The sequence below is a fragment of the Vipera berus genome (genome assembly GCF_964194415.1).
Source record: "Vipera berus genome assembly, chromosome: 3".
NCBI lineage: Eukaryota > Metazoa > Chordata > Lepidosauria > Squamata > Viperidae > Vipera > Vipera berus.
This window is the reverse complement of record NC_138204.1, coordinates 69798263-70374978: the sequence shown is the minus strand read 5'-3', so window position 1 is coordinate 70374978 and position 576716 is coordinate 69798263. Positions and strand designations below refer to the sequence as shown.

Below are 576716 nucleotides of genomic sequence, written 5' to 3'. Positions count from 1 at the left end.
TACTTAACCTTGGTTTATATTCATTGTCAACTTTAGATTACAGGTTCCTTGAGTTAGTGGCATTATTTTCATGCTGATACCAAATGGGTCACATACATTATGCCTGTATAAAAATAATGCATATATTAGAATCTAGAATTCTTAAAATCAACAACATCAATAAGCATTTTCTGAAACCTCAAATAATGCATTTGCTGATAATTCAGTTTTCAGGAAGCTATTATTTTCCCTTAGTCTTTCAGCCAAACTTCTGTCGTGTTAGGGACAAATATAGGAATTATGTCAACACACTGTTGCTGGTGTTTCCACAGATTCTGAGAAAGTGATTGTTAAAAAACTACATGTGCTAAAGAATATAACCTTAATTAAATCACTGATTAAATTGGAATTCTTAATCTCCTAATGATAAGAATATCAAGACAATACAAAAGAGAAATCTCCACCGAAAACTTTCAATTTGCAAGTGAAATAAAAATACCTGTCCATTATGGTCATAAGTCACAATAGTTGTAAAGCAGATCATCAAATGGAGTCCCTGTGGATTTTACTCCACTAGTCGTTGCTGACTCTAGGGGGCAGTGCTCATCTCCATTTCAATGCCAGCACTGTCCGAAGGTATTTCTATGGTCATGTAGCCAGTACATCGTGGAGCACTGTTACTTTCTAATCAAAGTGGTACCTATTTATCTACTCAGATTTGCATGCTTTCAAACTGCTAGGTTGGCAGGAGCTGAGATGAGGATGGGAGCTCACCCTGTTGCATAAAACTCAGATCTCAAAGCTGGGCTGTTGGCTTTCCAGCTGACAAGCCCAGGGTCTAATTGCTGAACCACTGCGCTGCCCTGGTCATTACATGATTAATCCAATTTTACGAGCTTTTTTGTGGTTAGTCATTAAGCAAATCACTATGGTCATTATATGAATCCGTGGTAGTTAAGCAAACCCATTCTTCACTATGGAGTGTTTTTGCCAAAAACTGGAAGTAAATGCAAATTATGAGCCGTGGTGGCGCAGTGGTTAGAATACAGTATTGCAAGCTAATTCTGTGCACAGCCAGGAGTTCAATCTTGACCAGCTTAAGGTTGGCTCAACCTTCCATTTCGAGGTCATTAAAATGAGACCCAGATTGTTGGGGGCAGTATGTAAATAATGCTAACATTGTAAACTGCTCAGACAGTATTGTAAAGCACTATGGAGCAGTTGTATATAAGTTTAAGTGCTATTGTTAAAAACATCATAAATTTTGCCCACGATCGCAGGATGCTCCAAATGGCCACAAATCAGCACCACTTGCCATATGCCCCAAATGCAATCATGTGGCTGCTACAGGCCCCTAGCTATCAGAACTTTGGAGCTGTATCCTATCTTTTGGGAGGGTCCATATATCTAGAATTGTCTGTCTGTCTGTCTCTCTCTCTCTCTCTCTCTCTCTCTCTGTCTATATATGTAAGTTTTTATAAAGAATTCTCTCTCTCTCTCTCTCTCTGTCTATATATGTAAGTTTTTATAATGAAAGTAACTTTTTCTCTCTTCAGAGAAATCTGATCTTATGGAAGATATTTTATTTGTTTTCCCCAACAGAGCCATAAAGGTTTTTAATTTACAATTCAGTTATTGAGGCTTGAACAGAACCAAAAGGATGTCAACATTTTAAACCTTTAAAAAATTAAATTCAGAACAAACTATCAAATGTCAGCAAATAAATATTAGAAAAGGAAAAAAGACTTTGATGATTTGAATGAATTTTTAACAGGTTGCAGTGATTTAATGTGTCATGCATTATCATTGCCTTGAATCCCCAAGATAATATTTTAGAAAAGCTAAAATAAAATTAACTTCAAATTAATTCGCATTTTAATTTGCAAAAATGAAAATGAAAATAAATAATCTACTAATGCCTAGATGTTATTTCATGTTACAAACAGCTCAGAGGATGGGGGTGAGTGGCACAGTATTGTACCTGATCATGGTGAAGTGAGCCTGGAGGCTGTGAGGTTCTGGATGGGAAACAGCAGGCTTCAGCTGAACCATGGCAAGACTGAGTGGCTTTGAGTTTTGGAATCTACTTGTTCTAGGAATATCTTTGGTGCTGGATAGAGTGGTACTGCCTTAGACAGACCCGTTGAGTCTGTCTGAACTCACAATTCGTTCCCTAGAAGCAGGTGGCAGTCATGGCTTGGAGGGCCTTGCAACTTCATCTTATGTGCTAGTTGCACCTGTTTCTACATGGGGAGGCTTTAGTTATGGTCACTCATGTACTAGTTCCCTCCAGATTTGAATATTGTAATAGGGTTGTTCTTGAAGAGTATCCAGAAGCTTTAACAGGTATGAAATGCAGTAGTGTGGGCACTCTAAAGTGGCATGTGTTGCACTTCTGCTGTGTGAATCGTGTTGGCTGCCAACTTGCTTCCAGGTGCAATTCAAGGTGCTGGTTTTGATCTTTAAAGCCCTTCATGGCCTGAGTTCATGCTATCTAAGCAGCTATCCCAGTAGATCTGGCAGGGTGAACATGCCACAAGTACCATCTGCAAGACACCTATATTTGATGAGTCCCAGCAGGAATACCTACTCTACTGTAGCACTTGCCTTATAGAACATTCCCCGCCTCCCAAAGTCAGATTAGTTCCATTTCTATTGATCTTTCCCTCAAGACCTAGTTATGACATCAAGATTTGGGATCCCAGGGAACTAATGACATTTTAAGGTGGCTGCCCTATTTTGAATGATGTGGTTGATATACTTACTCTCTCCGTTTATCACTTTTATACTTTTCAATAATATTTTAATTTGTAATAATGAGTGTTTGTATTTTATGATGAATGTTTTTATAATGATTATTTTGTTGTTATTGTTTTATTTGGTTGTTGGACACTACCCAGAGTCACTTCTGGTGAGATGGGCAGCTATATAAATTTGATAAATTAATTAAAAGCTATATACCTTTGTATTCAGTGAAAGAATATAAATACTTTCATACAATTGTGCTAACCAATTATTTCTGCTAAGTTTGAATAAAATAATTGTATTTATTTATTTATTTATTTATTTATTTATTTATTTATTTATTTATTTATTTATTTATTTATTTATAATGAGACTTATATGCCGCCCTATCTCCCGAAGAACTCAGGGCGGCTAACAACAATAAAATACAATAAATACAAATATGAAAGAAGAATTAAATTTAAAATTATTTTTGCAGGATCCAGTCTGGGTCGGCCACTGGGATCAGAGGTTTTGTCTTCTGAGCTTTCAGACCCCTGCTGGAGCCCCTCTCCAGGACAGACAGGGAGGAAGATAACCACCAGATTGCAAGAACACAAGTCAGGGGTCAGATGAGAGACCTGAACTCATTGGTAGCCTCACACTGCAATGAACAAGGACACACAATCAATTTTGAAACTACTAAGATTGTTGGATGAGCAGGCACAAAAACAGGCAGGGAAGTGATGGAAGCCTGGGAAACAGGCCCCTTGTCAATTATCAGGAGTGCTGATTTACCACCCGCCTATTGAGTACTTAGAAGGCGAAGGCTGGGCAAAACAAGTAAATGACAGCTAATGACTTAAAAGCCAGCCATCAACACACCCCAATCAACATCTAAAAAACCATACACAACAGGCAATATAAATACCCCACACAGAACAGCGCACACTCTGCTAGAGAGAAGTTCCCTGAAAATGAGCTCCAGCACAAGAGGTCCGAAAGCTCAGAAGACAAAACCTCTGGTCCCGGTGACCGACCCAGATTGGATCCTGTGACATTATCCTGTGACATGTCTATTCGCCTTCATTCGTGAAAACTATTTTTTTTAAAAGCACAAAAACCAGAGCAGCACTTTCTCAAAGGACACTACCCACAATCAAATGCAAACTTTACAGGGGCAGGAATATGTTTAGCAATCGATTTCCAGCAAAACTATAGTATTATGTTTTCATTTACCTACAGCTTATGAAATAAATATATTAACAGCTGTTAGCTAATATGGATTAGCAACATGCTAATGTGAGTATCTAAGCTATCATGAAAAACAAATTGTATGTCACAGCTGTTTTTCAATATTAAATAGATAATTCTGAAACATAAAATCCTATTCCTAATACACGTGGGAGTGTGTTGTTTTATTTCTTTGGAAACTGGGAGTCACTTCAGACTTCCAAGAATTAGACTGTTCCATATTATTAGCTTTCCCTCTCTTTCTGGCAAAACATAACAAAAAGTATTCAGAATGAGTGAAAAGACCTTTGAAACTTTTAAAACAAAAATAATAAAAGCAAACCTATCATAATAGTTAGAAAGCTTGATTCTATTTTACTATATCTGACGCGTCTTGCCAATAAATAGTTTAATCTTTGTCTTATTCGGTCTTGAGAACCTGAAAAAATGTCAGCTTCCAGAGAGGGGCAAAGGAAATAACAAAACAAGTGTCACAACATCACAATGCAAATTCTGCACCTTACATATTTGACCCCAACCTATATAAAAAGGCAGTGATCTCATCATGCTATCACAATGCACGTTTCATCATTTTAGTGCCATTATGGCTAGCTGCAGACATTTATAAACCAGAGTAAACATAAACACTAAAAGCAAATTCACAACATGATCAAAATGCATCATTCAGGCTGAATAGCTTCTATTTATTATATTTAGAAGACCATTCAATTCCGTAAATATTTTGCATGGCATGCAACTTTAATAATTGTAAACTTGCTACTTAGTACATAATTATAGTCTTTATTAATTATATAATATAATAACATAAAACCCCATTCAAACTAATAGAAAGAATTCTATAAGGCCTTATTGCCACTCTAGCCCAAGCGCCTGGAGAAATGGCCAGATTTTTAAGCGCTAAGGTTGCTGGGTGGGAGCCATTGGAGTCTTTTGTGGAGGGGAAGGGTCCAGAAGAGTTGTAGCTCTCAGTTCTAGCAGACAACATTGTTTAATCTAGGAGAACCCAAACACACCCATTTTGCTTGATTATAGGTCAGGCAGAAATTATTGGACATAAAACGTCTGTGATTTAAAATGTCATGTATCAGACTGGATTACTTCTGAAAAAAAACCTAGTCCTTAATTCTTGATGATTCTGGAGATTTGGATCTGCAAGGAAAGGTCAAAAAAGTCAATATGGCAGGTGTACAATCCCCATTGTATGCAACATCAATACGAGCATAAACAGGGTGGGAATTTAACTGCCTTGAAAGGACCATCATCTTGACTTTTCAATCTCCCACAATGATGCCGCTAATCACTTGTTTCTTAAGAAACAATTGAGCCAGGTTTTCTTTATGCCAAATTACAGCATAAATTCAAACTCAACATTCATCCATTTCATGTAGTATTTGTGGAATTGCAGTGCTAAATATGAAATATTATACAATATTCCATAATAGTATGAAATATTGTTAAAATCAGCTGTATCCAATGATGCTTTAATACTCTTAGTTAATCAGTCAAAGGCTAGAATCCAAAGTCTATTTTAGGTCTAGGAGCTTAGGCTTGTTCATTTGATTTTATTAATAACACTTGTGTTTCAACAACAGATCTTCATGCCAAATGGAAAACAGCTTTATAATTCTCTTTGCTTCAAAAATGGTTTGCTATACAGTACATTCTGTTTGAGAAATATATAATCCATTTCTCACTGGGTATGCAAAATTCTACCATTAGAGTTGGGTGGTTAATACATTTGAAAAATAAATAAACAATCAAACAAATATAGTGATTTAAGATTTAAATTTAAGACTTAAATTTAAGGTTTAATTCAATTCTTTTTCTTCTCTGTGAAATTGCTTTCTAGTAATCATTAATTGCTGCATTTCCATTTTCTCTTAGTGTCTGGAACCTGTCACCTTGATTCATTAAGCCATAATTATCTCTTGGTTTAATTTGTTTTTATAAACATCATAAAGAGTTAATACAAGAAAACTTTAGATTTTTTTTCTCTATAATTTTATCATTAGGCTTGGGAAGCCATTTCTGAAATTAAGAAAACTTTTAAAAAGTGGCACAGTAAAATGCAGAGTAATATACTATATACAACAATAATCAGTTAATCAAAGAAAATGGAAATGCACTGATTTACTTGCAAATCTGTTTCTTTGCATTAAGAAGTTGTTCAGATCCATGTTAGCCATGATAGCAAATTATGTTATAGAATGTATTTATTAAAAATTTATTTCATGTGATTTATATGCTCTCCCAGGTGTAGTTGTTGGCTTTGTTGTTTTTGTGCCTTCAAAGTCAGTGTTGACTCATGGCTGCTGCCTGGAATAGTCCCTGAGGTTTTCCTGGCAAGATTTCAGAAGTGATTTACCATTGCCTGTTTCCTAGGGCTGAGAGAGATTGAATGGCCCAAAATCACCCACCTGGCTTCATACCAAAGGAGGTATTAGAACTCACAGCTCCCAAGTTTTTTTTTTTAGGCTGAGCTTAACCACTGCACCAAAATGGCTCCCAGATGTAGACTCATCAATACAAACATAACATCAACTAACCCTAAATTTAACCCTAATCATCCAACAAGCTCCTTATGTCCAAAGGAAAAGAATAATCTTCACCTAATGGATAGCAAGAAAGAAGCTATTCTAATTTCAAGGCAGAGAGTTTAAAAGAACACGAACCATAAAGTTGCTTATCAGTGCTTTTATTTTTATCCAGAAATTTATTGATGACCAATGCAGCTCTCACAATATCAATGTTATTTGACTAAAATTATTACAGCCAATCGGCAAGGGGATAGTTGGATCAATTTTAATTTTCAGTTAAACTTAAAAACAATCATCTAGAACATACTTCAGTAATTCATCCATAAGGATGAAGACAACACAGACAACTACCGGTATTTATTCAATGAAGAATCTACTAATTCTCAAACTTTATCATAAGGAGCTTGTTGTCTCAGGCAGTTCAAACCAGTCAGAAATCTAGGGATCCAGCTTATAAGTGGCTGGGCTTTTATGCCTGTGATCATGGACCTGTTTCATTTCTTTAGAAAATGTATTCATCATTTTATAGCTAACATCTCTTAATGTGCTATACAATAAAGTATCATGAAATCCAAAATCCATATACCGGTAAATCTGGACAAAAGAAGCATAATAAAGCAGCACACAAGAAAGCAGAAATCAATTACAACTAAAATGGGAATCACAAGAATATCTAAAACTGTCATAGGTACAACATTATTTTACACAATAGCAATAAATAAATAAATAAATACCTCTGGGAAAGAGGAGAGGGGATTTTAATATACTTGATGATAGTATCCACAGTGCTTTAGCATGGAAGAACATCAATGCAAGACCTCTAGTGATAATCTCAGGGCATGGATAGGAATATACAAGAAGGCATTCCTTCAAATACTCTGTCTCCAAGCAATTAAGAAATTTATTAATACCAATAACTTAAATTAATCTTTAAATTATAAAGGATGGGAGCAAATGAAGATCATATATCAGTAGTACAATATGATCCTGATACCCAAATTCACTCCATTATTCAGTTGCCATATTTTGTTCTAACTGAAGTGCCCAAACCATGTACTATGTGGCAAAAGATACCTATTAAGTCGGTGAAAAGCATTCCAGTCCAAATACTATTCTTGTGCTTTAGATAACAGAAATGGATCCATGTGCACACCAAAAAAGATTCTAACTTTTGAACATCATTCACCCAGATACACAAACCCCATACAAGCTGTGCCTCTACTGCCTATATTTTCCTGTGTGATTCTTTAATGTATTGGACATTGTCAAGATCATTTCCACAAACAGCATTTTCACTGCCTTACCTGGGTGATTAAAAACAAAGCTGGATTTGTTTATCAGCATACTGATGGCACTGCAATGTAATTCTTCAAAAGACAATCTAAGCTTTTTATGTATATTTTATGTCGCATAAAGGGTGAGTGAAATAATGAAGGCTCACGGTATTTTAAAAAACATAGGGAGGGAGCTTAGATGCTGTTCTACAAATATGCAAATTGTTAAACAGAATAGAGAAGATGAAATCTTAAAGTTCTGAAAAGCCTACCGGGAATTCTCCAGTATCACCTTCTGGAAGCAGTCATCTAAGGTTAAAGAGAACAACTATACAGATGCACTGCCAAAACCTAACTCTGGCAAGCCCTTCAGAAAAAATTGATAGATGATGGCATCAAAAGCCACTAGCAGGCCCAGAAGTCCAGTTGAACCAGGATCAGCCACCACCCACTTAAGCACTTCATCTACTGGTCTATACTGTAATTACTCAATTTATTTTGGGTCAGAAACGGAGGGAAAAGGTTGTTTTTCTCTTTCCTCACTGTATCCCTTGAATTTTATCCAATAGTTTCTTTTACTGAGTCATTGGAACTTGTTATGTTCTAATAGTCAACATCATACTGTGATATGACTGCAAGAGTTCTGAAAGCAAATCATTCATATGTTCCATGTTTCACAATGTCTACATAAAATTACCCTACTTTGTTTTCTTGATTACATAAGAAGCATGTGCTTTCCCCAACAACATCCCAGAAGTGAAGTATCACTCCTTTGGAACCCATTTTATTTGGCAGCAGACTGAAGTGGTGATTGCTCAAAAGAGCAAGCATAAAAGCAATCAGGAAACCTACCCTTATTTTCTGAGGTAAAATAATGTGAGGAAGAATGAGTTGGAGCATGCATTAATTGCTCTAAAAAGATGCACATAAGGCACAAATAGGTTGTAACATCTCAGATCTTTTCTTCCATAATTAAGGCATAAATAGGTGGAATATTTAAATTAACCAACAAGGAATTTGGTAGCAGCACTATCACACAAAGATGCAGGCAACTAAGATTATTAAAATTTTTCTAATGAAGAAGAATGTTCCTTTCATCACATAAACATAAGGCATACACAAACCATGGTACAATGTTAATTTATTGTTTGAAAATTATTTTAGAAGTTATGATATACAAGAATAATTTAAAACGTTATTGACTAATTATATAAACTTCTAACATTTTTCAAAACAAATTAAAAGTGGCTGCTCATTCCAAAATGTCACTTAGATCTTGACTGAGGCAAAGCAAATCTCATTTTAAACCAGCATTATATCTGGCTCAGGTTACAAATTACAAACTTTGAAGGACATTACACTGTTGTGGTTTAATAGCAGTAGGGGGGGCACCTTAAAATACCCTCTACTGAAAGGCTTTATCCCTGCAAAGATGGGAGCACTGGATCATGCGATCATATCTCCCATACTAATTTTTACCGAGACACTCCCAATGGGTTACTTGCACATTTTCCAAATTCATTTCCACATTAGAGAAAAGAATTCTCTATGTGACTTCTTTTGTCAGATAAACATTTCAAAGTAACAAAACAATCCTCAGCTGTTGCAAGGTTTATATTTGTAGCCTGTAGAATTCTTTGCTGTTCTTGACAGCAAAATAGACTTTTTTAAGCCTTTCCTGTGCTACATTTTAATTTTTTTAATGAAGTCTGGATCAGTGACCTGTAACAAAGTTTGACTGGACTTAACATGACTTACTTATCCATGATCCATGAGATTTAAAGATGAAAATTGTTATAAAGAGATATGCAAGAAAACACTCAAATCCAAAGTCTTGTTACGTAGTCTACTTAATCAAGCTATTCTGATTTTTTTAAAAGAATACTTGCAGAATCTTTATAAAACTATCTACACAGTGATATCTAAAACACAATAGTTATTGCTGTGTATATATAACACAACTGGCCAACTCATCCTATTACACCCATGAGCTGGTGACATGCAATCATGGATCACTCAGTCAATTAGGATATGGCATTTTATGAATCCTCCCAATTGTGGCAAAATAGACTGTGAGGCTGTACCTGACATATTTTCCTTTACTCTGATATAAGAAATAGGAACTGGGAATAGAGTGCATAGATAAGCCCCATTTTCATGGGTCTTTTCTTTGTCTGAGGAGTAGGGATAATTTGCCGGTAATCATTTTACCCAATGCCATTGACCAGAGGAAGACAGTTTTGTCCTAAACCAAATTAGTTATCACAGTTAATTAACTAGGTCAGAACGTTTGTATGATTTATGATAACTCCTGACTTGTTCAAGAATATTCTGCAAATAGGGCCAATTAAATTCAGACAAGAGGGTAGTAAGTAGTAATAGTCTTCCAATCAATGACATTGTACTCATCTTCATATTTTTCATTTTATAAATCTCTCCATGTTTCTGAAGTTTCATCTGACAAAGTACCTAATGTAATTGCTAGATTTATGCCATAAATCATTGACGTGAGTCACAGATTTGTGCATGGCTCATTAGAAGGAGGCATGTGTAAAACAGAGATCCATAAACAGATACAATGGTCAGCCCTTTCAATTCCTTGGTTACCTTTCTAATTCAGTTTCAGTTCAGCATTGAAGATGAATGAGGTAATTGCACCAAAAATTATTACTAAAGGCTACCGGAAAGAGGCAAACTTAGAACACAAACTTACATAGAAACATCCCAAGCAACCTCAAAATGAGTAGCACTCATAAGGACCTTTCACTATTCAATCTATTTTTTTCATCCAACACTAAGATACCGGTAAGTGTTCCCAAGGTGGCATGTAAGGCATCCATAAGTTGTGGATACCATACCCATTAGCTTTTTATGCTAAGATTTTTTTTTACTAAAGTTGCAAAGCAAAATGCCAGCCTTCAGCATCATCCTCATTTCCAAGAATGCCTATGGGCCTCAAATGAAGCCCATAACTTTAATGGGTGGGTACTATGCAGTAAATATGCCCACCTGGCTGGAAAAGGTAAAGAGTGACAATAGGGTGATGAATGGCATTCTTGTAATTAGCAACATGTTATTTTTAAAAATCACATTTATGTGTCCATAAGTACCCCAAATTTGGGGAGCCATGCACTGGCAATTTGGCACAATGCAATTGTCACTCAGACAAAGGGCAAAAGGGCCATTTTAGGTGTGTGTGTGTGTGTGTGTGTGCCAACTTATTCTCTGAAAACCATTGAACTATGAACATTTGCCAGAATCAACACAGGCTTGCTTCACCTCTGATTGACAACACAGTGAATGATCCACAAAACTTTTGAGCTCAAATATTCAGTCATTGCACTGAAGTAATTCAAAAGTACCATCATACTTAATATTTAAGCCTCCTTAAGTATTACATTTGCATTACATGTCTTTATGTGGAAAAGAGGAGTTTGCAACAAGAAGACAAAGACCCTCAATGTAAAATCAACAGTGCATCCTAATCAAGAACAATCTAGTTTTTTAAAAAAATGTGGATCAAAAACACCCTTTTCAGTCTCCAGTTGAGCGTAAGTCAGATATAGATCTACGTTTACTCTCAAAGGCTAAAATATTCAAGTGTGATGATTTTTAAAGCATTGAGTTTACCACGTCACACATTCAACTCTTCATCCTTCTTACATATGCACACATGCACAAACAAATCCTCCGCACAGACACTATGAAAAGTTTCTTGGAGAAAGCACAGGATGTAACCCAAATCAGCAAATTAAACAGCAACCTAGCCATCAGCTTTAACAGCCCTACTCAGATTTCCAAACCTCTGTCTGCTGCCTGTCTTCCCTTGTCTTTATTTCGCAGGCATTTGTTTGTTTTGCCTTTTTTCATCCAAGTTTAAAACTTTTTTTTCCCCAGCAAGTCAAGTGCTTATTTAAGAGGAACAAGCTATGACAGAGCAGAAAGCATCCCCTCCACTCCCTCCTTTTCCAAAATAACAGAAAGAGCTGCCCTACTGAAGAAAATTAAAGGACAATGCCGAGAGGCGACAGTGGCAAATGTCAAGTTAGAGCAAATTTCTCTGGGAGGAGGGTCTCTCAAAGCCCGCCATGCACATCTCATTTGATTGATGAGGGCAGGTTGGTGAGAATATTCCCTTTCAAGGGAAAGGGAGGCATTAGTTTAGTTGTATTCCGCACCAACACCCACAAAGAAACCCATGCCCCCACAGCTACACCTCCACCCCACGATTTCTAGCCTAGGAAGGTTTATCATATTATAATCAATTAATTAGTCTTTTCTTTAAAGGTACCCAAAGTTCACTCCAAAGTAGTCCGAAAGCTACCTGAACTGTTCCGAGGAAGAGATGCTGTTGTACCGACGCTCATCAATACACACACACACACACACACACACACACACACACACACCCCTCTTAATGTCTTTCTCCCAAGCGCAGCCCCTGCCAAAACGCGGGACCTTCTGCAGTTGGAAGAAACGAAGCAGGAAAAACAACGCGTACCTTTCGCCGCGACGGTCAGTTAATTTCCCCACCGCTCCTCCACGGGAGGGGGGGGGCTTCCTGAAAAAGGGAGGGAAGGCTGAGAAAACTAAGCCCTCCTCCTTCTCCTCGCTTTCTAGTGTTTTTCCTGTCAATGGCCACGGTCGCTGGATTCCACCCGCCCTCTCCCCCCCCCCTCACCCAGGCTCCCCTTTGCCCAAGCCCCCGCCGGCCTTTATCCTAGCCAGTCAGCTTAGCGACGGCGCCGTCTGCCGAGACAGCCTTGTGGCCGGAGGGCGCGCGACTCTTGGGCTGATGAGCGGCGGGCGGGAAAAGCGGCGGCGGCGGCGGCGGCTCGCGCTACCTGAGCAGCTCCCTTGCTCGCTCCTGAGGGCAGGGAGAACGCCGGGGAGCTTCAGGATCGAACGATTTGCGCTTTCGTGCCCTTGCGCGGCACCAAAACGGGGAAACCCCCCCCCCCCGCCTCGGGTCTGACCTGCACCTGCTGCTAACATGTGCGCCAAGGTGTGCAAGTTTCTCCTGTGGGAAATGAAAGACTCGGACCATTCCCGCCTCGTCGGAGTCTTATGCTCAGCTCAGCTTATGTAATGAAAGAAAACGCCGTTCTTCCCTCATAAGGTCAGGTAATAGTCTTCAAATACGATATACAAAGGAAGTATACATATCCCTCAAAGTGAAAAGTTTATTAGGAGGGGGAACTGTCCGCACATTTATACATATACATCTCTCTCCCTCTTCTCTCTCTCTCTCCTCTCTTTCTCTCCCTCTCTCCCTCTCCTCTCTCTCTCTCTTCTCTCTCCCTCCTCCCTCCTCTCTCTCTGTCCTCTCTTTCTCTCCCTCTCTCCCTCTCCTCTCTCTCTCTCTTCTCTCTCCCTGCTCCCTCCTCTCTCTCTGTCCTCTCTTTCTCTCCCTCTCTCTCTCTCTTTATGATTTTTACAAATAACTCAAGGCAGTGAACATATTCATCATATTCACCCTCCTCCTATTTTCCCCACCACAACAACCCTTTGAGGTGGGTTGGGCTGAGGGAAAGAGAGTGCACAACTGGCCCAATGTTACCCAGCTGACTTTCAAATACAAAAAAAAATATTTAAGTATCACTGTAGTATCCGATATCATCAGATTCAATGATAACTGCACACTACCAAGCCTCTTGCTTGCGGAATGTATGGCTTTGATTTTAGAAGTTCCCTCTCACCCTGAGCCTCTTGCATCAAGTCCTTCTCCCTGTATCGAGTAGCTCCTGATCCTTTGAGGCTGACCAGTAGTACTAGGTGAGCAAGTCAATTTCTATGTTCCACAAAGGCTGGTCAATTTCTATGACCAGCCTTTGTTGGACATAATCCTGTAGAAGCAATATTGAAAGATAGCCTTGCAACAGCTCCGAAGAAACTAATCCAAATTATGTAGTTCTTCTCAAGATATCTACATACTGTACCTTGGACACAACCAGGGCTTTTTTTCTCATAGAACGCTCAGAACGGAGTTCCGGCACCTTTTTTGTATGGAACCTTGTAGGGTAGGCAAGGTGGGTTGTATAACATGTGTGAGTTCCGGCACCTTTCTCTTTTACAAAAAAAGCACTGGACACAACTACTCATGGTCTTAAACCAGGGGTCTTCAAACTTGGCCCTTTTATGACTTCTGGACTTCAACTCCCAGAATTCCTCAGCCAGGCACGCTGGCTGAGGAATTCTGGGAGTTGAAGTCCAGAAGTCATAAAAGTTTGAAGACCCCTGTCTTAAACACTGTAATTTAGTCATTTTTGAAAGAAAGGATATACAAATATTATGCTATATTTAGTCTTTAGCAAAAAAAATTGGCTTATCAATTACCACAGTTTCATCAAATATAACTGGTTTAACAATTGTACTAACCTGAGAACTTGTAGCCAGATTTTAGCATAAAGAGATGGATAAAGAAGCAAATTTTGAATTATGCTTCCATGTGGAACAAAATTACAAACTGAACATTGAAGACTGTATCCTCAAGTCAGATATGTAGATACCAATCTTCACTATCTCCTTTCCTCCTGGTCCTCTGCCCTTCTCCCTTTATCCTAAAAATAACACATAAGATAGACCACGCTCCACTAAACAATTTTAAATGTGAATTATTTTAAACATGTTCTCATTTCAGCCCACAATAGATGTAGCTTAACATTGTTTCTTGATCAAATCATCCTTCCAAACTCAATCAACAGTTTGGCTCCAATATTTTAAAATATATTTAATGTTTCTGAAGGATATTATATATATGCAGAAAATGTTTTCCAAATTTATCTGAAATGTTGAATCAGATCAAAGTGACATCCAAAATGAAATGACAATTTTTCACAGTTTATTTATGCATCCTTAATTCTAACGAAGAAAATGAAAAATAGAAGACAACTATATGAGACCTCTCCTCAAGAAGCCTGCCTTGGACCCAGCTGTATTAAACAACTTTCGTCCAGTCTCCAACCTTCGCTTCCTTGTGAAGGTTGTTGAGAGCATGGTGGCGCATCAGCTCCCTTTGGTCCTGGATGAAGCTGATTATCTAGACCCGTACCAATCGGGTTTCAGGCCCGGGTACAGCATGGAGACAGCATTGGTCGCTCTGGTGAATGATCTCTGGAGGGCTCGGGACAGGGGATGTTCCTCTGTCCTAGTCCTATTAGACCTCTCAGCGGCTTTTGATACCATCGACCATGGTATCTTGCTGCGGCGTCTCAGGGGATTGGGAGTGGGAGGCACGGTTCTTCAGTTGTTCTCCTCCTACCTCCTGGGACGTTCGCAGTCAGTGTTGGCAGGGGGACAGAGGTCGACCTCGAGGCCTCTCGTTTGCGGAGTACCTCAGGGGTCGGTCCTCTCGCCTCTCCTGTTCAACATCTACATGAAGCCTCTGGGAGAGATCATTCGTGGTTTTGGAGTTGGGTATCATCAGTATGCTGATGATACCCAGCTTTTTATTTCGACCCCAAACCACCCCAGTGATGCCCTCGACATGATGTCCCATTGCCTGGAGGTGGTTCGGGTCTGGATGGGGAGGAACAGGCTTCGGCTCAACCCTGACAAGACTGACTGGCTGTATGTGCCGGCATCTCGGGAAATTCAGATTATCCCATCTCTTACTATGGGGGGTGAGTTATTACCCCCCGTAGATAGGGCCCGCAACTTGGGAGTCCTCCTAGATTCACAGCTTTCTTTAGAAGATCATATAGTAACTGTGACTAGGGGGGCCTTCGCCCAGGTTCACCTGATGCGCCAGTTGCGGCCCTATCTAGACCGGGATGCCTTGCGTACAGTCACTCATGCGCTCGTGACCTCTCGGTTAGACTACTGCAATGCTCTCTACATGGGGCTGCCCTTGAGGACCACTCGGAGGCTCCAACTGGTACAGAATGCAGCCGCGAGAGTCGTGTTGGGGGTCTCCCGATACTCCCATGTTACACCTCTGCTCCGCGAGCTGCATTGGCTTCCAGTTGTCTTCCAGGTGAGATTCAAGGTGCTGGTAATGACCTTTAAAGCCCTACATGGCATGGGTCCGGAGTACCTTAGGGAGCATCTGCTGCTGGCATCAACTTCCCTCCGCCCAGTGCGCTCCCACAGAGAGGGCCTCCTCAGGGTGCCACCGGTCAGAGAGTGCCGACTGATGGCCCCCAGGGGGAGGGCGTTCTCTGTGGGTGCGCCGGATCTGTGGAACCGTCTACCGGTTGAGCTCCGGATGGCCCCCGACCTTTGCTCCTTCCGACGTGATCTAAAGACCTATTTGTTTGAACAAGCCGGCCTGGTCTGATGGGTTTTGGGATTTTATCATGTTTTTATGTAATTTATCTGTTTTATTGGGCATTATGGTTTAATCTCTTCTTAATTTTTGTATTTTTGTATTTTAGTATTTATTGCCCTGTTCACTGCCCTGAGTCCTTCGGGAGAAGGGCGGTATACAAATTAAATTAAATAAATAAAATTAAATAAATAAGAAAAATAGTGAAAATCAAAATCAAAAAAGAGGGACAAGTGAACAAAAAAGAATGTGAATAGGTGGCTAACCTTTGTAAAGATGTTATCAGGAAGGCTGACAGTCGTAATGAACTGAGATTAGTAAAGGATGCTAAGAACTGCAAAATATTGATTCAGGAAAGTTTGAATAAAATAGTATATATTATTTTACTTTATTTAATTTTAGTAACTGGATTCCTTAAATCAGTGTCAGCTTTTTTTTTGGCTCTCTTGGGTCTTGAAAAAGGCTGAGCTACTGTAAGCGTAAATAGCACAGAGGTGCTGCATTTGTGGAAGGTCATAGTCACTTCAACAAACACAAGAAAGTCATATACTGCACAAAGTAAGGAGTTGTATTCCAAAATGATTGAGGATGGGATTGTGCCTCTGAATCACATTTTTTTTAACTTCTGGCGACTCCCTGGACTAGCCCCTGAAGTTTTCTCTGACAAGGTTTTTCAGGAGTGGTTTGCCATTGCTTTTTTCCTAGGGCTGAGAGAAAGTGAATGGCCCAATGTTGCCCAGCAGGTTTCATACCTAAGGTGGGACTGGAAACCTAAGCCGAATTCACAGATTGCTAATTAATAATTCAATTATAGAGTCAACTAGCCTGATGCCTTAGCCCAGAGGTAGGCAACCTTGGCTCTTTTATGACTCGTGGACTTCAACTCCCAGAATTCCTGAGCCAGCCAGTTGAAGTCCACGAGTCATAAAAGAGCCAAGGTTGCCTACCCCTGCCTTAGCCACTAGATGTTGTATTTCTTGTGAATGCATGCATGCTGTTTTGTTCTCTACTCCCAGAAGTTCTCATTCTCCAAAAAAATAGACTGATTTAAATCCATAGCAACATTTGTTGAGAATTACAATGGTACTTTATTCAAGTATTTTTGTTTATAGCTTTATAATGTGCAATATACAAAGATACTATAGCCTAATGGAAAAGGTTAAAATATTGCTTCTCCCAAATCATATGTAACTGTGGGATGATTTAATATTTTCCCTGCATTATTCAGAGAATGCCTAATTTTTGTAATATAAGTGACATAAATATAAATTATGCAGTATTTATATAAAATTGTAAAATGTCTTGTAGCATCACACTAGTTAAACAATTTGATCTATTTACCCTGCTGTTTGACTGTAAATTCAATTAATACATAACCCATTTATTTAAAAAGAGTACTTTGTAATTTTATACAAGGTAATTTGAACAATTTACCACTTTACTTAGCAGTGAATTGTAGTAGTACATTATTCTTATCATTAGTCTGATACTCTATGAGCCTAGTGAAGATACTAACCAGCTTTCTCCTTCCCGACATCCACCAAATATACTGAAAGTACAACTCTCAAAATTTCTAGGTAACTTGACCACAGTTGGGATGATTGGGCAGTGAGCCTCTGAGCATTTATTAAAGCAGATCATACTACCAATATCAAACACTCTATTACACCACTTTAACACAGCTGACATGTCATTAAAATGTAATGGAATGTTCAATAAATGATAAGTGAGCTAACTAATCAACTTAGTTATCAAATCAAAATATGTCAACTCTAGCATATTTATCTGGAAGCCATTGTCCTTGCCTCTAATTCTAAATATATTCAACTATGGAAACCTAAGCCCAATTCATAGATTGATAATTAATAATTCAATTATTTATTTATTTATTTATTTATTTATTTATTTATTTATTTATTTTTCTATACCGCCCTATTCCCGAAGGACTCAGGGCGGTTTACAGGGCAATATTTAAAAGACAATATAAATTAAGATAAAATAGAATTAAAAAGAATTAAATGAATAATAGCCCAACAATAAAACAATGTTAAAATTTTAAACTAAAACCCCCCTCAGTCCAGGCCGGATAGATCGAAAAGCCAGGTTTTCAGGTCCCGGCGAAACGAGCGCAGGTCGGGGGCAGTCCGGAGTTCCACAGGTAAATCATTCCAAAGGGCAGGCGCGCTCACAGAGAATGCCCTCCCTCTGGGGATCACCCACCGGCATTCCCTGACTGGTGGCACCCTAAGGAGGCCCACCCTATGGGAGCGCACAGGACGATGGGAAGTTGATGCCGGCAGCAGGTGTTCCCTTAGATAATCTGAACCCAAGCCATTTAGGGCTTTATAGGTCATCATCAGCACCTTGAATCTCATCTGGAGGGCAACTGGAAGCCAATGCAGCTCGCGGAGAAGAGGTGTTACACGGGAGTATCGGGAGACTCCCATCACAACTCGCGCAGCCGCATTCTGCACCAGCTGAAGCCTCCGAGTGGTCCTCAAGGGCAGCCCCATGTAGAGAGCGTTGCAGTAGTCTAACCGGGAGGTCACGAGCACATGAGTGACTGTGCGTAGGGCATCTCGGTCCAAATAGGGGCACAACTGGTGCACCAGGCGAACCTGGGCAAAAGCCCCCCTGGTCACGGCTCCTATATGATCTTCCAAACTGAGCCATGAATCCAGGAGAACGCCCAAGTTGCGAGCCCTGTCAACGGGGGGTAACACCTCACCCCCCATAGTTAACGATGGACAAAACTGGTTCTCCCGAGATGCCGGTATGCACAGCCACTCAGTGTTGGAGGGATTGAGTCGAAGCCTGTTTCTCCCCATCCATAGAATATAGAGTCAACTCCATAGAGTCAACTCCATTTCTCTTCTTGGAACAGGTAATGAATGAGTTGAATTCAAAGCAGAATTCCATTCAGAATATTCTTACAACTTGAGAATTGAGACAGAATTTTAACTGATTTTGATTTCTCCACATGTGTCTCATTGTAGCAAAGAATTCTTAACTGATCACAATAGATTTTAAGATGTATCTCCCAGATCAGAAAAAGTTAAACTGATAGGGAGTAATAGCAGGGTTATTTACCCATCTGCACATACAATTTAGATATGCAGATATTACTAGAGTAATATGAGAAAGGAAGTGCTTCTTATGACACTGTGCTCCATGGAGATGAAAGAGATGGACTAAAATGAAACTGATGACATTATTACCAAGTTTAATAATAAGAATATGCTGATTTGATAAATTTATGGTTAAATGCTGGATTATTTGAGAATCAAATTCAGCATATATATATATATATATATATATATATATATATATATATATATATATATATATATATATATATATATATATATATATATATATATATATATATATATATATATATATATATATATATATATATATATATATATATATATATATATATATATATATATATATATATATATATATATATATATGCATATATATATATATGCATATATATATATATATATGCATATATATATATATATATGCATATATATATATATATATGCATATATATATATATATGCATATATATATATATATATATATATATATATATATATATATATATATATATATATATATATATATATATATATATATATATATATATACATTATTTTTTAGTAAAATTATTAAACTTTCTCTTCTCTTGTTCATTTATTCTCTTCCACAATGAATGTCTATATCTCTGTCTAGAGTTCCACATTTGTGCCTAGAAACTCATGTAATTTTAGGGGAAAAAACAATTCTTGGATACTGCTGTAGCCAGGAACAGAACACGTGCAATACAAATATCTATTAATGTATTTATAACATACAGAGAATTTCCTGGAAAACAAGGCAATGCAGAATAATTTATAGCATAATTTATATGCACATGATAGTGTTCATTTGCATATATAAGTAAGAAGTTAAATGCATACTGCTTTCTTTTCAAACTGGCAATAGTGATTGTGAATTGAAGATGTTCTTATAGGTCCATAATTACTTAGATCCATTCATATCACAACTTTGATTGATTGGTTATATGCCTTCAAGTCAGTGTCAAAATTAATGGCCCCATATGGAGACCTACTCCTGGACAATCTGTCCCCAACTTGGCTTCTCAGGTCTTTCAGCAGTGCACCCATTCCTGCTGTAATCACATCTGTCCACCTTGCTGTTTTAAGAATTACGAGCTTCTCAAAGGAGCTGAGTCTTCACATAATGTGTCCAAAATATGATAGTTTGAGCCTGGCCATTTGTGCTTCAAGCCTCAAATTGACCTCTTCTGTTATTAATTTGTTGGTTATCTTAATTATCTTTGAAATCTTCTCCAATACCAAAATTTAAAAGCATCAATACTATTTCCATACTTCTTAAAAGTCCATCTTTCACTTTGTTAGAGCGTTACAGGGTAAACCTGATCTTTTGTAGAGAAATGCAGAAACAACCTTGTTTTAGGTATGCAGGAACACTTAAGTCAGAAAGTAAAAAAAAATGAAAAACTTATTCAAATTAACCCTCCTTTGAATCTATTTGGTATAAAAGGAGATGGATGAAGTGCGCTTCTTTTATTATACACAACAAGAATATTGTAGCATTCCTGTAATCCTAGCACAAGTTAAAGGACTACTGTAGTGTCTTTGTCGATGTAGACACAGCACTGAATAGCTTTTCCAAGGTCTTCTTTGCTATCAAATCATAGTCTGAGACTTATTTCTTCAATGCTGGTTGATAATCAAACCTAAACGTCAGAGGTTATCCAACACTTCAATATCTTCATTATTAGTTTGCAGACTAGTTGCTGTACCTGTTGTCATTGCCTTGGTCTTCTTTATTTTAATCTTAATCCCATGTTTTCACTGTGCTCCTTGAGTCATTACCAGTTTCCAGATCATCTGCATTTTCAGCAATTAGTGTCATCATATAGCACAGGTTGGGATGCGGTGGCTCAGTGGGTTAGGACACTGAGCTTGTCGATCAGAAGATCGGCAGTTTGGCGGGTCGAATCCCGAGTGCCGCGTAGCAGAGTGAGCGCCTGTTACTCGTCCCAGCTTCTGCCAACCTAGCAGTTCGAAAGCATATAAAAATGCAAGTGGAAAAATAGAGACCACTATGGTGGGAAGGTAACAGCGTTCCGTGCGCCTTTGGCATCTAGTCATGCCGGCCACATGACCACGGAGACGTCCTCGGACAAGCGCTGGCTCTTCGGCTTTGAAACGGAGATGAGCACCGGCCCCTAGAGTCGGAAACGACTAGCACTCATGTGCGGGGGAACTCCAGGTTTAAAACTACATTCATATTCCTCCAACAGAGCTTTTCTCCCTATATAGAGCAAATAAGTAAGGAAAGGATGTAGAGAATTGTTTCATTTGATCAATCAATGATTCAGTTAAGTAACTATATAGTATGAATCACTAATAATATCTATTGTGTCTTTTCCTTTTCAAAAATCAGCTTGGATTTATACCAGTTCTCTTTCCTTATGAGACTGTATACTCTGTAAGTCTCCCTTTTAGACCTCTTCCATTTTTTTGGCTACTATGTCATTCTCCAAGTTCATTAATATAGTTAGTTAGAAACTTTTAATTTTTATTATTTATTAAATTCTTTATGACCACCCACTCTAAAAGACTATTGGCCTTGCAATATCAAGAAAATAATAAGATAAAATAAAATAATAAAAAACAGTTAAAAGCACATAAAACATGATAAGGCAGCCTGAACAAAAACAAACATACTACTAAAAGCAAGAACAATGAAAACGTAATAGGGCTTCTCAGTAAACTACCCCAAGGATTGGGAGCTGAGCTAGGTCTTAGGGGCCTTCTGGAACCCTGGGAGAGTGGGTGCCATTTATTTCCATGGTTGATTGCGGTTCCAGAGCTTATGGGTAATAACAAAGAAGGCATGCTTCCTGAGTCTTACAGGATAACAACATTTAATTGAGGGGCCCTGGACTATATGTACTCTTCCCAAACATAACAGTCAAGAAGAAATTACTGGAGAGAGGTGGTCCTTCAAATAGCTTGTCACATCTTTATTTTCTTCCACCTCCTTGAACCAATGATATAGCCAACTTGATGGTGTTAAACTCCAATTGGTGATGTTTTTATATATAGTCCCCTTCATGGATTACTGCCCTGTTGTGGCGAAGGGGCTTGCGTAATTCAATGAAGCTATGAGCTATGGCTTGCAGGGCCACCCAAGACGGACAGGTCATAGCAGATAGTTCTGACAAAACGTGATCCACTGGAGAAGGAAATGGCAACCCACTCCAGTATCTTTGCCATGAAAACCCTATGGACAGTACCAAAAGGCAAAATGATATGACGCTGGAAGATGAGCCCCTCAAGTCGGAAGGCGTCCAATATGCTACTGGGGAAGAGCAGGGGGCTAGTACTAGTAGCGCCAGAAAAAATGAAGCAACTGGGCCAAAACCGAAAGGACGCTCAGCTGTGGATGTGTCTGGTGGTGAAAGGAAAGTCCAATGCTGTAAAGATTTTTTTTTTCCATAGGAACCTGGAATGTAAGATCCATGAATCAAGGCAAGCTGGACGTGGTCAAACAGGAAATAACAAGACTGAACACTGACATCTTAGGAATCAGCGAACTAAAATGGACAGGAATGGGTGAATTTAATTCAGATGACCATCAGATATACTACTGCGGGCAAGAATCCCTCAGAAGAAATGGAGTAGCCTTCATAGTCAATAAAAGAGTAGGAAAAGCCATACTGGGATACAATCCCCAAAATGACAGAATGATCTCAGTTCAAATCCAAGGCAAACCATTCAATAGTCCAAGTCTATGCCCCAACCACCGGTGCTGAAGAGGATGAAATTGACCAGTTCTATGAAGCCCTACAGCACCTTATACAAGGGACGCGGTGGCTCAGTGGGTTAGGACGCTGAACTTGTCGATCGGAAGGTCGGCAGTTTGGCGGGTCGAATCCCGAGTGCCGCGTAGCAGAGTGAGCGCCTGTTACTCGTCCCAGCTTCTACCAACCTAGCAGTTCGAAAGCACGTAAAAATGCAAGTAGAAAAATAGGGACCACTACGGTGGGAAGGTAACAGCGTTCCGTGTGCCTTTGGCATCTAGTCATGCCGGCCACATGACCACGGAGACGTCCTCGGACAAGCGCTGGCTCTTCGGCTTTGAAACGGAGATGAGCACCGCCCCCTAGAGTCAGAAACGACTAGCACGCATGTGCGGGGGAACCTTTACCTTTACCTTACAGCACCTTATAGAATTAACACCAAAAAATGATGTCCTTATTGTCATGGGAGATTGGAATGCTAAAGTAGGAAGCCAAAAGATAACCGGAATAACAGGCAAGTTTTGGCCTTGGAGTACAAAATGAAGCAGGGCACAGGCTGATAGAATTTTGTCAAGAGAATACGATGGTCATAGCAAACACTCTTTTCCAACAACCCAAGAGACGGCTCTACACATGGACATCACCAGACGGTCAACACAGAAATCAGATTGACTATATGCTCTGCAGCCAAAGATGGAGAAGCTCTATACAGTCAGTAAAAACAAGACCAGGAGCTGACTGTGGCTCAGACCATGAGCTTCTTGTTGCAAAGTTTAGGCTTAAACTGAAGAAAGTAGGGAAAAGCGCTAGGCCAATCAGGTATGAATTAAATCATATCCCTGTTGAATATACACTAGAGGTAACAAATAGATTTAAGGAATTAGATCTGATAGACAGGGTGCCTGAAGAACTATGGACAGAGGTTCGCAACATTGTACAACAGGTAGCAACCAAAACCATCCCAAAGAAAAAGAAATGCAAGAAAGCAAAATGGCTGTCTGAGGAAGCTTTGCAAATAGCTGAGGAAAGGAGGGAAGCAAAGAGCAAGGGAGAAAAAGAAAGATACGCCCAATTGAATGCAGAATTCCAGAGAATAGCTAGAAGAGATAAAAATGTCTTCTTAAATGAACAGTGCAAAGAAATAGAAGAAAACAATAGAATAGGGAGGACCAGAGATCTCTCCAGGAAAATTGGAGAGATGAAGGGAACGTTTCATGCAAAAATGGGCATGATAAAGGACCAAAATGGCAGGGACCTAACAGAGGCAGAAGAGATTAAGAAGAGGTGGCAAAATTACACAGAAGAACTATACAAGAACGAGCTTAACGTCCCTGATAACCACGATGAGGTCATCACTGATCTCGAGCCAGACATCCTAGAATGTGAAGTGAAGTGGGCCTTAGAAAAATTGAGCAACAACAAAGCTAGTGGAGATGACAGTATTCCAGCTGAGCTATTCAAAATCTTAAAAGACGATGCAGTAAAAGCGCTACACTCAATTTGCCAGCAAATTTGGAAAACTCAACAGTGGCCACAGGATTGGAAAAAATCAGTTTACATTCCAATTCCAAAGAAACGCAGTGCCAAAAAATGTTCAAACTATCGCACCATTGCACTAATTTCACATGCTAGTAAAGTTATACTTAAAATCCTACAAGCTAGACTCCAGCAGTATGTGGATTGAGAACTACCAGAAGTACAGGCAGGATTTCGAAGAGGAAGAGGAACTAGAGATCAAATTGCCAACATACGTTGGATCATGGAGAAAGCTAGGGAGTTCCAGAAATACATCTACTTCTGCTTCATTGACTATGCTAAAGCCTTTGATTGTGTGGATCAGAACAAACTGTGGCAAGTTCTTAAAGAGATGGGAGTACCACACCATCTTATTTGCCTATTTAAATTATATGCAGAGCACATCATGAGAAAGGCAGGGCTAGATGAATCAAAAATTGGAATTAAGATTGCCGGGAGAAATATTAACAACCTAAGATATGCAGATGATACCACTCTAATGGCAGAAAGTGAAGAAGAACTAAAGAGCCTCTTGTTGCGGATGAAGAAGGAGAGTGCAAAAGTTGGGTTGAAACTTAACATTAAGAAAATGAAGATCATGGCATCCAGCCCTCTCAATTCCTGGCAAATAGATGGGGAAGAAATGGAGGTAGTGACAGATTTTATTTTCCTGGGCTCCAAGATCACTGCAGATGGGGACTGTAGCCAAGAAATTAAAAGACGCTTGCTCCTCGGGAGGAAAGCAATGGCAAATCTAGACAGCACACTAAAAAGCAGAGACATCACCCTGTCAACAAAAGTGCGTATAGTCAAGGCTATGGTCTTCCCAGTTGCAATGTATGGCAGTGAAAGTTGGACCATAAGAAAGGCTGAGCACCAAAGAATTGAGGCCTTTGAACTATGGTGCTGGAGAAGACTCCTGCGAGTCCCTTGGACTGCAAGGCGGTCAAACCGGTCAGTCCTAGAGGAGATCAACCCTGACTGCTTTTTAGAAGGCCAGATCCTGAAGCTAAAACTCAAATACTTTGGCCACCTAATGAGAAGGAAGGACTCACTGGAGAAGAGTCTAATGCTGGGAAAGATTGAGGGCAATAGAAGAAGGGGACGACAGAGAATGAGGTGGCTGGATGGAGTCACTGAAGCAGTAGGCGTGAGCTTAAATGGACTCCAGAAGATGGTAGAGGACAGGAATGCCTGGACGAACATTGTCCATGGGGTCGCGATGGGTCGGACACGATTTCGCAGCTAACAACAACAAATATGTATAGTATCATTTTGGTTGTTTGAAGAATAGGCAAACAAAAAAGAAATCACTGGATTTTTGAATTACTGCTAAGTAATACCCTTGCTTCATTTCTGTTTCCTAGGCTATACACACTATGTTCATCTCCATACTATTTCCATCTTTGGCATGTATTTTCCAACTACATCTTGCTTGCATGTTCTATCAGTTGCAGACTGGATTTAGCTATAAAATTCATCAACTCCTCTTTTCTGCATCAGTGATTAAGTGATTGAATATAAACTTGGATAATTATATTAAACAGTGGCCCTTGAAGTCTAATTGATATTATTTTATCATTGATTTTATTGTACCCAGGCAGCCGCTCTCTTTCCTAAGAAAGCAAAGCTGTTCCTTCTTTGTTTTTTATGGCCTTAAAGGTAAAGGTAAAGGTTCCCCCGCACATGTGTGCTAGTCGTTTCCGACTCTAGGGGCCGGTGCTCATCTCCGTTTCATAGCCGAAGAGCCAGCGCTTGTCCGAGGACATCTCCGTGGTCATGTGGCCGGCATGACTAGACGCCAAAGGCGCACGGAACGCTGTTACCTTCCCACCGTAGTGGTCCCTATTTTTCTACTTGCATTTTTACGTGCTTTCGAACTGCTAGGTGGGCAGAAGCTGGGACGAGTAACAGGCGCTCACTCTGCTACGCGGCACTCGGGATTCGACCCGCCAAACTGCCGACCTTCCGATCGACAAGCTCAGCGTCCTAACCCACTGAGCCACCGCGTCCCTTAAGTTTTATGGCCTTAGTAAACAATATTATCTTCTGGCTGAAAATATCCAGTTCCTCTCCCTTTCAATTTGCTGATGCCTCAGATGTCAATCTGTAGTCAATTCATAACATCTTTCACTCTGTTCAGTTTCCCCATGTTCATACTTATGTTTCATATCCCCACTGTAATTCTGTCACTAAAGAGATCATCTGCTCCATCATCCTATATCACTACTGCCTAATATTCAAGGTTCTGGTAATGGTCTTTAAGTCCCTACATGGCATGGGTCCGGAATACCTCAGGGACCACCTGCTGCCGGCGTCAACTTCCCTCCGCCCTGTGCGTTCCCACAGAGAGGGCCTCCTCAGGGTGCCTCCAGTCAGAGAATGTCGGCTGGTGGCCCCAGGGGGAGGGCCTTCTCTGTGGGCGCTCCGGCTTTATGGAACCAGCTGCCGGTCGAGCTCCGGATGGCACCGGACCTTCGCTCCTTCCGACGCGGCCTGAAGACCCATTTATTTGAACAAGCTGGCCTGGCCTGATGGGGGATGTTAGGTTTTTTAATGGGGTTTTTTACATTGTTATTGTCTTTATCTGGGCTATTATTTAATCCTTTTTAATTTTTGTATTCTCTATTTATATGTGCCCTGTTCACCGCCCTGAGTCCTTCGGGAGAAGGGCGGTATATAAATATAAATAAATAAATAAATAAATAAATAAATAAATAAATAAATAAATAAATAAATAAATAAATAAATAAATAAATAAAGATGCCTGCTTGGTTTTAGCTGGACAGCTAGGATTACCATCATATTGGAATTATATAATACTGGAATAACATGGCATATATACATTGGCATCCTGGCATCTTTACTCCTCACTCCTCACCTTGAAGCAGCCCCTATCACAACTATGATGAGGAAGCATATCAGGACTTCTGGCAATAGAATTTATAATAAGAAAGGGTAACCTTAATTTCTGAATTATGTTTATTTTAATAGATGCTAGATTGTGTCTTAAAATGGACAAATGATCTTTAAAATAAATGTACCAGATGCATTCAAGGACTTACATAAACTCAGAAAAAAATACTGAATAATTTTCTGTTACTTTTTCCTACCCTTACCAAGACTTCAAAGCAGGCATTGGTTTTTGTTAGATGCTCTCCTGATTATAGGTGCAATGCTCTGAGTAGGTTTAAATTAAGTCACACACCAAGTTAATTAAGGAGTGTACTCTTAATTTCCTTTTGTAGTAATATATTCATGGAAAGTTTCCATGCTACACTTGGAAGGAGCTTTAATATGTTTGGCAAAAAAATGGAGATGAAAAATGTTATCAATAAATTGAACTCTAATTTTCATTAATAAATTTCTAAATCTATCAATTTTGATCTTTCCAGCTCAGCAACTATGAACTGCATCAAAACCCATTGCACTGTCATAGTAGAAGATATGGCAGTAAAATATAAATATTGGTTGTCTCAAGTTCTGCTTCCTTGCCCTATAGAATCATTTTTAAAAATAGAACATACTGTATGATAGAATTTGTTCTACATTGAGAATAATTTGGTTATAAATTTGACTGATTTACAGTAAATAGCGGTGAACGTATTGAATTGCAAGGCAATTCAAAAATTAATAAAATAATATTACGAAGAAGGGTATACAACCCACATGAAAATGGAGCAGTGGTTCAATCATGCAGTTTTGGCCACCATCTTGACTTTATTTTTATTGCAATGAACACCGATGATGGCAAAACTCTCTCATTCTCCTGCATTTGAAGGTGACCAAGTTATAACTTTGGGAGGAATAGAAAAACAATTTTATTACAGTAGTCCTCATTTAACAACCATTCATGGTTACGATAATGATGAAAAAATAACTTTACAACCAAACCTCACAGTTATAACTTTTGCAGGTTTGTAAAGCAAAAGACAGTTAAAGTAAGATCACAAGCACAATTGGGATTTAAATTAGTGACTGCTTCACTTAACAAGTGAGTTGCCAACCCTAATTGTTGTTGCTAAATGAAGATTACCTCTACAGTTGAATATGAATTATGTTAGGAACTGAAAAACGACAATTCTTTGCTTTGTGTGGAGAAATGATGCAGTCCAGAAGATATTAGATCCAAGTTGTTTCAGAGGTGTTTCGTGCCTGATGTTAAACTGCATTTGCTTTTCATCTCCGCTTTTATATCAATAAATAAAGGGATACACATACAGCAATTTAAATCTTTAATATGTTTTAGTCCTTATGCAACTTCTTCAATTACTGAAATCTCTCAGTGGGTTACAATGAAAAATAAAAGTAGTGTTTTGTATCCCTCAGGAGAAGGAAATTATTACTATAACACAAAACTTCTTGCCATCTAGAGGAAGTGAGAATGGACAAACATTATTTTGATAGTTTTTTGGTATATTCAGTTTTAAATCACTAAAACAGTACTTATTAACATTTTAATTTTATACATTATTTAAACAAGTATTGTATTACGGGTTAAGCCTATTCATAGTTGTATATGAACAATCAACAAAATTTTATTTTCTGAATATTCAAGACTAATAAATGCAAAAGTACAATATGATGATTTTTAAAAATAACTTTAAGAGTTGAAGCTTCTTCAATTTAGCATTGGCTCAAAGGAATCACAAAACACAGGACTGCATGATACCAATATCAAGTTATGAAGACTTCAACAAACAATGTATGTTTTAACAGCCTGAAAACAAACATGTTTGTTATCAAAATAAAGTCCTACAATACTTTCTATGTCTCAGTCCTCAAAATATAGAAGAAACATAAAAGACCTCTGCTTTGCTTGAGATCTATTAAAATGAATTATGAGGAACAAATTAGGATAATTCCTGGGAAGAAAAGCATCTTCTGATAATTTTAGAATTTTGTTAAAGCCAAGGGACTAATAAGAATTATGAAAAATTATATATTATACATTATCAACATTATAGCAGGAAACAGGAATCATTCACAACAAATTGCAATGCTTATTAGCATTCAAGTAATGCGTTGTTTATTTATTAAATTTGTATGTCACCCATCTAACTATCCAAAGTGACTCTGGGCATATATCAGCTTGAAATGGTTTAAAAGAGCCACTACAAATATCATGTTTGGGATTCTACTAGTTATATTTTAATGCATTGAAATATTCACAGAATACTCTGTGTCAGGACCCACCCCAAACCACCTCTTAGGAAGACAAAACTCTTGGAGTCAAATCTAGTCCAAAAAGAATCTTTACTATGACATGCTTGGTTGTAGGAATACAAGACAGGACTTAATATTGTCCCGTGAATTAAACCCTTATAAAGAGTTCCCAGTTTAACCCCCCTTAACCCCATTTGGTCAGTCCCCCATCATTTACCTCGTATCATCTCTCTCGTGGGAAAAAGGAACTTAGGACCTTTTATGTTTATTGCTCTCTTCCCTGACACAAGCCAGATGCTAGCCCCCCCTTTTGTTTCCCCAGTTCAAAAGGCTTCTCTTTTCCTTTGAAATGCCTAATACCGGTTCAATACACATCCATTCTCTCCTCTTCGGGAGATGGCAGGATCCATGGAATAATGTTTGAAACATACATTTATGAATATGATATAAATGGATCCTGACACTCTGTTAAGATGAGGCAATAAATTTATTTTGTGAAGAGATTCTTTGGCCAGAAAAAGTTCTGTGAACCCTCAATAAAACCAAAATATGACCAGATTGTCTAAGCAAGTATAGTTTTTCCCACACTTTATAAACCAATTGCTTTTTCCTTTTGTTAGTTGTTTCTCTGTTCGTATATAGCAGGGGTGTCAAACTCAATTTCATTGAGGGCTGCATCAGCATTGCGGTTGCCCTCAGGGGGCCGGGTGGGTATGGCCAGGGTGGGTGTGGCCTACTGGGTGGGCGTGGCTAGAGTGCATATGGCCTACTGGGTGGGCGTGGCCAGCTCTATATGGTTTGCATCAAGGGTGCCTATGGGGTCCTGGGCAGGAGTGGGACAGATCTGAGGGTCTCTGGCAGAAGGAGTGTCTCTGGGCCAGGGCCAAGGCAGTGGGGGCCGTTCCCTCACTGTTTCCAGGATGGCTTCGCGGGCCACATGAAACCATTTCACGGGCCGGATCTGGCCCCCGGGCCTTGTGTTTGACATGTCTGGTATATAGTATATAGTATGTATAAACATGTATTATACTTTATCCTTGTTTAAAATTGTTTAAAGTAAGGTAACATTATTCACCTAGAAAAATATATAAGGGATTGTACTTTCATTTCATGAAGTGATATAATTTTTTAAAGTTTAATTTTTTAAAATGCTACAAACGTTTTAAAAATAAATAAATTAATAAGTACTGTTTTATTGATTTAAAACTGAATATACCAAAAAAACTATCAAAATAACATTTGTCCATTCTTTCATTTATATTTTTAGCAGTCCCATACTCAAGCTGCTCAACATGTTACCGTTTTAGCTAATAGGTTCCTAGAGTATTTGGCTTCTTGTGAAAATTGGGATTCTTTAATGAGAGCACTTTAAATTATATAATTAGCAGGCAACAGCAGCTTTTTCTAATAAGGTGCACTCCAGATGTGGACATCATTCTAGGAATTGCAGTCCGAACACATCCAATGGTTTTCACATTTGGGGGAAGGCTGCTTTAGACAGCAAAAGTATGGTAACTAAAAATTTAAATATTTGTTTGTTACAGGGTAGGACATTTACCAACCCAAAAAGAACAGAGCACTGGCTGGCAGGCTAGTAACCTTGCTTTGCCAGTTTATCGCCATCCCTTTTTAATCTTGAAGGCATTCAAGGCATTCACATTCTGCTGTTATTCAGGGCAGAACTAGAAAAACAAACATTCCCTTAAGTAGGCTGCATAGTCAAACTCAAAACAATCTTAAATTTGTCTAGTGAAGAGATCAGTGAAAGTTGACTTTACCAAACAAAAAAAGAGTTTTGAAAGAGTTTGGCAAGGGATTGACTATGTTTGAATTAAAAATAACCATTTCATAGTATAGTGGATTTTTGACCACACATTCACTATTCTCTGAAAGCTATTTTTTTAAAAAAAGCTGCCATCCACTGCCAATCACCAATTTTCTCTCTTTCTTTTAATCCACATCCTATAATTGGTTTAACCGATGGAAATGATTTCTGGTCTAGCAAAACTGAAATTTTCCCATAGAAAATTGATTGGCATCTGGCAAGAGAAGGGAATAAGTCTATGGGTTTCATATATGATTGGGATCCATCTTTATGTCCCAATATAGTTGCTAGGCAATTTGCTGTTGTTCTCCTTTTAATATAGAAGAACTGCAGATGGAAACTGGCATTCAGAAGGGATCCTATGAGGAAAAGAAGTGTTTATATCAACCCCCTGTCACATGCACTCTGCTTGTGACCCATGAGAATGACAGTTGATCAATAGTCCACAGACAGAGAGAGTTGATGGAAAACCCTAAGTAGAACAACTTATGACCTATTGTCTCCTGCATACCCATAAACTTATGTTTGGTGTACTGCAGTATCTGACATGAATCATGACAAATCAGAAAGGCTTTTCATATTTAATCATGTCAAGGCTAATCTGGATGCAATACTAAAAAAATACACTTAGGAAGACTGACAATTGCTGAAATTTCTGCAAACAGGGAGGGGAAGTTTTAACACTTGGCAAAATTACATTTGTATAAGCTACTGTTTGTTTCAATAGGAAAGGACATATTAGTTCAAACATGGGATTTCTTCTGGATGCAAATAGCAGTTTTAGATGAGAAGGTGGCCTCAGAAGGTGGCCTCATTCTGGCAGTCTAAAGTTTCATCTGGACACAAAGGAAGAAGACCAGAATCATAAGAAGAATTAAGTTCTGTTATTTTCCTCCCAATGCAATCGCTACTGTTAATGCAAGGGCTGCTGTATTCATTGCTAACATTACACTTTATACATTTAATTATACATTAAATATTAATTATTTGCATTATACATTAAATGCAAGAATATATTAAAATAACCTGTCATCTGTCCAGGGCTAAAAGAAAGTGACTAGCCCAAAATCACCCAACTGATTTTCAGTCCTAAGACTGGAAACTAAAACTAAAACTGGGGTAACCTTGCTCCTAAAGCTGAAGTAATTACTTGTTTTACAATATGTACATTCAGACAATAACGTTGTCTGAAACAAGAGTATATTCAATCACACCTTTCCAATTGAGAGGAAATATCTAATTATCTTCCATTTTATTGCAATGTAATACGAATATGTAATATGTAAAGTGAATATGTAATATGACAAAGACTTTATAAAATTGTTAAAAGTATGAAAGAGTTTAGAATTTGCATTGACTAAGTACTTACTAGGCTTTTCTGCAATCTGAATTTCCATTCTATTGTTTTATTACTTTATACCGGCTAACCATCTATGGCTAATTGGAGATCTAGCTCTCTCTTTATTCCTGTGTGTATGCATGAGTTTCAGATACCAAGGCTGAAGTGTTCAAATCCCATTCCCTCATTTATTTTAATTTTCAGATAAGTTGCATTCATATGAATATATAAGCTAAGTCTTGTGCATTATCAGATTACTTTTAGACAGACTAGATCTGCAAACCAATGCTTTTAACATTTGAAAAATCATACGTGATCATAAATAATTTTAATGTAATATAACTGATTATGCAAAATACGTAAAAATCTATACCAATCATGTGTTTAAAAGCTTTATCTCAAACATAAGGTGTCCAAAAAGAATGTTACATTTATATCTTTAAATCTCTTCACTCTCTTTCAACTTTAAATCTTCAACTAGCACTTTTATTTCTCAGTCATATTTTTATAGTTTTAGTGTTACCAGCGAGGACCAAGCCTGATTTGTTCTGCTTTAGATATGACCATTATTACAGAGCCAGGAGCACAATCGCAATAGCTATATCTACTGATGTGTTAATAAAGGTTGGATGGAAAAGCAACAAGGAAAGTATAATCTGGCTGAGTAGATCAAAAATATCCACAGGACACAGTTTTGAAATACAGAGACTCCAATAGTTTAATGTTTATTGAGCTTGGCTGTGGAACAAAGTTTGTTAGTTTATAAAAATGACCAAAACCAAGCCAGAATATTCGACATGCACAAATTTAGAATTCAGTACAAGCTCCAGCTGCTGAATAATCTGAACATTCTGCTCTCCCAAAATATTTGCACCAGGGAATAATGAGTTCTAGTCCTGATTTGGGCACAAAGCCAACTGGCTGATCTTGGGTCAGTCATTTTCTTTAAATCCTAGGAAGGAGACAATGGCAAATCACTTTTCAAAAACTTTATCAAGAAAACTGCAGGGACTTGGACACATTTGAAGGTAGGGGCTTTACAAAATTTAGATAATTGTATACTAAATAATAAACAGCTGTACTATTCCAAGTAATAGGTACAATCAGTTTTGGTCTAGTGAACAATTCCTCCAAATTATATTTCACTTTAGCAAATACTTTTCTTAGTAATTCTGTACACAGAGTGGATGGAAGAAGTGCCACAAATATCCCACTGAGGGCACATCAAGATGTACAGCAAGGTGAAATATTGGGAAAACTGTTTTTGCTTCCAGAACAAGTGGGCGATAAATCAGTTTGAGTAATTCTAACACATCTGACTTAGCAAACCCAGAGAGGTGTATTATAGTTATTATTCCTGCTGTTTTAAGTACTATTACTATATGACCTTGACTATTCTCCCCAAAAGATAAGCAGGAGACCTAGTCAAGTTTATGAGTGAGCATTTACCAAGAGATCCTGGGGCTATATGTTAGATTGGGAAGGAAGGAAGGAAGGAAGGAAGGAAGGAAGGAAGGAAGGAAGGAAGGAAGGATTCTAGAAGAAAGCAATAGCAAATCTCTTCTGTATTACTATCAATGAAACATCATAAAATTGTGCAACACAACCCTTCCCCAGTACAGGAATTCCATTATCTCAATATCCCAAAATGCTGGCCCTTTGATCTCTTTTTAATACTTCCAGCATAGCCCCTCCCAAGCAATCTTTTCCATTGTTGAACAGTTCTTACTCTTAGGAAATTCTTCTGATGTCAAATCAAAATCTAGATGATAGGCATAGGCTAAGCACATTCAGTCCATCCAGTCAGTCCTGATATGTATTTTCTTCCAGTCTCCTTGGTGTTTTTTTTAATTGTTCTTCTCTGGACATGCTATAGGATATCAGCACCTAAAGTGTGATCCTCAGAACTGAATGCATCATTCCAAGTGCTATCTTAAGAATACAGAATGGATTATAGTACATGGTTGGCTCATGTTCAGCTTGTAATCCACCAAAATACCTAAGTCATTTTCACTTGAACCTATGCTCTTTCCTATTCTACATTCATGCCTTTGTTCTATTCAATTAAAGTCTTTGCATTTCTGCTGGTTGAAATTTACCTTGCTGGATTTTAACCATTATTACATCTTGTGAAGGTCTTTCTGAATTCTAATACTGACTTTAAGATATTTGTTATCCCCCTAAAATTTGAGTCATTCACAAATGGGATTATTATATTTTCTAACTCCCCATTGATACAAACTCATTGGTAACAAATCTTCAACCAGTTCCATAACAATTTTATAGTAGCATTGTCTAGCCCTCATTTTGCATTTTCTCTGTTAGGATTTCACTGTTGAGACCATATCAAATATTTTTCTGAAGTAAAGATATCGTATATGTACCACATTCCCTAAACTAAACTAAACTTGTTACTGTATCAAAAAGATGCATCAAGTTGGTGTAATGCGACTTGTTCATGACCTTAATCCTGCCTTTAATCTATGCAAAGCAATACTAACAATTAAATACTGGCAAATTATTGCTTAATATTCTGTTTCAGAATTTTGCCTGAAGTCAACTGGTATAAAGTGAAAAAACCCCAACTAAATTAATCCATGTCTAATGCAGGATGTGAACAGGAAAAATAATATCAGAAATTCAGAACAGAGGCATAAGGTATTGCTCTGGAGTCCTTATCATTAACTGCAGTAAAAGTTATTTCTTGTATCCAGTGTTGCCTTCTGCCTCAGGCATTTATGTTGAGGCTACAGAGAACTGATACTGCATAATTTTGACTTTTGGTTAGTTTACGTCTTCATATTATATTAGCAAAATTTAGTTTGTTAATTTAAGTTTAATCAAAAAAAGGGTGAAAAACTTTTTAAAAAACACGTCTGGAATTTTTAAGTAATTTAATCTTTTACTCCATCATTCTGTGATGATGCTGTTTTTGCAGCTTTGGAAGTGATGAGGTGTCTATCATGTCAAATACCTAAGTTGCAAATTCCAGAAAAGCAGAGATACCTGACTCCAACCTTGACCCCATACTCAGCTATAATCATTCAGCTCAAAGAGCCCAGTTATTATCCTCAAAGGAGTAATTGCTAAGCACATTGATTTGTGCTTTAGATTGTAAGCCGCCCTGAGTCTTCAGAGAAGGGCGGGATATAAATGGGATTTTAAAAAAAATATTACTGCTTTTATGCAGAAAGGACAATGATTACCAGGAAGATACAACAGCTTGTAGTAGCTCTAGCAACAAAACTCAACTGTGCTGCTGGTGGGAAAAATCCTACTCTTAGATTTTAGGTCTCCATAAATTCCAAAAGCAAAATAGACATTGCCACTAGATTTGTAGTGCACTATCTTAACCATGCCCATAGTTATCCATTTTTGATATCCATTTGGCTGTACGAATTCATGGAGACCTAACCCTAACCCTAACCCTAAGTGCCTTTTCCCACCAAGGGGATTGTCCCATGTATTTTACCAGAAAACATAGATAAGGTAGGGTTAAGAAAAATGCACTCTCCTATACATTACCATTGGTTCCACATCCATTGGTAGTATTTATTTCGCTCTACAAATTTCATGGTGAAATAGATGGGAAAATCCCATTGGTGGGGAAACCCACTTAGGGTTAGGGTTAAGTGCCTGTGAATTCGTAGAGCAAAATGGCCCTCTACAACCAATTCAGAGTGCAACAAAGTTAGGAGGGCACACATTTTCTGAGCCTGCCTTATCTCCGTTATCTTCTGAAATACATGGGAAAATCCCATTGGTGGGAAAACCCACTTAGGGTTAAGGATAGGTCCCTGTGAATTCATAGAGTGAAATTGACATCACCAATGGATTCGAAGTGCACTGGTATGGTTAGGAGGGCACACTTTTTCCGAGCCTGCCTTATCTGCATTTCATGGTGAAATAGATGGGAAAATCCCATTGGTGGGAAAACCCACTTAGGGTTAGGTGACTGTGAATTTGTAGATCATAATGGACACCACCAATGAATTCAGAGCGCAATGGTATGGTTAGGAGGGTGCAAATTTTCCGAACTTGTTTTCAATGCGTTTCATGGTGAAATGCATTGGAAAATCCGATTGGCGGGAAAACCCACTTAGGGTTAGGGTTATGACACCGTGAATTCTTAGAGCAAAATGGACACCAGCAACAGATTCAGAGTGCAACGGTATGGTTAGGAGGGCGCAAAGCTTCCAAGCCTGCCTTATCTGCAGTTCCTGGTGAAATACAGTATGTGGGAAAATCCCATTGGCGGGAAAACCACTTAGGGTTAGGGTTAGGTGCCTGTGAATTCATAGAGCAAAATGGACACCACCAATGAATTCGGAGCGCAATGGTATGGTTAGGAGGGTGCAAATTTTCCGAGCCTGCCTTATCTGCGTTTCCTGGTGAAATACATGGGAAAATCCGATTGGCGGGAAAACCCACTTAGGGTTAGGGTTATGACTCCATGAATTCTTAGAGTGAAATGGACATCAGCAACATATTCAGAATGAACTGGTATGGTTAGGAGGGCGCACATTTTCCGAGCCTGCCTTATCTGCGGTTCCTGGTGAAATATGTGGGAAAATCCCATTGGTGGGAAAAACCACTTAGGGGTAGGGTTAGGTCCCTGTGAATTCATAGAGCAAAATGGACACCACCAATGGATTCACAGCACATTGGTATGGCTAGGAGGGCACACTTTTTCTGAGCCTGCCTTATCTGCGTTTCATGGTGAAACACAAGGAAAAATCCAATTAGTGAGAAAATCCACTTAGGGTTAGGGATAAGTCCCTGTGAATTTGTAGAGCAAAATTGACATCACCTATTTATTCGACGCACATTGGTATGGTTAGGAGGGCACACTTTTTCCTAGCCTGCCTTATCTGCGTTTCATGGTGAAATAGATGGGAAAATCCCATTGGTGGGAAAACCCACTTAGGGTTAGGGTTAGGTCCCTGTGAATTCATAGAGTGAAATGGACACTAGCAATGGATTCAGAGTGCACTGGTATGGTTAGGAGGGCGCACATTTTCTGAGCCTGCTTTATCTAGATTTCCTGGTGAAATACATAGGAAAATCCCATTGGCGGGAAAGCCCACTTAGGGTTAGGGTTAGGTGCCTGAGAATTCATAGAGGGAAATGGATGCCACCAATGGATTCAAAGTGGACTGGTTTGGTTAGGAGGGTGCAGATTATCCGAGCCTGCCTTATCTGCATTTCATGGTGAAATACATGGGAAAATCCCACTGGTGGAAAAACCTACTTAGGGTTAGGGCCCTGTGAATTCAAAGAGCGAAATGGACACACCAACTGATTCAGAGGGTACTAATATGGTTAGGAGGCCGCAAATTTTCCGAGCCTGCCTTGTCTGCATTTCCTGCTGAAATACTGTACATGGGAAAATCCCGTTGGTGGGAAAAGCCTCTTAAAGTTATGGTTATGACTTCGTGATTTCTTCGAGCGAAATGGACACCACCAATGTATTCGGAGCACACTAGTGTGGTTAGGAGGTGGTATTATTATTATTATTACTATTACTATTATTATTATTATTATTATTATTATTATTATTATTATTATTATATTATATTATTATATTATATTATATTATATTATATTATATTATATTATATTATATTATATTATATTATATTATATTATATTATATTATATTATTATATTATATTATATTATATTATATTATATTATATTATATTATATTATATTATATTATATTATATTATATTATATATATTATTATATTATATTCTAACTGTCAGGAAGTTTCTCCTTAGTTCTAGGTTGCTTCTCTCCTTGATTAGTTTCCATCCATTTTTCTTGTCCTGCCTTTGGGCGCTTTGGAGAATAGCTTGACTCCCTCTTCTTTGTGGCAGTCCCTGAGATATTGGAACACTGCTATCATGTCCCCCCTCGTCCTTCTTTTCATTAAACTACACATACCCAATTCCAGCAGCCGTTCCTTATATGTTTTAGTCTCCAGTCCCCTAATCATCTTTGTTGCTGTTCTCTGTACTCTTTCTAGAGTCTCAACAACCTTTTTACACTGTGGTGACCAAAACTGGATGCAGTATTCCAGGTGTGGCCTTACCAAGGCATTGTAAAGTGGTATTAGTACTTCACGTGATCTTGATTCTATTTCTCTGTTAATGCAGCCTAGCACTGTGTTGGCTTTTTTGGCAACTGCAGCACACTGCTGGCTCATATTTAAGTGATTGTCCACTAGGACTCTGAGATCCCTCTCACAGTTACTACTATTGAGCAAGGTACCCCCTATACTATACCTGTACATTTGGTTTTTCTTGCCTAAATGTAGAGCCTTGCTTTTTTCACCACTGAATTTCATTTTGTTAGATAGTACCCAGCGTTCAAGTCTGTCCAGATCCTCCTGTATCTTAAGCCTGTCTTCTGGAGTGTTGGCTATTCCTGCCAGCTTGGTGTTGTCTGCAAATTTGATGAGTTCATTTATCCCTTCGTCCAAATCATTGATGAAGATGTTGAAGAGCACTGGGCCCAGAACAGAGCCCTGGGGCACCCCACTACATACACTACATGTAGATGTGGTTCCATTGAGGACCACATGCTGAGTACGGCCGGTCAGCCAGCTACGAATCCATCTGGTGGTGATTCTGTCTAACCCACATTTTTCTATCTTATCAAGTAGAAGGTTGTGATCTACTTTATCAAATGCCTTACTGAAGTCCAAGTAAATTATATCCACAGCATTCCTCTGATCCACTAATTTTGTCACTTGGTCAGAGAATGCAATAAGATTTGTCTGGCATGATCTGTTTTTGACAAACCCATGTTGGCTTTTAGTAATGACTTTGTTTGCCTCTAGGTGCTCGCTGATTCGTTGTTTGATTATCTTTTCCAGAATCTTCCCAGGTATTGAGGTCAGGCTGATAGGTCTGTAATTTCCTGGATCCATTTTTTTCCCTTTTTTGAAGCTGGGAACTACATCAGCTCTTTTCCAGTCCTCTGGTAGTTCCCCAGTGCTCCAGGATCTTTGAAAAATATATCTGCATTTCATGGTGAAATACATGGGAAAATCCCATTGGCGGGAAAACCCACTTAGGGTTGGTGTTAGTTCCCTGTGAATTCATAGAGTGAAATGGACACCAGCAACAGATTCAGAGGGCACTAGTTTGATTAGCAGAGCGCACATTTTCTGAGCCTGCCTTATCTGCGTTTTATGGTGAAATACATGGGAAAATCCCATTTGCGGGAAAACCCACTTCAAGTTAGGGTTAGGTCCCTGTGAATTCACAGAGTGAAATGGGCACCACCAACTCATTCGGAGGGTACTAATATGGTTCGGAGGGCACAAAGTTTCCAAGCCTGCTTTATCTGTGTTTCCTGGTGCAATACATGGGAAAATCCCACTGGTGAGAAAACCCATTTAGGTTTATGGTTAGGTACCCCTGAACTCGGAGAGCAAAATGGACACCATGAATAGATTGGGAGCAAACTAGTTTGGTTAGGAGGGCGCAATGTTTCCGAGCCTACCTTATCTGCATTTCCTGGTGAAATACAGGAACCGGGAGATACTTTAGTCATTCTCATAATACACCTGCAGTCCCTTACATCAGAAGTAGGAAAAATGGTTGCTCAGCCAAATGGCTACCCTACTTCTGTTCTAAAAGAAATCTGTACGTTTCTCACCCTTCAATTTTCATCTCAGAAAGGCTGGCTCCCTTACCACATATACTCTTATGCCCATCCCATAATTATAAATTGGAACAGGTGAATACACTGTACACTGAGAGCTTCTGCACCAGAGACAAATTCCTTGTATCTCTCCTCTCCTCTCCTCTCCTCTCCTCTCCTCTCCTCTCCTCTCCTCTCCTCTCGTCTCCTCTCCTCTCCTCTCCTCTCCTCTCCTCTCCTCTCCTCTTCTTTTCTCCATCCCATCCCACTCCACTCTATTCTATTCTGGAAAAATAGTGTAAATTTAATGTTATGGGGGTGGGGTGACAGAGCTCATTGCCCTTCTCAGAAGACCTTCATCTGAGGAAAAAGAACAAAAACCAGATTAGGTAATTTTAGCAGGACAGACCTTCACATCAGAATCATAGCAGAACAAAGCATCATATTCCTGATTCTTCACCTATAAATCCAATCTGGTATATATTTTGACCACCAAAACAAGCCAGTGTTGCCGCTACTTCACAGAAGCTCAAAGATCAGGAAGGCGCAGAAACGATAGCATAAGCGTCCAAGCATTCAATTTTTGATCATTTGACTTTGGGGAATGCTATAAAGATCATAAGCATGAAAAACAGTTATAAGTCTTTTTTTTTAAATGCTGTTGTAACTTGAACAGTCATAAACAAATGGTTGTAAGTCGAGCTCCACCTGTAATTATGATTAGCACTAGCCGGGTGGGGTACCCGTTCTCAGCATTTAAAATTCTGCTTATGACTGCTAGAAATGCTGGAGACATTCTGTGAAACCGTTTTGGTAGTTTTCCTCCAAGCTTGCGTGGCTATTTTTTCCTGGACTCTTTCCAGTTCTACCCTTTTAATTTGACCTCTTATTAGAACGTGATTATGCCTTTCTTAATTATTCTCCCATGAGTGCTTCCTGACATATTGTCCTTTGGCTATTTGACTGCTCTCTGAATCTGCACTTTCCCATCTATATATTTCTGTGCTCAGCTAAAAATATTGATCATAACTACTTTATCATCCCTGTTCAAAATCCAGCATTCTAGTCCCAGTTGAGTTTTGTTATGGTTTTATGTTCTTTTTACTTTTGATTGGGTGCTGCCCAGATATGGTTATAAGACGGGCAGCTATATAAATGAGATAAACAATGTCCCTGTTGTTTTATATAGGTAGTCACAGGTTCATGAAAGTGGAGCAAGTGATGAAACATGTATTAAAATATTGCAATGAAAACAATTCTTATGTGCATGTGACATCATGACACAAATATGAAACCACAGACCTTGCTTTGTGATGTCACAATCATGTTTTGTCATTACTGTAACATACACACATGTGTTAGTGTGTGTCTCATTTCACGGAAATCATATATGATAATGTTCTTTACTATGGTGCTTTTGGCTTTTATGAGTTTTTCTAAGGATTGGATTAATTCATGAAGCAGAATGTTGTCAAAGAATAGATAAAATCAGAGGACATTTTTGATTTTCAAAATTAGTGTACTTCTATGGCAACTACTGGAAGCCAAACAGTCTAGGTAGAAAGTTACTTTCATCTGCTCTTTGTCTACTTTCTGACAGCATTTGTTGAAATATTTATTTAATTCCATTTATATCCCGCCCTTCTCCGAAGACTCAGGGCTGCTTACAAGCAACATTAAATATATTATAGCAGCTTCTCATGCATTTTCAAGTAACTTCTATTATCATCTCTGCTTTTCCACACTTTCCTTATCCTTCCTTCCTTCCTTCCTTTTCCCTTTTAGGAAATTTGCAAAAGTCATACACTTTTAATAGTCGTGAAATTTAAATAGTTATGGAATTTTGAAAAATGCAATTTTAAAAAAAAATGTGTCTCTCTGACGCAAAGTATCTGAAGCAATTTCCTATTATGAGCAACCATTTAAATGGAGGTGTTTATTTTATTGCATAGAAAAGACAGTCAATTACCAGAAGGAAAATATACATTTATTTTTCTTGATTTCTGACTCTTTCTGATGGCATCTTTTTCTTTTCTTCCTGATGGCACCCTATTCTTATGTCTGAATGCTGTGTCTATTTTGCCAAAAATGCCACACACACAGTTAGAGGTTTCCTTAAGTAGAAAATTTTCAGTTTTAGTTGAAGGAAAAAGAAAACTGTCAATATGACGGACTACTTTCCTAACTATTCAGTGAGGGAGAATCCTACAAAGGGAATAATTTCTTACAACTACATTTTTCAGCACATTTCTGCTACTGCAGTCTGCCCCATACAAGAAGAAACCACAGCTTCAAGTCACAAAAGATGGCGACAAAGTTTCTAACCTGGAATGTTAATGGATTAAATTCACCACAAAAGAGAAAGAAAGTATTTCAGTATTTGAAACAATTTAAAAATGATGTTATATGCTTGCAAGAAACGCATATTCGCGCATCTGATCAAAAATATTTGATAAATTCTAGACTGGGTATACAATTTATTGCATCTGCTCCAGAGAAGAAAAATGGAGTACGTAGTTATTTATGTAAAGAAAGACTTAACAGCTAATTTAATTGAAGCAGATAAACAAGGAAGATATATTATAATTGAACTATTAATAGAAGGGAAGAAAACACTTTTAATTGGAGTATATGCACCTAATCAACAGCAAGGAGAATTTTATAAATTGTTACATAACAAAATAATTCAATGGGATTATAAATCATGTATTTTAATGGGAGATTGGAATGGAGTGTTGGATACTCAGAAAGATAAAAAAGGATCATTTAAAAATACTCCAAGCCACGCTAGATTGCCAAAATCTTTTTTTGATTTGAAAGGTGACTTGGAATTGAGAGATGTCTGGAGAGAACGAAATTTGGAAGAAAAGGATTTTACTTTTTTTCTGATAGACACCAATCTTTTTCTAGGATTGATTTTGTATTAACTACTAATGATTTCTTTTCTAGGATTAAGAAGATTAAGATATGCCCAAGAACTCTATCAGATCATAGTCCAGTTTGGATGGAATTGGACAAGGGCAAGGGGGATAGAAGATCATGGAGGTTAAATGAAAATTTGTTTAGATATGAAGAAAATGTGGTAGAATGTAAAAAGCATATGCGAGAATTTTTTATTATGAATATGCATAAGGGTACTCCCATTGAAATGGCCTGGGATGCAAGTAAAGCTTATATGAGAGGGAGTGTTAATATATTTGAATAATAAACATAGATATAGATTGGAATAAAAGCGTAAAGAAATAGAGGAGGAAATAAAGTTGAAAGAGAAAGCTCGTATCTTGAGCCCATCTGATAAGAGGTTGAAAGAAGTAATTAATTTGCTAAGAGGACAGTTTGATATGTTAATGGCAGATCAAGTAGCAACTAATTTACGATATGCCAAACATAATACTTTTAATAATGCTAATAAGCCAGGTAGGTGGTTAGCTTATTTATTAAGGAAAAAACAAAGATCACGTAATATTGATAAGATAGAATATAAGGGTAAAGAGGTGTTTCAGCAAAATCTTATTAAAAAAGCTTTTGTTGAATTTTATTCTAAATTATATGCTAGGGATATAAAGCAAGGTTTAGGGAGGAGGGGGAGGGCATTCTCAGTGGGTGCGCCAGCCCTCTGGAACTGCTTGCCAACCGAAATCCGGACGGCCCCCGACCTCCACACCTTCCGGCGCGACTTAAAAACTTACCTGTTCCAGCAGTCCGGCCTGGCCTGATAGCTCTAATTGGGGTCCCAGTTTGTTTTTACTATTGTTTTTCACTATTGTTCAATCTGTATACCTACCTTACTCTGTACACCGCCCCGAGTCCCTCGGGAGAAGGGCGGTTTATAAAAACAAACAAATAAATAAATAAATAAATAAATAAATAAATAAATATGGATAGTTATTTACAAGATGTGAATATCCCAATACTTACACAAGAGCAACGGGAAGGGATGAATCAATTGATAACTGCTGAAAAAATTATTTTAGCAATTAAACAATTAAAAGTGGGTAAGGCACCTGGTACAGATGGTTTAACAGCTATTTATTATAAAAATTTACAATCAGAAATGGTGGAGCCTTTTAAAGAATTATTTAGAACAATTCAATCTGGAGGAGAAGTGCCTCCATCGTGGAAAACAGCATTTATAACTTTGATCCCGAGGGAAGATCAAGATCTTGCTCAACTTAAAAATTATAGGCCTATATTGCTTTTAAATAATGATTATAAAATATTTGCAAAGATTTTAGCAAATAGATTAATGGGGGTTATGCAGCAAATGATTTATTCTGATCAAACAGGATTTATAAGTGGTAGGCAAATGAAAAATAATGTGAGACATATTGTAAATTTATTAGAATATTTGGAAAGAAATAATCAAGTCCCTGCAGCGCTGATTTTTTGGGATGCTGAAAAAGCATTTGATCAATTGGTGGAGCCTTGGTGGAGCAGTGGGCTAATGCCTCCTTAAGTAACACCAGCTGCCTGCAATTAGTGCAGGTTCGCATCCCACCAGGCTCAAGGTTGACTCAGCCTTCCATCCTTCCGAGGTAGGTAAAATGAGGACCCAGATTGTTGGGGGCAATTAAGCTGACTTTGTAATAATGCCGCTTGGGGTTTGTGTGAAAGCCCTAATAAGCAGGCATATACATAGAATGAAGGCTACTGCTAAGCTTGTAAGCCGCCCTGAGTCTTCGGAGAAGGGCGGGATATAAATGGAATTAAAATAAAAAAAAATGAATTGGCAATTTTTATTTAAAGTTTTGGAGAAGATGGAGTTTGGTTATAAGTTTTTACAACCTATTTGGGCAATATATCAAAAACAAACAGCTCAAATAATAATCAATGGTAGTTTAACAGAAGCTTGTAAAATTGAAAAGGGTACAAGACAGGGTTGTCCGCTGTCGCCATTATTGTTTGTTTTAACATTGGAAATATTGTTGATCAAGATACGTGATTCAAAGAAAATAAAGGGAATTAAAATTAAAGATCAAGATTATAGATTGAAAGCGTTTGCGGATGACTTGGTTATTACATTAGGTCAACCAACTCAATCGATTATAGATTTAATGGAAATAATTTTACAATATGGACAAGTTTCTGGATTTAAGGTAAATAGGCAAAAAACTAAAATATTGTCTAAAAATATGACTAAAGAACAAAAGGAAGTTTTAGGAAAACTAACGGGATTTGAAATAGTTAAGAAGATTAAATACTTGGGGGTATATCTTTCAGCTTCAAATGCAAAATTATATAAAAATAATTATGAATTGTTATGGTTAAAAATACAAAAAGAATTAAGATAGTTGAAAAAATTACAACTGTCCTTATTGGGAAGAATTGCAGCTGTGAAAATGAATGTTTTACCTAAATTCTTATTCTTGTTTCAAATGATACATATACTTAAAAAAGACTCAAATTTGGAGGAATGGCAGAGAGGTATTAATAAATTTATTTGGGCAGGGAAGAGACCGAGAGTTAAACTTAAGATAATGCAAGATGTACGTGAAAGAGGTGGTCTTAAAATGCCCAATTTTAAATTATATTACGAGGCTGCGGCATTATCATCAATTAGTAATTGGTTTAACCTAACACAAGGGAGATTATTGAATATTGAAGGATATGATTTGTTATATGGTTGGCATGCTTATTTATTGTGTGACAAAAAAGTGAATAATGTTTTTAAGACACATATATTAAGATATGCCCTGTTGCGAGTTTGGAAAAAATATTGTTATAAGTTGAATTTTAAAATTCCAATTTGGGCAATACCTAAACATGCGATAGAAAATATAAATGTGGGATTTAAGCATGATGTAATTACATATAAAGAAATTCTTAGATTGGAAAGAAACATATGGCAATTAAAGCCATTTAATATTTTAAAAGAAGAAAAGATAGTACAAACTTGGTTTCAGTATGGGCAGTTACAAGCTAGATGGAAACAGGATCAGAAAATTGGTATTTCCACAGTAGATGAAAATTTGGTTAAACAAATTAGAGATCAAAGTCCTGCAAATATAAGAAGGATATATAATGCATTGATAGAAATAGACTCAGAAACGGAACTTGTTAAAGATTGTATGATAAAATGGGCCCAGAATATTCAAGAATCAATAACGATGGATACTTGGGAAATAATCTGGGTCAGAAATGTAAAATTTACACAGGCACAAAATTTAAGAGAGAATTTTTATAAGATGTTTTATAGATAGCATTTAGATCCTAAGAAATTGGCATGTATGTATCCAAATTATCAGCCTAAATGCTGGAGGTGTGGTTGTGATGATGCAACGTATTATCATATATGGTGGACTTGTAAAAAAGTTAAAGCTTTTTGGATTAAAATTTGGTGGAATATGCAGAAGATATTTAAGAAAAAGATAAAGTTTTCTCCACAATTATTTTTGCTGGGTATTACTATAGACTGTACTGCTATAGAAACTAAATTGATGTTGAATTTAATAACGGCAGCAAGACTTTTGGTAGTACAATACTGGAAGAAGGAGGCTTTGCCTACTATAGAAGAATGGACTTTAAAAGTTTTGAACCCGGCAGAAATGGCAAAAATTTCAGCATATTTGAAAGACCACTCGCAACAAAGATATATCTTGGAATGGAGAAGATGGATTGATTATATTCAGAATAAATATGGGACTAAAAAGTTTCATTTAGCATTTGAATAAGTATTAGATTTATAAGACTTATTATTATTTACTTATTTTTAAGGAGAGTTAAAGTGCGATAGGATTTAAAGTGTTATTATAGTTAGATAGCATATTATAGTTTAAGATTGTTAGGGTCAATACCCTGTATATGCTCTGGGAAGTTGGGGGAGGGGAGGGAGGGGAAATTGGGTGGGGGTGGGGAAGGGATGGGTTTTATGTTTAAACAAAGAAGCCTGCCTTGGACCCGGCTGTGCTAAATAACTTTCGTCCGGTCTCCAACCTTCGCTTCCTTGTGAAGGTTGTTGAGAGTGTGGTGGCGCATCAGCTCCCTCTGGTCCTGGATGAAGCAGATTATCTAGACCCGTACCAATCGGGCTTCAGGCCCGGGTACAGCACGGAGACGGCATTGGTCGCGCTGGTGAATGATCTCTGGAGGGCTCGGGACAGGGGATATTCCTCTGTCCTAGTCCTATTAGACCTCTCAGCGGCTTTCGATACCATCGACCATGGTATCTTGCTGCGGCGTCTCAGGGGATTGGGAGTGGGAGGCACGGTTCTTCAGTGGTTCTCCTCCTACCTCCTGGGACGTTCACAGTCGGTGTTGGCAGGGGGGCAGAGGTTGACCGCGAGGCCTCTCGTTTGTGGAGTTCCTCAGGGGTCGGTCCTCTTGCCTCTCCTGTTCAACATCTACATGAAACCGCTGGGTGAGATCATTCGTGGTTTTGGAGTTGGGTATCATCAGTATGCTGATGATACCCAGCTTTTTATTTTGACCCCAAACCACCCCAGTGATGCCCTTGATGTGATGTCCCGATGCCTGGAGGCGGTCCGGGTCTGGATGGGGAGGAACAGGCTTCGACTCAACCCTGACAAGACTGAGTGGCTGTGCGTACCGGCATCTCGGGATATTCAGGATATCCCACCCCTCACTATGGGGGGTGAGTTATTACCCCCTGTAGATAGGGCTCGCAACTTGGGAGTCCTCCTAGATTCACAGCTTTCCCTAGAAGACCATATAGTAGCTGTGACTAGGGGGGCCTTCGCCCAGGTTCGCCTGGTGCGCCAGTTGCGGCCCTATTTAGACCGGGATGCCTTACGTACGGTCACTCATGCGCTCGTGACCTCTCATCTTGACTACTGCAACGCTCTCTATATGGGGCTACCCTTGAACACCACTCGGAGGCTCCAACTGGTACAGAATGCAGCCGCGAGAGTTGTGTTGGGAGTTTCCCGACACTCCCATGTCACACCTTTACTCCGCGAGCTGCATTGGCTTCCAGTTGTCTTCCGGGTGAGGTTCAAGGTGTTAGTAATGACCTACAAAGCCCTACATGGCATGGGTCCGGAATACCTTGGGGAGCACCTGCGGCCGGCGTCAACTTCCCTCCGCCCAGTACGCTCCCACAGAGAGGGCCTCCTCAGGGTGCCACCGGTCAAAGAATGCCGACTGGTGGCCCCCAGGGGGAGGGCGTTCTCTGTGGGTGCACCGGATCTTTGGAACCATCTTCCAGTCGAGCTCCGGATGGCGCCCGATCTCCGCTCCTTCCGGCGCGATCTTAAAACCCATCTCTTTGAACAAGCTGGCCTGGCCTGATGGGACGGGGTTGGATTTTATAAATGGATTTTAACTTTTAATCTGTATTTATTACGGGCACTGTTTAATTACTTTTTAATAATTTTTAATTTTTGTATCTTGTTTTTATGTATTGCCCTGTTCACCGGCCTGAGTCCTTCGGGAGAAGGGCGGTATACAAATTAAATTAATAAATAATAAATAATAAATAAATAAATAAATAAATAAATAGATAAATAGATAAATAAATAAAATGTATTTGTAAAACTCTTTAATAAAAAAAAGAAGAAGAAACCACAGCTTTAATGGTAAATTTGCAGTAATGCTAATGCTAAAGAGAAAATCACTTTCTTTCTACTTTACTTGTGAAGAGCCCTGCCTAATTAAGGGTAATATAACACCAATGGAAAAATAAATACCTAGTTGTATAATACAAAGAAGATGGCCATGTCATTTAGGAAAATGCAAGAAAAATGCAAAACCTGCCAGGGTCATCTTACAACTCTTCGTGTGCATGTGTTTAGCAGGCTTGTTTACAGTGCTTTAAATGAAATCAGTTTCTATAGTAACATTTGCATCACAGGTTGAAATTATGCTGGTGGCCAAATATATAGAAAGAGAATCCTAGCTTGTGAATTTTTATATTTTCTCAAAACAAATCCATTTTTCAATAAATAAATAAATCGACTGAAAGTTTACAACCTTCACTGGTGAAGGTGTATTTTGAAACCAATCACAGAGAGAAGAAGGGAAAGATATTTGAAGAAAGAAAGAATAGTAATATAGCAGCACCACCAAGAAAACATTCAAAATCCTGGTGTATTGTGCACTTTCTTTCCTTAAAATTGCTTTAATTTTTCATGACATGAACTGATGAACTCATTTAAAAAGAGCTAAAACCAGAGATGTAAAGTAGGGCATGAACTTTTTCTAAGTAGCCTTTTCATTTCAACGGTGATGAAGTATTCCCTATATATTTGGGAACTGGAAGATCTTCCTGGCACCGATACCTGTTTTCTCTATCCTTCCTAAAGACCAATTTACCATTTTTGATTAGGCATACCTGGTTTAAATTTCATCGTCCAAAAAAGGCAAGATATGAGAGATGATTGGTTGGTCAAGAATGACTTTAAAACCTTAAATGGTTTTAAATATTGGTATTATGCTGCCAGCCGGTTAGCATGGCTAACCAAGGAAAACCATGGATGGCATCTGACAGCAATTGGAGTAATACTTGTGGACTGGAAAGGTGATGAGACCCCTTTCTTGATCACCCCCAGAGGCTGAAATCTGAAGAAATAGCACTTACTCCAGATATCAGCCAAAGGAAAAGCTGTTTTGGGGAGGGGATAGGATTTTGCTGGGCAAAGTTGAAACTGACTGGGGGGGGTGGGGGAGAGGTGTTAGTAGCTTTTGTTTTATATATATTTTTATATTGTTTGTGTGGCCTTAAGCTGTAGGGTTTTACTCCCTCTTTATGCTCATTCCTTTATTGAGCATGGATGTAGTAGAAATGATTACTATCTGATGTAAATGTAATGTATGTCAAGAGTGTATTTTTGGATCAATGATATGTGTTTACTGTCTGCCTATGAACTATCCATTTAATGGAAATATTGATCAATTTGATTTTGTGTATTAAGGTCTAATTATGAGATGTAAAATTGGGCCAAATGACTTTCTCTATATGTAATATAATTAGTTTGTTGTTGTTGTTCTGGGATTTGTTTGTTTTCATTTCATACACAGGTCCCAACATAGAGAAGTGGTAATTTCTGTGACCAGTTATACCTGCAAGAAGTGTAGAACAGAATGATTCTGCTCACTTTGTTGAATAAAGATGGTAATGTGGTATATTAGGAGAGATATAAAAATAAACCGAAGGCAATGGGCTCAAAGGGTTCAAGAATGAATATCAATTAAATGCAAAAGTGAGAAACCATTATTGAGTGGTTTAGTCATGTAGACACAATGATTAATTGGCAATATAAATATATGGGATTATGGGTCAAGAAGAAGAAACTGAGAAAGTTGTGATTGGATCAAACTGATGCACTCTTCAAAATAGACTGTTTACGATGCTGATTATTAGATGTGATATTGTAAGCCGTGGAAGGCAACCTGTTATCTGCTGGTCCTTCTAGCACCACAAGATAGGGCTGTGAAAATTCAATGGCCAAATACTGAATTTCAGCAAGGCGAAGTCTATCTGTTTTAGGAATTTGCATAATTTGAAACATTTGTCTCATACTTCCATTCCAGTCTCTGCCCCTTCCCCCAAAGCCAAATAATAATAATAACCCCGTCTCTTCTGGTGTTGCTGCTAGAAGCTTTCCTGTGACCCTCCAACAGGAAAAGAGGTTGTATTACAGTCCCTAGCCTTTTATACATTGCCCAGCCTTCCTGCAAAACCTCATTTCCTGAAAGAATCAAATCATCTGACTTATTTGCTGGACATCCATTTCATGGTACAACAGTCTTTATTTCCAATTATTCATTTCATATGACTGTAGAATTCTTAAGTAGTTTGACTGTAAAATGTTATGGGGTCGTTCTTCTCTCCAAAGATGTAATTCTGACTAAACCAAAACCAAACTGGGAACATTTTGTGGGAAATTGTTCCAAAAAATGGGTTAAAATCTTTGTTTAGGGAACATTCAGATTTCAACACCCACAATTGCCTGGAGAGTATGACCATTGCTTGGAATTTTTGGAGTGAAAGTGCATCTATCAGGAAGGATCCAAAGTTTGGGAAGATTAGATTAAGAAATTCCCACAAGAATGAAATAAAAACAGAAAAGAGAGATGAATAAGAGAAGCTGCCTTCTACAGACCCCCTAGCTACTCCTTAGCAACTACTCCATGGAATCAAATGACAGACTAAGGCCCAGCACTTTTTCCTCACTTGTGATTAGAATAGTAGTTATTGGGCTTATTCCCCCTTTTTTGTTAAGAATACGTTTAATGTTTATCCATCACAATTTTCCTATTGCTTGTTCTGTCATTTTTCACTCTTTGTTATAAAAATAGTGGTTTGTATTTATGTAACTCAGACATGTCAAACACAAGGCCCGGGGGCCGGATCCGGCCCGCGAAGTGGTTTCATGTGGCCCGCGAAGCCATCCTGGAAACAGTGAGGGAACGGCCCCCACTGCCTTGGCCCAGAGACCCTCCTTCTGTCAGAGACCCTCAGATCTGTCCCACTCCTGCCCAGGCCCCCATAGGCACCCTTGATGCGAACGATGTAGAGCTGGCCACACCCACCCAGTAGGCCATACGGACCTTAACCACGCCCACCCAATAGGCCACGCCCACCCAGGCCACACCCACCTGGCCCCCTGAGAGCAACCGCAATGCTGATGCGGCCCTCAATGAAATTGAGTTTGACACCCCTGTAACTGAATGAATTGTCCACTGTTATTTTTCCTGTCCCATTTCAGAAAATGGAACTTGTGGTATCACCTGATGTTTGAGGCCTAGCATTTTCCCCTCTCATCCATTCCACAATTATATAAAACTAATATTACTCTGAGACTCTTCACATGCTGGTAAACTACATTTCTCAGAAATCTGATTCAGGAGTTAAATATAATGCAGCAAAATCTAAAATTCCATAATTTTACCAACCTTATGTGAAACAGGGTTCCTTTGCTCCTTTCGTACATAGAATGGCTTTTAGGGAAAAGGAATTATGGAGAGAGATATTTTTAGAGTATTTTTCCTATATTTACTGGTGTAGTATGTTATATATATTTGGATCCTTTGGTTGGCTCATTTTATCTATCTTTTTGGTAATGTTTAACTACCCCCCCCCCACTTCTGAAGTCCAATATATATGGGAGAGCTAATTATCTGTATCTCTTTCACTGTTCACCACCATATAATTAGCTTTTCTCATATGTAGCTAGATCTTTAATTTTTAGCTCGGTAGTGTACAGCTTCTGCAGTCCTGTAATACCATGCAAAGAAATCATTGTTCATTCTTAATTTGAAACCATTCTTAATTAACATTTATTCTTAATAGTCTTTTGCATTATTGTTATGGAGAAGTTATTCTTTAATTATTGGGCATATCTCAACCAGCATGGTACCTCATATACATTTTCACGCCATGCAGTAAAAAAAAGCAGACTCTGTGTATCCATACTGTACACAGTTTGTGGCTTAATAAGATGTACGTGCTGGACAGAAAGTTGTTTGAGCAGAAAAACATGGAAAGAACTGTGGAACAAATAAGCATGTAATTTATATATAACATGAAAAAAAATATTCGTTTTTTAAGTTTTGCCAATAGAAAAACATCTCCAGGAGCTGACATGAATTAGTTACTGGGCAATTTAACAAGTTCAGAACATATCTCAATTAATGAGAATAAATGGCAATAAAATTCCAGACAAATATAAGTACTATAATGGGCTAATTTGCGTTTTCTTATTATTTTCCTGTAAATACGGGTGGGCAAAAGTGGAGGGTATACATAGAACCTAATCTAGTTCTCTTTCTTCTCTATTCTTGTACCTAAATTTTCACTCCAAGACCTCTTTCTTCCATTTTTGTTACCAAATTATCTTGCCTCATTTGCTTGGAGAAATCTATTTGCCTTGCATCTATAGTTGTGTCTCTTGAAAAATCATCAATTGTGGTGCCCTTATTATTAACATCCCTCAGTCTATTATTCTCTTTTCCTGTTAACTCTGCTTTTATAATTTCTAATTATTTCAATAATTATTGTATAATTGTTTAATTAATTGTTGTATGCTGACTAGAGTCACTTTCCATGACATGGGCAGCCTCCTATGCTAAGGCTGGTCTACCTGAATGCCAGGTCCGTAGCTAACAAGGCACACCTTGTTCGTGACCTAGTGGAGAGCGAGCACGCGGACCTGGCTTGCATCACGGAAACCTGGCTGGGCCCAGAGGGTGGTGTCCCTCTGGTTGACCTCTGCCCGCCAGGTTTCCAGGTGCTGCACCAGCCTCGGACCCATGGGAGGGGCGGGGGAGTGGCAGTTATCATCAGGCAATCCCTTAGCCCGCGAGAGACCACCGTCCCTCAGATGGTCGGGTGTGAGTCTCTCCTACTGAGATACGGCCCGGGGGCGCAGTTGGGCCTGCTGCTGGCATACCTACCACCTAATCGTGCTGCGGCAGCCCTGCCCGAGCTACTCGATGTCCTCTCAGGGTTGGTGGTTGAATTCCCAAAACTCATGGTCTTGGGCGACTTTAACCTACCGTCCCTGGGAGGATCGTCCGATCTGGCTCGGGAGTTCATGGCTTCCATGGCGGCCATGGACCTGTCGCAAATAATTTCTGGACCGACTCATGAGAGAGGCCACACCCCAGACTTGGTGTTCTTGTCTGGACGGTGGCGCGATGATATCGGTGGGGGTGCCACGACTGTTACGCCCCTGTCATGGACCGATCATCACCTCCTGCGGCTAGACTTCCCCTTTGCCACCCCCCGCCGTGGGTGCACGGTGCCAACCAGATGGTACCGCCCTAGGCGCCTAATGGACCCTGATAGGTTCCAGGCAGCGCTTGGGGACGCACATGCACTCCCTGCTCACAGCTCGGCGGATGCCTTAGTGGAAGCCTGCGAAAAGGCAGCCACGGAGGCTCTGGACCGAGTTGTACCCTTGCGGCCTCTGACCCGGCGCAGATCCCAGCGAGCCCCATGGTTCACCGCGGAGCTCCGGGAGTTGAAGCGTCGGAGACGGGGCCTAGAGAGCCGTTGGAGATCCAGTCGATCCGAATCCGACCGATTGCGATTAAGAATCCTCACCAGGTCTTATCTCGCTGCGATAAGGGTGGCAAAATCCAACTACTTTTCCACCCTCATCGCGTCCGCAGATAATCGCCCGGCTGCCTTGTTCAGGGTGACTCGCTCCCTACTGAACCAAGAGGTGAGGGAGGAACCCTTGCAGGGTCGAGCCGAGGAATTCGGTCAATATCTGCTGGATAAAATTGCTCGGATTCGAACCGGCCTGGACTCCAACTGGGCTGAGCTGGAAGAACAAGGCATGGACAGTCTTGTCGACGTCATCTGGGAGGAATTTGATCCTGTGACTCCTAAGGAAGTGGACAGGATTATGAGGAGGTTGAGCTCCTCCACATGCTTACTGGACCCGTGCCCTTCCTGGCTGGCATATGCAGCTCGAGAGGGGACACGAGGCTGGTTCCTGGCGGTCATCTCCGCTTCTCTGAGTGAAGGTCACTTCCCCACCGCCTTGAAGGAGGCGGTGGTGAGACCTCTCCTCAAGAAGCCCACCTTGGACCCATCCTCATTGAATAACTTTCGTCCAGTCTCCAATGTTCGCTTCCTTGCGAAGGTTGTGGAGAGCGTGGTGGCGCACCAACTCCCTCAGATCCTGGATGAAGCGGTTTATCTAGACCCGTACCAATCGGGCTTCAGGCCGGGCTACAGCACGGAGACGGCATTGGTCGCTCTGATAAATGATCTCTGGAGAGCCCGGGACAGGGGCCATTCCTCTGTCCTAGTCTTATTAGACCTCTCGGCGGCTTTCGATACCATCGACCATGGTATCTTGCTGCGACGCCTCAGGGGACTGGGAGTGGGAGGCACGGTTCTGCGTTGGTTCTCCTCCTTTCTCCAGGGTCGCTCGCAGTCGGTGCTGGCAGGGGGACAGAGGTCGACCCCGAGGCCTCTCGCTTGCGGAGTCCCTCAGGGGTCGGTCCTCTCGCCTCTCCTGTTCAACATCTACATGAAACCGCTGGGCGAGATCATTCGCAGCTTTGGAGTAGGGTACCATCAGTATGCTGATGACACCCAGCTTTTCATCTCAACTCCAAACAACATCAGTGATGCCCTCGACGTGATGTCCCGCTGCCTGAAAGCGGTCCGGGAATGGATGGGGAGGAACAGGCTCCAACTCAACCCGGACAAGACTGAATGGCTGTACGTACCGGCAAGCCAGGATACTCAGAACATCCCATCCCTTAACATCGGGGACAAGTTACTACCCCCTGTTGATAGGGCCCGCAACCTGGGTGTCCTCCTAGACTCGCAGCTCTCCCTGGAAGATCACATAGGAGCTGTGACCAAGGGGGCCTTCTCCCGGGTTCGACTAGTTCGCCAATTACGGCCTTATCTGGACCTGGATGCCTTACGTACAGTCACCCATGCTCTTGTGACCTCTCGCCTAGACTACTGTAACGCTCTCTACATGGGGCTGCCCTTGAGATCCACTCGGACGCTTCAACTGGTGCAAAGTGCAGCGGCACGGACACTCTTGGGAGCCTCCCGATACTCCCATATCACACCTCTCCTCCGTGCGCTGCACTGGCTTCCAGTTGCCTTCCGTGTGAAGTTCAAGGTGCTAACAATGACATACAAAGCCCTACATGGCATGGGTCCGGACTACCTACGGGAGCACCTTCTGCCAATGTCAGCACCCCACCGTCCTGTGCGCTCCCACAGAGAGGGCCTCCTCAGGGTGCCACCGCTCAAGGAATGTCGGCTGGTGGCCCCCAGGGGGAGGGCATTCTCAGTGGGTGCGCCAGCCCTCTGGAACAGCTTACCAACCGAAATCCGGATGGCCCCCGACCTCCGCACCTTCCGGCGCGACTTAAAAACTTACCTGTTCCAGCAGTCCGGCCTGGCCTGATAGCTCTAATTGGGGTCCCAGTTTGTTTTTTACTATTGTTTTATTTTCACTATTGTTCATTCTGTATACCTACCTTATTCTGTACACCGCCCCGAGTCCCTCGGGAGAAGGGCGGTTTATAAAAACAAATAAATAAATAAATAAATATAAATTTGATTAATAAATAAATATAAGTAAATTCCAATGCTTGTCTCCATTTGTGCTATGTAACCTTTTTTCAAACTTTTGGTCCTGAGAAAAAGGATACAATATTTTTTTTTCTGAAAAAGCAAAGAATTTCAAACATTTAAGAATCTGACATCTTGGATCCCACAATGAAATAATACACTTTTAAAAATGTTTTTATATTTTTAGTAGTATTATCCTCATAACATGTATTTGGGTATATGTCAAGTAAAATATTTTGTGTTGTCCTTATTTTAGAATAGTATTTCTCCAGCTTGGCAACTTTAAGATGTGTGGATTGGGAAATTCTAAGAATCAAAGTCCACGCTTGTTAAAATTGTAAAAATTGAGAATCACTGCTTTAGAACATATCCCATTTAATTATGTCTGTTCCACTTATTTTCTTCTCTAAGCCTATATAATATTTTCCTCTGGACAGTTTTTCCTGATTGGCAAACAAAACACACAACCTGCCGTTTCCATAGTTCTTTTCATTCCATATTTAACAGACAATAACTTCTCCAATTTCTGGTGCATTCGACTATTAAAAATAGTATATTAGATCATGGGTTTGCTGTTATTGCACCATTCAAATTGCTCTTCTCTTCTGGAACTGAATCCTCTCTTGTATGTTATGTCCAAGATAAATCTAAAGATATTTTACTTGATTTTTTTAGATTATTATTCGGCATTGGAAATTGATATAATAATTCCCCATTTAACTGAAGCACAGCATAGAAAGTCTGCACTATGTCACCTCACATGTCTGCTTATGGTACATGATTCTAGCAATTGTCTGTTAATATGGATATTCATGTCAGTCCATAAATAGAGGACATATCTGTGTATGCTGGGCTTGCTTTATGGACTGTCTTCTGGCTGAGACCAGGTCTAAGCACATCTGCCTCTCATCTCTGTAAAACCCAAGTTATAAGATTGTTTCTCTATTGGTTCTTATTACTCCTCAATCCTCTTGAACTCATTCTTTCTTTCACTTACAAAGTACTTATGATTCTTTTTTACTGATGTCAAAGCAGGAAAAAATAATCTAGTTTCACATAGTTCAATGGGACATGATACTGATACTTCCCAACTGATATACATTAGTACATTAGTACATATCTGGTTGAAGGTAAACCATAAGTCAGTATATATCAATCTAGACTGTCTTATAAGTAACAGCCATATTACAAGCTAAGCTTGTAAGCCGCCCTGAGTCTTCGGAGAAGGGCGGGATATAAATGTAATAAAAATAAATAAAAATAAAAATAAAAAATAAATATATTTGGAGAGAGAGAGAGAGAGCTGCTTGGGAAAAATAGGTATTTAGATTTTAACTTCCCCCTTCTCTGTACTACAACAGATTTGCAGTGTTTAAACCTCATTAATAACTATCTTTTTTGGCCCTCTCAATTCCTGGTAAATAGATGGGGAAGAAATGGAGGTAATGACAGATTTTATTTTCCTGGGCTCCAAGGGCTCCAAGATCACTGCAGATGGGGACTGTAGCCAAGAAATTAAAAGACGCTTGCTCCTCGGGAGGAAAGCCATGGCAAATCTAGACAGCACGCTAAAAAGCAGAGACATCACCCTGCCAACAAAAGTGCGTATAGTCAAGGCTATGGTCTTCCCAGTTGCAATGTATGGTAGTGAAAGTTGGACCATAAAAAAGGCTGAGCGCCAAAGAATTGAGGCCTTTGAACTATGGTGCTGGAGAAGACTCCTGCGAGTCCCTTGGACTGCAAGGCAGTCAAACCGGTCAGTCCTAGAGGAGATCAACCCTGACTGCTCTTTAGAAAGCTTATAAACTTATATACCGTATATACTTGAGTATAAGCCGAATTTTTCAGCCCACTTTTTGGGCTGAAAAAATCCACTTCGGCTTATACTCCAGTCAACAAAAAAAAAAAAGAACTTACCGAGGACTTGCGCGCGGCCGAGCTACTTTGCCTGACGCTGCTGGGGTCGCCCGGGCGCCTCTGCTCGCCCTCAGCAGCACCTGGCCCGGAATCACATGCGAAACAAGCCCGGCAGAGGAGCCGGAGCGGCGAGCAGAGGCGCCCGGCCCAGATCCTGCAAGGCCCGGCCGAGACACGCCCCCAGCAGCGGAGCTGCTCCGGCTCCTCTGCCGGGCTTGTTTTGCATGTGAGCTACTTTGCCTGACGCTGCTGGGGTCGCGTCTCGGCCGGGGCCTTGCAGGATCTGGCCCGGGCGCCTCTGCTCGCCCTCAGCAGCACCTGGCCCGGAATCACATGCGAAACAAGCCCGGCAGAGGAGCCGGAGCGGCGAGCAGAGGCGCCCGGCCCAGATCCTGCAAGGCCCGGCCGAGACACGCCCCCAGCAGCGGAGCTGCTCCGGCTCCTCTGCCGGGCTTGTTTTGCATGTGAGCTACTTTGCCTGACGCTGCTGGGGTCGCGTCTCGGCCGGGGCCTTGCAGGATCCGGCCCGGGCGCCTCTGCTCGCCCTCAGCAGCACCTGGCCCGGAATCACATGCGAAACAAGCCCGGCAGAGGAGCCGGAGCGGCGAGCAGAGGCGCCCGGCCCAGATCCTGCAAGGCCCGGCCGAGACACGCCCCCAGCAGCGGAGCTGCTCCGGCTCCTCTGCCGAGCTTGTTTTGCATGTGAGCTACTTTGCCTGACGCTGAGAAGACCCGCTTGGGCACTCGGGTTGGTGTCAGTCTCCGCAGGCCCTTCTCGTTTCCAGGAACGTCAAGCGCGCTTGGCTCCCCACCCCCACGGCAGGGCAGGGCAGGGCAGAGACTTGCTCGCCCTTCTGACGGCCCTGAAGAGAAACGAAGGGCTTGCAAACTCCCCGCGAGAAGCTGGGCGAAGCGCGTGGCTGGGCGAGTGTGTGCCTGCGCGCGTATTTACGAAAGAAACGCTCCGAGAGTTCTTTCTCCGCCCCCTTGGGGGGAACTCTAGCGACTGCTGTAGCCGCGCTTCTCTTCTCGGCTCCGAAAATAGGGATTTCTACTCTCTCTCTCTCTCTCTCTCTCTCCCCTCCCCACCCCGCATTCTCCTGCCTCTTCGATTGCGACAATAAAAGGGCGAAGGGTGCGCTGGTTTCTTCCTCCTTCCTCCCCCCCTCCCCTCCCCTCCCCGATTGTCAGGTGAGGCAGCTGGAGGTCTGGCCGGGAGATTGTAGCCGTTTTGAAACGCCGCGTCTTGAAACGCCCGATCAGCTGATTTTCGGGTGGAAGAGCCGCGGCTTGAATCTGTTTGCATCTGCCTGAATTAGACCGAAACGGCCTGAATTTGACCAGAGTTGCTTTGTAATGGCTGGAGGAACTGCAGAGGAGGTCTTGCCGGGAGATTGTGGCCGTTTTGAAACGCCGCGGCTTGAAACGCCCGATCAGCTGATTTTCGGGGCGGAAAGAGCCACGGCTTGAATCTGCTTGTATTTGTTTGAACTTAACCAGAAACGGCTCGTAATGGCTGGAGGAACTGCGGAGGGAGTGAATGCTCCAGCCTGGAATATTTGGAAAGGCTGGGGGAACCGGATGAACTGCAGCTTAAGCGACTGTTGCCGGAGGAGCCATGGCTTGAAACGCCCCAGTTTTGGGGCAGCGTTTGCTTGTTCCGGGTAGAAAAAACGCTGTCGACCCCGGCATCTTTTGCGGGGATTTCCCATTTCCCGTTGCGAAACCAGCCGAGCCCAAGTCCACCCTTTCTTTTTTTTCCACGGCACGGCCTTTCCCACGATCGTGTCTCCTTCAGATCTTACGCAAGCTTCCTCGATTTCCTGGTGTGTGTGTGTGTGTGTGTTTCTTTCTTATTCCTCCCTTCTCTGGTGGTTGGAAAGGCGTGTGACGCGCTTCAACAACAACTCTGTTGGCTCTCTCGGTGGGAACCTCCCATCCTCTATATACCCCCATTTCGGCTGCTTCGCAAACTGCTTCCTCCACCCCACCCCACCCCACCTCACCCCTCCCCGCAAAAGATGCCGGGGTCGACAGCGTTTTTTCTACCCGGAACAAGCAAACACGCAGGCAACCCTGCACTATTCAGCTCAGTGAAGTCACGCTTGGTTAAAAAACAGATTTAATAATAATAATAAGAAGAAGAAGAAGTTGGGCTGATCAAATGTTTCAATAATGACTGAAGGAGAGCTGCTTGTACCTTGGTCTTTGTGCTGGTGTCTTGACATGCCAGTGTTTTTATTTATTCCATTTATTCCATTTGATCAGCCCAAAGTACAAAAAAAACCCCCCAAAAACAAGGTCTAGTTTCACGGCGATGAGCGACCGGAGTGCCAATCAATTAGTTAACAGACTTCATCAGTTCCAAAATCAAGATCACACCGGCAAGCTTTGTCAGTTGTCACTCGCGGCAGTACAAATACACTAGTACGGAAAGCTGCCGTTCACTTTCGGGGGGAGGAAAAAAAAACACAACAACACCGCATGCTTTCCGCCCCGAAAATCAGCTGATCGGGCATTTCAAGCCGTTTCAAGCGTGACTTCACTGAGCTGAATAGTGCAGGGTTGCCTGCGTGTTTGCTTGTTCCGGGTAGAAAAAACGCTGTCGACCCCGGCATCTTTTGCGGGGAGGGGTGAGGTGGGGTGGGGTGGGGTGGAGAAAGCAGTTTGCGAAGCAGCCGAAATGGGGGTGTCAAGCCCTACGGGGACCAGGGGAGCACTTCCAACAATGCCCGCGCAGCACCGAAGGCCCATTGGCACCCGCACCCCCCAACTGTTCGGCGGGCGAACGCCAGACCCGCTGCCGCACTTACAGCTGATCGGCGGCCGGAGGAGATTGTGGACAGGCGCAGAGGGTCCGCGTCAGCACAGACAGCTGATCGGCGGCTGAAGGAGACTGCGAGCGGCTGCGGAGGTTCCGCGCCGGCACAAACAGCTAAGGGGCAGCCGGGGACGTCTACCAGTGGTCACGCAGCGCGATCAACTGAGCGGCAGCTAGAAACAGCCGCCGACGGTCGCACGGGCCTCACGGGACTTTTCGGGTCCGATGGCGGCTTGGAGAGTGTGGGTGGCTGCTTCGCAGACCTTGCATGCCGCTACAACCGCCAGTGCGGCAGCGGGTCTGGCGTTCGCCCGCCGAACAGTTGGGGGGTGCGGGCGCCAATGGGCCTTCGGTGCTGCGCGGGCATTGTTGGAAGTGCTCCCCTGGTCCCCGTAGGGCTTGACACCCCCATTTCGGCTGCTTCGCAAACTGCTTCCTCCACCCCACCCCACCCCACCTCACCCCTCCCCGCAAAAGATGCCGGGGTCGACAGCGTTTTTTCTACCCGGAACAAGCAAACGCTGCCCCAAAACGGGCGTTTCAAGCCATGGCTCCTCCGGCAACAGTCGCTTAAGCTGCAGTTCATCCGGTTCCCCCAGCCTTTCCAAATATTCCAGGCTGGAGCATTCACTCCCTCCGCAGTTCCTCCAGCCATTACGAGCCGTTTCTGGTTAAGTTCAAACAAATACAAGCAGATTCAAGCCGTGGCTCTTTCCGCCCCGAAAATCAGCTGATCGGGCGTTTCAAGCCGCGGCGTTTCAAAACGGCCACAATCTCCCGGCAAGACCTCCTCTGCAGTTCCTCCAGCCATTACAAAGCAACTCTGGTCAAATTCAGGCCGTTTCGGTCTAATTCAGGCAGATGCAAACAGATTCAAGCCGCGGCTCTTCCACCCGAAAATCAGCTGATCGGGCGTTTCAAGACGCGGCGTTTCAAAACGGCTACAATCTCCCGGCCAGACCTCCAGCTGCCTCACCTGACAATCGGGGAGGGGAGGGGAGGGGGGGAGGAAGGAGGAAGAAACCAGCGCACCCTTCGCCCTTTTATTGTCGCAATCGAAGAGGCAGGAGAATGCGGGGTGGGGAGGGGAGAGAGAGAGAGAGAGAGAGAGAGTAGAAATCCCTATTTTCGGAGCCGAGAAGAGAAGCGCGGCTACAGCAGTCGCTAGAGTTCCCCCCAAGGGGGCGGAGAAAGAACTCTCGGAGCGTTTCTTTCGTAAATACGCGCGCAGGCACACACTCGCCCAGCCACGCGCTTCGCCCAGCTTCTCGCGGGGAGTTTGCAAGCCCTTCGTTTCTCTTCAGGGCCGTCAGAAGGGCGAGCAAGTCTCTGCCCTGCCCTGCCCTGCCGTGGGGGTGGGGAGCCAAGCGCGCTTGACGTTCCTGGAAACGAGAAGGGCCTGCGGAGACTGACACCAACCCGAGTGCCCAAGCGGGTCTTTTCAGCGTCAGGCAAAGTAGCTCACATGCAAAACAAGCTCGGCAGAGGAGCCGGAGCAGCTCCGCTGCTGGGGGCGTGTCTCGGCCGGGCCTTGCAGGATCTGGGCCGGGCGCCTCTGCTCGCCGCTCCGGCTCCTCTGCCAGGCTTGTTTCGCGTGCGAGCTACTTTGCCGGCCGCTGCTGAGGGAAGATCTCTGGAGAGGAGCATAAGGTGAGCTGCTGCATTTCCCAGCCTCGGCTTATACTCGAGTCACCAACTTTTCCCACTTTTGGGGGGTAAAATTAGGGGTCTCGGCTTATATTCGAGTCGGCTTATACTCAAGTATATACGGTACTTTGGCCACCTAATGAGAAGGAAGGACTCACTGGAGAAGAGCCTAATGCTGGGAAAGATTGAGGGCAATAGAAGAAGGGGACAACAGAGAACAAGGTGGCTGGATGGAGTCACTGAAGCAGTAGGCGTGAGCTTAAATGGACTCCAGAAGATAGTAGAGGACAGGAAGGCCTGGAGGAACGTTGTCCATCGGGTCGCGATGGGTCGGACACGACTTTGCAGCTAACAACAACAACAACAATAACCATCTTTTAAGTGTTTGTACTTACCTTTATAGTTACAAGTCTTTCATATGTCTCCTCTCCTGGAAATTATCCCACTCAAATAGGGTTACCAAATGAAGAAGGCTTATCTTCATATTTTTCATCAAATACCCGGCTTGGTTTTGTTTTGCTTTTTAAATTTTGGATTGTTGTCACAATAATAGTTATGCAAAATGTTGTGTGTTGTGATCTTGTAAATTGTCTGCTTTCCCCCCCACACACACACACTTGTCTGTCCAGAGACTCCACAGCCTAGATTTATGTTGTTTATTTTCTGATTAGAGCAATCAGCTTCAGTCCACCTCTTCAAATCAAGATATGAGTCTGTAAATCACATGAAGTAAAGGATGGAAACTTATCAAGGAGACGTCCAACCTAGAATAAAGGAGAAATTTTCTGTCAGTAGAAAGTTGCTTGCCTCCAGAAGTTGTGGATGCTCCATTACTGAGGTTTTTAAGAAGAGATTGAGCAGCCATTTGTCCAAAATGATACAGGGTCCTCTAAAGGGTTGGACTAGAAGACCTCCAAGCTCCCTTCCAACTTTGTTATTCTCTATTCTGTATTCTGACTTGTCATACGTTTCTAGGATAGATTTGAAAAGCATGCTGTCAATTCTATATTATTCCTAGCATATATTCTTGAAAATAATAATAATAATAATAATAATAATAATAATAATAATAATAATAATAATAATAATAATAATAATAATAATAATAATAAGAAGAAGAAGAAGAAGAAGAAGAAGAAGAAGAAGAAGAAGAAGAAGAAGAAGAAGTAGTTGGAAGGGACCTTGGAGGTCATCTAGTCCAACCCCCTGCTCAGGCAGGAAACCCTATACCATTTCAGACAAGTGGCTGTCCAGTCTCTTCTTAAAAACTTCCAGTGTTGGAGCATTCACCACTTCTGGAGGCAGGTTGTTCCACTGGTTAGTTGTTCTAACTGTCAGGAAGTTTCTCCTTAGTTCTAGGTTGCTTCTCTCCTTGACTAGTTTCCATCCATTTTTCTTGTCCTGCTTTCAGGTGCTTTGGAGAATAGCTTGACTCCCTCTTCTTTGTGGCAGCCCCTGAGATATTGGAACACTGCTATCATGTCACCCCTCACCCTTCTCTTCATTAAACTACACATACCCAATTCCAGCAACCATTCCCTATATGTTTTAGCCTCCAGTCCCCCAATCATCTTTGTTGCTCTTCTCTGTACTCTTTCTAGAGTCTCAACATCTTTTTTACATCGTGGTGACCAAAACTGGATGCAGTATTCCAGGTGTGGCCTTACCAAGGCATTGTAAAGTGGTATTAGTACTTCACGTGATCTTCATTCTATCCCTCTGTTAATGCAGCCTAGCACTGTGTTGGCTTTTTTGGCAGCTGCAGCACAATGCTGGCTCATATTTAAGTGATTGTCCACTAGGACTCTGAGACCCCTCTCACAGTTACTACTATTGAGCAAGGTACCACCTATACTACACCTGTGCATTTGATTTTTCCTGCCTAAATGTAGAACCTTACTTTTTTCACAATTGAATTTCTTTTTGTTAGATAGTGCCCAGTGTTTGAGTCTGTCCAGATCCTCCTGTATCTTAATGATTTCTTGGAAAAATATTGTGATTGAAAAGCCAGTCTTTCTGACGCTGGAAAGGGACATTTCATATACATAATTTTTGTTATAATTTTCATTGTGGATACTAAGAAATTTAATGTGTTGTCCTTTTTAAAATGGTGATCAAAACAACCAAAGCCGTAAATCTGGAAAGGGCCTTCAGTCACATAATCTTGCCTTTTTATTTCTCAATTCAGTGCCCCCAATTGCAGTGATTAAAGTAGCTGAGATTCAAATATTGTTTCAGAAATTGGGTTTATTTCCTTCCAATAAGCCATTTCCTTTCAAAATGCAAAGCTATTTTCTTATAAACTGAACATTTTGTAAGGGCAATAAAAATCAAGGGCAAAGTCTTAAAAATATACAGTGACAACACATGGACATACACACGTGCATGCACGCACACACACACACACACACACGGGATTTGATCATTTAAAAACTAAAAGTACAAAATTCAATCATGGAAAGGAACATTTACTTCAATCGTAGTCTTCAAAACAGAATTAACTATGTGAAACCGTCACATGAAACGTTAAGGAATGGTGGAGTGGAGAAGACAGCAATGAAACCTTGAGATATCAATTTTCTATTTAAAACAGCACATTCATAAATAAAATATCCTGAAATGTTCTGGGGAAAAATGTGATTCTTTTTTAAAATTATGCTGCATTGTAATTAGCCTACATAAACACTTATTTTTTGCTCAGAAAATCTTATATACACATTCTCTCCTTGCTAAATTCTTAAAAGTTCACAAAATTGCTTTCCCTAGATTGACAGTAGTGACTTTTCCCAACACTCAGAAAAAATATTATTTTCTACTTCCTTATGATACCACTAGTCACCTTACTCACTCTTGCCTCCTACTCTTTTTTTCCCCACCCTTTCTTCAGTGATCATGAACCCAAGCAGGCTACTCTCCACTAGGGAAATGAGCTAAAAACCCATGAGATCCATTGGCATTCAAAGGTGCTGATTACCATCCTTTATCTGTTACATAGAGAAATATGTTTAAAGTTCATCAGTATAACAGGATCAAGTTCCTCCTATTTGGTTCCTAGACAATATCATCCATTAAAAGAATTATCTGGCTTGTAACTACGCCTAAATCCAAAGTTAAATGGATTTAAATAAACCACTTTTTCCATATATCTTGGAGCTGAGCCATTAGAACACACTTTAGCGTTTTGCAGAAGGACAGAAAATTATATACTGTGGTGGGTTTGGTGGATAATTATTCCTAATGGAAACGAAACATTTGCAGCCAAATCACCAAGCTCAGTTGATCAAACCAACAGCCCAACTACCAACCCAAGCTACTAATATTCAAACACATCTCATAATTATTCCTTGCTGTAAAGTGATTTCCACTATTGTCATCCTCTCAACTCATTCCTGACCCACATCTTGGCATATTTGTAAACTATGATACACAAGGATTCAGCACACATGTGATAATTTTAATACTTGAGCTTTGCAGATTGAAAAATAATTCACCGTATCTCACCTACAAAACAATCCCTAGTTTATGAATTCTTCATGCACATTCATTTCAAATAAGGAGTAGAGGTAGTCCTCAACTTACAACCAGAATCAAACCCAAAATGTCCACAGCTAAGCAAGACAGCTGTTATGTGAGCATTGGCCCATTTTGCAATCTTTCTTGCCACAGTTAAGTGAATGACTGCAGTTAAATTAGAAATGTAGTTCCCATTTCACTTTGCTTGTCAGAAGGCCATAAAAGATAATCACATGACGCAAGGACACTGCAACCGTCATAAATAATGCCAGTTGCCAAGTGTCAGAATTTCAAGCATGAGAATGTGGCAATAGTTTTAAGGATGAAAAATGGTCATATGTTACTTTTTTCAGTATAACCTTGAACAGTCACTAAACAAATGGTTGTAAGTCGAGGGCTATCTGCACTATTCCTTCTTTAATTCCTAATAACTTTTTCCCTGTCCCTCCCCTCATTATAAATTAAACCATTTGCAACCACAGAGTGTCTAATACCATGAGCTACCTGTTGCCTTCATGTTATTTATATAGGTCATACTTGACGGTATTTTTCCAAACCTAAGTGTAAATGTGGACAGAAGGGCAATTAGATCAGTGCATTATTAGATCACTCTTTTGCTTCCACTACTGACATTTTAGAATATAAAATATGGAAAAGTTAACCTAATATATGCAGTATAATACATGTATTTACACATTCAATTCTGAAGAAGGAATATTTGAAACTGAGCATCTGCAGAGTTCAAGTTTGTCAGAATAGAAGGATTGTGTATTTTATCAGATAAGGACATAACTGCTACTGTGAAGGGAATAGGTTTCTGTTACTGGAAATTTTACAACACTATCATGTCTGCTCTTCTGAGAAAAATGTATAGTATAATACTAGATGTGTTAAAAGTTTTTTTAAAGGACTAGTTTAAATTTACAGTGTGTAAAAAGCTGATGTAAATACCACAGAGTTAATGAAATTACAAAAAGTGCTACAGGGAAACACATATTAGACTTCCTAATAATGAGTTTAACTAGAAGACTTCCTCATTATCTACACATTACAAAAGAGATTTAGCGTAAGCAATAACATTCATTTTGGCAAGTTATAATATCTTACTTTACCTCTCCAAAGAAACATCTATTTCTCTGTCAAAAAAAACAAAACAGCAAGATCATTGAGGTTTGCCATTTGATTTGTGTGAACGGTTTGATGTACTGGTGTTTTGCTCTTCTCTATTGAGTAAATTGTTCTTGCCATTAAAGAAAACCAATAGAATTTATCTGTATTGCCCAGAAACAGGAATATTTATGTCATATAGCAAACAAGTTTTATAAGACATATTTAAAATATGAATTGTAACCACAACATCAACAGATCTCATGCAAATATTGAGAAGATGAAGAAAAACCCCAAATATTTGGTAATTGGTTATTTAACATATCTGATACCATGTATGAAACATTGTATCTATAGAATTATGAAAGATAGAAGAAGGAAAATATTATTTAAATTGCTTTACAGTCACAATTATATGTTCTAAAAACTGTTCCAATTAGAATTGCCTTTTGCAATTGACTGATGGTGATTTTGTCAATGCCAATGGTATTCAAGTGGTTCTCCAGTTTTGGGATTGGAAGCAAAGTACCTGTTACTATTAGTAGTATCTTTGCTTTCTTTTGTCAGAGTGGTTCACATTCTATCTGCAAATCTTTATATTTTGCGATTTTTCTCCAGTTCTTTCTCTTCTGTTCTGCTGTCTTCAGTTACTGCCACATCCATTATTCAGATTTTCTTATCTTTCCTATCAACACTTGTTAAGTCTCTAGGGTAATTGTGTACTAAATGCTTGTCTGTTTGAATTCTAAAGTCCCAGAGCACTTTAGCTTCTTCATTTTCTTTTTTTACAAGTTTTATTGATTTTTTAATATTTACATATACATGTATTTGTGAAGCAATATGGTGGTTGGGTAATCAAAATAACAAATAACAAGTTGTAAATAGTTCAGGTTACATCAACAGGGATGCCCTCTCTGATTCCTTAGTTATCACGTAGTCAAAATAATCAAGTTAATACAGTTCTAGTCAATTAACAAAATTTTCAATATATTTTCACTAATACATATCAATATCCTGTTTTTAAATTTTATCTAATTGCAATAAAATATTCTAGAATAGCCTATAGTATACAAAAGAAAGCTTAATTTTTGGGTAACCCACAATTCCCTATTTCAATAAAGAATAATTCTCTTGTCTACAAAACTTACATTGTTCATTACAAAACATTCTTATGTTTTACCATTAAAGTCTAGTTTTCATCTTAACAAATCACCAATTATTAGAAGTATATTTTTATCTTAACCATTCAACAATTATTAAAATACTATCTTTTATATATAAAATTCTAGATTCTGTAATATAGTTCAAAAGTAACAACTAATATCTTCTATAAGTCATCTTAACCGTACATCAATTGTTAAAATACTATCTTTTGATATATCATTCCAATTTCTATAATATAGAAATTTTCCCTTACAGATCAAAAGCTAAATATAGAATCAGTTATATTTTTTAGAGATTCCCCTTAATCCATTGAAAGGTATTTTTATACTCTATCTTTAGGAACCCCAAAAAAGAAACAAGTTCAGTTTTTTAAATCTAACTCTTGCCTTCCTTTTGTGCCAACCAGGCTTCCCACTTGGCATCTTTAAATTCTCAAATGTATCTTCCTTTCTTCCTATAGCCCTTATTTGAATCCAGGGAACATATCCAAATGTCAATTTTGCAAGGAAAATGTCCCATTTGTAGCCATTGTAGTTTTGCTTTGATAGTTCACTTTTTGATGATTGATGTAATATAGTTGTCACTAGATCAGTCAAGTCTTTTTGTTCTTCCAATTCTATCTGGGTTAGGAAGAAAGTAGTAGCTGGTATTATGATTGTCATTTGATTAGTTGAATTCTCAATGTAGTGTATTTGAAGGCCTTTAGTGTCTTCACTCTTAGTATTGCTTTCTTCAGGTGCTGTTGTTTTTTGAGTTGTAAGTTTTGTAGTTGCCATTAAAGTTTGGACTTTAAGGTTTTCTATAGGTTGCTCTTGTTGTTCTTTGAAATCTCCTATTTTAGTGTTAGTTTCCACTTCTTCTATTTGGTTTTGGGTTATCTTTTCCTCATTTAAAGTCAGAATTTGATTTGGTGGCTTTGAGTTGTCAGATTTTTCTTGCAGTTTGGCTTTAATTTGCTCTGTCATTGCCAAAATCGTCTCCAGTATCAATTTATAGTCAAGTAGTGGGATATATTCATCCATTTTGTTATTGTTTGCAGCTGTCTTCCATGGAGGCTATTTTAATAAGAATCAAGGATTATCCACCTCCAAGAGTTGTTTTCAGTGCCAGGTGTTCCCACAATTATCTTTAAGAATAATGTCAAGTACAGCTGTGTTATTCAGACAGCTCTCACAACAGAAAAAAGAAATTTACTTGCTGTACCAAGTTTCGCCACAAGATGTCATCAATAACATATAAAACTTTCTTTTCTTTGTTTTTTTTCCAAATTAATATAGAACTTTTGTAACATTAGTCCAATTTTTTTCCTTAATTCACAGCTTAGAGAGAAGATAGGATAGTGGATCCCCAGCAAAAAATAGGAGCCTTTTAGTAAATACAGATGAAATTGCTTAATTTCTTTGCTGAATTAATTAAATTTCTTTTAAAGCTTTAAGGCTTTAAGATTTGTTTCCAGAGTAGAAATTTGCCGTTTTCTCAAAAAATGGGGAAGGAGATTTTCAGGAAAGTCCCACAGGAAGATGGTTAAGGGAATAGGAAAGATAAAGGCTCACCCAGGTTCTTTAGATTGCTTCTTAGTGCTGGATAGTGCTTTTGGCTTTCAGCAGGGAGCGGCTTAGTGATCAGCCATCTTTATGGCCAGTCTCTTCTTCTTCAGGCCAAAGGAGATTGTCCAGGATTCAAGCGGAGGGCTGCCGCCCTTCCATGATTGCAGGGAAGTCCTCCTCTCGGTAATCGCCCCTCCAGGGCGGTTTTTGACCCTTTTCAGGGTCCTCCAAAAAAGAAAGAAACGGACGGCAGGAAGCGGACTGTTCCTGCGTGTCCAGAAGCGCCGCGCTCACGAACCGGAAGCCAGCTTCTTCATTTTCTGTTGCTTTGTTTATTTTGTGGACCTATCAGTTTTAACTTGCAGGCAAATAGTATTTCTTCAGATATTCCAATGCCCCATTGTTTTCATGCAATTGTAGTCCATCTGTCTTTGTTATGGAAGGCATGAGTGACCTTGAGGAAAGATGAGGAGAGATGGAATAATCAAATAAGAGGGGCAAGATCCACAGTCGCTTAATGGTCACAGAAAGGACCCACTCTAATGGATCAATGAGTTATAAGTGGTGGGCAGGAAGCTTCTATCTTCAGATTTGCAAGATTCTATTGGTGTACGTCACAGGTCGGCAACCTGCGGCTCCAGAGCCGCATGCGGCTCTTTGAGCCGTCCCATGCAGCTCCTAGGCCTCCTCCCTCTGCCATGTTTATTTTTGGAAAAAAAAGTGGCACTAAAAACATTTAATCAATTTAAACTTCTCACAAAAAAACTTGAAAAGTTTAAATTAATTGGTTGGTTTGTGGGACCGCCCACAAACCGTTTGTGGGACTACCCACAAACCTCTTTGTTTTTTTAACTGCACTTGGCAGAGTGGAGAAGAGACAGGAGAACTAAAAAGGTGAGTAGGATGGGGTGGCGGAGGCTTGCAGATCTGCTGCCTTCGCCACCTCTTCATTTGCGGTGGGGGGGTAGGGTTAGGGTTGCCTCCCCTTCTCCTCGCCGAGGCTAGCAGCCCCAGCGGGGAGAAGGCACGTTTCCCCCCCTTCCTTCTCCTCGCCGAGGCTAGCAGCTCCGACAGGGAGAAGGCGCATTTTCCCCCCCTTTCTTCTCCTTGCCGAGGCTAGCAGCTCCGACGGGGAGAAGGCGCGTTTCCCCCCCTTCCTTCTCCTCGCCGAGGCTAGCAGCTCCAACGGGGAGAAGGCGTGTTTTCCCCCCCTTCCTTCTCCTCGCCGTGGCTAGCAGCCCCGGCAGGGAGAAGGAAGGGGCATTCTCCCCCCTTCTCCTTGCTGTGGCTAGCAGCCCCGGCAGGGAGAAGGAAGGGGCGTTCTTCTCCCCCCCCTCTCCTTGCCATGGCTAGCAGCCCCGGTGAGGAGAAGGAAGGGGGGGAAACGCACCTTCTACCCGTCGGAGCTGCTAGCCTCAGCGAGGAGAAGGAAGGGGGGGAAACGCAGCCCCAGTTTTCCCCCCCTTCTCTCTGCGAGGCTTGAAACAGTTCCTCCATAAACATGTAACCGAATCATTACTTGACTCTTTCACAAAAACTAATACATTAATCTCTAGTTTGCACATTAGTTTCTAGCTTCATAAAAAAGTTCTGCACTTGGTTTTCCACTAAGGAAGCAAAAAAGACATATCCAAATTTTAAGGGTTTTATTTAAACTTCATTTGTGAAGCATGTAACTTTAACCTTGATAATCATAAGCAGCTAACATTGCTTTTTCATTTTGTGCAATTACTGTATTAAATTTGTATGTATATTTGGAGCCGATCTTGAGCTGACTTTACTACTTTTAATTCCTCCCTTCTGTTTATTGTTATATTTAGTTGCATAGCTAAAGCACATTTATTCTTAAAAGCTTTTCCATTGGTATTTTGGGTCACTGGACCTACTTCTTAACATCTTAAATCCAAATGTTATGTGATTGATATTTTTATTAGGTCCAGTTTTCAAGTGTTTCCATAGCTATAAAATTCCTATCTTGTGAAACTTCTAGAGCAGACCTTACAAGCAAGTTACCACTATTATTGCAGAGAACTTATCCTTGTTTGGGATTGTGGTCTGAGTTGGTAAAGGGATTTCTAGAGAGCTGCAAACCGAGTATTTTATAAGGGACTTTATATTTCACACAGATTGTGCAACCCTCTAATAAATGTTTCAGACTCTGCAGGGGGAGCTCCTCCTCTCCCCCCCCAAGAGATGGAATTGCAGCTTCTCTTGCTTGGTGGGCTTCGGGAGGGGGGCAGGAAGACCCTTGGCTCCTTCCCTCCCTCTTTCTCTCTCTTTCTCCTCCTCCTTCTCACCCTCTGCTCTTGGATCAGGCTGCGAGGCTCGGCTGGATGGCTTTGGGTGGTCCTGGCAGATGACACGGGATTTCTGTGTGTGCGTGTGTGTGCGCGCGCACGTACGTTGTACATAGATCGGAGAGGCGCACAGGCCGGTGTGTGGGTGGGAGGCCCGCGTGTATATTTCTTCCCCTTTTTCCCAGCCCCCCTGCCCCCTCCTCGATCTGTAAAGAGGTTCCGTAACCCCCGTGGGGATATTTGGGTGTTTTCCCCCCTTCCCCCCCCTCTCTCTCTCTCTCTCTCTCTCTCTCTCTCTCTCTCTCTCTCCCTCATCTCCCCTTCTTGGTGTCTTCCCGTTCTTCTCCGTCTGTGGATGGACAGACAAGAGGACGATGGGCAGATGGACTGGCAGACAGGCAGATGGGCGGGTGGGCAGATGGGCGGACGGACAGAATGACAAGCGGACAGCATTTTGGGTTTGCTGCATGGGGAAAAGTTAAGTTTGTCTTTTTATTTAATAAATATAAGGAGGACTCAAATGGACATTGAGTATTTTATTTGAAAGTAAACCTTCAACCCAGCGACTTTTTTTGGAAGTTCAAAATGTTTTTGATGTATACAGAAATAAAAAAATTTCTTTGTAGAAGTTCATTGATTTCATAAATTTTGCAGCTCCCATTGTTTTGTTTTTGGTGAGAAACGGGGACGCCAAGGTGTTCAAATCTGGGTGGGCTCCCAGCAAACACGCACCAAAGAAGTGATGGGAAGAGGGGGGGAGCGCCCCGTTTCTTCTTCAGGCAAAAACTCTGTGCTGAAGCCAGATTGGGTAGGGGGATGAGGAGGAGGAAGAGCTGTGATTGACAAACTGCCAGCCAAACTCTTTGGGAGTGCAGGATGGAGAGGAGGGCAGCTTGCCTTGGAGAAGGAGGGGGGAGCCAATTTTAAAGGTTGTCCAGCTAAAAGGGAGCAAAGAATCTGGGCTGGAGTGCCTTGGAAAGGCGAGCAGGCAGCGCATCTGCACGGGCTGGTTGGGCTTTCTGCAGGTTTTGTCTGCAATTAAGGCAGGGTGAGTTTTTTGGCTCAGGGGAAGCTGGGGGGAATGGGAGCTGCTTGTGGGGGGACATGCCTGCTCACATAAGTGCAAATGTGTTTCTTCTGCATGGAAGCTGCTTTGCTGAAGGTTATATCTTCTTTCTTTCCTTCCGTTTCTTCCACGTTCTTCGCCTCTCTGCTTTGTTCCGCCTGTGGGGATGGAGGGGGAAATTTGCTCTGCACCTTTTCCTCGTGTTTGTGTGTGTGTGTGTGTGTGTGTGTGTTTGAAGCCTCTGTTTGCCTGCCTGGCAAGGCGGGGGAAATTTGCTCAGCCTCCTCTCCGGTGTATGTCTCGCTTAGGTAAGCTCCACTTTAATCAAATCCTGTTCTGCGCATGTGCGCGCACGTGCACGTGCGCACGCGTATTTTGCGGCTCCCAGGGTTTTTTTTTAGTGAGAGAACCGGTTCCAAGTGGCTCTTTCACCGATTCAGGTTGCCTACCCCTGGTGTAGGTTTACAATAAAGTAGAATTAGTTCCTCTAATCCACAGGTGTCAAACTCATGACGTCACATGACGTGTCACAATGCAGCGGGACTTTTTTCCCATTGCCGGCAATGGGGTTGGCGTGGTTTTGACATGACGCATCCGGCCTGCGGGCTGGCAGTTTGATACCCCTGTTCTAGTACTAAGGAGGGAATCAATTACTATCTGTCCATTAGCATCCTTTTGACATATCAATTGGAAGTTGGAAGTTCCTTTTGAGTTCAGAGAACTTTTAGATCATTCTTCTTCTTCTATGTCTCTTTCCATCTTCAATATCTTAAAAGATTTTGTTGAATACTGCTTCTTGTCCCTTTTGAAGCCTCTGTAGGTTGATACTCTGTTCAGTTTCTTTCTGAGATTTTTTTGTCTTTGGCTTTTATTCTCTATTTTATGCCAGGGAACAGATATGCAAAGCACAGTTTGCTGTTCAACAGGTAAACGAGGAATGAACGTTTCAGAAAGTAAATTTATTGTATGTGTTGTTTCAGATAAAAGTATATTGTAAAATGCATAAGGAGTGGATTAAGGCACCAGGAGACTGTGAGTTTTAGTTCTGCCTTAGGCATAAACCTAGCCAGGTGACCTTGAGCCGGTGACAAATCTTACCAGGAAAACTGCAGGAACTTGTCAAGTCACCGAGAGTCAAGATTGATATGAAAGTACATGCACAAATGCATGCGCGCGGACACACACACACACACACAGAGGACTGAATAATAGAATACTTTGCATGAATATAGAGTTGAAAGTTAATTCTGAATTTGACAAGAGTGTGGTAAATTATTAAAGTAATGAATGCATGGGAATGGAAAATTTTGCAAACAGTTCAACAGTTAGGGATTGAAAATGTGATATCCCCTTTGTTATTTAATGTCTTTATGGATGGAAGTATAGAAATGCTTGCAGTCACTTTATTTATTTATTTATTTATTTATTTATTTATTTATTTATTTATTTATTTATTATTGAATTTCTATACCGCCCTTCTCCTGAAGGACTCAGGGCGGTGTACAGGGCAGTGAAAGCTTTACATACAAAAGTTAAAATGAAATTAAATTAATTAAGCCCTAACAATAAATAATTAAAAATACCCCAAACCCTTAAACCAGGCCGGCCTGTTCAAATAAATAGGTTTTCAGATCACGGCGGAAAGAGCGAAGGTCGGGAGCCATCCGGAGGTCGACCGGTAATTGATTCCAAAGGGCTGGCACGCCCACAGAGAATGCTCTCCCCCTGGGGGCCGCAAGCCGACACTCTCTGGCCAACGGCACCCTGAGCAGGCCCTCTCTGTGGGAGCGCACAGGACGAAGGGAAGATGACGCCGACTGTTCTGAACCAGCCCTCTTCTCGCAACCCCTATTCAAAAAGAAGAGACTGGAAAGCGTCCAAGGCTAAAAGGCTTCTGCCAAGATTTAATTACGCAGTTAACAAAAACACTAGAGCTTGTCTTCTCAAGCGGAAAAGTTGCTTTCAGCAACCAGCCCCTCCCCAAACACTCCTTTTATAGAGAGCTCAGGGCGTGGTCTCCCTGTGCCTCCTCCCGAGGAGTCCTGCAGCCTTTCTTTGTTTGTTCCTGCTTGACTGCCTCCTGCGTCGGGCGTCCTTGAACAGGGCCAGCTGTGGGTCATCTTCCTCCGCACTCTCGGACTCACGCAGCTGAGAAGAGGTCCCCGGCTGAGGACTCTGCAAAGCCTCCAAACCATCATCAGCCGGTTCGTTTCCCTCCTCCAAACCATCATCAGCCGGTTCGTTTCCCTCCTCCCCCTCAGAGTCATCCGATACATCAGAGCCGGCTGTCGGACCCACAGGCTGGCCCTGAGTCACAACACCGGCAGCAGGTGATCCCGTAGGTAGTCCGGACCCATGCCATTTAGGGCTTTATAGGTAATCACCAGTACCTTGAATCTCACCCGGAGGGCAACTGGAAGCCAATGCAGCTCGCGGAGAAGAGGTGTTACATGGGAGTACCGGGAGACCCCCATCACAACTCGCGCGGCCGCATTCTGCACCAGCTGAAGCCTCCGAGTGGTCCTCAAGGGCAGCCCCATGTACAGAGCATTGCAGTAGTCTATACGAGAGGTCACGAGTGCATGAGTGACTGTACGCAAGGCATATAAATATTATATGTTGGAATCACGATTTTATGTGAACTTTTGTACACAGATTGTGCTGTGCTGTTAATGAAGATTCCAAATTATTTGCAGCAAATGTTACATTGGATTAGTTGGTGAAAACCATGGCTCTGGGAAAAAAATGTATCAAAGACTAAGTTAGTTATGTTTGACAGGCAACATAGAGCAAATCATTGTAAAACATAAATGGTGAAATACTAAACAGGTAGATGATTTGAATACCTTAGCAGAATATTTATAGGAAAATAAATGGAGAAATTTTAAGATCTGCAAATAATGGTAGAACAGGTGAGCTGTTGCAAGGAATGTCTGAACAAAGGAAACTTGATTGTTTATAATAATGTGGTATCAAAGTGAGATTTGGGTATGGCAGGAGAAACCTAAAATTGAATGCTGTGGGAATAATATAGTTCAGAAATATGTTTGGTAAGCAAGAGAAAACTGGGTCAACAATAAATTGATGCATAAATCAAATTACCATTGTGGAAGAAGTATTTTGAATGTGGTTTTGGCACACAGAAAAAAATAATCAAATTGCAAAATAAATATATGAAGAAAGACCAAATTGGTTGAGAGAAAAGGCCAAAAAAATCCCATTTGGATAATGTTAATAGAATCCTCAAAAAAGAAATACAATATCTGGGGTTTAAAGAACAAAAGGTAATATATGAAGCAGTGTAACATTGTGATGAGCATAAGGATGAATTGGAAAAATAACAGTGTATGCAGATGTATACTATCTAATGTTGTTGGTGTAAATGAGTTTTAGCTACATTTCTTTCTGTTATTTATATTTGTAAGAAAGTCATAAATGATTAAATATTGGAGCAAGTATTTGCATTCAATTTATCTTACTATTTTTATTACTTTTCTGCACTGGGTGTAATGTTACTTACCCTGAAATCGATTAGATAATGAATATGTGTATAGGCAGATAAAAGAGGAAAGGGCACAACATTTACATGCTTAAAACAAATATATCTTTGGAAAAATGATTGAGGTGTACTTGAGTAACTACAATTGGATGAGTGCATTTATTCTGGTAAACATGTTGAAAGATATAATGGACCCTTTAAAATGTATGGTTCAAACCAAAGAACTATATTTGGAATTTCAGTAAATGAATTGTCTGGAAACATAAATTGTCATTTGACTTCCTTTTCAAACGTTTCAAAGGATTTTCTTTCCTATAATAGGGAAAAATTGCTACAGAAGGTTTTATTGTTGGCATATAATGCCTTAGGTAAGATCAATGTAATCTTTAACTAATTTCCATTTCTAATCAGACACAAGGTAACACAAGATAATTCAGGATATTTGACAGAAATATTAACATCTTATTTTATTAAAGATCAAAAATATGTGTTTCAGGTCACAAACATATTGCACAATTTCAGCATTTCACATGATACAGATTATAAAATGATTACAAAGTTTTTATATGAACCTATTCTGAAAATGCAAAAGTTTTTTTCAAAATCAAACCCCAAAATGAAGCAGTTTTCATACATATGTATAAAGGGTTTCATCTTCCTTTCATTAAATTGGATGTAGTGGCTGTGTAGAAAGGCATCTGATGGCAGGAAAATTGTGGGGAGGGAAACCAAGGCAGCAAAATAATATAAGAGAGAGTTTTTTATTTTTTGACTTTTTATAGGAGAACAAGATAAAATGAGTAAGGAGGAAAGCTCTTTTCTGGGATGGTTAAAATGTGAGAACTTAAACTATGTAAATTTCTTTATGTTCAATGTTTCCCAAAAGGAAAAAGACTACTCCAAATTGCATTGGTTATTGCAGATAAAAAAATTCCCTTCTCAACATAGATTCCTATGTTATTTAAACATTCTCTCCCTAGACCCCAGTAATCTTGGCCATCTTTGAAATTTGCTTTTTTATCCACTAATGAAAACTACTACAGTAAATATTTGCTCACCATTAGTTGTAGGATAACTAAGTTGGAAATTGTTACTTAAAGCTATTGTGAATCTTTATGAACCTAACAAATTAGTTTCAATTTACGCACAAGAACATAGGAGTTATTTAAGTATATACCAGAAACAAACAAAACAAATTTCCATCATCTTCAAAAGAACATATTTCTATTTTAAAGAAAAAACCCAATAGTCTAATACCTCCTGAAAAGTAATATGATTTATGAACATCATTATTAAACTAATATACCATTTTACTACACAAATTGTAAATTTATTTGTGGATGGAAAAGAGGAAGATACACTGTAGTTTTTTACAGTGCAACAGAGACCAAAGTGTTTAATTATAAGGCACATCTTTACTCAGAAATATTACATTAAATGAAACCTACTATCGGATAAGCATCCATGGTTTTGCAACTTCATTCTTATAAAAACTAGATTTTTATGAATGCATGAATTCTCAAACAGTAATATTGTTTACAACAAGAAGTTGGGGACACGTTTTCCGACCCTGGGAGGTTTTCTTTCCCAATGTTCTGAAAGCCTCTTCAGTCTTCTAGATCAGGGATCCCCAACCCCCGGTTCATGGACTGGTACTGGGCCATAGCATGCCAGCAACCAGTCCGCACAAACAAGCAAAGCCCCATCCATGGGATGCAGGCAACACACAAAATCATGCTCTCCAATCTGTGGAAAAACTTTTCTCCACAGAACCGGTCCCTGTCCAAAAGGTTGGGAACATCTGTTCTAGAACATATTTGCGAGAAGCAGGATTAGAGTTTGCAGGAGAAATAAACCAAGATTGCTACATCTTTTTATATTGCAACAGTGAATTCCTCTGCTGGATCAGAAACTTCTAGTGAATGAAAGGATTTTTTCTGTTCACTGGATCCAATCCAGGCATTGTGTCCCATTTTCTTAATCATGCAGAAGATAAAGAATATCTAGATGGCTTTTTGCCCTAAATTCAGCTAATCTGGCAATTGTTTCTTAAAACTGTATGAAACCAGAGTGATTTTATATGCTGATTCTTTGAACATGAAACATATATTGAAGAATTATGATGCGTTTACCTTGAAGGTGAATTAATATCTTTTGTTATCTTGCTTTAAAGCCAAACAGCAAATGTGATTCCTAATTCAAAAGCTCAGAAGAAAGCCCCCATTATTACAAAATAATCCCTACTTGCATATTTTTTCTTGCATTCCGAAATCATCACCTACAATACTGTGGAAATTTACTTGCATCTCATGAAATAAAGGTACTGGTACATTTCCTTTATGTTAAGCTAATATTGATCAAAATATTTATACACTAAATACATTGACATGTAAACATGTATACATAATATATCCATATACACATTAAAATAATAAGTCAATGAACAAAGATCAAGGAAGGCCTGTGTAACATAGGTACTGTAGATTAATATCTCAGTAAATTCTACCACTGTTCCCAGGCAAAATCATCTCCTCTGCCAAACAGAACAAAAAATCCTAAAACTGTAAGAAAAATTACTGCATTTCCAGCCAGCACAAGGCCACAGGCTCCCCACTTGATCTGAAATAGAAAATAAAATTAAATTAACCTTTCATTCATTGATACAAAATATATGCTATTTTGAGCATTAGAGATGTCCAAAGAAATACAACATCATGATGGTAAAAGCACTTAAGATAAAACACCAAATTTTAAGAACCAAGAGAACTACTAATTACGTAATTAGTAGTCGTTGTAGAACTCATCATCTAATTTGCTAAAACAAACTGACATAAAAACAATTACAAGTCCTCGAATGGCTCAAGAGAGCAATTAATGAAAATTTACAAGAAAGCTCATCCACCAAAACATAAAACCTTATTGTGAAAAATTATGTGTAAGCAATCAGCCACAACGTAAAACACAAGCTTCCTGATATCAGTACAAATCTGTAAGGCTGTATATCCCCTATTACAAGAAGTTCTGAAATTTGAGAGATGGAACAGAAACAAGATTTTTTTTAACGAGGGATGAAATGCTCATTTAAATATATTATATTTAAATTATTATATCAGAATATTATATAAGGTCCATACTGCTATACATCTCTTTAAGCCGTACTTCCTAAAATTGTTAATTCTAGAAGTCGTTCATGACTTGAATATTTTTCATTTATCAACTACTGCTTTCTAACCTTGTGTGCCATCCTATCAGTGACTATAATTAATAAAAATAAAATCTTTATTATGGCCTTTAAGCCAGAGAATGCAATAAAACTACACAACCTATAATTAATAAAATTTAAAAAGTAGACATAAAGTACACTAAAATCACCTACAAATTAATAAAGTACCAATAATACAGATAATAGTGGCAGTCACCAGAATTTGTACTACTTTTCAATCAAGGGGAGGACTGATATAGCCCACATCTTTTCCATGATTCTAACCTTCATCTGCTATGGCAGTGGTCCCCAACTTTTATGGCTTGGCGGCTCAGGGGAGGGAGAGGGGAACTGGCCCACGCAAGTAGTGGGCCGGGGGTGCACGTGGGCGCCAGAACACTGTTCATGCAAATCAGGCTGTGTGCATGCGTGCTGGCCTGTCATTCATGTGGCCTGGTTCTGAACATGCCATGTCCCAGTAGTGGGTCGCCTGGGGATTGGGGACCCCTGTGCTATGGGAAAGTATCATCAAGTTGGCATGTTATAAATTATTAGGTGGAAAAGCTGCCATTGTTATATATGAACAGGTACTACTTGACTATTACTCACTTAGTGACCAAAGTTACTGCAGCACTGAAAAAAGTGATTTATGACCATTTTTCATATGTACAACTGTTGCAGCATCCTCCAAGGTCACGTGATCAAAATTTGGATGCTTGGCAACTGGTTCATATTTATGAAGATTGCAGTGTCCTGGGGTTATGTGATGAACTTTTGCAACCTTCTGACAAGCAAAGTCAATGGGGAAGCCAGATTCATTTAAGAACTGTGTCACTAACTTAAGAGCTACAGCAATTCATTTAGCAACTGTGGCAGGAAAGGTAGTAAAATGAGACAAAATTAACAAATGTCTCACTTAGCAACATAATTTTTGGGTTCAATTGCAGTTGTAAATCGGGCACTACCTAAATGTCAAAGAAAAGAAATACAATAACCATGAGTGGTAGTTTAAAGGCCATTAGAGGACCAGTGGACACCAGTAAAGCACTGGAAGATCGTAACTAAAGTTAACAACTGGCTAGAAATTTTGGGCAAATTATTAAAAAGTCACCCAGAAGTCAATTAGTTTTTTGTTAAAATATGCCCCCAAAGCAAAGAATTTCAGCCTACTCTTAAAGCATAGCATTTATCATTTTAGAATGACTTGACATTGTTTATCTTTCTTCATCTTATAATTTTTTTTTCTCTATTGGTGGCCTGGCATAGTTTCTGCAAAGAGAATGTATATTTGTGCCAGAGTTAAAGGTTTTGTAACTAATGCCACAATCCCTATGAGGACTGAGAATTCTTATTAAATATTGTGCAAGAATGTTAATATGCCAAGCCTCAAATTGTTAAAAAGGGAAGTTAAGAGGTCAGCCACATTGTTTCACCACATTATGTTTTGTATCTAGTGATAATAGTGTTTTATAAGACATATTCAGTTATAGGAAAAACACAGTGTTTGGAAACATGTTTCAGATCCTAACAGTTCTCCATTGCTTGAAGGAGAATTTCAGAAATAGAAGCCTTAAATCTTTCAGCCAGTAATTACAGCAGAAGAAAGTAGTCTGAGCTAGCATGGTCAAAGATAGATTAATTCAGACATAATTATCCTGCTAGTCCAGGTGCAGTTTGTTTGATCAGGAAGAAGCTGTGTGTGTTTGATCCTTCATCTCTGTTTTTCATACTTCAGTACTTCCAAATTTTGTTAAAACTATAATTTCCCAATTCAGAAGTCACGGAAAATTGCAATTTAACAAACCAGTGATGTAAAAGGCAGGAGAAAATAGGAGAAGGAAGCATGCACATCATGTTCTGTTTTCACCTCAAACAAGTAAATGGAGAGGTGCTTGAACAAGATACTACGTGGCATAATGGATTTGAGATACCATAATTAGAAAGTGCACCAAAAGCACTTTTAAAAATGACTTCTCACTTAGGTTCAAATCATTAATGCTTTGACAAAATACTATGAAGAGTATCATGGAGTTGTAAAGCAAGCACACTACAAGGCATGAATCAACTCCTTTCCTGAGAGCAGGTTTTTCTTTACAGATATACATTTACTTTCCTATGAAAAACCAAAATAAAAGATTATTTTAGAAGATGCTATAAAGTTGTTAAAGAAAGAAGCATTTTAGATTCCAGGGATGATGGACAACCCTTCCCCGCCAAAAAAAATTATTAAATTTGGCAAGTCTGATAAGAGAAGAGAAAGAAATGGGGAGGCAGACAGTGGATAAAGTGGATGAATGACATCAAAGCAATGCCTCTATCTATCTATGTATCTATCATCTGTCTGTCTGTCTATCTATCTATCTATCTATCTATCTATCTATCTATCATCTATCTAATTTAGAATCCACCCATCTCCAGTATTTGTCTATAAAGCTGAGTCCAATGCAGTGGTATTTTATTAACTAGACCAGGGGTCTTCAAACTTGGCCAATTTTATGACTTGTGGACTTCAACTCCCAGAATTCCTCAGCCAGGCACGCTGGTTGAGGAATTCTGGAAGTCCACAAGTCATAAAAGGGCCAAGTTTGAAGACCCCTGAACTAGACATCTCAGAAACAACTTTGAACAAGGGTGCTGTGGGGCAGATCAAAAATGATTAAATAGTGGACAGGACCAGGTAATCAAAATCCTGCCCCTTTTTAGCTGCATGAAATGCATGCAATACACATTAAAGGGGAGGGGCTTCAACCCTTTTTATATTGCTAATCCCCCTAGGAAGTCTCTGCTTCTGTGATTAGTCTCCCAAGTATTGCCTATCAGACAATCTATTTCAACCCACCAATATATTTCAATATTAAAATGTCAATGGTCCCCATTTTGATTTTAACTAATATTTTTTTATCAAAAACTAAAATAGATTTAAATACTTTGTGCTACAGTACCCAGATCTCCACCTCTAGGTACTGTCATAATTACTTTTCATAATACAGCTAAGGGGCTGCGTATCTATGAGAATAAAATAACCAAAGACATGCTTATCTCATTTAGTAGTGGCATTTGTAGTCCAAAATAAATAAGCTTTTTAGATTGTCCTTTGCATGTCATTGATACCAATCTGATAAAGTAAATATGCTTTATCATCTTTATCAAAGATGATTAGGGGATTGAAGGTTAAAAGATATGAAGAACAGTTACAGGAATTGGGTATGTCTAGTTTAATGAAAAGAAGGACGTGATAGTGGTGTTCCGATATTTAAGGGGCTGCCACAAAGGTCAGCCCTATTCTCCAAAGCACCTGAGGGCAGGACAAGAAACAATGGATGGAAACTAATTAAGGAGAGAACCAACCTAGAATTAAGAAGAAATTTCCTGACAGTTAGAACAATTACTGTAATCACTGGAACAACTTGCCTGCAGAAGTTGTGGGTGCTCCAGTACTGGAGGTTTTTAAGAAGAGATTGGACAACCATTTGTCTGAAATGGTATAGGTCTCCTGCTTCAGCAGGAGGCTGGAATAGAAGACCTCCAAGGTCCCTTCCAATTTTGTTGTACTGTATTCTATTCGGCTTGTAAAATATAAAAGCTACATGATGTATGCTTTTAAGATTCAGAAATGCACTAATGAATCAACACTATATCAAGTTGCATTTTATTAATTTATTTTCTTAGGACTTTGGATGAATCATAAGATCTATGGATGTGACAGAGCTTACATTTCCTCTCCAAAGCAAATTGTAAGGAAATGTTTTTCTCCATTTTATATTTTTAACCAGGAGCTAAATTTATTTTAGTAAGAATAAGAAAGAATTAGAGCTCTCTCTAGTGGTACGACTGTGGTATCGTTTTTTTCTTGTATCTTTCATAAGAGAAAAATACACTTAGCCAAAAGTATAACAGAAAATATTAGGTGTTATTGCTAATATTCTCAGATATTGGCAGAGATAATTTTATAACTTCAACAAGTCAAAGAATTAACACAAAAAATTGGAATCAAGTAATTGAGAAAGAACCCTATAACTTAAGATGAGAATTATAGGTACATTTACACAGTTACGTTTTGATAAGAACACCCATTATTTAATCATCAAGAGAAGCTCAAAAACCCTGAAGAAATCTATTGGGTTGTTTTACTGGGTATCCTCTTGCTTAACTGATCTTACTGGGCACTCAGTAAATTACAATAAACATATTCAGTAGAAATATAAAAACATCTCTCTCTCAGCCCAACTCACCTCACAGGGTTGTTATTGTGGGGAAAATAGGAGGGAGGGAGGGGTATGTTTTTTGCTTTGCGTTATTGATAAAAACAATAAAGGCAGGATTCTAAAAATTTATAATAACAAATAAACAAATGTACACAGAATTAAAGCTGAGAACAATGTGAATGGGCTGGAAGGAGACTCATCACTGAATGTAGCAACCAAGAGTAATAGGATATGTAAAATTAATGGAATGCAACAATGCTAAATATATTTTTTACTTCTGCTGCATTTTCCATTCATTCCAAATGTAACCAAAACTTTTCAGGGCTATGGTTGTGTATTGAAACAGCACACATTGTATACATACAGTGATGGGATTCAGCCAGTTCGCACCAGTTCGGCAGAACTGGTAGCTAAATTTTGTTGAGTTCAGAGAAGCAGCTGAATGCACCCCCGGAGGCCTCCCAGGCCTAGAACAGCCCACCGGAGGTGCGGGGATGCCATTTCTGGAAGTCCGTTCTAGGCCTCAGAGGCCTACAGGATGCCTCCCAGGACTAGAACGGCCCACCGGAAGTGCAGGGATGCCACTTCTGTAAGTCCGTTCTAGGCCTCGGACGCTAAGGCCTGCATCCACGCAGAGAACCAATTGTTCAGGGATTTGAATCCCACCACTGCATACATGCATGCATGCATACATACACAAAAGATAAATGTTTGCCCTGTCCAGGCTCATCTGACTTTAAGAGATGGTGCTCATCTACATTTCTTGGCCGAGGGAGCCAGCTTTGTCCGAAGACATTTCCATGGTCATGTGGCCAGCATGACTATATGCCAAGGCACATGGAACACTGTTACTTTCCCACAGAAGTGGTATCTATTTATCTACTTGCATCTGCATGCTTTTGAACTACTAGATGGGCAGGAGCTAGGCCAAGGATGGGAGCTCATCCAATCATGTGGCACTTGGATCTCAAATGCGGGCTGTCAGCTTTCCAGCTGACAAGCTCGGCATTTTTAACCACTGAGCCCCTGTATACATACATATATACTGTATACATATAAATATACATACACACAAATACATATACATATACATACATACATACATACATATATATATATACACACACACACACACACACACACACACACAGATGATATATATACGTGCACTGATGATGTTACCTAGCTTGGGTAATGAAACATTTGCAAGAAAATTACAAAGCACAGAGACTCCAAGGACCTTTCATACAGTACACTTATTCCCACTGGTGAAAAAAGAGAGATAGCACATATCAAAATCAGGTTTTGCAACTTCCAATATACCGTAAATTATGAAAAAACGACTCAAAGTCCAAAATTAAAGAAAATAAATAACACCTCCTCTTTACAAAATATACACTGTATCGTCTAAACATATGGATACCTTTTCTACTCTTCTTCCTGTAGTAGTATGCTAGATTATAATTTAGCACAATGTAGAAGTCGGCCATCATAGTCAATAAGCCATGGTATATGTTTTAGCAAGTTTTCAATTTCAGTAAACTACAGGTGAGGCCTGCATGAGTTCAACTGCTGAAAAACAGGTTTATTCACATATCACACTAAGCCAAATATATTTTGGCTTAGTTTTGGCTCAAGATAGAATCTCTGCAAATATAGTAACTAGGATCTGGTTATTTAATGCGTAGCCAGAAAACATCTCAAACAGCTTACCCTTCCAAAGTATCAGAGAATTTTTATTCTTCCGCTTTTTAATATCATCCCTTCAGCGATTCTTCCCAATTCCCAGCAAATATTCATGGGAGAGAATTGAAATAGTAACCCATTTTTCTGTACTGCATACTGTATAGTGATTATCTACGGCACCTTACCTTAATACAAAAAGCTGGACAACTTTTATCTGACCTTTTGCTTGCAGATGATGTTTCAAAGTAACAAATAACACAATTCTGTTTGGCAGTTTGCCAGACATGACAATGTTACAAGAAGCAATGTTAAAGTCACCTTTTTTCCTGTTAATACTGTATGTTATTTTCTTTCTTATTGCCTGAGGCAATGTCATAAATTTTCCCTATTGTTCTATGACCTCAGTAATATGTATTGGTTGTCTGATTGCAAACTCAGCCATGATCACTTCCAAACCATGATTTACAACTTGTGGTTTGTGATTTAAGTTGTGATTTGTTAAACCATAATTTAGAATAATATATGAATTCAGCAATATGATATAGACTAGACTAGACTAGACTAGTGCTGGAAGGGACCTTGGAGGTTTTCTAGTCCAGCCCCCTGCTCAAGCAGGAGAACCTATACCATCTCAGACAGGTGATTATCTAGTTTCTTCTTTAAAATCTCCATTACTGGAGCGCCCACGATTTCTGGAGGCAATGAGGTTGATTGTCCTCATTGTCACATATTTAAAATATGAAGTCCTTATTATTTGTGTATTGTCTCCTGGTACTCATGGAGGGAGTGCCTGAAAGATCTTGTCCTATTGCAGGGGTCTTCAAACTTGGCCCTTTTATGACTTGTGGACTTCAACTCCCAGAATTCCTCAGCCAGGCACGCTAGCTGAGGAAATCTGGGAGTTGAAGTCCACAAGTCATAAAAGGGCCAAGTTTGAAGACCTCTGTCCTATTGTATCATCAAAAATCTGGTATACAATGTTTTTCAATGAGAATGTTATAAATGTGCTAATTAGTAGAAATCATTTGTTAAGAATCCTTCCACAGAGCAAGAATTCGGCAGGCAGGCATATTAACTTTTATTGGGTTGCTACAGCACTTACCACTTCAACACGTGCAAGAATGATAGGAAGTCCAAAAGCAGAGACGACGATCCCAGTTGTGAAAAAATACGACAGTTCCTTGCAAGTACTGCTTGCTGCATCTGTATCATCACTTACTCTTGTTGCAATAAAGTGAGGAATAGGGCATATGGCATAAAATATCAAGACAAATAATGGCCAGTAGGTACTGCAGAACAGTAAAGAACAGGAGGTTAAAGAAATTTAAAATAAATGCTTACGCCATATCAACTTCTTTGGTCATATACAAAAATGTAGCTGTATACATTCACATATCTATCTTATCACATGCGATTAAATACAGGTAGACCTCCCATTGCTAAACAAGACAGTTTGCCCCTTTTTATGATTTTTCTTTCCACAGTTGTTAAGTGAATCACTGCAATTGATCAGCTAGTATCATGGTTGTTAAGTGAATCTGGCTTCCCCTTTGACTTTGCTTGTCAGAAGGTCACAAAAGGTGATCCCCATGTCCCTGGGACACTGCAACCGTCATAAACACATGCCAGTTGCAAATATCCAAATTTTGATTGCGTGACCATGGGGATGCTGCAACAGTCGTAAATGATCTTAAGCCACTTTTTTCAGGTCCGTTGTAATGTTGGTCACTAAATGAATTGTTGTAAGTCGAGCACTATTTGTATACAAGTCACTTTCTATTGCTTCCCCCATACCCACTTTTTTGATCCACATACATAATGCATTTTATTCATTCCACTGATTTTTGGTACTTTTTTGCCAGACTAGTTCAGTTTTGCTCTCTTTTCATATCATTTCCAAGTATCAATCCCACTATTACTACTCAAATTGTATTCCTCTGCTATATTTACGGGCTTTTATGCCAAGTAAAAATGTGTTCAGAATTTACATGCTTGATCACAAAGAACTGATATTGTCTCACTCAAAGTAATATGCTCTTACCCATAAGTTTCTAAGGCACATCCCAACATAAGAAACGTCAAACCAATGACTCCAGTGAATGATAAACCAACCAAGGCTGCAAAAGTGGAAGTAAAAAGAATGTCACTCAGTTTAATTTTAATAAAGCAACTATCATGAATATAACTATAAAATCACTGGCTGCTGACATTCTTTAAAAATAATGTTAGCAGACATCACGGAAGCTCTAAGCAGGCAGTTGAATGATGTAGTTAACTTGACCATATAAAGTGATTTCACATGTCCCTCAAAAACTCTGCGGCCATACCTACTAAACTTTATCAAAGGAGCAAACTGATGCTGCTTGCAAAAAATTATCCTTCCCAATCAGGAGCTTCTGTTCTTAGATTTTGGGTTGAATTTTTAATGACACCGCGAATCAGAAACAGTTCAACAAAGTGGAACAGAAATAGGACACACTGGCCTTAGTGGTTTCAAGAAACTCATGCGCCAAAATCTGCTGAAAGGAGGCAAAGGAGCAGTCAGGGAGTATTTCTACAGGGAGGAAGGATCGGCAAGGAAGAACTTTGCCTGGCACCCGAGAGGTCCAGATTGTAACATGACAGTGATCCAGCTGAATAAGAACGACCGAGGGAGGGAGAATCTCTCTTTCCTTTGACCTGTTTCCCGCGGGACTGAAATGTCCTTCGGGAACCCCCAGGCAGAATGCAGGAGAAAGCGACACCATTAGCAACAGCAGAATGGAAAAGTTCTTTACGAACTAAAAAGTTCTTTACGAAGAGAGCCTGAACAGCCGGCGAGAAGATGGGGGGCGGGGAATTAACAGATGGGATCTTGAGTCTCTCGGGGAAGGGATGCGGTTGCCACAGCGATGGTCGCTCCGAGGAGAAGGTTGAAACGTACGACTTCCTCAAGATAATCCCTCACAGAGAAGTAGGGGAAACGGGTCATACCTTTGATCCCCGCCATGCCTCCTTCCTTGAAGGGGCGATTCTCACGATCGCTTTCCGGACTTCGAGGCAGAGGAGGCGGAGTGTGAGGAAGCTTCTTCCGCCTTCTCTTCACGTGGTCCTCTGCTAACGCCTGCCCCTTCCCACCAGGGGGAAAACAAAAGAGGGAGAAACGGGAAGAAGTTGCTTCACAGAAACGAAAATACCCAACTACCCATCACGGCGCGCCAACCGCTTCGGGGATCTGGCGGGATCGAGCGAGATCTTGCGCGAAAGGCATACCGACCGGCTGCTTCGTGTTCGAACTGCACCAGCTTGCAAGTAAATCTCACAGTGCGTTTTCTCCTCCTCCTCCTTCCTCCACCCAGCTAAAATGAACTAGTTTTGCTTTACTGTCGTCTCAGAGCTTCCGCGGAAAACAAATCCACGCCCGCTTTTAATTTTACTTTTAAGAAGTATTTGTTTTGGGGATAATTTGCGGAGTAGTGTTGTCATGGATTTATTAACATAGAACAGAATGCTTTTATTCCTATTCCTATTTGCGCGTTATACCTGCGCAAAAATCTGCAAGGGCACAGCAAATGAAGTTTGAGAACTTCTACTCCAGTCCAGTTTTTAACCCTTTTGATTTCTCAAAAGCAGTTTGATCCATGGTCAAAATATATAGAAAGGCATGAGGGCGTTTCTTCTTTCCCAGGTGAATAGGATGATAGGACACGGAAAGAAAAACATTAAAATGATTACTTCTCGAGCAGCGTGAAGGCTTCCATGTGGAAGTGCCATGATGATGGGTGTTCTCAGTAAACAGACTCATAGAGTTGGAAGACACCCTGGAGGTCTTCTAGTCCAACCCCCTACCCAGTTTGGGACAAATAGTTGTTCAGTCATCTCTTTAAACTGTCCACTAATGGCCCTGTACTTCAAAGAGACAGATTATTCAATTAATTAATGGCTCTTGAGAGTCAGGAAATTCCTTCTAATTTCAAGTTTAGATCTGTCCCTATAACGCTTCCACTGGTTGGTTCTGCCTTAGAAAATAAATCTCTGAATTATAAATGCCTGTTTTATGCTTTTTAGTCTACTTCTCAGTACCATCCATACATAGTATGGCTATTTCACCCTGGGATTTTTTTAGTAGCTCAGTGGGTTAGGATGCTGAGCTTGTCGATCAGAAGGTCGGCAGTTTGGCGGGTCGAATCCCGAGTGCCGCATAACAGAGTGAGCACCTGTTACTCGTCCCAGTTTCTGCCAACCTAGCAGTTCGAAAGCACGTAAAAATAGGGATCACTACGGTGGGAAGGTAACAGCGTTCCGTGCGCCTTTGGCGGCTAGTCATGCCGGCCACATGACCACGGAGACGTCCTCAGACAAGCGCTGGCTCTTCGGCTTTGAAATGGAGATGAGCACCGGCCCCTAGAGTTGGAAACAACTAGCACGCATGTGCTGGGGAACCTTTACCTTTACCTTTAATATGAATATTGCATACATTTATGAATGTTTCCCTGCCTTAAATGTCCACAGCTACATAAGAAAAGCACTTCATCAGCACAATTTGTCTCCTAACTAAGTAAAGTGACTTCAACTAAATTTTCAACAAACAAGTCCATTCACCTCCCCCTTTTTTTGCATACAGCATAATATTCAAGAGTTAGACTGCTGTGAAGAATAATTGATTTTATTTATATCGATTTAGTCTATTGCTTCTCTGAGGATATTGGTAGAATTGCAAGCAATCCAAGGCAATGGCAGATATTCTTTCATAAGGAAAAGGTTTAAAAAAACAGTGTAGAAGCATAGGAAAGCTACAAATAGAAAACAGCATCATTTTGATATATTTTAAAATTCCAAGGAAGAATAATTGAACAAGGAACTGCCATCTGGAGGTTTCCCAGAATATAAATTCAGAAAATTGTAGAGAGGGATCACCACAGATTTTTATGGGCTTATTTTAAAAGAAAATAGATTCCAGTGTACCATTTCCATGTCATCATACTTTGTGTACCTGCACATCTTGTGATCCTTCTACATCTTCAAACTTTTATTCCGCAAAGAATAAATACAAATCAAATGGACTGAGTTCTTTGAATTTTTTTTAATATATACAGATCTTTTAGACTATTCACAGTTCAATGGGCTTACTGCAGATTTACAAAAAAGAAAAAAGAACTCTTGATACACCTGGATAAAAGTGTTATTTCCTGATAGCATCAAAAAGAAAGGAGAGGAAACCTTATCTGGTTTTGATCGCATAGCAGGTCTCATTTTCATGTGTAAAACACAGCAGTTAGAGGAGGTGTTTAAGCTGGATAATTTTCCATGATGCTGAACTAGGATGAGGCTTAAGGATTGCTTTGTGTCTCACACAAACTTGTAAAAATAATAAATTTGATACACTAAGCTAATCATTGGCATAATTTCCAAAATGTTTGCTATATTAAATCTATTTATATACAGCATCATAAGCATCTACAGGTCGAAATAAAGGAGTAAAACCATTCACAGGAACATAATTCACATTCCAAAATGTTTTTTTTAATAGACAAGCACATACTTGATCAAAACATTTCATAATATGTTAATAAATAACATCCAGTTTGTTATATATTTTTTCCAAACGTCTTAAATGTCTTGTATATATAAAAAAGGAGAACTTGGTGTTTTTGATTCACATTGGCAGTAAATGGCAATAAATAATGGATCGATACAACAAAAAGATGGCATGTAATATAAAAATAAATGTAGGCTGGTTGACATGCTGTTTCTGCAGAAAAGGGTTTCTCACTAGAAAATCAGAACAAAAAAAACAGATTGTCTTAAAAACACTAAATAGACAAAAGATTTTCACATTACCTTGACATTCCTCCCTTTAAGAAAGAGTGAAAACTTCTGCCCATCCACTAGCCTCCTAGTGAAAAACACAGACAATTTTCCTCCACCCAGTGTTTTTTAGACCTATCTCTGAACAGCTTTATAGGAGATAGGCAGTATAATAGATTCTAGTGTGTGACAGAACTGTTGTGCTACCATACATTCAATAAATGAGAAATACAATTTGCAAATGTCACTTCAGGATCAATAATACTCAGTCCAGGTCTACATAGTTGTTCCTGCAAGCTGACATAATGACAGCTGTTGAGGAGGAAACAATAATGCATAATTGCCTGTGACTGGATTTCATTCAGGAACTACCACTAAATAAAATTGCCATTATGTGTTTCTCTGCAGAAAAAGTACTATGTAAAATTAGTTTTGTAAGAAGGTGAAAAAAACACTTTTATCTTCATAGATACCATACAGATGTTTGTATTTTATTGCTTTTTGAGCCAATATATCTGCTGTAGGTAAAATGCCATCATTTGAATAAGGTACAAAATAAATTATTTCCAGAGGCTTAGAAGGTGAGTATGTTGCAATCAGGTTGTATTAAAAATGATCTGGGAAGCGTATGTTTGACTGAACTCGATTAAAATTTTGGAAGAACATAACTAACGGAAAAGTCAAGGATTCACCTGTACGTAAGAAGATAATATATCTCAATGGGAAATTTTAAAAGCTTGCAATATAACCACACCCACAGTTTCTATTAGTGCGGAACAATTACATTGTGCTACTGATTTTGATATCATCTCCAAGAGGTTTCTGATTTAATATAATAATTTAAAGATGCAACTCCAAATTTAATTATTGTGTAGAATGTCTGCTTAAATCTGAAACTTGAAATACAATACAATGTGTAAGGCTGCAATAAGTTACCAGCGACATAATCCAGTTATTCAAAATATAATAAACAAGTTAAGGGCCAATTGGGATAAGAAAGAGTGTATTTTAAATAACTGCATATGAATGGGGATGTAGTTTGAGTTAGTTCTGGATACAAACTTCAAAATCAAGCCACACCCAAAGTGGTACAAAGTCCCTTTTGCTAAAGGCAAAGAGACAATTTCATCTCACTTGTTCCAAGGTAAACAATCCTAGTTTACTACTAGAAAGCCTGTTTCAATCTGAAAGAACATTATAGATCAGTCCCAAGAACTCCTTTCTTTTTGCATCTGTAATTCATAAGGATCAGCCTTTTCTTTTGTTCCTCTCCATGAAGAATTTTTTTTTTAACTGGGCTAGTATTAATACTTTTACATCTCCAGCCAGACTTCAGCTCAGCTGTGAAAATCATGTGGCAAGGAACGATACAAGCACTAGTACAGATCTACAGCAACGTCTGGAGGAGGGATGCTAATACAAAGGCTTCTGACCCTGGTTGTCAAATTCTGACCAGGCGTCATTGAGCTCCATAAAAATCATCTTTGCATATTGTTCATATGGCTGTCCGGTGGCCTGGAAGAAAAGCAAAACAACAAGCCTCGTAAGTACAAAAATCTATTTGGAAAGTACGTACACACAAACACACACAAAAAAATCCAACAAAAATTTGGGTTTGCTTAGGCAAATCCATTTTTCTCCATGGTTTCTTAATTTTATTTTATTTTTTATTTTTAAAAAAGACTAAGTCTAGGGCAGGGGTAGGCAACCTCGGCTCTTTTATGACTCATGGACTTCAACTGCCAGAATTCCTGAGCCAGCCATGCTGACTCAGGAATTCTGGCAGTTGAAGTCCATGAGTCATAAAAGAGCCGAGGTTGCCTACCCCTGCGTCTAGGGCTTCGTTTTGTACTAGTCACCTCAGGTGAAAGGGTTTTTAGGTGATGGGGGAAACTGTGAAATGGTGGAACTTCACTTTATAAAAAAATACAATAAAACCAAAGGAGAACTAGAAACCTCGCAAGAGAAATGTGCGTGTGAGAGAGAAAGAGTGAGTGAGTGTGTGAGTGTGTGTGTGAGAGAGTTTTTTTAAAACAAATAGAGGGTGGGTTAAGTCTTGTTTTTGAAACATAGCACAAAGCTGCATTATTCATTTGTGGAACACTGCACATTTTATCAAGTTTGATTATCTCAGAAAAGTCTTACTTATCAAAGCAACAAAGAAAGGACAATAAAATTAATGTTGCACACTTTCGATTATAGTGGGATTGATATAGGTTGTACATGTTCATTTATGCTAAAGAAATACTTGTGCTAAAGACTCTCTCATTAGCTAGCTAACAATTGCCAATCAATGTAGCCTTAATAGCAACAAAAAAATGTTGCTTATCACAAAATCAAACCTGGAGTCCTTTGTGTATTTATTCCTAAACTGGGGCTATTAGGTTTTCAGATCACACTTTTTTAAAAATTAAAAAAGTCATTGTGAGGATTAAAACGCAAGAAATATTTTTTTTCTCCTCCCCCCCCACTTTAAATGAAACCTATTGGAACTTTCTAGACTTTTTTAATATTGAAAAGAGAAATATTGCAAGTTATCCTGAAATTTCACACCTAAACTATCTCTCCCCTTCCCCTCCTGATAGGACAATCAATTTCAAGTCTTCTCCCTGGGTTATGTAGATCTAGTATGAATGAAAGATTATCAAGATGCATTGTATATAGCCAACAAACCATCTCATGTACATCAGGGGTTCCCAAACCCTGGTCCGTGGACCAGTACCGGACCACGGTGTTGTGATTCAGGGTCAGCCTGTGGGTTCGGCATTTGGGTCGGATGATTCAGAGGAGGAGGAGGGGGGTGTTGGAGAGGTTGCTGAGGGGGTTGGAGAGCTTGCTGATGAGAGCCCTCAGCCAGGCCCCTCCCACCTGGTCACGACGCAGACCCAGCTGTGTGAGCCTGACAGCGTGGATGAAGATGACCCACAGCTGGCCCTGTTCAAGGACACCCGATGCAGGAGGCAGTCAATCAGGAGTAAACAGAGGAAGGCAATGGGGCACCTCGGAAGGAGGCAGAGAGAAGCCACGCCCTGAACTGTATAAAAGGGGAATGCGTGGGAGGGCTGGTTTGCTGAAGGCAACCGTTTGAATAGTTCCTGTTTCATGGTTCATGTTTGCTCTCTTTGCTCTCTTTGCTCTGTTTATGTTTTTATGTTAATAAATTTGGCAGGCTTAGTTCCAGCCTCTTGCCTTCTTGTAAAAGGGGTTGTCCCTGCCTTATCTGCAGGGCCGGTAGCAGGCTGGTACAGAACAGACGGCATGCCAGCAACTGGTCCGCACAAACAAACAAAGCCCCAACCGTGTGGTGCAGGCAGCACACAAACCCACCCACTCTCCAGTCCGCCTAAAAACTTTTCTCCACGGAACCGGTCCCTGGTGCCCAAAAGGTTGGAGACCTCTGATGTAGATGGTTTTAATATTTTAAAGTAATAATGGTAACAGCAATGCACAGTTGTTTGTGTATCTGAAGTTGCCTGCAGCAATACACAGAACTAGAACATTAGTTTTGTAAAACATGAATCCCAAGACATGGTTTCTTACTTTATCAGGATGAACAACAAGTACTGCTCTCCGATAAACCTTTTTCACTTGTTCTGGAGTTACAAGATCAGCCATGCTCACAGGTTTCCATTTCGTTTCTCCTTCCCATAGCACTGTATGCATGGTAGATAACAATGCTCTTATATTTCTCTCTTTCCCTTCAATCCATTCGAGGATCTATGCAGAGAGATAGCAAACAGCTAAAGAGGTGGATGTAAATTATTCCTATTACACTAAATGTGCTTAAGACTGTTTCAAAATTCCAGGGGGGAAAAAGATTATTTCATTATATAGAAATCTCAAACTACTCTCCTGAAGCAGGAATAAATATATAAATTTGAATTTTAAAATGGAGTTTCAGCTCTCTATCCCCTCCTTTCTACCATCACTATCACTATGTGGATGATAACATTTTGAACTTATAAAGAAAAGAAACAACCAATGCAAAACATCCTGAGAAGCTGCTATAGCATATTGACATTATTTATGTATGGCATACATAATTAATACTGCATCCTAAGACACCTTTGAAACTTTAATTTAAAAATTTCTAAACTACCCCAATGCTTACTTTTAATTTTTCAGGATCCATTTCTTTGGCCATTTCTTCTTTTCGCATCTCTGCTATTGTTCTGGGACTCTTTTTGTCTCTATGAGCATTAAAACCTTGACCAGACAAGAGATCCTCAAAATCAGCAGACAGTTTGGGCTTAGAATCTGAATAATAAAATAAAAATAAGTATTATTATTCCTGATTTGAGAGACTGGAATATTTCTCTGAGACGATCAAATTACTGCACCACAGAACTTAAGCCAAACAAGGTAATATGTGGGCCTCTAGAACACAGAAAAACATACTTTCTCCTTCATTGCTAATGTTGTAAGCAGAGCTTTCCCCAACAGCATCTCAGTGGAGATTCAACTACCGATCTTTTATGGAAATGTATATAGGTAGTCCTTGACTTACAGCCATTCGTTTAGTGACCATTCAAAGTTACAACAGCACTGAAAAAAGTGACTTATGACTGTTTTTCACACGTATGATTGTTATAGGATCCCCATGGTCACATGATCAAAATTTGAATGTTTGGCAACTGGCATGTATTTATGACGGTTGCAGTGTCCCGGGGTCATGTGATCACTTTTTGCGACCTTCTGACAAGCAAAATCAATGGGGAAGCCAGATTGACTTAACAACTGTGGCAAGAAAGGTCATAAAATGGGGCAAAACTCTCTTAATAACTCACTTAGCAATGGAAATTTTGGGCTCAATTTTGGCTGTAAGTTGAGGACTACCTGACGTTTATGCCTTTTCTAGCCTATTCATCTGAATAAGATTCCTCTTCTTTGATTTACCAGATATGCCCATTTTGGGCTTAAACTCGCTCAGCAGTTCAAATAATATGAATCTAATTTTCATTTGCATCTGAGAAGTTCAGCTCTTTTAAACTGGTGAACGTGAGGTAATTAATTTTTTTAATTATAAGTACGATGCTGTAAAATGGTATAGCTGGGTTTTGTTATTCTCTTTCCACATCTAATGAAATTTATTGTAGAATATAATACTATAAAGTCTAGTTTAATTTCAGACATGTCACTTATATCATAGTTAACTGAGACTTGCCATGAAAATACCACACTTCGTAGCCTACCAAGCAACATATTTGTATTAAAATATAGTTCAAAAAAGTAAAAGTTCAGTTACCAGAACTGCCCGATCCTTTTCCACGGTCATTTTGACCACCAGGCGTTGCAGAAAAAGTCACATTATAATTCGGCCTATTTTGCGGAGAAGAATGAGGCATACTTTGTTGAGGTTTAGACTGGGTTTGAGGCCTAGGGAATCCAGAGGCCTGTGGCCAGCTGCCACCTCCCATTGGTTGGGGAGATGGTTTCTGTGGTGATCCCATAGGAGGAAAAACCCCTCCCATTCCTGTAGGTGTATTGGGTTTGCTGGCAAAGGAAGGACAACCTGGAACGTGAATTAAAGCAATTTATTAATGCTATGTTTGGCTTAGTAAGCAACCAGAATGAGAATTGCTACACCTATAACCAAGTATCAAGTCTTGGGAACTGTAAATAAAATACATTTCCAAGATTATAAATGCTAAAAAGTATTGTACCCTGCAATAGTATATAGGCACACAGATCTTATAAGACAGGGGTCCCCAACCTGTGGGCCACAGTACACTGCCAGGCCGTGGCCTGCTGGCCACTGGGCTGCAGGACAGGCGGCCAGTGCACACACATGTGCTTGCACACACCCTCACTTGTGCTAGTGCCATGCCATGCCATGGGGTGCAAAAATAGGATGCCGCGCTGCGGGGCACGAAAACAGGTCAACGACGCCCAACGGGGAGCAAAAATGGAGCGCTGTGTAAGAACAGGGCAAGGCTAGCGAGTATCACATGGGCACCAGTACCACCCCATTTGCATCGTGCACATGCTCGCAGCCCTGTTCGCATAAAATGTTGCCCCCTCCCTCTCCCTCCGGTCTGCCAACTGAGAAAGGTTGGTGACCTCCGTTATAAGACATATTTCCTAATAGATTTGGGAATAAGAGTGGAGAATGACTGTACCCTTCAACTTCTCCAGAACAAATAAATTTATATGTCCCATTACTTTCAACTGCAGGAAGAAGTTGTGGTTGACCAACTGCTTGGGGTGCGGGTGGGGATCAAAACAAAAAGTCATCCAATCAACTCAAATACATAATCAAGAGACTTGTTCATCATATTCAAGGCATCATTCTATTCATTAAGAATATATTTTAAGACATCATCAACTGTAATCCTAATGCTACACTTTTTGCTTGCATCTTTGTATCATTTCCCTATTGCTGACTTGTGGCATACGCCCTGGCATAGCTGCTGGTGTGAGCCAACAAATGGAGTGAGGGGAAAAGGAGGAACAGCTCAGTCCTGGGCTTGAAGGCTATCTATGTTGTCGCTACTACTCCTGCTAGGCAGGCTGATATGAGGAGGTGTAGAGGCAGCAGGCCCATTGGTCCAGTCTGATATATGGATGTTGGGGGAACTACAGCCCTGGGGGAGAGAGATAGCACCCACCTCCAAGTTTCTGAGGGACATGCTGCTGGTCAGATTGCAAATGAGAGGGAGGGAGAGAGAGAGAAGAAGAAGAAGGAAACAGGAAAAAATGCTGTGTAAAATAGGGTAGTTGGAGACAGAAGCTGGACAGTGAAGTCTTGTGGACGTGCAGAGCAGTCACCAGTTGGGGAGAGAAAAGAAAGGTCCCTGGAAGAAGGGAAGTGAAGGCACAGAGAGAGGACATCTTCCCCAAGCCTCAAGGCAGGAAGGAAGGAGGTACATGGGTTATGGGCAAAGCCCTCTGAGGAAAGGACTAGTCCAGGGGTAGGCAACCTTGGCTCTTTTATGACTCGTGGACTTCAACTCCCAGAATTCCTGAGTCAGCATGGCTGGCTCAGGAATTCTGGGAGTTGAAGTCCACGAGTCATGAAAGAGCCAAGGTTGCCTACCCCTGGACTAGGCAGAGGATTCCTGAGAAAGGTTCTTTGACCAATGGAGAAGCAGTACTGTAGATGAATAGATACAGAGGAAAGTCAAGCCATGCTGAGCATCTTACAATAAATCAAAATAAATTCCTTTCTTTTCATTCTCTCTTTCATAATCCCAGAAAAGGGAGAGGACGCAGGGAGCTAGAGCTTAAAAAGGGAAGGAAGAGGGAGGGACGCTTAGGAGGAAACCTGACATTGAGTGAGCACTGAAATTGTGTGTATATATTTGATGTAAATAACTGCTGCAAATGGCTTCCCTGTAAATAGTGAAAAGAAGCAGAAAGCTTCCACTAATGCGTGTGCGTGCACGTGTGATTTCCACCTCCAGTTCTAAAAGATCCCCATGACACTGTGAGATCAATAAAAAAAGATAATAACTACTGTACAAACAGCCATGCCACAGCACATCAATTATCTATTTGGCCTTGATTTGGCCTGATAAACCAACAGAAAACCAATCCAGGAAAGAGGGACCTTATTTCAACATCAGTGGGAAATTTAAACAAACGAGGCAGCAAACAGGAGAGAAAAGTATAAGTGTAGTTGGTACTATCCTAGTAAGCTTTAAAGGTTAATGAAAAAAATGGGGGAAAGCTTTTTATAAAAGGCGTTGGAAAGATCTTGGAAAAAATGGACAATTCCATACATTTTATGATCAGTTAATTGGGTTGCAGTTCATGTGCTTACTTATTTCCTTAATTGGGTTGGTTAAGATGGGCAATTCTTCTCATACAAAACCAAAGCTGCGATGGTAGATGGAATGAGATATGTAACTTCTAATTGCTCAACTTTTAGATAATGTACTGTTGAAGATCATCAATTAAACTATTCATATGATATAATCTATTAGCATTAGAAGAGCCCCCAATAACTTAACATTTGTCTAGGGCTCCGTATTAGACACTTGAGAGCTGGGAAAGTGGCAGCATTTTGTTATCTGCCATTCATGGGCTGACTATGGTTATTCATTCTGGAGACGCAAGCAACAGACATTAATAAGAGCATGCTGTTATATGAACATGTACTTCTGAATACACATGTCTTTTGGCGTGCAATCATTAGTCAACCTGCTAGATTTGCACCAAGAGTTCCCAAGTCAGCAAAAGGATCCAGAGTTTGTGGTTTAGCTTGATGTGTAGGGGTGTTGTGCACTGATCCTGTAGGGCTGGAAGCAGTTGATTTGCTCACCATACCTAGATGACGTAAGAAGAGGAAAAAGCAAGTTTATTAAATCTAATTGAATGATATCAGAGCTAAAAGTAGCACAACCCAACTGCATAAACTAGTTGGTTAGCTCAATATAAGCAAAGCATATCATTAATATAATTGGGAATATGTCTTTCTACAAGGTCTGTGTTGAAGATATATTCAAACAACAACGTTGAACAAGTCTCAACAAAGCACCAAATAACCTTTGACAAACTAGAGTAGAAAAAATAATATCTAGATTACTTTTTCATTAAATTATGCTATTAAGTAAACAGGGAATAAAGAAGTTAACTTGGCTCATGTAGTATAAAAAAGGCTTTTGACAACTAGATAAATATAAATAAAAGCATGTATAACTTACAGTACACATGCTTTTGTAAAATCTCTGTAATACATCAATACTTTTCTGGATGTAATATTTTTATATTTCATTAGGACTTCTGCAACACCTTTGGGCAGTTCTTGTTCAACATTTAAAGTTAAATGTGTTGTGTCCATTGAACAAGCATATTTCCAAACCTTAAGTAACAATTGACAGAGGTGGATCCCCTCTTACATTCCTGATAGGAATCAAACTGCCACTTCATTTAGACAGAGTCAGTTTGGTGTAGGCGGTGAAGGCACCAGGCTAAGAAGTAGGAGACAATACGTTCTAATCCTGCCTTTGGCATGAAAACAGTTGTGTGATCTTAGGCCAGTCTTTCTCTCTCTAGGATGAAAGCAATGGCAAAATACTTCCAAAAGTCTTGCTAAGCAAAATACAATGACTGGTCCTGGCAATCACCAGGAATCAATACAAATTTGAAGGCACCCTCCACCCCAAATAGTGCTATGTACTATGTCATCTTGAGCTTTTGAAGGGAAGGTGAAATATACATCTTACAAACAAATAACTACAGTACTTAGAAACTGATGATGAATGTCACAGTGAACACCTTTCACATAAATCATCTTAAATATGTTAATTATTAGTCTAACTGGCTCAAGGTGGACTCAGCCTTCCATCCTTCCTTTGGTTAAATAAGGACCCAGATTGTTGGAGGCAATATGCTGGCTCTGTAAACCACTTAAAGAGGGCTGCAAAGCACTAAGTGCTATTGCTATACATCATCTTAAACATATTATATATTAGTTTCAGACAAACCTGATTTACTAGGCCATTCCCAGTCTCCTGAAATATCTGGCTGAATGGAAACAGTGGGTGTACTGGAAGAACCTTAAAAGATAAATATTGCCATTTAGCAATATTTTTAAAATAGTGGTATAAAAAGTTCTCCGTCCATTTGTATATATATATATATATATATATATATATATATATATATATATATATATATATATATATATATATATATATATATATATATATATATATATATATATATATATATATATATATATATATATATATAAGCAATTTTCTCAAAATAAATAGCTTGTGAGTACTAATTTCAGCAGAACTTAATACCTAAAATGTTCTACATTCATTTTCAGAAAATCAACATACATGCTTTTTGTCACCTAGAAAATCCAGGTTCATGAACTTTACATAGGAGGAAGTTGTCATGCAACCCCTAAAGACTGTCATGCAACAATGCCTATTAAAAATGCTTAAACCACATGTAGCTAATGGATATCAGTGCACTAGTATGTTCCCAATTCCATATCACTTATTTAAAAAGAAAATACAAATTTCAGTGCTGCAAAGCAAAGTGTTAGCCTCTAGCAACTTATTTATTTATTAGAATGCATGAAGGCTAAAATTCTACTTATTTACTCAGAAGAAAGCATTGCCTCCTTCAACCATTTTTGCATCTTCCCAATTGTATAAAGTAGGAGGATGGACAAAATTGTTCTGCAATAACATTTGAGGGAACACAATTCCCAAAATATTAGCTGTGTTGACTATTGTGTCCAGGTATTTTTGGACCTTAGACATTTTAGATTTTTATTTTTTTTAATCCTTTCCTTGTCCTTAATGGTGGATGCCCTTGCTATGATAGTCTAGAGTCGCAGGGGTAGGCAGCCTTGGCTCTTTTATGACTCATGGACTTCAACTCCCAGAATTCCTGAGCCAGCATGTCTGGCTCAAGAATTCTGGGAGTTCAACTCCATGAGTCATAAAAAAGCCAAGGTTGCCTACCACTGGTCTAGACTCTAGGACTGTGGTGGCGAACCTATGGCACGGGTGCCACAGGTGGCACGCAGAACCCTCTCTGTGGGCACGTGCGCCATCGCCCCAGTCCTAGAACTTCAGCTGGGTTTTATAAACTTTTTCGCTTTAGGCCTTCGATGCCGTGTGCAAAAAAAAAGGTTCAATCAATCAATTTCAACTTCTTGCAGGAAAAAAAAAGATCTCACAAAGTTGGAATTGATTGATTGAACTTTTTAGTCCCACCCAGTCTGCTGTTACCACCGCAGCCACGCCCATCCAATGGGCCACACCCACCCAATGGGCCATGCCCACCCAGCACCCGAGGATACATAAGTGGGTTTTGGGTTGCAGTTTGGGCACTCGGTCTCTAAAAGGTTTGCCATTGCTGCTCTAGTACAAACCCTGGAGGGGATCAGGTGTGCATAACCTCATTCTGAAATATTGGCAGGGTCAATTATCAAAGAGGCCTTGTGTTTGAACTGGAGTTCTCAATATAGAAATATCAGTTGTGCCAATGACCAGCTAATAATGCCAATGGATTATTAGACACCAGATAAGATTTTTTTCCATAACATTGGGTGAAAAGCAGAAGGCAGCCATGGAAAGATTGGAAAATAAACACTTGATACTGTGTGTATGAAACAGGTTTCTACTTCATGTTAACAGAAGACGCCAATGACTTAAATGTAAGCAATAATTTCCTCATGCAGCCATGCCACTTCGAGTGTCTGGGAAGTGTCTGCCATGGTTGAGCTGGATCACTGACGATGAACAGATTCCACATTTTTTACAAATAAAATTACAGTCTTATTCACATTTTTTAAAAAAAATATGAGTTCCCCCCAAAATGCTTACTAATAACCACCCAATGTTCTGCTGCTTGACTTGCCAACAATTTGAACTCTATGGTTTGTTATTCTTAATGAAATGAACGTGGATATTTTACTGCTGAACAGATACAGAAGGATCCAATCTGGGTCAGTCACCAGAGAGAAAAGTTCCTTCAGGATGGGCTCCAGCATGCATCCAAAAGCTTGGAAAACTAAACTTCTGGTCCCGATCACCAACCCAGATTGGATCCTGCAATATTATCCTGGGACACATATATTTGCCTTCATTCGTGAACAGATACTGTTCACAGCACCTTTGCAAATAGCCCACATTTCAAGAGGGAAAAGGTTGGTACCATTCATCACTTTTTCTCCTAATTCAAAAATAAAAGAAGACATCGTACCCATGCTAAAAGGATCCCCTTGCATTGTAGGTGAAGGACTCCTTGTCGCTTGAAGAAAAGGATCACTTTTGGCATTTGATGAAAGGAAAGAGCCTAAAAGATCTGGGACAGGTTGCTTAGGACTACCCCCAAATGGGTCAAAGGCGGTTGCTGGAAAAAAAATAGTTGTAAGAACATGCTTCTCCTTCTATTCCAATAGTGGGAATATACTTACATTTTAAAGAAATATTGTAATATTCTTAACTTTACATAAACTGTGTCATTAAGGTGAACCATTGCCAAAGCAAGTGTCACAATTCTTTTAATCCAATGTAAAAATGGAGAGGGAGATCACAGTAGCCATTAGGTTGCGAAAAATAACAGTGGACCCATGCTGTGGTGATGATAGATGACACACAACTTTCAGCAAATACTTATCAAGAATGCCTGTTGCCACATTATAAATAGGCAATTCAGATTGCATAGGTAAACAATTATATGTGCAAGGGCACAGGATGTGCCAGTAGGTGTCATAACATATCCTGCTCCATTGGCATATAGTATACAATCAGGCTAGAGAAAGAAACCAGGTAAATAATAGCTGGCTAGCATTACGTCTAGTTAATAGAATTCACAATTCTTTTCAAAAACTAAGTGACCAGAGTAGCAATAGATGAAATCAACGAGAGCCTAATAAAGCATTCCTTGTTAAAGATGGATTTTTTTTTCATCTTGTAATCCTGATTCTCTCCTAGCCATCCTCCTACTAGTGAGCACAGCACAAGACATTGTGGGCTGTCCCCTGACACCACTGGATGACATCGCCAGGGCTCGTTGCCTTGGAAGAGTGAGAAAGATTCTCAGGGATGACTTACACCCTGGACGGTATCTCTTTACTCTCCTACCATCCGGTAGGAGATATAGGAGTATAGCCAGCCGTACCAACAGGCTGAAAAATAGCTTTTATCCGTGGGCTGTTAGGCTTTTAAATGGGATATAATCTCTGTGAACTTATGCAGAATTGACTTGGGAGGCCGGTGTGCGATGTAGTTGGTTCACATGGTGTGGTAGGATGGAGGGTTTGTTGTCACTGTGTGTTGGGGGGAAAGAGCACGGGGGGGAGGCTCAGCTAATCTCAATGTACACATGTTGTACTTTGACAATAAAGGTTTTTTTATTTATTAAAGGATTACTTCTTGGGATCAAAACAAGAAAATGTATGGTTCTGAACTGGATCTTATATTGCACATATTCACAGTCTCTGTCTTAAAATATACAACTGGGCTAGAAAGGATTGAAAATTCACACAAGGAAACTCTCCCATTCTCTTATCTCCCAATGCAATACTATGCCTATCCTTCAAAAAAAAAATCCAGATTTTCCTAAGTAGCATAAAATAGAGGGAGTGAAGAAACTGCTGGCAAATAGGGAAAATTGTCCAGCACTAAATGGAGGGCATTTACATCTGAGTTCTGAGGGGAGATTAAAAAGAAAAAATCTTCTATGCAGATGTCTTAAAATCTAGCAGTTAGTAGCTGTATGAACGAATAATCACGAAGAGTAATTTTATGAATCCAAAGGAAGAAAGACACAACTCTTTTTCATGAGGAATCTTGTTTAGCATCAATTGCTTAAAGCGAATTTCTTTGTAAAACAAGGTTATGGTTAAGATTTTTTTTTTACCTTCTCCTATTCTTGGGGACAACGATGGGGATGCTGATGTTGCAGGCCGCCGTGGAGTTGACTGTGCCGAGCCAGCTCCGCCCATCTGGAAGACATCTTCAACAGCTCCCTGACCACCTTGGTTTAATCCTCCGGAATTTCCAACCCCGAAAAGGTCACTCAGCAAGTCTGAGTTAGATGGTAGTGCAGTGGAGGCTGCTGGATAGTTCATCGGAGTACCGTCCAAACCTAGAAGATCTACGTCCTCTGGCGGAGGAGGGCCTGGCTGCTCTTGCTGCTTTTTGCTGGGCTTTGAAGTGCCATGGATTTTGTCAGTGCTGGTGCCGCTGTGCTGACTGGAGAGGGATAACAGTTCCTCGTCGGATTGCTCGCTTTCTTCATGGACCAGTGCTGCCCTGTCCTCAGAGCCGGGATGAGAACTGGTTCTTTCTGCCTTTTGATCTAAGTAGTAAAAACAGCGTGTTAGCTGGCAGCTTTGTGGTTCTTCTATGGCAGGAAAAAAAATAAATCCCCGGGGGTAAAACAGCCACACGTGAAAGCAGACGATACCAACCATAATAATTAATTAAGTTATTCTTAATCCAAGTAATAGTGTTTCATTCTCGACGCGCGAAGAATATCCAAAATATAAATGAATGTATGGGGTTTGCATTCCAGTGTTGTTGTTTTTCCAGCCATACATTGCTGTGTGCAAATAGCAAGAATAAATCTGGCTGTGTCTTAGAAATTTCAGCTGAATTCCTTGCACATGCAGGTATTTTGTATAAATTAAAGAATGGCTGTGGATGACGGCGTAATATGTGTGAGGTCCCTGAAAAGAGGCAGCAAGATGAAGGAGGGAAGGAAACTAATAACTTAACGGCGAGTCCTGAAATACAGATGACTTGAGGAGAAATCATATCTACCTTGCCAGCTGAGAGATGACAAGAATGCACCCTGGCCAACATTCTTTAGGTTATCTGGTGCTGCATCTACAGAACTTCTACCTATAATGTAAAAGGAGTCCAGGTAAATCAAAGATGAGTGAATTTAAAATAGCCAAGCTTGATATTTTCATGAAAGCTGAAATCTCCAGTCTTTGGCCATGCTGACTGGGGATTTTATGAAGTGGAACTCGTCATCTATGTGGGCACCAGGTTGGGGATTAATCCCCCTTACCTGCCAGAGCAAGGGTGTCTTGATGTTCCTGAGGCGATGAGAAAAGAATGCTTGGGTTGATGTCTTTTGTGGTGAAATTCTCCCACGGAGGAGTTAAGTCAGTTTGCCTATCAGTGGAGTCTACTTCTATCTCCACAATGACGTGGAAGAGTTGGGGGTATTTTTCTGGTGAGTCACAGGCATCCAGCTCAGGCCTAAAGATTCAAATGAAATCAAAGAAAGGGTTTGGAAGATCGCCTGTTAAATCATATTTTGAGCCTGAATGTAGCAATGACAATTACTAATGCCATAGGATTAATTCTTTTTAAACGAACTGCTAATGGTACGTGGTAGGAAGAAGTCCAATCGAACTTCCTAATAAAATTTTTAGTTAAGATGTAAGTATCTGGACGTTGGAGTACATTTTGCATTAGAAACAAAGAAGGGTATTTTGGACTTAAATGTATTCCCAGACTCCAAATGAATAAATACAGAAAATATGTCATAGATACCTGAAGGAAAAGACACACAGGTGGTCCTCCACTTACGACAGTTCAGTTAGTGACCATTCAGTTACAATGGCACTGAAAAATGTGACATATGACTGTTTTTCACCCTCATGACTGTTGCGATAGCCCCGCAGTCATGTGATCAAAATTCAGAAGCTTGTCAACTGAGTCATATTTATGATGTTGCAGTGGTTGGGGGGGTGTCACGTGATCACCTTTTATGACTTTCTTACAAGCAAAGTCAATGGGGAAGCCAGAATCGCTTAACAACCATGTCACTAACTTAATAACTGCAGTGATTCACTTCAGAACCGTGGTACAAAAGGTCATAAAATGGGGTAAAATTCACTTAACAAACGTGTCACTTAACTACAAAAATTTGGGGCTCAATTGTGGTCGTAAGTCAAGGACTACCTGTACATAGTTCCTTTTAGAGGAGATAAAAAGGTGCATTCACATTTAATGTTTTCTTGGGTGAAAACCTACTTCCCGCATGAGATAGTTTTACAGAAATCTATGACCCAACCTAAGCATTCACAGAAGAAGTTATGATCCTTGTAAGCCTTCTCAACACCTCTGCTACTACAACTTAATTACTACTTCCTGAGCATTGACTGACTTCTTCAGCTAACAGAAAAGAGAAATAGTTATTAGTGCAGCTGAAAGGACTTAAGTAGAATTCTCTGGCCAAGTTAGCACTGTTGGCTTCTCTAATTACCTAAATTCATCTCTATATAGTGGCTGGTTTGCAGGCTTCTGAGCAATGAGCATTGATTAGCCTTGCTCACAGCTCACATATTACATGAATAGGATGCCCAAGCCTGATGCAGAAGAATAAGTTGAAATTAATTTTAAATTCCCATGTGGTCTAAACTTTGCAATAATTATACTGTGAGTTTATTAGAATCGGCCTGTGCTTAATTTGATTTATTAAAAATTAGATTTGATACGTTGAAATATTTTACTCACTTCGCAGCTGAATTTACTTCGCTAAAGCATTGGAATTGTTCTTGTGGAATTATATTCTACAACCTAATTTGAAATATTCCTGTTTTGGAGGTGAATTAATATTTCTTGAACAAATCAAATCTACAGTTTCCACTTGTTAGCTTTTTGAGATGCTTATTACAAGAAGACCTCATAATATCCTCCTATATCAGGGGTAGGCAACCTTGGCTCTTTTATGACTCATGGACTTCAAGTCCCAGAATTCCTGAGCCAGCATAGCTATGTTGGCTCAGGAATTCTGGGACTTGAAGTCCATGAGTCATAAAAGAGCCAAGGTTGCCTACCCCTGTCCTATATGCAGTTCAGTGTTCTAATGATACTTACTTAGTAAATTTTAATGTTGTTGATCCCAGAGGTACGAATCCAGTGTGAAACTGAATCTGGAACATTTGTGTGTTTGTCATCTGTAAGAAATGTTAAACACACGTAATTTTAAAATTAAAGAAAACAATAGCAAATTTCAGGTGTGTATTATGGAAGGATTCAATTTTATTACTGTATAAATAAATAAACAAATATAAAAAATATTGAAGCAATGAAAAAAATGAAAATTTGGTCTAGAGAAGAGTTCCCCAAACTTTCCAGCTTTGCAGACCAGACAGGAGGGGGAGAGGGGATGGTTCCGCGCAAGCACAAATGGCGCATGCACACACATGATCACCCGCTGCTTGTGCAAGTGGGGATGCGTGCATGTGCACTTGCCTGCTGCTTGTACAAGTGGAGATGCCCGGTTCCAAAGAGCTCACAGCCTAGTAGTGGGCCATGGCCCAGGGGTTTGGGACCCTTGGTCTAGGGCAGGGGTAGGCAACCATGCTGGCTCAGGAATTCTGGGAGTTGAAGTCCACGAGTCATAAAAGAGCCAAGGTTGCCTACCCCTGGTCTAGGGAGCCAATTTCCTCTAGTGATTAAGGCACCTGGCTAGGAACTAATATTGCCTTAGGCATGAAAGTTGACCAAGTGACTAGTCACTCTCCTCAAACATAGGATCAAAGCACCTCACTAACTCTTTTCTAAGAACAGTCCAATTAACTAGGGCAGGAATCACTGGATTTTTCTGACTGCTTCAGGGCTGGATTAAGACCATTTGATGCACTAAACACAGCCCCACAACAGGGTCCCTTGGCTTTCCATTGCTTGACTGACGGCTGACCCAATAAGAAATAAAAACTAAAGTTGAGTTTGGCAGTGAAAGTGTTAAGGGCATGATAGCTAGAGAGAAATACCCTGGAGTGCCACAAGCACATTCTTGTTTTGCTTAATTGGTTGATCCAGGGCTGGACTGGTTGTGGAAGCAGTATTTTTCATATTATCCTTTGACCCAATGCTTGTTATATGCAGGATGTGTGTTGCTTCTGTAGCAACCATGGTAATGAATGAATCTGCTCCTTTTCTATTTGCTGACATCAAGTACTGGTGTGAACATAATATTTCAGCAACATTATCAGAGCAAATTTTTTTCCTTCAGGTACCAAAGAGTTTTCAGTAAGAAACATGATAACTTTTCTAAATTTGCTTTTCCATATCCTTACATTTTACTCATTACTCTAACAAACTGTCCTTCTGAGTGATATGCTTAAATCCAATTTTTATAGCATAATATTAAAATATTTTGGATCAGCTAATATTCCTTAACGTTTAACCTTGCATTTAAAAGATACATCAAGTCATACTTTAGCTTGAAGCCGTCCCCCAATGGTTGATCGCATATGGTAGACAGAAACAACTACATCACCATGGACAGTGACTCCTAGTGGAATAACAACTTTTCCTTCTTGAACACGGAATTCCCTAAGGGAAAAAAGCAAGCAGAACATTCTGTCTAAAGTGGTATTCATGAGGAATCAAAACACAGAATTCACAGTGAATAAAGAATTATAACCCGGAAGGTGAACGCTGCAGTTCACTGTAGTTGAGTTGGGTGGAGTCAAAAAGCTCAATGCGGGGATTAAAATAAACATATTATTTATTTTTATTCTGACTTCTGAGTGTAATGATCTGGCTATTCTCAAAAACTGCTCAGTTCATAGATTATACAGACAACAGCTCATATAGTAAATTCTGTGCAACTCATAAAATTTTCACTGCATCTACATGTAAGCTGTTTATGGTCAAACGTTACTGTATACTGAAATACTATTAGCAGGGGATGTGTGACATTCAAGCTGCTCAGAAGCAAAAGCAAAACTTCAGAGGAAGACAAAATATCATCAAATATATGGAATCCAGAGGGACGTGGTGGCTCAGCGGGTTAGGAGACTGAGCTTGTCGATCAGATGGTCGGTCGAATCCCGAGTGCTGCGTAACAGAGTGAGCGCCTGTTACTCGTCCCAGCTTCTGCCAACCTAGCAGTTCGAAAGCACGTAAAAATGCAAGTAGAAAAATAGGGACCACTACAGTGGGAAGGTAACAGCGTTCCGTGTGCCTTTGGCGTCTAGTCATGCCAGCCACATGACCACGTAGACGTCCTCGGACAAGCGCTGGCTCTTCGGCTTTGAAACGGAGATGAGCACCGGCCCCTAGAGTCGGAAACGACTAACACGCATGTGCGGGGAAACCTTTACCTTTACCTTATATGGAATCCATGTCTAATAAATGCACAAAAGGGTTGGCTGATTTATGTCAGTCTGAAGGAAGGTGCATATGGATGGATGAACGTAGGAGATCCGTCAAAGGTATGAGAACTTCAATTGAGATTTCTATCTCCCTGAAGGAGGCAAGTAGCTGCTAAGATCCAATCAACATCAGTCATAATTGATGGAAAGCCAGGGTGCCTAGATCTTGAATTAGCTCACCTGTGCTACCATAAAAGGTAAAGTTAAAGGTTCCCCGCACATGCGTGCTAGTCGTTTCCAACTCTAGCGGCCGGTGGTCATCTCTGTTTCAAAGCCGAAGAGCCAGCGCTTGTCTGAGGACGTCTCTGTGGTCATGTGGCCGGCATAACTAGACGCCAAAGGCACACGGAATGCTGTTACCTTCCCACCATAGTGGTCCCTATTTTTCTACTTGCATTTTTACGTGCTTTTGAACTGCTAGGTTGGCAGAAGCTGGAAAGAGGAGTAACAGGCACTCACTCTGCTACACGGCACTCGGGATTCGACCCGCCAAACTGCCAATCTTCTGATCGACAAGCTCAGCATCCTAACCCACTGAGCCACTGCGTCCCTATGTGCTACCATAGGTAAATATATATTAAACAACCAAAGTGGGATTTTATCTGCCCGGTCAACAGAAAGGAACTTACTTCATTCTTTCATACTCCTGTGATGTTGTAAATATTCTAGTTTCTCCAATAAGGATGTCACAGAAAGGCCGGCAGCCATTTCTTTGCTTGTTGAAACAGGGCACTGGGCTGAGAAGGACTGATTTGATGGTTAAAGGCTTGCAGTGAGGCTGGACAGGCTTGTCTGCTATTAGATCACAAACGTATCCTAAATACCTGCAGTGAAAAAGGGAATTCAGAAAAATCTACATGTATTACTGCTTGTGTTCTTTGGCTCCACAGGGAACTTGGCTCATTATCATAGTGAAGATTTTCAACAGCATATCCAACTGACAAGAAAACCTAATTTTCAATAGATGCTTGCCAAAATGAAGTAACGTCAAGGGAGCAAATTCAATGAAAAATCCCCAGCTAATGAAGGAAGAAAACAAATAATATAGATTTGATACATTTGCCTAGAAAACTACAGAAACAAGCTTGCCCCACCTTTAAGATAAGAGAATGAGTACTTAATATAGAAAAGGAGCAAAAATTTGCTGCTTAGTCTCCACTTTTCTGCTGCTTTTCTGGAAACCATGAGGCTTCTCCTCTAACCATTTGTGTGGCCAGCTGCCAATCAACCAGCTGGTAGCAGGTTGCCCAGAAGAGCACAGGTCCCAAAATAAGTTGCATGTGGCCCATAATCAGCTTTGCTATAGAATTTAACCAATTTTCCCAACGCTTCTGTCCCCATCCCACCCCATGTGTGTTGTAGTATAATTTCCTACTTGGGAAGATAGGACCAGGCCGAGGAAGTCTGATATAGAGGTTTCTGTCTGAATACACATTTTTCTACTTTTGAAAAGGTGATGGCTTCCTGTCTAAACCCATCTATTTATATTCTTTGGGAATAACTGAAGATTCTGGTGCCCGCTTTAACAGGACTCTCTCGATATATGTGAGAATGCAGCTGTAGACAACGAGAAGTGTGAAACCTTCAATAACATTGAGTGCTTGACACTATCATTGAAAATCTTTTTAAAACACTTGCCGAGCTTCAGCTGCCCAGCCAAATTGGATAATCCTATTCCCATTGATTTGAGTGCAGTTAGGAAAGCTGTTAGAGAGCCAGTTTGGTATAGGAGTGAAGGCACCAAGCTAGAAACCAGGAGACCATGAGTTCTAGTCTTGCATTAGGCACAAAGCCAAGTGGATGGCCTGGCACTAGTCACTCTCTATCTCAGCCCTGGGAAAAGGCGGTGACAAAAAATCTTGCCATAAAAACTGCAGGGACTTGTCCAGGTAGTCACTAGGAGTCAACATTGTCTCGAACAAAAATAAGGGTAGCTGTTGATGTTAAAGAGGGATGAGATTAACTAAAATCTGGATCCAGGAACCAAGAGTGGCACAGTGGTCAGAATGCAGCAACACAGGCTAATCCTGCCAACTGCCAGCAGTTCTATTTTCACCAGCTCAAGGTTGACTCAGCCTTCCATCCTTCCGAGGTGGCTAAAATGAGGACCTAGATTTTGGGGGGAAATATGCTAACTGTAAGCTGCTTAGAGAGGGCTGTAAAGCACTGTGAAGCGGTATATAAGTCTAAGTGCTATTGCTATTGCTAAGTGAATTAGTATCACCTGATATCATTTACATTTGACATGATTTAAAACACATTTACTATACCTTCTGTGGGATGGCCAGAGTACTACTCCAGGTCTCTTGGAATTTAGTAATTGAACCGCAGAAGCTGGATTAGAGAAGAGATGACAGAAACAGAACATTGCACTGACCAAGACTGCTGATGTCACACGACCATCCTGCCAGACAAAATGCAAGGCCCTCCATCAGGAAAATTTCACCTTTCAAATGAGCCACGTTTGTGTTTTTTTTTTTGTTAAAACAAAATGTGTTGAATTTGGTTAAAACATTTTTTTTATAAACAAGATCTGCTCAATGCTGCTTTGAGGCTAAAAACAGAAGCTCCACAGAAACTCTTGAGATGCTTCCCTCTGAAAAAAAATGTTCACAGGATTACACTGATGAAACAGAAGCAAACATTTGACTTCGGATGTTTTTTTTTAAAAAAAGTGCAAAAAGAAGAAAACTACACAAGTGCTTCCTATGCAAAAGAAAGACCATTGGACAATGACAGTGAAAATTCCTTCTAGTGTAATGTGATGGAAACATCCAACAATGGGTTAAAAACTAGATAGGGATTGTGTGAGATACAGTTATTTTCAGGGCTTTTTTTTTCTCATAGAACGCTCAGAACGGAGTTCCGGCACCTTTTTTGGATGGAACCTTGTAGGGTAGGCAAGGCAGGTTGTATGACATGTGTGAGTTCCGGCACCTTTTTCTTTTACAAAAAAAGCACTGGTTATTTTTATACTTGGCACTGTGGCTCAGCGGAGACAGACTACACCAAAGCAAGGCCATCAAACAGAAGATGAAGAACAAACAGGGTAGAATTCTTCTCCGATTTGTTCTATGGTAATCCAGAGTGCAGAGGAAGAAAACAGCATCCTACCTATGGTTCCCAGCTGGGCCGGAAGTGAGTTATCATTGATTCAAGTGTACTTAGAGTGTGTCCGTCACAACAAACCAGAACCATTCAAATTACAGACAGTAAGTGTCCAGTACTCAGATAATCAGTTTGCCAGAGAAAAAGCTTCCAGCTGTGGTATGTGATAAGGAAATTGTTGTGCAGAGATCTCCTTGTGCTACCAAAGAGTTGCACAGACAAGGAAGGGTACTGAGAGCAGCAAGAGTCACACAGTAAACACTGAGTTGTAAAAGCAAAAAGTAGTTTACTTTAAGGTGGTGTAAAAACAAAAATGCACAGTCAAAAATAAACAGTCCAAGTAGCAATCCAAAATACAAAGTTTTCTTACCGGTCCAGAGGTCAATACACAGTTCAGGTAACAGAGCAAAAACAGTAACAGTAGAGCACAGTGAATTCAGAGAGAGAGAGAGAAGCTACCTTACTAGCTCCCTCTTATGGCCATGAAAACACTTACACACCCATTGGCCAATTAACAGTTAGAAGGTTCTCTTAAAGACATAACATCATGGTTAATATATTTTCAACCCAACATTGTAGGCTAACACCATATGCCTAACATTCTCCCCAGTCAGAGTAATCCAATATCGCTATTAAGAAGATAATTCTGTAACATTCCTTTCCAAAAATCTTTGATCTTCAGAGAAGTCTGATAAATAGACAACTTTGTGGCCTTCAAATGTTAAAGTTTACAACATGATTGATTTCCATGCTTCATGGTCAGTTGTGAGAGATGATAATGTTGGTAATTAAAAACATTTGGAGGGCACCCGAGTTTCATAAGTATATAATTTACATGGAAATCATATGCAGAAAAGGCTGGATATGCGGCTTCTCCCCAGTAAAGCAAGCAGCAACTCGACAAGATTTTAAAGAGTTGTTCCTTACATACTGTGGCAATGCATGTCTTCAGCTGCATTGCTGATATAGAGTTAGGATAGAAGGATAAAATAAAACAACCAAAGTGACAGTGTGAAGACGTGAAGAATCTTATAAGATAAATAAAGATCTTGAGTGTTCTGTCTTCATCCAATCTATTGGCCAACACTGTTGGCTTCCTGGACGGATGTAAAGATCTGGTTCTTCCAGCTGGCACTGGGCTCAGAAAGTTGTCGGCATTGGAATTCTGTTGTTTACATGGTATGTTTGATGAGTTGACAATATAATTTTTAGGAGTCTCGACCCATTTTATTTTTAGTGGATCTGTACAGCTGGTTATTTTATTTCTGTTTACCTCCTAGACGAGTTTCTTAGATGGATGGGTGGTTATATAAATTTGCTAAACAAACAGAGCTTTTTAGGGACTTGTGAGAGTTCCAAGCAAAATAAAGATAAAACAAGTTCCATAGACCCGTGAAAGACGATGGCTTGATTTGCACATTAAACCACAAACCACTCTTTATGAGCCATGATAAAGATAGCATTATGGTTTAGTAGGATATATGCAGTTTGCCCTTGTTTACCTTTGTTACGGAAAGATAAATATGGAGGGTTGTGCCTGTCTTATAGAATACACAAATGTGAAATAGACAACAGTTTGAGTGCAATTTTTTGAATGGTGGGATAAAATATTTAAATAAATAAATATGGAACATGATAGACATATGCTCACTAATCTGATTAGAACTTTTATGCATGAGAGTTTACCTTGAGGGAGTAAACGTTTAGTAAGACGTTCTTTAGTGCTTAAATATAAGTTTTGTCATCATTTCAAGAATTACAGTACTGTGTGGTCCATGGTGCTCTCTGAGCTGGTTATTTTCTGCAAGACCAAGGATCCCACAGTTCCACCCTAAGCTACAAATATCCTCTTCCATCAATTACAGTTGATGAAAGTTTCTACAGGCAATACTGAGGTGAGGAATCAAACCTGCCTGCCTATATCCCATCTCTATACAAATTTTCTAGTATCTTATTATTAATGAATTTGCTTGCACCTTCTGATTTATAGCTACTTTACTATAAAATCTGTAAAATAGTTTTCTAAAAGACAATGCGGTAGGATTGCCTGTTCTTCATATTATAATTTCAAAACTGTCCAACTAGCCAAGATTTGAGTGACAAAAAGCTGAAGTTTACTGAAGGGAAATAATGATTAATTTGTAGCTCTTACATGGATCTCTCTGAATCATGGTTCTGCTGCAGTATTGTGCCTTTGAAGAAATGGAAGAAAATGCCTTACTTCATTCTCTGTGATTTTAGGACACCAATAACTTATGAATCACTTAACAGAAGGCGGAAGAAAGGGGTATTTTGGGAAAACTGCTGATTACTAGAAATCTAATAAATGGCAGTGTTATGAATTAAATTACAAAGGTAAGGACTTTTACTCCAGATTAACCACCTGGAATTCCACTGATACTACAGCTGATCTGTAGACTAGTGTTCCTATACCACTTGGCAATGAACAGGTGTCTCCAGATAGATTTATTTATCTGGCTAATAGTGTCCTAGGGACAGGACATCTTCATATGGGTTACCAAAAGTCATCAACAATTGGAACAACAGCCTTACCTCTGGTGGCAAGTGACATCTTTGAAGTTGCTTGGGGGGAAATCAGGAGAATCCATTAAAAGAGGCAACAATGCCAATGTGAGGGTGATCTCCAGACAAAAATACTTCAACTCTAGGATATGTCAGGTGTATCATCTCTGCAACTTGGTGGACTCTGATGGCCAGCTGTCAAAATTCTGTTGGTGGAGAAGGGGATTAACTTGCTTGATGTGTCTATCATGGCTCCCAAATGAACCATTTGCTAAGGACATCATCAGCTTTGATAAACTCTAGAAGTAGATGCCATACTGATAAGACGGGATGGTGCTAAGAAGCAAATATTAAAAATTGGGGATCTGCAAGTAGGAATCACAGGAATATGACAGAGGAAGAGGTATGTATTGTTCTGATTATTTTAATGACCTGTATGCAAAAATGTGGATTATCAGATACTTCTTTGATGTGCTAACAATCAAGATTGGCTCCCATATTATTCCTCTCTTTTGGACCCACGGAGAAAACTGAATAAAGCATATGGGATCTTAGAGGAGGCATTATTGTTCTACATTTACTATATTTACATCGCTTAGGGGTACAGAGGTTGAAGACAACTGAAATGTATTCTTGGTCTTGGCTGGCTCACTAAAAATAACTTCCTATATTCATTGTTATTGGTGAACAAAGGCCATCCAGGTATAAAAGAATAGAAAAAGTCTTGTTCATGGATGAGCAGGGTCTGACAGGCTAAGTGAAGAACTAAGTGGTGTACAATTTTATGAAGTCTGTATTCGAAAATCCAAATCCCATGAAAATTACTTTACTGTATTTTAGGGAAGCAAACTATTGTTACCCGATTTGCTTCCCCAGAGTTTAAATTATACCCATAATTTCCTTAATGTTTGGGTAGTCTCAATATTCTGGTAAGCCATAAAGCCAAAAACAAAAAACCCCAAACAAACCCCTGTGCTCTACAAGGAAGCTGGAAGGGAAGTTTGGTTGGCTTGCAAAATCATCTTAGTTTGGCAGACAAATGGGTTGCCGTCATTCTGACACCCTTTGCTCAGAAAATTCTGGTATCATTAAGAGTAACCCAAGGCAAGCAGATGTGACTTCTAAAACTGTGCCCTCAATCTTCAACCTTCCAATTTGCATTATTGATTGCTAGGAAATTTGGAAAATAATGACAGAGTTAGAAGAAAAGCATTGGTGTATCTGGACATTTTTACTGATAGTATAGGACAGGGGTAGGCAACCTCGGCTCTTTTATGACTCATGGACTTCAAATCCCAGAATTCCTGAGCCAGCCAAGCTGGCTCAGGAATTCTGGGAGTTGAAGTCCATGAGTCATAAAAGAGCCGAGGTTGCCTACCCCTGGTATAGGAGAACAGCAAATGTCTCTCTCTTTTGAAATTTTGTTCAGGAAAGACATTAATAATCAAGCCAAGGGATTGTGTAGGGGTGCTGCCATCTAACTAATGCTTTCCTTCATTAATCTTTTTTTACCATTTTAGCTTTCATGTTCAGATGTGGTATATCGCATTATTTTAAACAGCCATCCACCAGCACAATCCTTGGCACTGCCTTCCATGCTTTCAGTATGTTCTCTCTGCCTTAAAAATCTTCTTTCTCATCCTCATTACAGCAGAAGCTATTTAAATTAGAAAAATCAAGAACTGGCACAATGCCAAAATGATTGTGCTGCTCAAGTCACTAATTTGTCCTGTTTTACCTGAATTGGAACTGCTGCTGATCCTTTTTTAAGAGGACACTTTTTACCTGGAGTTTAAAAGCCTGACTTTCTCTATTACGCCTAGTTGTGTGAAAGTGCTATATTCTCTATTACACTGAGTTACTCTATATTGCCTGACAAGTGTGTTCATTTTCTCTGCATTTGCTAAAATCCTTAGGAAAGGGATAAAGTGTTTCTTAATACTATGCTATTACACTATCTCTTGTCTTCTTTACTACGGCAAGAAGCTTTGCAGTGGACTTAGTCTTTATTTTGATTTTTTTCCTGCTTTTCAGACTCCAAGCAGAGTTTTGTGTAGGTCCCATTAAACCACTTCTCCAAATAGCCCACTTCCCCTGTCTTACTGAAATGAATGCATTAAATGTGTTGAATTCTCTACAGGCTGCTTAATATCTCTACCTTAGCAATGAGCTAACTGTTAATTGTAACTATTGAACATTTCAGCGGTGCTCTGACTGCTTTCTACGCAACCATTAAGTAATAAACTGAATTAATAAATTTTACCATTTGTATTTTAATGATTATTTTTTTGCTTCCTAAAAACATAAGCCTGTTTAATAACTTAAACAGTCACACTAGAATTAACAATGTGGGTGACTCAAGACTGTTATAGAATTGCTAGACGTCTCCTGACACTAAATGTTTCTGTAAGACATAAAAGGAACAACAATGCTGTTGTACATACATGCCTTCTTCTAATATAGTAGCACTCCACATGGACCATGACATTTTTGACTCAATGTAAATGCCAGACCAATTTTTGAAAGAACTTCTATAATAGCACTGAATTTCCCGAGGAACTAAAAGGTTCAGTATAAATACTCTCCATGCTACTGAGTAGGTGGTAAATACTTTCAGCCTTTGCTTTAGTCTTGATGTGTTAAGAAATATAACAAGCATTAAATTACTGGCAGGCTGCTTTTTGTCTGTATATATAAATAAAATGACAACTTCAGAAATCCAGTCCTAACATTCTCAGATAAGAGTCAAAAGAGGGATTAGGATGGACAACAATCATTCCTCCAATAATATCTGTAAAGTTTTCAGAAACAGCCGCATAAGGCTCTCCAAAGATAAATTTCCCATCAGTAACAGACTCCAAAATGAATCATTTTAGGAACATTGGTTTGGAGTGGTGCTTTTGATACAATGCATTCAAGATGTCTCTGTTCCTCTGCAACTTTTGTGATAAGATCCATTACCGATGCTGACATAGCACTTTAATCTCTTCTGAAATTAATAAGGAACATTCCAGAAGAAAGCAGTGAGGAAAAACCAATATCACAAGTTTCGTGAGGTGAATTGGCAAGACTTTGGAAATGATACCAAGTTTATCAATTACCATCCTGCAAGAACACAACCTTATACACTAAGCAGCCAATTTTTTTAAAAAAATATTATTTATATAGTTACAAAAATCAGATGCTACAAACATCATTACAGGGACTACATCTCCTCTTTTTCTTAAAAAAAAGTTTTCTTCCAAATATCTTGTTTTATTTATTGCATATGAAAATTTATGAATTTTTATTACAGACAAATTTGGATCAAATACAAAAAAACTGCAGGAATAAAACTACAAGAACAAGATATTCCATGTCTCTCACTTTTTCATCGTTAAAGCTATAAATATCGAGCTAAGAGAAACCCAAAAGCATGATAGGCTCCTATTGAATTGGACAAAGAACTATCCCAGAATATTCCAGTGTCTGTCAAGTTTAGCATTGCTGTCCGCATATAGATTGCCACAAGTCAATTTTCAGTTTTTTTGAGTTCTTTTTTGTATTGTTTGTAGTCTACATCGGTTGTTTTTCAACAACCAGCAATCCTTACTCATTAAAAGGACATTAATTTATGTCAAGCTTCATATTTCAAATATCTTCTGTGTATAGATCTACATACAAATGGCTACTTACTGCTTGACTTACCATACAGTGAATGACGCAAACATTTTTGGGGTTCTGCTGCAACCAGTTATGCATATTCTTACAAACAGCATAGAGATTGTGGAGACTTGGTGCTTGTCTAATTGGCCAACTACATTCAGATACCTAAAGAAGCACAAAATGAAAACAGGTCAGAGCAATAGTCACAATCAGCTGGATTTGCGCAGCATAAAAGAAAACTAGACAGAGGTCAGGTAGTTTTCAGTTTAGCATATTTTAAAACCCAAGTATGTTCTATAAACCAACTCATCACATAATGTGATGTGTTTAGGCATGATCCGGCTCATCTGCAGTGATGATTAAACTCCTGACCTTCAAAAGGCAGGAGATAAAAGGCCTACAGTGTGGCTTTACATACATGTAAAACGGAATAAGGCGTTGGCTATAACAGTTTCACCCACTATTTTGAAATGCATGATTGGCCCTACTGTTACCCCTAAGATGCAGAAATTTCAGCTCAGGTTTAGCAAGCTGTGAAAAGACCCTGGTGCTGGGAAAGATAGAAGGCAAAAGGATAAGGAGATGGCAGAGGATGAGATGGTTAGATAGGGTCAGCGATGCAGTGAACATGAACATTGACATGGCACCAGATACATCATTATTTTAATATCACAGCTTTACCATGACCCACATCCCTGCCTCAGCAAAACTTACCCTATTATGAAACCGTGTAGTACGATAAGACTTTGGTGACAAATTGAAAACTGTGTAATGATCAGGATGCCTTGAATCAAGAAATGTCCGCACATCATCAATATGATTCCTAAATCCCAGTTCGACTCCTTCACCCGGAAATGACATCACTGTCAAGAAATTGGGGGCGGGGGGGAGAGAACAAACATATATTCTGAAGTGAAACCCAAACAAAATGGGCAATGAGAAGTTGGAGGTTGCTGCATTGCTCTATTACTCAAGTAACTGATCACTTACCAATAATTCTTGAGGTAATATAAGAAATATCTAGTTCTCCCTTGGCATAGCTATAAAAGGAAAAAGAAGATAACAACAAAATAGATTCTGGTTAATGCATACGTACACAACTGTCTGATAAAAATATCAAGAATGCACTTGTATTATTACCTTTCTTTACATTCATATTTTAGGGGCCACACTTATTACAAACATGAAGACTAAACACTGTTGTTCTGTACCAGCCTGCTACCGGCCCTGCAGAAAAGGCAGGGACAACCCCTTTACAAACGGCAAGAGGCTGGAATAAAGCCTGCCAAATTTATTAACATAAATCAGACACCAACCATGAAACAGGAGCTATGAAACAGGAACTATTCAAGCGGTTGCCTTCAGCAAACCAGCCCTCCCACGCATTCTCCCTTAAATACAGTTCAGGGCGTGGCTTCTCTCTGCCTCCTTCCGAGGAGCCCCATTGCCTTCCTCTGTTTACTCCTGATTGACTGCCTCCTGCATCGGGCGTCCTTGAACAGAGCCAGCTGTGGGTCATCTTCATCCACGCTGTCAGGCTCACACAGCTGGGTCTGCGTCGTGACCAGATGAGAGGGGCCTGGCTGGGGGCTCTCATCAAGCTCTTCAACACCCCCCTCCTCCTCCTCCTCTGAGTCGTCCGACCCAACTGCCGAACCCACAGGCTGACCCTGAATCACAACTGTAATATTTACCTGACAAATATTATTATTTATTTACCTAATAAAAAAATTCCAATTATAAGGACAAACAACGAAAAACTAAATAAACTAGAATCCTATATTCATTACGGTGTTCAGCAGCCTATTCCATTCCACTCCACTCCATTTGCTTCACATTGAAAATCTATGGTAGAGGAACTCATTGTTTCTGTTAAATTCCACACTTTTCCAGTCAGGTTTCAAGCCAGTTTTTAGTAGAGCAGCATTGGTCATGCTTGTTGATGACCTATGGCAGGGGTAGGCAACCTCGGCTCTTTTATGACTCATGGACTTCAACTCCCAGAATTCCTGAGTCAGCTGACTCAGGAATTCTGGGAGTTGAAGTCCATGAGTCATAAAAGAGCCGAGGTTGCCTACCCCTGATATGGCATCCCTCCTTGTGTTCCTTGATCTTTCAAGGGTTTTTGATACAATCTCCAATGGTATTTTTGTGTAACAGAAGTTGGGAATGGGTGTGTGTGGGGGGTCACTTCGTTGCAATGGTTCACATCCTTTCTTAGTGGTTTGTTCAGGTAAATATTAGAAGAGAAACAAGGGATCATATTTCTTCATTTGTGGGGTGTCTCAGAGTCCGTAGCTCCTATTTAAGACTGATATGAAACAGCTAGGTAAGGTCACTCATCAGTTCACAGTTCAGCATAAAACAGTATGAGAATGCTCTCAAATGTACGTCTGAATGCCACATTGTGCAGGTGATGCAGTCAATGTTCTGGCCCATTGTCTAGAAGCTGTCTGCATAGGAAAGGGGAGGAAAAGACTTTGGCTCAATCCTAACAAGACTGTGTTGAAGACTTTTAATCTTGGATGAAGTTGCACTTTCCCATTCAAGACTGGTATGTAAGTTGCAGGTCCTCCCAGACCGTCAGCTACTGCTCAAAGAGTAGATGGCAGCTATGGCCAGGAGGGTCTTTGCACAGGTTTATCTTGAGCACCAGTTGTGCCCTTTCCTCACCTGTTGGATTATTGCAATGCACTCTAATGAGGCTGCCCTTTTCAAGATGCCCTCCGAAGGGTGCAGCTGGTTCAAAATGCAGCAGCCAAGCAATAATGGGCACTTATTATGTTCTAGGGCTTCCAGGACAATTTGACTTGTTGGTCATAACCAATTCATACCACAATGCCCAGTCATTTGAGACATCACCTGTCTCCAGTTGTTTCTGCCTATCTGTGGCGTTCAGGCAGAGCAGGTACATTTTAGGTCACCTCAATTAAAAGCTGTCATCCTGTGGACCAAGAAAGCATGCCTTCTCTATCACTGCCTCTATCTTAGAGAACAGCATCCCCCCACAGAGACAGAAAGCTCTTCTTCTCTATGACTTTCAGAAGTACCTTAAGACCTGGATCTGTTCCCAGCCATTGGCCTGAGAGTGCCTGTGGAGCCCCTGTTGAGTCTTTTTTTTAAAAAAAAAAAAGTTGAGGTATGCTTCTTTTAGTTTGGGAAATTCTGTGACTTTAGATGTGTTCTTTAACTTAATGTATTTTGTTGTTGTTAGTTGTTAAGTCGTGTCCGACCCATCGCGACCCCATGGACAACGTTCCTCCAGGACTTCCTGTCCTCTACCATCTTCTGGAGTCCTGGTTCCGGGAACGAGGGTGAGCAGCCACCTGAGCTTAGGCTTGTGTATTTTAACGCCAGGTCCGTAGTTAATAAGGCTCCTCTCATCCGAGATTTGGTTGAGGAGGAGCGTGCAGACCTGGCTTGCATTACGGAGACCTGGTTGGGCCCAGAGGGTGGTGTCCCTCTGACTGAACTCTGCCCTCCAGGTTTCCGGGTGCTCCACCGGCCTCGGGCTCAGGGTAGGGGCGGGGGTGTGGCGGTGGTTGTGAGGGAGACCTTATGTCCATGGGAGGCCACCGTTGTCCAGATATCCGGGTGTGAGTCACTCCTCCTGAGATGTGGCCCTAGGGCTCAGTTGGGCTTGCTGCTGGTGTACCTTTCGCCCAGTCGTGTAGTAGCAGCCCTGCCTGAACTTCTTGATATCCTCTCGGGTTTGGTGATTGAGTTCCCCAAACTTATGATTTGGGGGGACTTTAATCTGCCATCCCTGGGGGGATCATCAGAGTTGGCTTGGGAGTTCATGGCTTCCATGATGGCCATGGACTTGATGCAAGTAATTCAGGGCCCGACTCATGGGTTGGTGTCACACGCTCGATCTTGTTTTTCTATCTGCACGGTGGTTAGATGATCTGGGTGGGGGTTCTCCAATTATTATACCCCTGTCATGGACCGATCATCATCTCCTGCGGCTGGCCTTCTGTTTCGCCACCCCCCGTCGCTGGGCCATGGAACCGACAAGATGGTTCCGCCCCAGGTGCCTAATGGACCCTGAGCGGTTTCAGGTGGTGCTTTCACAGCCTGGCCGATGCCTTTCTGGAAGCCTGGGAAAGGGCAGCCACAGAGGCACTCGACCGCGTTGTACCCATGCAGCCAATGACCCGGTGCAGATCCCAGTGGGCTCCATGGTTTTCCGTTGAGCTCCGGGAGATGAAGCGTCGGAGATGGGGCCTAGAGAGCTGTTGGAGATCCAGCCGGTCTGAATCCGACCGATTGCGACTAAGGTCCTCTACGAGGTCTTATCTCACGGCGATGAGGGTGGTAAAGTCTAATTACTTTGCTGCCCTCATCGCGTCCGCAGATAATCGCCCGGCCGCCCTGTTCAGGGTGACCCGCTCCCTCCTTAATCAGAAGGTGAGGGAGGAGCCCTTGCAGGGTCATGGCAAGGAGTTCAGTAAACATCTGGCGGACAAAAGCGCTCAGATTCGGGCCAGTTTGGACTCCGACTGGTCAGAGTCTGACGGAGGTGACACGAGCGGTCTTGGTGATGTTATCTGGGAAGAGTTCAACCCTGTGACTCCGGAAGATGTGGACAGGATCATGGGGAAGCTGAGCTCCACCACGTGTTTATTGGACCCGTGCCCCTCCTGGCTGGTCTATGCAGCTTAGGAGGGGACACGAGGCTGGCTCCAGGCAGTGATAACTGCTTCTTTGAGTGAAGGTAGCTTTCCTGCCACCTTGAAGGAGGAGGTGGTGAGGCCCCTCCTCAAGAAGCCTGCCCTGGACCCGGCTATTTTGAATAACTATTGTCTGGTCTCCAACCTTCACTTTCTTGCGAAGGTTGTTGAGAGCATGGTAGTGCATCAGCTCCCTCTGTTCCTGGAGGAAGCTGATTATCTGGACCCATACCAATCGGGCTTCAGGCCCAGGTACAGCATGGAGACGGCATTGGTCACGCTGGTGAATGATCTCTGGCGGGCTCAGGACAGGGGTTGTTCCTCTGTCCTAGTCTTATTAGACCTCTCAGTGGCTTTCGATACCATCGACCATGGTATCTTACTGCGGCATCTCAGGGGGTTGGGAGTGGGGGGCACTGTTCTTCAGTGGTTCTCCTACCTCCTGGGACGTTCGCAGTCGGTGCTGATGGGAGGGCAGAGGTCGGCCTCGAGGCCTCTCGTTTGTGGAGTTACTCAGGGGTCGGTCCTCTTGCCTCTCCTGTTCAACATCTATATGAAGCGGCTGGGTGAGATCATTTGTGGTTTTGGAGTGGGGTATCATCAGTATGCCAATGATACCCAGCTTTTCATCTCTACCCCAAACCACCCCAGTGATGCCCTCGACGTGATGTCCCATTGCCTAGAGGCGGTTCGGGTCTGGATGGGGAGGAACAGGCTTCAGCTCAATCCCGACAAGACTGAGTGGTTGTACGTTCCGGCATCTTGGACTCTTCAGTCCATTCCATCTTTAACCATGGGGGGTGAGGTGTTATCCCCCGTAGATAGGGCTCGCAACTTGGGTGTCCTCCTGGACTCACAGCTCAGTTTGGAAGACCATGTAGGAGCTGTGACCAGGGGAGCTTTTGCCCAGGTTCGCCTGGTATGCCAGTTGCGACCCTATCTGGACCGGGATGCCCTGCGTACAGTCACTCATGTGCTCATGACCTCCCATATAGACTACTGCAATGCTCTGTACATGGGGCTGCCCTTGAGGACCACTCAGAGGCTTCAGCTGGTGCAGAATGCGGCCGTGCGAGTTGTGATGGGGGTCTCCCGATACTCCCATGTAACACCTCTTCTCCGCGAGCTGCATTGGCTTCCAGTTGCCCTCTGGGTGAGATTCAAGGTGCTGGTGATTACCTATAAAGCCCTAAATGGCATGGGTCCGGACTATCTAAGGGAACACCTGCTGCCGGCATCATCTTCCCATCGTCCTGAAGGGAGGGCCTTCTCAGGGTACTGCTGGTTAATGAATGCCGGCGGGTTATTTCCAGGGGAAGGGCGTTCTGTGTGGGTGCGCCTGCCCTATGGAACCAATTACCTATAAAGCCCTAAATGGCATGGGTCCAGATTACTTACAGGAGCACCTGCTGCCGGCGTCATCTTCCCTTCGTCCTGTGCGCTCCCATAGAGAGGGCCTCCTCTGGGTGCCATCGGTCAGACAGTGTTGGCTTGCGGCCCCCAGGGGGAGAGCATTCTCTGTGGGCGCACCAGCCCTTTGGAATCAATTACCAGTTGAGCTCCGGATGGCTCCCGACCTTGGCTCTTTCCGCCGTGATCTGAAAACCTATTTATTTGAACAGGCCAGCCTGGTTTAAGGGTTTGGGGTATTTTTAATTATTTATTATAAGGGCTTAATTAATTTAATCTACTTTTAACTTTGGTATGTAATGCTTTTATTGCCCTGTACACCGCCCTGAGTCCTTCGGGAGAAGGGCGGTATAGAAATTCAAATAAATAAATAAATAAATAAATAAATAAATAAATAAATAAATAAATAAATAAATAAATAAATAAATAAATTAATTAATTTAAGCTGATGCCTACTGCTTCAGTGACTCCATCCAGCCACCTCATTCTCTGTCGTCCCTTTCTTCTCTTGCCCTCAATCTTTCCCAGCATTAGGCTCTTGTCCAATGAGTAACTTAATGTATTAGATATGTTATAAGCCACCCGAAATCTTTTTTGGAATAGGGTGGCCTTAACAAATCCAATCCAATCAATGAATAAATAAAGAGAGGGAGAAATTATTCTCCAATCTAGTGATCAACAGAAATGTTGGGGGCCACTGCATTCTCAGTGTCATGGATATGCAATGGAGAAAATCTATGCACGTAGTTGCTAAGAATCATTACCGAATTGATTGCACATAATCAATCAATCAATGAAGGTAGCAGGCGGCTGTGAGCAGGGAAGAGTTTGTATGATCCCAGTCTCCCACTAGAAACAGTGATAGTTGAGAATGGCAATATGGTTCATAGTGCAGCAACAGTGATATTGTCATCCATGACTGTAGGAGTCTTTTATGTCCTGACCCAGCATAAAAAGTAAAGGTAAAGGTTCCCCCGCACATGCGTGCTAGTCGTTTCCAACTCTAGGGTCCGGTGCTCATCTCTGTTTCAAAGCCGAAGAGCCAGTGTTTTGTCTGAGGACATCTCCGTGGTCATGTGGCCAGCATGACTAGACGCCAAAGGCGCACGGAATGCTGTTATCTTCCCACCGTAGTGGTCCCTATTTTTCTACTTGCATTTTTACGTGCTTTCGAACTGCTAGGTTAGCAGAAGCTGGGACGAGTAACAGGTGCTCACTCTGCTACGTGGCACTCGGGATTTGACCTGCCAAACTGCCAATTTGATGAAATCTCATCCGTCATCCTCAGGCTGGTGGCTTCAGCTTCGTTCTTCTGGGAAGAAGAACGAAGCTGAAGCCACCAGCCTGAGGATGACGGATGAGATTTCGTCGAAACGCTGCCCTGATACCTCCAATTCTACGTGGGGAAAAACCCGAATGACCAAAGATCTCCTTGGTTTCACAGGGAGGGGGAGGAAACCAATCACCAATAACTCACACTTAGAGCTGTCAGTTCTTGTTCAAGAACCTAATTGCATGGGTCTAACATTCCTGAATTAATTGTGCCATGTATTTCAGTGGATTTAGAACAGGGGTGTCAAACACAATTTCATTGAGGGCCGCATCAGCATTGCGGTTGCCCTCAAGGGGCCGGGTGGGTGTGGCCTGGGTGGGTGTGGTTAGAGTGCGTATGGCCTACTGGGTGGGCGTGGCCAGCTCTACATTGTTCGCATCGAGGGTGCCTATGGGGGCCTGGGCAGGAGTGGGACAGATCTGAGGGTCTCTGGCAGAAGGAGGGTCTCTGGGCCAGGGCCAAGGCAGTGGGGGCCATTCCCTCACTGTTTCCAGGATGGCTTTGCGGGCCACATGAAACCACTTCGCGGGCCGGATCTGGCCCCCGGGCCTTGTGTTTGACATGTCTGATTTAGAACATGACAACTTAATTGCGAAGGAGTGCAGAGATGGCCTTGACAAAGGCATGCAAGCGCCACTGGGACCTGATGAGAAAATAAATGAAAACTCAGTCCTGGGAAAGGAGAGAACTCAAGAAACAGAGGGACACCCCCATGGCCTTAAGTTCGAAGACCAGTCATAAATCTACATCTTCAGTGCTTTCATAAGTTCAAACAGTCACTGAACAAGGCAATCAGCTTAGCAAGAACTGTCTGCAATCATGTTACCTAAATTTCAGATTCTGTGTTTCACTTTAGCGAACTGAGTTTAATTATTAAAATGCTTTTCATTTCACTACTCTGTTGCTTGGTAATCAAATTTCCCATCCCGCAAGCCTATCAACACCAAATCATTTCTATAAGGCATCTTAACAGTGACTGTGTTGCTTGCTGAACACTTCGGAAAGGTGTATTTCACAGTACCTTGCAACAGATTGTATCACTTTAGTAGAAGTATCTTTTAGAGTGTCTTTCAAGTTATCCTTTAAGTTGCTGAAGAGTCTCCCTGCACCACCTTTCATCATGTCCAATAGTCCTCCCCCATAGGTAGACTCCATGTCAGGAGATGAGGCACCTTGAAAGAAGGAAAAGGAGACTCAATAAACCAAGGACACTGCAAGGAACCAAGAAATTTAACCACTGCAGCAGATTTTAAATCAGTTACAATAATGTATTTATTAGAAAGAGATGGGAAAACAGAGGCATTAGGAGACACCAAGGTAACCCCCTATTATGGTAAAACAAAACACAATATTATTGTCCTGTTAAAATGAGGTGCATTCACATTGACTATTTCTTGCTTTTCTTTTCCAGTTAGAGCTGGAAAAGATGAAACTGTTCCAACACAGAATAAGCAACAACAGGAAACAGGCACAGCAGGAATAGGTTTAGATAAGAAAATCTGTCAACAGATTGCATGAGTTTTACAGGACCTGAGAAAGTTCCCAGATAAATGGATAAATCTGAATCGTAACATCTCAAATGTAGAGATTTCTGTCCACAGAACCACGTGTCTCAAGTTAAGTTGAATTCTCTTACTTTTTTTTTTTGAAACTCTGATATTTCACAGTGGCTTTGAATCACAAGCAAATAACTTTGCAAATTGTTCCTACAATAAAAAAGCAAAAAGTCACATGGAGTGATCAGGAACTGGGGGAGCTTTTGCAATCCCCTTTGTCATGGTCAGATCAAGCCCTGATTACCATGGATACTACTCTGCCATCCACTGATGGAAAGCCAGGCCCATTAGACTGATCCAATCAGTGGATCCTCTACTATGTGGGGTGCCAGAGGAGTTGGTGCTCTCTGTGCTCCTATTCAACAATTACATGAGGACACTGGGTGAAGTCATTCATTGCCGTGGAATGAGGTATCATATGGTGATACTCAGTTATAGATTCTGTCCCTGGCAAACTAAACAATACTGTTGATGTCCTACCCTGGTACCTGGAGTCTGTAGGATCCTGAATAGAAAACAAGAGGCTTCAACAAGATTGAGTGGCCTTGGGGCCCAACGGTTCTGGAACTACACCCTTTTTGCTCTGGATGGGGTTGCACTGTCCCAACCAGACCCTGTGTGCAGTCTGGCATTTCTGGATGTACAATTCCTGTTCAAGGAGCAGATGATAGCAGTGGCTAGAAGGGCCGTTGTACAATTTTGCAATGTGCAACAGGTGTGCCCATTCCTAGATCAACCATATATATATACTGTATGGTTTTTAGCTTTGTTGTTCCCCACCACTTGCCTGTGAAATGGCGGCCATATGAATATGATGAAATAAATAAATACTAAATAATTATCAGTCTGCAAAATTAAACAGCTGAAAATAACTCTGTCTCTCAGGCCATAGACATATACCACATCTGTGGCATCACACATTTCAGGAAATGAAATCACTATGTTTTTCAGGACATTAAGAAATACCGTCCAATTGAATTAAGTTAAGAAATGCTGTTCTGAGATATATTTAGACCCCCTTTTTACCTCTATAAATCAAGGATAGCTTACTATTTGCCCAAATTTGACTGGATGAATGTGAAAACTGAACCACCACTCTAAGGCAATAGCTTCATTGATGAGAATAATAACATTTCATCTCTTGTAGTCAATTTTTGTTGGAGGGAGATTTCTTTCTAGGACATGGCTTTGAAATGATTTGTATGAAGGAGGATTTTTTTGTTGTTGTTCTCAAAAGACAAGTAGAAAAGGAGATGAAATCCTCCAAAAACCTCAGAATGAAAGCCTTTATGATAATTTTCTTGGCAGGACAAATTTTTCCCCCACTGCTCTACACTACAAATGAACAGGAATATGACTTCATTGAACTGCGTGAGGAAAAGTTGCTTGCTGCATGCCTCAGTATATCATATTTTAAACACATTATGCAAAGACGTAGCTCTCTAGAGAGGTTTATAATGTTGGAAAAGATGAAAGAAGGGTGGGGGGATGATCACCACCAACAAGGTGGATAGATTTGATTACAGCAATGAAGAATATGCCAATTAAAGACCTAAAGGACCAACTTGTGTCAGGCTATCCTAAGAAAATCTATGCAGTTGACACCAAATTGATGGGACATAATTATCAATCACTCATGGATTTATACAATATGGAGTTGCAGCTGCTAACTCCAATCCTTAAAACGCATCCCTAATATTCATTTTGTTGTTTTTCTGTACAAGAGTCTGCCACTCATTCTGGTGGAACTATAATGTGGAGACTTGCTGCAGCTTTATCCTCATCCCATCTAAAGGAGAAAGAAATATCCAAATATCCAACTGAGGATGCATCTTTGAATTTGGGCATTCATTACAAAAGAGAGCAAAGCTGAAGCTCCCACAGCTTTTTCATGAAGAATTTCTTCCAGAGAATTATAATAACTGCAATGGCAAATTACCATCTAACTTATTTATTCATTTATTGTATATAATTCCTATGCTGCTCCTATTATAAAACTGTCCATGGCCCACAAAGATAAAAGTGAAGCAGAAAAAAAACATAGGAGTAAAAACTATAACATTATAATAAACAATGTAAATTATATTCTTTGTGATGAATATTTAAGAAGTTTAGAAACAGAAACATTTTATTGTTTCACCTTACTGGAAAGATTATTCAGAGCGGGGGAAAATAAGATTAGTGATCGTGCTGAATATTTTAATTCTGCATTTCACTAACCTTTCACTCTTTTCCCTAAAATGTTGCTCTTGTTTGACTCTTCTTTATGCTTTCTCAAAATGGACTATTGCATTTTCCTTAATCACATTTTCAAAGGAGCAACTCTGAGAAAAATCTAACATGCTCTGTGCTTAAAAGTGCTCTGTAAATTGCTATAATGGAAAACACAGACAAGGGTGATATGAACCTAAATGAGAATGCTGCTATGATCAAAACTATTTGGATGAGCTGATGTTGTTATTCAGCTCCAGAAACAAAGAGGCTTCAGAAATGGACTTTTCAAATTGTCCAAGAGAACAGACAGAAAAGATAGTGTCTAAGAGATTGCCTTTTGTGTTCACAGATATGGAGATATCTCTTGGTTTCTTCATAAACAATCACCATGACAGAAGAGATTTTAACTTCTAGAAATGGTCTTTTAAGAAAAGTAAATGCACCTTAATACACCGAAAACTATTTCGGTTAGTCGACATTACTGTAGTTCTTCTAATGCTAAATGTACCAACATCTGATAATATACCAACATCTGATAATTTTCCTGATCTTAAGCTATTTTGAGTAACCTTAATATTTCTGGGAAATATTTAAAATGTAAGCAATGCTGAAATTCCACCTGTTTGGTTTAATATGATGAGTTGTTCATAATTCAGAGACTGGGGGGTTTGTTTCATAAAAGGAGCCAAGCAGAGCTTGCTCCTGTGAGAATTTGCTTGGACATTAAAAGCAGCTACTTCTTCCATGCTTTCTATGTTCACTTTCAATGATAAGAGTGTTTGGACAACACTCTTCTTCTCAGTAGCAATGGCAATATATATCATTTTACCGACCTCGGAAGGATGGAAGCCTGAGTCAACCTTGAGCCACTGAGAATCGAACTGCTGGCAGCTGGCAAAATTTGTTGTGACTCAGGGCCAGCCTGTGGGTCCGACAGCCGGCTCCGATGTATCGGATGACTCAGATGTGGGGGAGGAGGGAAACGAACCGGCTGATGATGATTTGGAGGCTTTGCAGAGTCCTCAGCCGGGGACCTCTTCTCAGCTGCGTGAGCCCGAGAGTGCGGAGGAAGATGACCCACAGCTGGCCCTGTTCAAGGACGCCCGACGCAGGAGGCAGTCGAGCAGGAACAAACAAAGAAAGGCTGTGAGACTCCTCGGGAGGAGGCACAGGGAGACCACGCCCTGAGCTCTCTATAAAAGGAGTGTTTGGGGAGGGGCTGGTTGCTGAAAGCAACTTTTCCGCTTGAGAAGACAAGCTCTTGTGTTTTTGTTAACTGCGTAATTAAATCTTGGCAGATGCCTTTTAGCCTTGGAAGCTCTCCAGTCTCTTCTTCTTAAATAGGGGTTTGCCTTTACAAGGCCAGAAGAGGGCTGGTTCAGAACAAAATTAGCCTGTAATACTGCATTCTCTCAATACTAGCTCTTTCCAATTACATGCTTCAAACTAAGACTTTTTCCAGGGCCATTACTTTAAAAAAAATCCTAGATCACTTCAAAGTATTTAAGCTCACTAAATCCTTACAATGAACAGGTTGTCTTCATAATTTCAAGAATAACAAGGAATGTAAAATCCTCCGTCTAGATCAGTCATGTCAAACACAAGGCCCAGGGGCCGGATGTGGCCCACAAAGTGGTTTCATGTGGCCCGCGAAGCTATCCTGGAAACAGTGAGGGAATGGCCCCCACTGCCTTGGCCCTGGCCCAGAGACCATCCTTCTGCCAGAGACCCTCAGATCTGTCCCACTCCTGCCCAGGCCCCCATAGGCACCCTTGATGCGAACGATGTAGAGCTGGCCACGCCCACCCAGTAGGCCACACCCACCCTGGCCATACCCACCCAGCCCACTGAGGGCAACCGCAATGCTGATGCGGCCCTCAATGAAATTGAGTTTGACAAATCCTGGTCTAGATTTTAAAATGTAATTCACAGCAGAGTTCAGAAAACTGGGTGCAAACTGAGAAAGTTGTAAGAACTGAGTTTAGAAGCAGCTTACTTTAGGGGAATCAAGGTTTTGGATTTATGATTTAGATGAAATGCAGTTTAGTAGCAGAACTCCTTGTTCTGAAAAATCCTGATACAGTGATCAAACTCAGCTTATCCCAACCTGGTATCCTTCAACTATATTGGATTATAAGTCACCTATTGATGAGCTGTTAGCTGAGAATTGCTACCATATATCTTATACCTGAAAATAAAGCAATTATTATGAAGACACCATACAGTGTGTCTTCCTGCCCCATAAAAAGGACAATCTCAAGATAGTAAATATGCAGTGGATCTTATATGCTAGAAAATACATTTTGGAATGTAATTCCTCTAATTCCCAAATCTATTTTCCATATTTGAAGGGAAAGGTAGAAGAACAGAGAAGAAGACAATGACTAGTTGCAAGATGGATGGACTCAATTACAGTGGCAATGGGTGCATCATGGGAAATCCTAAAAAGTTGGGGAAAAATCATCATGGTGGCGTGCAAAAGTGTGCTCTATGATACTAAGAGATGACATCAGTTTCATGGCACACAGTCAATTAATGAAATCCAACATTCTTGAAGGGTACAAATCAGAATAGGTTCATTTAATCCAGTGAATTAGGATCTCATCTAATCAGTATACTGAATTGATTTTTCTGAGGAACAATTCTATAAAGCATTTTGTCAATATGCATTAGAACTGCATCACTGATATCAGTGGAAATATTCAGTTTTCATACTAAAATGAAATAAGCACTTCAGTACGTAAGAGGATACCTTGCTTATACAACTTCATTATTTCTCCTATGTTGCCTTCAGTTTTCAGAAAACGTATTATTAGATATAATAAAAGAGTGATTGGGAATGTGTGGCTTCCTCATAAAATGGAAGATTAATAGCATATATATTGGGTACTAGTGCTGGAATTGCAGTGCTATAAACTCTATAGAAAAGCTCAGAACAGACATCTCTAAAATGAGAATGGAGCTAAATAAATGGAAATAATTTTAAAAAGTGAAAGCATTCTCATCTGACTTTTCAAGTGATAAATCTTATACTGTAATAACAAATACTTGAATGAGGAACAATTTACAAATCTTAGAAATGATTCTTAGTCATCATATTTATTAAGTGTGAATGTTACTGGAATCTATAATAGCTTTTACATAAGTCTTGAGAACTGGAAAAGGGTTTTGCTGTTGTTGTTATCATGGACATTAATTTTGGAAACATGGGGATTGAATTCATGCATAATGAATGCAGGAATACCCAAGTGACACAAGCTACCTCTGAAAAACTCCAGCAATTTGAGCTGTAGAATGCTTACTACATGCTGTACTAGGCTACTATTTTTAAATAAAAAATGCTAATTTTCATACCGTTAACATCTTTTTAGTATTCTGCATATTCACTATGACTACTTTTGAATTCTACCAACAGTAGAATTCCCATAGAAAACGTTCATGAAGGTAAATACAAAGGCAAACCTTCATTCCCTTGGCATTCCTACACATTGAACAGCTAGAGTAAGCAAGTCTGGGCAACTCATGCCTTGAGGCTTACGTGCAGCCCTTGGAAGTGCCCCTACCCATGATTGTTAAAATAGCATATTCTTAATAGTCTGACATTATGAACAGTTTGATACTTTGGTATACAGGTAATCCTCAACTTACAACCACTTGTTTAGTGACCGTTTGAAGTTACAAAGGCCCTGGGGAAAAAAACTATGATGTTTTTTTCAACCTTACAACCATGGTCACACGATCAAAACCCAGTGTGTATTTATGACAGTTACACTGTCCCAGGGTCATGTGATCGCCATTTGTAACCTTCCCAGCTGGCTTCCAGCAAGCAAACTCAACGGGGGAAGCCAGATTCATTGAATGACTCACTTAACAACTGCAGTGGTACACTTAACAACTGTGGCAAGAAAGGTCATAAAATGGGATGCAACTCACTTAACAACTTCTCAGCAACAGAAATTTTGGGCTCAGTTGTCACTTTAAGTCGAAGACTACCTGTAATGAAAAATAAAAAATCTCCAATTCTCCCTCAAAACCATCTCACCAATACATGTGAGGTTGTCCCACCCAATCTGCAACCCTTGCCTCTTCCTAAAATGTCATCCTTAGCCACAAAAGATTGGCCACCCTTACAGAGGAATCTTCTTTATCATTATACAGATGGCCAGAGAGCCTGCTTGGCGTAGTGGTTAAAGGAACTAGGCTAGAAACAGGGAGACGTGAGGTTTACTCTTGCCTCTTAGCCCTAGGAAGCCGTCAATGGCAAATCACTTCCAAAAACTTGTAAAGGAAACTTCACAGTCTTGTCCAGGCAGTCACTAGGAGTCAACACTGACTCAAAGGCTTGCACACAGACACACCCCCACACACATAATTATGTAATGATGAGGATGTGAAAGCTAACATCCAATGGATATCCTTATTCCTGAAGTTCCAGGGAAGAAAATGGACAAAATAATGTCTTCCAATATTGCCCAAATGACTAAAATTAGAAATCCACACAGAAGTGTAAGCTTCTGGGAACACCTCCCCTTGGTAGTTATAAGAGGGGGAAAAACACTCAAAATTACACACGGTTGCAGGTTTTTTAAATTTATAAAATATTTGCAAATGAAGCTGTTTAACTTTTATAAATAAAAAAATGGATCAATATTTGAGGACAGTTTGCAGAAAATAATTATCACAGTCCTTTGGTAATCATCTTCTATATCCTTAGGAACCTGTCACCCACCAGATGTTGTGAAACAAAAATTCTCCTGGATATATTGTTAACTCTGATAAGAGTTGAAGTCAGCAACTCTGGATTTCCAAAAAAAAAATCAAGATAACAAGATCCAGTAAGAATATTAAAACCCATTAGGTAATTTTTATCCTTTTCATGGAAAGCTTTAACAAGAAGAATCATAACAACAGACTCATACATATGAAAATAAACACAGATATATCACTGTCCACGTCCATAGAAGCATTTAGTATATTAATTGCAAAACAGCATTTTGCGATTCAAAATTTCAATCAATATTTTCAATTTGATCTACAAAAATAAGCAAAAATCTATACATTTCAAAGTAAAATTTTGATTTTTTTAAAAATTATCTTAATCTTCTTCCTTCTTGAAAGTAGCAGATCAATCCAAGATCTGTATTTAGTGGAGTCTGCATAATTTCTGAATTTACAAAGTCTAGTTTGTCATTATTTTTTTAAATCAAACAAAGAGGAAGGAAATAAAGAGAAGGTAATGCTTAACTGTTAGCAAGCAGAGACACATTTAAATCATCATTAAAAGCTGACAGAATACCCTTTTCCTTTACAATAGTAAACTAAAAGTAACTATTGTATATCACACATTTATTTCAATATAGATAATGTCAAATCTTTTAAAATGCTATATGTGCAACATGAGATTTGGCTTTCCTTGCAACATTTTAGCATTTTCTCAGTTCATTGTGAAATAACCTTATATTTGTTGCCAAAATGTTGAAAAGCAGTACTATTTCTTTCTCACTCAGTTTGAAGCTAATCCAAGAGAAATATGGTTTTATGAAGCAATTCATTCAACTGTAGAGTATTAAAGATTGCACATCCTACAGTTTGAGAATTTGGAAAAAGCCCATGTCTTCCTCTCTCTCTCACATACACACACACTCACACACACTCCTAACTACTCAACAAGATTGGGCACTATGTCAGAATAACTGAATACTATAAAATTCTCAATATAACCAGGATAACTTTCCGGTTCAACTCTCCAAGAAGTTTTTTTTTCCCCTTTAATGTAGCAGCAGCATATCATTTGATGGAAAATGCTTATACATCAAAAAATGTTCTCTAGTCAGGAAAAAGGAAGACTTCATCAGAAATGAAACAGAACTATGAATATATTTCTATAGTGCTAGCTTTGGTGGCATTGAAGAAATCATGTCATTTAAGAAAATGTGCCCATCAACCAATATGAGAACATAGCAGATAATTCATCAATAACTACCAGGTTATTGATAAAATCGATCAGCAATCGAGGTTGATCAGAGGTTAGACATCACAGTGAATAGCTTATTACTAGTTCTATAAACCGTCCAACTGTCTACTTAGGAGATTTTACAATAGATAAAATATATGGCTATACAGCATCTTTTTATAGGTCTAACTATCACCATTTTCCATACCCATAAAGACAGATACGCCTTTTCGTTTTTGCAGTGAGGAAAAAAAAGGTGTGTCACTTGGATTTTTTTTAAGTAACATGCTGCTTGGGTTTTAAGCTTCACCAAGTCTACATTCAAATTAAAAACTGGGGCTGCCAGTTAGCTTTTACAGATAACAAAATAAAATAAAATATAACTTGCTTTATATTAGTGCTGAGCCCAACAGTTAAATAAATGACCCTCTTTTTCAAGATAGTATAAGCGGCATCGGCTTTATACATAGATATGTAGTTTCCCAGTGCAGACATTCACTTTCTTTCTTTCTTTCTTTCTTTCTTTCAATAAATATCAATCACACAAAACCCCTTTTAAGCAGAGGATTTCTTGCCAAATACCAAGTACTTTTGAAAATATACCTTTGCTCCTTTCCCAGGGTTTCCCTGAGGAGGTCATTACTAAGAGTTTGGTCTCACACCAAGGCACACTTAGCAAAATAGCCCGAAGCAGTCTTCTCTGCCTCTCCTTCCCTCTCTCCCACCCACTTATTCACAAGCACACCCGCAGCAGCCCCGAGAACAATACGCTGGTCTGCGCGGGTTCCTTTGCGCCCCGCCCGTCCTTTTTCCCTCCGCACTTCACGGAACAGCGTGACAGAAAGGAGAGGCTTCCTTATTAACTGCTCTTAAAAGCTCTGTAAATTTGTAGTAGCAGGCCCTCGCCTTAAGAGAGGGCAGGCAGGCTGGCCTGGCCAGGTCCGCTCCAACCCCGCCACCCCTCCACCCACACAGCCCTCGCCCGGAAGGTTGGGCCCTAAGTACATCTCCACACACATACACAACACACACAACACACACAGACAGACTCTCTCTCTCTCTCTCTTCCCCGCGCAGAGGCAGTCAACCTGCTACCTGAGCTGTCCATGGTGCTGCAGTCGAGCGGCTGATGCTGATGCTGTCGCGCCGGGCTCCTGGCTGCTGCTACCACCGCCGGGATCACCCCTTGCTTGCCGAGGTTGCCGCCGCCGCCGGTTCGCTCCCGGCCGCTGCAGAAGTCACCGTTGCTGTCCACCAGCTGCAAAGATTCATAGCCATCATTGTTGGTCTTTTTCCGGTAGCTCCCGAGGAGACTCATGGGCGAGTCAGACAGAGAGAGTCGCCACGGACATAAAGGCGGGAGACTCGCAAAGAAGCTCACCTTCCCCTAGAGGCGGAAGCAGCCACACACCCAGAGCGGGGCTGTGCAGCCCCAGCAGGGCCCTTACTTGCTGGCTGACTGGGTGTGAGCGCAGGCGGTGGAGGCAGCGACCTCCCCGCCTCTTGCCTCCCGTCCCCGCCTCTTGCCTGGCAGCTATTGGAGCAGCCTTGGGAGGCACACCTTGCCTGCTGCTACAGACGCTAGTCCGACCCTTTTAGTCTCAGAGCCTACAGCTTTCAGGAAGCGATGCCCGGAAGCAATGTTAGAAGACCTCCAGCGTGCCTGCGCACGCTCTCTACAACAATTCGGCTTCCACACCATCCCGCTCCTTCTAATCTAGAGACCTGGAAGGAGCAAGATCAAGCGGCATGCAAAGCGGCACCCCTTGCAGATCATCTTCATCCCAATTGAAGGCATTCAAGTGTTTACACTTTTGAATGTTGGTGTTGAAGAAGAATCTTAAAAATAAAACTGGTAGCCAAGAAGACAAACAAAAGAATTACTGAACAAATCAACCCAGAGTTTTCACTTGAAGTACACATGACCAGGCTCAAATTATTATACTTTGGACAAATTATTCAGTGGCTTTCAGTGGCTTTCTGAAATCTATAATAATGGTGAAAGGATAGGGAAGATGAGCCAAACTGGTTGAATTCAATTATAGCAACAATGAGTGCACTACTAGAAGTCCTGTGGACCAAGCTGGAGACAGATCCACCTGAAGAAAATTTCTCTCTGTGGTCACTAAGAATCAACACTAATTTGATAGGACATAACCAATTCTCAAAACCTCACTTGGTGCCCTGTTCTTTCTTTTAGTCCAACTTCCCCTATCCTTGTATCCTACAAAAAGTGGGAAGTTGACCAACTTTCTGCCATCTAGATGGTAATCTTTCCTCACCACTATCATCAGAGCCAGAAACATAGAAGATACAGTGAATACATGCAATAAAGGTGTCAAACTCGCCGCATCACTTGGCACAGCACGACGTATTGCAACTTTTTTTTGCATTGCTGGAGCTAGGGTGGGCGCAGCCTCCGTATGATGCAACCGGCCCGTGGGCCGACAGTTTGACACCCCTGCAATAAGGTATCTAATGAAGCCTTATTTACAAGCCACCTGCATTAGTTATACTGATTTCATTCAAAATGCCACAACATTTTCATCCACACAATAAATGCTAGAGGTCTATGCAAGAGACAGCTACCTGGAATGCAGGTCCAAACTTTAACTAACATAGGATACCTTGGGCAACTACAGCAACTATAAGTGAAACTCATTGCAATAAAGTTTGTATATGCTGTCTTTTTATACTAATAATCAGTACATCTTCCAAGGATGGCTTCTGTCTCACTAATTGTAATTGGATTTCTTTAAATTATATCCCTAGGATTTGTACAGAATTATATATCTTATAACTGGTCAGAGTTATTTCAAACTGCAAGACGGGCAGCAAATAAATTTGATAATAATAGTTCTAATTCATCTCTAATCCACTTCCAATCCTGCCCATTCATGCAGTTAGAAATTCTAGGAGTGCGTTTAATTAAAATTGGTTTTGTTTAAGAAACCTTCAGAGGTGCTTTGTTTTGTTTTTATTGGAATTTACAAATGTAGAAGTCAAGCAAACTGCAGGCACAATTTAAATACCCATAATAAAAATTCACTGTTTCTGCATCAGATCGTAAGAGAGAGAGAAAAGATGTCCCAAAATATTATTGACTGGTATTTTGGACTGGGACATTCTAGACTAGTATGTATTTCCTATCCTTGCTTGATCTAACCCTCCTCAGGTTAACATTTTTAAATAAGGGATGACAATGCACAACAACCAGATTTCAGTATTCAAAGGATATGCCTGCAGCTTATGTTCTCATAAACATGTATAAAATCTTGTATAAAATCCTATTCTGACATATTTCTATAGTATAGACTTCCAATTGGAGATGTTATGGCAGATCTGTCATCCTGGAGGACAGTCAAAGTAGGACTAGTAGACTAGACTAGATCCCTTAGTGATGTTACTGAAAGAATAGAATAGAATAGAATAGAATAGAATAGAATAGAATAGAATAGAATAGAATAGAATAGAATAGAATAGAATAGAATAGAATAGAATAGAATAGAATAGAATAGAATAGAATAGAATAGGACCTTGGAGGTCTTCTAGTCCAGCCCCCTGCTCAAGCAGAAGAACCTGTACCAGACAGGTGACTGTCCAGTCTCTTCTTGAAAATTTCCAGTGATGGAGCACCCATGATTTCTGGGGGCAAGCTGTTCCACTGGTTGATTGTCCTCACTATCAGGAAGTTTCTCTTTAATTCCAGGTTGCTTCTCTCTCTAATCAGTTTCCAACCATTGTTTCTTGTCCTTCCCTCTGGTGCTTTGGTGAACAACCTGACCCCCTCTGCCTTGTGGCAGCCCCTCAGATACTGAAATACTGCTATCATGTCTCCCCTATTTCTTCTTTTCTTTAGACTAGCCAAACCCAAGTTCTGCAGCCGTTCTTCAGATTGTACTATGAGATGTACAGTCTGAATTGAGATCCCTGAAAATTACAGTCCTCAAATCTTCTATTTTAGAATTGTTTATATCACATTATTAACAATTGCAGACAAGACTTACTTCTGCCTCTCAGTTGTTAACATAATTATCCAAGATACAGCTTAACAAAATATAACCTGGTAGTTTTGTTTCCAACTTTTAAAAGACTCTCCAGTTGAGCTTCCAGCTGTTAACACTATCAAATCCAATCCCTTTCCATGTTTCTATCAATATTGTTAGCAACAGAAACAAGTAAAAATTATTTAAAAGGGCATACAATCTTCAAAGTTCAGTTGTTTAAAATGCAGATGGCAGATCCAAACAGAAAAAAATAATCTAAGCCTGGCCTTGGTCTCCCTATAATCAACTCTTATACAGGATCTGATATTTTATATGTGCTCAGAAGCCTCTTTGTATTGTATGATTTTCATACCAACAAAAACATGGTCTTTTAACACACATCTAGAAATAGGTTCTCAGGACATGGTTCACTATAACTAAACATTTGATTCTATCTGTTCAGCGGTAATTAATGTAGATCCTAGAATTAGTCAGGGTTTGTTTTAATTGTTTTGAATATCTTGGGCAAGGATTAATATTACTGGCTAACAGTGGGATGGGCAACTATGGCCCCTTTACAACCTGTGGACTTCAACTCCAGAATTCCTGAGCCAGCATGACTGGCTCAAGAATTCTGGGAGTTGAAGTCCACAGGTCATAAAGGGTCCAAAGTTACCAACCCCTGGGTTAACATCTATCCCAGTGACACAGAGTGGTGCAGAGCTAATTAGAGGTCCAAAAAGCTGACTATTTTAGTTATTATAACATGAGGCAATTTTGAAATTGTTCAATGGTTGGTGCCTTATCCTTGTAGAAGAATGGGTCTTTCATACATATTCTTTTAATCTTACCAAAACTTTCCAAATAGTAACCCACATGTGGACTGCACCAATGTGGAAGAGGCTACTTTCCTATCATGTGAGAGCTACTACAATTGATAGCATCTGGTGTGTATTCCTGAACTATTTTTTTAAAAAAAACAATTCATATTTCAGGCATCCTATGATGAATAGACCCATGAAAATCGGATGGGAGAGAAGCCCACATTTTGGCTATCTAGCAGACTTTCCCCTCATTCGAACAGCTATAATCTTCTAAAATTCTTTTCTAATATTATTAATATCCCTTCCAGTTTTAGTGTGTCTTCATTGTTTTGCCAAACCAATATTTTTCTTCTTTTTTTATCAATGTGGCAAAGTTTAAATAAAAAAGAGTAGGATTCCAGAGGCCCTTTAGAGTTCTGAGAGAGAAAGAGAGAGGCAGAGCATGATACCCACCAAGTGTAGCTTGTCATGAAACTACACTATCTGCAGGTCCCTTTTTCTTAACTATTAAAGGAACAGAAGCCCTTTACATCTGACCGTTCTATTGTTTAAAATTTGTCAAAGCTACAGTGCAATTTCATTTTTGTCTATCACACAGCTGGTTCTCCTCTTCATTCACAAGAACGTAATTTGGTAAAGAATACACCAAGGAAGGCAAGTTGAAAGGGGTGGGGGGGGGGAAATCAATGAATTCTTAAAGAATTGTTAAATGGAACCGTTTTGTTCTACTATTGAATTTTATAGCTCTTTATAAGGATGCACTAGCAGCTTAGTTTCATTTTTTAAATTATAGATAAAAATTAATTTTGTTCAAAAATTTGTCACGAAGCAGCAACTAACAAAAGATTTTGGTGCCAAATTATTTTATCCTTTAAAGATTGCTATATTGGCATAATGTGCAGTATCCCAAAATCCAAGCTAACTAAATTTGGAAAAGGAACTATTTGTCATTATCAAATAAGCAAGAGCAATATGGGCAAAATATGCAGGGGAGGAGGACAACTTATGTCTGACCTTATGGTGCTTCATCCAATGTATTATGGTATAACTGTGTCTAACAAGAAAATACAAGATAAGCCACAAGACAGACTGAGAGCTGCATAATTTAGGTAAACATTATCGAAAGGTTTTTCACATTTCATCCACCCGTTAGCAAATTATTATTCTTCACATATTCTGGGAATGTGTAATTTATGGATACACTGAGGAAAACCTCTTCAAATGTTCTGTTTTCTTATGGTTAGAGACATTTTCCCTGTCCTTGGTTTTCTTATAACTTTCTTATAAGCCTATTGGAACCTCCTCTGCATAATAATAATAATAATAATAATAATAATAATAATAATAATAAGAAGAAGAAGAAGAAGAAGAAGAAGAAGAAGAAGAAGAAGAAGAAGAAGAAGAAGAAGAAGAAGAAGAAGAAGAAGTTGGAAGGGATCTTGGAGGTCATCTAGTTCAACCCCCTGCTCAGGCAGGAAACCCTATACCATTTCAGGCAAATGGCTGTCCAGTCTATTCTTAAAAACCTCCAGTGTTGGAGTATTCACCACCTCTGGAGGCAGGTTGTTCCACTGGTTAATTGTTCTAACTGTCAGGAGGTTTCTCCTTAGTTCTAGGTTGCTTCTCTCCTTGACTAGTTTCCATCCATTGCTTCTTGTCCTGCTTTCAGGTCCTTTGGAGAATAGCTTGACTCCCTCTTCTTTGTGGCAGCCCCTGAGATATTGGAACACTGCTATCATGACACCCCTCACTCTTCTCTTCGTTAAACTATTCTTCAGCAACGCAGGGCTTCCAGATGTGATAAATTATTATTCCATTATCTCCAATCAGTTTGGGGAAAGGCTGGTCCATATGTTTACTTGGAGGAAATTGCATTGTGGGATTTTACTTAGGAACATGCCTTTGTAAGATTGAAAACTATTGTGGTTTTGGGTGGAATACTGATTCCTCTGCAGTAATTCCTACTGATTTTTTGTTAAAGTGATGGCTGGGTTTTAGTGCCTCTAAATGAGTTTGTAAATAGATACAGCATCCCACATAACTGCCTCTCCAAGTATAGCACTACGGCTAAGTTACTTTCCAAGAACATGAATGCATGGCAGAAATGGAATCTAATAAAGGAGAATATTTGTAGGCAGAGGTTTGTCCTCCGAGCTTGTTGCTTGGCTCCTAGATGTTTCATCACCGAAGTACGTAATATCTTCAGCAGGGTTTTGGGTGAAGCATCTGGTTCATTTATATACGTCCTGGGTGGTCGGGTGGTCTTGTGACTGGTTGAATCCCAAGACCAATTGAATCACATGACTGGCGAGAATATTTGGAGGGTTGAAATGAGGGGTCCTTGGTGGTCTCTGAGCTTGGTTGTGACTAGCACTGATGATGTTAACTAGTGTGGGTAATGAAACCTCTGCAAGAAAACAACCAAGCTCGGACATCAACAAGGATTTCCTTTCTCTCAGCCCAATCCAGCTCACAGGGTTGTTCTTCTGGGGAAAATAGGAGGAGGAAGGAGTATTAGGTATGTTCATTGCTTGAGTTATTTATAAAAATAATAAGGGTGAAATTGTAATTTCTTTAACAAAAAGAAAGGAGAAAGAGTACACATAACACTTTATGAACTTTATACTGAAGCCTGATTTCTACTATATATACTTACACATGTACATACTTCTAGATTCCTCACAAGAACGTGCCGTAAAATGGATTGTCTGTGGCCTAGTCTTATAACGCTGCTGCATTTGCTCACGTTTGTCAGACACGCTTAACCAAGGAATTTAAATCAAGCCTTACACCACCAACTCAATGAAGTGTGAAAAACAGATCAGCAGAGTTATATTTTTTTATTTTTTATTTTATTTTAATCGCATTTATATCCCGCCCTTCTCCGAAGACTCAGGGCGGCTTACAACCTTAGCAGTAGCCTTCATTCTATGTATATGCCTGCTTATTAGGGTTTTCGCCCCCCCAAGCGGCATTATTACAAAGTCAGCTTATTGCCCCCAACAATCTGGGTCCTCATTTTACCTACCTCGGAAGGATGGAAGGCTGAGTCAACCTTGAGCCTGGTGGGATGCGAACCTGCACTAATTGCAGGCAGCTGGTGTTACTTAAGGAGGCATTAGCCCACTGCGCCACCAAGGCTCCTCTATTTGTACCCAAGACATATTTGTTACAAGACAGATCCAGAAAGCAAAAGAACGGGACTATTACTTTGGTTCTTGCTGAAACCTCACTCATATATCATCAAAGATCTCCTGTCCAACCTACATGTGATGCAGTTTTCAGCCCAAGCAGAAACCACAAGAGTGTCCACTGCAAGTTGTAAGAACAACAGAGACATTCTGGCAGAAGAGCTAGGGAAAATATGTCAGCCAAGTGATTATACTATAGACTTTATTGATTGATCTGATTTTTTTTATTCCACGTTTATTACCTTTATAAGTAATTCAAGGTGGCAAACATGCATAATACCCTTTCCTTCTTCTATTTTCCTCACAGTGACCCTGTGAAATGGATTGGGTTGAGAGTGAGTGAGTGGAAGGCAGGAAGGACTAAAATTCATGGTTTCTAGGCCAGTACCTTAACCACTACATCAAACTGTCTCTCATTGTGTTCCGTTATTACACCAAGTGGATAAAAAAGAAGGCTCCTGCTAACAAGATAAGACTATTGTTTTTAAACATCATGATAGATGGGGAAAATAACAAAAATTTGCTGGGTTGACCCACATGATCAGAATATAACCCTGGAAGGTTACACAATTCATACAACAGGAACAATTCAGGAGAAAGGGATGTTAAAAAAGCATGACTCAAAGAACAACCCTATTGAACGTGTTTGGGTGAAAGAAAAGAGAAACAAAAATGATTGCATCTTGAGAGCTTATTATTGATCGCAAGATCAACAGAAAGTATAGGTAAGGCTTTTTTCTGCATCAGATCATATGCGTTAAAAGGGGCATGTGAATAGATGATTCAATGGCTCTGGACATAGACTGGAAATCAAACAACAAAGAGACCCAACAAATTCCTGTCTACTTTTGCTAACAATTTCATTTGGCAGAAAATGGAATAACCAAAGAAAGTAATCTGCTATCTGACCTAATTTTTAACAACAAGGAGGAATTGGTTGAAGAAGTGAAAGTGATTGGAATCTTGAGGAAGCATGAGCATGTTATCTTCGAATCAAGAGAAGAATCAAACTTGTACATTAGAATTTAAAAAATAGATCTTAGTGAACTCCAGCAGAAGATAGGTCAACTAGAAATCCTGAAGGAGAGACATGTCTAGAAAGGATGGGAAATCTTGTGAAGTACCGAAGATGTAGCTTTCTAAAAGGCTGCAAAGAAAGAGAGACTTTTTTTAAAAAATCCCATTTATATCCCACCCTTCTCCGAAGACTCAGGGCGGCTTACAGTTTAAGCACAAACCAATGTGCTTAGCAATAGACTTGTAAAGTGATACGCAATAAAAAATGATATAAGGCAATTATCAAAAACTGTACAGACTAGTACATCAAAAGGAAGTGAAAGAACCAGCAAAGGGAATCACAGAATTTTTAACAGCAGTATTTGAGAACTTAGTACTTACTTACTTATTTATTTGTATCCTATCTATTATTTTTACAAACAACTCAAGGCAGCCAACATATCCAATGCAAAGCAAGGTTTCAGAAAAGCAGAGGGAAGCCAATGTTGTCCCTATTCTTAAAAAAATGGGGAACAGCCTGAAAAGTTACAGTCCTGACGTTCAGGCAAGGCAAGGTCTCCAACATACTTGTGAATGCTTGGTGATGAATCTTTCAGAGTGAGGTGAGTGACATAAATTTAATAAATACATAAATAAGAACAAATAACAAAGAGTTAGCACAGATTTGTCCCAAACAAACAAGCCTGTGTCTCCAAATATTTGGTAATTTTATCTTTAATAGCAATTTCCACTATCTTCCCTGGAAGAGAAGTTAAGCTGACAAAGTTATAACTTCCTGGATTTCTCAGAGAGCCCTTCTTAAAAATTGAAGTTATGTTAGTCACCTTCCAGTCTTCAACTACTGGAGCCAAGTGTAGAGACAGGTTATATATTTTAGTTTAGAAGTCCACAATCTCAGGTTTAAGCTCCTTAATATTATATTGAATAACCAATTAAAAGAACCTTTTCTTTTTTGACTCCCTCCCTATTGAACATCATCCTTGTAGAGATAGGATTGGCCCCCAATTTGACACTTTTTTGCAAGGTGCTGAAGATACGGTTCTGCTCAGAATAATAGGAAGCCCATCAAGTGGCCAGTCTAATTGTTGTTGCTGATCTGCTATTGGTTTTTATACTGGGGTTTTATCTCTTGTACTTGGAGTCACTGAGAATGAGTTGAGTAGCTATATTAATTAATTAATTAACTAACTAGCTAACTAACTGTGCATTCCCCAGGACCTGATGCCATCATGGCTTGAGGAATCCCATGGATATAATGTACTTTGAACTAAGCAAAACAATATAGTAGAATATAAGTTTAGATTGTTGATAAAACTATTATATGGATGTGATTGTAAACTATTAGAAAGAATGGAGAAAACTAATCATATAACATTAGAAAGCAATCTTATAATTTCTGAGAGGCAGGTGCAGCTAAACAGATAGAGAGAGAGAGATATTAAGTGCAATGCCCAGTGCTATTTGTCATTTTTATTAACAGAATAGGAAGGGACTTTGGAGGTCTTCTAGTCTAACCCCCTGCACAGGCAGGAAACCCTATACCAAACATGTCAAACACAAGGCCCGGGGCCCGGATTCGGCCCGCAAAGTGGTTTCATGTGGCCTGTGAAGCCATCCTGGAAACAGTGAGGGAACGGCCCCGCTGCCTTGGCCCCGGCTGGCCAGGAGCTAATGTACAGTTTCGCGGTGGTCATCTATGCTGAAATACATTCAGTCTTAGCTCCATAAGGCCGTCTGGAAATAGCGAGGGACCGGCCCGTGCCGCGTCGGAACTGCCCCCTGGGCGCACGCTGGGGAGGTATCACCCTTTGTGAGGAATGAAGAAATGCACCATCACCTGGAAGTGGCCAGCACATGGCCCTGCCTACTTTGGGCAGGCTAGGGGCTGGGCAACGTTGCGCTTCTCTTCAGATTCGTGCCACCCGGCTCAGCCTCTCATTACAGTGAGGACAGCACCCCGCTGCCTGCCAAAACCGGGCAGGCTGGGGGCTGGGCAGCATTGCACAGGTAATATTGACTCTCACACTGCTCGTGGCATCCCCTCCCCCAGAGCACACCGTCGGATATGTGAAGTAGGCGAGGGCTATGTGCTGGCCACTTCCAGGCGATGGTGCATTTCTTCATTCCTCACAAAGGATGACACTTCCCCAGCTGTTTCTTGCCTTGGCATTTGCCCCGGTCCCATCTCCTTCTGCCAGAGACCCTCAGATCTGTCCCACTCCTGCCCAGGCCCCCATAGGCACCCTTGATACGAATGATGTAGAGTTGGCCATGCCCACCCAGTAGGCCATACGCACTCCAGCCATGCCCATCCAGTAGGCCGCGCCCACCCTGGCCACGCCCCCCCATCCTCCCCAGGGCAATCTCAATGCTGATGCGGCCCTCAATGAAATTGAGTTTGACACCCCTGCCCTATACCATTTCAGACAAATTAATGACCTGAATGAAGTGATTAAGGAGATGATTATCGAATCTGCAGATGATTCAAACGTAGGAGGAGTGGCTAGCACTTCAGAAGAGAAAGACAAGATTTAGAAAGATCTAGACAGGCTTGAACAATGGGCTGAAAAGGAAATGTTATTTATCAGGGAGATGTATGAAACTTTGCATCTGGGGAGAAAAACGTGAAGGAAACAAATATTAAATGGGGGAGACCTGGCTTTGCAGAGGTACAGGTGAAAAAGATTTGAGTGTTCTAATAAATCACAAGTTGAACATAAGACAGTGGTGTGATGCAGCTGCGAAAAGGCAGATGCTATTTTGGGGATCTATTAACTGTATTAACAGGAACATAGAATCCAGATCACAGGAAGTAGACTTGACACAGTACGCTGATCACATATTATTATTCTGCCTTGGCCAAGTCCCACTTGGAATATTGCAACTTAAAAAGCACACTGACAAACTGGAATAAGAGAGCCAGTTTGGTCTAGTGCAGCGGCTCCCAACCTTTTCTATACCCCGTACCCCTAGAACGCTTCTGATATATTCTCGCACCCCTTACAAAAGTTCAAAATAACGGGAACGAATTATGCATATACACTATCATTTTGAAAACCCAAGTTTTTCGCACCCCCTGGAATATCATCTCGCACCCCCAGGGGGTGTGAGCACCCCCGGTTGGGAACCCCTGATCTAGTGGTTACGATGCTGGCCTAGGAACCGGGAGACTATGAGTTCCAGTCCTGCCTTGGGATGAAAGCAGGCTGGGTGACTTTGGGCAAGTCACTCTCGCTCAACCCAACCCACCTCATCTACAATAGTTTGTTGTAGGGAAAATAGAAGGAGGAAGTATTCTGTACATTTGCTGCCATGAGTTATTTATAAACAATAATAAAGGCAGGATAAAAATCAAATAATTGTCAAATCCAGACTCTTCAACCGACCACCATAATAAGTTCAGAGGAAAGACTATCAATGTTTTGAAAGGTTGGAAACAAAGTTCTATCAAGAATGATTTTAAAAACTGTATATATATTTAGCCTGCAGAAGGGTAAACTGAGAGACAATATAATGCATAATTATCTAAAAGACTTAGAGGAGTAAAAGGAAGGAGTAAAATGTATCTGCCATTTGCTACTATAAGTTATTAATAGCATCTGTTAGTGGTTTCCCTAAAGAATTATGGGGCTAAATGCAACTTGAAGTTCAGATAATCCAGCATCATATACCAATCATGCAATCCTAGGTGCGTTTACTCCATATGTCAACTTTCTTCATGCGTATTCTTCATTAATTAATTAATTGTGCAACACAAGTCTTACAACCGTATTGTAGCTTCTGACCCTAACAAAAGGCAGGGAAAAAATTATCTTGTCAAAGGCATCCATAAAAAGGAATAGGTTTATGTAATGTAGCCAGATGGCTTAAGCAAATGACTCACCTCCCAGATTCCTAGGAAAGTTTCTGTTAAACCAGCCATGAGTCATATGCCATGCTAGGGAGAGAATGACCCCCCCCCACACACACACACAAATACTATTTTACCTTTCCAGAAAGGAAGATTCCCTGGAGATCCCGAAAAAGAGCTAGGTTGGTTACCACAATCAATAGCCAGGTAGAAAAGTAGTACCTGGTTGACTTTGAAATGATCAGGAAAAGCTAAGCAAGCATTGTCCTACTTGGTTAACTTGAAGGAGTGACAAAGATGGAATCCCAAGGCTATAAACTGAAGAAACATCCAAGGTTGATAAACTGAGGAAAGATCCTTGTTAATCTTCTGTATTTTTGCCAGGAAAACTACAGGGAGAAGTTCAGCATTTACCTTTATGTATACCATCGAGTTAGTTATACCACTACAGGTGGGAGGGTGAGTATGCTGCATCAGAATCCTTGTCGAAAAATCACAAGAGAAAATGAGCCTTATAAATGAAAATATACCAGCAGAGCAAAGGGAGATGAGGTCACCACCATTAGGTTTTCTCTGAATACGCCATGGTTTTGTACAGGCAGAAAGGATTCAGAATTTGGGAAGGAATCTTCAAATACGGCACCCCTGGCAACTAAAATGGTACAGCTCCAGAAAAACACTGCCATTTGATTTGGCTGCCAGTACTAACTCTTTAAGCAGCCCTCTCCACTGGCCTGGTTACTGTGATTATTATGCCAGGTAGAGAGACTATTACCCTGAGAGAGAGAAAGGTGGAATTGTGGTGCAATTCTGCTCAAATGGGCAGCCAAGCTATCCTGCAATATCTGTCACAGCCCCCTCTAGCCCGGCGCGCTCCTGAGGAGATGCAGTCCCGATACGTTTGAGGGCACAACATTGGATAGCTCTCTGACAGAAAAATCATTTGCCCTCCTTCCCTTACCTATATTCAGATCATCACCAAAGATATTTCCTTCAACTCACACTTTCAAATTTATTTTTTCCATCCCAAGCCAAGAATCATTTTGGAGATTATTTAACCGTGACAAATGACTGAAGATATCTCCTTTAAAAAAAGAGGGAGGGAGGGGGAAATTGCTGGTAGATTCTCACAGCAGATGATATATAGGCCTTCTTGTTATTCTGAGGATTAATTTTCAGCTGGCTAAAAGCTCTGCACAGAAAGGATCAGCAATTTGCTTGCATATCCATTGGCATGCAGGAAAACAAACAAGCATCAAGGGCAAAATGCTAGAGTTCCTCATTAAAGAGATTTATAAATACGGGCTGTCTCAGCTGTGTGGCACATCTTGCCACCTCTGCACACACACACACACACACACACACACACACACACACCCAAAAAAAGAAACACAGTTGGCTAAATATAGCATATCTCTGATTGTCTTCAAGCTGCTATTGGCAGCCTTTAAATTAGCAGAATGACAGAGCTTTTATCAGGAAAATGAAGCTGGGATTGAGATTCACAGCCCTTTTCCCCTTTAAGGAACATGAGAAGATGGAGGCCTTGACTATCTCGATTGATATGATTCATTTCTTTGCTTGCTAGAGGAATATTTAAATTTTGTAAATAGGAAGCCTTGCAGCAAAGGCCCAGCTCTTCCTAACCAAATCTGGGAACAGCCATCTAGCCCTTAGAACTGTTGTTTCACACCACTGCATACATTCTGCTAAGCAGCCTTCCTTCACTTTTTTTGAGCAGCTGTGAATTTCAGAGCTGGATTAATGTAGGTTGCATTCTGCAATTATCTATGATTTGGAATTAAGGATATACTTTGTAAAGAGATGCTTGATCTCAGAAAATATCTCACTGATTCAATTATAAAAAATGATTCGGACATAATGTATTTAAAAAAAACCTTGGCATTTTATCATTTGTGTTTTCTTTTAAAGGGAAGAGAAGTATCTCCTGCAGATCAGATGCTGCTGTTACTATTTAAACTTCAAGCCATCCAATTATTCTTGGCTGGTAGTAATAAGATAGCATTAAAGTACAAACAAACAGATCGAAGACAGCTTCAGTAACATATTTTTTCCATAGTTATGTAAAAATAGATAATAAATGGTATTAATCTGTCTATCAAAATAGAAAATACGAAGATTTGGGGTAAGATACCATGCACAGCCTATTCTCTGCTATATATTATATAACTGCATTTATTTCTAAACAAGGCTTGTTTTGCTTTCAAGATGTAGAATTCTAAAATGCCATTTTAAAAAAGGTTACTCAGCAGAACGAACAGCAAACACTCTAATCCAATACATATATTCAGGCATTTATTTGTAACATCAGATATGTTCCCAGTTCTAGCTTTTCCTTACCTTTATTTTCTGACTTTTTCATGCTCCCTTTCCTCTCCTTGCTGCAGTTCAGTTGGGGGGAAAAACAAAAACCCAGCTGATTTCTAAAATGCTGACTTTTGATTTGTCATTCACAGCCAGTCATAGGTCACAAAGGCTGCATTTCTCCGTCCAGGGTAGTGATGTGATGCTAATTCATAGGGAAGGATGCACAGTCCTGGGTTATACTTTGTATTATAGAGAATCAGACGAAGAATGGGATGCAAGAAGACATAACATATTTAATAAAATCTGGCATGGAACAGGATCTGGAGTCAAAGATTTTCTCAGTTCATTTCAGTAGATGCTATTTCGCTTGTTCATTTAAGAAGAAAATGATAATTGGCTTATTTAATTAATCTCAACAAGAACGTCAGATGAAGGAAAAGGAGTCCTAAGGCTTTGCTGTGTCAAGTTTGATCAAATTTTCATTTATGCTGAGTTGTGATTTAGAAATCATGATGCTATTTTCAGTCATTTTCTCCTAAAACTATTCCAATATACCGTATATTAAAATTTACTTGAGTCTAAAAAATAACTAGCATATTTAGCAACAATATGAAAGTATAGCCTAGCAGAGAAAAAGAGTTAGGTTTTCTATGCATCTTCCAAATCAGTAAAAAAATTAAAGTATTTGTAGCATTGAAGCGTTACGTTATTCTTGCTTATGGCAGGAAAAGCATACAATTATTTATACTGAAAATTCTCTCTTCTCTTATTACATGTGGGTACCCTCAATAAAGCATTGATAGTCTGATAAATACTACAAAATGAAAGGTTTTTTTACATGGTGAAGAAATAAAAAAAAATTCAGCTCCATTTTTTTTAAAAAAATTGCAGATACATAGTGTTCTGTGAAGTACTACAGACAGAGGTGAAGTCAATTCTGTTTGATTATAGAAAGTTTCTAAGGTTAATTTGAGATCTTTTCAGCTTTTGAAAAGACCACATCGTTGATTATATGGATATTTCCTGGTCATTCACGTACTTTCACATCCTTGTCATTCATGGTTAGTCCTCAACTTACAACTACAATTGAGCCCAAAATTTATGTTGCTAAATGAGATATTTGTTAAGAGAGTTTTGCCCCGTTTTATGATCTTTCTTGTTGTTGTTAAGTGAATCACTGCAGTTAAGTTAGTAATGCAGTTAATTGTAATCCGGCTTCTCCATTGACTTTGCTTGCCAGAAGGTCACAAAAAGGTGATCACATGATCTTGAGACACAGCAACGATCATAAACATGAGCCAAGTTGCCAAGCATCTGAATTTTTATCACTTGACCATGAGGATGCTGCAATGGCCATAAGTGTAAAGAACAGTCATAAATGAATTTTTTCAGTGCTGTTGTAATTTCAAATGGGTCACCAAACGAACTGTTTTAAGTCGAGGACCACTTGAATTGGGAGATCTGTCTATTATAGCAGGGCTTTTCAACCTTTTCACCCATTGTACCACTTTTAGGATAAGGCAATATCCGAGTACCACCAGTCACCCAGCAAGGTGTCAAAAACTTGACCAAAAAAGGGGGAAAAATGATAAAGTACAAGTAGTCCTCGACTTACAACAATTCGCTTAGTGACTGCTTGAAGTTACAATGGCACTGAAAAGTGAATTATGACCATTTTTCACACTTATGACTGTTGCAGCATCCCCAGGGTCATGTGATTTACATTCAGATGCTTGGCAACTTATTCATACTTATAACATTCAGTGTCCCAGGGTCATGTGATCAATGGCCAGGTCACCACTCAGATTGTGGGGTGCCTGTGGGGGGGGAATCCGTGGGTCTCTGGTGGAGGGGAGTGGGACTGGGATGGGTGCCTTCCCTCTCTCCCATTGTCCCTTCCTTCCTTCTTTCTTTTCTTTCCTTCTCTCCCTCTTTGTCCCTTCCTTCCTTCCTTCTCTCCCTCCCTCCCATTGTCCTGTGCTATGCCGCCCAGATCTCAGCCTGGTTTTGGCAGTTAGCGGCGCATTCTCATCCACACAGAGCGGCCGGGCAAAGTAAAACCACTGACATCATGGCCCTGCCTGTGCAAGCACAAAGGCAGAGGAGAGCGCGTGCACCTCAGCCTCTGCGCACGCACACAGGCAGTGGGGGATGTCACTGGTTCACCTCCTGTTTTCAGGCACGTACATTACGAACCGGCTACTTTTCCCAGTCATTTTTCCCCTACCGGAGACCAGCGTTTGAGCCAGGTTCCCCAATCCTCTATGTGTACATCATTCTTCCCATAGCTCTCCCCAGCACTGTCAAGAGATACCCATTTCTGGCCGCATTGCTACCGTTCTTAAGTTACGTTTGCACCCGCTTGAAGGAAGAGAGCGATGCTTTTCTCCCTCCTCCAAAGGAAACAAACCCGCATTGCCACCAAGTCGCACTACCTTCGGGCCAAGCAATCTCTGGGCCCAACTTTGAGACTGTTTTAGCCTGAAGCAGAGAGTCGGAGAGCTGCGTCACTCTCACCATTTGGATTCTACTTTTACGCCCCGGGAGCAGCTTGCCTTTCAAACGTCCAATATATAACAAAAGGGGAAACCCACTGCAAAGGCGTGTCACGCAGTGTCTTTCCCAAGCGACGCCTGCACTCCTCCACTGCAGAAAAAGAAGTGCCGCATTTCCCACCAGTGCAGGCAGCCCTTGTCCTGTGAGAGGCCGAGTGGGAATGAAGCAGCCCTCGGGTCTGCGCTGCAGAAAAGCCACAAGCGCTGGTGTCGCTTGGGCTCCTGTCCAGCTCACTTGTTGCGGAAAAGAGGCTGCTTGCTAAATGAGCTGGGCAGCAGCCCGGGATCAGTGTTTCTGAGCGCGATTTCTGAGCATGACTCAGCTGATCCCAGGCTCCTGCCCGGCTCACTTGCTTGCAGAAAAGAGGCTGCTTGCTAAGTGAGGATCAGCTGAGTTGCGCTCAGAAGTCACGCTCAGAAACGCTGATCCCGGGCTCCTGCCCAGCTCACTTAGCAAGCAGGGTGTATTATATGTAAATAAGTTATTACTACTGTTAACCGTGTTAATGTTATGAGGTAAAGCCGTCTGACAGAAGAACACGCGGGAATTTTGACAGCTGTCAAAATTCCCCGGCAGAGCGCAAGCGCAACCCAGTTGACAGCTCGCGGCTGTCAAAACAACACGGAACCGCCCAGCCACGAGGAGAGAGCTGTCAGAAGCAGCCAAGACAATTGGAGAAGAGAACCACGGCGCGAAAAGACTGATCCCTGATTGGACCGGCCGGCCGGCTGCCGGCTATAAAAGCCGAGTCCGTCTGTACCTTCTTGCCTTGTTCTGAATAAACCTTGTTAATGAGCAGCTGTCACTGAGTGGTCATTCAGCCACTTCACTGGCGACGAGGGTGGGATCCGCTCCACCGAGCTGAAGTCACGGCCAGGGAAGAGAGTTCCCGGCCGACAGAGCAAGTCACTGGAAGTTGTAACTTCCCCAACGGAGCGGACCACCGGACCCTGACAGCATGGCAAATTTCGGATGCATCAGGGAGTTCGACACCTGCCATCCAGAGCGATGGGAGTCGCATCTGGGGCAGGTCGAGGGCTTCCTCTTAGTCAGTAAAATCACTGACGATAGAGCAAAGGCCGCCGCGCTCCTCTACATAAGTGGTCCCCCAGTCTACGATGCCGCCGTGGGGCTGTTCAGCCCCGTGCCGATCGCCAAGGTTCCATACGCTGAGCTCATCGACCGGCTCAACAAGCACTACATGCCGGCCCGTTCCGAACTTTACTGGCGGGTACAATTCGCCCAGCGGAAACAGCAGCCGGACGAAGCTGCGAACGACTTCATCCTGGACTTGGAAGACCGAATCCGGGACCAAGTGGTCATAGGGCTGAGAGACGAACGTCTCCAAAAAAGCCAGATATGAGTCTAGCCGAGGTCTCCAGAGAGATCATGGCTTACGAGGACAACCACCGGAAAAAATCAGCCCAGGCTACGCCAGAAAACCACGGAACCGTGTACCATGAGGAGACCCTCAGCGACGACAATGAATCCGTAGACCTAACAGACAGAGACGCACTACAACGCCGGATGGAGAGGCGGCAAACCCGAAGGAACGACACCACCGACCGACAAAAACCAAGAAGCCTCCTGCCACCACGAAGAGACCAACGCGCCAACTGTGCCAGCTGCGGGGGCAACCATGCCCGGGCCAGCTGCCGATTCCGCAATGCGAAGTGTCACAATTGTGGAAAGACCAGCCACATCAAGCCCGTTTGCCGAAGCTGCCCCCACGACAACTTGCATGAAGTGGAGGCCAACCCCCCAGGTACGAGCACCCTCCGAGCCAATAGGGAAAAGATTCCGGGTAGTTTAGTGGAGGCGGTGGATGGGGTGCATTGCCTAAGCCCAAAAGTAAAAATTAAGACTAAGATTCAGGGAGTCGCCTGCGACATGGAGGTCGACTCCGGGTTGGCAGTATCCTTAATTTCCTTAAAAACATACGAGGAAATCTGCCGGCGCTGCAAAAGGACAATTCCCTTAGAAAACCCCCACATTCAGTTAGCGGACTATCAAAAAAAAACCATACAGCTTAAGGGAAAAGCCCAAGTTTGGGTCGAGTACAAAAAATTTAAGGGGCCCCTAGAAGTCCTAATAACCCAAGGAGACCACACCAATTTAATAGGGCTGAACTGGTTCAGCCCTTTGGGCATCGCCATCACCGGTGTAAATTCTGTATAGGCCGCAAGCCTCGAAGCCGTCTGCAACAAATATGCAGACGTCTTCGACGGCTCGCTGGGAAAATATACAGGCCCACCCATCTCCTTAAACCTTAACCCGACCGTCCAACCTGTCAGGATTAGGGCCAGGAGGGTTCCATTCGCCCTCAAGAAGAAAATTGAGGATGAGCTGGAACGCCTCGTGAAGCTGGGGGTGTTAGAACCTACAGAAGGGGGAAGCTGGGAAACCCCTATTGTAACCCCCGTTAAACCTAACGGGGAAATAAGACTATGTGCTGACTATAAGGCCACCCTAAACCTAGCGCTAAGTCCCCACACTTACCCTGTTCCAGCGGTGAGAGACGTCCTCGCCTCCATCCGCTCCGGCGCCATCTTCGCGAAACTGGATCTCACGCAGGCGTACTTGCAATTGCCTGTAACCAATGAAACCGCGGACGCGCAGACGATCATCACGCACTGCGGGGCTTTCAAAGTAAAAAGATTACAGTTTGGCATTTCGGCAGCCCCGGGAATATTCCAAAGCATAATGGAGAAAACCTTAAAGGGAATTCCCGGGGTCTGCCCCTATTTTGACGATGTACTCATTGCCGGAGAAACAGAAGCCAATCTAGCTGACAGGTTGTCAGCTGTTCTGGACCGGCTCAGAACAGCCGGTATTAAGCTAAAAAAGGAGAAGTGCTCCATAGGAGTCACATCTACGGAATTTTTGGGGTACAGGATAGACGCCCAGGGTATCCATCCTACCAACGAAAAACTAAAAGCCATCCAAACAGCCCCCAGCCCCAAGAACAAACAAGAACTCCAGGCGTTCTTGGGGCTATTAAACTTTTATCACGCCTTCCTACCCCACAAGGCTACAATTGCGGAGCCTCTCCACAGATTGTTAGATAAGGGCACACCGTGGTCCTGGACTAGGACACACGAGAGCAGCTTCCAATCGCTCAAAAACATTATTTGCAACAGCTCGACAGTCACCCTATTTAAAGAGGAAGTTCCCGTATGCATCGCTTGCGATGCTTCTCCTTACGGAATAGGAGCTGTCTTAAGCCACCTGGACAAGGACGGCACACAAAGACCAATCGCTTTTTATTCCCGTACCCTAACTAAAGCTGAAAGAAACTATGCACAGATTGACAGGGAGGCTCTAGCTATCGTCGCAGGTGTGAAAAAGTTTCACGACTACTTATATGGAAGACCCTTCACCATCTTCACCGATCATAGACCCCTCTTGGGCATATTTACATGGAACAAGGCGACCCCCCAAATATTATCCCCTAGAATCCTGCGCTGGTCAACCTTTCTATCAGCATACTCTTACAAGCTGATACACAAACCGGGTAAAGACACGCTGATTGCCTCAGCAGGCTTCCCATACAAACAGAGGACTCAGACCCAGCCCCCGCAGGGAACATACTGGCAATTTCAGAGCTACCTGAGTGTCCACTCTCAGCAAAGATCATAGCTGTCAACACCGCTAAGGACAAAATCCTGAGCAGAGTCCTGCGCTGGGTTACTGCGGGATGGCCAGCTAAATGCCCGGAACCCAATTTCCGCCCCTTCTTTACCAAACAACTAGAATTAACATCCCATTTAGGATGCCTCCTATGGGGAAACAGGGTGGTAATACCCAACAAGAACATACATCAAACACTCGAAACGCTACACGAAGGACACCCCGGGGTGGTAAAAATGAAGTCCCTAGCCAGAAGCTATGTATGGTGGCCAGGCATTGATAAGGACATAGAAAACCACGTAGGGGGGTGCTACCCTTGCCAATCAACAAGAGGTGAGCCTCCCCACGCTCCAGTCCATAAATGGGAAACCACAAGAAACCCATGGTCCCGCATCCATTTAGATTTTGCAGGACCAATTCGGGGACAGAGTTTCTTAGTAATCGTAGACAGCTACTCAAAATGGCTCGAAGTAATCCCCCTCAAGAAAACGACAACAAACTCCACCATACAAGCACTTAGATGGGTTTTCGCAACACACGGCCTCCCAGACGTCATAGTTTCTGATAACGGACCACAATTCACTTCTCGTGAATTTCAGATGTTCGCTATGAGGAACTCTATTAGACTGGTCACATCAGCGCCATTCCACCCATCGACGAACGGAATGGCAGAGATTATGGTACGTTCCACCAAGGAAGCATTAAAAAAGTTTATAAAAGGGGACTGGCACCGACGACTCAGCCAATTCCTCATGGCCCAACATACCACACCATGCACCACCACCGGCAAATCACCAGCAGAACTCAGGTGGGGCAGGAGGCTAATAACAAGATTGGACAGGCTGCACCCCGACAGAGCCGCCACTGACCCAGAACTACCCCCCCACCGCGAACCTTCACACCAGGTCAAACCGTCTGGGCCAGGAGCTATTCCAGCAGCCACAAATGGGTCCAAGGGGTCATAATACACCAAACCGGACCCATCTCATACCTAGTAGACACCACCTCCGAAGGACACCTACGTCGACACGTCGACCAACTCCGCCCCAGAAAACCAGAAAATACACCCCCGCCACCACACCAACATACCCACCCCACAACTCCACCCTACGATATCGTAATACCTACACTACCGCAGGAGGAAAGGGAGCCGGAAAACGGAACACCCCCACGATGCTCCAACCGCACCAGAAAAGCACCTACCTACCTCCAGGACTACAAATAGGCAGGCAGCAACAACCAACAACCGGGGGGTGGAGGCAATCCAGGGTAAGGGTAAGGGGTGTATTATATGTAAATAAGTTATTACTACTGTTAACCGTGTTAATGTTATGAGGTAAAGCCGTCTGACAGAAGAACACGCGGGAATTTTGACAGCTGTCAAAATTCCCCGGCAGAGCGCAAGCGCAACCCAGTTGACAGCTCACGGCTGTCAAAACAACGCGGAACCGCCCAGCCACGAGGAGAGAGCTGTCAGAAGCAGCCAAGACGATTGGAGAAGAGAACCGCGGCACGAAAAGACTGATCCCTGATTGGACCGGCCGGCCGGCTGCCAGCTATAAAAGCCGGGTCCGTCTATACCTTCTTGCCTTGTTCTGAATAAACCTTGTTAATGAGCCAGCTGTCACTGAGTGGTCATTCAGCCACTTCACAGCTTATTTTCCGCAAGCGAGCTGGGCAGGAGCCTGGAATCAGCATTTCTGAGCACAACTTCTGAGCGCGACTCAGCTGATCTCGGGCTTCTGCCTGGCTCACTTGCGGAAAAGAGGCTGCTTGCTAAATGAGCCAGGCAGGAGCCCAGAATCAGCTGAGCTGCACTCAGAAGTCGCGCTCAGAAACGCTGATCCCAGGCTCCTGCCTGGCTGAGACTCCGGATTTGAGCCGCCGACCAGAGAACACCGCTGATCAGCTGGGAGGCTGAGACTCCGGATCCGATGCCACTGGCCAGCTGGAAGTCCCAGCGGGCGGCCCCGATGCCACTGAACAGCCGGGAGTGTCGGCAACCTTCTCTCGTGACCACCAGTCAGCTCAGAGCGTCGGTGCTTTTGAGCAGGAGTGGCTGTCAAACCCTGGGCTCCCAGCTGTCAGCCCCAGGAGAAGGTTGCCGACACTCCCGGCTGTGCAGCGGTGTCGGGGCCACCCACTGGGACTTCCAGCTGGCCTGCGGCATTGGATACGAAGTCCCAGCCTCCCAGCTGATCATCGGAACAACGAGCGGTTGCTGCATGGATCCCCACCCTTGGTTGATTGTCAAGCCCGGTGCTTGACAGCCGCTCCTGCTCAAAAGGCAGGGTTCAGCGGTCGGCAAGGCGCTTGCGCGGGGCTCTCTCGGGGCTGGCAGGCGATGGGGGAGGAGCAGGCCAATCGCCTTACAGGTACCTGGGACTCCGATGTGCCTTCCTGGCCATGTGTGCCCCGAAGAAGCGCCGATCAGAAGTCAATCCGGTTGCTGCACAACAAGTCCCTGGGGAGGGCGGGGCCTCACTCTGCACCTGCGTGCACCTTCTGTAGGGTTCTTGCAGGCCGCTGTCAAGCAACATGCTTTCCGGCAGCAAGTGAGCTGGGAAGAAGCGGAGTGGGGGGGAGGAGGAGGTAGATGGGAAGCGGGGGGGAGGAAGGCGACGCCGCGTACCACCAGCCAGGTGCTTGCGTACCACTACTGGTACGCGTACCACCAGTTGAAAGCCCTGTATTATAGTTTTAAAGTTGTTCTAGTAATGAAGCTGGTATTAAGTGCTGGCTTGTTTCTGTGACAAGAAAGCCAGGATTAACATAATTTCCAAAATTAAAAACCATCTCTTTCTTTCTATTTTATTCTAGAGAGAAATGGTGATATTCACTATTCCTCAGACTTTCGGACAGTAATGTAAAGGTAAGGAAAGCCTCCTGCAGGAGACAGCATTTAGCAAATGTGATGCCATGAAACATCTCTTGGCAGATGGTCACAAATGTTATTTCGGCTGTAATTCTCCCAGCTAGATTATTTATGCTTTTTTCTGCCTTTACCCTCCTTGACTTTTGACTTTTTCGTTGTGTCATGCACATTTTTATAATTCCGAGGCCTCTCAGTGTGAGGACATCCAAAATTCAGTGCTTCATGAAGACATCTAAAATTTATTATGTTAAAATGATTCTTTTTTTCTTTTTTTTAATATATATTCAATTTTATTTTCCCATTTCTTCCACAAACAAGTCTACAAATATATCGCCATACATAAATACATACACGTAAGTTTGGGTGCTGCTCGTCCATTTCCCCTTTCACTGTGTTCACCCTCCTTCTCTTTCTTCCCTCTTCTCTACTTTCTTTCTCCCTTTCTCCTTTCTTTCCTACTTTCCTCTTCTTCCTCTCCTCCTCTTTCCCTTACCACTCCCCTCCCGTTTCTCCCCACTTCTCCTCCTCTTTCCCTCCAACCTTCCTACTTCCCTCCCCCTCCTCTACTCTCTTCCCTCTCTCCTCTCCTTTCTTCCCTCCCATTCCTCTTCCGATACAATTCAGGGGTGATGTCCGAGCAGCTCCTCTCCTTGGATTTTCAAAGTTTATATTAGGTATGATAATATCCTTATCTCCTCATTTTTCTTCCATCTAAATTAGTGTTAGCTATCTTTTAAGCATACCGTATTCTTTTTCACCCACTCATAAAAATTTTCCCCAAATTTCATAATACTCTGACTCTGTCTTATCTTTAATTATCATTGTTAATCTATTCATTTCCGCACATTCCATTATTTTCCCGATCACCTCTTCTTCTGGAGGAGCTTTCAGTGCCTTCCAGTTTTGTGCAAACACAATCCTAGCTGCAGTGGTTATATGAATAATCAAATATGTGTTCTCTTTGCTATATTTCTCTGCTAAAATACCCAACAGGAATATTTCTGGTCTTAATTCTATATGTTGTTGTAGCATCTTTTCTATCCATGATTTGATTATGTTCCAATAGGTTTTAGCTTCTGCACACGTCCACCACATATGATAGAAAGAGCCTGGTATTTGATGGCATTTCCAACATTTCATGGATCTGTCCTTAAACATTTTAGCTAGTTTTTCTGGAGACATATGCCATCTGTAGAACATCTTGTACATATTTTCTTTATACGCTGTCGCCATTGTCAGTTTATAGTTTCTTTCCCACAATTGCTGCCATCTATCTAATTCAATCGTATATCCAAAATTTCTTGACCATTTTATCATTCACTCCTTAACTTGCTCCTCCTCTAATTCCCTATATAAGTAGCTATACATTTTTTAAATTCATTTTTCTTCAGTTCCCGTAAGCATTTCATCTAACTCTGTTCTCCCCAAATTAAAACCATCTATTTTAGCATCTTTTTCATATCTAGATTGTATTTGTGTTCTTATGTACCAATCCATCTTTATTCCTTGTTCCTCTAATTGTTGTTTGGTTTTCAGCTTCCCCGTATCTGTTAGTAGGTCTTTATATCTTATAATGTTTCCCATGTTAAACATATTGGGGTGTATTAACACTTCCATCATTGAGAGCCAATCTGGAATCCTCAAGTAATGCTTCCTCTTTATTTTCTCCCAAACCATCAATAAAGAATTCCTGATATGATGTCTCTGGAAATAGCTGTGTATTCTGTTTTTCCCATACCATATGAACGCATGCCATCCCAACTGTAAATCATGTCCCTCTAAAGTCAATAATCTAGTACTCCTCAGTAAAATCCATTCTCTCATCCATGACATTGCTGCAGCCTGGTAATATACCGGTAATTGCCAATTAGGTAAGCTAAACCCACCTCTGAGTCTTGCATCCTGTAACATTTTTAAATTAATCCTTGCCTTTTTCCCCTGCCATATATTTCAAAATTATTTTATTTAGCCCCTCAAAATATTTCTTTTCCAATCTTACTGGTATTGTTGAAAACAAAAACAACAATCGTGGTAATATATTCATTTTGATTATTGCAATCCTGCCCATTAATGATACTTGTACCTTTTTCCATTTATCCAAATCTACTTCGATTTGTCTTTTCAATTTGTAATAGTTATCTTCTTTAATTGTTGTACATCTTGTTGTCAGGTGAATCCCCAGATATTTTACCTTCTTTACTATCTGTATCTCTAACTTTCCCATCAATTCTTTTTTTTGTTTTTCAGTAATATTTTTCACTAACATTTTTGTTTTATCTTTATTAATCTTCAAACCTGCTACCTCCCCATATTTTTCTATTTGTTCTATTAATACATGTCCTGTCTCTAGTGGCTCATCCAAGATAAATACTAAATCATCTGCGAAAGCTTGTAGCTTATATTCTTCTCTCTTAACTTCATACCTTTTATATCCTTATTCTGTCTTATAGTTCTATTTAGTATCTCTAGTGTCAATACAAACAATAATGGGGATAAAGGGCATCCCTGCCTTGTTCCCTTCATAATGTTAATCTTTTCAGTCATATCTCCATTAATCTTTAATTTGGTTATTTGCTTATTGTAAATTGCTTTAATTACATTTATAAATTTTTCCCCAAAATCCATAATCTGTAGTTGTCTTATCATGAATTGCCAATTCACATTGTCGAATGCTTTCTACGCATCCAAAAACATCAATGCCATGTGTTTCATAATATTCTAATGTGTTTAATATAATTCGCATATTGTCTCTGTCTTTTGGGCAGGAACCCATTTTGATCCATATGTATAAATTCGTTTAGGAACTTTTTAAGCCTTTCGGCCATGATTGATGCAAATATTTTATAGTCCACATTCAGCAAGGAAATCGGTCTATAGTTCTATATTTTCTATATTTCCGTTTCTTCCTTTGGCATCAGGGTAATAAGTGCTTCCAACCACTAATTTCCGGAAAAATTACACAGAACTATACAAGAACGAGCTTAATGTAGCTGATCACCACAATGAGGTGGTCACTGACCTCGAGCCAGATATCCTAGAATGTGAAGTGAAGTGGGCCTTAGAAAAACTGAGCAACAACAAAGCTAGTGGAGATGACAGTATTCCAGCTGAGCTATTCAAAATCTTAAAAAGACGATGCAGTAAAAGTGCTACACTCAATTTGCCAGCAAATTTGGAAAACTCAACAGTGGCCACAGGATTGGAAAAGATCAGTTTACATTTCAATTCCAAAGAAAGGCAGTGCCAAAGAATGTTCAAACTATCGCACCATTGCACTCATTTCACATGCTAGCAAAGTTATGCTTAAAATCCTACAAGCTAGACTCCAGCAGTATGTGGATCGAGAACTACCAGAAGTACAGGCAGGATTTCGAAGAGGCAGAGGAACTAGAGATCAAATTGCCAAGATACGCGGGATCATGGAGAAAGCTAGGGAGTTCCAGAAAAACATCTACTTCTGCTTCATTGACTATGCTAAAGCCTTTGATTGTGTGGATCACAACAAACTGTGGCAAGTTCTTAAAGAGATGGGAGTACCAGACCATCTTATTTGTCTCTTGAGAAACCTATATGCGGGTCAAGAAGCAACAGTGAGAACTGGACACGGAACCACTGATTGGTTCAAAATTGGGAAAGGAGTCCGGCAAGGCTGTATACTGTCGCCCTGCCTATTTAACTTATATGCAGACCACATCATGAGAAAGGCAGGGCTAGATGAATCAAAAGTTGGAATTAAGATTGCTGGGAGAAATATTAACAACCTAAGATATGCAGATGATACCACTCTAATGGCAGAAAGTGAAGAAGAACTAAAGAGCCTCTTGTTGCGGGTGAAGAAGGAGAGTGCAAAAGTTGGTTTGAAACTTAACATTAACAAAACAAAGATCATGGCATCCAGCCCTCTCAATTCTTGGCAAATAGATGGGGAGGAAATGGAGGTAGTGACAGATTTTATTTTCCTGGGCTCCAAGATCACTGTAGATGGGGACTGTAGCCAAGAAATTAAAAGACGCTTGCTCCTCGGGAGGAAAGCCATGGCAAATCTAGACAGCACACTAAAAAGCAGAGACATCACCCTGTCAACAAAAGTGCGTATAGTCAAGGCTATGGTCTTCCCAGTTGCAATGTATGGCAGTGAAAGTTGGACCATAAAAAAGGCTGAGCGCCAAAGAACTGAGGCCTTTGAACTATGGTGCTGGAGAAGACTCCTGCGAGTCCCTTGGACTGCAAGGTGTTCAAACCGGTCAGTCCTAGAGATCAACTCTGACTGCTCTTTAGAAGGCCAGATCCTGAAGTTGAAAATTAAATATTTTGGCCACCTAATGAGAAGGAAGGACTCACTGGAGAAGAGCCTAATGCTGGGAAAGACTGAGGGCAATAGAAGAAAGGGACAACAGAAAATGAGGTGGCTGGATGGAGTCACTGATGCAGTAGGCGTGAGCTTAAATGGACTCCAGAAGATGGTAGAGGACAGGAAGGCCTGGAGGAACATTGTCCATGGGGTTGCGATGGGTCAGACACGACTTCACAGCTAACAGCAACAACAATTTAAACTCAATATTGTCAAGTACAGATTTAACCCAACTTTTCAACTATAGTATATTGATTTCTTTTTCATCCTTTTTCTGTATTTGTGCATTGAGATACATGTAAGTCTAACCGGAGAATGTGTCATTCAGAGTACCATTCTCAACTGGTTTTGATTTCAGATGTTTGTAATGGTTCTGAGTTCTTTCATATTTAATTTCCCCTGTGCAATCGTGTAAACCTTTAACTGAAAAATCTATTTTCCTCTTTTAGTATGTACATAGTATACTAATAATTCAATTATCCACTGCTATTTTAAACCACTAGTGGATCCATATTGGCTTATGTACAAGTGTAATTAAGTGTAACTATCAGAAAAGTGAACTAAAGCATTCCAGCATAGGTCCAGTTCTGAATTTGACCAACCATTGTCTACCATGATTTTTCATTGTTCATCTTTGTATACATCCAAAGGAACAAAATGTTTATAACTGATGTATCTTTTTTGGCCACTTCTCCAGTACATTGGAATGGACCAAGTGACACAGGAAAATGTTGTTTACTGTAGTCATTTGTTCTTCCTTAGATGATTGGCTGACATAATGTAAGAACGGTGAGTATTTGTGTGAATGTCAAGTAGTGTTGACATTCTGGCAACTGCCTGGACAAGAACCTGCAGTTTTCTTGGCAATATTTTGGAAGGGGTTTGCCATCGTTTGCTTCTTAGGGTTGAAAAAGGATGGCTGGCCCCAAACCATCTTATTGGCTGTATCTCTAAGGCAAGGCTAGAACTCACAATCTCCTGCTTTCTGGACGGGTGCCTTTACCCACTATACCAACTAATACCATGCAATATATGACCTTTATTGTTTATTGCAAGGGAAAGCAGGATGAATTATGTAAGGGTGCAGTCTTTAACAACAGTACATTCTAGACTCAGCCTAATCTTCTATTATAACAAATATTTTGAAAACCAGACCTGCTTTTCATTATTTAGCCAGGAACAAGCAACTATTTTGTGGTATAGCAGTCCACACATGTGGAGTTGGAAAGCATGCCATTCATGTTCTGATAAAATGGCTGACATGGTGGAGGACACAGGAACAAAACACATTGATCAGATGAAAATAACAAGCTCGTTTCCTGCCATCTCTCCAAGGAATCTGAAAATCTTTATTTCTCCAGATTACTTTTGTATTTTTTTTTAGGGCCAAAAGTTACACTTCTGGAGACCAGGTATTGGTTAATAGTTTCCCATCGTTCTTGTTTTCTAGGAATAGCCAGGAGGTTAACCTAATGGCAAGAGGCATTCTTATAAACAAACAGTTTTTGAGGTGAAGCACACCAAGTTTCCATTTATTTTTTAGTTAGAAGAACTGAATCAAAATTGAAACTTAAGTCAGGGACAGAACTGGCCAATTGTCAAATAAAGGTCTGCAGGTATAATCTATGCATACAGGAATCACATTGCCTGTTTTTATTACATTCATCTATCCGAATAATAGGAGTGTGGTAGCCTAGCGGTTAAGACACTGGGATTATCAACTGGAAGGTTGGCAGTTCCACACCCAAATATTGCCTGATGGGGTGAGCTCCCATTCCTGCCCCAGCTCCTGCCAACCTAGCAGCTTGAAAGCATGCAAATGCAAGTAAATAGGTACCACTTAAAATGGGAAAGTAACAGCATTCCGTGGGCCTTGGCATATAGTCACGCCGGCCACATGACCACAGAAGCATCTTTGGACAAAGCTGGCTCCCTTAGGTAGAAAAAAGAAATGAGCACTGCCCCTTAGAGTCGGACACAACAAGATAGGTGAAACCTTTAACTTATTTACACAATACACACTTCTCACAGCATGGACTAAATTAAAGATAATTTATTAACATACAACAAATGCTAATACAGCGACTATATGGAATATTTGCAGGGAGGGGAGAGAAGTCTATGAAATGCAGAACTAAACTGCATCTCCCATGATGTTATTCTAGACAAAAACTGATTGCAACACTTTGTCTAACCAAAGAACACCTAAGTTCCAATATAATATCATCATACAGTCATCATATAACAATTGCTGAGTTTAGAATACATATCTGATTCACAGTAAGGTGCTGACATTGTGAGGTGAAAATGATGGTAAATTACAGAAGATAATAATTTTGGGGAAAAGGTATCAGAAGAAGACAGTAGCATCTGAATATTCCATATATGGAATGAATGTGTACAATTCACAGCACCAACTAGGTATTTTAATCTTGTAACATACTTTGATGCATTTAATTCCATACACTTGCAGAAGATTCATAGAGCAATATAATGTGTTCACAGATTACCCCTTTGCCATAAATACGAATTTTGGAGTGGATTCATTCCTATAACTTTTACAAGTCAACATTCTAAAACTTATAAACTACAGTCAAAAGAGTGCTTTCATTCTCCTCCAATGTTGAAGTGTAAATGTTCTCCTTCAGGGGAAATCAATAGTGGATGACTTGATGGAATATCCATGTACTTTGCTTGGAATATAGATGGTTACTATTGCTATCTTGCAGCAGGCTTTTCCAACTTCGCAAACTAACCTACAGCCATATCATGATGATCTCCTGTCCAATCATTAAACAGGTCAGACTCTAGTTAGCTTTTCAAGATTAACAAAGGTCAGTTATATGCTGTCACAACATCCAGTGATATATGTACTGGACTCCCCTATTTCATTCTTCCAAATGAAATTTATTTTATCATTTTCCAAGTCTCTTTGGAAGATTTTTCTTCAAGCTAATACAATATACAGAATGGCAATGGATGGAAATATAGAATTGGTTCAAATTAATAGTCGACATAAGATCAGAACTGTGTCCACCCTTTCTTCAGAAAATCACAAATCACTGTGGTGTTATCTGCTATTTTCACTATGTGCTTGGAGCACAGAAAAATGTGCATAACCAGCCCTACATTTAAGGTCCCTGTTTATAATAGACTGATACTAATTAGACAACAAGCAGAAAGAAGTTTGTGGCAGAGTAGAAAGCTAGACCAAATGCTTGCTTGGGGCTAAGATATTCACCCATTGTGACTTAGAGTTGGTGATATTTAAACCAGGCCTTTATATCGTGATTTAGTGCAACGTATAAACCCATCACAGAAACCAACAAAGAGAGTTGTCTCCAGAAACTGTCACTGAAGTCTACACTCTGGAAACTAGAGAGGATTTTATCATTTATCCCTTGGCTACACTAGACATTGAGCAGGAGTAGTTTAGGAGGAAATGAACTTTCCTTCTACAGTTAAAAGCTTATTATTTTACTGATTTGTTTTCTATAGCTGCCCATCTCAACAAGTGATTCTGGGTGATGTGCATCATAATGTACATAAAAATAATGAATAGCCAATGCTTTGTTATCTTCAAAAGAGTTAATGTATACATATTTAACAGGGTTTACTTTTCCTTTCACAGGGACGCGGTGGCTCAGTGGGTTAGGACGCTGAGCTTGTCGATCGGAAGGTCGGCAGTTTGGCGGGTCGAATCCCGAGTGCCGCGTAGCAGAGTGAGCGCCTGTTACTCGTCCCAGCTTCTGCCAACCTAGCAGTTCGAAAGCACGTAAAAATGCAAGTAGAAAAATAGGGACCACTACGGTGGGAAGGTAACAGCGTTCCGTGCGCCTTTGGTGTCTAGTCATGCCGGCCACATGACCACGGAGATGTCCTTGGACAAGCGCTGGCTCTTCGGCTTTGAAACGGAGATGAGCACCGGCCCCTAGAGTCGGAAACGACTAGCACGCATGTGCGGGGGAAACTTTACCTTTACCTTTACTTTTCCTTTTAAATATGCTGCTTACGTTGAAGTTTCTAAACTTTATAAAACTGCAAAAGGGGCGATGCTTTGAATTCCACTTATTGATGGCATCACAGAAATAACTCCCTGAAGTACCAACAGTGAGAGTTAAATGGGATTTAGTGGAAATGTTTCAAGGTCTTTTAAAAGAATGCCAAAATACCTTTGAAAAGCTATATTTCCAAATATATACTGTGATGAGTAATTTGTTTCTTTAAGTTCTAAAACCAGTCATGCTAAAATCCAGTTGATGGGTTGCACCTACATATATGTAATCTTCAATTAATGAATTATCAAAGACATTGAAGCACTGCGAACAACTAATTTGTATACTAGTAACATATGTAACTAGTAAATAGACTGCAATATATTTTTCATTACGAAGTAAAAACCTTGGACTGGTTTCCATAATAACATGACAACAACCATTGCTTCATATAAATGCTTATACATAATTTCAAAAATGAGAGTAAATGGCAATGCAGCATAGACTAAAAAAGCAATGATTTTAAAGGTTCAAGGTATTAAAATAGGTAAAAATTCAACAGTATGCTTGAGAGTTAAATGGCAGTAATAAATGAAAGTATGGTTGCTGCAGTGATATGTTGAAGTAGCTATCAGCCAAAAGTAAGACTTTGCTTTTGAAGTAGATCATATTACAAGTTTGACATATACATGACTCTTATGGACTTCAAGCTTCGTGATTTAAATGTTTGAGAATACTCTACTGTGATGCAATGGCTCTTAATGTTTTGGCTTCTACTTCAACTGCTCTATGAAAACAACCAATGCGACAGTGAATAACTAACTTGTATTTGCATACTCACACATAAGTAATTGTAGAGTACTTCTTTAAATCAAAATTAACAAGTAATAAAATAGTGTATTTGTAACAATATCTGTGTGCAAATTTTAAAAAGGCAAGTGGACAATACCATGCATAACAATTTATGACAGGGGTGTCAAACTGCCGGCCCGTAGGCCAGATGCGTCATGGTGAAACTGCACCCACCCCATTACCGGCAATGGAAAAAAAGTCACAATACGTCACAACACATCACATGACGTTGCAAGTTTGACACCCCTGATTTATGAGATCCACAGAACTCAAGAAAACCTGATCCTGGGCAAGTATGGACATAGGACATACTTCCTCTTAATGCTTTGTGTAAAAATAAATTTCTTACAAAAATGAAAACCAATTTCCTTCTATTGTCTTATATAATACAGTATAGTAATGTATGTTCTTTAAAATGAGTGGTATATCATTACTAGTCCAACATAAAGATCTTCATAGGAAAGGCTACCAGATCTAGGCTCAAAAATCTGCACTACTTCTAGAAGGCAGCTAGGAGTTGTAATTTTTCTTCATCCGCTGTTATCTAGTGATCATGTAATTATTGCAACTAAGCTCTAGTAGGCCTATTAGATGGATGCTACACTGACATAGATGGAACAAGTTTCCCAATCATGGAAGACTTGTAAGTGTACTTAAAAATATGCTTATATAATTCAGTTCAGATCAAAAATGAACTGTGTAGTAGCATAACTTCCTGCATAAAACTTATGCAGGAAGGTTAAATAACTATACAAACTTCTTGATTCTTTAATAATAGTTAACAGTTTGAAATGTACTATAGTAACACTAGGACTTTGCCAATCAATTTTGAAAATATTAATTGCAATTGCCATTTCCCCCCAACTATCAGCTAATGTATAATGTGTGTTTGTAGCATTGCAGAAAAAATGACATTAAGCTCCAACTCTAATTAGAGAAATTAGGACTTTTGTTCTACTTTGTTATATGTGGAAGTTAATTCTATCCTGTCAAAAAGCATAATTTTGATATCAAAAGCATCAAGAGAAAATAATTCCATAAAAAGTTAATTCATTTAAATGGATTTCCACCTCACCTCCTCCCTTTTCTACTGTATAAAATAAGGCAACTTGCGATAATTTAGCAAAGTTATGCTGTTTTTACATATCCTATAGACCTTTTTAGGACAACTCTCCCGAGGACTTAGCATGGGCCAACAAGGACCATTAGCACCATCTATCAAAAAACAATGTTGAATCCCCACAAAATCTGTAGAGATTCCTACAGCAGAGCCTCAGGTTTTTTTATATTCATTGCAGAGTAGAAATTGATCCCTTGAGAAAAGGTAATTTTAAGCAAACATACCAAAAGTTAAATATATCTATTCAGCCGTTTATTTAAAATCAGCTGACAGGAATATGTTCAATACTCACATTAACTGCACCATTCACAGCATATAAACTCAAGAACAGCATTGTAAAAGCAGAGTGAATATTAAGGAATAGGTTCCTCTGTTTTTATTTATCCAAAGCTTTCTCTTACCTGCAGCCTCAGTCAGATACTGAAGAAACATTTAGTAAGGAAAAGAGGAGGATGCTGGAAATATAGGCAATAAAATCAGAAGTCTTCCTTCTTGTTATTAAATCTTCATACTCTTGATACACATTTTTTGCACGTGACCAAGCTTTAAGAGTTACCTGGAAAATTCTAAAATGCAGACATACAACTGCAAATATATATTTTGCCACGTCTACAGCAATGGATCTTTGCTACTTATTACATCAACAACAGACTGAGTCTGACTTATGTTTGCCCACATAATCATTTGCCTGGTTGGTGGCTAATTGGGACTTTTAGTGACTGGTTGTATTATATTATAAAATCAATGTTTTAAAACTATTAACCATGTAGTGCAACTGTTCTTAGAATCAGAACAGGCCTGCTCTTCAACAAAGAAAGGCCTAAAGCCACTCAAATTTAAAATTTATTTTACAGCAGCATTTTATAACAGATATTTATCTAAGGTTGTCTTCTTAGCAAACCAAGAGATTGAATTCACCTTGATTCTTCTCAGTGTTTTAAGTACTCAAAACATACTTTATTTGACCTGCATAATGCATGTATTTTCCACAGTGCTTACCGCACTGAAGATACACCTAGAATAGTGTTTCCATTTAAATGGAGTGTTAGATTAAGGATCCATGAAAATGCACACTAAGTACAAAGATCTAAAAGTAGCTGGAGAGACTGAACAATGGATTCTACAGAGCTGTTCAGGGGTAACTGTCTCTGCATATCAATTACAATTATTTGAAGTCCATGCACAAATATTTATATGGCAAGAAGTAGAATTCCATACAGAGTAATCATTGAAAGATGGAGTTCCACAATTATTCTCCAGTAGAATCAGAGAGAACAGCTACTCTTTAAAAAAAGAGTAGAGCACAGATACAGCACATCATAAACAAGACCAAAATCGACAACATAAAATTGTTATTCCCATTTTACAGATGCTTAGTTAGCTTCTTCTGCTTGGATTGGAGGAATCTTGTTAGACACCAAAGTATAAACATAAGGCCAGATTTTGTTGGTCTCTGTCCCAGAGAATGAGTGAAGAATCCCTCTGTTTCTGAAATAGAGATTAGATATTTTGTGAGCAAATGAATAGTTCTAAGGAAACCAGTATTGCAGGTTCTATTGTGTTCTTTAGTAAAAGCCAAAAGGATTAGGTAACAATATAAAACAGGGCTGTCTGTTTTATATTTGTCAGTGTGGTGATAATTACTTTACTGATAAGTGATTTTACTTATGACTTTAGGCAACTTGTTCTGAATTCCAGGAATTATAGATATGAACAGAATGCCAATAAAAAGGCATATTAAAAGGGTATTTACAGTATTTACAGTGATGGAAAAAATTATTTGATCCCCTGCTGATTTTGTACGTTTACCCGCTGACAAAGAAATGATCAGTCTATAATTTTAATGGTAGCTTTAACAATGAGAAACAGAATTAACAAAAAAATAATAATCCAGAAAAATGCATTTCAAAAAAGTTATAAATCTCAGCAGGAGAACAAATATTTTTCCCCTCACTGTAATAACGAAGCCTGCTCTGGACCCGGCTATTTTGAATAACTATCGTCCGGTCTCCAACCTTCACTTTTTAGCGAAGGTTGTTGAGAGCGTGGTGGCATATCAGCTTTGTTCCTGGAGGAAACTGATTATCTAGACCTGTATCAATCGGGCTTCAGGCCCGGGTACAGCACAGAGACGGCATTGGTCGTGCTGGTGAATGATCTCTGGCGGGCTCGGGACAGCGGATGTTCCTCTGTCCTAGTCTTGTTAGATCTCTCAGCAGCTTTTGATACCATCGACCATGGTATCCTACTGCGGCGTCTCAGGGAGTTGGGAGTGGGAGGCACCGTTTTACGGTGGTTCTCTTCCTACCTCCTGGGCCGCTCGCAGTCGGTGTTGACGGGAGGGCAGAGATCCGCCCCGAGGCCTCTTGTTTGTGGAGTCCCTCAGGGGTCGGTTCTCTCTCCCCTCTTGTTCAACATCTATATGAAGCCGCTGGGTGAGCTCATTCGTGGTTTCGGGCTTTTTCTTTCCACCCCGAACCAACCCAGTGATGCCCTCGACATGATGTCCCATTGCCTGGAGGCGGTCCGGGTTTGGATGGGGAGAAACAGGCTTCAACTCAATCCTGCCAAGACTGAGTGGCTGTGCATACTGGCATCTCAGGAGAACCAGTTTTGTCCATCGTTAACTATGGGGGGTGAGGTGTTACCCCCCGTTGATAGGGCTTGCAACTTGGGTGTTCTCCTGGATTCACGGCTCAGTTTGGAAGATCATATAGGAGCCGTGACCAGGGGAGCTTTTATATTTATATATTTATATTTATTAAATTTTTATACCACCCTTCTCCTGAAGGACTCAGGGCAGTGTACAGGGCAATAAATATTAAAATACGAAATACAAAAGTTAAAAACATTAAATAATTATGCCCGATATAATACATTAGTTAAAATCCATGTTAAAACCCCAAACCCCAAACCCATCAGACCAGGCCGGCTTGTTCAAATAAATAAGTTTTTAGATCACGTCGGAAGGAGCGAAGGTCAGGGGCCATCCGGAGCTCAACCGGTAAGCGGTTCCACAGGTCTGGCGCGCCCACAGAGAATGCCCTCCCCCTGGGGGCCACCAGTCGACATTCTCTGACCGGTGGCACCCTGAGGAGGCCCTCTCTGTGGGAGCGCACTGGACGGAGGGAGGTTGACGCTGGCAGCAGGTGTTGCCGTAGGTAATCCGGACCCATGCCCAGGTTCGCCTGGTGCGCCAGTTGCGGCCCTATCTGGACCAAGATGCCCTAGGCACAGTCACTCATGTGCTCGTGACCTCCCGGTTAGACTACTGCAATGCTCTCTACATGGGGCTGCCCTTGAGGACCACTCGGAGGCTTCAGCTGGTGCAGAATGCAGCCGTGCGAGTTGTGATGGGAGTCTCCCGATACTCCCGTGTAACACCTCTTCTCTGCGAGCTGCATTGGCTTCCAGTTGCCCTCCGGGTGAGATTCAAGGTGCTGGTGATGACCTATAAAGCCCTAAATGGCATGGGCCTGGTTTATCTTAGGGAGCACCTGCTGCCAGCATCAACTTCCCATCGTCCTGTGCGCTCCCATAGGGAGGGTCTCCTTAGGGTGCCACCGGTCAGGGAATGCCGGCGGGTGATCCCCAGAGGGAGGGCATTCTCTGTGGGCACGCCTGCCCTTTGCAATGGTTTACCTGTGGAACTCCGGACTGCCCCTGACCTGTGCTCGTTTCGCCGGGACCTGAAAACCTGGCTTTTCGATCTATCTGGCCTGGACTGAGGGGGTTTTTAGTTTCACGTTTTTAACATTGTTTTATTGTTGGGCTATTAATTAATTTATTTCTTTTTAATTCTATTTTTTATCTTAATTTTATATTGTCTTTTAAATATTGCCCTGTAAACCGCCCTGAGTCCTTCAGGAATAGGGCGGTATAGAAAACTAATTAAATAAATAAATAACAAAAAACAATTAAAAATAGCTAACCAAATGTAAAATCACTACTCGCTAAAATCTGCAAGTAAAACTGCATTTACAGTATATTGTATTGTAACCTCACAGTTGAATGTAAAATCAGGTAATACATGGAAAGGAATGGCACCAAGAACTATGGTCCAGTGGTTAGAATGCAGTATATTGCAGGCTAACTCACTGCTCACTGCAGGAGTTTGATCCTGACTGGCTCAAGGTTAACTCAGCCTTCTATCCTTCCAATGTTGATAAAAAGAGGACCCAGGTTATTGGGGGCACTATGTTGATTATGTAAACTGCTTAGATAGTAAAGCAATATGAAGTGGCATATAATCTAAGTGCTATTGCTAATATCACTAAGAGACTAAAGAATTAAAAATAACCAATAAAAATATACGAGTATAAACTTTGTCAGTCTGTGCTTTAGTTGCATGTTATGTCTGAATTCCCTACTTGAATTCCTTATAGATGATGATGTTGAAGAAGATCCAAGCACCTTGAGGTGCAGAAATATTAATATATTAAACAAAACTGCAAAGAATTAGAATGCATCAATTTGTGAAGAACTCCAAATAAAGTCTGACAACTGTTGCAAAGAAAGTGATACTGTCCCCCAGGAAAGATGTCTGTGCACTAGTTTCTTATTATTTACTAATTTATTGGTTCTATTATATTGGTCAACTCTGTTTTGCAATTAGTTTCGTTTCAGTAGAGTCAAGTTCTGAAAATATGATTTTATTATCCAAGTTTAGCTTAGTGTTTAAAATATGAATAGTAATGATTTGAATAAATTCATAATTTTTTTTATATTGGACAAGTAGACATATCTCAAACCCTTATTTTTTTGTTTCTATCTTTTTTGTTAGTTTTGCTTGGATTTTTTCTTTTATGAAACATGGCATTTTGAACTTTACATATAAGTTTGTGTTATAAATTTAAATATTTTTTACAAAACAAAAAAATAGGTAATAAAAAAGATACTACACACTAAACTGTTAATTCATGTTTCCTTCATCTTCTCACTTAACTTGATCATTATAAAAAAAAATCTTGCACTATTTACACCATTTTAAAGCAGCAATACCTATATGGTAGGATTTGAGAATAGATACCTAGGATCAATCTCAATCTATCAGGAAGAGGACCGCGAAACACATAAATTTTTATTCAACTTCCTTGAAAATGTGGTAATACACATTACATTCTAAAAAGGGGGCATTGGACCATTAAATCCAGAATCTAAAAACTGCATTAATTTAATCTTTTATTCAAACAGTTCAATTAGCACAAGACCGCATTGTAGAATCAATTGAAATATACTTGAATGATCAACTGCTAATTCTCATTTCAGTTGTATTAATTATGTAAGCCTTTTAGCAACTGTTGAATACAAACTGTGTGTAATCATGATTAAGCCATTAACTGTATTCCCAGAGGTCTTCTAGGTTGTGAACGAGATAACGTGTTTGTAACTGAACTACGAAAATAAAGGACCTTTCGAATGAGATACTTCAGTGTGAAACTATTTTCCATCTGGACATATATTTACATGTCAATTGATGTAGAATAACAGAAGGAAGGGAAAATATTATTCAGTAAAGTTTGTGTTATCCAAAACTATTTGTACTGTATCCCATGACTTTCATCTAGTTTTAAACATAAAAAATAATTTGTATATTGCAATACAAAGTATTTCTTAAAACCTATCTAGGTTGCCATATTTTGCAATTAATGCAGATACTAATAAACCATACCAACTACTGCTTTCATATATATATATATATATGGATCTTTGGTCATTCGGGTTTTTCCCCACGTAGAATTGAAGGTGTAAAAGCAACGTTTCGACGGAATCCCATCCGTCATCCTCAGGCTGGTGGCTTCAGCTTCCTTCTTCTGGGAGAAGCAGTAAAGTTTATATAATTTGAAGTATGTCCACAGCAGAGAGAAGCATAGAGAATATTCTTAAGTGAGAAATCATTTCTTTATATATCTTTTTTCCTTTTTCTTCTTTAATTGGCGATGTTACTATTATTTATTTTTCTAACAAAAACAATTCTCTCTGAACTTTTAATTTTACTTTTATGTGTTTCTTAACTTATATTAGTTTTTTATTTCTGTATCTTTAAATTTTAATAAAATATTATTTAAAAAATAAAAATCTATTGACACACTCCATGCCTTTTCTTGTATTATTTTAAAAATTGTTTGTATGTTGTTTGGATTCCAACTCACTTGTACAATTCCATTACAGGCTTTGCAGCATCTTTGTATTTTCTTAGTCTAGCAGCAACAGCTTCAGGTTTATCATCTTCTCGTTGGATTAATGGTTCACCAGTAATGTCATCAATACCCTGTTTAAAATATGTGAATTACACTGTGTGAATTACACTGTGTGGGAAACTGTAAGTTTTAAATGCCTGTCAGTTCTATCTCTTGCCCAATGACTAGTCTTTCCATTGCCAAACAGTCTTGTTACATCTTAAGAGTTTGCTCCCATTGGTCCTTACCTCTTGAGAGGGGAAAAAAAAGACACACTTCCTAATTTACACCATTCATTAGGCTTCAATAAGATTAATAGCTCATCTCCCCAAATATGAAGGTCACAATTCCCTATATTTCTGACTGAAATTTTACCCTTTTTCTGCACTTGAGTCTATGGGGATGACATGTATAGAGATATTCTTGAATGTAAGTTTTGGAATCTCTTTTTAACTCTACCCAGTGCGAGCTGTTTAGGAGATATATACAGATATACAAACCCCTTCCAATGATTGGAATTAATATTTAGCTGACTGGTGTGATTTGGGTAAAGACAGTCCTGCAGCAGCCTGCTGAAATCAACAGAGTAGTCACATAAGGCAGTCTTTAGAAGCTAGGCATCCGAGCTAGGCACAGATAAATTCTGTTAAGCCATCAGCAGGCTGTGGCAGTCAGTACTCCCCCTAGACTGCTGCTGAAGTCTGAAGTCTCTTTCCCATCACTAGGATGATCTGTGTCTCTTGTGATCTAAGGGCCTTTGATCAAAGGCTGTTTGTCTGTTTAACAGAAATCAGCAGCATACTGCCAGATAATCATTAAGTAGCACAGATTGTCCTTGCTTAACTCACTGGCAACTCCATCACTAAATAACATGGGTTACATGAGACATCAGTGATCATTAAACAAATCATCCATGGACATTAAGACATCATGTGACCACAACTTGTGATTTTATAGTATTGCTGGCTAGTCCATTAAGGCTACTTATCAGTAGCCAGATATGAAGCATAAAAATGGAAACCATGTGAATGTAGGATGCTGCGACAATGCGTACTGGTTGATAAGCGCCCAAATCATGGTCATGTGAGGGATGCTATGATGGTCATAGGTGTGTGGGCCTGTCATAAAATTATTTTTAAGTACCTTGCTAACTTCAAATGGTTGCTAAACAAAACAGTCATTAAATAAAGGACTACCTGTATTTCAAAATCATTTCTAGAGAGAGCTGGACATTCAGCTGGCCCTACTTTATTCCCCCTGCCCTGCCTCCCTCCCCCAGTTGAGATTCCCACTGTTTTTGTTCCTCTTTCATTTATGTAATCTAACTATGTAAACCTGTCAGTGTAACCCTGTCTAGAAAATACAAGGCAAAGGATACTGAATTATCTGAATGCCTACCCCTTCCTCTTATCAAGTCATAGTTCATTATCTTACATGGATTTGAGGTGGATTGAATTCCATATTATATACTCTGCCACTTGCTGGGTGAATCCAACGAGCACTAAGTCGGTCTTTAAGAGTCTCAAATGGGATATTCAAACTTATCACTAGATCCAGTTCACATATCCTGTCAAGTGCTTCAGCTTGACCCAATGTCCTTGGAAAACCTATATGAAAAAGTGAATTAGAAATAATAAATTGCAGAATGAGCTCAGAATGTTAACAAAAAACCCAATATTTTTTAGCCTTAATATAGTACAGGTACTCCTCGAGTTACAAATGTACTGAAGGAACACGATTCACTCCCAGTTTTCACCACGCATTCGCAAATTTAAAATGTGGGGGAATGTGCAGTTTGTTACGTGAACATGAGGTATCTTAGGGTGAGGAAGGACGGAGGTGGGGGGCGCGAGTGATGGAACAGGCCATCTGCTTCAGAATACCCAAGCCCTCACTGAGATATCTCATGCTCCCTCCCCTGGGGTCCCCACAATTGCTCCCCTGCCCATCCTGCCATGCTGACTCACCTTGTAAAGATCTGTTTCTTCTCCAGCCTGTTTCTTTCTCTGCTCCTGGCAAGAGCAGAGGGAGGCCTCCAAGGCCCAGAATGGACCTCCAGAAGCACATGGCTGCTGCCCATGGCCTCCATTCTGGGCCTCCTCTGAAGGCATGCAAAAGCCTCCCCCAGCCTCTGTTCTGGGCCTCGGAGGCCTATAGGAAGCCTCCGAGGCCCAGAACGGACCTCTGGAGTTCCACGGAAGCACCCCCCTACCTCCTTTCTGGGCAGCAGCAGCACAGAAAAGCCTTCCATTCCCAGATTGGGCCTCTGGAGGCACGTGGAAGCTTCCCCCAGCTTTGGTTCTGTTCTCTGTTGCAAAGAACAGAGGCTTAAAGTACTGTGAGGTCATGCAAGATCTCCTGCAACTGATCTCACATGATCTTTCATTACTTTAGGCCTCCATTCTTTGCAAACCCACCAAAGGCCTGGAGCAGCCAAGAAAGCAAAGGATCTCGATCTTTGCAAGGCGAGTATCCAAGGCCTAGTGCCTAGGGGGACCAATGGCAGGTGGAGAGAGGGAATAGCCAGGGTGAATGTTGCAGTGCCACTGTGGTCATTTGTAAGGGTGAACGAGTGTCGTGGTGCAGCAACATTTGTAATTTCGGGACTTTTTCATAAACACAAGAGGGCGCTTATAACATAATTTCAAACGTGCGCTTAGGAAACACTCGTAACTCAGGGATAACCTGTAATTCCTGTTATTTATTACATTTATTACCATGTATTTATTAGCATGTATTTACAATGCTTACATATCACACACAAGGCTGCTCTAAAATGGCCACAGCATGAATGCACCCAATAAAACCTAAATAAAGCATATAAAGTAACAATTTAAAATGTAGCCAATAAGCACTGAGGCAAAAAGAGAAGTTTGGAGACTGGAAGAATAGTTATCGGGAATCTAGATCAAGAGATAGCTTTAGCCTGCTTTAGGGGAGGCTCCTTTAAGGAAGTAAAAAGATACCAGTATTAACAATCTCATGGATTCAAGTGATCACTTCTCCATCCATTTTTTGGCAGCAGCCAGGATGAGTAAAATCCAAACTGCATGTGGAAGAGAACCCATTCTACTTCTTCAAAGTTCACAAGGCAGAAAAATTCCCACATAATATGACAAAATGGTGATCTAACATCTATGAAAGAATCTGCCTATGAGTAATCAGAAGTTCAATGAATCTGAGCAATTCTGACTGCGTGTGCTTTACAAATTTATCAGTGGCCAAGCAGTTAACTATTTACAATGACACCTCCCTAAAAATAGACAGTAGCATTAGGCTCTTTATTCTTCAGAAAAAGGCAAAAGTAACTTATGGTTTGCATTCAATCAAGCAAATGTGTGGCATAAATTCAAAGGTTATAATCTTATACTGGCTTATATTTTAAGTTGAATTTAGTGACATCTTTGAGTTCTAGAACATTCAAATATTTTAGAGGATGCTTTGCCTTTTCCTATCTGTGTAAAATGGTCCCTTTTGTCTACATATGCATAAAGGAGACAACTATTGAAAGAACCAAGATGGCAAGGAAATATGAAACAAAATAAACATGTTTTCCTTTTTCTCTTATAAATACACACAGCTTTCTTTTACCACCAGCACATTTGACTCATTTATGCCTTTTTCTGAAAACAGTGTGAATTACTACATAGGGAAATCATGTATTAATCTAAGTCATTCATAAGAGAACAACACCTTCTTTCACAAAAATGTTGCAAGCCATGTACATCAATTCCCAGGACCTCAAGCCTACACTGGTTTCATTATATAGCAAGAGGGCAACATGGGAACATTTCCCATCAGCTACAGTATTTCACTGACGATAGTGTGTTTCAAGTCAACTGTTGTTTTTAATGTTTTATTTCAACCTGTTTAAGATTTATAATTTTCATTTGACTTTATATGTTGTTTTAACTTATGACTGGGAGCTACTCAAGAGTTGGGCTGGAAAATGGGTGGCTATATGAATGCTTTAAATAAAATAAGTAAGTGCCCCAGTTCTGTATTCTAATTTTAAAAAGGGGGGAAAGGTAACTATTAATTAACCATAAGCATGCACAAAGCATATTCAGGCTCAGAGCTATAAACCACTTTGATAGAAGCATCATTTCATCAACTGATATCAGTTTGAAACTGAGTTGGATTCTCCCCATTTTCCATTAATTATCCTGGGCTTCACATGGCCATTTCTACTGTCTTTCACAGACAGGGAAAAAATCACCTACCTCCCCAAAGCCACGACCTGAAGCCCATTATTACCCATGGCTTAGTTAAAGAGTGCACAGATTTCTTTAACAGTACCAGACAGCCTCTGATTAATATTTTTAAGTGATATGAGGGCTTGCAGTTTAAGAATGAATTAGCATCACATCAGCTCATTTGTCTGAATTGAAAGAGAATTTGGTTCACATGCCTGCAAAGCTTTTTTTTCTACATGACAAGCGGCTCTTACGCCCATTGTCTAAATATATGTGGAAGGAATCTTCCCACTAAGACACCAGGAGCTCTCAGTTTTAATTGGTTTAGGTAGCCTGAGACAGCAACTTAACACTTTTTTATTTAAGGTTGCTTCTATTCTATACATGGGCCAATACTACTCTTGAAAAATAAATTTATTCCATTTTTTAAAGAACTCTTTTTTTAAAATAAAGACAGAATCAGGATTCTGCAGTCCAGTTTGTCTAATTTCCCTACAGTAATTTGTTGAAGCTTCAAATTATCTATAGTCAAATAAAGCTGTGTTGTTTTTTTTTAAAAAAGAAAATGGGTGAGGTTTCTCCTTTTAAAATTCAAGATTCAAATCAGCCAAAGTGAGCTATCACTAATAATGTTGATAGCATAAAATGATATCATTATAAGCAATGTATCTTGGCTCTGTTCCCTCCTCCTACCTACCAGTTGCTACTTGTCACGCTCTAGGAACACATGAAGGGCGCACTGTTTCATGTTACAGAAGGCAGATCAAGGAATCTGACAGCTTACGGTAGTCACATTCCCAAGCATTGGGGATAAACAAGATATTGATATACCACTTCTAGGTGGAAGAGAAGACAGCTAACATATTTTTGTGGTTAAGATCCAGAACAGTGGTTTTCAAAATGTGGGCTGGGGACACTTGGGGGGGTCCCTGAGACTCTTTTAGAGAGTCAACAAAATCAAATATTTAAAAATTTCTCAATTTTAATTTATAATAGAGTAAAAATCAAGAGATACAGCCCACATAAACCAAAGCACTTTGGAGTCCTCAATCATCATCCACAACTAGGTCTCAAGATCATAATGTTTGATCTTGGGTTCTAGTCGGAGAACCACTGGTTTAGAAGTAGGGAATCTACCTTCAGGATTGGAAACTCACTGGGTAAATTTGGGCTAGGCACTTTCTTTGAATCTATCTCATTAAGGGTCACTGTAATAGAGAAAAATACACTCCCTTAAGCTCCTAAAAGACACATCTAACTGAATTAATTTAAAAGAAGAAGAAGCCAAAGGGTTGTGTTTTGCAACCACAATTACAACTTCCATTTTGGGGGAAGATGTTGGAGAAGACTGGAGGTGACAACTGCAAATGACCTTTGAAGGAGATGATTACTTAGTCTCTTCAGTTCAGGTCAGACCCAAGCATGGGACAGAACCATACCTCAAAATTCCAAATGAAAGCTTCCTATCCAATATATTCTATCAGAGAGGACATGCTGATGGTCCCCAACTAACAGAACTTTCAGAGAAGGCCCTAATGGAAACAAGCATTTTTGGAGAAGGGGGGGTTGATATGGAATAGCTTATCCAAAGAGGCACAATTGGTGCATTCTCTGGTGTTTAGACACACCTGATAAAAAAAAAAGAATGTTGTTATAACACCTGTCCTAAAAACAGAGAAGAGCTTGATATCTTTTGGTTATGATTGTATTGCACTATTCTCTTTTTGCTCTATTATTTTACACAGCATTGTAAAATGCCTCTTAAAAGTCAATTTGACTGAGGCAAAATAGAAGTATATGACAGTATATTCAAAACAGAATTTATAAGTATATAATTATCTACGGCAATAGATGAATAAATATTTGTCAAAAGTCAAACTAAGAATCTTCAGTTCCTAGATGCTCTCAGTATGTTTTTATTTGTCTATTTTATTACCAGCTACTAAAAATATTGCTTCAGTCTAATTCTGGTACAACGTAGTATCAGCTATTGGCACCGCATGATAGAGTATATATTTAAGTAAAATGTCTAAGGATTTGTTGCAGAAAAAAGGATTTCTGGTGTTTTAACCTTAAAAATAAAAATAATCACTTACCATCCAGTAACCAAGGCTGAGTTTGCATTTTCTCCAGTTCTGTCATCATTACGCGTGTAATTACATGATCTGGTACCAAAAGACCTTTCTCAAGGTGCTGCTTTGCCACTATACCGATATCTGTTTGTGGGTGGAAAAAAGCCTGTGAGCATTTAACCAAGGTATTTCTAAGGCTTCTTATGCATTTAAATGGGTTTTTCTCTCTCTGTCTCTTTCTTCTGCTATAATACCAGTGCAGTCAAAGAACAGCTTGTTCAGAAATGAGAAATAAATTACCTAAATGTGAAAGATTATGCAATTACTTCTGAACAATCGCCCCTTCCTTTCCTCTACAAACTTGATGCCACAGATTAGGTATTTAGATAAACTGAGCATTGGCATTAATAATCAATACACTAATTGCTTCTCTAATTTTCATTACCAAAATTCCAGCTCCCAATAGTAGCTGCCAATAAATGAGTAGCATGGACTTTTACTTAATTATTTTAGGGTTAGGGTCCATAGTGGAAGGTCTCCCCTTTGTGAAATGAGGATTCTGGAAAAACAGAAATCTTTTTTATATAGTAATTTTATTAAGAATTATAATTACAACACTAATAACTCATATGAAGTTTTTAAAAAAACTAAAGGAAATGGTAAATAGAGCAGAAAAGGAAAAAGAGAAAGAGGAAAGAAGAAAAAAATAAAAACAATAAAGAAAAATAACATATATAAAAAAGTGATTTCCCATTTTCATCTTCTTCACAAGTATAAACAATTTTAGTAACTTATCACCTTCTCTTAAAATGCAACAAATGATCTATTCTTCCCATAAACCATCTCTTATCTATTTAAAAAATATCTGTAAAATCTCCCTCATTTCAGACCTGATGTCAGCAAAGCAATCCAGCAAGGGTCACCAGAGATAATATGCTTATTTGGTCTTAATCAAATAAACCAACTTTATATTCCCTCTTTTTCCTAATAATCTTGATTTTTACTTCCTTCAAATAATGTTGATTTCTTTTCATTTTTTTTGTCCCTTCCTACAAAATTCTTCAAAGCTTCAACAAATCTCTTTTGTAAATCCAATACAGGAAAATTATCCAGGTCACTCTCTTTGTTGTTTCTATATTCTTTTTAATTAACTAAGAATTAATTAAATTTAAGACATCAGCCAATTTATTTTGTATGTCATTCTTGCAGTCATTTTTAAATCCATTTTCAATGCAGTCTCAATCTTGTCAAATAGAACTTGTTCCCCTTTGATAACATCTTTTAGACACAATCTAGCTACAGAGTCAGGCACTATTAAAATTAACTTCTGGGACCAGTCTTCAAAGATATTCAATATGTCCAATGTTAGAATATTTTGCTTCATTTTATAATTATGTCATGTTTGAGTGTTTTTCTCCTTTTAATTGTAATCTTTTTAGTTTCCTCTATCATCCGATTTTTAAAATCTTTTTTTTAAAATCAAAATAAAAGCATTTTCCTACAGAAAAGATTTTTATAATTAATTCCGAAATCTTATTTCTGGACCCTTAGTGCATTTTTAACTTTCTAAAAAAAAAGTTTTAATCACTATTTAGCTGTTTATTCAAAAACAAATTAAGTTCTTAAACTTGAAATTAAAATTACTTTCAGCAAGGACAGAAGAAAAATTCACCCAGTTGATCCAAAGATTCCTAATAGCTGAAAAGCAATTAACAGTTTGTGAAAGTGATTAGCTAAAGTGATTATTGTGAAATATGTGAACTTAGTGCCCATTCAAAGGCACCAAATCTTGCCCAACTATTTCAATATCATCCCCTGTTCTTCAGCTATCAGAACAGAGAGTCCTGGGATAAACTGAATATACATGTACAGCAGAGATTCTACTGTGCAGGTATTCCTTGACTTGCAATCATTCATTTAGCTACTCTTTGAAATTACAACGGCACTGAAAAAAAGTGACTCAAACTGGGACTCACACTTACACTTATTGCAGCAGCAGCACGATCATATGATCAAAATTCGGGTTCTTGGCAACCAGCATGTATTTATGACGGTTGCAGCATTCATTTCATTCATTTCATTTATTGGATTTCTATACCGCCCTTCTCCCTAGGGACTCAGGGCGGTTCACAGGGCATATATAAATAACTGTACAAAAATTAAAAAAGAATTAAACCATGCCCAATTAAAATACAGCAATAGTAAAAAATAAAACCAATTAAAAACCCATATTCCCCTTCAGGCCAGACCAGCTAACTCAAACAAGTGGGTCTTCAACCCGCGACGGAAGGATCGGAGGTCCGATGCCATCCGGAGCTCAACCGGCAGTTGGTTCCATAGTGCCGGGGCACCCACAGAGAAGGCCCTCCCCCTGGGGGCCACCAGTCGACATTCCCTGACCGGAGGCACCCTGAGGAGGCCCTCTCTGTGGGCACGCACAGGGCGGAGGGGAGTTGACGCCGGCAGCAGGTGGTCCTCGAGGTATCCCGGTATCCCAGAGTCCTATGTTTGCCATTTGCAACATTCAGAGCTAGCTTTTGACAAGCAAAGTCAGGGGATGTCAGATTCGTTTAACAACCGCATGAGTTACTTAACAACTGCAGTGATTTGCTTTAAAATGCTGGCAAAAAAAGGATGTGAAACTGGGTGCGATTCATTTAACAACCGCCTTGCTTAGCAACAGAAACTCTGGTCCCGATTGTGCTCATAGATCACCTTTACAGGCTTTTATCCATTTTGAAACTCTTGTTGAACATTTTGCAGAAAGGAAGCCTTGGAGTCCACAAAGGATTCCATCTGCAGTAGGGAGAGAGATAAATTGATATATGTGCCAAAGATTTGAAATGTATTTTATATTGTTTATCAGCTATTTCTTCTTTAAAATGCAAATGCTACATTACTTGCATCATATTGGAACTACATGGTGGTTCCTGGAACTGTAGATTTTATGGGGTTTTTTGCCCATTTAATATTAATATTTCAAAAGGGCCAATATTATCAGAAAATAAATGCATCATTTCTTGTAGCAGTTTGGACAATCAAATCTTCCAAAACAGACAGCTGTAACCTTGAGAAACTAGAGTAATTAAATATATTCTTATTTTACTGTAAATCTGGGTTCCACATAATATCTAAAATCCTCAAATAAAGTAACCCTTACCCTAAAACAGCATTCATATTAGTCATGGATTGGATTATTTATTTACAGTATATACTGACAGTCTGATTCTGGGTGGCACGCAATCAGACAATTAAAATAGAATAATACATTACAGAACCAAACATTGGGGGGGGAAACATCCCACTCAGGATCCACCAGTTTTCAAGTTACACGTTACAAATTATACATATAAGCTTTGAATAGAAAATTATTAAATTATACATCCAGAATGTTTTATAAAGTCCTTTCCTGCTCATAGACAACCTATGAGCAAGAAACTCACATAATTCTTTTTACATGTTAATTTGATAGGGTAAAAATCCTTTGATGAAAGGGAAACTTTTAGGACAACATTTTATCTCCTACCTTTTTTAGCATGTAGGCAAGAAAAATGAATCACTGAGTGTATTCTCAGCTAAGCTTTGATTTCCGAGAAAAGATTTAATATGCTTTCCAGCAATAATAATATACAAGTGGATAAACATAATATTTATTGATCACATGTATATCATCACCCATCTTACAAAAAGCAACTCCGGTCAGTATAATCTGCAGGAAATACATTTTGCAAGGAGAACTGTTGGTTTATTGCCAACAGCTGTTTCAAGTAACTTATGGACATCAATAGATGCACAGCATCACACACACACACAAAGGAAAACAGATTTTTTAATTGGAAAAAAAAGATACCGAAACACAATCCAATCAGGAGATTGTAGAACAGATTGTAATGTATTGGTGTCAAATGTACAAATTTTCAATTTAGAAAATTAAGAGAGAATAAGTGTGACCAGGCAATTTTACTTGGAGAAGACAGAATATAGATAAACGTAACGGATATACAGGTAGTCATCAACTTATGACTGCAATTGGGACCAGATTTCTAGTCATAAATAGTTATGGTCATAATTTGAGGGACCCAATGACCAGATTGTGTGGTGGTCATTAAGCAAATGTCATGGTCATAAGTGTGAACCCATTCTTCTGAAGGAGTTTTTTCCCCAGAAACTGACAAAAAACATCACAAATCATGGTCATGTAACATACAAGGATGTCACCTCCAACCATAAAAGTGAACCAGTTGCCATGCTCCTGAAACCATGAAGGCACATTTTATGATGGCCAGAAGTACTTTACCGGCTGTAAAGCACTAGTTCCAGGACCACTGTAATTTTGAACAATTGTTAAGTGGGTCATAAGTTGAGGACTATATCTGTATTGGTTTATTAAAAAATATTGAAAAATACCTTGTTTATGGAAGCAAGAGCCCAATTTGCTATTAGAAAAGCTAAGGACCTCTATGAAGACTCAACAGAAAATATTATTTCCAAATTCCAAAAAAGGGAAAGAAAGATGAAAGCCTCAACAATAAGGCACTCAAATGATTGCAGACTTTCAGTGTAAAGCATGAAAAGAGAAAGCTATATGACTGAAGGATAGCAACAAACAAAACAGTAATACAAAAATGAAAATGAGAATGCATCCATAACAGAATGTGACATGTATTAATGCTAATGGGTGTGTCAGAACATCTGATCAATCCTCTGAGAGACCTTTGTAATGAACAAGGACCTCCTGTAAGACCTCAGTTTGGAGAAAGTGGTTCAGATGAGTGAAGGATATCAGTGTGTGTGTGTGTGTGTGTGTGTGTGTGTGTGTGTGTGTGTGTGTAAATAATAAAATGTAATATAATGGATCTGAGGGGGACAAAGCACATGAATCAAAACTGGAGGATGAAATTCTTACAATCTGAGATAAGAAAGTAGTGGCAATTTGTTGGCTGAAAGATTCAGAAGAGAGCTCATTAGTAAAGTAAAATGGAAAGTGAAAAATCTGGGTTAATATTAAATAGGGAGATGACAAAGATTTGTCAACTAGAAAGCTTAATGAATTCACAGTTAATGATGAAGAAAAGAATGTGGGAGATGGTTTTGTTCCTGTGAGGTCAAGAAAAGACACAGATGGACAGGGGGCTAGAGATTAACTCTATAGAGGAAGGAAATGAAACTTGGACAAAGTCCCTAAGGACAGGATTATTTCTGACACCAGGGAGCAGAATATAGTTTCTGGTCATTAAATACTCTGTGAAAGAAACAATTACATGTTCACTTCAAAACTCTCCTTTATGAGTAGTTCTATTTATTCCTCTTTTAGCTCCTTAATTCTTTGGGAAAACAATTATTCTAGTTTTCCATTATAGGCCCCCTGTTAAAAACTGGCTCCTTCTTACTGAAATAAAGGGAACTTGAGACTGCTCCAGAGACCCTGGCTGTGGCCTGTTTTTAAAGTTTAACCAGCATGCTTAACTTGTAGCCTTTAAGCGTGGTTGAGATTTTGTTTTCAATACACAAATACACACAATTAGGTTTCAGTTCAACACTCCTGGTGTTAAATAGCGGGTTCTTTGGCGCAGGAATGAAGACGTGTAACTGAGTACAGGGTAACTCATAGTTTATTTCTTGCAGAAACCGTACTGGGGAAATGGCTTCAACTAGCCACAATATATAGTCTAGCCCCTAGGTGGCAGCCAATAGGTTTGAATCAACAATTGCCGCCTGGAGATAGCCAATTGCAGCACAGGAGACTTGTAGTCTGGGTTGCTGGAGAGCCGTTAGCTGCTCCAGCAACCCTCGTGGTATTCCTCAAGAGCCCAGTACATAACACCTGGATTCATTTTTAACATCAGACATCCAATCTCTGCCACGAATCCCACTCTTCCCAGTTACAACTGGTTGAGTAACTGCAGCTTAAACCTGGCAGGGATAGCCTAGCTTGGTTAACAGAGCCAATCGAACTTCCTATGGGATTTCTAAGATGTACCATACATGGAGCTACTTTTGGAAAAGAATTCGAACCTTCAACTCATACAAAAAGGGAGCGGCCAGAGCTGCAACTGTAAATGAAGCTGATCGGTTCACCTCTCTTTTTTGTTTTAGAAGCCTGAAAAGGTTGTCTATGGTTTTTAATTCAATCCTTCCTTTCAAATCCCTAAATGGCTTGAGGCCTAGGTAAATCTCAAGGCCACTTAGTCCTATGCAAAACTGCCTATGTTTTAAAAAGATTCGAGTTATGGTTTTTTCCAAAAGCCCCTTGCTCAAAAGCTGAGGTGTATTAAATCTATGAAGGCTTTTAGACTCTTAAATTCTAGTAGATACACACACACACACTCACACTTCCCTTGCAATTTTCATGGAGAAGGTGCCTTAACGTATTTATCTATCTGTGCATTTAATTATTAGCTTAGTTTTATTTATACAGTTTATAAGCCACCTAACTTCTAATACCTCTGGGCAGCTTACAATTAGAACAGAATAAAATATTACAAAATACAAAAGAAGAAATCATGAACATTCCCCAAATCAACATATTAAACGAAACCTATCTAACAGGAATTGCTCTTCATTCTGACCCAGAGCTTCTGATCCTTCTACATCTTCAATGACTGTTTTGTGGCTGCATTCTCATTTATTATAAAAATTATTGTTCTGAATGGCTCAGAAATCCATTTTAGTTACTATTTGAACAATAAAGAGTAACCCCAAAATTTAAGACTAATACAATGATTAGATTCTTGTATTAATCACTAGTTTGGTTAAACACAGCTTGCTTTGGTTTACCTAACATGCTGACTCAACACAGCATAGTAAGCCAAGCAAGCCACATTATAACCTACCATGTTGTGTGAACCACACTAAAAGTGAGATGTCTGTTGGCTGCATATTGGTAAGTCTTGTAGGATGGTTCCCTTTAAAAAAGAAGTCACTTGAGAACACAAGACAAAGTCCTTTGAAAGCAGTAACCACAACAATCAAGCGAAGAAAAACCACAAATCATTAATGTTAATAACAATCAAAAGGCAGAAGCCAAAAAAACCCAACCTATTTTTGTTATTTGGAATACTTATTTTAATACTTGTTGGATATATGCAGGGGAAAGAAATTAGGGAAAAAAGCAAGAATCCTATCAATAAGCTTTAAAAAGATCAGTTCAGATCACTCTAAATTACAATGTTTATATGGAAAATGATATATCAGGAAAACTGGTAGCCAAGTGAATAGCAGAATAGCAGAAGGGTTAGTCATAGATTAAATAAATAGGAGTGTCATTAAAATCAGGCCAAGCGTGAGTGTGTGCATATTTTATCACTGAAGAACTATAAAGATTTTTTAAAAAAAAAAAATCCACATATCTGCACACATGACATTAGCCTGTTTCTTACAGCAATTCATGCCCTTATTTGTAATCTTCCTACAAAGCTTGATTCAGATCACTAGAAATAGTAAGCAAAATAGTTATGCAACAAATGACTGCAAATGGCCTATAATAACACTTGGTACATGCAGATTTTTTCACAACAATATATGTTGCAAGCTTGTTTTAAAATAGCATATGCATATGTTTGTATACTGTATATACCTACAGACTTAAGTCTGGGAAATAGCTATGATCTGCTCACTGAGATCAAGTATTGCTTCCTTATTAAAATACATCACTGTAATTATTTTTGATCTTTTATTACAAAGACCTTCAGAGTTTATATACACATTTGATTATTCACTTCAAAGCACTCAGTCATCACCTATTAGATTATAATATCAGTCCTGCTTCTATAGGAAATAAACTTTACATACATCTTGAAGACTTGGATAAAAGCAACTTTGTGGTTGGAATAAGACAGGGCTCTTCAAACTTGGCCCTTTTATGACTTGTGAACTTCAACTCCCAGAATTCCTCAGCTAGGCATGCTGGCTGAAAAATTCTGGGAGCTGAAGTCCACAAGTCATAAAAGGGCCAAGTTTGAAGACCCCTGGAATAAGATCTCACCATGTTCATCTCACTCTTAAGACTGGTGGGAGAAGTGAAGTAATTTGGTTAAGCATGGCTGGGGTTTATTTTCAATGCACATTTCTTAAATATGCTTGATGACTTTACAAAAGCAGAATACACAAAACATAAATATATTTCGTCCATTTTTTTAAAATTTAATTTAGCTTATCTCATTGAGCAATTAAAAAATAGGGATAGATGTAATAAATTTGAAAACAGCCTGATACTGTAGAATGGAATCAATGAATAAGTAAACCAATGTGTAGGATCAAAATGAAGAAAAGGGCTAAAATTATGTCAGAAAGTAGTTTGCTGGGGGTAAATAACAGAGGTATGCACAAAATGGAAAAATGTGTCTTGGTTCCCAGTTTGAAACAAAACACTGAATTCCAATTGATTTGGAATTTGATTGATTTGAGAAATAAGAAAATGGCAAGGGGTGGTGAGACCCATCATTCTATATTTTTCTATTAGTCTAAAAATGTATGCATCAAAATAAAAAACAAGACAACAAATTGTGATCAGGACTTCAGGCACAGATGCAGGCAGGAGACAGTTTCCAACAGTAGGCCCCGCAGCAAAAGGACCACCGCAGGACTGAGTTTGGTTGTCAGTCCTGAAGATAGGGTCAACCTATTCTCCAATGCACCTGAGGGCAGGACAAGAAGTAATGACTGGAAACTTATCAAGGAAAGATCCAATCTAAACCTAAGGAGAAATTTCCTGCCAGTGGGAACAATTAGTCACCTTGCTTCCAGAAACTGCTCTATTGCTGGAGGTTTTTAAGAAAAGATTGGACAGCCCTTTGTCTGGAATAGTATAAGTTCTCTTGCTTGAGCAGGAGGTTGGACTCAACGATCTCCAAGGTCCCTTCCAACTCTGTAATTCTGTATTCTGTAACCTCTTTCTCTGTGGCTTATTCTCCAGATCTTCTCCAATGGCAGTTACTACAAAATGAATCACAATAGCTCAGGTGCTCCTTAAATGCCTGTTGCTTCACTGTAAAATTTTACCCAAATAACCCACCAGTCAGTCTAAGCCAGGGCTCTTCAAATTTGGCCCTTTTATGACTTGTGGACTTCAACTCCCAGAATTCTTCAGCCAGCATGCCTAGCTTAGGAATTCTGGGAGTTGAAGTGCACAAGTCATAAAAGGGCCAAGTTTGAAGACCCTGGTCCAAGCAAACACAACAAGCATGTGAACAATCCCTCCTGTGTACTGATTAGCCCAGAGAGAAAAAGCCCAAAGTCCATTACTCAATAAGAAGAGGCAAGGCAACTTCCAACCACAGCAGCTAAAACAGGATATTCAGAACACTTCTATCCAGAACAGCCAGGTTTCAAACTTACATCCATTTTTTTTTAAATTCCATTTATATCCCGCCCTTCTCCGAAGACTCAGGGCGGCTTACAAGCTTAGCAGTAGCCTTCATTCTATGTATATGCCTGCTTATTAGGGCTTTCACACACACCCCAAGCGACATTATTACAAAGTCAGCTTAATTGCCCCCAACAATCTGGGTCCTCATTTTACCTACCTCGGAAGGATGGAAGGCTGAGTCAACCTTGAGCCTGGTGGGATGCGAACCTGCACTAATTGCAGGCAGCTGGTGTTACTTAAGGAGGCATTAGCCCACTGCTCCACCAAGGCTCTTTTCAGATTGGGATTGGAACACAGCATATATGTCTCAGCCTGGTCATGGACGAACTAAAAGTAGCTGTTCTGTTCATTCAAGAGTTTGTGCATAAAATTTTCATAGTTCCTGTGGGTCTAAGAAAGCAGGCATTCAAAAGTGGTAGCAATTGCATATTTCACTCTAGCGAATGGTAATAATGAAAGAAGAAATTATAAATTCTTTTTAAAAAAAACATTTTGTACAAATGTGATCAAGGAAAAAAAGCTACGTCAAGTGATATAAATGGATTGATGGGAGCAAACTAGGTGAATACAAAGCAGCAATCAGGTCATTTGTAGGTCCAAGAATAAATCAAAACGACTGACGAGTATCTGCTTGGAAACAGTTCTGTTTGTCTAATGTATGGTTGAAATAGAAGTCTATTTCATGCATAGCCATGGCAAAGGAATTAACGTTAATCTAAAAACACGCTTGATTTTATTCTTTACAGTAAAAGACTGAAGGGCTTAGTGAAGAATTCAAGGGCCAAGGAAGGCTTCTTGGCTTGAGTCAGACTATCAAAAGCAAAATTGGAGGAAAACAAACAAGAAAAAGGGGAAGAAGTGAAAGAAATGCGACTGAAAGTAAAATGACTACAAGAAAATAAAAGTATGAGTCCTTAATGAAAAAAGTATTAAGGGTAGATTAACACACACACATGCATCCAACAAACTGATTAGGTACTTCATATATATAAAAAAGGAATATGTAAGCTGTATGGAAGAGAATAAAAAGAAGGATGATACAGACTGTCACAGGTCTATGCAGAGCAGTTTTTCTCAACCTCTGGGGAATTCTGGGAGTTGAAGTCCACCCATCTTAAAGTCACCGTGATTGGACTGCTTTACATACATCTATGGCACGGGCGTCAAACTCGCCGCGTCATGTGACGTGTCGGGAGCTATCGTGTCTTTTTTCACATTGTCAGAGCTGGCGTGGGCACGGCCTCCACATGAGGCAACTGGGCCAAGGGCCGGCAGTTTAACTACCCTGATCTATGGCATATGAATAAAAATGCACAGGGGAAAAATAGTGAACTTAGTAGATTTACTTAATTTCCTTTTTTGCTATTTATCCTGTTTTTTAATTTCTTTTTCTGACTTTTTCTGTGCTTTGCATTAAAACTGCTTGCCCAAGAGGTAATAATATGGCAGGTTCGTATATGGAGTATATAAGAATGTACAAAGTACACAATAACAACTATGTCTTTCCTATGATGAGTAAAACAGCATTTCAGACAACTACTATTTTAGAATAAAGTTAAAAACATTGTAGCAATCCTAGTTTTTTGCCTTAAATATAAAATAAAGTTTTCTTTCCATTGTGACCTAGTCCAAAAACTTCAAGGTAAAACATTTTGTTTTCCTTGGGGGGAAAAACAAAAGCAAGCTACTGATTTAACAAGCTTGTACATGAATAAGCATATATGGACATCTGCTATAGTTAATTTAACACCAGCCAAAGTAAATAATGCACTAAGAATGTTATAGCTCAACTATCAAAACCAGCCAATCATACCAGAAATCACAACAAAGTTTCTTGATGATGTTTTCCAGTAATGTGCTGGTGGTGCTAAAAGAAAATATTTTATAATTGTAATTTTAGATCTTACAACTTCAAATTTGTTTCCTAACCGTAACTAGATGAGAATTTAAACACATAAACATACATACAAGTTGAAGACTGAAACTACCTTTTTTTTAAATTACGGTCACAGACCAGCAAAGTAATTACCATCAGTCACCTCCTCTACATAGATGGCATCAAGCAGTATGTTAAAAGTGAACGAGACATTGACTCGCTGATCCACTGACATAGATCAACAGTGAGAACATTGGGATTTCATTTGGTCTACAGCAGGGGTAGGCAACCTCGGCTCTTTTATGACTCATGGACTTCAACTCCCAGAATTCCTGAGTCAGCTATGCTGACTCAGGAATTCTGGGAGTTAAAGTCCATGAGTCATAAAAGAGCCGAGGTTGCTTACCCCTGGTCTAGAGAATATGGTCAGATGATAGTAAAGAGAGGGAAGGTAATTAAGACTATTGGGTGGAACTACCAGCGGGCCTTGTAGCAGACATACAGACTAGCTACAATTACCTTGGTATCCCACTGTCAGTTGGGAACCCTAATGAAGAGGGAAGGAAGATAGCAACATCAAAGAACCACCAAAGGTTAAAACAAGTCCTGAAGAGCCAGCTCAATGGAAAGAACAAGATCTATGCTATCAATATACTGGTATAGTGAACTGTCCAAAGGAGGACATGGAAGCTACCAATATGAAGACCCAGGAAATCTTCATAATGCATGGATGTTTCCATCCCAAGTTCAATAACCAGAGACTGTACACCAGCCAGAACAAAGGTAGGTGGGTTCTGGTGAGTATCAAAGCCACCATCCTGGATGAAACCTAGGGCATCAAGGACTACATCAGCCAGATGGAACCCAAAGATGAGCTACTGAGAATGCCTGAGATGGAAGAAAAAGTGGAAGGAAGATTAAGCAGAGGAAGTGCCATAACAAGATAAAATCCTGGATGGGACGTACCATCAACAGATAGCTGAGGTGACAGACACTGGGAAATCCTACCAGTGGCTGAAAAGGGCTGGACTAAAAAACAGCGTTGAGGCATTGATCAGGCACTGAGTAAAAGAATAGGCACTAAACATCAAATCCATAGATGCAGGAGTCTACCAGAGTAGATAGGACCCAAGGTTCAGACAGTCCAATGCACAGTGGCAGGGTGTAAGGTGCAGGCAGGAATAGCATACACTGAATGGCTCAACCCAAGAACCTAACACTACTGTATATACAGGAACAACATGAGCCGTGATGGCGCAGTGGTTAGAATGCAGTATTGCAAGCTACTACTGCTGACTACCAGCAGTTCAGCAGTTTGAGTCTCACCGGCTCAGCCTTCCATCCATCCAAGGTCAGTAAAATGAGGACCCAGGTTGTTGGGGGCAATATGGTGACTCTGTAAATGGCTTAGAGAGGGCTATACACAACCGTCCCAAGGCCAGATAGAAGATTTTACAAAGGGTCATGAAAAATAATGGCTAAGATCCTGTGGGACTTCGAGATCAAGATACAGGTAGATGCTGGCCAGTCAACCAGATATTGTGGTAGTAGAGAAGAACCAGAAGACAACAGTGGTGATAGTTGTAGTGGTGCTAAGTATCAGCAACACAAAATACAAAACACCATATTTAAGTAGTAGTTCATTTAAAAAAACAGCCATATTTATCTCTTGTAGCAAAAGCAGTACATTTATTCTAGCATCAACTTTTGTGTATCATAGCTCACTGCCTCGCTGTACAGACTATATAATCTTAAGAGTATAGATACACATAGCCATTGCAGAAAAAAAGGAAAGGAGGGGAATGAAAATGGAGAAACGAGAGACAGAATTATGTATAGAAGGAGTTCACTAATTGAGCAGTAGCTCAAATTGATTTAAGCAGTCTTCCAAGTTTGCAAATACCTGGCTAATAAATTACACTGATGCTGAGATATATTCCATTTTAATTTATTATTGTTTATAGGGAGAGTCTTTAGTACAGAGATTTACAATGCATGTATGTCCATGTGCATGTACAAGAAATCAAGATTGAGCTTGGAATTATTATAAAAGAGCAAATGTCACTGCAATCAAAAGATAAAAGTCAAATCATTTGCACGCACAAAGAGAGAGAGAGAAAAGAGATTTCTATCTTTTAGTTATAGTGACATTTCCTCTTTCACAATAATTTGTATATACCAAGAGAGAAAGAGACAGAGAGAAATCTACACAAATTTGGTTTGAGCATAGAGATATAATAAATCAAACAGCAGATGCTATTCAGCCTCAACATTTGGCTCTTTGGAAAAGGTCAAATAGTAATGATATTAAAACTTTGTGTGTTTTTATATACAGCATATCAAATGAAATGAATTCTGAATTTATTACCTCTCACTTCTATCATTCAAGGCCAACAACGTTCAACACCAGAATATCGGTGTATGAAAAATTATTTAAAGTTTAAAAATGAATAAATCTCTTCCCAAGATACCTCACTGGTGGAAGAAATTTCAAGGAGAATCAAGTTACAACAACAGCCCTATCTGTCAAAATAAGAAATGGGAAAGAATTATGACTACAGAGGATGGTATTAAAAGAACTACTAAAAGACTATGCTTTGTTTAACCAGAAAAAAACCCTCAATATATGGCATAACTTCTTGGTGCTCTGATGTCAACATTATATTTATTTCCTGTCCCAGGTTTACAAGAATTCCAGCATGTAGAAATACTTTTTTTCTGTTCCAGAAAGGATGGTTGACAAAGGAGGCTTCTATAAGTTGGGTCCATGACGTGATCTGAATAGTTCTTCTGGCTTTTATTGTGTGAATTCGACCATTAAGATTTGTAAACTCACAGTTGTAAGCTTAGTGCAAAACCGGCCAATTGTGGGGTTTTTTCCATTTTCAAGCAGGTCACAAGTTGACCATGCACAATAAGAATCTCTTCAACTGTTCCTGATCATCCAAGTTTTCTGGATCGCACAATGCTTTTATCTGACATTTCCAAAATATCTTATTGTACTAGGAAGGCTACATAAGCTTCTGATAGGATTCAGAAGTCCTTCAGAACTCACAGGAACAAGCCTCTCTCTACTATTTATTAATTAAAGCAGCCTGCTCACACAAACCTTTTTAAAAAGACACCACTGTTTTGAGAAGTTGACACATCAAAGTTAATAGGACTCTTAAAGCAGCTTATTTTTTTCCAGTTCCTTGAGAAACCCTTTTTTGGGGAAAGCGGGGCTACTTTAATTAGGAAAGTCCAAAACACTTCTCCCAGTCCTAGCTAGTACTTGTCTTTCAGAGGAAACAATGAATTAAATTCACTTCCTCGTGCAATTAGCAAAGAAAATCAGTGTAACACTGAAACAGATACAGTATCCATGTACAGAAAAAAGATAACTTACAGAACTCTGAGAGAAAAACAGGCAGCTTGCTGTAGTGATTAAAGACACTGGCTAGGGACTGATACATCATGAATCTGAGTCCTGCCTTAGGCACAAAGCCAGCAGGGGGATTCGGGGCCAGTCACTTTCTCCCAGCTCTAAGAAAAAGGCAATAGCAAACCTCTTCTGAAAAACCTTGCCAAGAAAACTGCACGGACTTGTCTGTGTAGTTGCCAGAGTTATTCAAAAGCACCAAAAATAAAATAAAAAGATTTTGTTTTTGTTAGCAAGTTTATTGAACAATAATAATAATAATGTATTTTTATTACTAAATGCCAATCTGGATACTTTATTTTATCCCTGCTTAGTCTTACTTAAAGCAGCTGGACATTCCAAGGTCAGCAAGACATGTGTTTTTTTTATTCCAGCTTACTTCAAAACAGCTGGCACTGTTCCTAATTAAACACAATCACTACCATCCTGTCTCAGCCGGCTGGCTATTCTAGATTGGATAACTAACCAATAAAGATTTAGTTAAGAAAATGGTAGTAGCAGCTGACCATACAACTGCTCGCTTAGCCACCATTCAGACAAAATGACCACCCATAAAGCTACTCCCCGCTCCAGTTTCAAAGTTCAATGTTACCCCCCTGCAATCACATGACTGCATTTTGAACGCTTGGCAACTGGCCCACATTTACAGTGCCGCATGGTCACATGACCATAATTTTCAAAGATTTTGCCAGAAACTGGCATTTATTTCCCATTTCCAGCCCAGGGTGAACAACCGAACTTCACTTAATTGCCACAGGACGACTATTTGTAGTCAAATGCATTATCCCGATCCTCAAAACGTATATTTCAATAAATTCATAGAAAGTATAAATAAGATATTATGGCATGAGAAACTAGGTTGAAAAGTTACTCAGGGGCAGCCCTGTAAAATAACACCAGGGAGTTCCTTAAAAAGAATGGATATATAACTCAATCATATCCTTTCTGCAGGAGATGTGATTCAAGGACTTATGATGCAACAATCTGACCTGCAACTCTAGCAAGATTTAGAAACATATCAAAGTGCTATGTATTAGAAGTTAGTGGATCTTTCTAGCACTTTAGAATAAATCCATATCTTCTCTGCATTAAGAGACAGAGAGATCTTGAATGCTACCAAGTCTGAAAGCTAATTTGCTGAATTAGTGGCAGCAAAAAGTAACAGCAGTACATATGATCTTGTTTTCAAAATCTAAATGCAAGATATATGACAGTAATAGAGATAGATCTTCATAGGTATAAATTCATACTTCAGGAACCATACACCCTTCTAGTTATCGCAATGGTTGACAATTACATTTTTCCAAGTACTGTCTTCACTCTACTTTTAGCATAATATTGCCTAATCAAATGGGAACCACTAATGCTCATTTGTACATTCAATAACATGAACAAATAAAATTGATGGTAATTTCAGGAGACAAGAATATTGCACTCTATAGACAGTCAAAATGACAGCAGTTGCAAGCCTAACAAAGGTTTGGGTGCAAAGCACAATTTTAGAAATATACAACACCATCACTGTATATAATTCTAGATAATACCATAGCTTTCCAAAAGGAGAAAAAGAGTCAAAATAGCTTCTTACAAACTAAATTAAATCTGGTTGCCCAAGCTGCAAATCAAGGGTTGCATGAAGTCCTAAGGCAGTTCTAAAATGCACAGTCATAATTATTTGTAACACAAGGAAAGGAAAATGATTCATTGCACAGAGACTAATCATGTTAACTATATTAAATCAATTTGTTTCTAATTTAATCCAATGCAGTGTTCCCCCTGTCCACCTACTTTCTGGAACACAACTTCTAACATGAAATGCAAAAGCCAAGTAAGACTCCAGATTCCAAAGAACTCTTTAACCATGTATTTGCAATAAGCACCTATATTTTGTTGTATGGGCTAATGTTACAGTGTTACATAAATCCAAATTAATTTCAAAGAAGAGCACAAACAAATCTGACAACTTTGACAGCCTGAATTATAAAATCCTGCTTCAACTTCACTTTACTTTACAGACCTGCAAAGATTATAAATAGAAAGACTGGTCATAAAAGTTACTTTTATATCAACAGTTGTTAAATGAGACCATGGCGAGACAAAAACTACCTGTAGTTCTAACACAGACATGTCAAACACAAGGCCCAGGGGCCAGATCCAGCCCGCTAAGTGGTTTCATGCGGCCCACGAAGCCATCCTGGAAACAGTGAGGGAATGGCCCCCACTGCCTTGGCCCTGGCCCAGAGACCCTCCTTCTGCCAGAGACCCTCAGATCTATCCCACTCCTGCCCAGGCCCCCATAGGCACCCTTGACGCGAACGATGTAGAGCTGGCCATGCCCACCCAGTAGGCCATACGCACTCTAGCCACGCCCACCCAGTAGGCCACGCCCACCCGGCCCCTTGAGGGCAACAGCAATGCTGATGCGGCCCTCAATGAAATTGAGTTTGACACCCCTGTTCTAACACATAGTTATTAGAAATACTAAATGCCCGATGCTAAATTAAGTGAAGTAACTACTGGATTACTTGGATTATTTCTTCCATATTTCTAAATTACTTTCAGAAATATGCATATAGAACTATTTTCAAAAAAATGTTCATGTAGTTAGAGCACAATCTTACGTGTGTGTGCGTGTGTGTGTGTGTGTGCGTTTGTAGTACTGTACTAAGCCCCATTAAGTTCAGTGGAGCTCACTTTCAGAAAAATGGGTGAAGGATTGTAGCTACGGTAATTCTAAAAGTCCAATAACTTAAGCTTTCTGGAGATATTTAAAAAGTCATTTAAAAGAGTGAAACCAGTCGAGTGTACACATTGTGTTAGCATATTACTATGTGCATGAATCAATGCTTCTGTATGAACTATGGAATATATAACACACAATACAACTGATTCTACTCTGCTGTAATGCAGGCGCTTCGGGTCAAAGCATTTAAAAATGGACATTCAAGAGTTATTCCATTCCCCTTTGCAAGTCCTCAGAGTACCATTTTTATCTTTATATCGTGCCCGACTAGTATATTTGTCAGAGTCCTAATTTGCCAAGACTCAAAAGCACAGACTGCAAACGGCAGGCTCGAAACTCTCCAAAACAACCAATCCCCTCCCCACCTCCAAAAAAATAACATGCCAATCCGTTTACCCCTTCCAAGTGCTACAAGTCTCACGTGCACTTTTTCAGAAGTCAATGCAGATTCCATCTACGTAGCGCTGGGTCTGATCTGCCCGAGATTATTCCCCCGTGTGCCTGCATGCAAGGAGGCACGTACTGGACTACAAAAAGCCGAGGAGGCCCGTCCTCTCCCATCCACTTACTTACCACTGTTCGCCCCGATGTTCTCCCGCAAAAACTGCCCACTGGAAAGATGCTTGAGACCAAAGCTCTTGGCGATCCTCTCGCACACGGTCCCTTTGCCGGATCCCGGGGGACCCAAGACAACGGCTCGCAGAAGCTTGGAAGCCATTGCAATCTACCTAGGAAAAAAAAGAGTCAAGAGTCAAGCGCCCAGGATGCCGATTCAAAACCTGCCAAAGGAAAATGGAACCCCGCACCCGTGCCGACGGCGAGAAGAGCAGGGATTTCTCCCCCCACCCCCACCCCCCCCCAAAAAAAATCAGTTTCCCTAACTTCCCCTTATTCCAAGCCAGAGACCCGTGAAACCACCTGCAGGTCTTCCAAGTCACTGGAAGTCTGGCATAGAAGAAACCGGGAGCCGAGCCAGCGGCGAGTTGTTAGTGAGAACATTATTTCGAGGGCGTTGATGAAGCTACATTTTCTAACTCGACACCCCACACCTCCCTGTCACCCCTGGACACCGAAGCGGAATGCCTGCCAGTCAACGGGAGCGCGGAAGGCTGGATGGTTGTTTGTCACTTCCTGACCCTTTTCCCCAGCTCAGCAAGACGCGCGCCTGGGAAAGGGGGAAGAACGATGTAAAAAAAAAATGTTGCAAAGTTTGGAAAGAAAGGACGCCGGGCACTTTCTCTGGAGTTGCACGTGAGCAAGTTTTCCGGGGGGGAAAAAAACAAAAACACACGCCTCTTAACGATCGGACTGGGTTGCCTGGAAGACGCGTGAAAACTTCCTTCGGGCTAAAGAAAACGCTCAAGTTACAAGGAGCGGGGCTCTTGAAGTACCTCCGAACCCAGATGATCTGATTGACGGCTCCCGTGCAAACTTTGAATTACCGGATTGCCATCTCGTTTGCTCAGATCAGCCCTCCGCCAATGCATGCACACGCCCTGACTGAAAGAGAGCTCTTCTGTTAAGCAGGCGAAACAAGCCAACTCACCCCTTCTCTGAGCAACAGAAAGCAAACGCACAGATCCTAAGAAGGGGTGCGGGGTGGGGGGGGGGGAATAAGTCCGCAAAATGGCGTTTTTTAAAAAATAGTCGACAGATTGTTTCACATATTCGCAATCTTCGTTCGGTCAAAGCGAAAAGCAACGCTTCCCAGTTCCGCCTGCGCCTTTAAGAGAAGTGAGAGAAAGAGAAAGAGTCTCCGCAGACACAAACTGTTCCCAATTACTCTGCCCAATTGCACGCAGCAGCAACAGACGCTTCAGTATATCATAAGGAGGGAGGAAATCCCACCAGTTGGAGTCAACAGCAAAGCGAACTCCGCCCCTCCTTGAAGCAAGGGGTCTTGGGTTTTGTAGTCCTGAACGGCACTGTGTCGGGCGGTTTTCAACAATCCTTGCAACTTAGTTCGACTACCAGTTCCAGAAGCCTACAATCTGAATAGCGATCCACCCTTTTCCATCCACCTTGCCGTAGGACTGGATGGAGAGAGAGGCTGGAATGTAGGTGTTAGTTGGGCCATGCGGGGAGGGGGTGTGTGTGTGCGGTGTAGGATAGGTGTTGCTGTTTTATAACGTTGCAAATGTTGGAGGAGATGCGTATGTGGAAAAGGGAGGGGATTAGCCAGACGGAATTGAATCGGTCCTGAGCCTCGTATATATATATTTTTTTTTAAAAAAGCATTTTTTTAAAAAAAGAAACCTTAACCCTGAAATGTTCTTCTTCAAATAACTATTTTTTTCCTTCGTCGTTTCTTTTTCTTTTTTTTTTTTTTTTGTAAAGTCTCTGAAATACATTACTGGCAAGGAAATCTAAAGAAGTGGTGTTTAATGAGAATGAATGGGGAGTCCAGGATGATTGGTGGAAGCATGTTTCTTTAGATGCATGTTTAAACCTGTTTGTTTTTCTTTTCTAATGAGGTGATTTCCAAAGTTTGCAAAAGTACAAAAAATATAGGTGCTTGCTAGGGAATGTGAAGAAACTTTTAACTGCCAAGCTCCACCTTTGTCTCTGAAAATACAGTTAAGATTGATTGTTTTATCCCACCTTTATTATTTTATAAGTATCTCAAGGCAGCAAGCATACATACCTTTTCATCCCATTTTTCTCACAGTAACAACCCCAACTGGCCCAAAGTCATCTACCTTAGAGGTCCCCAAGAGGGCACCAGGGACTGGTTCCGTGGAGAAAGGTTCCCCCCCCCAGACCAGAGGGGGCGTGGTTTTGTGTGCTGCCTGCATCCCATGGATGGGGCTTTGCTTGTTTGTGCGGCCCTGTACTGGTCCACAGACCAGGGGTTGCAGACCCCCGATCTACCTGACTTTCATGCCTAAAATGGATCTAGAACTCAGTCTCCTGGGTTCTAGACCAGCACCTTAACCACCACACCAATAGTATCTAAACTGGCTCTACGATGTAAGAACAGATAAATTATTCTGTTGTAATAATTTCTGTACATTAAAATTAGATATATATTTTTTACAAATGTTAGACTCTACCTGGGGTCCTAGGGACTCGGGTTTCTTGTTTCTGCAACTTTTACAAAAATACTATTTCTCCATTTAGTATTCTCAACTTTTTTTGGACACATCGTGTGAAACTCTAGCTCTTTTGAAAAATCTATAATGCAGAGAAAATTGGAAGAGAAGTGAATGGCCAGCAGCAAGGTGGATAGTCTCAATTACAGCAGAAATGGGTGTGCTGTTGGAAGATCTGAAGGACCAATTGAGGACAGATCTTCTTGGAGAATATCTATGAGGTTTTCAGGAGGCAACATGGTACGTAATCAATTCACAAGTTTAGGAACTTCTTCCTGCTTTCCAAGGACATGCCCAGATTCTATTTCAACCCCTTGTTCAGACTTTACAATTATTGGTAAATAAGTTGGTAGTGTCTATCAATCTATCAATGGTGTCTGCTATAAATAAAGTTTCATTGCAAATTTATTAGATCCATGCCTTCATTTGGTGATTAACTGGTGCCTGGCTGAGGAATTCTGGGAGTTGAAGTCCACAAGTCATAAAAGGGCCAGGTTTGAAGACCCCTGGACTAGATCTACCACTATGCCCGAGGAAATTATTTATCAGAGCAAAAGGACCTAAAAGAAACTAGTAGTGGCTTATTTGGTTTTTAAAAAGCCTATAGTTTAACTTCCCACACTTTATTTTCTTTACCTGCTCTTTGTAAAGATGTACACTGAAAGAAGAAGGAAAAAGATGCAATTATAAGAGTGAATCCCTTTTGTTGAGCTCATTGTCTTATCTCCATGTTCATCCATTCAGAAGCTGAAGGAGAAAGGTAACTTCAAATTCATACTCAGAGGTCACAGTAATCTCTAAGTTAGGTTAGTTGCTCAATTATTAACTTTGGATACTCCTGAATTTATGATGAAGTTCTTATGTGCTGAGTCTTTTATATCTGTAGTGACTAAACAGACCTAATATATTAAATGAAGAGAAAAAAGTTTAAGATGCTTATCCTTGAAAACAACCATCTAAAATAAGACTTCATGTTCAGTCTTGGAGAACTATCGGTCACGTAAAAAATGTAAGATTTATTCTATTTTTTTAATTACTCTGAAGAAAGCAAAGCATACATTTTTGTTATACAGGTAGTCCTTGACCTATGACCACAATTGAGCCCAACATTTGTTGTTAAGTGAGATATTTATTGAGTTTTGCCCCACTTTACAACCTTTCTTACCACAGTTATTAAGTGAATCATTGCCATTATTAAGTTAATAAGCTTCAGTTCTTCTCTTTTTAATCCCTTTATTATTTTTATAAATAACTCAAGGAGGCAAACATACATAGTACTCCTTTCTCCTCCTGTTTTCCCCACAACAACCCTCAATGTGAACTGAGTTGGAGAGAGGGAGAGACAGACAGACAGACAGACAGACAGACAGGCCTAAAGTCACCCAGCCAGCTTTCATGCCTAAGGGCAAGACTTGCAGTCTCCTGGCCAGCACCTTAAGCACGAAACCAAACTGGCTCTCTCATTCCAAAAATCATAGTCACACTTCATTTCTAGTCTGGTGATATAACCACTAGAGACCAAAGTGGCTCTTTACAGTTCTTACTGTTAATGTTTTCCTGTTACAGTTCTTACTGGAAAGGTAGCACTTACAAGAGTTTATTGTTTTATGAACTTCTGTCATAAATTGATTCTAGATAAACATCTGGCAAGCTGACAAATGTCCAGGAGGTTGCTGTCTAAATTTCCATTCATAAAATAAAAGAGTGGCTCAAAGCCAAGCAGGGCAGTCCCATGTATGTTTGTTCCAATCAGAACAGTGCTGCTCAAGCAGGAAATCCTATAGCATGTCAGACAAAAGAGCCTTGGTGGAGCAGTGGGCTAATGCCTCCTTAAGTAACACCAGCTGCCTGCAATTAGTGCAGGTTCGCATCCCACCAGGCTCAAGGTTGACTCAGCCTTCCATCCTTCCGAGGTAGGTAAAATAAGGACCCAGACTGTTGGGGGCAATTAAGCTGACTTTGTAATTATGCCGCTTGGGGGGGGGGAAAGCCCTAATAAGCAGGCATATATATAGAATGAAGGCTATTGCTAAGCACATTGGTTTGTGCTTAAAATTGTAAGCCGACCTGAGTCTTCAGAGAAGGGCGGGATATAAATGGGATTTAAAAAAATGGCAGTCCAATCTCCTTTTAAAACTGTCTACTGATAGTGCACCCATAGCTTCTGAAGTTCCCACATAATTTCCACTCATTAATTCTTAACTCTCAGGAAATTCCTTCTAAGTTTTTGGTTGGATGTCTCTTTGGTAAGTTTCCATTCATTACTTCTGATCTTTTACATTCCATAGTCTTCAGTGAGGTTTTTTTTCAGATTTCTTAGATTTACAGTATATCTGTTATAGTATTTTTGTACTTTTACAACATGCTAATAGCAATTAATAACCATCAATCACTCTGCTGTAACATAAAGTAGATTACTAAAAGGAGTGATAAATTCCTAATTACATATAAAACATTAGTATGGTGCTGATGGCAAGTGGGATAAGAAGCTAATGACCACCTAACTTAAATAATAAAAAATACACCTATTATTGAATTTGCCACAAAGTATTCTAAGAGTTGGTTCAAATCAACAACCGTATGTGTGTCCCAAGAATATTTGCTCACAGCTTTGTAACTCTTGCTTTCTCAGGTTCAGCTACTATTCATTGATAAATGGCAGCAATTCAGGGACAATTCAATTTCAGGTGCTAGAAGCCAGATCAAATTGCAAGGAATTCAACAGGATTAAATTTTTCAAAATGCATAGCATTATTGACATTTTTTACCTTTTATTGCCTGGAAAAATGATTAATGCCTAAGTATGCTTCTTGGCTTTTCAGCTGGTATGATGATTCCTCTGGACACTTCCCCAGATACTTCTCCAGATGTCAACTCGGAGAAGGGTGAACCAGTTCCAGGCATGTTGGTCAATGGTTCTGAGCAGCCAACTGAGAGGACAGCCCTGGGGCTTCAGGTGGGGAAAGCATGCAACTGCAGCCAGTCAGTGATGAAGAAGAGAAACTGCCTTCTGCACCTAATCCAAGAACATGTAGGGTAGAGAAAAGGCAGGAGCAGAGGTCAACCAGATTACTCATGAGGAGAAAGCCTCACCCTCCTTGATGGGCTGCACCAGAAGTTGGCTATTTAGCACAGCAGACAGATGGAAGCGATGCTGGAAACAATGTGTTTTCTTGCTTCATGTTCTTGCCTTGAACTTCAGATTGTATCTCTTCAGCTGTTGCCTTTGCTTGCCTTTGTCTTGGGAACTTGCTTTGGCCTAATGCTCTGGACTTTCCTTTGCCTCAAGGATTGGCTTCATTTGAGTATTCTGTGGAACTCATTGGGGTTGAGCCGGTGCCAGCACAGGGAATTGCTGGGGAAAACCCATTCAGGCTCAGAAGCCTTAATAAAGATTCCTTACATTGTGTGTGTGTGTGAGAGAGACAGAGACAGAGACAGACAGACAGACATGGCTGCCATCCCTGAAAATTTCCTCTCTTCCCTAGTTTTATCTTACAACTTTTTGAATTATTTAAGGACTTTTTCATGCATCTTAAAAGCAACCTAAAGATAAGGCAAGTAGATTGGTTAATAGGAATTAAAGAGGGACTTGGGCAACCATATAGGTTAGGGGTCTTCAAACTTGGCCCTTTTATGACTTGTGGACTTCAACTCCCAGAATTCCTCAGCCAAGCATGCTGGCTGAGGAATTCTGGGAGTTGAAGTCCACAAGTCATAAAAGGACCAAGTTTGAAGACCCCTGATATAGCTTTTCTTAAATAGGTATAGGAGGGGGAGTGTTATATGATCTGAAAAAAAATGAAACAAAAGATATTGATAATCAAAAAACAATTGTTTTTTTCTTCCTATATTTTGATATGTATATTTAATACACTTCCGTATTTCTGATAAAACAAACCCTATTTCCTAAAGCTGTTATTCAGCTTTTTAAAATACATGCTGCATTCATAAGTAATATTTTTTTAAAAAAAATAGTTTAACACCAGAGACCTAATGTTGAAACACTGCCTATATCTGAGCTGGGTATATAACAAAAAAAATACTGGGATTATCTGGTGTTATAGCATCATAAATGTGCGTAGTATTTGCCAACCACACCAGAATATGTGTTTTTGCACCGAGAAGCCTACAGTTGAATTATGGAGACTCCGAAGAAGAAACGTCACTGAGCATATCGGAATGAATTCTTCATGCTTATGAAAGTTTTTCACAGGTTAAACAGGTGCCGCGCTGACAAATGTGGCTCTGGGAGCTTTAGCATGTGATTTTGTGTGAACGAACCACTCGTGAAGAGCTTTCGATCTTCTGCCCTGTTGCTATGCTTTTGCAGTAGCAACCATTCACTCTTCGGAGTACCCCATTGATAAACGCAGTATCTAGAGGCAAACCGGTTCAATATCCCCAAGGTGTTAAAATACCATTTTCACTCTCAGGGTCTGCAATTCAGGAAAAACTCTCTCTCTCTCTCTTTTTTTTTTAATATCACTCCCTTCGTGAGATTCTACTCCCAACGCCGATTTTCCAGCCGAACAGCGAGTCGCCTCTTTCAATCGTCCGAATCCACTGCAAGTTGCAGAACTCGCAACTCGGTTCGGAATGGGAAAACAAACAAAAAAACAAAACACGTCGGATCAGGTAGAAGCCGTTCTGCTTCGGGGCCGTCAGAAACTGTCAGCATCCAAGACGACCACCGAGGCAGACGGCGACTCTCCAGCGTCACCTGAAAGTGCTCCGCTTGGTAAAAAGAAAGCGAGACTAAAAAAAAACAACAACGCGCCGCCCGCCTTGCCCACAAGTTACTTCGCTCGCCTCCGCTTTCCTTCTTTTCCATTTCATTCCCCCTCCCCTCCCCACACAGACACACACACACACAAACACACATAGAGTCACGGAACCCGGAAGTTTGTGTGTGAGCGCGTCTCTTTCTGCGTGGTGGTTGGTGTTTCGTTTTTCTTTCTTTTTTTTTTTATTTTCTATCACATGGCAGTGTGCGAGAGATACAATAAAAACAGAAAAATGGCGACAGTCACGTTGTGGCGACTCTCTCTGCTGCGTCATTAGATAATCTTCGCGCAAAGAAAGCTAAGAACAAAGACCCAGAGAGCGAGGGGGCAACCGGCGCGTCTGGAAAGGTGGGTGGGCGAGAGGCAGCGACTTGCCAGAGCGCGGGGAGCCGACGGGCGCCCGGGGCGGACGGAGGGAGGGAGGGAGGGAGGGAAAAAGAGGACTTAGGGAAGGGAGTGAGCCAGCGCGTTTATTGCAGGGCACCGGGGTTGGCATCCCAACTTCCCCCCCCCATCTGCCCGCTCGCAGTTCGGCTTTCACAGAGCCTCGGGAAAAGTCCTGCGAGAGGTTGGTGGGTTTGGACGCGAGGGGCAAAGCTTTTCATCGCCCCACGGAGGAGGAGGAGGAGGGGCGGCGGCGCCAGGCTCTGGGGCGAGGTGCCGATGCTTGTCCTCCTTTTTTTCCCCCCTCCTCTTTTAACAAACGCGGCCGCACAGCTGGGCGAGCGGGGTGTTTGGCCAGCTGAGCGTTTTGCCCGCCTTTTCCCTCCCCCCCTCACAGCTGAGGATCCTGCGCTCTAACTATTAGGCGTCCCGACCGCCAGCGCGCTTTGGCCAGAGGCGCGAGTGTTCGCGGTTTTTTGTTTTTTGTTTTTTTTGGTTTTGTTTTGTTTTGGGGGGGTTTTTTGCCCTTCTTGGGCGGGCGAAGGGGATTAAAAGACGGGCGAGGCTCGGGCCCGGGGACTTGGTGGGAGCCGTCCCATCCCTAGCCCGACCTAATTTCTTCCTTCGGACGGAGGCAGATTCGCTCGGCGGCGCTTGACGGCGGCTGGAGGCAGCCGCGAGGAAAGGCGGTGCGGGGAAAGGACGGCAGCCACTCCGGCGGTGTGTGTGTGTGTGTGTGTGTGTGTTAGTGTGTGTGTAGCTCTTAAAATGTGGCGCACTATTATTTTCCTTAAGACTCCTGGCCCGGTTCCTTTCCAGTCAAGTGATTGTAAATATAGCCTGGATGTTGTTGACATGAACCGTCCAGGGGGAGGAGCGCAGAGAGGAGGATGAGGAAGGCGGAGGAGGCTCCCAGGCTGGCAGGGGTGAGTTTTATCCCAAAAATAAGGAGGAGCTATCAGCCAAACTGGGGCCGGAGGCTCGGACGAGCGGTTTGGTATTTGGCGCTGGAGGCGAGCGCCTCCCCGCCGAGGCTGCTGCCGCCGCCGCTTTGCTGGCCTTCCACGCCTGCTGTGGTCGAACTGCCTTAGCAGGCGAGTCGGTTGCTCTCGACGTGCTGGCTGTCCTCCGGAACGATCTCGACCCGACCTCTTTTTCTTTTCTCGAAGCCCGATCCTTTCGGTTTTGAGCTGCTAAGGTGGAATGGCTTAGCCGGGTTCCCACCAATAAAGCAGCTGCACCTGGTTGTTCTCTGGTGTTATTCAAGCCTTTTTCCTCACTTGGAGCTTTCCGGATTTGTGGACCCGCAGATCCCCCAGATTCCCAGCCAAGAAGACACGATCATCATCATCATCATCATCATCTTGCTGCTTCGTCCTTTTCCCAATTGCAGAGACGGTCCTGCCCTCCTAGCTGCCATGCCTGTCTTTTTCATAATGGTGGTGGGAAGAGCTCTCTGCCTCCAACATTGCCCCCTTGCTTGGCATTTGCATCTGCCAAATACAGAGCAAAATTGTGCCCTGCTTGTGCATCCTTGCTTCTTGAAGGGATCTTAACAAGCCAGGCTTAATAGAACTTTAGAATGCTGCCTCTGCCAAAAGTCATTTATCCGCACAACTCCTGAATGTATAAGAGGACTCTGGATATTAAAGAAAGCCGATGTCACCCGTACGAGTTACTTCACCATTCTTGGCATTTTCGTTCTGCCCAACCCAATGAAATATTGGGAGGAAAGTATGTAAATAAACTTTTCCAGACTTTCTGTCCAACCATCTGTCTGTCCATCAGCAGAAACTTTCCAAAAGCAGAATGGATGGGACCAAAATGGGTGAAGGTGGAAAAAAAGCTGGCAAAGTAAGGCTGAGTTTGAGAATGACCAAACGTGTTTGGAGTCTGCGGAAGAAAAAATTTTTCCCAATGTATTCTTTTGGGAAAAGGCATGAATTTAGACTTTTGCTGGTTGCTCCATCTTAAGATTCCTTTCCTGCCTCCTTCCTGGTCACATGACCCAGAGTGAATGATCTGGGCTTGGAAAGAATTCCAGAAGTCATGTTCTACATGTGTTCCCTATCTTGTTATTCTTTCCAATCCAGCAAAATCCAGGAAAGAGATTACGTAAAGAGAGTTGGGACTTTGTTTATCAACAGGATTACTCTTGGAAAACAAAACTGGACCAATCTGCTGGCAGGAAATTTCGATAGAAGAACTGTGAGTTTGAATAGGGGCTGGATCTGGCCAGGAACTGCAAATCCCCAATGTATCCCAGTGGGAGAAGTAGTTGGATAGTGGCTCAGAATGCTTGTCAGCTACTCATTTTAAGCCCACTTCCTTCCCTGAGTGTAGTTGTAACTTAGGGCCTTGGAAAGAATTCCAGAAGCCCTGCTTTTCATGTTTCCCATATATTTTGTCTTTGAAATACATTTTTAACCATTGGCTTATCCTAGCTACCTAGTGAACACTTGACTGTATCATTATGTCTCAGTATCTTTTATTCTTCTTCTGTATCACACTTTCACCACAATTGAGATGAAGTGCTAACCACCCATTCTGGAATCTGCAAAGAGCTATATACAGTAAGCATGATAAGTACTAGCCCCATACAAATTTCTAGCCTCTATTGCCTCTGATTAAAATCACTGCCAACCACCTAACTTCCTGTAAGGAACTAGGGCTAGGCAAATGTTACATACCTTGAGACTGTCCTGACTGATGTTAGAATGAGTGGCAATATACTACTTAATCCCCTGTACGGCTAATTTGCCTTACTCCTAGGCAGGAACAAAGTAAAAGCAATATAACAAAGATACAGCAATGCAAAGTGACTTTTTTCACTTACTGGCCATGTTTGGTTAAGTATAAGCAGAGAAAGGACATAAAGTCTTGACATGTTACAGAAGAAAAAGACCTGATAGGCTGACTGATCCTAGATATATTTACTCAGATTTCAATACAATAAGAGACATAGGTTTGTGTTTACAGGCTTAACCCTAAACTTGTTTCATCTGCCACATCCTTGTAGTATCTTTCCACCTTCCACTGATTAGCTATCACTAGTTCCCACAAGGGAGTTTGGTTTGTAAGGCATGAGCTGCTGCACCTTTCCTTCCAGAAATTAACAACTCTATCTAAACAAGTCTTAATATCCTTTGTCGTTCTGATATTAAAACTAATGGATGTAAGTAGTCCCCAGAAATATTAATTCAAAAATCCAGTTGTCATTTCCATTTTCTCTTACTGTTTTTCTGTTACAATTTATACTTCTGTGATTGACAGTTTGTATCTCACTATCTTATGCAAATCATCTGTGTTATCTCCTCTGGTTACATTTTGCTTTATAACATGGGATTTTTAAAATAAATCTAGCAAAGTGAAGGATCATCCAGGGCCTCCTTTGTTCATATCTTGAAGAAGAATGGCTGCAATGCTGGGATTGTTAGATCCAATTTTTTGCTTCACAATGATGGAATGGGTTATATTTTAACAAAATATAGGAGTGTTTGTTCTCTCTGGCCAGTAAGTAACAAAAGTCCAGGTCTATGACCTTGATTCCTTTATTGCAGCATTTGTGGTTTTGAGGAAACTTGTCTGTAAATACAGAGAAGCTCTAAATGTATTGGTGGATAGAATTTGACTTCTCTATATTTATTAGCCTTAATTTCCCTTTCTCTCTGTTACCCCCTATAGGCAATGAAGAAGTGAAGCAGCATAAGATAACTTACACCTTTTTCTGTGGAATGCAGCCCTTAATGTTGCCAGCCTCAAATCTGTAAGTAATTCTCTGTGGACTGGTCGATTTGGGCTATGAGACTTCAATGGGAAAGAAAATACTAGGATTGAATGTCAACTGTGACTGACAGAAATAAGGTGCTTGCCAGATGAATGTGTTGAATTATATATTTGTTCGGTGGTCTTGATAAGAGAAGTATCATTTGGGGTGGATGGTACTTCTCCTGTCTCACCAGATTTATCAATGTGTCTTATGTTTTGCTCTTTATCTGCAAACAGTAGTATTTTTAATTCTGCAGTATAATTATATGCTTGACCTAAAGTACTTCTAAGTAAACATGTTAGGTTTAGCTTGTACAGTGTGGATCTTGAATGATTAAGATGTAATCCCCAGATTGGTTACAGCACTTTTTATCTCCAGCAACTATTCCTGGAAAGAGAGAGGGGGAAATCAGATATGGGGAAAGAGACCAAACAAAAGACAACTAAGTAAAAATATAGTACATTAAAAGTAACATGTCATTATTAGAGCCAGTTTGGTGGTTTGGTGGTTAACGCACAAAGCTAGAAAGTGAGAGATTGTGAGTTTAACTCTCACCTTAGCCATAAAATAAAAGCCAGTTGGTTGACTTCTAGTCCTGCCTTAGCCATGAAATCCAGCTGGGTGACCTTGAGCCAGTCTCTCTCTCTCTCAGCCCAATCTACCGCACAGGGTTGTTGTGAGAAAATAGGAGAAGGAACATGTTCTAGATATGTTCACCAGCTTGAGTTATTTGTAAAAATAATAAAGGTAGGATATAAATAATGAAAATTAAAAAAAATTAAAATGTAAATTAAAGAAGTCTTAATTACCGACTGGCATTTTAAGACAGAATTTTTCCAAAACTTAAACTGGCCAAAAGGTTTTAAAAAATTTTTAAGAAAGAAAATATATAGGAGAGATCTAGCTAATTTAAGTTTATAGAAAAATACATTGGCTTTCATTATACTTACTTAATACCTGTTCTTAAAACAATAATGTTGCTCTGAGTACATCTGTATTTTTCACTCCTAATTAATTTATCAGCTTCAGATCTATAGATTTTCTTTTTTCATAGCATCTTTCAGCCCTTAATAGTATTACATACAATAGGGATAGATGGTTAAATTTGCTTTCAGGCCTTAAGAGTATTACATACAATAGGGATAGATGGTTAAATTGGGAACACCTTCTGCTCAAACTTTCCTGAAACGAGTTCCCAGTGGATAATGTTTCATATTTTGGTCATGGTTAGAGGTAATTGTTACTAATCTCTCTCTAATGCATTTCTGTCAATTTAAAAGTAGTTAAGTATAAAGACTGAAAAACCTCATGCTGCTATGCAGAAGGAATGACCTGTACACCTGTGGAAATTGAAAAGAAAGATAAATTATGCATTTAAAGGCAGAGATGGAATATCTTTTCAATTGTAGTTTTGATAACTTGCAGCAGTATGGGAACATACTATAGAATTTTAGCAGTGAGGCAGGACAAAGAGTTTAGGCAAAACATATGTAGTAAGGTTTTCACCAAACTTTTTTTAAAAAAATACTTCCAAATATAACAAATTAAATTGTTTGGGGATAAAAAGCCCACCTTCAGGGCATTTTAACAACAGATGTTATGGTTACTTTTTAATCTCTTATAATCATTGTAGCAACCATATCAGTGAACGCTAATCAAATATTTGAAGGACTTAGATTTGTCTTTGGCACATGCCTCCACATTTGCATATTTAACAGTCTATCATAATATCACCCTTTGGGTGGATAGCTAGCTAGCAAAAATGTAGCTAGCAAAGATGGGAGGAAAATTCTAGAAACTGAAGTCGTAAAGCTGCCAGGATTGAGAAACTTTTCTCTATAGAGGAATGTGTTGTTTATAACTTGAGAAGGAGGAGGAATTTTAGCCTCCCTTAAACTGTTTTCCTGAGGTTAAGTGCCAGACATAACTACCTTATACGTCGTCGTTGAGTCAGTCTTGACTTCTAAGTCCCTGGGTGCCTTTGGACTAGCTCAGTTTAAACTTTTATGTGGTAACATGGGGATAAGAAGCACAGTGTATGCACCCGTAAGTTTCTGAATGGAAAGCTGAGTATAAACTCATAAATAAAAGTAGATATAAGGCACCCCAGGCCATTGTGACTGGGAACTCTGGCAATTGGTTTCCTAAAACAACTAAGAGGTTACTATGTTGAGAATGCCAGCACTGAACCATGATTTAATGTTATATGAATTAGCTCCCCAGCCCTTCACCGTGACTAAATTGAAGACATCACCCCAGTTTTCAATTATATTTTTAACCAGAAAAAAATTAATGTTACCTCCACACCATAAATAAACTATGTATATTAATGTTTGGACTTAAAATGCAAAATAAAACTTTCATTTTCTATGCAGCCATGTCAACATGTTCAAATCTGAGTGTTAATGTTGATCCATAATGTCTCAGCATATTATTAGAATAATAATATTATTAAGGCTAAGGAATAGAAAGGAATGAAGCAAGCTTCTTTACACCAAATATATTACTAGTCTAATTATTCTAATATTGTGTCTTCTGAATAGAATTTTTCAGGAGTCTCCCCCAGTACTATCTAAAGATCCACCAACTGGATATGGAATCTAATACATATAAAGAAGTAGGTTACAATGATGTGTTTCATTGTAGAGCAAAAATTTGCATCCAGTCCAAATGCTACAGTCTATTTTAAACTTTGGAATGCTATTTCTGAGCAGAGGACAACCATAACCTCATCTTGTTATAATTATTTCCCTAACATGTCAGCATCGTCTGAAGAATTCAGAATTTATATGCACATTTGTTTTCACAAATATTAGCCTATTAGGTTTAGGGAATTAAATTTGTCCTTGAAATTCGAGCAAGCTGCTTTTTTATGAAGTCCATGTACAGTTTTGATTCTGCCCCCTTATGAGTTGCAGTTCATATTGTCCAGATGGTTTTGTACAGGTGTCCTTTTTTGGGAAAAATAATGAAATGGGTATCAACACTTTCCTCTCGACTCTAAAAGGCATTGATTAAGAAAGTTCTAAATAAATTTTATGTATAGTTTAATACTTAGTTACTAAATAATTGACTCGATATGTGATATATTTAGATGTTCTAGAGCAATTAAGGATGCTACATTTTCAGGTTTTTTTCTATTTACATTTTTTTTCTTGTATTAATTTGTTTGAAATGTATATATTACTGTTTTTTAATTTGTTTCAGTAAAATTATAATTAAATTATAATTTAGTTTGTTCCTGTAAAACTATAATTAAAACTTAGGGGGGGAAATAAGCTTCAAGGTTGTTTTTTCTTGCAGTTCAGTAGTTCAAATCCAGAATACGAAGCTTTAGAAGTATTTATTTACTGCAGCCTGTACTAAAAGAAAGTAGAGGAAGGAATAATGAAATTAGTTGCATATCTCAATTAATGAATTTGATATGTGAAAGAGTATGCTACAGATTCCTGACAAACCTAGCAGACAACTTTGTCATCCAAAAAGTAGAGAAGGGAACTAGGGGATTAGCCATTTTGGATCTAATTCTCACTAACGGAGATGAAATGATAGAAGGTGTTGAAGCCACAGGAACCTTGGGAGGAAGTGATCATGCAATATTGGAATTCAACATTCTGGAAGCACAATTAATAGAATACAGTCAAACTAGAGTCTTGGACTTTAAGAGAGGTAATTTCAATACACTTAGAGCTTGGGAAGGATTCCATGGATGAAAATCCTCAAGGGGAAAACAACTCAAGAAGCTTGGGAAATTTTGAAAAGTGAGATAATAAAAGCCCAAACTAGCACAATACCAACAAAGAGGAAAAAATAACAGCTCTCAAAAGAAACCAGCATGGCTGCATAAAGAACTCTCTGATAAACTGAAAGATAAAAAGGACAAGTATAGAAAGTGGAAAGAGGGGCACATAACTAAGTCAGAATATCAGCAAATAGCCAGAGCCTGCAAAGACAAAGTGAGGAAAGCTAAGGCTCAAAATGAACTAAGGCTTGCAACCAAAGTCAAAAATAACAAAAAAAACTTCTTTCAACATGTAAAACACAAATGTAAAGGAAATTATTGGTCCATTAGTGGGTGAAAGTGGCAAGAAGGTGACAAGCAACAAGGAGAAAGCAGAACTATTTAACTCATTTTTTGCATCTGTCTTTACACAAAGGGAAAAAACAGACCAACCTATCAAAAATAGTGCCATAAAAAAAAGAATAGAAACACAAGTTAAGATAGGCAAGAAAATGGTAAGTGAGCACCTGTCCAGCCTAGATGAGTTCAGATCACCAGGACCAGATGGATTACACCCCAAGGTTCTCAAGGAACTGGCAGACGTGATCTCAGAACCACTGAACTATATCTTTCAAAAATCCTGGAGAACTGGGGAACTACCAGAGGACTGGAAAAGAGCTGGTGTAGTTCCCTTCTTCAAAAAAGGAAAAAAATGGATCCAGGAAATTACAGACCTATCAGCCTGACCTCAATACCTGGGAAGATTCTAGAAACAGAATCAGTGAGCACCTAGAGGCAAACAAAATCATTACTAAAAGCCAACATGGGCTTGTCAAAAACAGATCATGCCAGACAATTGCATTCTTTGACCAAGTGACAAAATTAGTGGATCAGAGGAATGCTGTGGATATAATTTACTTGGACTACAGTTTAGTTTAGTTTAGTTTATTAATATTTCTATACCGCCCTTCTCCCGAAGGACTCAGGGCGGTGAACAGGGCAAGAATAAAATGCAAAGTTACAAATATTAAAAGAAGATTAAATAGTTGCCCATTAAAAAACAATTAATACAATACATTTATAAAAACCCCAAAAATACAGCAATAAAAACCCCACCAATCCCCCATCAGGCCAGGCCGGCTTGTTCGAATAAAAATGTTTTTAGAGTAAGGCATTTTATAAACTAGATCACAAACTACATCTTCATCAACGATTTGGATGAGAGGATAGATGGGGAACTCATCAAATTTGCAGATGACACCAAGCTGGCAGGAACAGCCAACACTCCAGAAGACAGGCTTAAGATTCAGGAGGATCTGGACAGACTTGAACAATGGGCGCTATCTAACAAAATGAAATTCAGTGGTGAAAAAAGAAAGGTTCTACATTTAGGCAAGAGAAACCAAATGTACAGGTGTAGTATAGGGGGTACCTTGCTCAATAGTAGTAACTGTGGGAGGGATCTCAGAGTCCTAGTGGACAATTTCTTAAATATGAGCCAGCAGTGTGCTGCAGCTGCCAAAAAAGCCAACACAGTGCTAGGCTGCATTAACAGAGGGATGGAATCAAGATCACGTGAAGTATTAATACAAGGCCACACTTGGAATACTGCATCCAGTTTTGGTCACCACAATGTAAAAAAGATGTTGAGACTCTGGAAAGAGTACAGAGAAGAGCAACAAAGATGATTAGAGGTCTGGAGGCTAAAACATATAAGGAATGGCTACTGGAATTGGGTATGTTTAGTTTAATGAAGAGAAGGGCGAGGGGTGACATGATAGCAGTGATCCAATATCTCAGGGGCTGCCACAAAGAAGAGGGAGTCAAGCTATTCTCCAAAGCACCTGAAAGCAGGACAAGAAGCAATGGATGGAAACTAATCAAGGAGAGAAGCAACCTAGAACTAAGGAGAAACTTCCTGACAGAACAATTAACCAGTGGAACAACCTGCCTCCAGAAGCTGTGAATGCTCCAACACTGGAAGTTTTTAAGGAGAGACTGGACAGCCATTTGTCTGAAATGCTATAGGGTTTCCTGCCTGAGCAGGGGGTTGGACTAAATGACCTCCAAGTTCCCTTCCAACTTTACTATTATGATTATGATTATAATAGCATGTGATAGCATTTAGCTAACCTTGGCTGATCTCCCCAAACCTAAGCAATATTGGACTTATCTAGTAGTTGGATAAGAACTTTGTAGTAAATCTCACAACTATACGCTGCACTGAAAAATTAGCTTGGGAAACAAAAGCAATGGCAAATCTTGTCTTTATTTTTGTCAATAAAATTGCATGAATGTATGCTTGTAGAGTTAAGCCAGAATTTTTAAACTTAGTTTGTTGACTAAATTATAATGATCTGGTGTTCATAGGATGCTGAAACATAATTAATGGTTTAATATGTCACCATAAGCCAAAAACAAACAAACCACAGACGTTTTAACACATCATATGAATTTAGTCTATGAGATCTTTTGAAGTGTTTACTGCTTTTTAAAATAAGAGTTTGCTTCATTTGTCTTTTGCTACAGGTTTCAAGTAAGAATGCTACGTCTTTCTCAATGCATTTTCCAGCTTTTCCATTTCTTGGCAGAAAAATAGGTCTGGACATTTAAAAATATAAGAAGGTGAGTGAAGACCATAGCAAGCATAAGATGGTGAATTATTTGTAGAAGATATTAACTTCTGTTGGCCTACTTATTTTCTAATCTAGACAGGGAATATTGTGCATTTTCTGCATTTATGCTAGTACACTAGAGTCTTTCTGTATCTTATAACTCATGAATACCTGGGGAAAGTTAGGAATTAAGTAATTAAGGTGTTACACTAAAGCTGAGGAGATCCAGGTCCAGTCCACCTTCAATAGTGCAAATTCACTAGCTGACTTTGGGGCAGTTACTTTCTTTTAGCACAACTTTTTCACAAATTACCACAAGAATAAAATGAAGATTTCCACATAAGGCACCTTGAATTTCTGGAGAAAATATGGGATATAGCTTTAACAAATACAAATATAAATCAAATTAATACTTGCTAGTCTCCAAGCTCATGTATTATATCTTTAGTTGATGCAGGAGAATGAATGGCAGGAGTCTTAGTGACAAATAAATTGACTATCTTGGCATTGGTTTGCAAAATACAGGACACCTTTTTAAAATGACAAAATAACATGATGTAGAGCAGAGGTCCCCAAACTTTTGGGCATCAGGGACCTGTTCAGTGGAAAGAGGTTTTTCCATGGACCGGAGGGTGCATGGTTTTGTGTACTGCCTGCATCTCATGGATGGGGCTTTGCTTGTGCGTACCGGTTGCTGACCTGCCACAGTCCAGGGGATTGGGGACCCCTGATGTAGAGCATCAAAATAAATAAATAAATAAATGAGTCGTTGGTAGAGAAAATAGTTAGGGACATAATAGTTTAATGTGATTTTTTTGAGTTGGATGAGCTGTATCAATGTTGTTCAATCACCATCAAGTTTAAGTTGTTTTGATTTCAACTCTCGGATTTCCCCAGCCAGCATGCATGTTGCCAAGGGAATTCTGGGAGGTGAAGTTCACACGTCTTAAAGTTGTTGAACTTCATAAACACTGGGTTATGTGATAGAAAAATCTATCGCCCAAATATGAACAATTGAAGATGGGGTAAATAATTGTTATAGTCCAGGGCTAACAGATTACAGTAAGTCACCGGTCTCCTGGGAATATCAGATGACCAAACGTGCGCAGGACTTATCTAGTATATTAGTCAAAGACTATTCAAGTAAGCATATACACTAGCAGAAGATCTCAAATCCTGAAAGAATTGCTTTACAACTGATAAGGAACCAAGATAACCACAAAGGAAGAGATGTGGTATCCTTCATGGTGTGAAATCATTACAGAAACATTCTGTTATGTACTGGTCTTGTGGTGATACACCATGTGCGTTGCTGGAGCAGCTAACGGCTCTCCAGTAACCCAGACTAGCTGTCTCCTGTCCTGCAATTGGTTAGCCCCAGGCGGCAAGAGTGGGTTTAAACCTATTGGCTGCCGCCTAGGGGCTAGACTATATATTGTGGCTGGTTGCAGCCAAGTTCAGTACAGTTCTAGCAAGAATAAAGTATGTGTTATCCTGTACTCAGCCTCGTGTCTTCCTTCCTGCACCAAAGAGCCCACTACTTAACACATTCCTAGAAAGGAAAGATAGTAGCTTGAATATATATGTTGAGCCAAGTTATTCTAACAATAACAGAAGGACCAAGAAGGCCTGATAGCATCTGTCCTCCAGTCCTTTCAATGTGTGAACTGTTATGAATTAATCATTATCAGTTAATCAATTAGTTTATTAGAACTGTAAGACATGCTATAATAAAATATCTAATAGCACTGTTATATACTATACATGTAAAAAGAAAACAACAAATATAAGAGTTAGAGTCTAGAATATAATAAGATATAAAACAGAATAAAAATAGCATAAGTTGCAAACTTAAGTAAATTGTACAGATGGTAGCACAAAACATTGGAGGCTATTTTTTTAGTCTGGATCTGAAATATGTAACAGAATATGTAAGTAGAAATCACATTCCCTATCCAGAAATTTCTTCAAGATCAAATGAATGAAGGTCTTTCTGCAGTCCTTTTTACTGGAAGTAGCATAGTAGCATAGTATTTCTGTTGAGTAGCATAGAGTTTCTACTGAGCCCTCACCACATGGACATAACCAAAGATACAATATTGCTGAGGGCAGTGCATCTAGTCTGGCTAAAGTGAAGTAAAGCCTTACAAAATTTCAAAATCATAATGATAAATAGGCTGGAGCAAACCCTTTTGGAAGAATATGAAAAATATTGGGGGGGGGGGTACCTTGCTTAAATTTGTTTGGAGATTATACTCCAATTTGTTGTTTGAGGTCAATTCTAAAGATAAAGGTTTCCCCTGTCTATTCATATCCATATGTAGGGGATGGTGCTCATCTCTATTTCTTAAGCAAGGGAGCTAGTGGTGTCCAAAGACATTTCTATGGTCATGTGGTCAGGACTATACACCAAGGTGCACAGAACATTGTTACCGTCCCACCAAAGTGGTACCTATTTATCTGCTCGCATTTCCATGTTTTCACGCTGCTAGAGGGGCAGGAGCTGGGGCAAGTAATAGGAGCTCAGCCCGTCACAGAGCACTGGGGTTTCAAAATCACTTTCCAGGTGACAACCTCAGAGTCTTTAAACTGCTCAGCCATCTTGCCCCCTAGGGTCAATTCTATCATTATCAAAACCTAACGGCACAAACTTTCCATGGAAAAATAAATGAATTTTATTTAGGGTTTTTTTAAAGCCACAATGATTTAAAATGATCTTATGTAGTAATGGGGCCAAACCTATAGGGTACAGAGTTAACTTTAGCCAAAAAGTAACAAGACAAAGCCATGCTCTAGTGTCTATTGTCTCTACACATAAAGTGGCATTTTGAAATACTTTTTGGAAGCATTAGTATCTCTTGAATAAACTTGTTTTGAGCGGCATCCAGAATGTTAAATTTTGCAAGACCACATTTGGAAGCTATCAAGAAGCTGAGGGACTATCTTAGCCTGGAAACCTTGCAAGCTGAAGGGATACGATGAACTCGTTTTCAGTGGTAAATTTTATAGAGATACGCTGTGCGATACTTGACAAATTAAAAAAAAGAGCATTCCAAGACAGAGACGATTTATATAGGTACACACCTGTTCAATTTGAATTATTTGCCATTTGTGAATTTTATTACGTCTGGCAAACACAAAAACATTGGTTTTCTAATAGTTTCCGGGTCGAATGCCGAGTGCCGCGTAGCAGAGTGAGCGCCTGTTACTTGTCCCAGCTTCTGCCAACCTAGCAGTTCGAAAGCACGTAAAAATGCAAGTAGAAAAATAGGGACCACTACGGTGGGAAGGTAACAGCGCTCCGTGCGCCTTTGGCGTCTAGTCATGCCGGCCACATGACCACGGAGACGTCCTCAGACAAGCGCTGGCTCTTCAGCTTTGAAACGGAGATGAGCACCGGCCCCTAGAGTCGGAAACGACTAGCACGCATGTGCGGGGGAACCTTTACCTTTACCTTTTAACTTTGGTTCTGTACAGAATAAAGCTAGTGCCCCAAGAGCTTTTCTCATCCCCATCAGTAAAGTAAATGTAATAACTACATTATTGGCATACAGTAGGAATTAATTTAGCTGGAATCAATCATCTAAAATAGGTAGATGAGGGGCTAAAGCGCTTGGATCATTGAATTTAAATATAGATTAAAATCTAGTGGAGCTAAATGTCCCCAGAGAGTACATCTAAATGTCAGGGAGATTTTTGACTAAAATGACTGAATAAGTAGAAGCAGTCTTTTATCAACAATAGACAGACTGTTGCCTCAGACTGTCCCATGGTCTCCTAAAAGTGCTTTTTCCAAAAGGCAACTGGACTTCTTGGAGTTTTTTTCCCTTCGAAAATGTTTCTCTTCTCATCCAAGAAGCTTCTTCAGTTCAGTTTTTCAGTGAACTGAAGAAGCTCTTAGATCAGGCATGTCAAACTGCCGGCCCACGGGCTGGATGTGTGACACTGAAATCGCACCCACCCCATTCACGGCAATGGGGAAAAAGTCCTGATATGTCGCGCGACGTCGCGTGACATCGCAAGTTTGACATGGCTGACTTAGATGAACAGCGAAACATTTTTAAAGAAAAGAAAACAAGAAAATCCAGTTGCCTTTTGAAAAAAAGTATCTTTGGGACAACCATGATAATGCTCATAGATATGGTCCCATAGGACCCTCTCTCATTTCTGGGGGCATGCTGTAAATGTCCCATGCTGTGTAAACATATAGTTTTGAATGGTCACTGAATGAATGGTTGTTAAGCAAGAACAACTTGTAGTTAAATTCTGCCAGGTGCTAATTAATCAGTTTCAGTGGGTTGTCTTTTGTCTTAACTTTTTTTTAAAAGCGTTTTGCATTTTTCAGATATGTTTTCATCTCATTAGTGCCCTCTTGTGGTTTTCTAAAAAATGTTTCTTTTCAGGTGTGGATCACATGACATCTTTCAGTCAGAACAGGAGAGGAGAGGTAAGTTTCTTCCACTTCTGTTCCCTGGACTTTGTCCAAAAAGTCCAATCCTAACGTAACATAAAAGTCCAGTTGTAGCATAAACAAAAATTATTTTGGCCACAAAAATTATTAAGTTTATAGCAGATAATTAGGAATACCTTATGGATAATAAGGTGGCTCAGTGGGTTAGGATGCTGAGCTTGTCGATCAGAAGGTCGGCAGTTTGGCAGGTTGAATCCCGAGTGCCGCGTAACAGAGTGAGCGCCTGTTACTCGTCCCAGCTTCTGCCAACCTAGCAGTTCGAAAGCACGTAAAAAATGCAAGTAGAAAAATAGGGACCACTACGGTGGGAAGGTAACAGCGTTCCGTGCGCCTTTGGCGTCTAGTCATGCCGGCCACATGACCACGGAGACGTCTTCGGACAAGCGCTGGCTCTTCGGCTTTGAAACGGAGATGAGCACCGGCCCCTAGAGTTGGAAACGACTAGCACGCATGTGCGGGGGAACCTTTACCTTTACCTATGGATAATAAAAGCAGGTGAATGCAGTCTTTTGCTGTGTGGAACTGCACTTAAAAACATTAAGATACAAAAAGGACCCCAATAGAGTGCATACTAATATAAGTAAGTGGGCTGTGTCAGGTGTAGGGGAAACATTTGTCAGATGAAGTGTCTTTTTTTTCCAACTAAGAACGTGTTTTAGCTTTTGGTGGGCTTCTGAACTAAAAATTATAGGAGCCACAAGTTTAGCACTAAACTGTATTTTTATTTGTAGTGTGCCTCGGGGATTTCTTTTATGGGAAACCCTATATACCTGTTTTGTAAACACAGGTCTGGCTTAGACAAACAGCAGAGTAGTTAGTGCATCCTTAAGTGGCATTAATTTCAGCAAAGTTGTGAACAAAATATCTAGGACCCATGTTGTCGATATGTGTTGCAGCAAAACCTAAGCTCCTCTGGCATTTTCATTTTCTCTCATCGGAAATCCACGTTGGTAGCACTAATCTGGATGGTTCAGTTGCCATTTCATCAATAAACACACTAACAGTATTTCATTTAATAATTTTCAAGTTATCTAATGCTTAATTAACTAGAGAACCTTAAGCACTCTGAACAAATGGATATACTATTCAGGCGAGGCTTCTGCTTATATGTACTTAATTATATGCACATCAGGTATGTCTGAGACAAGCAAGATAAAGCTTTCAGGAACTTTGGAGTTCATTGTGGTCTCCTTTTTTTGAACCCACAGCTGTGTATCAACTGATGGAACTTGCAACTTGGGGTTATCTGATGGTTCTACATGAAGTCAGTTATTCCAAGGAGAGGCAATGATTGACAGGCTGCCCTGGCTCAGTTATCACTGTGCTGATGCTGTCTATACTAAAGGTACAGTACTGTGATAACTGAAGGATGGTAGCCATCTTAGCTTCAGAGGAATTCAGCATGTGATTTATAAAGCTTGTGATACTTTACAGATGAAAATTAAAGAGAACACATCTGGATGCTGGAGAAGCACATTTACAGTTTTATGGCTAACCATTTTGTTTCTTAATTTCAATTTCAACTTTATTGTCACGTGTGTACAATGAGATCAGCTGAGCCTCCCTTCGTGCACCCACCACCACCACAACAACAACTCACAGTGACAACAAACCCACCATCTTGTTACACCATGTAAACTTATTGCACAATGCTCCGGCCCCACAAGTCTGTCATACATTCAGGATTCTGACAGCCCATGGATAGAAACTGTTCTTCAGCCAGCTTTATCTTGGTGCAGCTGGCTATGCTTCTATATCTCCTACCCGATGGTAGGAGAGTGAAGAAGCGCTGACCAGGTTGTGAGTCGTCCCTGAGGATTTTCCTCACTCTTCTAAGGCAGTGGCCCCTAGCAATGTCATCTAGTGGTATCAGGGGACAGCCCACGATGTTTTTTGCTGTGCTCACCCACCCTCTGTAGTAACTTCCTATCCACGACTGTCAAGCCAGCATACCACACCACAATACAGTGTGAGAGGACGCTTTCTATAGTAGACCAGTAAAAGAAGGTCATCAGACATTCATCATTACCATAATAATTGAAAAGGGAAGGTTTAAGGTGCACTTTGCTTTATTATATTTGGAGGATTCCGCTAAAAGTTATAATGTGTGCTGTCACTGTTAATGTTGATAAACTGAATCAGTCACCCCAAAGAATGAGGGTCTCTCTTTGCTGTAGTCAAAATAAACTCTAAAAGGGGTCCTTAACAGTTCTAAAGAACCCCATTTTTAGGCACCCGAGCCTTTCAAAGTTAAGGGGCTGAAATGTTCAGTTCCTTTTTAAAAAAATGATTTGGGATTGCATAAAGTCAGTGAGGAAAATGCCTTCTAGATCCTCATTCTAACCCGCTCTTCTTACATATTTTAAATGTAATCTTTTAACATATATGCATCTTTTTCTAAAACAGTTATGAAATGAAACAAAGCAGTGTGCTTCCTGCAGATATTTCCTAGGTTTGGTACAAATTTAATCCTGACTCCAATTATGGATGGTTTATAGTATATTCTCCGCCAAAGATATCTGGAGCTACAATTGGCAACGTGAATTGTACTTAGGAGGACTATTTTAGGTTAGGCTTGGTACCAAATCTGAAACCATTTCTGAATTAATAACTAGCCCCAGATCCTAAATTAAGCATGAATCGGTTTATCTTAACCACCGTTAAGACTCTTTAAATCTAGAGAGAATGTACCAAAAGGGCAACAAGAAAAATCCAACATGTACAGTGGGGCAAAAAAGTATTTAGTCAGCCACCAATTGTGCAAGTTCTCCCACTTAAAAAGATGAGAGAGGCCTGTAATTTTCATCATAGGTATACCTCAACTATGAGAGACAAAATGGGGGAAAAGAATCCAGGAAATCACATTGTAGGATTTCTAACAAATTTATTTGCAAATTATGGTGGAAAATAAATATTTGGTCAATAACAAAAGTTCATCTCAATACTTTGTTATATACCCTTTGTTGGCAATGACAGAGGTCAAACGTTTTCTGTAAGTCTTCACAAGGTTTTCACACACTGTTGCTGGTATTTTGGCCCATTCCTCCATGCAGATCTCCTCTAGAGCAGTGATGTTTTGGGGCTGTCGCTGGGCAACATGGACTTTCAACTCCCTCCAAATGTTTTCTATGGGGTTGAGATCTGGAGACTGACTAGGCCACTCCAGGACCTTGAAATGCTTCTTACGAAGCCACTCCTTTATTGCCCGGGCGGTGTGTTTGGGATCATTGTCATGCTGAAAGACCCAGCCACGTTTCATCTTCAATGCCCTTGCTGATGGAAGGAGGTTTTCACTCAAAATCTCACGTTACATGGCCCCATTCATTATTTCCTTTACACGGATCAGTCGTCCTGGTCCCTTTGCAGAAAAACAGTCCCAAAGCATGATGTTTCCACCCCCATGCTTCACATTAGGTATGGTGTTCTTTGGATGCAACTCAGCATTCTTTCTCCTCCAAACATGACGAGTTGAGTTTTTACCAAAAAGTTCTACTTTGGTTTCATCTGACCATATAACATTCTCCCAATCCTGTTCTGGATCATCCAAATGCTCTCTAGCAAACTTCAGATGGGCCCGTACATGTACTGGCTTAAGCAGGGGGACACATCTGGCCAGTGGCGTAGCGTGGGTTGTCAGCACCCGGGGCAATTTGCGCCCCCTAACCCGGTGACGTCATGGCACTGCCGAAAAGACGCACCCCGCAGCGGCGTAGACTTTCCAAGAAGAGTCGCGCGCATGTGGGATGCTTCCGGGTCCCTCTCGAGGGCGGCTGGGCGGGGCTCCGACCTGCAAGAGCTGCTGCATTCAAGCTCGCACGTGAGCCCCGCTAAATAAAGCCACGCATGCGCACGAAGCTAGGCCAGCCGGCCGGCAGGTCCATCTTCGCTCGGCCAAGCCTGCCGGGGCGCCTGCGGGGCGCTTGCGGTTGGCCTGAGCCTGGGCGGAGAGTTGGGCGCTTCTATTTATTTTATTCAGTTTATGTGGCCGCCCATCTCACCTGCCGGACTCGTTTCGCTTTGCAAGAAAGAGCAGCTCGAGAGCGGAGCCAAGCCGACTCTGTGCAGCCCTTGGGGCTCCCTGAGCAGCTCAGTGCGAGCGTGCCCCCCCAGATGTTGCGCCCGGTGCGGCCGGCCCCCCCTGCACCCCCCACGCTACGCCACTGCATCTGGCACTGCAGGATTTGAGTCCCTGGCGGCATAGTGTGTTACTGATGGTAGCCTTTGTTACTTTGGTCCCAGCTCTCTGCAGGTCATTCAACCCCGTGTAGTTCTGGGATTTTTGCTCACCCTTCTTGTGATCATTTTGACCCCACGGGGTGAGATCTTGCGTGGAGCCCCAGAACGAGGGAGATTATCAGTGGTCTTGTATGTCTTCCATTTTCTAATAATTGCTCCCACAGTTGATTTCTTCACACCAAGCTGCTTGCCTATTGCAAATTCAGTCTTCCCAGCATGATGCAGGTCTACAATTTTGTTTCTGGTGTCCCTCGACAGCTCTTTGATCTTGGCCATAGTGGAGTTTGGAGTGTGACTGAGGTTGTGGACTGGTGTCTTTTATACTGATAACAAGTTCAACCAGGTGCCATTCATACAGGTAATGAGTGGAGGACAGAGGAGCCTCTTAACGAAGAAGTTACAGGTCTGTGAGAGCCAGAAATCTTGCTTGTTTGTAGGTGACCAAATACTTATTTTACCGAGGAATGTACGAATTAATTCATTAGAAATCCTACAATGTGATTTCCTGGATTCTTTCCCCCCATTTTGTCTCTCATAGTTGAGGTATACCTATGATGAAAATTACAGGCCTCTCTCATCTTTTTAAGTGGGAGAACTTGCACAATTGGTGGCTGACTAAATACTTTTTTGCCCCACTGTATTTATCCTGCCTGCTAGAGCGCCCTTTTGAGTATTTCAGAAGAAACATGAAAAGAGAAGGCACTTTTTGATCAGATTCCCTGTTTAGGACTTTTTTTTGGGGGGGGGGGTTGGGGAGTCCAAAACTTATCAAGTTCCTATATATGAACTTTCTAAAATAAGTCATGTTGATAGAAGTCCAGAAAAACTTTTTTTTGGCCATCCAAACCTGCAGTGTTCAAAACAGACCACAAGAGGGGGTTAGAGCATTTGTGTATTACAGTTTGACAAATTTACATTTCCTGGGAAGAATCTGAAGAATGCTTGGTCGTTTCAGAGGGGCCACCAGCACATTCCAGGCACAAATGAAAATTCAAAACAGACATAACATTTTTGTTTAATTTATCATTTTATAAAGGGGTATAAACATTAAAAGAAATGCTTTGTGGAGCTTAAAAGGCATTCTTGAAGTTCAGCTTTAAAAAAAAGGGGTGGCAAGATGCATGCTGAAAATTATAGGTGCATTATTCATAATTTGCGGGGTACAAGAATTCCAAACAGAAACTGGGAAGAAGAAAAAAAATGAAGACAGGGTGACTTTGACTACCTGACCTCAAGGATGCTTGTGCGCTCTGGCCAAAACACTGCTGTAACCCATTACCGGCACCAGCACCAATTTCAGAAGGAGCGCTGTTTCATTATTTAGTTTTCTACCTACCTGCATGTATTGTTATTCATTCTATATATAGTTAGTCTATTAACTAAAGGCAGTGAATTTGGTCAGTTGCTTTGATGAAACTAAATGCAATCTACGCAGACAGCATTGCCATAAACCACTAAGCTAGCATTCCAATTGAAAGAAGGCACACAAATGTTTTCCTGCTAAGATGTGGACAAGGGGATACTTTATAAATTGTTGTATAACGTTCTACATCTACATCGAATGGATTGATGTACTTGAGTTTTCCCAGGTCTTTGTTTTTGGCAAAGACTGGAGAAACATTTACCTATCTCTTGTCCTACAACACCTCTTTCAAACCTTTGCTATAGGGGTGTGTATGTGTGTCCGTATTTTTATTTTTTTCTATAAACTAACTTCTCTGGAATTTTTACAGCCCTGGGATTACTCAGTGTAAAGTAACAATTCACTTTTTTTTAAAAAAAAAGTAAACCAAAATTCAGAACTAGTTTTTCATGTCTGTGTTTATGACTGACTTAGTCAAATGATTTTTATAAACAGAGTTTCTATTTTGCAATTAAAAGAAAATAAATACAAGTTATTCCAAAAGGCAATCCAGCTAGTATTTGTGCTGAAAAGTGTTGATCTTTCTTGGAGTACGCAGTAAACAAATACAATAAATTAAAATATTAGCTTTGCAACACCTTAAACGAATGACTTCTTTATCACAGAAGCTTTTTGAGACTCAAAGCATTTATTGGGGAAATTGCCAATTCCAAAAATCCAGTATGATGGAACTTTTTAGATAATGCCATGACGGTTTCATTAGTAAGCTCATTAAGTATGGATTGGATGGCAGGAGAGGTAAGTGGATTATAACTGGCAGAAAAATAATAGAGTGCTCACATTAGTGCCCTAGGGATCACCCTTGGGCAATTTTTATTTATTTCTTTATTAAATTTATGTCCAAATTCTTGGAGAAGTGGGAACATGTTAGCAAAATAGAAACATAAAAGTAATGTGTGCTAATGGGGCAACCTCAGTTCTCAGTATGTTTATCAAAATTGCTACCTGATGCATTCTCTCTTTCCTAAGACAATAACTTCCTTGAGGATAGTGGCAGTGGGTATGTGGGAAAGCAAACTTGAGGTTTGCTAATTACGAATATTTGTGCTTACTTCATCTGTTACCCATGCACATGCACAATTATTATTTATCCTTCTTTCCTGAAAAGTATAACTATGAGTGCATCCTTTTGTCTGTTATTTTCTGGAGGGAATTCTTCCAGTGTGTACTGACTAATTACTACAGCGAGCCTTGATTATTGATATCTGGGCCTTGCATCAGGCAATTCTGAGCAACTATCCAATTCTTCAATATTTTAATAACACGAATGGGAAGATGTTTAGCTAATTTGTAGATAACACAAAACTGGGTTTAATAGCTAATACTTTGGAAGACAGAAGTAGCAGAACGAAATTTAACAAATGCAAAGTTGCATGGCTTGTCATTAGTACTTCTGTCAAAAAAAATAGTACTGACTACATGTTGGCAAGTGGAATTTTAGGCTATTTCAACCTAAGTACTTGTTCTGGATAAGTGGAAATTTCACTTTATTGTACATGACTTTAGTCCAGGGGTGTCAAACTTGCAACGTCACATGACGTGTCACGACGTATTGAGACTTTTTTCCATTGCCGGCAATGGGGTGGGCGTAGTTTCACTATGATGCATCCGGCCCACGGGCTGGCAGTTTGACACCCCTGTTCTAGTCAGACTCTACCTTAATTATCATATCCAGCATTACACTTTAATAAAATTCAGACAAATGAAAACATATACAGAGAGGAACAGCAGCTACGAGGCTACTAAAAGATCAGCCATTAAGACAGCCTACTGCTAAGCTTGTAAGCCGCCCTGAGTCTTCGGAGAAGGGCGGGATATAAATGAAATTAAAATAAAAAATAAAATAAAATAAAAGACCGTTTAGCCCTGGCCAAAAAAGATTGCCGTCATTCCTTTACAATTTTCAGTTTCTATAAGATTCTCTCCTTTCAGTTCTGTGGGTCCTTTCAACTGAAGACAAAACCCAGTTTCAAATTCTAAAGTGCTTCTCTCCCCGTTTTTATATAAATAATAATAAAAACGAAAACACGAAGAATTTACTACGTCTTGTGCAACTTTACTGAGACACCACTGCCTCGTGTTTCCTTTTTGCAATGAAGCACTTCCTTCCTGCCTCGCTTCCTTTAATACAAATAACATGATAAGAGTAAATTTGTTTCCATACTAAATTAAAACTAGTATCATGAAATCTCCCCCCCCCTTTTTTTTTTTTGCTAGAAAAACACCGTGCCTCAGAGTTGAAAACAGCTGGAATCCTTTTCCTTTATAGTTGCTTATAAGCCTACGGCGAAAACATTTTAAAACTATAAGCCGTGAAAATATGATTATCGCTACTGGAAGCCAGAAATGGACAGTGCTAAGCTACAAAAAGGCTAATAAACTAAATATGAATCCTGATGAAATGGAGGAGCTGTAGGTTAGTGGCTTTCAGGGACTAGAGAAGCAGCCTGTTTAGCAACAGAAATACTCCTCTGAGGGGCATGGGGAAAGCGAAACTGTCATCATATGTTGAAGTGATTTGAGTGGTGAAATGTGGTGACGCCAGCTATGACTTACTCTTAGTAGCTTTGATAAACCATGCCTCAATAATCTCACAACTCTGTTATTCCAAAGCATTCTGCATGTATATCCATAGCTTGAGTGCAGAATGCCTGAAGTACAGGTAGCCCTTGCCTTATGACGGCAATTGAGCCCAAGATTTCTTTTTCCTAAGTGAGACAGTTGTTATGCGAATTTTCCCCCATTTTGCAACCTTTCTTGCCACAGTTGTTAAGTGAATCGCTGCACTTGTGAAATTAGTAACACTGTGGTTAAATGAATCTGGCTTCCCCTTTAACTATGTTTGTCAGAAGGTCACAAAAGGTGGTCACATGACCCTGGGGCACTGTGACTGTAACAAAAGTGAGTCAGTTGCCAAGGGTCTGAATTTTGATCACATGAACATGGGGATGCTGTAATAGTTTTAAGTATGGAAAATAAGTCATAAGTCATTTTTAAGTGCTGTTGTAACTTTGAATGGTCACTGTTGTAAATTGAGGACTACCTGTATGAAAATAGGATTACCCAAGGCTGGATTAAGGCCAACTGATGCCCTAAACACAGGGTACTCCTAAGCCCTGGTCATTGCTTAGCTGACTAGACATTAAGTCTCAATAAAAAACTAAGGTTGAGTTACTACTGGTAGTAAAAAAATTAAGGAAGGATCACTATGGGGAAAACACACTGGTTCCTCACTCCCATGGTGTCCCAAAGACATTTTTAATTTGTTTAATTGTTAATCCAGAACTGGAATTATTTAGCACTATTTCTAAAAGCACAGAATGGCTACTGGTTCAACTCAGCTGTTCATTTTAGTATATATTCTGTAGACTAGGTTCATATATTTAAATGCATACTTGCCAGGGTAAGTCAAACTCTGCTTTAAAGTTAGCTTGGCTGTGGCCTTTGTAATATGACTCTAAAGACATAGAGACTGGTGAATCATTAATGAAACTCCTGCTGTATATATAATTAGTTCTGACTCCTTTTTCCAGTTTTCAATGCCACATGAAAATGCATTTATTTGCATTTAATGCCACCTGAAGATACTTTTATTCAGCTTTTGGCTAAATCCATGCTATTCTGCTTTTTATGTTTTGAATGCCTTGTAGGCGTTCTACAAGGGCCGTGTACCAGTACCGGGCCGCGGCATGCCAGCAACTGGTCTGTACAAACGAGCAAAGCACCATCCATGGGATGCAGGCAGCACACAAAACCACACCCTCTCCAGTCCGCCTCTCCATGGAACTGGTCCCTGGTGCGCAAAAGGTTGGGGACCTCTGGTATTATGGATTAGAAAGGGCCTTAGAAAGCATTTGGAAAATTGTCTGTGACTTCCATATGCATGGAAAACATCTGCAATGTTAATATATTGCATAAATATTTTTTCCAGGTTGAACCCTCTGAGTGATCACAGAAAATATTTGCTTATTTTTCCCATTTGTTACTTCATGCCTTTAAAGAATAAAAGGTAAAGGTTCCCCCGCACATGCGTGCTAGTCGTTTCCGACTCTAGCGGCCGGTGCTCATCTCTGTTTCAAAGCCGAAGAGCCAGCGCTTGTCCGAGGATGTCTCCATGGTCATGTGGCCAGCATGACTAGACGCCAAAGGCGCACGGAACGCTGTTACCTTCCCACCGTAGTGGTCCCTATTTTTCTACTTGCATTTTTACGTGCTTTCGAACTGCTAGGTTGGCAGAAGCTGGGACAAGTAACAGGCGCTCACTCTGTTACGTGGCACTCAGGATTCGACCCGCCAAACTGCCGACCATCTGATCGACAAGCTCAGCGTCCTAACCCACTGAGCCACCGCGTCCCTTCCCTTTAAAGAATACATATATACATATTATGCTATATAAGAGTGGTGGCGAACCTATGGCACACGTGCCAGAGGCAGCACTCAGAACCCTCTCTGTGAGCACGTGCACCATTGGCCCAGCCCAGCCCCGCCTCAGCCCACAGCCCCCTCCTCACCAACAGCCCCCTGGAGGAGAGTCTGCACGGAGCAGCACAGCCAAGGACTTTACAGCCGGGCAGATTTTAACAAGACTCTTCCCTCGTGCCCTGTCATGTGCAGATGATGCTGCGGGGTGTGGACGGAGGATGTGGCCACCATTGTGCTGCTGGGCCACCTGGGTGATCTGCTGCAGTGGGCCGTGGAGGTGGTGGGTGGCTCTGTGGGCAGGTGGGGATGGGTGGGGATGGGGGCAGTTTTTGGGCACCTGATCTCTAAAAGATTCGCCGTCACTGCTATATAAAATTCCAAAAAGAAGCATAAAATTTCAAACCAACAAAACTGAAATTGGGATGCAACCAAAAACAGAAGAAGTAAACATAGCTCAGTGTGGTTTTCTTTTTCCCCTTCTGTTCATTCGTGTCAGATTCTCAGAGACTGCCCGGACAAATCCTTACAATTTTCTTGGCAAGGTTTTTCAGAAGTGGTTGCCATTGCCTCTTTCCTAGGCCTGAGAGAAATGACCAGCCCAAGATCATCCAGCTGGCTTTGTGCCTAATCTGGGGCTAGAATTCACAGTCTCCTGGATTCTAGCCCAATACTTTAACCATTATAACAAACTGGGTCTTGTAAATGTAGCCTACACCAAATTTATTCACTATGCACCTTTGTAGTTTTTGATCCTACTTATCATAAATATACAAAAATAAGTAAAAAGCACATATCACAGAAATAAAGTGCATTTATTTCTGTGATACGTGAATAAATAATATTACATATTTTCTTCTATTTACTGCAATCTGATAATTTTTGTTTGGCCAGTCACTTCTATGTCTCTTCATCTGGGCTTAATCTGCAAACCATTTTGTTGATAACCATGCTATTTTATTTTTTTATTTATTTTGCAGCTCAACTGAAAAATACAGGAGCAGATAAATCTTCTTGTGTTGGAGAGAGAGAGACTAGAAATCGAGATCTGATTATCCCACTGGATTTTTTTTAAGTCAATATTTTTTATCTTCTTAGAAGGAATGTATGGAGGGAAGAAAGAATGGCTTTGAGGGATAGAAGGAAAAACAACTACCATGGCCAGATAAAAGTGGACTGATTATGTGGCAGAAATGTAACCTGAGTAAACATCTTAGACAAGACTATCTGTGGTTCTCATGAAGATTAAGTATGGGTGGTGGGGGAGACACAATTCAATCAGCAAGACTTTGTTCCTATAGGTTTACCATGAAAGCAGTCAACCTATATGACATTGGATTCCTAGTCTGGTCTAGAAAAAAGGCAAAAAGAGACATTTCTGAAGGAGATCCTAGTTACTATGTGCTATGTATTATATTCAGATTGCATCCCTGTGCTCATAATCTCTTTTCATTAAGACATATTATAATGAAAGAGCCTGCCAGTTATAGTGCCTCTTACTTCAAGCACATCTAGATGGGGGAAGTAAAACTTGCTGAGTTTTAATTGTTTTTCCCCCAGGGGGGTCATTTTCCTTATTGGCTACTTTTAACTGAGTCTGTATGTATGAGGGATATGTTAAATAATTCAAAATGGACAGAGGAAATAGAGTGACATAAACATTTACACAACAGCCAGTTCCATTTAGATTTCATTTAAGCACAAAAAGTCAGTGTCCACCACAGACTGCATTTTACATTTCATAGGTTTCTCTTTTTTCACTTTTTGAAATAATTTTATTAAAAGTTTTTAAAAGGAAGATTAAAAAGAAATAGAAACTAAAGTAAAGTAAAGAAAAAAGAGAAAGCTAAGGTTAAAAAAAGGAAAATTGAAAAAGAAAGAGATACAAAGTGGCTTCCAATCTTCCTTACAGCAGTAAGAAATGCAATTACAATTATAAATTTATATCTTTTTCTAAAGTTACAACATATCTGTCTTCTTTCTATAATCTATCCTATCTAGTCATCAAAACCATAAATTGTAACTTCGTTTTTTTTTCCATTTTCTGCAAGGTCATTAAGGGATTTCCAGTCAGCAATATTTACTTAGATATTTACTTTTCTCTAGTCAAAGAAGTCAATTTGGCAAAATCAATGAATTTCATTATGTTTACTAACCATTCCTCCATTGCTGGTATTGTCAAGTCTTTTCATCTTTCTACATAGCAATAATCTCACTGCAGTTATCACATGCTAAAACAAAATTCCATGACTTTCCCCCACCATCACCGCCACCACCGTTTTGCCCATCAGTCCTAAAAGAAAAGGCTCTGGTCTCAAGTATATCTGTATGCTGCTACAATTCTCATGTTTGTCTGTTTGTAACCTTCAATTGGGTGAAACAATGGCAACAGTTTTTGAACCAAGCTACTTCCAATGGGCTAACTTACAGAATACATACAAAATCTGGGATCCAATACTCCTGTGGGATTGAAATTTGGTAAAATTATGGCTGCTTTAGCTCTGGCTGGCTGCTGCACCACTGCAGTCATATGGTTGTCATTTCCAACACTCCCTGACAGCTTCCTCCAAGTCAATGAGGAAGCTAGCTGGAAATCTAAACTTGATCGTGATCATCAACGTTGCCTGCCAGCTTCTCACAAGCAAAGTCTTTGGGGAAGCAAGCAAGAAATTGCAAGTATAAGGAGAGCTGGCAGGTAATGGCTGCTGCAGATGGGGGAGGGGAGCAGGAGTACATGACATCAGGTCTGGTGAGGGTCAGGGAGGGTATGAGGAGGTGCCTGAGAGGTTCAATGGGGGGTGGGGTCAGGGAGGTTGCAGGACAGTGCAGTTCAGATTGTACTGTCTGAACAGTGAGTGTGAGGGTGTAGGCTCGGGGAAGGTTACAGCATGAGCTGGGGAGGTGTGTCTGTAGGTGTTTCAAGGGTCTGGGAGGGTGCAAATTGGCCAATGCAATGCAAGCACAGAGGGAATGGGTGAGGATGCATGGCTTACAGAGATTTACACAAGCAACTTCTTTGCTGGATTTTCCATTGAGTTTCTCTCTCTCTGCAAGCTCCCCACAAGCAAAGTCAATGGGAAAGCCATCAGGAAGTCAGAGGTTGCTTCTGTCTCCGCTGCTTTTTTGCCCACTCCTGATCTTTTAGTTGATCTGATTAGATGACTAATGTCTCTGAAATGGTGACATAAATGAAACAATGATCCAATGGGTCAAAGGTTATCTAATTAATCTGTAAGAATCTCTGACCACTGTATCTATTTGAATCTAAAAATTTGCTAGATTTTTTTTATATGTCCATCCCATTTTCTAGCTTTTTTATATATCCATCCAAGCATAATGTCCCTTCTTGTAGTTCACATTTCTAACATGAACTTGAAGCGCCTTTATACATTCTAGAAAATTTATCTGGTGACATAGAACAATGATATATCGTTTTATAAAACTTCTCTTTAAAGTTATGACATAATGTAAATTTCAGTCCTTTTAACCACATATTTTTCCATTGAACCATCTGAATGTTATAACCAAAATTTTAGTCCACTTTGTCATAGTTTCACTTGTTTTTCTCTTTCAACTTTTATTAAAAGTTTATACATTTTAGCAATTACATGTCCATCATTTGTACATAATTCTACTGCAAACTTTGACTTTGTTCAGAACCACATACTATTTTGTCTACTTTAAATCTTTCTAATAATTGTGAATAAGAAAGCCATTGGCACTATGTCCCTCTGCCAGTTCTTCTCTTGATTTTATTTTATATTTATTATTTTATATTCCCCTCAAGAAAATTCTAGTATTTATGATGATAATATCTTTGTGTTTGCCTATTAATTCTCCTCTACAAAATGCTTCTTGTACTGAGAGCTACAAAAGTGTTTTTGTGTATAACCTGGATTTATATCTATTCCATATTCTCAATATGCTATAACATAATTATTTTTAAAACCCATATTAACCTTGACTTTCTCATACCGCAAATATCCATGCCACACAAATGTTTGTTTATGTACTTCTGGCTGTAAAAGCCTTCTGTTTCTCAGCACCACCCACTCTTTCATCCAAACCAAATAGCAAGCTGCAAAATACAATTTCAAATCAGGTAAATCTAATCCTCCTTTTTCATTTGCACCCTGTAACAAATTATATTTAACTGACTTTTTTCTCCTGCCACACAAATTTGGATATATTCTTTTGCCACTGTTTAAATAGTGCATCAGTTGCTAAAAGAAGATATTGTTTGTTACAAATGCATCATTCATTTTTATCACAGAAATTCTTCCCAACAATTGTAGTTTTTCCCATCTTACCCTATCTTTTAAAAATTTCATTCCATATCTTAACATAGTTAATTTGAAGTGACATATAGTTCATATTTGTCATAGTCAGGGCTTTTTTTCTCATAGAACGCTCAGAACGGAGTTCCGGCACCTTTTTTGGATGGATCCTTGTAGGGTAGGCAAGGTGGGTTGTATGACATGTGTGAGTTCCGGCACCTTTTTCTTTTACAAAAAAAGCACTGGTCATAGTGATATCCAGATATTTTACTTTCATTTCAGTCTTAAATTCAGTTTCAATTTACCAATTCCGTTTGTTCTTCTGTTTTCACTTTTCTGTTTGTCAATCTTAAAACCTGCTCTTACACATTATTCTGAGGAATTAGAAGCAGTTTTGAGTGACCAACTGAATGGCACAGGAAGTGCTTTTTCACTGTTATAGGAAATGGTTTTCACAACCGCAAAACTGCATTGCTGAATAGAAACGGTTCAAACCATTTCAACTTAATCTGAAAAATTCTTCCTTGGAATTTGCCTCAGTTTTTGATATTTTTTCACTAAAGTTCTCAGAATTCTGTCTGCCCTCGCATTTGCTGTTATTTGAATCAAACATGATGGAAAACTTCATCATATATGCAATCTTCTCTTCATTTTCAATAAATGTCAGGTGAAATAATCTATTTAAACAGTAAGCTAAATGACTATGTCAATAAATAATTATCAGAAGCACTCTCTCTGTACAGCATTAAAGCCTGTCACCTTTACATTAACAACAGATGTTAGATTATTATGTTTTACATTAGTCAAACGTACCCAATAACAAGTTTAAGTAACTACTGTTAGTTTTTTTTTCTTAAGTTACTAAATAATTATCAAGCCATTTCAGTGGCTAAGAACTTTGTAGATAAAACTTAGCTGCAAAACATTGTTGATAAATGCTAAGGCGGATATGCTGGACCTTTAAATTTTCATGCAAAATGGCTGCCTGAGTAATTGCTCATTCAGCAAATGACTTTTGGGGAAATAAACAAATCACAATATAATTGTTTTGTAGAAAGCCACTTCCTTAGATGCTACTTTGGGCAAGAAATTCTCTTGCTTCCTTCTGTCCTTGTTTCTGAACAGGTGAGCAAATTTTCAGACATAATTCTGGGACTCATCAGCATTCTTGCAAATCAAGATGGTGGTGGTAGAGTAATTTTATAAGTAAAGATCAGGTAAACTAAGAAACCTGAACAAAGCAGTTGTCCGTGGGAATGCAGCACTCACAGGCATCACATAGAGTCATATACTCACTCCCTTAAATATTTCTGTAAAGTTTAAACAATTGAACAAGACAATAAAGACAAAAGCAAAAACTTGTGGCAACGTGTCCCAAAGGTGTTTTTCAAAAGGTAACTGGACTTTCTTGGGTTTTTCTTGAAGACATTTCACTTCTTATCTAAGAAGCTTCTTCAGTTCTGACTGAATGGTGGTGTAATGACCCAGGGCACAACACAGAGGCAATGCAGTCAGCTGGCAATTCAAACTGCCCTTTAATTGCTCCAAATTTTCCCCAAATGCTCCCATGTTTCTGGCAAGCTTCCAAACAAAGGAAGACACACACACCTTCAGCCACCTCTGGCTGCAAGTAGTTTCACATACAGTCTGATTAGAAGATGAATTTACTCAAGGCCATGGAGATAACAAGGAATGACACATACATCATAAACCTAACAAGTCTGTGTGAATACAAGCTTGCCTGAGCAGTTTCAGAAGAGAAGCCAAAATACAGTCCAAGGTCTTTGAACATCCAAGCAATGTTGTCAGTCAGTCCAATGGTCAGAGTTTTCGGGTTTCCAAGCAGAAGTCACAGAACAAGAGATCAGCAACAACACACAAAACTCCAAGGAATCAACGTTTGTTCCCGACAAATGCCTCTCCCCACAGCATCTCCTTAAGTCTCAGTCTCCAGGTGTGCCTTGTGGAGAGGGGCAGGCCACTCTCCTCCCGAGTAGTTGAGCCTGCCTTCGTTGTTCCCTCCTTCTCTCCACTCTCCGTGCTCTAGGATCAGGAGTGGGTGGCCCTTGCTCATCGCCTAAGCTCTGTCTCTCCTGTTCATCCTATCCCAATCCTGAAAGGCCCTGTCCTGCCTCAGCCTGCTCTTCCCCACATTCCTCTGAAGCCACAGACACCTCTCCCTCAACCTCCCTAGGGTCCTGTTCCAGCTCATTTTCCTCCGCAGATTCAGGCTCCAACAGAGGCATGACAGGTGGAGAATGGAAGGATTTATATTCCTTGGTTGTTAGCATTCTCTCTGAGAATCACTGAGGCCAATAGGAGGTTTATCCATGCCTTCAGGGTCACCTGAATAATGCAAATGGGTTCTTCTTGGAACTGCTGAAAATTGCAACACAGTCCTTTCAGCAGTTCCAAGAAAGATCCGCACCCTTTTGAAAAAGCACCTTTGAGACAACCAGGATCTGGATGACTGAGAATCTCCATGGACATTGTGGCATTGTAAATGCTAGGCACATAAATTGTACAGAATGATTGTTTAATATTTCTAGTCAGAAAACTCCAGAGTAGAAAGGCTAAAAAAATTCACCTGAGAGATTAAATACCATATGTTGTTAATATGTTATTAATATCAAGTGAGTTTTACTAGCTGAAGTTCTTTTCCTCCAGAGAATAGGAATATGTCTTAGTATTCAACTGAATTATTTGGTAGCCATCATCTCTGCAGGAGCTATTAATCATCTGCAGTGGCTACCTCTCATCTGATTTCCCAGTTTTGGGTTTCCTCAGGCTAATTTCCCAGTTTCAGGCTTCTACAGGAGATATAAATTAGGTTCATGTTGCATTAAGCCATAATGTGGTTTGTTCTGATTTGGCTTTATGCCTTAAATGACTTCTTAGATTTATTTGCTTAATTATTTATTAGCCTACCTTTATTACTTTGTAAGTAACTCAAGGTAGCGAACATATATGCAACTGTTTTGTCCTCCTATTTTCCCCACAACAATCCTGTGAGGTGAGTTGGGCTGAGAGAGTGACTGGCCCGAAGTCACCCAGCCAGCTGTCATGCCTTAAGCAGGACTAGAACTCACAGGCTGCTGATTTCTAGGCCAGCTCCTTAACCACTACACCAAACTGGCTCCCACACTCAGATTCTGACCCCTTCAACAAATGAGGGCAAGTCACTGTCCTCTGAGCAGCAGGCAATGAATATAGAACTGACTTGTCACTCTTTAGAGGAAGTCATGGCCATTCTTATCTGGGTCTGCTCTGAAAACCTACTTGATCACCTCAGATACTTCCATGGTGGCTTATGAACAAAATAAACTTTAAAACCAGATACTTTCTACATCTCTTTTTCTATGTTCAAGTAATTACACTTTTCAAAAAAAAAATGGAAATAAATCCTTGTGCCTTGAGGGAGGGGGTGGTTTAATTGATCTTCAGATTGAACAAACTACTTCAATGCCATATACAGTAACTGAAGCAGGGAGAGGACATGCATCATCCTTAGAGGCTTACAAATTACAAGCAACTTCCATTTCCTCAGAACAGAGCTGCTGTGTTCATAGTTCTTTTAAAAGCTTCATGTTCCTCAAGGAATAGAGGACTATAAGCATGTTCTTACCAGAAAGTACATTTTCTGTAAAATGATGTATATTGCAAGTTGATGTATTTCCTTGCTGTATTCCAGTAATAACTGCATTGCTTGTGTGTGGGAAAGAACGTTTTCTGCAGAGAAATTACCTCTTCATCCAGTTAACTTATGTATAAGAAATGATCTGACGCTCCTGCTGTGCTTACTGAGCCATTAAATTGTTTTTCCCTGCCCAGCCCCATTTTTATAAGACAAAGATTCAAGACGGATATGACTTTCTGAAGATCCCCCTGCTTAGTAAAATGAACTTAATGGATTACTAATTCTAGTGAACATTTAACAACAATGCAGAACACCAAAATAATGCATGAATTATTTACCAAAGTGGAGGAAAACTGATCTTCATCACGGAACAGCATTGTGAATAGGAAACAAGTAACAGCATCATTGATAAGAGGGAAAGATTATTTCAACCAGCAACTGTCTCTTGCAATGTTCTTATCAGAAGGGGATTGCATTACATAGGTCATCCCAGAAAATGTCTATCATTGTAATGGACATACAGTTGTGAAGAGATACTTGGTGCTCTGCTCACAGAAATAGAAAAACATTAAAGTACCTTCACATCACAGAGAAATCCAAATTATGAAAGTTTGCACTGTGTTCCATGTTCTAGGTGAACTGCTGCGTACCTGGGCAAACCTAGAAATTATGTTGATTGGCTAGAGATAATGTTGGTATGCCCATTTTTTTCTTAACATGTTCACTGAAGTTGTAATTTCTTAGAGTTGGGATTAGTAAGACAATTCTTAATTTTCCTACTCAGCTCCATAGGAGATAGAGAACTAAATTCAAATTACAATCAGACTTGGCCCATATTGCAGGGCCAGGTTTGAAAGTGCTTTCTATCTTAAACGATAACAGACTAAAAGAGCTTAGAGAATATTAAGTCTCCTTCTAATTGAGCATGAGTCCTAATGTCTTTATGGACACATTCAGATGGTTACATCCAGGGCTTTTTTTGTCATAGAACGCTCAGAATGGAGTTCCGGCACCTTTTTTGGATGGAACCTTGTAGGCTAGGCAAGGCAGGTTGTATGACATGTGTGAGTTCCGGCACCTTTTTCTTTTACAAAAAAAGCACTGGTTACATCCAGATGGAAATTGCCTGTCTTTCCCTACCCCTCTTTGGTCATTTACGTCTTAGTGTATTCTATTGCATTTCCCCTTCTAGAACGAAGTAGGTCCAACCATATTTAGCTTTTTGAGATTAATCAATGTTGATTAAGTCTTGTCACCACTGAGATACAGATTATCTATTGTTTCATATTTTCAGGTAGCTAATGTTTCTAATTTTACTTACATTACAATGGTCCTCATATAGCAATTAATTAATCCATTATTAAGAAGGAAAATGTGGAAAGGTTTTATTTAACAATTCCAATAAACTATAGACCTACAAAATAAAAGTTCAGTACTCCTCACAGACATGAGTGTCTTAAGTATTTTTCAATTCTTATACTGTGATTTGAATGAGACATAAAAAGACAATCTTAGGAACTCTACTGTGGAAAACTCTATGGATGGTGATACTCTGAAAATTATAGAATGTTAAGTTTGTTTTGTTGGAATTGTCCTACTCTTTCCATCCTCGTGTTTTTTTCTTCTAGCATTTTTTCTGCAAGTGCAGGGCCCACTTTTATTCATATCAGCCAATATTAATTCATTGGTTGTGACAGGAATTGACTGACCAGCTTGTCACCTGAGCCTGTTGTCATGGGCTGAGAGAGAGTGATTGGCCCAAAGTCACCAGCTGACTTTCATTCCCAAGGTGGAACTAAAACTCACTGTCTCCTGGTTTCTAACTTGACGCCTTAACCACTAGACCAGGGGTAGGCAACCTCAGCTCTTTTATGACTCATGGACTTCAACTCCCAGAATTCCTGAGTCAGAAGAGCCAAGGTTGCCTACCCCTGCACTAGACCAAGCTGGCTTTCCTTTCTTTTCTCATATTTATTTGTTAATCCTTGGCTATAGCTTCAGGGCATGTGACACAACAATAATCAAGTGGTCCATGAAGATTGCAATATCTGGCACACATGCTGCTTCAATTTTATATTAAAAAAGGTAGGGTAGAAATGAAATAAAAACCAAATATAAATTTGCAAATTGAAGATGTAAAATATTAATCACAAAGCGGCGTGACTCTAGATATTCATTCATTCCAAATTCAGTTCCATCCAGTTCAATGGAGATTATTGGTAATTCTGCATTGTCTTGATGCAGGGCTCTATCCCAATGTTAATCAACAGATTTATAAATGATCTATCAGAGAGAAAGATGCCTATCAAATTTGCTGATGACACCATGCTAGAGAGATTGGCTAGCAAGTCTCACAAAGAAAAGGGGGCCAACCTTTTTCCCAAAGCACCAGAAGGCAAAACAAGAAACAAGTATGGAAACTACCCAAGGAGAGAAGCAACCTAGAATTAAGGAGAAATTTCCTGACAGTGAGAACAATCAACCAATGGGACAGCTTGCCTTCAGAACTTGTGGGTGCTCTTTTAAGAAGAAACTGGACAGCCATTTGTCTGAAATGGTATAGGGTCTCCTGCTTGAGCAGGGGGTTGGACTAGAAGACCTCCAAGGTCCCTTCCAACTCTGTTTTATGTTCTAACAGTTCGAAGAACAAAAAGACAATTCAAACTGATCCTTACAAACTTGAGCATTGATGTTTAACTATGATATGCGTACAGTCTAGGTTCTAAATGGTAACATCAAATGTACAGGTTGAGAACTAGAGATTCCTGGCTTGTCAACAATGCAGTACTGTACTAGAAGAATTAGCTAGCCATGAACATGCAGTATTATGTAGCAACTAAAAAAGTTAATGAGATCTTGGCTGCATTACTCATCAATATCATAATAGGTGATCCTTCTATCTGTACTGATTAAATTTCTTACTCTGTTGATTAAAACATACATGGAAAAACTGAATTTGGTTCAGCTACAGTAGTGACAAGGATGCTACCGTAGAAACCATAAGGCACAACTAGAGAAATTTACTTGCAAAACAGAAGCCTAATGAGATACATAGTATATAAAGCTCTGGTGCACAAAAGGAGTGGACTTGCTCTTATTAAAACTGAGGACAGGATAAAAGCAGTAAAGGTAAAGGTAAAGGTTCCCCCGCACATGTGTGCTAGTCGTTTCCGACTCTAGGGGCCGGTGCTCATCTCCGTTTCATAGCCGAAGAGCCAGCGCTTGTCCGAGGACATCTCCGTGGTCATGTGGCCGGCATGACTAGACGCCAAAGGCGCACGGAACGCTGTTACCTTCCCACCGTAGTGGTCCCTATTTTTCTACTTGCATTTTTACGTGCTTTCGAACTGCTAGGTGGGCAGAAGCTGGGACGAGTAACAGGCGCTCACTCTGCTACGCGGCACTCGGGATTCGACCCGCCAAACTGCCGACCTTCCGATCGACAAGCTCAGCGTCCTAACCCACTGAGCCGTAAGGAGCTTCATTTTGAATATTGGGAGGAATTTCCTGATGCTATTAAATAGTGGAAAGGTCTGTGCAGAACAATGGTAAACTTCTGTTTTTGGAAATTGTTCAACTTGGTCTGAATGTAGCAAAGATAAGTTTAGTAAACTTTTGCAGCCACTGGACAGTTAGACTAGGTCAGGGGTAGGCAACTTGGCTCTTTTATGACTCATGGACTTCAACTCCCAGCATTCCTATGCTGGCTCAGGAATTCTGGGAGTTGAAGTCCATGAGTCATAAAAGAGGCAAGGTTGCCTACCCCTGACCTAGGTCACTTTGAGGTCTCTTCCCAACTCACACTTTCTCCGATTCAGTATGTATATAATTGGCCATAACTTGTGATCATAAAGAGGGGGGAGGAGAATAAGAAGCCCGCTTTATAAACAATCCATTAAAGATTTTTCTAAGGAGAAATACAGTATAATCTCCTTTATCTAAATCATCACCAGCTACCCTGCCCAGTCCCACTTGTTCAATATTTATTAATTTTAAAACATGTTTTCCAATCATTTTTTTTATTTTTTCCCCAACTTTTATTACACTCTTCCTTTTGATTTCCACTGAAGGATGACTAACAGGGATTCTCGTTCGTTCGTACAGCCGAAGTTTTCTTCTACATCATTATTCCTATAACTTTTGTCTTCCTGGAAGAGCCGTGAGTAATTTTCCTCTTCCGCTCCCTCCTCCCCCCCCCCCAGACGACTGCAGGGTTAGATCTTGGCGAAAGTTATCGATCCCGGATTGATCGCCTCTCTGCTTGAAACCCGGCAAAAAAAAAATCGCAGAGCGAGAATGTCATTGGTATGCATGAAACTTGATCTGCTCATCTCAAAACCAAATCGATATCTGATGGGAATTCCAGGATATCACATTTGAACCCAGCCAAAAGGATCCTACTTTCGGTAAAACCCCTTTCCTACTTAGCAGATACTCCCGCCCACTTTCCATTTTCTGGCAGTGACGCATCTGTGCACGACACACTGGGTGCTGTAAGACTCCACCCTTCTCCTGCAGACTGGGGTAGCTCCTGGGTCCTAGCGCGTGCCCTGTTTCGTTCCAACAGCAGTTTGTGAAGATGAAGGCTGCGGCAAAGCAATAAACAGCTAGCAGGAAGCAAATGTTAGGATTTTTAAAAAAATACGTGTATCTCCCACGATTTTTATAGGGGGGGGGCGGGCTGCCTAAAGGCACAATCCCTTTGCAAATCACATCCAATATGCAAAAAATCACTAGCAAACCATTGCCATCATAGTTCAAACTATTTTGGGTGCTGCTCTGGGATTAAAAAGTGGAACCAGAATCAGGACATAGTTTTGCATTTTGTGTGGAAACCCACGAAGTTATTATCAAAGACAGACCATATTTGTCTGCAACGCTATGTAGTATGAGTATTTCTTACTATTTACAGATTTTATTTTTGGTGCTGCTATGGTGGGTATAGATCCTCATGGTTTCCTGTAAATTGGCTCTGAAATCACATTGAAAACTTAGATCACGTATGCTTGCACAACGCAATTAAAATCATTATTAGGAAAAAAAATAACACCCTCTAAAATTGACCCATGGCTTAAATCCTCATGATTTTGCATGATAGCCACCTGCTATTATTGTCAAAACACAAAACATATTTAGCAGCACACAGAATGAACAATTACAATTACAGTACGTTTTCCAGATATGTAGGACAAGTACCAGAATTGCTAGACAGAATTGCCATATAATTCAGAAAACTTCAAGTGTAGAGCAGATTGCTATCAATCTAGAGTAGACTTTTGAAGCCTAAAAACAAGCAATAACAGATGGCTTATTTCTGAATCCAATATTCTGAAAATAAAAAAATTAAATGTAATAAGGAGAAATGTGGGCTGTTACATTTTAATAAAGGTTAGGAATGGGTACAAAGAAGAACAGTGGGGATGATCAGATGATTGGGAACAAATTTCTGAAAAGGTGTCACAAATTATCTGTGTAACTCTCTTTACTTGGGGCTGCCTTTGAAGACGTCTGTAAAACTGCAGATAACACGAACAAGATTTTGCATTGGGTGCCACTGTTTAAAGTCTGATGATTGATCCCTGGAGAGTTGCACAATTGTCTCCTTTGAACTGAATCTGCCTGCCCTATGATTTAATCAAGATAAGTTTCTTAAGAAGAAAGAGGGGAATAGACCTTTTAAATGGCTATCTCTGTCCTGAATTTCAGATTATATTCATGATGGACGTCTTGAGAAAAACTATCCAAAATGAATTGGGCTTAATGAGAAAATGAATGAGAAGGTTTTCCATAAAATAAAAGAGTTTACATGGAATATTAATATATGTACATCATACAAACCATTTTTTCTGCTCTTCTATTGTTTTTAAAACAAAATTATTTACATGGTTAAACAAATTTTAATAAAAGGAGCACTTTCACTGTAATTGATAATTACAGAGGAATTGTATGTCCATATTACATTCATTCTTCCCATTTTAACAGGTTGGTGTATGTTTTTTTTTAAATCTGTTTTGTATATATGTGTGGTACACTGGCAATTTCTTGGAGTTTACCTAAGGCTAATCCTTTGTCACTTTTCAGAACATCTAGTAGACTGCTGCTGCTCCTGACAACCATTATCTAAGTCCTCTGAAAATTTGAAAGGGCTATATTGAATTATAAGTATGCTTTAAGCCATAAATGCTTATTTGCTGTGTTGAGTCACTTTGTATGCTTTAGGTTGGGTAGGACAGAAATCACCTCCAGAATTAGGCTAAGCGAAATGCAGGAAGTTGGAAGAACAGAAATGGCAGCTATTGTGTAGTGAGTTCTTGGCCGCATGGTTGGACGACAGACAAAGGATTCAGCATGGCAGCACTTTATTGGTAGCAGTATCGAACAGGAACAAAGGGGTTACCTGTACCCCCTTATATACTTGGCCAGGTGCACTGACAGCCAATCGCTTATTTAGGTTTTCCCGTGGAGCGCAACCAGCCAATCCAGATACGGTACAGCGCCACCTGATGGTCACACTGAGCTGCTGCTATATTTTATTATCCTCATACATAACAGCAGCTCCTAGCTATACCTCACCTGCTGACTCCAGTAAATTATCCTCTATCTTAGAAGTCATAGCAGATATAATTGTTCTCATTGTTGAAATAAGATTCAATCATCATTCCTGAGGAATGGGGAGGGGGTGCCATTAGCAAATCTATTTCAGCAGCAGGTGAGCTGATACCTACAACTGTATAGAGTGGCCCATGCACAGTCCTCCAGATACTGGCCCCCAAGCCCCATAATCCTGATGGTTGCCATCAATATATATATTGTATTCTTTATAGATATATAAAGAACACAGTGGCCTGGACACCAACAAAGCTGACACCAGTCAGAGCATAGAACAATTCAAAGAGCATAGAACAATTCAAAGAAGATCGGAAGATGTGGAGAGACCTGGTCCATAGAATCACCAAGAGTTGACTGAATGGATAACATCATATTCTCTCTCTCTCTCTCTCTCTCTCTCTCTCTCTCTCTCTCTCTCTCTCTCTCTCTCTCTCTCTCTCTCTCTGTGTGTGTGTGTGTGTGTGTTGACAAAATAGCAGTCTTCCAATATCTAAGGGGGTGCCTGAAAGAAGAGGGAGTCAACCTATTCTCCAAAGCACCCAAGGACATCAATGGATGGAAATTAATGGACAGCTCCAACCTAGAATTAAGAAGAAATTTCCTGACAGTGAGAACAATTAGTCAATGGAATGGCTTGCCTTCAGAAGTTGTGAGTGGTCCATCATTACAGGTTTTTAAGGCGAGATTGCAGTGCCATTTGTCTGAAATGGTATAAGATCTCCTGCTTAAGCAGTGGATTGGGCTAGAAGATCCCCGAAGTCTATTCTATTCTATTCTATTCTATTCTATTCTATTCTATTCTATTCTATTCTATTCTATTCTATTCTATTCTATTCTTTATAGGATTAGAATTCATGGTCTCCCTGTTTCTAGCCCGATGACTTAACCACTAAATCAAACTGATTCTTAAGAGAGCTTGTTTGTATATGTTATGTTTATTTATATTTACTGTGTTAAAAATTAAATTTATTTATTTAAAAGGTTTGTATGGCTGCCCACGTTAAACACAGCTCTGGGCAGCTTACAAAATTGATGCATTAGCTGCTGCTACTGCTTTTTACAATGTTTGATGGGATTTTAATATTGAATTATTTTTCAACATCGGCTAGCAAATAATTTTGATTTCAAGGACTCCTGAGAGGGTCTTGGGGACTTCCAGGCATACACTTTTAAGAAACACTTTCTTGGTTTATGTAATCCCACAGGTCTATTCATTGCAAGATGCTGCCTAGTGCTTCTGCCATCCAGAACAGAATAAGTCACCAGGCTAGAAATCAGGAGCCTAAGTTCTAGCTCCCCCCTCCCCTCTTAGGCATGAAAGCCACCTGGCTGACTTTGGGCCAGTCCCTTTTTCTCAGCCTCCGGATTGAGCCAATGACAACCACATCTGAAAATCTTGCCAAGAAAAGTGCAATGATTTATCTAAGCATTTTGCATTCATCAACACTGACTCAGAAGGCACATACTGAAAAAAAGGGTACGTAACAATGAGCTTGGTGCAGTGATTAAGGCAGGGGTCTTCAAACTTGGCCCTTTTATGACTTGTGGACTTCAACTCCTAAGCTGGCTGAGGAATTCTGGGAGTTGAAGTCCACAAGTCATAAAAGGGCCAAGTTTGAAGACCCCTGGATTAAGGCATCAGGCTAGAAAACCAGGAGATCACGAGTTCTAGTTCCCCCTTAGGTATGACAGTCGAGTGACCACGTCGCAATTCTTCCTTATATTTTTAATGCGCTACTGCCTGCCTGGTGATGCGGTAAAAGAAAGCGGCTGACGTCGGGTCAATCACCTACGGTTGAAATCTTGGAACAGAGACATATCCGTTTAAGAAATAGGATATCCCCGGGTTAAAAAAACAAAACAAAAAAAAAAAAAAAGACCAGCTTCGCTTCGCGGTCTTCAGTGCGCCTGCTCTGGGCAATCCCCAGCGCATGCGCAGAGTAACGAGAGCGGTGGCGTTTTCGTCGGGACCGAAGAACGCTGGCGCTCGGCGACTCAGTCGGCATCTAGCGGGGGCGTCGTCGTCGTCTCGTCGTCGTCGATTTCGGATGTAACGCGGTCCGGGGCTGCGACAACGATTGGAAATCCCCACCGTCTCTCCGCCATCAAGGCGGGAGGGCATGCCGGGCAGGGAGTGAGTGCGGGCTGGGTGGCCCGCACCCCGTTTGCGTCTGGGAGACGTCCGAAGTGGTGAGTGCGCGGGGGCGGAGGGGAAAGCGGGGGCTTTGCCCGGGGTTCAGCTGGTGGCCCCAAAAGGGGCGGACGGGGGAGCCCGGGAAAGAAGACGGGCAGCGAGGAGGGCAGCCCCAGCTTCTCTCCCTCCCTCCGGAGCAAAAGCTGGAGCTGCCTCCTCGCGTCCCCCGAGGGCAGGAGCCAGGCTAATCAGACCCTTCCCCTTCCCCTGCGCGGCGCGGGCAGTTCGCCTGCCTGCTACCAGCCCTCCCTTCCGCGCTCCGTTTTGCTTCCCCACCATCTCCTCCCGCGGGAGGGCAGGGCCCTTCTCAGAAGGCGGTAGCTTGACCCGGGATAGGAAGAGCCAGGTGATTGGAGGAGTCCTCGGGGCTGGGGATGTTGGTGAGATAAGTTGGGAGCGAAAGGAAAGGAGGAGGAGGAGGAGAAAAAGGGAAGCGAACCCGCTTCCTTCCCTTTTACACGTAAGTTCTCGTGCTGTGGCTGTAAACAGCCCCTCCGGTTGGGTATGGCAGACATCCTGTTTATAAAAAGTTGTCCCTTCAGACGGCTTCTTCTTCTTCTTCTTCTTCTTCTTCTTCTTCTTCTTCTTCTTCTTCTTCTTCTTCTTCTTCTTCTTCTTCTTCTTCTTCTTCTTCTTCTTCTTCTTCTTCTTCTTCTTCTTCTTCTTCTTCTTCTTCTTCTTCTTCTTCTTCTTCTTCTTCTTCTTCTTCTTCTTCTTCTTCTTCTTCTTCTTCTTCTTCTTCTTCTTCTTCTTCTTCTTCTTCTTCTTCTTCTTCTTCTTCTTCTTCTTCTTCTTCTTCTTCTTCTTCTTCTTCTTCTTCTTCTTCTTCTTCTTCTTCTTCTTCTTCTTCTTCTTCTTCTTCTTCCCCTCGTCCGCTTCAGTTTCTTCAAGTCTTCTTGGACTTTGCTCAAAGAGAGGATCGGATCGGGTTCCTTCCCCCCCCCCACTTCTTCCTATGGTGTCCTATTCCTGTTCGGTGGCCACGACAATGTTGATAAAAAGGCAAGAAGGGTGGGTGGTCTTCGCTAACTTGACGGCATGGTGGATTTAGGAAAAATCTATTTAGCTTTTGCAGCCACTTTCCCTCGGGTTGATGTTTTTGTGGGGTTTTGTTTCCTGAAGATTGGTTGGCTTTGTGTTCTCAGAAGTCAGCCATATTTAGGTTGCTGTAGGTAGGAATTAAGGGGAGTAATTAGTAGCAAATGTGGTGCAGGTAGTCCTCACAGTTGAGCCCCAAATTTCTGTTGCTAATTGAAACATTTGAGTTTTCTCCCATTTTTCCACCTTTCTTGACAGAGTTGTTAGGTGACTCACTGCAGTTGTTAAATTAGTAATACGGTTGTTAAGTGAATCTGGCTTCCCCATTGACTTTGCTTGTCAGAAGGTCATAAAAGATGATCACATGACCCCGAGACATTGCAAGTGTCATAAATATGAGCCAGTTGTCAAGCGTCTGAATTTTGATCATATGACCATGGGGATGCTGCAATGGTCATAAGTGTGAAAAACGGTCATAAGCCACTTTCCCCAGTGCTGTTGTAACTTGGAAGGGTCACTAAATGAACTGTTGTAAGTCGAAGACTACCTGTAAATCGAATGCTCCTGCCTTTTGGAGGAGCATCCCTCCCTCCGTGATCAATTAACTTACCTGCCTTTAAAGATCTGTGGATTTTTTTCACCCAAGTATTGAGTGTGAGAGTAAAAGACTTGCTGGATGAGTTGGGTTTTTTAGTTCTTTTTTTTTCCTTCTAGCATTTGTGTGTTTATGTTGTCTTGAATTGCGGTTTTTATACTTTGTTTTATTATGTGATATTGATTTGTACTTTTATTTATGATGTATACTTTTGAATTATGTGCAAAGTAGGCTTAATATTGTTTTAAATCCCACTAGGCAATTCCTTGCATATAGTGGGAGTAAGGAAAGATATGTCAGTCCAAAACAAATAAGGAAGATAATGAGGAAAGGAACCAATGCCTTCTCAGCCTTGCAGAATAGGAATTTTGTCATGGGGAAAAAAAGGCTCCATAGTAACGTAGCCAAAAAAATAAAAGGCACCATTTGTCTTATGTAGAAAATGATGCACAAATGGTACATTCAATTCCAGGATGTCTTTTCCAATTTGTAAAACTTGGCTTGGAGGAAAGAGATTGTTCGTCCTGTTATTGATTAAAAATCAGAGATGGGCAAGTGAAAAAAACGCATGTGACCCAAATGCCGACTATATATGTACTTATATGTAAGGCCATGATGCAAATAAAAAGTATGGGGTTTGTGTTGTGACATTACACATTTCATCATGTTGGGGTTTGTCATGGCTATCTGCAAGTGCTGATGTTAAAATTAGAAAATATTAAAATAGTATTGCTAACTGGTAGAAAATGGCAGAATTGAGTAACTATTAGTTCTTTCCCATCTCTTTAAATTTTTCCAGTATAAAGTATTAGGAAATTATATTATTGAATATAGAAATCAGGAACTTTTCTGTAGGCCTCTATTAAAAATAAAGTTTAGACTTTATTTCTATACAACTGTCGAACTGCTGGCCCATGGGCCGGATGCGTCACGCCGAAATTGCGCCCACCCCATTGGCAGCAATGGGAAGAAAGTCCCAATACATTGCGCGACGTCACATGACGTCGCAAGTTTGACATGCCTGCTATACAAGATCCCTTGAAATATGTGGGGCTTCTTTTGCATTTTTACTTTGTGCTTTCCTTCAACTCAGTATTGATTCTTGGTGACTGCCAGGACAAGTCCCTGCAGTTTCCTTGGCAAGATTTTCGGAAGTGTTTTGCCATTGCTTAGGGCTGAGCAAGAGTGACTAGCCGAAGCTGGCTTTGCCTAAAATGGGGCTAGAACCACGGTCTCCTGGTTTCTAGCTTGATTCTTTAACCACTACACCAAATGTACTTATGATTGACCATAAAATGCTATTTTGCTGTGACTAGAAGTATAACCCACATCCTGCGTGCTTCCTGTCTATTCAAGTATATATGTATAATTTATATCCTTATGAAGAATGGCTGAATATCACTGTGTGAACTTACAGCTGCCTTTCTGTGAAAAATAGATGTTTCTTCTTTCTAAGGGACAATGTAGGAAAACAGACTTCAAGCTGAAGCCATTTAAATGTTATTGTAAAACAGAAGACTTGCTGTGCTTTTGTTGAACCTTGAATTAGGCTACAGTATATGGTTTAGTTTATGGGCTTCAGTGGAAAGGCTTTATGTAAACCTTTAAGATAATGAGATCATTTTTGAAGGGTTCATAATAACCTATGTTGATGAATAACAGTGTTACTATAACAGGTTTCCATGTAAAAGGACTGTTCAGTCCTTTTTTGTAAGTTTGAGTATCCCAATTTATGTCATATGCTAATATTGCAAATGAAGGCAAATATATGTGACCCAGGATAATGTTGCAGGATCCAAGAGTCGGTCACCAGGACTAGAGGCTTATTCTTCCAAGCTTTCGGACTTATGCTGCAGCACATCCTCAGGAACTTTTCACATTCAGGAGAGAGAGAAGTTTCCCGAGGGTGGGCTCCAGCACATATCCCAAAGTATGGAAGAATAATCCTCTGGTCCCAGTGATTGGATTGGATCCTGCAATATGCTAATATTGATTAATATATTCTAACAATTATACTGCTTTGCCATCCATAGGACACTAAAATATAACATTCTTATGTATGTCATTTGGGGTCTGAAATATTTGTAGCAAGTTTGGGTAATGTCTGCAAGAAAATAACCAAGCTCAGAGAGCACCAAAGACTCCTTGTTGTAGCAATGAAGCAGGAAAAACAAGACAATATCTATGAAATATATCAGACTTGTTATGCACAACGTAGTGTTTTAGCTGAAATGGTATTTTCTGTATTAGAGAATATTCAGAAAAGGCAGGCACAGCCACACGCCCTCTATGGATTAATGATTCACCTGTGGAGATGGTGGGCAGCATCAAATTTCTGGGCATGCAGCTAACGAATAGGCTGGCTTGGTCGCTCAACAGCGAGGCATTGGTGAAGCGGGCACAGCAGCGCCTGCACTTTCTGCATTGCATGAGAAAAGTATATCTTCCTTCCCCTGTCCTTACCACTTTCCAGAGGGAAGATCCAGAGCATCCTGTCATATTGCATTACCGTCTGATTTGGAAGCATCACTGCTTCAGACAGGAAGGCGGTGCAGTGAGTGGCGAGGATGGCAGAAAGGTTTATTGGCAGTTCACTCCCTTCTCTCCAGGACATAGCATATAAGTGTTGCTTGAGCAAGGTCCACAGGATTGTCTGGTACACTGCACATCTTCTTCACAACCTGTTTTCTTATTACCTTCTGGGAGGAGGCTTTGTGGTATCCAAAGCAGAACATCCAGATTCAGTCACAGTTTTGTTCCATACAGTATTAACCTTGTGAACTGTCAAGCTGCTTCTTTCCGCTATGTTTTCAAGATGGACAGTGATATAATATTTATACGCTAAGGGTGTAGGTATATACATATGTTGTATATAGCATATTTATGTGTGTGTTACATATGTATACACTTTTGAGAGCAGGAAACACAATTTCATTTTTAAAGTGTTCCCACAGTAAAAAATGACGACAAAGGTTATCTGTCTGTCTGTCTATCGAATGAAAAATTTAAACAGTTAATATGTTTTTAAGAGGTTAATTTACAAGCAAGAAGGATATGGGCAGTTTTATAAACAAGACTGATAATTTAGAAAAACTGATTAAATTTCTAATGTGATGGAAGCCTAAAAAAAGGGACTGATAAAAAAAAGACATCATAGATGTGAGTAGAAACACAAAAATAACTAAATAACAGATTAGGCGATGCCGTTGAAGTACTGTCCCCGTGCATGGAGGTTGTAGGGTTTTAGATGGCTTCAACTGAACCCCTGGCAAGACAGAGTGATGCTATTTTGGAGGGGGCGCATCTGGTTCTTTTTACCATATTTGGTACTGGATCAGTAGCACTGCCCCAGACAGACTTGGTGCGCAATCTGGGAGTCCTTTTAGACTCGGGACTTCTGCTGGAGGAGCAGTCCTAGCTAGGAAACTGCACAGTTTCCTGTTATGTGCAAGAACGTACCCCTTCCTGGATAGTGAGATTCTACTTTCAGGCATTTATGCCCAGTTATTCTCCACAATGGACTACTGCAGTGTGCTGTACATGGGGCATCCCTTGAAAAGCATCTGAGGGGAATGGGCTGTTAAGTATGAAACATAAATAAATCTGGAAGCTTCAGCTGGTGTGAAATGTGACTCTGCAGAGAGTTATGTATGGCCCTAGAAAAATACATATTACAGCTCTACTCTTGAGTGCTGCATCAGTTGCCAATTTAGTTCTGGGTAAAATCCAAAGTGCTGTTTTTGATCTTTAAAGGCCTTTCTGGCGTGGGACCCAGTTACTTTGAGATAAAATATGAACCTTTGGGCAACAGACCTAAATTGTGGCCCAAAGAAGTTCAAGAATGAGTGAGTTGCGTTTGATTATTTTTAGCTGCAGTTGCAATTCTTGTGCTTGGATCTGTATTGCTATGTGGGTGGGGAATATGGGACAGCAGGAGGCCAGATTTTGAAACAAGTTGGAGAGGAATAGGGAGGCAGATTACTTTCCAATAACTTAGTCTTATAACTGAGGGGCATAAAATAGATACAGAATAATGCCTGGAAACCTCAAGCTGATAGTGAGAAGCGGTATCTGCATTCCTAGAACAGTGCATGCTATATCTCTGCCTCACAAGCTGCATTGATTGCCAGTTTATTCCCACATCCAGTTCAAGGTGTTGGTTTTAACCTTTAAAGTCCTTCATGGCATGGACTGAGGGATCACCTCTCCCTGATTACATTAGCATAGCATCCCCAACCTGGCCGGGCTACAGGCTCCTGGCCAGTGGGCCACGGAAATGGATTGCTGGTGCGCGCTCGCATGGGCATGCATTTCCCCCCACTTGCGCTAGCACCTGCGGCCCCATTCGCAAATGTATGCAGGCGCAAACGCAGACACTAGCGTGGGGCAGGTGTCCACGGCTATTTGCAAAGGCACAAACAGGCCGAGCCCGGGTGGGTTGCGTGACCTGTTTGCGTATGCGTGAACAGGGCCGCTAGCTGCCACAGGGGTTACATGGCCGTTCGTGCATGCGCACAGCACCAGCACATCCCCCATGCATGAACGGCTAGTGCTGCAGCAGTGTTTGTGGCCCCGTGCGTGCACGTGCACACGCTCACCAATTTTGAAACTGCTCTCCTCCCCTCCGGTCCGCGAGCCCCAAAAGGTTGGAGACCTCTGCATTAGCATATCACATGAGATCTGCCAGAGACGGCATGCTACGAGAATCATCAGCTAGGCGCCTACATTTGGTAGGTTCTAGGACAGAGGTCTTCAAACTCGGCCCTTTTATGACTCATGGACTTCAACTCCCAGAATTTCTCAGCCAGGCATGCTGGCTGAGGAATTCTGGGAGTTGAAGTCCATGAGTCATAAAAGGGCCGAGTTTGAAGATCCCTGTTCTAGGAGATGCGTATTCTCTACCTTGGTGCTTGCCTTATGGAACATTCTTTCTCCAACACTAGCTTGGCTCCATCTCTTGACATTCTGGAAATTCCTCAAGACCTGTTTATCTTATCAGATCTGCAACTCTGAAGACATGCCTTGATGGCTTCATTACTGAGGTAGCTATTTTTATTCTTTCTCTGCCTAAGGTTTTTATATTATTTTTTATAATTTTTTAATGTGAATTTTATATTTTTTTACATTTGTTGTTTAATTTGCCCAGAGTAGCTATTTGTGAAAGGGTGAATATACAAATTTGGCATGCTCCGAGAATCATCAGCTAGGCGCCTACATTTGGTAGGTTCTAGGACAGAGGTCTTCAAACTCGGCCCTTTTATGACTCATGGACTTCAACTCCCAGAATTTCTCAGCCAGGCATGCTGGCTGAGGAATTCTGGGAGTTGAAGTCCATGAGTCATAAAAGGGCCGAGTTTGAAGATCCCTGTTCTAGGAGATGCGTATTCTCTACCTTGGTGCTTGCCTTATGGAACATTCTTCCTCCAACACTAGCTTGGCTCCATCTCTTGACATTCTGGAAATTCCTCAAGACCTGTTTATCTTATCAGATCTGCAACTCTGAAGACATGCCTTGATGGCTTCATTACTGAGGTAGCTATTTTTATTCTTTCTCTGCCTAAGGTTTTTATATTATTTTTTATAATTTTTTAATGTGAATTTTATATTTTTTTACATTTGTTGTTTAATTTGCCCAGAGTAGCTATTTGTGAAAGGGTGAATATACAAATTTGGTTAATAAACAAAAAAAAAATCATTTCTGTGAGAACTAGATAGTCTGCATTTTACTGAAATTATCAATGAATTTGGATGCTCTTAACTATTTTATCCTTATCCTCTGGGTTTCTCACAAAGTTGGTTGAAGGCATCATTTTGTAAGGGTTCTAAATTTTGCTAACGGTCAAGTGTCTTGTAGTAACTCTTATCTTGAGTTTGGAGTAAAGGTCTTCAGACATCTGACTTGAGCCTTTTAATACCACCTTGAAACTGCCGGGAAATGCTATGCAGAATTCTGCAGTACATTACTACTAGTGATGACATATTTTTTTTCCAATGCCTGCTTTTAAAGCTGTCTGCAGGAAACGTAATTAATTTTAGCTACCTGTAATTAATTGAGAATTAGTCCAGACAAAGTAGAAATACGTTCAAATAGTCCTGGGTGGCTCGCAAGCAGGCTGGTTGGGTAAACAATTCCTACAGCAAAGGCGTGAGTACGGTTGGGCTGGGTGGGTTGCTGCCAACTGCAGGAAGGCATGCACATGGATGCCATGGTACAATTGCACCAAGTGCGTGTGCGGGTAGCTGCTGCCTACACGGGTGTCTGATGTAGCATGAGTGCAAGTGGATGGATGCTGCAGAGTGCAAGTGGGAGGGTGCTGCTGTTGCACACAAGATTCCTGGAATCATCTTCTCTGTAGCCAGACTCTTTGGGAGAAGCAGTGGCAGGAGCAGCCTATAACTTTCCCAATTGGTTTCCCCATTGATTTTTCTTGTGGGAAGCCGGCAGGCAAAGTTGCAAATGGTGATCATGTGATTGTGGGATGCGGGCTGGTTCCCCAGCACCTGGATCATGATCACGAGGATGTTGGGATGAAGACCAGTTGTAAGCACCATTCGCTTAGCCCAGTGTAACTTCAAACGGTTGTTGAGGACTACTGTACGCCATTGATCCAAATCTTATTTTGATTGAATTTTTCTTATAAGAGCTAAAATTGCCTATCGTTATCTGATCATCCTCTTTTGTGAGGCTCAACAGTGCCTCCCTCAGACATCTGGTAAGGTGATCCCCATCCTAATAAAACTGAATAAGTGGAAATTAATTGCTTCCAAAAAGTGCCTTTCTCATGTAATCCCCATTTGTCCACTGATATAACCATATGTGCACACATCTGTACTTTTATCTTAATGCCAAGGTTAGCATAAAGTTTAGCCACTGGATAATACAAGTTTGTTCTCTAGAACTAAGACCTTAGGGATGGAGCCTTTTTTTTTCATTTGGCAAAGCAACAGTCTTTCCAAACAGTCTGGCTTTTTTAGTTATCCCCTGATTTTTATAAAAAGGATTATGTTCAAAATGAAGAAAAAATAACAATAACAGCCCAGAAGCCTCAGCTAATCTCTCTCCAACTATTGTTATCTGTAGTAAACTTTGAGCATGTGCTGAAACAGAGAATAGCTCTGCTCTATCTTTTGCATGAGAATTTTTCAAACATTTGATGCCCATTACTATATATCTCTCTAGTCATCTCCAGACAACTAATTATTCTTCAGCTTTCCTAAGTATTCTAGACTCCATTAGCAGTGGGCTAATACCTCCTAAAGTAATACCAGCTGCCTGCAATTAGTGCAGGTTCGAGTCCCACCAGGCTCAAGGTTGACTCAGCCTTCCATCCTTTCCAGGTAGGTAAAATGAGGACCCAGATTGTTGGGGGCAATTAAGCTGATTTTGTAATTATGCCGCTTGGGGAGGGCGAAAGCCCTAATTAGCAGGCATATACATAGAATGAAGGCTACTGCTAAGCACATTGGTTTGTGCTTAAATTGTAAGCCGCCCTGAGTCTTCGGAGAAGGGCGGGATATAAATGGGATTAAGATTAAGATTAAGATTAAGATTAATATACTTCTATAAGTCATTGGCTTTCTTAAAATGGGTACTCAGATCTGGCATTCCTAATGTAGAATAAACAATAATTTCATAGTCTCAGTATTTAGCTAATCTTGGTTAATTGTGTCTCCTAATCGCATGGGGGAAAAACTGTGAATTCAAGGTTTGATTAAAATGGAAAATTGAAAAAAAAACAATTCTAATATTATGCCAAGAAAATTTCATAGATATATCCATGGAAGTCACCAGAAGGTAAGAACTGTAATTATTAAGAAAGGCAAGTAAAGAAACAGGCATGAGTTAGTTATTGTAAGGTAGAATAACAGAATCTTAAAATCCTGTCCGAGTTTGTCTCCGTCCCACCTTATACCAAATAAATTTAAAATGGGGTTATTTTAAGTTTCTAATGCCTTCTCCCCCTTCATGGATTACTGCCTTGTCGTGGCGAAGGGGCTTGCGTAATTCAGTGAAGCTATGAGCTATGCCATGGAGGGCCACCCAAGACAGACAGGTCATAGCAGAGAGTTCTGACAAAATGTGATCCACTGGAGAAGGAAATGGCAACCCACTCCAGTATCTTTGCCATGAAAACCCTATGGACAGTACCAAAAGGCAAAACGATATGATGTTGGAAGATGAGCCCTTCAGGTCAGAAGGCATCCAATATGCTACTGGGGAAGAGCAGAGGGCTAGTACTAGTAGCACCAGAAAGAATGAAGCGACTGGGCCAAAGCCGAAAGGATGCTCAGCTGTGGATGTATCTGGTGGTGAAAGGAAAGTCTGATGCTGTAAAGATTTTTTCTCCATAGGAACCTGGAATGTAAGACCCATGAATCAAGGCAAGCTAGATGTGGTCAGGCAAGAGATGACAAGACTGAACATTGACATCTTAGGAATCAGCGAACCAAAATGGACAGGAATGGGTGAATTTAATTCAGATGACCATCAGGTATACTACTGCGGGCAAGAATCCCTCAGAAGAAATGGAGTAGCCTTCATAGTCAATAAAAGAGTAGGAAAAGCAATACTGGGATACAATCCCCAAAATGACAGAATGATCTCAGTTCGAATCCAAGGCAAACCATTTAATATCACAGTAGTCCAAGTCTATGCCCCAACTACCGGTGCTGAAGAGGATGAAATTGACCAGTTCTATGAAGCCCTACAGCACCTTATAGAACTAACACCAAAAATGATGTCCTTATCATCATGGGGGATTGGAATGCTAAAGTAGGAAGCCAAAAGATAACCGGAATAACACGCAAGTTTGGCCTTGGAGTACAAAATGAAGTAGGGCACAGGCTGATAGAATTTTGTCAAGAGAATACGATGGTCATAGCAAACACTCTTTTCCAACAACCCAAGAGATGGCTCTACACATGGACATCACCAGACGGTCAACACAGAAATCAGATTGACTATGTGCTTTGCAGCCAAAGATGGAGAAGCTCTATACAGTCAGTAAAAACAAGACCAGGAGCTGACTGTGGCTCAGACCTTGAGCTTCTCATTGCAAAATTTAGGCTTAAACTGAAGAAAGTAGGGAAAAGTACTAGGCCACCCAGGAATGAATTAAATCATATCCCTGTTGAATATAAAGTAGAGGTGACAAATAGATTTAAGGAATTAGATCTGATAGACAGAGTGCCTGAAGAACTATGGACAGAGGTTCACAACATTGTACAACAGGTAGCAACTAAAAGCATCCCAAAGAAAAAGAAATGCAAGAAAGCAAAATGGCTGTCTGAGGAAGCTTTGCAAATAGCTGAGGAAAGGAGGGAAGCAAAAGGCAAGGGAGAAAAAGAAAGATACGCCCAATTGAATGCAGAATTCCAGAGAATAGCTAGAAGAGATAAGAATGCCTTCTTAAATGAACAGTGTAAAGAAATAGAAGAAAACAATAGAATAGGGAGGACCAGAGATCTATCCAAGAAAATTGGAGAGATGAAGGGAACGTTTCATGCAAAAATGGGCATGATAAAGGACCAAAATGGCAGGGACCTAACAAAGGCAGAAGAGATTAAGAAGAGGTGACAAAATTATACAGAAGAACTATACAAGAACGAGCTTAACATCCCTGATAACCACGATGAGGTGGTCACTGACCTTAAGCCAGACATCCTAGAATGTAAAGTGAAGTGGGCCTTAGAAAAGCTGAGCAACAACAAAGCTAGTGGAGGTGACAGTATTCCAGCTGAGCTATTCAAAATCTTAAAAGACGATGCAGTAAAAGTGCTACACTCAATTTGCCAGCAAATTTGGAAAACTCAACAGTGGCCACAGGATTGGAAAAGATCAGTTTACATTCCAATGCCAAAGAAAGGCAGTGCCAAAGAATGTTCAAACTATCGCACCATTGCACTCATTTCTCATGCTAGTAAAGTCATGCTTAAAATCCTACAAGCTAGACTCCAGCAGTATGTGGATCGAGAACTACCAGAAGTACAGGTAGGATTTCGAAGAGGCAGAGGAACTAGAGATCAAATTGCCAAGATACGCTGGATCATGGAGAAAGCTGAGTTCCAGAAAAACATCTACTTCTGCTTCATTGACTATGCTAAAGCCTTTGATTGTGTGGATCACAACAAACTGTGGCAAGTTCTTAAAGAGGTGGGAGTACCAGAACATCTTATTTGTCTCTTGAGAAACCTATATGTGGGCCTAGAAGCAACAGTGAGAACTGGACACGGAACCACTGATTGGTTCAAAATTGGGAAAGGAGTCCAGCAAGACTGTATGCTGTCGCCCTGCCTATTTAACTTATATGCAGACCACATCATGCGAAAGGCAGGGCTAGATGAATCAAAAGTTGGAATTAAGATTGCTAGGAGAAATATCAACAACCTAAGATATGCAGATGATACCACTCTAATTGCAGAAAAAAGTTGGCTTGAAACTTAAGATTAAGAAAACCAAGATCATGGCATCCAGCCCTCTCAATTCCTGGCAAAAAGATGGGGAAGAAATTGAGGTAGTGACAGATTTTATTTTCCTGGGCTCCAAGATCACTGCAGATGGGGACTGTAGTCAAGATAATATAATATATAATATAATAATATAATATAATATAATATAATATAATATAATATAATATAATATAATATAATATAATATAATATAATATAATATAATATAATATAATATAATATAATATAATATAATAATATAATATAATATAATATAATATAATATAATATAATATAATATAATATAATATAATATAATATAATAATGTTGGAAGGGACCTTGGAGGTCATCTAGTCCAACCCCCTGCTCAGGCAGGAAACCCTATACCATTTCAGGCAGATGGCTGTCCAGTCTCTTCTTAAAAGCCTCCAGTGTTGGAGCATTCACCACCTCTGGAGGCAGGTTGTTCCACTGGTTAATTGTTCTAACTGTCAGGAAGTTTCTCCTTAGTTCTAGGTTGCTTCTCTCCTTGACTAGTTTCCATCCGTTGCTTCTTGTCCTGCTTTCAGGTCCTTTGGAGAATAGCTTGACTCCCTCTTCTTTGTGGTAGCCCCTGATGCTTGCTCCTTGGGAAGAAAGCCATGGCAAATCTAGACAGCACACTAAAAAGCAGAGACATCACCCTGTCAACAAAAGTGCGTATAGTCAAGGCTATGGTCTTCCCAGTTGCAATGTATGACAGTGAAAGTTGGACCATAAGAAAGGCTGAGCGCCAAAGAATTGAGGCCTTTGAACTATGGTGCTGGAGAAGACTCCTGCGAGTCCCTTGGACTGCAAGGCAATCAAACCGGTCAGTCCTAGAGGAGTTCAACCCTGACTGCTCTTTAGAAGGCCAGATCCTGAAGCTGAAACTCAAATACTTTGGCCACTTAATGAGAAGGAAGGACTCACTGGAGAAGAGCCTAATGCTGGGAAAGGTTGAGGGCAAGAGAAGAAGGGGACGACAGAGAATGAGGTGGCTGGATGGAGTCACTGAAGCAGTAGGCGTAAGCCTAGGTGGACTCCAGAAGATGGTAGAGGACAGGAAGGCCTGGAGGAACATTGTCCATGGGGTCGCGATGGGTCGGACACGACTTCGCAGCTAACAACAACAACAACAATGCCTTCTCATGTTTTTTGAAGGACTGTGTAATCTTTTCTGAAAGTCATCAATATTTTGCTCTTTCTTTCTCATTCTTCAAGTGAGGTTGATAGCACTTTCCTTCACAACACCTAATTTTATTTCATATTTCTATGACCAACTCTGTTTATGTTAATAAAGCCAGAACTGTTTTAAATGTTGGGCTATGTGAGATGGAGTTCCTATTCAAGTTTCTTTAATTATAGACATTCCATGGATGGATTTAAATTTAGTTACTCTCTCAGCTGAACCTATTTTGTTCTTGTGAAGATAAAATGTAGATAGATATCTCTAGGCTAATCATGTTTAGCTGTTGGAGAGAAGGACTGTAATTGTGTTTTATGATGGTTTTGCTGAAAATAAGCACTTCTGGATTTTGGAGAAACTGTGCCCATACAGATTATTGGTTTGCTTAACACCTGTGGTGTTTGTTTAATGTCTGTGGTGTTTCCTCAATGACCACACCCAAAATGGTTGTAAAATCGAGTCAGATTTATTGAAATATTTCCAGCAATTTTTCTCCAGTGCATAATTTGGAGGTCCTCTCGGACTTGCATCTCCTGCTTGAGCAAGTGGCAATTGTGGCCAGGAAGGCCTTTGCCGTGTTGTGTACCAACTATGCCCTTGCTGGACTAACAGTTTCCCACGCCCTGGGTCACCTCCCAGGTTTAACTATTGTAGTGCACTGTACATGGGACTGCTCTTGAAGAGTATCTGGAAGTTTCAGTTGGTACAAAATGCAGTGGCTTGCAAAAGTTCTGCTTTTATAAATCTTTATAAAGTTTATAAATTATATAAATCTACAAGCTACAAGAAAATTTGGCTTTCTGGTGTTACTTTTATCGTATTAGTCTTACTCTTAGAGCAAAATCAGTGTAATGTTGCATTGGTGGAAGCTGTTGATATTTTTAACTCGGTTATAAAAGAAGAGCCTCAAATTGCTAGAGCAGACATGTCAAACACAAGGCCTGGGGGCCGGATCCGGCCCGTGAAGTGGTTTCATGTGGCCCGCAAAGCCATCCTGGAAACAGTGAGGGAACGGCCCCCACTGCCTTGGCCCTGGCCCAGAGACCCTCCTTCTGCCAGAGACCCTCAGATCTGTCCCACTTCTGCCCAGGCCCCCATAGGCACCCTTGATGCGAACGATGTAGAGCTGGCCACGCCCACCCAGTAGGCCATATGCACTCTAGCCACGCCCACCCAGTAGGCCATGCCCACCCTGGCCATGCCCACCTGGCCCCCTGAGGGCAACCGCAATGCTGATGCGGCCCTCAATGAAATTGAGTTTGACACCCCTGTGCTAGAGTTTCAGCCGAATTGCTATGCTTATTCCCCACTCCCCTCCCACTGCAGCCTAGAAGACTAAAAATAGCGCTCAGAATTCTCTTTCAAAGATTTTTGTGTAGGCTGACCAGTCTTTTAAGTTTGTATCCTGAGGTCTGTCATAACTGAAACAGGAAGAGTGTTAATATGATGCTACTTCAGGGCTGCAGAATAAATCTCTTCGTTTGCTAAAAGAATATCACGGACAATAACTGTAGGGCAAATTTCATAATGTGCGGATGTTAATTAAGTAACAAGATTTATTCCTCAAATAAAGTAACTATTCTGGGACAAGACCGATATGCATATTTTACCACCTTCCCCCAAAATTACAAACTGCATATGATTTGTACCTCAGGGGCCTTCCTCCAAAAAAGATAACAGGTGAGATTTACTCATATAGCCTTGACAGTCAATTATACTGATGCAATTAGTGATGTAATTGCATCAGTAATATTGCAGTTATTTAAAAAAACCTCTACGATGGAAACCAATTAAACGAAGGGCAGATAATTGTTTTTTGTTTAAATGTGCACGTCGGCACACCGATGCATACATACTGTGGCCATAGTATTTACTGTGTACAATTCTAATCACTTTAGCTCAGAAATGATATTGTAAACGGTCATAAGTGGAGAAAAGTGATCAGGAGGGCTAAAAAAACCCCCAATAACATACTTTATTAAAAGGTTTTTTGAAATTTTTGGCTTTAGGCAATCTTAAACGGTCTCAAATGTAATTGATTTTTAACACATTACCATTTTTAATGCATAAGGTATTTAATCCCTCTCATATGTAACCTGCATCTGCTTAAGCAATTGTTTTTCCCCTCCCTTAACCCTGCCTCATTCCAGTTTAAATCTTACATCAGTTTAATGATCCTGTAGATCTGATGACATGACCTGCAACCCTAAAATTAAAGTAAAATTAAAAATTGCTCCCTTACCTTTTCATAATATTATTGGCTGCTGTTCATAGCCACGTAAAGGATATGCTTCCAGGTTATAAAAGGAACGTTTTCTTGCTCAAATTATAACACACCTTGGCATATTGTTCCCCTGTGTGAACAGGAAATAGGTAATCAGTTTCAAATGAATTTCAGGGAGGTGACAAATTAGGAGTTTAGATTCAGACATAATTGGATAGTCAACTTCCTCATTAATATCCAGACTATTATTCTTTGGCATGTTGATTAGAGATCAGATGCACCCACTTAAAATCAGAATTACCATCAACTTTTATTTATTATTACATTGAAATAATAATGTAATAATTTTTGTTATATCCAAGGTGCACTGAAGGAAATATATTTGCAACAATTTTTTTTTAAAAAAAATGAATTACACAGTCTGGGCTCAAGGTCAAAGTTCTGCTTCAACGTGGTTTGCAGCAATTAATACGCTATGGATAAGAAGTACATGAAAATGAGATTAAAATTATTTCAAATCTCCAAAAAAAAGAAAAGGATTAGAATTTAAATATAGAAGACAGCGATCAGTTTAACAATTCTAGCACAAAGAGAGGAGTGGTGAGTCATATTTGGCTACTTGGGGTTCAAAGATAACTTTATTTACAAATGATCTTGCTTGTAGAGAAATAGTGTATATAGCAGATATATCTAGTTTCTCTGTCCAGTATCAGAAATTAAATTGTCTTGCTTCCTCTTACTTTTATAGTGGTAGGAGAAAGAAAGCTTGTCATGTTTTTTAGTTGTTCATCTGTAATGCAGGATTACGGTATTTCCCTGCTGTCATACTTGGTTATTATTAAGCACAAATTAATTCTGCAGATAGTCATTGACCTACAACCAGTTGCTTAGTGATCACTCAAAGTTACAATGGATTCATACACTTATGACTCAGATTTGAAGTTCCAGCAACCACTCCCCAGTGCAGTCATGTGTGCATTTTGGGGACTTGGCAACTGGCCTAGTTTGCAATGACTGTTTGCAGTGTCCCATGGGTAGGTGATCACGATTGATAATATTTTTGCTGGAAACTGGTGTTTACGTCTGATTTCCAACACAATAGCAAACAATGCCTTTGCTTAATAATTGTGGAGTTTGCTTAAGAACTGCTGCAAAAAGGTCATAAAATTGGGCACGGTCACATGATGAGCAGTTTAATAACCATCATGACTTACAATTGAAATTGCAGGCTCAATTACAGTTGTAAAGGAAGAGCTAGCTGCCTGTAGTCACAAAGTTCTTCTCATGTCAGTCTATGATTGATTTCAGTACAGTATCTTGGCACAAAATATCGGCAAGTTTGCTTTCTCAAGTAAGGATTTGTTTATCTCTGGTAACTATGGTAAAATACTGTGTTCATAGCAGTGATAGGCCAAACTAAAGTCTCAAAATGCAAAACAGCTTTAATAGAGTTGATCAGTATCCAATAAAAGTTTTGTTATATCCATTTTGAAATACTGTATATAAGAATGAAGGACAATCCCAAGTTGAGCTCAACTCCTAGTTGTGTGGTAGCGAACCTATGGCACGCATGCCACAGGTGGCACGCAGAGCCCTCTCTGTGGGCACCATTGCCCCAGTCCTAGTCCTTCAGCTAGGTTTTATAAAACCTTTTCACTTTAGGCCTCCACTGCCATGTGCAAAAAAAAAAAGGTTCAATCAATCAATTTCAACTTCTTGCGGGGGGAAAAAAAAAAGATCTCGCAAAGTTGGAATTGATTGATTGAACATTTTAGTTCCACCCAGTCTGCTGTTACCACTGCAGCCATGCCCACCCAATGGCTATGCCCACCCAATTGGCCACACCCACCCAATGGCCACGTCCATCCGGCACCCAATGATACATAAGTGGGTTTTGGGTTGAAGTTTGGGCACTTGGTTTCTAAAAGGTTTGCCATCACTGTCCTAGTTACTGTATTATTCAGTTTACTTGGAAGTCTTATAGAAGTTTGATTGCTGCAGCATTGTTCACTCTTTAGCCTACAACTTTAGAAGTCCAGGTTGTTCCACATTGAGTACTCATCAGGAATTACCTTTTTAGCTTCAGAGAACAATCAGTGTCAGCTAAGTGATGTCATCTGCTGAGCTTTGAGAGTAAATACTGGTCATTATAAATATTTTGCTTTCATCATTAGGAACGTGAAAATATAAAGAGGAAAAGATACTGAACTGTAAAACTGAAATTTGTGACTTACTGTGCTGGTAAATAAATGGCCAATTAAATTATCTGAGGAAGGTATCTCAAAGGTAGGTTAAGTCAATTGTAAATTTGTACATGAGATGAGTATTGGAGATATGAAATTGATTTGACTTTGGGGATTCAATGAAATTGAAAATCACTATACCTTCTCTTTCATAATGTGTTGCCTATAACTGGCTTAATATTATTTTGAAACAATTATTTATGAGACGATCAGTGTAAGGTAACTTCTATATTATGAAATGAGCTTGTAATAATATTAAAAGAATATACTTTCTCATATATCAAAAATATTCGGAAGCGTTCAGATCTACGTATGCACAACTGTATTATGCTTTCTTGAGCAATGAAATCATATAAGATGCATATAAATTTTAAGAGAACAATGCTCTGCTGCTTTATAAACTAACTGCTGCTTTTTTATATACCATGACATATGGGTGATTTTCAAACTAAACTCAAGTATACTTTTTGGTGGATAAAGACAGTTTCACAGATCTTTCTAGTTTAGTCTAGGCCTGGGAAACAAGAGTTATGAGAAAGAGTGCAGTCTTCTGGTCTGGCTCTATTAAGCCGGTAATTTCCCACTCCATTTTCCTATTAAATAAATGTCAAGTGGTTTTTCAGGTTAGAGCTGTGGATACATTTTTGTTTCTATATTACATTCTTTCCCAGGAGTGTTTGTCCTTAACTTTCCCAGTTCAAATAACATTTTAATGCTATTGTAGTACAAATGTTACTACCATTCTCATATGCAAGGTTGATACAACATTCTGAAGTAACTATCATGGAATCAGCTTGGGGGTTGTTTTTATGGACAGAAAACTGTCAACTTCCAGTTTCATGTTTTCCAGAAAGATTAAGGTTACTTTTCTTATTTGCTCCTGAATTTTCTAGTTTTGATAGTTAAAATAGGGTGTTTTTTTTTAAAAAAAATAGTCTTTTCATTAGAATTAACTAAGTGGTATGGCATTAATTACATAATTTGAGATTGCATAATATGAAATTACATAATGTTAGAAGAATGTTGTTTTTTGTGGGCATTGCTATTCAGTTCTGACGCAATTACATGTTAAGACTGCTGTTTGCAGACTATGATAATAAATAACCATAATCTGGGTATTGATTACTAATTTAAGTTTAGAGGAAGGGAGGAATTGCTATCATAACATGTAAAATACAGATAGTAGAATTTGGGGCTTTAAAAAAAAAAGAAATAAACATCCAAAAAAACAGTGTCAGGTTTCATCCTTTTTTGTCACCCTCCTGCACTTCCCTAAATCTTTTCTTGAGAATCCTCCGGTTCTGAAAAATACCTCAGAAATAAACATTCTTGGAAAGAGAGAGATTGAACATTGCTAACTGACTGTACATAACCTAATTGTTACAAGTTTTTTCTCTCTAAGGAGTTTATCTTAACAATTGTGAACTAATAAATCTATAAAACTTTCAGTGTTCCAAGTTCCATTTTTAGCAGGCCTTTAAAAGTTCATTGATCTTATTATTCATCCTGAGTTTAACGGATTGGGTTTTATATTCTGCTTTTTATATTTTGTAGGGTTATTTTGGAGGCTATGTAAGAAAAGATTTTGCTATTGATTTAAACTCTTTTAATTGCTGAGTGTGTGAGAAAAAAAAGTGTATAGATCAGGGGTGTCCAATCTTGGCACGTTTAAGTCTTACGGACTTCAACTGCTAGAATTCCCTAGGCCAGGGGTAGGCAACCTCAGCTCTTTTAAGACTCATGGACTTCAACTCCCAGAATTCCTGAGCCAGCTGGCTCAGGAATTCTGGGAGTTGAAGTCCATGAGTCATAAAAGAGCCGAGGTTGCCTACCCCTGCCCTAGGCAGCCTCTTATTACTCTTTTCTGACACCATCTTTGCCCCTATCATTGCCACGATTGTATTAATTACAGCATAGCCAACTAACTTGCCCTTTGGGAGTGCTTGAATTTAAGCACAGTAAACCCAGCCATCAATGAGGCTACTAAGAGGTGAGCATGTATTGAAAGAAACTGCTGATTCTCCCAGAAAATACCTATTTGTCCTACATAGTGTGTTTTTCTAAAAGGCCAAACGAAGAACATTTATTATTATTATTTTTACCAAGATACATAAAAAAGAGGGAGGGAAATCCCACAAAGGTAGAAAAAAAACCTATCACAAATATATTGCATTATAGTTTTAAATAATATGCAAAACATATTCCCGTGTTCTTTGTCACGTACAGTTGGTTATCTTACTTCCTCCCTCTGCTGGTGATACCAAAGGCTTAGGCAGAACTCTAAATATATCTATGAAGGTGATGAATTGTGCAGGTTTTTGATTTTCCTCTCTAGTCTCTGAGTAATAGATGGGATTTCCAAGAAGCTGGGGCTTTGTAGAAAGATTCTAGGTTTCTTTGCTCCAGAACTATGTTATTTCTATCCAGGAATTGTGCTGTTCCTAATTTCTGTTTGCTATATTAGGTTTCATGTTCCCATCTCTCTGAATAAATGATAAAACTAAATGTTTAATATCAACCTTCATGCATATCTCAGGTGATCCTTGAAGGTGCAATATTTTCTTTAAAATTTTCTTGAGATCTGTAGTGGTTTGAATTCTTTTAATCTGTAATATTTGAGGGAGCAAATTATGCATTTGTAGCAGACTAGTGCCATGCTGTGATCTGTCTGGAGTGGTGGTTCTTCTTTAGGATTTTTTTTTAATAAGTTGTCGAAAGCAGGAGGTGGAAGCAGGGCATTAACATTCAGAAAGCTTCTGGGAAAGAAAGCTTGGTACCTTCACGCTTCCACCATGCAGAGCATTCTGCTTAATTTTTAAACGCATTAACATTTGGATATATGAGTTAATATTGATATGGGTAGTTCTCAGCTTATGACCATAATGGAGCCTGCCAATTATGATCACAAGGGGTAGCAATCATTAAGATCATCTTGTTTGACCAACACCCCCACCCCACCCCTACTCCCAAATCCTGCTCACCCTGATGTGGTCGTTAAATTTTTATCTATATTTAGATACATTCCTTATTAAAATGCTGCTAAAAAGCAACAATTTCCAAAAATGATTTTTGCAATTCCTGGAAAGAAGGCCTAGTTTCTGCTGTGAAATATTGTAGAATGACATATTGTGATGGACCTATGCTTCATGGGTAGTAATCATGAGGAAGTATAAGTCTGTAACCTGTTGTCCATTTTACCTTGTGACATTGCCTGTCTCCTTGGTTTCCAGATGGCTTAGGATCAACAAAAACAAGATGTAAATGGATGGACATCAGGAAAATCTGATGTAAACTCTTTTAATTAGGACCCTTTCTGCATTTAGAGGAGACTCCAGTGTCCCAAAGTCAAGCCAGTAAGTATTGCTTAAATTATAATTTATCATAACCTTCTTCAGCAGATATATAACTATATATTATTGAACACAATTTCTGACTTTTAATATTTTGTGATTGAATGTCCTTTTCTTTGTCTAAACCTGACAATCTTATCTTGGCAGTAGATGTTCTGAAACACTCATTAGGTAGAGAAATGAGAGGGAAAATATGGAATTGCGAAATTCTGAAATGTAATAGATCTTTTAAAGTTATCTTGTCCATCTTTATATGAATGAATTATTAGAGAATGCTTAAGCACCCATTTTCGCTGCAACACAGATGTACTTCACTTACATTAAGCCATGATTTATTTAATCAGAGTTTGTTGTACAAGCCTCACTTAGTAAGGTTCACCCATGCTGTGAAGACATAATTATATATATTTTAATGGCTATGTATATACAATATGCTAAGTAAAACCTAAAATATATGACACCAGGTTCTTGTTTTTAACTTTCAGCTTACACAGTCTTGAGATTTCTCCATTTTATATGAACCTACTAGCAGCTGAAAGATGTTTTAGTACTTTGTTTTGTTAATATTGACTTTGAAATGGACTTCAACTTTTCCAAGATATTCAGTCAAAAGATCACTCTCTAGTCCTACAGTTTCTGTAGTTCATTATTTTGTGAATTGATTCTATTTTTCCTTTGTTTTTAATCAGATTGTCTGATATTTTGAAAACACACACATTTTCTTGCTGGGAAGTCACAAATCCATATAAATGCAGGTATGTTCTTTTCCCTAAAAATTACTGCTGAAGCAGTTCTTTGGTAATTAATACAAGAAGGGTAAAACTGTATCTTTGTATTTGACTATTGTTGTATTATTATTTTGCTCTTATCTGTATAGGAACGTATCCTTTTATAAACTGTCTGTGTACCATATTATAAAGCATCTACATAGATGGTTTGGCAAGTGGCAATCAGAATTGGGGTGTGGAACAGCAAAAACAGAAGAGAACCTGCTACTATACCTTTTTTTTAATCAAGATAACAAAATAGATGTTTATCTCTTCAACAGAATCCTTATACTAGTCATAGATCGTAAAACACAAATGTAGCCTTCAGTTTTCTGCCAGTGTCCATGTTCTTGAATTGCTCATAGAATTTCCCCTCTCTAGTTTTGGAAAGCAGTGTTACTTTGCAGAGAGATGAATAATACACACAGATAGAAGACTACGCTCTATATCCTAAACAGATCCAGTTGACATAATTTTGTTGTAAAATAAGGATAAGAATTAATTTTACTCTTACTTTATTGCCTTCTGTATTTTTTCCCCTTTTATTCTTGAATTTATGTCATAATCCATAATCCTTTAAGATGCCTCAAGAAGTATAATATTGTTAATTAATGGAAGGTATTTGATAAGTTTCTCTACTTTGTTGTGATACTTTTCCTTTTCACGTACTTAGTATATGTATGTAAAAGAAGACTGCAAAGCGATGGCTTTCTGTGCAAAAATGAGAAGTTCAAAGAAAAACGAAGTCAACGCAGAGCTTCAGGAGCAAATGCTGGAAATATTGTTCTACTTACAAGACAAGCCTTCCCTTCGTTACACAAGTGGCAAGTACACAGCAGAAGAACTTTGCATTGAAGCGGCACAAAAATGCTGTGAGTTTCAGCAGTATCTTTTCTTATTATTTAGCTTGTTTAAAACAAACGAATGATTTTTAGACTGGTGAATTTAAAGGGAGCTAGAGAAATTCCTGAATAAAAGCCTCGGTGACTTCTAATTGTTCAAGCTGTTCATCATTGTCACGTTGTACTATACATTTGCATCAGATTGCGTTGAAAAGCTAAAATTAGAATGCAGACAGTCCTTGATTTACAGCCACACTGGGGACTGCAAGTTCCATCACTAAGTGATATGGTTGTTAAATAAGTCCCGCCTGATTTTATGATCTTTTTTGCTATGGTCATTAAGTGAATCACCACAGTTGCCAAGTGAATCACCCGGTTGTTAAATGAGTCCAGCTTCCATTGTCTGCTGATTGGAAGCTATCTGGGTTTTACAACCATTGTAAATACAGGTGGGTTACTGAGCATCGGAATTTTGATCACTTGGCTGCAGGGAGGCTGCGGCGTTGCAAATGTGCTCTTCCAGTGCTCTCCTAACTTTGAACAGTTGCTAAACAAATGGTTGTAAGTTGAGGACCACCTCTAACATATATTAAAATAGCCCTTAAACATTAAATTACCCCTAGTATCAGAACAGGGACGCGGTGGCTCAGTGGGTTAGGACGCTGAGCTTGTCGATCAGAAGGTCGGCAGTTTGGCGGGTCGAATCCCGAGTACCGCGTAACAGAGTGAGCGTCTGTTACTTGTCCCAGCTTCTGCCAACCTAGCAGTTCGAAAGCACATAAAAATGCAAGTAGAAAAATAGGGACCACTACGGTGGGAAGGTAACAGCGTTCCATGCGCCTTTGACGTCTAGTCATGCCGGCCACATGACCATGGAGACGTCCTCGGACAAGCGCTGGCTCTTCGGCTTTGAAACGGAGATGAGCACCGGCCCCTAGAGTTGGAAACCACTAACATGCATGTGCGGGGGAACCTTTACCTTTACCTAGTATCAGAACCTAACCTTGACTGATCTAAATAATACATATTTTACAAATCCAAAAACAAAAAGCCTAAGCAGGGCCAGATTAGTAGTTGAATGAAATACTGCCATGAAGTTGGACAGCTAGATGAAGTCAACAGAACATCATGGAAGAAAATAATAGCAAACCATTCCCATGATGTTGCTGAGAAAACTACAAGGATATGCCCATGAAGTCATCAAGACTTAAACTTGATTTGAGGATTTTTGTCAAAAGCCGGATCCCTCTGAATATGCTTAATTAGTAAAGGAGAGAGCATGGGCACTGCTAATGACTATATGCCCTGTGAATTTTGCTACTAACAGGAACCATGTTGCTTTTGTTTCTGGCTCAGTTGGTCACCCTGTGGACTTAAATCTTTGCCATAGTTGGCTCCAATTGAGGGTGTCCAGATAGTGCTTTTCACACAAGCCTCTCATGGAGTGTTGTGTATGTAGAATTGTGAGGAAATCTTTGAAAAAGTGCCCAAAAGCACACTCCTTGCCTGGCCGGTCAGCTCCTCTTGCTTGGTTCTTGCACCCGACCAACTCCGATTCCACACTTTGTCCCATAGGCATGCAAATGAAGCAAACACTCCCCCCCCCCGGGAGAATGGAAGCTTCCGGAGGCTATGATCTCTTTTGCAGAGAATGGGTGTTGAACCCGCATGATATTACGGCACCTGGGAGCTTCCACTGTCGGTGCGAAAAGCATTTCCAAGCCAACTCTTCTCTCTCCCAAAACGGAAAGAAACTGTGGCAGAGAGGAGACAGATCTTTGCAAGCCGAGTCTGGCACGGCAGCATGGGAGGGAGAAGCAGTTGTGGGGAATGGGAGGGGGGAATAGCGTGAATGTTGCAGAGCCTCTGCAGTCATTCATAAGGGCGAACAACAGCCATGGTGCTGCAATGTTCGTAATTTTGGGACTTGCTCGTAAACACTAGGGGGCGCTTATCATGTAACTTCAAACGAGCGCCAACACTCATAACTCGGGGATTACCTGTACTTTCTTCCTGCTATTAGCTACTCTGTTTTAATATTTCATATGCCTCTTTGGACTAGATATTCTTGTAGATACATATCTTTTCCTTACTTACTTTAATCACAGTTTCAATTAATGAGTTTATCACTGCTTTTCTGTGAGCCATATCAACTAATGTGGTCCCATCTCTCAAGTAGATTCTCCTATTTGCATATTGTTTGTAGATAGAAAATCACTTGGATGGACCTCAAGAATTCATATATTTATTTGAGTAAACTTTTATTATAAACTGCAATGAACATTTCAAAACCCTATAGATTCTTGGTAATTGAGTTTAAGTTATTTAAAAACTTAAAAGTATGGTGGAGTCATGTGGCCGTGAAAAATCACATCTTTTTATATCTTATAGTTTGCAGTCTGACTGTTTTTCACTGCAAATTATACATTAGTTTTCCAGTTTTTAAAAGTGATTTAAGTCAGTCTTAGATGCAATAAATTGTGAATACATTTTGGTTAATTTGAAGAAGGATTTTATATATATATTTAAATAATGAGACTTGTATGCTGCCCTATCTCCCAAAGGACTCAGGGCGGCTAACAACAATAAAATACAAATAAATACAAATATTAAAAAAGAATTAAATTGTGTCAAAGTCCCACTAAAACCAATAAAAACATTTAAAATCATAATTAAAAACCCCGTTATCATCAGTCCAGGTCAGCCTGTTGGAAAAGATATGTCTTAAGGTCACGGCGAAAGGACCGAAGGCCATCCGGAGCTCCCGGGGGAGTTGATTCCACCAAGCAGGTGCCCCAACAGAAAAGGCCCTCCCCCTGGGGGTCGCCAGCCGACATTGTCTGGCCGACGGCACCCTGAGGAGGCCCTCTCCGTGTGAGCGCACAGGGCGATGGGAAAACGTTCCTGGCAGCAGACGGTCCTGCAAATATCCCGGGCCTAAGCCATGTAGGGCTTTATAGGTAAAAACCAGCACCTTGAATCTCACCCGGAGGGCAACCGGTAGCCAATGCAGCTCACGCAGGAGGGGTGTAATATGGGAGTATCAGGATGCTCCCATCACAACCCGCGCAGCCGCATTCTGCACCAGCTGAAGCCTCCGGGTGGTCTTCAAGGGCAGCCCCATGTAGACAGCATTGCAGTAATCTACCTGGGAGGCGACAAGCGCATGAGTGACCGTATGTAAAGCATCTCGGTCCAGATAGGGTCGCAACTGGCGCACCAGGCGAACCTGTGCAAATGCCCCCCTGGCCACGACTCCAACATGATCTTCTAAACTGAGTCGTGCATCCAGGAGGACGCCTAAGTTGCGCGCCCTATCAACAGGAGGCAACACCTCTCCCCCCATAACCAAAGATGGAAGATCTTGGACTACACGAGATGCCGATATGTAAAGCCACTCAGTCTCAATTTGTCCTTAGAACAAAAGATCATCAGGTGTTCCAACAAATGAAAGATCCATCAACCTTACTATTTCTCTCTCTCTCTGTTTGATCCAGAGGAGAAATGGTGGAAAAATGCCCAGAACCTGCTGTGAATCTTGCTTTAGGAATGTGTGGAATGGAATTAGTCCTTAGCTTCTCAATATTAGTTTTTCCAAATTTGTTTGTGTATGTATGTGTACTGTGGATTGTTGCCAAACTGAAGTACTGACTGTAAATCACATGCAAAAGGTGTTGTGATGCTTTTTTTTTGCAAATGTGCATTTATTGAAGCAGAAGTGCAATAATTAATGGGGGGGGGGAAATAAATATCTTTTAAGATCTCATTGCCTCAGCCAAAATGTTTAGAGTTATTATATTCAGGGTACTTTTTCCTCTTATCTATTTTCCCCCCCAGTAATGCATTATAGCCATTGAAGGGAGGGATTATTTTTTTATGTCACAAGCTCCTCCTTTCCTTCTTTCCTTTCCTTTCCTTTCCTTTCCTTTCCTTTCCTTTCCTTTCCTTTCCTTTCCTTTCCTTTCCTTTCCTTTCCTTTCCTTTCCTTTCCTTTCCTTTCCTTTCCTTTCCTTTCCTTTCCTTTCCTTTCCTTTCCTTTCCTTTCCTTCCCTTCCCTTCCCTTCCTTTCCCTTCCCTTCCCTTCCTTTCCCTTCCCTTCCCTTCCCTTCCCTTCCCACTATATATAGGCTGATGGGCTTATTTTCATTTCTGTTCCTTTCTGTTTCCTGTGCAAATTGCCTCTATCTTCCTCCAGTTCCTTCTAACCTTATACCAAAGTCTTCAGTTAGTTAACCCTTTACTTGCTGTAGTAGGCACAAGCAAATAGGCCACCATTTCATCGTATACAAACTTATACAAGAAAGACAGATAAAACTGTGATTCTGCTTTATGATCTAATTGAATAAAGGCAAACAATAACAGGAGTAATCTTTATTGAACATTTTTATATTAAAAAGTAGCTACTGTACAACTGAAAGCACAAAATAATTTTTAACAGTGAAGAATATAATTTTATATTTTATTGTTTTCTTCCCCCCCCCTTTATTTATATCTTTTACCAGCTATTTCTCCTCTGTGTCACAATTTGTTTGCCCTCTTTGATGAAAGTAGAAAGATCTGGTATGCACCAAATCACGTCTTCTGTGTTGATGACAAAACTTCACTCCGGGTTTACTATCGCATGAGGTAACTATGGTAGTCTCTGATACATTCGGTGCAGTAGTATCTCTGTGGCCTGCTTCAGGATGAGGCATTTAATTTCTTTGCTTTTAAGATACTTCCAGCCTTCATTCACATTGTTTCCAAGAAACCACAGCTAAAAAAACATTTCATATTAGAGCAGTTTTGAAACATTGCAGTTTTGCTCTTCATGACACAGATTAGGGAAAACCAAGTCTAAATTGAATGAACCCCTAGTTATTTCTACCGTCCCGTCCCATCCAGCCAGAGGGGCATGCTCCAGGTAAGGAGTACTTGGCTGTTGGGGCCCAGGAGGAAAGCCTTTTCTGGTATGGCACCTGTCCTCGTAAATATAATTCCTCCAGAATTAGATGGCCATGTCCTTGTTGGCCTTCCATAGACGTGGCTCTGTCCTCATGTTTGGGGTATCAGGTATGCGACAGACTCTGTTTCTTGGTTGTGTTTAATGCTTTTACAGGGTTTTTTTTCTGGCTGCTATGGTTTTTATGTTTGCTGTGTGTTTTTTATCATTTTTAATATTAACTGCTGAGAGACATGTCTTTGTGATGGGCAGCCATATAAATCTACTAAATAAATATGTATAAATAAAATCAGTTAACTTCATCTAATACAGAAACAATTGCTAAGCATATGGCTGATTTTATAATTACTATGTAGGAGAATATGAAGGGGATTTTTGGAATATTAAGGTCGCTTGAAACATCTTTGAATACTTAATGGATGTTTGGCGGGATGTAGGCGAAGGTATGTTGATTCACAGGTAGTCTCCAGATTAGAGGTTTGAGCTTGCATAAAGTAGCATAAAAGAGAGTGTTGCAAGTGAGAACAAAGTATGATGTATTTAGGAAGAAAAAGATATTGACAAAGAATATAAGAGCAAGGAACAGCAAAGATTAAATAAGTTAAGGAAAGCATAAGGGCTTTAGCGCCTTTACATCGTTTCTTTCTGGCATTCTGTTGGGTTGTAAAGAATAAAAGAGAAAAAATTCAGAGCACGTTTGATGGGAAGTGGGTGAAGAGGGTTAAACCAGGAGCCCTCTGGTAGAGTAAATGGAATTTAAAATGGAAGCAATTAAATGGCTCAAATTAAACTGAATTCAAGAAAAGCTGGAAAAATTATTTCACAAATTGTATGGACTGACACTTGTACAGTATTTTGAAATAAACACTGTCATTTATAATAAATTACAAGAAGAAGAAAAGGACAAAAACGAAATAATAAGTGGTTTGAGAATATTGAAAACCGGTAAGTCGATCAGTACAGATGGAGCAGCTGAAGAGAGAAGTGAGAAAGGTATAGAACAAAAGGCAATGTAAGAAGTAGTATATAGACATGAGAGAAGAGGGCTTTTAAGAATAGAAAGATATGGAGAAATATAGGGAATGGTGTTGGTATATACACTGATTTTTATTTCTTTTCTCCTAACCTTATTTTCTTTGTTTTAATATTTCTTACTCCATTCCTTTGTTCTGCATAATGTTGTTTATCCCAAAAGTAAATAATATGATTTATTTACTATGCATGTGTGCGCATTCATACCTCTCTCATTATGCTGCAGTTGCTCTGTTTAACTCCATGCAGAAAGAACCACATTTATTTAAATTAGCATTTATTATTTTGTTAATAACATTTTATTGCATTTGTGTAAATATTGTTCCAGTAAAAGGTATGAGGAGTTCTTGAAAAATTTGTACTTAATATTCTGAGCCAATCTCAGATATGCTGTACTGGCTATTAAATAAACTGTCCTTGGAAAAAATAATAATAATAATAATAATAAGCAATTTGAGTTTCAATAAATATCTACAGCAAGTGAACCATATAACGATTGGATCAATCAGTCATTTGGACTCTAATAAATATTCAGGCAAGCATAGATTTATGAAAGGAAAAGGTAAATGTATTTAAGCCTTTAAACCCATTTTAGAATCCTGTTGAGATTTTATTATAATATACTTTAGGGATCTGCTCATAAAGTTCCCCAAATACATTATTTATAAAAACATTTGGGCAACTGAGATCCCACAGATCAGGCTGGAAGATTAACTGAAGGATACCTTGTCAGTGTTTTCAACTTGATTCAATATCAAGTTATGCCCACTGACAAGTAATACATGGTCTAGACCAGACATGTCAAACACAAGGCCCGCGGGCCACAAACGGCCCGCCACATGATTGAATCCGGCCCGCACAACTCTCCCAGAAATTACAAAGGTCCGGCCCCCACCACCTTGGCGCCGGACCAGCTGAGCACTTGCTCAGTAGGAGGCAAGTGCACATGGGCTGGTGGAACCCAGCACCATTTGCATCTCATTAGTCTCCTGCGGCTCCAAAAAAAAGTGGAGGAGGAGGAGGTAGGAGGTAAGAGGGAGTGAGGTGGGACGCGGGGGGGGGGAGGATGAGCAACACCCAGCCGGTGAGGGGGAGAGATGCCCAGGCAGGAAGGCAGACTTGAGGTAGCCGGAGAAAGAGCCACAGATGGCTCCTCTGCCGGGCTTCTTTCGCACATGGGCTCCTTTGCCGGGCGCTGCTGAGAGTGAGCAGAGGCGCCCGACCCGGATCCTGCAAGGCCCGGCTGAGATGCGCCCCCAGCAGCGGAGCCGCTCCGGTTTCTCTGCCGGGCTTCTTTCACATACGGGCTCCTCTGCCGGGCTTGTTTTGCGTGCAAGCTACTTTGCCGGGTGCTGCTGAGGGCGAGCAGAGGCGCCTGGCCCGGATCCTGCAAGGCCCGGCCGAAACGCGCCCCCAGCAGCACCAAGCAAAGTAGCTCGCACGAGAAACAAGCCCAGCAGAGGAGCCCATGTGTGAAAGAAGCCTGGCAGAGGAGCCGGAGCGGCTACGCTGCTGGGGGCGCGTCTCGGCCGGGGCCTTGCAGGATCCGGGCCGGGTGCCTCTGCTCGCCCTCAGCAGCGCCTGGCAAAGTAGCTCGCACGCGAAAGAAGCCCGGCAGAGGAGCTGGAGTGGCTCCGCTGCTGGGGGCGCGTCTCGGCCGGGGCCTTCCAGGATCCGAGCCGGGCGCCTCTGCTCGCCACTCCGGCTCCTCTGCCGGGCTTGTTTCGCATGCGAGCTACTTTGCCGGGGGCTGCTGAGGGTGAACAGAGGCGCTCGGCCCGGATGCTGCAAGGCCCAGCCGAAACGCGCCCCCAGCAGCACCAAGCAAAGTAGCTTGCACGCAAAACAAGCCCGGCAGAGGAGCCCGTGTGTGAAAGAAGCCCGGCAGAGGAGCCGGAGCAGCGAACAGAGGCGCCCGGCCCGGATCCTGCAAGGCCCGGCCGAGACGCGCCCCCAGCAGCGGAGCTGCTCCGGCTCCTCTGCCTGGCTTGTTTCGCGTGTGAGCTACTTTGCTGGGCACTGCTGAGGGCGAGCAGAGGCGCCCGGCCCGGATCCTGGAAGGCCCCGGCCAAGACGCGCCCCCAGCAGCGTCAGGCAAAGTAGCTCGCACACAAAACAGGCCCGGCAGAGGAGCCTGTGCATGAAAGAAGCCCAGCAGAGGAGCTGGAGCGGCTCCGCTGCTGGGGGCGCATCTCGGCCAGGCCTTGCAGGATCCAGGCCGGGCGCCTCTGCTTGCCGTTCCGGCTCCTCTGCCGGGCTTCTTTCACGTGCGAGCTACTTTGCCGGCCGCTGCTGAGGGCGAGCAGAGGCACCCGGCCCGGATCCTGCAAGGCCCCGGCCGAGACGCGCCCCCAGCAGCGTAGCCGCTCCGGCTCCTCTGCCAGGCTTCTTTCGCGTGCGAGCTACTTTGCCAGGCATTTCGAGTAAGCTGTGCTGAGTGAGCAGCATTGAGCTGGCCACGCCCACTTGGTCACGCCCACCCGGCCCCCTGAGGGCAACCATAACGCTGATGTGGCCCTCAGTGAAATTGAGTTTGACACCCCTGGTCTAGACATTTGAAAACAATAGTCCAATAGAATTTCTTTCTCCAGCAGTACATCACCGTTGAAATCCTAATTTTTCAATACCTGGAAAGAAGTCTGATAAGAAATGGTGTTTGAGTACAGTCCAAACAAAATTTTAAAACTTTCAAATCCCATTGAGCTTGAAAGACTAACTATGTGCTCAACGTGGTATGTTTTTGAATGGCACCAAAATGGCTGTGTGCGATAGGTTATATTTGGCCACTATATTGCACTTACTGCCAAATTAATCCTTGTGTGTCTTTTACTCTGATCAGGACTATCTCAGAGAAGCACTTGCTGGGAAGGACATATATCAAATGGGAAATCCTGTATTAGTAAAGCTGTGAGTCTCACTTTGTTAACTAGACAAGAATGCTCTGGTTGTGAGGCTTGAAAGGACCCTGTAAGGCAGGGGTGTCAAACTCAGTTTCATTGAGGGCCACATCAGCATTGCAGTTGCCCTCAGGGGGCCGGGTGGGTATGGCCAGGGTAGGCGTGGCCTACTGGGTGGGTGTGGCTAGAGTGCATATGGCCTACTGGGTGGGCGTGGCCAGCTCTACATCGTTCACATCAAGGGTGCCTATGGGGGCCTGGGCAGGAGTGGGACAGATCTGAGGGTCTCTGGGCCAGGGCCAAGGCAGTGGGGTCCGTTCCCTCACTGTTTCCAGGATGGCTTCGCGGGCTGCATGAAACCACTTCGCGGGCCAGATCTGGCCCCCGGGCCTTGTGTTTGACAAGTCTGCTGTAAGGGCTAGTTGTTCTTGGGCTTGCTATTCTTAGTGGATATGACTGGGTAGCCTTCAAAAAAATGATCACTAAATTATGTATTTAAAAAATGGTTGGAATTTCTGATTTTTCTGTTATCTAGTTATGTAAAATCCCTGTATGCATATTGTACCTAAGAATTTAATTTAAATCTTTATAATTATTTGCTCAAGGTTTTACTTTACTAATTGGCATGGAACAAATGAAAATGAGCCATCTGTCTGGAGGCATTCTCCAAAGAAAAAGAATTCTTATGAAAAGAGAACAGTACAAGAAGGAACACCTCTCCTTGATGCAGATTCATTAGAATATCTCTTTGCTCAGGCAAGTACTTTATATAAGAATTCTGCCTCATGTTATGTACAGTATTATAGTAGAAGTTACATTTCATTATCTTTAGGAAGTACTGTTATTTCTGAGATGGAATATGGATGATGATTTTTTTTAAAAAAATATATGTATAAACTCTAACTAAAGATCAATATTTATAAAGGAAATACATTGTGACTGCTGCCCCAAATGTTCGTCAGTTTTGTTTTTGTATTGCCTAGTTAGTAGAACTATGAGTGCATATATTTACAGAATGCTGGTCCCTAATAAGATTAAAAACAGAACATGCATTGTGTGGAAAACTCTCTTGAATAATACTTCTTCACTGAGATATTATTCTGTGGCATGTATATGACTTCACTGTCTCAGTTTATGTTATATGTTTGTAGGAGGAAGAAGCAATATTCTTCTGCCGTCTAAAATGTTGATTGACTTTTATATGGAAGGCTTTGTTTCTCCAATCTAGGGTCAAACTGACTTGGTAAAAGGTCTTGCACCACTTCGGGAAACTAAGAATGATCAAGAATCACATGAAATTGAAAATGAATGTTTGGGTATGGCTGTACTTGCAATATCCCACTATGCAATTAAAAAAAACCTGAGGTTACCAGAACTTCCCCGAGATATCAGGTGAGATTGAATTATTTGTAGGTTGTATTTCTTCTGACTGGTTGGGAAACGGGGTAAACTGGAAAGACTGATTCCACATTTCTAATGCACAAATGATCTTGTTTATGGAAAAAAATGTGTAGGATAAAACAGAGACACTTGACTCTGATTTCCTTGTACACAGAAAAATTGTGTCATGGCTTCTAGGATTGCTCAAGGTAGCGGCTCCTCTAACTATGTCAGTCCCATTCCTGTCCTTTGGAGATGTATAAACTGTGACTGAAAAACAAATGTCCAGTTCTTAGTATTTGCAGGTGGTCCCTTGACTTGCAACCACAATTGGGACCAGAATCTTGGTTGTTGAAAGAACTATTTCTTAGGTGACAACCTAACAAACAGGCTTCCCTTTCCTTCTGCAAAGCCCTCATGTTGTGAAGCAGGAAAGGTGTGCATGTGACTTGGGGAATGAGGCTTTTGAAGCAACACAAAAATAGGATTCCTGTTGTTCTCCAAACTGCATGTCACAAGTCACATACACAGCTGGAGAAAACTAGAAGATTTCCAAAGGGATGCTGGCTTCCTTGCAGAAGGAAAGGAAGGGAATGCCCATTTGAAGAGGGAAAAGGAGGTCAAGGTCAGCTGGGTGGCAGGAGCAATTGGGGCTTATGTTTGAAGTTACAATCTGACCAGGTAAGAAAGGGAAAGTTGAAGGGCAGTAGGGCTTTCCTGAAGGCCTCTGCCAGCAAAATGAAAGCCAGGACATGACACGTGCGTCATCCCAGAGCTCTGTTCTTGACTGGCGAAATAGAGGCCGAAGGCAATGCATGCGAGCAGCCGCAGAAGAAGTGGGTCAGTGGTGGCCATGCGGGCTCCTTCAGGATGGGGCTGTTGGTTCTGCCGCTGCAAGGTCACAGTGGGAAAAACATCCCCCCAAAATAAGACCTAATGCCTCTTTTGGAGGCAAAAACAATATAAGACCACGTCTTATTTTCAGGGAAACACAGTAGATGACTTACATATTATCCATGAATATACCACAGTCTATGTTTTCAAGTATGTTTTTGATTTTCATGTGCTTTTCTCTCTCTCTGTGTGTGTATATTTAAATGAAATATAAGGTAAGGTAAAGGTAAAGGTTCCCCCGCACGTGTGTGCTAATCATTTCCAACTCTAGGGGCCGGTGCTCATCTCCGTTTCAAAGCCGAAGAGCCAGCGCTTGTCCAAGGACGTCTCCGTGGTCAGGTGGCCGGCATGACTAGACGCCAAAGGCGCACGGAACGCTGTTACCTTCCCACCGTAGTGGTCCCTATTTTTCTACTTGCATTTTTACGTGCTTTCGAACTGCTAGGTTGGCAGAAGCTGGGACAAGTAACAGGCGCTCTCTCTGTTACACGGCACTCGGGATTCAACCCGCCAAACTGCCGACCTTCTGATCGACAAGCTCAGCGTCCTAACCTACTGAGCCACCGTGTCCCTTCAAAATCAAATATACCCTCTTGTAATTTATAACAGGCTATTAAAAATAAATGTGTATGTTTTTGTGTCCTATCTCATTTCAGCTATAAGCGGTATATTCCAGAAACACTGAATAAGAAAATTAGGCAAAGGAACATCTTAACGAGAATACGAATTAATAATGTTTTCAAGGACTTTCTCAAGGAATTTAACAACAAGACAATTTCTGACAGCAGTGTTTCTCCACATGACCTGAAGGTGAAATACTTAGCAACAATGGAGACATTGACAAAGAATTATGGAGCTGAAACATTTGAGACATCCTCACTGTTAATTTCATCAGAAAATGAGAACTTTAACTTGGTTGCTTTTGAAAAAATAATTCCATATTATGAAGTCATGGTAACAGGCAATCTTGGAATCCAGTGGCGACGTAAACCACTTGTGAGTATCACAAGTCCTTTGTTTACTAACAGGGTTAGCTAGAGTCATTTGAATAGAATAGTGTTTGGGTTTTATAAAAAAAAACATGGTGAGAATATGAAAATTGAGGAACTCTCAGACCTGTAGGTAGATTGGGCAATGTAAAAACAAACATCCTGAAAAAAGCAACAAGAAATTAGTTTCATATTGTTGCCAAAACACTACATGGGCACATCCATGAAGTCAGCAGGAGTCAAAGCTAGAAGTTTCAACATGGGTGATGCTACTTAATCTGGTTCTTTCAAATTCAACAGAAACTATGTTGAGAGCAGGAATATAGCTACCGTATTTTTCGGACCATAAGACGCACCGGACCATAAGACGCACCCAGTTTTTAGAACAGGAAAACAAGAAAAAAAATTCTTTCTCCTTCTCTCTCTCTCCCTCTCTCTTTCTCTCCCTCCCTCTCCCATTTTCCCTTCCTTCCTTCCTTCCTTCCTTCCTTCCTTCCTTCCTTCCTTCCCTCCCTCTTTGTCCTTCCCTCTCTGCATCATCACGGAGGCGGCCCTGCAGCCTGGCTTTCTCTTGCAGAAAGCAAGCTGAAACGGAGTGAGGGAGATTGCCAGAAATGCGAATCGGCCGATCTCGCGCTCTTGCAAACTCCCTCGCTTGGTTTCAGCTTCCTTTGCTACAAGAGAAAGCAAGCTGAAACGGAGTGAGGGAGATTGCCAGAAATGCGAATCGGCCGATCTCGCGCTCCTGCAAACTCCTTCGCTCGGTTTCAGCTTCCCTTGCTACAAGAGAAAGCAAGCTGAAACGAGGCAGATTGCAGCAGCGCGAGATCAGCCGATTCGCATTCCTGGCAATCTCGTCACTCCGTTTCAGCCTGCTTTCTCTTGTAGCAAGGGAAACTGAAACCGAGCGAGGGAGAGTGCAGGAGCGTGAGATCGGCGTTTCTCAGCACGTGCCGATTCGTGCTCCACTTGCAGAGGTTGGGGCTGGCCATACGGATCACCTTCGGACCATAAGACGCACCCTCGTTTTCCCCCCCACTTTTGGGGAAAAAAGTGCGTCTTATGGTCCGAAAAATACGGTAACTACACAAAGGGAAGAGATGCTTCTGGCTGAAAATGCTATGTAAATATTGCTGAATTAAGGGGAATAAAAGAAAGAGCAGGGATGAGAAGCTGTAGTTTAGGGAGCACATCTGGCATCTTTGAAATGTGGTGTGGTTCCTGAAGCTGCCTGACCTTTAGTGGTGAACTGATTGGGAATTATACCTGGTTATTGAACAAAAGAATAAGATTAGAAGCAGGAAGTGACAGATAAATTATTCAGTATAGGTGAATTATATATTATTTAGTAATGTATTTTGTTTGCAATATCAAAGTTTTAAAAAAGACTGTGCAAAGTTATAAAGATATAAAATAGAAAAAAAGACTTGTTGGCATTGTGTGTGTGGGGGGGAAGGGTTGGGTGTATGTGAACCAATGTGTTTCAGTGGATAAAGTATTGGATTCAAACATGAGAGTGACATGTTCTAGTTCCCTTTCATTCACAAAATCTCATTGGGTGTCTTTGAGACAGCCATTATCTAACCCACTTTACAGGAAAGTTGTTATAGTAGAGAAAAATGGGAGAAGGAAACTATATGCTGCCTTGAGCTCCTGAAGGAAAGGCAGGAGATAAATCTAACAAATATATACCGTGTTTCCCTGAAAATAAGACCTGGAATCCATAGCTCAGTTCTCGGCTACATAGGTCTTCCGGAAAGGCCTCTGACTGCAAAATGCAGGCCGGAGCTCCATTCTCAGTTGCAGAATGAAGCTGCTCCTTCAGCTGCAGAAGAAGTGGGCCGAGGTGAGGCAAGTGTTGATCCATGGGAGGTGTGGCTGCAATGATAAGCTCCACCCCCACCCCCCTGCCCTAGCTTGATTTTTAGGTGTTGTGCCTCACCCCAAAACTAGGACTTATTTTGGGGGTAGGGCTTTTGGGGAAACACGGGGTACATGCATTAATTGGAAACACATCTACAAGAATATATACAGGATCTGAGGAATAAAAGTATTTTATCCATCCCTATTCAATTTGTCAGTCCAAAATCACATTTGTATAGCTAAGGGTATAATTTGAGGAAAATATTGTCCATATGATTTATAAAAGATGATATAGCTTTATCTTTATTGAAGGATTATTTTTCATAATGCTTTGTGTCAGTTAGATATTACCAATATAATGAAAGGTGCGTTTTAGTTTTCCAGTGTTTTACAATTACGGTACAATAACGAATCTAACAACTACTACAAATAACTGTATCCAAGGTTTTTAATATATAACTTCTGCCTGTTTATGTATGTGTATATGAGAGAGAGAGATTGTGAGAGAAATTGGAAAAGATATTGGACATGAGATGAATCAAATTATTCAGTGTGCGTGATGTTATTCATCAGCCTACACAGAATGAAAAAGAAAAACCAAAAATGAAGAAAAAAAAATCTGAAAAAGCTGAAAAAAATGAAGAAAAAAACAAAAGGGAGGAATGGAACAGTTTTTCTTACTTTCCTGAAATAACTCATCTTGTGATCAAAGAATCTAACGTCTGCATCTATAAACAAGACAACAAGAGGATGGTAAGGGTCTGATAAAGTCACTTATATGCTATCAGAATTAATGATGCCCCAAAGTAGCATCCCTTTGATTTTGTAGCCTCAATCACTAACACAGTAATCTACTGTTCATATACTGTATGTTGAAAGACGAGATGACCTCTTTTTGTATATCAGTATTTTGCTTGTTTATATATGTGAACTAAACTTGTTGTTATAACTTTTATAATAAAAAGGTTGACTAGGGTTCATTGGTGCTGAAGTTTCCCTAGCACCTAAAGTGGTACTTGCAGCAAAAACTGGGTGGAGTAAATGGAATTTCTTATGAGATTTCATTGTACTTTATGGGTCTCATGAGATTCTGTAATGGAATGTTGGATGACTTTGGGGAATGAGGGGAAAAGATGCTGCCTAGGGAATGATCAAGAGAGGCAGGAGGCCCCAGTGGATCAGCGGCCAGAGAAAGAAACCTAGGAAAGACCTAATGGATTAAGTAGTCAAAAGTGGCCATTGGAAGTTTATTAATATATTTATATCAAGAGAAGACAAATATACTTAGAAACAGATAAAGTTTAGAAGAGAGGGCACACCCATCATCCCAGCACAATATAGAAAGAGGTCATTCCTGTTTTCTTGCTTATATTATTTTTTTCCAAGTTTTTAGAAGTTAAAAGATGTACATTTTGGTGAACTGAAGTCATATCCCTGTCCTTAGAGCAGTGTTTCTCAACCTTATTAACAAGATAAGTGGACTTCAACTTCCAGGATTCCCCAACATAATGGGGAGTCATCTTAAAGTTCCTTAAGTTGAGAAACACTGTTTTAGAGTATCTCATTGTCAACCATGGTATTGATTTAACTGCCATTCTGGTTAATTTGTGGATTGTGCCTTCCTCCTTGTTTCAGCAGCCCAATATTTTTGACCGTCCCTGTAGATGGAGTTGTAATAGTTGATTGTTGTGTCTTATCTGAAGTGGAATAACTCTTAAGACATTTTTTTTAACTCTAGGAACTTAAACTGTCTTCATGTGAAGAAGCTTTGTCGTTTTCTGCTTTGGTGGATGGATACTTCAGGTTGACTGCGGATGCCCACCATTTTCTTTGCACAGATATTGCACCACCTCTGATAGAACATAATGTTAAAAATGGCTGCCATGGCCCAATTTGGTTAGTTAATAAACAATATAGTAATCTTATATACCAACCTTATATTCGTTCCTTTTACTTTCAACAACTCTTAACTTTATTCTCTTCAAATAAGGCCCTCGAACTTGATTTCTTTTCATTCTTTCTTTATCCCTTCTCACAAAATTCTTCACAGCATTAACAAGTCTCTCTTGTATGTACGTTATAGAAAGTTATCCTGCTCATTCTTTTGGCTTGTTATTTGTATAATCCTTTTAATTACTAAAATATCAATGATTTTTGTCCAGTATAGCATCATTTTCTATATCATTCCTGTTGCATATCATTTTTAAATCCACTTTCAAATCGGTCTCACTCATGTCTGGTGAAACATGCTTGTTTTCCATAATATTTTCTAAACACAATTTATCTATAGAGCCAGATACTGTTAAAATATTTTGCTCCATTCTGTATTAGTCAAATTTAACGATTTTCCCCCTTTAATTGTAATCTTTAGTTCCTCTTCATTCTCTCTAGTGTCCAGCCTTAAAGATCTTATCCTATCATGTTTTTTTTAAAGAGAATTGATAACAAAAGCATTTTTCACCAGAAGGATTCTAAATTAATCCCAAAATCTTAATTCATATTCATATGGATCCTTAGTCCATTTGCAACTTTCCAAAATTAAATTTTAATAGTCCTTGTATTGTTTATTCAAAAATATTAAGTCCTTAAACTTGTATTTAAAACCTGTTTTGCTAAAGATTGAAAGAAACTCACCTGATGCTGTTGAACCTGTTGATCCAAAGGTTCCTAATAGCTAAAAAGCAGTTGTCGAGCAATTTCCAAAAGTGATTAGAAAATGAAGCATGTGATTGCAATTCAAGCAATGATGGTTAATTCCCAACTCCCAGAGCTGGAGACCACTATCTTGCAATCTCCCTGTGAGGAGCAACTGTCTGAAACACTTTTGGGTGGTCTCAAGTCTCTTCCTTGTCTGGGGAGGAATTACAAAGAGCTCCTCTGCATTTTGGCTATTCATTCTACCATGGTCAGTTTGCCATTTCTCCACCACCCCCCCCATGTCTGTTCTCAATACTATAAAGCAGAAACAGGTATTATGGGGTTCTTTTAGTATGCAAAATGCATTCAACCAGAAACTAAGAGGCACTGATTGTTTTTTTTTCCTGAAACGGCTATCTCCCTTCAAAAACTGATTTTGAAACTTTTTTTTGTAAACAGTCATTATAGTTTGTAAAACACTTGCTCAAAAAAAAATTCATTGTTTCATTATTTTCATTTTAGCATCCCTCTTTTGAGCCTCTCAACTTCTGGGTTCATGAAAACTGAAAACTACTCTGTGGTCATTTGGCTAGGAAAAGCCATTTTATAACTTGTAACAAACTCTCGACATTTCAAATATCTTAGGTCTCCCGCCATTATATTTCTAACAACAAAGAACAGTTTAAAGATTTTGTTATTTTTTATTATTATTATTAAATGTATTTGTTGCCCATCTCACTATGAAATGACTCCAGGTGGCTTACAGCATAAAAAACATTAAAATCATGAACTGAATATTCCTAACCCAATAAAATGACCATGCCATCAAGGTAAATCATGGTCATAGGATGGGGAAGGGGGGAGCTGAATGCATAGGGAGGTGGAGATTAGCTCTTAAATTAATCCACCACCTCCAGTGTGATGCTGTACCATCTGGCAGAAGCAGAGAAATATGGGCATGGTTTCAAGGGAATGGTCAATTGTCCACATTTACTAAGCTTTAATCATTTTTCTCAAACATCTTTCAGCACAGAATATGCTATTAATAAGCTGAAACAGGAAGGCAATGAAGAAGGGACATATGTATTGAGATGGAGCTGTACAGACTTCAACAACATTCTTTTAACTGTGATATGTACAGAATATTCACAGGTATGATGGAGGTCCAGTAATTTTCTCTTTAAATACCTTTGACCTAGCCCAGGGGTAGGCAACCTTGGCTCTTTTATGACTCGTGGACTTCAACTTCCAGAATTCCTGAGCCAGCTTGGCTGGCTGAGGAATTCTGGGAGTTGAAGTCCACGAGTCATAAAAGAGCCAAGGTTGCCTACCCCTAACCTACCCAATATGACTTTTGCAGAATTGGCTTGAGAGGCGATAGTCTTGCCGTGAATGATTCAAACAATGAGTGTGAAATTTCTTTCTTACCAAACATGGAATAACTGAGCTTCCTGTAAGTTTCTATGGTAGTAACTGGCAAATTTAAGCAGATTTTAAGCTCTGCTACTTATTTTTCCATTAGGGTATAAATATTGGCAGGGATTGCCAATCCTAGTCTTATTATGGATTTAATTTGTTGTTACTGGAGTGAAAGCATATATTGTTAATATATTAATTGGAGGTTTGGTAACTATTTGACTAAAACTGAGTGGGTTGCAATAAAACACTTTTAGAAAAAAAAGTGATATATAATAAATTTTTTAAAAATGCAGAATAAAAACACCACACACACTATATGATTTCAAGATCTGAGTCAGTACATAAAGGATAAATAATCTAGTTGCTTAAGTCATTTAAGTCTTTCTTTAAAAGTCAAAACCAGCGTGTTGAATTGGTCTAGAAATGGACTAGCAACCAATGTTCATAGCAAAGAACTGGTATAATATGCTCTGTTTTGAACCAGCTGAAGCTTCCACTAATGAATCATAAATTCCCTGACATCCATAGTAATCTGGAATCTTAATTTATGATTTATATTAAAATTATTGATGGGCTTTGTATTTGATTATAGAAAACACATTTACCGGTATGTAATTACCTGAATCCAAAGGGCAAATTGTGACTTGAGGCAAGCATTCTCATAATATCTGTTGGGAACACATTAACTATGTCTGTCTAGCTGCCTTAGCACATTTTTTAAAAAAATTTCATCAAGGTTTCCAGTACGGTCAGTATGATTTCACCAGATGGTACTGCAAATACTTGCGGGATCAGTCTCGAGTGGGATTTTATTTCATTCGCTACATTCTCTTCAGACATGAACATAAATCTACATTTTACCTAAATTCACTTAGTGATTTCTTTTATTTTTATTTTTCGTCATTCTCCAAAGCAATCAACGAATCTTCCAAAACAGTATAAGAACTTCCAGATAGAAATGAAGAAGGATGGGTGTCTCCTCCATGGATCTGATAATTTCTTTCCATCACTTAAAGAGTTGATGGACCATTTAAAAGGGCAGATACTAAGAACAGATGAGATAGTCTTCACTCTCAAGAGATGCGTTCAGCCAAAACCAAGAGGTAGAGTTTTTATGTATTCATATTAACATTTTTTCCACCAAAATATATTGTTTCATTTGGATCCTGGTTTTTTTGCAAATATATACATATTATGAATAATACATGCCTTTGTATTCTTAGAATGAGATTATTTAATCCCAAGCAAATCAGTCCCTTTTAAAGTAATTGAGGTTTGTTCAGAGCTAAAGGTCAGGATTGGATGCTAAGAATTTGCTAAATATAGAAAAGAGGGATTACATGTTATAAATACCGTATATACTTGAGTATAAGCCGAATTTTTCAGCCCACTTTTTGGGCTGAAAAATTCCACTTCGGCTTATACTCCAGTCAACAAAAAAACTTACCGAGGACTTGTGCGCGGCCGAGGCTTTGGTGCTTCCGGGATCGCCCGCACCTCTCCCAAGCCACCGCCGTCCGAGACCTGCCGAAGTTTGGGGAGGTTTGGGGAGGTGCGCGCGCACCTCCCCAAACTCCGCGCCTTGCCTGCCTGCTTCTTTCCGCAGCGGAAAGAAGCAGGCAGGCAGGGCGCGGAGGAACGGAGACTTGCCGACGTTTGGGGAGGTTTGGGCGCCTCCCCAAACCTCGGCAGGTCTCCGTTCCTCCGCGCAGACCTGCCGACGTTTGGGGAGGTTTGGGCGCCTCCCCAAACCTCGGCAGGTCTCCGTTCCTCCTGCCGACCTTTGGGGAGGTTTGGGCGCCTCCCCAAACCTCCCCAAACCTCGGCAGGTCTCCGTTCCTCCTGCCGACCTTTGGGGAGGTTTGGGCGCCTCCCCAAACGTCCCCAAACCTCGGCAGGTCTCCGTTCCTGTTTGGGGAGGTTTGGGCGCCTCCCCAAACCTCCCCAAACCTCGGCAGGTCTCCGTTCCTCCGCGCAGACCTGCCGACCTTTGGGGAGGTTTGGGCGCCTCCCCAAACGTCCCCAAACCTCGGCAGGTCTCCGTTCCTGTTTGGGGAGGTTTGGGCGCCTCCCCAAACCTCCCCAAACCTCGGCAGGTCTCCGTTCCTCCGCGCAGACCTGCCGACGTTTGGGGAGGTTTGGGCGCCTCCCCAAACCTCCCCAAACCTCGGCAGGTCTCCGTTCTTCCTGCCGACCTTTGGGGAGGTTTGGGCGCCTCCCCAAACCTCCCCAAACCTCGGCAGGTCTCCGTTCCTCCGCGCAGACCTGCCGACCTTTGGGGAGGTTTGGGCGCCTCCCCAAACGTCCCCAAACCTCGGCAGGTCTCCGTTCCTGTTTGGGGAGGTTTGGGCGCCTCCCCAAACCTCCCCAAACCTCGGCAGGTCTCCGTTCCTCCGCGCAGACCTGCCGACCTTTGGGGAGGTTTGGGCGCCTCCCCAAACGTCCCCAAACCTCGGCAGGTCTCCGTTCCTCCGCGCAGACCTGCCGACCTTTGGGGAGGTTTGGGCGCCTCCCCAAACGTCCCCAAACCTCGGCAGGTCTCCGTTCCTGTTTGGGGAGGTTTGGGCGCCTCCCCAAACCTCCCCAAACCTCGGCAGGTCTCCGTTCCTCCGCGCAGACCTGCCGACCTTTGGGGAGGTTTGGGCGCCTCCCCAAACGTCCCCAAACCTCGGCAGGTCTCCGTTCCTGTTTGGGGAGGTTTGGGCGCCTCCCCAAACCTCCCCAAACCTCGGCAGGTCTCCGTTCCTCCGCGCAGACCTGCCGACCTTTGGGGAGGTTTGGGCGCCTCCCCAAACGTCCCCAAACCTCGGCAGGTCTCCGTTCCTGTTTGGGGAGGTTTGGGCGCCTCCCCAAACCTCCCCAAACCTCGGCAGGTCTCCGTTCCTCCGCGCAGACCTGCCGACCTTTGGGGAGGTTTGGGCGCCTCCCCAAACGTCCCCAAACCTCGGCAGGTCTCCGTTCCTCCGCGCAGACCTGCCGACCTTTGGGGAGGTTTGGGCGCCTCCCCAAACGTCCCCAAACCTCGGCAGGTCTCCGTTCCTGTTTGGGGAGGTTTGGGCGCCTCCCCAAACCTCCCCAAACCTCGGCAGGTCTTCGTTCCTCCGCGCAGACCTGCCGACCTTTGGGGAGGTTTGGGCGCCTCCCCAAACCTCCCCAAACCTCGGCAGGTCTCCGTTCCTGTTTGGGGAGGTTTGGGCGCCTCCCCAAACCTCCCCAAACCTCGGCAGGTCTCCGTTCCTCCGCGCAGACCTGCCGACCTTTGGGGAGGTTTGGGCGCCTCCCCAAACCTCCCCAAACCTCGGCAGGTCTCCGTTCTTCCTGCCGACCTTTGGGGAGGTTTGGGCGCCTCCCCAAACCTCCCCAAACGTCGGCAGGTCTGCGCGGAGGAACGGAGACCTGCCGAGGTTTGGGGAGGTTTGGGGAGGCGCCCAAACCTCCCCAAAGGTCGGCAGGTCTGCGCGGAGGAACGGAGACCTGCCGAGGTTTGGGGAGGCGCCCAAACCTCCCCAAAGGTCGGCAGGAGGAACGGAGACCTGCCGAGGTTTGGGGAGGTTTGGGGAGGCGCCCAAACCTCCCCAAAGGTCGGCAGGAGGAACGGAGACCTGCCAAGGTTTGGGGACGTTTGGGGAGGCGCCCAAACCTCCCCAAAGGTCGGCAGGTCTGCGCGGAGGAACGGAGACCTGCCGAGGTTTGGGGAGGTTTGGGGAGGCGCCCAAACCTCCCCAAACAGGAACGGAGACCTGCCGAGGTTTGGGGACGTTTGGGGAGGCGCCCAAACCTCCCCAAAGGTCGGCAGGTCTGCGCGGAGGAACGGAGACCTGCCGAGGTTTGGGGAGGTTTGGGGAGGCGCCCAAACCTCCCCAAAGGTCGGCAGGTCTGCGCGGAGGAACGGAGACCTGCCGAGGTTTGGGGAGGTTTGGGGAGGCGCCCAAACCTCCCCAAACAGGAACGGAGACCTGCCGAGGTTTGGGGACGTTTGGGGAGGCGCCCAAACCTCCCCAAAGGTCGGCAGGTCTGCGCGGAGGAACGGAGACCTGCCGAGGTTTGGGGAGGTTTGGGGAGGCGCCCAAACCTCCCCAAACAGGAACGGAGACCTGCCGAGGTTTGGGGACGTTTGGGGAGGCGCCCAAACCTCCCCAAAGGTCGGCAGGTCTGCGCGGAGGAACGGAGACCTGCCGAGGTTTGGGGAGGTTTGGGGAGGCGCCCAAACCTCCCCAAACAGGAACGGAGACCTGCCGAGGTTTGGGGACGTTTGGGGAGGCGCCCAAACCTCCCCAAAGGTCGGCAGGTCTGCGCGGAGGAACGGAGACCTGCCGAGGTTTGGGGAGGTTTGGGGAGGCGCCCAAACCTCCCCAAACAGGAACGGAGACCTGCCGAGGTTTGGGGACGTTTGGGGAGGCGCCCAAACCTCCCCAAAGGTCGGCAGGTCTGCGCGGAGGAACGGAGACCTGCCGAGGTTTGGGGAGGTTTGGGGAGGCGCCCAAACCTCCCCAAACAGGAACGGAGACCTGCCGAGGTTTGGGGAGGTTTGGGGAGGCGCCCAAACCTCCCCAAAGGTCGGCAGGTCTGCGCGGAGGAACGGAGACCTGCCGAGGTTTGGGGAGGTTTGGGGAGGCGCCCAAACCTCCCCAAACAGGAACGGAGACCTGCCGAGGTTTGGGGACGTTTGGGGAGGCGCCCAAACCTCCCCAAAGGTCGGCAGGTCTGCGCGGAGGAACGGAGACCTGCCGAGGTTTGGGGAGGTTTGGGGAGGCGCCCAAACCTCCCCAAACAGGAACGGAGACCTGCCGAGGTTTGGGGAGGTTTGGGGAGGCGCCCAAACCTCCCCAAAGGTCGGCAGGAGGAACGGAGACCTGCCGACGAGCCTTGGCCACACAGGGTATTCCTGTGTATTCAGGCTTGCAAAATGGCGGATCGAGCCTCTGCTGGCGGCAGAGGCTTGCAGAACGGCGGATCGGCTTATACTCGAGTCAATAACTTTTTCCAGTTTTTGGGGGTGAAATTGGGGGTCTCGGCTTATACTCGAGTCGGCTTATACTCAAGTATATACGGTATGTAATCATCCTGTCGGTGAGATGTGTGGCATAAAAATTAAACAAATAAATGTTTGTCTTACAGGTAGAGCTAATAATCCCAAAAGGTGCAGCAGTTGCCTAAACTCCCATGCCTTAATATTAATCAGCATGTTAATCTGATATTGACAGGATAATGATTACAGTACAGTTCAGATCCTGCTAGACATCACAAATTGTAGGAGATATTCTTAGGAGAGATACAATAGTTCAGCCAAACATATTTTACATGGTATTGTTTAGACTAGAGGAGGATGGATTATACATCCAGCAATACAATAAAGGCTTATTTGAGTGCAGTTGAAGGAAGTGAATCTTTTGTATGAGATATTTCAGTAAAAACCAACTATTCTATGGTAGAAGTATTCTGGTTAGCAACTGTAAATTTAAATTAATGTAGATTTGTTGTGAACATTTCATTTATTGCATTAATCCAGTAGCTGCCTGGAGATATGAAGTTGCGCTGATGACAGTGACTTATACCAAACTATTCAGTAAAATTTGTAAATGGAAGTTGATTTTCATAATAAAAATCAAATTCAGCATCTGCCCTCTGTGGAATAGATTTCATCCTAAGATATATTGGTATTTCTTTACTTGGAAAATATCCAGTTCTGGCAAACATTTGAAGGATTATTAATCATTATTAAGGATTATTTTGTCCTGCATTCTTGCAATAAATCTGGATGGCAATCTGTTTCAAATATATTTGAGAGGTTTTCTTTTCTTTCTAGAAATTTCCAATTTGCTAGTAGCTACAAAGAAGTCCCAAGAGTGGCAGCCAGTTTATCCTTTAGGTCAACTGAGTTTTCATCGAATACTTAAAGAAGAAATAAAGCAAGTAAGTGATTATGAAATCTTTTAAAATTTTATAAATGCATTCTCTCATTAAACCTTGCAGGGATGTCTAAGAAAATCTAGCAAAACTCATTGCATAATCTATTTACTCATACTAACTAATTATGAAGGTTTGGGCGATTGTGCTTCTTCGTGTTTTTTAAGTGATAGGAGTATTCCTTAAACTCTTGCAAGTTATTTTATGCACAGATTATTTTTTCTGGTCTGTTTTGAAACCATTTGGAAAGAATTACTTGAAGTAGGGAATGATATGTAGCAAAACAAAAAGAAAAATACTGCATTCACATCAAAATGTACACAGATAGCCCTCGACTTATGACCACAATTGAGCCTCTAATTTTTCTTGCTAAGCAACACATTATTAGTTTATGAACTTTCCTGCCATAGTTGTTAAGTGAATCACTGCAGTAGTTTAGTAACATGGTTAAGTGTAACCAGTTTTTCCATTGACTTTGCTTATCAAAAAATTGCAAAATGTGAAAATTGTTGACTAGGCCCAGAATGGACATCCAGAAGCAGCATCCACCCAGAGAACTGGTTATTCACATATTTGAATCCCACCACTGCTTTGGATGGTCACAAAATGGATGCTTGTAAGCCGAGTACTATCTGTATGAGACTCACGTTCTCGCTAAATACAGACTCATTGGAATGATCTGGAGATACGTTAAAACCATAGTTTAATGTTATGTAAGATCAGGCCTCTCTTCCCAATTGTTGTGATTCAGGGTCAGGCTGTGGGTTCGGCAGTTGGGTCGGACGACTCAGAGGAGGAGGGGGGTGTTGAAGACCTTGCTGAGGGGGTTGAAGATCTTGCTGATGAGAGCCCTCAGCCAGGCCCCTCCCACTTGGTCACCACGGAGACCCAGCTGTGTGAGCCTGACAGCGTGGATGAAGATGACCCACAGCTGGCCCTGTTCAAGGACGCCCGACGCAGGAGGCAGTCAATTAGGAGTAAACAGAGGAAGGCCATGGGGCTTCTCGGAAGGAGGCAGAGAGAAGCCACGCCCTGAACTCTATATAAGGGGAATGTGTGGGGAGGGCTGGTTTGCTGAAGGCAACCGCTTGGATAGTTTGTGTTTCTTAAAGCTCCTGTTTCTTGGTTCGTGTCTTGTTTGTTTTTGTAGCTATAAATTTGGCAGGCGTAATTCCAGCCTCTTGCCGTTTGTAAAGGGGTTGTCCCTGCCTTTTCTGCAGGGCCGGTAGCAGGCTGGTACAGAACACCAATCTCCTTTTCTAGCATTATCAGGAGGAAGAGTTTGTAGCTTTCAGTTTCTGTTTTTTTAATTAACTGTTTTTTTCTTGGTAATGCCAATCTGTCATTGTCTTTTTCGGCTTGTTCATGCTTCAGAAATTTCCCATAACGATTAGCATAAATATTTTTTTTTGACCAAAGTAATTGGCAACAACAACAACAACAAAAAAAACCAGACAATAACTATTAGTTTTAAATTCCCATAAATATAATGTGGTAGCTGTTCATTAAATATAGCGTCTAATTTTATCTGGCAGAGTCAGTTCAATGAAAACTTAATGCCATCTGACCGTTTCTAACATTCTGCTTACCAAAGAGTACTGTACATTTACTTCCTCTTAAAATGAAAAGTGCAAAACAAGTTTATTTATTTCCCCCCTGCCTCCTTGCAAGACTAGCACTCACATGTGTACATTCCTTCAAATAACCTTTCCCCCACACACACACACACACATACACAAACACACTAAACATGCATGATTTGATAAGTTTGCGATTTGTGGGCTTACTTTGTATTTTAGGGTGAACATCTTGGCAGAGGAACAAGAACACAGATTTACTCTGGGATTCTGAGCTATAAGGATGATGAAAGTTACCAGGGGGAAACACAGATGAAAGTTCTGCTGAAAGTCTTGGATCCAAGCCACAGAGACATTTCACTGGTAGGTATCTCTAAGGTTACTGTGTAACAATCTGATATTGCTGATGGCTCTCTTACCGTTAATGCTGGGGTTGAAGCAAAAAGCTATTAATATAAATGGAAAACAGTTTCGGGCATTTTGTCCTTGACAGTGTGTAACCATATATTCTTATATTGAGTTGCACAGCTAGAAGAAAAGGTGACTCAGAAGTCCGGGGGTGGTGGCGTCAGACATGGAACATCTGTTGGTGTGGCTTTTTTGTGGGATTGCACAGCTATCCATAATTTGTGAGAATGTTTCAGTGCTTCTGAAGATACATCAGTCTAGAACAAAATGCTCCTCTTCCACTAGAAGCATTTCTGCTTAGGAATCCCACACCTTAGTATTACAGATGGGGCTTTCTCCTCTTATAAAAGTTAAGTTACAAGTCTTCCCAAATCGTTAGTAGGGGTTAATAAAGGTATTGGGGAGATGATAAAGCTTTTGGACCATTCTTTCAATTTTGTTGATGTCACCCCTGGAATGTGTGTGTTTTAACAGGCGTTTTTTGAGACGGCCAGTATGATGAGACAAATATCCCATAAGCACATTGTCCTGCTTCATGGAGTTTGTGTACGTGATGTGGAAAGTAAGTAAATACAACTTTTCAAACAGAAACAATCTTATTTAGGTATATGGAGTAGTGATAGCTTATGATTGCAAGAGGTCCTCTATTTAATGTCACCCCTTCCCAATGATTAGTTCTAGCAGCAGTTTGTTTTATCTGGAAACCACTGGAGTTTGTGGAGGGACGCAAGTGTCCAAAGGACACAGGTGGTATTGGAATCCCCCACTTAGCCTTGGGATCAAGTCAGCCTATTGGCAACAACCCTACATCTGCCTTGAAATTTCACACACTATGTATCCATCTTTCCCAAATATTTAAATAGAAAAATGTTTATGTACTGAGTCGTATATTTTAGAATGAAATTTTCCTGAGGGTTCACTTTCATGTGATCTCTCTTCCTAACCAAAATGCACTGAAGACTGAATAACACGAACTGTATTTTTATCTATTTTTAATCCAATCTTATTTATTTTTTTTATCGTGGCTGTAGACATTATGGTGGAAGAATTAGTTGAGTTTGGGCCTCTGGATCTTTTTATGCACCGTAGGAGTGATGTTCTTACAACACCTTGGAAATTCAAAGTAGCAAAACAGTTGGCAAGTGCCTTGAGCTACCTGGTAAGTCCTAGGTATCATCTGCCAATAGCTATTCTGACTCCTGGTTTTGTATCACATGTTACCTATTTACAGCTGCTAAGCAAGCCTGTTACAGGTTTTAACAACTTACATTTAATATGTCATGAAATAGTAAATTGTGTGTTTATGATCTTTGCTGTAATTTGGTTTAAATTATTGTGATCTTGGCCAAATTCCTTCAGCTCTGTAACTAAATTATCTGCATTGTCTAATGTAGATATGAGGATTCAGTCAAATTTTGCCTGGGTTCCCCCCCCCAGATTTTTAAACATTCTGTCCCCCTTTTTTTCTTGTTCTTGCCCTGCAATATTTAACCAACAGTCTAGGTTCGCTGAGCAGGCTCAGTTTTTGTCTAGATATGTCAAGATGAATTTTTTAATACATCTGCAAATGTTGGAGACATGGAGGAATTTTGGCTGCAGAAGGAATGACTCTTGATATGCTTGAGTTCACAAATGGGATATAAATCTTTGATATCTTTTGCCACCACCACCCTTTTTTTTTTTTGCATTCATGATGCAGTATGCAGTGTTGTGCCATGTTGAAAAAGAAATGGTTTGCAGGGATCCTAAAATAATTATGAAAGTTGTGAGAAAGATAGCTTTGTATATCTTTTGCCTAGAGACTTGAACATTGAAATCATCCGGAATGGAAAGAAGAAAATAGGGAACATTCCTTCTTTGAATTTTGATTAGATAACTTCTCTTAGGATCCAAGCCATTGTGTTTTGTGAACTTGTTTCTTTAAGCACCTTTTTATGCTGTCTGACAGTATTTAACAAATGGTTGAAATACTGATTAAACTCTCTGAAATGCAGGAGGACAAAAACTTAGTACATGGAAATGTGTGCACAAAAAATATACTGTTAGCAAGAGAAGGGATCGGAAATGAATATGGACCTTTCATAAAGCTAAGTGACCCAGGAATTCCAGTTACAGTGCTGTCTAGACAAGGTAAAACTACTTGTACATACTGGCATACTAAAGAAAAATACCCTCTAATTTTATTGAAATACCAACACTTCATTTCCTCTACATGTCAGTGCTAACTGGTTCAGCATTTACCTTAACTAACTTTATTATTCCTCACTGATACTAGTTGAATCACATTCCACCGGGTTGCGGGGGGGGGGGGAGGAAGTGGACAGAATTTTCTAGCAACCTGCTCTAAATTGGCAAGACAATCTCTCTGGAATTCAGTGAACTTTTCCTAGAGTGTAATAGATTTTACAACTATGCATTACAGTAGTGTTGGTATCTGACAGTAGCAAGAGGAAGAGAAGTCTCATGGCCGTTTTAGATATTTATGCAGTAATGGTAAGATGAGGCTAGTGTGGATTTCTCTGTAATGTAGGCACTGGAGAAGCACATGTTCTGTTGTTTCTGTATACCCAGAGTCATAGGGTTTTGTCCCTTCCTATATCAGCCTTCAAGGACAGCTGAAGGGAAAGCATGGCATCATGCCTGAGTAAGGATATTTCAAGTTTAGTTAAGCATGCCATATGGGGGGCAGAGTACCACTACAAAACAATTCATTCCAAAATTTCTCTCGCTCTTTCCTTTAAGAATGTGTGGAACGCATTCCTTGGCTGGCTCCAGAATGTGTGGAAGATTCCAAAAATTTAAATGTAGCAGCAGATAAATGGAGTTTTGGGACCACTTTATGGGAAATTTGCTACAATGGAGAAGTACCACTTAAAGACAAAACCTTAGCAGAGGTGAGGTTCTGGGAAAGTCAAGCAGGCATTCTTTTCTTGGTGACTCGTTACCAAAGTAAGAAACTCTTTTCTTGTTTATCTTCAGTGTGTGGAAAGGCCTTTTAGTTCTCCCACAGAAAATTGGCAGGACAGGCAGAATTCAGTCAACTTTTCCTAGAGTGTAATAGATTTTAGAATGTCACAGGTTTAGTTAATACATCCAATATCTGTGTCATTAATAGCATTCACTAACATGAAAAAAAACAAGTATTCACTGGCAACTTTAGAAGGGAACTTTACTCAATCATTTGTGGGTAATCTGAATTACAAGAGCCTTGGTGGAGCAGTGGGCTAATGCCTCCTTAAGTAACACCAGCTGCCTGCAATTAGTGCAGGTTCGCATCCCACCAGGCTCAAGGTTGACTCAGCCTTCCATCCTTCCAAGGTAGGTAAAATGAGGAACCAGGTTGTTGGGGGCAATAAGCTGACTTTGTAATAATGCCGCTTGCCCCCCCCCCGAAAGCCCTAATAAGCAGGCATATACAAAGAATGAAGGCTATTGCTAAGCACATTGGTTTGTGCTTAAAATTGTAAGCCGCCCTGAGTCTTCAGAGAAGGGCGGGATATAAATGGGATTAAAAAAAATTACAATGGAGGTTTGAAAAATTTTCAGTTCTGCGATAGGAGTTAAGCTTCAGAAAACATTACTTGTAGATATACCTTTTGTGGAATGTTTATTGAGAGGTTTATTGCCTAGTTCTATGAATAATGCCATTCCTTTCATTTCATGTTGCAGAAGGAGAGATTTTATGAAGGTCATTTCACACTTCCAGCCCCATCCTGCAAGGAGCTAGCTGACCTGATGAAGCAGTGCATGGACTATGACCCCAGTCAGAGGCCATTCTTTAGAGCAATTATGCGGGATATCAATACGCTAGAACAGCAAAGTAAGGACTTAATGATTGGCAAATAATACCTGCTGAGCTTAATAGTATTCTGTAACAATGCTAAATGTGCAAATGTCATCTTAGAATTCAAAGAAACAGATCTTTATTTTAGAGTTAATAGAGCCAGAGAAAGTACTACAGGTCAGCAAGTATAATAGTCCCATATATTAAGGGTTAGTAATATCATGACTTGGATTTTATTTCTCATGGAGTAAAATCCTACATTTTTAACCTTCTGGAAGCAACTTGCAGAAATAAAAAATAAGCACATTCAATATTCTTTGCCTGAATCCCCTTTATTGTATCTTTTGCCAGTGCTTGAAACATTGAAATGTATCTAGTACAATTACACTTAATGGCTCTTATCTGTTAATTTGTTGCAATTCTGCTGACTTGCTGCAACAAATTGGACTGTTAGTTCTGGAAAAAGAACACAAAAATTTAACCTGCCAGGAGCTGGTGGCTTCTGATCACTAGCCCATTACTTCTAGTTTTCCTTTGCCACTTGAAGCTGCCTGCCTTTGTTCTGATAGCAATTTTCCATCACATGAGAGAAAATGGCAGCTGTGGTTGGCTGGGAGTGTCAAGAGGAGACAGTAAAATAAATGTGGTACATGTGTACAGCCAGCAGCATATGGTAAGGATATCTAATACCTGTAATCTGAAATCTGAATAATTATTTATGTAGACACATTTCTGTCTTGTGTCAGATCCTGATATTGTCTCAGAGAAGAAGCCTAATGCAGAGATTGATCCTACAATATTTGAAAAGCGTTTCTTGAAGCGGATCCGTGATTTAGGCGAGGTATTATTATGTTACACTATTGATTATTAAAGCTAATAGAATGAGAGCAGTAATATGAAAGAGCAAGGGTATTTTCTTCCTTTGAGCTTGTAACAGGTCTTTGAAAAAATGTAGCTGCATTTTTCTTTTACTATGATTAGTATAGTATGCCTTAGTGTGCTCCAACTACTTTCAAAAAGTCTAATAGAATCAATCTTGTTGGGAAATATCTTGTCTACATCTTTATGAGTGGGCCAGGTATGGAGTGCTGCCTATGACAAATGTGATTATAAATAATATAGATAGTTCTTGTGAGAGCAAAGAAGAATATTATTAGAGAAGGATGTGGAGGCTCAAAACTCTCCGAATGTTTTACCATCTCTTATTGGTAAGTAAGGAAATGGTTATATCGCACAGCAGTTTTGTAACAATAAACCATGGTATGAAATGTCCAGGAGGGTTTATTAGATGGGAAAAAACGGAAAGGATTGGGCAGGTTCTGACATCCACATGGATTAAAAGTATAGGGTAATTTTTACATGACTGTTTTAAATAACAAAGGCTACTTATGGAGTATTGTTACAATAACCTGTAATTATCTTAATCAGAAGGGCGTAAAATATATTCTAAATCAATATTTTCTGTTTTGAAACCAGGGCCACTTTGGCAAAGTTGAACTCTGCAGGTATGACCCTGAAGGTGATAATACAGGAGAACAAGTAGCTGTAAAGTCACTGAAACCCGATTGTGGCGGGAATCATATTGCTGATCTTAAGAAGGAAATCGAAATTCTAAGGAACCTTTATCATGAAAACATTGTGAAATACAAAGGAATCTGCACCGAAGATGGTAATGTCTGGAAATTATTTATTTGCTGCTTCTTTTTTAAAAAATGTTTCTTTTCCAAATTAGAGGACGACCTAACTGCCGAACTCTTCATCTCAAGCAGTGGCTCAGTTAAAATAAATTATTTCCAATATGTGGTACCTGCATTATTATAAAACTCATATTCTGTTAAATTATGAGAATCTCCATGATTTTTATTAAATCTGTAACTTAAGCTGCCACTGTGATTATAAACCATATACCAATACCAACCTTCCTTTATGTCCAGAACTGTTTTAGCAGTGCTCAGAAATACTAATTGTACTTTGTAAAAGTTATGTACTAAATTATTCCGGAAATTATTAACAAATGCTTGTTGATTCTGGGCTTCTTCCTGAATTTCACAGAAAAATAAGTTACATTGCCCAACCCATCCGTAATATGTAGAATAGAGCTTCATGGCTGAAAACATACAATAAGTATGCAATATTTGATTCAAGACTTATTTGTCATATATTTGTCATATATGTCATCCTCCCTTCAGTTGTGTAAAATAACTATCGGAAAAAGTGATAAACAGGCAAGATTTTTCTTCTTTCTAGTGAATGTGTTAAACATTCTTTTAGCTGTAATCCTAATAGATACTCCTGTCCTATTTTAATCATTACCTTGTATATCACCTTGAGTTGCTTTGACAACTGAAGTATCTAATACAGGTAGTTCTTGAGTTACAATAATAAATGGAGCCTGCCCGTTGCAGTCATAAGTTGTAACTGTCGTAAAATGGGTCAGTCATGTGACCCTGATTTTACTATGCTTTTTGTGGTGAACATATGTTTAAATGCAAAGTTCGATGTGGTGCGGTTTTGTCAAAAACAGAAGTGCTAGTTTTCAGCAAAACCATCGTAAAATGTGGCCACATGACTGCAGGATGTCACAAACCCTTGTAAATGTGATCATGTTGCCAAGTGCAGAAGGGTAGTCATGTGACCCTGGAAAGGTGGGCGGGGGAACAGTTGGAATTTAGGATCCTGGTCGTAAGTCCCTTTTTTCAGGTAGGTTTTAACTTCAAACAGTTGCTTAGCGACCAGTCATAAATCAAGGACCACCTGTAGATTAAGTGACAGAACAGCAGGAAGAACATTTTAAATAGGCAGTAGTATTAATTCCTACACTTGGTTGAAATAATGTGTGTTTGTGTGTTTTAAATACAAGGTGGTAATGGAATTAAGCTTATTATGGAATTTCTTCCTTCTGGGAGCCTGAAGGACTATCTCCCTCGAAACAAAAGTAAAATCTTCCTGAAACAACAACTGAAATATGCTGTACAAATCTGCAAGGTAGGTATTTAATAGCAGACATTAAGACATTTTATTTTCAATTAGCCTACTCAGTAGGTGTTTGAAATAATTAGTCATAAATAATGCTTTAGTTTCTCCTAGAAAGTTTATTTATTACAGGGGTGTCAAACTCAATTTCATTGAGGGCCGCATCAGCATTGCAGTTGCCCTCAGGGGACCAGGTGGGTGTGGCCAGGGTGGGTGTGACCTACTGGGTGGGCGTGGCTAGAGTGTGTATGGCCTACTGGGTGGGCATGGCCAGCTCTACATCGTTCACATCAAGGGTGCCTATGGGGGCCTGGGCAGGAGTGGGACAGATCTGAGGGTCTCTGGCAGAAGGAGATGGGACCGGGGCAAGTGCCAAGGCAGTGGGGGCCGTTCCCTCACTGTTTCCAGGATGGCTTTGCGGGCCACATGAAACCACTTTGCGGGCCGGATCCGGGCCTTGTGTTTGACATGTCTGATTTATTACATTTCCTCTTTTAGAGTAAGCCCCCATGAGGCTATTTACACTATAATCTTTTTAAAAATAAGATAAAGAACCATGAAGACAGTACTATGTTAAACCATATATGGAGGCAGCATTAAGATTAATAAAAGGTTGGGTTAAAGGAAAACCAGGGACTGTCAAAAGCCCACAAGAGTAGGAAGTTGCAAAGTTATAGAGAAAAATATGTCACTTGGGGGTGGGGCTATCACAGAAAAGTGTTTACTTCTCATACGTCCCAAGATAACTATTAGTGATAGACTAAGTACAGAATACTGATTTTGTGATCTGGACCTTTACTTTTTCCTCTGCTCCTGGTTTTTCATTGCATGTTACTTTTATTATACAAAATGCATGAACTTTCTTTTATGGAGAAACTTGGCATTCTGTGATGGGGGAGGAGCTTCATGTTATCCATTTTTGCGTTAAAAGAACATTTACATATGCAGCGAGGCTCTCTTTAGTCCATATACTTTTCACTTCTGTAAAACACTTGATTCTTTGAACAGTTCCACTTAATGAAACAAAGGAATTTGGCATAACCCTTTGAAGAAAACTCTTTAAAGAAAATGTTCTAAGTCAGTGGTTTTCAGCCTGTGGTCTGCTCACTCCTGGTGGGCTGTGATGTTGCCACAGGGGGTCCGCAAAAGTTTGAAGAAATGTTATGATTTAAATCTTGAGTTAAGTCTTGGAGATCTGTGGCCACAAAAGGTATGTAAAGGGGTCCGCGGTGAAGAAAAGTTTGAGTCACTGTTTTAAGTGGTTGGCCAGAAGAAAATAAAATTGACTTCAAATGTTTGTTTTTTCATTCAGGGAATGGATTATCTTGGATCTCGACAGTATGTTCATCGAGACTTAGCAGCAAGAAACGTTCTAGTTGAAAATGAGCAGAGAGTAAAGATTGGGGACTTTGGATTGACTAAAACCATTGAAACCGATAAGGAATATTACAAAGTAAATGATGATCGAGACAGCCCTGTGTTCTGGTAAGAGATGGAACCTAAGCAATTATTTTTCCTTCAATAAAGCAATTGGCCAAAGTGAGTGAACCTCTTCTGTGTCACTGTGGACCATTCTGTTGTATAATCCTGTGGTTCCTGGCGCAGTGATACCTTCGTGCTATTTTGTAATTAGTCATTGGAAAGTTCCTGAGAATGGAGTAGAGCAGGGGTCCTCAACCCTTGGGCCTTGGCCACTGGGAACCAAACTGCGCAATCTGCATTAGTACAAGTGGTGTGCATATGCACAAAACCATCCCCCCACACACACACCTGCTGCTGCCAGTTCGCAGAGCCAGAAAGGTTGAGAACTGCTGGAGTAGAGTAAGCAGGGAAAGTATCCCCCCTTATAACTGGAAGACATGCTTGGTTAAAATCACTTGAATTAATTATATGGGTTGGGCCTAAAATGAGAGCATTGTATCATCTACTACAGTCTCAAAATTACTGTTAAACGAACACAAGTACAAATAAAGGTATAGTATTTGCTTCCATTAATGTTTAGATGGAGGCAAGCATCTGGGCCCTCCCAAATGCTTTGGGCTACACAACCAACTTTGAAAGTGATCATTGTGCCAGAGCTGTTGGGAGAGCATCAAACTGCCCACCTACTTTAGCCTCAACATAGGAATTGTTTACAGAAACTGGTGAATTTGGCCTTATTCTCATCTCCTAAAAACATTTTTTTTTCTTTTCTGTTGTAACAGTTGCTTATTGTCAGTAACTTATTGCTTATATTTCGATTTGTTTCCTTTTTGTTTTCTCTTCAACTGCTGCTTAACACTTGTGTTTGTCCTTCAACCCTTTGTTCTAGGATTAAGTTAACAATGCACGTTGTGACGACTTTATCTCTACAGCCCAGAAATCAAACATTTCCCATTATTAATTGGGTAAATGTCGGGCAACAATGTTAAATTAAACCAGTGAAATAATAATAACTAATCAATCTCCTACATTTGCAGGTATGCTCCTGAATGCCTATTACAGAGCAAATTCTATATTGCTTCAGATGTCTGGTCCTTTGGAGTGACCCTGTATGAACTTTTAACTTACTGTGATTCTGAGTGTAGTCCAATGGCAGTAAGTAACATTGAAAGAATTTTTTTTTCCTAGTGTAATGCTCAATATCCCACCGGGGATTCTTGCTTGCAAGTACCGTATTTTCCGGCGTATAAGATGACCCCCTACTTTTAAGAAGTTTTTCAAGGTTTTTTGTCTTATACGCCGGAAAATACTTACATGCCCTGCCCTCCCTGTCCGTCGCAGAGGAGGCGAAGGCCCGACTGGCCCCGCCGGCCCTCCCGCTGCTCCCGCGCTTCTGCCGGCCCCTGAGGTGCGTTTCCCGGGCGGCAGGCAGCACTGGAGGGCAGCCGCCACCCCGCCACGGCCGGCGCCCCTCCTGCTTCCCCCCCCAGGCCTTGAACTTCTCCCATTCGGCGCAGGGCGGGGCAGCTCCACCCGCAGCCTCTTTTTCATGTGCCGCTTCCCTCTCACCGTCGGCCGAGGCGCGCTCGGCCCGGGCTCCCAGTCCCTCTTCCCGGCCGGCTTCCCGCCCTGCCCCTCATGGAGCTGGACTGGGCGTGCAGCCTCTCGGTGTGGCTGCTTTTCCTGGGCAGCCTGGCGGTGCGGCTCCTGCGCTCGGACCTGTTGCTGAGCTGGTGGCTGCTGCTGCGCATGGGGCTGCTGGCCGTCCTGCAGGCGCTGGGCCGTCCTGCCGCTGCCCCTCAGCGCCGCGCTCACGGCGGCTGCCTGCTGGCTCGTCTCGGCCAGCACCGCCCGGCGGAAGCGCAGCATCAGACGAGAGCAGGACTTCCCTGCCGGCTCCCGTCGACGCTCTTCCCTCTTGAGGCAGCATCCCCGAGGACTCCTTAGGAGCCGGGGAGCGATGCTGCCTCAAGAGGGAAGAGCGTCGGGCGGCAGCCGGCAGGGCAGTCTTGCACACGCGCGCACTCCCCAGCTGCTAAGGACTGCCCTGCCGGCTCCCGCCAGACGCCACCCACTGATTTTCCGGCATATAAGACGACTGGGCGTATAAGACGACCCCCCAACTTTTGAGGTGATTTTCATGGGTTAAAAAGTCGTCTTATACGCCGGAAAATACGGTAGTTTTTGAGATGCTTCATTGCCCATAATTTGTTAAAAAAAAAGGGGGGGTATAAATATTCAGGGCATTTTTCTGGAAATCTTACTTTACCTACCAAATATATTATTAAATGTTTGAACTGTCCAAATATTCCTCTGCTGTCCTAGATATTTAAGCCAATTAATATTTGTGGTTATGTTTCTCAATTCATTGGGAAGGAACAGCATCCAAGAAGTTATGAACATAAAAGTTTTGCTGTATTTTTTACCAGCCTGATTAATGCCTACCTTACTGGATCTCTCATCAGGAGGAATGCTGCTTAGTATATATTTTTGTAATCTACAGGAATTCCTGAATATGATTGGCCCAACGCAAGGCCAGATGACAGTCACACGGCTGGTACGCATATTAGCAGAGGGGAAACGCTTGCCTTGTCCTAAAAACTATCCAGAAGAGGTAAATATGTTTTTGCCTTTCTTTTATAAAAGGGTGTCTGATTTTTTTTAATGCTTTTAACTGTCATCAAAATGGCAATGCTATTAAGCACTAACCGTAACAGATTTAAACAAATCTAAGGATAATTAGTAAGGCATAAATGTACTTCCTCTTTATGTGCTCTGAAAGTTCTTTCTGTAGGTCATACGGAAACCCCTCACTTCCCCAAATTTGAATTAGTTACAGGGAAAGGATGAACTCCTCTCACTGTAATTGAAGTATTAATTAAGCTCACTGTAAATGTCCCCCTTTCCACTTTATTATCCAAATGATCTACTTCCTTTTCCCCGAGAGTTTCTGCAGAAATTTGGCTGAGTTGTGATTTCCCCCCAGGGCTTGGGGAGGAAGTAGAATTCCATATTTAAATACATTGATCACAAATGTATAGCATCTCATTACTTTACAGAGAAGACATTCAGAGGAAAATCAATACCCTCCTTATAACATATTTGAGCATTCCAGCCTTGATCATTTTTCCTCAAACTTTTTTTTGGTAATCATTTTATTGGAAGTTTTACTTACAACATTAAAAGATAATTTTCCCCAGACATTTCTATACAGAACAGAAGTTTCATTCCACTAGTTTGGTGACCTTTGTGTTTTTGGGACAACTACATCCAAATCTGAAAGTAGAAATGTTAATTTGAGACAAGCCTTCCGTAAGCCAAACATGCATACTTTTCTAAACAGGGATTGAGATGAATCTCTTATATGACTGTCAGGGCCCCTTTGAGAGGAAGGTGTGGGTTCTTCATTCAAACCTCCAACTTAAGATCACTGGTCTCAGTTGGTCTACAAACCATATTGAGTGAGCGTCATCGTTCTACCCAGATTCAATCATGAGACCTTTAATTCTTCTCCCGTCTGATGAAGTTTCATCAGTTTAGGGGTTTTTTCCTTCAAAAAATGAATTACTCTTTTTTTCCACTTAAATTTTGCTTTCCTTCTTCCAGTTGTAATTCTTTGCCTGATTTTTTTTACAGAGAACTGAATAGCAATAGCATTTAGACTTTTATACCGCTTCACAGTTCTTTACAGCCGTCTCTAAGCAGTTTACAGAGTCAGCATAGTGCCCCCAACAACCTGGGTCCTCATTTTACCGACCTCGGAAGGATGGAAGGCTAAGTCAACCCTGAGCTGATGAGACTCGAACTGCCAAACTGCTGGCAGCCGGCGGTCAGCAGAAGCAGCCTGCAGTACTGCATTCTAACCAGTGCACACCACCACGCCAACCAAACACTTCCATTTCCCTGCATTTTTTTCTCCTGCCCGATTGGCTTGTGGAATGCACCAGTTAGAAACCAGGCAGATAGCAAGTTTCACCAGGAGTGAGTGTGGAAGTTATTGACCCACACTGCTGCTGTGAGCAGTTGAAAGCCCGAAGAAAATGGTCCTCTTTCTCAGCCCTGCCCAGGTGCTTATTGAAGGCAGCATCCATCCTCTCAGCGTTAGCTAGCTGCCTTCCATGTTCTACAGATTCAGCTGCCACTTTTTCCTCAGCTTTTTAGAGGCAGAAGCCAGCCTCTCCCTCCCAGATGGGCACCTTAATGCTACACATTCCTCTGGCGATGCCATTTTATCCCATCCTTTGTCAGCAGATATAGTAACAGCCTTCACAGGGCAGTTCTTTTAAGGCCACATTTTTGTCTTTTGTACAAGGTAGAAATAATTCTAGTACTTTCAGTGGTCAAATCATCATCATTCTTAGGACATGACAAATACAATTAAAAGGTAGCAGCTTATATAATTAAAACGTTATTTGAATAACTATTTATCTGAACTGGGGGGGAGGAGGAGAAACCACCCAAAGGTGAGAGACTTCACTTTGTTCACTTCGTTAAGCCTTCTTAACATCTCTTAAACTGCAAAAGAACACACAAAATTGTGCAAGTAGAGAATATGACTTGAATACAGGTGTGGCTTCAAGTCAAATTGGCATTCCCTTTCTTTTTATGATAGCTTCTATTTGGATAAGGCTTAAAGGGTATCTTTGCAGAATCTATGGGCAACTTGAAAGTTTTATTTCATCTCAGGAAGAAAAACAACATGAAAATATTTAAACACATCATTCTTGACTCCCAGTGAGTTCTTTCTTTTCATTTCTGAAACACCAGCCTTCGTAGAAAAGAGCTAGATTCCTCTTCTGTAGAGGCCTCTCCCACTTCTGTAACGGAGGCAGGCAAAATTTGTGATGCTGCATTTTGTTTGAAAAGTGGTTAGATTTTTCCAGTTCTTTTTTGGCTTGGGACATCTCATTGAACAAATCGATTAAAAAGAAAACACAATGTCAAGCTTAGTTTAATCTTTTTTTAACATTTGTATTTTTGTGTTTTATTGTTGTTAGCCGCCCTGAGTCCTTCGGGAGATAGGGCGGCATATAAGTCCCAATAATTAATTAATTAATTAATCTGTTCTAGCATCAGCTGCAAGGTGTACTCAATGCAGCACAGTCAACCGTTTCCTGAAGCACCTTTTAAACATAAGGGCCAGCGAAGTTGTTCTAATTGCTCAAAAAGTCTTTGGTGTTTATTCTATTTTTGCCATTCCAAAAAAAAAAAAGATACAGAAGAGCAACAGTGGGCTTCATTTGTAATATATTTGAAGTTCAGTATTCAACAATTTTTCTCAAAGAAGCTATTTAGAATAACAGATAGATAGATAGATAGATAGATAGATAGATAGATAGATAGATAGATAGATAGATATAGATGTAGATGTAGATATATAGATAGTTATAGACAGTGCTTTTTTTCAAAAAAAAAAAAAAAAAAAAGGTGCCGGAACTCAGACGTGCTGTCACTGGGAGCGATGCTGGTGTCTTGCTATGGCGTCGCTGCCCGTCCTTTGCACCCTCGCCCCTGAGGCTCAGAGCCACATGCCGCGGGGTTTCCCCTCCCCACAGCTGGCATGGGGATTCCCCTCCCCACAGTTGCCACGCCGCGGCCTGTGCTGAGCCCCCACCCAGAGCTGCTCCGAACCCCGACCCAGAGCTGTGTTCCTTGTGGCAGTGGTCTCCGGCGCCAAACAGCCTCTTTCCAACCACATCCAGAAAAATTTGTAACAAACATTGGAATTCTCAAGGCCATGTTTGGTATTTCCCAGCAATCAGTTACTGGAAGGAAAAAGCAATCCCTGCTGCGTTACTGATCCCAGAGAAGCATTTGCATGTATGCAGGTATCCTTAGGGTGCCATAGTTATAGATGAGAAATATTGGTTGCAAAGTTGGCATTATTGGATGTAATACAGATATTTTGGACTTTTTTTGTTTCTTTGCATGTTTGATATTTTTAAAAAGGCATATACTACTGACTACGCTTATGCACATATGTAACATCTTTTGCTAGGATATATGACCACTGCTTGTCCAGAATGTGAAAAGTGAAAGATTGTGACTAAACAAAATTTTAATGTACAGATAATACCACCAGAAATTATTTTAGCTTTTTTAATAAATGTTGTTATTGATGTTAAGCTCACCATGGAAAACATCATATATTGTTATGTATATACTAGGTTAATTATTTAAAGACTGAAGTGCAACATAACTAGATTCTAAATAATCTATTTTTCAAAACACACAACAGTCCAAACAGTAAAAGTAAAGTCCAAATTAAGAATATTTCATTCTTAAGAATTATTTAATTTAAAGTGGTTTAGTTGTAATAAATGGTTATAGATTCAAAATAGATTTCAAGAGTGTACAAAAGATACAATTTTTTTCTAGCATCAGCTAAATTAGACATATTACATTGAGAAAAAATGTTTCTCATTTCTTTCCTGTTACCTTTATTGATTGCATTGCAGAGATGTTAACATAGGAAATAGATTATTTTGTTATCTAATTTTACCTTCCAAAAGACAGAAGCAGATGAAAAATGTGAGGTTCTTTCCTGTTAGCTTTTTTGAATTAGCTGTTTTAGATTCTAAAAGTTTAGTTCCTAAAGAAGTAACCTTGTAAATAATTTTAATGTCCTCCTCTAGTGCAGGGTAGGCAACCTTGGCTCTTTCATGACTCAAGGACTTCAACTCCCAGAATTCCTGAGCTAGCATGGCTCAGCTTGGAAACCTCTCTCTTTCCCCTCAGCGTGGCTGGCTCAGGATTTCTGGGAGTTGAAGTCCACGAGTCATAAAAAAGAGTCAAGATTGCCTACTCCTATTGCCTACTCAAGCCAATAGAGGGAGCTTTCTTTTTTTTTGCAAAAAAAAAAAAAGGTGCCGGAACGCCGTTCTGAGCATTCTATGAGAAAAAAAGCCCTATATATAGATATAGATATATAGATATATTGGAGCACAGCTCCATGTGCCTATACACAACCATCATCACAGGTATCTTTGTATTACCATAAAAATATCAATAATTTTGGGATTCCATTCCCTCCTCTGTCCTTTCTTCTATTCCAAAGTTATTTCCCAAGATTATAGCCTTACTGTTAGTATATTTGGCCTTTTATGGGTGCCAGTTTCTTGATAATCTCCTCCTTCAACTTCAATAAGACTCAGCAAAGTTTACATGATACACTTAAGTGTCTGTTAAAAGAACAACTAACCATCTCCCTATATTCAACATCTAGAAGCAACTATACATATTTACACGGGGCTTGGTTCAAAAGAGCAGCTTCAAAAAATTAGGCCACAAGTTTCACAAGAAAGCAGTCTGATTCTCCTAGGCTGGATGATTTTAGCAAGGATATTGTTTCCTGGTCTTTCTTCTACTGATCTAAAGTGATTTCTCCTACCTTGTTTTTTTTTTAAAGAAAAGCTAACAAAAGTCATTGCCTCCAGAGGTTATTGGTTATTTGTCTGAAATGATATAGAATTCCCTGCTTGAGCAGGGGTTGGACTAGAAGACCTCCAAAGTCCCTTCCAACTCTGTTATTCTGTTACCTTTGAACTAGAACCTACAGCAGTCCTTCAGATGCTGGTGGCTGAATCCCCACTATATAGACAGGGCAGAGGTAGGAAGGGGACAGTGATACAATATGAAGCTACGTGTTTGGAATTCAAAGGAAACTTAACATAGCTTCACTCAAATTTTATAGTCCAGCTATCTTAGTATCCATGACTTATCTCATTTCACAAGATCATATGTTGCCCAGAACACCTCTACAGCAAAGGCTTTTCATAAGCAAGGAGGAATCAAATCTCATCCTGAAAGCTAGAAGCAATCTGGCCTCGGGAAAGCATCAACCAGTGTGTCCAAGGCTACCTAAAAAGCCTTTGCCTGATGCTATGAGAGAAATTAAATCTTCCTGCAAAAGGTTTCATTGAAATGGTCTTTCTCCGAGAAGACCTTTTAACAGATATAAAACCAAACATGCTTAATAAATGATAAAGCTTTATCTACAGTTTTAAAAGATTCAGCATTCTTGTCACCAACTGTACATAGAATTAGTCTGACAAGCTGCATGCGGTCCTCTGGGACCTGCAAAGGACTCTATCTGAGCTATTAAAGACAATATCCCAGAATTGCATTTCCTTAGATAGTTTCTTAGCTGCCATAATTTTTACATTTACATAGTCTCAAAAATTAATTCTCTCTTTGCTAGTAAGGAAGTTTGCATTTTCACAAAGGCATAATTATTCTGTGTCTAGACTTTATGTTTTAATTTATTTTCTTACCTCCCTGCTACAAATGGGCTATTTGCCTGCCAAGGTATACCAGACGTATATCTGCTCTATGCTAGGTGGTCTCATTTTCTTTTTTTTATCAAGCACGGACCAATGAAATGAAGCATGTAATAATACTGTATGATAATCAATTTTAGCATATTTTAATAGCCTTACAAATTACAGAACACTTAAGCTATAATTAGAGTCTCTTTCTTAAATGGGTTCCCTTAAGGTAGTTATAGAAACAAACTCCCATAAGGGAGGGGGGGAAAACTTGCCTTGTATGCTGTCACAGCCTCAGAAAGCAAATGTGGTGAGAACCTTTGTGCCTTTTATTTTCTAGGTTAACCAACTGATGAGAAAGTGTTGGATACACGACCCTGGCGAGAGGACAACTTTTCACAATCTGATTCAAGGCTTTGAAACACTCATTGCGAAGTTATAATCTCACATTTTTATACTGTTCCTGTTAAATATTTTTAAAAAGACGGCCTGTTGCTACGTTTTGTAATTTTGCAATTCAGTAATGCCCTATTCCTTTTTGCTTGGAAATAAGAGTTTGCTACTCAGTCAGCCCAAGCATCAAAAGCATTGAGTGCTTGGCAGTTTGACATCAGTGGGGTGGCCAGAACTGTTGTATTCTGTTCATTTAGGTTCTGACTGGTGAAAATAGGATTGGTCTGTGCAACATATGAATGCTATCAGAATTTTTAGAAGAAAGCAGCAGTTTTGTCAGAATAATGGCCTTAAAGTATGCAGCATGTTACATTACTTCTTCATGAAAATGTATATTATGCAAAAAATGCTAATACTGTTTTTGCCGGAAGAGCCATACAAATATTCCTCTCCACTGAGAAGACTTATATATGGATCTGTAACCTTCAAATTCGGTTACCCACGTAACTGAGTAGCATACTTTTGAAGTCATCTTAAAAGTGGAAAAATTTATATCATACTATGGATACTTGCTATTCATAGGAAGAAATTGGAAGAAATTACTGTAAAGCATACTGTTGGGAACTCACTAGTTCTTTATGTCCCAGCCTATTTCTTTTTGTATATTGTGTAATTGTAAACTTGTTTCCTGTATGCTTGGTGCCAATGCAGCCTCATCACGTGTATAAAGCCAAGACCTCCGCTAGTAATTCATCCCTAGGACCTTGTTTGATGTTTTCATTTATTTACTTCCCTTTAATTGGAAAACTATGGAAATGGTCTGTTTAAATTTGTCATTTTTGGTTGGGGGAAGAATGTTAGATTAGGATATTTGGGGCATCACCAAATGGCAATGGTTGCTCCTTTTACTATCAAGGAAAATTTCCAAATGAAATACTCATATAACTTTGATTTTTTTTATATACAGTAGGACTTATGCAGAATGCAGGGTTTTTTATACACCCACCTTTTATATGTGAGGCAAATAGATAAATGGAAAAGCATTATGTCAATATTGAAGTGACACACCTCATGCCTGACAATATTTTTAATAAACGTCATGAGACAAATCAACAAACTAAGCATCTGGCCAGAGGAGTGACTTGTGTGTATCTTTCATTCTGAACCGCACTGTCCCTTCTGCACAAGGATGTTGCCACAGATAAAATATAATACAATACATTATTCACCAATAATGTAAGTATTTTACCTGCAGTTTATAAAGGAAATAGAACTTTACAGTTCTATTACAGAAAGGCTTTTAATTTCATTGGTCAATTCTAAGTAGACTTAACCCAATCCGTTGAATCTAACTAAACCTGATCCCTTCTATGTTTTGAATTGAAGGAAAATGGCAATATGCATATACATGAAAAGGAGTCACGATACTGGACTTACCAGGTTGTCCTTTTCACTGTCAATTCACAAGTATTTTTTTAGGTTAAAAAAAAACAGGGCATTCTTCTTTAAAAGGAAGCTATTCTTTCCTAAAATAAAATACTGCATTTACAGAGCAATTCAGAATTTGTAATAATGTAAAATATAATTTTAATCCTAACCCATCTTTCAAATTGCCTGTTCTTTTATGTAATCTATAAATATTCTATATGCACTTTGTTATTCTTTATTAAAAAAAAACTTCTTGATTTTATCCAGGAATGTTCATCCATTTTTTAAAAAAATGTTCTAAATAAGCTTTGTGCTCAAGCCTGTACTTAGCGTACTTCGAAGTGATTGATCCATCTCAGCCATTTTTGTGTTTGTCCATTTCCCTGATAGCTGCTCATTATAGGGGCCCCCAAATGATGACTCATTGGGCTGCATGACAACCTCAGAAAGAACACACTAAAAAAATATTGTGACTACGCATACCAACTTGAATGCCTACAGTGGGTTAATTATGGTCAAACACAGCATAGGATTTTTTAAAAAAGTGTTTCATAGAAGCCACTGGGGCGAGGGTGCACTATTTCATAAAGAAGTGTTGGATATTAAATATTTGGTCTGCTACTAGATACCTGCTGGGAATTCAGTCTAGTTCTACTGGCACGATGGCTCAGCCATTAAGACTGGGCTTATCGGCTGGAAAACCGAAAGCCCAGATTCGATACTTGAGCGTCGCATGACTGGGTGACCTCCTGTCCTTGCACTATCTCCTGCCATCCTAGCAGTTCGAAAGCATGCAGGTGTAACTAGATAAATAGGTACCACTTCGGTGGGAAGGTAACAGTGCATCATGATGCTATATTGTCCAGATGACCTCAGAAATGTCTTTGGACAGTACTGGCTCAATAGCCCTTGAAATGGAGATGAACACTGCTCCCTAGAGTCAAATGACTAGCAGAGTGAAATGTGCAGGGACTTCTTTATCTTACAAACTACAGGATCTCTGTGCAGAACTTCACCTCCCATTATGTATACAAAGAAACCTTTTATAAAGCTTCCCACAATTAAATTAAGGAAGGGCATATTTTTTGAGCTTGTATGGGCAAATGGAAGAGAAACTAATTATTATTTTCGCATTTCTACTGTTTTTTCTATTCACGTCTACCATATGTCTAAAAGCGGCAATTTGAGCGCACAAAGTAATTATGCTGCTGTGATATATCAGCAGAACTATAATATTAAAGTTGTGGATGAAGTCATTGAACTTTTGCGCTCCTTCCATTCCTTACTATAGGCATACATTAAGGAGGTTCACTTTGTAAACCATCCATAGGGCTGTCACTTGATAAAGATATAACCAGGCAAAACAATCTTATCATAACTGCTTATTTCTTAAATTTCTGTAATATTATTGCAGGTAAAAAAAAAGTTGATTGGTTGCCCAATGTGTACATTCTTCAGCTGATTTAACCTCTTCCTATATGAGCGAGGTGGACGAAACTATATAGGCTTGTAAGAACACTAACTTGCCCGTTTATTTATGAAGAGTTTGATTAGTCAAAAGATAATGGAAATGTAATGAGACCAGTACATAAATATAGTGGGTCCAATTAAGGTTGCACTATAAATGCTGCCAGAAGTGTCTGCCTTCTTCCAGGAGCATACAACCAAAACCCATTACTTAGTGTTAAAATATGACACTTAGGTCTAATTCTACAGAACAGCTGCTTGCTGCAATAAAGCTGCTATTGACCTCAGTGGCACAACCCCAATAAACATTTCAATCAGATTTAAATACACTTACTTTTTTATGGGTAAAGTCATATTACAGTTCTCAATACTGAACACACAGTAGTAAAGAAGCCTGTTTCAAACACATTTTTACTCACAAGAAAAGTAGACCAGTTAGAAAGCGTATCAACAGAAGCATTTTGCGTATGTACAAAGTATTACTTCTGGGGAGCGTCCCCACAAATGGTCAAAAAAGTGTGACAAAAAAGACTTTTCAAGTTGGAAGTGAGATAAATCAGGTGTCTGTAAGAACAATCTGGAAAGCATAATCATTTAATTAAATGCAAGTGACTAATATAAATTCAGCTCCAACTGGATATTAAATATTCTTACACGCTAAATTTGAACATGTGTTTAAATATTGTCTAGATTTAGAACTTATAACCCTAAAGGCCAACATCTACAGACGTAAATCTAATCAGTCCTTCATTTCCTCAGAAACTTTGTTATACATACTTTATATTTCAACATTATTTTCAGTACATGTGTAACTTGACATTTTTTTAACTTACTGCTAGGAGAGTTGTCTAATATTATTTACATTTGAAAGTTATAAATCTAAACCCAATCATCTCAATAATGGTGTATCATTATTAATGTGAAACAGACAACAGAATGAAACATGAATCCTCTTCAATCAAGGACCTTAAGTCATCAAAGAGATTTCTTGTAACATCACTGACCAGCATTATTGCTTTTTAAGAATATCAATGCAGTTTCTCAGCAATTCTGTAGGAAAGTTCCATTATTTCATTGCTTTGAGAGTAGCTCTCACACCGTAACATTGCTGTCCTTTTAAAACACATTTCAAAAGTGTTTAAACCCAAACAACAAAAAATTAAACTGGAAGCCTCTTCCCCATACCATTTCTCCTTATCAAAACTAATTTCTGCAATACTATTGCACATGTTATCTACTGTATATATAAAGATAACTGTGGCAAGAATGCCACAAGAAGTGATTTTGATTTCAATTAGATAGAAATCTTAATAGACACGTTTTCTTTTAAGGTACAGTTTTGTATAATGCACTCCAGAGCCCTGAGGGTGTGGGCCAACATACTCCACTGGATTGTCTTCTGGATTTGTGATGAGGTATGAAGAGCTCCGCTTTTCATTTTTTACTGGAGTCATCTAAGGATTATAAAAAGTCAAATATAGTAATGTGCAGCACCTAGAATTTGGTGTTTGATAAACTCTAACCATGATCCACACAAGAAAATGATCTTAACAGATAGAAATGGTTTCAGAATTTTATTTCCCTGGATTATGTATTCCTGGGTGGAGTTGTATAAAGTATTCTTGCAGGTGGAAAAGGAATCTATCTGCAGTTTCCAAAGCTGCCCTTTCAGGATATTGCCGCTAGTTTTTTAGAGCAGGACATGAGGCAGGTGAAACCCTGACTACAGGAGGTCTAAGTTGATTCCAATTTCATGGTTACTCAGAAAAAGTATTATTAAAATAACAAACAGCATTCACAGCAACTCTAATAAATTAGCACTATCTCAGAACACTTAATGGTAGCACAAGATCTCAACTGAGAATACATAACTGTTCAAAACATATATATTGTAAAAAGAAAAAAAAGAAATTATAGCAGATTAAACTCTGCCCTACTTATCCTTCAATGAATCTCAACATGATATAGGACTTTGGATATAGGACTCTGGATTGTAGCTATCTAAATGTTGCTTATGTTTAATGCATTCTGTCGTTTTAGGCTCCATCAGAAATATTTCTTACCTTCAGGGGATGTTGAGGTGTAAATGGCAAGGCGCTTGGATGAAAGAATCCTTGGGCTGCAGCATAATATGAAGGCATGACCTGTAAATAGGTACCATAATCACCATAAACTCCTCCACTGGGTTCCTACAGAACAAAACAGAAAAAGAAAAATATGTGTTAGAAAGCTGATAACCAATTAAGAAATCAAATTGCAACAAATTAATAACATAAATTTTCAGAAAGAGAGGCATATCTGGCATAATACTTAGAGAATGGTGTAGAGGAGATTGTAGTCTTGAGTTTCTCTTGCTTCTAAAGTTCACTGGTGAACTTGCTACATCGCTACAGTCCTAATTTGTAATAGCACTGTTGTAAGGATAAAGCAGCTACATATAGTAGGCACTGCCTTAAATTCCCACTAGACAACATATCATCTTTGTCTTTGTTGGCCTTCTTCTTTCCATATATACTGTAGGCATCTGCCATTTCCTCTCCCTCATGACAGGAAGGGATAGTCCTGGTGAAGCCTCCTCCGCTTCCTTAGCTGACCTATGGAACTGTCTGCCACTTTGCTGGGGAAGGCGTAACAAAGGGAGCTGGGAATTCCAAGGAAACCTGCACCCCTGCTCCACATTCCTTCTTGCTCCAGGGAGGAACAAGGTTCACCTTCTGCCAGCACAATCCAGCCAGGCCTACCTCACCAGCAGCCATCTCAGTCACTCCCTCATCCTTCCTCTTTCCACATATAATATAATTTGTGTTATTTACCCTCCCCTCAGGAGAGTCCTCTTCCTCTCCTCCTCCTCCCACTCCTCCTCCTCCAAACCATGGAACTGCCTACATTTTGCTGGAGAGAGGTGGGAAAAGGCAGCTGTGGACCATGAGGAAAACTGCACCCTTTCACTCTACTCTGTCCCCCAAAGGCAACATCATTCCAGGGAAGAATAGGACTCATCTGTCAACCACCAGCATCCCTTAGCCAACTCTATTTTGCCCGTAGGAATCCGAATCACTCCTTTGTTCTTCCTCACTAGGCATTCAGAGATTTCAAACTTCAATTCCAAAGCAGCCTCGCTGCCAGCTGATTGGGTGCAAGGGCCAGAGGAAGGCAGGGATGTGAGCAGATATAAATTTTTCCCATCTTCCCTTGCGCCGTGGAACCTATGGGTTTCTGGGAAGTATAATCAGAAAGCGGCTGCAACCTTGCCAAATTTCAGTCCCAGGGGAGTCAAGCATCCAGGATTTTGGATGCATTCTGTAAGTTAGCCTGAGGTACTTTGATTAAAAAAAATGTTTCTCAAGCATGCATTGTTTCACCCAAATGCAGGGGTAAAAAGTGTCAAACATGAGAGTTTTAGTGGTATATAGCTAGGAAAAGCACAGTACAAAATAAAGTCTAGGTGACAGAAATATACTGTATGTAATCTCTAAAAGCAAAGCTTTTCCAGGAATCTGTCACAACAAGTTTCACTAGAAATCTATTCATTCTTAATTATACCCCGACTTTGGAATTTCAATTCACTCTGTAAGAGATTAGCTCTGAGTTTCTAAAAACTGCAAGTCATGCAAAATTGGCAGTTAAGCTACTAACTGGTGCCTGATATCTGATCCCTGAGCCACATGGTGAAAGTAGAATAAGCTCAAACTCTGGGCAAAACATCCTATCCCTATAGTAAAAGACATTCCGCAGCTACTCTCTACACCAGAGGTCCCCAACCTTTTGGGCACCAGGGACTGGTTCCATGGAGAAAGGTTTTTCCACGGACCAGAGAGGGCGTGGTTTCGTGTGCTGCCTGCATCCCATGGATGGGGCTTTGTTTCTTTGTGCGGACCGGTTGTTGGCATGCCACGGCCCAGTACCGGTCCACGGACCAAGGGGTTGGGGACCTCTGCTCTACACAATCCCTTGCAAGAAGATGGGAAATATTGCCCAGAGCAGAGCTGCTGATTTCCTAGGACAAAACCAGAGATTTAATTCCTTGATTCTTTGGGTAGGGTTTGGGAAGGCTCCAGTCAAATTCTGAAGAGTAGCTACTGTAGACAATATAGAGCTAAATGGACAATGTAATGTAAGGCTGTTTTCTGATAAGTCATGTGAAAAATTCAGTGAAGCATGAAAAAGGATTGCCAAAAAGACCCAACAGAGCACATATACAAGAAAATGAAAACACAGGTTTGCAACTTGAAGTGTTATTTATGCATAAATTATAATAGTACACAGGCTTGCTTCCCACCTCATACTCTGGGGAAAAACTCCTCTGAATTAAATTTCTTTCTAGACTAGAGCAAAAATTATAAAGTTTGCAGAACAATGCATCAGCAATTTTTATTCCTGCCTCCCCACCAAATTTCGAAGCCAATCCTGAACAATTTCTTGTCACCCAAAGAAAAGCAGTTTGGAAATGAGGCAAGGGACATGGGTCTGCTAGACTTCTATGGGTGTCTACTGCTACAGAATATTTGGTCCAGGTGAATTTGGTTGTAATAGGAAGAAAAAAAAATAACAATGGGCTGCTTCTTTAAGCATATATAAAATCAGAAAATGATAATAACAAAACCATATCTAATTTTTAAAAGAAAGATACTATAATTGAAAAGCAGGCTATATAAACCCAGCAAATAAACAAATGAAAGAAACTTACATCTGAGCCACTGTTTTCTAAGTCTCCTACTTTAGTTTGAATGCTATGGTATGCCTGAGCATACTGCTGATACCACTGCTGGACTGAATCCTACAAAAGGCAAAAGCATTTTTTATTTTTTTCATAATTATTGTTTTGCCAGCTGTATGCCACCAAGAGTACACGTTTTGCAAACCAGTTACCCCAGTTCAGTCTTGTCTCATTTAAAGCAAAAAGCAACGTTTAGATTACACTTCATATGAATCAATACATAATCAAACTGTAGCCACAAATTCTTTTTTGCCAAATGGTATCAAACTTCCAATATAACTTTCAAGACGGCCGGGTTATTTTTATAAGTAGCGGTATGCAGGCCATTCTCTAGGGCAGGGGTAGGCAACCTTGGCTCTTTTATGACTCGTGGACTTCAACTCCCAGAATTCCTGTGCTGTGCTGGCTCAGGATTTCTGGGAGTTGAAGTCCATGAGTCATAGCCATGGTTGCTTACCCCTGCCCTAGTGGCTTTGCTAACTAGAGAGTACTAGCTTCAATTTAGAGTACAGTAGTTAAGATTAGAAATCGGGGGGACCATGCTTTCTAGTCCTGCTTTGGTGTATTTGGGCCAATCTCTGTCTCTCAACCCTAGCAAGGAGACAATGGCAAACCATTTCTGAAACATCTTGCCAGGAAAACGTCAGGGATTTGTCCAGGAGGTCTCCGAGAACCAGACCCCATTGAACGGAAAAAAACAAACAACTCTTCCACTAAGGAAGAGTTTGCTTGATCTGTTTTTATGGTTAATGTTATGCCTTTTTTTAAAAAAAATCCTGTATTAAAATTGGCCTTTAATGCAAGGCTGTATTTGATGAATTATACCAAGATTTCCCTAAGCAGCATGTTATGGGTTACTTTATATAATCAGCAATTTGTGCTCTTTTTTTATAATAATGCCACATAATACAAATACCTGTTGTGTGTTTGAGTAGTAGTTTGGGAATACTGGATTTCTCATAGGTCAAAGGAGAAGGCATCCCGACAGATTTAAAGTATCCAGAATATGGAATCAACGGCCTAGATTAAATAAAGAGTGGGCCTTCCTTGGGTTTCTCTTGGGATTAGAAGAAGATAATTTCAAATATCATCCAGCCAAATCAGCTCCTTTTACCAAGGCTGTTCATGGGTTATTATGCATGCCACAAATATATTACACATCAGTGACAGAAAATTCTTGTGGAAGCAATGATGGTTATAGCTATGGAGCTGATTCCAAGGCTGCTAACAGTTGCAACATACCATTTGAAGACCACCTGCCTCTCTATGCTTCTAAATCATACAATTGTTTCTTATAGCTGTTGGCAACGAGATTCCGAATTTGTATAAATTACCTGCACACTTTGTTTCTTCTTCTATACAACCTACAGAGAGGTGCTATTAAATTAACAGCTAACAGCTCTTGACAGCTAAAAGAAACAGGCGCACTATACCAAGTGTGATCTCTAATTTGCAGGTCATTTAATTTCTTATTTGCATGAATTCACTATCAGAACTCTTTTGAATATTACTACCATATGGTTACAGTATGGTTTTTTCCCCCCAGGACAACAATATCACTCACTATTTACTTGTAATCCAGTTCTTAGCACTGGAAATCTGACTTTTTCAGCAAATCTTGCTGATTGATGTTTCTCAATTATCATCAGTCTGGAGAATTAATGCTTTCGAAAGAAGAATACATTGTCACCAGCTGCAGTGACATTATATATCTCTCACATACCTGTGTATAATCACTGTATTGTCGTGAGTAGTTAAAAGAGTTTTCCAGTGCATGCTGTGGTGTGTTTCCCTGAGCATTTACACTGTTGATTGAGTTACTTGCAACTACAGATTGTGACTTAGTATTATTAGCTTTGTTGGAGACTGCTCCTAAAAGAAGAAATTATAATTTATTACTAATTATAACAAGGTATAAATAGTTTTAAACACATTTGCTTTGCCCAAAGGCCCTTATAGGTACACAGTGCAATATTAAATAAATTCGTAACAAAACAAAGGCATAGAGCTGTTCTTTTCAAAACAAAATAAAATAAGGCACTAATAAGCATACGGTGATACCTCAGTAGTTGACTGCTTCAAAACCCGTCGAATTTGGTATTCGATGCATTTTGAAGCAAAAATGTTGTCTTTGTTTGTTTGGTACGTGATATGCTACGATTAAAAAAGGAGAATAGCCGTAGCGAACAGACAGGAAGTCAGCCATGCTGGGAAGGTCACTGCAAAAGAGGGTGACAGGGCAAGAGAGGGAGGACAGGAAGTCGGCCATGCTGGAAAGGTCACTGACATAGGAATAGGGACAGACAGGAAGTCCTTCCCGGCTGAAACAAAAGGTCACGTGGTAAATCAGGTGGTTTGTTTGGCACTTGTAGTACTCGTTGCACCTCCTGGAACCAATTAACAATGAGTATCAAGGTACCACTGTAATTCAAAGGAGTTAATTTCAGTTACACTCTTTCAGCCCTATTCTGGGAATTGTAAAACAAATTATCTACCAACCAGCACTGGACATGCATAATAGATTATGGTCCATACTCTTCAATAATGTAACCGTCCTGCAGTGGATTGTATGATAAACATCAGCAACAGCAGATCTTTTTATTGTAAACTCTTCTTAAAGGCAAGTTCCAGATTTAAATTATACCAAACAATATAATTGTATTATCTGCAAGTATTATAATCTCTTTGACTCCTGCCTGCTTACCTGAAAGACACACAGAAGGCAGAACACTTGCCAAGTTCAAGTAGGGATTTGTGCTGAGGTGTATTTCCTTAGGAGGTTCTCCAAGTAGAGAGGTTTGATTTTTGGAACAACTCTATAAAATAGATACATTTCATCACATAACTACAGCCGAAGTACAAAGTGATTTTCCATTAGAAAACCCCTCACGTTACTAACTAACCTCTCACGTTACAAACACGTTACAATTTTTAACTCTTTTTTATCTATAAATTTATCCATTCTTTTTAAAGGATAACACAATAATTACCACTTTAGACACACACACACACACACACACACACACACACAAACTTATCTGTGCTATACAGTCATTATATGTTCAAGCTCTTGCTTACGTACCTGAGATAAAAATAAAAGCCAAACAAAAGTAGAGCACATATAGAAAAAACATGGCACTGTTTTGGCTATTCTCACATATAATATAAATGCCTGTATGATTTTTGTGATTTTTTTTCTGAGTCTTGTATTCTGCTTTTTTTTTTAATGTGGCATGACATTTAAAGGCTTGAAAGGCATAAGGGCAAACTCTCTATCTAAGCTGAATTGTTGGTGTGCAACCATCAACTAATGTCTCTTTCTTTTAGACAACAAAAATGTAGCATTCTTTTTTGTTCTACTGAATTTTCAACTGAAGGAAACTAGTCTAGGAACCAATACAGAATATAATCTTTCTTTCTTAAAGGCAAAATGAATGACTAAATAATCAACCTTAAACCAGACTGGTAAAACCAGATTAGCCAGTTAACCTAAAGGCTGGGAGACAGAACTTTATCCGCCAAACTACTAAAAGGAAAACAGGCAAGTATATTAACTATACTCTTTTCTGGGCCATATCAAAGCAATGTCTCTATGTACAGGAAGAGGGAGATAACACAAATTTGCTATGGCACTAAGGTTATGTTATGCCACATAAGAAAAGCAGAATAGTAAAGAGGAAATGGAAGCTGCCTGACACAGAATGAAAAAGTTTACATTACAAACATTGTGCAAAGTTATGATAATAGAAAGCATTAAAAAGTTTGCCAAGTAAAAGAAGATGGGAAAAAATGAATATAAGAGAATAAATGCTGCTGTTGCAGGAAAAACAATGATGAAATGCTATAAAACAGAGGTGTGTACAAAACAAACTTCGTGGCATGGAAGTCTGAACGAGTCATTCTGGATGAACTGAGGTTCAGCTGAACCAAAACTGACATTTTAAAAGATAATGGAAGCAGCCTGTATGTTATAAAGAATGAGTGTTTGTTGAACGAAGCAAAAATGTTTGAATAGTCATCCTGCTTTATTACAGCATGTATTTATTTATTTATTTAGTTACATTTATATACCGCCCTTTCCCTGAGGACTCAGGGCGGTTTACAGGGAATTAAAAAATCCACCATACAAAAGTTAAAAAACCAAATTAAAAAATATTAAATTGACCCTGTACACTTAAAACCCCAATTAAAAATTTCTCCTCAGCCTGGGCCCGAGAGCTCAAAGAGCCAGGTCTTCAGGCCCCGGCGGAATGATCGGAGGTCGGGGGCAGTTCTCAGCTCCACCGGCAGCTGGTTCCAGAGGGCAGGCGCTCCCATGTATGTATGTAAGGGTGTGTATATGCCATCTTTTATCTCTCCTTTTTATGTTTTATTGATTTGATTGAAATTTCTTTGTTTGATTGTCACCCAGAGCCATTGAGATCTGGGCAGCATACAAGTTTAATCAATTATTATCTGTTCAGAACACGGAGTCACAGCTGCTAGTTCTTTAATTGGTGTGGCTCTTTATCTGCATCAAGTTCTTCCCAATGGTAATTTAATAATAAATTATATGTGGGTAATCCACAGTTAGATTTACAGTATAAGACTGGTTAAAACCTAACAATTCAAGTCTTAATCAAGGCCTAAGAATTATTAAGGTAGCATTTAATAATATAGGCAGTTCCAAGCAGGGTTGGGTTTTGTTTTTGTTTTTTGTAAAATTAGGGTGTTCAGGTCCGATAAATTCAGTATTTCTAGATACTGAATAAGTCTACGGTTCATCGCACTGTCAGATGTTTCGACTGGAATTGGCATTTTCATCCACCTGTTGAGTCCATTTCAGGATAGGGAGATGTTGCTAGATGGCGTTACTTATCTGTGCAGGATATAAACTGTTTAAAATAAAGCTGTTTTTTGCAATTGACTGATGGTGATTCTGTCAATGCTGATGCTGTTCAAGTGGTGCTCCAGATGTTTTGGGGATTGTACCCAAGGCACCTGTTCCTATTGGTACTAACCTAAAAGATTTCATATTTGCCAGTAGATTGTCATGTTTCAGAACATGCCCCAAACTGTTAATTAATTCCACATTAGTATCAAACATTATGTGAGCAGGAGAAAAACTAGTTTTTGGAAGGAACTGGGGATTGAGCACTTACTTATCTACTCTGAATACATTCCTTCCTACCAGGTTGAGCAGAGTGCAGTTAGAAACTGGACAATTTGATGTATGAAATGAAATAGATTGTGTGTACATAGGCTTTAAAAGGACAGAAACTGCAATTGAAAATATTAATTTGGAGGTAGGATCCACTCAGCTCAATGGGACGAGCTCAAAGTGCATATTATTACACTGTTCATAGAAAACTCTCTAGATGAATGTAATAAATGTTTGTATATAATAGTGGAGAATATGAGAGAGAAGGAAAAAAGGAATAAAAGACTATTAGTATGAAACAAAATAAAAACCACATTTTTAAAAAGTTTGTATTTTTGAATGAATATTCCCTGAATTGACGAAAACGGTGAGTTTTTTTTTCTCAGAAAATGTTTCTTGAAAATTTATCCAGAATGAACAGTTTCACAGGTCTGTTTGCTATTTTGTCAGTGGAATATTGATATATTATTCAGCAGTTGCATTACAAATTTCATACATGCAAATTACATATATAATTTAAAAAATGATAAACCATGATTTAAAATATATTTCCAAGCCCTAAATTCTTGGGGTTTGTACCAGCTTAAAGATAAATGCAAAGAAATCTCTAAACTTATAAGGATAATTTTAAATCAATCCTACCATAAGTAAAACTGTTCAGGTTTCATATTTTGGTTAAGAGGAAACTCTGCTGCAGAAGAACTGCAATAAACTTGGTGGCATTAGGTATCATGCTAGGTCATGTTTTATTTCACTAAGGTAGACTGAGTAAACCTTACCTGACTTTTTTAAATTGCATCTAAGACTTATGGCTTGCAAACCATAATCACATTATGGCTTAGTATGATAGGCAAATTTCATCTTCCTGATATTTAACGCAAATAGAGCAATTAATTGCAAAAGACAGGAAACACTTGTCACTACATTTCTAATTTTAATAAAAGCCATTAGTCTTTCACTGTAATTTAAAATTAATAATCTGTTTGAAAATGCTTTTTGCAATTAAGATTGGAATGCTGATAAAACAATTGTAAAACTTCTTGCTGGCTGCAACACTAATGAATGAATCTAAGTACAAGGGCAGAAGAAAAAAAAAGCTGAATCCCATTTCCTTACACCAATGTTTGAGTCAGCATTCTTTGGCTGGCTCTGCTGGTGGAGGTGTCCTCCCTGTAGGCCTCCTATAGCAACATTGGTTAAGCTCTGTTGATATGTTTCAGATGTGGAGCCGGTGCCTTCTGTCAGTTCCAGTGAAGATGGCAATTTCTCTTGGGTGTTATTTTGCCTTGGCACGGCTTGCCCAGTTACATGCTGGTTTGGGAAGAATGGTAGTAAGCCAATCCCTGCTGCCATTGCCATTGGAGCTGGAGTCTGATGAGATACTGTAGAATCAGCCATAAATAGAAAAAACTGTTATAGAACAGAACACTGGATTTTTACTACATGAAAAGCGCTAAGGTTCACGTTGATACTTGCAACTAATTATTGAACTATCCTTACTTACTGAATACTGTGCAAGCCTATTGAAGTATACATATGCGCACCATACTGTTCACATTTTATACGCTAATTTTGGAAAATAATTCTGCTTATGATTTGCCCTAAGAATGGAATTCTGGATGATAGCAGTCATCCTATTTTTCTGTCAAAAATGACAAATGCTGGTCTTTTTGAGATGTACGATAATATTTAATTTGATCACTAATTAATAATTGATATCCATATACCATTTGTTTCTTGAAATACTGTTAACGATAATTATATTTTAAAGAATACTGTAACAGTGGTAAACTTCTTTTATCTCTGAAGGGAAAAATATAAAATAAAAAGGTTTTAAATCTAAAATTTCTATAGCAGGTTGCAACACTAAGGCACAACATCTGAGAGAAAGTCTACTAAACACACTGCAACTTTTAAATAAATATGAATAAGAGGGCACAATACAGGGTGTCAATGCAGTGCACACAATATAATTTTAATTTTATTTTTTGTATTATGTTTTGATAGTTTAAAATGTTTTTAATGATTGTTCGCCACCCACTGGTTTGAGATGAATAAATGAAATTGAATAAATGAATAAATGTGTAAAGTATAAAGTTAGAGCCACTATTTCTGCCATTGGGCAAAAATAATTTAACTCACATATCTGGCTATTAATATATTTAATATTGAATTGTGTCCCTAAAATTGTGTCCCTAAAATTATCACATGACCATTGAGTGCTGTGACAGTTGTAAATATGAGCATTTTAAAATAATGTTCTAACTTTAAATGGTTGCTAAATGAGGCTGTCAGTAAGCGAGGACTACCTATATTTTCAAGGTGAATTTCTGTTATTATAAAGGAAACAAAATGTTACTTGCATGGTTCTCCCGGACTCCCTATGTCTGGGGCTGCTTGTGGTAAAGGCCCCATTCCTAACATTGTTTGAAGCAACATAGTTGGCGGCTCTCCAAGCAAACTTGGTTTCTACAAAGAAAAAAGATTATAGATTACTTTTTAAAATGTATTTGATTAAAATTGTTCCAAAGAATTCCAGTGCACATACTCTGTTTTACCATCTTAGCTGATAACAGAAGACGAAGAAAAAGGAAATACTGCTAGTGCTGCTACTAATATTGGCAACAAAAATATGAATTAGAATATATTTCCATTCTTCATTTTATCCAGGAGTCTGGCCTAAATTATAAATACAGGTCTATTTTAACTCACACTATTAGGTTGCATATTCTCAATCTTTGATAGTGGTGCCATAGGTAGATGTGACAAATTTTGTAGCAACAAATTTGATGCGTTTCCAAAAACAGGACCCTGTAAGATTGAAAGGAATAGAATTATGTAAGAGTTATATACATATGGAACAAATATTATTCCAAACAAGAAAAAGAGATAAATATAAATTCATTTCATATCTTTCACCAACTATATGATCCAAACTTCAAAATTCAGAATTCCTTTCAACATTAAAGATGTATCACATATTTGTGAATTGACAACACTGCATATCACTTTGGGACAGCTACTAAATTTTGCTTCTGAGAACTAGTACACATACCCTATTTTTCATTTCACTCTTCTAAAAGATGGTAAAAGGTAGGACTCATGGTGGTGCAGTGGTTAGAATGGATTATTGCAGGCTAATTCTGCTGACTGCCAGCTGACTACCAGCAGTTCAGTTCTCACTTGCTCAAGGTTGACACAGCTTTCCAACCTTCCGAGGTCGGTAAAATTGAGGACCCAGATTGTTGGGGGCAATATGCTGACTCTGTAAACTGCTCAAAGAGGGCTGTAAAGTGGTATATAAGTCTAAGCGCTATTACTATTGCTAAAATGTGTAACCTCTAAGTGAAGATTAAAAAAAAATGTAATCTTGTTCCTCTTAATGGAAACAATGGTGTGTGTTTTTTTAAAGTTTTTCACTACGGATTTGATCTTGGCTATTTTCCAATATTAGGAAGAAGTAATATCACATATATTAAGTAATATTATAATAATAATAATAATAATAATAATAATAATAATAATAATAATAATAATAATAATAATAATAATAATAATAATAATAATAATAGGAGCCCTTACAGGGGCGGGCTGAGGAGTTCAGCCAGAATCTGGCAGACAAAATTGCTCCGATTCGGACCGGGTTGGACGCTGACTGGGCAGAGTCTGACGGGGAGGAATCGAGCGGTCTTGAGAGTAGTATTATCTGGACTGAGTTTGATCCTGTGACTCCCGAGGAGGTGGAGAGGATTATGGGGAGGCTGAGCTCTACCACCTGTTTATTGGAACTGTGCCCCTCCTGGCTGGTTTATTCAGCTCGGGAGGAGACACAAGGCTGGTTCCAGGCAGTGATATCTGCCTCTTTGAGTGAGGGTGTCTTTCCTGCCACCTTGAAGGAGGCGGTGGTGAGACCCCTTCTCAAGAAGCCTGCCCTGGACCCGGCTGTTTTAAATAACTACCGTCCGGTCTCCAACCTTCGCTTTTTGGCAAAGGTTGTTGAGAGTGTGGTGGCGCATCAGATTCCTCTGTTCCTGGAGGAAACTGATTATCTGGACCCGTACCAATCGGGTTTCAGGCCCGGGTACAGCACAGAGACGGCATTGGTCGCGCTGATGAATGATCTCTGGCGGGCTCGGGACAGGGGTTGCTCCTCTGTCCTAGTCCTTTTAGATCTCTCAGCGGCTTTTGATACCATTGACCATGGTATCCTGCTGCGACGTCTCGAGGGGTTGGGAGTGGGGGGGCACTGTTTTACAGTGGTTCTCCTCCTACCTCCTGGGCCGTTCACAGTCAGTGTTGACGGGAGGGCAGAGGTCTGCCCCGAGGCCTCTCGTTTGTGGAGTTCCTCAGGGGTCGGTCCTCTCTCCCCTCCTGTTCAACATCTATATGAAGCCACTGGATGAGATCATTTGTGGTTTCGGGGTGGGGTATCATCAGTACCAACTTTTTCTTTCCACCCCAAACCAACTCAGTGATGCCCTCGACGTGATGTCCCGTTGCCTGGAGGCGGTTCAGGTCTGGATGGGGAGAAACAGGCTCCGACTCAATCCTGCCAAGACTGAGTGGCTATGCATACCGGCATCTCGGGAAAACCAGTTTTGTCCATCGTTAACTATGGGGGGTGAGGTGTTACCCCCCGTTGATAGGGCTCGCAACTTGGGCGTCCTCCTGGATTCACGGCTCAGTTTAGAAGATCATATAGGAGCCGTGACCAGGGGGGCTTTTGCCCAGGTTCGCCAGTTGCGACCCTATCTGGACCGAGATGCCCTACGCACAGTCACTCATGCGCTCGTGACCTCCCGTTTAGACTACTGCAATGCTCTCTACATGGGGCTGCCCTTGAGGACCACTTGGAGGCTTCAACTGGTGCAGAATGCGGCCGCGCAAGTTGTGATGGGGGCTTCCCGATACTCCCATGTAACACCTCTACTCCGCGAGCTGCATTGGCTTCCGGTTGCCCTTCGGGTGAGATTCAAGGTGCTGGTGATGACCTATAAAGCCCTTAATGGCTTGGGTCTGGGTTATCTGAGGGAACACCTGCTGCCGGCATCAAGCTCCCTTCATCCCGTGCGCTCCCACAGGGAGGGCCTTCTCAGGATACCGCCGGTTAGGGAATGCCGGCGGGTTATTTCTAGGGGAAGAGCCGTTCTCTGTGGGCGTGCCTGCCCTCTGGAATGATTTACCCGTGGAACTCAGGACCGCCCCCGATCTGCGTTCATTTCGCCGGGACCTGAAAACCTGGTTTTTCGATCTATCAGACCTGGACTGAAGGGGTTTTAGCTTTTTAAATGTTTTAATTGGGCTTAATTAATTTAATGTATTTTAATTCTATATTATTTTTATATTGTATTTTATTCTGCCCTGTAAACCGCCCTGAGTCCTTCGGGAATAGGGCGGTATAGAAATTTAATTAAAATAAATAAATAAAAATAATTAATATTGATTAATATGAATATTAATTAATATTAATGCCTTCCTATTTCAAAGGATGGATATAAATGTAAATAACTAAAAATTTAAATGAGCTGTTTTTCAACAAGTGTTAGAAACTGACTGACCTTGTCCAGGATAAGAAGTTAAATAGGGTTTAGTGCTGGTTTTTATTTAGATGGGAGACTACCAATAAATACCGGGTCTGTAAGCTAGACCGGTCATTTGAAAAAATAAACCAGAAGGTAGCCAGGCAAACCACTTTTGATTTACAGGTAGTCCTCAACTTACAACCACTCATTTAATGACCATTCAAAGTTACAATGGACCGAAAAAAGGGACTTACGACCGTTTTTCATACTTATGACCATTGCAGCATCCCCATGGTCACGTATTCACGTGATCCTGCATGTATTTATGACAGCTGCATTGTCCTGGGGTCATGTGATCACCATTTGCAACCTTCCCAGCAAGCAAAGTCAATAGGGGAAAGCAGATTCACTTAACAATTGCGTAATTCACTCAACACCTGCACTGATTTGCATAAGAACTGTGGCAAAAAAAAGTCAAAAAATGGGGCACAAGTCACTTAACAATGGCCTTGCTTCACAAAGGAAATTTTGGGCTCAATTGTGGTCGTAAAGTCAAAGGTCTACCTGTAGTGCTAGGAAAACAACGTAGGCATAATAATTTGAGGGGAACTACTTTTTAAGTTAGCTACACCATCTATTCCCAAATATATGCAACTGAAGAATCAAAAGATTCAATCCATTATTAAAAATAACCAGAGAAATCCCTGTTTTATAAGTTTAAACCAGCAAAACTTCTTATATGTCAGACACTGCAACTTCCAACTAGTTGTCACCTAGTACCTTTCTAATGTTTTGACATTAGCAGAAGAGGCAGGACAAAAGCTTTTTGTTCTTTTTCCAATGGATTTGAGGTTGGAAGAGTTTGATTACATGGGAAGCATTTCATTTCCTAGAGTCCTTTGAATCCCATTCTCTCTCCCCCCCCTCTTTTAAAAAAAGTTTTTAATCCCCAAAAGATGGTGCTGGAAGAAAACTACTTTGCTGCCAAAATTCAGCAAGATCAACGTTGGGGTAGCAGTCTATGGGTAGCTCTCTTCGAGATTAAGGAAAAATATCCTCTACATTATTAGGTAAGTACATTATCTACTATGTCACTACGTAATCTTGAAAATAAGATTATCTATTTGTTTGTTTTTATTTGTATCCCACTTTTATTATTTTTTACAAATAACTCAAGGCAGCGAACCTATCCAACACACTTTTTTCCTCCTATTTTCCCCAGAACAACAACAACCTTGTGAGGTGGGTTGGGCTGAGAGTGAGAGTGACTGGCCCAAAGTCGCTCAGCTGCTTTCCTAGCTAAGGCAGAACTAGAACTCACACTCTCCCAGAGTCTAGCCTGGCACCTTAATCACTAGACCAAACTTGCTCTAATTATTTAATATTCTGCATCTTTGTTAATAAGGATTAAGAAAATAGATTTTAGCATCTAGATCAACTATTTTGATTTTCAAAATATTCATTTTCCCCCCTCTTTGTCTACTCTTTTTAAAAAATAAAGAGTCAAATAGAGTGTGTAAAAATTTGAGCCTGTTGTCTGGGATTGGTAAGGAATTTGATTCCAACACCATCTGAAAGCATAGCAGGTGTCTCATGCATAGTTGAAACATACTTTCAAACTAAGTAACCATATGGCAAAGCACTTATTTGGCCAATTATGGGCAATCCCAGTAACATGTTTCCCAGTATTTAAGTATAAAAGTAAAATCTTTCTCTGAAGGTATCACAAGAGTGCTATGAAAATAATATAGCTGATGACATAATAGCTAACTTCAGTTTTTTAGATCTCTTTTAACACCAGAAATCTTCTTTTCTACTACAATTTTTTTTAAAAAAGGTTATTTATAGTATAAGGCATGTCAAATGCAAGTAAGGTGCTGAAATAATAACCTTAGCAGTATGATTTCTGTTACATATAATGTTTTTTTACTTCAACCTAGAAAGAGCACAAATATAATACAGAGATAAATCAATAATTCGGTTTAGTTTATAACCACTTCTCAGGTGTTTCTTGTATTTGTTAGTTTAATATGGAAATCCAGATCATGTTCTGTCTCTTTGCTCTCTGGGGAGCAAATTCTAGAAACTAAAATTCAGAATACATAAAACAGATGTTGCAATCAAGATAAATACAGTCAAGAAAAATACTGTAATAATTTAGCATTTCATACTGGAGCATCTAATTACCTCCTATTGCTATTATGATAATACACTAAAATTCTAACTCTTATCACACATCTGCTTCACCAATATATGTTATCTATAAACATACCTGATGAATTTTATTCAAATGCAAAAAGGCTGGACCGATTGATGGATTTACAAGGTGAGACACATTCATGGGAGCTCCTAGGACTATTTTAGAAAAAAAAATATAACCAAATTTTACCATTAATTTACTTATAATGCCTATGTTAAGATAATGTATGAATAGCTAAACATTATTTTAAAGGACTTATCTTTTGCAATAAGATAAGCTGAGCTTCAGCAGAGTTGCTGTTTTTGTCTAAGATGGCAGACTGGCAGACACTATAAACCATTCTCACTGTTTCTACGGAAGTGCAAAATTCATGGACACAATAATGTTTAAATAATGTAGAAAGTTTTATAGACAACTTTGGTACAATTTAGGTTTGGCTTTTGCCAGGAAGATAAGGTATAACTTTTTCCTATATTCCCAAATTTTCAAGGATACACATATTAAAAGCTGGAGACATGGATAAAATGATGTACTATTTATTGCTGCTCCCCAAAAAAGCAAAAAAGCTTTTTTTGAAACTGAAACAAAAAAGTGAATTCTTCAAGCTTTGCTCATAATTATAGCTTCAGCAACATATAATTTATCTTCTGTACCTTTATAGCTAATTTCTAAGGCCCAAATGATAGCTTCATTTTTAATTTTCAAACTTTGTAAAAGTGTATTACTATTTCCATATAGTTTCTTATTCCAATATAGGAATAACTAAGAACTTCACACAGCTTTTGGAAGAAGGTTTAGTAAGGTGCCTATGAGACAAAGGACTCCTTCTTTAGGGAAAAAAAACAGGGCTCAGGTCTGCCTATATTTATCTGTAAGTCCCCTGTAAATCCTTCAATATGAGTTCAGATTTTCCACACTCAGTCAGTGGGAATGCACTCTGAAACTTCAAGTTATTTGAGATCAATAGTAAATAAATACATTTTAAAAAAAATGGAAAAAAAGAAAAGGTCTGTAACTGCTTTGGTTTCTTCCCCTCCAAAGCTGTTTATTTTATGAAATTAATGTATAATGGGAATTCTAAATTATTTCAGAATATATATATATATATATATATATATATATATATATATATATATATATATATATCAAAGCTTACCACATCCATGCACCTGATGCCGTAACAACATCTGCAACATGGCTGGAGTATTTAAGCTTTTCATGATTTGCACAGCATTTGGTTCTGGAAGTAACCCTTTTTGATTGTTTTTCATCTTGAATAAAGGAGAAATTAAAAGGAAACTGAGTTTCACAATAAAAGAAGGATATTAATATCTATTCGTTCATTTGTGCACAAACAGCTCAAAATAGCAATGAGAAAATCCAAAATCAGCAGTGGCAAAAAAAATCTTAGGATAGATGAAGGCTTTATAGAATCATGGAAAGCTTTCAATTTTCAACATTTCATTACACAAAGAGGATTGGGGGGGGGAGAGAAGTAAAACTGACATGGCTAATTGCAGAACCATTCTCTGTAATCTTTGCAAAGTCCTGGAGAAAGGCAAAATCCCAGAAGACTCCTTATTTTCAGAAAGGGGAAGAAACAGATCCTGGACCTCAGCGCTTAACATTGGTATTTATTAACAGGAGTCTTGCAAGACTAAGTTGATCTCCTCAGATCGGTTGATCATGGAAATCCAATATATCTTTAAGAGCATTAAGAAGAGCAAAGAGTCCAGATTGCAGGAAGCAGTCTTCTTGCTTTACTCTGCCTTAATCACTCCACCAAATTGGATCTCATATTTATTTATTTTTATTAAATTTATACGCCAGCCATCTCACTATCCAAAGTGATTCTGGGTAGCATAAATTTTTTTTAATAAATAAATAAAACCATAGGGACAAAGTATAATGGTAAATGCAGCTAAACCCAGACCAGAAAGGCAAATGTTGTCAGGATATGGAGAGGAACAGATTGCCTTTCGCTCAGTAATAATAATAATATATAAAGTTAGAAGGGACCTTGGAGGTCATCTAGTCCAGTTTGCAAGAGCAATTCATAGATCTGTCTCAGAAGAAACTGATAAAAGAAAAATAATCTGATGCATACACAGAGCAAATTTTACATTCCTAGAGACCATCAAACACAGAAAAGTCACAAATCCACACGGAAACAAAACCTGAATCACAGATCCATTAACTTTGGGCTACACATAAGCGTGGTAATATCCATATATAAGTAATGTAATAAATGTGTCTGCTTTTACAGTCCAAACATTTTTACCATTCGTTGTGCTGCTATAAGTGTAGCAAGAGTACTGAGGCCCGGAACTCCAGGAGCACAATAAGACACGTGGACTCGTTTTTCGTTGATAGTCAAACCATCTGTGCTTTGCTCCACTTCCTCTGTTTGTTCTGCTGTCTCATACTCAATTACTGCAAAGCCACCAACAGAGCTGTCTTCATCCTGAGCAAGCTGAAAGGACATTTCACAACACAATGAAAAGAAGTCTATTCTGTTTCAGCTGTTCCAACTGTATAACCTGTATGTCTTGAATGAAATAAATTAACATGCAGATCATTCCTTAATCAAAACTTAATCTAATATACTAAGGATAATAAATTACACACAGAAACAATAGATACTGCCCATTTTATGAATACCCTGTCTTTGTAATGATGAGCATATATTTCCTTGAAATATTATTCTTACTATGAAATACATACTACTGACTTTTAAACGCAATCGTATTGACACACTTTCTTATCCAAAAGCATGAAACACAATTAAATTTTACTTGATTAGTTTTAATATCTACATGCATTCTTGTGCAAGGTATAGGTTTTGTTTGTTTCCTTTTATAGCATTACAGTTGAAGCATCTTTTTTTTTTAATCCCATTTATATCCCGCCCTTCTCCGAAGACTCAGGGTGGCTTACAATCTAAGCACAAATCAATGTGCTTAGCAATAGCCTTCATTCTATGTATATGCCTGCTTATTAGGGCTTTCACACACACCCCCAGCGGCATTATTACAAAGTCAGCTTATTGCCCCCAACAATCTGGGTCCTCAACATCTCCCCAACAGTTACCAGAATCTAAATACTCAAATATGTTTGCATTCGGTAGGGAAGATAATTTATCTTGCCAGAGAACAATAAATCTATATAGACAAATGTTTCACTGGATATGGTGCCTGGATGCATCACTTGGTGATCATGTCAAACTGCAGTCTTTTTAAGATCAGCATCATGTGCCTCTGCTTTATGAACTTTGAAATGAACGCAGGTAACCATGTTCTCATTTTTTTCCTGGGCTTATAAACTGTTCCAATTACAAGCGACTTTGAGTTACACATTTATCTTAGTGAGGCTAAAACAATACCATTAAAACAAAGCCTGTCAATCCATACTGTACATATTGAGAACACTAAACAAAATGAAACCAATTCGGTTAGCCAAAAAAACGGAAACCTTCTGCAGCCAGAAGCAGAAAGCTCACATTTTTCAAATCTCCAAGGTCTAATGCAATAAACACATTTTAATGGCCTCTAGGAAAACCAATAGAAAAAAGGCCATTGCAGTGTCTGGCTGGGCTCTTCTTCCACAGAAGGTGAGCATCAAATTGAGAAAGCTTGTTTCTATGAGTCTCTGGAGGTATCGTTCCTTGGGACCGCACTCTATCTAATCTTATCAGACTAGCAGATATTACTGGAGTAAGCAATCCCATAGATATTCCTTTGGTCAGGGGTTAGGCAACCTCGGCTCTTTTATGTCTCATGGACTTCAACTCCCAGAATTCCTGAGTCAGCTATGCTGACTCAGGAATTCTGGGAGTTGAAGTCCATGAGTCATAAAAGAGGCGAGGTTGCCTACCCCCTGCTGTAGGGACTATGCTAGTTAAGCAGCAGAATCATATAAGCCTATTGGTTACAGAAGATGCATAGAAGTGTAAAGAAGAGAACAAGCAAACAAATAGCAGGTGTGTGGGTTGTTTTTTTTGGTGGAAACAAGACAGTAAAAACAAGTTAAATTCCGTTTAGTCATGTGACCAGCTTCTTGGTAATCTATAACTGCACTCCTTCCCCTTGATGCCCCTCCTCCTCCCAAGTAAAGTCAGCATGTGCTGATAAGACACATGCTATTAAGAAAACTAGTATCCTTTTGAACCAGAGAGAAGACACAGAACGTGAGAGCTAACGGATACTCATATTTCTTGTTCTTTCTTAGATATACGGTAGTTTTAAGGATAATTTCCCTCCTGGTCAAAGACTAATTTGCAATAATGCTGCAACTGCGCATTCGGTTTCCTGGAGATAAATCTCACTGTATTCTTTCACCTTTTCTCTATGTCTATGTGCAAGGAACTCATAAACATACGTGTTTCGTATCTTTCTCCAAAAATGAAAAAAGAACAAATAATATCTAGGAAAGTGATTATGAATAATATCAGCGTGCTTTTTTCCCCCCACCCTTTCGGTAGCTTTCCCCATTTCATATTCGCCTTACTACTCCTTGCTGATGCTTTCATTTTTTTCCACGGGAATCGCTACTCTTGAAAATAGTTAGAAATTCAGCCTGTCTCTCACCCCTATGTACAGGAAAGGGTGGAGATACCAAAGAAGCAAGGCATGCACATTTATTCTCCTTTCCCCTCCCTCCCTATTGCATATTAAATATGCTCACTTTAGAAGTTCAATTCTGGAGCAACCCCATATTCTTGGAAGAAAGTCTGATCAATCTAAGAACGAACAACAGAAGGCTACCTAAAAGCTCTTTGAGGTTCATTTGTAAGAAAAAAAGCACAAGAAAAAAGAATGTGGTGCTCGAGAAATTGCCTATTATTGTCAGACAGCATGTGGATAGCAGGCTATACTCTTCCATGTTGTATTGGTTGTTTCCTAAAGTAAACATTAAGATTTCCAGTCGTGTCTGATTCTAGGGATGCTTATCTCCATTTCTTAGCTGAGATAGCCAGGAAGACATTTCCGTGGTCTTGTGGCCAGCATGACTACATGCAAGGCATATGGAACGCTATTACCTTTCCACTGAAATGGTACCTATTTATCTACTTGCATTTGCATGCTTTCAAACATGCTTTCAAACTGCTAGGTCAGGGGTCGGCATCCTTAAATACTCAAAGAGCCACTTGGACCCATTTCCCAGAGAAAAGAAAACAGTGGGAGCTGCAAAAATTGTGTGTGTGTGTGTGGGGAACTTGATTGAAGAGTTTAATTAAAAAGAAATAGAGGCTGTTGTGCATGAGTTCTCTCTCTCTCTCCTTCCCTCTCTCTCCCTCTTTCTTCCCTCCCTCTTTCTCTCTCCCCCCCCCCTCTCTCTCCTTCTCTCTGATCTTCTGCTCACTTGGCAAGCTGGCTTCATGCTGTTCTCCAACAAGCTGACACATATTCTTATTGGGCTGGCTCTCCTGCCCTTGGTCTGACAGTCCTCTTCCCCCACTCAGTGTGTGTGTGTGTGTGTGTGTGTGTGTGTGTGTGTGTGAGAGAGAGAGAGAGAGAGAGAGAGAGAGAGAGAGAGAGAGAGAGAGAGAGAGAGAGAGAGAGAGAGAGATGCTGCTTTCTGCTGAAACGAGATGCAGCAAAGGCAGGAGCCCTGTCCAATAAGCTTGTCAGCTTGTTGGAGAACAGCGTGAGGCCACTCTCTTTTTTTTACACACACATACACAGACAGACACAGAGAGAGAGAGAGAGAGACAGAGAGAGAGAAGAGAAGCACAAGTGCCTCTCTGTCTCTCTGAAAATGGTGGAGGACAACTGGGAGCCGCAGGAGAAAGCTAAAAGAGCTGCATGTGGCTCCAGAGCCGCGGGTTGCCATCCCGTGTGCTAAGTGGACAGGAGCTGGGGCAAGTAACAGGAGCTCACCCTGTCGTGCGGCTCTCAGGTCTCGAACTGACCTACTCTTTAACCACTGAGCCATCATTTATACATAAAGGTATAAATATGTTTTTAACATGCATATAGAGTATTGTACTTAAATTTTTCCTCATGGAAAGTGCAAATCCTCTTTTGGATTTTTTCTATTCCATTCTGTTTCCAAAGAAAGTGTGAATGGCATTGTTTTTATGTAATTAACTAATAAAGGCAGACATTGTTCAAAAGTGTGCTCCCCCTCCCGTTTCAGTATTTAGCAAGAGAAAAAGATGAAAAGTGTCAATATTTATATTGATATTGCCAGTCCATAACTGATGTCACAGCAATTTATTTATCCATCACTTTCAAAAGGTCTTAAAGAATCTTCATCTGCTCAACCTCCACAGGAAATATGGAGCTTAGCAGCACTCATTTCATGCCAACCGAGAACTTTTCCCCCTTTGATAAACAAGTAGCAGCTGTTCACTCTGTCCTATAAACTCTCTCTAGAACAATATAAAAACATAAATAGCTATAATCCACCTGTGCAAACCTTGTCAAAGTGGATGAAAGTTCCTTGAAAACAATGCTAGTCACTAGGATCGTTCCAAAATAGATCCACAAGTAAAATATTACTGGGAACAAATGCAGAATATAGCCTCGGATAATAACATTCTGCCACAGAACAAAACACTATGTATAAACAAAATCAGAATAATGTTTAGAAAAATAACAACTGTGAAATAACACAGCCTGCAGCTGAAAGGACAGTTACGATAAGTATCTTTGCAACATGCCAGAAGAAGAGCAAAGACAGCTGGATAACATGAAAGTCTATCTAGTCCAATATTTTGTTCCCACAGTTGCCAAGTAGATGTCTCTGGAAAGAACACAAGCACAACATAAGAGCAGAGACATCTTTCTACACTGTTCCCCAACAATTGGCACTGCCTCCATTTCTGGAAGGCAATAAGTAGACATTAAAACTAGCGACTACCAGTGCCTTATCTTCCATGAATATTTCGATCACTATTGCTTTGTAATTGTAAATGTCACTGCTTCAAAAACTTATCCTGATCAAGATGCACGTCTCCATAATTTATCCTGAGTTTCCTAAATTTCAATGAAGCATTCAGTTTCTTTGGACAGCACTTGTTATGAATAAGCTCATTCTTTTTTTTCTCCAAAGTGCACTTAATTTCACCTCATAGTCTAGTCTTAATTTCTTATGCTTAACATTTAGCCTCCTTTTGCATCTTTTTAGGTTTTTGAAGAAAAGTTTCTGAGTCATGGCAATGGAACTGTATGTGGTATTCCAAGTGGTTATACAATAAATAGCATTCCTTTTTCTGGTAAATCAAAGCCAGGTCACATCCAACCTGTTTATAAATGGGAGTTTGATTTGTTACTTGTTAACCCTTAATATTGAACTGCAATAAAAAGAATATTTATATCCCTAATTCAAATTGTTTGTCCCTAACCAGATAATTTATTAACAAAACATTAGCTGCAATAAAAATATTCTATTGAAAGAACTGAGAAAAGATCACATGCCTACATTGGAAAAACAACTGGCTATGTGTAGGAACTGCCCTCAATAGCCATAAACTATTGGTTTTTCTAATCTAGCATTTTCCATCACTCACTTTGGATGGAAAAACTTCCAGCTATGATTTCCAGTACTTTTTTAATGGGAATGCATAGTCTGTTACTGTATTTTAAGAAAGAGATCAATAACTTTTTAGGCAGACGGCATCATTGTACAATTTTGTGCGGTACTGAGAGCCAAAAATAAATTTTAAAAATTAAATAATAAAATTTAAAAAAGAATGCAAGTTTTGCAAATGTAATATTTTGATATAATGAAGCTTTTTTCCTACTCCATCCCTCAGAACTTTAGATATTCCTAAATTTAGTTTTTAAAAGTTCCTAACGTTTCCGTTGAATAGCAATTTTATATATGTTTAAATAAATTATTATTATGTCAATAACATATTAGTTGAGATATTCATTTATGTAATTCCCAGGTGACTTGTAGACGGCAATCATTGTCAGATCTAATAAATACTGCCTAGAGCTACAAATATATAACTCCTCATTAATGTGACCATATTAATCTGAAAATCAAGGGAAGTCCATGCTATGCAATTAAATCATAACATCTGTGAAGACAGCTTTTACTGTGAAGACAAAGCATTTTACTTACTTGGTAGAACACAGGTTTATATTTAGTTGAGAAATTTTGCAAGAGATCATCACCAGTATAGTCTACAGGAAGATTTTCCACACAAAGGCACTTTGAATGTAGGAGTTCTGGAGTTATTTGATTAGCATCCATCCATTGTGCAAAAAGGACATTTCCACCTAATGGCTTCCCGAGAAGGTCCAACCTAGCCTTTGCTGCAGAATCCTTTTTCATGTATTCCACAAAACCATAGCCCTTGGAATAGCCTGTGACTTCACTGTATACCAAGAACTGTCTCTCAACATTGCCATAAGGTCGCACTAGCTCTTCAAACTCTTGCAACGTATAGAAAGGGGGCAAATTGGTAATGCAGAGCAGGGCATCGGTTGGCTGAAGCTGCACTGATATTTCTTTTCCTCGAAGGGAATGTTGGTGAAATAGCCGGATTGCACTCTGAGCTTGCTCCCCATTCAACAGAGTAACAAAAGCTGAAAGACAGCAAATCAGACAAAACTTTCAAATAAACTCTGTGACCGGGTTGGGCAGATTTTAAGATCGTGAGAACTATCAAGCCTTGTGATTTCTAAGCCCAAGGTGCCTTGAAACTGATATTGTTTCACAATCCTTTCACACATTATTACATACACACAAACACATTCCCCTGCATTCTCCATTTCAGCAATAGTGTTATTTTCTTCTGGTTTTTGTTTTTTTTTAACCCTCAACTGTGCCGACACAAACATTTTGTTTGCTCCTGGACTAAGAAAAGCACAATATCCCAATATATACAGAAGCATAACATGTAAATCTGTAACAGTATTTTTTTTCTTAATTTAAAATCAATATGACAAATTCACGATATTAGCCATTTTCTTTCACTAAAGAGTAGAAACTCGGATCAGATGGATCCTCTTCCATTGGATTTTTTTCAGGATTTGCTACTCTTCCCATCATTTCCTGGAACCACCTTGAAATCAAATTCATGGGATATATATATGGGATGGGGTGGCACAGTAGGAAAGAAGGAAAGAAAATGTTTTTATATGACTGCTGTATTGGCCAAAAAACCATACAATTTGCAGCTTTATGACATGACATTTTACAATCAAAGTATAAACAATGTTGATTTTTAAAATAAAATTATATTCATATGTTTTAATACTGCCAGGCAAATTCTGGGAATAAACCAGATTCTAAACTAACAGTAACGTCTGTTTATTCCTCTCAGGTTTACATTACTCCTTCTTACATTTGGTTAAAAATTGGCATGATGTCATTGGAAGGTGAAAGTGTTGTCTAGCACATATAACCTTTTAAAGCTATTGCCGACATATCATATTTCGATAGACTTTTCCTGAAATTCAATTCCGGGAAGCTCTGGTTGCAGGATTATTGTTTAAAACCAAAAACATCTTTTATTCCAGCATGCCTATTAATCATCTGTTTCTACTGAACACTAAAACGCAAGTGGAAGCAAAATAGAATGGTAAGACGATACTACTGAGAATCAGGAATGTTAACATCTTCTTTCAAGCCTGAATAATCAAAGGTTATACTATCCTTAAGTCTACTCAAGTGGTTTACTAAATAAAATATAACTGGAAGACTCATAGAAGAACTGGTTACAATGAAAGGCATGTTACTTATATCAGAGCTGTGCAACCAACCCCTCTAAGTCCTTTCAAAGTAATAGCTAAAATGATATTCTGGATATGTAGCATAAGAACATTTCAAAAACATAGGAAGTAATTCTTTTAATAAAGGCTTATAACAGCTATGTGGGCACATCCATAATTATTTTGACAGCAATACACAATTCATTCAGCTTCCTAGTCTAGATTACTACCTTTGAATTCTGGAGGTCTTCTAAGTTCTAATCAAGTTTTAATGTTTTAGGAACAGCCAACAAGCAATCATATTAATATTATTTAATCTAATTTATTTATTTTTATCCTATTCACATTCTTATACTTAATCCTCAATATGTCAATCAAAGACCAAACACAATCCTTATCCTGGAAAACACTTTTTCCCCCTTCTATTTAATCATGTCTTATTTTTGGAGACGGTCTGGATAAGTCCCTAGTTTTCTCAGCAAGGTTTTTCAGAAGTGGTTTGCTGTTGAGTCCTTCATAGGGCTGAAAGTGACAGACCTGAAGTCAGTCTTTGTACCTAAAGCAGAACTCAAACTCACAGTATCTTGGCTTCTAGAATGATGCCTTAACCACTATACCAGGGGTAGGGAACCTTGGCTCTTTTATGAGTTGTGGACTTCAATACCCAGAATTCCTGAACCAGCCATGCTGACTCAGGAATTCTGGGAGTTGAAGTCCACAAGTCATAAAAGAGCCAAGGTTCCCGACCCTTGCACTATACAATTTATATACAATCTTGATTTATTTGCTCTAGGTCATGGAAATGCAATGGGATAGAAGAATCACTCCAAATCAGGCAGCATATTTTGGATTATAGGCAAGGTTTTCAGTGTCAAACAATTCTCCATTTCTGTTACATCCCTATAAAATACCATCCCTGATATCTATTGTGTCCCCTGGAGAGGAGTTAAAAAACGTCTGACAGAAGGAAGAGAGGAGGAAGAGGAGGACCTTTGTAGAAGTTGGCCTTGACACCGAATATCATCCCATATAAACAGATTCAAGTAATTTTTTAGTCATAGTATTATACACAAAATCAACAAGGACAGTTTACAAAAATAGTGTCAATTAATTTTGATGGTTAAGTTACCCACCAAAATTATAACAATGGTAGGCAGCAAGTTGCACTTCAGAAGTTCTGTTCTACAACTCTCCTAAGTTTCAACTAGTTGTTGCCTCAAAACTGCAAAACCCCTAAACAATTTTAACCATCATTAAATTCTATTCTCATGTATCAATAATGCAAGAGCACTTTAAATTTGATTGTCACTCATTAATTTTTTAAACAAAGATTAAAATTCATTGATAGTACACACTAATAGTCTAGTACTTACAAAGTTCAATGAGATTAATTTAGAGGAAAGATTTGCCTTTGGTGAGATGGGCAGCTATATAAATTTAATCAATAATAATTTGCTAGTAGCATTTCCTCTTCAGTGGTCACTCTGCACATTCAGGTTATTGACACTGAACAATTAAATTATGAAAACTGTCCCCTAGTAGAATAAACACTATAGGCTGAAAATTTGTCCCTAATTTAAAAAATATAGGGTTTCCAACATTTCTGAACCCCTTTCAAATCCAAAATAGAAAGTAGTAATTATAAATCTCTTTATGTTTATGTAATAATATAACTTAAGATTTAATCATATTAAGCTGACTCTAATTCTGAAAATTATAATTTGAACCTATTTTCCTCTCATATACTACAATTCCCAGGCACCTTTTTCAGTTTGTCATTATTATTCAAACAAACTAGTACAATATGATTTGTGAATATTAAGAAAAGAATCAGTGTGCAGGAAAGAAATGTAAATGTCGGTTTCTGACACGCACATAAACACACTGAAGCAACAATTTAATATAACAATTTAAATTGTTATTAAATTGTGAGATCTAAAATTAACCCGAATAGCCACATCTATTAGAATAACTATTACATTGCAAGTTTTTACCTGTTCTTTTATGTTTGTCCACGTAACAATACTTCAGCTCAAAGTGTTTTAATAACTCATGGATTTCCTAAAAGAAAAACAATGCATGATTAAATAGAAACACAATGGAATGACTCTCTTTATTTCAGCATAGAATGACTCTTTTTATTTCAGCATAGAATGACTCTTTTTATTTCAGCGTAGAGATCTGAAAATGTTCTAAGTAGAAAATTATTCTGGAGACATGTTGCCAGAAAATATTAGTTAACTATCAATATGAGCATGACACAATTCAACAGTATGCAGGACCATCTGAACAGCAGAATTCACAACATCTTATTTTAAAAATGCCAACATTTGCCAAAGGTTAGCTTTTAAAAAAATTTTTGGAGCCAAAAGGCATTTCCTCACAGTGATATCTTCTATTAGCTACATTATACTACATGTTCTTCGTAGAAAGAGAATACCAGAAATACCGATCCTCAAAATCTAAACTTAACCAGCCATGTTTCATGAAATGTATGAAATTAAACCTCAACCCAATTAGCTGCCCCAACATCTATGTTCACAGGGCAACCCCATTTACTACCAGAATTTAACATCGTTTGAGACATCAGTATTGAATTTTGAAAACCTGTTTTTTATTATTTTGAAATAAGGCTGCATAGGAGTAGAAAAATCCCTCCCATTTCTATTAACTTTCTTCTGCTGCAAAGCATTTTTCCTCCTCTATAATTAATTGTATCATGCAAATCCTCATGGAATACAATAAATAGCATCTGCATCCTGTTCCTCTAGTGTATTGATAAGAAAAGAATCAGCAAAGAAAAACATTTGAATGCTGCAGTGTGCAAGGCTAGGCTTCCAGCTAAATATTGATTTTATCCTGAGTCCATAATTCATATAAATCACACTTGTACTATTATGAATTAGCACTGCTATTGTTATATAGACCCACTGGTATACTTGTTGCAATTCATGTAATTAGCATAGTCATGTTGATAATATTAAGATAATTCTAGAAGGAACATTATTTTTTAAAATTGGAATTACATTCTGCCTTTTCTCCAGACAGGCAGCTTGGAAATGTACTTTCATTTTATCTCCATTACAAGTTTTGGAAGACCAGGCTGTAAAAGAGTGACTCATGCAAATCCACCAGATGAGTTTCCATGGTATAGGGCAGGGGTCTTCAAATTTGGCCCTTTTATGACTTGTGGACTTCAACTCCCAGAATTCCTCAGCCAGCGTGGTATAGAGTGTTTCAGTTCTCTCTAGTCTTTGTCCATTTTACCATCTATCTTTTTTTATGTAGGGTGGGCCAGATTTTCTCCATGGTGAGGCTGGTTCTTCAGATTTTCCAATTGTGAACCCATCTAATTGAGTCTATCCAGTTAGGGAACAGTCAGATCTGATTTTACTACTCAACTTCCATTGAAGTGGGACAAAGAGCACTCTGTTCTAACAAGAATATAAAATTTCAAATGTTACAGTAACTTCAAAATTTGTATCTTTCTTATATTTGTTAGTTTGTATGATTATGAAGAGGATGAAATTCAACATATATCTGAAGTTCAGGGGGATGGAAAGACAGTAAACTATAGAGCATCCTTACTTGATAGATTAATTACACTATCTCCTAAATAATCTGGACCCCCATCATTTAGTTACAGTAAACAACAAATATTATTATTATTATTATTATTATTATTATTAATTTAATTTATATACCGCCCTTCTCCCGGAGGACTCAGGGCGGTGAACAGGGCAATACATAAAAACTAGATACAAAAATTAAAAATTATTAAAACATGATTAAACAATGCCCATAATAAATTAATACAGATTAAAAATTGAAGTCCATTTATAAAAATCCCACCCCGTCCCATCAGGCCAGGCCAGCTTGTTTAAAGAGATGGGTTTTAAGATCGCGCCGGAAGGAGCGGAGATCGGGCGCCATCCGGAGCTCGACCGGAAGATGGTTCCATAAATCCGGTGCACCCACAGAGAACGCCCTCCCCCTGGGGGCCACCAGTCGGCATTCTTTGACCGGTGGCACCCTGAGGAGGCCCTCTCTGTGGGAGCGTACTGGGCGGAGGGAAGTTGACACCGGCTGCAGGTGCTCCCCAAGGTATGTGCTTGGATTTTATTACGTGTCATCAGAGATGTAGAGGATTGGAAGTTTTGTCTCTTATTCTATTTCTGTTATTAAATTACAGTACTGAAAACTTCTTCTTTTGCCACAGTGCACTCTGTGGCTGCTCTGGGTGTTGTAAAATGGGGGCAGAGGAATTGTCTATTGGCTACCAACTCTTTGTATACCTTGTAGTATGTCTTTACTGAATTAAGATTTAATGTCATATATTCTGCTTCTATAGAGATCAATACACAAATGGTTCAGCTGATAAATGGTGGCTTACTTTTATAAAGCTAGTGTTCTTTGATGAAATTCCATTAGAATAAATAATAATTACTCTTACTCAGATCCTTTTTTGCCAACAGACAATAAATTGATATTCTGTGTTTCTTGATTTGTTTTAGCAACTAGAAATCCTAAAGTCAAAGTTGCTATTTAGTCGTGGTTTCTTGATATTATATGTCATTTTGGTCATGTTTGCTTTTGTAGCTTGCATAGATTCACTTGACTGAAATGGCACAAAACCACCTATAATAAATGAATTAGTGATAGTGGTGGTGATCTTGAGGTTTAGAGGAAACAAGGGCTGTACAGCTTACATTTAAGATAGGTCACTTGGAAAAGTTGGGGAACAATTTCCAGGGGGGGGGGAATGATAGAAACTATCTATTAAAAAGCTTAGGAGATACCAGGTCAAAAGTAGTTGCAGTTCACAGAAAACAAATCATCTAATTTTCTTTCTTACTTAGCAAAATAAATTGTATTTGGGTTAGACTGGATTTCAATTGGATTGGATTGAACTGGATCAGATTAGGATACCTGAGCTGAGATTAGGTTTTTACATGCAAAAATACGGCTGTGTGCAGGAACTGATAAAATGCCAAAGTAAAACAATGTATTAATTCAGATTGAGAAGCACATTTTAAATTTTGTTAATTGCAAGTGTTATGCCAGACTTCTATTGTTAGGATTATTTTTTAACTTCATATTTCAAAAAATGTGACTTCCGGTGGCGACGCAACGCCGAAGACAGCCGTTTTCGGGCTGCCCGCTCCGCAGCTGTGTTTTTCCATCGTAAACAGCGCCGATCAGCTGTTTAGATGGATTTGAAGCCCCCTCCTCAGGAGAAGAGGAGGGGGTGAGGCCCCAGGTAGGGGTTGAGCTCTCCGGGGCCGCCTGAGCTGAAAGCTTGGGCGGCTGAAGGATTGAGCCCCCCCCGAAGCCTGGGTTGCTCCGAGCTGCGCAGCGCCCCTGCTCCGGGATTTATGGAGCAGAGCCAGGCGTTAGCAACCACCCCTGCCAAAAGGAAATACTTTTGATTATCAAGATGCAGGCAGAGCGGTACAGGAGGTCAAGGTGATGTGGACTCTTATCTTTACTCTCTAGCTCAATGGATTTTATAGCTTTAAAGTGAAAGTGCGCAATAAGTGAAAGTGGGGGAAGATGGCGGCTAAAACTTCTAAAGCTCTTCGGAGTGCGGGGTCTTCCCTGGTGCAACAGACCTCATTGCAAGCTTTGCTTCCTCCTGCACCTCCTCCGGCATTGACGCTTAAGGATTTACAAGATGCTCTTGGAAAGCATTCACAATTGATGTCTGACATGATGGATGAAAAGCTGAAAAAGTTGGAGGAGAAAATGGAGAAATTGGAGAAGAAGATGGAAGAGAAGTTTAGAGCAATGAGGGTGGACATGTTGTCTATGATTGAATCTGTAGCTGAATGTGTGCAACAGCTGGATGTAAAAGTGAAGGATCTCAGTCAAAAGAAATCTATATTAGAAGCAAAGGTATTAGAAAATGAAAATATAAGGGATAAAATGGACGGAGAATTGAGCCTTGCTCAGTATCATCAGATGCAGTATGCTATTAGAATCAGGGGTTTAAAGGAGAACTGTAAAGAAGATTTAAAGCAGCTGATTTCTGAGGCTCTGGAAGGGGTATTGGGCCAGCCAGCATCTGAAATTGAGGGAAATATGGACAAAATTTTTCGTGTAAATTCATGGATTGTAAGACAAAGGAAGTTACCCAGAGATGTGGTGGTCTATTTTACAAAGAGAGTAATTAGAGATGAAGTCATTCAAGCTGCTTATGATACTAAACTGGTAGTGGCTGAGCAAGAAGTCTTGGTTTTAAAAGAGATTCCTCCGAAGATTTTAAGGAGAAGGAAAGATTTTGCATTTTTAGTACAGGAACTTAAGAAATGTGATATTAAGTTTAGATGGGAGATTCCAGTTGGACTGGTGGTGACGCATGAAGGTAAAAGACATCGTCTGGTTACTGTGGCCCAGGCACGTGATTTTTATAGCAATGTGTTAAAAGCAACCCCCCTATCATTTTTGGAAGCTGTAAAGGGATACGGCGAGGGAAAGCTTCAAGATGTTGCAGACAGACAGATAGAGGACAATGGTGTTGGAGGGGATCAAGATACAGTTTCATCGGATGTTGCAGGAGGCCAGAGGAAGACGCGTGCCGCCCTAAGAAGAGCGAGACGAGAGCAAGAGCAAGACCAGCAGATAGTTATGGAATCTCCAAAGTGTACCTACAGTGAAGATGTGGGAGGGGCGCAGTCCAAAGAAGTTTTGGGGGTCATGACAGACGTGCTCCAAAAGTTTTGGGGCGTTAAGATTGCTGATTAAATTTTTAAATTAGAATCTTAATGGATTAAATTTATCATAGAGGAGAAAGAAAGTTTTTTTTTAATATTTAACACAATTTAAGATGGATGTTATTTGCTTGTTAGAAAAGTATATTAGGGTTATGGACTAAAAGTATGTGTTGAACTAAGAATGGGTATGCAAGCTCCTAATTAACAACAAGTTGTCTTACAGACTGCTTAAACCTTTTTTTTTTTTTACTCTTTTTATTTGAACTCAAGGATGACTTGGAACTGCGAGACATTTAGTGTGATACATGCAAGAATTATTTTTGATTATGGTTTAGTTTGGTTGGAGATTATTAAGGTTAATAGATAGGCGCTTTTGGCGCGTAACTGAGAATTTGTTTAGAAATTAGAGAAAGGTTGGAGAATGTAAATAGTAGGTGAAAGTTTTTTTTCTTTCTTTTTTTTGAAATTAATATGAATAAGGACTGGGATTAAGAAAATCTATTCTGAGTAAAGCTCTTTTTCTGTTTTTCTCTTTTTCTTTTTTACTTTATTTGTAATATTAATATTGTTTGTATTCATTTTACATGAGCTAGAGGGAGATAGAATTAATAGTTTATTGCTGATAACATAGGGGTGCTTATGTTTGTTTTTTTATTTTATACCCTGTATTTAGCTCTGGGAAGTCGGGGGGGGGGAGGAGGGAATGGGGGGAAGGGATAGGGAGGGTTGGGTGGGGGTGGGGGAGGGGGGGATTAAAGTCAAAATGTATTGTAAAACTTTTAAAAAAATGTGCTCCCCTGTGGTCTGTATTTATGTACAGTCATGGCCGAAATTGTTGGCACCCAAGAGATTTTTCCAGAAAATCAAGTATTTCTCACAGAAAAGTATTGCAGGAACACATGTTTTGCTATACACAGGTTTATTCCCTTTGTGTGTATTGGAACACAACAAAAAAGGGAGGAAAAAAAGCAAATTGGACATAATGTCAAACAAAACTCCAAAAATGGGCTGGACAAAATTATTGGCACCCTTAACTTAATATTTGGTTGCACACCCTTTGGAAAAAATAACTGAAATCAGTCGCTTCCTATAACCATCAATAAGCTTCTTACACCTCTCACCCGGAATTTTGGACCACTCTTCCTTTGCAAACTGCTCCAGGTCTCTCTTATTGGAAGGGCGCCTTTTCCCAACAGCATTTAAGATCTCTCCACAGGTGTTCAATGGGATTCAGATCTGGACTCATTGCTGGCTACTTCAGAACTCTCCAGCGCTTTCTTGCTATCCATTTCTGGGTGCTTTTTGACGTATGTTTGGGGTCATTGTCCTGCTGGAAGACCCAAGATCTCGGACGCAAACCCAGCTTTCTGACACTGGGCTCTACAGTGCGACCCAAAATCCTTTGGTAATCCTCAGATTTCATGATGCCTTGCACACATTCAAGGCACCCAGTGCCAGAGGCAGCAAAACAACCCCAAAACATCAGTGAACCTCCACCATATTTCACTGTAGGTACTGTGTTCTTTTCTTTGTAGGCCTCATTTTGTTTTCGGTAAACAGTAGAATGATGTGCTTTACCAAAAAGCTCTATCTTGGTCTCATCTGTCCACAAGACATTTTCCCAGAAGGATTTTGGCTTACTCAAGTACATTTTGGCAAACTGTAATCTTGCTTTTTTATGTCTCTGTGTCAGCAGTGGGGTCCTCCTGGGTCTCCTGCCATAGCATTTCATTTCATTTAAATGTCGACGGATAGTTCACGCTGACACTGATGCTCCCTGAGCCTGCAGGACAGCTTGCATTCGTTTGGAACTTGTTTGGGATTGCTTATCCACTATCCAGACTATCCCGCATTGCAACCTTTCATCAATTTTTCTCTTCTGTCCACGACCAGGGAGATTAGCTACAGTGCCATGGGTTTTAAACTTCTTGATAATGTTGCGCACTGTGGACAAAGGCAAATCTAGATCTCTGGAGATGGACCTGTAACCTTGAGATTGTTGATATTTGTCCACAATTTTGGTTCTCAAGTCCTCAGACAGTTCTCTTCTCCTCTTTCTGTTGTCCATGCTTAGTGTGGCACACACAGACACACAATGCAAAGACTAAGTGAACTTCTCTCCTTTTTATCTGCTTTCAGGTGTGATTTTTATATTGCCCACACCTGTTACTTGCCCCAGGTGAGTTTAAAGGAGCATCACATGCTTGAAACAATCTTGTTTATCCACAATTTTGAAAGGGTACCAATAATTTTGTCCAGCCCATTTTTGGAGTTTTGTTTGACATTATGTCCAATTTGCTTTTTTTCCTCCCTTTTTTTTGTTGTGTTCCAATACACACAAAGGGAATAAACCTGTGTATAGCAAAACATGTGTTCCTGCAATACTTTTCTGTGAGAAATACTTGATTTTCTGGAAAAATTTCTGGGGTGCCAACAATTTCGGCCATGACTGTATGTATAGCATTATTTATTTATTTCATATTATTAATTTTACATCCTGTCTTTTTTTCTTATATAAGAGCAGTTTTTCCATAATTAAATGTCCACTTATGGCAGTGGAACCAGTACAATCAACATTAAAATCAATAGCAACAATAACAATAACAAAAGTTTGATGAAATACATTTCTGCCACTTAATCATTTCCTAGATCCTGGATATGAGGGCATCTTCAGGGGGGCCTCTGCTGCTAATCTAAGTAACTGGGCAATTCCCAACTATAAGAAATAGTTAGACCTTAAGTCATTTAAAAAATAAATAATCAACTAATGAAGCAAGCAAAGAAGTTCATATACAGTATTTTGAGATTCTTTGTTTATAAAAAAAGCCAAATGGTGTATATAGTTTCTAATTTGGATGACAATCCAAAATATGGGCAGAATTATACAAATGTCCACATGTGCGGGCTGAAGAAAGATGCTCAGTCTCCGATGATAACCAAAACCCCATCTGTAGCTCCCAGCAGGAAATAACACCTGGTCCATGTACTGAAGTGACCAAGTTTCAGTATGAACTAATTGTGACTGGGCAAATGTACTGTATTAAACAATGGTTTGTTTAACCATGATCTTCTGAATAAGCAATAACATAACGGATTGGGGTTTTTCACAGCATGCTAAATTGATTAGCCTGTGCAGCGTTAGAAAAACAACACCAAATAAAAGTTGTTGTCTGAGTGTATTGTGAGACTTAGCTTGTATTGTTACAGATTAAGTGCAGAACGAAAAGCTGAAATTTTAATGAAGCACATTTTTCTGCATATCACAGACACAATACAGAGATCACAGCAGGCAAAAATGGGAACAAGGAGATAAGCTGTTTATTACCTGTCAGAGAGCAGTCCCAAAGTTAGTATTCATGCCTCCAAATACAATTTTGGAGGGAAGTACAAGAAGTCCTCAAATTACAACTTACAACCATTCATTTTGTGACCATTCCAAGTTACAGTGGCACTGAAAAAAGGGGCTCATAACTGTTTTTCAAACTTACACGGAGGTAGCATCCCCACAGTCACATGATCAAAATTTGGACACTTGGCAACTGCCATGTGTTAATGAGGGTTGCAGTGTCCCGGGACATGTGATCTCCTTTTATGACCTGACAAGCAAAGTCAATGGGGAAGCCAGATTCATTTAACAGCTGTGTTACTAATTTGACAACTGCGGTGATTCACTTAACAACTGTGGCAGAAAAGGTCGTAAAGTGGGGCAAAACTCACTTAATAATTGCCTCGCTTATTTTGAGCTCAATTGTGGTCATAAGCTGAGGACTGCCTGTTAACAATTTAATGACATTATTTTTGAAAGGAAAATCTGTGCAACCAAAAGAGTAAAGTGTCTATTTTTTTCATGTACCACATCCTAGGAGAGATAGCCTATCTGACCAGCTTTATATGTATTAGCTAAAAGTACCTATGGCAGAGTTCCCCAACCTTGGCCACTTTATGACTTGTGGACTCATGCTGGCTGAGGAATTCTGGGAGTTGAAGTCCACAAGTCATAAAGTGGCCAATGTTGGGGATCCCTGACCTGTGGCGTTGTCTACACATATGCACATCTTCAAGGTCAAATGCATAAGCCTCTGGATACATATCTAATAAATGAGCGACCTCAGTCCAATATCACAATGCGCTCTTGTTTTGCCAATCTGCTAATTCAACATATATAGTTTAATGGCAGGATCAAGTATCTTCTTTTTAGTCAAATTGAACACTGGTCTCTTATTTCCTCGGTTAACAGCTGTCAAATGCCATTTTAATAAAACATGATGCTGCTTTTTGGAGGAACTATGCAGTGATACTATGTTACTGCTGTTATTCCGTAATCAACCAGACCTGCCCATTTTTCTATGCGAGAGCAACATTTTAAAAGAGAAAGGGAAATTTTATTTGTAAGGATAGGAATAAAAAGTGCTTTCCATGAAAGGCAATTACAGAAAAGCTTCTTGATGTTACGGTGAACTATTTACTATTTAAAGACATTGCAGAAAGCATGGCTGAAACTTGTATAATGGACAACTGCTTTTGTTACATGCATCATTCTTCTGAGGATAGTCCACCAAATAAAATAATATCCGACTGACATCTATAAAACCAAATTTAAAAAAAGGATTAACACAATACATTACCCTGATCTGCTAAGTTTATTTTTAGATCATGGAAAATATGCTTTGGTATTCAGCGACTCACAGTGTAGTTAAAACATTTGTACAGTAGTCTTTGTGTTTTTACAAATACAGCTGTCAGAATCTCCCAACTCTTGAACTGCAGATTGCATGTGTTATTTCAACAGTTCCAAATAAGGGACCATAAGAAATCAAGAATTATATCTCAGTGTGATATGAATGTAGAAAAATATAATGTTCTCATATTCCTCAGAGCAAACCTGAATATTAACTGATGGATGATGGAGAAATACACAAATGTCAAATTATTTATTAATACTTTTAGAGTTTATACTTGCACAGAGCTATCTACTTTTCATAGTTACTTTCTTATTCTCCTTTTATACTTACTTTTTTATTCTCATGAGCTATCATGACCAAGAAGAAGAAAATTTCCAAGGTCACTTGGGAATAAAGGATGTTAACTCTATTCCCTACAAGTTCCAGATCTACCCATTTTAGAGTCTCAATTCTGATATATTTATATATTTGCTTATTTATATTATTAATATATTGCTTCTCATTTATACATAGATCAAGGTTATTGTAGTGGTATAAAAGAAAAGCAATCCACAAAATGTGGCCTCTGTGTCTGTGGCATAGTTAAGGAGCAATTAATCAGCTATTCAACCAGGCATTTGGGATAAAGTACATTACATTAAATTAAATATGCTTAAATGCTAATAGATACATTCAGGAGAAAACTTATAGGAAAAAGACTGGAACACTTTTTTCATTTGAAAGCTAAACCATTTAAAAAATGATTTTAAAAAGATGACACTAAACTGACAGGAATAACCAATACTCCAGAAGACAAGCTCAGGATCCAAAAAGATCTTGACGAATTTGAACAATGGGCCCTATCCAACAAAATGAACTTTAATGTGGAGAAAAGCAAAGTTTTACATTTAGGCAGGAAAAATCAAAGGGATAAGTACAGATTAGGCGAGACCTGGCTCAAAAACAGTAACTGTGAGAGGGACTTTGGAGTCCTAGTGGATGATCACTTGAATATGAGCAAGCAGTGTGCTGCAGTAGCCAAAAAGAGCTAATAAAATCCTGGGTTGTATAAACAGAGGCATAGAATCAAGATCACATGAAGTGTTAGTACCACTTTATAAAACCCTAGTAAGACCACACCTGGAATACTGCAGCCAGTTTTGGTCACCATACTACAAAAAAGATGTTGGGACTTTGGATAAAATTCAGAGAAGAGCAACTAAGATGATCAAAGGCCTGGAAAGTAAAACATGTGAAGTATGGCTGCAGGACTTGGGTTTGTCTAGTCTAAAGAAAAGAAGAAATAGGGGTGACATGATGGCAGTATGCCAGTATTTGAGGGGCTCCTACAAAGAAAACGGGGTCAAATTATTTTCCAAAGCACCAGAGGGCAGGACAAGAAACAATAGTTGGAAACTGATGAAAGAGAGAAGCAACCTGAAATTAAGAGAAACTTCCTAACAGTGAGGACAATTAACTGGTGGAAAAACTTGTCTTCAGAAATTGTGGGCACGCCATCACTGAAGATTTTTAAAAAGAGACTAGACATTCACCTCCAGCTCTATTCTATTCCATTCTATTCTAAATTACAAAGGGAGAAATCGCATCTATACAATGATAATCATTATTATCCTACACAAAGAGTCTTGGAGTGCCAATTGCTGTATTATATACAGTTCCTCACTGCCCTAGAGAAATAAGAGGATATCAAAATCATATAATTCTGCCTTATATGAACCATAATCCAAAATCACTTAAAGAAATGCAGTTAGGGATTAGTGACCATCAATTACATTTTTGAGGCAAATATTTTAATTATTAAAAAACCCAATATTGTAAATGAGCAAAGATACAAAATAATATACTTTATTTCAGCAACTCATAATGTATTACAAGTTATGTATATCATAATGTATTACAATATTCTTTTCTGAATTTTTTTATTTATATTTGTTTCTACAATAAAGATTTTTGCAACCAAACTAAAGCTCTATATTAAAAAAGAACATTTTTGAAACATTTTTAAATGCATATTTAGCAATATATAGATATTTATGGTATCTTGAATTCTATTATTCTAAAAATACAATTACCTATGTCTAGAGCAAATACTATTTATAAAATATCTTCCATTGATGCTTCAATAGTAAGACTTTATACATGACAAGGGGGAGTCACTGGCTACGTCAATATTGCATTTTCTGGTATTGCAGAAAAGAGAGTTGAGAGACAATGACTTTCCTTGAGATCTTTTCAGATTACAGGTAACCTTTCGTAATCTTGCAAGGTAGCAAGAATAACCATCTTTCTTTGAGAGATTCAGATAATATATTTGGAATTCTTTTAAATTTATTTAAATTTATCCATACAATAATAGAGTGGCCAGAGAGAAAATAAATGATTCAAAATTATCCAGAAAGCTTCAAGTTCAAAGGGTACTTAGACTTGGATTGGGAAATCCAGATCCAGCACTTTTAGCTATGACACTACGCTAACTGTATACCGTCTTACATTTTTGTCATCAACTATGAGAATTTATACAACACTATGGTAAAACATTTGGCGGTGTTTTGCATTCTGAGTATCCAAGTAGTCATTTAGAGGTGTGTCAGAGTTCTTTCTGTTTGCCTGTCTAATCTATCTATCTATCTATCTATCTATCTATCTATCTATCTATCTATCTATCTATCTATCTATCTATCATCTATCTGTCTATCTATCTATCATCTATCTATCTATCTTATTCGCCACCCATCTCAGAGTTCAGTCAACTCTTTATTTATTTATTGATCAGTTTGTATGCTGCCTCAATTACCAAGTAACAATTTCCAAAACCATGAATTTCTAATAAAAATTATATTAGAACTGGAACTTCCTGAATTTTGCTATACATTCTCAGAAAAAGTCCTTTCCTAGAATTATATAATGTCAGCATAAAATGTAAGAATGTTTTTAATTTCTCACTCTTCACAACTAGAAAAAGAAATATTTCACAGAAGGTATAACATCAAATTGATTCAATCATTATTACTTAAATTAATAGGATCAGATAATGGAGTTGATGGGGGGTTTATGTCTCTTTTTGCCTATTTCCACTGCTTCAGTCTGTTATCTGCCCTTACATATTTGTTAAACTTATATGAGTTTAACCTGGAATAAATAGCATTTCTTCCTCCATTTGTTCACACAATAAACTTGTAAGATTGGTTAAACCTAGACTGGGCCAAAATCATCTAGAGTATTTGAGAGAGGAAACCAGATTTGAGTCTCCTCTATTTTAACCCTAAATCTTAACCATTAAACACACCAATTCTCCCATGTAGCTGTCATATTCTTTTTCCCCCCATATATTTTATTGATTTTTTAAAAACATAAATCACTTAATAGTTGGTAAACTGTGTTTGCTGGGTTTACATTTGTAAAGAAAAATCATTAATAATTGGTTTCTATAATCCATAATCCACATAGTACATTTAGTTGATTTCCCCTTTTGCCCAAAATGTCTTCTTTGCAAACCTTGAAATAATACAGTTCTTATTATTTTGATAAATAACAGTTAAATATATGATTTTCCCCCAATATTCCTAGAAATAATGATCACATCAATATAATATTTCTTTTCTATCTAATCATTCTGGTTGCCTACTCTCATATCCTGTTACAGTCCTTATTTAGATTTGTTTCTCCCATAAAGTTCAAAGTATTCTTGCTGGTTAAGATTTTCTCAACAGTTAATTACATTTAAAGATTTAAATCCATTTTTCCCATATAAACCATCTCAACACTTTTACATTTCTTAAAGAATAGGTAAAAACAGTAAAGAAAAGGAAAAGAGAGTAAGAGTAAAGAAACATAAAAAGTAAAATACTACTTAAAATATATATTCCTCCTAAGCTAATGTATATTCATTCCTAAAATTTCTTATTCTTTTTAACCATGATTAAAAATATTCCATTTAATATGCCTAGTCATGTAATCCTTTAACTCTTATTCAAAACATTTTTTCTTTTTTATACATTATAATTTCCCTAATTTCAGACACAACCCCGGCACAGGGGTTGTTCCTCTATCCTGGTCCTACCTGACCTCTCAACGGCTTTTGATACCATCGACCATGGTATCCTGCTGCGACGGCTCAAGGGGTTGGGAGTGGGAGGCACTGTTTTACGGTGGTTCTCCTCCTACCTCTCGGGCCGTTCGCAGTTTGTATTGGCAGGGGGACAGAGATCTACCCCGAGGCCCGTCACTTGCGGGGTGCCTCAGGGGTCGGTTCTCTCCCCCCTGTTTAACATCTATATGAAGCCGCTGGGTGAGATCATCTGTGGCTTTGGGGTGAAGTATCACCAATATGCGGATGATACCCAGTTGTTTATCTCCACCCCGAGCCAACCCAGTGATGCCCTTGACGTGATGTCCCGGTGCCTGGAGGCAGTGCGGGTCTGGATGAGAAGGAACAGGCTCAGACTTAACCCCTCCAAGACTGAGTGGCTGTGGATACCGGCATCTCGTATTGTCCAACAAGTTCCATCTCTTTTGATGGGGGGAGGTAATGCCCCCCTCAGAAAGGGCTCGCAACTTGTGTGTCCTCCTGGATTCACAGCTTAATTTGGAAGATCATTTAACGGCCATGACCAGGGGAGCCTTCGCACAGGTTCGCCTAGTGTGCCAGTTGTGCCCCTTTTTGGACTGAGATGCCCTATGCACGGTTACCCACGCCCTTGTCACTTCTCACCTGGATTACTGCAATGCTCTCTACATGGGGCTGCCCTTGAAGAGCACCTGGAGGCTTCAACTGGTGCAAAATGCGGCCGCGCAGGTGCTTATGGGAGTATCTCGGTACTCCCATGTTACACCACTCCTGTGCGAGCTGCATTGGCTTCTGGTTACCCTCAAAGTGCGATTCAAGGTGCTGGTAATAACCTTTAAAGCCCTACATGGCTTAGGCCTGGGGTACTTGTGAGACCACCTGCTACCATTGTCAACCTCCCATCGCCTGGTTCGCTCCCACAGTTGGCCTCCTCAGGGTGCCGTCGGCCAGGCAATGCCGGCTGGCGACCCCCAGGGGGAGAGCTTTCTCTGTGGGTGCACCGACCCTCTGGAACGAACTACCCCCAGAGCTGCGGACGGCCCCTGACCTTCGGTCCTTCTGCCGTGACCTGAAGACCTGGTTGTTCCAACAAGCGGGCCTGGACTGACTACGGTTTTTTAATTAGGTTTTTTACTGGGTTAAATTGTCTTGTATTTATTGCATCTATTATTTAATTCTTTTTAAAAAAAATTACTTTGTGTTTTTAAATTTTTTATGGTTGTGAGCCACCCTGAGTCCTCAGGGAGAAGGGCGGCATATAAATTTAATCAAATCAAATCAAATCAAAACCAAATCTAAAACTTTTCCTTCATCTCTAGGCCATTTCAGCAGTATTACATTACTTATATCAAGAATTAAAATAAAAAGGGGGGGAAACATACAGTATTATTTAAGGAATTCATCTCTCTTAGAATGACATATGTATTCAAACTCTTTTCTATTTCTTTAACCATATTCAAACAAATGTTTCTTTTTAAAATATTCTCTCTGGTAGATCCCATCATCTATTTTCTTAATTTTCACTTTGATCTTTTTCCTTTGACCAGTATCTTTCTTGATCAATGTGTTTTGCTGAATCAAAAAGGTTTTCCATATATTCATGACTGTTGCTGTAGGTATAAGAAGTAAATCAAATAAAGTGTCTTTATGTGAGGCTTTTGCCTTTCCATGTTTCTTGAAAATGTTTTTCTCTTTCTTCTTCTTTGCTTCTCTTATCTCTACCTTTCTCTCTGATGTTTTCAACATCTCTACATTCCATTTTATCCAATCTGTTTTTTTGTCCTCAGATTTATTTTGTAGTCTTAAGGGATCAGTTGTTTTTTCCATTTCTTATACATTTTCCCCACTAGGATTAAATCATGTTTTCTTGCTTTGTTAAGTTCCGTCTTTGAGTCTCTATTTTCAATTTTATGTCCACTTATTTGTTTTGTCTGTTCCTTCTCTGTTGTTGTTTCCTGGAAGTTTTTTGTTGTAAAGTTAACTTAAGAGATAGATTGATTTATATTTTCAAAGTTATTTTGGATTTCTTTGTAATTTGAACTCAGTGTTATTTGAATTAATTGCAGTATACTACATCTCTCCTCCTGAGAGGTATTTATGTTTTCTTGGTGTGTTCTGTCTACATGTCTCTGATCCATGATGGTCAAAAGTTGGAGTTTTCCTTCTTATCTGCAAATAGCTTTAGAGTCCTGGTTAAATAGATATTTGTAATCCAAAGAGTTCAAAAAAGACTTTTTTTCTAAAGTTTATAATTCTCTCTTTGTCTGCAGCCCAGATTGTAGTCTTTTTTTTGTCACAGCTGTTCTTTATTATTAAAGCTTTGAAGGTCACAAACACAGATTAGCTTTTCTGTATGGAAATCATAGCTGTCATAATCTTCATCCACCAATAGGTGTCAGGCTCTATTTAGTTTTCAATATGAACAATGGTCTTTAAAATGAGAGTCTTAACCATTCAACAATCTTAAACTTGGACTTCCGGGTGGCAAGGCTCCGTCGATGGCGGTCATTTTTGACCATCAGCCCCGCTGTTCCGTTTAAACCGCAAAAACAGCGACGATCAGCTGTTTCGCGCTTTGGGAATCCCCCCTTCGGGGGAAGAGGGGGGGTGAGTATTCAGGCAAGAGGTAGAGCTCCCCTAGACCCCCAGAACTTAATCTGGGGGTTGAAGGGTGAGAGCTCCCTTGGAGCCTGAATCAACTCCGGACTCGGGACTCTTCTGTTTCAAGGCTTTGGAACAGAACAGGACGCTGCAACCATCCCTGCTTTCAACATTGTATTTTGGATTACTTGGACGCAGGCAGAGCTGAGCGGGAGAATACAGAAACAGCATGTATATGATCTTTAACTCCGGTTTAACTTAAAAGAAGGGGAGGAAGATGGCGCCAGAATAACTTCTGAGAGAAAGCATGAAGTACAAAAGAACAAGGAAAATAAAATAAAAGCAAGAGGGAAGACAGAAAGTAGATTTTTAAAAGTTGTAAAAGACTTTGTTTAAAACATTTGAAGTAGGTTCAAAGATGATTTAAGAGACTTGGCTATTTGACAGTGAAGCAACAAAGTTGCAATTAGTGCAGAAAAGTGAAAGTGAGAAACGAAAGTTAATTGGGTGTTAAAATGGCTTCCAAACCACCTAGATTCCCTGCTTCTAAAAGTGCGGGGGCTTCACCAGTTCAACAATCTGGTCTTCAATCACTGATGCCACCCCCTGCAGCATCTGCACCCACATTAACATTGAAAGATTTACAAGATGCTTTAAAACTCCAATCTGAGCAAATATCTGAGCAAGTGGCAGAGCTTATTAATGAGAAAAATAAAGAATTACGAGAGGACATTTTGCTGGCACTTCAAGGACTGACAGTCTGTATTGAGAATCTGGATGATCATGTGGAAGAAGTCAATCAAAATAATTTGATATTGGAAGTCAAAGTCAGTGGAGCTGAGAATAAAATGGAAAAAATCGATGATGAGATGGTGATGATACAATATAGGGACATGGAGTTTGCTTTGAGGATCAGAGGTCTGAAAGAAAATCCACAAGAAAATTTGGAGGAAATAGTGGCAAAAGCTGTGGCGCATATTTTGGGTTGGCGAGTTGAAGATGTTATATTGGAAACAGATAAAATATTTGCGTCAACTCTTGGATTGCTAGGCAAAGAAAATTGCCAAGGGATGTGGTTGTTTATTTTACAAAGAGAACAATCAGAAATGCGATTATTCAAGCTTTTTATAACAACAGATTTAAAGTGGCTGATGAAGAGGTTTTAATTCTGAAAGAAATTCCACCAAAAATTTTAAGAAGGAAAGAATTTGTTTTTTTGGCAGATGAATTAAAAAAACGACAGATTCAGTTTAGATGGGAGATACCAACCGGGATGGTGGTGAATTATGTTGGCACAAGGTATCGTCTTAATACAGTTCTTAAGGCCCGAGACTTTTATTGCAATATACTGAAGGCAGGCTCACCGCCATCCCCAGAAATTAAAAGGAGGAAAAAGAAGTGCGACAGACACAATTGGAAGGTACACAGCGAGATGAAGAAATCACCTCACTGATTTCAAAAGAAGCACAGCAAACTTTGGAAATTGCGCAGCCCTTGGTCCCATTAGAAGATCCAAGGTCTCAAAGAGTGACAAGAGCTGCAACTAGACTCAAGGAGCAACAACAACAACAGAAACAATATTCTACAATTACAACTCAAGAATCTACTAATATAGAAGCAGTGGGAGGAGCGAGACCAAAGAAGCAGATGTTTGTGAATCTGCAAGATACGCTCCGTAAGCTTCAAGTCGCAAAAGATGTCGACAAAGTTCCTGACATGGAATGTTAATGGTTTAAATTCACTGCAAAAGAGAAAGAAAATATTTCAGTACCTGAAACAATTTTAAAATGATATTATATGCTTGCAGGAAACGCATATTCGTGTAGCTGATCAAAAATATTTGATAAACTCTAGATTTATTGCATCAGTTTATTGCATCTGCTCCAGAAAAGAAAAATGGTGTAGTTATTTATGTGAAGAAGAATCTGACAGCCAATCTAATTGAAGCAGATAAACAAGAAAGATACGTTATAATTGAACTCTTAATAGAAGGAAAGAAAATACTTTATATGCACCTAACCAACAGCAAGGAGAATTTTATAAACTTTTACATAACAAAATAATTCAGTGGGATTATAAATCGTGTATTTTAATGGGAGACTGGAATGGAGTGCTGGATACACAAAAAGATAAAAAAGGACCTTTTAAAAGTACACCAAATCACGCTAAATTGCCTAAATCCTTCTTTGACATGACAGACAATTTGGAACTGAGAGATGTTTGGAGAGAACGAAACATGGATGAAAGAGATTTTACTTTTTTTCTGACAGACATCAATCCTTTTCTAGGATTGATTTTGTATTAACTACTAATGATTTTTTTCCTAGGGTTAAGAAGATCAAGATATGTCCAAGAACCTTATCAGACCACAGTCCAGTATGGATGGAATTGGACAAGGAGAAGGGAGATAGGAGATCTTGGAGGTTAATTGAAAACTTGTTTAGATATGAAGAAAATTTGGAAGAATGTAAAAAACAAATGAATTTTTTGTTATAAATATGCATAAGGGTACACCCATTGAAATGGTCTGGGATGCAAGTAAAGCTTATATGAGAGGAGTGTTAATATATTTGAATAATAAATATAGACGTAGATTGGAATATAAGCGTAAAGAATTAGAGGAGGAAATAAAGATGAAAGAGAAGGCTTTTATTTTGGATTCATCTAATAAAAGGTTGAAAGAAGCAATTAATTTGCTAAGAGGGCAGTTTGATATGCTGATGGCAGATCAGGTGGCAACCAATTTACGATATGTCAAACATAATACTTTTTATAATGCTAATAAGCCAGGTAGATGGTTAGCTTATTTGTTAAGGAAAAAACAAAAATCACGTAATATAGATAAAAGTAGAATATAAGGGTAAAGAGGTGTTTCAGCAAAATCTTATTAAAAAGGCAAGGGATATAACTCAAGGTTTAGATATAGATAGGTATTTACAAGAAGTGAATATCCCTATACTTACACAGGAGCAGAGGGAAGGGATGAACCAACCGATAACTGCTGAAGAAATTATTTTAGCAATTAAACAATTAAAAGTGGGTAAATCACCTGGAACAGACGGTTTGACGGCCATTTATTATAAAAATTTACAATTAGAGTTGGTGGAACCTTTAAAAGAATTATTTAGGACAATTCAATCTGGAGGGGAAGTGCCTCCATCATGGAGAACAGCATTCATATAATTGATTCCAAAGGAAGATCAAGATCTTACCCAACCAAAAAATTATAGACCTATATCGCTCTTAAATACAGACTATCAGATATTTGCAAAGATCTTAGCAAATAGATTAATGAAAGTTATGCAGCAAATGATTTATAGTGATCAAACAGGATTTATAAGTGGTAGACAAATGAAGAGTAATGTGAGACATATTGTAAACCTATTAGAATATTTGGAAAGAAATAATCAAGTCCCTGCAGTGCTTATTTTCTTGGATGCTGAAAAGGCATTTGATCAATTGAATTGGCAATTTTTATTTAAAGTTTTAGAGAAGATGGAGTTTGGCGATAAGTTTTTACAACCTATTAGGGCACTATATCAGAAGCAAACAGCTCAAATAATAATTAATGGTAGTTTAACAGAAGCTTGTAAAATTGAAAAGGGTACAAGACAGGGATGTCCGTTGTCACCATTGCTGTTTGTTTTAACATTGGAAATATTAAGATACGTGACTCAAATAAAATAAAGCGAATTAAAATTAAAGATCAAGATTATAGATTGAGAGCGTTTGCAGATGACTTGGTTATTATATTAGCTCAACCGACTCATTCGGTTATAGATTTAATGGAAATAATTTCGCAATATGGGCAAGTTTCTGGATTTAAGGTTAATAGACAAAAAACTAAAATTTTATCTAAAAATATGACTATGGAACAAAAGGTAGTTTTAGAAAAATTAACAGGATTTGAGATAGCTAAAAAGATTAAATATTTGGGGGTATATCTTACAGACTCAAATGTGAAATTATATAAAAATAATTATGAATTGTTATGGTTAAAAATACAAAAATAATTAGATAGTTGGAGGAAACTACAATTGTCTTTATTGGGAAGAATTGCAGCAGTTAAAATGAATGTTTTACCAAAAAATTTATTTTTGTTTCAAATGATACCTATACTTAAAAAAGATTCAAATTTGAAAGAATGGCAGAAAGGCATTAATACATTTATTTGGGCAAGGAAAAGACCAAGAGTAAAACTCAAGATAATGCAAGATATACGTGAAAGAGGTAGTCTTAAATTGCCCAACTTTAAATTATATTATGAAGCTGCGGTTTTATCATCAATTAAGTAATTGGTTTAATTTAACAGAAGGAAGATTGTTGAATATTGAGGGACATGATTTATTATATGGCTGGCATGCATATTTATTGTATGATAAAAAGGTGGATAATATATTAAGGTATATTAAGGTATGCCCTGTTGCGAGTTTGGAAAAAATATTGATATAAGTTAAATTATAAAATACCAATTTGGGCAATACCTAAGCATGCAATAGAAAATATAAGTCTGGGATTTAAACACGATGTGACTACATATAAAGATATTCTTAGACTGGAGAGGAATGTATGGCAATTAAAGCCATTTAATATTTTAAAAGAAGGGAAAATAGTACAAACTTGGTTTCAGTATGGTCAGATACAAGCTAGATGGAAAGAAGATCAGAAAATTGGTATTACAACAACAGATGAAAATTTGGTAAAACAAATTAGAGATCAAAGTCAAGCGCATATAAGAAGGATATATAATGCATTGATAGAAATAGATTCAGAAACGGAACTTGTCAAAGATTGTATGATAAAATGGGCCCAGAATATTCAAGAGCCAATATCTATGGATGTTTGGGGAAAAAATTGGGTCAGAAATGTAAAATTTACACAGGCACAAAATTTAAGAGAGAATTTTTATAAAATGTTTTATAGGTGGCACTTAGATCCTAAAAAATTAGCATGTATGTATCCAAATTATCAGCCTAAATGCTGGAGGTGTGGTTGTGAGGATGCAACCTATTACCACATGTGGTGGACTTGTAAAAAAGTTAAGGTTTTTTGGATTAAAATTTGGTGGAATATGCAGAAGATATTTAAGAAAAAGATAAGGTTTACCCCACAGTTATTCTTATTGGGTATTATTACTGATTGTACTGTTATAGAAATTAAATTGATGTTGAATTTAATAACGGCAGCAAGACTTTTGGTTTCGCAATATTGGAAGAAGGAGGAACTGCCTACTATAGAAGAGTGGACTTTAAAAGTTTCAAACTTGGCAGAAATGGCAAAAATTTCAGCATACCTGAAAGAACAATCGCAACAGAGATATATTTCGGAATGGAGAAGATGGATTGAATATATTCAGAATAAATATGGGACTAAAAAATTTCATCTAGCATATGAATGAATATTAGAATTATAAGATGTACTATTATTTACCTATGTATAAGGGGAGTTAAAGTGCGATAGGATTTAAAGTGTATTCACAGTTGGTTAGAATATTTTAGTTTAAGCTTGTTAGAGGCAATACCGTTTTCAGCTCTGGGAAGTCGGGGGGAGGGGGGGAGGGATGGAGTATATTTAAAATGTACTGTAAAACTTTTCAATAAAAAAAAATCTTAAACTTGTCCAAAGTTAAATTTTAGCTTTCAAGTTTTATAAATTTATTTCACTATCACATATTTTGATCCTCCATAGAAATTTTAATTCACCACTTCCATTAGTATAAGGATGGGGCGGAAGTCCCCTTCCTTCACTTTCGGAGGTATTTTGCTTCTTGGGGATCTTTTCCAGGAAATTAAGTGTAGGATAGAAAAGGGAATATCAGATTTCTCAACCAGTTTCAAGCACGCTGTTTACTGTAGTACTGGTTAGTTCTTTTGGACTCCTGTTGCAAGTAGCTTGGGCTGATCGATGAAATACAGCCTTTCTCCTGTTGGGTTAGAAGGCTTTCCCCAAGACGAATGGAATGACTACTGTCATTCCAGAGTCGCCAGGGCACCCTTCTTTCTTCACTGCCTGTCCGGGGCGGCTTGGACCCATTAGGGTCTCCAGGCAGGACGAAATTGCAGTGGTCCACAAGCCCGTGACTAGTTGCTACTGCGCAGGACCGGAAGTCCATAGCTGTCATATTCTTGTGTTCTTCTGGGCCACTGTGTCCTTAAGAAGCCTCTGGACAGTTCTCTACATAGGGATTCTTTTCTATATATCTGCATGTGATGGTTTGTCTGTTAGTGCCCCTCCTTCCCATGCATTTCATTAAAGCAGAGGAATTCTTGAATCAAAAACATACACAAGCCAACCACAAAACGTACCTATAGTGCACCCTTAAAACAAGATTGCATCAGAATTCAATTTAATGCCATGCGTACATTCTTGAATTATCATGATTTCAATAGGGACAGACTTGTCTTACTTGTTTATATACAGTGGGATTTATAGTTATAGATTTCGCTCCACCTGGTAAAAAACTGTACATTTCCTTGTTAAATAAAAAAAACTGCTCAAGGAAAATAAACCCATATAATCATTCAACATGCACAAGAGGAAAAACATTTCCCTCTTGTCTTATGTGCCAATTCTTCACACATAACAACTCCAGCACTTCTTTTGGGGCAGCATTTTCTCATCATATCTAATTGTGATTGGCTTCCTCTAGCCTTATTCACACACATGCATGTGCACAAAACATATTAATTTTATATGATGGACTAAAATATTTTTTTAAAAAAATAACAGGAAGCAACAGGATGCATAGTCTATTTGTTGTAACCATCATCTGAAGTGGTGTGTTAATAGTGCAGAATTTATTTTGCTACGTATTATTTCTTCTTATTTCTAGTCAATGTTTCAATCCATATTCAGGAAAACAACTCTGACAAAGAATACACCACAGTACCATATGAGTGTTTTCAGATCTCAGAGGTAATAAAAATGCAAACATCTTGCAAATAACTCATTCTCTTTTTACAATTTGCAATCTAAATCCTATTTCACAGGAAAATCGTTGTGTCCAATTATATTTTAAAACAGCTTCCAAATAGCTCTACTTAATGATGAAATTCTGCTTCAATAGTGGCTGCCAGGTGGGCCACAGAGATTCAGTCACATCCTTTCCCTTCCCATCAGCTCTGCTCAGGATTTCTGCCTTCTCCTTACCATTAGCAGGAGGAAGGCAAGAATTTTAAAGAAGATTATTGAAAGAAATGTGGGTTCACTACCTCCCCTTCTCAAGCTGGAAAGCAGTGATTCTGAATAGATTCTTTGGATGTGGAAGCCTTGCCCTCCTCTTTCCAAGGGATCGTTCTAACACTGTGCTGATTCTTCACTGCCGTTATCATCAAGTGTCTGATTATTTGGGTTTTGAGAGGAAGCAGCTAGAGTACTCTGGATCATATCAACCACCCTGTGAGATGGGATAAGTTGAGAGACAGTAACTGGCCCCAAAGACTCCTAACCAGCTTTTATGGGAGGCCTAAGATTCAGGGTTTTTTACATAAAATTATTATTATTTCTATGCAGTACATTTACCACGCTGCTAGGCTAATTCTTTCACTGATTTCCATCTCTGAGGTAGTATTTTGAAATTGTTTTTCTGTAAGCAGAAAGTATAAAACTTTAAAGTGATGTTTACATTGTTTTAGTGCTGTAGTTTGTTTCATGAGCCTAAGCACCCAAGATCAGCAGGGAATTATGTGCTTCCTCTTCAGAATATGCAATCTTGTCATTATATTCAGGACTAAAAATGAAGTTTATTCCAATTCTAAGTAAACTAAACCTAATCGACCAATTTTGGTAGCACCGGCATCTATATTTTACTAAATAATCTCTAAATTATACTGACCTGTAACACATGAGGGCGTACAGAATATTTTTATGATATAAAATTTTAAATGGAAATTTTAAAATTCAAAATAAGATAATTTTATAATGATTTTACCAATATTATAAAGTCAGGCAAAAGAGCAAATTGAACTAGTGCTCACAACAAATGAAAGCCATTTAATATTTGATATTTCTTATGTAGAGCATATCTTTACAGAGATACTCAATTGATACTTAATGGGAAAGGACATTATAAGATTTTATACCCACACTCTACATCCTAGGTGCTTGCAATGTCACAATAAAACATAGTACTGTGTTAAGTACTGGGCAAAATACTTTATTGTCCTTCACAATACAGTACTATAAGGGTCTGGAAAAAGTGAACAATTAACTGCAAGTTTTGTCTTAATTAACCTTCAGGATACATCTTATTTACAAAACCAGAATTCTTTCTTCACCTTTTTCCTGGATATCCTATGCAACTATTTCCACACTTCAGGCTTAAGCTTTTTAAACCTCTCACAATCTCTTCCAAAGCAAGAGATTTTTAAAAGCCATTTGCTATATGGAATAAAAGTTTGCAAAAATTAAATAACATTATTGAGGTTTTAACTGTGCAAGCACATCGTATTGTGAAGAAAATGTTGTGGATTAACATCCTTAGTAGAACTTACACACTCTATTTTTAAAAACAAAAGCAGATTTGCTCCAATTGAATCTTCTCTAAACATAAAGACAAATAATTTTTTGAACATCTGAAAAGATGAACCACCAATTATAAACATATGTTTAGGTACACAGAAATAGCAAAATGTTTGTTCACCCGTAATTTAATTACCTTTATAGAGACAAATAATGCATTAATGCCAAGATTCTCTACACTCTTAATTTTTAGCTATAGCAGACTTAGAAAAGAGTATTTCAAATTGTAATGTGATAGCACCTGTCAGCTCTGAAATTCTTTTACACAGATGGGCCCCATAAGCTTGAATATTTTTATATTACCAATATATTTTATAATCACATGGAAGTAAAGGGACATTTAGGAGCTAGAAACTTGATCAATGTTAGCAATGGGAAGTTATTAGAAGTTTATAAATTCACTCTTGAAAAATAAAATAAATAGAAGTCTTTAGAATTTGTATCTCTAATGTGAATTAGGAAAAAAAGAGATGGTCTGAGAGAGCATAAATAATGCTTTATTTGGAGAGAACACGCAATATGCATTTCCAAAGATTCAGTAAGATAAAGCGCAGATATTGGTTACATCTGCTTTCCAGACAAGAGAACAGAAGTATTTTCCTTTGCATTTTTTTTTACTACTCTTAGCAGTCATAAATCCTGACTGCGCTTCCATTTATGGGATGTCTGTCTCAATCTAAAGGGGGAGAAAACCCCTGCTTGTATTATTCAACAAAATGTAGAGTATAATCCTCCAAACACAGAGAGGTTATTATTTTAAAAAAGGAAAATGGCAGCTCTACTTGGAACATCTTACATCCTGCAAGGATAGCTTTTAATACTATCAAACAACAACATCTGCCTATCCTTGGGAAGGACTTGAGAGGGATAAAAATGCCAAATCCAGTCTGAACACAGGGTTGACTGTGCCATCAACCACAATAATAATGCTTCACACTTCCTCTTCTATTGCCAGAGAACTCTATAGTTGCAGAGAGAAGCCGCAAGAGCTTCGTATATTTTGCTGTCAATAAAACAAGAGATAATTTCTTTGGCATACTGTATTCTGTTGCAAAAATTGTGAAGTGCAACCTTGGCTACAAGATTACTTTTCCCTACTTGTGACTTCCAGGGTTAGCTCTTTCCCTAACTGTTCTCTTCTAGTTCTTGTGAGCAGTTCACACTGCTATCTAAATCTCCCCTTATTTTGCCTTCCAGAGACCCAAAGACTTCCTCAATGTCTATCCAGATTCTCAGTCATCCAGGTAACGTTTGTCCCAAAGGTGCTTTTTTTTTCATTGAGGCAACTGGACTTTCTTGTTTTTCTTTGAAGACGTTTTGCTTCTCATCCAAGAAGCTCCTTCGGCTTCTTCTTCGCTTCCCCACCATCCAGTCAGAGCTTGAAGGAGCTTCTTGCACGAGAACGTCTTCATTAAAAAAAACAAAAAAACAAGAAAGCCCAGTTGCCTCTTGAAAAGAAAAAAAGAAAGAAAAAAAGCACTTTTGGAACAAAGACTTCTTCCTCTCCCTACTAAGAACCTGGGCACCGATGTCTCTTCTTCTATGAGGGGCACTTGCCCCACTGGTTTTAACAGAGATCGAAGAACTGGTTTCGCTAACCCCGGGGCGAGTCATCCTCTCCCCACAGCAAACTCTCCCTTCCCGACTCGTAGTAGGGAAAATCCCCAAGGTTACTTTTCCCACACTGGGACGGTCCGGATCTTTGGACTATCAGTCATAACGCCCCAAACATCAATTTGCATATAGAGGGAACTTGAGGGAATGCTAGCGCAAAACCTTCGGAAGGCGCCGAGCTGTTTCCGCTCGGCTCATGAGGTCCCCGTCGCGGTCCCCACCACCCCTCCGGCTCTCGCCTCTTTCTCCTTCCCGCTCCGGGGCCCCGCGCCTTGCTCTGCCCTGCCGCGCCTTCTGCTTCTTCGCCACCCACCTGGCTGCTGCTTTCGGCGGGCAGGTTCCTCAGCAGAATCTTGCGCCTGTTGCTCAACTCCCGCCTTGTGCTCTGCAGCCTGCGGGCGATCTCCTCCCGGGACAGAGCGGGGGGCTCCCCACCCGCCCCTACGGCGGGCTCCCCCGGAACCCCGAGCGAGTCGGAGTCGGGGTCGGACCCGGCGGATGCCGCCATCTTGCCGGCCCAGAGGCGAACGCACGCTCTCCCTCCGCCAGGGGAAGCCGGTGGGCGGGAGGGGAGCCAGGGCGGGCTGGGTCGGAGCGGGAGGGGCAAGGAAAGCTCAGCAGCCGGCGGTGGTCAGCCTGAGGCCGCTTGGGACACGAAAGAAAAAGCGCCAGGCGGGCTCGCGCGCCTTCGCTTGCCCGGGCTTTTGAAGTTCCTGGCCGCGCTCTTGCTCGCCTCTCTTGACCGGGAAGGATGCCTGCAAGGCGAAGGATTCCGCGCGTCGCGGTTTTTGGCTCGGGGTCGCCTACGAAAGGAACGAAGCGCCTTCCGCGCCCCTTTAGAAACCCCTCTTAGCCAGCTCTTGAATTATCCAGCCGCTTTGGATGCGTTAGAAAGAAAGGGTTGCATCCGCCGGCGGAGCAATAGCTTGACACCTTTCGCTCCTTAAGAGCTGCGGGTCAGGGCAAGGAAGGGAGGTGACACTCGAGATGGCACGATAAAGGGAAAACGTTGCCCTCGGAATGGCGCGGGGCGCCACGTGGGAAGCTAGTCCCTTGAAGTGAAAGTGGATTGATCTTTCACCACAGCTAGCATATTATATAGGGTATTATATATATATATTCCTAAGTCGTGTTTCCCCCCCCCCTCCCCAATGCACTGCGAGACTTGGGAAAGCATTTGGAGTTTTTAACGCTTCAGAAGGAGAAAGCGTTAAAAACAGGGAACAGCTGTTTTTAAAACTTCTTCACAGTTACAGACGTTGACCTTCCCTCGCTTTTTTGTTATTTAATTTGTGGGAGGGGGAAAAATAATTTTAAGGTTTCTGAAGAATGGAAACAGATTTGCAGACATGCACATTTTAGCAAACTCCGCAAAAGCTTGGGGATAATAAATGCGTTCCTCCACCCTCTTGGTAAAGTAACGTAGCGTTTTATATTAACTCTGTAGAGATCCCTCTGCCTGCATTGTTAGGTTTTACTGTAGCAACAAACGCAGGTTAGAACCTCTGGGTAGTATCAGGTGACAGGCTGAATTAATTGACCTTGAACACCACCCTCATATTCATCATAACAGGAAATCCTCTTGTATTTCAACAGCTGTCCTAGAAGAGGATAGAAATAAAATAAACAGCTGGCAAACAATCATTTGCACAGGTGGCCCAAGAGACTTTGTCACTTGCCTCTAGCCAGGAGATCAACTACAGGTAGTCCTCGACTTACAACAGTTCATTTAGTGACTGTTCAAAGTTACAACAGCCCTGAAAAAAGTGACTTATGACCATTTTTCACACTTACAACTGTTGCAGCATCTCCATGGTCACGTGGTCAAAGTTCAGACACTTAGCTACTGAGTCATAGTTATGACGGTTGCAGTGTCCCAGGGGGTCATGTGATCCCCTTTTGTAATCTTCTGACAAGCAAAGTCAATAGGGAAGCCAGATTCACTTAAGAACTGCAATAATTCACTTAACAACTGTGGCAAGAAAGGTTGTAAAATGGAGCACAATTCACTTAGCAAATGTTTCACTTAGCAAAAGAAATGTTGGGCTCAATTGTGGTCGTAAGTCGAGGACTACCTGTATAGGTAGCCCTTGACATTCAACCACAAATGGGATTAGATGTTGTTAAGCAAGACGGTTGTTAAGTGAAAGTTTGTTGTTCGGTCCCTAAGTCATGTCCAACTGTTTGTGACCTCATGGACCATAGCATGCCAGCCCCCTCATCCTCCACTGTCTCTGGGAGTTTGCCCAAACTCACTTTCATCAATGATACTATCTAACCATCTCATCCTCGGCCATCCACTTCTCCTTTTGTCTTCAGTCTTTCCCATCATCAGAGTCTTTTCTAACAAGTCCCCTCTTCTCATTTGGTGGCCAAAATATTTGAGCTTCAGCTTCAGTATCTGGCCTTCCAAAGGACAGTCAGGATTGCTTTCCTTTAGGATTGACTGATTTGACCTCCTTGCAGATAAGGGACTCTCAAGAGTCTTCTCCAACACCACAATTCGAAACCATCAATTCTTCGACACTTAGCCTTCCTTATGGCCCAACTCCCACAGTCATATTGTAACATGACTGCTGGGAAAACCATCCCAATTTTACTTCCTTTTTTGCCACAGTTAAGCAAATTGCTGCCGTTGTGAAGTGAATCAAGGGTCATTAAGGTCATTAAGGGAATCCAGCTTCCTCCATTGACTGCTTGCCAGAAGATGGCTGGGAAGGTCACAAATGGCAATCACATAAGCCCAGGACACTGCAATAGTTGTAAATACATGCCAGTTGCCAAGTGCCCAAATATTAATCATCTGTTTCTGGGGATTCTGCAACAGTTTTAAGTGTGAGGATCAGTTGTTACTTTTTTCAGTGCCATAATTTTGGTTATTAAATGAATAAAAGTTGTAAGTTGAGGACAGCCTGTATGCCTTGGCACCTTTCTTCTTTTGTGTCCCTATGACCCTGCCTTCAATCACATTCCCAGGCCAGGAGTGAAAGAATTAAATTATCCTTAACCTAACAGGTGGTAAAATAATATTTTTCTCCCTTGTTTTAACAACAGCCATGGCAACCTCAAAGTGTTTAAAATCTGCCATGTTTTGTCACCTCTAGTTTGGAGGAGATTAGATGAGATAGGAAATCAGCAGTGTATAGTTTCTGCCTACTCCGAGTTGAGTATTTCAACTCATCAATGGAGATGAGTTGTAAGGCACAATTGGCTGACTGGCTTTAGATTTAGTAAGTTGTGTGAACCCAGACACTTATTTAACAAATTATGATGAAAACAAATCATGACTTAGCCATTTGTACTGCACTTCAATGCAAAAGCACATGGCTTTGTAGTTCAAATAGCGTTAAATAAAATTGGATCCCTTTTCATGCACCAAGATACTTGTTGGTAACTAACATTAATATTTGGGATTGGCACTGGTATTTTGGGGGAGAAGTTGGCACTGGTATTTTGGGGGAGTCATTAATCAGACACTGAGTGTGGCTACATCAGCCAAAGATTGTTGAATCCTCTCTGCAGGAATTGCTATAATCTTGATTGCATTGATCCCTTCTGAAATCAAACAAAGGAGAATCTGTAACATTCCTAAACAAACAGGCTCCTTGCCTAATTGGTTATTTACCACAGCTGCAAATTGTACATGGCCCATATTGTTATAGATTTTTATTGGTATTCCTTCAGTTTAGACCAGCATGTCTATAGGTAGTCCTTGACTTACACCTATTCCTTTACTGACCAAAGTTACAATGGTACTGAACAAAGTGACTTATGACCATTTTTCACATTTACAACTCTTGCAGCATCCCCACGGTGATCAAAATTTGAATGCTTGGCAAATGGCATGTAATTTAAGATGGTTGCGATGCCTCGGGTCATTTCATCACCTTTTGTGACTTTCTGACAAGCAAAATCAATGGGGAAGCCAGATTCACTTAACAACTGTGTTACTAACTTTAACAACTGCAGTGATTCACTTAATGAACGTGGCAAGATGGGGGAAAATTCATTTTAACAGCTGTCTTGGGCTGAGAAAGCCAGAGAACTTCCATGGCTGAGGAAGTCTAATACCTTAACCACTGTGCCACGAACAGCGACATTATTATTAAGTTGGGCTTCAACACACAGTAATGCAAAATTAAATTATTCATATCAATAAGAACTTAGATAGGCCAATCATATGGATTAGCATGATGGAAAAATAAGACCAACATGAACTAATAACCATTACAGGTGACCCAAAAATTCTGTATCGGAATGTCTGACCCACAGAACTGCTTGTGTTGGATAGTCCATGCCTAACCCGAACTAATGTATCTATTTCAAATGCTTCCATTCATTGGAAACATACTGGTATAGATTGAAATGTTCATTTGCATTAATCTGTCTATCCATCCATCCAATATAGCACAGGTGTCAAACTTGATCACATCATGTGACGTATCGTGACATTTTTTGCCTTTGAGAGCCAGGGTGGACATGTTCGTGCATGATGCATCCAGCTGGTGGGCTGCCAGTTTGACACCCCTGTTCTATAGCCACATGGCTCAAGCAACTGATTTTGGGGTAGAAGCAATATGAGGAGGTGGTAAGAGTAGAACAAAGCCATGTCTGAAGGGTTTTTTTGGATGACAACAGCTTTGCCTTATTGTCGCCATAGAACAACACAAATTCTTATGGATTTTGTTTCAGCTAAAACCTCAAATATTCAGAATGCTCCAGGTTTTGTTTCTGCCAAGGTCTGATCCAAAATGGTTCATCATAACTTTCATTACTTTCTGCTTTGAAACAGAATGTATATTCCACATAATGCATATCCCTCATTTGTATTTTTTTTAATAATAATATAAAATCCTTTGGACTCAAATAATTTCTGCTTGAACAGTAGATGGAGGCTGTGGCCAGGAATGCCTCCATAAAATTACATCTTATGTGCCAGTTGTGGCTATTCATATAACAGATAGTTTACTATAATTTCCTCTATATTAGACTGCAGTTGAAGTCTATTCAGAAACCCTTGGTGGTTTAGCAGAGGTCCAAATAGTTGTGGAAGAAACTAGATTCGCTCATGTTATATCATTTCAATGGCAGTTACATTGACTGACAGCTTAAGGATGTAATTTTTATTACTGGCTAGGATCTCCATAACTTCCTCTGAACCTAATGTGCCCAACCAGTGTGATCTAGCAGGGAAGACTTTCAGTGTCTCAAAGTTGAGAACACCAACTACAGTGATCCCATACCCAAGCTTTTCCAGTGTAATCCTGCTTATAGAATAGCTACCTCCAGATATTTGGACTACCAGTTCCCAATTATATTTGCAGAGAGCCTAGAGAACATAGCTCTTCAGACAGGTATTTTGGGATGCTTGCCTCAACTATGATGTATCAGGACCTTGTTGTGTATATTATTTTTTCCATTTCAGTTGTTAACAATTACTGACAATTATTGTTAACATCTTTGTAATTGTTTATATTTGACTTTTACAGTATTGTTCTAAGCTGCTTGAAGCTTTTGAAATGGAATAGCTTATAAGCTAAACTAAAATACACCTATACATACACTTTTTCTTTAACTGTATAAAATCACCTTAGGTCGCCTGTTACAAGAAGCCATGGCTTGCTATTCTTGCTACATCATAAAGGGCTGATAGGAATCAAAAGTGGCATTTGGGACCCTTCCCCCCCAATTAAAATGAGTTGTTTTAAAAATTGATTAAACCTGTTTTGGAGATTAGCAATTTTTATGAGATTTGAAATTATAGCTGGGCCTGTAAACATACGGAGTCCTGTATTAAAACTATTTTGACTTTTTTATACCTTATCATTCAAGATCTATGTTGTAGCTTAGTCTATGGCATGAATGGTACTATTTTACTTTAGGTGTTATTGTACAGTAAATGCCTAGTATTGAATTCTCTCGTTATCTCACAAGAATTTTAGAATAAGTCATCCTGGCCACTTAAAACATCAAAAACTGAACTCAAATAATGTCTGCTCCTTCCAGCTGTGGAAGATCGTCAATTAAAGGCGTTTTGTCAATGACAATTGAAAAGATCTGGCTCTTCATCATAATAGAGAAATAGGAAATACTTTCCATTCCTGATCTTGGCATGTCCAGCATCAGCATTCAATACTGTAGCTTAGTTGGGGTTGATAGCTGCAACTATTAACATTTCACACAAAATCCTAGAACTGTTGCAAGATTTGGGAATAGCATAAAATGAAAATAGAGCCTTGGTAGAGCAGTGGGCTAATGCCTCCTTAAGTAACACCAGCTGCCTGCAATTAGTGCAGGTTCGCATCCCACCAGGCTCAAGGTTGACTCAGCCTTCCATCCTTCCAAGGTAGGTAAAATGAGGACCCAGATTGTTGGGGGCAATAAGCTGACTTTGTAATAATGCCGCTTGGGGGGGGGCGAAAGCCCTAACAAGCAGGCATATACATAGAATGAAGGCTACTGCTAAGCTTGTAAGCCGCCCTGAGTCTTCGGAGAAGGGCGGGATATAAATGTAATAAAAATAAAAATAAATAAATAAATAAATAAAATGGTAGCTGGAACAATATTGTATCAGAGTTTCTTTGGAAAATTCAAGAGTTTACTATTTCTGTCACTTTAAAAACCAGAAACACATCCAATATATGAGACTCTGTGAGGTAAATAGCCAGAAGAGACCTAGATTTTCATGGAGAGGTTTTAAGTATAGTACAACTTCAGACAGAGGTTAAGACTCTGTTGCTTTACATATTTAAATATGACATGCTGGAGCTTCTAATATAAAACCCATTATTTATTTATTTGTTTTTATAAACCGCCCTTCTCCCGAGGGACTCGGGGCGGTGTACAGAGTAAGGTAGGTAAAATACAGATAGAACAATAAAAACAATAGTAAAAACCAACTGGGACCCCAATTAAAGCTATCAGGCCAGGCCGGACTGCTGGAACAGGAAGGTTTTTAAGTCGCGCCGGAAGGTGCGGAGGTCGGGGGCCATCCGGATTTCGGTTGGCAAGCAGTTCCAGAGGGCTGGCGCACCCACTGAGAATGCCCTCCCCCTGGGGGCCACCAGCCGACATTCCTTGAGCGGTGGCACCCTGAGGAGGCCCTCCCTGTGGGAGCGCACAGGACGGTGGGGTGCTGACATTGGCAGAAGGTGCTCCCGTAGGTAGTCCGGACCCATGCCATGTAGGGCTTTGTATGTCATTGTTAGCACCTTGAATTTCACACGGAAGGCAACCGGAAGCCAGTGCAGCGTACGGAGGAGAGGTGTGAAAAAATAGTATAGTATTGTATATCACTGAATTGAGAAACACAAAATTCATTAAGTATTACTGAGGACCTAGATTGTTGGGGGCAATAAGCTGACTTTGTAAAAATGCCGCTTGGGGACCCCCGAAAGCCCTAATAAGCAGGCATATACATAGAATGCAGGCTATTGCTAAGCACATTGATTTGTGCTTCTTAGATTGTAAGCCGCCCTGAGTCTTCAGAGAAGGGCGGGATATAAATGGGATTTTTTTAAAAAAAGTGGAAGAGCATCTAAGTAAATTTTAAAAATGGTGAGTTAAGTGCTTCCTCTGTTTAAATAGCACTATTTCTCTTAACTAACTTTGAAAAATGTACTTATTTATGCATATTCTTGCTTTTGGAGGGAGTTATTTTGAAACAACTTCGAGTGCAATGAGAGTTAAATTTCTAAGATCCTGCATGAATGTCCCCCCAACCAATCTCCTATTTCCTCAAGCCTCTTGTTCTGCGCATGCGTGCACATGCGCACCCATTGTTTGCAGCTCCCAGTTTTTCCTTTTGTGAGGGAACCAGTTCCGAGTGGCTCTTTCACTGTTTCAGGTTGCTGACCCCTGCCTTAGATAATAGACTGAGATATGTGGGTGAATATTAGGAGAGCAACTTAGATCTTTTTTTCATTGGGATTGCTTCTAGTTAGGCATGCACATGGAAATGACAGCTCACAAAATACCAACCTTGGATGGCCTCCATATCTTGGTTCTGGTCAATGCCTGAACAACTGCAATGCAGTTCCCCCCCCAAAAAAAACCCCTGGTTTGCCATTTTTTTAAGGGCTGGCAGAAACTAGCCGAAAGACACCCAGTTGGTTTAAGGCAAGAGAGTCTCCCAATATCCAGTCCAGGGCCTTTAACCACTACGAAAAATTAGCGCTCAAGAAAGACCATGGGGGGGCAGACTATTAAGACTTCTATCGTTCTGGTAAGATGCATTTAAAATCCAAGTGAAAACTAACACAGTATGTTTAGAATGCTAAAGCTTTATGACTATTTCATTTAACAGTATATGTTCCAGGTTATACTTCTAGGTAGGATATATTATTTTAAAAAAAACATATTCAAGGTCAGTAAATGTTATTAACGTAGCTGTTTTCATTTATCAATTTTCAAAATGACAATTACAAATTAAAATCTTTGAAATTTGAATTATCCAATTTTCATGTACTGTATGCAGATGCAGTTCATTTTCTATTGTAGTTACTTCCAGAAATTATTAAACCTAGGGAATTTTAACATTTTCCCAGTATTTGATTAGTTTCTGCAGGAACTGAAATTGAACATTACCAATTGTTTAAAGTATTATAAAACAGCAACTGCAGTTATTATAAAAACGTGTTCATGCTGTGTTTGAACTCTTAAGAGTGTTTTGTTTAATTCTAAGGACTAACAATCAAATGACAAACATCACAACCACGTGGGAAGAGAAGCTTTCTAATCAATTCCATTAAGGCCATATCCTATTCACACCAAGATTCCCACACTGAGTACAGATTATGTCTCCTTTTATATCAGAAGACCATGGAATTCACATGTAGCTCCCCACCGCTATTTTCAAAGTATCTGTGAGCTTGAATATTTAGAAATGAAGATGGCATCTGGAAGAGAATATCTAATGCTGAAGAACTTGTATAACTGAGTTGCAAGTTAATATAAAACATTTTTATGCCAAATTACATTTGGACCTGTCAAAAGTAATTCATAAATCCATACTTTACATAATTTTATTCCACTAGAAATTGTGATTTTATACATAGTATAAAGGGCATCATGATAGCACACACATACTTTACCATACTGTTAAAAACCATTTACATAACTATTAAGTACCCTATTAAAGCAATATTCAGATACCTTTTTAAAAACTACATATAGATGAATGTTTATCATATGCACAGTGCAAATATGTGCCCATAATATTTTAGTCACTTTAAAACAAAACACGTCGACTTAAAACTAGCTTAAAATTATATGGTCCATGTGTCATCAAGTCAGATGTTATGAATCTCCAATGAAGAACTAAAACAGTGTTAAACTCCAGATAAATGGGAGAGACCTTTTATCATTGTTCTGAAAATTTTCCATTGTGTGAAATGGAAACAATTAGCATTTTCAGTTTATCAATCATGAATGGCACTGAATACTGCGTTACTATATTAAATGGAATTCTGCCCCCAAGTTGGAAGTAAGATGGCGAATAAGAGAAGAATAGGATTCTTCAAGGCTTTAGCCAGGAGGCTTAGACTTCGTATCACATTTCTACACAATTTTAGTCATATATATAAATTGTGGAGAAGGGTGATATATATAATATAACCACAACAAGCCATGTTTATAGTGTACAAATGACCATGGAAACAAACCCTTAATTATGTAAACAAATCAGCACACAATTTCTTCATTTTCCCTTTATAGCATGGTGCAGAAGGGGGTTGAATATCAAGTCTCTTAAGAACCACAGCGTCACCAACACAAATAAAACTTTAGGCTGTATTCACGGAAAGTCTGTGATGCCTTTATTCCCTCCCTTTCCTTTCTCTCAGAGTTCAGGAGTGTTTTGAGTTCAATAAATAGTACAAAAATAATCCTTTATTTAAAAATCTCCAGATGCATTGTCCTAGATCCTATACAATAACTTGTAAGAGCAATGAACTTTTTTTTAAAAAGGAGCCCACACAAATGAAAACCTTGTGGCAATGGCTATTTTTAGATCCAGCACCTTCTTTCTCTCTGGCTGCAATTTCTGTACTTCCCTTTAAGGAAAGCAAAATCTTCGCCTTCAACTGCGCTAACTCTTTTCTTGGCTCAGATTAACCGAGTTCAAAATACTCAGCTTAAAAACCTTTGTGTAAACCTTTCTTCTTTCTTGTGCTTGGAGATCGAACATTCCTACTATTCCATTTGACTTGAGTGTTATGGCAGGTTCATTTATCACCTTAACTTCTCCACTCCAGGGCCAGCTTTATGTTTTAGAAAGAGAACATTTGCGTCTGAAATGCATCCTGTGATAGTCACCAAAACCATGCCTGTCACGAAAGATGATCACGAGTTGGGCTCCTGCTGCCTGTGTCATTAGATGCAATTTTCCCCCCGAGTTCAAAGTCGTTAGCATTCTGCATCTACCGTGTGTACCGTCACTGCAGCTTGTAAGTGGTGACTGTGGTGGGGAGTGGGATGGTGCAACCTATAGTGGTGGAACTTGTGACTCAAAAGGGCAGCAGTCTGAGGTGGGGTCTCCAGGTCTAAATCTTCATCATGATTTCCCACATCTACACCAGCTGATAATGGGTCATTGTTGCAGGGAGGGTTTTCGCTGTCTTCCTGAGGACTCATAGTACTATAGCCTGAAAAATAAAGCCACATGAAAGCCAAGATGGATTGACTTTGAACAATAATGTTCATAATACTTAGAAACAATCATTTACATTTATAATTTAGCACACTGCAGGAAGGAAAAATCAGACCCCCACAATGCCAACTGTTGCAGGAGTCTTAGATTATTTAAACAAGAGTTTGATTTCCTTTCCTTCATATTGTTTCTTTGAGTTTCTGATTTTGTACAAAAAAATATGTCAGCACAACATGGAAAGAATGCTGTTACATAACTATTATTTAATTCCTCTGCCTGCAATAATTTGACTATTAATTCATTAAGTTTTCAACAGTCAGCTGGATGACCTTGGGCCAGTCACTCTCTCTCGACCAACCCACCTCACAGGGTTGTTGTTGTGGGGAAAATAGGAGGAGAAAGGAGTATTAGGCTTGTTCACTGCCTTGAGTTGCTTCAAGTGATAAAGGCAGAATAAAAGTCATATATATATATATATACACACACACACACATACACACACACAGAATAAACCTCATATTTGTTGAAAACAATCAACATAAAACGTACCAAATAATTGTTTACACCTTTTAATATTTTGTGATTTTATTAGCTAAACAAAGTCTTCAAATAATTTGCTTTATGATTATACAAATTATCTATCTTCAATAGCTTCATTTACTGTAACAATGATGTAGGTAACATCTGAGCAACCTCCTCAGACTCCTCAATGTCAATTTGGTGGACTAACACACAGTGAAGAGAATTGGTTCACCATTTTAGGTGTTCTATTTATAAACCTGTTCTCTCCCCTTCATGGAGGAGAACTGAATTCCTCCAGTCGGAATTTGCCTATAGATATGAGCTCCATTCATACACTCCACCCGAGGAGTTTTCTAGGGAGCTGAACCCCTTTGATAGGCAGCTCTTTCAGCCAACCCGAGACAAGAAGGAACTGAAATACAAGCAGAGACAACGCAGTAAAGGAACGTGGAATACCTCAAGTGTTTGGGGGAAACCTAGTGCAGGCCTTGCACAAATGCCTCTTGCCCCTAGCTTTCAGCCATTCAGGGGCTGAAAATCCCGCTTGCATTTTGGCATGGAGGATTTTCAGCTCCTGAGCAGTGTTTCCCAGGGTGTCCCCTGTACACCACAAGGCATCCTATGCACCTTACCTGGGACTCCATCTGTTTAATGATGTGCAAGATTGCTTAACAATCACAACTGAGAGTAACAGGATTGTGGTAGTTGAGTGAAGCACTCATGTGATTCTTCACTTAATAACCACATTGTAGTTGTAAGTCAAGGAATACCTGTATTTCTTATAAAAGAGGCATTTGAATCTATGGACATTGAATCTTCCCATTGGTTCAAAAACTTAGGATTTAGTTTATCAAAACAACTCTTATGCATAAATACATTCCTGTTTATTTATCTGGCAAGTATACTCAAACTGTCAGGGACTTTTTTATTTGCTTTTTTGGACAACTAAAGGGTATGAGAGTGTATTTGTTGGGGGCAATTAAGCTGACTTTGTAATAATGCCGCTTGGGGTGTGTGTGAAAGCCCTAATAAGCAGGCACATACATAGAATGAAGGCTACTGCTAAGTTTGTAAGCTGCCCTGAGTCTTCGGAGAAGGGCGGGATATAAATGGAATAAAATAAAATAAAATAAAATATTCATTTTCTCTACCAATGTAGATTTTTCAATGGCTTTAGTCAAGATTTTTTTTAGTTTTAAATTAATGAGTTTACAAGTACAATAACCAACACATTGTAGCATTTATCATACCACTAAAATATATTTTTTCCCAATATTAATTTTTTTTTGACATATGCAATTGCCAAGTCTTAAAAGGCAGGAGGAATTTTAAACTCAACACAGTCCCGGTAAATGTATTTTAAAACAATGCAACTTAAGAATGTTTAAGCAACGCAACTATAATAAAAGTGCATACAATAGGTTTCAGTTGTAAAAGCTATGCATAGTTAATTTGGAGTAAATAAAGCCTAGTGCTTAGTTGCTTAGTGAAATTCACATTTAAGGGAAATATGCACAAAACTGGCTTGCCCACGATTATTATTATAGTTTGGACTTTTTCTTTCTTTCATGTACCAAGTTTTAATCCATCTTCAGATTGTGAGCTTAATTAGGGACTGGTCACTCTCAGCCCGACCCTTACTGTTGTAAGAAAAATACAGAAGCGACAGCTTCTGAATCAAAGATAGGTTTAAAACTTAAGAAATAAGCAAACAAAACATATCCTACTTCAGGTGCATGATGAAAGATAAGCTAGCATACAGGAAAATTCCTTTGAAAATTCTTTCATAGTAAACAGTACATGCCATCAGGCTTAGAAGTTCACGTGCTGAGGAGAGCAATGACAAAGTAGCACATGATTAGTCGGCCTGACCATCTTGTGGGAAAGCCAGTAATGAACAAATCACTTTTTCTGAATAGAAAAAAAATGCAAATTGCATCTTGTCAACTTCCAGTAATAAGAAGAGAAGTGGTTTTTTATTGTGATGAACTTTCCCAAATTAAATGGAATGGCCCTGATGTCTGTATAATGAACTGTGAAAATAACTTTGGGAGACAGGAGGAGGAGCTGCACTTTAGACTAATTAATTAAGTCTGATTTAAAAAAAAGTGAGTCCAAAGGAGAAATAGGGATGGAGGAAGTGTCTCACAAGGGCCCTCCCTAGTTCTCTGGAAAGTAAAGATAGGCAAGGGAGGGGAAGTGCTTTCATTTCAGAGTTATAAAATTCTTACTGCAGCCTTTCAGTAAAGCTAGTATTAATACTTATTGTTTTGCTTTCTTCTCTGGACTAACTTGAAAGATTGACAGCTTGTCAGAGCCATGGGGGAATTGAAGGAGAGGGAAAGTTGGCAGTAAGCATAAGTAATGTATGACTCCAGACCAAAAGCAAACAGTATCAATAATTAACAAATACTGTAGGAGTCACAAGGTATATGGATCAAACTGTTCCAACTTTTTTTCTTCCTCATCCTTAACTTCTCTATGTCTTATTGTCCTGTAAGATTGTGCATTACCTTCCCTTCTTAGAATGGAAAATTCCAGAATGTTCTGTCTATGCCATTCTGTTTGCATTCAGTGGTAGTTTACATTATTATTCATTTATTAAATTTTTATGCCACCCATATCATTATTGAAAGCAACTCTGGATGGCTAAATTAATCCTGAGAACTGGAGATGACTTCCAGAAAAGCTCCAAGATGCCTGGGAATGGTCAAATTAGGGTATACCACAGAACGAACATACCCAGCATGATCGTAGCATGGCCAAACAGAAAGGGAATGGTTTGTTTCCTTTTGGCCTAGTGGTTGAAGCACCAAACTAGGCCGTGAATTCAAGTCCTGTTTTAGCCATGAAAGCCAGCTGGGTGACTTTGGGCCCATCATGCTCTCTCAGCCCAACCATCTCTGACAGGGTTGTTATTGTGGGGAGAACAGGAGAAGGAAGATGTGTTGGATATGTTCACTGCCTTGAGTAATTTTTAAAAATCGTGAAGGTGGGATGTAGATAGATAGATAGATAGATAGATAGATAGATAGATAGATAGATAGATAGATAGATAGATATAGATAGATATAGATAGATGATAGACAGACAGACAGACAGAGAGACGGAGTCACCAAATATAGCTTGACAATTGGATATTACTGATACAGACCATATTTACAGGATTACTTTTATTTTATTTATTTGTCATAGTTAAGAACTGCTCAATAGACATTACTGAGCTGGTACAGTAGTTTCCTAATATAGACATTTATTTCCTTTGTAAAGACATTATTATTAATCAGTGGGATTTTCTTCTTTTCTTATACTGCTCTGTAGTTTTAACATAGCTGTACAGGATGGGGCTGCTCTAAATCAAGACTGATTTGCAACCAGCAAAATCACCAGAAATAAAGCAGTGATCTTCATCAATTTAGCATCATATTAACAACCCAAATCTGGCTTCTTTTCTCAACTTTGCACTTAGCAATCTATGAAGAAGAAGCCACATTGGAGCATACTTTTACTATATACTGATCTGAATCAATATCATGAACAGAGTTTCTCTTTGATAAGAGAAATTGTTCTGCATCTGCTGAACAATTTGTTCAATACTGTAACTGAGACAGTGATGTTATAATGGAGAAAACAACAACAAAATAAATAGCAATTTAAACTCCCCTAGGGGAACTTATTTGAGCTTCCTTTCATCTTAGCTGATGCTGTAAAGCCTTAGTCTGCCTTATTGATAACATTGACTGGAAACAGCACCATTAAAATTTAGAATTCTAAAATGTATTTTAGCCAATTGTACCTCTGCTTTGTGAGGTTTTCAATCACTGCTGCAAAAAGTGCAAAAAATAAATGCCCCAAATGTGTAAAATTCAGAATATTCCCAACATACTGAACCGTGCCATAAAAATCTATGTGCTGCTACGACTCTCCTGTTTGTAATTTTCAGTTATCCCAAAAGGTGCATTATAGCACAGACATCTTTGAATCAGATTACCCCAAATCTGCTAACTTAAATAATATGTACAAATAATATCTTGGATCCATAACTCCTGCGTAACTGAAATTTCAAGAATTTTCACAATAGTTGTATTTGCAAGGTTGTAGGTGCTGCAGCATTGATGTAGTCAGCCAGGGTCACATAATCATGATCCTTGATGTGCCCTACTAGCTTCCTACAAGCAAAGTCAATGGGGAAGCTGGCAGGAAGTCGGAAGATGCTCCCACTCCCATTGTTTTTTGCCCTCCCCTGGTCATTCTGTTTATCTTTTTAGGTAAAGAATGAACTCTGAAAGGATGACCCAACGGTTCATGGGTAGTTTATGGATTTTTTTTTACCCTTCGAAGGAGAAGGACGGTATAGAAATGTGAAACATAAACAGATAAATAAATAAATTTCGCATACTTAGTAAAATTAAGAAAGAGTAAATAGATTTCCAAAGTAAAAAAAATAATAAAATCAAAATCACACTCTGACAGAATGTAATAAATGCCAATTTAGAACTCTACAAATTCAATTGAACATGTGACAGCATAGCAGTCTCCAACCTTTCCGGCTTGGTGGACATGGCGGTAACAGTAGGGAGAGGGGATGGTTTTACACTTGTGCATTCACTGCTTTTGCGGCTTCACTCATTTGCACATGAGCATGCACACACTCGCCCACCACTTCTGCAGCCGAGTTCTGAACAGGCCACGGCCTGGCACTGGTCCGCCGACCGGGCCTTTGGGGATCCCAGTGATAGTGCAATTATGTGAATTGCATAAGTGCAGCAAATTTGTAAGTAGAGAAACATAGAATCCTATATTAAATATAAACAATTGTCAGCACATTGGCTGGAGAATTCTGGGGAATGAGGTCCACGTAACTTAAAGTTGCCCAGTTTGAAAAACTGTAGTCTCTTGCATCAACATTAATAGTTATATTTACTTTTATGCAACAGAACTCTTTCCAGCTGTTGCCTCTAGATTGAATTCTGTTTTGGTTTCTCCCAAATGCTGACATTTTTTTTAAAATAAAGCATGACAGGAAAACAAGTTGCATTAAACGTAAAGTTAATTCAACAAAGCTTTTGAAACAATTTGACACCTATTATGTTATTAAAAGGGGACGCGGTGGCTCAGTGGGTTAGGACGCTGAGCTTGTCGATCGGAAGGTCGGCAGTTTGGCGGGTCGAATCCCGAGCGCCGCGTAACAGAGCGAGCGCCTGTTACTTGTCCCAGCTTCTGCCAACCTAGCAGTTCGAAAGCACGTAAAAATGCAAGTAGAAAAATAGGGACCACTCCGGTGGGAAGGTAACAGCGTTCCGTGCGCCTTTGGCGTCTAGTCATGCCAGCCACATGACCACGGAGACGTCCTTGGACAAGCGCTGGCTCTTCGGCTTTGAAACGGAGATGAGCACTGGCCCCTAGAGTCGGAAACGACTAGCACGAATGTGCGGGGGAACCTTTACCTTTTACCTTTACCTATGTTATTAAATGCAAAATAATTGTGGTAAAGCAGGAAGAAGGACTGTAATCCTAGTAACACCAGGTAATGAACATTTTAACCTTTGTATAATGACTCAACTACAGCCTCCAATCTTCTGCAAATAAAAGGAAGTAAGCAAAAGAAAAATAATCACAATGCCAACAGCCCTAAGAGGCATTCAAAGAGACATTCCAATATTGGCACAATCCGAATCTCTGGCTATTGTTTAAAATCTCTGCTTCTCTGTGTTACTTGGAAGGAAATACTGAGGAAAGGAAATTATGCAATGCATTAGGTTATTTCAGATAATAACGTTACAATCACGTGTAATGTACAGGAAAATTTGTCAAGGAAATATTATTGTCTAAGCTTCCGTGAAAAGTGTTTATTGGAAACCAACCAACCAACCAAGGTTTGACACCTAGTTATTAGGAACCAACTGCATGTGATTTAATTTTTTCATATACAGGTAGTCGTCAACTTATAACAGTTTGTTTAGCGACCAAAGTTACAACAGTACTGAAAATTGTGACTTATGACACATTTTTCACACAACCTTGCAGCATCCCCATGGTCATTTGATCAAAATTCAGATGTTTGGCAAGTGACTCATATTTATAACAATTGTAGTGTCCCAGGGTCATGGGAACACCTGTTGCAACCTTCTGACAAGCAAAGTCAATGGGGAAGCCAGATCCACTTAACAATCGTGTTACTAAATTAACAACTTCAGTAATTCACTTAACAACTGTGGCAAGAAAGGTTGTACAACGAGGCAAAACTCACTTAACAAATGCCTTGCTTAGCAACAGAAATTTTGGGCTCAATTGTGTGTTGTAAGTCAAGGACTACCTGTACTCTTATGGCCTAAAGCACGATTGTTTTTATATATAATATTTAATGTTGCCATAGAAGCACAGCATAGCATATACACGTTTCTTTGTTTTTATTTTTAATGGTTCTATTGAACAAAATTCTGTATCTGATTAATACATGAAGGCTTTCAAATCTGGCTAGGGAAGAGCTGCTACTTTTCTCTTTAGAATTATGAAACTTGTCGTTGGGTACTTTAAAAAATACTTTCTACATTCTGCCTTTCTAATGTCATATTTATATTCACTAGAAATATCATAGGGTTGCAGTCCTATGAAAGATATAAGGGCTTGTATGTTTCAGTCAGGGATCGTTGCCCCATACTGAGTGAATATGTAGAAACATTCAAGGACTCCAGGAAATCAAATACAAACTCTTCATTCTGTCCTGGCTATGCATTTAGTGTATCATACGGTATTTATAGTGAAAGTGATATGAAGATACAGCTGACAGCCATGGCAAAAAAATAATAATATGCCAACCTCACATTAATCCTCTTAGTGGACTCATCAACTTGATACAGGATGGAAGATTTAGCAACAACTGTCCAGTCTGACTGGTGATTGGTCAATTATGTGGTAAAAAAGGCATTCCCAGCCTGCATTGTAAGTTATTTTTTAATTTAGGAAGAAATGTCACAAAAGCCCAAATCCTGTTTCCTTAATCATTTTATTTCTATGTGAACCAAAGGAGAAATGTGTTTGAAGTAATTCTGTCTGTCACAAATCTTCTTATGAATCATAATGCATACCAGTAAGCCAAGAAGGCATTCAACCTTTTAAAATTTAACCCAGGCTTGATTTAACCTAGCAACAAGAAATAAACTCTTGGTATCTATGGCTTAAAAGTAAACACCGTTTGATTAAAATAAAAAGAAAAGGAATAGTGTTATTCTTTATCAAGTAGAGCAAAGTTAATGGGAAAAGTATTAAAATACATTTCAAATGACCCTACTGGGAAAAGAGGGGATTTAATTTTTGTAAAACTTTACTTTTTGTAAGAGTGCATATTCATATATCAGTGTTGATATATCAGTGATTAAGATGCTAAGTGGAGGAATGAAACGAAAATAGTTTCAAAGTTGGCAAGGGCCTTGCCCTGGAATGGAAAGCATCAAATTTGTTTTAAATGAAGAACAGCCCTGGGATTACCTTCTTAGAAAATATGTTATATTGTAAACACAAGCAAGATGAGCGGCCTTTATGATCTTACCATGATCACTTTCTGTTCCTGATCGTCCCCAGTAGCGGCGTCTACGTTCAGGACTGTGAGCATGCCGCTCAATAACTGCTGCTATAAACCGAGTGTTACTGACTACAATGAGCAGAACAAAGAAAAGGAGAGAGAAATAAAGGATAACTTCACATATTCATCAAGCAGATCAATTTGAAGACATTATAAAATAGCTTATTACATTGTTGTCAAATTCCAAAACTGATCAAGCTTCTAAAACAGTATGAAAGAGAAAGATAAAGTTTTCTCCGCAATTGTTTTTATTGGGTATTGTTGTAGATTGTGATGTTAAAGAAATTAACTTGATGTTGAACATGATAACAGCAGCACGGTTACTGGTGGGACAATATTGGAAGAAGGATAGTTTGCCCACTATAGAAGAATGGGTGTTTAAAGTTTCGAATCTTGCAGAAATGTCTAAGATTTCTGCTTATTTGAAAGATCATTCACAGGAAAGATATATTTCAGTTTGGAGGAGATGGATAAATTATATTCAGAACAAATATGGGACTAAAAAGTTCCATTTAGCTTATGAGTAGATTTTAGTGGGATATTGTTATTGGTACTTTGTTTGTAGTTATGTTAAAGGGGAGTTAAAGCACATTATGAATTTGGTTAATTGTATATTATGCATAATTTTTATTTAGAATATGATTATTGTAACTATAATCCTGTATTTAGCTCTGGGAAGTGGGGGGGACGTGGGCGGGTTTGGGGTGGGAGGGATTCGGGGATATATTGTAAAATTTTGTTTTTGTAAAACTCTTTAATAAAAAATAAATAAATAAAACAGTATGAAAGAACAGTAACTTTTTTGATTCCCAGACAGCATTGTAAATTACTTAGAGCCAATTCAGTAACAAAATGCATCTAAGGTATTTAAAGTGTACTTTTAGTATACCTTAAATACCTCTTTAAGGTATCTTAAAATGCAATATTTTTTCCAAAAATGAAAAAAAACCCTGCAAAACTGCAAATCTTAGCAGTAGTTAAAACCTGGTAAGGAAAACAGAGAAGCATCTATAGAATAATAACTGTGAGTTTGATCACTACATTTCCCTACAATTTTTCAAAGTTAGGTGGGTGGGTCTTATTTAACAATGGACATTATACAGTTCTCGAAAGTCAAGTGAAGAAATCTGCAACTCAAAAGGCTGCTAGATTTTAAGAATTGTCTAAGTCTGGATGACAAGAATATTGATGTATGGCCTATTTGGTCTTCAAAAGAAAAGAGAAAGATAGCAAGTGGTGGAGACAAATAATGGACCAAAAGATAAAGCCCTGCTCATAAATCATTGAGGTAAAATCTCTGTGAATTGGGTGTGAGCAAGTCAATATTTTTTTACAGTTACGTTCAGTCTGTGGAAAGGCAGCAATACACAGCCTTTCTTCAGAACTCCTGCCAGACTGACAGGGCCAAAACTGTAAAGCACTTTGCCCTCTTGAAATGATTACAGAGGTGAATAACACTACACATCTATAGAAGGAAAGACTGCAGGGGGAAAACCCCCCACATGCAGCCTATCCCCGTGTGTTTTCCTGCCCAACCCCAACCAGAATGGGATTGCTAAATACTCACTGATTCCTCTGTCTTCATGACTGTCCTCATCCCTTTCATCTCTCTCATTCTCCAGGTTGGACATGCGGACTGACATTTCTACACACCGTTACAAACAGAAAAATGCAACTATTAAGAGAGAGAAGTTGCATTAGCCTGTAAGAGTGCAATGTTTTGAAAATGGCCTTGGGTTACCCCCTTTTTGAAGGACAAAGAAGCAGAGGCCTGGAAACCATATAGCAATTATGGTTGAAGTTATGGCATAAAATTGTTAGCTCCCCTACCTCTCTCTTCTCTTTTAAACCAAGCAATATGTAGGTACTATTTAAGTGTAAAATATGTATGACTCAGCAATGTTTATAAAATTCTGTGAAGTAATAGCCACCCAAAGTCGCTGTAACAATGAGATGGGCAGCATATAAATTTAATAAAGAAATAAGTAAAGAAATAAAAACGGCTCCGGGATCCCTGATATGCTCTGAGCTTGGTTGCTTGCAGATATTTATTACCCAACTAGGTAACAATATCAGTCCACAATCAGGTGCAACAACCAGTGTATAATCAGTACAATAGCCAAGCTCAGAGAGTACTAAGGACTCCACAGTTTAACTCCGAGCTACATATATTCTCTTCTGTGGGAAATAATAGCTCTTTTAGAAATGTTAAAAAGTGATGACTGTGATTAAACATTTTCTTTCCATTTATGTCAACACTTTCATAATTCCTGTTTTTCCAATCATTTGTACAATGTCAATTGATATTTTCATGGAATTACACAGATCAATGCTAGAAAATGGTTACAATTATAATCAGCAGTAATATACTCTCTTTTGAGTTTTATTATTAAGAAGGCAAAATGCTAAACAGTGAGATTATATAATGTGTTTATATAAAAGGATGTACCTAGAAAATGCCATTTTGTCTTCTGGTCAACTGGAGCAAAAACATGGATTTAGAACTTCTTAAAAATTACTAAATGTGTCGATAAAGGATCCATAAGGCATGCACATCTATCCTGGAAAACTAACTGCATATCTAACATGCTCTAGAATCAGTGGAAAGAATTACAAGATTCCAGGACAGATTTAATAAAATCAGTGCAACTTTAATTTCTTTATCCAGCAGAGGGCAGTGGTGCCTATTCTATATTACCAGAGCAATGTGAACAAAATATACTCAATAGGACATATGCTTATAATTCAATTTGAGATTATCAGAAGATTTGCACAAATTCAAAGAGTCAGGACCAGAAAACATTGTAATTCTACTCCATAAGCAAAACATTTGTTCAGCTTACCTTGGGCTGCAAGTGGAGACATATGCTGATGACTTCTGCGATGGATCTGATGACGATAGGCATAGACTGCGAGAACCAACACCATTATGCATCCCATAATACCTCCTGCTACAGGACCAACTGGAGCACTTTTTATCATATTCAAGGTTATCACTTCATCTCCTTTCATTTCAGAGGGAGGGAAAAAAAAGAAAATAATGTGAAAATCTCCTAAAGAAGTTCAAATCCTGTTAAAATAATCTAGATAATTGCTAGATTATGGGTGCTATCTGAAGTCTAACTTTGGGTGACAAAGACACTCTGAACAGGAAATGCCAGTTTTCAAAACAAGCCAGGTGACCATTCCATTGCTCCGTTTAATATATTAAAAATGTTTATGAATACACTAAATTCCTATCCTAATCAATGCACCAAAATGGCATTTCATCTTACAGACTGCATGGGCTAGAAAGCATCTCTTATACAGGATTAATCCAATCTATTCTGCTTCCCCAGGTGAAATTCTGTTGTGATAAAAAGAAACTGGACCTCAGCTTCACCCTGCGTGATTCTCATAAAAAGTATGGTTGGTTTTTTTATGTAGATAATCCAGACCAGTTCTCAATACATTAAAAAATCCAAATGGATCTTACCAATGGATCCCATGTCATCCGTATAGGGGCTTTTGGCACCCACAATACCCCCAAAGCATTCCTTCTGAAGAGCACAATAGGATTTATCAAGGTGAGTCTTTCCATCACTGTCTACCATGCACCACTCACAGTCTAAGACACCAAAACAATCTCTGCAAGATAAAGAAATGGCTGTGAAAGCTTACTTATTACAAGATTAAGTAACTCGAGACAAAGCAATTTGTGAAGTCAGCCTTTTATAGCTAGACCAACAGACAGGTTTGGCTATCTCACCTTGCTATCTCTTTGTTGTCGGTGCAAATTTGCACTTCCAATGAAAAACAAATCTGTCTTTTTACCAGCTAAGCTGTTCTATAAAACAAAATAATGATTCCTTCGTGCCAGATGTGAACCTGATATATTACTTGTCCACTAATCAGAAATGACACTAATTTTCCTCCATCTTCCTTACTCTCCTTTTCTTGAAAGCGGAACAAGACAATTTCTGCTACTGCTAGCAGTGCAATCCTGATTAAAATTTGAGACCTCAAGCAGTCGTTTCCATACGTCCACCCAAGAGTCCCCAAAGCAAGGACATTTTTTCAGGCTCTAGGTTCAGGCAAGCTGCTCTGATTTAATGTCTTCATTGTTATGGAGGTCATTTTAAAGGTTTTGTAACTTTCAATGGGTAGAATCTGAATCTGCAAAGAAGAGGAGCTATAGGTTTATTAGGTTAGATAAAGATAAAGATAAATTTAACTGATTTCATGATAGTTTTTATTTTAATTCTACAGGCAGGTAACAAAAATTCTTTATTGACTTCTTTAAGGGGAAAAAAATGGTGTAACTTACCCACTCTCCATTCTTTGATTACACTGTGTATTGATACACTGAGGAAGAGCATCCTGTAGGCTGGGATCCACAGCAATAAAAGTCAGAGGTTCCTGATGGACTTCACAACTAGGGTTCCTGAAATTTGGAAAGCAGTACGCAAAAACTAGGTTTCAAAAACTCAGTGGTTATGTTACTTAATTACCCTTAAAAACAATGTAACTGCCCATCTAACACCTTCAACAATATGTATTATTATAACATTATTAATAAGTTGTTAGCTTTGCATACCTGCTTTCTGCATTGGTAAGGTTGCCTGTACATTCATTGACTTCTAAAGGGCACTCACAAGGGCATTCACATTCATTCTGTTCCATTCTTCAGGAAGAAAATAAAATAATATTTATTACCTGCTACTCCCTGCATATCTTGAATCTTAGGCCACAAAACAATTTTAGTGTCAAATAGGACCAATAGTGTTGTTTACAAGTTATGTTGACCTTATTACTAGCACAACTGTTGGCAATGTATGTAAAGAGTCCTTTTCACATTTTACAAAGTTTTCAAAGTCCACAGTCATTACAATGATATCAGCACAAAGAGGTTATTAGGACTATTACTCCGCTACAGCTATGGTGATTTCATGTGAAGTAGCATGTAACTATTACAATTAGTAGTCACTAGTAGCCTCATTTTCATTTTCAAATCATCCTTTAATACCTCAAGCGAGTAGTAGCACCAAAATCCAGAATTTAGTTTAGCATTATCTACAACAGACATGTCAAACTCGCAACGTCACGTGACGTCGCGCGACGTATCGGAACTTTTTCCCATTACCGGCAATGGGATGGGTGCGGTTTCTCCATGACGCTCTGGCCTGCGGGCCGGCAGTTTGACACCCCTGATCTACAATCTCTCATTGTTCAGCTTTGTTGCTGAGCTTCAGTATAAGAGAAGGTGGAAATTCTCTGCATCCTGTTTCTTCTTCTTATTTTCGTTATGAGCCTTTTTACTTTTTAAAATTAAACAAACCTAATGGTTGTCTTTTCTATTTTTTCCCCCTCTGCAATATCATTTTTGGTACACGATGACAAAATCTCACCACCAGAATAGTCCAAAGATCTTACCCTAGTGGTAAGATGGCAGCCAATAAATTTTACAAATAAATAAATAAATAAAAGCACCATACTTTATAGATCACCTGGCCACAACTCCCAGAATTCCTTAGCCAGCTGGCTGAGGAATTCTGGGAGTTGAAGTCCACAAATCTTAAAAGTTGCCAATGTTGAGGAACCCTGCACTAGATTATTTACTCAGAAATAATATACAGTCTGAAAGAATTTCTGGGTAGAGGCAGGTGGGAACTCTTTGTTGTCAAAGAAACTATGTTGAGATAACAAGCAATCTCTAATTCAGCCCTTTTGGTTCCTATCCTGAAAAATGGCTACAGCTCATGTGCCAACTGACAGGCTGTCCTCTGAACTGTAATTGGTTTCTGCTACACACAGCTCAGCTTTGGCCCACAGAAGTGCAGCTATAGCTTGGTGACCCAATCGCTATCCAACAAGGAGGTTAGGTTACATATCTGATAGTCCTGCTCCTTCAAAAGAAAGTATAGCCCTATCTTCTAAGATAAATGCAACAAAAAAGAAACCAATCTGTTAACTATACAACAGGTCTAGTGATTGAAGGTGCTGGCCTAGAAAGCAGGAGACTGTAAATTCTAGTTCCGCTTTAGGCTTGAAAGCTGGCTGGGTCACTCTCTCTCAGCCCAACTCACCTCACAGGGTTGTTGTTGTGAGGAAAATAGGAGGAAGCAGTCTTAGGTATGTTCATCACCTTAGTTTACTTATACAATTATAAAAATCCAATACATATACATAAAAAATATAGTACTCTTCTGGAAGGAAGCAGGAGAGTCTGCTGGACCCCATAAATCAAATGTTTGGGTGTCAAAATGACCAGGTATAATAATAAGTTGGAAGGGACCTTAGAGGTCATCTAGTCCAACCCCCTGCTCAGGCAGGAAACCCTATATAGCTAGAAATGTTTTGCTTCTCCCTCACACAGAATACTGAGCTGTACCTTACATAGTGAATAAGTAATCTGCCTAGGCATTTTGTAAATAAGACTTAGCGTGCCTGTTGAGTCATGTGCTGCTTCATTCAGCTACTGTAAACCAAATGCACGTTAACTTGAGGCCCTGCAACCCCTCCATTTTAAAGAAGCACAATCCAAAGTATAATCCAATCATGTCTCATTTCAAATGTCCTCTTACCTGTGACAGTTCAGACAGAGCCTGTCTACCATACTGCAGGCACAGAAAGCAAGTGAGTCACAGGTTTCATTTACTATTCCAACAAAGGCATTGGTTCCAGGTATTCTTGTCAGCTTGTATTTAGAACAGTGGCTGCCGTGCACAAGATTTGTCAGATCACCCTAGGGGGAAGGAAAACATATCAGACATGTAGCAGAAAACATGTTTCCCAGTGAAGTGAATTGTTCTTGTTACGACAAATGTTATCTGCTAGACTGTAAGCCTACAGTGTCCCACTAAATGAGCTCTCATCAGCAATCAATACTTCCAACATACAAATTAGCCCAACCAGATAAAAATGAACATAAACTGTAGGCAATAAATTTTTCTGACTAAAAACGATGTAATTTAATGGATGTCAGTTTGCTATGGGTGAGCAAGCATGGAATATTACCTCTCACATTTGTTACCTTTTGAAAACAATTTTTGCAAACCGAGAAGAAAAAAAATCACGAGGCCCTATCACCATCTGGCTAGCAAGTTTCCGATTCAAAGAATAATGTTGAAACAGCAAATTATCTACTATATTGTTCCTCCCAGCTTTCCCAATCATTAGAGAGAAGGAAGAATTAAAAGGCAATAGCTGGAATACACTTTATTTCAAATGCAAGGACAAATGTCTACTCGTTCATTAATGAACTCAAATAATAGTACTATGATTATTCCAGAGCGTCACATAACCCATTTCAGCTATGGATCCAAGCAGTCTGTTGGATCCCAGAAAAAGTTTGCAGCAACCTGTTCTCCGCAGTGGCCAACCTCCTGAGTTGTTTACATAAGGCCTACAGCACCCTCCTGCTGCTGCTTTCTCGCCACAGTTCATTAGGACAAGGCTCCTCTGATCTTGGAAGACTGCATATGATCATCATAAGTAACTAGTACTTTTTTTTTCATTTCAAGTTCTCAAATCCTTAGTGCCTTTTCTAATAGGGAAAATGTACCAGCCCTCTCGTAATTTCAATTCACTTTTTTTTTACTTTTTCTACTTTTGGAACAACCTTTGAAATGCAATTTAAAAAAAACCTGAGCACACTATTTTAAATGTTGTTCCCATTATAGATTTGCATAGTTAAAGAATATTGCATTTGCCACAGTATTAAATCTATGGTTTTCTATGCCTTGCTAACGTAATGCACTTTCCCAACAGAATGCCCTCTATATGAGTTCCATATTACCAGTCATGTAGGCTTTTGTATGGAATGACATCATCAGGTATAATTTCCATGTTCCCAAAAGTGCATGGAAAGCATGAAGATTGATAACATGTTCAGGTACCTATACTGAAAACCTCTTTTTTTGCCCCATGTAGCAAAGAAACACCTGGGCTTCAGCAATGAAACTGCAAAACCACTGCAAATCCAAATTCACTGTAATTTGCTAGTAGTGTTTTTAAAATTTTGGTCGCTGACTGGAATAAAGCAGAATGCCTAAAGGTTCACCCATAATACTTATGGATTTAAGATGTATAAATAAAGTGCCCCATGATCTACATTCAGACTATCAGACCAATGCTGCAAAATCGCTTGTTATACTGTCTCTGGTACAAGTTAAATAATATTCTATTTAAATATAAGCAGTTTAAAGACAGTTATATTATATAACATACCGTCAGGCTAGTATTAAATTTATAAAATCTCTGGACAGTCCTGTCACTGAAACTGTTACACACATTTTTCTTCACAAAGTTTGGATGATTTAGGATATCGTTTGCCACAAGAGGTTCCTACAAATAAAAAGTAAAAGACTGTTAATAGTGTCACAATTGTACAAATATCAGCAGTGTTATTTCTCGTTAAACTGGCAGTTATATCTATACACAAGCAGTACTCGAGTTACAACGGAAATTGGGACTGGAATTTCCATCACTAAGCAGTGTGGTTGTAAAGAACAACATCACACGATTGCATCACTTAGCAACAGCATAGTGGCAGGTCTGGTTGCCATCATAACCCCAGGACCACATGGGGTTTTTGCAGGCAAGCAGGCCAGTGTATGCATGGAGGGGCAGGGGACACTGTGAGAAGCTGCTTTGGAGTGTCACCTGATGCTGTGGGAGATCAGGATATGCGGTGGGCAGGCACTATGGAGCACAGGCAGACAAAAATAGTGGGAGCAGGAGCGACTTCTAACTTTCAACTGGCTTCCCCACTGACTTTGCTTGTGGGAAGCAAGCAGGGATCATGAAGATCTCCCAGTGAACTCGCAACGGAGGAATGGATGGTGAAGATGATGGAACTTGCCGAGATGGCCAAAGATAGTTCTGATCAGAGAAAAGACATTAACTGAATGTATTGCTGACTGGAAATCCTTCATAGACATTTTGCATGAAGCAGAACAAAATGAATGTATAGTATATGGCTTCGATGATTAGGGGGGAAAAATAGATTAAAGAAAAAAAAATAAAAGCTATGGTGCAACCATAGAGCAAGAGGTAAATTTATACTTATACTGCTGTAAAGAAAATTAGAACCTGCTACTTATGTTTTTCTTTTTTCTGCAATTTTCCTTTTTTCCTTTAATTTTCTTTAAATATTACCGGTAATTTTGTTAGTTTTTACCTGTATTTATTAAAATCTTAATAAAATTATATTTTTTAAAAAAATGTTCATGATCACATAACCGTGGCTTGCTGTCATGATTGTAAGCTGGGCACCAAGCACCTAGACCACAATCACACAACTGTGGGGATGCTGCAACAGCTGCAACTTTGCAGACTTGGTCCTAAGTCCTCCTCATTTAGAGCTGTTGTAACTTTGAACAGCTGTTGAATGTGTGGTTGTAACTCAAGAACTACTTATATATCAAAACACCATGGTGTAGGCAAACCTTGTGTGTGATATGTTGTTGTTCTACTGGAGCATGACCTTTAGGATCAATAAGAGTTGGATGTGCCACAAGATATCCTCTGTCTTCCATAATAAAGCATCTATCAAAAAGCAAACAGTAAAAGAAAAGAAACCATAGATCAGAATACATGTATTATTAGGTAGCAGGGTGTATAGTTTGCCAAACAAGCATGTGCATGGAAAACATATGTGTTTATTTATCTAGACCAGGGGTCCCCAACCCCCAATCCATGGACTGGTACAGGGCCGTGCCATGCCATCAACTGGTCGACACAAACAAGTAAAGCCCCATCTGCGGAATGCAAGCAGCACACAAAACCACACCCCTTCCAGTCTGCGGAAAAAACTCTCTCCACAGAACCGGTCCCTGGTCCCCAAAAGGTTGGGGACTTCTGATCTAGATATTCCATTTAGATGCCACCCAACTCCAATCAATTCTTGGATACTCACAACAACAGAGCAACACACAGAAAGAACAAAATAGAAAAACATAACCTAGAAAAAGTAATTAGGGATTGTAGGAATACATGAAAGGTTGCAAGTTCCAAATTTCTGAAGCTTAGAACCTCTTTTCCAAGTGTTCCTAATTTGGAACAAAGACATTATTTTGTTCTCAACTGCCAATTTCAGCAGTAGAGCTTTGTGTGTTACAAGAGCCCTAAGACTGACTTCTAGTGAAATTCAGGGTTTTTTAAGACAATTTCTAAAATGCATTGCACTGCCAAATTATAGTTGGCTTTCTATTTTTGACAGTTGTTGCAGCCAAGGCCAGTTTCAACATGGAAAAAGTAGACACTACATTCAGATCAATTTGGAGTAAAGTTCTCCCAATTCTAAAGCCATATAGAAATATTATTTGAGTGAGGAGGACTGTGATGTTCATTGGCTATATTAAACTTAATTTTTGCTGGATTCAGTATTATTTCACATTCCAATAATGGAACACTTGGAGTATGTTGGGGTCTTGTTTGACTGGAATTACATCACTTGAAGTAGTTCAAATTTTATTCCAATAGAAGGTTCAGAATGGGGTTGCTTTTCACTAAGGGTGAAATAAAATATCCCCTAAGGCAAACGCATATAAATTACAAAATTTTGTGCCAAGCAGTGTAAGTATTTTCCAGCAGGAGTTTCTAAGATTAATCCTCCGAGAAGAACTAAAGATACCACAAAGCCATATCAATCAAGTTTCACTTATCCCAAGTAGCTTAGGAAATTAGATTCAGTAGTGGTAAAAGTAGTTGAGAGGTCTAATAATCACATCAACCGATTTTTTTTTGTCCAGTCATTAGTGAATATTGTATCACCAAAGTGACCCAAACAGTTTCCATAGCTAACATCTAAAATCATATTGAAATATTCTACTTTATCAAAAAAATAAAATGCCAGCCATCGGATGAGTTATCCTAAATTTTGTAATTTTTCATTATCTTTCACTAAAGATGGAAGGGCAGAATTTTCTTTTTTTCTTTTTAATCCATCAGTATGGTGATCATAACTCATAAAACTGGAAAAGATATAGAAAAGATCTATGTATTCCTTTTATATTCCATAATTTCATCAATAATCTTGCAATCTTACACACTTAGCATGGAAAGAAATGGTTAATATTTCTGAGTAGAGCTGCATTGTAAGCGTAATTTTACCAGGAAAATACTGGTTTGTTTTGGAGGACTTAGTGGGGGTTAAAGGGGAAAGGAGAATAATTTGCTTCCCAAACCGTTCCAATCTTTAATTTTATTTTGCAAAAAAAAAAAAAAGATCATGCCATGATCAAGAGCACAATCTCAAAGTGCTATGCTCGGCATGATGGCAAATAACTTGTAGTCAATACAAGTAGTCAATCTATACAAGTCCAACAGTATAGGTTGCATCTGGAGCCCGAGATATATAGTGCTACATGGTCTTTCATTCTAGCTTTCCTTGCCAGATAATTGCATTCTCTCTCCTTTTTTTTACTATTTGTCTTGTCTTCAGCAACTATTTCTTCTCATTGTTCAATGTACTTCCTTTCCTCCAGCTCATTCTGAAGGTTAAGAATCAGATGATAGATGGGAAGAAGCAGGGAGGTAATATATGTATGGACAATAGGCTGGGCCTGAGGGACCTCTGGAAGTGATTAATGCTAATTCATTTAATGCATTGATGAAGGAGGAAACGATCCCATCTCTTGGTCCAAGCACTTGGTCCAAGCACTAAGCGCTTCTTCAGATCTGAATATAGGTCATCTCAACATCTGCTTTTGTTCATTTACGTATGTAATTCTTCAATACTTAAGGTGTTTCCACGTGTTTTCATCCTCGTGCAATATTCATTTTTGTCTTCCAGTTTTATATACCTATCAAATATACCCTTAAATATTTCAGAAATCAAACGATCTCTTGATTAGAAAAAGCAAATATCACTGTGAACTAGTTGATTTCTGAATTGAACTGCAAGCTATTTGTCTTCTTGATACAGATTAAAAGACTTTCTTTCAGAATTAAGATTTTGACTATTTTAATTTTTCTTCTAACGTCCAGAATTTCTGTCAGGCTTAATGGCATCAAATTGTAGCGTAGTAAATGGAAAGAATACACACACACACACACACACACACACACACACACACACACACACACAGACAGTATAAAATTAAAGCAAAGGTATTGCACAACATTTTACCTTATTTTATTGCCTCCATCTTGGTTACAAACTGGTAAAAGGTCCATTAGTACTTTGTAGAAATATCGCAGAGTAAAATCAATGCCCATCACCGCGACGGAATGGCCAGAAGACATCTGTGAGCTACAAACAAGCACAAGAGGACCTCTTGAGAGACATAGAATTAAGGAAATAGCCAAAATATTGCTTAGAAAGGGGAATTTAAAGGAGTAAGGACTCTGAATTATATATAGCCTTTTAACCTTGGACTTTCACAAACAATAGGAACACGCATTCATAACTTAATTCATCTCAGCAGATTCTCCTGCAGAGAACAAAAGAAAACAAACAGAAACTTAACAGAAACAGCTTTGTCTGGCTCCTGATTATATGCGCATGCATGTGTCTGTATGCATTCATGCTACTGTCTACCATTCAAGGTGGCAATACCAAAACTATAAAATAAAATCAGAGAAAAATCAAGAGCAAGAGGGAAAAGCAATTGCAAAAAGCAATATAGTAAACAAAAAAAAAAAAAAGAGGAGGCAGGTACAACAGACGCGAGTGTTGCCCTGCAATGCTCTGGATTTTCCGTACAAGAGGCACTTCAGAATACATTGCAGAGGAACAATCAGCTTCTGGATTGTTTCTTAAAAGTCTCTGTAAGTTATCCCCCTCCCCCAGAATGATGAGGCTCCTGCAGGGAGGCATTCTCTACAATTGCATGATCCCAGAAAAAGATGCAGGTGCTTTAAAGAGCTGTAGTCTGGTGCTGTAATTGCTCTCCTATGTATTATATTCTGAAACACATCTTCCAAATTAAATCTGAAACCATACAGAATCCTACAATCGATAGCATGCTTATATCAGCAGTAAGCAAATGGAAAGCTTTTAAGTAATCCATAAAAGACCTCCAGGGATGGCGCCAACATTTGAAGCGGAAAATTCATCAATTTGGCTGCAGTCGCAACATGTTGGTATGCAGTGGCTAATTTCATATGACAAACTAAGCTACCAATCTGTTTAAATGTATTTTCAATTAACCAACCTGCTAGACTGTAAGTTTAACATATTGCAGTAGTTTACCAACCACATTATGCTAAGCCAAAATCAAATACTGTAAATAGTTTAGTGGGATGTATGTATGCATTTTTTTTCCAGTAGGCAATATTATAAAATTCAACTGATGAGTCAAGATGGAAAATAGTAAATTAATCAACTGAGATAAAATACTATTTGGCAAGTTTTCTTCACCTTTATTTCTTTCCTTCTAATCATGCCATAAAATATTACTTACATGAGAAGTCATGAGATATGTCACTAATTTTCTTTAAAACTGAATTAAAGTTTCATTTGGCCAAATTTTTCTCAAGTGAATCAAGATTTTATGATTAGTGAGGTGTGACCTAATGCAAATTAGAATTTTATACCTCTCATCTCTTTAGTCTTATACATTTAACAATATATCAGCATGTTGAGCAGAATATTATTTTATTTTTTTTAACTTGGGTATCACACTGTTGTGCACTACATTTCTTAATTTAAATCAAAATCCTGGCCAAATTATTAGCAGGAAATGCTCAATTGACACATTACTTAATGTGAATAAAAGGAAGACAGGATAAGATAAAACAAGGAAAGTGGAGATATAATTTTAGGAATTCTCAATAAACTGTAAAGGTAAAGGTAAAGGTTCCCCCGCACATGCGTGCTAGTTGTTTCCAACTCTAGGGGCCGGTGCTCATCTCCGTTTCAAAGCCGAAGAGCCAGCGCCTCCGTGGTCATGTGGCCGGCATGACTAAACGCCAAAGGCGTACGGAACGCTGTTACCTTCTCACCATAGTGGTCCCTATTTTTCTGCTTGCATTTTTACGTGCTTTCGAACTGCTAGGTTGGCAGAAGCTGGGACGAGTAACAGGCGCTCTCTCTGCTACACGGCACTCGGGATTCGACCCGCCAAACTGCCGATCTTCTGATCGACAAGCTCAGCGTCCTAACCCACTGAGCCACCGCGTCCCTATCAACAAACTGTACAAGCATGCATTTTCCAGAACGCTTTCTACAGCTAAATGAAAAGGTATGCAGGAAAAAAACAAAGTACATTTAATTTAATGAAAAGCCCCACTAAAAAAGGATAAGGACAAAGCAAACATTTGTATTTACTGGATTATCAAAATCTAACAGAAAAAGCATTTTGTGGCACTTTAAAAAAATCTGTACTACAATTTATTTAGTATTCTCTGGCAATGCACAGAATTCTCATTTCAGAAAACCTTGTTTTCAGCATCCATTTTTCTCTTGTACAAATAACTTTATACATGAGAAGCAAAACTGAGTTCTGTTTGTAGCACTTTTAATTCGAAACCTGATGTTTTTCTAAACCATATAAAAATACAACACAACTGCTTTGTCAAAGTTGTAAAGGTGACTGACTTTAGCTTTCCTGAAATTGGTACTGGTCTTCATTAAAATAGAGCGATGGCAGATAAACTTCAAAAAGAGAAAAGAGCTGAAATGTAAACAAAAAACAAAGCAATAGATAAAATCCCAGGGCTCATGACAGCCTCCAGGTCCCTCACAGCGTTCCAGCAGCTACAGAAATATAGACACCTTACGTGGGTAGATGCTGTTTAAAGAATCAGATTCTTTTCAGCTTGTGGGGAACTGCATGGCCTTCAGACCTTCTGCCTATTAAAATTCTTCACAGCTCTTCACTTCCTCCCATCATGGGAAAGGGAATATGAATTCCCTGCAAAGATACTAAAAATTCCAAGTAGCTGAAAGGTCAAAAGCTCTGGTTTAGAAATGAATATGGGCATCTAATTGCCCATCAAATTGGTTAGGAATTTAGGGTTTAGACCTGAAATCAGCTTATATTCAAATGTTCCTTTAGGGGATAAAATTCAGCTGGTGGAGAAAAGTCTCTTTTCTGAAAAGATAATTGTTATCAGGATTGCCTTGTCAAACTATTTTTTCCCCCCTTTGCAGTAGAGATTAAGGATCCATGCGGGAATGCAAAAGAAAAGTCCTTTTCTGGCAAAAAGATCTAGTTTTTGTATGCTACGCCACAATGCTGTAACACAAATCTAGTGCAATATTATGCATCCAGGATTCTCTCTCAAGTTATAATAGAAACTTAAAGGAAATAAAACTGCAGTATGGACAGAAGTGTTTCTAAGTCAATGGGAAATAGCTACCCAAGCAAAAAGCTTTACAGTCTTTATATACCTGTAAAACATAGCCGAAATATGAAATAAATAACAAGGATCACAAGATACACCCCCACACACACGCACACACATCCTGTAGCCAAAAATCAGGAGATGCCCCTTTTCAGACTACAAGTTGTCCTTGACTTACGACCACAATTGAGCCCAAAATTTCTGTTGTTAAGTGAAACATTTCTTAATTTGGCCCCATTTTATAAACTTTCTTGCCACAGTTGTTAAATGAATCACTGCAGTTGTTAAATTAGTAACACTTCTGTTAAGTAAATCTAGTTTTTCCATTGACTTTGATTGTTAGTAGGTCACAAAAGGGGATCACATGACCCCAGGAAACTGCAATGGTCATAAATATGAACCAATTGCCAAGCATCCAATTTTTCATCACTGTGACCATGGGGACGCTGCAACAATCATTAAGTGTGAAAAATGATTATAAGTCACTTTTTCAGTGCTGTTGTAACTTCGAACAGTCACTAAATGAACTGTTGTAAGTTGAGGATTGCCCGTACCACATTTTATCCAAGGGATAATAATCTCTTGTGGTGCATCTAATGAAATAAGCTATAGACCACAACAGCTTAGGACTTTTGATAAAATGTAACTCTCAATCATTGATAGCAACCACTAATTCCTAGTCAGCCTGTTTCTCAACTTGGAATGCATGTGTCATACACAATTTTACTTGGTTGTGCATCCTCAGCCTCTCTTCCTTCCCTCTCCCCTTTCGCCCCATAAGTCTATGGCATATTATATCAAATCGGAGCCCAGGCAGAGAATGACAGTACAATAACCAAAGACTTGAGAAGTAAAGACTACCCTATACACGCTTTTACTTTAAGTTCCCTGTTTTGTTCTCTGTAAAGTTCTGCATTTTGTTGTATTCGCTGTATTTTGTTGTTTATAATTTAGGTAGGTTTACACTGCATTTTTCCCTATGTAAGCCACCAAATTGTTTAATTACAGTGGCATAGAAATATGTCGGGTAAGTGAATAAATTCCCTGCAGTGGGAGAAACATTTTCCTAAGGCCATTTTTACATGGCATCGTTTTCACTCCCCAAACCCTTCTAAGCATTTCGAAGCCACCAATTTCAGGATGGCATGGGATACTTTGAGCCAAACAATGTTCCCTCCAACAGCTAAAAGGATAATGCAAAAACAACAACAACAACAACCCATCATCTATCAATTCCCTATCCCCTGAGCTATGGCGGTCCCTAAGTAACAAACATTCCGTAACAGAAGGGATAAAAATTAAATTGCTAGCCTCCATTTTCAGTGCATTCAGTATGCATTTGTCTTGACTGCTTGGCAAGAAATCTGAGTGGCAGTTGCACAGAACAAGCTGCTTGCTCACTAAATGTCATTCTTCCTGCGTATAAATTTCAAGTGAAATCTGTGGCAGTGCTAGGAATTCAAACCATGTTTTTTTTCATACCGTGAAATTGAGCACAAATTAATCAGAAGACTAAGATGTGGCCTCATATAAAATTGCCCAGACAAGCTACAGAATTCACATGATGGCAGGAGTGGTGAGACCTTTTGTATGAGAGCCACCTCCAAACCCCATGAATCTCCAGCACTGCTAGCATTATCAAAAGGAGACGCCCCAGAGAGGTATCACAGGAATTCAGTGGTACAATATCAATGGTAATTGTCATAAATGCCGTGTGTGGAAGGCTCGTAGGATTCATCCAGTTTCAATTCTACCTAACAAACCAGGTGTTTTCCAACTTATGTTGGCTTTGCAAGGTAATCCAGACAAGAACAGCCAACAGCCTTGGTGGAGCAGTGGGCTAATGCCTCCTTAAGTAACACCAGCTGCCTGCAGTTAGTGCAGGCTCGAGTCCCACCAGGCTCAAGGTTGACTCAGCCTTCCATCCTTCCGAGGTAGGTAAAATGAGGACCCAGATTGTTGGGGGCAATAAGCTGACTTATTGGGGGGGGGCCCGAAAGCCCTAATAAGCAGGCATATACATAGAATGAAGGCTATTGCTAAGCACATTGGTTTGTGCTTTAGATTGTAAGCCACCCTGAGTCTTCGGAGAAGGGCAGGATATAAATGGGATTAAAAAAAAAAGAAGCATGCCCAGATGAACTAACTTTATTGTAAAATCACATTAGCAGAATTCTGTACATCTGAAAACACATTTCTGCCCTATAGCTGTTACAGTGCAAGAAACAAGGGAGGATACTTTTTGAAACGATGGTAATGCCCACATTACTGCTGCGGCCTAAGCTGCTGCTTATCCAATGGTTCCCCTGGCTTCAGCTCTTTCCCGACTCCCAAGGTCATTCCCACACAAACCCTTACATCTCGCCACCCAACTGGATGTGATTGATTATTCCCACTTAACATTCTTGTATTATCATGAGTAAGACTCCCTACCACCCAGCTACTAAATTCAGCACATCATGACAATCTAAACAAGCCTTAGCCATACATACAAGCCCGACAATTGAACCTGGAGGCTCAGGTCCTTATAAAAGATACTGGGTATGTGTTCTGTATATCGAGGCTTAAAAGATGCAGAAGTAGGAACAGCAGCTGTGAATAAATGATAATATCTTGCCCAGACGTGGAGGTCTGCTGATACCCATATTTTACTCCATAGTTCAAGATTGCATATCGTTGCCTTAGCAACTGACACATGAAAGGGCCATAAAAAACTGTCTTCGAAAGCCTGTACTTGCATGTATTTACAACAATGTGCAGAAGGGAAAAAGAATCCTCTTTCAGTCATCTGCTACTATTATAGTACCTAAAACAATTTTGGTGAAAGGATATACATGTACAGCGCTGAAGACCTCTCTCCAATATAGTTTGCAGATAGATCACATTTTCACAAGAAGCCATTAAGGGCAAGTTCAACCCTCCCTTTGAAGTCCTCTGGTTCAAGGATCTTATTTTGGCATGGAATTGCAGGAGACTTGCTCCCTTTTGCATGCAAAGCCCAGATGCAGACTTTCCCCCCCTCCCCCCACATGCAGACAAAAGCTTCTTCTCTCTAACCTGAAATTTGCTTAAACATTCCAGATTCCCCCTCACCAGGAATCACAAAGTTCCATGCCTTCCACAAGAGCCAACTGTAGTTAAAAATGCTGCTAAATTTAGTTATCCAAAAGAAGTTAAGGGTGGCACACAGAAACAACCAGCCAATCTAGCGTCCAGAAATTCTGAACTGCTCTTAGCTATCAAGATCAGAGACTACTGATGTAGTTTGAAAGATATGCATGCTGTATTTTCTGAAGATATCATACGCCAGCCATCCCTCTAGTACCTAGCTCACGCCAGAAGTTGTAGCACTATAATTCCCAGGAATCCTGGCCAGTCCAGTCCATTTGGGAAACATGTTTATTTAACATAAAGTACAACTCTGTATTTTCTTGTCAGTTTACTTAACGTTTCGATTCCAGTCTGGTGCTCATGGTACTAAAATACACCACAGCCACCTCTTTTGGCACTTACCAGGCTCATGCTTTCATCAAGAAAAATAAAAATGAACAAATGAGCAGCTAGTATAATACAAAATAAAGCGGAGACCTAAGCATTGTCTTTATTTCAAGAATATTAAAGAATCTGCACCTATTCTAGAGGCATTCTTACAAAATAAAAATGAAGGCTTTCTTTGGCAGTACACTTGCATGGCCAGGAGAAAAATGCTACAGATCAGCTGAGGTGATAAAGAACATTATTTAAGATCAGCGAGAAAGAGGAGGCAACTGGACCAATATCACTACTTTGCCTTCTGGTCAATGGGCAATCTGAAAGAGACTATTTTGTAGTTCATCAATTCAACACTCCCAATCTTTCTGCTGCCCCACCAAAGATGGGGTGAAACGCTGATCTAGTTTATTTTTCCATAAATTAGTGGGCTAATTTATTTGGAGATCAAGATATGGTCATCACTGCTAAATACAAACATTACCTTGAGGAATGGACAGTATGACTGATGGTAACTACGTAGCCCGCTCCTCCAACATCTAAATATGGCCCAGTGAAAGTAATTAATCCTGGATTGGCCACTGCATGGAGGTACCTATCAGAAAACAAAATGATCACTTTTGATGTAACCGAATAATTTCACATGACAAAATGAACCTTGTAATATGCGAGCTCGAATTCTGAAATATGGGAAAATGCATAAAACCATAGAAACGCAGGCAGTTTAAAATTAGTTGAAGTCATCTATCAAATCTGTATTCCATATTCCATGTTTTTTAAAGGCCAAGTATTTTTAGGATTAAAAATGTGTCAATACAGTAATATTATGATGATGAATCTATAATTATTAAAAGATGACAGACACAAATTAGCGAGGCTCATTTCAAGAGAACTGAATGTCCTAATGAGCAATTGTACTGAAAATATGAACTTCATTTTTCCTATTTCAAGAATCATCTCTGGAAGTATCAAAGATGTCAATTTCTTGCTGGTGTTGGGGCAACCCTTCTACTTCTACCTTCTCAATTTTTCTAATTTAAACAGAGTGTTTGTAGCTAGCTTCTTATAATTAAGTATATAGAAATATCTGAACTCTAAAGGAAAAAGTGGTAAAGAAATGGTTATTTCAATTCTCCAATACTTTGCTACTCCAGAGGATAAAAACAAGGCAGAGATGGATTGACAGGATTGGCAGAAAGGACTGACAGCATGAGAAGCTAGGGACAGGCATTCTGCATTTGGTTAAATTCACTGGCTTCTCCTTTGATTAGCAAAATGGCTTAGTTCTCACAGAGCATGTGGAATGGGATACATTTAGGAGTTTCCTCATGGTTATTATCTCATTTACAATGTATACAAAACATTTTCTTAAGCCAAGCTTGTGCATAATTAATAGACAACTTAAAATGGGATTACAGCATAGGAAACCTACACTACAGGAGAGCAGCTCCTCAAAATAGTGTGAGAAACAACAATGCCATGAGGATCTGAAATTCATAGAGAACCCCGGAAGATAAGTTCTGATGCATTTTGTAAATAGCAGATTTTAGTATCCGAATTTATTTGCTGATCCGCCAAAGGGCAAAGAAAGAGAATTTGCCTGTTAAAAAGCAAGCAGCTAACCAAAATTTAATACATTAACACAAACTATACTATTACACATGAAGATATTTCATCCGCCAGGGATTTATTTTTCCTATAAATCCATCATGGAATATTCACTCTCATTCAATATTATTAGTCTGAATGGTTTCCTTAAAACCTTTCATAATGGAATCCTAAAACTCACCATTGTCTCCTAGTGGAATCAAATGCTTTGTCCATGAGGGAACCAGGATAAATTCTGAGCACCCCATTGGGCGTTGCTATGTAACGGCGGACAATGTAACTGTTCAAGCTACTCATTTCCATTTGTGTCATCCATTCATCTGTGACGTGACTGGTAGCCATTACTTCATTTCTGACAGAGAACTGCAAAACAAAGACAGACCTAGCAGGGTTTCTTTAAAACTTGACTGAAAAGATAATAAGCTGCTTGCAGAGTTTCTTACTGATTCATCGGAGATAATCTAAACCCAATTACTACTTTAAAATCTTCTCTCCACAGATGGATCTAATAATTATTTTTTTTAGTAAATCCTAACACTAATGAAATTCTTTGGCAGTATTCATAATATTTTATGTTTTACTTTGGATCTAAATCCTTGTTGTCATTTTAATTTTCTACACTTTCAGAAATGAAGAGCATTTGATTTTTTCCCATGTTTGTAACATTGACCAGATTTTCAAATTGTTCACACTGCTATCTAACAAAACTTTTTTTTTTTGCTATCAAAAACTGCTGCCTGTTTTTCTTAGGTAAGTAATTTGGAACCATGATCTTAAATCAGTACTTTGGGAATCCATTTTGGGATTCAGTTGGCTTAGAAACTGTCTTAGTGAATATTGTTCATTCTACTTCAAAGAAAAGAAATAGTCCAACTTTAAATGTACTACATTTTTTTGTTGCCAAGAACGAAATTTACCTGATAAAAAAAATAATTTAAAAAAAACCAGAACAAAGAATTAAAAATGGTATAACCCAAAGAACCATAAAAATCAGCTATCCGATCAAACAAAACCCCAAACCTAGCCAAATATTCATCAGAGGTTTTCAAAACCCAGTTGCTCCTTTCAAATCTCACATCAAAGAGTTTCAACAATTAGCACAACATCCCCAAGGACAGAAGCATCGTAAAAGTATGAAAGGTAAAATGGGCACAAAAATCATACTTTCAGCCCAGGGTTGGCAATGAGGCGGGTGTTGTCACTCAGATATGCTGTATAATGTTCCACCATCCTCTTGGTCTCGGGCTGACTTAGATGTTCATATGGAGACGAAAAACCACCTGCAGACAACATCACTGTAGGGCTTTCTGGAAAGGCAGCACAGATAAATGGTTTAAGTCAGAAAATATTCCCTAGAACCCACCTGTAGAAAATCCATTACCTAGTTCAACAGGTCGGCAACTCACAGCTCTGGAGCCGCATGCGGCTCTTTCAGCCTTCTCATGCGGCTCCCAGTCATCCTCTGCCATTTGCAGAGGGGGCGGCACTTGTGCTTCCCCCCTCTCTCTCTGTGTGTGTGTATGTGTGTGTGCGTGTGTGTGTGTGTGTAAAAAAGAGTGTGGTCTCACACTGTTCTCCGAGAAGCTGACAAGCTTATTGGGCGGGGCTCCTGCCTTTGTTGCGTCTCCACAGGAAGCAGCAACTCTCAAGGGCAGGAGAGCCAGCCCAATAAGAATGTGTGTCAGCTTGTCGGACAACAGTGTGAAACCAGCTTGCCAGGTGAGCAGAAGATCAGAGAGAGGGAGAGGGAGACAGAGGGAGGGAGGGAGAACTCATGCACAGCAGCCTCTATTTCTTTTTAATTACACTCTTCAATCAAGCTGCCCCCCTCGCACATGCACAAGTTTTGCAGCTCCCAATGGTTTTTTCCCTCTGGGAAACGGGTCCAAGTGGCTCTTTGAGTGTTTAAGGTTGCCGACCCCTGACCTAGTTGGACCCCTGCCCCAGCTGAATTGTACTGTCTGAGCATGTGTAATTAAAAAAACCAAAAAACATCTCAAATGAAGTACTATTGTGCTTCTCACCACCAGGGTGTACTGTTGTAATGAAACTGTACTACTTAACATTCATCTTAATTCCCTACCATTTCTATACAACAAGAAGATTGAAACAGAAGAAACACCTATCACATACTTCAGGATATTATAGGACAATGGAGTAGTTGGGGTGGATGAGTGGAAATGGTAGACAGCTACCTAGGCTTTAATAATGTGAAGTCCCTTCAATTCAATCTCAACTCCTGCTGACTTAGTGAGCATGTCCATTCAATTTTCCTGGTGAAAGGGTGAAACTAGTTTGCCTTTGACTTCTTCTGGAATATTAGCTTTGATTTCCTTGGCTAGTCTCAAGTCTTGGAATTCCCATGGGGTATTCCACTCAAATAATGATTCACCATGCTTAGCACACAATAGGAATAGCATTAGCACTTTGATTTATATACCGCTTCACAGTGCTTTACAGCCCTCTCTAAGCGGTTTACAGAATCAGCGTATTGACCTCAACAATCTGGGTCCTCATTTTACTGAGCTCAGAAGAATGGAAGGCTGAGTCAACCGAGCCAGTGAGACTCGAACTGCCAAACTGCTGGCAGCTGGGAGTCAGCAGAAGTAGCCTGCATTCTAACCACTGGCCTACACAATGAAAGTGTGTTCAAAGGAACATTCAACCAGATGCTACCATTTGCTGAGGTGATATTAAAATACATACACGAAGATCAGGTTATTTTAAGTCCCTTCTACAATCAATCCACCTAATAGTAAATAATTACAAAGTATCTAGTCATGGAAAAACAGTTGTCAAAAGCAAACCGGATGGTGAGGAATAAAATACCGTATATACTTGAGTATAAGCCGACTCGATTATAAGCCGAGACCCCTAATTTTACCCCAAAAAACTGGAAAAAGTTGGTGACTCGAGTATAAGCCGAGGCTGGGAAATGCAGCAGCTCACGGTAAATTTCAAAAATAAAAATACAGGTAGATAACAATAAAATTGCTTTAATTGAGGCATGTGGAAAAGAGGGTCAACAAAAACAATATATTATCAGTATATTCAACAAAAACAATATATTATCAGTATATTCAACAAAAACAATATATTATCAGTATATTCAACAAAAACAATATATAACATTAAAGTATTAACAATAACTTTAAATGTACAAAAACCTTAACTCAATAAGCAACCAAGCTAAAACACAAGCATCAAAATCCTTCAAAACTGGATTCCTCCTCCTCATCTGTATCTGCAAACAGAGCTTCAGCTGTAGCTGGTGTGAGGTTATCATCATATACATTGTCACAGAGTTCGCTGTCATCACTATCACAGTTGTCCTCCTCATACAAAGAAGTGTCTTCACTGCCATCCATAGCATTACTTATGCCACATTTCCTGAAGGCGTGCTTCACCATGTCCTCTGGAATCTCTTCCCATGCATCACGAACCCACTTTGCTATCAGTTCTATGTCAGGCTTCATCATATTTCCACCTTTTGTTAGTCGGGCTTGACCAGATGACATCCATTCGCACCACATCTTTCGCACACGGTCTTTGAAAGGTTTATTTAAACACACATCTAAGGGCTGTAATACAGATGTAAGCCCACCTGGAATAACGGCTAAAGTAACTTGAGAAGACTTTGCCAATGTTTTTATGTCATCAGATGTGTGGGCTCTGAACATATCCCAAACTAGCAATGATGGTTTTTTCTTTAAGGCTGCTCCTGGTCGTCCATTCCAAACTTCTTCCAGCCACTTTTTTGTTCCATCTTCATCCATCCAGCCTTTAACATGTGGGCGCACTGTAATTCGTGGTGGGAATTTGACCTTTTTAGGCAAGGTCTTTCTTTTAAAAATAATGACAGGCCGCAGCTTAGTTCCATTAGCCAAACATGACAGAACAACTGTAAAATGGTTTTTCTCATTACCTGTGGTTCTGAGTAAAACAGTTTTGTCTCCCAAACTTGCCACGGTTCTGTTGCTTGGAAGATCAAAGGTCATAGGTGTTTCATCCATATTCCCAATATCTCCCAGGTCATAGTTATGGATCTTTCTTTGTTTTATGATGAATGAATGGAATGACATCACTTTTTCATCAAGGTCTTTTGGCAACTTCTGTGAAATCTTTGTTCTTTGCCGCAAACATAGGCCATACCTATTCATGAAGCCAGTACACCATCCTGCTGACGCAACAAAATTTTCAATGCCTGGTACTTTTAATTTGTCATCTTTAGCCATTTGAAGGGCACGTAAGCGAATTCCCATGCGTGTTACGCAGTAACCATTTTGACGACACTCCATAACCCATTTATGCAATTCAGTCTCTAGAGCCACATATGGAGTTGTTAAACCACGTCGAGCTTTTTTTGCCTTTGGAATCTTTTCCAACTCAGCTTTCATTTTCCGCCACTCCCTCACTTGTTTTTCATCAACACCAAATTCCCTACTTGCAATACTGTTATTGCTTTTTTCTGCTCTTGACACAACCTTTAGTTTGAAAGCAGCTTCGTATGACCTGCGTCTTTGTTTTGGTGCAGGAGTACTAGAAGTACTGGGCTCCATTTCTAACAGGAATGGGGAGGTCTGCTAGGGAGGCGGCAATCAAGCGTTGTTTCCCTCCTCGTGGGTGTGTGTGTGTGGGGGGGAGGGGGCAGTCAAGCATTGTTTCCCTCCTCAGTCAAGCTTGTTTCCCTCCTCGTGCGTGCGTGTGTGTGTGTGGGGGAGGGGCTTGTTTCCCTCAGTCAAGCTTGTTTCCCTCCTCGTGCTTGCGTGTGTGTGTGTGGGGGGGGCTTGTTTCCCTCCTCAGTCAAGCTTGTTTCCCTCGTGCGTGTGTGTGTGTGTATGTGTGTGTGTGTGTGTGTGTGTCAAGCGTTGTGTTGTTTCCACGTGGGCCCCGGGCTGCGTCCCCGGCGACTCCGCTCCCTCCCCTCACCTCCGGGCCGGGCTTCTCGCCGGCGGGCTGGCTGGCTGGTGCTGGTCCCTGGGCGAGGCAGCGAGCGAGCGGCAGCGGCATTTTCGGGGCGGCACGGGTGAGCGATGGGGGGGAAAGCGGCAGCGGCGGCATTTTCGGGGGCAGCGGGTGAGCGATGGGGGGGAAAGCGGCAGCGGCATTTTCGGGGGCAGCGGGTGAGCGATGGGGGGGAAAGCGGCAGCGGCATTTTCGGGGCGGCACGGGTGAGCGATGGGGGGGAAAGCGGCAGCGGCGGCATTTTCGGGGGCACGGGTGAGCGATGGGGGGGAAAGCGGCAGCGGCATTTTCAGGGCGGCACGGGTGAGCGATGGGGGGGAAAGCGGCAGCGGCGGCATTTTCGGGGGCAGCGGGTGAGCGATGGGGGGGAAGCGGCAGCAGCATTTTCGGGGGCAGCGGGTGAGCGATGGGGGGGGAAAGCGGCAGCGGCATTTTCGGGGCGGCACGGGTGAGCGATGGGGGGGAAAGCGGCAGCGGCATTTTCGGGGGCAGCGGGTGAGCGATGGGGGGGAAGCGGCAGCGGCATTTTCGGGGCAGCAGGTGAGCGATGGGGGGGGAAAGCGGCAGCGGCATTTTCGGGGCGGCACGGGTGAGCGATGGGGGGGAAAGCGGCAGTGGCGGCATTTTCGGGGGCAGCGGGTGAGCGATGGGGGGGAAAGCGGCAGCGGCATTTTCGGGGCGGCACGGGTGAGCGATGGGGGGGAAAGCGGCAGCGGCGGCATTTTCGGGGGCAGCAGGTGAGCGATGGGGGGGGAAAGCGGCAGCGGCATTTTCGGGGCGGCACGGGTGAGCGATGGGGGGGGAAAGCGGCAGCGGCGGCATTTTCGGGGGCAGCGGGTGAGCGATGGGGGGGGAAAGCGGCAGCGGCATTTTCGGGGCGGCACGGGTGAGCGATGGGGGGGAAAGCGGCAGCGGCGGCATTTTCAGGGGCAGCGGGCGAGCGATGGGGGGGAAAGCAGCAGCGGCATTTTCGGGGCGGCACGGGTGAGCGATGGGGGGGGAAAGCGGCAGCGGCGGCATTTTCGGGGGCAGCGGGTGAGCGATGGGGGGGGAAAGCGGCAGCGGCATTTTCGGGGCGGCACGGGTGAGCGATGGGGGGGAAAGCGGCAGCGGCGGCATTTTCGGGGCGGCACGGGTGAGCGATGGGGGGGAAAGCGGCAGCGGCATTTTCGGGGGCAGCGGGCGAGCGATGGGGGGGGGGAAAGCGGCAGCGGCATTTTCGGGGGCAGCGGGTGAGCGATGGGGGGGAAAGCGGCAGCGGCGTCATTTTGGGGGGCAGCGGGCGAGCGATGGGGGGGGGAAAGCAGCAGCGGCATTTTCGGGGGCAGCGGGCGAGCGATGGGGGGGGGAAAGCGGCAGCGGCATTTTCGGGGCAGCACGGGTGAGCGATGGGGGGGAAAGCGGCAGCGGCGGCATTTTCGGGGCGGCACGGGTGAGCGATGGGGGGGAAAGCGGCAGCGGCATTTTCGGGGGCAGCGGGCGAGCGATGGGGGGGGGAAAGCGGCAGCGGCATTTTCGGGGGCAGCGGGTGAGCGATGGGGGGGAAAGCGGCAGCGGCGTCATTTTTGGGGGCAGCGGGCGAGCGATGGGGGGGGAAAGCAGCAGCGGCATTTTCGGGGGCAGCGGGCGAGCGATGGGGGGGGAAAGCGGCAGCGGCATTTTCGGGGGCAGCGGGCGAGCGATGGGGGGGGAAAGCGGCAGCGGCATTTTCGGGGGCAGCGGGCGAGCGATGGGGGGGAAAGCGGCAGCGGCATTTTCGGGGGCAGCGGGCGAGCGATGGGGGGGGGGAAGCGGCAGCGGCGGTTGTTGGGGGCGCAGCAGGCGAGGTAGCTTCTCTCAGCAGCCTGTTCCGAACGAAGGGACAGTTCGTTTTTTTTGTTGACTGGAGTATAAGCCGAAGTGGAGTTTTTCAGCCCAAAAAGTGGGCTGAAAAATTCGGCTTATACTCAAGTATATACGGTAAGCCTGAATCTAAGATGTACAATGTTATTTTTGGTGTACTGAAAATGCTCTCAAGTTCTCACGGTCTCTGATTGACCACCAATGCAGAGAAAAGTCAGTGCTGATCAACTAGGAGCAACAGAAACAGTAATCTGGAGGCACTAGGATTTTTCAATGTATGCATTGACTTTCCCCAATCTAGTAATATCCAGATTCTGCTCTCATAATTCCCAGTCAACATCTGGAAGTTACTAAATAGGAAAGTATTGGTGTACACACTATTTAATATAACATGTTGAATGGAAAAAATAAGCTGGAAATCTTTTTCCTCACCTTTATATTGTTTATTAATTTTCCTCAGCCTTTAAGTGGATAGCAATAATAATTACTATACAATAATAACCCATTTTTTGTAAATAGTTTCCAAATAAGCATTTTAACTATGCACATTTAAAGGGGTAACAGGAGATTGATAATAACTACTGAGGAATTAAAAGGTAGGAAAAATGTGAAACTGTATGAAGAAAAGTCTTTTTTGTTTCAAAAACAACTTATTATTTCTCTAACTTTAAATTTCCTACTTCAGCATGACCTGGAGCAAACTTCCAAAGCGAATGTGCCTGGTTTTACTATATAAATTTATTCTGATTTCTTTTTTTAAAAAAAGACAATGCTTCACTGAATTCAAAAGTTTTAAACAGTTTTAATATCTCTGAACTTGCCAATTAAAAATATTTCAAAGTCCATTCTCTCCAGAGTTCTAGCTTCCTTTTACAAAGATTGACAGTATTAAATATTTATAGCTAGGAATAAAATCTACATAATTCCAAAATTACTAGGATACACCATGACTGGCATGGACTTCAATGTTTTCATGTTATTGCTAATGATTTATTTGACAGCCAGGAGAATCAAGCTCAGCTTTGAAATAGTGTAACAACACGACTCATACTTAACACATTCTGTTTTCTGGAAGGTAAGTTATGCAGCTGTCTTATTTCCAAGGTATATTTATTTCAAACTTTTTAGAAGCAAAAAAAAAAATAGACATTGCCAAGACATTTCATTTCACTTGTACATTTAACTAATTTGTAGCCAGGTCCATTTGGCGAACAGTTGCTAGAATTCACTAAAATAGGGTGACTGAAAGGAAAGCAAACTTTATATTGAATTAGACCCATTGACCTTCTGGCTTACTGTTTTTGATACTGGCTGCCAGCAGTTCCCTAATGTTTCAAGCTGGTTTTTCTAATCCTTTCTGAAGATGCCAAGGACTGAACCTAAGGTCTTCCACATACAAAAGAATGATATGATTCTCCCTGTCAATTATCCATTAAGAACATTTAATTATATGCCAGACTAAGGCAAGCCTACTGAAAACAAAGGCATGAAGTCTATTAGTCAAATAGTGGGATTAGAAGAAAAAGATGTACCAAGGTAAAATGTGCATGATTAAAGTCTTATCTTTTTATTTTCATTTCTTGCTGATGGGGGAAAAAATCACTTTTCTATTGGCTTTCATCTTGACATCTCCCAGAACTTAATTCTCTGGCTCCTAAGCTATGTAATCTTTGAGCCAGCTAGGCAGCTCAGCAATGCAATTTCTGCATTTGTCTGAATAAAATTATGGAACCTCTCTCAGCCAAATTGAATTACGCTTTTGACAATTTCTCTTTATATGCTCTCCATAAATTTTCTGCTGGGCTCCCACAATTGGTAACAATTCTGTCCTAATGCACAAACTAATAGTTCCAATGTGTGGTCCCAAAAAGTTGTTGAATTGTAACTCCCACTAATCCAAACCAGTGAATATCAGAAATGATGGGTGCTGCTGGTGACCAATATCTGGGACAGATATTCAAGGTGGTTACTGGCTTTGTATTAGCTGGATATTTCTCCAAAACTATGCAACACATGTCCTATCCCCCGTATTAACGTAGATACTTGGATGGATACTTTCTTTAGTATGTTTTAATAGTTAACCCTCAGAGGTCTACAGCATTAGTGTCTAACACTGGGAAAAAGTCTCATTTGGGATCAGTTTAGGATCTAAACTTTGATTAAAAGGCAAGAAGATGCATACTATATTGTACAAGTACCGAAGAGACATAAGGAACAATCAGTCCTTACCTTTTAGAAGAGAGACCAAAATGACAGTTTTGGGGATAAGGTTAATGGTAGTATTGAATGTGGATAACATGACCTCAGTTCAAGAAAACCTAAAATTATGATATATTTCATTTCTTTAAGCCTCTTTGTGAACATTGTAATGTAGTTCATGCTTTTAAAAACTATCTGGAAGATAACCTAAAAGACAGTTTGATCCTAAAATAATTTGTTATCCTGAAATGATTGAAATCATACCTGAAAGAATTTCAAAAATGAATAAACAGGGATTCTGATAACTTATCAGAGCTAGTTGAACTTTCATAAGAAAGGGTGGGACAGATATTAGGAAAAGAAATACTTTACCTAAGGTTGCCAGTTGTTTGAAATGCAGACAAGCATTGGGCTGGCCTAAGAGATCCAAACGATGATAAAGAAGTTTACTACTGGGTACAGTGTTGAGATTTTTAAGTTGTCTAACAGGTATTTCTGGTTGTATTACAACTATACACAAAATGAAAGATGTGTCTTGAACCTAAAATATAAGCAAGCATGATTTAATAAGAAATGCATTCTATTTCAAATTCAGAAGCAAAATTGAACTGTTTATAAATGTTTTAATGTACAGTAAGTGAACATTTCTGGTCTACGTTTTCAAAGACCTGCACTTTCTTTAAACACTCCTTTCTCTTGGGCTCTTTGAGATTTGTGATTTTCTAATTTATTTATTATAACAGTGTGAGTTATGTAATATTCTGGATCAATTTTCCAATTCATCCTATTAAATTTATAAAGGATTTTCATACATGTTGACTATCAAATCATGGCCAACATAGGCTTGACATTCTTTTATCTGAGAATCAATTTAAATGTTCAAAATTAACATGATCAATCCTTGCAGCAACCATTCTTCACAGGAATGCATCCTATTAATTTCTGAAGATTGAGTGACACAGCAGGCATAAATAGGCATTTACTATAAGCACTTTATTTTATTTTTAATTTATGTGGCATAATTCCCAAGTATTTACCAAGATACAACTCTCAGCCACAGCAAACACTAGATGTAAACCTTGATTCTGACTGGCCTGGAGGCATGTAATAAGACTCCTATTGCTTGGAAATCTAAGAAGAATGCCTGTTTTGCTGCAATTAAAAAAATGCCTTCAGCTTCAATATATTATCATATCTTCAAGTGTCACTTACCATTTTCCAGGCATAACTCACATTGTAGGCATCTTTCCCAATTTCACGCAATTTGTTGACATGCCAAGACAGTGACGAATTCACCGGGACTGTAATAAGTTGACTGCCGAGAGGGAGGCTAAGTTGGCAACAAATAATATCCATCAACTACTTAAAATGGCAAACCAACTCAGTACTGTTTTTTTTTACTTTAAAGTCAGATCACTCAGGGAAGGGCTGCATGGAATTTATTTTTAATTAAAATAGAAATATACTGCTTTGCTACATTCTATTTACTCTTCATACTCAAAGCCAAAATGCTGGTTCTGATCACATGAATTGGTTGCAGATGAAAAATTTCAGTGCTTATATAGAGGGAATGAAACCACCAAAGGCATTAGAGAAGAAATGGTAAAGTTGGTTCCCTAGTTATACATATAGGCAAATGATAATACTGCCCCATAGCTGATAGATAACTAACTACTTCAAGAAAAAGGAAGAGTCAAGAATCAAGCAGAGCCTCACTTCTTCATGTATTTCCAGCAGCCAAGCTCCGTTCATATTAAAGGAGCTGGGGGAGTCTGGAAAATAGGTCCGCAAAAGTTAGAGCCAACAGTTGGGGCTGGCAGATGACATTGTCCATTTTGCAAGAGTCTACCATCTCTCTGCTGGATGCAGGGGGGCAATGGAATCTTCCTCTTTTCCACCAATCACAATGCTCGCTTGCATGTGTTACTTAACATGCAAGGCAGGAGCCTAGTGTCCTCACTACACTCAAAAGAAAATTGAAAGTTTATTGTTCTTGCCTTCTCCAGGCTTCCAAGTGCCAGAAAAGACACTTGCAGCTACAAACTGCAATGCACAACTGAGACAGATGGCGTCCTGATGTCTTTTTCAACAGAGATGGAGGGAAGAGCAGGAGCCTTATTAAGAAATATTAGAAGACCAAAATTTGCAAGACTCCATAATATAGTCCAGGACTATGCAGTTGAAATATCTTGACACCCTTGCCCTTTGCTTTTATAACCAATCTTTTCCATGTTATTTCAGGGCAGGTAGCTCTATCCTGTGTGTGTGTGTGAAGCAGAAGATAAAGCCAATCATGCAAGAAGCTATACAGCAGCAACAATGATGAATTGCTCATCACATAAGGCATTAAGGATCTCAATCTGTCTAGCATTTAGAGGAAATGACTAGCCCAAGCTGGTTTTTGGGCCTCGCAGTCTCCTGGTTTCTAATCTGATGTCTTCACCACCACACCAAACTAGCTATCAAGCATACACTAAGTTTCTATAAGGATCAATTCAAAATCTTACCTGAGGATATTCTGTCGAACCAGTTCAAATTTTGGAATATTCTCATAATGTATTATGTCTGTGTGAAGCGGTGGTTCAGAAAGCAAGTAGGGTCTGGTAAGAGAGGGGTGCATCAGCGTATAGCCTAAAAATAAAATAAAAATAAAAATAAAACAAAAACAAAAAGAGTTTTTCATACACTACATTGATGTGATATTGGAATGATTGGAAAATATGAAATTAAATAGTTACTCAGACAATGAAATTGTATTATCTTCCTATACAATAAGAATTGAATTATTACATTACCTTTATCATCAATCAGAAATGTGTATGAAGCCAAAGAATCTTGGTAATAGGTAACATCTTCCAAAATATAGGCTAGATTAACATCCACTCCAACAATTCCTAACAACAGGTTTCCAAAGTAACATGGTTTGCTGACAGTCATTATCAGACCTGTTTGAAACATGCAGATGACAATGATTAGCAACAGAAAATCTGGAGAGCCTGAGAACAACCAGCTCATGATTCAACAGGACTTTTGAAATAACTGCATATAAGCTTTTAGCTTCAATGGCTGAAGAAATGCACCATGCTTTTTAATTAACATGACCCACAATCCATCAAGACAGCAATATTGCAGCGACCTGCAATGAGGGGTGCTCAACTTTCAGGACTGAATATGTATTTATCATACAGAACAGGGCTTTTCAACCTTTTCACCCATTGTACCACTTTTAGGATATGGCAACATCCTAGTACCACCAGTCGCCTAGCAAGGTGTCAAAAACTTGACCCCCCCCAAAAAAAGGGAAAAAGTGATGAAATACAGGTAGTCCTTGACTTACAAAAGTTTGCTTAGTGACTGTTCGAAGTTACAATGGCACTGAAAAAAGTGCCCCCCAAGCCACAGCCGAGCAAGACGCTTGCCTGCCTGCCCGGCAGCGCTCTTCCTCCTGTCTAAGGTTTTCATTGTTGTGAGCATTTCTGTTGAGGATTGGAAGTGGGGGTAGGGTGGGGGTTTGGTTTTTAATCCCCCCGTCTGCTGGGTGGTTAAAGCAGGTTTTGGTCACTTCACATGACCCTGGGACACTGTGACCGTCATAAATAGGAATCAGTTGCCAAGCAACTGAATGTAAAGAACAAGACCGTGGAGATGCTGCAACATTCCAGCTGATTGGCGCTTCTTCTGGGCTCAGCAGAAGCGCCAGGATCAGTGCTGAGCTCCAGCTGGAGCCTGGCGCTGATCCTGGCGCTTCCACTGAGCCCTGACAGCCCTGCAGCTCCAGCCATCTCTCACTCAGGCTTGTGCAGTGCTGCCACCGATTCAGCTCATTCCCCTCCCCTGCTACCACTTTTCTAGGATGGTCGCGTACCACTTGCCAGGTGCCAATGTACCACAGGTGGTATCCGCACCACTGGTTGAAAAGCCCTGATATAGAACATTCACATCATATTTTAGTAAAAAGGAACACTGGTAAAATACAAAACATAGAATATAAAAATTGAAATCTTAACAGGATGATTACTAAAGTATAATTAAGTTGCAAATATATTTTTACTTCATTTGTCGCTGCCAGGAAATCAGCAAAATCTCCATCTATGTTATGACACTCGGTCACTACGTGTTGGACTGAATATGTGAACTTGGCCATTAGAAGTAAACTTTTAAAATGTATGTGTAAGCTTGCAGCCTAAATACTGTAACTTTTTTTCTTAAATAATTTTTTTAGTTATCTTACTTATCAATTTAATTGCAATTTTCATGCCAATTGGGATGATGGGCCTGGACATTTGAGGCCATGTCATGGACCAAACTGATTCAGTCAATTCTGTCATCACATAATTACAAGATCCAACAGCATTAAAATGAAAGTTTATACCTCTAAAGGGATGAAAGGAATAAAACAATACTCTCAAACAATTAAAAGATGGACATAATTTTACAGTAAGTTGAGAAATCATGGTCAGTGATTCCAGTGGAAGTTGAAAACAGTCAAAAATTAGTATTATTTGGGTGGGGGGGAATACTGAATAAGGATTTGCATTGCAAATGAATCTTCATGTTTTCTGGGCATTCTTATAACATAATATATATTTCCCTGTTCCCTTTCAAAGCAACATCGAAACTGATACTTCACTTCTGAAATGACAGCAACAATTCTGAATAATATATTGTATTATACATAAGGGTATTAGAAGAAAGGAAATTATAATAAATAATTATATGTAAATATCTACACCTCTCCTTCATCTCAGGTAGATCAAGATAGCACGCAGAGAAGTCCCAGACTAATCCAGGCATTCCCTGAACACATCTAAACCTGTTTAGCTTTAATGAAATCATTGCATCACATTTCCAGATTTTGGAAAACAAGCTGGTTCATTACATTCTTTTTGACAAAGTAAATCCCAATCTAGCAACTGATATGGAACTCTGAAAAAAGAAGCCTACAAAAATTTAGGAAGATCTTGATGGTGTGAGCTTTGGAAAGTCTTCCTACCTTCTCAACTAGTATTGCCACGATCCAGAAGAGTCTATAAAAGAGTTTCCAGAATATTCTTACTAATCTGTTCTGTTGCCACAATAGAAAAATATCTAGAAGCAAGGTGCTACTTCTGATGATACTTGGGTCTTTGTAGCAGAGAAATACTCAATAAATTATACTCAATAAATAGCATACAGGCTTGAATTTGCATACATCCAGAAGTGACTTAAAATTCTTGACTGTGTTTACATGCCCTCTTCCTTGCACGCATTGTGTATCTTGTAATGTTAATACACTGTGATAATTAAATGTCTATGGAGATTCTCAGTCATCCAAGTAACAGTTATACCAAAGATGCTTTTTCACAAGGCACCTTTGTATGTTTTTTGTTTAAACAAGAAAGTCCAGTTGCCTTGTGAAAAAGCTCTTTTGGGATAACTGTGGAAGTTATTTTTTTCTAACTGTACAATATGTATCTTCCACAATTATATACAGCAGTGATCCCGCCTCTGTGGTCCATGCTGTCCACAACCATCTGTATTTCCCAACTACAGCCTGCTTGGTAGCTCAGCCTCTGTCTCCCTGTGTCCACAGCAAAGACATATGCCACCTCAGTCTCTCATTCCCAATGTTTACTGTCACTCAATTCCACTGTGTGACATTTTCATACAGTTCCTCCAAGTCAATGTCACACAACTTACACTGTCAAAAGATACCTCTCACTGGAGACCTCTCCCACTGATATGAATTTAAGGATTGCAATCTAAAATCATTATAGACCATCCAGTTTGTGTGAGGAGCTATCATTAATACAGGTCATTTTTTCTGTGTGGTACATAAAATAACTCAAATGGCATTTTTTTAAAAAAATATTTAAAATGTCTTCAATGTCAGTGTAAAATTACGGAATGCAACTGTAATTTTCTTATCCAGTGAAAACCAGATAGTCTCGTATTCTTAAAAATGAAAGTATAGGGAAAGGATCTTTGCTTTTTTTATTTACCAAAGCTTCAATGCCACTAAATTCCCATAGGCTTTAAGGGGCTAGCACAGGGGTAGGCAACCTTGGCTCTTTTATGACTCATGGACTTCAACTCCCAGAATTCCTGAGCCAGCATGGCTCAGCTTGGAAACTCTCCCTTTCCCCTCAGCATGGCTGGCTCAGGAATTCTGGGAGTTGAAGTCCATGAGTCATAAAAGAGCCAAGGTTGCCTACCCCTGGGCTAGCAGAATGCCACAAGCCTTAAAACCATAAACAAAAAACCCCAGCAAGTAACACCCCACAACTCATGACAGTGCCATCTTGTGGGGAGAGACTAAATCACCACATCTTGAAGTATCTTCAGAAAGACTTAAGTCTTTACAGCTGTTCGTAAACCCAATAAAGCAGACTAGACATGGATATATCTGGAAGGAAGTTGTTCCAAAGGACAGACAAGATGGCTCCCCCTCTGAGTATTCCTTGAAAGAAAGGACCCTCAGCAAGCACCCTCTTTCTGATCTCACTGGGTGGTCAGATTCAATCTGGAGAAGCCAATCTCATAAGTATCCAGGCCCCAAGCCACGAAGAGCTTTAATGATGACAATCAGCACTTTGAATGGCATCCAGGTTTAACAAGGAAATTCCTGCATTTTCTGAAGCCTTATTCAGGGATCCATGAGCGCAAAAAAGTTTGAGAAACACAGATATACAGCTTTTGAAAGTTAAGCCTTGCAATTTAAAACTAACGTATTCTGCCTTTCCAAAGTTTCAAGATGCTTTCAAACAGTATAAAAACTTCAGCCATGAAAAATCAACACAAAAACATCAATAGTTCCAGAAACATTGAGCATTCCAGAAGAGAGATGTTTTATACTTTTTCTTTCAGTTATAAAACTGAAGCAATCTCACCATCATCACGCAGATTATTGCACAACTTTGATAAGACTAAGATATAGACCTTCCTCTCTTGTCATTTTCACTTTAACAATGACACATAGAACAGGGACCACATTTAGCTAAGGTTCAAACTATGAAGTACATTAAAACACATAATATTGCTGATGAATAGACTGGGCACGTTCCTACATTCTAGTAACCGTTAGATATCAAGAGGCAACGATGGAAGCAGAAATGATTTAATTTTCTTATCTTGTGTGCTATATATTCTTGATCTGGATCGGGAGCATTCCTGACTTACTTTTGAGTAATGCATGACTACACAGGGCTACATACTACAAATTTAATGCAGCATGTAGTTTGACTTTAAGCTATCCTCACGGTATCATCAAATATAAAGTTATAGTAGTCTATACTAGAAGTGATAAAAGTGTGACTCGGAATAATGATAAGCTTACCTTTTTTTTAAAAAAATGGGAATAGTTTGTGTGTCAGTTAAAAGTTTGTAAAAGATGTTCCCACCCTTTGTCAATTAATCAGAAACTTGTAGCAGTCTGAGCCTCATAATATGCTTACTACAAGAAAAATGTTTCTTACACAATCTTGGAAGCTGAATTTCTTTCTGAGCTGAACTCCATCTGATTTGAACCACCCAATAGATTTAACACTGATTAAGAACCAAAATGGCTATTTTTAGGCTGTGACTGATAACCTCTAAGTTTAGATAAGCAAGCCTCTGAGCACCTTATTAAAAAACATCAACGAAGAGTCCAGAGGAATACAAGCTCAGCACTAGGCTTAATTTCATGGCTGCATTTTGAGTAAAATCGTCCAACAGCAAAATCCAACTCCAATTTTAGATATTCAAGTCCTATTATTAGAGCTACGTTATTTTGATCTAAGAAGAAGTCCCAAATAATTTGTTAATTTTAATCTTAGGAACATATGGATGTAGATCTACTGAGTTATTCTAACAAAACAGGAGGCAATGTTCTGTGATCAAGCAGTAACAATGGCTGCTTAAATTCTTTGCCGACAATCATTGGATACCCTTTCCCATAAGTTAGGTTTCCTCCACATAAGTTTCTAATACATTTACCTGCATAAATACATGTATAACTTTCCCAAAACATAAGCTGTATAACAAAAAAGAATCAAGCTATCATTACCATTAGTATCTTTCAGTGCATAGAAACAGTTCAAGCTATTTCTGTAGGACAAGCAAGGTGTTTACATTCAAAACTGTCTTGGCTTGAGATCACCAATTTTCATGTCATCCCTCATGAGGAAGACAAACTCCCAGTTGAAACTCCACCTCTTCAGCCTCACAAAGATCAAATAACTTCTTATTCTTACTGCCTACCAAAAGCTTCATAATACAACAAAAGATGGAAGACTCGTCCCTGCTGAAAACTGCCCTTTGTGGCATAATTTATGTTCAACAAAAGTAACATTTAGAATATGCTGGAGAAGACTCCTGCGAGTCCCTTGGACTGCAAGGCGATCAAACCAGTCAGTCCTAGAGGAGATCAACCCTGACTGCTCTTTAGAAGGCCAGATCCTGAAGTTCAAACTTAAATACTTTGGCCAACTAATGAGAAGGAAGGACTCACTGGAGAAGAGCCTAACGCTGGGAAAGATTGAGGGCAATAGAAGAAGGAGACGACAGAGAATGAGGTGGCTGGATGGAGTCACTGAAGCAGTAGGAGTGCGCTTAAATTGACTCCAGAAGATGGTAGAGGACAGGAAGGCTTGGAGGAATGTTGTCCACGGGGTCGTGATAGGTTGAACATGACTTCGCAACTAACAACAACAACAAATGTACATGTCAGCACCAGCTATTTAGATAGCTAGGTTTTGGGGAGAAATGGATCGAAACGAGAATTTCATTTTTGACACAAATACAAAATACAGATGCCCTTTACATGTCCCATCCCCCCAATAGGCCTCCTATATGACATTGTTTTATTGTAGCACCATCATGAATGCTCTTAACTCATGCCACTACATGTGTTTTTTCATTGTTTTTTTTAAAGAGGAAGCTCTTACCATCACCCATTTCATCAGAAAAGGGCAAACTGAAGACTGCTTCATCAATCATATGGTTTGGGAGATTTGTATAAAACCGTCCAACAGTTGTTTCCAAATTGCTCAGCTGGTTAAGGACCATCATACTGCCCTTAGTTACTGGAAAAGCTGTTCGATCTGGGACTCCATACTTTGCTGAATTTTGTTCTGCCAGATCTCGAAGAAAGGCTAATTCTTTTAAGCCTGTCACACCCTCTGCAAAAATAGACATTGCACATAAACAGAAAGAAAAATTAAAGCACCTAGCTTATGAAACTGAACTGAGAAGAGTGGAAATTATAAACTAGTCATTATACAACTTAATGCATATATAAAAAATAATTTTATTAGTATGCCTTCTGAAAATTCAGAATACTGAATATACAACTGAAAGACCCTTAGTATTTCAAACACATCTTACCATTCATGAGAGCATAAGTAAGGATCATTACGGAGTTGTTAAGCAAACTATTTTCTTCATTGATGACACGAAGAGTAGTCTTTTTACTATCTTCGGATGAATCCCTTGATGTTATTCCAGCTGATAAGTAAATTATGACTGTATCTGTGTCTAAGAAATATAAGAAGAGACCTGATATGCATATAATCTAACATACTAGGAAGTATTTGCAATAATAGATTCTCAAGATTAAAATTATGCTTGTAATAAGTGGACTAGATTTCTCGTCCTAAAAATACTCAAAGTTCTACTCCATCTAATGTCGCTAATTTTGGTACCCAATAAAAGAAATCTTAAGCGAGCCAATGTTTGCAAATTTCACCACCAAATTAAACAGAAATAAGATAGTTATCCAAGGTTACCTACAAACAAAGTCTCTCTCTCTCTCTCTCTCTCTCTCTCTCTCTCTCTCTCTCTCTCTGTGTGTGTGTGTATTCCACAGAATGTTATACATCATCTAAAATAAAGATATACCATCTTTTATTAACAATTCCTTTATATTAACTTTCCATTTTTAGGCCAGAGCATTAAGATTAGGATTTCAATAGGGCAGTTAAGCCAGAGGAAAAGCAGACTGTGTTTTCATCTTTTTGATATAAAAAAGATGACATTTCTATTTTATATACATGCATTTACTTTGACACTTTGACTGAAAAAGCAGTAAATATTTGTAGAGGTTAGAAGTTTTGCATGTTTTTAAACCTTCCTTTTCAATGCAATACCTCTGGGGGGGAGGAAACCTGTTAACCAAATTACTTTTGGATAAACTTAAGAATGTTATTTGATTCTGTTGCTGCTGCTGATAATGATGATTATGATGATGATTTATCAAATGTATATGCCACCCACCTCCCAGAGAGTGTCTGGGTGGTTTATAATTGTTAAAACATTAAAAAAACAGAGAATAATAGATAAAATACAAAAATAGCATGAGACAAAGGGGCAATAATGACAGAGGGGAACATCAATCAAAGAAAGGGGGATCAATTGTCCTCTTCAAAGGTCAGGGTGAAATCCCTAAGGAGTGGAAATTGTTCAAATTTGGGAGCAACTGCATTCTAGAGGATAGGTGCTGTTATAGAGAAGATATACTTCCAGGATCCTGATGGATAGCATTGTTTAACTGACGGAACCCATAGCATGCCAAGCTTTGCAGACTGAATCAGTAAGTAGCATTTATATGGCTTCCTTACAATCACTAATGGAAACAGCTTATGGAAAAGCATTCAGTAAGTAAATTGCTTGTTCAGTAAGAACAAGCCATTAAAGGAAAACACTACAATTGTTAATAGTCTCCTCTTTATAATTTTGATAACCAACTCTCCCAACATTAATTTTCTACCATCAGCCAACTATATTCCAGCATATTGCCTGTTGTTTTTTCCTTGATTTACTGAATTACAATATAAGTCGCAATATGATAATAATTTTTTTAAGTTTCATGATGTTCCTAGAATAAAAGAAATTTAAGCAGCTAAATTAATTAAACGATGCCCCTGTTTTTAATGGTTGAAAGTTATTAAACATGCCAAATTTCCAATCTCATCTTATTTTTTGTGCTAGGTGTTTCTCAACAATATTTTGCATCATAAATCTCCATTCAGAAGACTTGATGATGTGCATGTTGAGCCTGCTGAGAAAGCAAGATGTTAAAAACATCACAATATTTTAATACAACCATATTTGTACTAGATATAACAATCAAGAAGATTGTTTATAAAAAATAGAAGCACATCCTCCTCATGACCAAAACATAGTTCTTCAGGACTGTACTGAGTACCCAGTACTTTACTACACAGTATAGTTCCTCAGTATTAGTATTTATGCTAAACTACAATAATTCCAATGTAAAACAAGGGGAAATGCTTCAAGAATCCATGTGTGCATGTTGCTATTTTTATAACAATTACATACATACATATCTTGTTATAAAAAATAATAAAAATATATTCAGAAGAGTTAACAACACTGTGAAACCTCAATACTGCAGATCTCTAATCAACTGACTTTTGTATGCAATGGATCAATTTTTCACATTGTGAAAAATGTAATCATTAATGCTAATATTAATTGCTGTAACAGTCTAATTTCATTATCTAACAGGCATTCAGGAATACAAACACTTCTTCCTGCTTAATCTGATTATACAAAATTTTATTATACAGTTTTGATCAGTCAAACTGACACTCCAGCATAGCCATAACATTTAAGAAAGCCTTGGTCCATCATATACGGTTGTGCATGTTTCAAAAATGATTTGGAAGAAGTTGTTTGGACTTTGTGCACGTGTGAGCTCAGCAACATTCTGCTATTTATTAAGGCAGCCCGACATTTTTCAGATTTCCATGTGAGTCTGAAAAATGATGCTGCTGCTTTATGAGTTAACTCATACAATTAAATAAGCTGTATTTATTTTTTCAGGCTCAGGTGGAAGCCTAAGAGAGCTGTTTTAATAAATAAGCCAAAGGATTATTTCTGAAGGCATTCTTCCAAATAATTTCTAGGTGTGCATGACCAAAATTCATCAACCCATCTGGAAGGGGTTTGGGGTGGGCTTTAAAAAAAAATTACAAGTTCAGAGTATACCCAGATTGGACTGCCAAAATTTAGTATCAAAACTACCAACTTTAAGTGACACAATTTGATACATGGGCAACATTGGCTGTTCCAGAACTGAGAACTCCAGAATATGTTTCTTTCGTCCTTCTGATCAGACTGATCTAGTTGTTCCAGAGTTGATCAGTTTCCCAGAAATTAATCTAACTTCTGGAAACCTACCAGGCTATCCTGGAGCAGCTTGATCAATGTATTTCAGAGAAGAAAAGGAAAAGGATTGCTACTGGCATTCTTCTAATACATTGATGAGGCCCACCTGCTTAGCTTTATGTTGGAACTACATTTTATTCATCCACATTATTTTTTGGACTCCCTTAAACATGTGGTCTTTGCACAACTTTAAATATTAGTTGGTATAATTAAACTTAGATTATCTCAAAAACTAGGCAAGGTTGTCCATAATTAATACTTGGATGGAAGGCTACTAGGATAGACCAAGGCTGTATGTTTGGGGGGGGGGAACACCCTGGAAAAATGGAACCATAAACAATTTCCATAATATATCATCATATTGTACTTTTTTATAACTAATAGTATCTAGTAATCGTTAAGGGATGAGAAATGATAAAGAAAAGATAGTACATGTAACAATACAATAAATGAAGTTTCTTTGGGTTGTTGTATAGATTAAGCTAAAAACAAAAAAACAAAATTTCCAGGTAATATTTATAGAATTTAAGACATTCTCTTCTTCTCTGCCCTGTTAAAAAGAAAAACCCAAATCCAAAAAGGAAGAAAAGATCAGGAGCAAAGGTATTAATTTTGTGTAACAATATACTTACTTGCTTGAAGTTTGGTGCTATTGTTTGTATTTCGCATCAACTGAAATGCTTTCTGAAAGCCTGCTGCATGCTGGGTAGGGCTATCAGATGATTTGATATTGCTAACAAAGGTGGACATTTTCCTTTTTGTCTCACTAGTAGCAGGAGACAGAAATGTCTTGTAGCACTGATCCAAAGAGCAAGTTCTTACTGTGTCTGCCACAGTTAACACAGAAATCTGAAGAAAGATAAAACAAAATTACCTCCTGTTTAGAGTTGTCTTTTTTTTACACTGTGCTATAATAACAATAGAAAAGCCTACCTGATTTTAAAATTCAATTGTTGAATCAAAAATAAAGGCGTGTATCTATAAAACTTAAGGATAGCTAATTTATGAAAAATCACATCTTTGATTTGTCAACAAAGTATTATTTCTTATGTAAAATGTTTGCAATAATAATCAGAAAGTGTCAATGAACTTTCAGATCCTAGTAATGAAAACAGAGCAAATAGCAGATTATTTTAGCGAACAGAAAGAAGTGGGGACCCTACATTTTATGAGACCCTTGAATGAAATTCAAAGTAACAGTCTTATTTCTAGTAATCATGAAAGTAAGTTTGCTCATGAATACATAAATCTATCTTTTTCTCCAGAATATGTAGCCAGAGGCTACAAGTACACATGCCATACTAAGAGTGTCCTCCAATACCATTTCCAAAATTCAGGATGAAAGGGGTGAAAGCTGTCTCATCTTATTTTCTAGTCTTATTCTCCTCTGAGATAATCAGATTATATCCAGATCCATTCAATTTTTCCGTTGCCATATTTGAAGCTTGAGAAACAGAGTGAGGGAGAATCAAAACTAAGTTCTGACTTACCATTCTGAGTTAACTCACCTTATCATGTTCATCTATTGAGTTCAGAATAACCTGGGCTGCATCTTTAGCAATCTGCAGTTGTGTTTCTGTAACTGAAGCTCCATGATCTATAATGACAGCTACATGCTTGGACTGAGGTCTAACTGTAGAGACGTAGACAGGCCTAAAAATAAAAGTTACAGGATGCTGTGCTTCACACTCATTAAAAGAATTACAACAGAACAAACTCCAGAAGTTTCTTGCATTGTCCAAAGGCATTGTTTGAATCAACTGTGTGTTCAACTTATCTTTACATATTTATTTTGGTTTCAGCAAATTGCAGACCAAAACAATCATATGTTACCTATTTTATCATTTAAAAAAGAAATTTTATTTTCCTCCAAAATGTTAGCCTTCATATTTCTACTCAGAATCCTATAAATAGATACTATCTATTATCTATAGAAAATTATTATCTATTAGCCATCATCTCAGCCTTTAACCCAACCCAACTATACTGGAACGGGTTATACTGATTATCTTAATACAGCCTTTAGTATTCACTTTAATACTAGTACAACTAATTACAGTGTTTGCCCATTAGGAATAGTTTTTTTTTTACAAATAATCACTTTCATAAATAGAATTGTAAGGTAGTCCTGATATGTATTTATATCATCTGATGCACTGATTCCAAATTAGGTAGATAAATTAATGTAATCTAATATAGTTGCTGACATATTAAAAGACTATGCAAGAAGTGTAAAATTGTACTCCTGCATTAGGCTTAAGGTTTGTTTTTTTCATCATGAATAAAAGTCTAATGTCAAGGCCAACGTTTCTATTAATACTACAGAATGTGATCCATATAGGATGTGCTATGCAAGTTTTTTATCTGTGTAAAATACTTTTGAAAAGTTTATTATTTTTTTTAAAGAGCAAAAAATGTTGTTAAATATGCCATAAGGGAAAAAAGAACAATTGCCATTTATTTTCTCCTGGATTGAAAAAGTTAAAAGACACAACTTGTTTGATGGCCACTAATTCAGTGCCAACATCACTGAAAAAGTGGTAGTTTTGACTGGTCCTTGAAGTTCTAGCCATCGTACAACTTCCACAATCATGTCATTGTGATCTGGTTGCTCAGCAACTAGTCTGGATTTCTGACCATCACAGCATCCCACGGACACATGATCATGATTTGTGACCTTTGCTGCCATCTTCTCACAAGCAAAATCAATGGGGAAGCTGGCAGAAAGTCAGGAGTCATGATCACATGAGGTCCTCACTAAACAACCCATGCTGTTCTCACTTAATGACTTTAAACCAGGGATTGCCAGAATGGTCAAATGACATCATTCTTATATATGCTTCACTTAGAGACAAGAAATTACAGTCCCAATTACTGTTGTTAAGTGAAGAATACCTGTAATGTTAATGGATATAATTTTTAAAAATCTGTATTTTGTTAACTGGAAGGTGCTGAAACGCTAAATTTTGAATGGGTTCATCATGCTATTCTTGTCATTTGACATGCCTGGAATCTAAATTCTCTACTGGAATGACATTACTAATAAAAATATTTTTATCTCCAAAATACTTATACGGAATTCACCAAAACCATACCTGCTGCGGTGTTCATAATTGCCTTTACATCGGAATTTGTGAGCTGGAAACACAGTAAAAATGCCTTCTTCTGAACTAAAGTATTGCCATTTGATTCCAGGATTTGATTTCAAATTGTCAGCAAGTACTATTAAATATATAATAAAACAGAAAAGGACATTAGCAGTATTATAAGGATAGGAAAAAAATATCTTAAATGTTTTTTATTTGATTAAAAGTTTTCTTAGTATAGCACCAGGCTGTCTGAAATGATACATCCTCTAGATAAACTTTCATAAGGAACGTACAGTATGTGGAAGTCCAATTGCCATAACCAGACATGTCAAACTCGTGATGTCATGTGATGTCACGCAACATATTAGAGCCTTTTCGCCATTGCCAGCAATGGGGTGGGCGCGACTTCCGGATGACGTGTCCGGCCCACTGGCCGGCAGTTTGACACCCCTGCCATAAACCATAAGCCTACTTTATTTTCATGTGTTTGATGATATTTTTAATATTTATATTAATAATATTAATATTTTATGTGTGTAATAGTGTTGCCCTCATTAAAATTGGTGCATAGTTCCTATTGTTATTCTTTTCAGGAAATATTAAGGTGCAAAAGCTACACCCAAATCTGCAAGACACAATTCTGAGATAAACTAACAAATCTGCAAATTATCCTGTGAAATAAAGAATATCACGGACTTTCTTGGAGGAATTTTTTTTATGTACTGCATGCCAGATTTTATACCATCACAACAGAATATATATTTTAAAATAACAGGGAGGTAATACTATGCTAGTATGTGAAGCATAGGAACTTTACAAACCTTTCTGAGAAAGGACAAAGCACGCATTCTCTCTCACACACACTGAGGAAATGAAATTTTAGGATTTGAGAATAACTGGCTTGCATTCCTTCCTCTGAACTAAAATTAAAATGTTCATCCAAAGAGAGGTTACATCATCTGCTGTATTTCAGTGCTGCTATTATAGAATTCAATTTGCTAGAATACTAACAAGCAGACAGTTGTAAGAGAACTGGATTTGGTTGAGTTAAAAAGGAGCAAGGCAGCTCTCCAGTCAAGACTATTTTAAAAATGGTTGAGGTGACCTCTGCAGCTCACACTTGATCTGTCAATCCTGACAGCTACACATTTTCCTCCCTGTGGCTATGCAGATACTGATCATTTCATAGATAGTCAGCCTTTCCAATAGACAATCTGGTGTCTTGCTACTGAAAGAAGAAGAGGCAAAGTAAGGAATCTAATAAGCAAGCGGTTAATTATCAGCAGGCTTAAGTAGAGTTCTTCACAGAAAGCAGAAAGTCAGGCCTTCTAATCCCAACATTTCACTCTAAAGTACGTATACAACCTTTTCCCGAATAGCCCCAAATGAACATTCAAGAGTTGATGTTGGCTGGAAAATAAGTTGTCAGAGGAAGAATGAGGGAATCAATTTTGCTTGAGACCCTAATGGTTCACTTCTGACTTCTGCAGAAACTCTGAATAGGAATACTCCAGTTAGGATGATAGGAATACATCCTCACTATTATTATTTACTCAAACTCATACCTATGCTTGTTTACCAAATGATAAAATGGAACTCCTTTGTAAACAACATTAAATGTACATTAAAGTGTAGGTGGTGGCTCAGTGGGTTAGGACGCTGAGCTTGCCGATCAGAAGGTTGGCAGTTTGGCGGGTCGAATCCCGAGTGCCGCGTAACAGAGTGAGCTCCTGTTACTCGTCCCAGCTTCTGCCAACCTAGCAGTTCGAAAGCACGTAAAAATGCAAGTAGAAAAATAGGGACCACTGCGGTGGGAAGGTAACAGCGTTCCGTGCGCCTTTGGCGTCTAGTCATGCCGGCCACATGACCACGGAGACGTCCTCGGACAAGCGCTGGCTCTTCGGCTTTGAAACGGAGATGAGCACCGGCCCCTAGAGTCGGAAACGACTAGCACGCATGTGCGGGGGAACCTTTACCTTTACCTTTTTAATAATTCAAATCTATGTTCAAACTAAAGCTATATGTTTATATTATATCAAGTTTCTTTATTCATTTCTCACTTTTGTCACATTCCCATCTTAAATGGTTATGTTTCTTCTCCCTCCACCTCCACCCCCCAAGTATAACTCTTTCTCCAGGTGTCAAGAATCTATTAGAAACAGACGACTTATTTCTACTTTCCACTAGAATAATTCCCACAAGGAAAGATTCAGGTTTCCTTTGCTGAAATGAAAGGAGAATGTAGTTCTAGAAATTGGCTTTTTGGCATGCTTTAAGATTTGCATTCTAGCTTCAAATTAACTGCACCTATAAAATATCATTCTTAAACAGAAAGATAAAAATGATGTTAGATATGATGTTTTCCCCCCCTTTCATGAAAATGCACATATTACACACTTGGGACAATGTTATTCTCATCTTACAAATACAGTGTTAGGTACAGAAAAATGTAGAATAATTTATGCAAGGAAGCAAAGCAGCAGAGCAAGTAATATACCAGTAAGCTTCGGAAATTTCATCCTAAATTTAAGTTCAGGTTACTTGCTCATTCTTGCTCATTTTTGTAAATTATGTTTTCTTAATTATTCAAACACAACTTTTTCAAGGTTTGGTTTTTAATTTATTAAGCCGTGATTTTACTTGATACTTGAGCCTGGACAAGAAACAGCTGTTGGATACGTTTTGCCACTTAAACTCCAGCTTCATTAGTGTTTATTTATTTAGTCTTTCTTAGACTAAATAATAATAAAAGAAAAACAAAATTAGGTTTAGAAACAAAACTCCTGTATGCTCAGTAAGACTAAGGTTAAAACAAATTATTGATCGCAATAGTAATATTGTTTAATAGATGTCAAAGAACAAGTCTGCCAAAAGGACCTTTAACCATTGACTTCTAAAAAAAAAAAAGAAATCCCAGATATTTAAAATACAGCGACTAAAAGAGAAAATCCCAAAGACCTTGATCTTCTAGATACACACATAATATGTTTAGACTCTGCCAGATCTAAAAGCTGTAATTACACTAAAGATTCTCTCAAAATTTATTATCATGACTTTTTAGGGACCTCCCATCTCAGTATCCATTAAATCCACCTTTTTGCACAGGCATTAAAGTATTCATTGAGCCTTCACCTCCCATCTTCTCAATGGTCTGCCACCAATCTTCCCACGACACAAACTCTAATCTTCCGGCAAATCTACCAATCTTCTCAGTTCCTTATTCAGACAGTTCAACCTCTGTATCCTTTCAAGTCCATGAGATCATCATTCTAAAATTTGCCAGTTATTCTGTACTAATGATTTTTCTAAAACTTTCGTATCATCCCACTCCACTTTGGAATTACCCAGGAGCAAGGTGTTCTCTCAAAGATGATGATTGTGATCTGATAGTGAATGCCAAGAGACTGCAGTTGTCCAAGATGAAGATAACATAACCATTTCTCCATTGTATCACTGCAGCAGAAAGCATTACCTACAAAGCTAAACTGACTTTGTAATTAAACTTGAATGACTGTTTCATCAGAGCATGTACTGTCTGTTTATATACTTCTGCACATTCGCTATGCCAAGCATGCTAATAAAGGGAATATAGTTTATTTTATGTTTCTGGAACAGGTTAACTACAACTACCGTTAACAGTACTGCTGCTTCAGCTTAGTGGAACTGCTTAGTGCAGCGATGGGAACCATGGCCCCTTTATGACTTGTGGACTTCAACTCTCAGAATTCTGGGAGTTGAGGTCCACAAGTCATAAAAGGGATATAGTTCCCCACCCCTGGCTTAGTGGTACTGCAGTCAGCTTGCTCATTTTCAATGCTTAGTTACCTTAGTCTTTATATCAGAGGTGTCTAACATCGGCAACTGTAAGACTTGTGGACTTCAACTCCCAAAATTCCCAAGTCAGCATGCCTGTCTGGGGAATCCTGGGAAATGAAGTCCACAAGTCTTAAAATAGCTGATGTTGGACACACACACCCTCCCCCTGCTTTATTTTATCAGTGAACAAACAGGATGAGAGAAATAATGACCTGTTCCTTACTGCTTTGCACTATCACTAGTATAATACAACCACCTCACAGCCCAAATTAATCAGATAAGAAGCCATTCTGGGCCTTCCTGACTTATAAAACAGTACTCTCAAAGAAATATGCCTGTTAGAGTAATTGCTTTGCTGAACCCTGATTAAAGCTTTATCTTGCTGACAGAGCTACCTGAACTATTTCATTGCTAAGCTCAATAGTTTCCTGGCTAAAAATCTAGTCGTTCACTAGATCATTGCAAACTTTGCAGTGCAGCAGATTATTTTTTTAAGAATAAGCAGGAGAAAGGGAGGGGTTTTTAAAAACACACGCACACCCAAAACGTCTTCCTTTCAATGACTTCTGAAAGATGAAAGAGTTTCCCATTTATAACAAAGGCAGGAAGTCTTGTCCTCAGTCTGAATTGGATTTTTGGTGCAGTGTTGTGCAACCAAATATATATGCCTACAAGGTCAAATTATGATGTTACATGAACTAATCCTTGGTAACCTACTATCTTGACGTGAGGGAACCCATGTAATATACCAAAACATCAAATGTTTAATTGTAAGATAAATACAACAAAGTTAAGCAATAGAATATTTCTCATAATAATTTAACTGGTTTTGGTTTTGGAAGACCAGAGAGCCTTCTTGGCATAGGTAGAAATACTCGTAGGATGAAACATGTAAATTTAAATATGCATGAACGTAAAGCCTAAATTATGACAATCCTATAAATTAGGCACTCTCAGCAAGAATTTGCACACCATTTATTTTGCTTGTTCTCGCTATAAGATTAAAGCTCCAGCAATGAAAGATCAAACATGAAAACTGAGTCTCAATCTTATAACACAAGGGCAACGTTAAGACATATTTCATAGCTGGAAAGAACCTATGGCAGTGTTAGATATAAAAGCTAATGGTGTACTGTAGCCCAATAAATGATCTAATGGTACAGACTTCCACTTTTGCAATAGATTTGGACTGAGGACATTAGGCAACAGATCACCCAAGGAACAAATTTTCCTCCTCAATGATTTTTATATTTTTGATAGATTCATATTTGTTAGAATATGAAATCCACTTGTACTGCAAAGCTTGCTAATTGCAAGATAACAGCATTGTTAAAGCTGTTTATGTACTCTTTGGCAGCAGATTCAAATTTAAATCTGGTTGTTAAATCACTGTTTGATTATATCTGCATGCTATTTCATTTCAGACAAAAATACCTATATAAATAAATATGTAAAAACTATTTTCTTTTGTTAAGCTTTTCCTGTTTCTGCTACCAGTACAGAATCTTTCTCCTAAAGGAACTACTATCGCCTTCTGGTTGTTTCTAGAACATTGATCTAGAAATATGGTACAGGGACTGCTGTTTTCCAGCCTATGTCACCCATATTCAAGGGTAACTTATCAAAGTAACCTTGCGCAATAAGTAAACTATGCTCTGTTTTTAGTACAGGTCAGCCCTGAAGATGAATTTTTAACTGTTTCAATATGCTTTGTGTCTTGGAAGTATTATCTTTAGGTGCTGAATATTATTATTTTCATAAAACTGTCATTATGCATGGTTCACCTTTGGTTCTTTCTTCACACCATGAATGAAATTTATAGCAAGGAAAGAACTGCTATCATTTTGTGCAATTATTTTCTTTCAATCTTTATTATGTGTTCAGAGGGAGTCCGACTTGCTCCTTAGGGGGAAGTGTCATCAAAGATTTAAACCCAAAACATGCTGGACCAACACCAATTTCATCTCACTTGGCTTAACTTCAGCCTGATTTGACCCATCGCTCCTGGCCAAAATTCCACAGCGTTTCCAGACTGGGCAAGGAAGAAAATGTATAACGAATATATAACGAGGTGTTACCCCCCCCCCCCGTTGACAGAGCCTGCAACTTGGGTGTCTTCCTGAATTCACGGCTCAGTTTGGAAGATCATATAGTAGCCGTGGCCAGGAGGGCTTTTGCCCAGGTTCGCCTGGTGCGCCAGTTATGGCCCTATCTGGACCGAGATGCCCTACGCACAGTCACCCATGAGCTCGTGACCTCCCGGCTAGACTACTGCAATGCTCTCTACATGGGGCTGCCCTTGAGGACCACTCAGAGGCTTCAGCTGGTGCAGAATGCAGCCGTGCGAGTTTTGATGGGAGTCTCCCGATACTCCCATGTAACACCTCTTCTCTGCGAGCTGCATTGGCTTCCAGTTGCCCTCCAGGTGAGATTCAAGGTGCTGGTGATGACCTATAAAGCCCTAAATGGCATGGGCCCGGATTATCTGAGGGAGCACCTGCTGCCAGCGTCAATTTCCCATCGTCCTGTGCGCTCCCACAGGGAGGGCCTCCTCAGGGTACCACCAGTCAAGGATTGCCAACAGGTGATCCCCAGGGGGAGGGCGTTCTCTGTGGGTGTGCCTGCCCTATGGAATCAACTGCCAACGGAACTCCGGACTGCCCCTGATCTTCGTTCATTTCACCGGGACCTAAAAACCTGGCTCTTTGAGCTATCTGGTCTGGACTGAGGGGTTTAATGTTTTTAAATTGTGATTTTAATTTTTTGCAGCTAGACTTAATTTAATTTTATTTTAATTTTATATTGTATTGCTTTTAAATTTTGCCTTGTAAACCGCCCTGAGTCCTTTGGGAGTAGGGCGGTATATAAACCAAATTAATAAATAATAAATTACATTTTGGAATGCTAAGAGTAAATTTTAAACTAATCTTGAATTGAACTTGAGTTGCCTTTTATTGCTGATGAACGGTGAAGAGTTGTGTTTTTGTCCTTTTTTTAATTCACATTCTTTTCAATCTTTTTGTTTAGTTTTATTTTGTTTCTGTTCATTTTTTTTCCTTTTGGATTTTAAAAAGAGTTTGCTTTGAACCTGAAGACTCTGGAACACGGTTGTCCAGCCTTTTGAATCCCCTGGGCCATTGGGGAACCCCCATCACAACTCGCGCGGCCGCATTCTGCACCAGTTGTAGTCTCCGAATGGTCCTCAAGGGCAGCCCCATGTAGAGAGCATTGCAATAGTCTAAACGGGAGGTTATGAGCGCATGAGTGACTGTTCGTAGGGCATCTCGGTCCAGGTAGGGTCGCAACTGGCGGACCAGGTGAACCTGGGCAAAAGCTCCCCTGGTCACGGTTCGTATATGATCTTCAAAATTGAGCCATGAGTCTAGGAGGACGCCTAAGTTGCGAGCCTTATCAACGGGGGGTAACAGATGGAGACATACTGTATATAACCTAGAGATCCAAACTGGTACGCACTGTTTTTCACCAGAGTATCAATTACATATATAATTCAGTAGATATGTACTACACATGAACAAGACAACAAATATTTATGCATAATGAAGTAAGGAGAAACAAAATAAACAAAGGATAAAAACAATTACGAGAACACCTAATATTAGACATAAAACACAGTAAATCTATTTCCCCTCAAATCATTTCCACAGGAATAACTAATCATTGCAACTCACAGCACAGATTATACACCTGAGCCCAATTGCATAATTTTTGGCTTCCAACAATTTGGAGGTTTTCCCTTGAAAAAAATCTGACCAAAAGACATTCATTAGATATTATCAGATAGATTTACATGTAAAATCTATATTACTATGCTATATTGTTAAACAATATGTAACACTAGAAACATAAAATAAATCTGCTTTGCCTAACCTCTAGCTTATTAATTATTACAAGGCTCTCACATCATCTAGCATAAAATAACAACTGAAAATCATAGCAGCGTTTTATCAGACATCACAGTTAGCTAGTGATTCTTGAAGTAAAATGCAGGTTGACAAACACAGTTATAACTTGCAAACACAGCCTGCAACACCTCTGTCTTTGGAGAATATGGAAGGTCTCCCCAAACTAGTTTTGTCGTAGATACTGGAAGATATTAAAGTGCAGAACTGCATTTTAAAGAATAAAAGAGGTGGAATGAAGAAAAATAGAGTCCTAAATCACATCTCTTACAGTTTTAAGCAAGGAAGAAAGTGAGGCCATCTCTGTGGGGAATTCCTGCAGTCTGAGATGGAAGCTAAAAAGTACACCTGAAGGGAGGAAGAAAGCAATTTTTTTTTCAGCTGAAATAGTCCCTGCTTATCTAAGAAAAGATTGTATATTGTGATCATAGAAAAATAAGCACAGCTTTATGGCAAAATTGGTAGTTTTTCCCAAGGGGAGGCAAATGAACTGAACTTGCTGAAGGAAAAAGGGGAAAGGTTCAGAATTTTCCAAAGATAAGGAAGAAAGCAATTAACTTTGTAAGACTGTTTAACTTTCAGAGACAATCTATCCTTTGAAAAGTGACCACATTATTCAAGAAGTAGACAATGGGTTTCCCTACTGATTTAATGTATTATTAGTCTTTTATCTTAATTGAGGAGGGGGGAAATTACTTTCTTTCCTTCTCAAAGGCAAAACATACAGAAAAGAACACATTCCAAACATGAACAACAAAAAGATGAGTTCTTACATCTTTTCTCCTGATCTCTAAAAACAGGTTCATAGGAACATAATGCTTCCTTTGAAGCTTCATTGAAACAAGCTAAGGTACAACTCCCAAAACCAGGAATGTAAAAGCTAACACCATGACAAACGTTTTACATCATGGAACTCCTACAATGAGATATTATAGGCTGCAAAGATCTTACCTGGAAAGTTAATACAACCCAGGTGGCCAGAAAGGCCCAACAGAGGCTTCACTTTCTCAGGGTCTTGCGGAAGAACAGGGTAGAACAAGGGCTAATGACCCTCTTTTACCGGCCTACTATACAGTGCGTCCTCTCATACTGTATTGTGGTTTGGTATGCTGGTCTGACAGCCGCGGATAGGAAAGTATTACAGAGGGTGGTGAGCATAGCACAAGACATTGTGGGCTGTCCCCTGACACCACTGGATGACATCGCTAGGGCTCGCTGCCTTGGAATTCTCAGGGATGACTCACACCCTGGTCGGTATCTCTTTACTCTCCTTCCATTGGGTAAGAGATATAGGAGTATAGCCAGCCATACCAACAGGCTGAAGAACAGCTTTTATCCATGGGCTGTTAGGCTTTTGAATGGGATATAATTTTATAAACTTTATGGCATGATTGACTTGCGAGGCCGGTGTGTTGTGCAATTAGTTCACATGGTGTAATAAGATGGAGGGTTTGTGCCACTGTAAGTTGGGGGTGGGGGCACGAAGGGAGGCTCAGCCAATCTCAATGTATACATGGTTGTACTTTGACAATAAAGGTTCATTCATTCAAGAGGTATTTGGGCCTGGGGAGTTAGAGCAAAATAGTTGTGCCTAACTCTGACTCATTTGGAATTTTATTTGCATACAGATGTTGCAAACCTTTTTGAACTTTTCTTATACAAGTATTATTTGAGGGATATCCCTGGTGGGTAGGGCTTAATCAGCAGTTAAGTACATCTATTTTGGGAATGTTTCAAGAAGACTCATGTTAACACAGTAAGAGCAGAAGGCAAAGATGGAAGCAGGTCTCCCTCCCTTCCTCCCTCTCTAGTATCCATTCACATGCAGATGTCAGCACTGATTTGTAAGTTTGGTAATACTAGACAGACTGACAATCTCAAGGTTGACTCAGCCTTCCATCCTTCTGAGGTAGGTAAAATGAGGACCCAGATTGTTGGGGGCAATAAGCTGACTTTGTAATAATGCCGCTTGGGGGGGGGGGGGCTGAAAGCCCTAATAAGCAGGCATATACATAGAATGAAGGCTATTGCTAAGCACATTGATTTGTGCTTAGATTGTAAGCCGCCCTGAGTCTTCGATGAATGGGATATAAATGGGATTAAAATAAAAAAAAATCAACCAGGTCACCACAGATGAAAGCAGACATGGAAATATTAATATTGAATCATGACAAAACAATGGAACTGACAGAGAGGTATACAGCATCAAACCATTTTCAATAATCAACTCCACCCCTTCTCATGTTCAGTCATTACTGTTGATATATAGCCACTTCTGAAGCTAGGAAAAGGTAACAAAGCACTTTAAAGCCAGGCCCTGACTTTACTGCAGTCTGATGTTTCCATATCAAAGAGTCTGCTGTAGGGTACCTTAATTTCCCTTCATTGAAGAAAGAAGTAAGGATAGTCCAGGAAGCAGAAAAGGAAAGAGAGCAAGATTGAAACACCATTTGATTTGCTAATGAGCCCATCTTCACAAGAATGTCTTTTTTAAAATCCTAAATAAGGAATAAGTATCAGTCGTAGTAAAAGGAGGAAGGTAAAAAAACTTGGATTTCCTCAAACCTAACACATCTTAGCTTCAGCTTTGATCTGAGCAGCTCTTATCCTGTCTTCTGCTTCATTTTCATTTATGGGGGGGGGGGGAAGAAAAAGAAAATGTTTAAGTGAAAAGAAATTACAACAAGGTACAACTATCATCTAGAGTATTAGATGAAAAAGAGTGCCCCCACTTCACAATACATTAAAACCAGTATTTACATTTGAAAGCAAAGCCAGAAAGTAAAGACTACATTAACCAAAGGTTGTATCTCTTGTGAAAGTCTTACAGCCTTAAGACAGGAAAACCACCACCCTTCCCTCTTTTAAAAAGTAGCAAACAAACGGATCTGTTCTCATGACAGAAACCCCTTGGTGCATTAAAGAAGTAAAAAAAAAAGTCAAGGCATCATCAAACATCAAAATTAAAGGTGATGACTGCAGAAGAATTGCACACTAGATAGAATTTTCTGAGATCATAAGCATTTTGGACTCTTGCTACTGGGAATTTGACATAACTGATGGCGGAGCAGTCAGAGAAGATGGAACGGGGGCGGGGGGGGGGAAGAATTTGCTATAATCATCAACAGTTTTGTAATAAAATCATAACTAAAACCATTACTGTAGGAAATCATCTTTCTCTCATTATATCCTTAAGTGAAAAATAATGTAGCAGATTCAGAGGGGGGTAAAATTGGGTTGCTATGGCACATGGTTCTAAGGTTTGGCAGTAAAATACAGCAACTTCTGCAAAACAGATGCTTTACGTACCGGAGTTTAAATCACGCCCAGGATTGAATGCTCTGCTATTCACGGTGGTGGACAATCTATCACAGCTAATGGTTCTAGACACGTTAGTGTTAAAATTGCCATCAAACCTGAAATGAGCCCAAGAGAAAAATAAATTAGACAAGTAAGCAGGTATACTTGTTTCAAATTTTTATAGGGACAGACAGGTTTATTTCCCCCCCATCACTGCCAACAGCCTTAAATATCGAGAAGACTGGTCAACTTGATCTACAAACGCAGAGGCCTCTTGGAAACAGACAACAACTAAATGGCAATCAACCCAAATAAAGCCACATTTGTAGGAAGAAAAGGTTTGACTTGTAGCAAATTCTACAATTCAACATTTTCATTTAAGTGGTATAATTGTTCTGCAGGAAGATATTCCAGCTGTATGGGCTTCTTTACTTTGACCCAAACTTAGAGTCGGAAACGACTAGCACGCATGTGCGGGGGAACCTTTACCTTTTTAGGATTTTAAAAAAACGAAGTAGTCCCTCATGTTCCTTTCTTCATAACCATCTTGCTTCTTCTCTGCCAGTGTTGGCCCTTTGAGGTAGTCCAGGACAGAATCACAACTATAAATGCTAACTCTACATTTATTGTACAGTTACTGGAGTGTTTCTCAAAGGATGCAATGAGCATTAAAAAAAACCCTTGAAGAAACGACAAAATTGACATGTCAGATTAGGGAGAAGACAATAACTAAATTCACCAATGATTGGAAACCTTTTATGGACTTTTTGCTCAAATGAACCTGTGACTCAGTGGGTTAGGACGCTGAGCCTGTCGATCAGAAGGTTGGCAGTTTGGTGGGTCGAATCCCGAGTGCCGCGTAACAGTGAGCGCATGTTACTCGTCCCAGCTTCTGCCCACCTAGCAGTTCGAAAGCACGTAAAAATGCAAGTAGAAAAATAGGGACCACTACGGTGGGAAGGTAACAGCGCTCAGTGCGCCTTTGGTGTCTAGTCATGCCGGCCACATGACCACGGAGACGTCCTCGGACAAGTGCTGGCTCTTCGGCTTTGAAACGGAGATGAGCACCGGCCCCTAGAGTCGGAAACGACTAGCACACATGTGCGGGGGAACCTTTACCTTTACCTTTACCTTTTTCTTCTTCAGAGGAAGGTATTTCTTTTTCACTAGTAGAGATGTAAAGTAAGTTCCAACCAAAGCACCAAATCCAGATTTAGATCATAATATGTACATAATAGTACAAGACTTTTTAACCCTTTGGCATCTACAAGATTCCTACCTAGACTCTTTACCTACAAGTCTCTGTTGGGAGATGTCTTTCAACTGAAAGTTGGGGCTATAGGAGAACAAGCAAATTGGAAAAATAAGGGTGGCTTTATTATTTCATCCCTTATCCCAAAAAAGCCACAATCCATACATTGCCCCGATCCAGATTAAATCTAAAGTCTTCTTTAGAATGAATGATTATATATATATATATATATATATATATTTTAAAAAATAAATAGCATATTCTTTCAATAGGTATGGATGGGAAAGCATGGAGGTGGCTTTTATGTGTGTTATGACAAAAATGCATACCGAAATAGATGTGCAGAAATGGCATGCATGAATATTTGGAATAGTAAGGAAGAAATACATTATATGAGGAATGGAGAAAGAATATGCTGTCAATAGAATAAAACATGAAAGTTCAATAAATTAATAAGGTTTTAGGGCACTAAATTAGGCTTGATATTGTGTGTGTTCTCTGCTAAGAGCCAGAAAATATGAAGTATCCCACTGCATCATTTCTTCCTAAATCAATATTAGTAGCAGGATGGTAAGATGGTAGAATAAGACTGTAGTTTTGGACATGTCATACAATCCAATTTTCAATAATTTGGTAATGAAATTTTTTTCTGTATTTTGAAAGATTCATTTTCCATTATTTATCTATGGTAATATATTCAGAATCAAAGAAGGATGAAATTATGTTAGAAAAATTTAGATCGACTTTTATCGAGTTTTCAAAACAAAAATGTTTACAACAAAATCAAAATTTCTGCAATCTCAACTATATTCATTAGTGGATCAGATAAAAAAACAGAAATATTTCCAACCTTTTATATATTTATTCATCTTCCAAATGATATTGCAAAGGAAGGAAATGCTAAGTGAGATGAGCAGCATATAAATGTAATAAATAAATACATTTTTTTACAATATCCCCTAAGAGTTAATAAACCCTTAATGATACCCTAAAGTGTATTTTGGTTATATTCATGTAAGAACAGACTGAATAAAATGAGCTATGCATTCCTCAGCCTACTCAAATGTAATTTATCTTGTCAGGATTAAATGTCCCCTTAATAGTTAGCATGAAGTGCTGCAGAATCCTATAGGAACTTTTTTGCATCCCAAAAACTGTCCTCACTAAAAAGAAAGTCAAGAGTATAATTTCTCAAGCTGCTTTATCATGGTTATTATTTCCAACACCTTTACTAAACGCTAAACCTGCTAATGTAGTTAATTCCTCTGACTAAAAACTGAATGAATAATTAAGTGCATCTTTTGTCCTAAAAGTTGTTTTATTTATAAACTCTAAAAAGTGTTTATATAATATGTATATATTTATTGCATCAACATACAATCAATTCTCAATCTACAACATTTAAATATAGAATTTAGACAGAGGAGTTATTCTGTTAATTCATAAAATGTAGATTTATCACAAAAAGTTAATAAAAATTCAAAATGTACCTTATCACAACAATGGGAGTAGGTTTTGGTGGTAAATAGTTTGTGCAATCTGAAATGATGCTTAATGTTGGCTCCAAGAGGAAATAACATCCAGCTCCACCCCAAATTTTCTTCTTTCCTACTTTTCTTTTTTTATACTACAGTATATGAAAACTCTTGCTTTTGGATTCACTTTAATGAACAACTGGTCAAAACTGCATCCCCGAGGGGGGAAAACAGAACTGTGACTCCCCCTTTGATCTCTTCCCCATGGAAAAATTCGCTCCCTGCCTAGCTTGCAAGATGTTCATTTGATTGACGTTTGCTCTGATGTGCAAAGCGCTTTGAACTTCAGACATTTAATTCCCATCAGGCAGCAGTCATTTTTATTCTCCTTCAACAAGATTTACAAGCAGAAGATCAGCAAATGGAGAAGATAAAATAAATTTGCAGAAGCTTTGAATCTTACATCAAAATAGTGTTCCTGTAAGCGCCAACGGGATTTTATTCACTATTCACAAACAAATAAACTTTTATGCAGTTTCAGTTTTATAAAATGAAGAAAGAGAAATGGGCATACAAAATGCTAGTCACCAGCTGAATGTGGTTACTATATTAACTGTTATTTTGCCATATTTTCTGTAAATTTCTCGTGAATACACTTCATTCTAGTGTTCCCCAATACCAGCTGCAGAACAAGGTCATTCGGAAATCACAGTTTTCTTTAGAATGCTGAACTAGTATGTTTTATTAATGGCCAGCCATGTTCTTGTAATCAATATTTTATTTGCATACTGCAGAACTAAAATACATAAAACAAACAGCATTTTTGAAAAGTTCCAATTGAGTCTTAATTTAAGCTAATAATGGAGGCCTGCTTTGATGGGATAGTACAGTTAACCAAGATTCATCTGACTAAGTCATGGTCTATTCAAACACTGGATAAAAGAAATGCAGTTCTGTGGCATTATCCTGTTACTGAATTCAGCATGAAAATTCTGTTATTACTAGGAATTCTGTTGTATTATCAAATTCATTTAGCAACTGGGCAGAGCTGCAGTGACATAATTGCATTCTTTGCTAAATATTGCCAATCATGTCCTTTCCTAAATTTTTACATACTTCCATAAACACCACCAACCATGTTCAGTAATTACCAATTATGGAATCTGAAACTCAAAACATCTGCAGGGTACCAGGTAATTTATGTCTATCTATCTTCTGCCTTTCTTATCCTACAAATTAGCCTAGGTCACATAAATCCAGATGGCCACTAAATGGCAGCAAAGAGTTAGTTTTCTAAATCTGTTTGCTGTTATCCAGGGGTATCAAACTGCCGGCCCGCGGCCCGGACGCGTCATCTGGAAGCCGTGCCCACCCCACTGCCGGCAATGGAAAAACTCTCCCGATACGTTGCGCGACGTCACGTGTTGTCGCAAGTTTGAGATGTTTGTTTTTCAGATTTCTGGATCCCAGACATTGGAGCCTTAAATTAAATACTATAATTCAATTTGTATCTAACAATATGAACAAATATCACACACACCTCTATTTACAAGATCACCAGACTTTCCTAATATTTGCAACTATCTTTGCATAATGTTGAGATTATCCTGTACTAAAACTAAACCATTTTAAGCATTCCTGACAATGTAAACTGCACAAACAACTTGAAATATCAGTATAGGAATTTCCTTATCTCTCCATTTCACAGCCCAGTAGAGGACAGGTAAACAAAAGAAAGAGCTGCGATAAAGCTAAAGCTGTAATAGCAAATATTTAAGCAGCTATTTTGTAAGAGGGAGCCAGGTCACTTTCTAAAGGAATCATCATAAATGATCTTCAAAAACAGATCTATAGTTTTATCTATCTAAATATTACATTAATGTATCCAAGACAGAGTGGTCAAGTAATAAGTTATAGAGGTAAATAGTTCTCCAGTGCATTTTTTTTCATCAAGTGAGATAAATAAAAGCAACGCTTAAGATGAATCTTTTAAAAAAAATCCCATTCAAAACCAAAAGTCTTTATTGATTAACCCTTGGGCCATATCAAAGTGCAAAGTTCCAGCAACAAATAGTTACTAAAATTTGATAAAAGCAATTTAAAATGGAATTTGATAAAATACAATTTAAAATGGAATTAGAATAAAATACGATTTAAAATGAAATGGTAATACAATCTAAAATGAAATTGTAATAGTGTACAATAATTTAAGATATAGATAAAATATGATAAAATTATATTTCGGAGTCACCCTTGCAATCTACCGCAATCAGTCCCACATATGCAGATCTCAACCGAACCATTTTGTTTAGGTACTGTGCTAGGTTAAATGTTATTTTCAAGTTCTGGCCGGTCATAAGGTAAGTTGTTTTGATATGGGGATCCCAATGGGTCATTTATTTGGTGTATAAACCAAGATACCTTTCTCTCACCCTCTTATACAGGCAACAGTCAAATAGGATGTGAGTCAGGTCTTCTACCTCTGCCGCTCCGCAAATGCAGATACGCTCATTATAGGGTATAGCATGAAATCTCCCATATCTGTCCATTGTGTCAAGCTGTTCGAATCTCGCTCACGTAAATATCTCCCTAAGATGTTTTGGGAGTTGTAACTTCAAATAACTGTCTACTTGAAAAGTACATTTGTATTTACTCAGCCATTTCAAGTTACCCACCTTACCAAGGATAGCTATATCAGTTTGTGCTTCTATATCCTTAATTCTTTGGGGGGGAAATCCCAATCACTAACATTAATTAAAGTACAGAAAACAAAATTTAGGCACATGTAAGTTGAGTTTATCAGTTACTAAGGATTTAATATGCTATCAATTTTAAAGTTCCAAATAATTATCTTAAGATATTTAATAGTTTTAAATAGGTTTATACTAGACATAATGGCCCTTCAGAAGTAGTAGCTAAAAGTGCTGGACCAGAAATTAGGAATCTATGACTTCGAGTGCTGCCTTAGGCCTGGAAGTCAATTGTGGAATTCTGGGAGTTGAAGTCCAAAGGCTCTAAAGGGGCGGTAGTTGCCTACCACTGATGTAAGGGGAGCAATTGCAAAACACTTCTGAAAACCATTGTCAAGAAACGTGCATCAACGTAGCCATGCAGTTGCCAGGAGTCAACACTGAGTTCGATAATAAAAAACAGTGCCTCCTAAATGCACTGAGCAATCAAAATAAAATATCTATAAAGCATTCAGCACAGTTTTATCAATTTTCCTAGGAAAAAAACAATCTCCACAGGATTATCACATATTAACCATGGCTAGGAAGAAATAACAAACTCTGTTATCCCAGCTATCTTTTCCAGCTATAAGGAGCAAGAGAGAGTTTGGAATGGTGTTCTCTCTAAATAATGAAGAACACAATTGATCTCATAGATGTGTACCTCAAGTCTTTCCATTTTGCAATATTTTTTCAGATCTGTGAATGGTCATAAGTTGTTGTTCATGACTATATGAAATGAACAACTGCAGTGTGGTGCAAACACCTCTACTCCAGCCTTTAGAACTATGTTATGTATTCCTTGTACACAATACAAATGTATTTTACTGATGTACACAATTCAAATGGACTGATTTCCGTACAGCTACTTCAAAGACTTCAGTAAGTGCATCTAGACACACCCCTGAATACTAGCTCCTTTAAGATTAGGCTCTGCTATTTTTGGCATGGCTTAAAATAAGTTGAGACAGGTGAAGTTTGGATCATCTCAAAACTACCATTATAAACCAATTTAAGTTTATTAAAATATACAAATGTAATATTTGTAGTAATTTTGCATTTGTAGTAGTTTATCATTATAATTAAGGAAGTCTTAAGCTAGTAAAACAGAAGCATGTTTTTATAAGGCTGCATAAAAGCTGTTTGTTTATACGAAATTCGCTTGCGGACTTTGGCAGATGTCCACTCAAGCACTGGCAATTAATGCAATATATAACTACAATAAGGGGTGTATAATGCCTATTAATAATGTTTAAATATGTAGAAGCTACCTTTGGCACTAAATAATGCGCTTAAGCAAGGTAGGACAAGTCCATTTAATGTAAACTATGAATCTAGTGAGATTTTGCATGCAACTTAAGGTAGTCCTCAGGTTATGAACAGTTGGTAAGCGACTGTTCAAAGTTACTATGGCACTGAATGAGTGGTGCTTCTGTCTAGTCCTCAACGTTTTGACTGTTGCAGTACCCCTATAGTTGCATGGTCGCAATTTGGGCATTTGGCAACTAGCTTGCACTTACAACAGTTGCAGTATTGAACAGTACCATGATTGATATTGTGATTATGTGTGTGTGTGTGTGTGTGTGTGTGTGTGTGTGTGTGTGTGTGTGTAAAACATCCCAGATTAGGCCTGACTTGCCTACACACACACACACACACACACACACACACACACACACACACACACACACACTCCTGCATTGGATCAGCATAGATTACAGTCCATAATATTCAATGAACAGGCCTTCTTGCAGTAGGTTGAGTTCAGCTGATAATAATAGTAATATATTCCTTATATTTACACCCCATGAGCAATATATTTTCTTTGCTATTATAATATATTTGCACAAGTCCCTGACACAATATTGTAACTGTGCTATTGTATAATAATCCATTGCAAGTAAAACCCAAGAATTTTTTCTACTGCTACATCACCAGAATTTCTTCTTTTCAGCTATGACTATTGAAGCCTATTGGGAAGGTACAAGAAAAGAAGGAAGTGCACATAAATAATATTTGATTTCACTCCAGGTGCTCCATATAAAATATATAATTTATTCCATACCATATAAATTGCATAAATTTTCTTTCTTTCCAGAGGGATTTCACGGAAGACCATAACCCTAGCCCTATACCATTTTCCCTTGTTCATGATTACCATGCTATCAACATTTAATGTGGAACCACTTCTGAAGTTTTTCCTCAAAGCCCTTATACTTTAAACATGGTCTTCTTCATTCTTTCTTAATGCAGATCTTCTTGATCCAATATCAGATCCAATGACCACCAAACAAACAATAGAAAATATTTGAATACTTACTCCATCATAGATGGTGGGATGGTGCAACAGTCCTGAATTGCTGTGAGAGGGGATGTCAAGTGAGCAGTGTACGAAGCTTCCACGACATGCTTGTTTCGATTTACCACATCTAAGTAACGGTTAAACTTTTCCCGAATTTTTTTGGCTAGCTAGAAAATTTAAAGAGAAGCACAAAATCAAAACTGTGTTTCAATATTCATGTTTTATATTTCATAATGCAGAATATGCTCAAACTGCAAGAGAAAGCAATTGATTCTGAAATATATGTACATTCATATTTATATTTAATCAATAAAATTGAATAGTCTATAGATAATCCAACAAGTATGGGGACACGGACAAGGAGAATTTACTGAAATCATTTCGCTTTCTGTTTGTGAGTGTTTTAAAGATCTCCAGATTTTTCAATTCAGCTGTGTTTTCTGACATAGAACTTAAACCAATCTCTAATTAAAATCAAATGGATATCGCTCATAAATTAATTCTACTGAAATCTAAGTAATGAATTTATAAACTGGAAAAATCTTGTATGAATATGCATATGAATACGGTGCAATCCACATTCATTGATATGCTCTATGCGGTAGAAAAAAGTAACAGTAATAACCTACAATATTCAAGTAGCATTAACAATTGAAGCAGATCTCTTTTTAAATGGTGGTAGATATAAGATCTATACTAGAAATTTGTCATAAAAAGCCCCAATTTTCCATGATAATTCAGAATGTACTCATCCAGATCATCCAAAAAACACCTCTCCAGACCTTTATTGGTTCTTTCCAAAGTCAGGAAATTCTAGCTTCAAAAAACCCTCAATGGTCCAAGAGGATGAGAATCTACTGCAAAATGAGAATCTACTGCAGGAGTTTTCCCAAGTGGAAAATTGAAACTGGGAATGTTGTGGAGGGCCTACACCCATCCCCATAGCCCCACTCTTTCTGCCATTCCCCCCCAACTGCTGCTGCACCTCTGCCCCATCCTCCGATGCTCCATTGCTTATGCCCCATCCCCTGCCAACATCCCTTCCCCCACTACCAATGCCATGGGCTGTACTGGAACTGCCTGTGGACCAGATATAGCTTGCAGGTCATAAAATGCTCAGGTTCTATCTACTGGATCGTCATCTCTACTGGCCTAACACCCAGCAAATTTAGAATTCCTTAATTTCTAGACCATCTACATTTTTTGCTTCTGCTTTCTGCTCTGCTAGCCTGCTCAGCATGGAAATGTTAAATCACTACAGTACAGCACACTCAAGGAAGAACACAGGTTTGCTCTGTGATATAATTTACAGATAGCATTGTGCAGACACACAATCACTGTCATTTATCTCAAATGCTACTACTGGTTGAATTGGATAAACACAGTCAGCATGGGTGATACACCTACTATCACTGTACCACAATGAAAACAGTAGCTCTGCAGCAGACCTGTCTTTTCTTTCAATAGCTTTTTTTCACATCTTGTTCTGCACAAAAATACATCTGTAAGCAACTTGTTAAAACAAGAATATATTCTGTGCACACACACACACGTGTGTGTGTATGTAGAATTTTCTGCCAAGTTACTAATCTCGTTACACAACTCAGTGTTGAAAATTATATGGTTTTCCTCAGTCCATTTGAAGTTTTCCTCATAATTCTTATTCTGAATCCTTAAGCTCCCTATAGTTTAAGGCCTGAATGAAGAATAATCTTAAAATAATTTACAGTTCAAAGCAAAATGTTCAGCAACTTATTTTAAGTGCATTTTGCCTTCAGAAAAAAAGGCTAGATTTATTTAATTAATGCTCGGTAATTAGTTGATACTTTTTAATCCTTCTCATTCTATTTCTCCATGTACCTAAAATTTACAAAATGGATATGATGTAAAAATACAGCTCAATTTATACATATAAATATGTAATTTGTTTGTGCAGCATGTCTGCATTTGATAAATGTCTTCCCTAACTATTAATAACAGGCCATTTCATCATGATTTACCTTCTTATGTGAATAATTAGGCCTACAATGATAAGAGCAGGGGCCCTGCCTCAATTGTTTCTATCAAATTCTACGACTCAATTAAGGGTCTCCAAGGGCAGCCTTTTTAACAAAACAGTTGTTCCAATAAAATGACTGTAGCATTATATTTAATTGCCATTATAGAATGATTTATTTCTAATACTCCAGAGGATTATGGCCCAGTCTACGTTATGGATCTAAAACTATTGCATTTATTTCAACTAGAATGTTATGCATAGTTGAATGGTTCTGTAGGTTAAGAGTTTATTTGTCAACTTCAATGTTGTCCCTATCATAAGTGACTTACACATTAAGATTAAAAGATCAACTAGCTGTTCAAAAGAAGCAAGAGAATCTTAAAAACAATGCATGGCACAGATTGGGGAGGACAGTAACATAAACTATTTCCCTACTATTCTACCAGGGAGGAAGTCACTTTCCCTACAACAGCACTTGATTAGCAAGACAGGTTTTAACTAAGTTCAAGTTGGACAGTATTTAATATTTTATTGTTATGTATATGTAGGGGTATGGGTCTATACATATGTTGTATGTAGTATGTTTTAGGTGTGTCATGTATGTGTCTCACTTTGAGAGTGGGCAACTAAATTTCATTTTTGATGTGCACCATTGTGCCCACAGTAAAAAAATGACAATAAAGTTTATCTTATCTTATCTTATCATCTTATCACCTTATCTTATCTTATCTTATCTTATCTAACTAACTACTAAACTACTATTTATTTATTGCATTTACATACTTTGAGTGGTTTACAAACAATAAAAAAATCTGACATAAAAAGAATAAAAGAAATAACACCCCACCTCCCTGGGGAAACAAGCAATCAAAGGAGCCACTTGATGGCATCCATCACATCTTGGGTTCTCCAGGCCCATTGGCAAAACCAGGTCTTCAGAGTCTTGAGAAAGAGAGTCCAAATGGGAGCCAGTCTAATCCCTGCGAGGATGATGTTCCAAAAGGAGGGAGCCACCATGGAGAAGACCCTTTTTCTGGTTCCCATTAGATGTACCTTCTTAGGCAACATTCCCTGCCTTCCTGCTCTGGTGGGCAGGTGGATGTAACTGGGAAGAGACGGTCATTCAGATATGCTGGTCCCAAGCCATGAAGGGCTTTAAAGGTGAGAAATAGCACGAATAAGCAAATAGGCAGCCAATGCAGTTGCTGCAATAGGGGTGACACATGTGCACACCTGGACAGACATGAGATTTCACAGAGCAGGCACAGCTGCCACAAAGCCATGTATCCTAGGGTCCCACAAAGTGACAGTGCTTTATAGTTGGGATCTGGAACACATTAACTCTCCCAAAGAACAAATAACAGGAAAACGTGGTTCTCAAAGCAATCAGAACCCATGAATGGCTTTATAGGTGGCAACCAATATCTAGATTTGCACCCAGCAGACCAAGAAGCAACACAAAGCCCCTGAAACACACATTTTTCTTAGTACAGACACACATAAGCCACATAAATATAGATCAACCTGACCCCTGCAGAATTGGTCAACCAAATGATGGGCTATGTATATTGGCATCATACATCCTCTTTCCAGCACAGTATTATTATTCGTTTTCTTTCTTTTTTCTTAATTGTGTCTGTATTTTTTGTCTGACATGGAAAACTGTGATTAATGTTAATAATATTAACTACAGATTAACAATGAAACAATTTTTCATTCACTTTATAAGCTATGAGTTAATATTACAGTAAATATAATAAGTGAATCCAGAGTATTTGTCCTCCTTCTGAGGCATAAGGATGACTTTTTTAGCTTTGTCTTGGTTCTAAGAGGGTTTTTTGCATTAATATCAACTGATTAATCATTACTTTAAAAAAATAAAAATGATCAGGTAAAATATTTTTCACAAAATAGCAGAATACAAAATTCTAGCCACGGAATTAGAAAGTTTTTATTGTAATTTAAATGAAATGCACAAAAACTGAAATGCTCAAAAACAAGATATATTACAAATCTAGAATTTCACTTTGTATTTTTTTTCTTTTTATAAATCTGTAGTGCGGTGGCTCAGTGGGTTAGGACGCTGAGCTTGTTGATCAGATGGTCGGCAGTTTGGCAAGTCGAATACCGAGTGCTGCGTAACAGAGTGAGCGCCTGTTACTCGTCCCAGCTTCTGCGAACCTAGCAGTTCGAAAGCACGTAAAAATGCAAGTAGAAAAATAGGGACCACTACGGTGGGAAGGTAACAGTGCTCTGTGCGCCTTTGGCTTCTAGTCATGCCAGCCACATGACCACAGAAACGTCCTCGGACAAGCGCTGGCTCTTCAGCTTTGAAACAGAGATGAGCACCGGCCCCTAGAGTTGGAAATGACTAGCACGCATGTGCTGGGGAACCTTTACCTTTTTACTTTAATTTTGGGTAGTTTAATAGAAAAAGTGGATACTTCACTGCTTTCCTAAAAAGGGAATTCATCTGGTAAAACATTATCTTAAAAAAATGTTGCAGCAGTAGTTTTGGGCAAAAGTCTAAATCAAAGCTATTGGTCCGGTTGACTGATTTATAAGATTTTCACTCGTTAAAGGAACTGTTCCAGACAATCCAGAGGGGGGGAAAGGTGCCTCCGTCTTGGAGAACAGCTTTTATCTCTTTGATTCCGAAGGAAGACCAGGATGCTACTTTAGTTAAAAATTACAGACCGATATCGCTTTTAAATACAGATTATAAGATATTTGCTAAGGTTTTGGCTAATAGACTGATGAGGGTTCTGCAACAGGTGATTCATGGGGATCAAACGGGGTTTATTAGTGGTAGGCAAATGAAAAATAATGTGAGACATATAGTTGATGTGTTAGAGTATTTGGAAAGGCACAACCAGATCTCTGCAGCGCTAATTTTTTTAGATGCTGAAAAGGCTTTTGATCAATTGAATTGGCAATTCTTGTTGAAAGTTCTAGATAAAATGGATTTTGGGGAAAAATTTTTACAGCCGATTAGGGCATTATATCAAAAACAAACTGCCCGAATCATAGTCAACAATAGCCTGACAGTAGCATGTAATATTGAGAAGGGCACAAGGCAAGGCTGTCCGTTATCGCCCTTGTTATTTGTGTTAACATTAGAGATACTATTGGTTAAGATTCGGAACTCGGAAAAAATTAAAGGGATACAAGTTGGGGATCAGGACTATAGATTGAGAGCATTTGCAGATGATCTGGTTGTTACAGTGACCCAGCCAGAGAACTCTGTTGTGGACCTGATGGAGATAATAACACAATATGGGAAGGTTTCTGGATTTAAAGTAAATATACAGAAAACTAAAATTTTGGCTAGAAATATGACAGTTTCACAGAAGGCTCTCTTAGAAGGATTAACTGGATTTGAGATTGTTAAAAGGGTTAAATATCTGGGGGTGATTTTGTCGCCCTCCAATACAAAGCTATATAAAAATAACTATGAAAAACTATGGGGGAAAATTCAAAAGGAATTGGAGAGTTGGCAAAAATTGCAATTGTCTTTGCTGGGACGGATTGCAGCAGTGAAAATGAATGTCCTGCCCAAATTTTTATTCTTGTTTCAAATGATACCGATTCTTAAGAAAGACTCTAATTTGGAGGAATGGCAGCGAGGTATCAATAAATTTGTGTGGGCAGGGAAAAAGCCACGAGTTAAACTTAAGATTATGCAGGATACTCGTGAGAGAGGTGGCCTTAAACTGCCTAATCTTAAATTATATTATGAAGCTGCTGCATTAGTAGGAATAAGTGATTGGATTAATTTGACGCAATTGAGGTTATTAAATCTTGAGGGCCATGATTTGTTGTTTGGCTGGCATGCATATTTGTTGTATGATAAGAAGGTAGATACTGTGTTTAGGATGCATATTTTAAGACAGGCATTGCTGAGAGTTTGGAAGAAGTATAGACATAAGCTAAGCAGCAAGATACCATTGTGGGCAATTCCAAAACACGCAATAGAAAATATACATGCTGGTTTCAAACATGATGTGACTACGTACAAGGAAATTTTAAGCCTGGAAAGGAATGTTTGGTGTTTGAAATCATATAGCCTCTTGCGAGAAGAGAAGGTTGTTCAATCTTGGTTTCAATATATTCAACTACAGGCCAGGTGGAAAGAAGACCAGAAAAATGGATTTACAATGACTGATGGAAATTTGACTAAGCAGATTAGAAATCAGGGGTCAGCACATATTAAACGGATATACCTTGCATTGATAGAGATTGACTCGGAAACAGAGCTTGTTAAGGACTGTATGATAAAGTGGGCCCAAAATATCCAGGAAGTTATTACAATGGACATGTGGGAAAAGATTTGGGTGAGGAACGTAAAATTTACACAAGCTCAAAATTTAAGAGAGAACTTTTACAAAATGTTTTATAGATGGCATCTAGATCCTAAAAAGCTTGCAAGTATGTATCCGAATTATCAGCCTAAGTGTTGGAGGTGTGGTGATGAAGATGCAACGTATTTCCACATATGGTGGACTTGTAAAAAGGTTAAGGCTTTTTGGATAAAAGTCTGGTGGAATATGCAGAAGATTTTTAAACAGAGGATAAAGTTTTGTCCGCAACTTTTTTTGTTGGGAATAATTGCAGACGCTACAGTTGTGGACACTAAGCTGATGTTGAACTTAATTACGGCGGCAAGACTTTTGATAGGCCAATATTGGAAGAAAGAGGAACTGCCGACCATAGAAGAGTGGACTTTAAAGGTTTCCGACCTGGCAGAGATGGCGAAGATTTCGGCTTATTTGAAAGATCATTCGCAAGAACGCTATATTATGGAATGGAGAAAATGGATTGAGTTTATCCAGAACAAGTATAGGGTTAAGAAGTTTTACGTAGCATTTGAATAAGTCTTCTTTCGTGTTTTTTTTTCTTTTTTTTTTTTATTCTAGTTTTTTATATATATTTAATATTGTTAAGGTGTGTCTTTTCCTATATAAGCTAGAGAGTGATGGATTTTAGAACTTATAGTTGTTAGTATATGATTGTTTATGATTGCTTTTTATATATATACCTTGTATTTAGCTCTGGGAAGTCGGGGGGGGGAGGGGGAGGGTGGAGGGAGGGGGGCAGGGAGGGAGGTTGGGGGGAGGTAGGGGGGGAGCAGGGAGGGGGAAGGGGGGTTTTTTAAGGGAAAACTGTATTTTAAAACTTTTCAATAAAAAAAAAAAAAAGATTTTCACTCCATCTTTTTCATCCTTAAAAACAATTGCAAAGCATACTGGAAGATAACGCACATTTTTAAAATGCTACCGTTGATCTTTCAATATTCAATTTAATATTATAGAATTCCTTTTCAGTTTTCTTCACAGAAAGCTTTCTCAATTGCATATATCTCTTAAGCTTTAAAAACTTTGCCTCTCTCTCTCTCTGTCTCGCTCTCTGATTTTATTCCTACCCTCATTTTTTTTGCCCCTTCAATGGGATACAAATACTTTCAAATATGCTTTATTTCTGCCAGCTGTAAAAAGGATTAGAAAATTTAAAATTAGCATAAATTAACCCAACACTTGTTTATGACCTTTTAACTAGCACGCACGTGCGGGGGAACCTTTACCTTTACCTTTTAATAGGATTTGTCAAAAAAACAGTTTTGTCATTTTTTGTTTCAAAAAAGCAACCTTCTGAAAGGTAGAATTAATTTTACACACTACATAACATAGCCTTTCACAACTACAGACAATATACAGTTATCACTGGTAAAGTTGTGATTATCATGCAGTGGTGGGATTGAAATATGTGAACAACAGGTTCTCTGTGTGGATGCCACTTCCGGAAGTCCATTCTGGGCTTGGGCAACAAAAAAATTAGCTATGGGTTCTGCTGAAGTGGTGTGAACTGGCTGAATCCCACCACTATTATCTTATAGCCTATGATTTCTGATGCTAAATCTACAAGTTAGTAATTGTTGGATGTAATTCAAACTGTCTTGTTTGCTCAGGGCTTTTTTTCTCATAGAATGCTCAGAACGGAGTTCCGGCACCTTTTTTGGATGGAACCTTGTAGGGTAAGCAAGGCGGGTTGTATGACATGTGTGAGTTCCGGCACCTTTTTCTTTTACAAAAAAAGCACTGTGTTTGCTACATAACAGCAATTTGACAACAACTTCTAGAGGAAGCATTTAATGTTATCTCTTAATTCCTACATAAATTTAAGGAGCAGCCTCATTCCCTATATCAGTGTTTCTCAAGACACTTGAAGAATTCTGGGAATTGAAGCCCATAAATCTTAAAAGTTGCTGCAGTTGAGAAACACTGCCCAATTTGATGACAAATTGAATTACAATGAGGAGATCTATGGAAATGCTTGCTGTCTATCAGCTATTTCTTTCCATAAGGTATAATGCTAACATTTTCCTCAGTGATACAATTAAGTCAGAAATGTTAGTTGTTTACTCAATGGTGACATTTGCTGACCTTTCATAAGTAGATTTAAACAAATTATGTATAAAATTCCTAAAACCTATTTCTGTAATGTGTATTAAGTAGTACATTCCCCTCATTTTTTTTGTCAGCATACCTTGCATTGTCATAGATCATTGGTTTATGTTTGTGTATAGGAAATGGCCAATAAAATTAAACTAAACAAAAAAACTGTGCACATCAAATCAACCAAACATCACTGTAAAGTTTTATACAGGTAGTCCTCGACTTACAACAGTTAATTTAATGACTGTTCAACAACAACAGTAAAAAAGTAACTTATGACCATTTTCACACAATCATTGCAGCATTACCATGATCACATGATCAAAATTCACCCCCTTGGCAACTGACTCATATTTATGACAGTTGTGGTATTTTGCAACCTTTGACAAGTAAAGTCAGTTGGGAAGCCAGATTAATTTAGCAATCGTTTTACTAACTTTACAACTGTAGTGATTTACTTAACAGTGGCAAGAAACTGTCTCAGTTAGCAATAAAAATTTGGGGCTCAACTATGGTTATAAGTCAAGGACTACCTGCATATTGTTTTTTCTTTTACGCCAAAACTCAAGAGTAATGCAAAGAAACAATTTTTACACGTGCAAGTAAGAGGAATTATATTGAATAATGCAACTGTTGTTAACAAGCTCATTTAAGACTACCGTAATATATTATAGGAATAATTTAGACCTGCTGCTCTTTTATCAGAAAAGGCCTGCTGAATGAGAAAGTCCTTTCCTTTTTGATTATAAGACTGTTGTATATCTGAAATGTTTAATGCTGCAACAATTTTACTTTACTTTTAAAGGGACTTTAATTTTTTATATTATTGGATAATTAATACTTTTCCACTGTTTCAATGTGCTCATGTTTGAATTCTTGCATGTAAGCTGCCCAAAATTGTCTGGAAGTCAAATTTAATAAAATAAATAAAATCATCACAGAGCACATTTTAATGTGACAGGACTCTTTTCCTTGGTCCAATCAGATGGAAGAATCTGAAATTTCAATTGAAACAAGCCAGGCTAATTCCTTGGGTTGTAAAAGAAAAAAAAAATCTACAGCTTAAAATACTGTGCAATATAACTTGTCTATTTAGCTGTAATGCTAAACCAAAAATAAAACTTTTTATGTGAGAATGTTTTTACATAAAAATAAAAGCTTTCCTCCTGCTGGGACAGAAAAGCAGACAGATTTGAAGCTCATCAGGCATTATTCTCATTCATCAGGCTGAAGAGCAGCATCAGGAACAAACACAGAGAAAGACCCTAACAAAAGAATTGGAGTGAGTCAACAATCTGCCTAGCCAACAAATTCAACAACCTACACTGCATATCAATCTCCTGTCTGGCCTTACGAAAATATTTTATATAGAAGTTGCTAAGATCCATAGGGAATACAGTAATACAAATTTCCTCTTTGCAATATAACCACCATAGTGTGAATTAGCGGGCAAAGCCGCCAACCCCACCTTCTTTGAGAGGAAGGCTCTCAGTTTCAATCAACTTTCAAGCTGAGGAGGCAGAGCTGAGTTCACATATCAAGGAGATTACCCCCAACATTCTACCTTTTGTCTAGATAGAAAAAATGTTGGTCTTTTTAAAATTAACTGAGGCTGAGGAAGAGAGGCAGCCGTCATTCTGTCTTCCCAGAGGCTTCAGAAATAATCAACTGGAGTGGATCTGGAGGGGAAATCCAGGAATAATTTAAAACAGAGGGATATCTGTTTCTTTTTCTGAAAGAATAGGTTAAAAAATATGCAGTTAGAAATACTGCATACAATTTATTTTTATTTTGACTGTGTGGCCTTAAGTCTAATATTTTGTCTGTTGGTGCTTATTCTCTATGTACCAGCTAAGTAACTGTGTGCTTTTATTTATTTACAGTGTTTTTATACCACGGTATGTCCCAGATATACATGCAATTTAGAACCTTCTCATAGCAATGGTGTTGGTCATAAAATATGACTGGACGAAGCATCATCTTGCAGTTTGTTCAAAATCTGGTATTTCCTGTATATTCTTTGATGGAAGAACTTTTTAAATTGTGGCCTATTTAAAATGCGCTATATTTCATCAACCTTGCCACCAAATACTTCATATGTATGGTAACCAATTAAAACTAAAAAGAGTTTTCTTACAATCACTTTTTAAAATGGATTTTATTGTTTGCTTTCAAGAATGGTCTATTTCCAAAAAAAAGGGAAGGATTCTGCTGGCTACGTGTCTCAGGAGATGGTGCTACATCATTTTGTTACAAAAAAAAAACAAACAGAAAAGTGATCATGGGTTATAAGAGCCCTATCTTTGCCATATACTGACAAAGCTCAATAGGCAATGACAGCAGTAAATATCAAGCCACAAACCAAGATGAAATGTTAAGGTAGAAGGCTTTGTAGGAGTAGCAGGTTGGGATTTCCCATCCTTCGTCCTACCATCTCAGTCACCTTGGAGCAACCACAAAAATAAAACATTTTTAACTATTGTCTAAAAATGATTTAACTATTTTTCTTCCTGGTTATATCTAAAACGTGTACTTGTTAGGTCCATAACATCCAATATTCATGTCCGGTTATTTTTCTGATGCAGAACTACCTCAGGTTTTAATATTACAAACAGTCTACTGTTATCAAGGCATCGACCCCAAACCACCCCAGTGATGCCCTCGACGTGATGTCCCGTTGCCTGGAGGCGGTTCGGGTCTGGATGGGGAGGAACAGGCTTCGACTCAACCCTGACAAGACTGAGTGGCTGTGCGTACCGGCATCTCGGGATATTCAGAATATTCCATCTCTTTCTATGGGGGGTGAGTTATTACCCCCCGTAGATAGGGCTCGCAACTTGGGAGTCCTCCTAGATTCACAGCTTTCTTTAGAAGACCATATAGTAACTGTGACTAGGGGGGCCTTCGCCCAGGTTCGCCTGGTGCGCCAGTTGCGGCCCTATATATACCGGGATGCCCTGCGTATGGTCACTCATGCGCTCGTGACCTCTTGTTTAGACTACTGCAACGCTCTCTACATGGGGCTGCCCTTGAGGACCACTCGGAGGCTCCAACTGGTGCAGAATGCAGCCGCGAGAGTTGTGTTGGGATTCTCCCGATACTCCCATGTTACACCTCTGCTCCGTGAGCTGCATTGGCTCCCAGTTGTCTTCCGGGTGAGATTCAAGGTGCTGGTAATGGTCTTTAAAGCCCTACATGGCATGGGTCCGGAGTACCTTAGGGATCACCTGCTGCTGGCATCAACTTCCCTCCGCCCTGTGCGCTCCCACAGAGAGGGCCTCCTCAGGGTGCCACCGGTCAGAGAATGTCGTCTGGTGGTCCCCAGGGGGAGGTCCTTCTCTGTGGGCGCACCGGATTTGTGGAACCGTTTGCCGGTTGAGCTCCGGATGGCGCCCGACCTTCGCTCCTTCCGACGCGATCTGAAGACCTACTTGTTCGAACAAGCCGGCCTGGCCTGATGGGTGATGGGTTTGGGTTTTATTATTGTTTTAATGTATTTTAACTTACTGTTGTAAGCCTTTGGGCACCCTGTTTAATCTCTTTTAATTTTTGTATTCTTGTACTTTTATATGTTTGCCCTGTTCACCGCCCTGAGTCCTTTGGGAGAAGGGCGGTATACAAATAAAATTATTATTATTATTATTATTATTATTATTATTATTATTATTATTATTATTATTATTATTATTATTATTATTATTATTATTATAATCCAAGTTATTCTAAAATATTTTCACCATGGTAAGGTTATGCGAGGGAATTTAGCTTTTAAGGAAAGTATTATCTCTGGTGTACAACTTGATTATGTGGACCATTTTAGGATGCTATAGGCCAGGGGTAGGCAACCTTGGCTCTTTTATGACTCGTGGACTTCAACTCCCAGAATTCCTGAGCCAGCCATGCTGAGGAGAAAGGTAGAGGTTTCCAAGCTGAGCCATGCTGGCTCAGGAATTCTGGGAGTTGAAGTCCACGAATCATAAAAGAGCCAAGGTTGCCTACCCCTGCTATAGGCATATCTCTTCTCTTCCAGCCCTTAGCCATTTATAGGTCACTCTGCTTCACATATTCTGAGAGATGTTTGTTTCAAGCCGTATCTACCGGTCTCTAGGCTGCCTCCTGGATAAGAGAGTTCAGTGAGAATTCATCACTCTATTATTTGTAAGTAAGGAAAAACTTCTGATTTTGTACTAAATATGTGTGCAACCTTTCTGCTGTGAGGGCCACCAATTTTGTTTTTTCAGTGTTTTTTTTTAAATTGGCCTTCGGGTGTATTGCAGAAGTTTAGCTATGACTGTAATAAAAGTGCAGTGCTGAAATCCCTTCCTTTTATTTTGGGGAATTTACAGAGGATTTCCCCTCCCCCAATAACATGACTTTCAGAGGCTATTCTCTTGCTCATTAAAACAACAACATATAAAATGTATTTCTATAATTTAGCAATGTCCCACAACAGAGTGGCAGGGACCCCAACACAACACTGAGCCTGCTCATCCTTGCTCTACACAACGTGAAACAAAGTGGTTGTTGTGGTCCTAATACTAAGAAACAATATACAGCCATAACTCAACAAAGCATTCAATAAATTTGACTGTTCTTTTCCTTATCAACCCTGTCATTACAGAAAGTTATTGCCAGCAAAAAAAGTGTAGCTGGCATTGTCTTGATCAATATGAAACAAAGCTGCATTATCCTTGCATTAAAAGCAAGTAGCAAAAAAAGGCATTTGTTTTTAATTTAAACTTAAGATAAAATGACAGCAGACTTGCTTTTTGGTGTTTAAATTAGATTTGATTTGATCAGTATGTAAAACTGAATTCAAGTTCTACACTGGACGATTGGATTGGATTTGATTCAAGGTAGACCAAGAATCAAATACTGAGGATTGCTAATGAATAAATAGAAATAAATTTTCCAGAGTGAAATGTTATAAGCTGCTCAGAGTCACTTTGATAGAGATTGGTAATATATAAATTTAATAAATAAAATTAAATAAATAAATAGAAGGGTCAGAATTAATTCTACAGTGATTGTAGAAAGATGAAGCAGTGCAAGATAGACCACTGTCATAGCAGTAAGTGTACGGATTCAATCCAAGAGAGAGAGACACAAAGAACAGGTTCATTACACAATTTTGTTTAATAGATGAATTTCTGATTTCTGATTACATGCAGTCTCTGAGTTACAAATGTGATATGTTCCTAAATCCATCTTTAAGTAAAATTTGTAGGCAAGAACAGGTAGATATGGTTCTTATTTAGCATCAGCCATATATTTGTCTAAGGGACGCGGTGGCTCAGTGGGTTAGGACGCTGAGCTTGTCGATCAGATGGTCGGCAGTTTGGCGGGTCGAATCCCGAGTGCCGCGTAACAGAGTGAGCACCTGTTACTCGTCCCAGCTTCTGCCAACCTAGCAGTTCGAAAGCACGTAAAAATGCAAGTAGAAAAATAGGGACCACTACGGTGGGAAGGTAACAGCGTTCCGTGCGCCTTTGGTGTCTAGTCATGCCAGCCACATGACCACGGAGACGTCCTCGGACAAGCGCTGGCTCTTCGGCTTTGAAACGGAGATGAGCACCGGCCCCTAGAGTTGGAAACGACTAGCACACACGTGCGGGGGAACCTTTACCTTTACCTTATATATTTGTCTAAGTATATAGTATATACAGTATAGTTTACCTTTACTTTGAAGTAGGTATTAAGGGAGGTTGTAGAAAGCTATACAATGGCCTTGAAGCAGCTGAAGCTCTTGGTAACAGTACAGTAAACTTTGTGAAACTCTTTCTAATTAGTATCTTGTTCCTCTGACTTTGCCATCCCTGCTTTAATGAGTGGAAAGGCTTCAGCTAACTCTTTTGCCAACCCCCTTTTTGATTCTGGAGATTTTAGGTCCCATCCTTCTTCTTCGAATGCTCTCATCTCCTGCTATGATCACTTTATTATTTCCACTTTATTTTGAATTGTGACTGTTTTCCTTTTCTTTACTGCCTTAACAGCACTTCCATCAGATTTACACTTTGAAGGCAGAGTTACAAAGTAAAGAAAAGAAAATTTTAAGCCAAATACAAAGGTAAACACTCAACCCAGTGTTAAGGGCAACATGATCTCACTTAAAATGGTGGATGGTGTTTTCCTTCTTGGAGCCAACAAACTATTGAAGCTGCACAACCTTTTCATAAATGTTACACAAACTCGTGCATGCGTGCATTGTTACAAATTAGTGATTTAACTTGAAATTTTAATATAAAAGGCTTTATGGCAGCCCGTTCATAAGTATTATTTTTATTTTATTTTATTTATTTTAATTCCATTTATATCCCGCCCTTCTCCGAAGACTCAGGGCGGCTTACAAGCTTAGCAATAGCCTTCATTCTATGTATATGCCTGCTTATTAGGGCTTTCACACACACCCCAAGCGGCATTATTACAAAGTCAGCTTAATTGCCCCCAACAATCTGGGTCCTGGGTATTAGTTGTCCATAAATCAGATGTTCTTAACCCAGGGACTGCCTGTACAAATGAATGGCTAGCCAATGATACCAAACCCTTTAGTTTTCAATGCAGAAACAAGTCAATGTATTTTAACTAAACAAGGTATTATTTAAATGGACATATTATTCTGTATTTTGAAAGATGAGATTGGTCTTCCTGAGTAAGTTCTTCTCGTTTTCTAAGATAGATCATTTAAAGTAAATACTCTGTAATTGCTATTTTAAAAACTTGCCAGTAAAATATTTTCTCCCTCTTTGAAGAGAGAAAATATTGATTTTTTTTTTGTGGGCGCTCTATGTAGCAAAAATTGATGTCATAGGTTTTCTACTATTATGTGAAACCCAGCTATGCTGCAGGCATTTTCTTTTTGAGGTTTTTTTTTAAACATTCCATATTTCTTAAAATTCCATATGATTCTCATAGTCTGAATTAATAAAGAAGTGGTAAACCCTTATGGAAATATTGTACCTAATGGCAGATAATTCCAACATGCTGGACAACAAATCACAGGTTTTACCTCAGATATTCTCCTTAGTTGCCACTGATATGAGACTATCATTTCTGCACAGGCCAACAAGTGTATTTCTTCACTGTTTTTCTTTTCAGAAATTATTACAAAAAAAGGTTTTAGCTTATGAACCAGCAATATGCGCTTTTAGGGTGATGCTTAGAAAGACGGATGACCCACAAGAAGAGAAAAAGCTGATAGAGGATTAGGTTTGCTTACAATACCCTCACATTTGTTTTAATATGATCAATTTGTATACATTACCTTTACTCATAAAGCTCTAGTACTTGTGATTCATTAGCACTAAAAAGACTTAGTTATTATTAAAACCAAAGTGCTTACTTACTCTCTCAATCTTTTCAATTCTGAGCTTTTAACCATTGTAGCTGTACTCTATGAGGCCTCATCTATCTTCTCTGACACCTAAGAATTCATCAAAATACTAAGAATGTTTAGACATTTATTTATATCTAGTTAAGAGTTAATGTATGCAGCTAGGGAGGTGGTGTAAGTAATACCTATTGGAGGCTTTACCAGCAAACACTTCCAAATGAGTCTCTTCTTCTAAAATCCCTTGTATAATTTAACCCATATGATTTTAAATAGTGTGCAGACCACCCACAAAATTGTAGTGAAAGGCATTATTCTTCAAAGAAAGCCAATGAAACAGTCTCTGGAAGGATCAAAATGTTTCCAAACACACTAGATTTTATAGCCACTTCAATGATAATTCCCTTTAGTTCTCAATTTCACACAAAATTCTCACAAATTCACACATATGCACAAATGTGACATGCTCCCAATAAATGGATGGTTACCCTTGACTACAATTTTCAGTCCCACACAGGGCAGTCAATGTATCTCAAGATGTTTTATAATTAGGTAAGTGACCACTAGATTTATTTATTTTATGGGCTTAGATGTAACCACTCACTGGCAGTCTTAAGGTAAGAAGGAAATGTATGCAGGTGAATCAGCAAATTGACAAAGCAGAAAACAATATAGCAATGCAATAAAAGGAACATATGTTCTGCTATAGGAATATCAGATCAAATTTGTATAGATTAGCATATAGTAAAAAAAACAATTTAATAGGTTTACTTTGTAAGAATTTATTAGTACACAGTTTCTAAACCTCAGCAAGTTTAAGATGTGTGGACATTTTAGAGCTAAAGAGGAAATGACAAACTTGCTTAAGAACAACTGCTGCTAGTTAAATTCATTGATACAGTTTCCAGATCATTTCAGATTTTCTGAAAGAGAGAAACCTGTTGCTAATTTTAAATCCTGAACATAATTCAAATTCTTGAAATAAACATGAAAATGTTAAGTTAGATTACTACTTTTATATGTCTACATTAATTATCTATATTAGATTTTCTTAGGCTGTTTAGATATTATTTTAAGGTTGTCTTGGTACATTCTTTAATCCTGTTGCCTGGAAACATCCTTTGCAGCCCCAAATCCATGGTGTTTAATTCTTTTGCCTCTGCTGTGCTAGAAGTCCATTGTGCCAATCATTTGTAATTCTCATCCAGGACCAAGCAAGCCAGGAAGAAAACAAAGCCCTTTAAAACTATCTGCAGATCAGGCAAAGAAGTCAAGATCTTGCAACAGCAAAATGACCAGGGGATGTTAGGTGCAACAAACAGAAAGAAAACATAGCAAATTGTATTAAAAAGCTCATATTGGCTCTTAAAATCTTTCATCGAGAGATTCTGTGGTGATCTTGGACCCAATATTACTGGCTGTGTGTGTGTGTTTTTGTGTGTGCGCGCGCACACATGCGCACTTGTGTTAACTTCTCGCAACTCCCTGGACAGGTCCCTGAAGTTTTCTTGGCAAAGTTTTTGGAAGTGGTTTGCCATTCCCTCCTTCTTTGGACTGAGAAAGAGTGATTGGCCCAAGATCACCCAACTGGCTTTGTGTCTAAGGGGACCTGAATTCACAGTCTCCTAGCTTCTAGCCTGATGTCCTAACTCCCAGACCAAGCTTCTTCTTATATGTCTCAATTACTGTTTTTTCCATTACATTATGTTGTATAGCTAAAGACTAACAATGATACTTTGGTTTAGTCTAGAATATGATACATGGATCTTTTAAAATCAAGAATATGCACCACACACACACACAACACACACACACACACACACACACACACACACACACCTTTCTATTCTCTTAATACAAATAATTCCTGGATCAAAGATCATGTAGTAAAAAGAATAAAGGCTGAACATAATTATTTTAGATTAAGGAATTCTCTTCTTGCTATCCCTGTTTGAAAATTTGTCAGAGAAATGCATCCTTTGGAAGGCTCCTACATTATTAGCCTTTTAAATGTCTAGAGCTACATTATTTGGATGGAATAACTATTATGAGAGTTTAAGCATTTATTTGTACCAATGTCTCCAAGATAAGTCAATCACAGCAGGCTATTCCAATCTACACTAAGCAACAAGTGTTTTTATTAATTTTTTTCCTACTGACAGAAGACAATCTGCCACATAAAAAGAACTGTATTCCCTGAGGCAAGCCTCAAACTTCTGAGGTTCTGTTCATATTTTCCTAGCTACCTTTCTATCATGCAAACTTATTAGGACTACACTAGGTTGCTTTCTGTGGGAGGTATTGCCATTTTCTCTGACAATGATTTTTTTCCAGGCTCTTGCCATCTCTTCTAATGCTCTGATTCTATTTTAGGCTCAATAGTGCACCTATTGACATATCTGATTTATTTGATGTTGGCTTAGAGTATTATGTGAACTTTACTATTGTGTGTTATGCAATAAATCATGGTACAACCACGCCATAGCCTAGAGCAGGGGTAGGACTTCAACTCCCAGAATTCCTGAGCCAGCTTGGCTCAGCTTGGAAACCTTTCCCTTTTTCCTCAGCATGGCTGGCTCAGGAATTCTGGGAGTTGAAGTCCACGAGTCGTAAAAGAGCCAAGGTTGCCTACCCCTGGCCTAGAGTGATGCATGGGCTCACTTATTGGCAATATTTGACATTAGCTGGTTTAAGAACGAACTCCTGCCAATTCCCTGTTTGCAAGAAGAGAACTGTATCATCATACAACAACTGGTGCATTCAGCAGATTGGTGGTATAATAGTAGCACTCTGATGCATGATCTTCAGGGATGATGTTATAATTGCCAAGTAACAATGTAATATTCTGGTTTGTACATTATTCCCCTAAACCAGGGGTGTCAAACTGCCGGCCCATGGGCCGGTGCCCGTGCCCTAAACCATTTTGTGGCTTCATCGATTTGTTGATCAGAAAGTATACTATCCTTACTAGTTATAATGGTTAACTCCAATTCTATTGTATGGACTTCAGAATTGACCTTCCTACATGGAGAATATATCCCAGAACTCTAATGCAAGAACTGTGTGTGTGTATGTATGTGTATGTGTGTATGTATGTATGTGTATAAACACACACACAAAAATTTTCTGTCCTTGTAATGTAGGTACAAATGTGAGGTCATTCTTGATTTGACCAAATTTGCTTCTGGTTTTCCTCCACAGTGCTCCAGAATTGCAATGTCTGTTTCATCTCTATGAACTATTTATAGCAGCTCATCAAGAGCTTGAATATCATTTGCGTATGGGTACAGATGTTTACATCACTCCATTTAGTGTGCTAATTGTGCCCCATCCTGGATTGGGAGACCCTGCTTGCAACCACTCATGCCTTAACCATTTCTTTGTTAGGGTGTTGCAAAACACTCTAACTGGGACTTGAAAATCATCTGGAAACTACAATTGTCCAGAATGCAGTAGCATTAGTACCTACAGGTGCACCTTGAAATATTTAAGGTGAAATTGATCCAAAATATTTTATAAATGTAAATCCATCACTGATTACCAAATTAGAAAAATCATATATTAAATATTGAAAACATCCTAGCAATGTCCTAACAAAGAAGGAACATTTAATCATATACAGTGGTTATATAAAAAAATTCAAAAGTACTCAAAAATACATCAAAATAGGAAGTCCTAAAAATAAAATTCGAGTTGAAACCATTTTTATTAGATATAATTCCAGAAACAATAAATGCAAAATGTCACAATTACTACTACATGCTGGCAGCTGCAAGACCAAATTTTGTACAACACTGGAAAAGAGGAATCTTGTCAACAATATTAGATTGGTTGACCAGACTAAGAGAAATGTAGTAATGGCAAAATTGAGAGTATATACCTATTAGAGAGGTCTGACCAAAATCTATGCAGGAATGGTTCCTTTTTATCCTATATATATCAGGGGTCTCCAACTCCCGTGCCATGAAAAGGTATCAATCTGCGCAAGCAGAGGGCAAGTGTGTGAAGCTTCATTTGTGCATGCACAGGATTGAGTTGTACGCATGAAACCATCCCCTTCCCCCCTGCTGCCATCATTGCCAGTCTATGGAGTAAGAAAGATTGGAGACCCCTACTACACATTACACAGCAAGCCAAATTTAGACACCGGAACACCCGTGAATAGCTGGTATCTGTTTGCAATTAAAAATGTATTAAAACCACTTATACTAAAACTAACCAAATAAACAAAAAATCCTAGTGCCATAGCTAAACTTTCACATGCAGACCACAAGTTTCATCTGATTAATTTCACCCTCACCTTGTGCTTGCAAGAAAAGCCAGATATTAAGTGCTTTTTGGAAGGTTAAAAGAGTGGAGGGGGGGGGCTGCTGCCAAATATCACGGGATAGGGTGATTCATAGGGCAGTGGCTGACATGGAAAAGGCATACTTCCTAGATTCCATAAGATGGCAACATATAAAAGGGGAGACTAGGAGCATGTCCAACCTGTTTTTCATCTAAGAAAATGGGCACATATCCTTAAGGAGAGGGAAGTCCTGCAGATAAACTGGTCCCATGTTTTACAGTTTTAAAGTTAAGCTTGAATTGCACCCAGAAAGAAACTGTGAGCCAGTGCAACTTGTGCAAGTGATGTGTAACATAGGTAAATCTGGGGACACACATCACTATCCATGCCACTGCATTTTGACCAGTTGAAACTTCCAGGTAGTCTTCAAAGGCAGCCCAATGTATAGCATGTTGCAGGAAAGGGCACAACTGGCACATAAGACAGATCTATGCAAAGCTGTCAATAGTAAAAAATGAAATATCACCCAGGTTGGGGGAACCAAAAACCCAGACCCACTCTGATTTGCCAGGGTTGCCAGGATTGAGTCAAAGTCACTCCATCCAGCCCCTGAGACCCTATGCCCACTCAGCCAGACTGCAATAGCATTCATCTGTCCATCTAGTGGTGGAAATGAATAACAAAATATCTTCAGCATTCTAATGATACCGCACCCCATGCCATCAGATTATTTCCTCCAGCAATTTCATGTAGGTATTAAAGAGGCGAGTCAAAATACTGAAGCGCCAAGGTACATCCTTCATTGACCTCTCCAACACTGACTGTAACCAGAAAGTAGAAACACCACACAAAGTGCCTCCCACTCCCAACCACCAAAGCTGCTCCAGAAGAACACCATGGTCAATGGCACTGGTGGCCAGAAGGAGGCCAGAATGGTTGCATCACCCCCATCCCAATCTCTCCTAAAGTCATCTACATGCACAAGGTTTTTAAGGAAAAAGTTACGAGACCAATAAAAAATAATAGGCGAAAGGACTTAAAAGCAATTATCTTCAATGTTCAATGTATAAATGTCCAGGTTGTAATCAACAGTTGTGAGAAACTGATGGAAGAGAAGGGAAAGGGAGAATGTGTCACTAGAAAGTTATCCTTTAGTGTTTTTATTTATGCTTCTTACTTGTTTCTCTGTTTTATTTCACTATCACTATCAAATTAGACTTTTCTTTCCCTTTGCTAACAATAAAAAAATCTTTTTTAAAAAGATAAATAGTAGTGATCTACTCTCAAACCTCTAATCTTCCTCAATTTGGTATACTCCAGCTTTGCTAGATTACAAGTACTTTCTTATTTTATCCAGTTACAGCAATCTGGTACAGGTCTAGATTTGATGGGGTTTACACTTAAGTCTATCCATAAACTAGGTAAGAGCAAGGTAGGTGACTGCCCATTTTAGACTGTTTCCTCGGTTAGTATGTTTTTACAGATTCCTTTGTTATCTTGTGTAAGGTCAATCGGGTTTAACCAATAGGAAAAAAAGTCCACTTGCTAACATAATTATATTAAAAGCTTTATAATAAACAATTTAAATTATCAGTTACATGTCTAAAATGTTTCCATTGCTCCTCGACAGGATGTGAAGATAAATCTCTTTCGTTATGCCTTCTAAAAAGCTTTTTGGATTCTTTTTTGTGTGGCAGTAACCCAGCTGAATTTGCTTTTAACAAAGTTAGAGAGAAACTTTTGAAGATGTGTCTAATGGAAAATTAATAATACCAAACATGTGTCCTTCAATGTCAAACTCCACTGCCAATCTATACACATAATAAGTGATTCAGGAGAAGCAATGTTTGTAGACCAAACTTTGACAGTGAAGCACACCCAACAGTGGTATTCTCCATATCCAATGAGTGTATATGAATGCCTAGAATATGTCCTATATGCTACACAACTTACAGAAGAGGTGTCATCTGTCTCAGAAAGCAAAATCCCAAGATATTTCTATGTTTGTCCTAATCAGCATAGCCCAAAGGACCGTGTTACCATCCTCTGGCATTGACTGGAGACAATTAAGACAGTTGCTTCTTTGGGTGTGTTTTTTTTCCCTGCAGACTTTTGGTTTCCAAACAGTCCTTCTCTGTGGGCCCACGTGGCCCTCCCCATTCTTGCATTCTTTGATCCACTTTCCCCCCACAGGCAGAAGAAAGGGAAAGTGTTTCCAGATGAACTGTCTTTGTTTGGCTTGGTCTTATTTACACTTCAGGGGGTTTGAATGCTCTTTTCTTGATGGAGAAAAACTTTACTGGAGAACTCTGAACTACTCTGAACGCACTATAACCAGCATCAAAATGAAATGTTTTACAACCATCAATGCTATTCAGTGAAGAAAAAACACTTTCAATCTAACACTTTCATGAATCCATCAGCATTTTCTAATGCAAAACTTTATTCAATTCTCAACAGAAGCATTTATAAGTTAGCAATTTAAACAATGAAGTAAAACAAAAAAGGCAAACAAAACAAGGGGAAAAAAACCCTACTTAATGTATAGACCCGGGAGAGAACATTAAGAAAAAAAAATAGTATATTATTGTTGTAATTGGTGGTTAAGTAACACTTTCTTACCTGCTGAACTTCACTTTCTCCGTTTGAGATTTTTTCTGTGTACACAAAGGAGTTGAATATCCGCTGCAACACAATTAAGAAAGACCACTTAGACATCATGGCATAATAATCATGGTTTTAACATATTCAGAATAAAAAGCAGCTGGATTGAGTACTGGTATTATAAGGCAAAAGATTAAAGTTTAAAAGAATTATCATACCAGAGAATGAAAAACCACACCAGTTTCATTTAGACACACATATGCTTCCTTAATTAAATTAAACATGTTTGTGTTTTTGTGGAAAAAGACTAGGATATTGCATCCAGAGTGCCTGCTATTGCATTCAAATGGTATAAATTAAAAAAAAGCTATGCTTTACATCTGAAATCTGATTTTGTCCAAGTATAGGAATTGTTTACACATACATTTAATTCAATGCAGCTTTTTAAAAATGCCTTCCCTCTTCCAATCTCTTTGCTTTCAGGTTTTCTTCCCTGTTAATCTCAATTCATTAGGAACCAGTCTAGACTTCTAAACTGCTTTTATCTGATATCAAGTAGAGGCCCCTATAGATATTTGCCATGATGGGAAAGGATAGGCTTATACTTTCTTCTCCCAGTGCTGATGTTCACATGAAGTACCACCACAGGGATAATGCATCGCCCAAGTTTTAAACAAGGAGAATGCAGTTATTGCATTGATTACTACTTTCACATAGCTCTGCATTTTTATTTTTTTTACCAGTTCAACTCCTTTCATACTTTTTCTTTTTTCTCTAGGTCAGTACCATATAAGGAATATAAAGTAAAAATTTTAAAAAAAAATTATTATTAATCATTGCCTTTAAAATTATTCCTCTAGGAGGTCAAGGATGGCATTTGTAGTCTTCCCCCCTTTTATACCCCTATATCTGAAAGGTAAATTGGACTCAGGGTGAATGGGGACTATCCAATAGCTTATATTAACCACTGTATCTTTATTTATATTTCACTAGAATAAAAGAAAGACACAATCGTCTTTCTTAGGCCAAACTAATAAGACAGAGATAAGAAATTGCTCACTATTCAGGCATATCCTTGAACCAGAAACTTCCTAATTTAACTCTTGAGTTATACTCTCAGGAGCATTCGAACAGCACTGTAAAGGCGAGGAGAAAGTTATCCTTATGCTCTTGTCCCTTCTTTGCTGCATGCCTTCAACCAACCTGGGACCCAAAAGAAGATGCAGATGAGAAGCTGCATGGAAAGAAAGAAGCTGTTGGAGACCCTTCAACCTCCTTTTGTCCCACCTGAATTTAATTGGTGGGGATTAGAAGCCCAGGTGGCACATTGTTTAAAGTGCAGTATTGCACGCAAACTCCGCCCATATCCTCCATTCAATCCTGACAGGGCTCAAGGTTGACTCAGCCTTCCATCCTTTCCAGATCAATAAACTGATGCTTTGCATCAGTGGTTCTCAACCTGTGGTTCGTGTATCCCTGGTGGTCTATGGTCCGTGAAGGCTTGAAGAAATGTTATAATTTAAATTTTGAGTTAAGTCTTGGGGGTCCGTGGCCATGGTCACAAAAGTTATTTAAAGGGGGTCCATGGTGAAGAAAAGATTGAGAACCACTGTTCTACATTGTAAACTGGCCAGAGAGTGCTATAAAACAGTGCTGCTCAACCTGTGGTACGCATACCACTGGTGGTACTTTGGCACCTGGCAGGTGGTATGCATACGACAGGTTGAAAAGCACTGTAAAAAAAAGTATAAAAAAGTGTTAATGGATTGACTAAATCTAAGGCCAATGGTCAAAACTAAAGAAAATATACATACTTTAAAACTCATATGTACATTGAATAACAAGATACTTCTTTCAAATCGTAGGGAGGCGGAGTCAGCTGTCAAACGGAATGGCTGTGCCGAGTCGCCGCTCTGAATGAGCGTGCCGATTTCACAGCCATTTCTCTGTTCCTGGTAGGTTTTTTTAAAGCCCCAGATCTCTTGGAAGGAGATTGGAAATGGAGGCACCCAGGTGAATGGTTCTCGACAGCGGTCCGAACCGCAAAAATCAGGAAAGGCTCGGGGAAAGCTGGGTGAAGGAGACGGCCCATTATGACGGACGTGAAGAAATGACAGCTGTCACCTGGACAGAAACAGTGGTGAATCAACGGAACAGCGACTCAACTAACCTGGCGGAGTGAGTACTCAGCGAACCTTCGTAAGTGTTCCAGATCGTGAAATCATTCCAGAGAATTTCAAAGAAGAGAAGAAAAGAGGGGAAGCCCCAGAGTGAAAGGGGAAAATCATCTACCCTGACAGAAAGCGGCGACAAGGAGAAGGGGGAAAAGAGATTTTACCTTAAAGTAGCAGACCCATAGGCTACAAGGATTGGTGAACAAGGGTGGTTTCTCTTTCTGGCTCCTGCAGCAAAGCCAAGAAGAAGAAGCTAAAAAAACTTTAAAGAGCGACAGTGCGGACTGAGCAGAGAGAACGGACATTTTGAACAAGAACTGATAACCAACTAGCATTTAATGAGGGAAGGGTGACACTCATAAGTTAAGAAGTGAAATAATTGCTTTAAAAATTTTCTAAAACAAAAGGGATAAACTATAATTGAATTGAGAGCTCAGACCAATAAGAATTAATTGAACATAACCCATTGTATGATTGAATTGGAGGAGGCTAACTAGGAACAAAAGGTTGAATGGCCAAGGAGGGTGAGAAAATTTATTTGTCTTCTTGTTGAATACAATAATATCTATAACTGCCAAGAGACTGACTGTAAAACCTGGTCTTTACTGCTAATGAACTGAATACTTGTTACAATATTTAGGTAACTTAATGATTATATTATTGTTACATGTTACTATATAGATAAATTAGGACTGTAGTGGAATATAAACACTTGAAATTGATTAATATTGATTATTGTATATTAGAAGTGTTAGCGTAATAGGTTTTATATTGTGTTAGCAACAAAATATATTATTGTTAAGACATAAGGCACTAGTGACTATAACTTTGGAAGAATAATAAATTCTCCAGGTATGGTGGAAGGAAAGACAAAGTTTGTGTATAAGTGAGAGGGTTGGTTGACGTCATTTCGAAAGATGACAAGCATCCCAAATCTAACAAGAGTTGGGACTGGAAGAAGGCAGATAACCCAAGCCTCATCGGCGGAATTAAGCCCAACAGGGCAAAGATCCATAGAAGAGATGATGACACGGGAGAGAGCAGGTTTACTTAAAGACCTACAATCAATGCTACAATCCATGCAAGAGGTTATGCTGAGAAACCACGAGGATCTGAAAAAAGAAATAGGTGAAATAAGGAATGATACTGGAGAACTTAAAGAGAAGATGGGAGCAATGGATGGAAAATTTGAATGTTTCCAACAACAAATATTGAAAAATGAACAGAAATTATTAGAAATGGAAGACAGAATGAATAAGGAGGAAAGAAGAGTAGATGAAATGAATGAAAAACTCTCACAAGCAAACAAAGAATTAGAAAAAACCATCATCCTGCTTGAAACTGAGAAAGCAGACCATTATCTACGTTTTCAAAACGTGAAAGAAGAGAAGGGGGAGGACTTCCCAGAAATGATGACGGACTTGTTAGCGAGGACCTTAGGGACAGGAAAAGAAGAGATGGCAAATGAGATTGATGAAATATACAGAATCCGCACAAACTATGTAAAAAGAAATAACCTACCCAAGGAAGTACATATTAGATTTGTTAAGAAGTTAGTTAGGGATGAGATCTTGCACAGAACCAGGGATGACCCGATAGAATACAGAGGCAAACAACTAACAGTCCTCAAACAAGTTCCCAGGAGGGTAAGACACCCAAGAAGGCCCTACCAAGATATCACATCAAAATTAATAAGACAAAACATCAATTTTAGGTGGCTGATGCCAGAAGGGATTCTGGTGACCTGGCAAGAAAAAAGATACAGGCTAGATATGATTGACAAAGCAAAAGAATTTTTCCAGCAGTACCTAGGCAATGAAGATGAATTAGAAGAAAGAGAGTTAAGAGAAGAGAACAATACAGAGACATATAATAGAAAGACATGAGAATCACAAGGCAAAGAACGGGAAACGGAGAGAAGAGAAAAAATGAAAATGAACTATGACAATGATGATGAAAGTAGACACAAAGAACTCAAGGAAGATAGACCGACAAGAGTGACAAGATCAAAATATAGGCAGTAATGTGGAAGTATTAACAGTATTATCATTAAACGTAAATGGACTAAACTCCCTGGCTAAGAGAAATATAATTTTGAACAAGCTCAGTAAGAAAAACGTAGACATAATAATTTTACAAGAAACACATATAAAGAACCAATACCAAGATCTACTAAAGCACTCTAAGCTAGGAATCAAATTTGTATCACTTTCACAGCAGAAGAAAGGAGGAATTGTGATATACCGTATGTTAAAGAAAAAATTCCAGCAAAACAAATCTATTGAGACGAGGAAGGTAGAATACTGATAATTGAAATTTCCCTGAAGAAAAAAAAGGTCGTCCTGGTAGGAATTTATGCCCCCAATGAGAAACAAAGACAATTTTATAAGAAACTGCATAAGGTTATTGCTGATATTGAATATGAGAACATTTGTTTAATTGGCGATTTTAATGCAGTTACAGACAGAGAATTAGATATAAGAGTGAGGAAGTAAGAAAACGAACCAGAAGAATATTACCAGGTACTTTTTTTAAAATGGCGGAAGAATTAAATATTCAAGATAGTTGGAGGGAGAGAAATTTGAATGAAAAGCAATTTACATATTATTCAGGGCGGCATCAATCGTGGTCCAGAATTGACATGGTCTGGACAACAAAAGAATTAAATTCAGATATAGACGATGTAGTAATAGACATTAATACTTGGGCAGACCATACTCCTATCAAATGGAAAGAACAGAAGACAACAACAAGGAGGTGGACTCTAAAAAAGGCAATCCTAAACCAAAAAGAATTTAAGCACAAGATGGAAGAACAAATGCGGATATTCCTCCAGACAAACAAGAAAGAAAAGACTAGCACTCAAAACTTATAGGATACGGCCAAGGAAGTTATGAGAGGAACTGCAATTGCATACATGGCCAACGAAAATAAAAAGAAAAGCCAATATTGAAAAGGTTTAGAGGAAGAACACAAAAAAATTAGAATTAGAACTACAAAAAAATCCAAAAACAACAACTAGATTTAAATAAGCATAAATGAAGCGTCGGAGCCGGGGCCTAGAGAGCTGTTGGAGATCCAGCCGGTCTGAATCCGACCGATTGCGACTAAGGTCCTCTATGAGGTCTTATCTCGCGGCGATGAGGACGGCAAGGTCTTTGCTATCCTCATCGCGTCCGCAGATAATCGCCCGGCCGCCCTGTTTAGGGTGACCCGCTCCCTCCTCAATCAGGAGGTGAGGGAGGAGCCCTTGCAGAGTCATGCCGAGTTTAGCCAACATCTGTCGGACAAAATCGCTCGGATCCAGACCGGTCTGGACTCCGACTGGGCAGAGTCTGACGGTGGTGACATGGGCGGTCTTGGGGATGTTATCTGGGAAGAGTTCGATCCTGTGACTCCGGAAGATGTGGACAGGATCATGAGGAGGCTGAGCTCCACCACGTGTTTATTGGACCCGTGCCCCTCCTGGCTGGTTTATGCGGCTCGGGAGGGGACACGAGGCTGGCTCCAGGCAGTGATAACTGCTTCTTTGAGTGAGGGTAGCTTTCCTGCCGCCTTGAAGGAGGCGGTGGTGAGACCCCTCCTCAAGAAGCCTGTCCTGGACCCAGCTATTTTGAACAACTATCGTCCGGTCTCCAACCTTCACTTTCTTGCGAAGGTTGTTGAGAGCGTGGTGGCGCATCAGCTCCCTCTGTTCCTGGAGGAAGCTGATTATCTGGACCCGTACCAATTGGGTTTCAGGCCCGGGTACAGCACGGAGATGGCATTGGTCGCGCTGGTGAATGATCTCTGGCGGGCTTGGGACAGGGGTTGGTCCTCTGTCCTAGTCCTATTAGACCTCTCAGCGGCTTTCGATACCATCGACCATGGTATCTCACTGCGGCGTCTCAGGGGGCTGGGAGTGGGAGGCACTGTTTTGCAGTGGTTCTCCTCCTACCTCCTGGGACGTTTGCAGTCGGTGCTGGCAGGAGGGCAGAGGTCAGCCTCGAGGCCTCTCGTTTGTGGAGTTCCTCAGGGGTCAGTCCTCTCGCCTCTCCTGTTCAACATCTATATGAAGCCACTGGGTGAGATCATTTGTGGTTTTGGGGTCGGGTATCATCAGTATGCTGATGATACCCAGCTTTTCATCTCCACCCCAAACCACCCCAGTGATGCCCTCGATGTGATGTCCCATTTCCTGGAGGCGGTTCGGGTCTGGATGGGGAAGAACAGGCTTCAGCTCAATCCCGACAAGACTGAGTGGTTGTACGTGCCGGCATCTCGGGAAATTCAGGTTATTCCATCTTTAACTATGGGGGGGTGAGGTATTACCCCCCCCGTAGATAGGGCTCGCAACTTGGGTGTCCTCCTGGATTCACAGCTCTCCCTGGAAGATCATATAGGAGCTGTGACCGGGGGGGCCTTTGCCCAGGTTCGCCTGGTGCGCCAGTTGCGACCTTATCTGGACCGGGATGCCTTGCGTACAGTCACTCATGCGCTCGTGACCTCTTGTTTAGACTACTGCAATGCTCTGTACATGGGGCTGCCCTTGAGGACCACTCGGAGGCTTCAACTGGTGCAGAATGTGGCCGTGCGAGTTGTGTTGGAGTCTCCCGATACTCCCATGTAACACCTCTACTCCGCGAGCTGCATTGGCTTCCAACTGCCCTCCGGGTGAGATTCAAGGTGCTGGTGATGACCTATAAAGCCCTAAATGGCATGGGTCTGGATTACTTACGGGAGCACCTGCTGCCGGCGGCAACTTCCCTTCGTCCAGTGCGCTCCCACAGAGAGGGCCTCCTCAGGGTGCCGTCGGTCAGAGTGTGTCAGCTGGCGGCCCCCAGAGGGAGGGCGTTCTCTGTGGGCGCACCAGACCTTTGGAATCATTTAGCGGTTGAGCTCCGGATGGCTCCTGACCTTCGCTCTTTCCGCCGTGACCTGAAAACTCACCTGTATGAACAAGCCGGCCTGGTCTGATGGGTTTGGGGTATTTTAATTGTAATTTTAATTAACTTTTTACTGCAATTGGGCCATTCTATTTAATTCTCATTTTAACTTTTGTATATTGTATTTTTATTGCATTTTATTGCCCTGTACACCGCCCTGAGTCCTTCGGGAGAAGGGCGGTATAGAAATTAAATTAATAAATAAATAAATAAATAAATTAACATTATAGAAAAGGAAGAAATGGCACAAAGAATAAAAAGTATTAAGACAAAAAATTTTTGAACAGGCAAATAAACCCAGATGGTTGGCCTATAGACTGAAAAAACAAAAAGATAAAAGATGGATTAGTAAACTATGCAATGAAGCAGGGGAGATGGTACATCAAAATGAAGGGAAAAAATGGGTGACATATGAATTCTATAAAAATCTCTATAAAGATGACGAAAAGATCACTGAAGAAAGAATATTACAATATCTCATGAAAGTGGACTTATCGAAGGTTCCGGAAGAATTTCAAAATATATTAAATAAGGACATAACAGCCCAGGAAATTATAGAAGCAATTAAAAAGCAAAAAAGTAATAATACACCTGGCCCCGACAGAATACCATCTGAAATATACAAGAACCTCCAAGAACTTTTGGCCCCAACTTTATTGGACATATTTAACGAAGTACTAAACACAGAAAAAATTCCCAAACTCATGGAAAGAAGCAACTATCTCACTAATTCCTAAAGAAAACTCCTATTTGACTTCCATTAAAAACTATAGGACCATTTCTTTATTAAATACGGATTATAAGATTTTCATGACTATAATGGCAGAAAGATTAAAAAAATACTTGGCTGAATTTATCCATACCAACCAAAACGGTTTCTTGCCCAAAAGACAAATTAGACACAATGTTACGATTATACTAGACAACTTAGAATATTAAGAATCACACAGCGGAAAACAAATGGCATTGATTTTTGTTGACACTCAGAAAGCGTTTGATAACATCAAATGGAATTTTATGTTGACTCAACTGGAATTTGGGGAAAGATTTATAAACATGTTTAAAGCAATCTATTCCAAACAAGAAGCACAAGTAATTATAAATGGAGAATTCACAAATAGCGTTCAAATACAAAAAGGCACGAGACAAGGTTGCCCACTATGTCCTCTATTATTTGTTCTTTCTTTAGAAGTACTAACAAAAATAATCCAAAACGATAAGCTGATTAAAGGACTAGAAAACAGAAAAGAGACATTTAAATTACAGCCCTAGGCAGACAATTTAGTTTTTATTCTGGAAGACCCCTTAGAATCTGGAACAAGACTACTACAGGTGCTACTACAGACCATGAGCTTCTCCTTGCAAAGTTTAGGCTTAAACAGGTGCTACTACAGACCATGAGCTTCTCCTTGCAAAGTTTAGGCTTAAACTGAAGAAAGTAGGGAAAAGCACTAGGCCACTCAGGTATGAATTAAATCATATCCCTGTTGAATATACAGTAGAGGTGACAAATAAATTTAAGTAATTAGATCTGATAGACAGAGTGCCTGAAGAACTATGGACAGAGGTTCGCGACATTGTACAACAGGTAGCAACCAAAACCGTCCCAAAGAAAAAGAAATGCAAGAAAGCAAAATGGCTGTCTGAGGAAGCTTTGCAAATAGCTGAGGAAAGGAGGGAAGCGAAAGGCAAGGGAGAAAAACATAGATATGCCCAATTGAATGCAGAATTCCAGAGAATAGCTAGAAGAGATAAGAATGCCTTCTTAAATGAACAGTGCAAAGAAATAGAAGAAAACAATAGAATAGGGAGGACCAGAGATCTTTTCAAGAAAATTGGAGAGATGAAGGGAACGTTTCATGCAAAAATGGGCATGATAAAGGACCAAAATGGCAGGGACCTAACAGAGGCAGAAGAGATTAAGAAGAGGTGGCAAAATTACACAGAAGAACTATACAAGAATGAGCTTAACGTCCCAGATAATCACAATGAGGTGGTCACTGACCTCGAGCCAGACATCCTAGAATGTGAAGTGAAGTGGGCCTTAGAAAAGCTGAGCAACAACAAAGCTAGTGAAGGTGACAGTATTCCAGCTGAGCTATTCAAAATCTTAAAAGACAGTGCAGTAAAAGTGCTACACTCAATTTGCCAGCAAATTTGGAAAACTCAACAGTGGCCACAGGATTGGAAAAGATCAGTTTACATCCCAATTCCAAAGAAAGGCAGTGCCAAAGAATGTTCAAACTATCGCACCATTGCACTCATTTCTCATGCTAGTAAAGTCATGCTTAAAATCCTACAAGCTAGACTTCAGCAGTATGTGGATCGAGAACTACCAGAAGTACAGGCAGGATTTCGAAGAGGCAGAGGAACTAGAGATCAAATTGCCAACATACGCTGGATCATGGAGAAAGCTAGGGAGTTCCAGAAAAACATCTACTTCTGCTTCATTGACTATGCTAAAGCCTTTGATTGTGTGGATCATAACAAACTGTGGCAAGTTCTTAAAGAGATGGGAGTACCAGACCATCTTATTTGTCTCTTGAGAAACCTATATGCGGGTCAAGAAGCAACAGTGAGAACTGGACATGGAACCACTGATTGGTTCAAAATTGGGAAAGGAGTCCGACAAGGCTGTATACTGTCGCCCTGCCTATTTAACTTATATGCAGAGCACATCATGAGAAAGGCAGGGCTAGATGAATCCAAAGTTGGAATTAAGATTGCCGGAAGAAATATCAACAACCTAAGATACGCAGATGATACCACTCTAATGGCAGAAAGTGAAGAAGAACTAAAGAGCCTCTTGTTGCGGGTGAAGAAGGAGAGTGCAAAACTTGGGTTGAAACTTAACATTAAGAAAACCAAGATCATGGCATCTGGCCCTCTCAATTCCTGGCAAATAGATGGGGAAGAAATTGAGGTAGTGACAGATTTTATTTTCCTGGGCTCCAAGATCACTGTAGATGGGGACTGTAGCCAAGAAATTAAAAGACGCTTGCTCCTCGGAAGGAAAGCCATGGCAAATCTAGACAGCACACTAAAAAGCAGAGACATCACCCTGTCAACAAAAGTGCGTATAGTCAAGGCTATGGTCTTCCCAGTTGCAATGTATGGCAGTGAAAGTTGGACCATAAGAAAGGCTGAGCGCCAAAGAATTGAGGCCTTTGAACTATGGTGCTGGAGAAGACTCCTGCGAGTCCCTTGGACTGCAAGGCGATCAAACCGGTCAGTCCTAGAGGAGATCAATCCTGACTGCTCTTTAGAAGGCCAGATCCTGAAGCTAAAACTCAAATACTTTGGCCACCTAATGAGAAGGAAGGACTCACTGGAGAAGAGCCTAATGCTGGGAAAGATCGAGGGCAATAGAAGAAGGGGACGACAGAGAATGAGGTGGCTGGATGGAGTCACTGAAGCAGTAGGCGTGAGCTTAAATGGACTCCAGAAGATGGTAGAGGACAGGAAGGCCTGGAGGAATGTTGTCCATAGGGTCGCGATGGGTCGGACACGACTTCGTAGCTAACAACAACAACAGGTGCTGAAAAATTATGGAGATGTTGCGGGGTTCAAGTTAATAAAGAAAAAACTAAAATGCTAGTTAAAAACGTGTCCAATTTACAAGAAACTGAGCTAGTAGAAAAAATTAACATCCAGACATCTAAAAGAGTAAGGTACTTGGGGATCCAACTGTCGGCAAGATGTATTACAGGTGTATAGCAGACTTAGACAGATGGAAAAACTTGCAGCTGTCCTTTATGGGGAGAATAGTGACAATCAAGATGAATATACTACCCAAATTACTCTTTTTATTCCAATATGTACCAATTAAATTAGGCAAGGATTTTTTTGAAAATTTAAACAGAATTACATCCAAATTTATTTGGCAAGGTAGAAAACCAAGAATTAAATTAAAATTATTACAGGACGCAAAGGAAATAGGAGGGCTCGGCCTCCCGAATTGGGAAAAATATTATCAGGTGGCAATATCAGTATGGATAAAGAATTGGATACACCTAAGAAATAGAAGACTACTAGCATTAGAAGGCCACGACATGCAGATAGGGTGGCATGCCATAATGTGGGACGGGAAAAACAAGGCTCATCTGTACTTCCAGAATCATTATATCAGACGGGCACTATTAGACGTGTAGATTAAAATTAAAATATTTAACTATATAGAAATCCCCAATTGGCTATCAATATTAGAGATATTCATGCACCCCAAATTCATAAACTTAGGAAGAGTAATCACATATAAAGATATAATGGAGATTTGAAAACAAGGAAAATACTATTTTAAGACGGTATAGAGCTGGAATGGTGAGCATACCTACAAATACAGTCACAATATAGAAAAGACAAAAAAGAACCCAGGATAAAATTAGAGCATACACAATTAGATAAAATCCTTCTAGGAACAGAAGACAAAATGATAAAAAAGATATATTAATATTTATTAGAACAAGATAAGGGACACGGTGGCTCAGTGGGTTAGGATGCTGAGCTTGTTGATCAGAAGATCGGCAGTTTGGCGGGTCGAATCCCAAGTGCCGTGTAACAGAGTGAGTGCGTTACTCGTCCCAGCTTCTGCCAACCTAGCAGTTCAAAAGCACGTAAAAATGCAAGTAGAAAAATAGGGACTACTATGGTGGGAAGCGTTCCGTGTGCCTTTGGCGTCTAGTCATGCTGGCCACATGACCATGGAGACGTCCTCGGACAAACGCTGGCTCTTCGGCTTTGAAACGGAGAAGAGCACCGGCCCCTAGAGTTGGAAACAACTAGCACGCATGTGCGGGGGAACCTTTACCTTTACCTAGAACAAGATATGTTAGAAGAACAGGTAAAAGATACAATGCTAATCTGGAGCAAAAATTTCAGTTACAGTATAGACCTAGACAATTGGCAATCACGATGGGATAGAAACAGGAGGTTAACACTAGCCACCTCCTATAAAGAAAATTTATACAAGATGTTTTATAGATGGGTAGCAAAATAGATAAAAAAGGCTAGCAAAAATAGATTTAAAAAACCTCACCAACATGCTGTAAATGTAGAAAGCTTCCAGGGAACTACTATCACATGTGGTGGGAATGTTTAAAAGCGCTAACTTTTTGGCACCTGATAAAGAATTGGCTTGAAGAATTATTATTATTATTACAAAAATTTGATTTAAAACCAGAAACCTTCCTATTAGGGATTATTAATGATAAATTCAGCAAAGGATCTTTTTACTTACTATTGCCTATTTTAACCACAGCAAGATTGGCCTACGCTGAAAAATGGAAAAGAAAGGAAACCCCTACTGAAGAAGAAATAATAAACAAAATTCTATCCTGCACTGAAATGGACAGGTTAACATTAGAGATCAAAAATAAAACTGAAACAGAGTATTATGAAATTTGGAACAATTTGTACAAATAGTTAGAATTAAGGAGGAACGCTGAGATGACTATTGATTGATTAGTTGACAACGCAGAGACTTTTTACTAGCACCTATATCAGGACAGAATTGAAAGATATTTATTTACAACGTAGCCAACTGAAAGATTGTTTACCAGAAAACTTACAGATGTTATATGTACATTTTGTCATATTCTGTCCCGTCATAGAATGTATTTTTCTGTTCTGTTATTCCCTTTGTTACATAAGGTAATACTAATAGCAGTGTTGTAGCCAGGGAAATTGTAACATGTCCACTTTTGTTTTTAAATGTACATTCAATAAAAATTTTATATATATATATATATATATATATATATATATATATATATATATATATGTATATGCTTCTTTCAAATCTTGTTTTTCCTAAGTTTTTTTGAAATGCAGAAATGCTTATTCACTATGAAATAAGTAATTATTCTCCTTCCGCTTCATTTTCAATCCTAAACATGTAGACACAAATTTATTTTTATTCTTTATCATTCTATATCATGAAAGCATTATTCTAGATCAGGGGTGTCAAACTCAATTTCACTGACGGCCGCATCAACATTGCGGTTGCCCTTAGGGGGCTGGGTGGGTATGTCCTGGGTGGGCGTGGCCTACTGGATGGGTGTGGCTAGAGTGCGTATGGCCTACTGGGTGGGCATGGCCAGCTCTACATCGTTCGCATCAAGGGTGCCTATGGGGGCCTGGGCAGGAGTGGGACAGATCTGAGGGTCTCTGGTGGAAGGAGGGTCTCTGGGCCAGGGCCAGGGCAGTGGGGGCCGTTCCCTCACTGATTCCAGGACGGCTTCGCGAGCCACATGAAACCACTTCGCGGGCCGGATCTGGCCCCCGGGCCTTGTGTTTGACATGTCTGTTCTAGATGAACCAGTTCTAAAACAAGCATATAAACTTACCAAAATCTTTAAATACTTTTAGCATAAACAAACTAGTAAATCACAAAGGAAAAATACAACTTCTGAGATTTATTATCCAAAATAGGTTGTACACATTTTATTAAGAACATTGAATTATTTATAATTATCAAACAAACTGTGGGGTCTTTGGTGCTCTCAGAGCTTGGCTCTTGCAAACATTTCATTACCAAACTAGGTGACATCATCAGTACTGTTCGTAGTTCAACCCTGAGCTAGAAATATTCTCTTCTAAACAGCATAAACACTTATATTCTATCTTATGGGAAAACACATACTGACACTGTTCATGCAATGCACATCTTAGTTAAATCATGTCCATTCTTCTATTCAGTGAGTTTGCAGGTTTATATGAAAAAAACATATCTTAAGCCTATCTAGTATTTAATTCTGTACAATAAAAATATATCTTCTGTCTATAAAGTCTGAGGTTTAAAATTAAGTTTATAGAAAACATTACTGCAAAACAGATTTTCTAATTTCACTTGTTTACAATGAACACATATTTTTGTTAGTGAGTTATGCCAACAGATGAAAACACAATATACATCACTATTAAAAGCACAATTAAAATATCAAGATAGAACTGATAATGAAAATTAAAGACGTATGGGATGGAAAATCAGTGGAAAAGAATATTTAGTAGGGAAATGGACATGGATCAAAACTCTAAAATTTTTGTTCTTTTCTATAGATTAAGTTCTCCAGCTCTGACCTCCACTTTGTACAAGACAAGGAAGCAAGTATTATATATATAACATCAAATCAAATGAAGATATAAAAAGCAGATTGGCAAGAAAATTTTTCCCAGCAGTCTTTCAGCCATTATTCAGAGCAGAAAACACAATTTACTGTGAAATAATCTTATATTTGTTCCACTGAGCTGATGAATGTCACTTTCCCTGATTTCTTTCCCTCCTGGGGATTTCAGGAATTTTAGAAATTTGAACTCTTGATTTCACGGCCACCCTTGAAGAGGGCACCACTAAATCTTCTGAGTTTTCAGGTTTCAGTGAGCTTAAAGGGATTAAAAAACGTAAAATACAACTATTTTAAATGAGCAACAGTCAAGTGTCCTCTCATTCTACAGCTTCATTAAAAGCTCTGATCAGTTACTAATGCTAAATATTGTCTACCTCACCCCATTAAGTTATAAACATAATTTAACATCAGAAGAAAAGACATTAAAGGGTATCATTTTGAGGGGAAAAATCATTTTCTTTTCTAACCGAATCTTTGGACATCAAAAGAAACAAAGGAAATAGTCCCAACTAACATTATGATTTCCACCTATAGTGGAAAGCTAGCCTTTTACTTGAGCTTTATATTTAAAAATGATAAAACTGTCCTTTATTAAGGAAGAAGAATCATATTATTTTATTTTTACTAGTAAGCTAAAAAAACATGAAGTTCAAATGATGTGGTCTTATTGACCAGAGAAAAAGGCAGAATCAAATTATTGTTATGCAACAGGCATTAACTGATGAAGCAATGTTATTCTTAAGACTTTCCAAAACCTTCCATGAGCAAATTCATACTTTGACAAGCTTGACAAATATGGCAGTGACAGGAAAGTTCTGCATCCACTTACTGTCATACTTTGGATACTTTGAATATGGTTAAGAAAAACTATCATAGAAAATAATTTAATGTACAAACAAGAAGAAAGCTAGCATTGCAAGAAGCAGCAGAGAAGGCATATTATGGTATCTTACACAAGTTTGTTTATGAAATACAGTATATTCAGCCATCGATTTTTCAAAAATTATGAAATAAAGTTAGCATTTTGGGAGATCTCCAGGAATTAAGATAGAATGAACATAATTCCCTTACTGCTGATATATTTATTATACATCTCTGAACATAATATCCTATCTCAAGCTTTCCCTTTCTTGGGAAAATTGTTGAGAAAGAATTGGTTGTCAACAGTAGAATGATCTATCTATCTATCATCTATCATCTATCTATCTATCTATCTATCTATCTATCTATCTATCTAATTTATTAAATATTTTTATTGACAATAGTAATACAAACTAAAAAAGAAAAATTATAAGGTGCAAAAGAAAAAAGAACATTAAACAATTAAAAAGAAATAAAAATAAAAATGCATTAAAGTAAGAGAAATCTATAAAAGAAGTGACTCCCAACCTTTAATTCAATTATAAAACAATTTTTGTAATTTTTCACTGGCTCTTAGTTTTACAACAGCAATCCCTTCATCTCATATTCCATCCCTTTTCTGCAGGCAAATTTATAAAGCATCATCTTTTCAATTTTAGTTTTAGAAGAAAATCCATTAAAAGTTTCCAGAAGTAACAACTTATCTTATTTTAACTTTAATCAAATAAACCAATTTTACATACCTTCCATTTCTAACAATCTTAATCTTTAGTCTTATTCAAATAATATTGTAGAACTTCATTTCTTTTCATTTTTTATTTCTCCCTTCTCACAAGATTTTTCAAACTTTAACAAGTCTCATTTGTAAATCCAATGTAAAAAAATTATCCAGGTAATTCCCTTGATTTATTATTTGTATTTCCTTGTAGTTTTAAAATATAATCTGTTGGGGGTTTTGTGTGTGTGTGTATGTGTGTGTTTCTTTTGTGTTTTCTTTAGTGAGACATTCTTTTCCATGTCATTCTCATAGCCTGTCATTTGTAGATCCACTTTCAAAGCCATCTTTTGTCTGGTCCAATAAAATTTGTTCCTCACCTGCCATTTCTTCCATAACCTTTTGGACATAGTATATCCATAGGAAAAAAAACACCGCTATTGACAGTGTTGATACTAACTTCTAGATCCATTTTTCAAAAGCGTCCTTCAATATTTTCAATGTTATGTTTTGTGTCATTTTATGAGACCCAGTTAATTACCTTTTAATGAGGCTTGTGTATTTTTCTCCTTTAACTAAAATGTTTAGTTCTCTCTAGTGCCCCAAGTTCTGTCACATGACCATGGTGGAAGTTGGGACAAATACCAGAATTTTGAATCTGGGTCACACATAGCCCCCTAGTAGGGACTATGGTAACTTCAAACAGGTGCTTAAGCAACTGGTCATAAACTAAGGATTACTTATACTCTGGAGATAAGGTTGGTGCACTTGTTGGCCTTCTGACAATGATTAGAGATAATGATATTCTGGACAGACTTTGGGGGATGGATGGTGAGCAGTGCATTTCATATTTTATGATAGATTTGTATTTTTACTGATCTTTACAATATAAACCATTTTCTGAGCTCAACAGTACGTAAATATTGTATATAAAGAAACCAAAATGTTAGCTGCAGAACTGTAAAAACTAAGAAGAAATCAAATTGTCACTACAATAGATAAAGCATGTTCATAAAACTTGCTTTGTTGGGGCTACTATCCAATAATTTGAGCTGTCAAGGCCCAATTCTAACAAAAATAAATATTTGTAAAAACCAATGGGACAAAGAGAATAATTGCTCCAAGTCACACTAATACTGAAATGAAAGACTTCTAGACTATAAAAATCAGAAGGAAGTCCCATCAGAGGAACTGTATTTCTACACATAACCTCTTGGAAACTCTTATTTTCCCTCAATAAAGAAGAGCTGGAAATGTACCAAATATGTCATCAAGGTACTTTTTCAAAGCCAAAAGAAGGGGGGTGGGGAAGAAAATTAGTTCCATATGCTAAAACAATTCAGCATTTAGTATATGTAATTTGACAAATGTTATAGTCTTGACAATGTACATGGCAATCTTTCAGAGAACTGAAGCTGATGTTATGCAATATCAAAATATAAAACAGATGGTAGGGCACCCTTCCCCCAGATGCACTATTATTTGTCATCATGTTAAGACTGGGAGTAGAGAATGAAGAACATATATTTATTATACTCTACAACAGAAGAGTAATAATTCTCCAAAAAGATTCTTGTATTCTCAGCAGAGACTAAGAAAAGAGTCACGTAAGATGTAAAAGTTAGTTAAACCACCAAAGTCCAAACATAAGGTCAAATAAAATGAAAACTAAATCAAATTATTTAAATGGAAAAGAGACAAATTCATTTCCAAAGGAAAATAGCTATTTTCACATAAATAATGCCATTATATCATGTTGCAGACTAACTATGATGGCTGAATAATAAAGTTGAGTCTGTACCAACCACTGTCTATTCAATAATAGCTAGCACCCTGAAATTTCTGCTGAATTCTTTTTTTTTCAACTATCAATGTATTTATTTAGAAGCCTTTAACCCTTCCCCACCCCAGTTTCCAAGAGTCTTATAAAAATCAGTAAGATATTCCGTTGCTCTCAGATATCTATCTAGGACACAGCACAAAAGAATTAGGGATGGGAAAGAGATAGGAAAAAGGCAAACATTTTTCTTAGAAATAAATATATAAATGAAATTATAATCATAAGGTGGATCAGCTCTGAGAGGTAGAATGATGAAGGTCTGAGTACAGACAAGGTTGTTGCAACACAGAAATACCAATCCCTCCCTCCCATTGAGAAACAAATTCTTACTCCATTTAAGTTGAACACATAGGAGAAAATGATTAATAACGTTTATGTCTTACACACATTTTAAACACACACATATCAAGGAGCTGTGTCCTGGAATGCCTACCTGCCAGGTAAATTTGAGCAACTATCTGGATTAAGGTTGACAGTAAACATGTTTTAGGAAAAAGGAACAAGAGTTTATTGGGTGAGTGGAAGGAGGAAGTTTAATTTTATTAAACAATGATTACTGCAGGATGACACTTAAGGGGAAGAAATTATAAGAGCCAGCAAAAATTGCCAAGTGCCCAAATTTTGATCACATGACTGTGAAGATGTTGCAATGGACAAAACATTAAGGATCAGTCGTGGCTATGATTCATTCGTCACTATCATAACTTCATATGGTGTCTGAACAAATAGATGTAATCCAAGGACTACCTGTATTCTTTCTCTTCTGCTTCTTCATACCAACATTCAGATCCAACTACCATGAAATAGTAATACTAACTTTATTTGTTGCAGCAACACAAACATGACTTGAAAATAAACCCGTTTTCTTCTGTTCCTTAAATGTTAATCAGCTCCCATACTTCACCACCAAGTTGTATTTTATTTATTATGTTTTTATTATGTTTGTTTATTAAATTTATTGGCCGCCCGTCTTACCACAAATATCTCTGAATTCTGTTCATGCCAAGAGAGTCTGTCTCCTTTTTGGTGATTTCTCTACTCTCTAGGACAATCTATCATACAAAAGTACATACAGTACACAGCTGTCTGCTGAATGAAAAATTACAGCATAGTCTGTGTAACTTCATACTCTGGGCAAAACAACAACAACCCACCACCATCTAATATGTATGATGCTTCATGTGTTGTTCTAACAATGATTAGCAAGATCAAGAAGCACATAGCTTTTAAAAAGCCCAACAGAAAGAGCCATTTAACTGTTCTCATTTATCTATCTATTATGTAAATAATATGAACTTGGAAATAATATATGCCAAGGCTGATGTCAAATGAAAACACATTTTCTAGGATCCGAACAAAGAATTGCTACAACAACTCTTCAGCGCTATCCTGTGAGAAATATGCATTTTACAGGTTTGCACAGACCAGCTTTTCCTGTGCTGCTAGTTTCCAGATCCCCAGAATTCTCAGCCAGAACAAACCTACTGGCTTGCGGCTCTAATAAAGCAATTGTAATTGCTGTAAAGGGCGTGTACTCCAGTTTTCTTCAGTTAATCAGGGAATATTATTTCTGGTTACCTGGTGCTAGAACGTCTGTATAATGCACTGCTTAATTTTATTTCCAGGATTTAATCTGGGTCGGTCACCGGGACCAGAGGTTTAGTCTTCTGAGATTTTGGACTTGTGCTGGAGCCCATCCTCAGGTAACTTTTCTCTACCGGTATGCACGAAAGCTTTAAAGACTAAACTTCTGATCCTGGTGACCAACCCAGATTAGATCCTGCAACATTATACTGGGACACAATATATTTGCTTTCATTTGTAATTTTATATACACTGTATTATTAATCATTTTGCTTCTTTCTGCCTTTGTTTTCTAATCTATTAATCTCAAGCTATAAATAAGTCAAATAAATAAACAAAATTGGGGAAGGCTAGCAAAAACAAGACAATAAATAATATTCTGTAGCCGCAATGCCCTTTTTTGAATGTATTATTGTTTTCAACAGCCAAGAGATGGAATGACATGATAAACATCACTGAAGAATACAAGTTGGAAATCTCAGCTTTTCCCCCTCTTTTAAGTGAGGTTGTAGGAGAAACTATGGGAAATGCGCTTTCTTTGTTTCACCACAAAAATTGGTAAGAAACTGCACCCCTGCAAGCATATTATACTGATTCCATAGTTATTTTGAGTGATTTCCATTGCATATCTTTGGAATACACATACTTTAGTCTTTCACAAGTAAAATGAATTTCAATTAATATTTAGTATTATTTATTTAATAAATTAAATATTAAATATTATTTAATATTAAATATTAATATCAAACATTAATTTGATATTAAAAAGGCAATAAAGTATACACAGTGAAAGACACTTATACACACCTGTCCAGATACAAAATGAAAGAATTCTATTTCCATGATAAATATGATACCAAACAGCTACATATTGTCAAACACTTCTTAAACACTTAAAGGGGTTCATGAAACCCCATGGGGTTAAGAACCATTTACAGGAAGATTGCAAGGGTTTTTTTAAGACTGACAAGGCTTAGCGATGTGATCAAAAAGTGTGACTTATGAGGCTGTCACAAGTATGACAAGTGTAAAGCATGACTAGGGGATTGACACAAAGAAGAGGGGATCAACTTATTCTCCAAAGCACCTGAAGACAGAACAAGAAGCAGTGGATGGAAACTAATCAAGGAGAGACCTAACCTAGAACTAAGAGGAAATTCCCTGACAGTTAAAACAATTAATCAATGGAATGGTTTGCTTCATTGGTGGGATTCAGCTGGTTTGCACCACTTTGACAGAACCGGTAGCTATTTTTTTGTTGCCAAGGCCCAGAATGGGCTTCCGGAAGTGGCATCCATACAGAGAACGGTTGTTCACATATTTGAACCCCACCATTGGTTTGCCTCCAGAAGTTGTGGGCTCCAACAATGGAAGTTTTAAGAGGAAAATGGAATAGTGGGGTATTCGACTAGAAGACCTCCAAGGTCTCTTTCAAGTCTGTTATTCTGTTATTATGTCTTACAATGACAATGACTGTCATCTCATGACTGTGCTCCAGTACAACAGTTGCAACAGTCCCGGTTACAGTCATTAGGTCAATCCCTATAGGAAAAGAGCAGGTTGAGCTGTAAGTGGAGTTAAACATGTCATCATTACATTTAATTTAATTTAATTTAATTTAATAATATTTCTATACCGCCCTTCTCCCTGAGGACTCAGGGCGGTTCACAGGGCAAGAGTAAAATACAAAATACAAATATTAAAAAGAAATTAAATGATTGCCCAATTTTAAAACAATTGATATACAATTATAAAACCCCAAAGATAAAATTAAGAATACAAAAAATAAAAAACCCCACCAATCCCCATCAGGCTAGGCCGGCTTGTACAAACAAAAACGTCTTGAGATCGCGACGAAAGGAGCGAAGATCGGGCGCCATCCGGAGCTCTACCGGTAACTGATTCCACAGCTCCGGAGCGCCCATAGAGAAGGCTCTCCCCCTGGGGGCCACCAATTGACATTCTCTGATCGGTGGCACCCTGAGGAGGCCCTCTCTGTGGGAACGCACAGGGCGCAGGGAGCTTGATGCCACAACAGACCCAAGTCCAGCCTCATCCCATGAATTCCATGGAACTTTTGTAGCGCCAACTTAACTTTGAACGTTAGTTGACTAGATTCTTATACATAAGTAGTAATAACAAGTTCTTCTGTGCTTTGAACTCAATGAATGTGCCTGGTTATTTGTGCCTGACAATCCCGCACATTTGCATTATCGCATGGTCATGTGACCACCAATTGCAACCTCCTGCCAGCTTCCCCATTGACTGCTTATCAGAAGACAGCAGTGAAGATTGCAAACAGAAATCATGTGACTGCAGGGATGCTGCAATCAAAAGGATCAGTTATAAATCTCCTTGCTCAGTGCTGTTTAAAAAAATGACACACCACTCTTCAGTTAAAATTTTCACTGCCAAGTAGCCACTTTGGGCAGTGAAAGCAATCTCTCATCACTTTTATTCATGAACAGATTTCATAAGTCATCTTGCCTTTTAGCTTAGTGTTCAGACTGGTTAATTGTAAGACAAAGGACCATATTAATCTATAAAAATGTTCTTCATTCCTCCGCTTCACTCCCAAATAAAGCTATTATTCTACGTTCTGCCTATATTTACAAATATTTAAGAGTGGACCTGGAAAAACTTTGAAAAAAGCACTTGGGGGGAAAAACAACCAAAAATACAAAATCATATTCCAAATCTTGGATATTATGGCACAATTGGGATAAACTGTACCCTTAAAAAAGCATTGCCACTTAAAAATATGTTATCTCTTTGAGAGGAATGCATTCCCAAACAAATGAAAATCCGTCTATGAAAGCAATGTTTTTAAACTTATAAATTAGTAAGAGAAAGCTAGAGAGGGCCGTTTTCAATAATTATCAATTACATCCAACAGCTTCTTCTCTGACAGCTACCTTCAATTATATAACAACTGCTGCTTTTGACAAATTGCTACAATTAAATAATTTCAATTACAGATGGAAGAAGTATGGCACCTGTCATTTTGCCTGTCTAATGAACCAAATTAACAACAAAATAAATTAAATATATGAGTCTCTAGAGAATGCATAGCAATTCATTTAAAACAAATCCTTGCTGTTCAGCTATATACCCTTGGTGATCAATAGTCCAATGTATTCTCAATTAAAAACAATTTAAGGTTCCCCAGCACACATTTACAGAAATTCTGGAACTTCAGTGTATTCAGTGTGCAGCAAGGTTTGGTTATACTCATTCATATTTAATTTTTAAGGATGGTTCACTGCACATAAAATATTTATAACTCAGAAGGTTTTTGAAATTAGAATGCTAAAATGTCAGCCATACTCTCAAACTAGGCCTCATTTTACAGATGAGCACGGCTCTCGTTTTAACCACTTCCAAAGCAGGAATGACACCATAAAATCTATCTGTCCTGACTACAAAGCTAACTGCAAGGGAAATGAAATGCAAAAAAGGAACATAAATTATGTTTCTAAAGGCAAGCTGAAAGTCAATTTCCCCCCAAATCCCACCAATTCTGTTAAATGACCTAGGACTGCTTGGTTCCTAAACTGATATTAGGCAAATGATGAGAAACAATGTGAATCTAATTAAACCCAGAAAATCATCATCTCTTGATTAACATCTCCTTTTTTATTCTGGCACAGGAATTCTCCAACTTCCTATACGGCTCCCCCCCCCTCCTTTTTATCTATTATCAATACACTTAAAGGCATTCTTAGCATCCTATTTAAAGTGGCTCTGTAGACAAATCCCCATTAACTTCTTTCACCATCCTTCTCTTCCTCAGTTAAACTGTACGCCTCTCTCTCTCTCTCTCTCTCTCTCTCTCTCTCTCTCTCTCTCTCCCACTTTTAAAAAAAAAACATGGAAGAAAATTTCTGAAATGTGGCTTTAGAAATGCCAGCTACATCTCATACACACCCACACACACAGAGTATCAGCATGTGCTCATCATCATTGCTTTGTAAGGACTGGTAAATGGTTCTATGTCTATGGAAATTCAACAATTGGAAGAGAACACAGTTTTAGATTTTTTTAAATGACTACACATTTCATTTGTACCCTATCACTTTTCTTCTCTCTCTCTCTCTCTTTGGAAATTCTGCATTTTCTTTTCAAATCATCAGGGAACCAGCTGTCCTATCTGTTCCAAATGCAAACAATTTAAAAAGAAGACGAAAGAAATTTTAGATAAATGAATACAAGCCAAGGAAAGGCCACTGAGGTATGAAGCATTCAGACGAGAGAGAGAGAGAGAGAGAGAGAGAGAGAGAGAGAGAGAGAGAGAGAGAGAGAGAGAGAGAGAGAGAGAGAGAGAGAGATGACATTCTGGTTTCAGATAGATTCATATTGTTTCCCATCATCTGCCTAAGATCAGTTTAGGAAACAAGCAGCCCTAAGTCAGTTAAGCAAACAGCCAGAACGTTTCAGAATTTTTTGCTGCTATTTGTAAAAGCAAGGGAGGAAAGAGCTGTTTACAATCTGCAGTTTTATAAGCCTGACACTTTAGGAATCCATAGAAATAACAACTTTACATAGTTACAAGCTCAAGATTTTACTGTGTGGAAAATAAGGTCACAAATAAGCTCTTACTAGCAGTTTCTGTTCTTCAATATGAAAAGAAGAAAGAAAAGGAGAAAGTCATTAGCACATCTGCACCAGCAGAACAAAACATCTGGTTGCTTCACTTGCTGGAATATTTTGCAGGAAACATCAGCAAATAAACTAAGCCAAGTTACGGAGTTTCCCTTTAGACCTTTTAAGACAGACTACAAACAATTTAAAAAGATTTTTGAAGGACTCCTTGCTTATATTTGTCAAAGTTGCATGCAATTTGGCTACACAGATTCAACAATACTTGACTGCATTTCTAGAACTGAACGTACATCAGTACCAAATCCTAACATCACGGCTTTTTTTGTCATACAACCTACCGGAACAGAGTTCTGGCACCTTTTTTTTGATGGATTTTCCAGACTTGCATTCTTTTCCTATTGTTTCCCTACCTATCCTCATTTGTTTTTGAAAATGCCCCGCTGGTGGTACGGTGTGAGCGGGGTCCCCTCCGGTGCTGTCTGCCTCCTCTAGGAGGAGACATAAGGCGCTGGAGAACCACAGCAGAGCTATAATGTATTATATTTTCTATATTGTTTGTTTGGTTTTTAATGCTTTCTTATTGTTAGCAGCTCAGCTTATGAGGTTTGGGTGGCCAGCCCAATATATTCTTTAAATAAACAATGAAATGTACAAATCCAGGCATCCTGGCTTAATATTGTGTGCACAGAAACATGCTCTCCAAACCTGGATTAAACTAATAACCCTTAAAACAATCCCATTTTAGCATGATACGGATAAAGCCACTAACTTCTAAACAATCTAGATTCAAAAGCTAACTTTTTAAAAACTGGCATATAAATCTTATCTCCAGCAAAACATTAATCACAGTTTCAGGTACATTTATAGGACAAATTGTGATTAACTGTGGCCTTCTATTTTGTTTCATTGCATACCCAAAAGGAGGAATAAAGGAGCAGGAAAGAGCTTGCAAGCAAAAGTTGGCTTTTGTACATCTTAAGTTTATTTGGCCTCATTTGATCATCTCAGTCAAATATATTTTCTGTCTCTAATCTGCTCAATAACTGAAGAATAAACAAAACTAATTTGTTTAGAATTAAAAAGGCTATGCATTCTTATTCCTGATTTAGTCTTTGATATATCACATTAAGTACAATTAGCTATAAATATACCATGCAATCCCCTTCATGGATTACTGCCTTGTTGTGGCGAAGGGGCTTGCGTAATTCAATGAAGCTATGAGCTATGCCCTGCAGGGCCACCCAAGACAGAAAGGTCATAGCAGAGAGTTCTGACAAAACGTGATCCACTGGAGAAGGAAATGGCAACCCACTGCAGTATCTTTGCCATGAAAACCCTATGGACAGTACCAAAAGGCAAAACGATATGACGCTGGAAGATAAGCCCCTCAGGTCGGAAGGCGTCCAGTATGCTACTGGGGAACAGCAGAGGGCTAGTACTAGTAACGCCAGAAAGAATGAAGCGACTGGGCCAAAGCCGAAGGGACGCTCAGCTGTGGATATGTCTGGTGGTGAAAGAAAAGTCCGATGCTGTAAAGATTTTTTCTCCATAGGAACCTAGAATGTAAGATCCATGAATCAAGGCAAGCTGGACGTGGACAAACAAGAGATGACAAGACTGAACATCGACATCTTAGGAATCAGCGAACTAAAATGGACAGGAATGGGTGAATTTAATTCAGATGACCATCAGGTATACTACTGCGGGCAAGAATCCCTCAGAAGAAATGGAGTAGCCTTCATAGTCAATCAAAGAGTAGGAGAAGCAATACTGGGATATAATCCTCAAAATGACAGAATGATCTCAGTTCGAATCCAAGGCAAACCATTCAATATCACAGTAGTCCAAGTCTGTGCCCCAACCACCAGTGCTGAAGAGGATGAAATTGACCGGTTCTATGAAGCCCTACAGCACCTTATAGAACTAACACCAAAAAATGATGTTCTTATCATCATGGGGGATTGGAATACTAAAGTAGGAAGCCAAAAGATAACCGGAATAACAGGCAAGTTTGGCCTTGGAGTACAAAATGAAGCAGGGCACAGGTTGATAGAATTTTATCAAGAGAATACGATGGTCATAGCAAACACTCTTTTCCAACAACCCAAGAGACGGCTCTACACATGGACATCACCAGATGGTCAACCCAAAAATCAGATTGACTATGTGCTCTGCAGCCAAAGATGGAGAAGCTCTATACAGTCAGTAAAAACAAGACCAGGAGATGACTGTGGCTCAGACCATGAACTTCTCATTGCAAAGTTTAGGCTTAAACTGAAGAAAGTAGGGAAAAGCACTAGGCCACTCAGGTATGAATTAAATCATATCCCTGTTGAATATACAGTAGAGGTGACAAATAGATTTAAGGAATTAGATCTGATAGAGTGCCTGAAGAACTATGGACAGAGGTTCACAACATTGTACAACAGGTAGCAACCAAAACCATCCCAAAGAAAAAAAAATGCAAGAAAGCAAAATGGCTGTCTGAGGAAGCTTTGCAAATAGCTGAGGAAAGGAGGGAAGCGAAAGGCAAGGGAGAAAAACATAGATATGCCCAATTGAATGCAGAATTCCAGAGAATAGCTAGAAGAGATAAGAATGCCTTCTTAAATGAACAGTGCAAAGAAATAGAAGAAAACAATAGAATAGGGAGGACCAGAGATCTTTTCAAGAAAATTGGAGAGATGAAGGGAACGTTTAATGCAAAAATGGGCATGATAAAGGACCAAAATGGCAGGGACCTAACAGAGGCAGAAGAGATTAAGAAGAGGTGGCAAAATTACACAGAAGAACTATACAAGAATGAGCTTAACGTTCCTGATAATCACAATGAGGTGGTCACTGACCTCGAGCCAGACATCCTAGAATGTGAAGTGAAGTGGGCCTTAGAAAAGCTGAGCAACAACAAAGCTAGTGGAGGTGACAGTATTCCAGCTGAGCTATTCAAAATCTTAAAAGACGATGCAGTAAAAGTGCTACACTCAATTTGCCAGCAAATTTGGAAAACTCAACAGTGGCCACAGGATTGGAAAAGATCAGTTTACATTCCAATTCCAAAGAAAGGCAGTGCCAAAGAATGTTCAAACTATCGCACCATTGCACTCATTTCTCATGCTAGCAAAGTTATGCTTAAAATCCTACAAGCTAGACTCCAGCAGTATGTGGATCGAGAACTACCAGAAGTACAGGCAGGATTTCGAAGAGGCAGAGGAACTAGAGATCAAATTGCCAACATATGCTGGATCATGGAGAAAGCTAGGGAGTTCCAGAAAAACATCTACTTCTGCTTCATTGACTATGCTAAAGCGTTTGTGTGCATCATAACAAACTGTGACAAGTTCTTAAAAGATGGGTGTACCAGACCATCTTATTTGTCTCTTGAGAAACCTATATGTGGGCCAAAAAGCAACAGTGAGAACTGGAGACAGAACCACTGATTGGTTCAAAATTGGGAAAGGAGTCCGGCAAGGCTGTATACTGTCACCCTGCCTATTTAACTTATATGCAGAGCACATCATGAGAAAGACAGGGCTAGATGAATAAAAAGTTGGAATTAAGATTGCCGGAAGAAATATCAACAATCTAAGATATGCAGATGATACCACACTAATGGCAGAAAGTAAAGAAGAACTAAAGAGCCTCTTGTTGCGGGTGAAGAAGGAGTGCAAAACATGGGTTGAAACGTAACATTAAGAATACCAAGATCATGGCATCCAGCCCTCTCAATTCCTGGCAAATAGATGGGGAACAAATTGAGGTAGTGACAGATTTTATTTTCCTGGGCTCCAAGATCACTGCAGATGGGGACTGTAGCCAAGAAATTAAAAGACGCTTGCTCCTCAGGAGGAAAGCCACGACAAATCTAGACAGCACACTAGAAAGCAGAGACAGCACCCTGTCAACAAAAGTGCGTATAGTCAAGGCTATGGTCTTCCCAGTTGTAATGTATGGCAGTGAAAGTTGGACCATAATAAAGGCCGAGCGCCAAAGAATTGAGGCCTTTGAGCTATGGTGCTGGAGAAGACTCCTGCGAGTCCCTTGGACTGCAAGGCGATCAAACCAGTCAGTCCTAGAGGAGATCAACCCTGACTGCTCTTTAGAAGGCCAGATCCTGAAGCTAAAACTCAAATACTTTGGCCACCTAATGAGAAGGAAGGACTCACTGGAGAAGAGCCTAATGCTGGGAAAGATTGAGGGCAAGAGAAGAAGGGGACGACAGAGAATGAGGTGGCTGGATGGAGTCACTGAAGCAGTAGGCGTGAGCTTAAATGGACTCCAGAAGATGGTAGAGGACAGGAAGGCCTGGAGGAACGTTGTCCATAGGGTCATGATGGGTCGGACATGGCTTCGCAGCTAACAACAATACCATGCAATAGAAATAAAAGTCACAGAAAACCTTACTAAGCAGTTAAAAATATTCTGCACGTGCTATGAATTACAGAATCATCAACATCACAATAAATTATTTTTAAACAGGAACACAAACTAAGCTCTTCATAGTAATTTCACAGAAGCCCAATATTCAGCCAGTGACCAAATTTAATGCCAAAACTCCAGGCAATTTTAAAACTGTAATTGATAATGCAGCAGCCATCCATTGTGTATGCTAACAAAACATCTTATTTCTTTATATTATTTATTAAATTTATTTGACATCCAATCTCCCTATCAAGCGACTCTGGATAAACCTCAAAGTGTTTATACACAATTTTCATGAGTTTACAACACAATGGCTCTTTATTCATACTGTAAAAGTGAAGAAGGCGATTTTTTGATATTTCAAAGGCATTTCACACAGAATGGAGATCTTCATTTTCATTTTGAAGTATGAAAAGTGAGCAAAACCTTTTAGTGCTGTTTTTCTTCACATGTAAGTTATGCAATTATGAAAATGATATTGCTATGTGATCCTGTTTTTCACTGATTTTTCAAACTGCTATTATTCTGAAAGCACTACTTTGGCCCATGGTTTCAATAACTGAGTAACTAGATGAATTGTTCCAAAATAAGAGTCCTATCCTATCATTTGTCTATTTTCATGGTCTTTCTTTTAATACAAAACAGGGAAAAATACCCAAAGCACAGCCTGTTTCAAAGGAAGAGAGAAAGGGATAGAAAATGTGATTTGTCATCCTAAATTATTTTTTATTTGCTTCTGCCAATATGAATCAACATGAAATCCTAGCGGATTCCACAATGCATGGAAGGAAACCATATATATAAAATCACACATACACAAATGCTTTCAGAGCCCGAAATATCTCTTAAAATTACTGTAACACAAATTCTACACCTGTACCTGATAGAAGTGTTCAACTCTAACCTGAAACTGTCTTTTCCCAGGATAGCAGGTGAACTGCAGAAAAGGATTATTAGTATTAATAATTATTCTTAGCCTTTAAAAAAACTGAGGGCAATAAAATTAAATTGCCTAAGATAATTCATTTATGTGCTCTTAAGAGAAACATGCTCCTAACCTATCCACACATTCCCACCAAAAATGCTAGCAGGTGAGAATTACTTAATTCTTCTGAGATCAATAGAATATATAACAAAAAGTTTTTAAGTTAAGAGATTTTATATCTTTATCAAATTTAGAAACCACCCATCTCCATCACAGAGGGAGAAGCTAATTGGGTGTAAATATTAATGCAACAACCAAACCACATGCCAATAGGTCCCTAGTATGACTGCAGACATTATTCAGTGGGATAGTTTGGAAAGTAATTGGTGCAAGCAAAGCGTGCCTCCTCAAAACTATTAAGAAAACCATATCTAGTAGAAAGTTTGATGACACTGCTTCAAAGATTTTCCCAGGGTGGATGTTTGTGAATTTACACATACAACCATCTGCTGGGACCTCTAGCGAAGAGAAGCTGGTTTAGTCACCTGTGGGGGGGAAAAGAAGCAAAACAGTTGTATGCAGCAACACCTGTTCATTCATAAAAGATTAAGATAATCTTACCTTCTGATTCTATGCAAATGAAGGATTGACATCTAAGATATGGGCCCCAATCACAAGATACACTTAACTCTGGTTACTGAGTTATGTAATCTTCCAGTTTGGCAAAATACACTGAATCACAAAATAACAAAATGGGCTTGGTTCACTCAACATAAGATACAAAAAAAAAAAATAAGCAAAGTTAATAGCCAGGTGAGCATATTGTGCAATTATAGTAATTAGTTCAGGTAAACTAAGTGCTGAAAAGGCGCAACGTTCTATACTGCAATTTTTGGCTGCTCTTAACAATTGTAGAGCCAGAATACATTAAAAACAGTACTAAAATATGAGGTATTCCATCCCGAGGAGCACTATTTTTCGTAGATGCAACTAAGGAGAAATTTGATTGAGTGTGCAAGTTTTTGAATATCATAATTTGAAAAAAGGAATTACCTGAAAATGTTTCATAACAGGTGCCATTATACTCATTCTTCTACACCAGGGATGTCAAGTTGCTGTCCTGCGGGCCGGATGCATCATAGCGAAACCGCGCCCAGCCCATTGCTGGCAATGGCAAAAAAGTTGCGATACGCCACAACACATCATGTGACATTGCGAGTTTGACACCCCTGTTCTACACTCAGTCAGTGGGCTAAGGTAGTACACTGTAACCTTTTGTCCTCTGGTTTTATAGAAACCATTTATCAGTAGATTAAGATAGAAAATAGGTGGATTCACATCTCTCTCAACTCTGGAACCTCAGCAAAAATTACTGACAGATATTATATGGCTCTGTTATATGTGGTTTCAAAATAAAAAAGAATGACTTTAAGCCTCATACATTATTTTGGAGAATCACATTCCCTTTTTCTTCTTGAATGCTCTATCTTGAAAACTGAAATGAATAACTATTTGCCCTTTTTTAACATTTTACAAACAATGCTAGAAATATTTTTCAGATTAGAAGTAAAATAATTTGGATAATATCATTCTAAAGACTATGAAAGAGAATAAATGGAGATATTTTTTTCTCCTTCATTGAGATGTTTCCTCAAACTTGCTTACAGATCTACCCCAGAATTACCCATCTATTCTTACTGTTTAAACTGAAAATAAGAAAAGTTTTTTTTCAAATTCCTTACAGAATCTCTACCTTTCAGAATCAAATAAAACTTGTGGGAGATACTGAAGTTTGAAATCTTAAAGCGAATGTAGAATATCTGGTGATAATTCCTGTGTGCTTACTTACTACCAATCTATTCATAGCTATCATATAGGAAGTCTCAAAAACTAAAGAGGTTTCTGTGGTTTATGTTCCTGATCTCAGATGGCCAATATTCCCATGCTGTCAGGTTGCAAGCTTTTGTTCGTATATTAATTTTGTCATTAAGAACCACTCACCCATTAAGCCCATGATTACATGGGATGGGTTCAAAGCTTCCTGAAGAATGGAACTAGGATGAAAACAAGGCGTACTTTGCTCTGGGTATTTGGCATGTCAGTATATAGACTATACACCAGGTGAACATAGAACCAAAGGCGAAAATACCATTGCAATGGGTTTGCTTAACTACAAAAAATATTGCAAAATGAACATTGATCTGACTTCTCTAAAATCTTTATATTTCCTGATACTACTAGGCACTGAACCTGGTAGTAAAGTACATACTGTCCATGTTAAATAAAAATCCCACAGGAGTACAATTGATTTTTTGCTACTTTTTCCCCCCTCATCATAATACTAACACACAATACATTTCACTTGTTTGCCAGAGGTAGTTGCTCTTGATATTTGATTCTGTATTTCTCTACTGATGCTATGATGTCTAGTTTAAAATATATGCATTAAAATCCTGGGAGATGAAGAAATACCTGTGGCATTATATTTAAACATACAGATCTGTTTCTATTCAGATTATGGCTTTTTTTTTAGCATTGATGCTTCTTTTATATATTGAAATGAAGGGGGAGGGCGGGTGGCGCTAAGAAGGTCTCTCATTTGCCATTGAATAGAAATAGATCAGGATTGAGCAAGTCTCTCAATTCAGAGGCCACAACAAGCTTTGCAAACTACATAGAGGCCTGTACTTGGAAAATGGGTGAATCTGTTCTGTAAGGGGTCTTCTGGAGCTTTAATGCAAAAGAAAAATGAGAGGGGCTAGTTTTGATCCCATCCATTTTGCAGACCATAAAAAGGAAGCGGACAGAGTGTAGCTTTTTATCCCTGAAACATATTGCTATCAAATTTCATAATGATTGAAGAGGACTAGAAGTCTTAAGCATACCCACCTGAGATTAAGAGACTTTGAATACAACAGAATTTACTAACAAACAGGCATTCATGGGTCAGTCAAAACAGCACCTACACTTGAACCCAACAAAAAAAAACCCCTATACTGTATTTTGTGTGAATTGTCTAATATTATCATATATTCTCTGCCACGCTACCTGTTCCTCTCACCGTATCCCATTTTGTTCCAGCTTAGTTTTGTCTTTCTTTCCCCTCTTTCATTACCCTGTTTTTTTCTTCTTTCCTGGAAGGGCAGAGGGATATGAACATTCATATAAATGTATTTGACTATATGTGTGATGTGTACATATATTTGAATGTAAAAGCTGTTAGCAGATACATAATTATTATAACTGGAGCAAATCACTTTAATCATTATTAATTCAGTTTATAGCAATTTAATCTTTGTCTGCCCCTGCCATTCCTTTGAAGTTTGACAGCTGGGTACTGTTACATACATGTACATTCATATGGGTACATTCATAAGCAAGTGTTTTACAAGCATACATTAATTGGGAGGAGAAACTTCAAGGATGGCTTCGAATTGGGATTAGTAACCTTGCGTCATGGCACCGAATGTTGTTGTATGAGTTCTGATTATATAGATTTTTGAAAGGATCATATGAAATTCTGAGCAATCTGCCTCTTAAATATAGCGTTTGCGATAGTAAGGCAAGAAGCTTATTGACAATTTTCTCATCTCTGTAAAATTTAAGTAGCAACTTGTTATAGCATTATACCAGGTGGACAGAAGGGACAGAAATTAGACCAGATGGGTGCACAATAGTCAGTCAGTTTGGGCTTTCAATGAATAAGCTACACCAGATGGGTAAACAATTGCAAACTTTCTTCTAATTTTAATGTGAAAGTTAAAGAGCATCCGCCATATCAAAATGGCTGCATCAAGGCTGACATTTATGAAGAGACTGAGCTGGTCAATGACAGAAATAAAGTGATTTGATAGGAGATGTTATATACAATAATTCAAGGATTCAAAGTGACATACAGTATAACTATTTGCCAAAATATTATAGCCCTTTTTAAATCTCTTCTGAACACGCTTTCTAAATATTGAATATAATCCTTCAGTGAAAAATGAGAAAAACACTACAAATAATAGTATGCAACATCAGTATAACTACATATATGGGTAAGCAGAACTGTAGCCTCTTATATACAATTTACATCTACACCTACTTACACAAAAACATTTATATATATATTGAACCTGACTTTGGTCATGAACATCTCCATTGCTTTTAATAAAATATGCCATTTAAACCTAATAAAAATGAACTTCACTATCCTTGCTCTACCACCCAGAAATAACTTCATTCTCCAGATTAATTTCAGTGTTACTTATCCTGGTTATAAAAATATCTGGACAAGGAAAAAATTCCCATAAAAGTATTGCATGGATAGGGATAATGTGATTTTCACTGCAAATATGCTTTAAAAAACAGTAAAAAACTCTTTTCACTGGTATTAGAATCTGTGTGTTTTAGGTTCATTCAGGTCATTTTGTCCTTGGAATGTCGTATTGGAGGATTATAGGTGTACACAAAAACACAGCTGTTCCACTTTTTTCCCTGTTTTTTATTTTTTCTGCATTAAATCTCTCCCACTTTCAACCATCCAATTAGTTGCTCACTATCAAAAGATAGTTATATCCTTTCATCTTCCTGAAAACTAGATAGGACTGAAGGGTGTCATGGCAACTAGATCTAAGGTCATTTCCTGTTTCAATTGTTTGCCATTCAGCAAATAAATAAAATAAATTGATTTATAAGATAGGAATACATTAACAAATGTTATTCCATTGTACAATACACACAAGAATCCTAATTCTGATTTGCATGCAAAGTACTGCCATATGTACATATATATAATGCATTTAATGATATTATTTGTAGCAAAGCCCTTACAGATTAATATTGTCACTACAAAAGCTTTTTCAATCAAGCATTGCATTGTACCTTGACTATTAATTATATGGCATGTTTCAGACAATCAGCAAACTCTGAATACTGTTAGTTTATGAACGCTTGCATTCTAACAGACTATCTCAAAAGAAAATAACTATAGACAGTCAGAATTTGCTTAGTCGCAGCAATTTAAGTTAGGAAAGGTAAAAACTAGGCAAGAAACCAAAACAGCAATGGCTGCCTTAGTTTGTGAGATAACAAAAGGCCTAATGATTAATATCCTTTGGTGTCTGCCAATTAATTTATGTCTTGCTGCAAAAACCTTATGCTAAGGAAAAGGTTAGCCTGGCCCCACCCAACCACCAGCCTAAGGTAGGATTGCTAATTATTTTCTTGTCCAAAAGACTGCTAATTGCCCTGGGACCACAACTTAAAGGAAATTTTATTTGCACTTACAAAAAGTTAGCTGCTGCTTTTTGTATGTGTGAAATTAATTTTTAAAAGCATGACCGGAACACTGAAAGTTTGAAAAAGAACTTTAGTTTTTAATAGATTCCTGAGGAAATCAAGCCATGCAGATAAAAACTGAAAGGTCAGAAGACACAAATTTTGTAAACAATTAAAACAGACTAAGATATTTTTGTAAGCTTCAAATATTCTGATAAATTTTGGCATTTCAATGCAAGCAGCAAAGTTTTCCTACTTTTCACTTCTTACACTATGAAAAGTTTCCATATGTGATTAATCCATTCCCAACCTAGGTAGACAATGAGTTCAGTTTTTCCTTGCTTCAGATATTCATTTTGGAATTCAGAGAAACAAATGATATGGGCCAGAAAATTTAAATCATCTGCTTCTAAATATTTCTAAGCCATGTACTAATCAAGAATATTAATAATGTTTGAAGGACAGTGAATCAGAGCAATTTAAATCAAAGGAACTTTTTAAATATTATAGGAAACTCGTATCAAATAAAATTGGCTATCTTGAAAGTCTGAAAAAAAACTCAGGATTTGATAACTTGATACTGTTTCGATGTGTAAAAATCAACAAGTCATCAAGAGTTGAACAAATAGTTCATAAATGGCACTCCTTAAATTTGCATTATATTCATGCATATATTACCATCTCTGTAATAGTACCCATTTAATTACTTGTTTTACTTGAAATCTTTTGAAAGTCTTTAACAACGCTTGTACAGCATCATTTTCATTTTCCCCAAAATGTTAAGATTTATTAATATGTTGTTGCTGGCCATAGATACCCTGAAGCAAGACTTGGAAGAAACAGTATGTTGCTTGAAAGCTAAAAATGAGCCAAAACTGTGATATGGTCACAAAGAATACAAATGCAATTTTAGGGCTGGCAGATGATCAAAAATTTTCAATTTTTACAGAACCTCTCTAGTCTGCATTTGTTAAATTCTACCATGAATTCTACATACATGTAGTCGTTGCTTCATGACGAGCTGCTTCACAACTGTTCAAAGTTATGACAGACCTCCCCAAAGCTACTGACAACCCAGTTTTGAGGTTTTCACATCTGCACACACTCACATGACTGCATTTTGGACACTTAGCATTTTAGATTTGCATTTTGAGCAATTTTTGTCATTTTGGCTGTTTTTTGTCATTTACTCCCAGTTTATGGCCAAAAAACCCCTGCTTTTGGGGGGAAAGGGTTAATTTAACAACTGAAATATTAGCTTAATGACCGCCAGAAAAAACAGGTTGTAAAATTGGCTGTGGTCATATGCTAACCTGCTTAACAACCACCATGACTAACAATGACAATTCCAGGCTCATTTATGTTCATAAGGACTACCTGTGTAGTTCTTGGCAATGTCTTTTAAAGACAATTCAAGCTAAAATGATATTCAGGAGGTTGAAAAATAAATCAAGGAGGAAAGAGGGTATTGGGTAGGTTTAGCCTTGAGAAATGACTATTTAAAAGAATGGACAGTAGTCTTTAAGAACCTCAAAATCTTGAGCTGTTTCACCCCAGAATGTTTATTCACAAATCAATAATTTTGGAACATCGGATAGCAGATACTCACTGAATGGAAGAGCAGTTTAACTGCAGAACCAAAACTTTAGTCAGATGGTACATTTTCTTCCATCCTTACATAGTTGAAGCTTGATAAGAATCTCTCAAGAATGCTTTAATTTGGATTCCTGCACTGAACAGAGGTTAGACTTAATTTCTTACATTTTTTTCCAAATCTGATTCTATGAATAGATTTGCTCAACAGAAATGATTGTTAGTTTATTGAGTTGGTAAAAAAAAAGGATGTATCACTACATTAGTGCACTTCATAGTCATGGCTGTGGATAAAAGTAAGCAACCTGGCTTGCCTAATTGTTTGGGACCTCAGAATCAGGATGCCTGGTATAAGGGAGCATGCAATGCAATTGCAGTCTAAAAGATAATTATGACCACCTTAGTCACACACTGAACTTAATAATCAATGCAGAAACCAATACTTTGACCTCTTAGATCAGGGGTGTCAAACTGTCGGCCCATGGGCCAGTTTCACCCTACCAAAGCTGCACCCAACCCATTGCTGGCAATGCAAAAAGAGTCATGATACATCATGTCACGTCATGTGACGTGGCGAGTTTGACACCGGTGACTTAGATGGTCCTCAAAAATAGCATTCCTGCCCCATTTTTCAGCACATCCTCTTTACAAACCTTTATTAACCCCAGTTCCAAAGCAGATTAATGCTAGCATTAGAGCTAGCAACAATTGCACAGCAGATGGGTTCCATTTGGGCTGTTGTTGAATGGTTACTTCTGCGACTGCCTCCTACAGTTCTATCCAGTTCATACCTAAAAAAAGTCACCTTTCCTTTTCACTGTTCTGCTTTCTCATCCCAACCTCCATTCTCTTCCATGCTCTGAATTGGCTGCCATGCGGTTAAGCCTACAATTATTTCTATCAAAGAGGTTTAGCATTAATATGAAGTTGACTATTTCTTATGAAGCCCCACGTTTTGCTTCGATATGTTACCGTAGGCACACATTCTGCACACTTATAAAGCAAAACCTTTGTAGGATTTTTGCCTTCTTGCTTCCTACCTAACATTCACACACAAACAAAATCAATCAATTTGTGAGGAAAATACACCACCTCGGCTGACAGGTAATGCCAAAGACAAAAGAAAATAGATGGGGGAAGACTTAGTTCAATAAAAGTCCACAGGCAACTAACTCTACAGAAACCAGATAAGGTTTAAGTGGAATTCTGAGTGAGGAGATAACATTGGTTTCAACCTTCTCACTCAGAAATAGAAACTTAAGCAATCACAGTACAGCATCCACATATTACAAGGAACAATATAATGCTTAAACATAAATTTATATAAAGCAAACTCTGGTCGGGGAAACTATTAAGCGGTTCACTCACGAAGGTAAAAGAAACAGTATACATAGCCACACAAACATACACCCTGAAAAATAGCATTCCTCCCCCCCCCCCGCGTGTAAATTAAATATCAGTAACAAGCATCGGATTACAACACAGAGAGCTAAAACATATTTCATTAGTATGGGGTACTCAGTGTATATCGTCCTAAGTAAGCTTTTAAGAGTCTTAAGTATTCTACCTCTTCATTTTCCTTTAGTTATAGCTATAGTTATAGCACAGCTTGCAGAGCTTGGCAATTTCTTAAAAGGAAAACTACTCTTTAAGAAGGCCAATCTACGCAATATTGGGTCAAAGACAAGATTTTATCTAACTTAAATAGACAATACATTTAACTGCCTGGACTTATTATGAAAAAAAAAGTTCATTTGCACTTAAAGATCAGAAAGGTCTCCTCTGCAAATCCTAGAGTTTTATTTACAGAATGAAAAGGAGGAAATGTTGACATGACAAATGTCAGCACCAAGGCTCTCTATGTTGCCAGCAACAAATCCCTTCCCCCAGCCATGTCTTTCTTTATTTCTCTCCCCCTCCCTCCCCCTTTAATTATTCTCCAGTCATGCTTCAAATTGAGAGGTTTTTTTCCCCCACTCTCTGAGTCAGAAGGACTTGGGAAGCTCCACAGGAACTGTGACGAGATCCACAACTGGACAATGCTTCCCTGCACAAAGCATTCTTTCATCCAGGCAGTATATCCATTTAAAACATCCCCTTCATGCTCACACATTTTATAAAGAGATTATGAGCAACAAACACTGGATCACCCACAAGATCAAGATTTTGGCTTCAACACAAAGGGGCAACTTATGAGGCGTGCCCATGAGAAAACGGAGCTGTTTCAGCCCAAATGCTTTAACTGTTGTTTATTATTAGACATATACAGGATTTTAGCTACTTGATACTTCTCATATGTTATATTAATATGATCGAGACGTTAATTAGAATGTCAGTATTTGAAGTTATGAAGGGATAATGTTGAGCAGGAGCTAAATTCATAAGAAAGAGTAAACTAAGACCTACTGTTTTAAACTAAACAGCAGCCAAACTGGTGGGTGGAGTTACTTGTATTTTACTATTGGGCAGAATAGCTTGATTTTGACATGAATTGTAGAAAGCCCCTTCCTGCAATGTATAGAAAATATTTCCTATACTATAAATCTTTCAACTCATTTGTAAACAAATTACATCAAGACAAGTACCAAAAAAATACAAAAAATAAGAACAATCCTAATCTTATCCATTTTTAATCAATCAGAGTTTGTTATACTATTGCATTTTGTGTAACTTGGATGCCTCACCTTGTAAGATGAAGATCAGATATTAGAAATGAAAATAAAGGTTTGGCTTCTATAATACAGAGAAAGCAGCAAATCACTGACAGTTGTTTTTCTTTTTTTTTATTTAAAAAGTTTTACAATACATTTTGACTTTAATCCCCCCTCCCCCACCCCCACCCAACCCTCCCTATCCCTTCCCCCCATTCCCTCCTCCCCCCCCCTGACTTCCCAGAGCTAAATACAGGGTATAAAATCAAAAAACAAACATAAGCACCCCTATGTTATCAGCAATAAACTATTAGTTCTATCTCCCTCTAGCTCATGTAAAATGAATACAAACAATATGAATATTACAAATAAAGTAAAAAAGAAAAAGAGAAAAACAGAAAAGAGCTTTACTCAAAATAGATTTTCTTAATCCCAGTCCTTATTCATATTAATTTCAAAGAAAAAAAAATAAACAAATTCTCAGTTACGCGCCAAAAGCGCCTATCTATTAACCTTAATAATCTCCAACCAAACTAAACCATAATCAAAAATAATTCTTGCATGTATCACACCAAATGTCTCGCAGTTCCAAGTCATCCTTGAGTTCAAATAAAAAGAATAAAAAAAAAGGGTTAAGCAATCTGTAAGACAACTTGTTAATTAGGAGCTTGCATACCCATTCTTAGTTCAACACACACTTTTAGTCCATAACCCTAATATACTTTTCTAACAAGCAAATAACATCCATCTTAAATTGTGTTAAATATTAAAAAAAAACTTTCTTTCTCCTCTATGATAAATTTAATCCATTAAGATACTAATTTAAAAATTTAATCAGCAATCTTAACGCCCCAAAACTTTTGGAGCACGTCTGTCATGACCCCCAAAACTTCTTTGGACCGCGCCCCTCCCACATCTTCACTGTAAATACACTTTGGAGATTCCATAACTATCTGCTGGTCTTGCTCTTGCTCTCGTCTCGCTCTTCTTAGGGCGGCACGCGTCTTCCTCTGGCCTCCTGCAACATCCAATGAAACTGTATCTTGATCCCCTCCAACACCATTGTCCTCTATCTGTCTGTCTGCAACATCTTGAAGCTTTCCCTCACCGTATCCCTTAACAGCTTCCAAAAATGATAGGGGGGTTGCTTTTAACACATTGCTATAAAAATCACGTGCCTGGGCCACAGTAACCAGACGATGTCTTTTACCTTCATGTGTCACCACCAGTCCAACTGGAATCTCCCATCTAAACTTAATATCACATTTCTTAAGTTCCTGTACTAAAAATGCAAAATCTTTCCTTCTCCTTAAAATCTTCGGAGGAATCTCTTTTAAAACCAAGACTTCTTGCTCAGCCACTACCAGTTTAGTATCATAGGCAGCTTGAATAACTTCATCTCTAATTACTCTCTTTGTAAAATAGACCACCACATCTCTGGGTAACTTCCTTTGTCTTGCAATCCATGAATTTACACGAAAAATTTTGTCCATATTTCCCTCAATTTCAGATGCTGGCTGGCCCAATACCCCTTCCAGAGCCTCAGAAATCAGCTGCTTTAAATCTTCTTTACAGTTCTCCTTTAAACCCCTGACTCTAATAGCATACTGCATCTGATGATACTGAGCAAGGCTCAATTCTCCGTCCATTTTATCCCTTATATTTTCATTTTCTGATACCTTTACTTCTAATATAGAGTTCTTTTGACTGAGATCCTTCACTTTTTCATCCAGCTGTTGCACACATTCAGCTACAGATTCAATCATAGACAACATGTCCACCCTCATTGCTCTAAACTTCTCTTCCGTCTTCTTCTCCAGTTTCTCCTCCAACTTTTTCAGCTTTTCATCCATCATGTCAGACATCAATTGTGAATGCTTTCCAAGAGCATCTTGTTAATCCTTAAGCGTCAATGCCGGAGGAGGTGCAGGAGGAAGCAAAGCTTGCAATGAGGTCTGTTGCACCAGGGAAGACCCCGCACTCCGAAGAGCTTTAGAAGTTTTAGCCGCCATCTTCCCCCACTTTCACTTATTGCGCACTTTCACTTTAAAGCTATAAAATCCATTGAGCTAGAGAGTAAAGATAAGAGTCCACATCACCTTGACCTGCTGTACCGCTCTGCCTGCATCTTGATAATCAAAAGTATTTCCTTTCGGCAGGGGTGGTTGCTAACGCCTGGCTCTGCTCCATAAATCCCGGAGCAGGGGCGCTGCGCAGCTCGGAGCAACCCAGGCTTCGGGGGGGCTCAATCCTTCAGCCACCCAAACTCTCAGCTCAGGCGGCCCCGGAGAGCTCAACCCCTACCTGGGGCCTCACCCCCTCTTCTCCCGAGGAGGGGGCTTCAAATCCATCTAAACAGCTGATCGGCGCTGTTTACGATGGAAAAACACAGCTGCGGAGCGGGCAGCCCGAAAACGGCTGTCTTCGGCGTCACGTCGCCACCGGAAGCCTCGACAGTTGTTTTTCTTGACTCCTGGCTGTTTGCAGTTGTTTTTGATTTAGTAAATATAATTGGGGGAAAATTAAAAATCATTTTATAACAACTGCACTGCAATTCTTTAGTGTTTATATTTAAAATTGGAACGGGCAACTTTTTCAGGGGGTAAACACCACTGCACAATCAAGACAGTGCTAACATATTTTTAAAAAACTTTCATGAAATTCTCAAGTCTTACAAAATATCTATAAACTTACCCTAAAATCTCACAAATGGCCTGGGATTTTCCAACCTTTATAAAAATGTCTATTATTTTTAAAGTTAATTTTGGAATTTTGTGGGCAACATTTAAGACTGTCATATGTACATTTCTGCACATATACACATTTTTCATAAATTTTCAATCCTATACTGACAATGTTGAAATGATAGTACTATTTCAATGTGAATATCCTATCAGCATTCACTCAAGTTCTAGCTAGTCCCAAACCAAATCACTATATTACAATATGGAAATTCATAACACTACGGGCAAAGTGGCACTCAAAGGAATTATGGAAAGTTGTTTCATAACTAAAATGAAATCTTTAGGCTACAAATCTGTTGCAAACCATTTATGCTTTGAAAAAAGTTTAGCAAAATGAAGTTTGGCACAGTAAAAGTATACAGAATAATGAGACAGTTTGGTGGTTAGTGCACCTGGCTAGAAATTGTGAGACCGTGAGTTCAAATTCTGCCTTAGTCATGAAAGCCAGATGGATGACTTTTGAGCCAGTCGTATTAGGTATGTTCACCACCCTTGAGTTATTTGCAAAAATAATAAAGGGTGGGATACAAATTAATTAATTAATTCAAGCAAGCAAGCTTAGACAGCAAGCATTTGAGAGATCCCAGGCACAAGCTACATTTTCCCAAATACATACTCGCAGTGCTTTTTTTCTAAAAAAAAAAGTGCCAGAACTCAGAGGTGTCTTGCTACGGCGTCACCACCCGTCCTTTGCACCCCTGCCCCTGCGGCTCGGAGCCACAGGCCGCGGGGTTTCCCCTCCCCACAGCTGCTGTGGGGATTCCCCTCCCCGCAGTTGCCATGCCACGGCCTGTGCTGAGCCCCCACCCACAGCTGCTTTGAACCCTTACCCAGAGCTATGTTCCTCGTGGCAGTGGTCTCCGGCGCCAAACAGCTGATGGCCTCCAGCACCAGCACTCGTTCACTTACTGCCCTGTCGCTTCCAAATGCAGTAAGTGAGCGAGCGAGCAAGTGGCGTTTGGAAGCGTTTGGAAGCAACGGGGCAGTGAGTGAGTGAATGAGCAAATGGTGTTTGGAAGCGTTGGGGCAGTAAGTGAGTGTGTGAACGAGCAAATGGTGTTTGGAAGCAACAGGGCAGTAAGTGAGCGAGTGAGCAAGAGGCCTTTGAAAGAGACGGAGTGGAGGAGAGACTGAACGAGATGCCTTTGAAAGAGACGGAGGAGTGAGTGAGAGCGACTGGAGGCTTTTGTGAGCAAAGTGCAAGTGAGTGGGGCGAGCGAAGGGTGAGAGAAAAAGGGAAAAGTGAGGGGGAGAAGGGAAAAAGAAAAGGCACTGACTTCTGACTTCCTCTGTTGCAGGAGTAGAAGTAAGCATTAACACTGAACCTCAACTTTTTGCTTTTCTATAATATTATAAACTAGCCATTTCTATAACAATAAATGAATCTAACCAATGAAACCCAAAATACCCCCCCTTTTTTTTAAATGAATCTAACCAATGAAACCCAAAATACCCCCCCCTTTTTTTATTCAAGTTTTTGACACCTTGTTAATCACTGGTGGTACTTGAGTATTGTCATGTCCTAAAAGTGGTACAATTTCTGAAAAGGTTAAAAAGCCCTGATGTAAATGCAGCCTAATTTGTTTATTGCCATCCTATTTGCAAATAATATCTTACTTACCTAATTGAGATGGTGTAGTTGGGCAGCAGGGAGGGGTGCAAAGTTCCTGCCTTTGCTGCAGACAACTTGTCTGTGCAACGTTTGCCGGCCGGGTTTTTTGGCGCACTCAGCAGCAATTCCTATTGGCTTTTGAAAGCCAATAGGCCTGGGGGAAGCAACCTTGGCTCTTTTATGACTCATGGACTTCAACTCCCAGAAGATGTTACATAACATAACATCAACTGGAAGATGTTAAACTGTCCTTTTTTTCCTTCCCAAAAATTGTGTTAATGAGTCCTCTCTAAGCTCTGCTGATCAGCTTGTACTGGGTTGTTTTGCCGCAAAACGGAACAGTTTGCAGGTTGCAGTTGAGACAGCCCATCTAATTTTAGATATATCACATATAATTGAAGATTGTAATTAGTTGTGTGTGCACGTTCAGCAAGTGTGATGTATTTGTGCTGGCATTTCTAGGCGTCTTTCCAACCACATCCAGAAAAATTTGTAACAAACATTGGAATTCTCAAGGCCATGTTTGGTATTTCCCAGCAATCTGTTACTGGAAGGAAAAAGCAATCCCTGCTGTGTTACTAATCCCAGAGAAGCATTGCATGTATGCAGGTATCCTTAGGGTGCCATAGTTATGGATGAGAAATATTGGTTGCAAAGTTGGCATTTCTGGATGTAATACAGATATTTTGGACTTATTTTTGTTTCTTTGCATGTTTGACATTTTTAAAAAGGCATATGCTACTGACTACGCTTATGCACATATGTAACATCTTTTGCTAGGTTACATGACCACTGCTTGTCCAGAATGTGAAGTGAAAGATTGTGACTAAACAAAATTTTACTGTACAGATAATACCACCAGAAATTGTTTTAGCCTTTGTAATAAATGTTGTTATTGATGTTAAGCTCACCATGGAAAACATCATATATTGTTATGTATATACTAGGTTAATTATTTAAAGACTGAATTGCAACATAACTAGATTCTAAATAATCTATTTTTCAAAACACACAACAGTCCAAACAGTAAAAGTAAAGTCCAAATTAAGAATATTTCATTCTTAAGAATTGTTTGATTTAAAGTGGTTTAGTTGTAATAGATGGTCATAGATTCAAAATAGTTTTCAAGGGTATATACAAAAGATACTATTTCTTTTCTAGCATCACCTAAATTAGACATATTACATTGAGAAAAATGTTTCTCATTTCTTTCCTGTTACCTTTATTGATTTCATTGCAGAGATGTTAACATAGGAAATAGATTATTTTGTTATCTAATTTTACCTTCCAAAAGACAGAAGCAGATGAAAAATGTGAGGGTTTTTCCTGTTGGCTTTTTTGAATTAGCTGTTTTAGATTCTAAAAGTTTAGTTCCTAAAGAAGTAACCTTGTAAATAATTTTAATGACCTCCTCTAGTGCAGGGATAAGCAACCTTGGCTCTTTTATGACTCAAGGACCAACTCCCAGAATTCCTGAGCCAGCATGACTCAGCTTGGAAACCTCTCTCTTTCCCCTCAGCGTGGCTGGCTCAGGATTTCTGGGAGTTGAAGTCCACGAGTCCAAGAGCCAAGATTGCCTACTCCTGCAATAGGCTTTCGAAAGCCAAGAGAGGGAGCTTTTTTTTTTTTTGGTTGCAAAAAAAAGGTGCCGGAACGCTGTTCTGAGCATTCTATGAGAAAAAAAGCCCTGCATACTCATAATAATCAAGCCTGCATTCAGGTAGTCCTCGACTTAACAATTCATTTAGTGACCATTCAAAGTTACAATGGCACTGAAAAAAAGTGACTTATGACCATTTCTCACACTTACAACCATTGCAGCATCACCATGGTCACATGATCAAAATTCAGATGCTTGGCAACTGGTTCATATTTATGACAGCTGCAGTGATCACCTTTTGCGACCTTCTGACAAGTAAAGTCAATGGGGAAGCTGGATTGACTTAACAAATGTGCTACTAACTTAACATCTGCAGTGGCTCACTTAACAACTGTGGCAAAAAAAGATTGTAAAATGGGGCAAAACTCACTTAACATTTGTCTCAGCAACAGAAATGTTGGGCTCCATTGTGGTCGTAAGTTGAGGACTGCCTATATTTTGGGGTTAGTTCAAACTAGTTTCATAAAAACACTACTTCAAATACAAGTATCAGATCTACATACTTCTCTGCATACGGGCATTTGGTGTTTCGATGAGGTCCATTTCTTCCCTGAACCAAGAAAGTGGATTATAATATCAACTAGACTAGATATAAAAAGAGGAAGGAAAATACATTTATTTTTGATTTTTAAGAGAGTTAAGAATGTGTAGTATCTAAACATTCACATATTTCCCATAAGAAATATTGCAGTTTTTCTGATAGTGTAGAAAAGCTCCATCTATGCTAGTAAGGGTTCCTTACGTAACACCAGCTGCCTGCAATTAGTGCAGGTTCGCATCCCACCAGGCTCAAGGTTGACTCAGCCTTCCATCCTTCCGAGGTAGGTAAAATGAGGACCCAGATTGTTGGGGGCAATTAAGCTGACTTTGTAATAATGCCGCTGGGGGGGGCGAAAGCCCTAATAAGCAGGCATATACATAGAATGAAGGCTTGTAAGCCGCCCTGAGTCTTCGGAGAAGGGCGGGATATAAATGGAATTTTTAAAAAAAGTATGTTATAGGAAGGCATCCTTGAAGATTTTCATTCATTCAGATAGAGTTGTTTAGAGGTTGAGTCATGGCAACAGGACTTCTTTTCTTTTTCTTTTGGTTTGAAACCTTTCATTGCTTATCCCAGAACCCTCAATCTGAAAAAGCTACTTGGATAAGCAGTGAAACATAATCCCTCTTCTTATTGATGCACATCCCTTGTTTTCTGACCAGCCTTGTTTAAGACTAGTGACAGTTTTAATTTTACTGATGGTTAGTATGAAGATAGTTTTAATGTTACATCTGGGAGTTGCTATACTGATGATTGGTGAAGGCTCCCTTAAATATTGCAATATCTGGATTTAGAGCAAGCTATTTTCCTCTCAACTATACCACAAAAATTGTTATTTTTCAAGGAGAAACACAGAAAAGGTATTAACTTTTTTCATACGTGTGGGAGGGTTTTACTGCAAACATGTATTAGAATGAAATTTCAAATTGTACTGATGTTTTGACATGTTCATAAGCCATCCACAGCATAATTCTTTACTTAAAATGCAGGGATTTTTTCCTCTCTAGTTGGCAAGCAATTCTGTTTTAATTTGACTCTAAATCTATACAAGATCTTCGTGAGGAAAAAAAATGCTTTCAGTCAAAATGAAGACAGTCCTGCAATTAATACTTTTTCTTTTTTTCAGGTAATAATTAAAGGATCATATAAAAACTAGATTTGGTCTAGTGCCTATCTATTACTGACAGTTAACGTTGCCTCAAAAGAGATCAGTATACAATGATGTATACCAGACATGTCAAACACAAGGCCCAGGGGCCGGATCCAGCCCGTGAAGTGGTTTCATGTGGCCCGCGAAGCCATCCTCCTTCTGCCAGAGACCCCCAGATCTGTCCCACTCCTGCCCAGGCCCCCATAGGCACCCTTGATGCGAACAATGTAGAGCTGGCCATGCCCACCCAGTAGGCCATACGCACTCTAGCCACGCCCACCCAGTAGGCCACACCTACCCTGGCCACACCCACCCGGCCCCCTGAGGGCAACCGCAATGCTGATGTGGCCCTCAATGAAATTGAGTTTGACACCCCTGGTGTATACTTAAACTGATGAAAGTTGCCAGACAAAACTTTAATGTTTGTCCTTAATGATTCTATTGATCTTAGCCCACATTTTTAAACTGAAAGTAAAAAGAAGACAGAATAATCAATTCCTTGCTATATCTTAAGAATCATTTCAAACGTGTAAGAAACTACATTGTAACTAAAAACTGAAGGGCATTAGGCCTTGTCAACAGCCCTGGTATTTTCTGATACTCTCCCATCCAATATTGATCAGATCCCATCTGCTTCACTTTTCATCTCCAACTTACACATCCTTTCCACTCCCAGTACCATAATTCTGATGGAAGAGGGAGCAAAACAGAGCCCCTAAAATTAAAACACTGTATTGCTAAATTGCTACAGCATGACCTCAAGGACTAGGTTTGGGGCGGCGGCGGCGGGGGGGGGGAATATGTTGCAGATACTACATGCGGGTTTCCTACTCTAGGTTAGCAATCATTGTATAAGTCAGGGGTGTCAAACTCAATTTCATTGAGGGCCGCATCAGCATTGCGGTTGCCCTCAAGGGGCCGGGTGGGCGTGGCCTACTGGGTGGGCGTGACTAGAGTGTGTATGGCCTACTGGGTGGGCGTGGCCAGCTCTACATCGTTCGCATCAAGGGTGCCTATGGGGGCCCGGGCAGGAGTGGGACAGATCTGAGGGTCTCTGGCAGAAGGAGGGTCTCTGGGCCAGGGCCAAGGCAGTGGGGGCCGCTCCCTCACTGTTTCCAGGATGGCTTCGCGGGCCGCATGAAACCACTTCGCCGGCCAGATCCGGCCCCCGGGCCTTGTGTTTGACATGTCTGGTATAAGTAGTTAAATAGTCCTTGCTTAACAATGGTAACTGAAGCAGGCAACTCCATCGGTAAGAGATGAAGTTATAAATCACAATGTCATGTTATGGTGCCAACTTAAAACAGCACTTTAGGTTACCATTGCTAAGAAAATCCCACATTGTTAAGTGTGAGGTCATACAATACCATTTGCCACCTCCTGCTAGCGGCCCCATTGACTTTGTTGGAATTCAGCAAGGTAAGTCACAAATGGTGAGTGCGGAATCACAGTCATCATAATTGCTATCTAGTTGCCAAGTGCCCAAATTGTGATCTTGTGACTGTGGGGTTTATTAAGACAACCGCAACTAAGAGGAACAGTGAGAAGCTCACCATCATAACTCTGAAGGATTGGGGTCATTCCGAGATCTACCTGTGAGGTCTTCTAGTAAAACTGCTTTTAAACCAAGATATCCTTGTTTCCAGTCCCTAATCACTACACTACCCTGAGATCTTTTTCCTCCTCATACAATAGACCCAAGAATGTGTGCAATCCATATGAAACACATTTTTCATTCAGACATGTTAGACTATGGGTATCTGCTACCCCAATTTGTTGAGACTGCTTGGGCCAAAGCTATTCTTTTGATATTCAAGAAGGGATCATTACAGCCTATATTCTTTCCAGATGACTAAATTAATACGTAAACATCTTCTTAAGAAGCTGCACCTGACACTTACACTACTTATTATATATGTGCTTTCTTAACAAAATATTTTATCAGCCCTGCAATAGCTGGATTGAAGCTTTCGGATTTTCTCCCAATTAATAACTCTTTTTTCTCTCTTTCTCTCTCTCTTTTTTTTTGGTACATGACCAGCAGGGTCCTTCAACATAGCAGTGAAATGGGACAGCTAATTATCAATGAATCCACCTTGCTGTACCACATTTGGCAACTTTTATCAGAGCAGGACAGCTGTATTCTCTGTGTTTGAAGTGAAATGTCATTCTCAGCTAATGCAACAAGACTTACATCTCTAATGATGCCTTGACGCTCCAAAGAAACAACTAAAGCCTAATTAAAAATTCAGATTTGTTCTCCTAAGCATAACAATATTAACTGCTTTTTCACCAGTACCTTGTTCCATATTTCCAAAATGTTTGGCTATTAAAAAAAAGAAAGAAAGGAAGTGGTAGAGAAATAGGATGAAAAACTGTTGTGGACTTGGGGCAGTCTTGGAGCATTTTAAAAAGGCTGTTATGGTTGGATCCAAACCAATGCACAATCATGTAAACCAGATGATTTTTTATTTGGCTCCTTCAATTCTAATTACTACACCGCACACAGTTTTTGTAAGAAACATGGTTCCATACAGATTTATCAGTTGTAATGTTTTGGGTTGCTTTTGGTTTCCTTAAATATCCGAGTGATTAAAAAGGGGGGGAAATTCTACAGCAACCAGAAGCTACAAAGAAAAAAAAAGCTGTGACTTATTGAGCTGGCCTATTTCACTTTATGTTAAATATCTGAAAACTAATGTAATCCAAGTATACTCCAAAATTTAATTTATTTGGTAAAAAGTTAATTCAGGATTTATTCAATCCAAAGCGTTAATGTAATAAATGCTCATGTATTGACAAATAATTCATGATTTAGAGCCCCCTGTCTTTCAAGCCATGATGATGTCAAAATGACTTGTACACTACATAATTGCACCATGTAGCTTGTAATTACGAGATTACATAATGATATTATGAAACTACATGTCAGCACACGAGTCACATAATTTGTGTGATGATGTCGCAATTCATGTGTTATCAGGCGCCCCTCTCCTTATCCCCCACAAGCACCCAGGCAAAAGTCTCAAGCAGATGATATGTTCATAAAATTAATTTTAATTTTTTTTGTAGTAACACCTTTTGTTTCATAATTCCTATGCAGATAGTCCTTGACTTACAACCATTCATTTAATGACCATTCAAAGTCAGGATGGCACTAAAAAGCATGTTTTACAACTGGTCCTTACACTTTAACTATCACAGCATCCTATGCTCAACCCGCCTCACTGGTGGGTGTTGTGGAGAAAATAGGAGGAGGAAAATATGTTAGATAGGTTCGCCATCTTGAGTTATTTATAAAAATAACAAAGGTGAGATGCAAATAAAATAAAATATGAAATAAAATAACAAAATGTAAAATAACAAAATAAGGAGCATTACGTACGTTCGCCACTTTAAGTGAACCATGCAGGTATTAAGTGAATCTGGCTTACAAATTAACTTAGCTTGTCGGAAGCCAGCTGGGAAGGTTACAAATGGTGATCACATGACCCTGGGACAGTTGTCAAGTGTCCGAATTTTGATCATATGATCACAGAGATGCTGCAACAGTTGCAAGTGTGAAAACCAATCATAAATTGCTTTTTTCAGTTCTGTTGTAACTTCAAATGGTCACTGAATAAAATGGCTGCAAATCCAGGGCTACCTGTAGAATGATTGCATCAGGTGTGCCATAATTTGGGCTATCACATAGCTAATCACCCACCCAAGAGAGCATCCTCACTAGAATCTAAGTTGATGTACAGGAACAAAAGAAAGGTTTATCCCGGCCTTTGTCACAACACGTAACTTCAACATGATTTGACAACAAACCAGCAGCCAGAGCAGCTCTTTTAGAACAAGCCTGAGCAGGGGGTTGGACTAGATGACCTCCAAGGTCCCTTCCAACGTTGTTGTTGTTATTAGTTTACTATGTTCATAGAGGGTTAAAGCCACTGTCAGCAATCTAGCTACAATATTTTACACTAGCTATGATTCCCCACCTACAAATCCACCTTGAGGCTATCAATGCAAGGCTTACTACAGTGCCCAGTAACCTATATTCAGAAGCCAGTTCAAGCTGGAAAATTGCCATATTTTATCATGGATTCACTTATCTCTTCACTGATACCGATGACTCTTGAGAGTAACCCTAAGCTTACATATCATCAGTGCATCAAAAGCAGCCAGCCTCCCTAATTTCCAGGCAAAGAAGCCACCTATTCATAGTGTTTTGTAACAGCTGCCCAATTCTCAACTGCAAAGAAATCTACTAACTGGCTGAGTTGCTGGCTACATCAATCCTTCGTATGCTTACACTCTAATCCAGCAGTGTCCAATCCACAGCTCATGTGCTACATGAGGCCCTGGACAGCTAGTAATGCGGTCCCCCAAGATTGTAAACTTTCAACATTACTTTGTAATATGAAGTGATATTTATATGCATTATTATATTATATATTTTATATGTAGATGAAGATAATTCCTCTTCACTCAATGCAACCCAGGGAAGCCAAAATGTTGGACACCAATGCTCTAATCTGTTTCTAGACATACAGCATCCTTGTCCTTTGACTTCTATACCAGAACCTGCATTCCAAAAATAGGCAAGTGGAGGATCATGACAATAACCACATTTAACTGGATTTTATGTAAATTAAATGCACAGTTCATCTCTGTGTATTCAACCATTTCTACCTTCATGATATTACTAAAGATGAAAATTCCATTTGGAAAGCTTTCAACACTCTCATGCAAAACCTGTACCCTTTACTCTTTAACTATACTATAACACATAACAGACAAAAAATATTTAAAGCTAATTAAAGCTAAAACCATATGGTACTTAACTTGAGTAATTTTTAATTGTAGTTATATACTTAGCTATTGTGGGATTACAGCAATATTCATTTGTTCACTTTTATTTATTTATTTATTTATTTTAATCCCATTTATATCCTGCCCTTGTCTGAAGACTCAGGGCGGCTTACAATCTAAGCACAAATCAAATGTGCTTAACAATAGCCTTCATTCTATGTATATGCCTGCTTATTAGGGCTTTCGCCCCCCCCCCCAAGTGGCATTATTACAAAGTCAGCTTAATTGCCCCCAACAATCTGGGTCCTCATTTTACCTACCTCAGAAGGATGGAAGGCTGAGTCAACCTTGAGCCTGGTGGGATGCGAACCTTTTGTCTCTCATATAAAGCTTGACTATTTGGGATAAACTAGAATAATTTTACTTAGGCCAACAGATAGTCCAAGTACTGCTAAACACACAAAGGAAATGAACAAGAAACAGAAATGTTCCCTTTGTATATTTCTTTCAGCTTTATTAATGTTAAAATAATGTAAATATCAATGCATAAGGCTTTGGCTAGAAATACAATGAATGTAGAATGTATAACAGAACCCCTTCAAGCCAAATATGCAGTACATACTAATGTTAAAAGCAGTACTATGTCAAAAAGTGTTGACACTTTTTGGCAACCTAACAATTCTTATTACACTAAATCCCCAGCCAGCAAAATACTTTATCCTGTTACTAGGTACTCCCAACTTTGAAATGAACTGTTGACCCTTGTATATGTCAAATCTATTTCTGATTCATTAAGTAGAAATCTGAAGCAGTTTAGCACTATACTGTTAGTATGGAATACTGTACTACTTCAAACTTTCCCTTTCTAATGTGAGCTAGGCAACATTAAAAACTTATTAAGGGCTGGGATAGGCACACAAGTGTAATAAGAAAAAGAGGTATAGCTAAATACACATAATGGAACCCACTAAACATTTTTGCAGCAGTTCTATGAGATGCGTACCCTATTTGGTTAATATATAGAGAAAAACATCTATAGGATCAAACCCAAAGCCTATATATTCTTGCATTGCTTCTCATGACTGCTGACCCTATGCCTGTCAAGACAATACAGCTAAGCATAAATCCAAAGAACCATCTCCTGTCTCCATACTTGGCCATTAAAGTTAAAAAGCCCAGGATTAAAACAAATACTTGACATCCTTTCATTGTGTGATGTATTCGTTTAATCTTATTTATTTCTTTATTTCATTTATACAATTTATTTGCTGCCTATCTCGTTGCAAGTTGAGATGGTTTTAATCAATTAGTGATCCTCAGAAAGATCCATTTTATATATTTATTTACTGGATTTATATGCTGCTTCAATCAATATCAACCCTGACCAGTATTTTATTGTGTGACTATTCAGGAATCATCTCACTAGACAAGCAGATTAGTAGAGTTGAACATAGCCTTGTTTCATATCACATGATTTAGCCAGAATTACAGTAATCCCACCCCATTTCTCAGGAGGACACTCAAATGGAAATTCCTGACACAAGGTTTATAATAGAAGTATCAGAATAATCATTGGCCTCATTTTCCTGCCTACGCAACAGAGATTTGCTGGCCACTGCAGTCCTTGCTGTGAACAAAAGATGTACAATATAAATCCAAAGTAGTGAATTGTTCTAGGCTGCATATATTTTAACAATGATTTTAAGAGATGACTTTCATCCAAAACAAATAGCAGGATTAAATCAACATGAAATGATCAATTCTTACAATATTGACAAGAAGCGTGACCTTTGTGTATGCTGCTGATCCATCTTGTCAGCAAATTCTGTTCTTCTATTTTATAGATAATTCCAAGATTGGCATGTGAACTACTTAAAAACAAACACAAAGAAAACAGCCTCCAGATCTTTAAAAATATACACAAATAAAAAAGGTTACAGGTGATCCCCAGTCTGAGGGAGAAGCAAAGGACTTAAAAAAGCAGGTCACGTTCTAAGCAGAACACATAGGATGAAAAGAATGACCCATCTAGATTTCTTGAAATCAAGCTAGGAGTCAGCTGAAGCTAGTTTTCATTATTTAGAAAAAGGAATCAGCAGATATGCCTGCCTCACACACAGCACACCTATGTATAATGTTTCCTATGGTATCACATATGTGGTTATTATTCTGAACAGACAGCATTTAATATACATATGAATGAAAAATGAATTGCTCCAGTACCAATTCAATGCCTTTCAAGTTAAACCATGCATATCTTCAGCTGAAAAATCTAGAGGTGAGTGTGAAGTATGCAAATGTTTAAGCCAGCATATTAGTTAACCCACCTGGCCTTATGCATGTTTACTTTGAAGTCAGCCTTTCTTAATGGGACTCATTCCAGGTAAATGTACGGTACATAATTATATGTCACTGAGTTTCAAGAAACAAATATTCTTATCATTACTGCAAAATGCTCCCGTGTGTCCTCTAAGTATATGTCCAGATGAACCAAACTTTTCCAAAGTGCAAATTACACACTGTATTTCAGCAACAAGAATTGCTACTTTTAAAGTTGGGGGAGGGGGGCTTTAAGCAGCCATCCCTGTTAAAAGTTGCAGACATTTTTTTTTACATATAATGACAAGCCACGTTTTGCCACATTATTTGGCACAGGCCTATGAACAATATCTAATGTCAATGGTAAGCCATGCATTGAATGTTGTACAAACTTTTTCAAAAGGAAGAATGAAGTAAAATGTTGGCATTTTGTGTGTGTGTGTGTGTGTGTGTGTGTAAATTACAGGCATTATTTTGTACCAAATTAAGAATCCTATATTATTGCTTTTTGGGTTAAAATTTGGTAGAACATTCAAAAGATTTTTAAGAGAAAGATAAAGTTCTCTCGGCAATTGTTTTTATTGGGTATTGTTGTAGATTGTGATGTTAAAGAAACCAATTTGATGTTGAATTTGATAACAGCAGCACGGTTACTGGTGGGACAATACTGGAAGAAGGATAGGTTGCCTACTATAGAAGAATGGGTGTTTAAAGTTTCGAATCTTGCAGAAATGTCTAAGATTTCTGCTTATTTGAAGGATCATTCACAAGAAAGATATATTTCAGTTTGGAGGAGATGGATAGATTATATTCAGAATAAATATGGGACTAAAAAGTTCCATTTAGCTTATGAGTAGATTTTAGAGGGATATTGTTATTAATTTTAGTGTTAGTACTTTGTATGTGTCTATGTTAAAGGGGAGTTAAAGCACATTATGAATTTGGTTAATTTTATATTATGGATAATCTTTAGCTAGAATATGATTATTATAACTATAACCCTGTATTTAGCTCTGGGAAGTGGGGGGAAGGGGGGTGGTTTGGGGTGGGTGGGATTTGGGGATGTATTGTAAAATCTTGTTTTTGTAAAACTCTTTAATAAAAAAAAGAATCCTATATTATTAAGATGTCTGGTTTGTAAACCTCAATTAACAATTAAATTGTAAACATGCATCAAAATATGGAATACATTTTACATTCTATTATACCAAGCATAAAAGCTTTATTTTAGAAACTTTAATCAAAAACAAAGCATGAGGCATGCAAAATCTAAAAGTAGCTAGTTACACCAATAAACTTGATCAAAGCCTTAATTATATTGCCATGAAAACATAAACAAATCTTAATTGCGGCTTACTATTTAGGATAATGTATTCCTGCTCCAACCTTAACTTCCTATGCAATAAATGTGAATATTTTCCACTATATAAGTATATGAATCCTTATCATCTGAAGAAAAGGTGTTATTTTCACACAAAAATGCTGCTACGCTTTTCATAATTTCTGGTTTTAGAAATGGAATACTGCATTAAACACAAAGGGGGGAAAAACAACCATTGACAGCCATAATCTAGGCAGAGTTCGCCTAATTTCTGAAAAGCATTCTGCATCTTGCAGAGCATTTGCTCTTATAGACACGTTCACATCATGGAGGTTTCCGGCACAAAAATCTCCCTTGATTTTACCTCTCACCTTTCCAGGAGAGATTTGGCCATTATTCTTCATCCATTAATGAGAGAACAGAAAACATTTGCTCCCCCTCATATTCCTCATAGGCAATCTTGTATAATTCCCATACATGCAAATTTTATCAAGTCAACCTCTCAGTACACTTCTCCCCAGATCCTGATATTTCTGCTTACCTCGGGGCCAAAATTTCACAATAGATCAAAACATGGTTTACTGTTCTTCAGAGTTGGAATAAACACCACGATGTCTTTCATATTAATTCAACTACAGATCCTCTTATTGGTCTCATGAACTTGGGAGTGGCTACCTACTTTTCTATTTTCATCTTCTGCTTGTGTCACACAGAGTACTTTCCTTTTTTTTTTTAATTTGTACAATTACCTCCAGACCTTTAACTTCCCCAATCAGCTGTATCCCTACTAAATATTCAGGGTCAGATCCAAAATATCTACTTTTTTTTTCTTCAGGACTACCCATCATGTAATCTTATTTTATTTCACCTATACCACAATTTAATCTATTCTAAACCCCATCCTTATCATTCCTTTTACCTCGATTATCCCAGCCATCATATTTTCTTCTATGCTGCTCCAGCGACTCACAGCAAACTCGTAATTAAGTAAATGTTGTAAATGTCTATTCTTTTATATCTATTGCAATTATAGGACACCTGACAACACTTAGAACTACAGGGCAATCCTATCGTATACCATTGTTACAACTGGAGATTTTCAGTATAACAAGAATATTTGCCTACTTATTACCAGGAGTCAACAAAATTACAGCCTTCTAAATTAACAGTTTCTACTTCAGAAATCACAGCCTTCATTTCAAACAGAAGCATTTATAACACAAATAGGTTCCTCTAAAATGAACAAAATATAAATATTAATAAAACCGCTTTAATCAACTGAAGGCATCTGGCTTTAAACTTTTCCCTTACCAATAGTAGGCTATAGTTACGGGTATTTTTTATTGAAACCAATATCATTCAAAGCTGCCATTCCTAAAGACAGGCATTTTATTAAATAAGATTAAATTACACATTTGAAAGCACTCGTATAATCAATGTGTATGTGGTTAATACACCTTGACTGGATTAAAAGAAGTCTCATACATACCCAAAGATATGCAAAGTTCTTAAAAATGAAGAGATCCGGTTTCACTACACAGTACACACACACAAAAACAAAAACCTGCAATAATCCTTAACAGATTTGCAAGAGACCACAGAGTATGCATAGGCTTCTTTAGAGGGAGACACACACATCTTTCGGCTCTTTGCAAGAAGTGACTTGTGAATTCTCCATAGTTCAGTGTATCAATAATTTACTACTATCTACCTTGTTAAGCGAAGTCATTTTAATGTATGGCTTCTTACTATAAAGGCCAGGAAGAGAAGAACTGACAAAGGCTGAGCCCCAGGAGGGAAGCGAAACAAAAATATTTCAAAAGATAATGGAAGGGAGCCGGTTTGAAGAAGATAAAGAGCCATTTGGGCACAGACCCCTGCTGGTTCCATAGAAGTGTTTCCTTTTCAATCTAGGAAGCTTTAAAACTGCCTTTGCCACTGACTACTTGCATTTGCAGGGTGTTGGGGATCCAATTTCACCTTTTGTCCAGGGAGCTGGGCTGGCCCTTGGTGGCAGTAACACAGCTATTAGCCTCCTTTGCAGCAAGGACAATACTCAAACTGTCATTAATATGCAACCACAAAGGCAGAAATAGACCATAATTACTAATCATCTGGTTCCCTCTGAACTGGAGCAAATTATCCGGGTCAGGAATGAGTTTTTGCAGGAAACAAATGAACTTGCTAACTTAAATCCTTCAATTAGGAAAGTAATTTATGCCTATCTGAAGTCTATTTCCATTTATAATCATTTTGTATTTACCCCTCCTTGCCATCTCTCCTGACAAATTTGTTGCTGTCTCTAAAGTATGGGAGGTGTGCACCGTAAGAATATTTTTTTCCCCAAAACAAGGCCTTCCTTTCCCACCTCTTTATCAGCCATCACAAAGTGCTCGATTTAAGTCATATTTAAAATAATTGAGCACTTGCAGCGCAAAAGGGAAATTGCACCCGTGGCATAATTTAGCCGTTGATAAAAGATCAGGCAGAGTTTAATGCTTTTCCATTAACTTTCTTTCAGAGGGAAAACTTGGTCAATAGAATGGCTTCCAGGAAAAAGCAGCACTAAACCAACCACGAAACCTCATTCCAGTTTTTGGTTTCACACTTAGTTAAAACCTTCAGTTATTTGTGACAATTGGGTGATTTCCAATCAGCCGAAAGTTACGTGCAAAGGATTCGGATTTCCACCTAATCTCTTCCAAGGTAGCGTATTATGTACCAAATCTCTGAAGGCAGACCAAAAGTATGCAAAATGCCCCCGTTACAAGCTTCCCTCCCACCCCCGAAAGTATCTCTGTCCAGGAGGCAGCAGTCTAAATCCAGGAGATCGTGTTTCAGCATTCATCGATGCTCTCATATGAAAGGGTACGGGAGGCTGCCCGGATCAGAAGTCAGTAAGACGGTCGTGAGAAAACGCACGTTCTGGTCAAAGAGAAACTTTCCTCTTTCCTCCCCAGCCCCACGACACCTGCCCCCCCTCCCCTCTCCGAGTCTCATGGAGGAACGGGGAGAACCTCCAGCCGAGAGATTCCCTCTGGCTCCTTCTAAATCGAGGCGCCGAAGCTGCTTCCATCAGGCATTTTAAGAGAAAGACGGAGGATCTGGAGAAGCATCAGTACTAAAAGAGGGAAGGAAGAGCTTCTAGTAGATGGAGGGAAAGGGAGAACGGGGGAGGGGGGAGGAAAACCAGGAAGGAAAAAAAAGAAGGAAAGGGGGGAGAAAAAGAAAATCAGGAAGAAGGGGGAGGGAAGAGATTAGCAAATGGGCAATATTACCTACCTGCATGTTAACGACGCCCAACTCCTCCGCGGCTAGTTTTCTCATTTGAGTGGCCAAAACTTGCGCCTCATCCAGAATGGAAAACTCCGAGTCGGCGGCGCTGAGTCTCCAGAAAAGTGCCAAGCAGAAGAGCCACAGGGGCCGCCGTCCGCCGCCGCCGCCGCCGCCGTCCCTTCTCCGGAGGAGAAGCGGGCCGCTGGAGCAGCAGGGAACTCTTCGGGCGGCCTCTTCCGATCCGGCTGGCCTGCTCGCCATGATGCTTGGCGACGGCGACGGCTTTCCTGCCCCGAGCGCGGCGCACAAACTTTCCCCGACGCTTCCCAAACTTCGGTGCGGGGCTGAGGGAGGGAGGGAAGGCGAGCGGGAGGCAAGAGAGGGAGGAGCAGGCGGCTGCTACGCCTCAGGGCTCCGGGGAGAGGCGGCCGAAACCTCCACGCGGAGACCTCCAATCACGAGCTCCGGGCGCGCCTGCTTCCAAGGGAAACGGCTCGGCCGCTTCGAGCCGAGCCGCCCGGGCAGCTTCCCTCGCCGGAGACGGGCAGGCGGACGGCTCGCTCGCTCGCGTTGCGGGGAGACTGGGAGCTCCGCTTAAGACTGCCGATGGAAAACAAGCGCTGATTGCGGAGAGCGGCAAATTCCGGAGCTGAAAAGAGGCTCAGGAGCGGCAGGGCCGGGATCGGAGTCAGCCGGGGGGGGGGGGGAAAGGGAGGTATCTGGTGCCACCAAGCTGCGCGTCGGCTCTTCTGCACAAACAACTGAGGGGATTCGAATGGCGAGGCCGGGACAGCCTGGCCCGCTTGCTTCTCTCTCCCCTCGACTTTCGGAAACTTTTCCCTTTCCCCCAAGCCGGCCGCTCGAAGAACCGCTTCTTAAAACAGGGGTCTTCAAACTTGGCCCTTTTATGACTTGTGGACTTCAACTCCCAGAATTCCTCAGCCAGCTTTGCTGGCTGAGGAATTCTGGGAGTTGAAGTCCACAAGTCATAAAAGGGCCAAGTTTGAAGACCCCTGTCTTAAAAGCTCCCCTCACCTGTTGAACCGAACATATTTTTTTTTATTAAAGAGTTTTACAAAAACAAGATTTTACAATATATCCCCAAATCCCCCCCCCCACCCCAAACCCGCCCACTTCCCAGAGCTAAATACAGGATTATAGTTATAATAATCATATTCTAAATAAAAATCATGCATAATATACAATTAACCAAATTCATAATGTGCTTTAACTCCCCTTTAACATAACTACGTACAAAGTAGCAATAACAATATCCCTCTAAAATCTACTCATAAGCTAAACGGAACTTTTTAGTCCCATATTTGTTCTGAATATAATCTATCCATCTCCTCCAAACTGAAATATATCTTTCCTGTGAATGATCTTTCAAGTAAGCAGAAATCTTAGACATTTCTGCAAGATTCGAAACTTTAAACACCCATTCTTCTATAGTAGGCAAACTATCCTTCTTCCAATATTGTCCCACCAGTAACCGTGCTGCTGTTATCATATTCAACATCAAATTGGTTTCTTTAACATCACAATCTACAACAATACCCAATAAAAACAATTGCGGAGAAAACTTTTATCTTTCTCTTAAAAATCTTTTGAATGTTCCACCAAATTTTAATCCAAAAAACTTTTATATTTCTACAAGTCCACCACATATGAAAATAGGTGGCTTCTAAACTACCACATCTCCAACATTTAGACTGTAAATTAGGATACATATTAGACAACTTCTTGGGATCCAGATGCCATCTATTAAAACATTTTATAAAAATTTTCTCTTAAGTTTTGAGTTGAACCGAACATTTAACACCTTCCTTTGTGGAACTTTTCATAAAGTCGCCCCCCCACACACACACACACTTTGCTCCGCCCAAGACTAGAGTGAGCGGCCTGTTAAGATGTCATTCGGGGATTTGGTGAAGGGGAATTCCAGGGCGGCAGCGGTGTTGGTCTGTGCTGCAAAAGCCCACAAAGATTTTGTTCACACTTTCACGACTGGGGAAGTGGATTGTCTTGTGCTAAACACTTCTTCGGATTATAGTCCGCTTCATCAAATTCATGCAACATGGTGATGTTCACACAGTCGCACCGCATGTCGGCCGACGTGTTATGCAAGATCGGCCCCTGTGGTCAGTTTATGACTTAGTATGTGGTTTGGATCCAGAAACGAGTGTCGATTCAGTAGCCAGTGGTTAAAATGGTTAAGTGTGTGTGTGTGGGGGGGTGTACACAGCTTAAAAACAGGGAGATGAGAGATAAAGTAAAATTAGTGACTCAATAAGTAAACAAATAACCCAGAGGGAAATGAAATGTATAAGTTGCAGACAGTGATAATTACCTATGGTTAGTGACTACTTCCAAAACAGCTGCTAGGTCACACCCATTATGGTTGTAAAGCATATTAAATGCATTATTACCTGATTAACTGATGAAAATGATTTACAACATATTCTGTTTAATCAATCGGGTTAAACCTTCTAATAAAGTGCATGAAAGTCAGTGCTTTAATAAAATTTATAATCCTTAAGGTACTGCAAGCTTAGGAAAAACCTGTTGCTCACTCCTCTAGTTTTTCCCAAGAGAAAGAATGCTAAGAGATGAGTTTACTCATAAGTGCCTGGATGCACAATAATTTCCTTCCTATCAATGAATGTAGTAGAAGCAAGAATAAAAGAGTTGCCTGAGACAGAGACACCAGGTAGAAAGGACCATTTTAAGCACACTGAGACGGGATGAAATAATTTGGTGAATGCTGATTCCATGATTCCACTATTGTCTTGGTGTATTGTGAGACAGAGACAGGAAAGGCCAACTTTCTCTGCATCCATAGATGCAGATCCCATGGGGTCCTCGGTGCTCCTTGGTGGTTTTCTTGAAGACATTTCATTACCAAACTAGGTTACATCATCAGTGTGCTTAATTCAGAGAGCGCCAAGGATGCCCATGTCTCCGTATTAGAGACATAGAAAGACAAGACTGTCCAAACCAGCAATCATTGAGACCATCCTTGGCCGTGTAAAATGGAAAGGAGGTTGGGATTTCCTTTGTTAGCAACTTCTTGGCTTAAGGAGAGCTTTGTGCAGAAAAGAGGATAAGTAAGGCTGTGACTCCAACAAAGAATCTGATCAAAATCTTTGGTCAGTTAATAAAAAGCACCATTCACCCACTACTGCTTGAGAGAGAACCCCTTCTTTAACATAGAAAATCCAACCTATTGTTGGTCCCACTTACCCTGCCAACATTATTAGCCTCATAACTCAGAACAGGTGGCCTTCAGATATTGCTGATTGACACCAGAATGCCCAAAGCAGAAAAGTTGAAGATAATGTTTAATAATAGCAATATAACACCCAGCAGTCCCAATCAGCATGGCCAGTTTTGAGGGATCCATTTCTGGCTCTTAAAAACTAACTTCATATTTCTTGTTAGAAAGTGGATGTTGTCAAGTATTTCCCTCAGTCTTCTCCTTAGAAAATGTGGACAAACTCCAGCAAGGAAATAAAGGAATGTGTGTAAAAGCTGATTTAGCAGCACTCACCAATAATCTCTATCCTGGGACATGCATTTTCAAAGAGAACCAGAATGTGGTAGATTTTTTTTAAAAAAACCTACAAAACCCTTGTAATTTTTCAGAGGCAAAACACTTTTCTGGGAAGCAAAAAATAGGTACTTCTTGTAATGCAGATTAACCTGTTGAACTCCTTAGAGATCCATTGCCTATTCACTGTAAATATTAAAATTCTTAGCCCCACAAGAAAACTTAATATAGGACAGCAGTAAATAAAATGAATTCTTCTGTATGTAACATTTTAGTAACATTTTTTCCTAATTATTATTTTCTTCCATTCAATTTTGTTCAATTCTCAGAGACTGCCTGGACAGGTCCCTGCAGTTTTCATGGCAATGCTTTTCATGGTTTGCCATTGTTTCCTTCCTAGGCTGAGAGAAAGGGATGGGCCCAAAATCACCCCGTTGGCTTTGTGCCCAGAGCAGAATTAGAACTCACAGACTCCATTTCTAACTTGATGCTTTACCCACTACACCAAATTGGCTCTCTTCTTGATTATAATTACTTGTTATTATTGTCATTAGCTTGCATTAATCTTGAGCAACTCTGCCAATATATTCTGCAAAGTCTCCTGAATTTCTTTGCTGACAGAGTTCTTCCAGTTCTTGCAATCCAGATCTGACAACCCCAGCTTTTTCGAACAACCTGTTCAGCTTTCCTGCAAGTAAGCTTAAAGTAGTCTTCCCCAATATTCTGGGTACAAATATGCTTAGACCAACATTTTCCAGAATTCCTAGCCTGCATGATATTCCCAATTCTGGAAACTGGGAAAGGAATCTTGCCTGTGGCTTTATAGCAGAGAGCATTCTTTCCAGTAAACATGCACAGCTAAACCTTTTTATCCCAATGCAAACCACAGACTTATGTAATTTCTAAGTACAGTCTTTCGGATTGCAACACATCTGGGATACTCCATTGTACAATTAGAGGCTGAGTGATATGTTTAAATTAGAATCACTAGCACTATTGTTTTAAATACGCTTATTCAGAATTAAGTATAATGAGATTTACTCCCAAGGAAGAGTCTGTATAGATAAGATTATGTTCTGATTCCAGCTACTACAAGCAATTCAGTTCTCACCACCAGCCATTCATATCCCTGTTCTAAGGACAATTTCCCACATCTTGGGCATTGAAGGAAGACACTCACGTTAATCTATGTTAGCCAAGAATCAGAAGAGTTTGTAACACTTTTTTAGACTAACAAATTTTATCAGAAACCTTAAGTTTTCATGAGTTGCTGTTCACTTCCTCAGATGCAGTTGATGAAGTAAGCTACAACTCATCAAAATGTCTTTTTTAAAATAAAGATAATAAAAATGTATTAGTCTGAAAAAGTGCTTCCAGATTCTTTCTGACTTTGGATTTCCACATCTTGGTTTTCTCCAGAATTGTTAAATTCTAACCCATCTGGAAGACAAACAATTGGGGAAGACTAGTTAAGGCATTTTTGGGGGGAAACTATTAGTGGCTGTTATCCCATAGATAGAGATTGACTTCACACATCATGCTAAGCAATTATATGTTTTAGCTAAGACTGAACATTTGGGGGAGGGGCAGAATGTTCTATTCTATAATTTCAATTCTGATTGGTTCATTCATTACAAAAGAATCATTCTGCTAGTTCAGCAGAGGATGACTATAAGAACCTGCTTATTCTGGAGCATCAGACAGAAAACTGATTCAAGGAAAATTACTTCTCTAGCCACTTTCCTTAAGTATAGGAAGTCATAAGCTATCTTCAGATTTTAAAAAAATACCCCATAGTTGTCAGAGCCACAATTTATAGAATTTATTGTTTGGATCCATGCAATATACTGAGCTATCGTATACCCTTGACCGAAGATTGGTACACTCCTTCTATCTGGAATGGTCGTCCTCTTCCACCCAGCATGCAGCTTCGGGAGGGACGCACATGGAGTGGTGAGGGAGGAAGGGGACACCCGCCTAGCCAGCCAGATCAGCCGAATCAACCCTGGCAATCAATGGGGTGACAGATGTTGCAGCCAGATCGCTCTCACATCCACAATATACTGAGCAAGAACCTAACCAATTTTTAGTCAAAATATTATGTGCTCATGGTCTTCTAGTCTTATATTATGGTCTTCTAGTCCAAGAGTAACTTCAGGAAATGGGCAATTAACACTTTCCAGGAACTCAGGTAGATAGAGTAAGAGGAGCAAATTGAACAGATTTGTTATCTGACATCCCTCAGCAAGGAGCCTTGCATGACTAAACATCTGTCTTGCACTTGAGATACTACTATTCATGGGCCAAAGACATTAAGTCTCAGGAATGTGATGTAAGTTCTGTTGTGTCAGATAAAATACTTGCCCTTTCCAATGCAGAATTGTTATTCAGTGCAGTTGTGGAACAGAAGATGTTATTCTTATCTGGATTAGAAGCATAATATTCCATTAATTCATTTATTTTCCCTACTCTTTTGATTCCTTCATTGATTTGATTTTTTTTAAAAAATAATAAATTTTCTTTCAAAGACAAGGTATTTTTTTAAAAAAAAGGAACAAAAAAAAGAAAAATTATAAACAAGATAAAAAGGAAAAATATTTAAAAAGTGTGCACAGCATATATGAAACCAACATTAAACATACAGCATTCATCCTAGTTGAATGTTGACAAATATGTCTCAAATGAATCTAGTAAATTTCCCCCCCCTCCTTGCGCAATGGGTCTACAAATCATTATAATCTTTCTCCTCTATACAGGACTTGCTATATTTACTGTGTCACTATTTTATATCACAATCCTTTAAAAATATCTCAAATATAGAAATCTAATATCTATCAGTCGATTTGATTCTTGTTACATGTGTTATTACTATCTGATTCTGGATTTCATCTGTTTCCACATTTCTCTACAGTCATTCAGTCTTTAAACTTCATTAAAATAACAGCAATGTAAACAGATAATAAATTCCTTCCCTTCTTCAGCAAATAAGATTAGAATACTTATCAGTCTTGCTCTGCAGGGCAAATCCTCTCCTAGATCTTTAGTTTCATAAGCTAATGAGAAGAGGAAAGAGACAGTTCCCACTTTCAAGACAGCCATCCTGCGGAAACAGTTAATCCCACGTCCATGACACCTTTTTTCTGCTCTATGTAGTGTCATTGAGTTGTTAAAAAGATAAGGAGGCACAATTGGGGGAAAAATGTCATTCTTTGTGGTTACAAATAGGGTAGAAGAAGAAAGCACGTAAAGGAATACTCATTACAATAAATAAATGTAAATCTAAATATACAGTAGAGTGAGTACATGTCAGGCATTATTTGCTACCATGTGGGTGGCACTAGCATCCAGGGGGCCAAATTAAAAGGCATGTGTGGTGTCATAATTACATAATTGTGTTATTTGCATGTTGATGTCATGGGTGTCAGTGGGGGGGCTGCCTTCATCCTTTTTCTTAAGCAATAATTTGTTTGACCCTAGTTAGCTGGATTCACATAACATAGCAAGCCACAAACAATGGATTACAAACTTGTGCTGCCCGAGTTCATGCAATACACCCTCCAAACAGACAAATCCCATTGCAGCTTAATCACGACCTGAAGCCAATCCCAATGTGGTGGAGCTGGACTGTTTGTGAAAAATATGGGAAATATTTTTAAAGGAGAAAACTGCTCCAAAGATTTAGAAACTAGAACAATCTTGCTAATGCCACAACAGGCTAAGCTAATTAGCATCTGGTTCTGCCTTTTGAGAGGCTGATTCTTCTATTTCTTTAGGGAAAGAGTAGAAGGATCTAAAAGTCAGTCACTGGTGCTGATTATACTGTATACAATGTGCTACTTTCAAGAATGGTGTCTGATTTAAAACTGGGGTGTAATTTCCCTCTTAATAAATCTGCAAACTTTGCCAGATTTCTGGTATCCCCTGCATATTTATTCTTTAAATAAATGATTTTCAGTTAATTTGTCTTAACATTTAACATTATGAAATAAAACACCTTTACAGATTTGTGTGTATGTGTTCATAACAAATGAACAAATATAATAGAGTAAAAAAAATGAAACCCAACCAAGTATTAGTGGGTTTTAAAAATGCAACATCTACGCTCACTGGAGTGTGGTTATTTCAAGAAATTAGACTTTTTTATTTTTGCTATTCTAAGTAAAATGTCTTTTAAATTGGATTGAGATGTGTTGCCATACAGTACTTCTTTTGCTGCAAGAAAGAAAGAGCAAATGATCTTGGAAAAAGAGAAGCCTTGGGAGAGAAAAAAAAGAAAAGAAAGTCTTGGCAAGTTAGCACTGAGTATGAATTACAATTAGGTTAAGAATCCAGAGGGAATGTAATGTTTATATCCATAAATAATCTGTATTATCTGTGCCATATTTTTACTGGCATACTACTATAAAGCAAGAACGCCTAGCACCCTATCTTTTAAGTGGGTTGCACAGTATGAATGAATAAAAACAAAGTATTAAATATTATATTAAAAATGTCTAAACTGGAAAGGTTGTAGCCCTGACATGGTGTCCTTGAAAAGATGCCATGTTTAGCTCGTTCCGAGTGTATATACTACAAATGTTAGGTGATCTTGGAATGAATGAAAGGGAAGCAGAAAAAATGAGGAGCAGGAGTAGGAAGAAGAAAGAATTAGGTGTTGTAAGCATTCAAATATCCTAAGTCTCTCTGCAATCTCAGGAAGAAGAAAGCCTCCAGGAGCTTTTGTGCAATGCCCATCAAGTGGATGAGCACAACAGGCTGCTGGATCTAATCTAGCCTTCTATCCCAACAATGGGACAACTGCTACCACCAGGGAGCTCAAGGCAGAAGAAGAAAAACTGAGAAAAGTAATGTATCTTGGAGTCCAGGAAGATAGTTCACTAAACCCAGGCTACCCCATGCTGTGAAATCTAAAGGGTTGGCAAGTGGGAGATCCTGAAAAAGAAGATCTCCTTCAAAAAGAATTGCCAAGAGAAGGGAAAATGGAGAAAGGAAATGTTGAAGGCCTGGAAGGCCAAACAGCATGACTGGCAAGGTACCATTAGGATTTTGGAGCTATGTTAGAGATGAGGGTCGAGGAGGTTGCATCAGGAAGAAGAAAAGGAGAAAGTAAAATTGCTTAATGTGTTGCCTCCCTCAGAAAAGCAAGAGCACTCTTTGTAATACGATTGTGGCTCTGCCACAGAACTAATGGTACTTTTACTGGTTCTGCAGCATGAAGGGATTGGTCCATGGCGTTCAACATCTTTATAAATAACTTAGGGCAGACATGTCAAACTCGTGACATCACGTGATGTCGTGCAAGGTGTCAGGACAGTTTTGCCATTGCCGGCAATGGGGTGGGCATGGCTTCTGTATGACGCAGCCAGCCCTTGGGCCGGACTTTGACACCCCTGAATAGAACAGAAGGGATGTTCTCAGATCTGCAGATAACTCCAAGAGAGAGGTTAGCCTACAGTTTAAAGCAACCTTTTTGGCTCCATGGACCAGCAGTGGCAGTGGCTGTAATGATGGGGGAGAGGGGATGGTTGGAGACCCCTGGTTTAGGGGATAAAATCTCAGTTTCAAATAATCATGGCAGACTTCAACACTGGGCCAAATCCAGCAGGATGGTGTTCAACTATGATGTGTAAGATCCTGAATCTGGGAGGAGAAAGTCAAACCCATTGATACAGGATTGTGGAGATTTGGCTTGATGACAGTGCCAGTGAAAAAGATCTAGGAGTACTAGAATCAATATGAGGCGACAGCTGAAAAAGCCAATGCAATCTGGGACTGTATTAATAGAAACATTGCATTTAAATCAAGGGAGGTCATGCAGATGGCCCTTGAGACACAATGGCCATTGGGACTGAGATTGTGGGTCCTAGAGGTTACAATGACAGCCGGGACTGCCAAGATTGCTGTTGCTAAGCAATATGGCTGTAAAGTATGATGTCATGTGACCACATTTTTAGCAATGGCAATCCAGACAATCCCAGCTGTCACTGTAACCCAAAATGTATGAATTGCAGGTAAGGAGCATGGGAATGGTTGGAGGGTTGCCATTGGGGATGGGGGGCCTGGGAGTTGAAGTCCACACATCTTAAAGTTGTCAAAGCTTAGACAGTGCAGGAAGATTCCATTTGCCCCACATGCTAACTCCAGGGTGGGCTGTTCATAGACTGCATATAGCCCAGTATCCTATTTAAAAGTCACAAAATGCTGGAGCCAATAGTGTCCTTTTTAGGACTGCAATGTGAGTTAAAGGACAGATTGAGTGCCCTAAGTACTGTAGTCAGCCCTTGACAATCTACTGCAGTCAGATGACTCTCTGAATGGATTAACCTTGGAAAACAAGCTTCCTACATGAATCACAACTGTACAATCTTTGCACCCCAAAGAACTAATAAGAGATGTTGCTTCTATCAGACAGGATAACTACAATTTGGCTGATATTGATAGGCACCCACAGTCATTGATTGAAATAGGCAGCTACAGAAATTAAATGAGTGAATGAATGAATGAATCCCACATCAATTATTGTTATGGTTCAATATAGCAAAAAGAAACACAAGTCTGGTTTCTAAGCAACCGAAATGATACCATATCAGTATTTTAAGCATTTGGACAAAAAACATCTTTTTCCTCCAGCATCAATGAAGTAAAAGCTTCAAGGTAACCAACAGCTATTTTAATTAATTCTGGTGAAAGCAATTAACAGGACTGAAGAAGAATTACAAAGATATGCAAGTGCAGCTGTTGTTGTTAGCTGTGAAGTCGTGTCCGACCCATCGTGACCCTATGGACAATGTTCCTCCAGGCCTTCCTGTCCTCTACCATCTTCTGGAGTCCATTTAAGCTCATGCCTACTGCTTCAGTGACTCCATCCAGCCACCTCATTCTCTGTCGTCCCCTTCTTCTCTTGCCCTCAACCTTTCCCAGCATTAGGCTCTTCTCCAGTGAGTCCTTCCTTCTCATTAGGTGGCCAAAGTATTTGAGTTTCAACTTCAGGATCTGGCCTTCTAAAGAGTAGTCAGGGTTGATCTCCTCTAGGACTGACCGGTTTGATCGCATTGCAGTCCAAGGGACTCGCAGGAGTCTTCTCCAGAACCATAGTTCAAAGGCCTCAATTCTTTGGCACTCAGCCTTTCTTATGGTCCAACTTTCACAGCCATACATTGCAAGTGGGAAGACCATGGTCTTGACTATACACACTTTTGTTGGCAGGGTGACGTCTGTTGGCAGATTTGCCATGGATTTCCTCCCCAGGAGCAAGCGTCTTTTAATTTCTTGGCTGCAGTCCCTGTCTGCGGTGATCTTGGAGCCCAGGAAAATAAAATTTGTCACTACCTCCATTTCTTCCCCATCTATTTGCCAGGAAATGAGAGGGCCGGATGCCATGATCTTGGTTTTCTTAATGTTAAGTTTCAACCCAACTTTTGCACTCTCCTTCTTCACCGGCAACAAGAGGCTCTTTAGTTCTTCTAAGTGCAGCTACCTATGGACTATTAGTGTAAATGGGATGGTTAAACCATCTGAGTAGAATAAGGACTCAGGTTGAGACCTTCATTAGGTGTGAATGGGTGAATTTGGATCTGACTTTGGTTTTTTTCAGGCTAATCTAGGATTGTTGGAAGGATAAAATGAATTGGATATAAGGCAGTTTTATATATATAGCACATGTACTGATCAGATTTTTGTTTTAAGAAAAAGCAGAATGTAAATATTAAAAGCACATCTCAAAACCACTGCTAAAGAAGGAGCTTTTAACAACAGATCACATCTTTGTCCTTGAATATGGCTCCCTAATAAGATGTTCCTCGCACATATTTAACAAGCCGATAGACCTTAAACTAAGACAGTATGAGCAGTATTTACCCAAGCATTAAAAATGTTGATTAGCATTTTTACAATTACAGGATAATCGTTTGTTGATTTATTATTTCCATACATCACATTCTTTCCTAGAATCTTAATCAATGAGGAACAATATTAAAATGTTTTTTAGTTAATAAAACATCAAGTAAATAAGATTCTGTGTAGAAAAAAATCAGAATAGTGTTAATTGATTTCACAGTTCTTGCTTGAGGAACTGGTGGAATTCACCTTCCTTGCTTTTAAAGTAATTGATATATTATGTAACAGGATTAACAGAGAATAGGATCAAAGTACTGCAAAAGCAGATGGGGTAATATATTCCTGAAAGAGATAGTTCACAAAAGACGTAGACAAAACAAGGAACAGGGAATAGTGCCAATACTGAGGAATGTTTTATTATGTGTAGTTTGGCAAGTGGGACAGACATTGTTTGGATGGAAATAAAAGGGTGAAGGAACAACGATGGAAAAAATATTATGAGACCATCTGGCTCCGATAAAAGATGTCCAGAACATTTATATAGATAAGGGAGATTTTGAAGAGTTCAAGGCAGGCAAAAGCCAGCTTCCAAGTCTGGACTGAGACAGCAAGAAATGCTAAAATTTAACCTGTAATGTTTTCCAGATTCTGCACAAGATAGAGGAAGAAACTCTTCAGGACTACAAAGGGCCTGACTTGTCAAAAATAAAATGTTCTTTTATACACTAGCTGACATGCAAAAATGCATAAATAATATTTTGCTGCTCTGCTTCCAGTACTTGCTTTATACATATCCCCAGTGTTTCTCAACCCTAGCAACTTTAAAATGTGTGGACTTCAACTCACAGAATTCCCCATCCAGCATGCAGACATAGCATCTTTGTCCTTATCCTGATTGCAAGCATTGGAGCTTCTCCAGTCCAAAATGAATCTAAAGCTCTCCTGTAAGATCTTGGATGATATGAACACTAAAGGTAAAATATAAGAACACCCCCTGTACTCTTCTGCCTAACGAAAGCAAAACAGAAAGCAGCATTACTGCTCTGTCCTTACTGTTACTCAGTGCTTTTTTTGTAAAAGAAAAAGGTGCCGGAACTCACACATGTCACACAACCCACCTTGCCTACCCTACAAGGTTCCATCCAAAAAAGGTGCTGGAACTCCGTTCTGAGCGTTCTATGACAAAAAAGCCCTGCTGTTACTGTGTGTGCAGCTTCACATGCAGTTAAACCCGCCTATCCTCCAATAAAACAGACCATATGCGTAGATCTGAATGCTTTATTAAAGGAACAGGATGGGTGAAACTGGAAAAAAATAGAAATACATATAATAAAAATCCAAATACAAAATAAGCAGTATTGAGTTGCTGGTGAACATAACAATTAACAAATATAGATAAAATCTAAATCTCACCAGTGATGCTGTGTGTATGGGATGTGGGTTTTTCCTCAGATGACCATGTGCCACAGATTAGGCTGGATTCTTCCTGGTGCTTTTGCTCCAAATGCTAAAGGAAATGGAGTCTGGCTTCCCAGCATGCACTTGTTCTAAGTGTGAGGGTTCCTGGGTAAAGCGGTTGGGTTAGCTTCAAAACAATAGATTGGTATTTACTCCCCAGGCCACTAGATGGGGCTAGAGAGCAACAACTCGAATCTCAGAAGGGTATGGCTAGCTGATGAGAGCTAAATAGCTTGAAATAGCTATACTAGTCTCCCTTTAATTCTTTGTCAGTAAAATTTTATACACACATACACAAATTATATGCTGGGGCATCACAATTATCAGGAAAACAGTGTTAAAGTATAAGCTTTATTGGCCTAGGTGATATATGAGTATAAATTATTATGTACACCCAACTTGGTGTTGATCCTTAGTCATCACATAAATACAGTAGATTTTCTCCAGGACTTGGGTCAGAAATCCAAAGGTTTTATGACTCAGGGCCTTGAGAAGAGGTCATCTTCATCAAATAGTGAAAGAGTCAGGACAAAACTTAAAATCTGATCTTATTTGGTTTACAGGGCAGCTTTTCAAACAGTGTTAGTAGAAATACCATTTAGGCGTGTATTTATTCATTCCCTTCTGTTGCACCGGAAATGATAATTTGGGAAGCATGGTTGACTAATAGAGCACAAGACATAATTGAACAGAAGTAAAAAAGAAACAGAAAGAGTGTGGTTTCCAAGAGTGAACCATAATAGCATAGTCAAAGCCCAGTCAAGAATAATCTATCATGGAAGTAGTAGCAGACAAAAGTAAAAAAATAAGGATGTCGAGACAGTTGCCCAAGACTGTGACAGAAGATATTTTGGCATTTGACTGCTAATCAAGCTGAGGCTTAAATCTGCTGCTGATTATTGGTTGGTTTCTCGAAAACCCAATAGCCAAGCAGAGCACTACCTGTAAGGTTCCGTTCCATGCAATCTATCTTTCCTTGATTTCACCCCAGGTTTGAGGCCAGATTGATACTGATGTCAGATTCCAAAGTTGGGAAAAGGCTATATGTGAGAAAGTCTGAGAAAGTCTGTGAAGGTTGCATTTGCTGATCCCTCTTCTCTTTGAGAGAGATTCTTCCGAGGGAGCATGGACATCTCGTTCTGCAAAAGCCATCCTTTATCCTATCTTATAAGATCATTAAAAGCTGTTTTGCATTTTTTGAAGAGTGTTTGAGATGGATCTTTAAAAACAAAACCCCACAATCTAAGACTGAAGATGAGCATGAATGGATCTTTCCTCTTGACACATGCTGTATAAGACAGGGTTCTCAATGCAAAGAATATTATTTAGGGGAAGGTGGTGATTGTGCCTAAATAAACATCATGATACTAAAAGAAGCAACAAAATGCAATAGGAAACATTTATGTTACTGACAAGAATTTCTTAGCATTTTTTCTAGGCCAGAAATTATTGCATGATCTGATAAGAATGTGCAGAGTACCTCTTGAGCTAACAAGAGCTTGCACAGAAAAAGAGGATACTGAGAGTAGTCAAGTTTACGCAGCAACCACACAGATACACTGAGGTGTGTAAAAAAGGTTTACTTGTGGAATAATACAATAGCACAGTCTAAGAAAAAATCAGTCCAGGTCATACACGAGTAAAGAGATGATAGCAAATAACAATAGTCCAAGGATTATCCAATACAGAGTCTTCTTACCAGTCCGTAAGTCAAAACACAGTTCTTCAGGTTTAGCAAACAGTAGCAAACCCACAAACCACAATAATCAGCAAGTAACAGCAAACGTAACAGAGAGAATAACAGAGAGAGAGAAGCTATGTCTCTAGCTCCCTCTTATGGCCGTTGGAAAAACAGCGTTGGCCAATCATCACACATTTAAAGTGATACAATACAGTTTCTATTACAACAATACAATCATAGTTTATATATATTGTCAACCCAACCAGTTAGGCCATAGTCATCTACCTAACATGATCAAACAACTTTGTAGAGTAATGGCTCTCCTTACATATTATAACTCCAGATGGCATTGGAAGACAATGCCGTATGGGTCAGTGCTACTTTTATTAAAAAGCTATTATAACAGAATCTTGAATGTAGTTCCCTACTCCCTCCCTTTATCTTTGTGTAAACTAGGGAGGGGGTTGTCTGAGATGTTTACTCACATTACATTCTTTGCCCAGACTAAGGCCCCCTTTATCTGACTGTTGCCTTGGTAGCAGCTCTTCCTCCTGTCCTTCAAGGCCATTCCCTCTGTTCTTTGTTGCCTGCTGTGGTTCTTCTTGCTTCCTGCCTCTTTACAGCCCCCCCATGCTTTCAAGCTTGCATAATGAATAATTTGGAGGAACTTGAAAACTTGCACATTTTTATTCCATTTTTATTACGTCTACTAAGACAAAAGCCAAGTGGATTTTGGATTTTTAAAAATCATTTATCTACATGATCATTTATGTTGGCTTTAGTTTCATAGAATATGTGGCAAAGTTAAGTGAAGAAGACATTGGGAAGAAAGGTTTCAGACATTGCTAAGTGGTATAAATGATGCATACATGAAAGTAGCCTTTGCAATTTTGTTTCCCATGATAAATATTGTGGTATATTATATACGAACCTGCTAATATTAATGCTTTTATTTTCTTCACAAAATAGACCTCTTATTTATTAAATTATGAAGTGGAGATTACCATGTAAGTATATATTTTAAAAAATCTAATTTTATCCTCTGAATGTAAGAAGATCCTCAACTTCATGCCTTAAGGTTGGATCACACCAACTTTTCACAGATCTTTTACAAAATATTTCTGTACTTTGAAGTTCTCAGGTGGCTCTTACAAAAAGGAAATGACTCCGCAAGCTGCATTGGCTCTTGGTTGCCCTCCGGGTGAGATTCAAGGTGCTGGTGATGACCTATAAAGCCCTAAATGGCTTGGGTCCGGGTTATCTGAGGGAACACCTGCTGCTGGCATCAAGCTCCCTTCGTCCAGTGCGCTCCCACAGGGAGAGTCTTCTCAGGGTACCGCCGGTAAGAGATTGCCGGTGGACAACACCCAGGGATAGGGCCTTCTCAGTGGGTGTGCCTGCCCTTTGGAACCAGCTGCCAGTGGAGCTTAGGACCGCCCTCGACCTCCGTTCGTTCCGCCGGGACCTGAAGACCTGGCTCTTCGAGCTCTCTGGCCCAGGCTGAGAATTTTAATTTTAATTTTAACTGGGGTTTTATTTGTTCAGGGACGGATATAATTTTTTAAATCTGTTTTTAACTTTTGTATTTTTTGTTTTAATCACCCTGTAAACCGCCCTGAGTCCTTCGGGAAAGGGCGGTATATAAATATAATAAAATAAATAAATAAATAAATAAATAAATAAATAAATAAATAAATAAATAAATAAATAAATAATGTCAATAGCCAGATTTTTAAGAAGACCATAAAACATCCGTCAAAACAGGTTTATTTCAGGGCAACTGCCACTTTTGTATTTTAGGCTAAATGTGCAAGATTGGAGGCTCTCTCTTCTCCTCTCAGTGCTTAAAACTATAAATAGCTCTGATGCATTTATAGATTAAAAAGACACATCCTGGCCAGAGAAAAGATGTTGAAGTAACTTCATGTAATGAAGATGGAAGGGTAGCAACAACCTCTTTTGGACCCTGAGTCCAAATCAAGTCTTTACATGCTTATATAAAGAGCACGAGCCCATGCACGCTACATATAAATCCTTCATTTTTGTTAAGTTGCACACTGAGGAGTTGAGAATGCTAAATCCATTTTGCTTGTCACCAGAGGCGTGTATCAGCAGATTAATTTCCCTTGTCCCCATTTACCTTCAATGAGTTTATGTAGCATAGATCAAGTCTGCCCGTACACTTCAGACTTAGGAGGAATTATAATTGAGTCATCTCCTTACGGTTTTGTCCAATCTATCTAAAAAAGAAAAGAAAGTCAACATTAATCTAATTCTCAGCTCTGTTCATATCAAGACATATCAAGACAAATACTTTCTCAAACCTTACTTCATTGTGCCTTTTTTTGGCAACAAAATGGAAGTGGTTTGCTATTTTCTCAGATGCTTTCCTGACTTCCCAATTTAGTCTACAGCTCTGGGATTTTCAGGCAGTTTCCCAGTGCTCAGCCAGGCCTACCCCAGTTTAGCTTTCCAAGATCAGTCAGAAACTGAAGGCTTCTACTACCTACTGTCCTTGTTCAGTTCAGCTAATTCTGAACTAGCATCTTAAATTAGTTCGGTCTCCCGGATCAAAATGGATTAGTTTCTTAAAAATAACTTCTTTTTATACAGAATCTCTCTAAATATGGCTATTCTTTCTATGGAAACACTTCAATCACTTATCATCTTTTTTTAAAAAAAACAAGTTTTATTAGTTTTTCAAACTACAACCTATATATTTAGAAAGCATCTTGATACCTGGGTAGTCATCAATTGAGTAACAGAGTTTTCAATACATAGTTCGGGTTACATTATCATAGCATCCTTCTCTATTTCCCTCAACATTCAATACAACATATTTAAACTAACAAATTTCTAGGAATAGCATAGTCAATTAAAGAAGGTTTTGTCAATCCAATTTTGATAAGGTATATCTATATCCTGTTATTAAATTTTATCTAATTTTGATGTTAATTATAGTATCCAAGTTTAACCTTTAACATCCCAAATAGTATTCACAACCCAAAGTTTCCTTATCTTATTACACCAAAAATTGTATCATCTAACATACACCCAATATTTAAATAGCTAGCTTCTACCTAATAAACATTGTTTATTTCAGATCCTAATACATCACAAGTTACCAATTGGAGAGTCTATATTTATCAATCTACTTCTACTTATACATAACCAAAATTTTAACATCAAACATAGGATCCATAAGCCAAATTTCCATTATATCAATATATAAATTTATAATATTTGAAATAAGCTTAGTAAATACTTAAACACATTTTAATTCTATCTCATGAACATTTTCTATTTCAGATCCTAATAAGTCACAAATTACTAACAAAATGACCTATGATAATTCTCTAGGAATTCATATTTTAAATCTAACTCTAGATTTCTTTTTTTGCCAGTCGGGTTTCCAGACCCAGGGCTTTAAATTGCCAAGTAGGTCTTGATTTGTTCACATGTATATTGTTTGCACCAGAGGAGGCCATCCAACCATCAGCAATATACAAGGGTTGAACCATTTATAGTCATTACATTGTTGCCATGTTAATACCACTCTCTTTATTTGCTCTGACATCTCTGTCTGCGGTTCAGTCTGGATTCTTCTTCCATCTGGGTTGACCTGTTTTGAGTAGAAAATCTTATCCAGTTTTATAGTTAGTAATTGACTGTCCAAGCCTTCCACAGGTTGTCTTTGTTGGTTTTCGGCTTCCTCTATATTGGCATCACTATCTTGCATGTAGTGTACTTCTGAAATTGTAGGCTCCTTAGAGAGGGTCAGAAGTTGAGTATTAAATTTTTCCCTAGTTTGTTGTTGGTCTTTAAGATTGTCGGTCATAGTAGTGGTTCCTTGTAGTTTAAAAATTGTAGGTTCTTTGAGTAAAGTCAGGCTTTGGATATTAGTTTTTTTAGTACTTTGTTGTTGTTGCTTATATTCCTCTGTCTCAATAGTAATATCTTCCAATTTTGTTATATTCTGAAGTGTAAATTCTTTAGTTGCAGTCTGGGTTTCAATATGTGACTTAAGGTTGGCATGTAAATTATTAAATCTGGAGATAGACATCTCAGTGATTCTGTAAATTGTTTCAAGTATAAGATTATAGTCAAGCGAGGTTTGTGGCTGATCCTTCTCCATTTTGTAATAATTATAAATAGTCCTTGGTGGAGGCTATTTTTCAAACAAAAATCAGTAAGTGTCCACCTCCACAAGTCTAAGCCAAATTCATCTCCAGCTGTTTCAGGTTTTTATCTTAATGCCAAGGTCAGTCCAAAATGTAAGCAAGCTTGTTTGCCAATAGTATTCACTAGATATCCCCAGAGTACTTCAAATCCTTTTCAGACGGTGTCTTTTTATTTATTTATTTTTTTTGGTCCCCTTTTTTAGACTAATAGGTAGAATAGTCAATTTCTATAAATATAGGAACTTTGGGCCAAAAGTAGAAAGGCAGTAAGTCCAATTAATTAGTATAATTTAGTACAAGGCTTTTTATTTTCTCTCCCAATGTAGACAAAGGCCGCTATTAAGGAGGGTGGGGGGGGAAATCCCTTCTCTCTCTCCTCACAAGGGGAAGCAAATTCAGAAAGCTTTTGGCAGGGAAAGTAGACAATTAGGAAAAGAAGAAGGCAATTCTCACCCAGTTTTCAAGTGCTTTCAAGCGCTTTGTTGTGCTTTTGGTTTCGGCAGGAAATGTCTAAACAATGGGCCATGGAGTGGCCGATCCTTTCTTCTTCGGTTCGGAGAGTAGCTCCAAGCTGACAGGAGGGCCGCCGCCCTTCTACCGCCAACTGGAGAGACCTCTCCCCCGCTCATCGCCCCTCCAGGGCAACTTTTGACCCCTTTACAGGGGCTCCCGATGATGAAATCAAGGCGATGCGAGGAGCAATTCCCTCGCACATCTGGCTGCACCAAAATCCGGAACCGGAAGCCAATCACTTATCATCTCCTTGAGAAAATGTATTCCACCATCTTTAAAATGAGAAGAGACTAGATGAGGGAATTGAAGGGGAATTCATCAAATCTGCAGATGACACCAAACTGACAGGAGTAGCCAACACCCCAGAAGACAAACTCAGGATCCAAAAAGATCTTGACAAATTTGAACAATGGGCTCTATCCAACAAAATGAGTTTCAATGTGGAGAAAAGCAGTTTTACATTTAGGCAGGAAAAATCAAAGGTACAACTACAGATTGGGTGAGACCTGGCTTAAAAACAGTAACTGTGAGAGGGACCTTGGAGTCCTAGTGGACGATCACTTGACTATGAGCCACCAATGTGCAGCAGCAACCAAAAAAGCTAATACAATCCTGGGTTGTATAAATAGAGGCATAGAATCAAGATCTGGCGAAGTATTAGTACCACTTTATAAAATCCTAGTAAGACCACACCTGGAATACTGCAGCCAATTTTGGTTACCATATCACAAAAAAGATGCTGAGAGTTTGGAAAAAATTCAGACAAGAGCTACTAAGATGATCAAAGCCCTGGAAAGTAAAACATATGAAGAATGGCTGCAGGACTTGGGTTTGGCTAGTCCAGGGATAGGCAACCTTGGCTCTTTTATGACTCGTGGACTTCAACTCCCAGAATTCCTGAGCCAGCATGACTGGCTGAAGTCCACGAGTCATAAAAGAGCCAAGGTTGCCTACCCCTGGGCTAGTCTAAAGGAAAGAAGAAACAGGGGAGACATTATAGCAGTATTCCAGTATCTGAGAGGTCACATTGTTCACCAGAGCACCAGAGGGAAGGACCAGAAACAATGGTTGGAAACTGATCAAAGAGAGAAGCAACTTGGAATTAAGGAGAAACTTCCTGACAGTGAGGACAGTCACCCATTGGAACAGCTTACCCCCAGAAATTGTGGGCGCTCCATCACTGGAGATTTTTAAGAATAGACAATCACCTGTCTGAGATGGTATAGGTTCTCCTGCTTGAGCAGGGGGCTGGACTAGAGGTCCTCCAAGGTCTCTTCCAGCTCTATTCTATTCTACTCTACTCTACTCTACTCTACTCTACTCTACTCTACTCTACTCTACTCTATTCTATTCTATTCTATTCTATTCTATTCTATTCTATTCTATTCTATTCTATTCTATTCTATTCTATTCTATTCTATTCCATTCCATTCCATTCCACTCCACTCCACTCCACTCCACTCCACTCCACTCCACTCCACTCCACTCCACTCCATTCCATTCCATTCTATATTTGAGTAGAAAACATAGCTGGTTAAATGTATGAATGTCTTATATTTCTCAAAGTAAGTAAATAAGAAGTGATCAAGTGGCTAATAAAATACTTCATGTACATTTCAAGAATGCAGATTTTTATTTTCTTAAAACACTGTTGTTCTAGGCTCAGCTTGCAAAACAGCAAAGGCAAGTTGTAATAATGGAAATTTTTAGAAAATGTGAAAAGAAAACACAACTGAAAATAAGCAAGTTGGTAACTTACAGTAGCTGCTGTTCGATTACCATTACATTACCACGTAGCCCAGTTAATTAATAAGAGAAATTAATTATCAGAGAAGTTCACATCAGATACATAACATTATTTTTGTTAACGGCGTATGTTTAAACTGACCTCAAAGTATTTGCAATAGGTTAGCGGGGGGGGGGGGGGGGAAATGGAAAATATAATTGTATAAGAATAGAAAAAAACATTGTTGAATGTTTGGAATAAATGATCTCTTCCTTGGCAGCAGATTAAAAGTATATAAAGGAGTTGATGGCAATTTATGAACCTTTAGGGCACAGTCCTAATTGGAATACATTGGAAAAAAAACCCCTGAAATATATCAATCAGAAAGTTCAAAGAGGAAATAGTATGTACAGTATATTTGTTAAGGCTTATCTGTTGTATAACTTCAGACAGATGACAGCATTAGTAATTAGTAGAATACTTATGGAAAATAAAAGGAATAAAAAATGGACAAAGATTATGTGTTTGGTTCCCAGATCCTATCTGCTAGCATTATAATGAAATCAAGTTATTATATTTACAGTAATTAAGTAGTAGAAAATGCAACAATGACTTTTAAAAATAATAGATATCAGGCAATATCTACAGATATACTGGATTTACTTAGACAAAACTGCTATCTTACATTAACTTCAGAAACAACTAATTTAATGTATTATTGCTAATAAATTAATAATCTGGCAATGTGGACATGCATATAATCACATGCGATCAAAATGTTGATGTTAGAATGGCCAGTATTATACACACTGTTTTATAAATCTGTTGTATTGGAAACAAATACTTTAAAAGATAACAAATTTTGTAGTAATGTTCTTTACTCAGGAAAAAAACAGTACCATTAGTTAAAATGAAAGAATTTCATTCAAAATATGAAATCAAGCCAATACACATTAATTGACAACTTTTATTTGTCATGCAATTTTGGAAATAAAATAAAACAATAGAAAAAATAAACCTTGTGTAACCACTAATACGCTGAAATTAACATGTTCATATTTCAAATTTGGGCAAAATAGATATACAAGAACTATTTTGTTTTTATTGTCAAGATTCACCAACTAGTTTGACATGCCTAACTATAGTTAAGAAATAATGTATCCTAAAGGTAAAGGTTCCCCTGCACATGCGTGCTAGTCGTTTCCGACTCTAGGGGGCGGTGCTCATCTCCGTTTCAAAGCCGAAGAGCCAGCGCTTGTCCGAGGACGTCTCCGTGGTCATGTGGCCGGCATGACTAGACGCCAAAGGCGCACGGAACGCTGTTACCTTCCCACCGTAGTGGTCCCTATTTTTCTACTTGCATTTTTACGTGCTTTCGAACTGCTAGGTTGGCAGAAGCTGGGACGAGTAACAGGCGCTCACTCTGCTATGCGGCACTCGGGATTCGACCCGCCAAACTGCCGACCTTCTGATTGACAAGCTCAGCGTCCTAACCCACTGAGCCACCGTGTCCCTTTAATGTATCCTGGAGCATACTAAATGCCCAGAAATCTATTTTTAGTACCAGAGCTCTACTTATGATCTTTTCTGCCATAAGTTCATCATTGTTCAGTTCAGTGGTGGGATTCAAATATGTGAACAACCAGTTCTCTGTATGGATGCTGCTTTGGGAAGTCCATTCTGGGCCTAGGGCTAGGCAACACAAAATAAGCTACCGGTTCTGCCAAAGTGGTGCGAACTGGCTGAATCCCACCACTGGTTCAGTTGCTTCTGATTCCTTGTGACTTGAGAGGGGTTTTCTGCCATGAGCTGCTCCTTACAGTTGTACAGGTAGTTCTCAATTTACAATTACAGTATAATTGAGTTGGGAATTACAGTCATAAATCATGCCAGCAATTAAGTGGGTAACTACTTGACTGTGTCCAAATTTATGACATTTTTTTTCTAGTGGCTGTTAAGCGAATGCTGCAGTCGCTAATCGAATTCTGAGGTTGTTTAATGAATGTGGTCATTATGTGAACCCAATGGGCATTTTTGCAGGAAACTGAAAATAAACACTGGTTTCCAGCAAAATATATTGTGATCATGTAACTGCAGAATGCTGCAAATGGCTATAAATGTGGATTGATTGTCAAGTGCCCAAATGCGATCACATGACTGCGAGGGGAGCAGCTGTTGGAACTTCAAAACCAGGTCATAAGTAGCTCTGGAGAGATCCATTATAACTTTCTACTGTCACTCAATGGCTGATTGTAAGTTAAGGACGACTTGTAGTTAGAGATAGTATCTAGCTATCCTGTCTACTGTTAACTTTACAGTTTTGCCAACATTAAGTTCTTCTTTCACATCTCTCAAAAATATGCAAGCTTCAGATTTCATTATTAGAGTTTCTACTGAGTGGTCTAGCTTTATTCATTTAGTACCAGATGATTTATTCTTCCTGCAGACCAAGGCAGTCTCAACAATTTGCTCCAACACTACAATTCCAAGGTGAGGAGGAAGGAGTCTGAAGGGATGGCACAGGAACAACTATGCAACTAGTTGTTCTGCAACAACTAGTCCAAAAGTCTAAAATAAGAAAGGTGTGCACACATTGCATAGTCCCAACGAGGTAAAGAAAAGGTAGGAACAATGAAGCTTAGAATGAGTCAGATCACTGACTGCTTTAATCAAGAATTATCAACACTGATGGGAATGTTGGCAGTCCATGACTTCAGGTAGAATTTATTTCCCTCGCTTCTGGCAAGAGAACTTTTTGTACACAAGCAACACACTTTATATTCATTATAACAATGCAACTGCTTGGTACACAGGTAAACTAGCATATGTAGCTACGGATTTTGTATAGAATTTATATTTTGCAGGCCAAATATAAAATCCTCCTCTTGAATGAAATGAACACCTTGAGCAGGTCAAGACAGATGACTGGAGCTCCGTAGGTGCTGTAGGAGAAACTGGCTGTCTTCCATTTGCATGACTGAACAACATGTTTTAGCACAGGGACCCATTTGCCTAATGCTTATTGGGAAGTCTATGCACAGTTGTGGTACAGCCAAATTAGGGGAAATTGTAATAATGGTACAATGTTCTACTAACCAGACATATGGCTTTTACAGTATGACTCGTTTAGCTAAAGTTTGTAAAATATGACACTACCCTTGAATGAAAAATGCAGGCTACCAATTGTCAAAGTGCCTGCTGATCCCATGATACACAATCAACAGTTGCAGAAAGTAAAGATCAATAAATCAAAGCCAACGCTGATTTAAAGAAGTCATAAACCATAGGAAATAAAAATTCCTGTACCATTTTTTGTTCCACTGATCAAGGTTGTTTTTTTCCCCAATTTGTATGCATGTCTCATAGATAATGAACTCAGGAGCTAGCCTGTGTTAACTGGGGAATGCCTGCTTGTTTTAGATGCTAGATTCATGTTTGTCCGGGAATTACACTCTACTAAAAAGCAAATGACTTCTGACATTGTCAGGCTAGGTGTGTTCAAAATAAATTCTTAAGCTTTTTCTAGAGCCTAGAATTAAAGCTAACTGATAATATGCTGAAGTAGTGGAGAAAATGTCCTCTAAAACATCTATAAAATAAAGGCAAGTTCTTTTGACAATTAGAAAAAGGCCACATTATTTTCAATCAAGTTTTCACTATTACAACTGCAAAATTATTGACATCAAAAACAAGCCATTACAAATATATTCCAGCAGTTCCATCCTATAAACGTTATTTTACTTTATTAGTTTTTTTAGGAAATGATTAAAACCAGAACTGTTTTAAGAGGGCCTTTCATGTTGGCATGCAAGCATCAAGCCATTTCTTTCTTGTTTATTGGGATGTATATTTATATGTGATTGTGATTTTAATTTCTGACCATTTGATTCCTCAGAAGTTGTTTTTTTTATTGAAAAAAATAAAAAAGAGGAGAGAAAATGTCTGGAAGAATTATGTAACTGGAGACAACTGCTGAGAAGGACTACTCTGTTGTCCTTGACAGTAACAACTTGTCAACACATCCTCCCCATCTGGAGACAGAGATGCATAGCAAGCTATGAAGTCTTTAAAACCAGTTTCTCAAAACAGTGGGGGAGGGGGACTGAAATAGACACAGCCTACATTAGCTGTAGAATGGCAATAAATTTAGTTCTACTTATTGCTCAAGCAACCAAATTCTGTAAAAACTGAGCAATGGGCCTTCAAAGACCGAACTGCTTATAGCATGTTACAAAATCTATCCTGAGGATAAATATAGCATGGATAATTGAGACCAGAAATGGCATTTGCTTGTTTGTGCATAAAAATAATCAACGACAAAATGTTACATCCATTTTGAGAAACACTACTACTACTAAAAGATGATGAAAGATAATGGAGGTTTTCAGGGATTTTGTTCATTTGTGTCAGCGTTTCTCAACTTTAGCAGATTTAAGAAGTGTAGACTTCAACTCCCAGAATTCCCCAGCCAGCATGTTTATACGTCTTAAAGTTGCTGAAGTTGAGAAACACAGCTTTGTATTATTTAGATGTTGCTACACATCTAGTTTCAGCTTACGCTTATGTTTACTTTGAACTACATTTTTTGGGAAGGTGTGGAAATATTAATGTAATATTTGGTAAGTGTTATGCAAAGTATAATTCTTACAGAAAATAAATGCAAGTGGTATATATTATGTCACTATGTTATTATGAATCTATAGAAGAAACTAATTTTTTTCCCCTGCTTTGTTCATCCTGAAATGTAAAAAGAAGGGGAAATGGAATGTTTCCTGACCAGAAGGAAGAAATTATTGAATTTACATCTGTCGTGACTTTATTTTGAATGTATTCTCATTTATTTTAAAGAATAATTGCAGTGTTATCCAAGACTAATTGATAGATCCAGACTGTGAAAGCAATCTAGCCAACTGTTATACTAAGAACTGAAGAAGCTTCTTGGATGAGAAGCAAAAGGTTTTCAAGGGGGGAAAAAAACAAAGAAAGTCCAGTTGCCTTTTGAAAAAGCATCTTCGGGACAACCATGACCTGGATGATTGAGAATCTCCATAGATATAAATGGTAGTAGTATTTACGTGACCTCTTATAGAGTCGTTTTCATACTGTTAGCTTCAATTAAGTTTCACACAATATTGTTGAGTTTATTATGTTATTGCAGTGTTTGATATGCAGCTATTTATATAAAATGGGGATCTTTTTCTTAAGGCTTACATTGCTAGACCGCTTTTTTAAAACTCCAGCTTCCTGAACCTGATATTTTTGTCTTTTTTGGTGGAACATTTCTCAGTTCGTGTAATCCCAGAATCTGAACAGGAGCATCCTACAAAATGGTACACAGTTTGAGAATGACAGACAAATACAAAGATCACAATGTGGTGCATTTGTAAAATAAATGAAGAAGTTGAGAAATACTTCTGACTAGCAGTTTACAGGGTTGGCCCTCAATTTTTTTCAGCAACAAATCGAATCTAACACTCTTATAGGGACACAAAAAGCCATAAATTTTTTTGGGGGGAGGGCCTCTTGGAAGAGGGGAGAATATTGCTCAAACCACAGACATGAAACCAGAACTGGTGAAAAAAATGCTAAAAATTGAAACCCTAACGGTATATGCCACGCTATTTTCCATGCACACAAAAAGGGAGACTAGCGCTTTGCACACACTGTGAGAGTTTTCTGTTATAGAGAGCTAATAGAAGAATCTGCAGGGAAAGAGAAGAAAAAGAAGAATATGGCACAAAAGATGAATTGGCATGTTCTTTCTTGTCTGGTCTTAAGAACAGCTATCATATTGACGATCATAAATAAAGATGTATTTCTAATATGCTAGTTGAGATACAATTATTAAAAGCTCTTGGCCCTATTAAATAAATTGCAACATGAATGGAGAAGACTAAATGCAGATGTGCACCCACCAGCATATTAGCATTTTTATTTTTATTTTTAAATGATGAACAGGAATGTGAAGGAGAACAAAGGCTTCTTTCCCCAAAGCATGAGCTATGAATGAGGATGTGGTAATGAGACATCCTATTAAACTCAGCTGGAGCTTTGTCTTTTCTTCTTCTATTTTTAAAAAGCTATCCATAGGCAAAGGCAAAAATGGAGGCAAAGATGGAGAGTGGGGGTTTGTATGTATGTATGTGGAAGAAGCCTTGACAGAGCAAAGCTATTGCTGTAGAAAAGGATGTAAGTAGACCATGGCTTTTCCCCAGGATTTTGGCTTGCAAGAAGAAGGGGGGGGCAGGAGGAGGAGGATGCTATCATGTACTTGTCATATAGCCATATTTATTGCAAGTTTGCATTTCCTTTGTAGTCACCACATTGCATTTAATGTGAATTAAATGTAATTTAATTAGCTGTTCACTTTTGGAAGCAGTTTTTAAAATCATATTTAAACAAGTTGTTCCTTGTTGTGAGATGCTTTAAGCACAGTCTATGGTGAAAATTTTACTGTGACCAAAATCAGATCAGACAGGCTCTCCACTGAAGTTAATTTTGGGTCAGAGAAAAGAAAAACTCATAATTGTCCTTAGAAAGACACGGTGAGATGTGTCGAAGGCGAAGGTTGTGCGAGGCAGTGTGATTTATAGCTAAACTAGCTATGATATTTGAGAATACTTTAGTGTTTGGGTATGTGTATGTGCATGTCTATGAAAAATAACTGGAAGATTGATTCTTCTCAAAAATGAATGTATATTATATATCAAATTGTAAGGCAAGATAACATTTCATCCAGTTGATGCAAGGATATACTGTCCGTGAACACACATAACATCTGTTCTTTAAACTTTTGTTGCTTTATTGAACACTAGTTTTTTCAGCTAGGGTAAATGTATATCCTAAATTAATGGGTTTTGTACTCATAAGTTGAATTTGTCCGTATGCTTAAGAATTAATTTTAAAATAACCTATTTTTTCTGCAGAGAGGTGAAGATATACTGTACTCCATGAAAAGGGTTCCTCTAGTTAGCAATAGAGCAGAGCGGAGCGGAGCGGAACGGAACGGAACAGAACAGAACAGAACAGAACAGAACAGAACAGAATAGAATAGAATTCTTTATTGGCCAAGTATAATTGGACACACAAGGAATTTGTCTCTGGTGCATAAGCTTTCACTGTATATGCAAGCAACAAGTGATAAATCATGATCATAATTTAGCAATAGCATTTGGACTTATATAGCGCAGTTTACAGAGTGAGCACATCACCCCCAATAATCTGGGCTCCTCATTTTACCAACTTTGGAAGGATGGAAGGCTGAGTCAACCTTGAGTCAGTCAGGGTCAAATTCCTAGCAGTGGGCAGAGTTAGCCTGCAATATGGCATTGTAACCACTGCACCACCTTGGCTCATTTGTATCTTAAAATTGGTAGAGCAGTGGCCTAATGCCTCCTTAAGTAACACCAGCTGCCTGCAATTAGTGCAGGTTCGCATCCCACCAGGCTCAAGGTTGACTCAGCCTTCCATCCTTCCGAGGTAGGTAAAATGAGGACCCAGATTGTTGGGGGCAATAAGCTGACTTTGTAATAATGCCGCTTGGAGGGGGGAAAGCCCTAATAAGCAGGCATATACATAGAATGAAGGCTATTGCTAAGCACATTGATTTGTGCTTTAAATTGTAAGCCACCCTGAGTCTTCGGAGAAGGCCGGGATATAAATGGGAATAAAAAAAAAGATCTGATCAGAAAACAAATCTGGAGTTGCACTGAAGACTGCCTCATGCCAACTCTGAGCAGGTGTCACCCGGCTTTATTATTTGGATAGACGATAACTGAGTTAAAAAGTTGGAAACAGAAGAGAGATGAGAGAACAATTATCTATGCGATATTGGATTGTTCAATTAATGTTTCATTTTGGATTTATATTCACAGCATTGTTACGGGTGTTACAAAGATCATTGTAGTTTAAGGGTGTGATTATGCACTTGAATTAGATCCTAAAATTTGGAATTCATTACTGCACAAAGACTTATGGGATTATAGTGCTTGGGGATAGAAAAGAAGATAATTATTCAATGTTGAAAAGATAGAATTAGTCTGGATTTGCAATCCCTAATTACAGATGGGTGCTTAATTCTGTATTTGAGTTGCTACTTTATTGATTTGAATGGAAAGATGAATATTTTATTTATTTAAAGCTGAACAATATCTTCAGTTTTTGTATGCACTATATGTTTGTTGGGGGAGTTGCATATAATATAATAAAAACAAAAACCCAAGCACAAGAGCTATAATTATAATCTTAATTTGCAGTACTGCTGAAATCAGTTAAATAAACATTTTTTTTTAAAAAAAAGCTTTATCAAAGTATGCAGTGGAAAAATAAATAAATGGCAAAAATTAAAATAATTTAAACTTTATGGATAATTAAAAATCAATTCATGTAAAAATTTTAAAGTTACTTACATTTTCACATTTCTCCTAAACAAGGAAGTTATTGTTACCTTGCATAAAATCAACAATGATCAGAGTCTTAATCAGGCTGTTGTTGCTCAGTGTAGCCGTGCCAATGATCCTAATTAACATTTTTGTAGGTATCCCAAGATGCATGAAAAATTCTCAAATTAAAATTTTAAAACTGCAATATGTAGTTACCATTGTCTAATAAATAGTCAAATTTTAAACATGGCTTGGATACAATTACCTCAATTCACATAAGCTAACCTGCAAGCCATGATTTGCAAATCGTAACAGCAAGGTTAATATCCAAAGATGCTTTTTCCAAGAGGCAACTGGACTTTCTAAACATTTAGCAAGGTTAGCACATACTACATCAGAATGAATCACCCTTCTATGGCTTGTAAGATAGGTGAAACCAGCATTCAATTGGGTCTAGAAACAATGGAAAATTGTCCGATAGATAAGCTGATATATTCCTTCTGGATTTTCATAACATCATAACACAGAGTACATTACAGAACTTCAGGTACACTGTATCTCATCTGGCATATATTATCCTAGTCAAATATTCCATTGCTAGGAGAAAATACTTGCCTAGGATAATATATGCCAGATGAGATACATTCTATCTGCAGTGAAACTTTTGAGTTTTCTCTCAAAATCTCTAAACTAGGAATAATAGTCACCTATTTTGTTAGAATCAGTTTGGCATTAAGGCATCAGGCTAGAGACTATGTGTTCTAGTTTCGCCTCAGACCAGAAGCCAGCCGGGGACCTTGGGCCAGTCACTCTCCCACTGTCCTTGGAAGCAGGCAATGGCAAGCCATTTCTGAAAAACCTTGCCAAGAAAACTGCAGAGTTGCCCAGACAGTCATTAAGAGTCAACACTGACTTTAAGGCACAAAAGATATAAACTTTGCAATTACTATTACTATTGGTATGATTACCAATTCTCTTTCTTTTATTGGATTCATCGCAAAGGAAAAAAATTAAAATAAGAGTATAACTTTGCGGAAGATTTGCATCTTAGTTTGAAGTAAAATGTACTGTGTAGAAAGAGGCCAACACAATGTGTGATCTTTCAGCTTATCTGGTGATAAACTACCGTACATCACCAGCAGCTATATTATGACCCAAGTATGATCTAGATCAGTGTTTTCTCAACCTTGGCAACTTTAAGATGTGTAGACATCTTCTGGCTAGGGAATTCGGGAAGTTGAAGTCCACGTGTCTTAAAGTTGCCAAGGTTGAGAAACACTGCTCTAGATGTACAGATCAGTGCAAGTGATGAGTACTAAAGAGTGGTCATAAATCTTAAAGTACAGACAGGCTGGAGTTCATAAGGGTTGTGATGCAACTTATGCACAGAGCACTAGACTGGGGAAGGCAGATGCAGATGATTGAAGCAACCCCCCCCACACACACACAAAACCCTAAACTAAACTAAAACTAACCAAGTACCATTCTTGCAATAATAGGTTTACTTAGGTATGGCAGTGCCTGAAAGGGCTAGTTTTTCTCAAAAGCTACATACTGTACAACCCAAGCCAATGCTGTGAATGAATCAGAGCTTACTCACCAACTGGTCACTCAGAAACTACTAATAAGACCACACAACCTGTGTCTCTCAACCCACACAGCTTTCTTGCATGCTCTGTACTTTCTCCTGTTGAGTTCCTCCACAAACCAAATGAATGCTAGAAAAGGACTTCTGCAAAACCCTGAAGGCACAATCCCTCTCTTGCTTTCCAAGTGATATTGTCTCAGAACGACAGTGTGGTGGCTGAAAAGATACAGAGAGAAAACTGAATCAAACCCGGGAATTGGGGCATGAATTAACGTGAGACTTTTTCACCAACAGAAACTCTTGCTGAATGTGATTTAGGATGCATTGCAGACAAACGTGAAATAGCTCATTGTGGAACAGAGAAAAGGGGGGTGGGGGGGCGATGCAAAATCTCCATGTGAAGTTCCCATTTGCAACTTGTCTTTGCAGCTAAGAGGATGATGATGTTATCATTTAATCTGGGGCTTTTCAACCCGTGGTACACGTACCACCAGTGGTACGCGAGCACCTGGCTGGTGGTATGAGAGCCCTAGCTAATTGGAGTGTGGGAGGGAACCAGTTAAAACGGAGCCGCACAGACCTGGAGAAGATCAGTTGGAGCTGCAGAGCTTGCCTGAATCCCCAGGATCTGCCACGTCGCGACATACTAATTGGGGCTTCTGGTGCACCCAGAAGAGAAAAGGAGGAGGGCAGAGAGAAGAAAAGGTATAAAAGGGGCCGACTGGCCTGTTTTTGGAGGAACAGTGAGCGAGGAAGGGTGAGTGAGCAAGTGGCGTGTTTTGGGCGGAAGGGCTAGCAAGCGAACGGCTCCTGCCCAAATCCCTTGTGGAAAACATGCTGCTTGCAAAGTGAAGCCCCAGGATTAGCACCGGGCTATGGCTGTATCAGCTGTAGCCCGCTGATCCTGGGGCTTCATTTAGCAAGCAGCATGTTTTCCACAAGCAAGTGAGCTGAGCAGGAGCGCAGGATCGGCGTTTCTGAGCGCGGCTCAGCTGTAGCTGCACACACCGATCCCGCACTCCCGCCCAGCTTGCTCGCTTTCTGCTTGCTTTCCGCAAGCAAGTGAGCTGGGCAGGAGCCCAGGATCAGCACTGGGCTACAGCTGATACAGCCACCCTTCCTTCCTTCCTTCCTTCCTTCCTTCCTTCCTTCCTTCCTTCCTTCCTTCCTTCCTTCCTTCCTTCCCTCCCTCCCTCCCTCCCATTGCCCTGCCCAATGCCACCCAGATCCCAGCCTGGTTTTGGCAGGCAGCAGCGCATTCTCACGACACGGAGCAGCCGGGTGAAGTGAACCGGCGACATCACAGCCCTGCCTGTGTGTGCGCAGAGGCAGAGGAGAGTGCATACTTGAAGGTGGTTGTGCATGTGCCCCTCCTTTGCCCGGGGTTGCCTCTTGGCCTGCCACGGCCAGGCGTGTTGTGTGGCTGGCAGCTTTGCAGTAAGTGAGCAAGCAAGTGGAGTTTGGAAGCGACGGGGCAGTAAGTGAGCAAGTGAATGAGCAAATGGCATTTGGAAGCATTTGGAAGCGACAGGGCAGTAAGTGAGCGAGAGAGCAAGAGGCCTTTGAAAGAGACGGAGTGAGTGGGGGAGAGACCGAGCGAGGTTCATTTGAAAGAGACAGAGAAGTGAGTGAGAGCGAGTGGAGGCTTTTGTGAGCAAAGTGTGAGTGAGTGAGTTGGGGGCTTTTGCGAGTGAAGGGTGAGAGAAAAAGGGAAAAGTGAGAGGGAGAAGGGAAAAAGAAAAGGCACTGACTTCTGACTTCCTCTGTTGCAGGAGTAGAAGGAAGCATTAACATTGAACCTCAACTTTTTACTTTTCCATAATATTATAAACTAGCTAGCCATTTCTATAACAAATGAATGTAACCAATAAAACCCAAAATACCCCCCCTTTTTTTAGTCATCAAGTTTTTGACACCTTGTTAAGCACTGGTGATACTTGAATATTGTCATGTCCTAAAAGTGGTACAATTTCTGAAAAGGTTGAAAAGCCCTGATTTAATCCATTTAGAAGTTGCCTCCATCACTGTGGTAAAGCTAGGTGACATGCAACCATACAATAAGTGCATTTTAAAAAAAGAAATAGTCAATAGTAATGCTATAAATTTTAACACCCCACATCTGGAAAAGTACAAACACTAAACCTCTACCAGCTTCCCCCAATTCCTCCACCCTTTACACCTCTTCTTTAAATTTGAAAATACCCCATTTGCAATTCCTAGTTTTGATCCACAGAATTCTTTTCGTATTCTTATACAAATAATTGAGGGAAAATCCCCACTTGAGAAAAATACGTACATTTAATCTACCAGGAATCTGCTATGGCAGGGGTGCTTTGCACAGGTATATTATAACCAAACTTACACATATAGTTTGTATAATTGCAATCATCATAAATTACTATGTGCGCCTGATATACATATATATGTGTGGGTGGGTATATGTCTGTTAACTACAAGTTTGATAATTTGTCAGAATGGACAAGCCCTGACTTATGTCTTTCTTATTATTCCAGCTGTTATAATGTATTTCTAGTGATTGGATGCCTGCCACATTATGAATCATCAGCCAGCAGAACCTAAAAAATTCTGTGTTACATTATCACTACCAATCTATAAACTGTTTTCCCTACAATATATCCAGAATTTTTCTTTACACTGACAAACTTTGTGTGTGTGTGTGTGTGAATGACAGCGTACAGCATAGGAAAACAAGAGAACTAGACCTACCCTTTCAGTATAAAATTTCCACCTGCTAATTTAGATACCCAGATGCTTATTTAATTTGGAATTGAGAAAAAAACACTTTCAATCTATTCCTATAAAATGGTAAACATAGCTTAGTTTAAGCATGGGTAAGGATCAAATTTCATCATAATCAACCAAGGGCAGAGCAAATCAAATAAGCTCTATTAGGACTCCGCCCTTTCCCCCCCAACCCAGCGATGTTGGTTAGCTAGCATTTCCTGTTTGTTTAAAAAAAAAATAAACCATAAGGCTCTGCTTGAGAGAAAAGCCCCACAAGCCTTTATTGTGTAAAATCCTTCTCACAGGGATGAAAAATAAAAATGGAACTAACCCACCCCAAACAGTGGTTATAAATTTGGATTCAGTTCTCTTCATCTTAACTTGAACATCAGACAGGGTTTGAACAACCCTGTAAGCCAAAGACCACGTTCATTATTTCATGAAATATATGTTCGAATACTCTGGCTGTTAGGACTTTTTCTGAACTTTTGGTTAATGTGGGTTGAGCCATATCCTGATATATACAGATGGTTTTGACTTACAACCATTTGTTTAGTGACGGTTTGAAGTTGCAACGCCATGGGGAAAAAGTGTCATGACTGTTTTTCACACTTACGTCTGTTGCAGCATCCCCAGGGTCACGTGAACAAAATTCAGATGCTTACAACTGACTCATATTTATGACAGTTGCAGTGCGGTCACTTTTTGTGACCTTCTGACAAGCAAAGTCAATGGGGGAGCCAGATTCACTTAACAGTCCTGTTATTAACTTTACAACTGCAGTGATTCACATAACAACGGTGGCAAGAAAGATAGTAATCTGAGGCAAAACTCATTTAACAATTTTCTCACTTAGCACCTGAAAATTTGGGCTCAATTGTGGATGTAAGTCAAGGACTACCTGTACTTATAGAAACAGGAGGACTGGTCCTCTGCAGAACAGTTGTAAGGATTAATCATAAATGCCAGGTGTTAATATGTGTTATGTTGTATGCCCCACACACAATTGCATAATTCATGCCCATGCAATACACATTTCCTTATACAAAGCTTAAGCCAACCACAAATGTGTTAAAACAATTGTAATGGTATCCTCTCTTCTTCTGACTATATACAGTGTTTTCTGCGAACAGGATCATAGATTTGCACACATACAAAAAATAATGTAAACACCTCTGTTGGTGGACCAGTTCTCAGCCATGGTTTAACTTTCTGATAAGAGCTTTTTTAAAAAAAGAAGAAAAAGAAGAAAAGCAGTTCAAGAGCACAATTCCTTTGAACTAGACCAGAGTACAATCACTTCAAAGGAACTATCTTACATGTGAAATCCATTTAATATTTTTAAAAGTTTCATCGGTATATATGTGAGTAGGAAGGGACAGTAAGGGCGGTTACCAGAAAGAGAAGGGGTGTGTGTCAACCATTTTCTCCCAACTCTAATTTTAATGAAATGGAAATAAATCTTGATTTTGTATGGAAGTTTTCTAAGGGGAGCTGCCATATGTGAGGTGGACTTCAAAGTCAGTTCCTCCCTCTGCAGCTGTAATCTCCCGAGAATCTCCTGCCAACAATATTCTGTCTTCTATTTACAACACTGCTTTCCCCTGCCCGCCAAATATCCTTGTCACATGAGAGTTTCTGGAATTGCAATACATGAGGAAGGGAAGTTCCATTCCCAGCTGTAATGCCTATCAGGATAATCCCTGATGGCAATTACATAAGGGGAGAAGACTTCCCTTGACAGCATTCTTAGAATTTTGGAAAAGACGTTAATGTTTAGTGACATTCATGCAAACAGAGGGAAAGATTTGTGCCTTGTGGACACCATTAAATGAAGCACCATTATTTACTCAGTCAAGAATATGGTGCCATATTAAGACTAGGGTCTTAATAGTAATAGCACTTAACAGTTATATACTGTTCCATAGTGTTTCACAGCACTCTCTGAGTGGCTTACAAATGTCAGCATGTTGCCCCCAACAATCTGAGTCCTCATTTTACTGGCCTCAAAAGGATGGAAGGCTGACTCAATCTTGAGCTGGTCAGGATTAAACTCCTGACTGTGGGCAGAATTGGATTGCAATGCTGCATTCTAACCATGGCTCCTGACAAAAATCCAAGGTCTCAATTTATCAAAATGAACAATAACTCCATTTTTACGACCTCGTAATCCCTTAATTCGCGGTAGAGTCGGGCGAGTGGATGGAGCTGAATGTTTACTGGCCAAATGCTCTTCCTGACGCTGTGCAGAGTTCACAGTAGATATTTTTTCGTTGTGGCCTAGGAGAGAAACATCTGCTGCTACCTAGGATTGAACTCTCAACTTTGTGAGTAAGAGGTGAGCATCTTCACCACTAGGCCACCACACTGCTCATTTATCCAAATGAAAAATACAGCCCCAAATATAAAAATGCTCTTCAAAAGACCATCCCATAAATGCTCTCAAGTTCAGGGAGTCTACAGCAAAGTTGTGGCCAGCATGGGGGAGGGGGCAAGAGGAGATGGTTCTGTGCATGCAGCGGGCAAGCGCATGCGCAAGTGCAGCTCCATTTGCAAAAATGGTGGGCACGTGCACCTGCCACTCACACAAATGGAACACATCGCTCACTCTCGCCTACTGCTCGTGCAAGTGGGGATGCGCACACACTCACCTGTCACTTCTGTGGCCTAGTTCTGAATGGCTCAGGGCCCGGTAGTGGTCTACAGCTACTTATGGCATCCTTGCCACAAATAAACCTCACTTGAAGGTCTTTTATTATACTCATGCAGTGTTTCTCAACCTTGACAACTTTAAGGGGAATCCTGGGAGTTGAAGTCCACAAATCTTAAAGTTGCCAAGGTTGAGCATCTCTGAATTTTGGTGGTGGCAGATGGACAAAGATCTCTATATGATTGAATAAAGTAACATCTAAGCCAGGGGTCCCAAACCTCTGGTCTGTGGATCAATACCTGTCTGTGGCATGCCAGCAACTGGTCCGCACAAACAAGCAAAGCCCCATCGGCAGGATGCAGGCAACAAGCAAATCCACGCCCCCTCCAGACCACAGAAAAACATCTCTCCACGGAACCAGTCACTGGTGCCCAAAAGGTTGGGGACCTCTGATCTAAGCAGTGAATGAGTGATCACCTTCAAATTGGCTTTTCGGCAGAGAAGTTAGCTACATATCCCCATTCTTTACTTGCCATCTAGCATCATAGTAAAGGACTGGATTGGATTTCCTTTCCCAATTTTCTCCAGTTGCATTCTTTCTTTGGGTTCATTCCATTGGCACAACACATCACTGGTTCTGAGGTCACCTGTTAGGGAGACTCTCTTGGTTCCAAAGACTTGGCTACCCAAGCCTACAGTCCATAAGGAGAGGGCAGGTCGGTCTCCAAAGGCAAAGATCTACCTGCCTGTTTAATTAGTGCAGCCAGGCTTGTTGCTTCTGGCATGTCTTCCCAAGAAGGCTGCCAACCACCCATAAAGGAAAATTAAAAAGGCCCTGAAGGCTGCATTATTATGCTTTTTTAGGTCAGTTGCCAGGAAAGCAAGAGAAATCTGTTTCTCTGCTTTCCACTCCCCATCCAGCCATGTTTTAAAACTTGAGTTGCATTCTTAGGTAAATAAGTGTCTGCACTGAGGGCTGTCAGTTGATCCATGAGAACGTGCCTTAAAGAAACAGGAAACCACACGAAATCATTCTTCACAAGAATCTTCTACTCAGCCGGCTGGAAGAAGAAATTCAACCCTACTGAAGGGTTAATAAGAAGTAAAATCATCTCCTCTCTCTTGAGATTGGGGAGAAATCATGGTGCAGATTTGTTTTCTCAAGACCCTTGAATCAATTATGAAGAGAAACCCTAAATGGGTTGAAAGGAGGGGAAGACTTAACCTTCTCACAGTCAACCAATTCAGCCTAAATCCCAGTCCTGTACACGCCAATTACTTTTAGCCCCCCCAAAAAAACAACATTAATTTTTATTGTTATTTGTTGTTTTTTATACCTGGATAACATAGAACAGTTGTTTTTTTTAAAATCTGTCCTTTAAAAAAAAAACTTTTTCAATTCACAGAACTTAAAACAAAATCCCAGAACCTCTGACCGAGAGGCAAAGCACTAAATGATAGAAAATTAGCAATAGAACAGAAATAAAATATTATAAATGCAAATTATCATTTCCAATAAAAAATATTTTTATAAGTAAGAAATTGATGAGTTAAATAAACAATGTTCATTTATTCGTTTCTAAGAAAATATATGTGATATGCATATTTATATGGCATATAAATATGTTTATTAGATAAAAGTTTAATATTTGGAACAATTGATTTACTTATAAGCAGACATCACTTCTATATTTAGCTTATTTCCATGCTTATTTGCATAGAAAAAAATCTTTCACAAAAGTATGTTACTACTTATAAGCAGCATATTTCAGTTCTTTGTGTGTGTGTGTGTGTGTGTGTGTGTGTGTGTGTTTATATTCATTTTTATTTTTCCATTTCTTCCACAAACAAATCAACAAATATACCGCCATACATAGATACATACACGTAAGTTTGGGTGCTGCTCGTCCATTTCCCCTTTCACTGTATCCACCCTCCTTCTCTCTCTTTCCTCTTCTCTACTTTCTTTCTCCCTTTCTCCTTTCTTTCCTACGTCCCTCTTCTTCCTCTCCTCTCCTCTTTCCCTCACCACTCCCCTCCCGTTTCTCCCCACTTCTCCTCCTCTTTCCCTCCGACCTTCCTACTTCTTTCCCCCTCCTCTACTCTCTTCCCTCTCTCCTCTCCTTTCTTCCCTCCAATTCCTCTTCCGATACAATTCAGGGGTGATGTCCGAGCAGCTCCTCTCCTTGGATTTTCAATATTTATATTAGGTATGATAACATTAATTTTCTATTACATAAATATTTCTATAAATCTGACCTTCTTGGTATATAGTTCTATAAATTTTTATACTACCTCCGGTTATGCAATACTGTGTCGCCTGGGTCTCCCTCCTTATCTCATTTTTCTTCCATCTAAATTAGTGTTAGCCGTCTTTTAAGCATATTCTCTTTTTCACCCACTCGTAAAATTTTCCCCAAATTTCATAATACTCTGACTCTGTCTTATCTTTAATTATCATTGTTAATCTGTTCATTTCCGCACATTCCATTATTTTCCTGATCACCTCTTCTTCTGGAGGAGCTTTCAGTGCCTTCCAGTTTTGTGCAAACACAATCCTAGCTGCAGTAGTTAAATGAATAATCAAATATATGTTCTCTTTACTATATTTCTCTGGTAAAATACCCAACTTGAATATTTCTTGTCTTAGTTCTATACGTTGCTGTATCATCTTTTCTATCCATGATTTGATTATGTTCCAATAGG

General features: G+C 39.5%; 6 protein-coding genes and 1 long non-coding RNA gene across 16 annotated transcripts; 2 read left to right on the top strand and 5 right to left on the bottom strand.

Moving 5' to 3' along the window:
- Positions 1-77420: 77420 nt before the first annotated feature.
- On the bottom strand, positions 77421-89247 carry LEPROT (leptin receptor overlapping transcript). Its single transcript, XM_081324947.1, has 4 exons — positions 89045-89247; positions 88113-88188; positions 87174-87360; positions 77421-79597 (listed from the first exon to the last, which is right to left on the bottom strand). The coding sequence occupies exons 1-4, from the start codon at positions 89058-89060 to the stop codon at positions 79481-79483; spliced, it is 396 nt and encodes a 131-aa protein (XP_081181073.1). The 5' UTR covers positions 89061-89247; the 3' UTR covers positions 77421-79480.
- A 3947-nt stretch (positions 89248-93194) lies between these two features.
- On the bottom strand, positions 93195-138192 carry DNAJC6 (DnaJ heat shock protein family (Hsp40) member C6; the record flags this gene model as incomplete). Of its 2 annotated transcripts, none has more annotated exons than XM_081324943.1 (19): positions 93195-93373; positions 95399-95575; positions 95970-96115; positions 97104-97370; positions 100001-100135; positions 101287-101348; positions 103525-103681; positions 105194-105634; positions 106099-106179; positions 106352-106545; positions 108172-108251; positions 109518-109635; positions 111089-111283; positions 112730-112863; positions 119778-119900; positions 120450-120598; positions 120726-120775; positions 128173-128323; positions 137970-138192. In XM_081324943.1, the coding sequence occupies 19 exons, from the start codon at positions 138190-138192 to the stop codon at positions 93272-93274; spliced, it is 2985 nt and encodes a 994-aa protein (XP_081181069.1). In that variant the 3' UTR covers positions 93195-93271. The 2 variants fall into 2 exon arrangements, with proteins under 2 accessions (XP_081181069.1, XP_081181070.1); XM_081324944.1 differs by having other exon boundaries at positions 100016-100135; positions 101287-101358; positions 103532-103681.
- Positions 138193-169471: 31279 nt separating this feature from the next.
- AK4 (adenylate kinase 4) lies at positions 169472-203050 on the bottom strand. 3 transcript variants are annotated; one of them, XM_081322648.1, is made up of 6 exons: positions 202850-203050; positions 201877-202031; positions 183921-184040; positions 179063-179235; positions 177602-177720; positions 169472-172937 (listed from the first exon to the last, which is right to left on the bottom strand). In XM_081322648.1, the coding sequence occupies exons 2-6, from the start codon at positions 202019-202021 to the stop codon at positions 172823-172825; spliced, it is 672 nt and encodes a 223-aa protein (XP_081178774.1). In that variant the 5' UTR covers positions 202022-202031; positions 202850-203050; the 3' UTR covers positions 169472-172822. The 3 variants fall into 3 exon arrangements, with proteins under 3 accessions (XP_081178774.1, XP_081178775.1, XP_081178773.1); XM_081322649.1 differs by having other exon boundaries at positions 201877-202027; positions 202850-203002; XM_081322647.1 differs by lacking the exon at positions 202850-203050 and adding an exon at positions 202222-202462 and having other exon boundaries at positions 201877-202027.
- A 5081-nt stretch (positions 203051-208131) lies between these two features.
- Positions 208132-236141, top strand: LOC308666275. Of its 2 annotated transcripts, none has more exons than XR_014026074.1 (6): positions 208132-209530; positions 213251-213332; positions 219586-219681; positions 224075-224118; positions 225351-225487; positions 235201-236141. It is a non-coding gene; the product is annotated as an uncharacterized lncRNA (long non-coding RNA). The 2 variants fall into 2 exon arrangements; XR_014026075.1 differs by lacking the exon at positions 208132-209530 and adding an exon at positions 211790-212139.
- A 14194-nt stretch (positions 236142-250335) lies between these two features.
- On the top strand, positions 250336-318122 carry JAK1 (Janus kinase 1). Of its 5 annotated transcripts, none has more exons than XM_081326103.1 (27): positions 250336-250933; positions 268626-268737; positions 271925-272047; positions 272734-272799; positions 273485-273683; positions 278156-278279; positions 283130-283280; positions 283753-283916; positions 285455-285794; positions 288224-288403; positions 289389-289546; positions 291316-291439; positions 292620-292809; positions 297513-297619; positions 299413-299553; positions 300073-300160; positions 300630-300757; positions 301593-301728; positions 302341-302492; positions 303268-303418; positions 304129-304223; positions 304859-305051; positions 306243-306367; positions 307668-307840; positions 308815-308932; positions 310281-310391; positions 316385-318122. In XM_081326103.1, exons 4-27 carry the CDS (start codon positions 272794-272796, stop codon positions 316484-316486), a joined length of 3456 nt encoding a protein of 1151 aa, XP_081182229.1. In that variant the 5' UTR covers positions 250336-250933; positions 268626-268737; positions 271925-272047; positions 272734-272793; the 3' UTR covers positions 316487-318122. The 5 variants fall into 5 exon arrangements, with proteins under 5 accessions (XP_081182229.1, XP_081182227.1, XP_081182231.1 ...); XM_081326102.1 differs by lacking the exon at positions 250336-250933 and adding an exon at positions 257528-258102; XM_081326101.1 differs by lacking the exon at positions 268626-268737.
- Positions 318123-319372: 1250 nt separating this feature from the next.
- On the bottom strand, positions 319373-375340 carry RAVER2 (ribonucleoprotein, PTB binding 2). Of its 2 annotated transcripts, XM_081324945.1 has the most exons (14): positions 375089-375340; positions 348574-348640; positions 344985-345451; positions 339193-339384; positions 338068-338182; positions 336984-337066; positions 331902-332000; positions 331553-331658; positions 330306-330571; positions 326754-326865; positions 325773-325921; positions 324020-324109; positions 321396-321521; positions 319373-320786 (listed from the first exon to the last, which is right to left on the bottom strand). In XM_081324945.1, exons 1-14 carry the CDS (start codon positions 375281-375283, stop codon positions 320640-320642), a joined length of 2214 nt encoding a protein of 737 aa, XP_081181071.1. In that variant the 5' UTR covers positions 375284-375340; the 3' UTR covers positions 319373-320639. The 2 variants fall into 2 exon arrangements, with proteins under 2 accessions (XP_081181071.1, XP_081181072.1); XM_081324946.1 differs by lacking the exon at positions 324020-324109.
- An 8451-nt stretch (positions 375341-383791) lies between these two features.
- CACHD1 (cache domain containing 1) lies at positions 383792-538008 on the bottom strand. Its single transcript, XM_081324948.1, has 27 exons — positions 537708-538008; positions 479625-479687; positions 456955-457103; positions 449188-449294; positions 438149-438275; positions 436562-436706; positions 435686-435902; positions 432249-432398; positions 431810-432043; positions 425699-425848; positions 425411-425534; positions 424116-424233; positions 423276-423444; positions 415062-415204; positions 414079-414260; positions 412774-412884; positions 405640-405762; positions 402956-403055; positions 401736-401852; positions 400091-400251; positions 398104-398190; positions 397834-397950; positions 397003-397154; positions 396371-396532; positions 395095-395172; positions 393495-393596; positions 383792-385418 (listed from the first exon to the last, which is right to left on the bottom strand). Exons 1-27 carry the CDS (start codon positions 537960-537962, stop codon positions 385180-385182), a joined length of 3882 nt encoding a protein of 1293 aa, XP_081181074.1. The 5' UTR covers positions 537963-538008; the 3' UTR covers positions 383792-385179.
- Between the last annotated feature and the right edge of the window lie 38708 nt (positions 538009-576716).

Coding starts and splice junctions, on each gene's coding strand:
- RAVER2 (XM_081324945.1), bottom strand. CDS start 375,283: ATGGCGGCATCCGCCGGGTCCGACCCCGACTCCGACTCGCTCGGGGTT. Junction 348,641..375,088: donor CCGCCGAAAGCAGCAGCCAG/GTGGGTGGCGAA, acceptor TTTTTCTTTTAG/GAAATCCATGAGTTATTAAA. Junction 345,452..348,573: donor GGACAAACATAAAAGAACAG/GTAAAAACTTGC, acceptor GCTGTCTTTCAG/CTTTTGTTACTCTGTTGAAT.
- LEPROT (XM_081324947.1), bottom strand. Junction 87,361..88,112: donor TGTGCCTTAGAAACTTATGG/GTAAGAGCATAT, acceptor ACTGTTCTGCAG/TACCTACTGGCCATTATTTG. Junction 79,598..87,173: donor TTCTTGCACGTGTTGAAGTG/GTAAGTGCTGTA, acceptor TTTCTATTTCAG/ATCAAGTGGGGAGCCTGTGG.
- JAK1 (XM_081326101.1), top strand. Junction 283,917..285,454: donor GAACTTCCCCGAGATATCAG/GTGAGATTGAAT, acceptor ATCTCATTTCAG/CTATAAGCGGTATATTCCAG. Junction 306,368..307,667: donor ATGCTGTACAAATCTGCAAG/GTAGGTATTTAA, acceptor TTTTTCATTCAG/GGAATGGATTATCTTGGATC.
- AK4 (XM_081322647.1), bottom strand. CDS start 202,302: ATGTTCTCACTAACAACTCGCCGCTGGCTCGGCTCCCGGTTTCTTCTA. Junction 202,028..202,221: donor GTGACTTGGAAGACCTGCAG/GTGGTTTCACGG, acceptor TTTCCTAGGTAG/ATTGCAATGGCTTCCAAGCT. Junction 177,721..179,062: donor TCAATCCACCTCAAATCCAT/GTAAGATAATGA, acceptor TATTTTAAACAG/GGTATTGATGACATTACTGG.
- CACHD1 (XM_081324948.1), bottom strand. CDS start 537,962: ATGGCGAGCAGGCCAGCCGGATCGGAAGAGGCCGCCCGAAGAGTTCCC. Junction 405,763..412,773: donor CATACTGTCCATTCCTCAAG/GTAATGTTTGTA, acceptor GCTTGTTTGTAG/CTCACAGATGTCTTCTGGCC. Junction 385,419..393,494: donor AGGAACAGAAAGTGATCATG/GTAAGATCATAA, acceptor TTTATTTTTCAG/GCTATAGTACTATGAGTCCT.